Source organism: Dermacentor variabilis, chromosome 6, assembly GCF_050947875.1.
Source record: "Dermacentor variabilis isolate Ectoservices chromosome 6, ASM5094787v1, whole genome shotgun sequence".
NCBI lineage: Eukaryota > Metazoa > Arthropoda > Arachnida > Ixodida > Ixodidae > Dermacentor > Dermacentor variabilis.
Window position 1 is genome coordinate 82,389,929 of NC_134573.1, and position 526,381 is coordinate 82,916,309.

The 526,381-nt window shown below is 46.9% G+C and overlaps 6 protein-coding genes and 1 long non-coding RNA gene across 29 annotated transcripts; 2 read left to right on the top strand and 5 right to left on the bottom strand.

The window, feature by feature from the left end:
* The first annotated feature begins 12,555 nt into the window (after nucleotides 1-12,555).
* Nucleotides 12,556-48,927, top strand: LOC142584892 (uncharacterized). Its single transcript, XR_012828957.1, has 5 exons — nucleotides 12,556-13,207; nucleotides 28,003-28,091; nucleotides 29,825-29,872; nucleotides 35,851-35,928; nucleotides 48,852-48,927. It is a non-coding gene; the product is annotated as an uncharacterized LOC142584892 (long non-coding RNA).
* Nucleotides 48,928-55,521: 6,594 nt separating this feature from the next.
* LOC142584891 (uncharacterized) lies at nucleotides 55,522-75,558 on the top strand. The gene is made up of 4 exons (XM_075695220.1): nucleotides 55,522-55,714; nucleotides 61,979-62,176; nucleotides 63,822-63,941; nucleotides 75,152-75,558. The coding sequence occupies exons 1-4, from the start codon at nucleotides 55,547-55,549 to the stop codon at nucleotides 75,353-75,355; spliced, it is 690 nt and encodes a 229-aa protein (XP_075551335.1). The 5' UTR covers nucleotides 55,522-55,546; the 3' UTR covers nucleotides 75,356-75,558.
* A 15,949-nt stretch (nucleotides 75,559-91,507) lies between these two features.
* LOC142584894 (uncharacterized) lies at nucleotides 91,508-101,603 on the bottom strand. Its single transcript, XM_075695222.1, has 2 exons — nucleotides 101,102-101,603; nucleotides 91,508-93,418 (listed from the first exon to the last, which is right to left on the bottom strand). Exons 1-2 carry the CDS (start codon nucleotides 101,102-101,104, stop codon nucleotides 92,891-92,893), a joined length of 531 nt encoding a protein of 176 aa, XP_075551337.1. The 5' UTR covers nucleotides 101,105-101,603; the 3' UTR covers nucleotides 91,508-92,890.
* A 13,481-nt stretch (nucleotides 101,604-115,084) lies between these two features.
* Nucleotides 115,085-200,020, bottom strand: LOC142584895 (uncharacterized). 20 transcript variants are annotated; one of them, XR_012828964.1, is made up of 11 exons: nucleotides 196,914-197,002; nucleotides 192,847-192,905; nucleotides 184,489-184,703; nucleotides 176,506-176,630; nucleotides 173,301-173,359; nucleotides 169,236-169,288; nucleotides 146,260-146,384; nucleotides 126,366-126,580; nucleotides 125,306-125,411; nucleotides 116,826-117,000; nucleotides 115,085-115,338 (listed from the first exon to the last, which is right to left on the bottom strand). XR_012828964.1 is itself a non-coding variant. In XM_075695224.1 (10 exons), exons 3-9 carry the CDS (start codon nucleotides 184,584-184,586, stop codon nucleotides 129,248-129,250), a joined length of 606 nt encoding a protein of 201 aa, XP_075551339.1. In that variant the 5' UTR covers nucleotides 184,587-184,703; nucleotides 192,847-192,905; nucleotides 196,914-197,002; the 3' UTR covers nucleotides 126,491-126,580; nucleotides 129,211-129,247. The 20 variants fall into 20 exon arrangements, 4 of the variants coding, with proteins under 4 accessions (XP_075551340.1, XP_075551339.1, XP_075551338.1 ...); XR_012828962.1 differs by having other exon boundaries at nucleotides 116,822-117,000; XR_012828963.1 differs by having other exon boundaries at nucleotides 116,822-117,000; nucleotides 126,293-126,580.
* A 4,406-nt stretch (nucleotides 200,021-204,426) lies between these two features.
* LOC142584897 (uncharacterized) lies at nucleotides 204,427-224,820 on the bottom strand. Of its 2 annotated transcripts, XM_075695227.1 has the most exons (5): nucleotides 224,632-224,820; nucleotides 217,153-217,277; nucleotides 213,474-213,532; nucleotides 210,977-211,081; nucleotides 204,427-204,600 (listed from the first exon to the last, which is right to left on the bottom strand). In XM_075695227.1, the coding sequence occupies exons 1-5, from the start codon at nucleotides 224,727-224,729 to the stop codon at nucleotides 204,520-204,522; spliced, it is 468 nt and encodes a 155-aa protein (XP_075551342.1). In that variant the 5' UTR covers nucleotides 224,730-224,820; the 3' UTR covers nucleotides 204,427-204,519. The 2 variants fall into 2 exon arrangements, with proteins under 2 accessions (XP_075551342.1, XP_075551343.1); XM_075695228.1 differs by lacking the exon at nucleotides 210,977-211,081.
* An 18,110-nt stretch (nucleotides 224,821-242,930) lies between these two features.
* LOC142584898 (uncharacterized) lies at nucleotides 242,931-359,653 on the bottom strand. Of its 3 annotated transcripts, none has more exons than XM_075695229.1 (18): nucleotides 359,568-359,653; nucleotides 358,427-358,554; nucleotides 348,613-348,725; nucleotides 344,043-344,176; nucleotides 334,485-334,594; nucleotides 325,138-325,295; nucleotides 318,475-318,582; nucleotides 313,916-314,035; nucleotides 308,695-308,820; nucleotides 305,264-305,368; nucleotides 303,300-303,392; nucleotides 301,798-301,894; nucleotides 299,805-299,915; nucleotides 297,799-297,904; nucleotides 284,190-284,299; nucleotides 252,278-252,402; nucleotides 250,720-250,824; nucleotides 242,931-243,516 (listed from the first exon to the last, which is right to left on the bottom strand). In XM_075695229.1, the coding sequence occupies exons 15-18, from the start codon at nucleotides 284,203-284,205 to the stop codon at nucleotides 243,388-243,390; spliced, it is 375 nt and encodes a 124-aa protein (XP_075551344.1). In that variant the 5' UTR covers nucleotides 284,206-284,299; nucleotides 297,799-297,904; nucleotides 299,805-299,915; nucleotides 301,798-301,894; nucleotides 303,300-303,392; nucleotides 305,264-305,368; nucleotides 308,695-308,820; nucleotides 313,916-314,035; nucleotides 318,475-318,582; nucleotides 325,138-325,295; nucleotides 334,485-334,594; nucleotides 344,043-344,176; nucleotides 348,613-348,725; nucleotides 358,427-358,554; nucleotides 359,568-359,653; the 3' UTR covers nucleotides 242,931-243,387. The 3 variants fall into 3 exon arrangements, 2 of the variants coding, with proteins under 2 accessions (XP_075551344.1, XP_075551345.1); XM_075695230.1 differs by lacking the exons at nucleotides 284,190-284,299; nucleotides 297,799-297,904 and adding exons at nucleotides 261,222-261,331; nucleotides 264,730-264,830 and having other exon boundaries at nucleotides 243,285-243,516; nucleotides 250,730-250,824; XR_012828975.1 differs by lacking the exons at nucleotides 242,931-243,516; nucleotides 250,720-250,824; nucleotides 252,278-252,402; ... (7 more) ...; nucleotides 313,916-314,035; nucleotides 318,475-318,582 and adding an exon at nucleotides 320,507-320,630.
* Nucleotides 359,654-362,560: 2,907 nt separating this feature from the next.
* LOC142584899 (uncharacterized) lies at nucleotides 362,561-485,865 on the bottom strand. The gene is made up of 13 exons (XM_075695231.1): nucleotides 485,758-485,865; nucleotides 477,833-477,942; nucleotides 468,509-468,666; nucleotides 463,784-463,897; nucleotides 461,723-461,830; nucleotides 390,106-390,213; nucleotides 385,618-385,737; nucleotides 380,466-380,591; nucleotides 372,586-372,694; nucleotides 370,919-371,161; nucleotides 367,529-367,773; nucleotides 365,739-365,833; nucleotides 362,561-362,665 (listed from the first exon to the last, which is right to left on the bottom strand). Exons 3-7 carry the CDS (start codon nucleotides 468,533-468,535, stop codon nucleotides 385,714-385,716), a joined length of 381 nt encoding a protein of 126 aa, XP_075551346.1. The 5' UTR covers nucleotides 468,536-468,666; nucleotides 477,833-477,942; nucleotides 485,758-485,865; the 3' UTR covers nucleotides 362,561-362,665; nucleotides 365,739-365,833; nucleotides 367,529-367,773; nucleotides 370,919-371,161; nucleotides 372,586-372,694; nucleotides 380,466-380,591; nucleotides 385,618-385,713.
* Nucleotides 485,866-526,381: the final 40,516 nt, after the last annotated feature.

Genomic DNA, 526,381 nt, shown 5'->3' on the forward strand with positions numbered 1-526,381 from the left:
CGACATCAGCAACGCCACAAGCACCGTTCCTTATCATGCCAGCATTCTGCCACACCTTAGCGCAACGCTAGAACTGGCATCGATTTCAAGGCGTCGACCTCGGGCGAAACTGCAAGTTGTCTTTTCTAATGAGTAGATATGTCTCCCGGGATGCCACTTGCTTACTTCTGGATGTTCGCATCCCGATAGCCGGTGGTCTTCTGCTACCCCTTGTTTAACGACAGACAGCCCTGTTGTAGAGCATGTGCAGACAAGAGGCATAGGCATAGGAGGCAGACAAGAGTTCTTAGGGTACCTACCCCTAACATGGATATAAGCGTGCGCCCGGCTAAGTATTTGGCTGTTACGGGACCTCAAGGCTTGTAACGGGCCGTTTCTCCCCAAACCGAGGGCGTGCCCACCTAATAGGTGCTTTGTGACTCCACTTGGAAAACTGCCACCTTGAAACCAGCCCAGAACCCCCTCCCGTCCCACACCCCGTATGCAAAAAAAGTGATTCGCTGCTTTATAACCGGTATCCACGGCCTTCACCGGGAGACGCATTACAACAGAAAAAGACATGCGTACTGACGTACTTAATGTTACGATGCTTTGCTTGATTATCTCTTTGATAGCCAAAAATGTTAGTCCAAATTCTGAATTATTGTTTATTTTTGCTTTGTTTCGCGCTTTTTTTGTTTCTTCTAACTGCAATACTTCTCAAGGTTATGTATCCTCCTACCGCCCAATTCCTTGCCAGCCCTCTGTTGTGAATCCGAGCCCACCACAACCATCACCTTCGTAGCCATCGTCAGCATCATTGGGACCAAAGCAAACAGTGAAAGTCCAGTGTTCTTACGGTTGGGAAAGCGAGAGATTTCTAAGCCTAATATGCAGCACTGTAAAACATATATATATATATATATATATATATATATATATATATATATATATATGTATACTAGGCAAAGAGGGATTCTTCAGGCTACCTTTCAAACGTAAAGAACTTGAGTGGTGCTACAAGGTAAACAGAACAAGAAAAAGTGTAAATACTTGTTCTGTTTACCTTGTAGCACCACTCCAGTTCTTTATATATATATATATATATATATATATATATATATATATATATATATATATATATATATATATATATATATATATATATATATATATATATATATATATATATATATACAAACACTAGCCCGGTCAGCGCACGCAGCCACTGCGAATGCTGCCGCCATGTTATGTTGCTTCCCGCACTCAATACAAATAAATAAGTGTACAGTAGTCTCATAACTGCTTCATACTCACTTCTAGTATACGCACTTCTAATAGCTGCTGATCCAGGCAAATCGGCATATATCTCGAACAAAATCCACGACTAACATCCTTCAGGGCGATAAAGACACTCGCACGCCAGAAAACGAAGAAATAGAAGAACCATACCGGTCTTCCCTGTCTTGTTTTTCCCAGCGCGGTTACGAAAATGGCCGGAGCAAGTGAGTGACAACCGCCATTCTTTATTGAATGACACAGGTTTCGTTCTTTCAATTAACGTAAAGGTGTATGTACCTCAACTTTCCCCGTCATAGAGCAATGAATATTCTCATGTTTCCGTCGAGACTCAGCTAGCACTTTGGCATGGTTCAGTTTTCACCATCCTCGCTTATGACGACTCATCTGGCTACTGTAATCAATATGCCATGATAAAAGGCGTTACAAGCAGAGTTGGTTGAAGAATAATGAACCGCACTCCATGGGGCTGGGAGCAGGAAGGGGGGGGGGGGAGTGGTTCTTAAAATCCTTGACTTTATTGAGACCTCTCATTAACAATAAATGTGCAAACGCGTGATGCAGCAAATACAAGGAATCAAAGCTGTAAAATTACTAGTTGTTGTAATAGAGTAGATAAAGAATAAGGGAAAATGAGCTGACCGAAATGTAGACACAAAAAAAGATATGGTTGATACATCTTTCACAGGGATCGGTAGAACACAAAAGTGAAACGTTTCTTCACCGAAGCTGTTGCATGTTTGCAGCGTGAACTCACGGTCCGCTGCAGCGAAGCGTGTACGATTTGAGGGCAGGCGCCCATGTTGCAGGCTTGCTTGGCGCGCGGCGTGCAGTTGGCGAGTGGCGTCCTGTTGTTGAGTTGCTTCAGCGAAGGTGCGAGCAGTTCACACCGGCTTCGTAGTGTATTGTGCAGCCACTTCAGTTGCGACGCGGTCAGCTTCAGGAATGCGAGTGGCAGAGTTCGCAGCATGCGCCGGGAAGGCGCGAAGGCGTTCCGCTTCGCGCTGGCATGTGCCTCGCAGGACTAAAGCCAGATTCGCGCGTCGACGTCGCTGCCTTGTTGTGTTTATTGGCGCAGCAGTTTCCTTAGTTGGTGCCACCGCAAGCGGAGGAGCAGGCGGCGTGTAAGCACTGCCGATGCATGTTGAAGCTATGCTCCGTAGGCGACGTGGCGTCACCGGCTCATCGGACGCCAAAGACAAACCATGTGTGAAAACTGCGTCGTCACCTCAGCAGAAGGCCTACACCGCCTACACCAGGCTACACCGCGTTGGAGCCTCCGCTACGCTGAGATTTTAATGAAGCGCTCACTGTAGGCGCTCATTAGGGTAATGATGGAGTACATCGTTCCACCGGTCTTAGTTGGCGGCGCCATCTCTGTTAAGAGAGACCATATTTTACGAGTTCCCGCCGGCGTGATGTCTGTTACCGGAAGTTGATAGTGATCCCGGCATAAAGCACTTTGGCGTTGAACAATGAAATCAGTACAGCTAGCGGATATCAAAAATAAGTACAAATATGCAAGTTCCTCATTAGAGTCATGATGCAGTACTTCGTTGCACCGCTGTTAGGTGGCGGCGCCATCTCTGTCAAGAGAGACCATATGAAAGCGAAAGCTTTACTGGCCGCGAACTTGCGATTTCGTCGTGGCGGTCCTTCGAGGAGGCACATGACATCACACCGTGTTCCTCGTCGTCACGCTCGCCTCCGCTCCCTTCACCAGCTGCGTCGGATGCCTGATAACATGTCGGAGGATTGAAAAGGAGAGCTCGCGTGCGCCGCAGCCGCAGTTGAGGCGGCAGTATGGACGGCGACAATTCTGATAAGCAGGAGGAGGCCTGGAATCGACATATGACCGAGATGAAGAGGAACCGAATCGCCCAGGAAACAGATGAACAGCGCGCCAAATGACTGGCTAAATGTCGCAACATAGCTAGACAACCATACTAACCTGTACTTGCAATCAAGATTAAACAAGGCTAACCATGCTATGCCTTAGCTTTCGCTACGTATATCCTGGCATAGCCGAGCTAAGCCACTGGCATTTTTTTACGAGTTTGTGTGGGCATGATCACTCTTACAGGATGTTGATAGTGATGCCGGCATAAAGCACTTTGGCGTGGAAAAATGAAATCAGTACACTTAGCAGATATCAAAAATAAGTGCAAATATGCAAGTGCCTATGATACACATACAAATCAAGCATGAACTAGACAAATAACAAGCACTTCGTCAATATAATTAGAAAGCTGTAATTGATAATGCCGGCTAGTGACACAATTTTAGCGCACCACCGCTCTGAGTGTATTTAATTGTTTGCATCTCTCATTGTTTCCTTCTTTTTTCAGACATGATTCCCGTCATTCAAAAAGCCGGTAAGTGTGTGATGACACGATATAGCCCTGACTGGGGCACTCTTGCAGAGCAGGAGTCCGCACCCATTTGACGGTGTTTCAAATGGCACTCAGGCGGAATTAGTTATAGGTAGCAATTCTGGGGTGATTCTAGGCGAACCTAAAATGCCAAGAAAAGGTACCCGCTCACCACATTGCGGCTGCGGGTCTAATTCTTCGCAGGGGACTGAAGTTTTGGTTTGTAAAGCAGTTCCCTCTCTTGTTCTTCTTTCTTTTTTGCGAGGGCAACCGAGTCGTTCTGTCATATATTGCCAGGTCAAAGTGGGTAGGGTAGGCAAAGAAATGCTACATCATTTAAAAAAAATAAAGAGCGAATATTTAAGTACCTATCGATATCTCTCTTGTCGTTATGTGCGTCATTGCGCCTATATTGTGCTACTCTGTATAATCCCGCAGAGCAAATGTGTAGTATTTGGATGCCAACAGTGAAGGGTGACAACATTTTTTTAATTCCGGCGTTTTACGCGCTAGAATCACAATGTGATTATGAGTAACGCCTTGGTGCAGACTCCGGGTTAATTTTGACCGCTTGGTGTACTTTAACGTGTAGGCAGTGCAAGGCGCACGAGCGTCCTAGCATTTCACGCCCATCGAAATGCGGTCGTAGCGGCCAGGATTTGATCCGGCGACCTTGCGCTTGTCATGTCATAGCCGCTAAGCCACTACGGCGGGTGGCAAGGGGTGGCAATTTCGTCCAGTCGGGTTAATGATGTCTGACAGAAATAAGCGCTTGCAGACGTGCATGCGCTCCGTGTGTGCTGTGTCGTATCTGTTGTTGTCGTTCTGATATTTTTTAGTGCTTGTCGGACAGTGCTGAAACCTGACCATTTGTTGCACGCAATGTGGCCGCGATAACTGCGACGTGATCCTATACGGCGCGAAATCCTTTTCTCCGCTCCTCAAAGGTAAATTGACTTAGTTAGCATTCAACCTCGAGCACTAAGGCATATAAAACACCGCACTGAATTCCTATATGCCACACTAGAGGCCCAGCATCAGTGACTGAGCATGTTTCAAGAGTGTACAGTCGGTGTCAAAAGTACGTGGAAGGGGGGTTGCATGAAAAAGGCCGGATTTTAGCGCAGATTTATAATCCAGAGGGCAAAACAATATAGTTAGAAAACTTAGCGCTCAAGAAAGACACTGGACATGGAGAAAAAAAACGCATCACACGCGCTGTGGCGTTCCTTTTCTACGCCTAGTGACTTTTCTTGCATTACCAACTAGTCCACCTGTCCATCCCAGAACAGTATAACAATATGTTGGTGGCGTACACTGTGTTACGATGACAGAGTATGTGGACCCGAATTCGCAAATCTTTTCGCTGGGAAGTGTGTTTCACCTTTGGCGGGCCGCCTTCGCCAGTAATATTGTCCACCATCAGGATTGGCTCAAATTTGCTCTTACGCACAACTTTAACGTAAGAGCATACGAGCCCTGAATTGTAGGCTGTGGATCAGGGATATTAAAATATTGAATTTTTGTTTTCTTTTTTTGAGAATCCGCTCCTCTAAAGCTCTTCGCCCCGAGGCTACCATGTTTAAAGGCAGTTACTGGCTCGCCTTTCAGTGTCCGGAAATGGCTATTTGTTTCCAAAGGGGAAAGAAATTGTCACAACACGCCTGGAACCATGTTACACAAGTAAGCTCGATGTAGCCATGCCTGTGTACTCGTAAATATGCCAAAAGGAACAAAGAGTATGGCACACATAAGCATACAAGCTATTTCCATATGTAGCCCTGGAGTGCCCAAAGTATCATATACGCTACGCGGCTTTCACGCATGAAAATTTCGGTTGAAGCACGGGAAATGTAAAGCCTAGCCTGCATTATCGTTCTTCTTCTTTGGCACGCTGGAGCCTCTTTTCAGTAGTGGATTGTCCAGGCAACCAGTCAATCAATAAATATTTACTGCAGTAATTAACCCATAGCTGGATAAACATTCCATTGCTCTGTGCGCAAATGCCGGAGGAGGAGAGATAGACAGAAAGACAGGGAGGTTAGCCAGTTCTCAGACCGGCTGGCTACCCTGTGTTTTGCATTGCCAGAAGTAAAGCTAAATAATTCTGTCTAATTTTTCTTGGCGTGGAAAAACCTGGACCTAAGTACAGAGGAGGAAACGCAAGAGGGCACACGAATAGCTCACGCAAGTAGACTCGCGGCATTTTACCCACCAGCGTGTCACCATGTCGCAGTCAGTTTTCCCAATCGATCTGCTATAAAATTCACTGCCCCTGCGATTCATTTGTACGGCGTACGGCGGGAAAGTGGTGTCGCATGCTACATGATCGGAAATCCCTTAGGAAATTCAAGCCCGGCGATTAACCATGCGTTACCGCAAGATCAATGTACCATCCCAATTCGATAGCAAAGGCTGTATGCAAGTGGAGAAAGCAAGTCCCTCTGCCAGTTGCTTGGTGCGCTGAATTAGGTGACGTCCGCCTCTCCCAACGCCTCCTCCGCTCCAGAGCATCTCCTTATTTCGAACTCACTCGTAATGAAAACAACCATCACGAAGTGTCACATGTCTTGCTGTCAAATTGGGCGAAGAGGGAAATGTTTTAATTTTCTTTTTCAGTTGCCACGCCAGTCCTTCCAGCAGCAGGTATGCATGCCCGATGGCTGCTATATTTTGCTTAAGCGTAACGCCGCTTCTAATCGCAAATAAATTGTTGCCGTCTTGGGGGGGCATAATGTTCGAAAAACTCGACGTCTTCGTTGCTTTTGTTTTTTCAGTTCCACCACCACTCCGTCCGACAGCCGGTAAACTTGTGATTCCCGTCAAAGCGACGGTAACGTTTAAATTATTAGCGCACTGTTAGAGTTGTAACACCACTAATGTATACAACCCTTTTGTTTTTTAAGTTACCAGCCCCGCTACTCCTAAACCTCGTAAGTAGGTGTAATTATTCCTCTTTGTCTCTTCAGCTACACGTTAACACTGAGCACAAATCATTCGCGGTTGGCCACAGGTGCACAACCAGACAGAAGGGCATTACAAATGCCTTTTCGTTCCTTTCTTTCAGCCGCCCCGATCGTCCCTCCTCAACCTGGTAATTGTGCGCGGTCATTCTCACACATTTATTCGACTTCTACGGACGTGGTGGTGGGGCCTAACTTTATGCCCTCTGCTCCGAGAATTATCGTCAACCAACGTGTTGCTTCCTGCCTATGTTCTTTTCAGATGCCGCACGCGCTCCTCGGAATGTCGGTAAGTGCATCGCGCGAGCCTTCCGGTCTGCCCGAAAATATGCAGCTGCAAGTGACGATACGCGAAGGATACTGTTTGTATAATTTTTCTTTCTTCTAAAGCGCATTTTTGTAGAGTTGGCAAGGCAATGCTGCTTCCTCTAGCTGAGAAATAAAAGTAAACATAATTCACTTCTTTTATCTTTTCACGTCCAAGACGCAGCGCCACAGCATTGGTGCGACGTCATGAATTTTAAAACATTTCCGCCTTCCAGAAAAGAAGTTATACTTTCTTCCAGTCGTGTATTTGGTAGGTTTAAATTAAGTCTTTGTTAATTAATCAATTACTAATAATCCCGATCAAGTTCATGCGTCTTGGGGATACCTCACGAGGACTACTGTGGGAACACAACGGCGCTGCCGCCAGCCTTTCGTTTGTGCATCTTTCTTGGCTAGAAGCCTCTCACAGTAGGATTATATATCATTGGTGTCATTGACCTACTACTTCTTCTGTAGCATCACTTTAAAGCCGCGGTGCGTCAGCTGTAAGAATTACACACAACGTCGCTTTTCTTTTGTAGTAAAACTTATATTTTCATTCTTGTAAAGCGAACGAAACCCAAAGCTATTTGGTAGTACATGGAGGGCTCGTGACTGAACTGTGCAGCAACGCTTCACGCGACGGCATCATGTCAACTTCACAACGATCGTCGCCACCAGCCCCTGCTTCCGTGTCATGCCTGGAGAGAGAGAGAGAGATAACTTTTCTTTATATAGCCGGCAGATTGGTGGTGGGGAGGGGCAACCCCGCCTAGATGGCGGCCAGAAGCCCTTGAGCTCTAGCGGCATCCTCGGCCTGCTGGACGGCCAAAAGTTGGTCTTCGAGGGCCGAGCAGAGCAACACGGTCTCCCACTGCTTCCGGTCCTTAATGTTTTGGCCTTGTCGGGCCGCCCGAGAGCAGGCCCAGATAATGGGATCCAGGTCCGCCCTGTCTTCACAGAATTTACATTTGCCCGAATATTGGCCCGGGTAATAATGATTATAGGTCACCGGATTTGGATATGTATTTGTTTGAAAGAGGCGCCATGCCACCGCCTGCTGCTTATTAAGTGATGGGTGTGCGGGAGGAAAACGCACCCTCCCCAATCTTTAATGGTTAGTTATCTCCCTGTAGCCAACCATCCGGTCTTCTGTCAGCCCGAGCCGCGGCGCCCCGGTGGCTCGGCTTGTGAGTCCTCGAGCCACGGTGTCGGCCGCCTCATTGCCGGGGAGGGAGGAGTGCGCAGGCGCCCAGATGATATGGACAACCCGCTCACCGCGGAAGTTTGCCAGGATACGTTGCGATTCCGGCGAAATGCGCTTCTTTGCGTAACTTAAAATGGCGGTTTTAGAATCACTGACTATTATCGTGGCCAGTGTGGAAGCCATTGCGAGAGCAATGGCCGATTCCTCAGCCACCTCAGCTGTCTAGGTTCTAATAGATCCACTGACCTTAAGGTGCCCTTCCGAGTTCACTGCAACGATAGACATATTCTGATTAGTCGTGTACTCTGCCGCGTCGACGTACACCACGTCCTGGGAGCGTTGGAATCTCCTCTTATAGCCCTTGCCCTTTTCTCCCGCCTTTCCCTGTGGTGTTCGGGATGCATGTTTTTGGGTAGCAGTGGGATAAGTTCCTTCCTTATGTCGTGGGGAATGTCTACTTTAGTGCCATACCGTGATGCGTATGTTACTTTGAGCTTGTTAAGTATGTGTCTGCCAGTAGGTGTTTTTGTGAGTCTTTCGTATTGCGCTATCGTATGGGCTTCTATGAGTTCTTCGAGCGTGTTGTGGACACCTAAGGCTAGGAGCCTGTCATTCGATGTGTTTATTGGCAAACCTATGGCTTGTTTGAATGACCGTCTAATGATGCCTTCGATATTTGTCTTTTTTACTAGTTGGACATTTAGGTAAGGGGTTACATATACCACGCGGCTAATGCAAAACCCTGGTCTTGTCGTACCAGATTGTTCTCTTTCATCCCATAATGGTGACTAGCTATTCTCTTAATTAGTCTCATTGTTTGTTGTGGGCTGTTTTCTAGTATTCTGATTGTTTCCTCGTTAAGACCGTTCACTGATACGTGGAGTCCGAAGACTCTAATGCTGTCGACAATAGGTATTTGTTTGCCATTTACAAAAAACGTGATGTTTGGTTTATCCGTAGAACTCTTACGGTCTCTGCATGTGGTCGGTATAGAAGTAATTCTGATTTTTGCGGCGAGCATCTCAATCCTTTATCCACGACATATTTTTCAACCGTATTTATGGCTGTTTGGAGAATTTCCTCAATCTGCCCACAAGTTCCACCTGTTACCCAAAGGGTGATATCATCGGCGTACAGGCTATGATGTAATCCTTCTATATTTTCTAGTTCTGCTGGCAGGCCAATCATAGCTACATTGAAAAGAAAGGAAGATAAGACTGATCCTTGTGGTGTGCCCCGGCTTCCGAGTTTTATGTCTTTGGATTTCCCTTCACCGATTGTGATTTGCGCAATACGGTCAGAGAAAAAGTCTTTAACATACGCACGGGTTCGTTGCCCCACTCCTAGACCTTGTAAGTTTTCTAAAATAGACCTGTGGGTGATATTATCAAAGGCCTTCGTGAGATCAAGACCAAGGATAGCTTTGGTATCTAGTGTTTGAGGTCCCGCGTCCATTATTTGGCGTTTGATTTGCAACTTAATGTCTTGTGTAGAGAGTGTTGGTCTAAACCCGATCATGGTGTGTGGGAAAAGGCCATTATCGTCCGTGTAATTAGTTAGACGTGTGAGGATTACATGCTCCATTGGCTTGCCAGCACACGACGTTAACGATATAGGCCTGAGATTCTCAAGTTTCTTTCCCGGCTTTGGAATCATTATAACCTGGGCGGTTTTCCATTGGCGTGCAGTATTACCCTGTTCCTAACAGTTGTTAATATACTTGGTGAGGGCCGAGATAGATTCATCATCGAGATTTCTCAGGATCTTGTTGGTGATTCCATCGGGGCCTGGCGTGGATTTCATGTTTTGAGCCTAATGAGCTCCGCTCGAACTTCAGCCTCGGTTATGGGCTCTCAAGATCCGGGTTTGCATTACTAGTATACTGATGTTGTTGTTCTTCGGTTGTATTTCCTACGTATAGCCTCTGTAGTTTCTGTAAATGTTCTTATTCCGTGCCTTTGTGCCTGTGAATTATTTTGTGCAGGCAGTGTCGTTGTGTGGACTTCCTGTTTTCCGGGTCTAAAAGATAACGCAGAAGATTCCAGGTTTTAGGTAGCCCTATCTGTCTCTCCATGGCGTTGCACGTGGCCTCCCAATTTTGACGGCTTAATCTATTCGCATAGTCTTCTATTCCCTTATTGAGCATGGAGATTTTTCTTCTCAGGTTTCTATTAAGTTTTTGCTTTTTCCAGCGTTTCTGCATGCTGCTTTTTGTCTCCCACATATGTAGGAGTTTGCTGTCCGCCTCCTCTATCGCCGCTTTTTCCTGAATAGTCTTAGTAGCTCGTTTCACACATTGATGAAGTTTTTTAGTCCAAATCTCGGCGTCATGTATGACTTCATCAGCTTCCTCCTCCCGGATTTTGCGAAAGGAGTCCCATTCGACAATCGTTATTTTCCTGCCTTTCTGTCTTGATTGTCCTGCGTGTACAGTTGTTGCTACAATGAAGTGATCACTACCCACATTTTCTTGTGTGTTTATCCATTTTGCATCAGGTGTGTTCTTTGGAAACGCTAGGTCTGGTGTGGTGTCATTGCTCACACTGTTACCCATTCTAGTGGGCGCCTGTGGATCCGTTACGAGAGTAAGACCCTCCTGCTGAGCGTCTAACCATAGATTACGACCCTTGAAGTTCTCGAAACGGTATCCCCAAGCTGCGTTTGGTGCATTAAAGTCACCTACAATTACCATTGAATGTCTTTCTGCTAAATTTAAGGATTTACGAAAAAGCTGGCCGAACCTCATTTTATGTCTAAGGCTACTGTATACATTTAAGATAAAAAGGCTTCCTTCTACCTTGCGCGAGGGAATGATTTCAATCAGGACGTGGTCTACACTGGTCACGCCAGTGTTGTGTTCTATGACCGTAAGGTTTCTATGTACGAGAGTTGTAACGGACGCCTTCTCGTCAGAAGCACCGTATGCTTTGTAACGGTATAATTTAGCCAGTCCCCCCGTTTCTTGCAGAGCGATGACGTCTGGGGCCTCATTGCTACTCATGAACTGCTGTCGGTGTCCCCGTTTCCGGCGATACCCGCAACAGTTCCATTGCCATATTATGTATTTATGTATTTATATTATGTATTCTCCCCGGTGAATTTACTGTTTTCTGTCACTACGGGTCGATGATGTGGTTTGGTGGTCGCATCTACCGGTCCCACTCCCGCGGACTTCGTCTTTTTGCGCGTTTTCAACAACTGTTAATTGGGTTTCAATGCCTTCTGTTCTCCATAGAATTTCCACGAACTGTACCTGTAACCCGGCGAATTGTTGTTGTAGCGTCTTAGTTAACTCCACAAACATTCCTTCTACTTGCTTTCTAACTGCGTTGAGACGCTGCTTTGCGCGTCTGGCACCTCTTCAGCTTTTCTTTTGTGGGGCGGCGTCCCCGTCATTTGTGCAATAACGGGTGTTGATTCGCGGCTAGGTGACCGCTAGGTGGCGTCGTCTAGAGCGGTCAGCTCAAGATGGGGTTCCATCCCTTTTCGCCTTTTGAGAGTTATATTTTGCTGTGACCTGAATTTCGAGGACTTCACGAGGTTCGGCAACCTGTGAGGGCACTGTGGATTCCAAACTTTCCGGTAAGCACCTCGCCAAACCTTTGTGACGGGCCCAAACGTGTGTGAAGTGTGAACGCCAACGGCGGCGGCGAGACGGTGGCCGCTGGTACGCGGAACGCATCGGCGACGCGGCCGCGACAGATGGCGACGCTTACGCCGACTCCAGCTACGGAAGCGCCGAGAACGCCAACGACAACGTTTAACGAGGCAGCAGGCACCGAGAAAACACCCAACGCGCAACTTACTTCCTCGGACTTGGACCGACATGACATGGAATACCAAGAAACCGTTAATGAGGATTGCATCGTCCTCCAGAGTACCGAAGAAACTGGCGGGCCCCATGGACGCCAAGACGAAGACGGACATTGGCAAACGGTTTTCACTGTGCGCCAAAAGAAGACGCTCGCACGAGCGGGCAAGAAGGCCATTTTCCACGAGGGTGGCTACGAATCATCGGGACCATCGTCCAAGCCCCCGGTACACCAGCGAAGAAAACGAAATCCAAGACAAGGCGGCTTCTACCACTGCCTAAGGATGACTTTAAAGTGATCGTGCGCCCTCAACAAAGTCTCCCTATCAGGGAACTGACTGCGCCCCAGATCGCAGAAGCAGTTATAAACGCCTGCCAAGGAAAAGTGAATGGAAACCAGCTCCTTCTGAGACTGGAACCAGGATCAAACATTTTTTTTATTATCTCAACCCCTACCGAAGAGGTGGCGGATACTGCAAGAAGAATTACAGGCCCCACCTTAAACAGTCGCCTGCCCGCAGTGAGTGCGTACGCAGCAGTCGGCGGCGACACAAAGAAAGGAGTGATACATGGCATCGCTCCTCACACAAGCCCTGAAACCCTGGTAGCCAACCTACGTGTTCGTACGCAAGGCGTCGATATACTAAGAGCTAGGATGTTGGGTGAAACGAAAACGGCGGTAATTACCTACTTTGTCCTCATCATACCGCCATACGTCTATTATATGGGAGGGGAGCTTGCCTGCTTCCCATACAAGAATACCATACAATTCTGCAAGACTTGCAAGCAAACGGGTCACAGAACGGACGTCTTCCCCAACCCCCACCTGCAGGTATGTCACAACTGCGGCACTCGGGAGCCACAACCAGACCACGACGGCAACCCTGTTCGCGCCACCTGCGGATAAAAGCATCTCACGGGATCCACGGAGTGTAAACGTCATTTCAAGCTAGCACCACAGTGACCGCAGCCAAAATCACCAAACTGGGTGACCGGCAAAAGGCCGGGCAAGACTATCAAGTCATCGTCACCAAAACGGAGATGGTCTGACACAGACGATACGGACGATGACGACTGGTCTCCACTGCGGACTCAAGGGGACATTCCAACGTCGCTAGGCCAAATTCGAAAATCAAGATCACAAGAACGACAGAAGAGCCGAGACCAAGGACTATCTGAAGACTCCGCCTCCAGACACCACAGAATGTCCTCCAGATCCCCTACCCCATGCAGGACTTCAGTGGCAGTAGGAGACTGGAACCAACACAAGGTGAGCTGGGCGAGGATGGCACGAAAAGGGGCTCCAATAACGGCCAACCCTGAGTACCAAAAAATTCTTTCTGAAAATCGTCAGCTTAAACAAACAGTAGAACTTAAAGTCGAGATGGCAACGCTGAAGGCACAGTTTCAGAATACCAAAATGGGGCAAGCTAAACCAGCACAAGGGGATAAACCTGCCGCCCAACAAACAACAATTAGCAACATTGAAAGAATGATGAATCAGGTAGTAGAACAAATTCAGGCTCTCCAAACGTTTCAACAGCAATTATTTGCTGAGGTTCAGAACCACAAAGTTTATGTGGACGAGCAAATGTCTAAACTGCAGCAAACATCACGTAAAAGAGCCAGCAGTAACCCCGGAACACCGACGGTGAGAAAGGTAAAAAACGGGGCTGTTTCATATTCGAGGGATACCAAAATCGTAGCTAACCATGGCCAGTAAAATAACCCGAACCACGGACACCGCTGAGATATGGCAATGGAATTGCCGCTCTTTTCAGAAAAGAGCGGCAGCGCTACAAGCTTATTTAGACGTCACCATTATTCAACCGGACGTCATCTGTCTTCAGGAAGTTGGAAAGAGAGTAGTTAAGCTTAGAGACAACTATACTTTTCAAAATGCCATGTATCCTAGAGTGGCGACGCTGGTGCACAAGAATATCGCGGCCAGTGACCCCTATTATCCCCAATGCTCAACGGAGCACCAATTGGTCGAATTACACACTACAAAAAGGAGTGAAACCAAAACGTTTATTGGCAACGTGTACAGCCCACCGAAAGAACGGCAGACTGCGTTTTCCGGGATGCTTGAATGGGCACTTGGACATCTGGAAAAAAAAGACAGGTTTATTTTAGTCGGGGATTTTAATGCTCCCCACACCATTTGGGTTTATAGGACCAATATAAGAAAGGTCACAAACCTAGTAGAAGCAGTAGCGAAATATAACATGCAACTAGAGACCTTACCCCTCGTACCCACGAGACTTGGAAATAGCGTCTGCGGAGACACGTACCCACACCTCACCTTTACATTTGACGTAAAAAGAGGGACAGTGGAGAAACCTGGATGAAAATCTGGGAAGTGACCATTATATTATTAGTTACTCCACTACGACTCCCAAATTAAAAAAGCCTTTCAGAAAGGCGAAACTTACAGACTGGACTGCATATAGACATTACCCGACCCCTCAGCATCCAATAGATACAATAGAAGAATGGGTAGACGAAATGATGCAGGGATACCAAACTAACACAAAACACGTTGTGCTAAGCGAAAAACACCGGTAGTGGATCCCCACCTCGTCCATATGTGGGAAGGCAGGTGAAGTCTTACTAAACGATGGAAGAGACAGCGCTTAAACAGAAAGCTCAGAGCTAAAATAGAACGACTGACAGAACAAGCAAATGAGTATGCTAGGGAACTACAAGCGAACAACTGGATACAATTTTGTGACTCGTTACGAGGAACGCTTTCAACAACCAAGACATGGGCAATTTTGCGGAGCATCATTGACCCATACAATACAATAACAGTCGCTACTTGAGCATTACGCACATTGGTAGGAGAATTTAAGGGGGATGACGCATCCTTGATCCAAACCCTGACAGACAAATACATCGGGACACGAGGAGATAACATTCATAAGAGAGAGTACAAAGGCATGGACAATCCCAAGCTTGATGCACCCATAACGAAACAAGAAGTATATGCCGACGTTCTAGCATTAAAACGTAACTCAGCCCCAGGCGAGGACGGCATCACGAATGCTGCGTTAAGAAATATGAGTGATCATCAACTGGAACGCCTAACCCGGTACTTCAATGAGAAAATCTGGGAAACTGGAGAACTTCCTAATCAATGGAAAGAAGCGACCATCATCTTAATACCTAAACCAGGGAAAGCGAGAACATTGCAGAATCTCAGGCCAGTGTCTCTAACCTCCTGCTTGGGCAAACTTTTCGAAAACCTCCTTCATATCAGGCTTACCAGCTATATCGAAGGGCACGAACTTCTCTTGCACAACATGTACGGCTACAGACATCTTTCTACCCAAGACATATTCGTAAGGCTACGAGATGACGTGCTGCAAAATATCCCTAAAGGGGGAGAGAACATCATAGCAGCGCTTGACTTAAAAAGCGCTTTTGATACGATCTCCCATACCCTTATACTTTAAGCGCTCGAAAGAATGGGCTGTGGAATTAAGATCCACAATTACATCCACTCTTTCCTTACTGAACGTAAAGCCACAATAGGTATGGAAAATATACTATCTTCCAACCTCCCAGTGCCTAATAGAGGCACACCACGGGTGCCATCCTTTCACCACTTCTATTTGATGTCGCAATGAACCGCTTGGCACGACAATTTGAGAAAATTAACGACCTCAACTTCGCGTTTTACGCAGACATCAGCTTATGGGCCTGCAAAGGCTCGTTAGGGCAAAAAGAACAAACTATCCAGGAGGCTATCGACTCGGTGAAGGACTTCGCAGAACAAAGGGGTATGCGATGCGCTCCGGAAAAATCTGAGTTTATCCGGATCCACGGGCGTAACTATAGAAACAAACCGAGCATCCACCTTACTATGGGTGACCAGGCGTTACCAGAAAGAAATATGATCAGAATACCAGGACTATGGTTACAAAGCAACAAAAGAGCCACTCACACCATTGCGACTCCAAAGTCAAGCACGAGGAGCATCGCTAGACTAATAAGCAGAATTACAAAGAAAGGTAAAGGGCTCCACGAAAACGAAACCATGACACTTGTCCAGGCTTTTATTCTTAGCAAAATACCATACGGACTACCATATCAAGAGCTAACCTCGTCGGAAATCAAAGAAATCGACCTACTAATACGTGGCGCGTATAAGGCAGCGCTTGGGCTTCCTAAGAATGCGGCAAATGAGAGGGTACAAGCTCTAGGCATATACAACACATTTCAAGAGTTAAGAGCAGCCGTTCTTATGACACAAAGAGAACGACCATGCCTCACAAGCAGAGGTAGAAACGTTCTGTCGCGTTTAGGCTACCCATTGCGACCGCAGTACTCCAAGGAACAAACGACCACAAGGCCGGATACAATACGCGAGTGCATAGTGGTCTCCCCAATCCCACGCAACATGAACAAAACTTATCACACAGCGAAAAGACAAGGGAGAGCTAAACATCTTCAGAAAACCTTCGGCAGTAATCAAAACATAATGTATACTGATGCAGCTAGATTTAGCAAAGGACATGTAATAGTGGCAGTTCAACCCACAAGCTACGGAACCCTCGTGAGGGCGTGGGCGGCGCCGCCCGAGCGCGGGTGGTCCGCAGCGACACCGGGAACCGCGACTACGACCCTGCCGTGACACACCGCCCGCCGAGCCGTCGCGTGACCCTGCGGCCACGCGAATACACAGGAGTTGGGGGTTCGATCCCCAGTCTCGACGTTTTTTTTCTGTCTTTATTTTTATATATATACAGGCACACACACCAATCAAATTTATCCAGGGTAATCTTGCCGGTACGCGCGATGCCATCAAGCTGTTTGCGGAGTGCATGATCGCGGGTGAATTCAGTTTCGCGTTAGTGTCCGACCTGTATACGCGCAACAACCACATGCAGAATTTGCCCTGCTCCATCACTCCATATCACGCTTCAGAGCACCCGCGCGTCGTCTTTCTGGCGCGGGCCCCAGACTTCGACATATTTCCAGTATACTCCTCCCAGTTGATTGTTGCGATCCGCTGCGAACGTGCTGGGAAGGCATTTGTCGTCGTGGCTGTCTATGCACCACCCCATCGCCCGTTGGACCCCATTCTGGACGAACTGAACCAGGTCGTCCCCCAGCATCTCACCCACTGCTTTATTTTGGACGGTGATTTTAACGCTAAACATGCGCTGTGGGGACCCGAGGTGAGTTATGTGCGGGAGGCTCAACTCGTACGATTCGCATGCGGAAATGAACTCAAATATTAAACAATTGTGATTCCCTCCCGACTTTCGAGACACAATACGCTCGATCATGGATCGACGTCTCGCTAGCTTCAATCTCCTTGACGGCGCAGGGCTATAGCTGGTCGGTATCCGAGGAGGAGACGTTGTCGGACCATCGCTACATCAAATGCACATTTTTCGCGGCCACGACGGCAACTGCGCGTCGTATCACAAACTTTGCATGCGGCCAAATGCTAGAATGTCTCCGGGACCATAACTGGCTCCGCGGCGTTTCGAGATTTCAGTACTCAACACCCGCAATGCTCGACATGGTGCTAGAGGGGGTTCTACTCCATCTATAACACCCTCTGTAAGCGCCACCTTCGAAGGGTTCGTCCACGCAGCGACGGGGCAAAAACCTGGCGGTCGCCTCTATTGAAGGAACAGCGTGCCAGGGTGCGCGCGATGAAACGCCGTTTTTAGTGCGCACGTGACCCTGCTATGTGTGAGACCTTTCGAGCCCAGTATGATGCCGCCTACGCTATCTACAAGCGCAATATCCGGCAGGCGAAGGCTGCGGCTGATGAGGCGGCGTGCCAAGACCTTACGGCACGGGCGCTCTTTGGTGTGTCATTCAGGACCACCTTTGAAAAATCACCACCCATACTATCTCTTCCTCCGCTACAACGTCCGGACTGCACTCCCACCACGTCCATCTTAGACTCGGCGGCCCTCCTATTACGGACGCATGTAGCTTCAGATGATCCAATCGCTGACAGCATCTGGTCTGTGGTGCAGAGTCCGTATCCTGCAGTACGGGATGATTATCCATTCACTGAAGCGGAGATTGACCGAGTGGTCTACCGGGGCAATCCGCGGTCGGCGCCGGGACTATACGGGCTCACCGCCATGTTCATTCGCAACCTGTACCGGCTACATCTTCGTTTCCTTTTTGACATTTTTAATGCCTCTTTCCGTTTGGGCCACTTCCCCTCCGTGTGGAAGGTCGGTCGGATTATCTTCAACCCAAAACCCGGTAGTCCCCCTTCTCTCCCTTCTGTCTATCGCCCCATAGTAATGAATTCTATATTCGGCAAGATCTTAGAACGACTGCTAAATTCTCGCCTGTATTATTTTCTTCACACACACAACCTCCTTCACGCTCGACAATTCGGTTTTACGCATGCGCGGAGCGGCCCTCTGGCTCTGTATGCCCTCAAACGTCGTCTCAGTGCGCTGAAAGCTGACAAGATACCGACGGCGTTGATCTGTATTGACTTCACAGGCGCGTTTGACCGCGTGTGGCACGATTCGGTGTTGTTTTTTCCGCGACAACACCGCTGCCCCGCCAATGTTTGCCACCTACCGAAATCCTTCCTGATGGACCGCCAAGTAGCCTTTCGAGCAAACGCGGGAGACGCATCGGTGCGTCCGTCTATTCGAAGTCCTCAGGGCTCACCGATTAGCCCCTTACTGTGAAATTTGGTAATCTGCTCGTTATTAGACCTTCCACTTCCACAGGGGGTGCACATCCAGGCGTATGCAGACGACACCATTATACTTCATGCCGGTCCGTCGCGCTTGCAATTGCAGGCTCTTGCAGAATCTGTACTCACCTTGGTTTGCAATTGGGCTCGGCAAAACACGGTTAAAATTAGTCACGAAAAGTCCTATTTCGTCTTTTTCAACAATGGGCACATTGGCACCTCTAAGCGGCGTCCATCCATTAGATTGGATGGCACTTATCTAAAAACCAAAGACCACATTGAAATTCTCGGCGTGGTCTTTGATGACAAACTTAATTTCCATGCCTATGCTGACTTTATGAAGACCAAAGCCGAGGTATTGGTGGCGCGATCTCTTAAATTTTTACGCATGCACTTCTCGCTGCGTCCCGTGATTACACGGCGTCTATATAAACAGGTTGTGCTTCCTGCGATTGCATACGCGTCTCCGGTGTGGTGGCCGGCTTTTCCATCATCATTCTTAACTACCCGAGTATTATCTGTCCAGCGCTCTATTCTCGTGGCTCTGACCGGTGCATATCATACCACGCACACCACGGCACTGCATATCCTGGCGAACTGTCCACCTTTGAATGTGCAGTTGGACAGGTTGGGACCAGAGTTCTCCATCCTAACTCTCCGCCAAATCACGCATTATGGCCAGGTCACTTTCCACCCGACCTCCATAGCGCGTCCATTCGACGAGTGGTCGCATCACCCGCGCGCGGCTTGTCGTTTTTTGTTCGTTTGACACCCTCCCAGGCAGCCATACTTTCCACCTTCCCGGCATGCCACGTGTACACGGACGGCGCGTTCACGACAGCCGCGGCGGGAGCCGCGTACGTGGAATTTGACCCACGCGGCCGCCTTCTCGCGGTGCGCAAGTAAAGAATCGAGAATGCCACTAGCGCATACAGTGCGGAATCCATTGCTTTTGAAGAAGTTCTCGAGTTTATAATGAACGTGCGGGGAGCTGGGATAATCCACTTATGTACAGACTGCCTGTCTCTCTTGACGGCTATTTCCAGCCTTCACACAAAGTATGAACGCGTCTGGAAATTTCAACAAGTGCTGCGCCGGCTCCAACTCGTGGGTCGCACCATCCGCCTCTTCCACGTCCCTGGCCACCCACCGGGACGTGGTAGGTAATGAACTCACCGACGCGGCCGCGTTGTCGGCGATACGCAGTGGTCTTGTTCGTTCTTGCCCCAACTGATTACGGTCGGTCAAGAACTCCCTATTTACCGCCTCATTACAACAATGGCATTCCTATGGCAGCGCGAGGGAAAAGATACCAGCCTTTACAGATGGGTCAGGAGTGTATATACCATTCTATCTTGGTTCCCCCCGCCTCGCTTGTTCACCCATATTTTCACCGGACACGGCACTTTTCGTACTATCTCCATCGCTTCCGTCTCATTACCTCTGATCGGTGCACGTGTGGTACCCCTAATGTAGATGAGAGTCACTATTTGACCTCATGCCCGCGTACCGCAGGCGTTGCTTCGCGGTTGCGCCGACTCTTGAACATCGGTGCCCTTTCACCAGACGTGTATCCCGCAATCATAAAAACCAAACAATCCCGCGCCCTGCTCCTGCAACTAATACGCATCATCACCCTCTCCGTTCCTTCCCCTTCTGTACGTGTCTCTCCTTCGCTTCCCGATGCTCACGAATTCCTCCTCCTTATCCATTTCGTTTCACCATTTCATATTGCTCTCGCTCGACTGTTCTTCGCCATCCGCGCTGCATAAGCCAACTCTGGCGGGGCTTCGCCGTGTTGGATGGCACCAACCGCATGCTACATTCCCATTTTTCTCCACTTCCTCTTTCCCACTTTCCCTTCCCCATGTGTCTACTATTGTACAAACTTTGCAGCTGTTTACCCTGATGAACGCTGACGTCACCATCAGGAGGAACTCTACCCGGACCACTCAAGTCGACTCGGCATGACAAGGTCACGCGGCAAGAGTACGGCCACGAAAGAAGCACTGACGCCTTGGTGCTTTTCGACAATAAAACAGCTGCGCGTCATTGCGTGGGCGTTGGTGGGCTGCCCTGGGAGCGAGGTGGGTTTGGGTGCGTGCGCACTTTGCAGACCCCTTTCTATTAGGAGGCAGTTTACTATTTACTGCTCCCCTCCTCTTCCTCATAGCCATTGTTCTATACACCATTTTTGCCTAATTGTAAGCCTGCCTCCCCCTCCTTTTCTTTTTATCAATTGGCTTTTTCTCTAAAACCGCTTTGGGCTGCCTTGGCGGCCCCTTTTCATTTAATTTATATTAGCTTTTATACCCGTTGTACCTAAATGGTGGTGCGGGTTTGCCCCTACTTTATTTTTCCTTTTTTTTTTACCAAGGGGCCACATAAAGCCATGGACTTGGAGTTGGACCGGCCGCCGCCGCCTCCTCCAGGGAGTCTCGGGAATGAGCTAGAGCGTCTGCTGCCTTGGCTGCTGGTCCATATCGATCCCTTTTGCGATTCGGTGCTGCCCGACCGCTCCCTGGACCGACTCGGGCGATTGTCCGCCATAGCTTTCTGCGGTTGATGTTCATTCCGTTGTTGTTGTTGTTGTTGTTGTTGTTGTTGTTGTTGTTGTTGTTGTTGTTGTTGTTGTTGTTGTTGTTGTTGTTGTTGTTGTTGTTGTTGTTGTTGTTTCCGCTGCCTCTTTCTAAGATATGGGGTCTTGAATCGTTCACGGCACTTTTCGTCTTCCGTGAGGTGTCCCTCCCACACATGAAGCATCTTGGCCAGCACTGATGATCTTCGGGTGGATTGAGAGTTCCGCAGCCGCGACATTTCTTGTTGTTCGGTGTCGGGTAGACATCCGCTCGGTGGCCGAAGCGGCCACAGGTGGTACATGTTCCGTACTGCTTACAATATAGTAGGCATCGGTATTCAGCTCCGCGGTAGTACACTTAGTGTGGTACGTATGTACCTTCAAACACTATCACAACCGAATCAGTGCGTCCCATGCGTCTTGCGTGTAGTATAGTCGGATTTCTGCAGTTCACTAGGCTTTTTTCAACGTCTTCGGGCGTGTCGTATTCTGGTATACCGTGTATGACTCCCTTGGAGGTGTTCTCCGGCGCAGTAATGTGAGCGTCCGTACTGTAGGTGTTCGATCCGAGTTGGATTTCCCGTATCTGGCTGTAGCGTTTCGCGTTCTCCAGTTTCGGTGTGCTCATGATCATGGTGTTTTGTCTTGGATTGATTCGTAGCGTATCTTCTCCGGCATTTTCTGGTGTCAGTGCGGCTGCCAGCAGAAAGCCCTCCTTTATGTACGCAATGCGTTGTTGCGCCATGTCGAGCCCACCTCTCGAGCGGATCACGATCTTGTAGTCGTCCTCCGGTAGCTGCGGTTGCCTCGGGCCATTGGTCACTGTAGAATTCTAGCGTTCGCGGTTTTCCACGCCGTTGAACCCGGCGAGTCTCCCATGTTCTTGGATCGTTCATGGAGCTCTGGGCGTCTCTTGGCGTTACTACGGTGTTCGTGAGCCGCAATCCAGCCCTGGTCGTCATAGTCTTCCGGGGAAATTGTCTCTCCCTCCACTTCTACAACGTCCACCTTCGCGTCTCTCGGCGAAGCGGGGGCCCGACCGCACCCGTGTCAGGCATCGTTCCCGCCAAAGTGGTGGAAACAGTGGCGTCATAGACCTAGCTAGTTAGGGTTAGCCAGGCCGCCGGCGTGGCAGTGTATTAAGACTGCCTTTGTGGCTCAAAAAATCGTCCCCCTAGAATAATCCCGATGTAGCGTAGCGCAGTCCATCGACCTTCCGCTGTTAGGTGTGGTAGTTCTAGGGTGGAGAATTGCCTTTTTCCGCCACAATCATGGAAAGTTTTCGGAGCCTATGTGTATCCCGTCTTGTCGGCTCAGCCCCCTAGCGGCGAGTGTCTGTCATGCCTGGAAAAAAAATAATATCGACACGGATCGCTGCGAGTTACGGCCTCAGGTTGACTGCTCGAGCACTTGCGACGCGTGCATGCACCAAGTGCGGTCCTTCAGCAGCGACTGTGCGAAGGCGGCTGCCTGTCGCGTGAGCATGTGGTGTGGGAGAATGAATTGATTTGTTTCCCTAGAAAAATATCTAGCAGTAATTGCGGTGCTAGTGTCTACGAAAGCTGCGAGTATGGCGGCTTCACCAGCATGACAATGATGGTCAGCGCGTGAATTTTCCGAAACTTCATCGTGTTGCCTTCAAACAGCTTTGCGACATCACATTTTGATAATCCTCAACAAAATATTGAGTTAACAGCCGAAGAATTCCCAATCATTAGGCTTGTGCTCCGGGAATTAGTGCCCTTGCTGAATAGAGAAATCTGTCAGTGCCTGCAAATATATACGACCATTAAGCTTAATAAAGGTCGCCACAATCGTGCACGTATGCAGCCACAAGCACGAAGACTAGACAAATATATGTAGCCCACTTTATAAATTCTGACAAATCTATAGATTACTATAGGTAACCATCAATAACATTGTAGCTGAACGGCCGCCACGCACCGGCATCTTCTTGTCATCTTTAAGTAAACTCTATAGAATAATGTGCAAACAATAGGTCGCAGCGTAGAGGCAGCTTAACTCGGCACGTGGTCAAAAGTACAAAATGATCGTTTGTCTCAGTTATTAGGAGCGCCGTACATTTGCAGGGGTATAAATGGACATACATAGTAAGGTGCTGACTGGACACGGCCCGCAAGTCAACTCCTTGCTATACTTTAGTGAACTAAGGACGTATACGATGAATATATTTGATGTAAACGTCATGCAGAGTTGAGCAGGTCTGCGATGTATTCGTGCCTTGGAGTACCATAGCGCATGTTACGAGGCATGTAGTCATGACATGGTTACCGCAATGAAAAAAAATCCAGGTCAATGTTTCTATGTACTTCTCTGGCCTGAAAGCACGACAATGGCGTAACTCCTTTCAAGGCAGGTTTTTATTACCACCTGTTACCCTTTTCTGATACCCCAATTAGATTTTGAAGACATCCAGGTAAGGGAAAAAATAACGCCGTATTCATGGTTACTGTTTGCTTAAATTGTTTTCTGTGCTTTACTCAGCGATAAAGGTGCAACAGTGGATGGCAAAGTGGTGTGTAAAAGGCTGTAGCCTGACTATTTATGTCAGCTCACGAATATAGAAAAGCCGCACTTGATGGGTTCTTTTCATCACCCGCGGCAAACACAGCTATCTATATCAAGGTTCTTTTATTTATTTTTTTTTGCGTGAGAGTTTAAACCAAGAGTATGATATTAAACCACTTCCACACGGTTCCGTATGCACCCAAGTGAACATGCGAGATAAGCGTTTCGCTTACTCCCATCTGAGTTATATCTGAAATGGATTGAGGGCAATCTGCATTTAAAACATTTAACGAGGACATGAAAAGTAGAAGTGAGGACAAATCCAAAAAGTTCCTTATTTCCAGCACGGATAGCCTTTTTTAAGACTTACACTCCATTTTGCAGGTGATGGCATGCAGCGCGACCAGCCTACATGGATGGGATTAAAAGGTTTACTTTGTTTACTGGCTGTTTACTTACTGGCTTTGTTTACCTACTGTGCCGATGAACGTTAGCTTGAGCCAAATGAGCTCTAATATTGTAAGGCACACAAGAAGTTACGCCGTTATCGTTGAAGTGAATACTCTGGATCTTGTTCGTCAGTTCTAGCATTGCTTATTGGTTGTAACTTGTTTACTGGCAAAATAAATCTTAACAACCATTTGCACGTCGCCGCAACGACGTGTCAATTTAATAGGTGTGTCAGTACTCATCGAAGACGATATATAAAACGGATCTGCTAAGCACTTGCTGCTTCATTGATGCATCCCCCCCCTCACCTTTTCAGTCATCCCATCAACAACTGAGTTCAAGGTCTTGTTATATTGATGCAGCTAGGCCACATAACACTATAGGAGAGGGAAGCTCGACAAAATGGCTGCCGCGTACTTGACATTTCTTTGCCTTTTCTTTTATTCTGGCCTGTTATCACATTTGGGAAACGCAATAGCCGAAAATTAGGCCTCTCTAGACGAACAGCAGACACTAGCCGCTTCTCTGGCACTGAAGTCAGTCACTGCGGCAGCAGCAGGCGATCCCTACAGACAGGGTTGCAAAGTACTTCGTATTTCCGACGTACATAACGTCATTCTCGTCCGCTATAGCATTACCTAAAATGAGCCCTCCAATACGTGCACAAGTACAACCACAATGTGTAGAGCCTAAAACTTCGCGTAAATTAGCGAGCTCAAATTTTTTACGACAGTCCAGTGGTAAATGCGTATGGCTTCCATATTTACTATAGGTTGCCGTGGCATTAAGCAGTATTGAAGAAAATGACTATTGTAACGCAACAGAGATGCTGACAATTATCTCTGGTTCTAATAATCTTCGGCAAGGATTGGTAAAAGAATTTTCTGGCTGCCCTCTACGTGGTTTACCGACGTCTGTACGTAACAGCTTATGAGTTTTGGCGGATTAGTAGTTACAATTTTAATGAAGCTAGTGAATACCTCGCTGTCTGTCTTTTCAGAACGTGCCCATCAACGTTACCTATCAGGTGACTACGTCGTTATTTGATGCTTGATTCACTTCCGCAGCTTTGTTTTACAGAGCTTTAATTTCAACATTTTTTTTTCTCTGCAATCAAAATACACAAGAAATCACTGTCACTTCTCCGCACATCAGATCGAAAACCAACTGCTTTCAAGATTTGTCTTCCCTGGTGTGACGCATAAATTTTGCTTCTCTATATACAGGTCAATCGTTTCCGTCGTCCTGGTTTCTCTGTAAGTTCCTGGTCACAGTAACCAGCCATTAGACATTTTTACTCAAAACTAAAAGCACAAACCGACACTAACTGTTGAAAACAATCAGATATACCATCCGATAATTTTAAACCAAAGATCATACTCTTTATTGAAACAAGCAGCTCATACACTAAAGACGCATTCAAAGTGACAACAATTGTGTCTATTTATTTATTTGTTCTTATGTTTGTTTGTTTGTTTGTTTGTTTGTTTTATTATTATCCTCAAGGTCAGGTTGCAATCAATGGAAAGCTACTGTATATGAGAAAATTCTTGGTTATAAGATAGCAGGTCACTAAGGTCCTCTTACCAGGTAAAATTTCACAAAAATATTATGTGATTCGCTGTTAATTCATTAATTCGGATATGATACCAGTCTTCAGAAGCCTTTTGGAACAAATCAGTGAAGGCAAACCTGTGTATGACATGTGGTACGTTAGACCCCTTACCGATATGATAAATGCATGGACGAACATAACTGGGTGAGAAAATTTGATCGTAATAGATCTGCGACATTAATCTTTTTAACAAAGACCATATATGAAAGTTCACGATGGGACGCGGGGTGGGAGGGCAGTTGAAGCGCTTTTCGTCGATAAAATATTGGCTCTGCAGTCTCTCTAGTTAGCAATAAACTTAGTGGCGTCATTCTGAGCAAGTTCACTTGTTCACTTTACAATCGCAATTACAAGAGAGACACCGTAGAAAAGCCACAATTTCAATATCAGATTTAGAACCCAGCTATGGGCTGCAGACCGTAGGCCTGCCTTCGGCGCGACTTTTTCATTCATCGTTCTCCAAGCTGCACTCACCCATCTACCGCACCTCGTGTGGAATCAAGGCGCCCCTACCCGTCAGAAGTGGAGCTACACCCAAGCAGCAAACCTGATTACGATCCGTGGATCTATGGTCCACACCATAGATGCTTGTTAGATTTCATCGCACATAACCGATTATACATGTAATATAACTTGCACGCGGAAACGTCTTATGCCGCAAGGTAGACGTTCAAATAAAAGCAAACGAAAAATATAATTGCGGAGCCTGCTTCATGTGGTTCGTTAATTCTTAGCTCTTTTTTAGTTTGCGCTTAAACTGTAGTCGGTGACGACGTTTATTGTATCCGAACACGCCAAACAGGAACACGAACAGGCCAAATTATACATATTCTGCTAAAACATACGCGTGCCAATATACGTGATGCTGGCGCTATTTCTCGTTTTCTAAACTCTCGTTCTTTCTCTTTTTCTTTTCTTTTTGCTTCTTTTTACGTAGCCATGCCCGACAGGTAAGTTTTGGATGCATAGCGTTTACAGGTTCCGATAAAGTCAAGCGACCGTTTTCATATATATATATATATATATATATATATATATATATATATACGCTTTTTATCTCCCCTCCACGCACCTTGACGCGAAAATACCGTGCAAAATGGCTCCAAACACACAAACAATTCAAAGTGACTTGATAGATCAACTTATTATAAGAATATCGTTTGGCTGTCCCCAAAAAAGAGCACCTTTACGACGATGTTCTGTAATCATAGCTGTTCAGCGACTACGATCTTGTAACACAGTTTAGGTGGGTTGTTTTTTTTTTCTTCAGAGACACACGATATTGAGCCTGTTCATCGTGGGACAATACGCATTGCTCAGGCCGGCGCTCTCTTATGCGAGGGTCGTACAGGAGCACTAAGGTAGCGGCGTGTTCGTTTGCGACCCAGCGCTTGTGCTAAAATGTCGTCACTTACTTGCTGGCCGTTTGCTGTGATGTTTCGGTACAACGCGCGTCTCGGAACCAGTGTGCACCGGACTGGAATCCATCCTAACCTCCAGCATTATGCGGTATCTGTTTTTCCAGTATTCTCTTGCACCTCAACAAATGTCATTGGTCAATTTAGCGTGCTGCTATAGCCGAATTTCTCAGCATGCGCTTGTATAGTCAGCATTGCGTGTGATCTGTACATCGAAAACCACCGCTCGAAGGTCCTGAAACGCCAGCGCACCCCTCCCCCCCCCCCCCCCCGAGGACATGCCTAGGCCGCTACCTAATCTCGGCGTAACCGAGCACGATAAGCGGTCTCAGCAGTTACAGCGTTGCCCTGCCGAGCTGGATGTCGCTCGATCGATTCCGGCAGCTGCGGCGGCGTTTCGATGGCGACGAAACGTAAAAAAGACACTCGTGTAACGTGTGCTGGATGTACCTTAAGGAATTCTAGGTGGCCAAAATTATTCCAGAGCCCACTACTACTGCAATGAGCTTCATAATGAGTTATTATTACAACTACGCCCACTCTTTGATTGGGCGTAGCTGAGCACAGCGCTAAGTGCTGACATATTCACTCCTTCCCAGTGTACGCCTTCCGAACTGCGCCAACTCGTTGATGTCTTCTTTATGTTCAGATTATGTAACACTGAACTTGAAAATTAAGAATATCTTCTTATAAAATTTTACTCATCACATGAGTAGAGCAATCAGGTATTCTTCATAAAAATCGATAGGTGTCTCATTCATTTGTTTGTTTCTTTCTGCAGGGCTGGCCTCGTCCATGCTGAAGCAACCGTTGCTGTCGCAGCGGCCGTCTTCCTTCTCATGATCATTGCCATCGGTATCCTGCTCCTGCGTGAGACCCATAAGCAAGGAGTGCTTTTTTTTCTTTTTTTCGAATTTTTTCAACAGATTTCATTGGTTTATGTGTGGGGGAATGCTCCACCTTTTCTTTGTAGTTAGCCTCAAAGCATTCATGAACATTTGTTCAAAACATTAGCCGCGAGTGTGAAGCCACCTAAAAAGAAAAGTCGGCATTGAACGATGAGCAGAACGAAGTGACAGAGAAAGGCAACATGGCCTCATCAAAAAACTAAACCTTGGAGTTCAAGAAAAGATATACAGAAAAAGAAAAACGAATGCTCAAATTAATTCTGTACTGCCCACGTAAATTTTAAGAGCGTCGATAATGAACACAAGAAAAAATTAAATATGCAAGCTCGTGCTGCAGTAATTTACGTCAATGAGTGTCATGTATATAAAAATGGCAAAATTTGCACTTTTGTAAAGGTTTTCGCACTTAGTGTGTACGGCGTTTTGGAATAGGCATTGCACTTCATTCTGCGGCGCTATATAAGCCCATGAAGTTTCTCAAGTCTGTGTCCACGCAATATTTCGAAGGTATTCGTAATGTCGAATGAGCCAAATATGAAACTCGCGAATATACACTCGTTCACAGTATTGTATCTTGCGGCGATTTACTGTTACGTATAATTTTTAGGTTACATACTTCGAGAAGGCATAACGTACGTTCACAACATAGCTCTCTCCCTCTGGTGTCTACTCTTAGCTAGTTGCTATTCATACGCTGCTCTGCCACGTGTTTATGGAAAAATCGAATTGTAGTGTATGAACAAAGCCGCTAATTGCTGAGCGGAACCTCGGCATAGACCTGTTCTTGAATCCAAAAAACGGGCCTGGTGTGTTTCATATAAATTTAGTTCCAGGTGGAGTTACTGAAACGGAATTTTTGTGTTGAGCACAATGTTCCCCCTGGAGGTTTTAAGCTTTCTTTCTGAGCACTTGTGAAGAGCAAATATTATCACTGTACACAGACTCTGAATCAGCTTAAATGAAGTTTTGTTGTAGTGCCCAATAGATGCAAACGTTTCTTTCATGCAGTCATACATCTTTAGAAATGACACATCGCAATATTAGAAAATCCCTAAAACTTGAAATATTCAACTTGGTAATACTACTAGAAACAAAGACCTTTATTGCGTATGTATGGTATTTTATGGGACTTCGAAAGCAGCTCAACTGTGGCGCTTTGCAGATGTCTGTGCACTGCACGTGCTTTCTGTGACGGTAAATATAGCAAAATGTGTAAACGTGGCAAGATTGCACTTACATTCCCGCACAATGTGTTGATATAGCCTAATCTAAGCTATCAATCGCCAGCGCTTCAAAATGGTTCTTGTTTCTACCGCAGAAATACCATGTTTTATACTTGTCCTTCGGATACTTCTTTTTTATAGGACTATCGCAAAACTTCTCAGAGCTCCGCATCGAATAATCGCCACCCACTCGTGGTATCTTATGATTTTTTTTATTTTTTTTAAACGAGCTAATTTAACTTAGGTGCCTTCCGCGATTTCCTAATGAGAAAATTCGCACCTTGCACAAGTATGCGAAACCTTTACAGGTATTCAACGCTCAAAACGCTTTTGGAACCATTAAAAATGTACTGGAAGGATAACTCCGAGGCATTCCTGTAAAATGGAGTCATTGGTACAAGTGTGTTAAAAGCTTTGCGTCAGCCTGGTTGCTCCTAAGGCTGCCATCATAATTTCATTTTCTTTATTGTAGCGTCATCCAGAACGACAGAGGATACCTTAAGTCCCTTTGTCGATTGGTGTAAGTCCTTCTCTTTGGCCTTTCATGCATAGCCTATTTAGCATTGCAATGCCGGTAGGTCACAGATGGATTGCCATTGTAGCGAAAGTATAGTTTAAAAATATTAACTGTTACGTGAAAAAAACTTCATTGATTTCCGAACCCAATAACATTAGAAGTCACTGGATCAAATCTGTTGCACTTGCGACACGCTTGAGCCAGTCGATATTGCTTGTAAATTTTTTGCAATATTAGTGTCCGCCGTTTCGAGTAGACCGGCTTATAAACTAGAATTGTGATAACCGCCACTAGCAACCTTTGAAAGTTTTTGAAAGTGTTCGTGATATATATATATATATATATATATATATATATATATATATATATATATATATATATATATATATATATATATATGCATATATATATATATATATATTGTAGTGAAGAGGATTGCCCGGCGCTACAGCCACATCGCCAGTCGTCCGAGAGGCGCGAGCTCGAGATTGCCTGAGCCACTCTGGTTGAGGGACGCTGCCTGCTGCTCCCTTGCACTGTGTTCATATTAGATTCTGGTGGAGGTGCTGCAGTTTTGCCCCAGCCTATATAGAATTACGCACCCGAATTCTGCCATCCGTCATGCCTGACGACCCCAGCCCGACATCCCCACCGGTTACTCCAGCCATCGTATGTGCCGGTGCCCAGCGTCAGCGGGATCCTGATATCTTCAGCGGCACCGATGAGAAAGACGTTGAAGATTAGCTGGAATCGTATGAACGTGCCAGGAACACCAACAAATGGGACGATCCCCTCAAGCTCGGCAACGCGATCTTATATTTATCGGGCATCGCCAAGCAGTGGTTCAAAAACCACGAAGCCGATCTCTGCAAATGGGCTAGCTTGAAAACCACCATCGCAGAAGTTTTCGGCCGCCCTGGCGTGCGCAAACTTCGCGCTGAACGACGCCTACGACGACGATCCCAGAAAACTGGTGAAACATTCACCAGCTACATAGAGGACATCGTCGACGTCTGCCGGCGTGTCAACCCGACGATGGCGGAGGCGGCTAAGGTACGTCACATCACGAAGGACATTTCCGACGATACCTTTCATATCCTGCTGTCCAAAAACCCAGGCACTGTCTCTCAGGTCATTCAGCTTTGCCAGACTTTCGACGACCTCTGCAGACATCGTCTTCAAACGGGGCGGCCCCCTGAGTCCGACGAAACCCTCGCGAGCATGACCACGGCTCCTGAGATGGACTCCCCGCTTAGCCAGATAAAAGAGTTCGTCCGTGCTGAGGTTCCTCGTCAGCTTTCGCTGCTGTCCTCAGCCACGCCACCACCTTCGCCAGGTGATCAACGAGCAAGCTTGCGCAGCTCTCCCTTTTGCCCGAGAGACTCCGGCGGTGCCGACTCCCGTTGCTTTTCTCGAGGTGACTGCACCTCTCAGCTATGCGCGGCCACCATCCTCCGACCTTTGCGCCATCCCCATCAGTCGTGCCACTGCGTCTAGCTCCTCACTTCGTTCAGCCGCGGTACCCACACAGCAGTATACAATGGCGCACTCCTGACAACCGGCCAATATCTTTTGCGTGTGGTCTACCTGGCCACGTTGCACAATTTTGTCGTCACCGCGCAACATCCTACCGCCGTAGCTTCGACACTGAATCATTCGTTTCCTCATACCCGTCATCCTCCGTGTCTCAGAACCATGGCCAGATGTCTTCCTACTCGGACAACCACTTTCTTGTTGACCGCAGTTCGCCATCACCTCGATGCCACTCGCTTTCGCTGATGCGTCGTCGTCCTTCTACGCCGGAACGGGAAAACTAATCGTCGCAGTTCCAGAGGCAAGAACTGCGTCACCCACGAACAGAGCAAGGCCTCGCCCTTCTCCGACTGATGTTATTGACGTATATGTGGACGACGTCGCTGCACTCGCCCTCGTTGACACTGGTGCCGCAGTTTCAGTTATTAGTGCTAAACTTTGACGTTCGCTCAGAAAAGCTACGACGCCACTGTCGGACGTGTCACTTCCTACTGCCAGCGCAGACCACATCACACCTGCAGCTGCGTGTACTGCTCACGTTGTGATCAACGGCCTCCTCTACATCATCGAATTTTTGTTACTGTGTTCCTGTTCCCACGATTTTATTTTGTGCTGGGACTTCCTTTCCGCTAATAAGGCTGTCATCGACTGTTCTCTTGCTGAAGTGGAATTTCAAACGCTGCGTCATGCCCCACTCCTTGACGCTCGTGAACCGAAAGATAATAATGTATTTGTTGCCGAAGACGTTGCAATTCCACCGCACTCATCTGCCCTTGCAACAGTGTCATGCAACATTGTTGCTGATGCCAGCGCACTTTTTACGCCATCTGCAGTTTTCGCTCGTCACAAATGTTCCCCGCGGCCTTTCGCTCTTTTGGACGTTCATGCTGGCGTGAGCAGACTGCTCATCGCCAACCAATTGTCCTGTCCTCTTACTTTGCTTCATGGGGAGTGCGTCGGCTATGCCCAGTATGTCGACCCTGCTGCCATCACTGACATGCCAACTGGTTCCATCACCACTCATGAAGTCGCCGGAGTGACCTGCAAACCCGCGCAGGAGCGGAGTTCGCGCGATGTCTTACATAGCTGCATCGCCGACACGTTGACTGTTTCTCCACGCGCACAGCTTCTACGTCTTCTCCACAAGTTCCGCTCATCTTTCGACTGCCAGCATGTTCCCTTGGGCTGCACGTCAACTGTTTGTCATCGCATTCACACGGTAACAGTGCACCACTGCAACAAAGACCATATTGTGTATCTGCAACAGACGACGAAGTAGCTGGCATGCTCAAACGCGGCATCATTCAGCCTTCAGATAGCCCCTGGGCATCTCCCGTTGTGCTTGTGAAGAAGAAGGATGGGTCGATTCGATTCTTTGTCGATTACCATCGTCTTAACAAAATAACTTGTAAGGATGTTTACCCTCTTCCGAGAATGGACGACGCCCTTGACTGTCTTCTCTTCTATCGAATTAAACAACCGCTATTGGCAAGTTCCCATGGCACCCGAAGACCAACCTGAAACGGCCTTTGTAACACCAGATGGCATATGTGAATTTCGTGTCATGCCTTTCGGGCTTTGCAACGCCTCCGCAACATTTGAGCCTACGACAGACAACCTTTTGCGTGGTCTCAAGTGGAAAACGTTCCTGTGCTACTTAGATGATGTGGTTATTTTTTCGTCCGATTTTTCCACCTATTTCTGTAGGCTGGAGGAAGTGTTACAGTGCCCAACTGCCACCGGCCTACAGCTCAACCTGAAGAAATGCCACTTTGGCGCAAGTCAGCTCACAATGCTTGGCCATGTAGTATCTAAACATGGTATTCTTCCTGACAACGCCAAACTCCGTGCAGTTGCTGATTTTCCCAAACCTTCCTCCGTAAGGGAACTTCGCAGCTTCCTTTGCCTGTGTTCTTACTTTCGCCGCTTCATTCGGAATGTTGCGTCCATCACCGCTCCCTTGAATCAGCTTCTACGGAGCGACTTGAACGATTACGCCTGGTCGTCCGCTTGTGACGATGCCTTCCAAAAGTTGCGTTCGTCTACTGACCTCGCCGCCTATACTGCGTCACTTCGAGCCAACTGCTCCGACTGAAGTACACACCGACACCAGCGGTGTTGGACTCGGCGCTGTGCTCGCGCAGAGCAAATCTGGATTCGACGAGTACGTCGTTGCATACGCAATCCGCACCCTCACCAAAGCCGAGAAGAATTATTCCGTTACGGAGAAGGGATGATTGGCCATAATCTGGGCAACTGGTAAATTTCGACCCTACCTCTATGGCCGCCCCTTCGACGTGATTACAGACCACCATGCACTTGTTGGCCGTCCACGTTGAAGAACCCCTCAGGTCGATTAGCTCGCTGGGCTTTGCGGTTGCAAATTTCAACGTGCGCGTTGTCTACAGGTCTGGCCACCGCCACACCGATGCCGGCGCGCTTTCCCGTTCGCCCATGTCAACCGAAAGCGATGCCTGCCTCTCTGCCGTTGACCAAGTACTTTCGTTCCCAGCCGTCTGGGACATGGCTTCGGAGCAACGCAAGGATGCCTGGATTAGTGCTCTTATCCGCTTCCTTTCAAACCCGTCGACTGTTCCTTCACCTTCTCGAGATTTGCGCCGTCAAGCATCTCAGTGCGAAATCCAGGATGCACTTCTCTATCGCCTGAATTAGGTCTGACGTCCGCAAGTGGTTGCTGGTCATACTTCGACATCTTCGCGGTAAAATATGTTCGGCCTTCCATACTTGCCCGCAGTGTGCACATGCGGGTGTCTTCAAGACGTACAACTGGCTTCGCTCCAGGTTTTATTGGCATGGCATGTACACCTTTGTGTGCAAGTACATTCGGTCATGCCCTCAGTGCCAAAGCCGCAGGGTTCCTGCTTAGCTTGTCTCTGGTCCACTCCAGCCAATCCCCTGTCCTGCCAGGCCTTTCGATCGCATTGGCATTGACCTGTATGGACCCCTTCCGAGCACGGCTTCCGGGAACCGCTGGATAGTCGTCCCCATCGACCATTTGACGCGATACGCAGGAACAGCCGCTCTGCCTGCTGCCACCGCTCGTGATATAGCCTCCTTCCTCCTGAAAAACTTTATTCTCCGTCACGGTGCACCTCTAGAACTTTTGAGTGATAGAAGACGTGTCTTCCTCTCCGAAGTCGTAAACGCGCCCCTTACTAAATCTCGCATCGTTCATCGCACCACCGCTGACTACCATCCTCAAACTAAGGGTCTGAAGGAAAGATTTAACCGCGCCCTTGGCAACATGCTCTTCAAATACGTCGCCTCTGATCACACTGATTGGGACCTCATTTTGCCATTCATCACATTCACCTACAACACTGCACCACAGGCCACCACAAACTTCTCCCCATTCTCCCTCATGTATGTCTGCGAACCTTCGACTACCCTCGACACCATTCTTCCGTACAAAGCCGACTCATCCGAATGTGCGCCCATCTCTGCAGCTGCCCGCCGCGCAGAGGAATGCCGTCAGCTCGCCCGTTCCTTTACAGCCGTCGAAAAATCTCTGCATGACGACGATCACCCGCATTGTCACTTTCTTCCGGACTCTCTTGTGCGGCTTTGGTTTCCTTCCATGCCTGCAGGACTCTCATCCAAGCTATATATATATATATGGTTAGTTTGTTGTTTAACAGTTAATTTTTAACTATTAACAGTTATTTATGTAACAAAACACTCTTTTATGCATTGCAACACAAAATTAACTACAACGCATACGTATTTCGTCTCACACTTTGGGAAAGAATATCTCGAAAGTGGTGCATTGCCGCAGATTCATTTCAAGTAGAGTGTCTTGCCAACTCACCGGCCACAATTTGTAAATTGCAATATATGCCGTGAACTTGTTAATTGCGTGGGAAGTTACCTAGTGCTCTTTTCGTTAATTATTTGAGTATGTATTTCGATTTCTCGCACTAGTAATGTCCGCATCTTCGAATAAGCTGAAAGACACGAATTATGCTGTCCGCAACACGCGACTATTAAAATTTGCGGAAATTTGCGGAGTACGGTCATCTCCCCGTACTCCAAGCGATTACATACGCTAAAAGCTAAATGTTATCGATTATCAAAATTGCATGAGAAAATGAAAAGCTGCAAACGTTAAAGACTGTGCTTATACAACGGTACTTTCCGTTTCATGCCCACAGCACAACTACACCTCACTGAACTACAAGAGCCCGTATAGGGAAGTCCAAAGTGTAACTGAAGCTTCACAACCACGTGACACACGACACTCGTCTGTTGCGCTGAGTGATAGAGAAATATTTTGCGAAACCTTCATGCTTTGAAATTCGTGTTATTTGATCTGTTCTCCGTATACCTAGCGTCGTATAATCCCAAATCACATGCCAACTAGCTGCGTCATTCTAACTCGCTCTTCTATCTTCAAAAGCTACAATGCATACACATGTTCATGAATGCAGCTACAACGGCGAAAACTCCGGCGCCCACTGCGAGCACTGCTACGACCAAGTCAAGGCCCGCCAGCCCCCGGCCCGAGTGTGAGTTGCCTTTCTACACCTTGACAAGATGAGTAAAACGCTACGAAGATTCTTGCGATAGCCACAAGCGTACGGGTACCGGCTGCCAGTTCCCTGCTTCAGGGAACTGGCAGCCTCCCCAAGAACGTAGTGCGCGCCCTTCAAAACTGCAGTGCCGACTGTGTAATGAATGGCGGCTGACTTTGCTGAGGCCAGCACACTTGCGCAGGATAGTGACGACAGCGACCTCTTGAAGACTTTCGTACTTTGGAGCAAAAATCGACAGCAAAAAGAGAAAAAAGTTTCTGGTGTGCGGCCGGGCAAGTTCGATTAAGGGTATCTTCTTGCTTGACAAAAAGATTTCATTCCCGCCACAGAAAATGATCAATAGACTGTATTTTGGCGGCGACTATTTTCTCTTTTTCTTTTGGTAATTTCGCCGTTCGTCGTTGGATTCTTAAGCTATTCGCCCTTAACCCCCGAGATCGACAACTCTAGGCTGGAACTAGAAAGTACAGCCATTACCGAACACGGCTTTCGCTGCTTTCGTCGAATAGTATGATAGCGTCAAGTTCTTGCAATTTCTAAATTGCGTATGTCAATTTTGCTTCGAGCTCTAGTTTGACAGATATAGAGTAAATGCTTGCGAACCTTAGCGTAGTACAAAAATCTTCTGTCCGAAATACCCTCTCAAAATGAGAAAAAAGAATTCCAAAAAGAAGACGCGGAAGATATATACCCCTTGTGAAGAAGAAACTCTTTCTGTATTTCTAACTAGATCATCATGCTTATAACAGTAGCATCAACTTTTAATGGCCTCTCCGCGCATCTGGACACTTTTGGAGAAAGAAAAAGGTAGTAGCGAGTTTAGTTAGCAAACTAACCCTCAATTAGTACCACTTTACTTGCTGTTCACTACCATCGATAATTCAGAGCTATAGTAAGCGTTGCCTTTATTAAGCAGTCGGTAGGTTTCACACAAGTTAGTAAAGGCTAATATCACCATCAGCCATGGTCCGTTCAACCGTATAGTGACGGTCCTAATATGATGTTTAAATAAGCTGTAGTCTATATAATTATGTTCGTTTATTAGTTATGTGCTGCTCTGTGGCGCACGTAAGTGCAAACAGTACGTTGTAAAAATGTACGTCAATAACTTTTGTTATAATCCAAGCTCACAGACTTGCACTGGTACAAACTGTGTTCCTAAAGGCTATGGGGACATATAGACCCTTTTCGCGGAGAAGTTTACTACTAGACCTTATTTCTTGCTCGTGTCCGACCCAAGAACTCCCCAGAGAGCAATCTCGGAACTTTTTTGCTGGGAAATGTTGCTTCTGCGTGCGACTTCACCTAGGTACTACGCAGGACGATGCGCTTCACTCCAGCGACTGCTTTACCTTCTGTGCAAACGAGATCATAGCGGCCGACACATAACCTGTAAGGACGATGCGTCAGTTGTTTGTCGTCAGAGGTGGGCCTGTGTCACATGGGGCGCACGTAGGATAATGTTGGCCCCTGCGCAGTTCGTCCTCGGCGCACGACGAGAGGATTAGGCGCCACGTGGGCAGGCTGTGCGTATGCGCTGACCAGCCATGAACAAGAAATGCATTATAGGCTGCAAATAAATGTTTTGAAACGAATGAATGAAAAGAGTTTCGCAGTACACCAACGTATCACTCATTCTTAATTTGTCTGCGGCTCCTAAAGCAGCATTTTCCTAAGCCTTCACCATACCCCATCGCGCTTCGCTGCCATTGGCAGAAGCCATCCGCGTTAGGCCTTGTGTTGAAGCAAAAGGAAAAAATATCAACTGCAGAAGACAACGGGGAATGTGATGAAACAATGCAGAAATATTTAAAAGAAGAAACAATAAAAAGTTTACAGAACTCGCGATATGAGCCAAAAACGATGATGATCCCAGTGCACACCACAAACGAACGGGGTTAGATGGTTACCGTTAATGGGAAAGTTACTGACATATCACGCTGCTCAAGCCGCTCATATCAGCATATCAAGCCGCTGCTCCAAAGTGATTGGCAACTAAAGAACAAAAGAACAATAGAGACTTATCTTGCTTTAATTGAGAAGTGGAAAGTTTGTACAGCTTGGAATAGATTTCTAAACCTCTTGTACAAGCACGTTATACGCCGTCGCACCGTTTGGACAAAGCGTAAGGAGTTTCAAAAAGCGCCTACATGACCTTTGAAGCTGAGGTCAAAGCTTCATGTCTTTCACGCAGTCACCGTCTACCATAACCACCAAAAGAGGGGTTATTTTCCTGAGTCACAAAGGGAGTGTCATGGACATCCACTGTAAAAACGGAGGCAACAGAGGCGGCTGAAGCAATCAACGGGCATAGCACCACGTGATCAAGCCCATACGGTGGCACCCACTGGAACTCCTTGAAAAGAGTCTACACTCGTAAGGTTACTCATAGAAACATCTCGCGTATGCGTATTTATGTATGTAAACATCTCCCGATCACTGTATTGTGTTATGCGTTGTTTGTTTCTTTATGTACAGTGCAGTATATTTCACGCAGATTAAGGTTCTTGTAATGACTGTTACGTGCAAATAACTGATGGTCTTATGAACGTCAGTAAACCGTGTGGCAATGTGGTCCACGTTTTTCTTTCTTTTTCTTTTCGTAATGGTATTTATAATGCGCTTTTAAAATCAAAGCGACCTAAGTGCTTGTGGCAATTGGAGCGCCGCCTCTCAACAAAAAATGCCCCACTGGCTTAATTGGTTAGCGAATGCCACTGTACTGGCGCCATTGCTATCTATGGTTTGTAAACTGACTACCTGTGCTAGTCTACGCACCACCTCGTTTGGGTAGAAATGAGTAGGTAACGAATAATTATATTTTTTTTCTACAAGATGGATTACTTTTGTAGTCAATACAAAATAATGGTAGGTCGTGCGTTGTTCTGAGTGCGAGCGTTCCTACACATCGGGAGAAACACGGTTTGAGTCAGTACGCGATGCAAACAGAGCCGTTTTTTTTTTTTCTGCGTAGGATGTGTATGCTGGGGTCGCGGCTAGACCGCCTAGAGAAGGAGAAGGTTAACCTAGCTTAGCATGTTGTGACGCTAGAAAAAGAAAGCAAGAGCGAGCAAGAAGGAGCAGAGGAAGGTGGTAGTTGAGAAGGTAGCCAACGCAGAAATGAAGCTGAGGGCCGCCATTCTGCAAAGCAATGGTGAATGCTTCGATGCGAGCACCGCAAACGCGACTGGCTTCGAAACGGGAGCAGGTAAGGTAAACCATGCCGAAAGCAGAGGCGGACACGTCAGTGTTGGTCGCGAAGGGTCTACTACCACTGACGTGCCGACCGGGGAGGAGACAGCAAAGAGAAGGGAGAGGGTGAGACGGGGAAGGAGGGCATCGCAACCTCAGTATAGCTTGCGGCGACGAGGGAGGAAAAGCGTCGAGTCGTCTCTGTTGGTGATTCAAACACGCGCAAAGTACAACCGGTGATAATAGAGAGGGTAGGAGAAGGGTAGCGAGTCTAGCAGATTAGCACGCTTCCGGGGAAACGGATTAGGGGAAGTGATATCGAAAGCCAAGCAACACATGTGGGACGCAACAACGGAGGAGACGCACCTAGTGGTGATAATGGGCGGAGTGAGGACGTGCTGCACGGACTGGGTACAGGGATCGTGAATAGCCACAGTGGTTACATATCTGCGCAATGTTTCAATGAAAGTGTAAATCGCAGTGCATACGGTGCCAGATGTTGAAATGCAATGACATGAAATTGAAAGGGCAGTGCTTAAACAGGGAAAGTTGGGCGCCAGACAAGGCAATGAATTTTACGAAAGTCGACATCAATAGAGAAGTGCACCGAGCAGGTCACTAAGGTGCTGTCTGTGCGTGACGGAAAACATTTGAGCGATAGTGCAGCAACAGCGGTTGGACGTCGATTTGTGCTACGGGCAGTAGCTATTTTAGGTGGGCCCCTGGCAATCAGCAAGGTAGAATATGGATAGAATTTAGCGGCACAGCAGAAAGGAGCAGAAGTATGTCGCAAAGAAAAGACGCACAAGGGGTAAGTATGCAGGTGGTACTATTTGTTCTATAAATATGCAGGGAAGTCGCAAGCAGGAAAAATGGCTGAAAATTCAAGCGCAGTGGAACAACGAAGCTGTTAGCGTGTGCGCATCTAGGTGATTTGGATGCAGCCGCCTGTTATTGAAAATATTCTATGGCAGGGGTGCTACAGAATGACTCGGTCAAGAAAAATTGGAGGCGTAGGCATGCTAATTAGAGGAGGTATGAAGTAACAAAGGGTACAAGAGACATGTGGGGAGCATTATTGGATTATCGGTGCATGGGAACGCAAAAGACGTAGGTAGCTTGCTGTAGCTTATCTATGAACAGGTAGTGATAGCAGAGGTCAAAAATAAAGAATTCATTGATTACATCATAAGTGATATTATTGTGTTCAAGAAATCGGGCAAAGTTGTGGCAGTGGGAGATATGAATGCGCACATGGAGAATTTAGACGATATACTCACTACAACGGTTCTCTAGTACTGGATCTGTGCGATGAACAGAACCTTGTAGTACTTAACAGGGAGAATAACTGCCATGGACAGTTACCGTAGCAATGCGAAAACAGGCGGTCATGTATCGACTACGCTTTCGCGTCAAGAACGGTCTACGATGGGTTATCCCAAATGATGACAGATGAACATGAAAAAGATAGCCTTGGTAGCGATCATCAACGTATAACCTTAAATTCTGGAAGAGATATTAACGCGAAGCACGAACAAATAGCATCAGAAGCTCGGTGATATGCAGAATGGCAATGCAGTCCAAGCTATAAAATTAGGACTGTCGAAGTGGGCAATTAAAAATTGTGTACTGTGGGAGCTAGAGAGTGGACCCAGACCAGGCAGATGCTTATATGATAGCATATTTGAAATACCTCAGTGCCTAGAGATTTTAGTAGCTAAGAACAGGCCTTTATGGATAGCATTTCTCGATATTAGCGCAGCCTACGACAACGTAGACAAAGAATTGTTAGGGGATATTCTCAAGCACAAAGGCATAGATGGCCTTTTCATGCAGATGCTCAGGGAGATATATGAAGACAACTGAGTATAAAGTGTATGGGATGCCAAAAGTGCAATGAAGTAGTGGAAATTTCGCGAGGACTGCTGAAGCGATTCTGTACTATGTCCCCATTTTTGTTCACGCTTCATCTTAAGAGCATAGGAAGACGACTAGAAAACAGTGAGTTAGGGCCAGCTTTATCATACATGCACAATTGTCAAATGGTGCCACAGAAAGTCCCTGGTCTTGTGTATGTGTATGACATAGTCTACTAGCGGACAATCCAAGAGAGACTTTCAGAGATTTCCGAATACGTGAGGCAACGCAGAGACAAATCTAAGCCTTATGTTTAGCACAGAGAAATCGGGAATAATGATCTTTAATGAAGAACCGAACAGTTACGTGGTGTCTGTTCAATAGCAAGTCATATTCATAGCCAAGCACTATAAATACTTCGGCGAATACATAAACGAAAGAAAAACTTCCTCAAGCACCCACCATGATAATCTAGAAAAAAATTTCAGAATACCTAAACATTTCTTCTGAGTTAAGAAAGCGAAAGCATTAATATCCAATTGAACGTCGCTGAGCCCGCTTTCGACTTATGAACTCGTCGTGGGCCAGCGATTGAGTTGAGACGCTTGGCGCCTTTTGATTTGGCCTTGCCGTGGCACAGTTACGCCAGGGATACATGTAGCGGAAAACCGGCGTCCAGGCGACGAAAAACGCCCGACGGCCAACGCTAGCCCCTCGGCGTGCAAAAATTTGACTCCCGCCGGATAACCAGACCGATCGCAAAAACGGCCCCCGGTGAAAATCACCGTCGGAAGTGGCGGGACTGCCTCGCGCGCTCACCAGGCATCGCGACGATCGATCGCCCTCCGACTTCCGGCAGCTGGTTGGGGTTTTTTTTTTTGCGTATTTTTTGCTTTTCCATCGGAGCGTCCGTCGCGCGTCCGTACGGCGTGCTAAAGCGACGGAATGCGGGCGTTTGGGCTAGTTTGGCCGCGCACTTTCGGGCTCTCTGCGCATCCAAGGGACACCTTTGGTCATTATAGCCGGATACTGAATGTTTAAAAGCACAAACTTGTGTAACCTTATTTTTCGCCTACAACTTTAGGTGGGGTGCTCACGAAACAGATAATTAGTGCGGTGCAGTTTTCTTACTAACCCGATCGAAGGTGCTATGGCACAAAATAGTGCGTGCATTGTACTGCTTTTTTTTATTATTGTCTTGTTTGTGTGTGTGGTGGCGCCCGTATGGGTTTGGGTATATGGGACGAAAAGGTTTCTCGTTCGCGGCACCCGAAGCTGTATTTTTTAAATGTTTTTCGCTGTCGGCACGCGTGCTCGCAAAGCTTGGTTTTGTTCAGAAAGCACCGCTGCTCTACAACAACCGCAAGTCCCTTCTGCTCGAGTGTCTTGAGGGAAAAGAGCGACGACAGATTATAGCTAGAAGCTGACCTCACCTGGTCTTGTGGCTGTTTGCATCTGTGTCGGCCTGGGCGGCGCGCGGAATGCTTAGGGCATCGAGAACAAGAGCCGCTGACAGGCCCTTCTCACGCCAAATACCGATAATTCTATCGTCTCCGGCTGCAGTAGTAAACGCTTGTTGTTGGAAGAGGCTTTAAAACAGGAAGTGAAACTGAAGTAAACATGAATAACCACAATGTGTCTTTTGCACAAAGTAAACTAAAGTTACAGTTGGAGAACCACAAAATCTTCTGGAACGGCTTCGCTGCGCGGTGTCACCGCGAAATGTAGCCAGACGGCGCAAAGCCAGCCCGCTAAAACGCTTACAGCTCAACGAAATGTGCGGAAATCGTTTGTAAGCTCCTGTGTGAAACCTTTTTTCCAAGTTGGTTAGCCATTAATAACAAATAATACAATAAAAAGCCTAGTTAGTATTGTCTTTTTCTTATCTCAAAAACAGATTCCTAGCGCCTGGCAACACTGAAAAATACGCGGCGAGCACGCGGCTGCGTCCACCTGCTTATCGCTGAATGCAAGCGATGGCAGCGAACCATCGGCGTCGTGCCGCCGCGTCTGTTTGTGCCGGGCGATGTTCACCGTGAAGGTTCGCTCCATGTATCCCGGGCTTTATAGACTGGAGGCGAGTGCTTGCGCATACAACCAAAGCGCTGATAGCACAGCCTTCCGAGAGCGAGAGCGAGGGCGACGTGGCGTCGCGGCGATGCCCTCTCCCCTCACGTAACGCATGGTGCGCTAGAGCGGCAGCAGCTGTACGCTTTCGCCCGCCCTGCTCCGCGGAGGCGCGCTTGTAAGGTTGCGTCGCCGCCAGTGGGTATTTATCCGCAATTTGGCTGCTACAGACGACAGACGCCGGCTTTTTCGCTCGGTGGTGCATTTGAAGCTTTCGCATAGTACGAAAGGGAGAACGGAATGCAGGAATATAGAATCATAGAGTACTTAGTAGCACATTATGTTTGTGGTGGTGCTTGGAAACGGGAAATGAGTAATGGTGCCAGTGCTAAGGTTTGCAAATGCCGTTTTGTGGTTGAACTCAGACTTATTGTGGGGGTTCGAAGTTCAATAAAGATAGGCAGGGCGGTTGGCGTTGGAGGGTCACGGGCCCAGCAGCGCAAGGTGACATGCGTTGGGCCTCCTTTTAATCCATAGAAATGCAGAATAAGAAAGACCCAGGAATACTGATGAAAATAAATGGGCGTCTAAAGTGCACAAATATCTGTACCTGACAGCCGCGGACGCAGAATGGAGGAGGAAGCTGACAATGTTGGCAATAAAGTACAGGGTAACTTAAGGTATATATAGACAACCAGGAGTTATCAAAGAGAAAGTAACATACAGAGAGAACGTAAATTACAGTAGCAGTCGAGATGAGCATTAGACGCTTACTATATAGGTTCCAGTACACACACTTGCGCACTTTGGTCGCCCGTTTATTTGGATCCATGCTACCTAGTTTTTATTCAAAAATAATTTACTCTGACTTCAAAAGGGGTCCAACCCATGTCACCCTGCAAGAAGCCGGTACAATAACTCATGGCGCGACAACTTGCGCAAATGTGGACGCAAACCCACTGGCTCAACTACGCGAAATTGGAGCGGGCGCCGTGCGCCGGCGGAGTGGTGCATGGAGGCGGAGCGCCGGTTGTTCTTCGCGAGTTTATTGGGATGCATTAAATGTTTGATTCTTTTCCTTTTTCAACTACGTGTGTGGTGAACGCTTTAGGATAGCGGGAATGCCAAAGAATAGTAACACCGCATCCTTTATAACTCTTACCTGATTGCTATTGCCATTTTTCGCTTAATAGCTACGAAGAAAGTTCGAGTAACGACGCCGCCGACGTCAACCACAAAGCGTAAGTTCTTACTGCAGTTAGTATTCTTGAGATACTTGCCGTTAGCTACCTATGTCAGGATGTCAGATTACGTGCCACCCTTCATAATAATCGTAACGTATAAAACATAGAATCACCTTGACATAGTAGTTCTGCGCAATGCGACAAGGTGGAGTAGTAATTAATCAAGGGAAAATCACACATCCACCCGTTCGTAGCAATTGCTAGAAAGGAAACCCATACCGGGGAAAAAATTCAAAATACCCATACGGGTTCCTCGAATGGAAAGCCTCGCCGACGAAGAAAAGTCCTGGTCCGATACTCGAACACGGGACCACCTCCTTTCCCTGGCAGCCGCTCTACCATCTGAGCTAAGCAGGCGCCTAGCAGGTAGCCTTCCTTTTTTTTTTTCTTTAGCCAAGCCAAGTTCTCGAAAGCGAAACGACGCTTTTGTACGGGATTGGCAGTTGAGCGTGTGGCCGTAGCCACGCGTGTGCTAATATTGTAGTGCTGGCGCCCAAAGACGGCACAACAAGTCGACGGCATTTTGCAGCTTACACGGAGACAACGCAAATCGCAAACTCGCGCGCTTACAAACAGCATGTGCGCCGCCATGCTCTATGGGACTCGTGAGCAGCTCGTTAGCACGGACTTTTTTACTTCGCAATACATATAGAATGAAGCGCAGGCGTCGAATAATACAAGAACTGCAATTTTAATAAAATAAGTACACTTTACTTAAAAGCAGCCGACTTGAGTGCAGTAACGCCCGCTGTGGTTGCTTAGTTACTGTGGTGTTAGGCTGCTGAGAACGACGTCGCGGGATCGAATCCCGGCCACGGCGGCCGCATTTCGATGTGAGCGAAATGCGAAAACACCCGTGTGCTTAGACTTAGGTGCACGTTAAAAAACCCCACGTGACCCAAATTGTTTCGCAGGGGCCCATTACGGCGTGCCTACTAATCAGATCGGGGTTTTGGCATGTAAACTTCCATTATTTCATTATTATGTTGTTGTTGTTTTTTTTTTGGGGGGGGGGGACTTAGCAATCTCTTACACCACGTCGGAGTAAAAACTTTAAGCGCCACGCTGCGCGACTTGCTGGTTATTGAGACTTTCTTTGCTAATTTAAAATTTTATTTCCTACCTAAATCACGAGCAGAGTGCTGGATTCATACCATAAATCATGGTCATTTCCTTTCCGCCAAGGTCTCACAACACATTCTGGCCAATTGTAAGTCCCCTTAAGTTTTTGAAGTTAGACGTCTTGTCGTGGTGCGCCGTTCTTACAGTGGGGACGCGTGCACCATCCAAATGTTCTGACACTTTTTGGAAGGTCAAAAGTTTCATGTTCTAACGGACCACAAGCCTCTTGCCTGCGTGTTTCGAAGTAATTCCTCAAAGTAGATCGCTCGAGAACTTCGTGAGAAGGCCTATATACGCGTCCGAAGTTACCACCGACATATGGTACATTAAGGATCCGCACAAAGAGGCTGCTGACACACTCGCCTGCATAGCTGCCACCAGCTCCACTGCGCAAGCCGTAGACTGGGAGACCTCCGTGACGGCGCAGCTTGAGGATGCCGAGTAGCAGGCACTACGTAATGACTCCCGTTCCCTCCGACTGCAGCTGTTACCTCATCCGTGCACATCCAGTATGACTTTAGTATGACACATCAGCGAGCCTTCCTCGGCCTTTCGTACCGGTGGCCTACAGCCGTGCTGTTTCACACTTCGCACGACATCTGCTACCCTGGTATCCGAGCAACGCAGCGTCTCGAAGCGGAGCGCTACGCCCGCCCTCACATGAACACCGACATACGTAACTGGACCCGTATTTGCATGTCCTGCCAATACACCAAAGTTATGCGTCAAAGTAAGTTCCCGATTCATCCTTTCCTGCCTCTTGACTGGAGCTTCGACCACGTGCACATCGACGTGGTTGGACCACTTCTTTCCTCATGCGGTTGCAGCTATCTGCTATTGATCCTGGACTGCTTTACGCGTTCGCATGAGGCAGCGGCCATGCGAAACATCAACATCACTGCCGAATCTGTTGCCCAAACCTATGTGTCCACCTGGGTCTCGTGCTTCGCCTGTCCCGGGTCTGTCACGGCAGATCGTGGACGGTAGTTTGAATCCGCCCTATTTACGATCTTCGCTCATCTTCTCGGCAGAGGCCACTGCCTCCCTCCCCCCTGCGCCAACGGCATGGGCGAGCGACGACATCACCAGCTGAAGACTGTCCTTACGGCACACTTCAACCGCGAACAATGGGTTTACCATATTCTCAAGGCACTGCTTTTTCCGCAAGCGCTATGGCAATGAACTAGGCGGCTCGGCGGCGGAACTCCTTTTTAGTAAACCCTTGCGGGCTCCAAGTGGCTTCTTTTTCTCGAAGGACTCATCACCCCTGCCACAACACTACATCTGGCTCCTCCAGGGCTTCGTGAAGGTTCTAAGCGCTGTACTTGCTCGCATATCAGACCACAACATCTTTGTGCATACTGGCCTCCCGTCTGACACTCACGTTTTTCTCCGGCTCGACGCCCTCAAAGCACCTTTGGTGCCTGCTTACGACGAGCCGCTTCAGGTTCTTCTATGAAAAGCAAAATCGGCAAACGATTCTTCAGAATGGTGGTGAGAAATCGCCAGTCTGGATGGTGTAGAACTGACCTATCTAGATACCTCTTTCCTTACATGTGAGCCTCTATGTCACCATAGCTACTTCCCCATGTACTTGATATCACCTCGTCGCCGTGCCCGTTTCGACAACCTGTCAAGGAGGGACGCCTTGTAGCACTCTCTTTCCACAGTTTAAGAAAGCTTGCAGAATCGACAAACCTAAAAGAACGAAGATAGTCAAGATAAGCAGTTTGTGGCGTACGCATGAGCACTAGACAGATGGCAATTAGGTCAAGATAAACATACCTGCTAGCGGGACTTCGGTAGAAGCCCATACGTTCAAAACATGGCGTTTTATCAGTTGTTCATGGGGCTTAGCTCCATCTGTGTCACGAGGGAACACTTCCGGCGGAAGAAAAAAATAATGTGAAGTCATATCAGTTGAAAACTGAAGTGACTTAATTTTGTTCTCTAAAGCGCGAAATTTGTTTTGATGGGCTTCCGTTGTAACGGTATGTTCAAGTTCCCCGAAACTCGACCCGATGGGCGTTTTAAGCTTTTAGCGCGGCAAGCGATGCAGCGGGAAATCAGCCGTACGGGTGTCTAAATTGCACCCTCGCACAGAACATACTTTCTTTGGAGGCCGACTAAAGCTTTGAGTGCAGAGTGTTGGTCACATCGTCGGACGCCAAGCCCGTCGGGCAGCGAAGCCACACGAAAACATCTAAACAGTTATCTGGCGGTCAGAACGCACTACTTTGGCTGCACAGGTTAAGAAAAAATGAAACCACCCGCACCACCAAATTTAAGCAAACGTTGACAAGCAAATCAACACAACGTGTGACAGGGGCCTATTTTACCAGGTAAACATCAGGAGCGTGCCTTTCTGCACACTTCAAGAGTTGCATTGCATTACATTGCAATTGACAGTGGCGTCGACCTCCCCCCACGTTTTATGGTCTCTGAAAGAGAGCCGTTTATTGATAATGCTACAGTAAAATAGAGTTGTATTTCCTTCCGTCGCCACGCGTATATAAAACTGATTAGTGATTTCATTTTCGTTGAATGAGTCAAACGGTGTCTCGTTTTAATTAAACAATATCCTTTCTCAATGTTTGTTCCCTCCTCACATAGTCGCACTTCAATCGCTGCTACCATAACCGCACTTGCTGATGTCGGTGACAATGGCTTCTTAGCCGCTTTTTGCCCCAAGCTTCGGGACCTATTTGAATCGACATTGGTTAGGTTTTGGAGTTAGACGTCCTGTCCTGGTGTGCCGTTCCTACAAGTCATTACTCCGCTTCTGCTGCTGAGCGAACTCTTCTTGCCTTTGCGTTTTTAAGACGCTCATGATGACGTCACTGGTCCTGGGATGGCGCTTTTGTCAACCATTGGAAGTATATTAAACAAACAGATTTACACACATGTACCATCATGAGCAAACACGAGAAACGTACCATCATGAGAAACGTAGTTTTATCTAAGAAGCCGTTGGGTCACAAACGCTGCGATGTTCTACCTCACCTAAAGTCGTTTTTAACGGCTAGAGAACACAATGTTTGCCACTTGCACGCTTATGTTCTCTTACTGTTACTTTCCAACCGCGCAAATCAATAATACATTAATTTGTTCAAAGTTTCGTTGCAATCAGATCACATTCGGATTACTATCGTACGGAGTTCGATCACCTTGTTCTTGTTGTTCTTTTCATTACTGCATGGTGCATCTCGTTTTTTAACGCTCGTGGTTACCGTAATGCGGTTACAAAGAGTGAGGAAGAAACATCCAAACAAGCCCGAGAAAACTGATAAAATTAGAGAAAACATTTGCGGCTCACGCCTCCGTAAGCTGAAGCTGTAATTTAGTTCAAACGAATTATGTCTATGTACTGCTGTAGAGAATACAACCTTTTACGTCGATTCTTCAAATCTCTAGGATACCAGTTCACGACGCCACCATTAATCTGCGTGTACGGCAGCGGCTTCAACAATACCCTCGAGTTTCCCGAGGAAGGCTTGTGCGACCTCACCGTGTTCGATTCGCTGTACAAGGACCACCGGAACGCGTGGCAAAAGCCCGAGAACGACCTTCTGCACTTCCTCAGTGGAGCCAGAGCGCACAGGAAGTCGCAGTTTGGTCTCTCGTTCGATTTCAAGTGAGTGTTGCCAACTTAATCGGATGAAAGAAGATAGATTTAAGAAGAGTGCAGTGACTAGCGTGCTCTGCTTGAATGCTCCGACAAAACTTTTACTTAGAGCTCGTCTTTTCGTGTTCCAGCATCGTAGGGGGTTGTAGTTTGCATTTTATTGGTTATGGTTTCGCGTGTAGTATGCGTGAAAGTTGGCACAGAAGCTGTGGTGTGGTGTTCCCTTACTTGCAATGCGTCTGCGCTGCAAGCGTTTGGTGGTTTTCTGTGCAGAAATCGCAATTATGAAGATGATATTCAGTGAGTGCACATTAAGAAGCCCTGGGCGCCTAAATTAACCTGGAGACTCTCTCCCCCCTCCCTTCCCTTACGGTGTGCCTCATAATCCCATTGTTGTTTTGGCACGTAAAGGCCCAGTTTTTCATTTAATGTGTTTTCATGTTTGCGTTCTAGTGTGTGCTTGTGTGTGCCAGTGTAGAAAACACACACTGCTTAGCCCGGAAAAGCCCATGTACACACCGTCTCAATGCGAAGATGTTATACGGTTGTGAGAGCAGTGCGTACTAAGAGAAAATTTACGACAAAATAAAACGGAATAGGTTTTCAGCTATTCACGCAAAAAAAAATCGCCCATTAACAAAAACTGAGTCCACTGCGATGACCTGGCAGCTGGATATGGCCGTCTACTTCCTGTTATTTGCTAGCTAAGTGCAAGTTTAGGTAATATATATTATATATGTTTGTGTGTACGCGAACGAGAACAAAGGGAACGGAGGAGGAGCCCGATTTTTATTATCACAGCATAAACGCCAATAAACAGAGACACCAAGGACAACGTAGGCGAAATCACTTGTACTTACTAATTATTTTTTCTAATGCGAGGGTAAATGCCTCAGGGCATACACGGGTATGGGATGGGGGTGAACAAGCCTGATTAAATGAATGAAAAACGATTTGCTGATTTAATGAAGTCCAAGAGGGATCGATAATGTGGTCCCTGCGTCCAAGCAGTGTAAACGCTCGGATTATGCGTCGAGAGTCCCGCTGCTGCCAGGTGCCGGAGCCTCGTCGGTTTCAGTGCAGGGCAAACCCACAGCAGGTGGTGGATGTCATGACAAATTAATGGAAAATAAAGTGGATGAACAAACTAACCGTAGATAGGATACGAAACCACGTCTTCACATTACGCGAACGATGCTCTTACGAATTGAGCTTCCGCGGCGGCGCTTTCCCATCCACTTTCTAGAGTATTTATGCTTTACTACTAGAACCAACCCTGCGAGTGTTAGGCAGTGTCACCAGTCACAAAGTTGGCTGCGGATGTGGAACATCCTTTCTGCTCCAGGAGTCACGTGTTCGTGATTTGGGTGATGGCAAGTGGTCAATAAACCGACACATGCTACTAGAAGGCATCAATGTTACCAGATTCGAGACACTTGTAGTGTAATGAACGAGAAGAAAGGGAACCGAGGAGCCCGATTTTTATTAATCGTATCATAAGCCAACGAGCAGACACCAAGGACAACAAAGGAAATTACGTGTACTTACTAAATTAAAGAAATGATAACCTAATGCAAATTTACACACAAACACACACACACACACACGCACAAATATATATATATATATATATATATATATATGCGCGCAAGGTTCACTACGCGGTTTAACTACAGAGAACTCAAATTGTTACTGCAAATGCAGTGAAACAAATCTTCAATGCCAATTGATTTATTATACTGCAAGGTCAACAAGTGCGCGCGCATTTCTTTTTCTTCGCGCTGCAGAAATTGGCGGAACTTATCCGAAGAATTGTCGAACGGTGATCCCGTCGCGCACATTGACGACTACTGGTTCGATCGCATCTACCACTACGGCATGGTTGACATCTCTCCCTACGGCGATACGGAGGTCGAAGTAGCAAGGACTGTGGCGCTATTCGAGGTGAGCCAGTTACGTCGATTATGACCGCGCGATTTCAATTATTCTGTGACTGGCTTGGGCCAAAGGTTTGGCACTCTGCACACTGGACACGACATCTAGTCATATCCCCTTCTCCCCCGTGATACTGTGCTAGCAATTACGGGGGCACGCGAGCTGCGATCACGCCGTTGGCACCGCCGCCGTGCTGTCCCGGCATTGACGGTGAAAGCGCGGCTCGCGCATGTAGGGTAAAATCTATCCAGAGAGTGAGAGTCCCAGTGGGTCCCAGTGTTGGGTCCCAGTGCGTGCCTCAATTAGGTTTTCGTTTGCCCTATGCTTCCTTGGTTTGCCTGCGTTCATTTGCTTACCTATTGACCGGGGAAGGCGGGCGGGAAGGGTGGTTGTTTCCCCACATCGTTCCATGGCAGGCATACCTGCCAGAGAGAAATGCCAAGGGAGGGGAGGGGGGGTTGTGAGCCTACGCCTCCTTCTATCGCGGCTATTCTAGGCAATAGAAGCTTCAACGCAGTTGTGAACAACATCCAATATTAAGACTTTATTGTTTCAAATTTATTTCGTTATTATGTATGTTCCACTCACTTCTGTAATGACTTGAGGCATGGAAAGCATTTAAATAAATGAATAGCGGCAAGGCTGGTGTTTATGCTGCACAGAAGGAGTTGTCTTACGTGCTGCATGTGTCGTCACCAACCATGCCACCATACCTTTTCTTAATATAACGTCTTAGAAGCTGCCACACAATGGTGAACTTTGCTCTCGATTTCACTGGTTCACCGTTCGGGCAAAACGACCTTTTTTTTTCTGACAGAAATTTGCGCATAATGGGGGGGGGGGGGGGGATGCTGGAGTGGGACCATGGAGGAAAGAAACAAAATAGGACAGGCCATGACGTCTTGTTTTTGAAGCCGGAAGACCAGCCATGTTGGCGTGCCATCTCCCTTTGCGCCTACACTTAGCTCGCCGGGGCAAATAGGCGCGGACTTTGACTTTGCATTGCTACGAGCCGCCGGAATTGTGTGCGGCTGACGCGCGTCAGAACAAAGCCTACGAAACTTTTTTAACAGTTTTAGTGAAGCAGATGCGCTCCTGTGTTTTTCGGTGGCGCGTTGAAGAAGACGACGAAGACATGCGCAGTAATTGCTTGAGTCTCTCTGTTGCTGGCTGACCCTCACACTCACAGACCTAAAATACAACTTCTAAGCTTACACAGCTCACTCCAAAGTCAGCTTGTCTCGCGAACAGTATGTGTTACGAAAAAGACAAGGGCCGAAAAATCGTATCTCACTTTGCAGAGGCCGAGAACAGCAGCGAGGCCTTCAGGAGCGCGGTTGCTGTGGCAACGTTGACGTTTGGTCCACCAGTCCCAGTTCTAGTTTGCGAAAAAAGCCATGTGTCTTCCGCCACACACACTGCAACTAATCCAGGCGACCCGGGTCCTCTCCCACGTTTTCCTTCGTCCATGAGTGGGACTCTGCCGTTCCGCCACTACGTAGCCTCATCTTTAATGTTCAAATAGCATCGCCATGGTGCTAGCCTTGATAGATACGGCTATGGGCGACCAAAAAGTGAACTCTCTTGATTTACAGCGGAAAAAGAATACGCCGGATATGATACCCTGGACAGTGCCAAATGCCACCATGTTTGCGCTATGAGTCAGAGGCCCCTCACAGCCTTCTGAGTCAATCACAGAAGACAAGATGGCTGATTCAACAGTATGGCGGAATTTGATAATGTCCGGAAGAGTACCCCGTAATAGAACAAACGAAATCCCGTTCATCTTATCTACAAGCTTGATCTCAATTCGGCAATCAGTGATTTTTTTAATAAGGACCCCACTAATCAAATCAGTTCGGCAACGGCCCGACCCAGCACCAATGGGCTTTACTTTTTTTGTACTTACAATTTTAAGTAGGCTGCAGCGGGCTGCAAGCAAAGTATTGTTAAGCTTGTAAAATTCGTGAAAGACTTGGGTGAACACTGTAGCCTCTGCACAAATTGTTATTATGGTCCTTCTTTGGCGCACCTTCGGCCTAGTTGAACTGCTTAAACTGCTTTTTTATGCATCTTGTGCGAAAGAAAAAAAGAACAGAACAAGCGTTTCTCAACAGCTTGCTTGAATAATGTATGAAAGTATTAGTAGGCTCATAACTGGGAAAGCTGTAGGGCCATTGATAAGTGATACGCGATACGTTAACGCAACGGTGTGTGCCTTCTGCGCAGACACTGTACAAGCTGCTGGAGAAGAAGTCGTACCAAAGCGCACTCGGCCAGCACACGCTCATCTTCTTCGGATTTTCACCGCTTAATCAGAAGTGGATCTCTTTTGTGCCGTCACTCTTTGCGTAAGCTATGCCTCGAATGTACCACGGTTTCTTAAAATTCCTGCGAGGTTATTGCAATGCAGTGACCACTCGTAGGTTTTATTTGAAACTCCCTTTGCACCGAGAAACATAATTTTCATTTGTGGCACCTTTATTTTATTGCTTTTTTGTCTGTATGTTATGACTATTAATGCAGGGTCGCATTGAAGTCGGTTGAGCCGTATGACGTGACTTAAAATTCAGTGGGTGACAGTGAGCCTATGCTAGCTTAACTGAAGTAGCTGGAAAAAATCTATGCGCCAACGCCTATGTGGCACTCTAAGTGAAGCAAAACTTATGCGTATGGTGTTCTTAATGAAATGCTGTACAACTTTTTTAAATACAATGCTGTACAAATGCCTCTATTTTCATCCTATGTGCAACATGTGATCTCGCTCAGTGTTTATCTATATGCACCGGACAAGTCACAGCTCTAATCCCACACGCATTTACGCACTATACTGTTGAGAACCAATGCCGAAGCCATGACCCATTCACATCGCGAAAAGTAGACGCACTGATGACACGAGGACAAATGCGACCTATGATGCTGGTCGTTTGGGACCAGACTGAGGAGAGGTGTCACAGAACATCTCTGAATACGCCTAATAATTCTGCGCCACTTGGGTCCCAGTGGCACACATTCATGCCGGATGATCTGCCAACAATAGGGACATCGCCAGTGGCCCAAGAACACTCTAAGAAAAGTTTACACCCTTTGAGTTATATCTTGCCGCACAACAGTAAACGTCATCTGTCTTGTCCGAATTTCCTTTCTTTAACGCTGCGAGCCCGGTACTTCCCAGTAACTAACGGCATGCGCGTTATCAGCATGACATAGCATTCCCGACAGGAAAGTAGCGGGCGCGGCGTTTTCAAGAAAGGAAACGCAAGCAAGGCAGATGACGATTATGTGTGGCATAGTGTAAACTTTTTTTAGAGTGAACGCCTAGCCGAGATAGAAGGGTAGTTTGAAAAAGCAAGGAAGCCATATAATATAATCTGCTATTTCATTACGATTTCTGCTTGTCTTAGCTATACCCATGAGGCGACAATAAATGTATCAGTTGTACGTAAACCGTGATTGGTCATTTTATTAAAAACTGAGATGCGCTCACTGGCGCTTCTTTGTTGCGAAAAATTCCGTGTAAAAGCAACATCCACCAATCCTCTCTTGCATTAAAAAATGCTTTACAAATTATTAAGTGCTCCATAATGCGTGTATTCGCATTACTTTTTCATTTCTGTGTCTTTCAGCTGTTTTTTCGTCGGTGTATGCACACTTCAAAGCATTCCGGAGGATGCTTATACCAGTGTTTGTGCTGAAAGACTTGTAATAGTAGATTAGCTACATTTTTTTCTCGCTACAAGCTGTGCAGCATTTGTCCAATGCTGTTACGGCTACTGTACTCTATAGTGTTATTCCACCTATTCACAATGAGAATTTCTCGTGTATAGGCCCACATTCCCTGTGCATACTTGTTTGCCTTCTCTACTATTTACCGAATCGATTAGCACTCCACGAGCACCTGCGATGACAACTAATGATGATGATGATAATTACAATGACGACGACGATTATTATTATTATTATTATTATTATTATTATTATTATTATTATTATTATTATTATTATTATTATTATTATTATTATTATTATTATTATTATGTCGTCATCGTCGTCGTCGTCGTCTAGAAGCGTTGCCTCTTTAAGCGGGACGACGTTACTAAGCTTGCATGAGCTAACCCGGCACCTATCGCAGTATAGAATTTCGCCTCTCGCTCCTTGATCTTCGCTCTCGTTATCTTTCTCGCTCTATGTAGTGTGAAGTTGCATGTGCCTCTAATTACTCCAATTCTATCAATAGCTTGCCCTTTTTTTCAGCAGTGTTCTGAACCTTTCTTGATCATCTCGAATGCGGACCACATTATGCTCTCATAAGTTCCATAGCCTAGGGTTTTCGGAAAGTTGACGATGCCTGCGGTCCTGGCTGTGTGATCAGCTTGGCATTAAACTACGATGGAATGCCCCTTTCACGGAGCCGAGAAGTTAGTAGTGAATGTGGAACTTCGGCTGAACTTCACGCTTCGTGTTACCCAGCATTTCTTTTTCTTTTGCTCTTTTAGGATTGAGTCTATGAGGAACAAATCAAATGTTCACTCGTCGCACGCTATATAAAATGTTCAATCCAAACGTGTTCGCCTACTGTAATTTATTTTGCAGGACATTCAGGCCTCACTTGTTCGTTATTCGAGGACATTACTCGCTCGTCAATCATAACGCACCAGACTGCAGGATAGTGGCACCCACATTTCAGAGTCGAACAACGGGGACTTACTTTTCGCTGGTGAGTAATTCATTTAATGGCCAAATACTGGGGTTTCACGTGACAAAAACATGGTCTAATTTTGAAGCAGGGGGTAGGGAGGAAAGGAAGGGGGTAGGAGGGGGATGGGGAGGGGGATGAGAAGGGGCACTTCGGACTAATTTTTACATCCTGGGGTTGTTTAACGTGCACCTAAATTCAAGCCTACGAGCGTTCTTTTGCATTTCGCCTCCGCCAGAATTTGGCTGGCTCTGCCGGGTTCGAATGCGTTTCCTTCAGCTTAGCAACGCAACCCCATAGTGATTAAGCTACCGCGGCGGATGTTGGTAAGTCACTCGGACACTTAAAATATTCCTTGCACGCTATATATCCGTGCTATCCGCAATTGTCTTTTTAACACGATATTGATGTCGAAGTGTCAGACTTAGACTCGGATATGACCGATTGTTCGACAAGTTGGTAACATGATAGAAAAGTTGCCTGGAACAATATCAAGAAAAGAAGAAAGAAACATAGAGGGAGCGCGATGCTCCTTTTCTTTTGCAGTTTCATTTTGAAACTGCCTTCTTATCAAGCCTTTAGAGTTATCGTGTCCCCACCTTGATACTTTATTATATTGTACCACATCATGCTATACTACAGTATACTATACTATACTATACTATACTATACTAATACGCATAGCTTAACTTTTGAGCTCTTTGTGCTTGTTTTGCAGACAAAGCGAGTTCACGTCAATGTGTGGTTCATTGTATCTCGGCACATTGCCACTTTAGTGTCGCAAATCTATTTATTTGGTGGCTTCTACTTACAAGTGGGACAGCGAAAAGGCATCAAGCTCGGAACGAAAAAGACGCACCAGATTATTAATGATCTAAAACACCAGAAACAGGTGCGCAACTCTTGTTTATATTAGTGATAAGCGACGTCATCATAGCTACCGCTATTGCTACACGAGGTCCGCAAACATTGCTCTGTGTGATGACGTCACCATAATGTCAATGACGACGTGTCCCATTCTTCGCGACCAATCTTAATATGAGATTATTATATCTTTTTCCTGAGAGTTCTCACGAATGAAGGATGCCTAAAAGCAGTGAAGAAGAAACTGGGAATAGGCAAGAATCAGATGTATGCGTTGAGACAAAACCGGCAATATCACTGCTAATATGGATAAAATAGTTCAAGTGGCTGAGGAGCTATATAGAGATATATACAGTACAAGTGGCACCCACGACGATAATGAAAGAGGGAATAGTCTAGAGGAATTTGACATTCCACAAGTAACGCCGGAAGAATTAAAGAAAACCTTGGAAGCTATGCAAAGGGGAGAGTCAGCTGGGGAGGATCAGGTAACAGCAGTTTTGTTAAAGGATGGTAGGCAGATTGTTCTAGAAAAACTGGCTACCCTATATACGCAATGCCTCATGACCTCGAGCGTACCGGAATCTTGGAAGAACGCCCAACATAATCTTAATTCTTAAAAAAGGGGACGCCAATGACTTGAAAAATTATAGACCGTTAAGCTTACTGTACGTTGCCTACAAAGTATTTACTAGGGTAATCGCAAATAGAATCAGGAACACCTTAGACTTTTGTCAACCAAAGGACGAGGCAGGATTTCGTAAAGGCTACTCAACAATAGTCCATATCCACACTATCAAACAAGTTATAGAGAAATGTGCGGAATATAACCAGCCCTTATATATAGATTTCATTGATTACGAGAAAGCGTCTGATTTAGGCGAAACCTCAGCAGTGATGCCGGCATTACGAAATCAGGGTGTAGGCGAGCCGTATGTAAAGATACTGGAAGATATCGATAGTGGCTCCACAGCCACCGTAGCCCTCTATAAAGAAAGCAACAGAATCCCTATAAAGAAGGGCGTCAGGGAGAGAGATACGATCTCTCCAATGCTATTCACAGCGTGTTTACAGGAGGTATTGGGAGACCTGGGGCGCTATAACGTAAAACGATTCCAAGCTTTTCTATTTGAATTCTGCAATCAGGCCTCCACGATTGGTCCTTTTTTTTTTAAACACGCCCACTTGGCCTGTCTGTCACGCGACGTCACGAAAACCGCGATAGCTCCCTGTTTGCTATGACGCGTACACACTGAATATGCATGATTGTACTGAATAAAAGAAAAATTGTTATTTCAGATTCGACGCCTTGTTGCCGTTAGACCTCGGCTATTGGTCAAAGGCTTTGGGGCGGCACCCACTTCACCTAGCTGTCACGCGACGTCACAATACCGCGAAAGCTCACCGCGTGAAAGTGACGTGTACGCGTGAAAGATGCATTAATATGCCGAACAAAAGTGAATTTTGTTTTGAATAGCCACAGGCTGTCCCGTTCCGAAAGGAATAAAAGATGGCTGCCGCCGATCGCTCAGGCACTAGCTACTCGCACCTGCCGGAGAGCACGGGTTTATTTTCGTACAATAAATCTTTTGGCATGGCCGTGTAACGTTTTCTAGCCCTTTCGACACGTTTACGACCTCGCTCTGCCAACTCCACTTTGCTCGGGATCCGTTTTAGCGTCATTCGTAAGCTTCCGTTGCATGCCGCCGCGATTTTCGACCAGCCACCGCAAGCTAAGGGGAAACGGACCAATCGCAGACGCCGGCACCACCTCTTTCATGGGTAATTGATTTTTAGTGCAGTGTCTCGGCCCCATCGAATTCCTCTCCACTTGAGCGTGCTCTTCGCCTCTTGTCAGCCAATTAGATAAGACAAGCCGCTCAGTGTAGGCAACGTTATTCGTTTTTCAAGCAGACAGAAGTGACCTCTTGTGAACGAGGAGAGCGGTTGGTTGGTCTGTTAAACAACCCTATGGGTGACCGCCCGATACTTGCGTTGGCGGTTACACAAATTTGACGTCACGAGAATGGAATAAAAATATATTCGAATAGTTTTACGTTATAGGGCCCCTGGATTGGGAAGAATTGGGGATAAGAGTTAATAAAGAATACATTAGTAACTTGAGATTCGCTGACGATATTGCCCTGCTTAGTAACTGAGGAGACCGATTGCAATGCACGCTCACTGACCTGGACAGGCAAAGCAGAAGGGTGGGTGTAAAAATTAATCTGCAGAAATCGAAAGTAATGTTTAACAGTCTCGGAAGAGAATAGCAGCTTACGATAGGCAGCGAGGCACTGGAAGCGGCATGAGAATACATGTACTTAGGCCAGGTAGGGACCGGGGATCCGGATCATGAGACTGAAATAATCAGAAGAATAAGAATGGGCTGGGCTTCGTTTGGAAGGCATTCTCAGATCATGAACAGCAAGTTGCCGATATCCCTCAAGAGAAAAGTGTATAACAGCTGTGTCTTACCAGTACTCACCTACGGGGCAGAAACCTGGAGACTTATGAAAAGGGCGGATCAAGAAAGCTGCCACAAGGATGTGGTTATGTACGAACTCCTGAAAAATTAAAATGTGTCAGTGTCCGACCGAATGGGCGCAAAAACACATTAAGAGCTTCAGATAGAGCAACTACAAGGGAGCTATTCTCAAAGTCCTCTGCAAAAAAAAAAAATGGAGACAGAAAGGACGTCAGCTGCTACTCACCTATGTGTATTTTCTTTTCTTCATGCACCTACGTTATGCCCCTTCGCATTGCCTGTATGCTGCCATCATAGTCGGCATAACAAGTCAATACTCACTCATATTCGCCCATATTTTCGTAGGCTATGTACTCGCTTGCGCTCACACTCGTTCTCGCGCCTGCTCAACAACGCTCGCTTGCGTTCATAGTCACTTCCCTTTACAGTTACCAGCCTCCACTTAGGCTTATACTCGCGTCAAGGCCCAATCACCGGCAACCACCCAAATCCACTACTGCGTCCGCTCCTAGCCACTGGCACTCACTCCCATTCATACTCATGTCCCGTCATGTCCTCCGTTATTCACTAACGCTCTATCTCACGCCTTTGGAGTTGATAGTACGAGTTAGCGTGCTCGTGAGTGAGCATGCCGACTTGTGGTTGCAACTGTCGTGAAACAAAGAGATTACCACACGTAGGTTTGACGGCGGATGTGTAAAGACAAGCGCAGACCAGTCGTGTTTCTAGAACGTATATCGTCTATACGTTCTCATCAGTCATGGTGCACACGCTTGTGTACAAGACTTGTTTTCTGCATGTGTTATCTACGGCTGGCACGGAAAAAGAAACCTGCGACTTTGCGTCGCGGGTAAATTGAGCACCCTGCACACTCACTTCCAGTTCAGCACGCTGAGGACTGCTACTCACGGACACTTTGATGAAGGCACCATATTGTTCGACGGCGTGTTCGACTTACTGCGTTCCTTTCGCGATGTGGAAAGAATCATTTTTTTTTCTTTTCAGGAAATGCTTGCAGGTGATAAATAACTTGTTCATGTGTTTGAGCCGGTCAATTAGATGTCTCACTAAACAGACGCGCCATGATTGACCTTAGGCGAAATCGTTATTTGTTTGTTCTGCAATTATGAGGAGTCGCTGGAATGTGTAGAAGCACTCATCCTATCACCTGATTTTTTTTTTCATGAAGACTGCAGTGCATTGAAATAGAATTGGGCAAACATCAACGGAAATAGATAAATTCTTTGGTCGAATCGGCTACGAACTTTAGAGAATAATGAACTTCACATATTGATTTGAATGTCTAGTGTTTTGCCAATGCTAATCAACATAACATACTATAACGTATTCGTGGAAACCGTGCGGTAAAGAAATATGGCTTGTTTACATTATTTCGTACATTTACGTAACGCCGTTCTCAACGGGACGTCCGGTCAAATAAGGTTGTCTCACCCAGCCACACGTTCCGTCACTGCTCGTCGGTCAATGAACTTTCCCCATCCTCGGATCCCCGGTCTCAACTAGCGCCGTAGGTCCGTCCTACAAATTCAACTGCCGATGAGAGTTAAATGTTTGGTAAGCCACAGCCCAAAGGAATGGGCTTACTCTTAAAAGTAAATGTATTGCAAAACAAAACTGTTTCCTTCTTTCGACGGCTGTGTTTCGCTTTCCTATTCCCACGTAGTTAGTGAGAGCCTGGGCGAAAAGCGCTAGGCACGCACAATTTATTGCCAGGCCACCTGAAACCTCGGCGGCGTCGCCAGCCAGCAGAGGACTCGGGAGCCGGCGCCACAACACCGGTACCACAGTCCCGCTCAAGGTTTGCCTGCGTTGAATAATACGACCGTCGGCTGCATGCGAACTCGGTGTTTACAAGACGACGTTGGCCGAATGTATTCTTCGCATGCGTGCCGTGCTTCTGCGGCGCGCACTGTGACGTCACTCGACACCACGTGGTCGTTCTGGCACCTCAATAACACAAGCGGTTGCCGCCCGGAGGCGTAGGCGAGTGGACCCCCGATCGTATACATAACATGTGGTCAATATTGCTTGACACAATCCGTGGTTGCTCAGTGGCTATGGTGTTGGGCTGCTGAGCACGAGCTCGCAGGATTCGATCCCGGCCACGGCGGCTGCATTTCGGTGGGGGTGAAATGCGAAAACAGCCGTGTACGTAGATTTAGGTGCACGTTACAGAACACCAGGCGGTCAAAAATTCCGCAGGCCTCCACTATGGCGTGCCTCATAATCACAAAATTGTTTTGGCACGTTAAACCCCATGATTTATTTAATATAGCTTGGCCATTCTAAGCCTCTGTGGCGTCTCTAGTCAGCAAATGACTCGGGAAGCGGAAGCTACCGCACAACGTAAAGCATTCCCACTCAAGGCTTGTCTGCATTTACCAATTACGAGTGTCGGCGGAATCCGAACTCGGTGCTTTCAAGATTGCGTTCTCCCAATCCGTACCGCACCCCCATTGCATGCACCGTGACTCGTCACTTGACACCACGCGGGCCTTCAACCCCTCAAAAACCACGAAGAAAACCCAAGCGGTTGCCGCCCGGACACGTAAAGGTGTGACGAACCCCTCCCTGCACGCATAACACGTGGGCAACTCGCGACACTGAGAAAGTATCTGAATCAGTCACGCGGCATAACAAGACCCGCAGATGGCAGCGGCAAGCGCAAACCCAGTTCGAACGTGTTGATTTCTCGGTGGTTCTTTTAATAGAATACTTGGCTAAAGATAGCCAGTTTGTGAAGTCACGAAGCCGTTCAAAGCTACACAGACCAAGTTTAGACAAGTGGCTGAACCGCATCGCTGGCGATTCCCGTAGTCCCTAGAGTTCCAGAGCTACTTGCAGTTGTGTTTTTTTTTTAGAAAGCGTTATGGAGGTATGCGTCTCGACGTTGTACACCCATGTGCATGCAGCACAACGCTCATGCGGCGCTCAGGTTCGTGAACACCAGGGATCCCGGAGGCGCAACGTCGCTCGCGGTGTCTGTGAGCATGCAGGGACGTTGGAACAGGCCCAAGGCCTACCTGCAGCACGAGGCCAGCAAGTACGGATTCCTCGAGCCATGCATCAAGCTGCCCGCAGGTGTGCAGCAGTTTGGAAACATGTACGAGGTATGAAAACGCACGACCGAAATTTCTGAACCACCGCTGTTCGACGAACAACGGAGCTTTTTTTTCTATCTTCGGCCGCTCAGTGTGCGTCTATGACGCGGCTCTTTTTTAAAAGAATGGGTACCAAGAGAAGGGAAACGCAGTAGAGGACGGCAGAAGACTAGGTAGTCCGAGGAAATTAGGAAATTTGTGGGTGCTAGTTGGAATCAGTTGGCGCAGGACAAGGGTATTGGGTATCGCAGGGAGAGGCCTTCGTCCTGCAGCGGACATAAAATAGGATGATGATGATTATTATTAGTAGTAGTATTATGATCAATTTTATTTTAGGAGCGGGGGAGCGGGGCTCTAAATGTGACTATTTTAGCACTTGGACGCTGGAAAAAAATCTCAACCCGTCTAGGACTCTCTAACTCCAGTATACTAAGTGGAAATCTAGTGTTTTCCTCGCGGATTAATGCCAAGTGCGTCATCGCTTCCTGAAATTCCAGCACGACACATTGCTCGACACAGAAAGATATCAGCCACCAATGCCTGTGCCGGGGCCACTCGATCCAAACAGACAAACCTGCAACCTGTTGCATGCGCCGCCAACGTTGAGAGGCATCTGGTTTGGTCGTATTTTACGCACATTATCTGCATCGCTAAAGCTATATTGCTACTTCGATGCTTGTAGAGAGCGCGGTGATGAAACTGTGCTTCCACGACATTTTGATGAAGGTTTGTAATAGAAATGACACGGGCGAGGATACGAAATTTCAAGGTCATGAAAATTTCCTTTTTTTTTTTATTGCGCAACTTCTGACGACGGAACAACTCGCACAAGCACAGCTATATATTAAACGTATATTCGTTCCACAACGATTGCAAGATGATCAGCGCATAAAATAGCATATAAAAATATCACTATTATTTTAAGTGTTAGATCGGATGAAAGGAAAACTACATGAGGTACTGGTTCCAAAGCAAGCCCCGTAGTCACGTAATCTTTAGTGGAACACATCATTGTGCTCATGGTGAATATTACACTGCGAACTCAAACTGTGAATTCCACACTGTATGTCCAATCTTCTCTGTATTGTGGCTTTTTTTTTTGGAACCCCCGCCCTGCAAACTTCTGTGGCTCATTATACAGAATTACGAATTAGTGTTTTAAAAATAGCGAATTCTAGTTTACCGAACTCTAAAGTTTACTATTGTTTCTTACTTTAGAACAAAATACTTTGGGAGGGGACTATCTATGTTTGGATTGTTTATGCCGGATCTCTTTTTAGGTATACTGTCATAGTCACATCACTCAGGAAGAAATCATGTCAAATAAAAAGCGAAATTTCCAACCAGATATCATCTTCTCCCTCTTTCGTGTGAGAAGTTAGGCTACAAATCTATAACAGTTTTTATGTTTTCAACACATCGTCCGATTTTCTCTCGTTCACAATACCCACTGCTTTCACGTGGCGTCCTGTATCTGACGCCGTAGACGTAAGCTGACTCAGGTGAGCTAATTTCTCATGTTCAGTTAAGTTTTCCACAAAAAAAATATAATTCTTCGTCTCCTGATAGTGCTACTTTCTCGCGTGTTCCCGATCACAGAAAACATTTTCATAGTTAAGACTAACGATGCCGCAATTAACTCTCTGTCATGCAGATCTGTAGTAAACCCAGCTACCAGGCAATCTATGACAGGACGTACAAGGCCGAGTACCGATACAACTTCGAAGATGGACTTTCGTTCACCTACGACACGTTTCAATCACTGAGAGAAAAGGTGAGAAACTTGCCGTGTTAGCAACGCTGGTTAAAATTTCATACGAGCACGGGTTTAAGAACGCAGCTCCTACACGTGCCTTCCTGCGACAAGCATCGACGTTGCCCCTCGTAACTGAGTGAATTAGCACAGAGAAGAATGCAAGCGAGCGCGGGGGGCAGCGGTAGATAAAATACGCCGATAGCGAAGAGAGCGTGAGGAGAAAAGCGGAGAAGGAGGGCATGGCGACAGCGTGAGAAGTGTAGCGGCGCGCAAGATGCGCTTGGCGGCGACAACGGCTACGAGATTGCATCAAAGTAGCGCGCGTCGTACGCATGGAAACAAAGGGCTGCAAGAGTGGAGGTTTGTCCGCGGCCGCTGCTCGGAAGTGCGCCCACGTGTCACACACGCGCTCCCTCTCGAGATCTCCCGATTAGTGAAGCAGTCACGCTATTACACTTCGCTAAGTTTGAAACGATTCGCACGCGAAATATTATCCGCGCTAGCCTATACATCGCGGAATGAAAACACGTAAAGAGTTGCTCTCATATTTTGCATCAGAGAGCATCGTAATAGTCGTTGAATTTTGTCTATTTCTATGGTGCACGCTTAGCCTGGGTGCATTCACCACAAGGAATGCAAACTAGAGCGCTGCATGGGCCGTGACTCCTGGCCTGGCCCGGTACTTCTATATGTTTCCCGCCTTAGCGCCGACCCAGTGACTCAAAGCGAGTCCCAGGCCCTTCCCGAGCCCTAAAATAAATTTCACTTACCCGACCGGGCCCTGATCGATCGCAAATCAGACAGAACCTGTCATTGAAAGTGTTAGGACCTCGGTGCCGCAGAGGCAAGGAATACTCGTTTTGACAGCCTGAGAATTCGGAGAGTCGACTTACTTCAAAAGCAGGTTTGCCGAGTGGCTGTGGTGTAACCCCAGCCGGGCAGCCACCTTGGTTCAGTAGTGGACCTTGGTTCTGTAGGGGGCAATCACCTCCACGGCAAGGCACAGCGAACTAACGGACGGTCACTACAAAGCACCGCCCCCCCCCCCCCTCAGAATACTGGAGGCTTACGTGTGAATGGCGGAAGGAATGAAAAGTTAATGTTCAAGATAGACTGGCTTCACCCGGTCGCATGACACTCTCTTCTTTGCCGCGAAAGATCAATCTTCAAGGTGTTCTCCGAACGCGGAACCACACAAAAAGAGCCGTTGCTTCATAGGAAGGAGTGAATGGCGGCTTGGTGGCTCAAGTCGCGCCGCAGAAAGACATGCGTCGTTGTGTCCATTGTTGGGAAACTAAACACAGGCTGCCTGCGGGCGATACCTGGGTGTGTAGGTCGAAGCTGGTCGACCCAGGAATATAGCCTCTCTAAGTGCTGCGCCGTTGCTGGTGGAACGCCTTGCTGGGTGCGGAAAAACTGGCCTGGAATGCGGATTGCTGACCCATAGAACATCTCGGCTGCGCTGAATCTGATGTCATCCTTGATTGCTTTTCGCAGACCCAAAAGTGCTAGAGGTAGCCTTTCCAGCCAGTGCTGTCTGTCAAGTGTGGCGGTTAATGACGCCTTCATTTAACGGTGGGCACGCTCGACCATGCCGTTGCTCTATGGGTGGTAAGCCGTGGTGTTAAGGCACGTTCCGAGCAGTTTCGTTGGGCCAGAAGAAAGAGAGCTTTGGAATTGTCGGCTTCGGTCAGTAGTTATGCGGAAAGAGCAACCGTACCGCGACACACACGTAGCAACAAATGCTTCCGCCAGTGTTTCGGCCATGATTTCTTGCAGAGGCATCCCCTCAGGCCACCATGAGTACCGGTCGACACAGATGAGGACGTATCTGAAACATTGGCGTGGAAGAAGAGGCCCCAACCAAGTCTAAATTCACGTGATTCAGGTGGTCCTCAAACGGTTCTCAGGTGGTCGAAACAGCTCCACCGCTGAACGTGAGTGGCAGGACACTTTCACGGCTTCACAGGTTTGGCAGCCTCTTTCCCAGCTTCGAATATCTTTGTTGATTCCTGGCCCGACGAAGCGGTCTGTGATAAGTCTCTGTGTTGTTCTGATGCCGGAATGGCTTAGCCCGGGCAATGAATCGGATATTGACCGCCGAAACTGATGTGGCACGAACGGGCGAGGAGCTGCCTGCGATGTGTCGCATGTCACCAGTGTTGTTGTGTAGGGAAGCTGCACTTCCGCAAGCTGGAGCTAGAGCAGTTTGTGGTGGTTTTACTGGCTAGAGGCTAGAGTTTGGAAATCCACGGGGCCAGCAGGCACAGCCCAATCCGCGACAGTGCGTCAGCTGCCTGATTTCCGACCCCAGAGATATGGCGGATGTCCGCAGAAATTTCGGAGATAACGGAAAGTTGCCGAAGCTCACGTCCTGAGAAAGAGGAGTTGGTTTTCTTGAAAACGAAGGTTAACGGCTTATGGTCGGTCATAATGTGTGAGCTACAGCCGTGATGAAAATAAAACTGACACGCTTGACAGCGGAATAGATGGCCAACATTTCCCTCTCAAAGGCGCTGTAGCCAGTCTCTGCATATATGCTTGAGGCGCTTTGAGAAGCCCAGTGGCCTCTAGTTTGTGACATCGGGTTGCTGCACAACTGCACCCTCTGTCGTGGTCGACGCGTCTACCATAAGGCGAGTTGTGGCGTCGGCAATGGATGAATGAGCAACGCTGCAGTCGCCAATCGCGTATTTGGTTCCTGGCAGGAATGTTCGGGCTCCGAGGACCAGTGGAAGGCAGGCGTTATTTTGAGTCGCGACTCAGCACATCGCTAAGTGGCTGAAGAACTCGCGCACAGGGTCGCATGAAGCGCCTATGAAAATTTATGAGCCCCAGAAACTCGCGAAAATTTCGGAAAGTGGTTGGCGAAGGGAAGTCCTCGACTGCCCACACCCCTCATTTTTGTGGCTTGGTGCCTTTGGGCGAAATGCGATGGCAGAGAAGATCCAGGGCTTCAACTCCGAAGCCGAAAATGCATTTCTGGGGCTTTAGGACCATACCGTGTTCAACCAGTCGCTCAGATAGAAAGCGAAGGTGCTCTTCGTTCTCTTCGTTTGTGCAACTTGCAACGAGAACATACTCAAGGTAGACGAAAATGAACGGGAGTCCGCGCATAACCTCGTCCATGAACTTTTGAACAATTGGCGCCGCATTCTTTAAACCGTCAAGCATACGGACCAACTCATTACCATCGACCGTCATCGTAAGGTGGGTGGTACCGCATTTTTTACGGTGCGAACATTACGCGCCTCATGAGGCGGATAATGCGGCGTTGGCATGACTACGCCACTCTTCAAAAAGGCTACAGACCTTTGACCTTTTGGTGGAACTCGAACCTACGACGTTTGGCATTAATTAAATCAGTTCTTTAAAGTTGAGTTAAAAAAAGCATTCGCACCCACGATCTTTGGTTGGAGTCGAACCCATGACCTTCGGTGTTCAGTAAGGCGAAGTTAATTAATGCAGAGTTAATTAAGGTATATTTAATTAAGGCACTATAATCCATACCCTTTGGTACGAGTCGAAGTCGAAGAACCACAGATGGCACAAATTATTCCGGAACTGTTCACTGTCCCTCAGAAACCACTATCAAGTTTGGGGCATCAAACTCCACAATTTAGTTATCCTTTTTTCCCATGCTGCCAAAATAGAAGAAAAAAATACCTACTTTTTTCACTATTTTTATTTCAAGTACTCATGACAGACGCAGGCGCTGAATTCGAAGTGCGTTAAGTTCCTCACATCTATGACGCGACGGGGGAAAAGGAAAATCCCTGCTGAGAACAGAGAATAAAACAAAATAATCGTAGGCTCTGTGGGTGGGTAAAGCGCGAGAGGACTCAATGCCCAAATTAACAGCGCGGTCACACACAGTTTCACGCACCCGCTGACCCCAAGTGGCATCGAAGATGGATGGATGGATGCAAAACTTTAATAAGGTCCTGAGGTACGCGACTCGGCGCGCTGCGGGCCGCTCCCACTTTGGGACAGTCAGGCCTTGCCCGACCGCCGCATCGTGGGCCCTCTGGACAGCCCATAGTTGCGCCCCGGCATCGGGGCTCTTGATAGCGGAGAGCCACTTGTCCACATTGATTTGTTCCGTGCCTCGTAACGAGGGGCAACGCCAGAGCATATGGTCTAGGCTAGCGATGTCATTGCAGTGCCTGCAAGAACTAGTGGCATAGGTGTCGGGATAAATTTTGTGGAATAAAGCCGGGTTGGGATATGAACCTGTTTGCAATAATCTGAGGGTCAATGCCTGCGCTCTATTTAACTTCTTGTGGGGAAGGGGAAAGTCTCTCCTGCCGAGATAAAAGTGCTGCGCAATTTCGTTGTATGTGGTCGGTTGATCTCTGTTCTCCACCACTGCGGGCCGGCGTTGGAGTTCTCCATGGTCGCGGAAAGCGAGACCTCGCGCCTTGGAGTGGGCCAGCTCGTTGAGGTTTGTGGGGCCTCCCATGATGGATCCCATGTGAGCGGGGAACCACGTGAGAGTGTGGGTGGCGATGCTTTTGCCTTCGAGGATGCGACAGGCTTCCTTACACACGGCGCCAACGCTGAAGGCGCGGATGGCTGCCCTGGAGTCGCTAAAGATATTGGCATGTCCGTCGTCCAGGAGGGCCAAGGCAATGGCCACTTGCTCGGCAGCATGCGACGACGTGCTTCGTACCGAAGCGGCGTTAACGGTCGAACGTCTGTGGTTGATTGAAACTACCGTGAAATTGTTGCTGTTTGCATACTGGGCCGCGTCAACGAAGCAGCTGCCGCCAGGGAGTTCGGTTGCGCGGCGTAGGAGCGCTACCGCTCTGGCCTTCCTTCTTTCCACGTTGCGCTGGGGATGCATATTGCGCGGGGCGGGCGATATGATGATGTTATCTTTCTGCTCTTTCGGAAGGCCCTGGTAGGCATCTTCGACAGTGGCCGGGGGGACGCCCATCTCAGTTAGGAGTCGTCTGCCCGCCCTGGTGCCCGAGAGCCTAAGAATCTGTGCCCTTTCTTATGCTTCTGCAATCTCTTCTAGGGTATTATGAATACCCAACTGCAGGAGTCGGTCGGTGCGTGTGTAGTTGGGTAGTCCGAGCGCGCTCTTGATCCCCCTCCTTATCATGGCATTTAGCTTGTCTCGCTCGACCCTCTTCCAGACGTGCATGGCCGCAACGTACGTAAAATGGCACAACAAGAAAGCGTGGACTAGCCTTAACAGATTCTCTTCGCTCAGGCCTCTCCTTCTGTTAGCCACCCGCCTGATTAGACCGATGACGTTGTCCGTCTTTCTTGCTAGTTTTTGAATGGTGATGTTATTCGAGCCCGCCCCTTCGAGTGTCATTCCCAAGATTCGAATGGACGCGACTTTGGGAATGGGATCTCCGCAATTGGTGTAGAGATTAATGTCAAATTCAGAGGGGGGTTTCCAGTTCTGTGGCTTGCGGCCCTTTCTACTTGGGCTGTAGAGAAGGAGCTCCGATTTCTTCGGGGAGCACCGGAGTCCCGTGTCGGTTAGAAAACGCTCTGTAGTGTCGACAGCTTCTTGGAGAGCGGCTTCGACTTGACCGTCACTGCCACCCGCGCACCAGACAGTGATGTCGTCCGCGTAGATCGTGTGACCGATGCCCTGGACCTTGCCTAGATACCTTGAGAGGTCGACCATTGCGATGTTGAAGAGGAGTGGTGAGATGACTGACCCCTGGGGGGTGCCTCTTCTGCTCAGCTCCATTTGCTCCGATTCCAAATCTCCAGCCTTGAGGATGGCGCATCGTTTGTTCAAGAAAGACCTGACGAAAGCATGGAAGGACAAGCCCAGGTTGAGTTTGGAGATGGCGTCGAGAACGAACTCGTGACGGATGTTATCAAAGGCCTTCTCCAGGTCCAAACCAAGGATGGCTCTCGTGTCCCGAGTGCAGCGTTCCAAGATTTGGATCTTGATAAGCTTCATGGCGTCCTGGCTGGAGAGGCCTGGCCTGAAACCTATCATGTTGTGAGGGAAAAGGTCGTTGGTCTCGATATACTCGGCAATTCTGTTATGGATTGCGTGCTCGGCCACCTTCCCTACACATGACGTCAGTGAGATTGGCCGGAGGTTGTCCAGGCTCGGCGGTTTACCGGGCTTTGGGATTAGTATGACCTTCGCCAACTTCCATTCTTCCGGTACAATTCCCTGCTCCCAAATCCGATTTATCTCATCTGTAAGAAACTCGATCGATGCGTCCTCCAGGTTTCTGAGAGCCTTGTTGTTAATGTGATCCGGGCCGGGTGCTGACCTACCGTTGAGGTCGTGTAGGGCGCGGCGGATTTCACTGATTTTGAAAGGTTCGTCCAGCGCGGAGTTCGGCTTCCCTTTGTATACTGGGTATGCCGCCTCATCGGCCACAGTTTTGAGCGGCAGGTACTTCTTAGCCAGCATCTCCAGCATGTCCTTTTCCGAAGACGACTTCTTGGCTTCGTGGAGCGCTTTAGCGAGGACACTTCTCTGGTTTGACTTGGTGCCGGAGTCGTCGAGCAAGTGTTTGAGAAGATTCCACTTCCCTCCCGTACGCATCTGCCCATCAATTGAATTGCAAATGTCGTCCCATTGCTGCCTAGACAGGGCTTGGCAGTGCTCGTCGATCTGCTTGTTGATCTCGGCTATCTTTTTTCTGAGCTTGCGATTCAAGCGTTGGCTTTTCCACCTCTCGAGAAATGATTGCTTAGCCTCGAGAAGGTGCGCTAGCCTGCTATCCATTTTGTCTGTCTGTAGATCCGTCTCTATGGTTTTGGTTGTGGAGCAGACATCTTGCACAATTAGTGCGCACCACTGGACGAGACTCTCCGGCTTTTCTCCACGGGCGGCGCGGGCCTTGCGCACGACACGGTCAAGGGCAGAAGCCTGTGGCAGGAGGCATCGAAGAGGCTCGTGGAAATGTCGCAGGTGCCTAGTTTCATGTGCCCAGTAATCCAAGTTGGTATGAAAGAGGTTGATTGAACGGCGGCATGTAAGTTGTAGCACACGTCAAGTAGCATGATTTGGCGGTAACACGGCACATATGCAATGTCAGATACGCCTGATCCAAGTTGGCACGACGATTGCTTTCGAATCCGGTTCCCTCATTCCACACAGCAGTGGGATTCTGTGGACCACTAGACCGTAGACAACCCAGTGATCTAAACTTGCAAACATATCGCTGTACGCATCATGCGACTACTGGTGTTGCGCCCACTGTTCTTCTTCCTGGACGCCAACCTCGAACCAGATTTGACATTGTGGGATAGCCTGACAAATGTTTCAGCACGGACCCTTCAAAAGCACTACAGCACTTGCGAGAGCGCATAAAGGACAAGGAAATGAAGTCGAAGAGCTACACCGTAGAAAAACGTGGTGCCAACGAACCCAAATTCGTCATTGGTGATTACTTGCGGATTGGATTACCTGCACATCGTACGAATCTATCTCCGTAGTTTTCTGCGCCCAAGAAAATTATTGAAAATCGCGGACCTGCCTCTTACATCTTGGAAGGTGGGCATGTGTGGATGGCTTCCAAACTAGCGGCCGTTCACCGTATAGCTATCAGCAAAATGAAATTTGGCACCTCTGCAGTCATGAACTGGTCACTGACATCCGATTATTCAGCTATTCCGGCTGTAAATTATTTGTCACAACCTGACACATCAAGCGCAGATAACTATCAAAATGCACCTCTGAATCCTGAACCACCTGCTGCTGGGCGCACGCAAAAAGATTCATTTAATTTGCCATGATGTGAAGCGCGCGTGAGAAGAAGTGCCCGTTACAAGAGGACACCGAAGAGGCTGCAGGATTATGTTAGGCAGTAATGGACAGCCGTTCTTTTTTTTTTTCGAGATAGGATAATGTTATATAAGGCCTCGCTGCCTACTGCAGCGCCATTAGAAGGTGCGTGCTTGGAGCCACCTGGAAAGAAGAAAAAGAGGATGGAATAAATTAACGGAGAGGCACTGTGTAATGGCTTCATTGATATCCTAGGGAGCACTATGCACGATATAGCAAGAACCACACTTAAATGCCACGAGGTTTCGGTCTCTCCCGGCAAATTCCAGTCGCCGCCAGTCCTCACCCGTCCGTGGTGACACTACGGAGTTCTACCCAACACCACGACGTGCTCCTGCGAAATACCCTATCCCACGATATGCTACGGCGGAATCATACTCGGCGCCACGCGTACCTGCTCCATTTAGTTTCAAGGCCGACACACCCGTCTGGTATACACCTGCGGTTCCCGAAGACATATCGCGCGCTTTTGTCGCCGCCACCCGCAGCGAGCGCCACGTTTTCCGGCCTACACATCTTGTGTGCACGAAGACGCGCCCGCACCAATTGAAATCCATTCTCTGCGGCAACAGTGATCGTTCCAATCGCGCGATGAGTCGCCTGTCGCCGAGCGCAGCCTTACACTGCCGCTGACCCGACTGCGTCGTTCGCCATCCCCGCGCTGTCGTCGGTCGCCTTCCTTGCCACAGCTGGGAAAGTAGCAGGTGCGGCCGATGGAGGCGTGGTCACGAGACGGTCAAACTGGCCAATACCTCCATCTGTTGTTAGGCTTAAGAAGGAGGTGTGTGTGTGTGGGCAAAAATTAAATTATGGGGTTTTACGTGCCAAAAGCACTTTCTCATTATGAGGCACACCGTAGTGGAGGACTCCGGAAATTTCGACCACCTGGGGTTCTTGAAGGAGCGCCTTAATCTAAGCACACGGATGTTTTCGCATTTCGCCCCCATCGGAATGCGACCGCCGTGGCCAGGATTCGATCCCGCGACCTCGTGCTCAGCAGCCCAACACCATAGCCACTGAGCAACTACGCCGGGTTGTGTGTGTGTGTGTGTGTGTATAGACAGTGTAAATACTACTTATTGCTCTTGTCGATACAGGTGCCTTATCCAGCCGAGAGAAGAAATTTCGATTAAACATGCTTCTGTAAAAGCCATGAGAACAAAAATTTTCCATGTAAACGCTCTGGGAAGGCGTAACTGACGCAGAAAAAGAATATCTGTAAAGTCGTAGAAAGAACAGCGCTTCAAGATGGCACAAAAAGGAGGAACCACACACCCACTGCGCTAATAACTTTAAGCGCTGTCCTTTCTGTAATAATGAAGCAACTGACCCGTCAGTCAATCCTTTCAAACCTGTAAAGTCAACCTGATGTCACCTAGCCATTTCTCAAGCTGTCATCAATAGTATGGCCCCGTGACCATGTTCCAGTGACTAGTCCGCTTTCGATTGTAATGCAGCTGTTTTCCCGAAGGCAAGCACTTCAAAGTTTTACCAGTTTTAGTGTCAATATAGCAGTGAACGTGTGCCGCCGAAAGCTTGCTTCGTCGCAGAGGTGATGCATGACGCAATGATGGGGCAGATTGAGCGCGTCGCACGCATCAAGGCAATGCGCTGCCGCCGAGGCAAGGAAGATAACGAAAGGGAACAGCTTGGTAGCTACTCACGGAGCCTTGCCGATGGTGACGGTACCATCGTGACGAAATCTGTTGACGTCTGAGGCGGTTCTTTCTCATTCTTTTTCTATACAGTGAAACCGTTAAGAGGAAGTTTTAGGTCGGGCCCAAACAAACAGATGTAAAACGCCGAAACGATTTTCTGAAATAACCCCTTGACCGACCTTAATGAAATTTGTTGGATTCGAGAGAGAAAGGGAAATTCTAGTGACTATTGGAAGTGGAATTTTTATTTAGGGCCTGCATTTTGGTAAAAGAATTTTCAGAAATTCGAAAGCGCGAAAAAGAATGGAAACACGAAGTTTACAAATACTTAACTCTGCATCAAGAAATAATATCGCGGTTCCGTAAACACCATCCATTAGATAATTCAAAGCGGACAAATCCTGTGTGCCGATTTATATCTTACGTGAATTCGTTACGCCGCGTACAAGGGTTCTGCAAATGCTATATTTCCATATTACTAAATTTTTTTAGATTCATGTGTAATATGTCAATTTTGTCCGCTGTAGATGTGCTGTTAGGGGCAATGCACAGAATTGTGATATCATTTTTCATTGCCGAAAGAGAGTTGTAAGCTTGACGGCGTAGTTTGCTGAAAATTTGCTATTTTTGCAAATTTTTAATAAACAAATGATGACCTAAACCAAAAGTCCAAACATGCAGCAACTAGATTTTAAGTCTTTCTTTTAAGTGCAACAAACCTCGTCAAATTTGGGGTAGTGGTTGCCGAGAAAAACAAATTCTCCTTTCAGTTACGCATGTGCATTGGCGTGAAGTTCCACAGGATGGTGAATGTGCAATGTCCAGTCATGCTGTCCAAGGAATAAAATCTGATAATAAAAGCGATGACATAACAAATAACCAAACCATTCTTACGTTTTAGGAAGTAAAAATAGAAAATACAATATTTGAAGAACCCTCCTGAACTTGCCAAAACTGAAACCAAGTCTTGAGTTTTGTGTTTCGGCCGTCTGGTGGAAGACGGTTGGACTCAGTCTTACGTAGCGTTAAAAAAGAATCACGCAACAGGGCATCCAACCACTCCCAGCATAGCGCGGAAGGATAGGTGCGAGCGATTTAACGACTCGACCGCGGCGTCCAACGCTTCCGCAAGTGATACGCTGGGGTTTTTATAGATGCCGCGTGAACTTGCACGACAGCGTGTCAAAAATCGCTTTTGGGGACAGTGTTACGCCATGCGTAGAGAGTGTAGATAGGCATCAATCGAAAGCTGAGTCTCCAGAATACATACACTGCAGCGACTTTTACGATAGACGCCGAAGTTTTATCACAGCTATCGTTTTTGTCTCGAAAATCGAGTACAAATTTTCGTCGTTTCCAAAGGCTTCCATTGCTGAATCTTTAACCACTCTGGCAACAACATTCTTGCTTGCCAGAGAGATTTGGCTCGTGTGGATTGTCTTCAAGAACATGTCTGTCACCTGCCTGTTTCAATGATCGACCTACAGTTTTTGTTATTCGCGAAAAACCCGCTTGTTCCATTGAAAACGAGCTAGCTTTGTGCCGGGGCCGCTTGGGGCGCTAGTTGGTACGTGTCCAGAAAAGCTGGATATGTGTGCGGGAAAGCGATTAGATACGAATATAGATATATACAAACATACAAACATAGAAAGACAGTTGGTCACCGGAAAGTTCGTGAAGTACCCTAAGAATGCGAACGCATAAAAATGAGCCCATCAAAGGAATCAATAAGCAATCACTTTCTATCTCCTATTTCACTCTCTCTTTATCTCACCCTTCCTTTTCAGCTGTGCTACTACAAGACGAACCTAACGAGCGTCCCCTACGGATTGGCCCTGTTCGACATGCAGTACGAGGACTGGATCGGCTTCTGCTTCTCGGAGAAATTCGCCCGGTTGCGCGCCCTGCGCAAGCTGCTGGACTTCATCACCCAGCACTTCCGCTTTGCCTCCGACTTGACAGACTGCTTGTTCAGCGCACGGGCCGCGTGAAGAACCGCTGCGGCGTGCACGTTCGCGAACCTGTCGACGCCGCGTCTCGTCGTATTCGCAGGACGAGCTACAAATGAAAAAAAAAAAAACTTGAGAACAAGAAAAGAAAATTGTAAACGAAAACTTCAAATGAGGAACTCGTTGTGCCGTTCTTTCAGTTTGAATTTTCTTATATGTTAACCCCTCGTCTAGCGACATGACTATTTAATAAATCAATTATTAAATGTATCACTCTTTAATTACGTCTTACACGTACAACGTACAGAGAAAAAGAACATGGCAGAACCCGTGTTACGATTAATGTCCGCGTTACTGCGCTTAGCATCGAAACCATGCAGCGACGCACCGTACTGCCAACGCCGAAACGTCTCCTTATGAGGCGTGTATGCAGTAGGGCTCCTCTTTCATAGCTCAGTGATGATGATTTATTGCCGCCCCTTTTAAAACGAGGTCGCAATAAATGGTCGCCTAGTCCGCTTGGTCTAATCAGTTTTTGCCGCATTTATCGCAGTCTGGCGTTATTGCCTATCTGCCCTCGACATTTTCTTTCTTCCTGAATACCTCTACGTAGGCCTTGTATAATTACCCTTCCCTGTAACGGATCCGATCCTATCATTCTATTCCCTTGTATTTTTTGCATCAATACTCCAAACGTCTCTTACTCATCTCGATTGCGGTCTCGACTGTAATTTACTGTCTCTGTTTCTGTCACTTTCTTTACGACGACTCTTGGCTCTCTATTTACACGTTCTATTGCCCTGTACTTGGGTGCTAACTTTCCTGATCTCTTCCTCCGTTTTGTATCCTCGCTTTTGAGGTACAGGTATTTGCACAATTTATGTTCATCCGTCCTCCCGAGTCTGTCTGCAAAACTAATGTCGCTCTCCGCTACTTTCACTTCGAAAGAGGCCCAGCACATATCAGCCTCCACTGCCTCATCTGCGGTTTTACAGTGGGCCCCCAAAATCAACTTACCAGCCGATATGTGGTTAACTTGCAACCACCACAAGGAGTCTGATTTTACTCACAGAATGATATTTGCAAACGTCAGCGCTGGCCCCATTACTCCTTTCGAAGTTATCGCACCATCTCATATTTATTGTAGCCCTAAAATTCCCTTTGTTCCATTACTGCGGCATTCCGCTTCGGCTGCATTTTAGATTATCTTGGTGGATGCTTAGTAGGTCTGTAAATACACAGGTACTTATTTTGCTTTAATATAGGTATGATTTTCTGTTCCATTGATACCACATCATTACTCGGCTTCTCATTAACACTCAACATTCCTGGTCTCTCTGGGATAAACGTAAGACCAATATTTCTCGCTGAATTGCGACACATATCCACTTGTCTCTGCCAATCACTTGCATTGTCCGCTAGTACCAATATATCAGCCGCATAACCAGCCCAGTGCCAGCATACATAATCCTATTTCCATCTGGGCATGCTGCGCGATCTAGCGATGATGACAAGTCTACGCATGGCCTTCAAGAAACGTGGCTCGCCGGTGCGCGCGTTAAATGAATAGTGCTCTCTCGCGGACTCCCACATCTAGAGGCACATACCCAGTAACCCAAGTTGCCGTGGAAAAGGCTTATTGAAGACCGTAACATAACCAGGGCATTTGTAGCGCAGCTCGCTAAGCCGGCGGCTTGCTCTGCTTGAGCAGCCCGTGTGACCCATACAACAGCTATGATTATGAGGTTCTGCTCCCAAGTTCAATGTAGTGGGATTGATTCGTGATTGATAAGTGGGGGAACGTGCACAGGAACAATACTCGAATAACGATATAAAACCTAAAAAGATCAGGACACTTTCCGGGGAGGTGCATGGAGCACTAAAATACGTTCAGGTGTTCAGGTTGCTCCGGCTGCAACTGCGTATGTGGCGGCTTCGCGCGGTCGCACGGCGAAACCTTGATAGGGATCTGCGTTGAGGGCAGAGTCTAGGTGCGTCGGTCGCTCGTAGCTTTCTGCGTGCTGCGTGTTCTCGGCGCTCAGTTGGCGTTGACATGATAGAGAGCACGAAAATCACTTCGCTCGCTGCTGCTGCTGCGCTTGCTCACGTCAGCGTTTCGACCGCGAGCGTCCGCGGTCATGATGTTTGAGCATGACATTTTCATGTTTGTTGTGCGCGCTGAGACCATGCTTGTTAATTTAGTTAGCAAGTGAATGTTTACAAGTTTATACGGCCGACAAAAGTATTATTCTTACTTCGTATGCCTGTCTGCTAATTTGCTATCGCAATGGATGCTCTGCCTTTGAAAAACTGCGACTTCTTTCTTCAGCGGGAGCGTCCAACTTTCCACTATAGCGTGCTGTTTCAAGCTTCGTAGTAGAACTCGGCATAAATCCACACTAATCCATGGTGCTCCAAGTGGCATACGTATGTCCGCACATGTCAAGCACACATCACGATCGGAGGAGAGGAGCTAAGTCTGCAAGCAAGCCAGACTGGTGCTGCTTTTGTTTCTCGCATGGACACAGTGTATGCAACTCAGCGGCCTTGATAGCTAGTCCTATTGATAACTCTTCAACATATAAATGGTTTTTGCGCTAGAAGACGTGGACGACCCGGAGCGGTTTCACACTATGGTATAGTAAGAACCCCGTGTATCGTACACTACCGTACACTCAATACACATTATTTTTGTGAAACCTGTGGAACTTGGTAGGTGAGTGCCTGAAATGAAAATAAAAGTATGTATTTGCGGTAAGGTTTAAGAGCTATTTTGAAACCTGACGCATACCCGTCATGAACTACTGTGGCAGGCGCCGCATGGCAGATGACGCGAATCAAATAGGTGCGGTGATATTACAACTCGTGAAATTCTGGGGCAATAAAAGGACCATTTCCAGTAAAAGGGATTCGGACGCCATGGCAGATAGGCTGAGAAAACTACTATTGCGCTCGGCCAACGTAAAATGAAACCGGCAGTTGAATGAGAAAGTGGGTGCCGGCACGTCCATTACTGGAACCATTGTTGAAAACCGGGAGAACCAGGACAATTAAATTTTCAGGGGCACCAAAACGTCAATGCCAAAGGTTTCGGGACAATCAAGAAATTTGGGGCAAACTAAGTGCACGAATTTTGGCGGATTGATGTATACGCAGCTGATGCACTAACATCTGATTCTGAAAACCAGGACATGATCCGTAAATATCAACTTTATTGAAAAGTGAGACAATTAGGCGACATTAGAGGGACAATTATTACCGATATTTTGTGGCATATCTGAGTGGTAGCTATCAAGCACACCTGCAGCACCACGATTTCTGTGTAACTGCTGGAACACGCTAGCGGCCAGCTAGCGCACACTGTACGCCGTCATGCCGGTGCGGGAGTAAATAGAGGCTTTATTAATTTCATCGTATTATTCTTATTAATCGTTCAGTAGCCTTAATCATTCTTAATATCGCTTCCGTACTCGCTATATACAATCACAAGACATTTTCATATACCTCTATAGGACCCCAGTATACCTATGGAGCGAATCGCGTCACGCGTTACAGACAAATGGACGGACGGACTTCAGATTGAAGTCGGCGCGGAATGTTTACGCAATAAAATTAAGGCAGAACTCGTCTCAGTATTACTGGCGACGGTTACGCAATTAGCATTATTCCAATGTAAAGACATTGTATTTCTGAAGTGCGGTTCATATAATATTTGTAGTGGTCATTCATTCTGAGCCAGGAGTACTTGAAACCTTCAGGTCGCCGATAAGTTTGGCTATACCTTCTGCCATAATTCTTATAAGTGGCATCTGCGTGAGGTTGAGGATAGGTAAGGGATGTATTGCTTGGTTAAGTTCCCGAGTGAAAATCTAACAAAATAAAGTCTCAGTTTCGCTCGAAAGGAGAAGCATCGATTTCGATCGCGAATTAGTAGGCAGCTATAGGAAGTAAGGATAGTAGGTTTATTGGCCGTATAAACTTGGAAACGTTCGCTTACTAACTGAAATAACGAGTATGGTATCAGCGCGCACAAGCAAACATGAACACATCATACTGGACGAGCGCGGACACTAGCTCTCAAAACGTTGGTGTGAGCAAGCGGGGCAGCACACCGAGCGAAGCAACCTTCGTTCTTTCTGTCACTTCAACTCAAAGCGGCGAGATCGCAGCGGGCACATGAGCCGTCTGCAGATCCCTTTCGAGATAAGGCGCGCGGCCGTGCAAAGTTGGCAGTTACTGGCGGTGCAGGAGCCTCTCTGCCCCTCCCTCCCGCGCTACCTCTCCACTTCCTTTCGCGCGCGAGATTGAGCCGCCATCGTCAGTTCTCCTTGCGCCCCGTCGCGAAATATGCAGTTGCTGCTGGAGCCCAATGCCCCCTACGTCTCTCCCTCCCATCCCCCCACGGCCATTCGCGCGACGGAAGACGGCGAGTTTGCTCTCCGCTTTCGTCCCTCGCGCGCGCCAGACAGCCTCGATCGTCGGCTCCCCTCGCGTGCTTTCACCCGCACATAAGCATACGGCGCGTGTTCATGGTGTCATTACCCTTGGACTTTATCGGAGCATCACGGCGACGGCGGCGACAAAAATGCACCTGGAGTGTCCATGTAATTGTTTTTGCAATAGTAATTGATGGCACCGCTGCGTTCATGAACGGAGACTTGAGAGCCATCTGGGTTGAGTAGGGCGATGCGCTATAAAGGGGCACAGCTGTCAGCATATTCTAGAACTTGCGGTGGTTATGACGAAGGATACTCAAGAGATCCTCATGGGGAAAATTTACGCTTAGTTTGTTTTCAATCCCTTCTGTTTGTGTAATGCCTTGAAGTAGCTTTCCTACTTTTCTGTAGAATTTACTTTTCTGGCTTCTTGGAAAACTCGTTTGTTTTTAGTAGAAACATTACGCAACCTGATCGAAAACCAGGGCTTATCGGAATTCTCACGAATTTACACGAGAGGAAAGTAATTTTCACATCAATGATAGGATCTTTTGCTTTTACGATAGCCAGTTATGTTCATCTGTTCTTGATTTGTCTAGCCTAGTGAAGTGTTGGAGAAACGCAGTGCGTTCAACGTTAATTTGATGAAAATTGGCATCGTTGTAGTCTCGTATGTAATTGGATCAAGCTAGACAGATAGGCACTTCAATCGAAAGTGACAATACCAGTACTTTACCGTCACTTAATCCATCCGTTATACGCATTTGAGTAATTACCTGGGCTTCGGAAGTTAATACTAGGTTATCGCCAGGCTTGTTGCGGGTAGGCATTGTTCCGGCAACGGCAGGCAACGTTGTTTCAGCAAGTAGGCATGGTGAACATCAACATGTTGATGTTCACCAAAAGAGTTAAATAAAAAAAATGATCGGAAAGACGCGAGCTAGCAACAGGAATGTTCCAATCAATATCAGGAAAGTTAAAATCTCCGCTTAATATAAAATTCGTGCGAGGAAAACGGGAATGGGCGTCGTATGGAATAGAATTAGGCTTGTTAGTGAAGGAAACGTCGCCATCAGGTGCGCGGTAGCTGCATACTAGACTAATCGTGCATGATGCGAGGGATATCTTTAGGCAAAGACTTTCATGGTTTGAAATTACAGCAAGGTGAGTTATAATAGCAAGAGGAGAGGAGTCCAGGCTATGCTTCGTGAATTCCAAAACGTTGCCTCCCCGCCGACCCGCCCTGTCAAGCCTGGGAACGCACTAAGGTCGATTAGCACATAGAAGCTCCTGGATCTTTACACCTGGGCTTATCCATGACTGCGTTATTATGGCGACGTTAGTATCTTTGTCAGTAGTAATGGCTTTCAGTGCTTTTTCTGGGTATTTAACTGGGACCGTTTGTAAGAATGACGGATAGATTATGGAAAGTAGTGGTATTAATCTGACGGTGACGGGTGAAGGCTTAGGAGCGGGTGTTGGTGGCGATTGCGACGTTTGAACTACTGTGTCAGATTCAGCGTTGTAAACGAGTTGCTTCGTGCCCATTACGACCCTATCGAAGCGAACTTTGGACTGCGATTTCGTATTCTGGGCATAGGTAAAAATGTTTGCCGAGCAATGTGCACTCGTGCGGAGTAATCTTCACGGACAGAAAATTCCTGCATTTCTATTTCCCAGTAGTAGAAAGGTCAGCGATTTTATCCTTAAGCTTGGCGAATTTATCAATGATAGGACAATTATTTGTAGACAGGAGATGGCCCAACCGATGTGCGGGTTCAATTTCAGAAGAAGCAATAAAATTATTAAACTTTTCCGTGACGAAAGAAGTTACATGTGCCTCAGAATGCGCCCAAGTTTCACTGTTTGAACCCGAAATACCAAGAAAAATAATACCTTATTTCAACGCACACGGTTTTCGCATCGTGGCGTTTATCTTCGAGAATTTTTGCTTCCGAAGATAAGTTTACAAGCTGCGTACTAGCAGCGGTATTGGAAGGAGAAGGTGAGTCGATTAATTGCATCTTTTCGACCGCGTCGACTCGCGACGCAAGTCCACTAACCAGGATTTCTATCTTTCATAGCGCAGGGCGTATTAAAGCAGGTTCAGCTAGTACGCTGTTCTCGGGCAGTTCTAGACGTGGAAGCGTTGTATCTATGGGTTCAATGGAATTCGATGTGTCGTTGGTATAAGGACCGGGCTTAACGTCGCCAGTGAGAGTAGAACTGTGATAGAGAGGACGTAACACGCACTGCAATCGTTGGTGAGAATCAAAGGAATCATGGCGGCATGACACCGCGAATAAAAATTGGCACAGGTCTGCGCGCTACACGAAGCGCAGTCACAGCGTAAGCTGGAGAAGCGGCTCCATAGGAGCTTCATTTTCGGCACACTGCACTACAGAGGCTTCGCGGCGAAGTCTCGTCCGGCACCTTTCACGAGAACGATCTGAACTGTGCTCCCGGCGTCGACGGCAAGCTGCGGCTTGTGCTGCTCTCTGCACAGTGGTCTGCTGAGCCCGCCATTGCCTGGCTGAAGCCGCGCGCGTAGCTGGAACTTTCGCTTCTTACGAGAAGGTGCCACCTTGCGCTTACCTTGCGAGAAGGCGCCAAAACGTCTACCGAAGAGCAAACACAGGTATCCAGACTACGTGGCGCATATGTCACATCCCTTTACGCAAACATAATGATCAGACGAAGCACAAAGGCAGCCGTGGGCCTTCCGGACCACGCGGCCACCGCAAGGCTAGAGGCCTTAGGCATGCACAACAAGATCGAGGAGCCCTTATGACGCTTACCACACAGCCCAAGTCCGTCGTCTCTCGCTAACCCCGGCTGGCCGCACAGTCCTCCGGAAGCTCAGTCTCGAGGCTATCCCTGATGTCACAGAGTACATTACGATTCCGCGATAGGTCAGGGGGCACATTTATGCCCCACCCCGCAACATGGACCCCGAGTTCCATCAGGGCCGTCGGCAGGCCCGTAGTGAAGCCATTTGGCGACGCTACGGCTCGCAAGATGGAGTTGTCTACACAGACGCAGCCAGACACCCTCGCGGCGACCTCATGACAGCGGTGGTAACGGGTCAACAACGGAGGATTGATAGAACACACAACAATCACGGCTGGCCGAGTGGTGGAAGCGGAGGAAACCACGATTGCCATGGCCATGCATACGGAAGCGAATACCGTATTCAGCGACAGCAAGCAGGCCATCGGCAATTTCGTCCGCGGTAGAATTTCCAAACAGGCGTACCATGTCCTTACACGACGCCCCCTAAGCGGCTTGAAAACCCTCCTCACAGTTTGGCTCGAGATCTCGCGCGCCGAGCCTCGTCCGCGGATGCGGACGGCGTGAATGAGGAGGAGAGACACGAGGAACCCTGCGAGACTTATCATGAAATAGCCCATAGGTATCGCTTGAGGCGTCGCGCGCTCCCACCACTGGCCAAGCAACTCGATAAAACGCAAGCGTTCGCGTTTCGGCGACTTCAGACAAACAAATACCCACACCCAAACTACATTAACAAAATGACAGAGGGCAACGAAAGCGACCAATGTAGGCTCCGTTCTGAAACAGGAACACTTGCACACATAATGTGGGAATGCACCTCGCTCCCGTTTTCTGATCCCCCGTCAGCCGCGATACTGACTGGACAGCCTGGCTCAGTTCCTGGGACGTCGACCGACAGCTTGAACTGGTGGACTGGGCGGAGAAGGCCAAGCAGGCCCTTACTTGAGCCCAATCCCTCAGCCACGTCCCCCTTTACCCTTCCCCCTTTCAATAAAGTTTATCACCACCACCGCGCGTGACATGATAGGATGGTGTTGTTGGTAATAATGATGATGATGGTTTAATGGCAACCCCTTCGAAACGGGAAGCTGACCTAGCCTGCTTGAGCTAACCAGGTGCAGCTACATGCGGCATGCAACTGCCATTGCAACTGCTATATGTCTTGACACCTGATGTAATATAACGCAACTACAATGCAAGGTTTTCGCGTATCGACGCCGCGTGGCGCGCATGTCACATCGCGTGACAAATGGCACGATAGGATGATATTGATGATGATGATGAGTTAATGACAGAAGCTTTGAAATGGGACGGTGACAAACAGTTACTTGGCCTACTTGATTTAATCAGGTATATCACTTATCGTTTTTCATTACAGCATGGCTTTACATCTCCATAATCTTTTTCTTCCTCAAGACTTCTCTATCAACCTTGTACCGCTACCTGTGCATCTGCTACAAGGTGTGCCACCTCGTGTAATAATATGCAACTGTCATGCAAAGGGAGGACGTATCGACGCTACGCGGCGCGCAGGTCACATCGCATGTCTCCTCGCGCGCTAGGACGCGATACAGGACATTTTCCCACTGCAAACTAGCACGCGCTTGTGTGGCTCAGTGGTAGAATAGATGGCTCCCGGGAAGCGGGCCTGATTCGGTTGCGGCCGGCAACAGGGCATATTTTTTCTCCAATCCCGGCGTTACATGCGACGGACACCGAACACCGATGTCACCGTCGGACAGCATCGCCAACCGAAATGGCTATTGGAATGAGCACATAACAGGTTACGCTGTGAAAATTCAACGACGATTACGATGCTCCCTAGTGTGAAATTTGAGCGCCGTTGTTTAGGTGTTTTGAATGCGCGATATATATTGAGGCAAAGAATTTAAATCTCAACGGCAAGGCCCTCTCGGCGGCGGCAGTGAGCCTCTGCTCGGGCAGGTCATTTAGCAGCAGCGAGAAACGAAGCACTTTCACCGGTTGCATCGCTCATTGTGCAGAAAGAACGCCAGAGCACAGGAACGCGTGGCTCGCACAGAACGCATTCTCTATCCGCGGCGGCGCAGGTGAAGAAGCGCCTGCACAGTGGATTCGAAGCCAACGCCAGCATTTTGTTTCCATAATGCTATCGATGGACGCACTCGGCGCATGGCTTAGTAAACACGGCATTGGCGTGGAGCCAACGCCTCCTAGATAGTGCTACCTAGGAGACGTTGGTGGAGCTCGCGCGGCACTCCACTTTCTCTACAGCCTCTGGCAAGACTCTCCTCCTCCGCTTTCCTCCTCGCGCTCTCTTCGCTATCGCCGTCTTTCACGTTGGGCTCCGCGTGAGCGCTCTTTTTATTGCAGCAGCAATTATATGTACAATACGGGCGCAATTCCGCCGTTGTCGTCGCCGTGGTGTTCCGTATAACCACCAAGTACCGTAACATCGTCTTCGCCCGTCCTAGGGTGTATGTGAGAGTGAAAGCGCACCAGCCTGAGCCCACGATGAGGGCTCAATCTCGCGCGCGCAAGGTAGATCAGCGGGGAAATAGCGCGTCGTCCTCCACGGCGCGCGAGGAACCGGGTGGAGAAGGGGGGGTGCTCTATTCCGGCGACGGCCACGTATGGCGCGGCCGCGCAGGCCCTATCTCGAAAGTGATCTGCGATGTAGACTGAGTGCGCCGAGTGCTGAAAGTTTCGTGTGCGCTGTGTGCTCGTCGCTTAACTGGCGTTGAAGCGATAGGCAGCACGAAGGTCAATTCGCTCTATTCTTCTGCCACCCTTCCTCACTCCAGCGTTTTGACAGCGAGCGTGCGCGTTCATTGAGTGAGATATGCTCGTGTTTGATTGTGCGCGCGAGGCACCATGCTTGTTAATTCATTTGGTAAGTGAATGTTTACAATTTCATACGGTCGATAAAACTACTATCCTTACGTCGTAGAGCTGTGTGCTAATTTGCTATCGCAATCGATGCTTCGCCTTTTTGGCGAAACCGCGACTTTTTTTGATCCTTCGGTGGGCTCGTTCGTTTCCCAGTCATATTAATTATGTGGCGTCAGCTCTGGTATGGACAAAAGCGGATGGATGGATGGATGGAAAACTTTATTTGGTCCTGAAAGTAGTGATAATCAAACACTAAGCGGGCCGCTCCCACGTCGGGACCGGAAGGCCGAGCCTCACGGCCACGTCGTGAGCCTGCTGGACAGCCCAGAATTGTTCATCCAGGTCCGGGCTGCGAAGTGCAGCCTCCCACCTGGACGCATCTTTGATCGCCGAGTCTTCAATTTTTTCGCAAGACCAGAGCATGTGCTCGAGCGTGGCTAAAGCACCACAATCTTGGCAATAAGGCTCTGCATACATCTCTGGATAAAACATGTTCAGTCTCCGTGTGCTAGGATAAGTACCAGTCTGTAGTAAGCGTAATGTAAGTGCCAGAGCCCTGTTTAGTTTAGGATGCGGCAAACCATAAACCCTGCGATTGAGAAGGTAATACTTCGTGATTTCATTGTATGCGGAAGGGGAGTCTCTGTTCTCGGGGAGTACCGCCCCGCCGTGGCGCGGGACCGAGCGGAGGGTAAGATCTCGCGCTGCCTCATGAGCGGACTTATTGAGATTGGAGGGGCTCCCTCAATGATCCCAAGGTGAGCAGGGAACCAACATAAGTAGTGTTGAGAGATCTCACATGTCTGCATAATTTTAAAAGCAACCTTAGCCACCGAGCCCTTCACGGAGGCGCTAACGGCCGACTTTGAATCGCTATATACAAAAGGTCTGCGCCGGTCAACCAGGGCGAGCGCAATAGCCGCTTGCTCCGCGACCTCGGGCCTATCAGTTCGAACGGTAGCAGCGTTAACGACACTGCCCTCATTGTCCACGACAACTTGGGTACACACCTTTCTCTCCTTGTTAAAAGAAGCATCGACGAAGCGAAGCTTCTGATTCTCATCACGAATGAGTCTCAGCAGGCAAGCCCCCTGGCCTTTCTTCTAACCACATTTCGCTCCGGATGCATATACCTGGGAACAGGCTTGACGTGATAGCGATTACAGACCTTCAAGGGAATACCGACATGAAGCTGCGAAATCTTCTCCTGGGGAACACCTAACTCTCAGAATCCGCCGAGCCGTGCTAGTCGTAGAGAGACGCACCATCTGCGTCCTCTCCTGAGCCTCAGCGATCTCATTCAAGGTATTATGAATCCCCAGCTGGAGAAGTCGGTCGGTGCTGGTGCACATTGGCACTCCCAACAAAAACGGGAAAGACCAAATTAAATACCCTCATGCGCAAGAGCATCAAGAAAGTGCTTGGCTTGCCTATAGCCACGAGCTCCGACAGGCTAGATCAACTCGGGATGCACAATAGCATAGACGCGATCATAGAGGCACAGGTCACTGCCCAGGTGCTTAAGCTATCGTCGACCAAAGCTGGCGGGCGAATTCTCGACGAGGTTGGCATGGCTCCTAGAATAATGGAGGACCGGCGTATAACATTGACACGAGAAACGAGGGCGACCTACCTGGTGAGGCCCTTCCCGCGAAACGTGCATCCAAAGCACAACGAGGGCAGATTCAAAGCCCGTGCACGAGCTATCTTGCATAAAGTTAGAAATGACAGAGACTGTGCGGTCTTTGTCGACGCGGCGCAGTACGGGAACAGGAGAGTGTTCGCGTTGTCGTTTGTAGACGGGCGGGGGGTGCTTCACTCCTCGGCCTCGGTCAGAGCGGCCACCGCGAGTACAGCAGAGCAAATTGCGGTTGCGCTGGCCTTGTGTGACCCAGAGCATTCATACATTTACACCGACTCGAGAGATGCAATCAGAGCTTTCGAATCAGGTAACCTCGCACGAGAAGCGGCCTCTATTCTAGAGAAAAGGGCTCGCCCCGGTTCTGATTTTATCACGTGGTTCCCCGCACACATGGGGACGAACGTTCTCGAGGGCTTCCCAAACCTCAACGAGCTGGCCCACGACCATGCGCGAGAACTCATGCGCCGCGATGGTCTGGAGGCTCCGGTGGGGCAGGAAGGGACTCAGCAGAACGATCCACTTCTCACATTTAATGAAAAAACTTACTAAACATTAGCAACTTGGTCGGAGAATTCATCCTCTGCCTCAACCGAAGCTCAGTAGAGGTCAGTCAGCTACTCTTAGAATATTGCAGACGGGATCTTTCCCGTAGCGAGGATTCCTCAGCAGCATGTACTCAGGTGTAGACCCTAGTTGTCCCGACTGCAGTGAAATGTTTTGTTCTATGGCTCACATGCTCTGGCGATGTCCCGGGTTGCCTAACGACTTCCTCTCCAGCGAAGCCGAATGGGAGGAGGCCACCAGAAGCACGGTACTCCAAAATCAAACCCAGGCTATCGAGAGGGCCCAGTAAAGGGCGGGGCGTAACGGCGTTCTGTCCTCTACGTGGGTGCGGCCAGCGGCTACAAAGGCCTCCCGTTAGGAGGTCCTGACAGTAGCTCCTGAGGAGTAAACAAAGTTCGTTGTCTGTCTGTCTGTCTGTCTGTCTGTCTGTCTGTCTGTCTGTCTGTCTGTCTGTCTGTCTGTCTGTCTGTCTGTCTGTCTGTCTGTCTGTCTGTCTGTCTGTCTGTCTGTCTGTCTGTCTGTCTGTCCCGCACGCTGTGGGCAATCGATGTAAGCAATGCTTTTGTATGCTGTTGCTTTGATTGACGTAGAAAGTGCTCAACATTAATTTAATGATGGGGCCGTTCGTAATGAAATCATTTTATAATTGTATTTATATATACATTCACGGTCTGCACCAGGTTTCGCTGCGTAGCGAAGACACACTTGTTCCACGCGAAGCTCCTTTCGGGCTTGGGTGTCCTCGACGCTTAGAGCACGCTTTGGAGACATTTTGCTGGCGCTTGTTTACGTGCTCCTTCTGCATACATGATCAGCACGCTCTTGAGACGCCATCTCCAAGCGCTCTCTTCAGGCTATGGACGATTGTAATTTTTACACAGCCCAACACGCGACCTCCACAGCCCAGCGCCTGAATTGTTGTCGCATGGGAAGGCAAGCACAGCACGCGCCATACGCGCAAACATAGAAGCGGTGCCGCGGCAGCGCAGGCCAGGATGCGCGCAGGCGAGTGCCATCTGGTGGTGTTGCAAGAAGTCCAGCGGTGTGCGCGAGCAAGACCAGGAGGAAAGCAACATCTGGTAGTTTTGCAGGAAACGCAGCGGCGTGCGTGAGCAAGAGCACAGCTGCAGAAGCGTACGGAAAGTCTCCAGAAGACATGAAAGTCGAACGGAGGACTTCGTACTCATGACCGCAATGAACTACGAAGTCAGGAGCTACGAAACACTAACGGAGAGCGAGCCTATTATGGAGTATCCATCTGCCGTTACATATAGCGTAGCTCGTCTAGAAACGAATGGAGCAAAGCGCTTTCCTTTACGTAGTACCTAGGCGAAGGCAGATTACGAGCGGTAAAGTTCCCTAGATTTCACAACACCACGTCAGACACATACTCGTACAGCCCACGGGTTCGTCGAGGCACGCTTGCTCTCCTACTCTCCGCGTATGCGCGTCTATGATGACATCTGTGCAAAGCCCAGATTGGTATTTTACTTGGGATGCAGGGCCAAAAATACCACTCGTGCCCATTTGCTCGGCGACTGTTAAGCTGGAGAAGCATTGCTGTTTTGCTCGAAAACTACACAGAAACAACAATTCGCTAGCGGTAAGTGGGAAGGCGCCGATAGTGTTCTCTTACCATAAGCCCGAAACTACAAGCTTTAGTGCGAGCCTAAGCAGGCTGGACTTACAATAGCAAAACCATGTTATCGCGACCACACCCGCTTATTATATAGCAGCGATAAATCTGTTCTTACTGTATGTTTAGCGCAGCGAAAGCCTTCTAAGTGAACCAGTCATATTTGCTATTAACTTATGTCATAAAATTATGTATATACGCGTATTTCCTAAGGTCAATCCAGTGAGGTCTGTTCCAATTAGGCTACAACAGACAGTGTCTTTTGTATTCATTTGTTGTAGCCTCATCTGCGTTACAATTTACGGCGCCTGTTGTAGCCCAGATGAAGCTATAGAACGTAAAAACTCATCATTTGCTGACTTACGATGGGCAGTATTGTTCGACTGCGACAACCATTAAAAGATCTTAATGATGTCTGCTGTGGCCGTCCGTCCTGTCCGTTACGCTAACGACAACGACCGTTGGCCTCAGGTCAGCATTGGATCCTCAGTTTCATTCTCACGATAGTAAGAGCAGAAAAGCACTTTGACCATCCCCTAAAGTGCCACTCAAACTCATTGCTCTACCCTTTTATGCTGGGTATTGCATTTAGCCCTCTATTGACGACCGTTGCTACAGGCAACATACCAAATTCTTTTTTTCTTGCCGAGCGCGAACTTTGTGGCTAAATGTGTTTGGCCAAACTTAATGACAGGCAGAAAGCGTCATTTGTAGGTTTAGAGCAGGAAGAGAGAGAGGCCTCTCTCTCTCTGAAGGACACTCGCATTTGGCGGCGCCTCCAGGGAAACAATTATACATCCCTATATTGGATCTACATAACTCAGACGAGCGACTATAACAACGCCCTCCGCAAAATTTAAGGAGAAAGGTACGCTAGACCATGTAATATGGAAGTGTGCTGGCTCCCCAAGGGCCAAGGAAAAGCGTGACAGTAGAGAAGCCTGGGAGGCCTTGCTCCAAAGCGAGGCTGAACACGACCAGCGTCGAGCAATCCTGGCCGTTGAGGCCGTGAAGACTCATCCTCCTCAACGCGCGGGAACTGCTTCGTCCTCCCCCAGCTACCTGTGTGTAGGCGCGCACCCCAGCTCAGTGGAATAATAAAGTTTTCAATCAATCAATCAATCAATCAAAGAGCAGGAACATTGTACGAGGAAGAAGTTCGGCACGCGACTCAATGTCTTGTGAAAGCAAGATCAGAGGAGACAGGCCCATGCAACATATCCAGCTTCGTGTCATGTAAACCAATGAAATGTACGTCTATCGTTCACATACCATGAGAGCTGTCTATAAAAATGGAAAACGAAGCCTTAGGTGGCTTGGGGTGAAGCGCACCTCCAGTTGCCTGCCTGGGGTATTCCCCCTATTGCTGAAAAAATTTCCGCAGCAAATTTTTTTCTTCTTGCAGTCAATAGTCCTTATTATTGATATTTTTGCATATTTATATACAAAATAAATTTTTTTCTGGATATCTACAGGTCTCGTCGTTGAATGGTTCATAACGCTAATTCTTACCGAAGTGGAATACACGAACGTGCGAGTGTTGTTGACCTGAAGAAACTCTCGAACACATGTTGTACACTTGCCTTTACGACAACGTCGAGCGCATCTCGCTTAATAGGCTGCAGTAAACCCACTGGACTCCAGAGCTCTTCATTAGATGAAAATACTTGCACCCTCTCCACATCCGTCGTGGTCGCAAAACGATATTCATGCACCGCTACATCTTCCGAATGTTCTGGCCTTAATGACCATTCGTGTAGTACCGTTGTACGTCTTGTTGGGGGCACGCGTAGCTCACTCCCTCCCTATGTTCCCGTTTCTTGTTACCCTTTGCCCCCAGCACAGAGTAGCAGAAAAGTGGTTAATCTTATTGACTTCACCATCTTTCCCCGCCTTGCGCTGCCTCTCTCGTGTCCTCGTAGCATTACGCAGTTAGGAGCTGGTCGCGCTAGCTGCTGCGCTATGTCGCCGGGATTTCCGTAGCTTGGCCGGAATGTATTGCACCATGTGATCTGAGTGTGGTGACGTCCGCACACGTATTTCGTTGGAAGCAAAGGGCTATAGACAGTAGCGGGGGAGGTCGAGGTTCTGTCCATCTTAGAGCGGTAACTGCTCTCAAGATGATTTCATTGCCGGCTGCGAAAGCCCCCTGCTACCGCAGTAAATGAGTTTCGGTAACAGTGTATTAGCGAGGGGAAAGCACAAGTGCAAAAAAAAAAGGTCAGTGAGAGACACACACAGTACGAACAATCGCCAAAGTATCCTCATTTTATTTATAACGTTGGAGGTGCAGTTACGACACTTTGTATGCGGCCATGTTTCACAGGTTACAGGAGACATAGAGTTTATTACACTAAAATTCCATTGTTCTAAAGGAAATTGGTTTTTTCGTTCTCGGTGAGAGCCTTATAAAAACTAGTATTTTGCAGTCGCACTCAACATTCTTGTTTCAAATGCACACGGCGGTGGCGTAACGGAAAAAAAAAGCTTGTTTGCTGCCAAAGTTATTATGTACCATAATGCATTACCACTGATCATATAATTACACATTTTTTTCATCCCTACAGAGGAGTACGTTCTTCGAAAGGCAATGCATCGAAAACGAAATCGTGTACCTTTCGAGCAATACACGTTCCAGCGCACACATTTCGAAATGATAAACTAACTCTCTCTACCGCGCCCACTGTGCATCGTTAGCCCGCTAACGATGGCTTGAAATGCCGCTTTCGAGACCTTCCAAGCCGCTCACGGACACACTGCGCTATCGTACGCTAAGGAGAACTATATTATCACTTTCTAAGCAGTTCGATATTTTTCCAAGAGGCGGTAATTTTTGAATGCGCTTTAAAGTTACGCCATCGTCAAAGTAGAAAGCAAAAATGGCTGCCTGCAGAAGTGGCGCTCGGGTTACGAAAGATAGCAGATCTCGTGATTCCGCTGTGTCCGCGGCTCACTTTATCGATGGATCGAGCAGCAGCTGGTCTGAGGATACTGCCTTTTCGTCGCAGAATGACGACGACACTAAGCAGCCCGGAGCATTGGCTGCCGCAGCGCGGCACCCCCAACAAAAATTCGATTTTTCCTAGATAGTGCCTATTAAACGGCAATCCCTTTTGTATCTCTCATGTTTTTTTTTTGTAAAATATGTTTCTTAGTAGATGCAAGCGTGTCTTTACAAACTTCGTTCAATCGTATCCTACAATGTTGATGCTAACAATTTATATCTCTTTTATGACATATATCTCGTTAACGAAACTTCAATGCGTGAGAAGTGCATTCATCCAGCTTTTTCCTTATGTCTTACATAAAATAATCAGTGCAGTGGTTTCTTCAAAAAGTAAGAGCTGGCGTAACCTACAATAACACCTATTTTCGCCATGGTTGGGAAAGAGTTAAAGGGTTGCGCCCAGGACTCAAATCGTACGTCATTTTTTTTGCTGACTAAAATTGTGTTTGTATTTTCGCAGAGTGCAGATGAAGCTCTGGAGACAGCATAGCTGCATCCAGGCGTCAATTTTCGAGTTTTCAAGCGTGCTACTAAAACGCGCACAGGCCTGAATGTCCATGTGAGTTCGCTATATAGCGTGAATATTTAACTCTCGCCTCTACGCCAACAGGTTTTCTCGCGCTGTGGTTTAGCGAATACTAAGTAAGGCGACAATGACGGGTGTCTCGATGTGGCTAGAAGGTCGGACATTTTCTCCCGGTTCGGTACTACGGTAGAAGGGACCGACGTCCAGAGCCAAAGAACTGGCCGTACCCAAAATGACAGCAGCACCTCGAAATACTGTCCGCACGACTTCCGACACGGACAGCTCCATCTTGTCTTCTTGAAAGAACAACACGAGGGCATCTTCGATGTCGCCAAACTCATTTCTCGCACTCTCGAGGTGTGTGGCCATCTGATGCGTCGTAGTCGATGCCGGGTACTTGAGACTGGTGGCCCGGATGACGTCACCGAACAGTGTGAAACCCCACAAGATAGGGCGAACCGTCGGCCCGCCCGTGATGGGCCTCAGCACTCTCAGATTATTGGTCCAAAGCATGCAGCTGGCCACGTGATTCAGTATGGCCGGGCTACGGAACGTCGTCTTGTTGAAGGCGCTGCTGGCGTAGAGGGCGAGGTGGGCCGGGTATCCCGTGCCCCTGTGACGGATTGTTACCTGCGATTTCAAAAATGAGACACGGGTTACACGCTCCCAGAAAACACAGGGTAGTATGCTACGACCTAAACACGATGATTAACAAAACTAAATCATGCAGATCCAACGGGCATGTTGTAATCTATGAGAAGGAAACATTTAGTGAAGCGGTTAAAGAAATGCTACAAATTCGCGCATTTCAGCCGTGCGCTTTTGGCATCAAGCACACTAGCAGGCTCGCGCGTGCTCTAGTGCACCCGTCCAACGCACCGTGACAATTATATTGCCTTATGTTTATACATGCCTTATATGTTTCAATATAACGCGCCCGTCTTGGCCAATCCCTCATTTAGGTGTGGGCCATAGAATGAAAATCATCATCAGCAGCAGCACATTGTGATCATCTCCAAGGGGTAGATGTCTGGCTACCCTGGCTTATCTGGCTGTACTGACAAATGGTTTGGGTGAGCCCTGTAGTGAAGGCCGTTCCTCTGTCGGTGATGAGGACTTCAGGGAAACCATGTCGCAGCTTCTTCCGCAAGCGGGATAGTCGAAAGTGGACGTGGAGGAGCCCGAACGGCGAGACTAGAAATGAAATAGACTTCATACTCTGCGCTAACCCTGGCATCATACAAGATGTGGACGTGCTCGGCAAGGTGCGCTGCAGTGACCACAGGATGGTAAGAACTCGAATTAGCCTAGACCTGAGGAGGGAACGGAAGAAACTGGTACATAAGAAGCCGATCAATGAGTTAGCGGTAAGAGGGAAAATAGAGGAATTCCAGATCAAGCTACAGAACAGGTATTCAGCTTTAACTCAGGAAGCGGACCTTAGTGTTGAAGCAATGACCGACAATCTTGTGGGCATCATTAAGGAGTGTGCAATGGAAGTCGGTGGTAACTCCGTTAGGCAGGATACCAGCAAACTATCGCAGGAGACGAAAGATCTGATCAAGAAACGCCAATGTATGAAAGCATCTAACCCTACAGCTAGAATAGAACTGGCAGAACTTTCAAAGTTAATCAACAAGCGTAAGACAGCTGACATAAGGAAGTATAGTATGGATAGAATTGAACATGCTCTCAGGAGCGGAGGAAGCCTAAAAACAGTAAAGAAGAAACTAGGAATTGGCAAGAATCAGATGTATGCGTTAAGAGACAAAGCCGGCAATATCATTACTAATATGGATGAGATAGTTCAAGTGGCTGAGGAGTTCTATAGAGATTTATACAGTACCAGTGGCACCCACGACGATAATGGAAGAGAAAATAGTCTAGAGGAATTCGAAATCCCGAAGGTAACGCCGGAAGAAGTAAAGAAAGCCTTAGGAGATATGCAAAGGGGGAAGGCAGCTGGGGAGGATCAGGTAACAGCAGATTTGTTGAAGGATGGTGGACAGATTGTTCTAGAGAAACTGGCCACCCTGTATACGCAATGCCTCATGACCTCGAGCGTACCGGAATCTTGGAAGAACGCTAACATAATCCTAATCCATAAGAAAGGGGACGCCAAAGACTTGAAAAATTATAGACCGATCAGCTTACTGTCCGTTGCCTACAAAGTATCTACTACGGTAATTGCAAATAGAATCAGGAACACCTTAGATTTCTCTCAACCAAAGGACCAGGCAGGATTCCGTAAAGGCTACTCAACAATAGACCATATTCACACTATCAATCAAGTGATAGAGAAATGTGCAGAATATAAGCAACCGTTGTATATAGCTTTCATTGATTACGAGAAAGCGTTTGATTCAGTCGAAACCTCAGCAGTGATGGAGGCATTACGGAATCAGGGTGTAGATGAGCCATATGTAAAAATACTGGAAGATATCTATAGCGGCTCCAGAGCCACCGTAGTCCTCCATAAAGCAAGCAACAAAATCCCAATAAAGAAAGGCGTCAGGCAGGGAGATATGATATCTCCAATGCTATTCACAGCGTGTTTACAGGAGGTATTCAGAGACCTGGATTGGGAAGAATTGGGGATAAAAGTTAATGGAGAATACCTTAGTAACTTGCGATTCGCTGATGATATTGCCTTGCTTAGTAACTCAGGGGACCAATTGCAATGCATGCTCACTGACCTGGAGAGGCAAAGCAGAAGAGTGGGTCTAAAAATTAATATGCAGAAAACTAAAGTAATGCTTAACAGTCTCGGGAGAGAACAGCAATTTACAATAGGCAGCGAGGCACTGGAAGTCGTAAGGGAATACATCTACTTAGGGCAGGTAGTGACGGCGGATCCGGATCATGAGACGGAAATAATCGGAAGAATAAGAATGGGCTGGAGTGCGTTTGGCAGGCATTCCCAAATCATGAACAGCAGGTTGCCGTTATCCCTCAAGAGAAAAGTGTATAATACCTGTGTCTTACAAGTACTCACCTACGGGGCAGAAACCTGGAGGCTTACTAAAAGGGTTCTACTCAAATTGAGGACGACACAACAAGCTATGGAAAGAAGAATGATAGGTATAACGTTAAGGGATAAGAAAAGAGCAGATTGGGTGAGGGAACGAACGCGAGTTAATGACATCTTAGTTGAAATCAAGAAGAAGAAATGGGCATGGGCAGGACATGTAATGAGGAGGGAAGATAACCGATGGTCATTGAGGGTTACGGACTGGATCCCAAGGGAAGGGAAGCGTAGCAGGGGGCGGCAGAAAGTCAGGTGGGCGGATGAGATTAAGAAGTTTGCAGGGACGGCATGGCCACAATTAGTACATGACCGGGGTTGTTGGAGAAGTATGGGAGAGGCCTTTGCCCTGCAGTGGGCGTAACCAGGCTGATGATGATGATGATGATGATGTCGCAGCAGGATGTTCTCGTGGAATAATTTAGCGACTTCGGCCGCACTACCTTTACGCAGAGCTTTTGGTTTGGCATAGCGGGCAACGTAGTCTGTAGCCACGACGGTCCACTTATTTCCAGATGCTGACGTCGGAAAGAGCCCAAGCAAATCCATCCCGATCTGCTGAAACGGTCTGCAAGGAGGCCCGATTGGCTGTAGTAATCCTGCCGGCCTTGTCGGTGGCGTCTTGCGTCGCTGGCCGTATCGGCATGTCTGACGTAACGGGCGACGCCGGCGGTCAGGCGTGGCCACTAATACCTTTCCTGTATCCTCCATGGTGTCCGGGAGAATCCGAGGTGCCCAGAGTTCGGATCGTCATGTAGGGCGTATAGTACTTCTGGAGGCAATGCTGAGGGAACACCAAGAAGGTAGCTGACATTGACTGGTGAGAAGTACTTTACGAGGACGTCGTTTTGGAGGAAAAACGAACACAATCCTCGCCTGAATGCTCTAGGGACAAACCTCGGTGTCACTTTTCAAATACTCGACGAAGCTTTTCGGCTCCGGGTCTACTCGTTGCTGTTCAGCGAAGTCTTCCGCGCTTATCCTTCCTAGGAAGGCGTCGTCATCATTTTCGTCTTGCGGCGGCGAGTCAATGGCAGCGCGTGATAGGCAGTCGGCACAGTGCTTTCGTCCGGATTTGCAGACGACTGTCATGTCAAATTCCCGGAGTCTGAGACTCCATAGTGCAAAGCGGCCCAAAGGGTCCTTTAAGTTTGCCAACGAACACGAGGCATGGTGATCCCTTATGACTTTAAAGGGTCTGTCACAAAGGTAAGGGCAGAATTTCGTGGTAGCGCATATGATGGCAAGACATTTCATTTCCGTCGTAGAATAATTGGTTTCAGCTTTTAACAGCGACCGACTAGCATAAGCAATGACGATTTTCAAACCTTCTTTCCTTTGGACTAGGACGGCGCCGAGGCCTAGACTACTTGCGTCGGTGTGGATTTCGCTGCCGCCGCCTTCGTCGAAGTGGGCGAGCAGCGGCGCTGAATGCAGGCGTTGTTTAAGCTCTTGTAAAGCTTCGGCTTGCGGCACTTGCCACTTCAAATCGACGCCTGCTTTCGTGAGAGAAGTTACACTCTAAAAAAAGTTTACACTATTTTGGGCTTATCTTGTCCCGAAACGATAATCGTCATCTGCCTTGCTTGCGTTTCCTCTCTTGAAAACTCGGCGCTCGCTACTTTCCTGTCAAGAATGATGTGTGGAGCTGTTAACACGCAAGCCGTTCGTGACTAGGAAGTATCGAGCTCACAGCGTTAAAAAAAAGGAAATGTGGGCAAGACAGATGACGATTATTGTTTGGGGACAAAATGCAACCCGAAGGATGTAAACTTTTTTTGGAGTGTAGTGGCTCAGCAATCCGGCAAATGTCCTTGACAAATCGCCTGTTGTAGGCACACAATCCAAGGGATCTGCGCACTCCCTTCATGACGGTGGGTGTATGAAGTTAGTGATGGAAGATGTATTCTGCAGATAAGGGTGGACTCCAGATTTGCTGTTGACGTGACCCAAAAAGAGAAGCTCGTCGTAAGCGAAGCGGCACCTTTCCGGCTTCAGAAGGAGCCCTGATGGCTTGATGGCCTCTAGTACTGTCGCAAGCCGCCTAAGGTAATCGTCGAAATTTCCAGCGAAGACGACGACGTCACCCAAGTAAACAAGACCGGCCTGCCACTTCATTCCTGCTAACACCGTGTCCATCGCGCGCTGGAACGTTGCAGGCGTCGGGCACAGTCCGAATAGCATGACCTTGAACACATAGAGGTCGTTAGGCGTGATAACACTTTATTCGCGATCCCTGTCGTCGACTTCTATTTGCTAGTAGCCAGTCCCGAGATCGATCAACGAAAAGTGCTTGGCGTTGCAGAATAGATCCAATGCGTCGTCTATTCGTGGGAGGGGGTGTACGTTCTTCTTCGTGATCTTTTTCAGTCGACAATAATCGACGCAGAAACGTAGGGTGTAGGGGCGTTTCGATGGTTAGATGATGTCGTCGCGCAGCATTTCATCAATTTGATGCCTTTTAGCTTCACATTCTCGCGTCGAAACTCGGTAACGGCTCCGGCAGAGCGGTCGAGAGTACAGTTCGGTTATTATGCGATGCTTTGTAACTGGTGTTTGTCGAATTCTCAATGACGTTGAAAAGCAGTCTTTGTATCGTTGGAGAAGATTTTTGAGTTGTTGCTGCTTACACCTGGGGAGACTTGGATTTATATCGAAGTCTAGTTTGGGAACTATGATCGTCGGGGTAGCTGCGGCAAAATCCTAGAGGACAAACGCATCGCTGGTTTCTACTATTTCCTCGATGTATGCGATCGGCGTGTCCTTGTTGATGTGTTTCAACTTCTGGCTGAAGTTTCTCAGTATCACTTCCATTTGTCCTGCATGCAGTCAAGCGCTCCCTCTTGGAGCGCAAATCTCACGGTCGAGCAGTAGACATCGGTCACCCTTGATGACGCCTTCTGCGTCCGCGGGTGTTTCTGTGCCAATGGAAATGATAATGCTGGAGCGAGGCGGGATGCCGACTCGCTCTTCGAGCACACTCAAAGCATGGTGACTAGGAGCGCTCTCCGGCGGTGTCGCTTGATCTTCGGGTAGCGTTATAGACTTCGACTTCAAGTGGATGATTACGCCGGGTTGGTTCAAAGTCCATGCTGTGAATTACTTCTTGTGAAGACTGTTGGATGAGTACGAATGTGGCAGGGTAGGTCCGGCCACTAACGGTAATTCTTGTCGTGCAGATTCCAGTCGGCGTTATCACGTGTCCTCCAGCGGTCCGAGTTTCGGGGCCTACCCACGCAGTCTCAACTTTCTTCAAATGGGCGGCGAAGGGTCCACTCATGACGGAGTAGTCGGCTCTTCTGTCCACTAAGGCTGTGAATGCGTGGCCATCGAGAAGCAGAAAATTTTAAAAATAAAATTATGGGTTTTACGTGCAAAACCACTTTCTGATTATGAGGCATGCCGTAGTGGAGGAGTCCGGAAATTTTGACCACCAGGGGCTCTTTAAAGTGCACCTAAATCTAAGTACACGGGTGTTTTCGCATTTCGGCCCCATCGAAATGCGGCCGCCGTGGCCGGCATTCGACCCCGCGACCTCGTGCTCAGCAGCCCAACACTATATCCACTGAGCAACCACGGCGGGTATCGAGAAGCACGTCGAGGTCGCTTGTTCTTTGTCTTGCGTTGCAGTTAGGTCTTGGCGTCGGATCACGGCTGCGTCGTGTTGACCTGCAGATGGAACGTCGCGTCGTCAGGCCTTCTTTTGTGGGAGTATTCTTTACTTAATAGCGTTGGGATCGCGGTGCCCGGTTGATACGTCGTCGAAACATTCTTTTCGGCGTTTTCGTTGGCGGCGGAGGATCTTCGTCTGTTCGATGAACAGCAACCGCACTTCCATCGGTTGCTGCTTTTAGTTTTACGGATATGGGCTGACGGATTGGTCCCGGGCTGGGCCAGTGTATGGTCGGCGCTGCGGCGACAGGCAACGGTCTGGTGACGGCGAACGGAACGGTCGTCGAGGGCTCCACACAGTTGCAGCTAGGTAATCGGCAAAACCAAGTGGGCGCTCCCAAAGCTGTGGGCGCTGCGCGTTGACGACGAACCCTCGCAGTCCCAAGTCGCTGTATGGACATCGGCGGTACACGTGGCCGGCTTCTCCGCAAATGGTAGCAGAGCGGGCTGTGGTCGGGGGCGCGCCAAATGTGTTTGTCTTCCTCGGGGCGTTTCGCTTGCCGACGGGCGGGCGGGGTCGCGGTGGCAGCAGTGGCAGCGTCTGGAGTCGCGGCGTCATGGGCTACACAAAAAAAAAACAAGCTACACAACGATAGGGGCGAACACAGTCGGTATAGTAGTCGAAAATTGGATCTGCGGGGCAAGCGTGTCGGCTTTTATACAAGAGTCATCGAAGGTTCCAAAATAATTGCTGGCACCCGCGTGTCTTACAGAAAGTATTTCACGATTCGCGTCGCGCATACAATGATTGATTTTACCGCTCGTGGCCTTCATATGTAACCTCACGGCGACGGCGACGCTAGAAATGCACCTGGAGTGTCCATATAATTGCTATCACCGACCGAGGCCAGCCGAGTACACCAAGAAGGCCGAACTACGCTTGCCCTGTTAGCGCAGCGGTATTCGTGCTTGCGCTTGACGCCGACGATGGAAGTCGTAGGGGCCGCGGCCTTCTGGCAGGCTGCACACGGTGCTCGCTCGCACTCGACTGCGGTACCGGGCCACGGGAACAGCACCAGCACGCAGAGGCAGGCCGAGCGCCGCCGTGCGTCCCCGCGGTGCGTGAAGCACACGGGCTCATCGACGTGCACCTGCACCACGGTGGCCTGGTCGGGAAACCGAGAGGCGACGGTGTCTGCGTCTGCAGCAGTGGAGAAAGGGCAGCGCGTGCCGCAATGACTGTTTAGAAAATTGACTATTTGATCTTAAACTAAACCGGAGGGGGGGTCATCGCGGAAGCTGCAGCCGCTGAGTGCCAAATAAACCCCCCTCCCCCGCGAAACTATAGTCGCAAATAGGTTGCAAGTATACATTGCTCTGAACTGTATAAGGCCCATGCAAGAAAAGTGCATGCACTATAACTGGATCTTGTGCAAGTTTGTTCATATTCGTTGAAGCCACTATAGCACAGTTAAGACGAACACATTCTGTATTTTGTTGCAGGCGGCATATCTCGCTTAATAAAAACCTGTCAAATAAGAAAGAAACATGATGTGTGGCATAATGCTCACGCACTATCATAATTTCACGTGCTTGCAAAAGTGTGAAAACTTCAAGTACGTTGATCTCTTAGATATCACGAGCTGCACCTATGTCCGTGACTTCGTCCCACTCACCATACTGCTTGTGCGAGGAGAGGATAATCCCCAAAACTGGGTTCCTATTGGCCTTCTGAGCCAGGTGCAGGCGAAATTCCAGTTCCTCTGCAAACGCCTGGCTCAGTGAACGGCTTCCGAACTGCTCCTGAAAAAAATTTACATATTCTGGAACCAGGCAGGAGCACTCGGAGATACCAAAAAATTTCCAAAATGGCTATAAGGAATGAAAACGGTAACATCTTAAAAAGAGACCATGCACTGGTTTAAATCTGCAACGTTACTAGGGATAGATTCGGCAGCAAAGAAAGCGTAGTGCAGGCACAAACACATATAGCAACAGAGAAGCCTGAGAAAATTTTGAGTAAAAAACTTTTGGGGGAAAAAATAAAGTAGCAGTTTCGCCCGAAAGGCGAAGCATCAATTGCGATAGAAAATTCGTAGGCAACCATACAAAATAAGGATAGCAGTTCTATCATCCATATAAAATCACTAATGTTCGCTTACTAACTAAATTAACAAGCATGCCGTAATTTGCGCACACGCAAACAAACACATCTCACTAGATGAGCGCGGACACTCACTGCCATAACACTGGTGTGAGCGGCAGCAGCAATGAGCGAATTGGCCTTCGTGCTGCCTATGCGGCGTACACGACGTTATGTATGAGCACTCGGCGCAACTAGACTGTACTCTTCTGAGATTGATATCAAGATAGGGCCCGCGCGGCTGCACCAAACGCAGCCGCCGCCGAAAAAGAACCCGTCACCCCCTACCTACTCCCTCCCGTGCCTTGCGCGTGACAGAAGACGGCGCGCTTCCTTCTCGCCTTCCTCCCTTGCGCCGCCAGGGCAAGCCACCATCACCGAGTGAAAGGGTGCTCCACGTCGCACGCTTTCACTCGTACCTACAGCCCATGCACTGCGCGCGGCCACGGTGTTATCGTACTTGCGTTTTACATGGAACACCGCGGCGACGCCAACGATGATGACGACGAAAATGCACCTGGACTGGCCGTATCATTGCTATCGCAACAAAAGTAAAAGAGAATGTCTGTGTTAACACGACCACCGGACCCGGTGAAATCACAACACCGCTGATGAAAGAGTTGCGTCCAAAGAGCAAAGCACTGCTGACTAATGTCATATAACAAGTGACTAAAGCGAACAAAATTTTGTTTGGGCGGCGGGAAAACAAGATGAACTTCACTAATAAAGGGAAATATGATGAGTATAAGACGAGCTCGTACGGGCCAGTTACAGGAACCTCGATGATATGTAAAATGGTAATGGAAGCCATAAAATTATAGCTGTTGAAATGGGTGGTGATATACCGGGGGAATTACAGAATGGTTTCAGACGAGGCAGACTCTAACAGGAGTGTTTCTACAGTAGTTCGGTGCATAAATATTCCAATAGCTCAGAATAGACATTTATGGATTGCATTTGTAGATATTAATGGAGCCTACGACAACGTAGACAGGGAAATGTTATGGGATATTCTAAATCGTGGTGGCCTAGATGACGATTTCAAGGAGCTACTCAGGCTGATACATGGGGACAAACTATTACAAATTACATGGGAAGGCCAGAAATGCAATGAAATGGTGGAAATTCACCGAGGAGTGAAGCAAGGATGCCCCCCGTCTCCGTCGTTGTTCACTCTTTAGATTTAAGGCATAGAAAGAAGACTGGACCACAGTGCATTAACGTTTGATATATGTTACATTCGTAATGGGCAAAGCACGCGGCAAGAAGTTCCTAGGCGGACGAGGTAGTGCTATTAGTTTACCATGCAAAATATTTACAGAGATTGGTGTTCAGAGAATTATTGGCAACGTAGGGACAAATAGAAATCTTAATTTTATCACAAAGAAATCGGGAATTACTATCTTTAACATAGAGACAAGTAATTAGGAGGTTTCAATGCAACAGCAAGTCGCACCCATAGTCAAGCAATATAAATACCTGAGTGTAGACGTAAACAAAGACTAACCCCCGTATTCAGAAATGTAACTTAAGTTGAAGCCCACGCTCGACTTGATTTAAATGACGCCTGGAGTTGACGTGCCCAAAGACGCTCACTGCATGCGTTTCCTTTGGCGCGTTCACCATAGGCGTCATTTGGATCACGTCAAGCATGGGCTTCAACTTAAGTTGCATTTCTGAGTACAGGGGTAATCCCAGTATATTGAGAAATGCATCCTAACTTACCTCCGTATTCGGAAAGGCAACTTAAGTTGAAGCTCATGCTTGGCTTGATCTAAGTGACGCCTATCGTGAACGTGCGGAAGGAAAAGCAGTGAGCGTCTTTGGGCACGTTAATGCCAGGCGTCACTTAAATCAAGTCAAGCATGAGCTTGAAGTTAAGCTACATTTATGAATACGGCGGTTAAAGCCCATGCTTGACTTGATATAGATGACGCCTGGTGTGAACACACGCAAGACGCTCATTGCGTTTTTTTTTTTTAGTGCGTTCACGACAGGCATCATTTAAATCAAGTCAAGCGTGGGCTTCAACTTAAGTTGCATTTCTGAATACGGGGGTTACTCAAGCAACGGCCAAGCAACATGAAAATGAAGGCAAATGGGAATGCAGCAATGCTGAAACACAGAGCATTTCGGGGCTACAACTATGACATGATGCATGCTATCTGGAAAGGAGTAATGATGCCCGCGCTAACGTTCGCAAATGACACTGTGTGCTTGAAATCGGACAGTTTGTCGGGATGGAAATTTAACCAAAGAACGTTAGGCCCGTTGGCTTTAGGAGCCCATGGTAAAATCACAAATGAGGCTGTGCGAGTTGGATATTGGTTGAGCTTCTTTTGAAGTCAGAGAAGCGCAAAGCAAGATAAGGTTTGAGAAGAAACTTAAATGAAAATAAATGGGCGGCTAAAATGCACAAAGGTCGGTACTTCAAAAGAATGAACACAGAATAAAAGAAGAGGTCAAGAAAATATGCAGCCAAGTGCAGGGTAACTGAAAGTATCAAGAGATAATCAAGGGCGGAATCTTATATGGGTTCAGAAAGTAAACGGCTCAATCGGGAGAGCAGATAGTTGGGCTAGTTGTTGAAATGCATACTGAAAAAATTTCCGTGGAGACACGAGGACAAGCCGAGAAAAGACAAGGACGAACGCTATCCTTGTCTTTTCTCGACTTGTCCGTGTCTCCGTGCAAACTTTTTCAGCCTGGTCCACTTGGCCTCACGTGATTGGCCAGAATTGTGCTTGTGTCACTGGGCTGTAAGCGACAGTGGTGCGGCACCGCAAACTATGAACACGTCAGGCATCTGTCAATAATTTTGAAAGCAATCCTGTCGTCGGTTATGAGCGGAATCGGAGAAGAGGTAGCTTGCTCTGGGTTCGGTTGCTGTGGCTTACTGTTGGCTCGCGACTATACTCGCGCGAGTCGGCCGCGCTGCCCCGGAGACCCGAGGAGGCCGCGCACGCGTGCGTTGGTTGCTCCGGTGGCTATGACTTGCCCTTGTTGTGTGCTCCGCATTGCTTTTTCAGTGCCAACGACGGCTGCAAGTGCAACATGCGTTCGAACAGATGAGGGAATTTCATTTCCACCATCAATGCGGTGGTTCCTCGCCGCGTGCTTGCAGGTTAAGCGAAGTACCAGATCTCTGTCGCCGACACTGCTCACGGAGTTGCTCTCGCAATTACTGTTAATGGCCTATAGAAGGGCTCGATGAGCTTTCCTGTGACCCTGGCTGCCAAGCCCAATGTCAAGGAGACATTTGCATGGCCAGATCGAATTCCGGGTTCTATCGCCAACGTGCATAGCACGCAAGATCACCATTCAGCAGCCACGAAGGTTCAAGCCAGACAGCTCCACTGTTCCTTTCTTCGGCTCATAAGATTGCAGAATAAATTCTGGGGTTTTGCGTGCCAAAACTGCGATGTGATTGCGAGGCACGCTGTGTTGAGAGACTCCGGATTAATTACGACCACAAGGTGGCCTTAAAGGAGCCCGCAATGTACGGGACGTGGGCGTTTTTTGCATTTGGCCCCCCATCGAAATGCAGCCGCCTCGGCCGGAATTTGATCCCGCGACGTGGTGCTTAGCCGCGCAACACTATAGCCACTAAGCCACCGGGCAGGGTAATAAGACTGCAGAGTGATGACGATAAGAGTGTAGAGGTCTCTGATTTGATTGCCCGTTTTGCTCTAGCTCAGGAGCGCCGCACTGTAGTTTTCAGTATGACAGTACAGCCCGCGCCGTCCGCGCCGCGCTCTTGACTCAGGCAATACAGGACCCATATATTGCAATGTTCGATTATATTTCCCATTGTTTTTATAGCGTGAGGCGCCGAGAGGTAGATCGCAGCAATAACGGCAGGGCGGTGGCATGCGAGTCGTGTCCGAGCCAATCACAAAGGATGAAAAAGAAAGAAAAAAATTTACATGTAGCGTTACAAAACATGACCCTACGTGATAGTTCACCGTGGCCTTTGCACTCGCTACTTTAGAAGTGATGGCAGGGTGTGATTGGTGCGTGCATTGTGAACGCTCGTGGTAGCAGACGACGCGGCACGGCGCTCTGCCAGCTTTTGCGACCCAGCGCTTGCGACACTATCTCTAGGCCAAGAATGAAAAAAAAGACAATAATAAATTGCTTCAAGCATAGCGCAAACACCCAGCGCCACACATTTCTACTTTAAAACTTGCAAGATATTATTTATGTTTTATACTTATCAGGCAAGCAGAAACTTTCCACGGTTCTTCGGAGACAGCGCCCTCTCGTCTATTGGCCGCGTCCTTCCCCCTTTTCACCACCGGCTAGGGGGCAGCCCGTTTAGAGACGCAAGTGACGAAGTGAAAGCGAAATCGGTTCGCATTCCGAACCATTATAAGGTCTGCAGCAAGGAGTCATCAGAAAAGGAAGTCAGATAAACAGAGCCAGTAAATTGAATCCGAAGAATGGAAACAAAAAAGGCCATGAGGATTTACAGCAATGGAAAAAAACAGAACCGGAAAGCTGCAGGATAACATAAACGTCAGTGTCTTGCTATTTGAGGTTCGAGCTGGTTGCCCAAGGACGATATCATACCAGAGCAAATATCCGCAACAAGATGAGGCACGTGTGGGCTGTAGCGAAAATCCGATGGCCACTCAGCACATCCTAATGGCATGCGAAGGCATTCGCCCACTGAGATCAATAAGTAACGCAGACATTCAAGAAGCATTTGTATGGACGCATCTGCCGCCCAGCAGTCGATATAAGCACGAAACGTTTCGAATATTCGTAGGATAAAATTCGGGGAGAGATTCTTAGCAGAGGATTCGTTACAGGCACAGGAGCAGTAGAAGGTACATACAGAAGGTTTTAGGAAACAGAAAAAAAAGTGAGAATAAGAAAATGTATACGAACTGCTAGATTGAAAAGCATGTACGGCGTACCTGATTAACTTAAGCAGGCAGGATGAATATTTGTCGCCGCCCGGTTTCAAAAGGGACGGTAATAAATCCTGATCGGGGAAGTGCTTCGATGACCGCGCGCCACCTCGCACGGCGGCAAGGTGGGTGCGCCCATCGAGGCACCGTAGAGACTAGAGTTTCGGACGGAGATCTGGGAGCCGGAAAAGCACGTCCGAGTGCCCACCCGGGCTGTCAGTTTTGACCGCGCATGACAAAACAAAACAGCATATTCCCAAATTGTCACGCTGCTTAGAAGCGCCTTGATATGCCCCTTCATATTTAACCCTTTCAATTCTAAACAGGAGGATGTCACTGCCCGCGCGAGATGGCGTGGGAAATGGCACGCGCGATAATATCGCGCGGCTTCCCTAGCATATATTACCAGTGGATTTGTTTTCCGGAAGCGTCGGCAAGCAACGCTGCCTATCGGACATTGGTTGAGACGAACAGAAGCGGGTAGAACCACTAGGTAATTTAGAAGCGCCGAGAAGCTGTACTTCACGCTGCTGACATTTAAAGCCGATAGCTTTATTTGGCTCTTCCACCCATTTTCGTGGTCGGTGGTCAGTGGTCAAACGTTCCTGATCGGAGGGTCGAACAAAGTTGACAGCCACTAAAGTATCTTAATTTCATTGCGAAAGCATGAGAATTTGTCTAGGACCGCCTCAATGTGATATCCTCTTCGATATCCAGTTTCGGATTCGATGGTTAGAACCGATAGCGCCACTCTGGGCCCAATGCTGTAAGTGTACCCCGCCGTGTTCCGTTTCCCCTCACTGGAATAAAGCATTTCTTTGTCTGGTCCATGACTAGAGCAGACCAGCTCTTCTTTTGCAGCGGTTCGCGGCTCTGCCGTTAGGCTTTACGCCGTAGGGCCCATGTCCAGCGCGCCCCATCGAAGTCTGCTATAATCTGTCAACGAGGATGAGCCCGTTCTGCTACTACGAATTCCGGATCCTACCTGGACACCGCTAGCGTTGTACTTGTGCCTCGTCCGGCTGTACAGCGCATACCGTGGCCATTCACTTACTACACTCAACCCACTTTATTCCACCTTAGTCTACCATAATTTAGTTTAATACGCTTCAATCCAGCGTATTCCATTTTAATCCACCTTAATCCAATTGGGAGTGGGCCAAATCGGCATTTTTTGGGTGTGAGCCACGGCATCCGTGGCTGTTCACCGTGCCATTTCGCAGTGCGAGCCGCGCAGCAGGCCAAGCGCCGTGAGCCTGACGTCATATCACTTGACTGCGTGGGTTTTGGTACTATCGCATGATTACGCCGGACGCCGGATATTACGGTTCGTGGGTCACACAATGCTTTCGCAGGGAAACGCAGGACGCAAACACTAGTCTAGATTCTCCAGCAATACCTGGAACAGCACGAAGAAGCGGAGCCGCTTGCGGAGCAGCGGCAGGGTGACCTCTTCCCATAGCGCGTCAAAGCGCGCGAAGCTGAAGAGGTCCTCCACCGACAAGCACCGGGAAACGGCTCGCAGCACCGTCCAGCAGCTCAGCGCCGCCGCGGCCGCGGCCCCCATCTTCTTGATGCGGCTTCAAAACATGACGATGATGATGACCTCGTGTCCACTCATTCCCTTCTTCGTCTTCATCGCCTCTATTATGGTTCTACAAAAAGCAACAAGGGTTTTTAAACATTCGACGCCTTTTTTTCATCAAGATAACCACGGATAAAGCCTACATTCCGCCAATTCCCAATGGGTTTTCTCAAGATAATGCCTTGTAATCCTTGGGAAAAGGTGGAGTCGTCGGGGAACGCCGTTTTGTTGCGATAGCAATTATACGGACACTCCAGGCGCCGCAAGGTTCCGTATAACGTCCGAGGGTGATAAAATCGTCGCCACTCTCCCCATGCTATACGTGCCAGTGAAAGCGCACGAGGGTCAGCCGGCGATCGCAGCGCATCTTGCGTGCGCCAGGGAGGAAAACGGGGAGGAAGCACGCCGTCTTCCGCCGCGCGCAAGTTACCGGGGAAGGATAGGGGGGCGGGGGGTAGTTCTACTCCGGGCGGGTCGGGCCGCCGCGCACGCCCGCCCGGGCCGCCGTACCTTGAAAGCCATTTGCGATGGGGACATAAGACCGCCGTGCGCTGTGTTTTGGCGGCTTAGTTCGCATTGATGCGAGAGGCAGCGCGAAGGTCAATACGCTCGCTGGTGCTGCCGTGCTTCCTCACTACAACGTTTTGACAGAGAGCTCCGCGGTCATAGAGTGAGGTGTGCTCATGCTTGATTTTGCGCGCCTGGCACCGTTCTTGTTAATTTAGTTGTTATGCCTATGTTTCAATTTTATACGGCGGAGGAAACAACTATGATTCATATGGGTGTACAATAATTTCCTACCGTAATCGATGCTTCGCCTTTCGGGGGAAACTGCATTTTTTTAATACCTTCTTAGCCTACTTCAGACGAATTTGGCGAATCTGGGATCTGGGTATCTTATAACCACTTCCCTAAAGAAACGGTGCGTTTTATGACACGTAGATTTCCCTTGAATGGGTATTAAATATCACCTCGTCATACCCAGATAGGTAGCAAGAGTCAAGATGAGATAATAAAGAAGTCGAAGTCGCGCCCGAAAGTCGAAGCGGCAAATGCGATAGCAAATTAGTAGAAAGCTATACGAAGTATGGATTTTAGCTTTATCGGCTGTATAAACTCGTGAACATTCATCTATTAACTAAATTAAACAACCATGGTTTAACGCGCTCACAGGCAAACAAGCACATCTCACTCGTTGAGCGCGTAGAATCGCGGTCAAAACGCTGGTGCTAGGAAGAGTGGCAGCAGCAGTGAGCGAAGTTACCTTCCTTCTGCCTCTGGCATCTACGCGAACTGAGCGCTGATGGAGGAGAGACAATGCTTGGAAAACTGGCGGCTCTCTATACGAAGTGTCTATCGACTGCAAGGGTCCCAGAAAAGCGGAAGAAGGAAAACATTGCACTAATCCACAAAAATGGAGACACTAAACAATTCAAAAATTATAGGCCCATTAGCTTACTCCCAGTATAATATAAAATATGCGCCAAGATAATTTGCTATAAAATAAGGGCAACCCTGGACTTTAGCCAACCAAGGGAACAGGATGGCTTCAGGAAGAGATACTCTACAATGGATCACGTTTATGTAATTAATCAGGTAATCAAGAAATCCGCAAAGCACAACCAGCCTTTCTATATGGCTTTCATAGATTACGAAAAGGCATTTGATTCAGTAGAGATACCAGCAGTCATAGAGGCATTACGTAATCAAGGAATACAGACCACTTACGTAAATATCTTCGAAAATATCTACAGACACGCGACAGCTGCCTTAATTCTACACAAGTAGGAAGATACCTATAAAGAAAGGGGTCAGACAAGGGGACACAGTCTCTCCAATGCTATTCACTGTGTGCTTGGAAGAAGTATTCAAGCTATTAAACTGGGAATATATTAAACTGGGAGTAAGTGTGGACGGCGAATATCTGAGCAACCTTCGGTTTGCCTATGTTCTATTCAGCAACACTGCAGACGAATTACAACAAAACATATGCTTGCGCATAACCCGTGTTCAAGAAGTGAAACGTCATTGTAACTTTTTAAACTAAATTTTTGATCAAGTTTTTGTTCTCTTTAATTCCGTTGTCCCCAACCAGGCAGATATATCTACCGAATCTCATAACTGCCGTGTGTATGAGTGTAGTCCAAATACAGCTTCTGAAAAGAAAAAAAAACCTATTTCACTAAAGGGCTCAAAAATGTCATGCTGCCTATATAGTTACGTTTTCTTATGAGCGGTAAGGACTGAGCATTATGAAACCATTATAGTTACCAGTAATAGGCGGACAACCACAATTCGATGTCTTCCGAAGTGTTTTACGTTACTGGCTTAATTGGTAGCCTTACAGAAATTCACGAATATTTTTTTTTGTATTTTCATGCACGCTCGACCTTCACCCGTCCTGTTCGGTGAACTGAAAGAGAGAGCCTATTTCTCTTTGGATAAGGTAAGGCCCAGGTAGTGCGTCATGTGTACGTGAAGTTCGTAGTGCGCAGTTTTATTGCGACTCTTACAATAAGTTAGGTATGCAAGCATTGCGACGCATTACGAGTATTCCATGAGCGTGCAAAAAGCCGCTAGCTTTCCTGGTAGTACAACTAATGCCACTGAAAATAAACTCAGAAGAAATAGGAGGAAGTGGCTATTTCAAATTCTTGCCCTCTTCCCCTTCCCTTACGTAGAGTAGCAGGCCAGATGCTCCATTATCCGGCCGACCTCTCTACATTTTCCACTCATTAAAATACTTCTCTTCTCTTGCGCCAAGGTAAGTGCGTGTGAAATAAATAGTGCCTTTGCTCAAAATTTAAACACGTGCTTGAAAGTATCATATTGCCGTTATAAACTATTCTTCGCAATTACTCGAGACAACTCTACGCAAAGTTTTGATTACTACAAACGTTTATCATATTGAGTGCAATTTGTGGCAAATTCCTTGACAGATTAGAAGTGTTGCAGTTAATCGGTGTATCCTCCTTTTTTCGTTTATTTTTCTGTAGTACAGAGTTGCTTGTAGGTTTCTATAGTGACCTCACTATAGTGACCTCACCTTGTTACATTTGTTTTAGAGTTACGTTCTAGTGCACGTGTACATAAAGTTCAAAGAGTGGGGCTAAATTACAGGTCATGGCAGTAAACACCGCACGCAGGCTATCCGGAGCATTATAGCCATGTTTAAGGAACATAGCAGAATTTGACATACTGCCATCGTGGAACTGTAAACTCCAAAAAAACTACATCCAATGAAAAGGGAGGGAGAATATCATGGTTGATATTCTCAGAAATTAAAATGTGTGGTGATGAATCCGTTTCTCCGTTTTTCAAATTTCTTTACAAGTGACTGAATGCATTTATGCTGAAAGGTTTCGAACAGACCTGTTTACAGGCCCCTGAATTTTTATTGCAACTCCTCGAAAGAAGGAGCTTCGCTAGGAATGGGGTTGTCGTTATGCAAGCTCATATAAGCTTGCAGTCTCTTTTTGTAAGCTATGCATTTTGTTCCTGCCAAATAAAACGAGGCCGGTGTCTGTTTCTTCTGCCGCCAGAGAACCGGTGACCTTATTATTGACGAAGCAAAACTTCTACGCTGCTTCCATACTCCAGAAAATCTTCAAGTAACTGCCAAATCTGTAATCTGTAACTTTACTGCCAATTGTCAGTCTACCATCTTCAATATCTCTTCTTGCGATGTTTTCAAACGCATAGCCAACCAATACTACATTTCCTCATAACTCATCGTCAACATGGCTCTCCTTTGTTCTGTAGTCTCTCAGGTCCCTTCCAACAAAGTTTTGACGACGAAACCTTCTACTGTGACGGCTTTGGTAAGTAGAACAGCCAGATTTTTATTTACGCTGACGTATCACTGCTGTTTTTTCACTGAGCATGTTCAACGAATGCTTCACGCTTTCTTCGTCTGTCCATTGCAGCACAATTTTAGCATCCGTTCAAAACTATAGTTGGTCACTTTGTTGTTTCTGATTACTCATGGTGTAGCGCTACATTCTCATAGACATTCTTTTTTTTTGCGAGATTGGCGGTATTCATTAGAGCTACTCCGTTCTTTGACAGAATCAACACTGTCTCTGTGTCCGCACTCTGACCTCACAGTACGTGTATGCTGGACTGCCATACGCCGCTGGGCTTGCATCGGTTAAAATGAGTATGTCATTGGTTATGTGCAATATGTACTGTATTGTATGTGTTATGTACTCTATGGGTATTTTGATAGTCCCATTTTTTTTTTACTTTTTCGATCCACTTGTAGCAAACCAAACCCGGGAAATGGCCAGGGCCCTCGTTTTATTGGAATGGAGAACCTCTCTTTATTCACTTCCTCCATAGACGATTACCTTCGTCTGGTACAGGGTGAACCCAGTGGATTCCGATTTTCCAGTCATTGAATAACTAGTTTAGCGTTTACTGTGACGCATGTTATGAATTCCAATGACTCAATCCCCTTTGTGCTAGCATGACGAACTGCGCATTTCGTGAGCACTCGTCCATTTTCTGATGTAACAGATTATCCTCTGTCGTGTCTCATGTCATTTCTAGAATGCTAGCCTCTTGATGATGCAGGAATTGCATCTCGATTCGCAATAAATATTTGTCTGGTCGCTTGGCTGTTTGATGCCCATTTCCTAAGACTCATTGTAGCTCAGTGAAACATTTTCTTTGCTTCTGCAGGCAGGCCTCTTACCCAATTCTCGGCCGAGTTTCCAACCATAACGTCAAGTAAATGGAATTTCGATGTTTAGCCACGTTTTCTGAAACGCTTTGCTGTTCGTGGTCCACGCGATGTATTGTTGCTGCTGGTAAGAACCTGCTTGACGCGGTGCCAAACGGCATTCTTGTCATCTGCCTGGTTGCCGTATGTTGCTCGTTCAAATCACGCTGTTCGTTATGCCACCACGGGGAACGAAGGGCATCTCTGTCGTTTTTCGTGTGTGCTTATCTGTAAGAAAACTTTTTTGCTCGTCTGCTCTAATTCCAACTTTCGTAACTTCATCAGTCTTGGTGCAGGCGTGGCCACTGCTGGTGGAGACGCGGCGCCAAGGGAATCGCTGCGCAGAGCGCCCTACTACCAGCGCCTCATTAAGTGTCGCGGTGCTGGCGCAATCAAAGCGATGTTCCCGCTAGCAGTTGCCGCGCCTGTACATCTGAATTAAGAGATCCTCCTGCTTGAATGAATTCATACAAGGACATTCGTGGCGTTGATGACGACGAAGTTTCAAATGCTATCCTCATTTTTCTTCTTGGTCTTCTCGATTAACTTCTCGATGCGGAATATAGTATTTCAAGTGTGCACGCTTTTCGCCGCTCTTTGCTTTTGTCAGTAGACAGCACGAAGGTTACTTCTGCCGCTGCGGCTGTTGCGCTTGTTCACGCCAGCATTTTGACAGCGAGTACCCGTGGCCATAGATTGTGAGGCGCTGTTTGCCTGTGCGTGCTTGTTAATTAAGCAACCGAATGTTTCCCGATACCACTATCCTTACTTCGGATAGCTGTCTACTAATTTTCTATCGCAATCGATGCTTCGAATTTTGGGCGAAACTGCGATTGCTGTCTGGATAGCGAGTTTTTTGTGTGTCTTGCGCACATGTACTCACACTGCCTGCAGGGATTCAGAGTTTCTCAGGATGTGTTTTGTTGCAAGCATATGCAGGTCTGATGCATAGGCCTGATGGGCTCGAAGGTAGAGGTTCGCTATGCTATCGGTCACAAATTTTCATGTTATTTCGAGAGGCCAGAAGCGAGCACAGACAGGAAATACTTGAAGGCAGAGGTTCAACTCTACTGTCGGGCATGGCTTGTCATTTCTTTTCACGACAGGCCAGAAGTGAAGTGAAGCACTGTCGGTCATGAATTTTCATTCGCTTTCAGCTTTTTCTCTTCAATAAAGTAGCTGCTTGTATTGCGGAATCAATATTGTACACACTCCGGGCGCGTTTTTGCCATCGCCATGTTGTTCCGTATAAATTCCAACGGCGATAACACCGTCGCCGCGCGCTGTATGCTGTACGTGCGAGTGAAAGCGTGCGTGTGATCCCTCGATCGCGCCTCGATCTCGTGCGCGCAAGGGAGCAAAGTGGGGAAGAAGCGCTCAACGACTTCACATCGTCTTATAGACTACGTTCTGTACGCAGCCTGCTTCAAGCCTGTCTGCAACGAAACTGCCGCCGGAATCAAGCGATTATCTGTCCCATCTACCGGCCATCACATCAGTCATCGTCGGCTTGGTGTGAGGCGAGGTCACTGCTACTGCGCAGTGCAAAACGGTTCCTTGACCCTGAGTCTTCCATCGCGCGCAAGGAAACGTGGGGAGAGCAGGTAGGGGGAAGGAGTTGTACTTCGGCATAACTGCGTACAGAGAGGCCCCGCGGGGTCCCTTAAAAGCAAGCTTTGGCCGCTTTGGGCCGACGGCTCTTAGCTTTCAGCGCGATGTGTACTCGCCGCTCAGTCTACGTTGAAGCGGTAGACAGCAAACAGGTGCATGTTTGTCTGTACGCGCTGACACCGTGTTTTTTAATTTAGTAAGCTATTGTTTACAAGTATATACTACCGATAATGCTGCTATCTTTACTATGGCTGCCTACTAATTTGCTATCGCAATAGATGTTTTCCACTCCGAGAGAGTTTTTTTGCAATAAATAACTTAATGGAAAGAAAAAGGATTACAACGGGCGTTACCGAGTAAGAAAATTACTCAGTTACCAAACTAGCGACTGGTGCAATTGATTACAAGTAAATAAATCCACGTAATTTGTTATGGGCAAGTGTGACAAACAAATTACACGGAACAGAATGACACTACGACACAAACCAGCCACGTCTTAATGGGCGAAAGCACATGCCAGCATACCACTCAAAGTGAACTAAAAAACATTACTTTCAACACACACACACGAATGAATTGACATTTATTTTCAATAAAACCACTGCCCGTCTTTAGGTGCCGAACCACGCTAGGCAACATAGGCAAGGAACGTACATCTACGAAGTGCTCGACTCAATCCAATGATCACGATAAAATTTTATTCCATTAAGCTGCGTCACATGACGATCTGCGTAAGGGCAAGCAAAGGCCCGCGTAAACCGAAGCAGTTGTTGCCCACAAAGTCTTTCACTGCATTACCGTCGTGCCCAGAAATGCACAGGCAGGCTTCAGATTCCTGAGGTGCTAGGCGTTCACACATGCTGCACAATTTGTCCGGCACGGAAGGCGCTGGATTCTCCAAAGGTGTAGCGAATTTCCTCATGGCAATGCAGGAACTGCGAGCAGGAGAAAGGCGTGGTATCAGAAAACTTACAATAGGGAGTAACGGCGGCTTCGACAAATCGTGTCATTCGCATCTAATGCTGCCCGACGAGCACGCTACGAGAGCCGAGAAATGTGCATTCGGCTGCGAGGTATTGTGACACCGCGCTGTGTGTTCGCGCGAATTCTACCCTAAACTGAATGGTTGGCGCTGGGCATCGCTGGTTCGATAAAGAACTGACTTAGTTGTGCATTATTTGCCTATTAGTCTGGAATTATGGGGGTACGTACGAATCAACAGGTGCGCGTCGCCGACACTTTCCATGAGCTGCGAAAGCAAAATACCTGTTAACGTTCTGTAGTAATAATAGAGTTTTCTTACAAATGTTATTAAACGAGGTAATGTCAGCTACAGTGCCAAGGAGTTTTCCCTGCGCCCGCTCTAAATACCTCGCGCACGAGCACCTTCTGGTCTATGAAACCCACTGGTACCACCTAGGACAGCGAAGCTTAAGTGTTGTTGGTGTTCTTAGTGTTTGTTCATTAGTGTTTGTTTGTATTTGTTTTTGTTCACTTGTGTTGGTGTTTTGTGTTTGTGTTTGTCTGTGTTTGTTCATGTTCGTTCGTTCGGTTGTTTGCTTGTTTCTAACAATTGAAGCGGGAACGGCCACGCTTTCGCTTGCCTGGTTTTGCTCTGTCAACTTCTACTACTACTACTACTTCAACTGCTACTCTGTCAACCACCCAGCGCTCACACCGAATGGCAGCAGTGGCACGCGCGCGACACAATGCCGGTGCGCGAGCGGCCACTGAGATTGCAGACCCGCTGCCAGTCCCATCCCAACCCTAAACCGTGATGTCGAAACCAGTTTCCGTCGCCTGCGCGCAAACGGGACACAAGGCATTCTATATGCGTGATTACAACTTGAACATATAAACATTTTGCAGGAGAGATTGACGCGGCCAGCCAGCGCTGGACTGGGTGGTGCGTTCTATACAGGGAAACACTTAATATGCCATGCACAGCATGGGAGTGCTCTGGCTCAGGTGACCGCTAACGTATACATTGTTTCTGAAAGGATAGTTTGTCGACTTCATTCCAAATTTATCCTCCGAGCCATTCCGCATTGAACAGCTTGCACGAAACTTTATACACATTTGTAACAATATTTATTTATTTATTTATTTATTTAATATTGTTATTTAATTACGTGTCTATTTTAGCGTCTCAAAGCAACAATTGGCCTACACGCAGCGCTTTAGTGGAAATCTTCGGATCATTCAAGAAGAAATGTGTCCTTTAAGGACACTAATAGAAGAATTAGTAACGTCGTTGAAAGTCACGATTAAGTAACGATTAAGTCATATCTATGCACTGTACATCATTCCCATGCTACAGATACCGGTCGCACACGCAGATTTCTCTACATGTACGAGCAAGAAGCTGTGCGGAACAACCTGCCATATAGCCAAACAGTTACAAGTACTTTTTCTAACCTACGATGTCAGACGGAGCCAATCATCGTCAGCAGAGCATCGATTTCAAAAACGGTCACGTAGACCTCGCGAAGCTCTCGGCAGGCGCATGCCCTCTGCTCCTGGTCGTGTCGCCAGTCTTCTTGCGCCCTCATGTCTCTTCAGACGGCATCGTCGCTCACTTCGCTTTTGCCCTGGTTCTGCCCGAAGATCAGAAAAGAGGGAAAACTCTGTGACAAACTTCACAAGAACGTATCAATTTGATTCAAGGCGGCACTTGGTGCTATGTGTATTATGGTGCTTTATGTGTACTTTAGTCAGCCTATATATTCAATGAAAGACTTTATTTCTGTAGGAAATAGAACTTAGACTAAGAGCCATTCGGCCTACGTGGCGTTACCAGAATGAAAAATATATATGTAGCGCCAGAATACATAGCAAAATAAGTTCCACAGGCAATGCAAGTACATGTGAACACAAATATGAAATGCAGTCAATAATATGTAAGCAAACACTAAAACGTGACCGCAACATCCACATGACGTATACAGATCACTGAGCACGTGCTGGTGGGCGAGTTGGTTATAGATGATTACAACGAAGGCGCCAAATAAAACAACGGACGAAGGAAGGCGAGAGGGGACAACCACGTAGGCGCACTAACAACTGAGCGTTTTATTTCTTGACACTGGAATAAATAGCTGCTGCCAAGGACCAAAACAACAAGAAGAAAGAACGCCGTCATCTGCATCGAACAACGAAAACACGACAGAACAGCTTGTAAGTGCCGCTCCCAAGACACGCCACTTCCTCTGGCGATAGAGAAACTGAGGCTTCACTTCGGGCATATGTAGTCCAAACGGACAGACGTCTGAATGATAGATTGTACGAGCATCGACATAAGATGGAAAACCAGCTCTCCGGTCACATTAGTGCTCATTGTAAGGCCCACAAGTGCATTCCAGATTTTAATAGAATCTGTGTTTTGTACAGAGCTGATGATCAACTGACAAGGGAGATAATGGAAGCGCTTGAGATCAAGAAGCGCGGTGATGATTGTATCAGTGAAGCCTCAGTTTCTCTATCGACAAAGGAAGTGGCGTATTTTGGGAGCGGCACTTAGAAGCTGCTCTGTATCGTGTTTTCGTTGTGCAATGCAGATGACGGCACTGTTTTTTCCTGTTGTTCTGACCGTTGGCAACAGCTATTTATTCCTTTATCAATAAATAAAACACTCAGTTCTTAGTGCGCCTACATTGTCCACGTCGCCTTCCTTCGTTCGTTGTTTTATTTGGCGCCTTCGTTGTAATCATCGTATACAGTTCATTTTATTGCGAAAGCAATCACATGGACACTTCAGACTCATTCCTGCCGTCGCAGTCACCGTGAGGTGACGCGACGGCAGGGCGATAAAATCGTCGCGGCGTGTCGTATGCTGCATGTGCGAGTCAAAGCGTGCGGACGAAGAGCCGGAGATCGGGCCTGGGACACGTTCTACTTCGGGCCGTTGTTATGTTGAAAGCCGTCTGCGACGCGGACAGAGTCCGCGGCACGCTGTGTTTGCTGGTGCATGCGTGACATCCTTGTTAATGTAAGTTAGTATACCTCTGTTTACAAGTGTATACGGTCGACAAAACTACTATCTTTACTTCGTATAGATTTCCACTAATTTGCTATCCCAATCGATGCTACGCTTTCCGCGCTATATACACCAAAAACAACAAAAACAAAACCTTGAAAACCAGATATAGCCCGAGCCTTTGCAACCGTTGCACGCAACATTAGACGCGTAACTTGATAACAATCAAAACAACATACAGAAGGTCACTGACATATATACAGAGTGGTACAGGTTATAAGTGATAGCTTACAGAAACTTGAAATTTATGCTAACCCAACAACAAGCTGCTGTTTGATGTGGTGTTTGAATTTTCTTCTTCAACTCTAGGATTTCATTTTTTCGTCCAGGACAATTTAGAAGGACGGAAAGGCAACATGTGGTTAGCGCTTTACTGAATCCTGTCATTGTGGCAGGTACCTGCACATGTCTACGTAGAGCGTACTTATAAATAGATTTAGCACTAATTAATACTGCAACTTGTTTTTATTAACGGTGCGGCAACAGTTTCAATTCGTACACTTGTTCCACTTTCGGTAGGACATGGTTTAAACAATGGGTTGCTATACATTTTCCTTGGATCACTGTAATTGATTAGGCAGAGCATACTTTTCTGTAGAAGTTGCAGTTTAAGTTATTTTCACTTGTTGCAGCGCATAACAGCATGCTATACGACAAGCGCATGCGCGAGAGGGCGTAGTACATTTTCTTTCCCAGTCAAAGGGGTACGAGTTGATTTTGTTTAATCATGCAACCGCTCATCTTGCTTAGCTCTGACGCAAGACTGCCGACGGAGCGTTCCAGAAGATGTTATCGGAACCACACGCCAAGACATTTCCGTGTTTCAACGCCATGCAGCTTCCGATTATGAAACATGTTCATGTCCCCTATGCATGGCTGACTAAAATGCTGAAAAATGACATTCTCTGCTGCATTAAGCTACAGCTTGGCTTGATGTAGCTATTTTTTTCAAGAGATTTTTAGGTAGTGATTTACTTCAAGGCTAACGAGCGATGTACCTGCAAAAAATATATATAATATCCTTTTGCGCCATTTGGCAAATTTGGAATGATTGCGTCAGCCACTGGCAGTTTAGAAATTAGGCATATAAAAGGCAAAATAAGGTCACTTTTGCCCCAGATAATAAAACAATTAAGGGATTAGTACCCTCTGCGTAAATAATTAGCTTAGGAAAATTTTGAATCTGACATATATCACTGATCTAAGTTATGAAGAGAAGTGGCCCTAAGATGGAACCCTGAGGTACACAACTTTTGACAAATGTCATTCGGTAGACCGCGTTGCAAATCTTACCATGTTTTGAGTCGGCGAGGTAATTTCTTATTATTTCTGATGCAACTACTCCCATAGCATAGTCTCGCAGTTTAAACTAAAATGTCATGCTTCATTGTATCGAAAGCTTTCATGTCAACCGAAATGCCTACAGTGTACAATCAATTCGCACGATTAGGGTAATCAATTGATCGAATAGAATAAAATGAATACAGTAAGTAAGTATCGATCGATTGTACAATTAGGCGTATCTTCGTTTTTCCGTTTCATATACAACGAACTTACTGACCGGCTCACCGCTCATGCGTAGGTTATTTATTCCTTGCAGGCCCATAGCAAGAAAGACTAAAACTATTGTTTAGGCACTGCTGAAGAAACGCGGCCTGTCTATCATCCCGTCAAAGGTTCATCGATGCGTCACCTTCAGAAATAACAGTTCAAGGTGCCACATATCTGGATAAATAAGCTCAAGCTAATCACATCCTGTGGCGTTGACAAAATTAATTGTAAGGTGCTCAAGAACACCGTCACAGTGTCCAATAATATTCTGTCTCGCATCTATAGGCTGACGTGCTGCTCTAAGACTGAAAAACAGCAAAGATTATACCCATATTTAACTCGAGTAATAAATATGCACCAGAAAACTACCGTACAATATGATTACCATCTATACGCTGCAAAATGCTAGAACATGTAATTGCACTAAATGTCTACAGTCACCTGGAAGCCAACAAAATTTTCTAATCAACATGGATTTCGGAGAAATTTCGCATGTGAGATACAATTATTCAATTTAACTGATATACATGCTAATAGTGATGGTGCTTTACTGGACTTATCAAAAGCATTTGACCTTGCAGCACAGTGCCCTTTAATTTTGAAATTACCTGCCCTTAAATTAGGTTCTCTTACACTAACACGAACTGACAATTTCCTATCTAATCGTCAACCATTCACAGCAGTTAATTTTGCCTCTCCTCCTTCGCACGTTACTTTAGGTGTACCACCAGGCAGCGTTCTTGGGCCGTAACTGTGTGTAATATACGTTCACGACTTACAAAATAACATTTCCTCACACGTGCACATTTTCGCGGACGACTGCATCCTTTATCGTCCCAATAAGGGCAACTCTTGGCTAATGAAGCTTAACGTTTCTAAATGAAACGTTATCTTATTTTTTGCCATAAGCATACAAACTGCACGCTTTTATCGCATAAATAACATCCCTACTTGGCATACCTTGGCGTTAACCTCCCCTCGACTGTTTCGTGATCAAGGGGCATTGCATGCATAGGCGTCAATTCGAGATCAGTGGCTTGAATAACTTCAGCTTGAACGCGCTGAATTCGTATGGCCTCGCCATCAGAACTATCTGATCGATAAACTCGAATATATCCATAATATGGCAGCGCGTTTTATTTCCCATTGATATGATATGAACAAAAGCGTAGCACAAATTAAACACCCCCTCCCACTACAGGCCTCGCGTGATCGTCGTTATATAGCGCTGCTATCATTCATAAATACATAAGCAGAACTGATAGCGCACAGCGCTATCAGTTCTGCCTCTCATTACAGGTCACATCTCATTACAGGTCACAAGTGTTGTACAATCGGTTCAATTTCATGCGCATCTACGGAAAGACTAACTGATTTAACTACTCCGCTCTTCCAAGGGCTCTTCTTCATTTTAAAGACCTTCCTAACATCATAGTTTACAGAGGGTGGCCAAGAAAAATTGCGGCTTCTGCAGACAATGTATAGAAATCTACATAACCTAACCCACTGCTTTGATCATTTCCCGTTAAGAGTGTGCTACTACGCGTGAAATTCTTTTTTGTTATGGCCTAATTATGTCCCGCTCGCTCTGTAATTCTATTGATTATATTTTACTGTGTGACATTTTCCTTGTTGAATGAGCTGTCGCGTTGAAAAGTATTCGCTTTGCTCCTTGTGCTTATTGTGACACTATATTACTGCACATTAGAGCATTTTTTACCCTGCATTTTTTTTGTGTATCACGTCGTCCAATTTGAAGCATGTTGATCAATTGTTACGATGTTTTACTGTAGTTCATGCATGAAATTCTCGGAAATTTTAAGAAAATTTTTTTAACGAAGACATTGTCTTCGATCAAATGTCAACTGGAGGTTTAATCACCTTCCAACGTTTCAATCAGGCTGCATCTCGACACACCGACGCCGGAAGTCGGCGCGCACTTTTGATCGTTTGCTTCCATTGTCGTGCTAAGCGTGAAGATGGGAAAGATTAGACGGAGAAGCTTGATAAGGCGCGAAGGAACGAAAGACGCAGAAAGCCTAGCCAACCAAGCATTAGACAAACATGGCTACATGGTGGCATCTCTTGTGTTGGGCGGCGCTGGGGTGTGCGAACACCAAAATTTCTAGTTTTTTTTTCACATTTCCCAACAATTTCTTCAGCCGCTACTTAATTAGTATGCGCAAAACAATGTAGTATGGGCAGTATTAAGTTTCTGCCACCAAGCCAGAGTGGCACGATATCACTGTCGTTTCATTCTTTGTTAATGACAGTTATTACTTTTGTGCTGCCAATGAAAGTATTTCATCGGCAACGTGTTTGTTCAATATTTGTTGGGCTACATCTTTTGTTCACAACTTGCTTTGTCCGCATGTAATGGCTAAATCAGAAATAAAACGCACTTGGTTCATTTTAACGAGTTCCAAGATCAGTGACGATGAAATCACGCGCATGTGGCATTGTAACCTTTTTAAGCCGAACCCGTGGTCTATTACTTTTTTGTGTTTCTTGCTGATATACCACCCAGCAATAATGCCTTTTTGGTGCCACCGCTTTTCTGCACTCAATAAAACAAAAGAAATAAAGATACTGATTTAAGGTACCCTCATGCCCCGTTTTCTCATCTTGATAAGAACTGAATCACCAGCTAACAGCCTGTTGAAAACTTAATCGATTAACTCCAGTTGTTACGCGGAAAGAAAAACTTCTTTCGTAATCGCTGACCGAAATCGGATAGCTGGCAATTACTGCGAAATATGACAGTGACTTTCGCGTAGTGGTGGTTTGCGTGACAATACGCGTAACATTGAACGGACACTGAGTGCGTATACTGGTAATGTGTCTAATAAAGGGTTTTAGCTTGTCAGTAAACTCTGTATCATTTAAGCACGCATTACCGGGCTACGTAATCCCTGGATGGCACTAACAAAGCAGCTATAGCGCGACATCTTGCAACGCTTCTCCAAGCTACAACCCGTACGAAAACTTGTGTCGCGTGAGTGTTCTCGTCGAAGGAAGGTCATAAAAAGACAGCACAACAACGTTTACGTCGTTACCAGCACTTTACACCAGCGATTATGTAGAATGCTGTGGGTCACTGCAGTATGATATTAGGTTGCTCTCTGGTTAGACATTGCCTCATCATATGTCCCTACGAGCGTTGTTGCCACTACGTCTCACCGGTAACACGATATCCCGCGAACCCTAATAGATTTACGATCAAGCTAAACCTCTCTACAATCTCCATGGAATTTTCTGTGCTACCATTGCTCAGGACTGGTAAATAAACAAGGCTCCTAGCAGTGTGTACCACTTACTCCATTAATGACGGGGTTAACTACTACTGAAATAAGCATATAGCAAAACGTGTGTAGAACATTCACCCGGTTCGTTTTACAACGGGTTTCATTTCAGTTACATTTCTGTGACCTACTTTCTTGTGTTTACGCTCAACCTTATTTATGAAGTGACGGTATATTACGAGCCTTTGTGTCGCCATTGCCTAGCTCACTTTAAGGCTCACTTTACCTTGATTAAAGTGAGCATTTACTTCTTACAGTCAAATGTGACTCAAGAATTATGCAATTATGGGGTTTTACGTGCCAAAACCACTTTCTGATTATGAGGCACGCCTTAGTGAAGGACTCCGGAAATTTAGACCACCTGGGGTTCTTTAACGTGCACCAAAATCTAAGTACACGGATGTTTTCGCATTTCGCCCCTATCGAAATGCCGCCGCCGTGGCCGGGATTCGATCCCGCGACCTCGTGCTCAGCAGCCCAACACCATAGCCACTGAGCAACCACGGCGGGTAGTCAAATGTTTGATTCCACCCAAATGATCCTAGCGAAGGGTACTGGCGTGGCATAGAACTGCTGCATCGTTTTGTTTAAGCAAGTTTTGTTTCCAGAAAGCCCGACTAATTCTGTATTTACTTCTTTATTTTCAATGCTGCCTTTATGTCTGCTAACATATTGAATTGAGTGTTATAAATTTGTTCGCAATAATACTGTTTTACAGAAATATTTTACGAAGATCTGCATGTTTGTGTCCTTAGAACCTCCTGCTGCATATTCTCCTATGCAAGAACACAGTTGTATTCCTAATAAAGTTTTATACATAAACTTGCATAATTACTGCCTCGAGTCATTATGGAATGCATTTATCTCATCTTTTACATTTCCCAAAACCATCCAACCTGAGATATGCAGACTTCCACTGCCATCCAACCTGAGATATGCAGACTTCCACTGCTTCTTTCAGTGGGATGACAGCGTATTTTCGAGGTTAATATTCTTACGCGAACGAGCGATTAAAACTGGAGACTATTTACAAAATATATTTACAAGGGATAAGGCAGCGCTGACCAGTTCAACCGACAGCACGAGAGCGAGAGAGCGTTCTTCCTCCTCTTTTCTCATGGCATGGCGCGCCCGCGCCTCGTTCAAACAATCAAATACCCCACGTGCGTATCAATATTGCAAAGCATTGTAAACCATAGGTGTCCCAGGACAAGCTGGCAAAATTCGAGCTCGTTCGGCGCGCTAAAAAATTTTATCCTAATTTTTTTATATCAAATCATACATTGGTTTAGCTTTATTAAGTGTTAAGGCAATCAATTTTGAACGCCGGAAGAGGCTCCCTCGGGTAACTGAAGCCGATATCGAAGGCCATACTACAAACAGCTGAAGCGATTGAAGGCGCAATGCGGCGGCTTGTTTATGCATGTGCACTTCGATGGTATTTGTGCTGCGACTTATCTCGAGAGGGAACGAGTTATAGGCACAAGTGAACGGCGACGCCCTTGCTACAGAATTGTGTGCCGGAGCGTGCGAAAGGGTACGTCTCGTGTGGTCTCAAACTGTTTCAAAGCCGACGACATAGCCATGTTCCAGAATTGCCGGCGTCACCAACTATGCCAAAATGGTGGTAGCTGTCATTCGAAGTGGCGTACAGCATGGCCTTTGAAATTGGCTTTTGCTGCTCGAAAGAGAAGTTCTCGGCATTATAATTCCTTTCCTCCCACTCAGTGTTTCCCAGTCTGCTGTACGGCTGAACTCCGACTTGAGAAAATTGAAATACAAGTTCTCTATCGCACTGAATGCGTTCAGATTTTTGTCAGCTTTCTGTGGATGCGTGTGATGTAACATGGAATGCATAATTCAAGCTCGCTGCCATGGCCCCTTCAAAGCTCAGATAACAAGCTGTAACAAAACATGTGGGACGTCACTATGTCAGCCCCAGCGAAACCGAGCAATGGAAGCACTATGGTGTCTAATTCCAAGGAAAGCACCGTGAAGATCACCGTTACTTACGTTACACCGCGCCCTCTTTCCGGCAATGACACTTGGCAAGCGCTTCCAGCGTATCCGCTGCTCGCTCACGTGTTGCTGGCCTTCCCGACGGCCTTGATGCACATGTCTGCAGACAGAAGAGCAATAAAAACCTAATAAATAAGGAGTTAGCTGTTTGCGGAACACAAAGCCCTGGAAATCAGCCGTGGAGATATGGTAACACTACAGGTTCACGGCACATAAAATTGCTTTAACAGACAAAATACTGCAAGCTTACGCCATATTCTCTTTTCTTTGAGTGAGCTAAAGAGATTACAACGGAATCACCTTTCCCCGCATCGGAACGCAACCGACGTGGCCATCTGACGTCAGAGGCAAAAATCAATCCACTCTGTAGGTACTTCTTCACATGAAAAATAATATTATTCGAATGTTGTATCGTTTTTCAATTCTGCGAACCTTCAACTGCCGACTAACCCCAACACCTTGTTGATCCTGTCCTGCTTTCGGAGACGAAACTAGACCATTAAATAATCGACGAGTATTGACGCAGATGGTAATGTCAGCGGGACATTTCGTGTAGCTTTCAATCCTTCGAAATTTTCCGCAAGATTCACGCACATGGGCTGATTCTACGATTTTGCCTTCCTTGATAATCATCTGTGCAGTTTCTCAAGAATAAACCCCATAATTATTGTTTATGAAATGCTGGCTGGCATAAACTATACTGCACATACTCTATGATGAGATATCTTACCTGCGTCATGTCCATTACAGTTCGACTATTAGAGAAATGCTTTATTTCTACAGTACTTTAATGATATCGAGCCAGCGTAACCTTATTATTCCGACCTGCCATTCGTTTCGAGTAACAAAGGGTGATAGTGACGAGAAAAAAAAAAGAGTAGACATGAGGTGCATACGCAATCTGATGAAGAAAAAAGACAAACATCCAGGCAGTTCACCGACACGGTTTTACGGGACACAGCAACAGCATGGCTCTCGTACCATAACATCGAAGAAGTTCCAGGGTGACCAAGATAAGCATATACTGTTATCGGCAGGCGTGACTTCCACTAACCCGTGCACAGCCAGACTTCGGGATCCGCGCGCTGCTTCAGACACAACCACTGTTCGCTTCGGTTTCACCCAGACCGCGTCTACCATCTGCGATGGCATTCACCCTCGCGGAAGGTAGACGGAAGGCTGTGGTCTTCAGGCGCCCGTTTCTGCGGGCCTTGCCTGCTGTTCGCTCCCGAGCTGCCCGGTCTCGCAGATCCACTTCGACTGGCTTTTCTGCAAAGTACGAAATGCGAATAACATTTAATTACTATTACTTAAAACTCAGTCATTTTATCATCAAAGACACAGCTGCTCACTGATTGTTACGACTCAGAAAACACCAATGAACCGAGTTAATTAGATGCATAAATTCCAGTTTGCGCGATGAACCACACACACATAAAAATAACAATAGCAGACTGTTAATTAGGCATTTTGGTATTTGCGACACGTAATATTTATAAGCTGTCAATCCTGTTCAGTAGCTTTCAGCCATCCTCTCAGTGGTGAAAAATCCGTCCAATAGGAACATCGCAACTCAGTTGTGGCGTTGAATGCTGCATTCGGCCACGTATGGCCCGGTTTACACAGCCACCGAACGCTCTATCCCTGCGTAAACGTTTCATAGGCGGCATTATCCTCACAATCGTATAAACTCTTTTCGTTTTTGTCCTTTGGAAAGAGCCCCGCATTACTATGCAGGGCTCTTTCCGTATACCGTTCCGTATTTTAGCTATGTGTATATGCCCTATGCTGGAGAATTTGCCAGTCTGATTTTTACTATCTTCCTCCTCAAAACGTTCCCTGTGACGCAGAATGCGACTGATTGCAGCGAATGTTCGAAAGCACAATCGTTGAAACTCACTCTCTGTGATAGCTAAAAGGAACGCCACGAAACGCTTTTGCTGCTATTGGGGACTTGTAAGTACGACTGCGTAACACTTCTGACAGTGGGTCTGGCACACGCGCAAATATTGGGCACAAGGAAATCCTAGTGAATCGGTTCTGCGACTCAGCACTGCTTAATTCTAGTACTGCGATCTTGCCGCAAGATATCTACTACATAAGGCTACATAAGAGTGTACAATCACCGGGCCGATATACGACCCGCTGAGCCACGTTGACCTGCCTATAGTGGACATACTAAAGGAGGCTGCTGTCGTCACTCGCTTCTGAATGTACGTTCTTCAAACAGATTCCCATTTCACGGCACCAGCCATCGTATATGAAACTAGTCAAGGCTAGTGGTTGTGCGTTTATTTTATTCTGTTTTAAACGCTGGACATCAAAGGGATTGCCACACGCATTTTGAGTTTGTACGGAGCCGTGAGGTTCCATTCGCCTTCCCCGCCGACTTGGTCTCACACAAGATCCTCTTCCCTTTATCCCAGGTTGAAGTGAGCAAGCTTTTCACAGCTCGTCCTCGGCTTGTGTTGTTCTTAAGGAGCAGTATTATTTCCGTGTTGTTTAACCGCGGCGGGTTTTCGTGCTTGTCTTCAGTCGCGCACTGCACTGCATGTGACACACTGGCAGATTCGAGCATGCTCGACTTAGTGCAGGACCACCTTGATGTGTGCGATAAACTCACTAATCACCGCTGCGTACAAGTAAGCTTGAACGCAATCATACAGATAGTCTTTCGCCAAGTGCACATTATGGTTTAGGTGCATGCAAAGTTTTCGCGTTGGGTTAATTGTGAAGCTTCTCCTAAATGCTCTGTAAGTGGCCCACATCGTTATACAGCCGTCATAACGTTTCCGAGCCCCATGGGGTAACTCAATGTCGAATCCAATTTCATATTTGATGAAAATGGGGGCACGTTAAGAGTGATCGTTGTTCAATAAACTCGTTGGGATAATGACATTGCCATTAAAAGCCGAATATTCGTTTTCCCTTAATTCTCACGCATTATACAAAGCTCTGTTCTCCTCAAACACTCGTTTATATTTTGCAGGCTTATTGCTGGTTTAACTCGAAGAGCGTCTGTTAATTACGACCTTCGCAGTAAATTATAAAATTTCGGCGCTGCAAAGTGTTACACATTTGCTTTACGAGCCACATACAATGCCTGACAATTGTGAGAGGAAAGAAAAGTGCTACCCGCTTCCCGAAAGGTTGACACGAAGGGAATGCTGATGCCGATGCAAATTGCTTTTCTTTGTGTCTGAATTATGGCATATCCGCCGTGGTTGCTTAGTGGCTTTGGTGTCGGGTTGCTAACACAAGGTCGCAAGATCGAATCCCTGCCACGGCGGCCTCATTTTGATGGGGGTGAAATGCGGAAACACCCGTTACTTAGATGTAGGCGCACGTTAAGGGACCCCAGGTGGTCGAAATTTCCGGAGTCCCCCAGTACGGCGTTCCTGCTGATAACCAGATCATGGTTTTTGCACGTAAAACCCTGTAATTATGGCATTTCCAGTAAATTATTTCAGAGCTAGAAAGTGGTATTCAAGCGTTACACGCATGTTTTCTCGGTGTCCTGGAAGAAAGAAGTATGACACATAATTTAAGTTGTTTAAGAAATAGGGCCCATAATATGGATATTACTTGAGGGTACAATCTGATACCTTTATGTATAGCACCCCAGAGGTACTCGATGCGATTTGAGTAGAGAAACACGCTACGCGGTAACTGTCATGCAAGCTTGATCCCAACTTATATTCCTTAGTGAAGTTTCGCGCTCGGAATGTTCAATGCTAAACGGCCTCAATGGGAATCGGAGCTGCCTGTGTAAGAAATGCTCACAAATGCGAGGGCCGCCACAGCGAAGCTATAACGCCGTGCAGTACGTTATCGGCCTGTCACGTCACGCATACCCGATCATAACAGACACATTCCTAAAACGGACAAGTGAAACTCACGGCTCCTGCAGGGCTTGCGTCCTGTCCCGTTCTGTGTCTAAAGCTGGGTGCTGCACCGGCCCGATTTCATGGTACCGACCGGCGCTGTTCGCATCCATCTTGCCAAGGCCGGGCTGATCCGCTTCTTAAAGCGTGAAAATCGAACATCATATTCAGAAACTTTCGAACTCATAATCTGCATATCGCTTCATCATATATACACGCGGAAGACGCCAGTCAACATCTAAGCCGTAAGATGCAGTATTCCCAATTTCCCAATGCACTGCGTATATCTCCGACCTACAACGTTTGCAAAAAAATGGTTGTGATAAGATATTGTCACATAAATTCCAGATTAGATATACCAGGTTTCGTGGTCGGTACTATGCAGTTTACATACCTTCATTTTAACGAGATAGCAAAGTACCCGTGTCGCAGAAAATCCAGCGTTGGCGTCCGGCCTACCGTCGACGACCGTCGTGTGAGCCAAAAATCATTGCGAACCATGCATACCCAACCCCGCAGGCTGTCCGTGTATAAGTCGTTAAGTACGACTTATACACAACCTATAGACATGATAACGTCGCATTGTAATTTGAATATGAGAGAAAACAATTATGTTACGCGGAAACTCAAAGACTGAATTATTAGTGTTTCTACCATTCATACAGTGGCGCACCCGATTCCTTGCAACAACATCCAAATGGCACTCGCATCTGCGCATGCTCGGCCCACGCAAGAGGCCGCGTTTCTACAAGAGAGCTCGCCTTCGTGCATTCGCCGACTGCGTTTGCCGGTAGGCATTACGGTTTCATATGACACAGTTTCCGGGAAGCGTGAAAAGCAAGTCAGGGATCTTTGAATGCTCTCGCGTTCCGCTCTTGAAGACGAAGCTTGAATTTAATTACGTCGGCAAAACCCGGAAAGTCGTTATTCTGCAGTGATGGCAACTGTGAGCTTCTTGAAGAACAAAGTGAATAGCATTGGTGGAACAAGGAATGATGCGATAGTCAGCGTTCTGACTAGTGAATTTGTCTTCGTCATGATAACTCAAAAGAAGTCAAGTATTGTCGAAACATTGCTACCGTGTAGATTAATGATTTGACGACACTGGAAAAAGAGTGTTTCCACGTAACAGAATTATGTTTTCTGCTATATTCAAACTGCAATGCGACGCTCATTTCTGTAGGGTTGTGTGTAAGTCCTAATTTACAATTTTTCTGGCACATTCTATCTCGAGAAATTCAATTCATCGAGTAATTCCTGGCGCTACATGGAATGTACTGCAAGGTATGCGTGGTTCGGAATTTTTTTCTCGCAAGACGGTCGTCGCCGGACGCTGGAGCCGGGTTTCGTGCGACACAGGGCCCAAAAACCTATCGCTTTAATATGCGCTTTCCTGTCGCACACCAGGCGTTCCATCGTCGAGATCAATATGGCGAACGCGGTCGCGCCCTTTCCCTCTTTGCTTCGACGCCACAGTGCTCGCTGTCCGTCTTCGCGGCATGCATACGCTGGCGCGTAACCCACGTTCAACAAGTCACATGTCACTGACATTTATTAGTCAAAGTTCGAAAAGCGTTCACATGCGCTACTCGTCGTTGTTCCAATTCAATATGGCTGACCAAGAAGACTTGTCATGACCACCTTTGAGAAACCTGTGACGTCAGGCCAGCATCTTCACCGCGAACGTCGCTTGCTTTACCATAGAAGACGGCCTGCAGTGCCGTGCGTTCGGAGGAGGCGCGGCGGTATTGGGGGCGAGGGCTTACGGAGTCGCCATCTGTCGGAAGCGCCTCCCTTGCGTAGTAGTATGAGCGATCACGTGACGCGCTCCTCATAGGTTTGGCTTACGGCGCTTAATAAAAACATAGCGCGGCAGCCCTCCTGTGCATTTCTGTAAGCACTCTCAAAACGAGGTAACTTTATTTCTGTCGAAATAATTATATTGGGAAGACAAAGCCCAGAATCGTTTACAGACGCTATCTATTACGTGCAGTGAAAGCTACTGCGCGCGGTCGCCCCGATGTAGTCTCCCGAATCGGCTTCTTGCATGAAAGGTCAGCAGTCGCTGAGCGCAAACTATGTGAGATAAGTTCTTATAGTGGGCGGTCTATATATTCAAATGGCGCATAACAGAACAATGCCTCAATGCATGCAGCGATAGCACGGGTTCGCGGCGACCGACTGCGCGTCTGCCTGCATGGTCGCGCACAATGTTTCGCCTTCACTGAGCGCGTTTACGCACCGTGCTGAGAGCTTTAGGCCGCAGCACATATGAGCATTGAATAGTCCACAAGCAACCATTGTTGCGTGGACGTTATCAGTGCTGTTCAAAGACAATTTCATTTTAACAACGGACTCCTACGCGTTCTTGGAAGTTCTTGGAATTCTTGGAAGTTTCAATATTATTTCTAAAGTTGCGTCGCACTGTATGCAGTCAGCTGGCGATTTCGCGCTGTTTTTTTTTTTGTAGTCCAATGCATAACCATATGACCATATGACCACACGAAACATGACCATATGCCATGCCTTTATATAATGTGCTTCTTACCACTCCCTTTCCATTCCAGTGAGCTTACTAGCATCAACAAGTTTACAGACCGAACCGTCGTGACATTAGCCGGGCAGTGAACTCGGGCGAACATCTCAGTGCGCGTATACTGCTACTCACCGAACATCGCAGTCCCGGCGCGGTAGCAGAAATATTCCTCGCGTATGTGCTTGCTGCATACCCGAGTTGTAGCCGATGGCTGTCTGCCGGTTCTAAGTTTCGCAAGCCAAGCTTCACGGAGCTTCTCGTCCTGCGGCTACGTGTTAATAAGGCTGACACCGGGCTCCGCTGCGTACGTCCGGCACTGCGGCACCGAGCACTAGCCCACCATGCTGCACGCCTCTAAAGGCAGCCGCTACCTACTATTATAGTGCTTTCAAATGTTGTCAAGCAAACACCCAAGGCGGAAAAGCCTTACCATTTAATCAGAACCGCAGCGCAGGTGGGACTTTTTGCAGCTCGCTTCGGCGCTTCCGAAGCAGCCGACGCGGCCACTGTGTCCAAGTGAGCCCTCATGCCACGTCACGCCGACGGTGGCGCCACCTTTTCCAGTGGTGGAGCTCACCCCCAACAGCGCTCATCACCACGCCCTCCCCCCCCCCATATCCACGTGACCACGTGACCAGCGGCAGGCATGGCTTGTGAGATTGCAAGCGCTACGTCGGGGCGGCTGTTTACAATCGGCCGCCGCGAGAGGCGCTGCCTACCGGCCCCACATTAGAGGAAAAGAACTAGGAAGCTTATCATCATGTATGCTGCGACCAGCATGGTGAGCAACATGGCAACAAAGAACCTCAAGCCGAAAATCAGATTGTCCGCCTATCAGATAATCTCATGGGTGGTAGCAATGCAAAAGAAACCTGCTATGAGTAACTGTAATTAGGAGGAAGAAACGAAATCAGGAAAGAAACGATTTTTGTTCACACAAAAGGAAGCTGATTACTTTTCGAAGCGAGGACAGGACGCCTTATAACACGCATTTATAAAGAGAGATACAGCAATGAAGAAGAAGCGTGTGCTTGCAGCGTTAAATCTAGGGAAAAAATGGAGCACGTTTTATTAGAATATAAAGATATGTGCTCAGCGGTCGATTCAGACACTTCTGGCCTCCTTGAAGCCCTTGGGCTCAGCGAGAGTAGGGGGAGGGTAAATATTTCGCCAATATATATTAGTAAGAGGCGATTGGAACACTGATGAAGAGAAGTAGGGAAACAACAAAAAAAAACGGAGCTGTACAAAAACAAAGTTCACAACAAGGGCTCAAAAACTTTGGTTACGGGGATTCATCGTTGTATATTTTTTTCTTATTTTCTTTTTCAAGATAGGTAGGGTATTACGCACTGTAATAATAAGAGCTTCTTGGTGCAACCTGCCGTCCTGTTCCTAAGGGGACGCTGACTGCGTCCATCCTTCGATCTTTACGCCGGCCCAAAAGGAGGAGAGAAGAGGAGGCAGTGGCAGCGCGTTTGCGGCTCACGTTCCCGGGCATGTAGTTAGAGGAGGCGTCGGTCAGCCGAAGCCAGCATGGGCAGGTAATTTCAAAGGTGGCCACGAACAACTTGCGCACCCGTCACGCGGTCTTAACGGCTATACGGTGTGGCGCTTCTGCACATAAGCGCGAGGTCGTGAGATCAAATCCCTGTCGCGGCGGCCGCATTTCGATGGGGGCAAAATGCTAAAGAAAGACGCCCGTTTCCCGTGGATTGGGGCCACGTTAAAGATCCCCTATAGTGGTTGGTCTAAGTTGATCCGGGGTCCCACACTACAGCATGCCTCATCGTGGGTTTGGCACTTAAAACTCCAGAATTCAATTGAACGGCTTACGGTTCTCGGCAAGGCATGGCTGTTCGTTTCAATCTTGCCGGTCCCTCCCCCGGCTCCGCCTGCAGGTCACAACAGAGCAAAAGAAGAAAAAAATGCAGCAGTGTAGAAGTGACCAATTACCAGGGCATGCGGACAATTGTGTCCACTAAGCGTAACTAAACGCCTGGAGTTCGAACGCGCGGCACACTCCTTTCAAACGAAGTCGAGGTGACCCTACGATGCTTAACTTCCTAATTGCGGTGCAACTTAAAATTAATATAACTTCAGTTCACACAAGACAGCGCTGTTTTTTTATAGTGAACTGAATCCCAAAATTAAGGCACGTCCACAAATAATTATTGCTTAAAGACACTACGAGAAACAAAGAAACTATGCATTTTCTTCACCAATGCCAACGGAACGCTGCATATAAGCATCCCAGTAACATATGGTACTGACTTCAGCGAAGTCGTCGTGTGTTGCAAAACTCGGTTTATTTGCATGAAGTGTAATCACAATAAAATATTCATTTTACCCGAAACTTCACCTCTGTCTGTGCGACTTGTCACCATATAGGCGCCGACAACGGCGGCTCCGGGGCCCCCCGAGGTGGGGGAGGGAGGACGGAGGGAGGGAGGGCGGGGAGGTAAGGCCCCGCCCTTGCGATTCCGACGCCTACCCACTCCCTAGAGTGTTATTATCAGAGTTCCGTTACCCACATCATTTGAGGTTTCTTTTGAGTTGCCTCTACTTTTTCATTGTGACTAAATGATTACTGCATCATTGCCCGTGACGACGTGCACATCTTTCAAGTCCTACTTTTACTTTATTTCTGCAAATTCTGAGAATACCAGGATAAGCGCATTAGAAGCACGACGATGGCTGCAGACTTTAATCAATGGCGTGCAAGATGCACATGAACGATATGTGTTTCGGTATAGCTTCTCTTTCCAATCCAGAATACTAACGACTAAAAGAAACGCTATTCTAATATCTTATAACATTTCTTAGATGGAAACATTGCCAGTTGCATGCAAATATCATAAATATATATAAATTTCACTCAGTAATCAAAATGAGCCTAAAGCAGATTCACTACAAACCAGATTCAAGAGGAATCAGGCGCAGCTGCGCTTATACCCGGACTAGCGGCAAAAAAAAAAAGAGAAGAAAAGGAAAACAGGTTGCAGTTTCGCCGGAAAGGCAAAGCAGTATTATTGATAGTCAAGCCATTCCACGAGGGAAAATTCTTACCGTATAAATCCGTTTAAAAGCCGCACCCGCGTAAGGGCAGTACCCCCAACTTGACAGCCAATATTTTTTAAAGAATCCAACTGAGAAGCAATCGTATTCGGTGCAACGATTCCGATCACGCTCAAGGGGGAATGTTCGCGCCCAGAGCACTTTCGCGTGCCGCTACTAGATGGCGAGAGGAGGTAATCTCTGTGGTTTACAGCTTATTTCATAGGCGTATTTCATGGCGAGGTCCCATGTAAGGCTCTTGAAAACAGCGACAAAAAGGTGCGGCCCTTACACGACTCTATACGTTATATCGGCCATATAAGCTGTAAATATTCACTTACTAATTAAAATAACAAGCATAGTGTGATGGTCAGACCAGGTAAACTTGTAAATATCGTTACTGGGTTAAAAACAGTCAGACGTATATTTACAACATATTTACAATAGTTGCCGCAGCTGACAGCAGGGTAGACAGCGCACGAAGTCCAGCGCATCGTCTTCTTCCGACCAGGATTAAAACATCTTCATCAGCGTGTCACATGACCCCCCGCGGCTGAAACACCGGCTCGGTGCTGGTTAGGAGGCGGGCGAGTGCCAACTTAAGACGCGCGACGTGGACCACGTCGGAGCGTTGCTGAGCCACGGTTGGTTCAAGAGGGGCGATTTCGTACGTGACGTCAGTTACTTGACGCAAGACACGGTAAGGGCCGGAGTGGGGAGAACCAGGGCGCACGGTGTGTAATGGACCTGACAATGGCGGGCGTCATATAAGCGTCGCTGATTGTCATGCGACTCCACAAGTCGATGTCGGGCAATATGGCGTGCTTCTTGTGCTTTTAGTATGGCTTCACGGGCGTACATGGATGTGGAATTCAGACTAGCAGGCAGAACAGTGTCAAAAGGTAGCGTAGGGTCGCGGCCAAACAAGAGGAAGAATGGAAAGAAGCCTGCGGTATCATAGTGAGACGAATTATAGGCGAAAGTAACGAATGGCAGCCCAACGTCCCAGTCGCGATGGTCAGCGGAGATATACCGGATGATCAGAAGCCCTCGCTGTCACAACGACGGCGGTGGAGAAGAACGGTGGTACAGCCGTGCGATGCACTGCGACTGGCCAGATTAGAGTCGTAATCACCACCTGCCTATTTTTATGTCCCCTATAAGACGGTCTTCGTCAGCGAAATCTCCAATTGCCACTCAGACTACGTGATCAGCAAGACTATAGGCTCGAAATTCAGCGCAACATGAAGTTAGCGGCCATCCCTGGTCGCCGTTCATCATTGCAGCCACCAGCGATTACAAATAATTAAATTCGGCCCGGGGGCCGCGTAACAGTCAACCGCGCAAGTCACTCGCAGCTACGCCAGGGGTAGAGGAGAAGACGCGCGCTCTCCTTCCAAAGCACGCGTTTTTGACCACGTGACCTCTACCTAACCCGAATATTGGACGCTTGGGAAGATAATGTGCCTCAAGCAGCCATCCACGACGTACAAGTCACTCATTCGCATGGCTTTTGGACTTACCAAGAAACAACCCGGCGATAACGAGCAATAAAACGAGAAACGCAAAACAGGTGTCGAGCTCGCCTCTATAAACCGCGGCTGCGGACGCCGCACTGTGCACCGGCTACGAACACGGCGAGAGCCCCAACGACAGAGCCAACAGCGAGCACATCGCTCATCGGTACTTCGCCAGAACACGTGCGAAGCTGAGAAGGACGCGTATTTTCTACCGTAGAAGCACTAACTCAAACATCGCACCAGGCGCTGGGGGAGACGGCACACGCAAAGCTTGAACCCCCACCGCAGATTACCTCCAAAATAAAGCGCGCCACCTCCGCATGCATAGTACTCCTGAGCCGCACAGACGGCCAAGCGCAGTCGCTACAAACTAGGAGTAAACGCGCGCTTAACCGGCTTATTCGGCGTAATTGACTGATTCGGAAAATTGTTAACCCGCGTTCTAGTGGAGGGGTACGCCTTCATGAACGTCGTGTGGCGATAAGTCTTCATAAAATAAAGAAGTTGGGAGCTATCGTATGCCACTGGCGCGTTCTGTACCAGGGCGCCTCCTAGAGGAAGGTATGCACGAGGTATACAGCTGGCAAAAGTCACGGGCTAGTACGAGGCGAGAAGGCAGTGAGGGAAGCTTCACGGAAGTGAAGCAAGCTTCAACAAAGCAGCTGGCTTGGAAAACGGCGCAAAAAAGTTATACAAAGGAACGAATATGGGGTACATATCAGCGCAAGAAGGGTGAGACCTTTTGGGTACGCAAAGACGCTATTTCTAAATCTACACAGTCTATGCTGTTCATTTTCCTTATTAATTTATATTCGTCGTATAATTTATCAGATGCTCATTAACATAATCTACGCTGTTCGTACTTGCTCTGGTGTCCTTTCGCGCGTTTGAGATAGCGCTGTGCCTTATTTATTTATTTATTTATTTATTTATTTATTTATTTATTTGCTAATATGGTTGTTTATTTCTGCGCCTGACAATTTATTAGCCTATACTACTTTACTCTGCCGCCGGATAATAAATGAAAACAATGGCACAAGGCATGCTTTGATTGCGTTGTGAAGAGACACTCCTATATGGTTATAATTGTAGTCCTTGTGCTCAGAAATTGTTATATATTGTGTAGCTTGTATATATGGTATGCCTTATCTTCTCAAATGACCTTTCGTCATGAAAAGATCTCTAGATTGTATCTATGTGTATTAAAACTTGCAGTAGGCATTGCATGGCTTTTTTTTCATTGATGTGTATTTTTGTGACAAAACGCATGTATATCCGTCACGCGTTTAACAGAATCCGCTTGTCGGATGGCTCAATCAAGAAACGCCAGTCTCATGGTGCTGCGAGGGGGCCCAAGCTGTGACCGTAAAGAATAAATTTGGCTATAGATAAAATTCTTTTTATCATAGGGAAACAACAGGGTAATCATAGAGGGAAGAGAAAGCCCATAAAACGTGCTTGACGCTTTCGAAACTCCTTCACAATCAACTACATTTATTACGTAGCAAACTGATATCTACTAAACAGTAAGGCCGAAATACAGTGCATTTTCTTAGCGATGTAGGTTCGGTATAGCTGCAGCCTGACGATAAATTACTTTTCCTGAACGTATCACGTTGAACATTCCTTTTAGTGCAATGAACACTGCGAGCAAAAGACCACGTACTGATCTTTCTTTTTTCTTTTTTTTCAGTCTTAGATATCTCACATTCACAATTCCAACCCGCCGTGATTGCTCAGTGGCTATGGTGTTGGGCTGCTGAGCACGAGGTCGCGGGATCGAATCCCGGCCTCGGCGGCCGCATTTCGATGGGGGCGAAATGCGAAAACACCCGTGTGCTTAGATTTAGGTGCACGTTAAAGAACCCCAGGTGGTCAAAATTTCCGGAGTCCTCCACTACGGCGTGCCTCATAATCAGAAAGTGGTTCTGGCACGTAAAACCGCAAATATTAATTAAAAATACTTCTAACACGGTCATGTGACGTCAAATGCAGGATTTCATTTACCCGTAGATCTTTGCGACACTTAATCTCTACACTCACCTAAACCAGTAATTGAATCTGTGTTGCTTTTGGGACACCAAACTTTCTTCACCTGTTAGTAACCGTGTAGCGTTGTCTTGTGCGACATGTAAAAAAATCTAACGCAGCACAAAAGCAGAGGCTTGCACTGCCTTCTTTGGCTTGATTTGATAATTCTGATATAGCGAGCGACGATCGCGGACTTGCGAGCAGGCGGTGAACTCGTAACCAAACTGCGCATGTGCCACAGTTTGTACCTAATCATGTACCTAAAGCGGCGCGCTACACTAATCACGTTTCATCGTTCATTTCCATCGTGATAATACAGATAACAGGAGTGATGCCTGCGGCGACATGACGCGACGGCTTTTTAAATGAACACTCCAGGCGCACTCCTGCCGCCGGCGTCGCAGTCGTCGTGAGGTTCCGCATATAAGTGAAAGCGTGCAAGGGTACCGCTGGTGGAACGCGGCCCCGGGGAGAGGTTAGAGAAGGGGAGGGTGGCGTTCTTTTTCGGCGGCTGTAAAACCTCTTGATAATTTGAAAGTAGTGACACTCTCCTCGTCGGGGCGCTTTCCTCCTCGATTTTCCTCGCCCGCCGGCTGCGCACGGCACGCTTTTTCTCCTGGGCTCCCGTGGACGGGCCGCAGCATTCTATGGAGGCGTGCTATTTTGGCCAGTTGCGCGCCCCAGTGGTGTTGAAAATTTTGAGAATTGGTGATAACAGCATCGATAATGCTGAATGACACGTTTATGAGGAAGTTGGTATTTTCTTAAACCCGTATGAACGGGCTATACTGATGTATAAGAAGCTTTGAGGCGATTTCTATACTCCAGACAATTTTTATTCCACATACATGACGACATGCTTTGCTTTGTGCGTCTCATCTGGTATTGCTCGTGGCACATCCGTTTGTATGTGGCAGAATCTTTGTGCGTGGCTCATAAAGCCAAAGATTTAAATCTCTCTTCCAAGGTCGCGTTGTGAGCTACAGAAAACACCATGTGATCGAAAAAAGCCGGAAGCGATCCAGAGCGTGTGCAGCCGTGTATATGAATTAATTACCTGATTAACAAAACAATGATTGATTAGTGATCTGATTAAGATTAATTCAGGTTATCAAGGAGGATTAAGTTGTATTAGGGATAATTAAGGGTAAAATGAAGTCGATGAAGGTGGATTAGAGTGAATGGAGGTAGACAAAGTATTAAGGTGCATTGAGGAGGATCGCGGTAGATTAAAATCCATGAAGGTGGATTAGGGTGGTTTAAGGTAAGTCATCGTGGATAAAGGCGAATGAAGGAGCATTAAGGTCGATTATCATGAATTAAGGTGAATCAAGGAGCCTTAGGGTGTGTTAAGGAAGATGGAAGTGCATTAAGGAGGATCACGGTGGAACAAAGCCGATGAAGGTGGATTAGGGTGCATTAAGGAGAGTTATCGTGGATTAAGGTGAATGAAGGAGGACACGGACGGATTAAGGACGATTACGGTTAAGGTCGATGAAAGAGGCTGACAACGGTGAATTAAGATGGATTAAGGTACATTAAGGAGGATCATTGCCGAATAAGGTGGATGCCGGATGAGCTGGATTAAGGTTTATTACAGTAGGCTTTACAATCTTAATCCTCCTTCATCAACCCTAATCCACCATAATCCTCCATAATCCTTATTCATGCACCTTAATCCTCCTTAATTTCCCCTAGTCCCCTCTAATCGGTTGTAATACTCCGACATCAAGCCCAATTCACCTTAATCCACCTTGATCCACCTTAATCCTCCTCCATCCACCTTAATCCTCATTCATGCACCTTAATTCATCCAATACTGCTTAATACACCTTAATCGACCTTAATATACCCTAATCTACCTCCATCAACCTTAATCCATCATAATCGGCTTTAATCCTCCTTTATCAACTGTAGTTTACCTCAATCTACCCTCCTCCGCACCCGCCTTAATCCTCCCTATCATTGTTCATGTACCCTAATCACCCTAATCGGTCTTAATACTCCATCAACCCTAATTCACCTTATTCCACCATAATCTGCCTTAATCCACCTTCGTCACCCTTAATCCTCTGTTATACACCTTAATCCTTGTGCATGCACTTTAATCCTCCCTAATACACTCTAATCCGTCTCAATTCAACCAATAATGAATCATTAGTTTATTTGACTAATCATTCGCTTATACAGGAGTGGACATGCTTTGGGTCGCCTCTGGCCTTCTTTATGTCACGTGATATTTTCTGTTCCCAACGCCACCTACAGGCATAGCGATTTAAAGGCTTTCGGCTTAAATCTTTAAAAACTCAATGTGGAGTAGCTAGATCCACTACAAGCCGCTATTTCAATTTTCAGTAAAATAGGCAGCGGATCCAAACAATCGCGAAAAGTACGATCGAGAGGCTGTGTCTTCGCACATAATTGTTAACAGCGGAACGCAGAATCAATAGCGCTGCGTTTTCGACTGAATAACAACAGTGCATGTGCAGCCGTGAGCCGCCGCAGAATATAAAGCATACTGAGGACAACTGCATTTTTTGCAACGTACAAATTGCTGCAACAAAGACGCTGTTGAGCAGGCCGGAAGAATAAAGAAATGCAACATTACGGGATACTTTGCTACGATCATTAAGATGCCTCAGCTCGCAAACAACGGTGTTCTCTGTCTGAACAAAGGGTTTTCGGCCAATGTTATGCGGCCACTGCTTACTGCGCAAGCCGTCAAGCTTTCCTTGTGGTATCATAAAAACGGCATAACCACCTACAGGCTGTATGAACCAACAGAAAGGCATAGGGCTAGCACATAGAGCAGGAAACACAGCGAAAGAAAAAGCAAAGAGGCAAAATGCAAGATCCCTGCGTTTCCAAGGGCAACGGCAGGGAGACCAATCGTGGTGCAGAAAAGCGGGGCGAAACTGGTTGCCGCGGAGGGAAGCACAAGGGGCGAGGAGGAGGCGAGGAGGTGGTGGTGGTGAAAAACTTTTTTTGCTCTCAGACGAGAAGCACATGGAGGCACGCACATGGGCTGGTCCTTAAGGGCCCGGCCCTTAAAATACTGGGTGGAATCCATAGTACGGGACCCCAGTGGCGTCGGCCGCTGCCCGGGCGCGCTCGACCAAGGCCCCTTGGGCCTGCAGGTCATAGCAGCCGAGGAAGGTCGCCTCCCAGTCCTCCCGAGTGGGGTTGGGGTGAGGGCCAATAGCTGGGTTAGATGGGCAGGCCCACACCATGTGGTAGATGTCCGAAGACTTCTCCGCACAGTGCGGACAACTGCCCGTGAAAGAGCGATCAAAATGTTCGAGTGCTGCCGGGCACAGCAGAGTGTTGGTATACAGACGGAGTAGAAGTCGCTCCTCCGTCTTAGATAGCCCTTTACTCGGGCGAGGGTAAAGGCTATGGCCAGATTGATAATGCAGGACAATGTCTTTAAAAGAATACGCGGGATTGAATTCAAGATCCTGATCTAGGGGGTCGAGAAAGGAAGCCCGGAGAGAGAGCGCGCGGGCGGTGGCATCGACTGCCTCATTCCCCTCGAGACCTATATGAGCAGGAGCCCATACTATGTTCCGGTGAGCAGGGTCCCCGGTGTAGGTGCAACTTTGAAGTAGTCGGTAGGCTAAGTACGGAGCCCAGCCTTGCTCGACGTTCCGACAGGCCCCTCGCGAGTCGGAGATAATTGTTTTGCAATCAGAGTGGGTAGCAAGCAGCCAGTGAAATGGCGACCTCCTCCGCATGAGTTATGTCGCGGGCTCGAAATGTAAGCCCGTTAACTGTTTTGGACTGGTGGACGACTGCGGCCGTGTACCATCCCCCATGGTGGGGGCCGGAGGCGTGCACGTAATAAGTGCCGGGTTTCGACCCATAATGGCGGCCCAGTGCTTCCGCCCGCGCCAGGCGCCAACCATTATGGTCCTCACGTGTCATGTTAGGAAGAGGGCGTACGTGGAGGGCGCATCTCCACTCAAAAGAGTCGCACTCGCTCTTCCATAAGGGTGGTGTGCTGGATGTGTAGTCGGGCAAGGAGGCGGCGACCCGACAGTGTCTTAGAGAGGCGTGTGTATTTGTTAGTTAAGTGAGCCTATCGGAGCTCCCGGAACGTGTTCACCATGCCTAGACCCAGGAGTCGCTGGTTGGAGGTGTTCACGGGGAGATCGAGGGCTCTCTTAATTTGGCGGAGGATGACTTCGAGTGCATCCTCGTCTTTTTTCCGAAGGTGGAGGTAAGGAGTCGAATATAAGATTCGACTGGTCACGAATGCATGCGCCAGCCGCAAGGCGTCTTTGCACCGCAACACCTGCGTTTGTTGGAAACCCGGCGGACCATGCGACCCACCTGGTCCCCCACCTTACGGAGCTGGGCCAGGGTAGTGTTTGACCGTCTATGTTGATCAACGAAAAGCCCCAGTACTCGGACTTCTGTGTGTTCAGGAATTGGTCTTGTCTCCAGAAAGACCTAAATTTTGGCTGTACACTTTGGTGAGGGGCGTATGTGTACAAATTCAGACTTTTGAGAGGAGCATTGCAAGCCACAGTGGCGAGCATAACGGTCCACTATGGTCGCCGCTTGTTGCAGGTTGGCCTCAACTCCTAGTGAGCCGTGCGTGGCCCACAGGGTGATGTCGTCGGCATACAGCGCATGCTGCACACCAGCGACAGCACCCAATTGGGCCGGCAGGTGCATCATAGCCAGATTGAATAGGAGAGGAGACAGCACTGCACCCTGTGGTGTTCCTCTGGTTCCAAGTCGGAAGAGACCGTGTTCAGTGTCCTGGATTTTAATGTAGGAGTCACGATCTGTCAAAAATTGCCGAATGTATCTGAACGCGTTGCGTCCGCAGCCGGCTTGTGAAAGATGAGCGAGTATTACCTCGTGAGTAACGTTGTCGAAGGCCCCCTTCAAGTCTAAGGCGAGTACGACCTTATCGTTGTGGGGGCATTCGACCGGGTCAAGGATGTCGCGAATGAGCTGTAGCAGAACATCCTGTGCGGACCTGTGCGGGCGAAATCCGATCATGGAGTCTGCGAACATGTGTTGATTTTCCATGAACTCGGACAACCTGTCACGCACCATCGTCTCCATTAGTTTGCCCACACACGAGGTGAGAGAGATGGGGCGAAGGTTGTCCGTGTTGATGGCCTTGCCAGGTTTGGGAGAGGCGAGGAGGCCGCGCGGCGGCGGGAGAGTTCGCAGAGTGGCGGTACTTTGAAATTATCAAGGGATTTTAGGCGGCTGGGCGGCTGCTGCTTACAGCACCGCCATGTCGCCGCCACATCTTGAAAGCAATAAGCGACGTGGCGAAAGTGCGCGCCGGCGCGCGCCTCATCTGCACAGCGATCTTCGATGTTTGCAGAGTGCACATAGTGCCCCGTAGCTTCGTATGCGTTGTACTTTCGACGTATCGTTCGCGTTGAAACGAAGAGACATACGAAGGTCGTTTCAATAGTTGATGCTGCCGCGCTTCCTCACCCCAGCATTTCCAATGCTAGTTTCCGCGCTCATCCAACGAGATGTGCTTATGTTTACCTACGCACGCGTGACCCCGTGCTTGTTTAGTTAAAACACGTTGGCGGGATAGTTGGCTTGAATGTATGGTAGAATGTGTTAGCGTGACTAAACGAGGACGTAGAAAGAAAAAGACGCATAGAGACAGCGTTGTCTCTGTGTGTCTGTTTCTATGTCTTCGTTCAGTCGTGCATACGCATTATGCCATTGTTAATTTATTTAGTAAATGAATCTTTAGAAGTTTTTACGCCCGATAAAACTACTACCCTTACTTCACATACATATCTACTAATTCGCTATAGCCATCGGTGCTTCGGCTTTCGGTCGAAACTGCGACTTTTTGTACCTAATCACCTCCTCTTTACCTCTCGACTGCGCAGTTGTCTCGAGAATTCCGCAACAAATTAGACCAAATAGTCGTTTTGCGAGCAACATGTCACGACGCTAGGTGGAACGCTCTAGGTATATCCAGTCCGACACGGCCAAGTACTGGAAGCGCGGCCCCAAGCGCAAGTACGATAAACTCGCTGCTTAATTTACCTGACAATGGCGTCAGTCTGTGGTGTCGTCCTGCGGCGTCGAAGAGCTCGCTGCTCGCTCCCGTAGTGCCCAATTCTCCACACGGGCTTTGTGCAATATAGTGAAACGCGAAATGCGGGAAACTGTTCAACGCTAGGGTATTTACTAGCAAGGTGATAACTGTTCATTGAACATTACAATAGAAACGAACGCACAGATATGACCCCTACGCCAGTACGTGCGACTATACGCTCCCAACACATTAGTTTTTTTAGGAGTTCAACGTGCAGACAGGGACACAAGAGGGGGGGGGGGGGGGGGAACCTACAATGCGGGCGTCTGTGTTCTCTGTCTCATTCGTCTTGTATGCGTGTCTGCGCGCCAAACATTGAAATCCAAGCTTTCTTCTGTGAGCCATCCACGGACATTGTTGACCGTGGATGACGCGTGCTGCTTGAGCTGCTGCTCGCGCGTTATCCCCGAATAGCTCACACTCGGATGGACGGATGGATGCTACGAGAGTTCCCTTTGGAACGGGGCGGTGGGTGCCACCCCCTCTTACTAAAACCTATAACGGAGATGTTTACTTTCCCACCGCTAGCGCTGAACTCAAAGTCTTCCAAGAGTGCAGGGGAGCCTAAACCGACCGCTGGATAGATATCTTCACATTCCAGAAAAAATATGTTTCATCATTTCAATTGTTTCACCGCGCGCATTCTTTGTGCTCGTACCTCACTTTATCAGTACGCGTTCCAAGGCATCCTAATCTCGCTTCGAAGAGTAAGGGTCTATCACAAATCATTTCTTTGCCGATTTTGTTTTTACCTCTTAGGCAGTTACTTATAGCACGTTTATTATTTTTTTTTTGCCATTACCGCCACCCAGGAGATTCATTCTTCCTTGTCGCCAACCTTCAGGTGTTCGCCAAAGATAGCGCGGAAGGCACCAAAACAGTAAAGAAAAAACTGTCGAACGCGAGCGCTCCCTCGTTTCACTTATGGGGTTTTACGTGGCAAATCCACTTTGAGGCACGCCGCAGTGGGGGACTCCGGAAATTTAGGACACCTGGATTTCCTTAACGTACACCCTAAACCTAAGTAAACGGGCGTTTTCGCATTTCGCCCCCATCGAAATGCGGCCGCCGTGGCCGGGATTCGATCCCGCAACCTCGTTCTTAGCAGCCCAACACCATAACCACTAAGCAACCACGGCGGGTTCGCTCCCTCGTTTCAAACACGGAAGACTACCAAGCGTGACGCGACAGCGGAATATCACAATATCTCAATGCCGGGGTTGTGCCAATATCTATCTCCGCACTCGGTGCAAGCCCTTTCTGCACGCGGCACGGACATGTCTCCCTGTACGGACATTATCTCTATGTCTACCATTCGCTCGCGGTACAACGCACAATGCACTAAATAGCAAATTATATTTAAGCACAGTCTGTGAACAAATCGAACATTTTTAATTGTTTATAAACTACCATAGAGTAACTGCTAACAAATAATACGTAATAAAATACTTTTCAATGACTTACTTGCACAGGTAATGCACTCGGTGGAACAATATATAAATGAAAGAAGGCACGGACGGTTCGACCACGTGACTTTTAGGCCACCCATGAAGTAACGTCCACGTTACGATAACCTAAGAGTTAGTCTAGACTGGCTAATGTAATTGGAGGCGTGCCGAGGATTTAATTTCACCTCTGGATGCATCAGCTCATTCATATGAGGACGTCTCGAGAGCTCACGGTGACTACGAACCATGAAAAACTCTGGTCTTGCTGCTTGGCACCCTTGTATTTCAGCACTCAGTGACAGCACTGCTCACTCATGTACTGCGGCATCGAGTGATTCCACGCGCCAGTCAGTTCCTATATAGATACGACAAACGTACCCTTCTTGGCTATCTCCTCATCCCCTTCGGACCTGGAGTATTCGGCACCCAACTGTAGGCTTTGGGCGGCGTCCCTGTTCGCTTGAGCTAGGCGCCCACTTTCCGCAATGAGACTCGCTCGAAACCTGCATGCAGGACAACAGTAAATGGTGCACCAACATGAAAAAAAAAAATTGTTTACACCACGTTCAATTCAAGCATGAAGCACCCACCCTAGTATCCCATTTGCTATGGCGTGTCGCTTCTGGGCTCTGGGTTGCGGAGGAAGTCTTGGCCGCAATGGCCGCACTTTGATGAGAGCAAAATGCAAAAAAAAAAAAACGCTCGTGTGTCGTACGTTCGATGCACGCCAAAAAATTCCAGGTGTTCAACATATTTCGCAGCATCCACCCCAACCACTCTCCTCTACGGCCTGCCTCATAATCTGATCGTGGTTTTGGCATATAAAACCTGAGGTTTAAGCCTGAACCAAATTTTTTGAACTTTGTGAGAATTCCGGACACTTCCAGACACTGCCATCCGCTCCGGAACAACCGTCTTCTCTGCGATGCACAGAGTGGTGTCCTTGCCTTCTACACTACGGCACCTCTGATCTTCCGTAATGCAGGTAAGGACGCTATACCACTGTCTCCAGAGACTGCCTAGCAAGCAAAATTAAGCGCACATGCCAAGTACCGAATCTGCGCTCCAGCGCTTTAGCTACGGAGTCCACCTGTCATCTGCGGATTGCCGCCGGGCTTTGAGATGAAACCACCGGGGTTTCCTCTTCTCCCTATTTTTCCTTTTGTCTCGAGGTTGAGACCTGTGGATGGGATGGCGACCTAATGATGAGAACGCGGCAGCATGGCGCAAAAAAATGGGCGGACAGAGAAAAGAAAACAATTTCGAGCTTTTGTGCTTGTGTACGCTGGCGAAGTAAAATTAAATGGATTGTTTCAAAATGATGCCCAGCATTGCACAGGGTGTTTCAGCGGCATCACCAATACTACCGCCAAAGGCGCCGACTCAACCTATGGCTCACGCCACGGCTACGTCGTACGGGCGGAGTGCATATATATTCGTGCAGACAATATATCCCTGTTTTGCGAGCGGTACTTGCCTTGGTGCTTATTTGAAGAAACAGCATATGCTCCCCCGAGCCCGTAGCGCCTAAAGTGCACTTATTGTACTAAGTAAACTCATTTTACTTGTCAACGCTAAGCCGTTGAAATACCTCAAATCAGGCGCCTATTTACAGAAAAAGTTCAATACCTCCTGCCCCTCCACAAATTTCTCCCTTTAAAAGTACCCGAGAGTGAACTACCATGCATATACAGGTATATTAGTAGCGATTTGTTACGATCCGAACAACAGTGTCAGTAAGCCAATGTCGCACAACAAGGGTCGCCGTATCATGAGGCGGTTCGGTGCAGACGTATGAGTGACCTTGAAGTTTGTCAATGTGCACTGCACAACTTGGAGTCGAACACGGTATAACATTCAACTAGCCGAAGTTGTGCAGTGTACGTTCGCAAACTCGTACGTCTGCACCGAATCGCCTCAAGAAGCGGCGACCTTTGTTGTTTGACATAAGCAGCTGAATATCTATAGCGAGTTAGGTCGCCAGAGTGTTTTGTGCTGGCGACGGTCGCTAAACATTTCAAACAAAAATAACTTTGTATGAGATTGGCTGGCTGTGCTCGTGCGGCTTGCCCACCAGTACAAGACGCTTCCGTGAAGTACTGCAGGCCGCTATAGTGCGTAACGATCAAGTTTTTCTGCAGAACGAAGACGACGCCATTAGCAATGCCCAACGCTATGTGCAGACGATTGCAAAAGCTGTATTACGGCGAAGTTGAGAATGTCACGCCAGAAAACGTGCATGCATTTTTATAACATTTGCAATTACATTAATGCGTTCAAGAACACATACTTTCCATGCTGCGTATGTAAATGCAGTCACCCGCAATTGCATAACTGATGTTAGACTGTTATGCATTTGCTACGAGGCCACCACCGCGAGGGCCCGAGAGTCTTGTCGACCTTGGCGACGGACGTGGAACGTCCTTTCTGCCGCAGGCGTCACGAGAACGTGACCTTTTGGGGTGAAGGCGATTGGTCAACAAACCCACACATGCTACCTGAAGGCATCAATGTTCCGCGATTCGAGACCCTCGTTAGGTTTTAAAATACAGGACGGATGATGAACCGAGGGGCCCGATTATATATATATCATTATCAGCAGCAGCCTAGTTACGCCCACTGCAGGGCAAAGGCCTCTCCCATACTTCTCCAACTACCACGGTCATGTACTAATTGTGGCCATGTTGTCCCTGCAAACTTCTTAATCTCATCCGCCCACCTAACTTTCTGCCGCCCTCTGCTACGCTTCCCTTCCCTTGGAATTCATTCTGTAACTCTTATGACCATCGGTTATCTTCCCTCCTTATTACGTGTCCTGCCCATGCCCCATTTCTTTTCCTTGATTTCAACTAAGATATCATTAACTCGCGTTTGTTCCCTCACCCAATCAGCTCTTTTCTTGTCCCTTTATATATATATATATATATATATATATATATATATATATATATATATATATATATATATATATATATATATATATATATACATACACATATATATATATGCACACAACACTTACCGTCATCTGCAAACGTAAAAAAAAACTAGATTACGGGGTCTTATGTGCCAAAACCACGTATCATTTTATACTTGACAAAGCAAATTTTGATTAACTGTGGTTCTTTGACGTGCACGTAGCTCAAAGTAGATGAGCGTTTTGCATTTCGCCTCCACCAAAACGTGGGCACCGCGGCCGGCATGGAATTCGTGACACCGACATCGGCAGTGCAACGCCACAGCCACTGGGAACCGCGGCAGGCGACGCGATTTGGAGCGCGTCGCCTGCCGACGCGCTCCAAATATATTTATTATATAGAGTTTTGAAGGAAGCAGCCTGGCTACTATCAAATCAGCACTGCTACTTTCGATGCGTTTCACGGCAGACCATGTGCTAGTGTAATCTGTAACAGCATGTCTCACTGCGGCCCCCAACCATTCGAAAACCAACGGGATGCTGACGCCCCTCTCACGTAATGCAAAGAAAAAGATTGGCAATATTGTGCCAGATATCTGCACGCAAACTGTCAGTAGCCGACGTTATCTGGTTATCTGGTTTTCTATAGCGCATACTTGCACGTATATTACATGCTTAACGGCGCATTCATTCAGCAAATTGGGAATTTGCCTAACGAGCAGCATTGGCCGACACCGATACCACAAACGCGACCTGCTACACCCGGCGAATCCAAGCAACAGAAGCAGGTCAGTAAGAATGTAAATGTAAACTCACTCTTACTCGACAGCCTTTTTTCTCTGGCAATAGACACCGTCGGCAGCGCCCTCCTGAGGAGTTGGTCCACCCTCGCTGTTCGCTTACATCTTGCCCTATCACTTGAACGGCCTTGATGCGATAAAATGAAACACGACGTGTAAGAAAGGGTCGAGATAGAAAAAAATTATTATCAATGTGACAGCTGTCCACTGAGCAAAGTAATGTTAAATGACAAGTATGGATGAATTTACGGCAGTACATCAGTAAGACAGCAGCTTCGCGGCCCATTAGTTACAAGGACACAAAAGTGAGCAAGCCCGCGTTCTGTTCTTTTTAAGAAAATGTAATCATCAGTGCTCCGTACTGCTGGAAGCAAAGGGAAATGCAATGGCTCATAGCCCCGTAAGGTTCATGGCTGCTCTGCGCCTGTTAGTTGCGATGACACTACCGTTGTGGTCGTTGTCGGCGATTTCAACGTGGAAGTGTCGAGAAAGGATGGCTTACGTGCCAGACATATCGCTTCCGATGCCACACAGATCCGGCCCAAACGACCACCCAGTGGCGTACATGCATCGATTTTTTTATTTGGGATCGTTGCGTGGCGGCGGTTTACCTCACTGTATTCACACGATGCATGGGCCTGGGGCGGTTCGCAAGAGCTTGACTCGTTGCTTGTCATGACGAAAACATTCTTGCTGCAGTATGTGTCTCTGGTCTGTGTCTTTATCAAGCGCGCGATCCAGTATTCCTTTACTGCAATTCGCAATGTAAACAAGGACTTTTTATGGAACAACTGCTTCCTATTGTGCGCAACTGAGAAAAGCGGCTGAAAAACGGCAAAACATTGCAATAGAAACAGCTCTGATAGCATTATTTTTCCAAATTACATAAGCTACTTCAGCCTTGCTTGGCTTCGTCGAGAAGCTTGACGCTTCTTCCGGTGAAGAACGGTTGCGATCAACGAGTTCACTACATCTGTATGTACGGCATGCCTAAAATTGAAATTAATATTAAAGCTCTTGCTCTCCACTATAGACAACGTAGTTGAACATTTTGAAAGTGCTAGATAAACTAGAATCGAGATCCGTGCTGTCGAAAACGAAATCAGAAAAGAGCTTAACCACACGTCCAAAATCATGGGAGCCAAAATTGGCGGTCTGACCAGCCACTCGGGCGCTGGCGGCAGTGGAGTAGCTCGGCCGCAGGGCTCTACTCGAGTGTACACTCTTTACCATTATGCTTCTCTACGCTACAAGTACTCAACAAAGCGAAGTGAAATATCTGTATATTCTTTGGAATTCCGCATAGAGCGTACAGAACAGCATACGTACAAATGAAGTTCAAAACAAGCATCCGAACCACATAATTGATAATAACGTGCTCCGGCACCTACATGCAATGCGAAACATGCAGCGCGTCCCGCAAACGTTTCCCGGTAACTATTGCTCTCGCGCAAGCTGCCGCGACGACGGCAGCATGACTATAGCAAACGAAGGAGAGAGTGACGTAACTACATTTCGCACATAAAAGAAGAACCCGCCTAGCAAGTTTTGTGACAGTGCTATGGGGAGGCCACGTGTAGTAAGGACTCCTGAAGAGCAGCGCGCATACCAGACGTGGCGAATATTTCGCTTCTCTCTGGTCCACTCCTTGTAGGTCCACGAAGCAGCGCCGCAAGCCAAGTCGCAGGCCGTTGAAACTTCTTACGCTAATAATTAGGTAAAGTGCATGTGAATGTCGTCATGTGAACATTTTCAAGCTACGTCGCAATGGGTACTCATTTTAGTTGTTGTTTACTCATTTTGTACTCAGTGTACTCATTTTAGTTGTTTCACAGCTTCACTGTGAAACCTACCTTAACAAATTGTATTTTCACTGTTTGTGTTCCCGCCTCGTGTAGCCCTGGTGCATTCGCCAGATATTAGCGTCGCCGCATTATTGACGCTATGCGCGTCTTTGTTCGCAATGTGCAAATAAAGAATGTTAGAGGTTGCTTAGGGGCCCTCAGAACACTGCTTACGTGTGTGGGAATCGATACGACAACCGCGAAGACTTAAGTATGACTGCAATGTGATGGCGACTAAATTTTTTTTTTTCTGGCTAATAATCTTCACAGCGCGCTTCGTTACCACAGCACCTTAAAGAGCTACATCAGCCTCGGGGAAAGAACGGTAGAACCTGACATGCTCTTGCTTTTATAAGCAATTGAAGAACTGCGGCTAAATTGACCCTCATTCGCGCATTTTATTCCAGAGCCCGTGGAGAAATAGAAAGAGGTGCGTGTGCACGTGCTCGCGTTATGCGACGAGCTCTAGACGTCTGTAGGAAACGCTCACTCGTGTCGTCACAAGAGAAGTATGCGTGTGATCGTGGCCTAATGAACAAAAAGAAAGAGAGATCGTGGCCTTGTGGCTCAGGTATTACGATGTGGGCGCTTGATTCCAGCATCGGGTCAATTTTCTTTTTTATTGAAGACGCCCAGAGCAATGAAACACAAACTCTACTATCACAAAGTGCCTCGGAATACCTAAAGAATGCTTCGCAGGGAAATTAAGCGCGCGGCGGCGATACAAGCGGCCGAAGAGACTGGAGGTGGTGGCCACGAGCGAACGAGATCAGACGCGGCCGAGCCAGCGGTCAGACAGCCAACCAGGCACCACCGAGCACGAACGAGATCGGCACCAAAGATTCAGGGTGGCTGTGAGTGCGACGACTGTGGGGCGTGTGTGGGGCACCTGGCACTACGAGGTATTCCCGATCCATGACCTGGTATACGAGCCATGTTTAATCAGCGCAGACCAAACTCCATGTGAATAGAGTATCGACCAGCGCTATGCGGTTATCGTAGACTAAGCTAGACCGAGACTATTTTCATTCGTCATCCATTTAACAGATACGACTGTAAAGCGATAGCTTCTTTGGCTCTTCTGCGTACCTTCCCGTTCGTAAGTCCCTAGCTGTTTATGGAAGGAGAGTCAACTTGGGCTGGTAGCTATTGTGCTGGGTGCTGTCTTCCCAAACAAACAACATGGGCCACTGTATGTCGCCGACAGACCACATAGCGCGGCCATTCCCCCGGAATGGATGGGCCTAGGTCGCACAATAGCAATGCAGCCTAAAATATATTAAGTGATAGCGCTCCAACCGCAACAGACACTTCCGCGTCGACTTCAGAGATAGTCACTGCAACGAAGCTACAGTCAGAATACTACGGATTTGAGATAGTGGCGGCGGATACAGTGGTTCAACTGGAGCGATGTGACTGAAACAAGTATAGCCAGTCGTGGTGTCATTTGCTTTGGTTTTGTCAGTGAAATTGGCCCTTCGTACGTCTGTTGACGTGCCCGTATTATCTTCCGATTCACCGATAGCATGCGGATATGCAGCACATCACACAATAAAGCTATCGCTGAAATTTACGATCATTTTCGATGCTTTCTGTCAGATTCTTTCTTTTTCTATTCTTACATTAAAGCTGCCACTACTTACAAGTGTGCTTGACAGAGAATTTGGAAAACTTTCGTCCATTAGTATATTTGTGGTAGTTATCAAAAGCCACTCTGCGCCAGATTACGCCGCGAGCGCCTTTACAAGTTTAGTATCATGGTGGCGCTGTATTGCCAATACCGAAATTAGCCCCAGTTTAAACCCAATGTCTATACTTTTCGGAAGCGAAATGCTGCACCCTATATTATCCTTTTTGAAATAGGTTGCCTCAGTGCAGTCATTATTAAAGAAACATGCTTACTCGGTTGATGTCATATGTAGATGACCAGGCGATCTATTTCTAGTGCACTGCAATGCATTAGCATGCTTAGCGTGGTACCCGTTGTATGTATGTATGTATGTATGTATGTATGTATGTATGTATGTATGTATGTATGTATGTATGTATGTATGTATGTATGTATGTATGTATGTATGTATGTATGTATGTATGTATGTATGTATGTATGTATGTGTGTATGTATGCATGCATGTATGCATGCATGCATGCATGCATGCATGCATGCATGCATGCATGCATGTATGTATGTATGTATGTATGTATGTATGTATGTATGTATGTATGTATGTATGTATGTATGTATGTATGTATGTATGTATGTATGCATGCATGTATGTATGTATGTATGTATGTATGTATGTATGTATGCATGTATGCATGTATGCATGTATGCATGTATAACCGTTTTCACGACTACATGGGTCACTGGGTAGACCTCAACAGAGCATCCCCATGCCGAGACTGTCCCGCTGCCTATCCACACAACTCGGCGTAGGTCACTTGCCATGACCTTCTGTGGCGCGTCACGGGCGTCTCCCCTCTTTCGGACTATATGTTTAACATATGTCCGTCTATCCAGCGTCCAATCCGAACATTGCAGGCGTGGCGCATTCTGACGCCAACCGATTTCTTTCTTTCGAATGCGTGTGAAGAATACATTTTTTCTATAACACTGCCACGGGCATTGCACTGTGGGGAACGATAACCAAATTGAAAGAAGGCACCAACGGTTTGACCACGTGACCCCTTTTTGGCCCGCCCATGAGGTAACGCCCCAGTGATAACCCAAGAGTTACCTCTTGGGTTATCACTTGGGTTATCTAGCTAAGGTAAGTAAACTGGAGGCGTCGCTAGGGTTGAATTTGATGTCTTGATACCATTAGCTAATTCACCCGACGGCATCGCCAGAGCTCGAGGAGATCCCGAATTTTGCCAAACTAGGGCCTTCCTCCATAGCACCAGCAGAGCTTCGTTGAGCCCGTACAGGCCGGATTCAATGAGAGGTGCCTTTAAAAAGACGCTACGCGGTTACTTTCGAGCAGGCTTAATCCCAACTAATATCGCTCAGTGACGTTTCGCGCTTCAATGAGAATAAGAGCTGCCTGCGTGAGGGATGCACACAGTATCGAGGACCACCACAGCGAAACTGTTAGCGGGTAGGATGTTAGGCTTTAGGACATTGTAGGCCCGTCACGTCACCCAGAGCCGAGCATAAATAACACCGTCATATTCCAAAAACGGACAAGTCAAACTTACGGCTCCTGGAGGACTTGTGACCCGTCCCGTTCGGTATCTGTACCTGGGCAGTCCCTCGGTGCAATATTCAGGGCACTCAAGAACGGGGGCTGTTCGCATCCGTCTTACCCCGGTTGGGCTGATCCACGCCGTAAAGCGTGAAAATTGAATAACGTATTCAGAAATATTCGAACTCGTAATCTGCATATCGCTTGATCAAATATACACAAGATGAAAGCGCCAGTCAATTATTGGTCACCCAATTCATTTCATATATACATAAACTACAATGTGATCAAAAATGGTTGTGACGTGTTAGTGGCGCTAAAATTTCTCATTAGGAATACAAGATTCGGGCGGTGGTAATATGGTTCTATGTGTTATCAGCTCTCTTATCTCGTTCGAAGCCCTTCAGCAGTATAACTGTCGGCCAGCTATAGCGGCATTAAATGCTGTCACGGAGGCATAACTAGTCATTGTCGCTGTTCTTCAGTCATGGCAAATCTGAGCGTTGTAACGAACAATGTGATCAGAGTTGTTGAAATAAGCAATGTGCTGGAGCCAGCCTTTCGACTATTGTATTTTAATGTGCTAGAGCAAGCCAAAAGAAGTCAAGACAAGTCCTTGTCGAAACGTTGCTGCCAGCGACATTACATATTCGGCCGAAATTGAAGTGAGAGCATTCTTCCTGTGAATTTCTCTCTTATTTTGCTGACAATCAAAAATGTGTTCGTAAAACAAACCAATTTGCGTTATATGTTATTATGAGCCGATTGGTTCCTATATCCCATGCCACAGCCTTCTATGTACAAAGGAAGACGGTGAGTCACTGCAATGCACCACGAAACACAACCTAACGTCGCGTTCTGTAGTGCATTGCACATACAAATAGATAGCGCGAAGGCACTGTCATCGGGCCTTAAGTTTGCGCCAAAAAGTGACTCGAAGAAATCTGTGCAGAGCATCACATGACCTCTATATAATCGGTTAAGATGAACAAGAGCACGAGACACGCCTTTCCTGCTCATGTCTCAGTAGATCAATCATGTTCAGTTGTTCATCAAATGCTTATTTCGATAAATCTTAAGGAGGCTCATCCACGCTTTGCAGCATCCATTAGGTTTCATCTGTTTGCAAGAGTGATTTGCAAAAAGCCCGAATGAGGAGGGCGAATTGGGGCAACCACCTGTAACGTGAGAGGAGTGAGGGCCGAAATATAAATATGTGGAAACTTTGGAAAGCCGCTTCAACTACCTTTACGTAAAGAAGTCGGCATGAAAATCCTGGCATTTGAAGTAGGCGTTCTTAGTGAGCCTCTATGCAAGAAGTGAAACTGAAAATAATAAAGGGAGTGCTTTTAGTACAGATAGCTTGGAGCTAAAGCTTGACCATTGTCTATGGGAAGCGGGGTCACATTGAGTGTGAGATCATAATGAACTTTCAAAGAGGTGATCGTGCCGGGCCGTCAACCCCCCTCCCCCTACCCCCCCGATGCTGCAGTTTCACAGGCAGCAACGTCGCTCATGGGCGCTTCATAGAAGCTTCACACAAGACTATCACGTTCAGCTTTTTGCAATACGGAAAAACTGCAGTCTTTGGGCAACGAATTTCAATTCTGGTGCTAAAGTTGACCTATTCATTTTCTCTAAATCGAGTTCATGTTCCGCCAGTTCAACCAATCTTAAGATTAATTGTCCGATTCATCGAACCACTTTTAAATAGGTGCTGCTGTAAGAAAAGCAACTCGAAAGGAATAATTTAATCAGCTATACCACCTTGCCTATTTCCTTTCGAACGTTTCCGAATGCATTCTCTTTAAGAATATGTAGTGTTGCAAATTTTCTTTGCTTCTTTAAGCTAATGTTTTAAGCACCCCGTCACATCCAGTGAGTTGGGCAGTGCAAACACTACACTACTAAAGCAGACAGTGTCAAGAGCATGGCTACGTACCACGTGACCATTACCTCGGTTCCACGGCATGGGCGCTACTCTCACCATCTTCCGGTGGTTTTCAACACAACGGCTGCTCGCTCGCGTGTTGCCCAAGGTTTCCGACCACCTTCGTCACAACGATGCAAGAGTGGAAGGAAAAAAAAACAGTGAAATGTATTTGACGGGTCTTGCCGAGTCATTCGTTATAAGCGTGTTGATTATTTTATTTATTTATTTATTTATCAGCATTACAGCTAGTGGATAACTTCATTGCCCGTGTAGGTTCGGTTCAATCAGTTTCATGCAATAATTACTAGTGGGAACTGTGGCTGCAGTGTCTGCGGCAGCTGCAAGCGGGTAGGTTCAGCCAGTATAGGACTGATGGTTAGTAAATTTATTTGCCTAAACGTCTTCCTTCTGGATTCAAACGGCTTCGTGACATTTTCAATAAGGTACTCTATTACAAATAACGAACTACCTCTTAAAATTGTGCGACTGCAGTATTTGAACACGGGACCTCTAGATCAGATGAGGGATATTGAAAACCCTTATGCCAGGGAAACATACATCGATAAACGGCGTAGAACACTTATTAATTTCGCGCGGGAAGCCAGCGCGTCGAAACTTTTGGCCACGTCGACGTGCTGAACCGCTGGCAGTAGTAGCATATTATACGTCTTCACGCGCAGTCTCTTGTATTTAGAAAGATTATATATATATATATATATATATATATATATATATATATATATATATATTGCTTCGAAATGGAGGGCAATAACGTGACTTAATGCGCAAAAAACAAAGCCTCAAGAAAATCTGAATCCACAAGCTCAGTTCAAATCCATGCGCTACACATCCCATGGTGGCTGAACGATGGCAGCGACAGAGTTCCCTCTAGTAATTACTGCAAGAAACTCGACAGTTCAGTTGAACAGCAATTTCCTAACAAGCAAACTGTTTCAACGCTGAAATAAGCTATAAGGTCCGCAGTCAATATTCCCTTAAAACACCAAGCACATTCCATGTTTTTTTTTATTTTTACACCTATAGAAATAGATGAGAACTAAAGATTCTACAATTCCCAAATACTAGAGTGCACTGCGTAATGCTATAATTTAGAAGTGCACCACAATATTTTCCTGTCCGTGAATAAAAGTAACCTAAGAGTACACATGTATAGGAGGCCACAACACGGCTGAAAGCCAGGCGAACCAGCTTTAGGCAAATATATGTATGTGGTGCATGACAGAGAGAGGAGGGGAGATTGTTTCACATAGCAGTGAAAGACCTGATGACCGCAGCTGAACTGTCTAGTGCATGGTTGATGCCTGAAAATTGGCCAGCGGCGGGGGCACGGACAAGAAGATACGGAATGATGACACACGTATAGTATTCAAGGCCGACATCGGCCCCTCGCCCCTGAGCATTGTGATGGCGCGCTTCTGCTCTGAACAATAATATTTGGGGTTTTACGTGCCAAAACCACTTTCTGATTATGAGGCACGCCGTAGTGGAGGACTCCGGAAATTTTGACCACCTGGGGTTCTTTAACGTGCACCTAAATCTAAGCACACGGGTGTTTTCGCATTTCGCCCCCATCGAAATGCGGCCGCTTCTGCTCTGAACAGAGAGGAAGGAAAATCGTGCACAAAGCTGATACGTGCGCTGGCATAAGCTGCTTTGCGAACTGTCTGCGAGATCGGTACAAACGCATAAAGCAACGATTCTGTTGTGCCTGCTATGTTGCGGGAGCAAATCCTGCTACCTCACGCACAAAAGACAAGGATGTTGAATTTATGTCGAGAGGGAAGCAATTTCAGGCACAATTGAACGCGACTCCCCTGCTACCCTATTGTGTGCCGGAGCGTGCGGAACCATATGTCTGGTACGGTCAAACACTGTTTCAAAGCCGACAGCACAGCCGTGCCCCCTAATTGCTGGCATCACAAACAATGTAAAAATGGTGGTAGCTATCACTAGAAGCGGTGTCGAGGGATACGTTTTAGACACTATAATTCATTTCGTCCCACTCAGCGTTCTCTATCGTACTAACTGCACTCACATTTTTGTCAGCTTACTATGGGATGCATGTGATTTAACATGGAATGCACAATTCCAGCTCGAAAATCTTGTTGTCATGGCCCCTTCAAAACTGAGATAACTAGCTGTAACGAAAAATGTGGGACGCAGTATGTCGGGCCCGGCGAAACCAAGCAATGGAAGCACAACGGTTGCTAATTACAAAGAAGGCCCCGTCAAGATCACCGTTACTTTGCCTTACAACTTGCCCTGCTTCCAGTAACGACACTTGGCTGGCGCTTCTAGCGCCTCCGCTGCTCGCTCACGTGTTGCCGACCTTCCAGACGGCACATGTCTGTCGAGCGAAGAGCAGTAAAAACGCAATAAATAACACGATGTAGCTGTTTACGGAACACAACGAAATCAGCCCCAGAGCTTCGGTAACACTAAACGTTCACGGCACATTAATTTGCCTTAATACACTAAACACTGCATGCATGTCGCCATTTTCCCTTTTCTTTCGGTGAACTATAAAAATTAAAATGGAATCGCCTTTCCCACATCAAAACGCAACCGACGTGGCCACCTGAAGTCAGAGGCAGCAATTAATCCGCTCTGTGGGTACTTTTTCACGCGACAAAAAAGAAGTTATTCGAATGTACTCCAACCTCCTGTTGATCCTGTGCTGCTTTGCGAGATGTAACTAGGTCAATAAACTATCGATGAATAATGACACAGGGTGTAATGTCAGTGGGATATTTCGTATAGCTTTCAATCCTTCGAAGTTTTCGGCAAGGTTTACGCGCTTGGACTGATTCTACGATTTTGCTGTCCTTGATAATCGTCTGTGCAGTTTCCGAAGAATAAACCCCACAAATATTGTTCATGAAATGCTGGTTGGGGTAACGAACTATAATGGAAATCCTCAATGATGTGATATTTTATTCCGCCATGTCCATTACAGTTCGCTGTTACACAAATGCTTTATTTCTATAGTATTTTAATGGTACTGAACCCAGCGTAACCTTACTAAACTGACTTTCCATTCCAGAACATGATGAAATTGATGACAAAATACAAACATCGAGGCAGTTCAACTAAGAGCAGGGTGACTGGTCTTCAGATCCATTTGTAGGGTGTTAAATTTGTTGCATTTGTCTTTTTTTAAGAAAGCCGATAACGACGGCCCTGATCGTCTTCAGCGAACTTCCACTCATCTTCGTCTCCCATCAAAGAAAGAAGGAAAACGATACTTTATTCACTGTCGCCACGGGTGCTACAAACCGCGCCCCCTGTGACCGCTTTCCGTAGAGAGAGAGCAAACAGCAGGCTACTTCGAATCGCTCGCCAATCAGCGCGGAATTCGGTATCCCAGACTCAAAGCATGGTGGCGTCTGTTGATGAGATTCGGGGGGGGGGTCATCACATCGCGAGAAATGACGATACTTTAGCGGATGAATACGAAAGTTGGGTGCCTTAGCACAATAACAACAAGTTGGTAGCCACGGTCTGCTGCGAGAGGTTACTGTTGTGGCAGTAAACGACTACAAATTGATGAAGACCGCAGGCGTTATTTCTCTCCAGAGTTGTTCCTTGCCCTACCTACCGTCGCGGACGCACGCCAAATGTGTACACATGTTTATGTTTAGCGAATTGTTCAGTACGCCAGTCAATATTCAAACGTAACACGTTAAAACAGACGTTTGGGCGAGTTGGTAAGACATTTGAAAGAGAACAGCGCGGTTTTTCACGGGTACAAGCAGGGAGAAACGACCTGGACGAGCGCTGACTTGCAAACCAGTTCCAAGTTGCACAGTTGCAAGTCAGCGTTCGTCCGCGTCGTTTCTCCCTGCTTGTCCCCGTGAAAACCGTGCTGTTCTATTTCAGATATGTTTCGAACGTAACACTTTTGCGAACATACACATTTCATCCAAAACATCTAGCCTGAAATATACATGTATTTTTTTATTTTTTTGCCTAGCACGCACGCTACCGCGCCCGACTTATGTTAGGCAAACGATGAATATCCAGAGGGGAAATGTCTTCCAGATTCTCTCTTCAGTGTTTATGACGACTTCATCTTTCTCCTCTGGATTTTCCGAGCAGCGCTTCCAGAGCACGGCCAGTCCAACTAGCGGAACAGTGCCGGCCAGCATAAAGGTGGTGATCGCGAATATCACCAGGCCCGGCGAATGGAGCACGAGGCGGAACAACTGGACAGGAAGTGCGGCGAACACATGTAAGCAGTGGCGAGTGTGAAGTGTTACGGGACACAGCAGCAGCATGGCTCTTGCACCAGAACATCGTAGTTTCCACTAACCCGTGCAAAGCCAGTCTTCGGGATCCGCGCGTGGCTTCAGGCACAACCACTGTTCGTTACGGTTTCACCCGGACCGCGTCTACCATCTGCGATGGCATTCACCCTCGCGGAAGGTAGACGGAAGGCTGTGGTCTTCACGCTCCCGTTGCAGCGGGACCTGCCAGCTGTTCGCTCCCGAGCTGCCCGATCTCGCATATTGTTAAGAATGGCTCGCTGAGATGCAAGTTTTGCCAGCCAGTTGCGACAGCAGCGGCAACCTTGTCTCGGAACGCCACCGTTACCCTCTAGCCTCGTTGCCATTGTGCCTAAACGAGCTTGGCGGACAACTATTGTTATTGAGCCCGCGGGAATGACTACTGAGACCCCTTCTCACGCGCCGACCAAGACGCAAGACAATGGGCAGCCGGTGGGCGCGCTGCGGGGGTCAGCTCGGAGGAATAAAATGCCCCTACGGTGCCTGGTCATCTCCCCTACGGTGCTTCGTCATCTTCTCTAAAGTGCCGGTCAACTCGCCTACGATGCCTGCACGGCCGTTTCCGTCACCTGGGTATCGGGTGAGGACCGAGTGTTTATAAACCGCTGTTGTGCGGCTGCTCAGGACACTCTCTCTCAAGCAGTCATGTTAGACTGTACTTTTTCTCTCGCAGTCATGTTAGACTGACGTACTTTCTCTCGTAGTCATGCTTGACGGATGAACTGCATGTAAATACTGTAAATAAACCCATATTCCTCGTTCTCGATGAGAAGCAGTCCTTCCCTTCATCAACGTCCTCAGCGTGGATAAGTTGGACGACGGCATGGGCCAGCTACCTTCTAATTCATGCCGGACTCCAATCTTGACAACGGGTTACGAGCGATGGGATTGAGCCCCCAGTCCTGACAACTGGCTGACAGCGCTGAGATGGACTTTGCGACGTGGTGCTGTGTCTGCGGTGAGTGCTTGGTTCTTGCTTTGACTCTCTAGGCTTCATTTTGTGGTTGTTCTGTTTAGAACGTAGGGAAGCTAGATTGTTGAGTGTTAGCTAGGTTGTGTTTTCCTAGTTAGATTTAGTGAGCAGGACCGAGGCAGTAAAGCAGCAATCGTAGAGTTAAAGAATCTGCTGAGAGGCGAATTGTTGATTGTTGGTGTGGAACTGAGCCTGTAGACGTAAAGGGAAAGCCCGCAGAAAAGGGCGAGGAGAAAACTAATGGGGAAACCGTACAAAAAGAGCAGAAAAAAAATTCGAATCTTTTAGGCCGATCCGCTGTTATTAATGCCACAAACTGGGACATATAGCTGTAAACTGCGGGAAGCCCAGTGTAGTTTTTTCCTACGTAGATGAAAAAGACGAAAATATGGAACTTTTAGGCCCGTATCTTCACGACGTGCAAGTTAATGGTAAACCATGCCGGGTGCTGCGAGGCAGTGCCGCCACGATGGACATTGTCCATCCGTCTTACGTGACGGTAGATGACTTCACCGAAGTAGCATGGATCAAACAGGTTGTAGAAGAACACAGCGTGTGTCTGCCCATGACCAAAGTCAAGATCAGTGGACCATTCGGGGAGCTAGAGACTGAGGCTGCCGTTTCGAAATTTTTGTCACTGCAGTACCTGTACATTTTTTGGAATCGTTCAAATCGGTTACTGCGTAAAAAAGGGCTTAAACTGGGAAAGGGCATAGTACAGGCATTGACCCGCGGCCAAGCTCGTAAAATCGCGTCGCTTTCGGCTGAATATGCACAAGCTGCTCCAGCGGAAGCAGAAAAGGGGATAACTTCAATACCCGAATCCGAGCTAGGCCCGAGGGACAAAAAAAACAGTTGAGGAGAGCCTGCCAGCTGACCAGTTCAATGAGAGCGTATCACTAGAGTGTCAAAGTTCAAGCCTGCAGGAAGAGCAAACTGACGCAATCGCAAGCGAGACAGGGTCGTTATTATCACCGGCCTCAAAGAACTTTGATAAGCTCTTACGTGTGGACAAAGAGTCCCTGGCAGCCGAGCAAAAGAATGATGACAGGTTAGCTAAATTACACCACACAGCATTGCTAAGCGCAACGTGACGATACATGAGAGAGGAGGATTGTTGTTGTATCGGCACTACAGAGATCGAAAGGGTACGATTTTAGATTAGTTACTTGTACCTACTAACTACGGGAGGACCATTAGAGTCTGTCATGGAAATGGGTGGTCCGGCCACCTAGGCATAAACAAATCAAAAGAAAGATTGCTTATGGAATACTACTGGCCTGGCTGTTTCAAAGACGTAGAAGATCATGCGACGCCTGCCAGCGCTCGGGTAAATAACGGAACCTTTCAGACGACATGTGAAAGACCCGGTAGGGCCTCTACCAAAAACAAAATCGGGTTACCGGTATTTGTTTACCATGCTGTGTCCAGCTACAAAGTTTCCAGAAGCAATCCCTCTGAAAGAGCTCAGCTCCACCGAAGTAGTAGACGCGCTTTTGACAGCGTTTGCACGAGTTGGGTGTCCAGCCGAAATTCAGGCGGATCAAGGGTCAGTATTCACCAGCGCACTGACTTCCACATTCTTGCAAAAGTGCGGGCTAAAGTTTATACACAGTTCCATCTATCACCCTCAGTCAAACAGTGTAGAGAGGTGGCATTCAGTGCTTAAGCGAGTTTTGCGTGCGCTCTGTTACGAGCACAAGGAGGTCTGGGAGAACTGCCTGCCGGCAACTTTGTTTGCTTTGCGAACGGTTCCACATGAAGCGACAGGGTTATCGCCAGCATAACTAGTGTATGGGAGGACACTCCGTTCTGCACTAAGAATGTTAAGAGAGATGTGGGAGGAAAGAGGAGAGAGCCCAACAGTGGTTGAATACGTGCTGAATCTGCTGGAACGGCTAAGCGCAAACCAAGAACTAGTCGGAAATAACATGGGGATAGTTCAAAAGAACGCCAAATTCTATTACGACAAGAATGTGAGGCTTCGTACGTTTAACGCCGGAGACCAGGTAATGATCCTCAAACCTTCAAGAAAAAACAAGCTTGAAGTTCACTGGGACGGGCCCGTTAAAGTGTTGCAGAAACTTTCAGATACTAACTATGCTATGAAAATGCCCGGTCGCAGGAAGGAGGTGGATATATCACTGCAATTTGATGAAGTCGTATATAAAGCGGAGCGGAGTCGTTAACTATACCATCAAAGAGCAGGATGGGACTAGTACCAAGTTTAAGGAGTATAGGGCGACCTCCAACTCTGAAATCGGCCTAGAAGTAGTAGTAAAACATTCTGTAAGCTCGCACGCTCTAAGACCTGAGCAGCTAGATGAGCTAAAAGAGGTGTTAGGGGAATATCTCGACAGATTCAGCGATCGGCCGGGTAGAACAGAACTAATAACGCATGAAATAGAGCTGACATCAACCGAACCCGTAAGATCAAAGCCTTACAGGGTGTCTCCAAGACAGTGAGATTATGGAGGCAGAGATACAGCCCATGCTAGAGTTGGGAGTTATTGAGCCCACTGAAAGTGAGTAAACGTCACCGCTAGTACTGGTAGAAACCCCTAACAAGGACTCTCGTCCGTGTGTTGACTACAGGAAGTTAAATGCCATCACTAGGGATCAGCTGTACCCAATACCCAATATTGAACAACGAATTGAAAGAGTTAGCGCCGCTAAATACATTTGAACTATAGATCTCGTGCGGGGGTACTGGCAAGTTCCCCTTACAGAAAGTGCCAGCCGCTATGCCGCATTCATCACACTTAGGCACTTTTCGCCATCTCGCACTCAGCTTCGGGCTGAAGAACGCGCCGTTTAGCTTCTCTAAGTTAATGAATATAGTCCCAAAAGACTCGCAGGAGTTCGCCTTGCCATATCTTTATGATGTAGGAATTTTTTTCGGACAGCTGGGAACAACACGTATCGCACCTCAAACCGGTGTTCTCACTGTTGAGGGAAGCCAGCTTAACGATGAAAGCGGAAAAGTGTAAATTTCGTTGTTCGCAGGTTACTTATCTGGGCCATGTTGTAGGCCAGGGGATGAGACGGCCGACCGAGCTGAAAATAGCTGCGATTGGAGAATTTTCTCAGCCGCGCGCGAAAACAGACCTTCGTTCATTTTTGGGACTTGTGGGGTACTATCAACGGTACATTCCGAATTACTCACAAATGGCACGTCCATTAACAGACGTCCAAAAGGGAACACCAAGTATCGTACACTGGGATACGGACAAAGAGAACGCTTTCCAAAGCTTGAAAACGCTATTGGTTTCTCGTCCTGCGCTTCGCGCGCCAGACGACAGAAATGAATTCATAGTTCAATGGGACGCAAGCGACAGAGGTATGGGCGTGGTACTTAGTCAGGTCGCCGACGATAACGAGGAGCATCCTATCCTCTATGCCAGCCGTAAACTAAGTCTAAGAGAGGAAGCCTACAGCACTTCTGAGAAGGAATGCGCTTGTTTAGTTTGGGCCGCCCAGAAGTTGTCGTGTTACTTGTACGGAGCGAAGTTCATCTTCGTGACCGACCACTGTTCTCTGACGTGGCCCAATCAAATGTCACACAAAAATGGCCGCTTGATCCGATGGAGTCTCACACTCCAAGAGTACAACTTCTCCGTTAGATATAAGAAGGGAAAGTTGCATAGCAGTGCGTATGGTTTGAGCAGACTCATTTGATTTCTACGTTTGAGGGTCCCGCCTAAATTTTAGGTAGGCCAAGACGATTCCCTCTCATTTGGCAGGATTCCCTCCATGATTGCTGAATTCGGCAATCATGGAGCAGTCATGGAGCAATCATGGAACAATCATGCAGCAGTCATGTTAGACTGCGTACTTTATCTCTCGCAGTCATGTTAGACTGACGTACTTTCTCTCGCAGTCATGCTAGAATGATGAACTGCATGTAAATGTCAGCACGAAATTGCTTGAAAAATTGGCATAGCGAGATGCAGCATTTTTTTTTCTGCACTTGTGTTTTCTTTGAAGCCTAGCGGGTCTAAAGTGAGAGCCAAGGTACGTCATCTCGGCGCAGACCCGTGTTGTGGGGTTCGTTTTGCAGTTGCCTGTCCTTGTTGGATGTTTTGGGACGGTGACATCATTACACAAGTGGTTGCTGCGAGCCACGACATCACCCCCTGGCCACCAGCCGTTCTCTTCCTGCCCAGCGGTTGTCAGCGCTGCGCAGTCGAGATTTTCCGGACCATGGAGGCGCTTTTAAGAACGGCCCGCTGAGATGCAAGTTTTGCCAGCCAGTTGCGACAGCAGCGGCAACCTTGTCTCGGAACGCCACCGTTACGCTCTAGCCTCGTCGCCATTGTGCCTAAACGGGCTCGGCGGAACAACTATTGTTACTGAGCCCGCGGGAGCGACTACTGAGACCCCTTCCCACGCGCCGACCAAGACGCAAGACAATGGGCAGCCGGCGGGCGCGTTGCGGGGGTCTGCTCGGGGAATAAAATGCCCCTACGGTGCCTCGTCAACTCCCCTACGGTGCCTCTTCATCTCCCCTACGGTGCTTGGACGGCCGTTTCCGTCACCTGAATATCGGGGGAGGACCGAGTGTTTATAAACCACTGCTGTGCGGCTGCTCAGGACACTCTCTCTCTCAAGCAGTCATGTTAGACTGCGTACTTTTTCTCTCGCAGTCATGTTATACTGACGTGCTTTCTCTCGTAGTGATGCTAGACTGATGAACTGCATGTAAATACTGTAAATAAACACATATTCTTCGTTCTCGATGGGAAGCAGTCCTTCCCTTCATCAACGTCCTCAGCGTGGATAAGTTGGACGACGGCATGGGCCAGCTACCTTCTAATTCATGCCGGACTCCAATCTTGACAACGGGTTACGAGCGATGGGATTGAGCCCCCAATCCTGATCATATCCACTTCGACTGGCTTTTATGCAAAGTGTGAAATGCGAATAATAGGTAATTATTATTATTTAAACCCTCGGATTCATATTTTACCATGAAAGACACAGCTGCTGACAGTGTGATACGACAGAGAAAAGACCACTGAACCGAGTTGTTTAGATGCATAAATTGCAGTTTGCCCGATTCGCTGCACACACCTAAAACTGACAATAGCAGATGTTTAATCAAGCATTTGAGTATTGACGCTATGTATAATTCATAAGCTGTCAATCCTGTTGAGTAGTTTTCAGCCATCCCCACAGTGGTGAAAAATCCGTCCAACAAGAACATCGCATCTCAGTTGTAGCGTCGAATGCTGCATGCGGCCCCCTATGGCCTGGTTCGCATAGCCATCGAACGCTCTATCCCTGCGTAAAAGTTTCATAGGCGGCATTATCCTCGTAATCATCTACGCACTTCTTTTTTTCTTTTGGGAAGAGCCCCGCATTCCAATGGCGCCAACCGCATTCAGAGTATCTCCTTTTAATGTGTTCTCACTAATACAATGGTATCTCCCAGTAGATCGTTCCGCATTTTAGCTATGTGTATATGCCATATGCTAGAGAACTCGATTTCCCAACTGGTTGTTAGTCGCTTCCCCCTCAGAATATATGCAGCGAATGTTTGAATGCACAATCGTTGAAACACACTCTCTATAGTAAGTATCTTGCCACAAGATACTTACTACATAAGACAACATAAGAGTCTACAATCACCGGGTGGACATACGACCCGCTGAACCACGCTGACCTGCCTATAGTGGGTTCCTTTCAAAGTATGAAGCGCCAAAACTGACGGCACACTAGCAAGGAACAAAAACAGGACAAGGAGGCTGCTCTCGTTACTCGCTTCTGGACGTATGCGCTTGAAACCCATTCCCGTTTCCACGGCAGCTGGCGCCGTATATGAAACTAGAAAAGGCTGGAGGTTGTGCGTTTGTTTCATTCTGTCTAAACTCTGGACAAGAAAGGAATTTCCAGACGCATTTTGAGTTCGTATACCTAACCGTGGGGTTCCATTCGTCTTCCCGCCGACTTGGTCTCACACACAGTTCTCCCATTTATCCGAGTTTGAAGGGAGCAAGCTTTTCACAGCTCGTCCTCGGTTTGTGTTGTTTTTAAGGGGCAGTAATATTTCCGTAGGTGTTTAACCGCGGCGGGTTTTTGTGCTTACTTCCGTCGCGCACTACACTGCATGTGTTACTCTGGCAGCTTGACGTGTGCCATGAACTTATAATCACCGCCGTGTACAAGTAACCTTGGACGCAACTATACCGATAATCTTTCGCCTAGTGCACATTATGGCTTAGGTAAATGCAAATTTTATGCGTTGGGTTAATTGCGAAGTTTCTCGTACATTACCTCTGTAAGTGTCCCACATCGTTGTACAGTCTTCATAACGTTTGCCAGTCCCATGGCGGAACTCAAAGTCGAATCCAAGTTAATATTGGGGAAAAAGGGGACACGTTAAGAGCGTTTGTTGTTCAAGAAATAAGATCGCTTTGATAATGCCATTTCCATTAACATCCGAATAGTCATATTTACTTGATTCTCACGCAATATACGAAGCTCTCTCCCCGCAAACACTCGAATATATTTTGTAGAAATTGTAGGAAGTGTTTATTGAAAGTGTAAGTTCAAGAGCGTCTGCTAATTACGAACTTTGTAGTAAATTATATGTCGGCGCTGCAAAGCTTTGTTTTACGAGAGGAAAAAAAAGTGGTACCCGCTTCCCGACGGGTTGACACGAAGGGAATACTGATGCGGATGCAAAGTTTTTTCATGTGTGTCTCAATGATGGCATACCCGTTGTGGTTGCTAAGTGGCTATAGTGTCAAGTTGCTAACACGAGGTCACGAGATGGAAACCCGGCCACAGAGGCCACACTTCGATGGCGCATAAAAGCGAAAACACCCGTGTACTTAGATTTAGGTGCACGTTAAAGAACCCCAGGTGGTGCAAATTTCCCGAGTGCCCCACGTACCGCATGCTTCATATCAGATCCTGGTTTTGGCATGTAAAACTCCATAATTATGGCATTTGCAGTAATTATTTCACAGCTAGAAAGTGGTATTCAAGCATTTCACGCATGTTTTGCCAGTGTCCTGCAAAAACGAAGTGTGACACCAAGTTTAAATTGTGAAAAAATAAAAGACCCAAAGTATGGATAATACTTAAGCGTACGTACGATCTTTTACCTTCCTGCATAGCACCCCAGAACTACTCGATGCGAATTGAGTATTGAAGTACGCTACGCGGCTACTGTCATGCAAGCTTAAATTGCTCAGTGACGTTTCGCGCTCGGAATGTTCAATACTAAACGGCTTCAATGGGAATCGGAGCTGCCTGTGTAAGAAATGCTCTCAAGTGCGAGGGCTGCCACAGCGAAACTATAACGCAGTGCAGCGCGTTATCAACCTGTCACGTGACACACAGCCGAGCGTAGCAGTCACATTCGTAAAACGGACAAGTCAAACTCACGGCTCCTGGAGGACTGCTGGCATCCATCTTGCAGCGGCCGGGCTGATCCGTTTCTTAAAGCGTGAAAATCGAATACCATATTCAGAAACTTTCCAACTCATAATCTTCATATCACTTCATCAAATACACACGAGGAAAACACCAGTCGACATTTGAGCCGTTCCAGGTTCGGAGGTCGGTACTATGCGGTATACATAGTGTCTTATTAAAGCGATAGCAGCAAGGGATCCGTGTCACAGAAAATCCAGCGTTGGCGTCCGGCCTTCGGTCGACGACCGCCCTGTGAGCCAGAAATCGTTGCGAGCCATGCGGGCGTTCGGTGCCTCCGTTAGTCCTTAAGTACGACTTATTCGCAACATACAGACAAGATAGCGTCGCATTGTAATTTCAATATACGAGAGAACATAATCATGTTACGCGGAAGGAATTTCCACACGCATTTTGAGTTCGTATACGTAACCGTGGGGTTCCATTCGCCATACCCGCTGACTTGGTCTCACACAAAGTTCTCCCATTTATCCGAGTTTGAAAGGAGCAAGCTTTTCACAGCTCGTCCTCGGCTTGTGTTGTTTTTAAGGGGCAGTAATATTTCCGTAGGTGTTTAACCGCGGCGGGTTTTTGTGCTTGTCTTCAGTCGCGCACTACACTGCATGTGTTACTCTGGCAGCTTGACGCGTGCCATGAACTTACTAATCACCGCCGTGTACAAGTAACCTTGGACGCAACTATACCGATAATCAAAGACTTACTAGTGTTTCTACTAGCCGTACAGCGGCGGGCCCGGTTCCTTGCAACAGCGCATCCTCTGGCCACGCAAGAGGCCGTGTTTCTACCAGAGAGCTCACCTTCGTGCATTCGCCGACATTGTTTGCCGGTAAGCATTACGGTTTCATATGAAGCAGTCAGGGATCTTTGAATGCTCTCACGTTCCGCTCTTAAAGACGAAGCTTAAATGCAGTTACGGCGGCATGACTCGGTAAGTCGTTACTCTGCAGTCATGGCAACTGTGAGCATCGTGAAGAACAAAGTGCTAATCAGTGATGGAACAAGGTATGATGCGAGTGTCAGCGTTTCGACTACTGATTTTCTCTTCCTCATGGTAATTGAAAAGATGTCTTGTCGAAACATTGATAGCGTCGAGATTAATTATTTGGCGACACTTCGGCTGAAAACATTCACCTTCTTGTGAACTTATTTCCCTAAAAAACAAAAACAAAGATATGTTTGTAAAATAATTTGCACTTTTCATATGAGCGTATTCGTTCCTAAATACAGTGCCACACCCTATACGACTCTTGGCGTTTGCGTTTCGACGCCGCGGTGGCCGCTGTCTATGTTCGCGGGGTCTCTTCTTTGGATGTGTAGCTAGAAAACGCTCAAGATGAAGCTTTAGCTCGGGACCAACTCCGACGCTGCCTATTCAAATACATGTAAAACGGAAAAACGTTTTTCTGAGATAACCACTAGACAGATTTTAATGACCCTTGTAGCATTGAGAAAGTCATTCTGGTGTCTATTGGAAGCGGAATTTCGATTCATGGCTTGCGTTATGTTAAAAAGATATTCAAATATTCGACAGTTCGAAAAACAAAGAAGCACGAAGTTTACAAATTCACAGGTCTGCATCAAGAACAGATATCGCGATTTTTCAAAAAGCATCCATTAGATCATCCAAAGCGGACAAAATTCGATACGTCATTTTACATCGTACGCGAGTTGGTTACGTTGTTTACAAAGGTTCTGCAAAAGCTGTATTTCGATATCACAAAATTTTTTTATATTCATATGTAACATATCAATTTTGTCCACTTTAGATGCACTATTAGATACAATTCACAGACATGCATTATCATGTTTAGTTGTTGAGCAAGAGTTGTAAACTGGATATTTTCGTTTTTTCAAAAATTTTCGATTTTTGACAATTTTTCATAAAAAAATTAACGACCTAACTCAAAAATTTGGAACCACATTTTAAGTTTTTCTTTTAAATGCAACAAAACGTCAAATTTGGTGCCACGGTTGCCGAGAAAAACGAATTCTCCTTTTACGTGTATTTAGATAGGAGCACCCGAGCTAAAGCTTCCTCTTAAGCTTCGCAGTGGAATGCCATGGCATTCAAAGGTCTGGTAGAAACGTAGCCTTTTGCATGGCGAGCGGATTCGCGGAGGCGAGCGCCATCTGGATGGCGTCGGAAGGAAGCGGCATGTCGCTCTACGAATGCTAGAAACGCTGGAAAAGTAGATTGTTTCCGCGTAACAGAATTATGTTTTCCCCTATATTCAAATTACAATCCGACGCTCTCATTTCTGTAGGGTTGTGTGTAAGTCTTAGTTTCCTGAAACATTTTACTTCGACAAATTCAATTCATTCAGTAGTTCCCGGCGCTACACGGAGTGTGGTGCAAGGCATGCGTGGTTCGGAATGATTTTGTGCTCACAAGACGGTCGTCGCTGGACGCCAACGCGAGATTTTGTGCGACACAGGGCACGTAAACCAATCACGTTAATATGCGCCTTCCTGTGGCACACCAGGCGTCGCATCGTCGAGATCAATGTGGCGACGGCGACCGTGTTCGCGCCCTTTCCCGCTTTGCTTCGACGCCCGCGGTGCTCGCTGTGCGTCTTCGCGGTGTGCATAGGCTTGCGCGTAACCCACGTTCAATATAAGTGGCACGTCACCGATATTTATTAATCAAAGTTTAAAAAGCGTTTACATGCGCTGCTCGTCGTCGTACCAATTCAATATGGCTGACAATAACACCGTCTCCTGCATAATTACGTGTCATAGCGACCAGTGGAAACCTGTGACGTCAGGTCAGCGTCTCCACCGCGAACGTCGCTTGCTTTAGCATAGAAGCCGGCCTGCAGTGGCCACGCGTTCCGAGGAGGCGCCGCGGTATAGCGCTCGCCACTGCCCTCCCTAGATTCACGTGACCACGTGACCAGCGGCAGGCTTGGCCTGTGAGATTGCAAGAGCTGCGTTGGGGCGGCTGTTTACAACTGGCCGCCGCGAGAGGCGCTGCCTCCGGAACCACAGTGGAGGAAAACAACTAGGAAGCTTGCCAGCAAGAATGCGACCAGCACGCTGGGCAACACGGCAACAAAGAACGTGAAGAGGAATGTCAGAGAGGCTGAGAGAATCTCATGGGTGGTGGCAATCGAAAACAAACTTGCTATGAGTGACTATACTAAAGAGGGGAAAAACGAAACCAGGAAAGGAAGTCGATTACTTTCCGAAGCGAGAATAGGACGCCTTCGAAAACGCACATATAAATCGAGATACAACAATGACGAAGAAGCATGTGCTAGCTACGGTGAAGCTATAGGGAAACGACGAAGCACGTTTTATTAGAATGTGAAGATACCTGCCAAGCGGTGGATTTAGACATTTCTAGCCTTCTTGACGCGCTTGGGCTCAGCGAGAGCAGGGTGGAAGAAAAGTAGAGAAACAGCAAACAACGGGGGTGTATAAAACAAAGTTCACAATAGGGGTTCAGAAAATTTGGTTATGGAAATTCATCGTGAGTTCTTTCTTTCCTTTTCCATTCTTTTTTAACATAGGCAGGACATTAGGCAATGTAATAAGAAGAGCTTGTTGGCGCAACCTGCCGCCCTGTTCCAAAGGGGACACTCGTAGCATCCATCCATCCATCGATCCTTACAGCGGCCCAAAAGGAGGAGAGGAGGCAGTGGCCGCGCGTTTGCGGCTCACGTTCCCGGGCATGTAGTTACAGGAGGCGTCGGTCAGCCGAAGCCAGCATGGGCAGGTAATTTCAAAGATGGCCATGAACAACTTGCGCACCCGCCACGTGTTCTTAACGGCTATATGGTGTGGCGCTTGTGTATATAAGCGCGAGATCGCGGGATCAAATCCCGGTCGCGGGGGCCGCATTTCGATGGGGGCAAAATGCCAAAAAAAAAAGAACGCCCGTTTCCCGTGGATTGGGCCCACGCTAAAGATCCCCTAGAGTATATAGTTAATCCGGAGTCCCCCACTACAGCGTGCCTCACACTGAAATCGTGGTTTTGGCAAAGTAAAACACCAGAATTCAATTCAATGGCTTACGTTTCTCGGCATGCCACTGCTGCTCGCTTCAGTCTTGCCGTTCTTGCCCCCGGCTCTGCCTGCAGATCAAAAGAGAGCAAAAGAAGAGAAAAATGCAATAATGAAGTGAATGAATTACTATAGGGCATGCGGACAATTGTATGAACGAAACGCAATTTCGTTCCAAAGCACGGCCCACTCCATTCAAAAGAAATCAGGGTGACACTACGATGCTTAAAGCGTTTACGTATGCCTTCCTAATTGCGGTGCAATGTAAAATAAATAAATATAATTAGGTTCAGACGCGACAGCGCTATCTTTATTATGTGAACTTATTTTCAAAATTAAGGCGTCCACAAATTTTTATTGGTTAAAGAAAGGCACCCATTTTCTTCACCAATGCCAACGGAACGATGCGTATCGAACATCCCAGTAAAATATGGTACTGACTTCAGCAATGTCGTCGTTTGTTGCAAAATTCAGTTTACTTACATGAAGTGTAATCACAACGAACTATAATATTCATTTTATCCGAATCTTCGCTTCCGTCCGTGCGACTTTCCGAAATTTTTTCCGGGGGTGCGGGAGGCCGGGGGGGGGGAGGGGCAGAGGTCCCGCCCTGGTGTAGTCGAAGCCAGCCCACGCCCCTAAAGTGTTGTTATCAGAGTTCTCTTAGCCGCATCATTTGAGGTTTCTTTTTAGTTTCCTTTCTTTAGTTGCGCATTAGAAGCACGAACGGTGGCTACCTCATCCGCATTTTCTACATTCGAAAATTTCCACTGTGAACACCATTCACAAACAATACATTTAAATATGTACACAACACAAAATTTATATTTTTTCAACAGGAGAAGGTAGCCAACAATTATCTTTAATGATACGGATAGCCTACACCTAGAGAATAATTATCACGTGTGTTGAACACGCAAAAAATTGCTTTGCATGCTTTTTGACAGTGAAAAAGAAGAGAACCTAGGGACTTTAAACAACGGCTTGCAATATACAGCTGAACGACAGGTAACTCAGTATTGCTGCTTTTTCCAGTCCGTAATACTAAAGACTAAAAAAAACTCTTCTAATAATTTATAACATTTATTAGGGATGGAAACATCGACACTTGCAAGCAAGGTCCACAAATACATAAATTCACTCAGTAACTGAAATGAGGCTAATGCGCATTCAGGAGAAATCAGATTCAATAGGGGTAAGGCGCAGCTGCGCTTACACTCAGACTAGTGGTAAATAAGGAAAAGAACAGAAAAAGAAAATACAGAGGCTGCAGTTTCGCCGGAAAGGCAAAGCAGTATTATTGATAGTGAAGTCATTACACGAAGGAAAACTCTTACAGTATAAATTCGTGTAAGGGCCGCACTCATGTACGGGCCGCCGCCCCCCCCCCCCCACCATGACAGGCAGTATATTTTTTTTAAATCCAACTGAGTAGCAGTCGCGTTAGTTGCGTCCTTTAGTGCGTCGCTAATAGATGGCTAGAGGAGGTTATCGCTTTGGTTTACAGCTGATTTCACACACGTAGTTGCAAATATTAGGTCAACTGGCCCGGTGCCATGTAAGGCTCGCGAAAATGGAGGCAAAAATATGTTGCCCTTAGACGACTCTATTCGTTATATCGGCCAGATAAATTGTAGTGAAAATTCACTTACTAATTGAAATAACAAACAGTGTAATATTCGGATCATGTTAACCTTTATCACGTTTATTAGAATGTGAAGATAGCTGCCCAGCGGTTGATTTAGGCATTTCTGGCCTCCTTGAAGCACTTGGGCTCAGCGAGAGCAGGGTGGAAGAAAAGTAGAGAAACAGCAAATAACGCGGGTGTATAAAACAAAGTTCACCACAAGCACTCACTGTCCCAACGCCGGCAGCGGGGACCAAAGGGTGGTACAGTAGCGCGATTCACTGCGAATCCGCTAATTAGAGCCGTGATCACCATCTGCCCTATTTTTATGTCCACTATTGAAATGGTCTCCGTCAGCGAAATCTCCAATTAGCTAATACGCCATCTGCAACCCTAGGGGCGCACAAGGACAGCGCGAATGAAGTTAGCAGCCATCCCTGCTCGCCCTTCATCATTGCAGCCACCAGTGATTACAGACAGTCAGATTCGGCCGGCGGACCGCGTAAATGTCACCCGCGCGCAGTCCTTCGCATCTACGGCAGCGATAGAGGAGAAGACGCGCGCTCTCCTTCCAAAACGCACGTTTGACCACGTGACCTCCACCTAACCTGAATATTGAACGCTCGGAAAGATAATGCGCAACAAGCCGCAATCCACGATGCAAGAGTCGCTCATTCGTAAGCCGTTTGGACTTCATACGGAACAACCCGGCGACAACGAGAAATAAAACGAGAAAGAGAAAGCAGTCGTCGAGCTCGCCTCAACCGCGGCTGCGGACGTCGCAGTGTGCACCGGCTACAAACGCGGCGTGAGCACCAATGACAAAGCCAACACCGAGCATGTCGCTCATCGGCACTTCGCCTGAACCCGTCCGACGCTGTGGAGGAGGCGTACTTTCCACCGTAGAAACAGGAACGGAAATAACACTGGACGCTCGCGGAGACGGCACACGCAAAGAGCCGAGCCATCTCTCATTTCAAGCTTGAAGCCGGCGCAGATTGTCTCAAATATAAAGCGCGCCACCCGAGAACTCATCAGGCGCACGGACAGCCAAGCGAAGCCGCTACAAACTAGGAGAATAACGCTCGCTTAGCTGTCTGATTCGGCCGGAGTGAGTGATTCGGAAAATTGCTCGCTCTCATTCTAGTGAAGGATTGCCCCTTCATGAACGTTGCGTGGTGAAAAGCCTTTATAAAAGAAAGAAGGAGCTATCGTATTGCTCTGGCGCGTTCTGCACTGGATGGAACGATATATAAATGAAATAAGGCACGGACGGTTCAACCACGTGACGTTTTCACCACCCATGACGTAACGTCCAAGTTACGATAACCCAAGAGTGAGTCTCGAATTGCCAGTGAAATTGGAGGCGTGCCGAGGGTATAATTTCATGTCTGGATACATCAGCTCATTCATATCACGGCGTTGCGAGAGCTCACGATGATCAAGAACCATGACAAACTCGGGCTTTGCTGCATAGCTCCCTTGTATTGCAATACTTTGTGGCAGCAGTGCTCACTCATGTCCTGTAGCACTGAGTAATTAATTCTACGCGCCAGTCAGTTCCTATATAGATGCTCACCACAAACGTACCCTTCTTGGCGGGCTCCTCACCCCCTTGGGACCTGGAGTCTTCGGTACCCCACTGTAGGCTTTGGGCGGCGTCGCTGTTCGCTTGGGGTAGGCGCCCATTTTCCCCAATGAGGCTCGCTCGAAGCCTGCAGGTCAACCGTAAATGGTGCACTTTCACGGTAACCAACATGAAAAAAAATGTTTGCACCACGTTCAATTCAAGCATGAAGCACCCGCCCCGGTATCCCATTTGCTATGGCGTATCGCTTCTGGGCTCTGGCTGGCCGTTGAAGTCTCGGCCGCAACGACCGCATTTCGAAGAGAGCAAAATGCAAAAAAAAAAAACACGCTCGTTTGTCGTACGTTCGATGCACGCTAAAAATTTCCAGGTGTTCAACATAATCTTCAGCGCCCCACTCCCTCTCCACTACAGCCTGCCTCATATGCCAATCGTGGTTTTGACATATAAGACCCAAGATTTTACCTAGGCTTTAAACCTGAAGCAAGTTTTTTGAACTTTGTTAGAATTCCGGACCCTTCCAGACACCGCCATCCTCCGGAACAACCGTCTTCTTTGTTATGCAGAGAGCGGTGTCCTGGCCTTCTGCACTATGGCGCCTCTGATCTTCCTTAATCCATGTAAAGACACTATACCACTTTCTCCAGAGTCTGCCTGGCAAGCAAAATCAAGCGCACATGCCAAGTACCGAATCTGCACTCCAGCGCTTTAGCGGCGTCCACCTGCCATCTGCGTATTGCCGTTGGGATTTGAGATGAAACCACCGGGGTTGGAAAATGTTTCCTTTTCTTCCCATTTTTCCTTTCTCGAAGTTGAGACCTGTGGATGGGATGGCGACCTAACGACGAGAATGCAGCACCATGGCGACCAAAAATCAGCGGATAGGGACGAAAAGAAAACAACTTCGAGCTTTTATGGTTCTCTCCGCCGTCGAACTAAAATAAAATAGATTGATTCAAAACGATGCCGAGCATTGGACAGTGTGCTTCGGCGCCATCGACAGTACTACCACCAAAGGCGCCAGCTGAACCTAAGGCTCAGGCTACGCCTACGTTTTACGGGCGGAGCGCATAAGTATTCATGCGGGCAATTTTTGCGAGCGGTACTTGCCTTGGCGCTTATTTGAAGAAACAGCGTACGTTGTTCCTTGTCCGTAGCACCTAAGGTGCACTTATCTTACTAAGTGAACTAATTTTACGTGTCAACACTAAGGCGTTGAAACACTTTAAATCATCCGCCTACTTAGAGAAAAAGTTCAATACCTCCTGCCCTTCCACAAGTTTCTCCATTTAAGGGCACCCGAGGGTGCGCTACCCTGCATATACAGGTATATTAGTCGCGATATGTTGTTTTGATGCCAACAACAGTAACAGTAAGCCAATGTCGGACAACAACGGTCGCCGCATCATGAGGCGGTTCGGTGCAGACATACGAGTGACCATGAAGTTTGTCAATGTACAATGCATCACTTGGAATCGAAAATGGTTTCACATTCAACTCGCCGAAGTTGTGCTGTGTGCATTCACAAACTTCATGGTCACTCATACGTCTGCACCGAATCGCCTCATGATGCGGCGACCTTTGTTGTCCGACATGAGCAGCTGAATATCTATAGCGAGTTAGGTCGCCGGAGTGTTTTGTCCTGGCGATGGTCGCTAAATAATTCCAGCAAAAATGACTTTGTATGAGCTTGGTTGGCTGTCCTCGTGCGGCTTGCCCAACAGTACAAGACGTTTCCATGATGCACTGCAGGCCCATAGTGCGCAACATTCAAGTTTTTATGCAGAAAGAAGACGACGCCCATTAGCAATGCCCAACGCTATGTGCAAACGATGAACATACCAGACCACTGCAGACAACTCTGTATTACATCCAAATTGAGAATTTCACGCAAAAAAAACGTGTTTGCATTTTTTTAACATTTGCGAGCAGAGTAATGCGTCCAGGAACCCACACTTTCCATGCTGTGTGTGCAAATGCAGTTTCATTATAATGTATTTGCTATGAGGCCCCCGCCGCGAGGGCACGAGAACCTTGTGCACTCCTCTGGTCACCGCTTGGGTTGCACGTGCACCGGACACGCGTGCGAGTATGAAGCACCCACGTGCCTGACTGACTAGGGTAGCACTACTGTGTGTGCGTGTGCGTGTGCGTGTGCGTGTGTGCGTGTGCGTGTGCGTGTGCGTGTGCGTGTGCGTGTGTGCGTGTGTGTGTGTGTGTGTGTGTGTGTGTGTGTGTGTGTGTGTGTGTGCAACGCATGACGTCCCCATGTGCAAAAATTATAAAAAGAATTACAAGGTCTTATGCGACAAAATCACACATGATTTCGAGGCCACGCAAACTTTGGCCAACTGTGGTTATTTGACCTGCACGTAAATCACAGCGGTTGACCCTTTTACATTTCGCCTCCACGAAAATGTGGGTACCGCAGCCGGTACGGAATTCGTGACGTCGACGTCAGCAGCGCAACAGCACAGCCACAGGGAACAGCAAGCACGAAGAGACGGGGCAGATATTTATTACATAAAGTTTTGATGGAAGCAGGGTGGCTAGTATGAAATGAGAATTGCTACTTTCGGTGCGTTGAAGTCACTGCAGACCATGTGCTAATGTAACCTGGAACAGCAAGTGATGCTGCGGCCTCCCAACCATTCGAGAACCGTAGAGGATGCTGACGCCACTTATTATGCCAGATATCTACATGCAAACTGTCAGTAGCCGACGTTATCTGGTTATCTGGTAACTATGCTGCTGACAGGTGCAAATTAACACTGGCTGTGCAACTATGGACAAGGACAAGAAGCGACGGCTTTCTAGGGCGTATACCTGCACGTATACGTGACCTACTCAACGGCGCAATCATTCAGCAAATTGCGAAGCATAACAAATTTGTCTAACGAACATCATTGGCCGTCACCAATACCACAAACGCGACCTGCTACACCCGGCGAATCCAAGCAACAGAAGCAGGTCAATAAGAATGTCAATGGAAACTCACTGTTACCTGACAGCCTTTTTCGCTGGCAATAGACGCCGTCGGTAGCGCCCTCCTGAGGAGTTGGTATACTCTGGCTGTTCACTCACATCTTGCCCTATCCCTTGAACGGCCTTCATCCAATGGAATGAAACGTGACATGTTATAAAGGGTCGAGATAAAAAAAATTATTACCAATGCGACAACTGCGCACTGAGAAAAGCAACGGTAAATAACAAGTGGGTATGAATTTACGGCGGTACATTCAGTAAGACAGCAGCTTCTCGACACATTAGTTACAAGGACACAAAACTGAGAAAGCCCGCGTTCTGTTCTCTTTAAGAAACAGTCATCGTCAATGCTCCGTACCCCCGTAAGCAAGCGAAAATGCGAAGCCTCATAGCCCCGTAAGGTTCATGGCTACTCTGCGTCGGTTAGATGCGATGACACTACCGCTGTGGTCGTTGGCGATTTCAATGTGGGTATGTCGGGGAAGAAAAAAAGCATGGCTTACGTGGCAGATATATCGCTTGTGGCGCCACACCAACTCGACCCAAACGATCACCCAGTGACGTTACGTGCATCGATTTGTCATTTGGTATCGTTGCGTGGAGGCTGTTTACCTCACTGTACATACACGATGCATGGGCCTGGACCGGTTCACGTGTGCTTGACTCGTTGCTTACCGTGGCCAAAACATTCTTGGTGCGGTATGAGTCTCTGGTCTGTCTTTATCATGTTCGTGATCCAGTGCTTTTTCTTTGCAATTCCAAATGTAAGCAAGAACGTTTTTTACGGAGCCACTCCTTCCTATTGTGAACAACTGAGAAACGCGGCTCAAAAACGGCAAAAGATTGCAATATAAACAGCTCTCACAGCATTATTTTTCTAATTCGCATAAGCTAATTCAGCCTTGCTTGGGTTCTTCGAGAATCTTGACGCTTTTTCCAGCAAAAAGGTTGCGATCCACGAGTTTATTACGTCTGTATATGCGGCATGCCTAAAATTGAAATTACCATTAAATCGAGATCCGTGCTGTCGAAAGAGAAATCAGAGGAGAGATTTAACGACACGTCGAAAAATCATGAAAGCCAAAATCGGCGGCCTGACCAGCCGTTCGGGGCGCTGGCGGCAGTGGAGTAACCCGGCCGCAGTGCCCTATGGGAGTGCTTTACCAACACGCTTCTCTAGGCTACAAGCACTCGCTTTGGCGAGTGTTTTGGGATTTTAGCAACTTCGAATCGCGTATACCACACAGAGAACAGCTTACATTTCTATACATGGGAAGCTAAAAACGAGCATGCGATTCACATAAGTGATAATAAGGTCCTCCGGCGCCAACATGCAATGCGGAACACGTAGCGCTTCCCGCATACATTTCCTGGTTTCCCACATAAAAGAAGAACCCGCCTAACAACTGCTTTGTGATGCGACACTGCTGTGGGAAGGCCACGTGTAGTAAGGACTCCTAAAGAGCAACGTCAATACGAGACTTGGCGAATATTTCGCTTCTCTCTGGTCCACTCCCTGTCGGTCCACGAAGCAGCGGCGCAAGCCAAGTCGCCGGCCATTGAAACGTGTTAGGCTAATAATTAGGTAAAAGTGCATGAGAATGTCGTCATGTGAATAATTTCAAGCTACGTCGAAATCGGTACTCATTTTAGTTGTTTACAGCTTCGCTGTCAAACCTACCTTCACAAATTGCATTTTCACTGTTGGTGTTCCCGCCTCGTGTAGTGCTGGTGCATTCGCCGGATATTAGCGTCGCGGCATTATCGACGCCATGGGCGTCTTTCTTCAAAATATGCACACAAAAATTGTCAGAGGTTGCTTAGGGGCTCTCAAAGCAGCAGCTGCATACGTGTGTGACGCGAGATGATGACCACGACGACTTAAGTATGAAGGCGATGGCATTGCGACAAATTTTTTTCTGGCTAATAATCTTTACAGCCCGCTTCATTACGACTTGGGCGGTTAAACTTAACACAGCGCTCTGAAACGTTACAGCAGCCTCGAGGAAAGAACGGTAGAAACTGACATGCTCTTCCTTATATAAGCAACTGAAGATCGGCGTCTAAATCGACCCTCATTCGCACATTTCATTCCCGAGTCCGTGAAGAAATGGAAACAGGTGCGTGTGCACGTGCTCAAGCTCGCGTTATGCGACGAGCTCTAGAGTTCTGTATGAAAGGCTAGTTCATGTCAGCACGAGAGAAGTGTGCGTGCGAAGAAAAAGCGAATCGTGGCAGTGTGGCTGAGGTGCATCGACTTATTTAATGCATTACGATGGGGGCGTTTCATTCCAGCATCAGGCCAATTTTCTTTTCTATTGAAGACGCCCAGAACAATGAAAGACAAGCTCCGTTATGACGAGGTGCCTAGGAACAGCCAAAGAATGCTTAGCAGGAAAATTAAACCTGCGGCGGCGAGACAAGCGACCGAAGAGAACTGGAGGTACTGGCGACGAGCCAACGAGATGAGACGCGGCCGAGCCAGCGGTCAAGGCAGCTAACAAAGCACAACTGAGCAGGAACGAGACCGGCACCCTAGATTCAGGGTGGATGTGAGTGCGACAACTGTGCGGCCTATATGGGCTACCTGGCACAACGGTCAGGTACTCCCGATCCACGACCTAGCATGCGAGCCTTGGTGAATCAGTGCAGACCAAACTCAATGTTAATGGAGTATCGACCAGCGCTACGCGGTTATGATAGAGTAACCTTGACCGCTTGACCGAAAATCTTGCCGCTAGATTCATCACTTCCCGGTACAGCCGTGAAGAAAGTGCCCGTGCGATTAAATCGTTTCTAGGACTCGAACCATTGGTGTTGCATCAGAAAATTGCGAAACTGTGCCTTTTCCAACGACTTTATTATAACTTTCCCGAACTGCATAGAAGGCTTTTAATTACACCAACCCGTACATCTCGTCGACTTTTTAACTTGTGCAGCATCCAGTGCTTGCATGGTTCAACATTTTCCTTCAATGAATCGTTTTTGCCTAGCGCCATTATAGAGTGGAACAATTTACCAGATAGAGTTGTCAATGAGCGCAAGCTCATTATCTTCAAGCAGCTGCTTACTGATCACCTTAAGCCCTAACCTTATAATGACCGTACTGTGCTTTCATTCTTTTGCGATTGCCGTCTCACATCGTGACTGTTCTAATTTGCTTTTGTATTCTATTCAGTGTGCCTCTTGGCTTTTGTTGTTTTTGTTGTTTGTTTGTTTGTTTTAATGCGAATCCACAGGCTAAGTCTCGTAAGAAATTGTAACCATATCTTTGTTTTTATCCTTATCTTCTGTAACCCCTACCCTTATGTAATACCCCGACAGGGGACCGTAAGGTAAAATAAATGATGATGATGATGAGACCATTTTCCTTCGTCAACCATTTAACAGATATACTTTAAAGCGATAGCTTTCTTTGGCTCTTCTGCGTACCTTCCCGTTCATAAGTCGCTAGCTGTTTATGGAAGAGGAGTCAACTTGGGCTAGTAGCTATTCTGCTGGGTGCTGTCTTCCCATTTAGACAACATGGGTCACTGTGTATGTGGCCGATAGAGCACATACCGCGGCCTCTCTCTCGGAATGCCTAGATAATCATAGCTATGTAGCCTTAAATATATTAAATGATAGTGCCACAATCGCACCACACACTTCCGCGTCGAGTGCAGACGCTTGACAGATAGCAACTGCAACGAAGTTACAGCCAGAATACTATGGATTAGGGATAGTGGCGGCGGCTACGGTGATTCAACCGGAGTGATGTGATTGAAACAAGACATACTGTGTCGTGGTGTCATTTTGCATTGTTTTCGGCAGTTAAATTGGCCCTCCGTACGTCCGCTGACGTGCCCGTAATATCTCCGGATTCACGAATAGCATGCGGATATGCAGCAGGTCACACAATAAAGCTATCGCTGACATTGACGATCATTTTCGGTGGTTTCTGCCTCATGTTTTCTTTTCTTTCGTTTAACATAACACAACACAAGCGTGCTTGACATGAAGAAAAAAATCAGGAAATGTTTCGTTGATCAGTTTATTTCTGGTAGTTTTGAAAAGCAACTATGCACAAGAAAACAACACAAGCACATTTTCGAGCTTAGTATCACGGTGACGCTTTATTCCCAATACCGACACTAGCCCCATTGTACAGACTCACGGTATCATTAATTTGCTTTAGTACCCTAAACACTGCATGCATGCGGCCATTTTTCTTTCGGTGAACTATAAAGATTACAATTTAATCGCCTTTCCCACATCGCTACGTAACCGACATGCCCGTCTGACGTCAAAGGCAGCAATTAGTCAGCTCTGTGGGTAATTTTTGACGCCACAAAAAATTATTCGGATGTTGTATCGCTTTTAAATTCTGCGAATCTTTTACTGTCGACCCGACCCCTTACCCCGACCCCTTGTCGATGCTGTGCTTCTTTGGGGGATAAAACAAGGTCATTAAATAATCGATGAGTATTGACACAGTATGTAATGTCAGCGGGAGGTTTCACATAGCTTTCAATACTTCCGAATGTTCCGTAAGATTTACGCCCTTGGGCTGGTTCTACGATTTTGCCGTCCTTGATAACCATCTGTGCTGTTTCCGGAGAATAAACCCCATAATTATTGTTTCTGAAGTGCTGGCTGGGGTAAGAACTATAATGGACATACTCAATGATGTGATATTTTACTACGCCTTGTCCATTACAGTTGGACTATCAAATAAATGCTTTATTTCTATAGTATTTCAATGATACTGAACCCAGCGTAATCTTACTAAACAAACATGCCATTCATTTCGAGTAAGAAAGGGTTATGGTGATGGGGGGGACAAAGTAGATGTGAGACGCATACAAAAATTGATCAAGAAAAATAAAACATCCAGGCAGGTGACCAACACGATTTTACGGGACACAGCAACAACATGGCTCTCGTACCAGAACATCGAAAAAGTTCCAGGGTGGCCAAGTTGAACCTACCGTTATCGGCAGGCGTGACTTTCCACTAACCTGTGCAAGGCCAGTCTTCGGGATCCGCGCGTGGCTTCAGACACAACCACTGTTCGCTTCGGTTTCACCCAGACCACGTCCACCATCTGCGATGGCATTCACCCTCGCGGAAGGTAGACGGAAGGCTGTAGTCTTCAGGCGCCCGTTTCTGCGGGCCCTGCCTGCTGTTCGCTCCCGAGCTGCCCGGTCTCGCAGATACACTTCGACTGGCTTTTCTGCAAAGTACGAAATGCGAATAACATTTAATTACTACTATTACTGAAACACTCACAGTCATTTCATCATCAAAGACACAGCTGCTCACTGATTGTTACGACTCAGAAAACACCAATGAACCGAGTTGTTTAGATGCATAAATTCCAGTTTGCGCGATGAACCACGCACACCTAAAAATGACAATAGCAGACTTAATTAGGCATATTGATATTTGCGCCATGTCAAATTTATAAGCTATCAATCCTGTTCAGTAGCTTTCCGCCATCCTCTCAGTCGTGAAAAATCCGTCCAATAGGAACATCGCAACTCAGCTGTGGCGTTGAATGCTGCATTCGGCCACGTATGGCCCGGTTTACACAGCCACCGAACGCTCTATCCCTGCGTAAACGTTTCATAGGCGGCATTATCCTCACAATCGTCATGAAGCGATATGCTTTTCTTTTTTGTCCTTTGGAAAGAGCCCCGCCTTACAATGACGCCTACAGCATTCGGAATATCTCCTTGCAATGTGTTTTCACCAATGCTATGGTTTCTCCGAGTAAAGCGTTCCGTATTTCACCTGTGTGTATATGCCCTACGCTAGAGAATTTGATTGCCAGTCTGGTTGTTACTAGCTTCCTCCTCAAAAAGTTCCCTGTGACGCAGAATGCGACTGATTGCTGCGAATGTTCGTAAGCACAACCGCTGAAAGTCTGTGATAGCTAAAAGGAACGTGACGAAACACTAGTGCTGCTATTGCGGAATTGTAAGTACGACTGCAATTCTTCTGACTGTGGCTCTGGCACACGGCCAAAAATTGCTGGTGTGAAGTCTAAGAGCGTCTGATAATTACGACCTTCGCAGTAAATTATAAAATGTCAGCGCTGCAAGGCCCGGCTGATCCGCTTCCTAAAGCGTAAAAATCGAATATCGCATTCAGAAACATCCGAACTCGTAATCTGCGTATCGCTTCATCAAATATACGCAAGAGAAAAACACCAGTCAACATCTGAGCCGTTGGATGCACTACAATTATGATTTCCCAATGCACTGCGTATATAGTTAGTGCCGCAGAAATTCCATATTAGAAATACCAGGCTCGGTGGTGGGTACAATGCAATTTACATATATTCGTTATAACGCGATAGCATTAAGGAATCCGTGTCGCAGAAAGTCCGGCGTTGGCGTCCAGCCTTAGGTCGACCACTGTCCAGTGAGCCAAAAACCATGGCGAACCACGCATACCCAACCACGGAGGCACTCTCTGCTTCCGTTAGTCGTTAAGTACGACCTATTCACAACCTACAGACATGATAGCGTCGCATTGTAATTTGGGGCCCTATAACGTAAAACTATTCCAATATGTTTTTATTCCAATCTCCTGACGTCTAATTTGCGTAACCACCAACGCAAGCGTCGGGCGGTCACTCACGGGGTTTTCTCAACAGACCGATCAAACGCTCTCCTCGTTTATAGGACGTCACTTCTGTTTAGCAGAATGCGTTTTTGGGCAAGTTGGTTCACTATATATGGAAAGATTGGTTGCGCTTTGTAGACGATCACAAGGAAGAAGACAGGACAGGCGCAAAGAAACAACTGAGGTTTATTCGAGGAAAACAGCTAAATATCAGACCATGCCGGCGCAGGCGCATCAGGGTATCAGCAGCAGAAAAGAATAAAAAACACAAAAGCAGAAAAAACCAATGGCGTGGCTCAGCTAAACATATCTAAGAAACGTGCCTCTATTGAAAAGCATGACTGATGTGTCACTGATGCATGCTTGTCCCTTCTTTTTTATATAATGCGCCTCTAGAAGTTCTCGTGCTTTTTCGTTATTGCACTTGCGCGGGATCTTAACCTGCGCAAGTGCAATATCAGTGCAATTTATCAGATTCCCCTGACATGCGGCAAAACCTACATAGGCCAGACTGGACGTTGTTTGAACGTGCGAATCCGAGAACACGAAAGGACAATTATAAACCGGGAGCAACGTCATTTACCCATGCATTGCTTAGATCATAAATGCAGGCCTCTGCTCAACCAGGTTAAGATCCTGCGCAAGTGCAGTAACGAAAAAGCACGAGAACTTCTAGAGGTATCTTATATAAAAAAGAAAGGACAAGCATGCATCAGTGACACATCGGTCATGCTATACTATAGGGAGGCACGTTTCCTAGATATGTTTAGCTGAGCCACGCCATTGGTTTTTCTGATTTTGTGTATTTTCTTCTTTTCTGCTGCTGATACCCTGATGCGCCTGCGCTGGCATGGTCTGATATTTAAGTGTTTTCCTCGAATAAACCTCAGTTGTTAGCTTGCGCCTGTCCTGTCTTTTTCCTTGTGATCGTCTACAAAGCGCAACCAATCTTTCCAAAGTCACTTCTGTTTGCTTGAAAAACGAATAACATTGCCTACACTGAGCAGCTTGATCTAATTGGCTCAAATGTGGCGAGGAGCACCCTCAAGTGGAGAGGGAATCGATTGGTCGGAGCCACTGCACTGAAAATTGATAACCGGGTGAAGAGGGTGGTGTCGGCGTCTGCAATTGGTCCGCTTTCCCTTACATAGCTTGCGGTGACTCGTCAACAATCGCGGCGGCATGCAACGGAAGCTTAAGAATTACGCTAAAACGGATCCTCAGCAAAGAAGAGTTGCCAGAACGAGGCCGTAAACGTGTCGAAATGGCTAGAAAACGTTACAGGGCCACGCGAGAAGTTTTATTACACGCAAATAAACCCATGCTCTCCGGCAACTGCGAGTAGCCAGTGCCTGAGCGATTGCTGGCAGCCATATTCTATTCCTTTCGGAACGGAGCAGCCTGCGGCTATTCAGAAGAAAATTCAGTTTCGTTCTGCATGTTAATGTATCTTTAAAGCGTACACGCTACTTTGACGTGGTGAGTTTTTGCGGTTTTGTGACGTTGCGTGACAGGCAGGGGAAGCGTCTGCAGCCCGAAAACTCTTGACCAATAACCGAGGGCTAATGATGAAAAGGCGTCGAATCATAAATAACTCTTTCTTTTGTTCGGTCAAATCGTCCATAATCAGTTTGTGCACGTTATATTAGATGGGGAGCTATCACGGTTTTCGTGACGTCGCGTGACATACAGGTAAAGTGGGGGTGGCCCAAAAATGTTTTGACCAATCGCGGAGAGCCGATGGTAGAATTGGAATAGAAAAGTTTGGAATAGTGTTACCTTATAGTGCCCTTGAATATACGAGAAAACGTAACTATGTTACGTGGAAACTCAAATACTGACTTTCTAGTGTTTCTACCATTCATACAACGGCGCGCTCGGTTCCTTGTAACGCCATCCAAATCGCGCTCGCCTCCGCCCATCTTCGGCCCACGCAAGAGGCCACGTTTCTACCAGAGAGCTCGCCTTCATGCATTCGCCGACAGCGTTTTCCGGTAAGCATTATCGTTTCATGCGACACATTTGCCGGGAAGCGTGAGAAGCAAGTCAGGGATCTTTGAATGCTCTCGATTTCTGCTCTTAAACACCATGCTTAAATGCAGTTATTGCGGCATAACTCGCTAAGTCGTTATTCTGCAGCCACGCCGACTGTGAGCATCGTGAAGAACAAAGTGGTTAGCAGTGATGGAACAAGGAATGATGCGAGAGTCCGCGTTTCGACTAGTGAATTTGTCTTCATCAGGAGAAGTGGAAAGCAGTCAAGTCTTGTCGAAACATTGCTACCGTCAATATTAATTATTTGACGACACTTAATTCGGCTTTCATTTGTGAACCTTTTATTTCCCTAAAGAACAAAGCTGCGCAGCGATAGAGGAGAAGACGCGCGCTATCCCTCAAAAGCGCACGTTTGATCACGTGACCTCCACCTAACCTGAATATTGAACGCTTGGGAAGATAATGCGCATCAAGCCGTTGCTTACGACGTTCGAGTCGCTCATTCATATGGCTTTTGGACTTCATACGGAACATCCCGGCGACTACGAGAAATAAGAGAAAACAGGCGTCGAGCTCGCCTCTACCGCGGCTGCAGACGTCGCAGTGTGCACAGGCTACAAACGCGGCGTGAGCACCAACGACAAAGCCAACACCGAGCCCGTCGCTCATAGGTACTTCGCCAGAACACGCCCGACGCTGAGAAGGAGGCGTACTTTCCACCGCACACGCACCAACGTAAACAACCCGAGGCGCTCGGGGAGACGGCACACGCAAAGGGCCGAGCCATCTCTCATTCCAAGCTTGAACCCGGCGCAGGTTACTTCCAAAATAAAGCGCGCCACCCGCCTACTCCTCAGGCGCACGGACAGCCAAGTGCAGTCGCTACAAACTAGGAGAAAAGGCGCGCTTAACGATTTCATGCGGCGAAACTGACTGATTCGAACAAATGTTCGCCCTCGTTCTATAATGGAGGGGCGCACCTTCATGAACGTTGTGTTCAATACCTCTGAATAGCCGAGTACCTGAACTGAGTACCTCGTGCATCGAATACCTAGATGCACGATGTATTCAGCTGGCAAAATTTATCACGAGCTAATACGAGGCGAGGTGGCAGTGAGGCAAGTTTCAGGAAGAAGCTCGCCGAAAAGAAAGGAAGCGAGCGACGAGAAGTAAGGCAAGCTTCAAACAAGCCATGCGGATTTGAAAACGACGCAAAAAGTTATACAAAGAACGAAAATTGGGTACATAACAGCGCACAAAGGGTGAGACCTTTTGGGTACGCAAAGACGCTATTTCTAAAACTACACAGTCTACGCTGTGCATTTTCCATATTAATATTTATTTGTCATATACCTTATCAGCTGCTCAATAACTTAATCCACACCGTTCCTACTTACTCTGGTGTTATTTCTGCGGCTGATAATTTATTACCCAATAATCCTTTATTGCGCCGCCGAAAAATAAATGAAAACAATGGCACAAGGCATGCTTCGATAAGTAAATAAACCATCGCATTGTAAACTGACGCTGCTATGTCGTTACAATTGTAGTCCTTGTGCTCAGAAATTGTTATATATTGTGCGAATTGTAAATATAGTATGTCTGATTGTCTCAAATGACCTTCCGTAATGAAAAGATTTCTTGATTGTATCCATGTGTATTAAAACTTTCGGAAGGCGTTAGTTTTTTTTTTTTCACTGTTGTGAATTTGTGCGACAAAATACCGATATATCCGTCACGGGTTTAACTGCATCCGCTTGTCGGATCGCTCATTCAAGAGGCGCCAGTCTCTTGGTGGTGCAAGGGGGCTCAAGCTGCAACCTTAAAGATTAAATTTACCTATAGATTGAATTCGTTGAACCATAGGGGAACAATATGGTAATCATAGAAACATCCAGAGAGGCGTCCTTCACGCGTAGCAGAATTTCTGCTAAATTTCAGAAAGGGAAACTACTTTTACATTACCTTGCCTATCACTATCCCGAGTAGCATTCAGATATGTCGCACTGCAGCAAAAGTTATTCCCCGAGATTCGTTAAGTTTACATTTAGTTTAATAAGCTTTAGAAGACTGCCGTAGACATCACGTGAAACAACTTGTGGTACGACCGACCTGCATTGCTTGTTTCAGCCAACGTGCTGACAACCAGCTCTAAGAAATTCACAGTACCCCCTCGATATGTCGCCTCCGGCGAAACTAATCTACATAAGCACTATGACAGCCATTTACAAGAATGGCAGTGTCGAACTCACCACCACCCACCTGGAAAGCTTGTTCTCGTCTCGTCCCTTGAGAAATGTCTCTCGCTTCCAGAGCCGTTGATGGTCGCTCCTATGCTGTTGATCTTAGTGCACATGCTTGGAGAGGGAAGAGAAAGCCCTTGAAGCATGTTTGACGCTTTCCAAACTACTTGACAATCAACTATATTTATTACGTAGCAAACTGATCTTCACTAAACAGAAAGGCAGAAACAGAGCTCATTTCACTATGGATGTAGTTTCGGTATAGCTGCAAGTTGACGATGCATTAGTTTGCCTGAACATATCACGTTGAATATTCCTTGCAGTGTCCACACTGAGCACTGCAACGGAAAGACTACGTATTGATCTTTCTTTTTTTTCACTCTTAGATATGTCAAAAGATGCACAATCCCCACATCTGAATACTTCTAGCACGATGTGATGTCAAATTCAGCATTTCATTTACCCGTAGGCCCTGTTTACACAAAACGAAAGTTCTTCGCAACGCTTCAGCTCTACACTAACCTAAACCAGTCATTGAACGCGCGTAGCTTTAGTGACATCAAACATTGTTCACTTGTTGATAACTGCGCAGTTTCGTTCTGTATGAGACAAACAAACCGAACGCAGTGGGAAAGCAAATGTTTGCACTGCCTTCTTTGGCTTGATTTGATAATTCTGATACATTGAGCGACCATCGAGGACATCACGAGCAGACCGCGAACTCCGCAACCTATAAGTCTATAAGTATAAGTGTATAAGTCTTAGTTTTCTGAAACATTTTACTTCGATAAATTCAATTCATTCAGTAGTTCCCGGCGCTACACGGAGTGTGGTGCAAGGCATGCGTGCTTAGGCATGATTTTGTGCTCACAAGACGGTCTTCGCTGGACGCCGACGCGAGATTTTGTGCGAAACAGGGCACGTAAACCAATCGCGTTAATATGCGCCTTCCTGTGGCCCACCAGGCGTCGCATCGTCGAGATCAATGTAGCGACGGCGACCGTGTTCGCGCCCTTTCCCGCTTTGCTTCGACGCCCGCGGTGCTCGCTGTCCGTCTTCGCGGCGTGCATAGGCTTGCGCGTAACCCCCGTTCAATATAAGCGACACGTCACCGACATTTATTAAATCAAAGTTCGAAAAGCGTTAACATGCGCTACTCGTCGTCGTACCAATTTAATATAGTTGACAATAACACCGTCTCCTGCATAATAACGTGTCATAGCAACCAGTGGAAACCTGTGACGTCAGGTCAGCGTCTCCACCGCGAACGTCGCTTGCTTTAGCATAGAAGCCGGCCTGCAGTGCCGCGCGTTCCAAGGAGGCGCCGCGGTGTAGCGCTCGCCACTGCCCTCCCTAGATTCACGTGACCACGTGACCAGCGGCAGGCTTGGGCTGTGAGATTGCAAGAGTTGCGTCGGGGCGGCTGTTTACAACTGGCCGAAGCGAGAGGCGCTGCCTACCGGAACCACAGTGGAGGAAAAGAACTAGGAAGCTTACCAGCAAGAATGCGACCAGCACGCTGGGCAACACGGCAACAAAGAATGTGAAGAGGAATGTCAGAGAGGCTGAGAGAATCTCATGGGTGCTGGCAATGGGAAAGAAACTTGCTATGAGTATCTATACTAAACAGGGAAAAAACGAAACCAGGAAAGGAAGTCGATTACTTTCCGAAGCGAGAATAGGACGCCTTCGAACACGCACATATAAATCGAGATACAACAACGACGAAGAAGCAAGTGCTAGCTGCGGTAAAGCTATAGGGAAACGACGTTTTATTAGAATGGGAAGATAGCTGCCCAGCGGTCGCTTTTGGCATTTCTGGCCTCGTTGAAGCACTTGGGTTCAGCGAGAGCAGGGTGGAAGAAAAGTAGAGAAACAGCAAACAACGGGGGTGTATAAAACAAAGTTCACAATAGGGGTTTAGGAAATTTGGTTATGGGAATTCATCGTGGGTTGCTTCTTTCCTTTTCCATTTTTTTTTCTCTTTTAACGTAGGCAGGACATTAGGCAGTGTAATAAGAAGAGCTTGTTGGCGCAACCTGCCGCCCTGTTCCAAAGGGGACACCCGTAGCATCCATCCATCCATCGATCTTTACGCCGGCCCAAAAGGAGGAGAGAAGAGGAGGGAGTGGCAGCGCGTTTGCGGCTCACGTTCAGGGGTATGTAGTTAGAGGAGGCGTCGGTCAGCCGAAGCCAGCATGGGCAGGTAATTTCAAAGGTGGCCATGAACAACTTGCGCACCCGCCACGTGGTCTTAACGGCTATATGGTGTGTCGCTTGTGTATATAAGCGCGAGATCGCGGGATCAAATCCCGGTCGCGGGGGCCGCATTTCGATGGGGGCAAAATGCAAAAAAAAAAAAAACGCCCGTTTCCCGTGGATTGGGCCCACGTTAAAGATCCCCTAGAGTGGTCTATAGTTAATCCGGAGTCCCCCACTACAGCGTGCCTCACACTGAACTCGTGGTTTTGGCAAAGTAAAACACCAGAATTCAATTCAATGGCTTACGTTTCTCGGCATGCCACTGCTGTTCGTTTCAGTCTTGCCGTTCTTGCCCCCGGCTCTGCCTGCAGATCAAAAGAGAGCAAAAGAAGAGAAAAATGCAATAATGAAGTGAATGAATTACTATAGGGCGTGCGAACAATTGTATCAATGAAACGTAATTTCGTTCCAAAGCACGGCACACTCCATTCAAAAGAAGTCAGGATGACACTACGATGCTTAATTCGTTTACGTGTGCCTGTTTACGTATTTATGTGAACTGATTCCCCAAATTAAGGCGTCCACAAATTTTTATTGGTTAAAGAAAGGCACCAATTTTCTTCACCAATGCCAACGGAACGATGCGTATCTAACATCCCAGTAAAATATGGTACTGACTTCAGCAATGTCGTCGTCTGTTGCAAAATTCAGTTTACTTACGTGAAGTGTAAATCACAACGAAATATAATATTCATTTTATCCGGAACTTCGCTTCCGTCCTTGCGACTTCTCTTGTCACCATAGGCGCCCACTACGGCCGAAGCCAGCCCACGCCCCTAAAGTGTTATCAGAGTTCTGTTAGCCGCATCACTTCAGGTTTCTTTTTAGTTGCCTTTCTTTAGTTGAGCATTAGAAGCACGAACGAACCTCATCCGCATTTCTACCTTCGAAAATTACCACTGTGAACACCAATCACAAACAATACATTTAAATATATACACAGCACAAAATTTATATTTTTTCAACAGGAGAAGGTAGCCAACAATTATCTTTAATGATACGGATAGCCTACACCTGGAGAATAATTATCACGTGTGTTCAACTCGCTTAAAATTGCTTTGCATGCTTTTTGACAGTGAAAAAAAAAGAGAACCTACGGACTTTAAAGAACGGCTTGCAATATACAGCTGAATGACAGGTGACTCAGTATTGCTGCTTTTTCCAGTCCGTAATGCTAAAGACTAGAAAAACTCTTCTAATAATTTATAACATTTATTAGGGATGGAAACATCGACACTTGCAAGCAAGGCCCACAAATACACATAAATTCACTCAGTAACTGAAATGAGGCTAATGCGCATTCAGGAGAAATCAGATTCAATAGGGCTGAGGCGCAGCTGCGCTTACACTCAGACTAGTGGTAAATAAGGAAAAGAACAGAAAAAGAAAATACAGAGGCTGCAGTTTCGCCGGAAAGGCAAAGCAGTATTATTGATAGTGAAGTTATTACACGAAGGAAAACTCTTACAGTATAAATTCGTGTAAGGGCCGCACTCATGTACGGGTTGCCGCCCCCCCCCCCTCCCCACCTTGACAGACAGTATATTTTCTTAAAATCCAACTGAGTAGCAGTCGCACTAGTTGCGTCCTTTAGCGCGTCGCTAATAGATGGCTAGAGGAGGTTATCGCTTTGGTTTACAGCTGATTTCACACACGTAGTTGCAAATATTAGGTCAACTGGCCCGCTGCCATGTATCATCATCATCATCATCATCATCATCAGCCTGGTTACGCCCACTGCAGGGCAAAGGCCTCTCCCATACTTCTCCAACAGCCCCGGTCATGTACTAATCGTGGCCATGCCGTCCCTGCAAACTTCTTAATCTCATCCGCCCACCTAACTTTCTGCCGCCCCCTGCTACGCTTCCCTTCCCTTGGGATCCAGTCCGTAACCCTTAATGACCATCGGTTATCTTCCCTCCTCATTACATGTCCTGCCCATGCCCATTTCTTTTTCTTGATTTCAACTAAGATGTCATTAACTCGCGTTTGTTCCCTCACCCAATCTGCTCTTTTCTTATCCCTTAACGTTACACCTATCATTCTTCTTTCCATAGCTCGTTGTGTCGTCCTCAATTTGAGTAGAACCCTTTTAGTAAGCCTCCAGGTTTCTGCCCCGTAGGTGAGTACTGGTAAGACACAGCTATTATATACTTTTCTCTTGAGGGATAATGGCAACCTGCTGTTCATGATTTGGGAATGCCTGCCAAACGCACCCCAGCCCATTCTTATTCTTCTGATTATTTCCGTCTCATGATCCGGATCCGCCGTCACTACCTGCCCTAAGTAGATGTATTCCCTTACGACTTCCAGTGCCTCGAGGCCTATTTTAAATTGCTGTTCTCTCCCGAGACTGTTAAGCATTACTTTAGTTTTCTGCAGATTAATTTTTAGACCCACTCTTCTGCTTTGCCTCTCCAGGTCAGTGAGCATGCATTGCAATTGGTCCCCTGAGTTACTAAGCAAGGCAATATCATCAGCGAATCGCAAGTTACTAAGGTATTCTCCATTAACTTTTATCCCCAATTCTTCCCAATCCAGGTCTCTGAATACCTCCTGTAAACACGCTGTGAATAGCATTGGAGATATCGTATCTCCCTGCCTGACGCCTTTCTTTATTGGGATTTTTTTGCTTGCTTTATGGAGGACTACGGTGGCTGTGGAGCCGCTATAGATATCTTCCAGTATTTTTACATATGGCTCATCTACACCCTGATTCCGTAATGCCTCCATGACTGCTGAGGTTTCGACTGAATCAAACGCTTTCTCGTAATCATGTAATCGAGCCATGTAAGGCTCGCGAAAATGGCGGCAAAAAGGTGTGGCCCTTAGACGACTCTATTCCTTATATCGGCCAGATCAACTGTAGCGAAAATTCACTTACTAATTAAAATAACAAGCATAGTGTAATAGCATAGTGATCATGTTAACCTTTAAATATCCAACTGGATGACCACAAGCACTCACTGTCCCAACGCCGGCCGCGGGGACCAAAGGGTGGTACAGCCGCGCGATTCACTGTGAATCCGCTAACTAGAGCCGTGATCACTATCTGCCCTATCTTTATGTCCACTATTAAAATGGTCTCCGTCAGCGAAATCTCCAATTAGCTATTACGCCATCTGCAACCCTAGGGGCGCACAAGGACAGCGCGAACGAAGTTAGCAGCCATCCCTGCTCGCCCTTCATCACTGCAGCTACCAGTGATTACAGACAGTCAGATTCGGCCGGCGGACCCCGTAAATGTCACCCGCGCGCAGTCATTCGCACCTACGGCAGCGATAGAGGAGAAGACGCGCGCTCTCCTTCCAAAGCGCACGTTTGGCCACGTGACCTCCACCTAACCTGAATATTGAACGCTCGGAAAGATAATGCGCAACAAGCCGCCATCCACGATGCAAGAGTCGCTCATTCGTATGCCATTTGGACTTCACACGGAACAACCCGGCGACAACGAGAAATAAAACGAGAAACAGAAAGCAGTCGTCGAGCTCGCCTCAACCGCGGCTGCGGACGTCGCAGTGTGCACCGGCTACAAACGCGGCGTGAGCTCCAACGACAAAGCCAACAGCGGGGACGTCGCTCATCGGCACTTCGCCTGAACCCGTCCGACGCTGTGGAGGAGGCGTATTTTCCACTGTAGAAGCAGCGACGGAAACAACACTGGACGCTCGCGGAGATGGCACACGCAAAGGGACGAGCCATCTCTCATTCCAAGCTTGAAGCCGGCGCAGATTATCTCCAATATAAAGCGCGCCACCCGGGCACTCATCAGGCGCACGGACAGCCAAGCGAAGCCGCTACAAACTAGGAGAATAACGCGCGCTTAACTGTCTGATTCGGCCGGAGTGAGTGATTCGGAAAATTGCTCGCTCTCGTTCTAGTGAAGGATTACCCCTTCATGAACGTTGCGTGGCGAAAAGCCTTTATAAAAGAAAGAAGGAGCTATCGTATAGCTCTGGCGCGTTCTGCACTGGGTGTAACGATATATAAATGAAAAGAAGGCACGGACGGTTCAACCACGTGACGTTTTCACCACCCATGACGTAACGTCCAAGTTACGATAACCCAAGAGTGAGTCTCGAATAGCCAATGAAATTGGAGGCGTGCCGAGGGTATAATTTCATGTCTGGTTACATCAGCTCATTCATATCACAGCGTCGCGAGAGCTCACGCTGATCAAGAACCATGACAAACTTGGGCCTTGCTGCATAGCTCCCTTGTATTGCAATACTTTGTGGCAGCAGTGCTCACTTATGTCCTGTAGCACTGAGTAATTCTACGCGCCAGTCAGTTCCTATATAGATGCTCACCACAAACGTACCCTTCTTGGCGGGCTCCTCACCCCCTTGGGACCTGGAGTCTTCGGTACCCCACTGTAGGCTTCGGGCGGCGTCGCTGTTTGCTTGGGGTAGGCGCCCATTTTCCCCAATGAGGCTCGCTCGAAGCCTGCAGGTCAACCGTAAATGGTGCACTTTCACGGTAACCAACATGAAAAAAAAATGTTTGCACCACGTTCAATTCAAGCATGAAGCACCCGCCCCGGTATCCCATTTGCTATGGCGTATCGCTTCTGGGCTCTGGCTGGCCGGTGAAGTCTCGGCCGCCACGACGGCATTTCGATTAGAGCAAAATGCAAAAAAAACACGCTCGTTTGTCGTACGTTCGACGCACGCTAAAAATTTCCAGGTGTTCAACATAATCCTCAGCGCCCCACTCCCTCTCCACTACAGCCTGCCTCTTATGCTGATCGTGGTTTTGACATATGAGACCCAAGATTTTACCTAGGTTTTAAACCTGAAGCAAGCTTTTTGAACTTTGTTAGAATTCCGGACCCTTCCAGACACCGCCATCCTCCGGAACAACCGTCTTCTTTGTTATGCAGAGAGCGGTGTCCTGGCCTTCTGCACTATGGCGCCTCTGATCTTCCTTAATCCATGTAAAGACACTATACCACTTTCTCCAGAGTCTGCCTGGCAAGCAAAATCAAGCGCACATGCCAAGTACCGAATCTGCACTCCAGCGCTTTAGCGGCGCCCACCTGCCATCTGCGTATTGCCGTTGGGATTTGAGATGAAACCACCGGGGTTGGAAAATGTTTCCTTTTCTTCCCATTTTTCCTTCCTCGAAGTTGAGACCTGTGGATGGGATGGCGACCTAACGACGAGAATGCGGCACCATGGCGACAAAAAATCGGCGGATAGGGACGAAAAGAAAACAACTTCGAGCTTTTATGGTTCTGTCCGCCGTCAAACTAAAATAAAATGGATTGATTAAAAACAATGCCGAGCATTGGACAGTGTGCTTCGGCGCCATCGACAGTACTACCACCAAAGGCGCCAGCTGAACCTAAGGCTCAGGCTACGACTACGTTTTACGGGCGCAGCACATAAGCATTCATACGGGCAATTTTTGCGAGCGGTACTTGCCTTGGCGCTTATTTGAAGAAACAGCGTACGTTGTTTCGAGTCCGTAGCACCTAAGGTGCACTTATCTTACTAAGTGAACTAATTTTACGTGTCAACACTAAGGCGTTGAAACACTTTAAATCATCCGCCTACTTAGAGAAAAAGTTCAATACCTCCTGCCCTTCCACAAGTTTCTCCATTTAAGGGCACCCGAGGGTGCGCTACCCTGCATATACAGGTATATTAGTCGCGATATGTTGTTTTGATGCGAACAACAGCAACAGTAAGCCAATGTCGGACAACAACGGTCGCGGCATCATGAGGCGGTTCGGTGCAGACATACGAGTGACCATGAAGTTTGTCAATGTACAATGCATCACTTGGAATCGAAAATGGTTTCACATTCAACTCGCCGAAGTTGTGCTGTGTACATTCACAAACTTCATGGTCACTCACACGTCTGCACCGAATCGCCTCATCATGCGGCGACCTTGGTTGTCCGATATGAGCAGCTGAATATCTATAGCGAGTTAGGTCGCCGGAGTATTTTGTCCTGGCGATGGTCGCTAAATAATTCCAGCAAAAATTACTTTGTATGAGCTTGGTTGGCTGTCCTCGTGCGGCTTGCCCAACGGTACAAGACGTTTCCATGAAGCACCGCAGGCCGATAGTGCGCAACATTCAAGTTTTTATGCAGAAAGAAGACGACGCCCATTAGTAATCCCCAACGCTATGTGCAAACGATGAACATACCAGACCACTGCAGACAACTGTATTACATCCAAATTGAGAATTTCACGCAAAAAAACGTGTTTCCATATTTTTTAACATTTGAAAGCAGAGTAATGCGTCCAGGAACACACTTTCCATGCTGTGTGTGCAAATGCAGTTTCATTATAATGTATTTGCTATGAGGCCCCCGCCGCGAGGACACGAGAACCTTTTGCACTCCTCTGGTCACCGCTTGGGTTGCACGTGCCCCGGACACGCGTGCGAGTATGAAGCACCCACGTGCCAGACTGACTAGGGTAGCACTACTGTGTGTGTGTCTGTTTGTGTCTGTGTGCGTGTGCGCGTGTGTGTGTGTGTGTGTGTGTGTGTGTGTGTGTGTGTGTGTGTGTGTGTGCGCGTACGCGCGCGTGCGTGTGCGTGTGCGTGTGCAACGCATGACGTCCCATGTGCAAAAATTATAAAAAGAATTACAAGGTCTTATGCCACAAAATCACACATGATTACGAGGCCATACAAACTTTGGCCAACTGTGGTTATTTGACCTGCACGTAAATCAAAGCGGTTGACCCTTTTACATTTCGCCACCACCAAAATGTGGGTACAGCAGCCGGTACGGAATTCGTGACGTCGACGTCAGCAACGCAACAGCACAGCCACAGGGAACAGCAAGCACGAAGAGACGGGGCAGACATTTATTATATAAAGTTTTGATGGAACCAGGGTGGCTAGTATGAAATGAGCACTGCTACTTTCGGTGCGTTGAAGTCACTGCAGACCATGTGCTAATGTAACCTGGAACAGCAAGTGATGCTGCGGCCCCCCAACCATTCGAGAACCGTGGAGGATGCTGACGCCACTTATTATGCCAGATATCTACATGCAAACTGTCAGTAGCCGACGTTATCTGGTTATCTGGTAACTATGCTGCTGACAGTTGCAAATTAACACTGGCTGTGCAACTACGGACAAGGACAAGAAGCGACGGCTTTCTAGGGCGTATACCTGCATGTATACGTGACCTACTCAACGGCGCAATCATTCAGCAAATTGCGAAGCATAACAAATTTGTCTAACGAACATCATTGGTCGTCACCAACACCAAAAACGCGACCTGCTACACCCGGCAAATCCAAGCAACAGAAGCAGGTCAATAAGAATGTCAATGGAAACTCACTGTTACTTGACAGCCTTTTTTGCTGGCAATAGACGCCGTCGGTAGCGCCCTCCTGAGGAGTTGGTATACTCTGACTTTTCACTCACATCTTGCCCTATCCCTTGAACGGTCTTCATCCAATGGAATGAAACGTGACATGTAATAAAAGGTCGAGATAAAAAAAAAATTATTACCAATGCGACAGCTGTGCAATGAGAAAAGCAACGGTAAATAACAAGTGGGTATGAATTTACGGCAGTACGTTCAGTAAGACAGCAGCTTCACGACGCATTAGCTACAAGGACACAAAACTGAGCAAGCCCGCGTTCTGTTCTTTTTAAGAAACAGTCATCGTCAATGCTCCGTACCCCCGTAAGCAAGCGAAAATGCTATGCCTCATAGCCCCGTAAGGTTCATGGCTACTCTGCGTCGGTTAGGTGCGATGACACTACCGCTGTGGTCGTTGTAGGCGATTTCAGTGTGGATATGTCGGGAATGAAAAAAAGCATGGCTTACGTGGCAGATATATCGCTTGCGGCGACACACTAATTCGACCCAAACGATCACCCACTGACATACGTGCATCGATTTGTCATTCGGAATCATTGCGTGGAGGCTGTTTATTTCACTGTACATACACGATGCATGGGCCTGGGCCGGTTCGCAAGGGCTTGACGCGTTGCTGGTTATGGCCAAAACACTTTTGGTGCGGTATGTGTCTCTGGTCTGTCTTTATCATGTTTGTGATCCAGTCATTTTTCTTTGCGGTTCCCAATGTAAGCAAGAACGTTTTTTACGGAACCACGCCATCCTATTGTAAACAACTGAGAAACGCGGCTGAAAAACGGCAGAAGATTGCAATATGAACAGCTCTCACAGCATTATTTTTCTGATTTGCATAAGCTAATTCAGCCTTGCTTGGGCTCTTCGAGAATCTTGGCGCTTTTTCCAGCAAAAAGGTTGCGATCCACGAGGTCATTAGGTCTGTATATGCGGCATGCCTAAAATTTAAATTAACACTAAAGCTCTTGCGCTCCACTATAGACGACGTAGTTGAACATTTTAAAAGTGCTAGATAAACTAGAATCGAGAGCCGTGCTGTCGAAAGAGAAATTAAAGAAGAGATTTAACCACACGTCCAAAATTATGAAAGCCAAAATTGGCGGCCTGACCAGCCGTACGGGGCGCTGGCGGCAGTGGAGTAACCCGGCCGCAGTACTCTATGGAAGTCCTTTACCAATATGCTTCTCTATACTGCAAGCACTCACTTTGGTGAGTGTTTTGGGATTTTAGGAACTTGGAATCCCGCATACCACACAGAGAACAGCTTACATTTCTATACATAGGAAGCTGAAAACGAGCATGCGATTCACATAATTGATAATAAGGCCCTCCGGCGGCAACATGCAATGCGAAACATGTAGCGCTTCCCGCATACGTTTCCCGGTAACTATTACTCGTGCGCAAGCTGCCGCGGTGACGGCAGCTTGACTATAGCAAACAATAAGGGTGTGACGTAACAACAGTTTCCCACATAAAAGAAGAACCCGCCTAGCAACTGCTTTGTGTTGGGACAGTGCTATGGGAAGGCCACGTGTAGTAAGGACTCCTGAAGAGCAGCGTGCATACCAGACGTGGCGAATATTTCGCTTCTCTCTGTCCACTACTTGTAGGTCCACGAAGCAGCGACGCAATCCAAGTCGCAGACCATTGATACGTCTTAGGCTAATAATTAGTTAAAAGTGCACAAGAATGTCGTCATGTGAATGATTTCAAGCTACGTCGCAATCGGTACTCATTTTAGTTGTTGACAGCTTCGCTGTCAAACCTACCTTCACAAATTGTATTTTCACTGTTGGTGTTCCCGCCTTGTGTAGCGCTGGTGCATTCGCCAGATATTAGCGTCGCGGCATTATCGACGCCATGGTCGTCTTTGTTCAAGATATGCACACAAAAATTTTCAGAGGTCGCTTAGGGGCCCTCAAAGCAGCAGCTGCATACGTGTGTGACGCGAGATGATGACCGCGGCGACTTAAGTATAAAGGCGATGGCATGGCGACAAACTTTTTTCTGGCTAATAATCTTTACAGCCCGCTTCATTACGACTTGGGCGGTTCAGCCTAACACAGCGCCCTGAAACGTTACAGCAGCCTCGGGGAAAGAACGGTAGAAGCTGACATGCTCTTGCTTTTATAAGCAACTGAAGTACAGTGGCTAAATTGACCCTCATTCGCACATTTCATTCCCGCGAGTCCGTGGAGAAATGGAACGAAGTGCGTGTGCACGTGCTCAAGCTCGCGTTATGCGATGAGCTCTAGAGTTCTGTATGAAAGGCTAGTTCATGTCAGCGCGAGAGAGAAGTGTGCGTGCGAATCGAAAGACGTGCGAAGAAAAAGCGAATCGTGGCAGTGTCGCTGAGGTGCATCGACTTAATGCATTACGATGGGGGCGTTTCATTCCAGCACCAGGCAAATTTCTTTTTTATTGAAGACGCCCAGAACAATGAAAGACAAGCTCCGCTATGACGAGGTGCCTAGGAACAGCCAAAGAATGCTTAGCAGGAAAATTAAACCTGTGGCGGCGAGAGAAGTGACCGAGGAGAACTGGAGGTACTGGCGACGAGCCAACGAGATCAGACGCGGCCGAGCCAGCGGTCAAGGCAGTTAACAAGGCTCCACTGAGCAGGAACGAGACCGGCACCCGTGATGCAGGGTGGCTGTAAGTGCCACGACTGCCGGGCGTGTATGGGGTACCTGGCACAACGGTCAGCTACTCCCGATCCACTACCTGGCATGCGAGCCTTGCGGAATCAGTGCAGGCCAAACTCAATGTGAGTGGAGTATCGACCAGCGCTACGCGGTTATCAGAGTAACCTTGACCCAGACCATTTTCATTCGTCATCCATTTAACAGAAACAATTGTAAAGTGATAGCTTTTCGTAAGTCGCTAGCTGTATATGGAAGGGAAGTCAAGATGGGCTGGTAGCTGTTGTGCTGGGTGCTGTCTTCCCAAACAGACAATATGCGCCACTGTGTATGTGGCCGATAGAGCACATACCGCGGCCAGTCTCCCAGAATGCCTAGATAATCATAGCTATGTAGCCTTAAATATATTAAATGACAGTACCACAATCGCACCACACACTTCCGCGTCGAGTGCAGACGCTTGACAGATAGCCACTGCAACGACGTTGCAGCCAGAATACTATGGATTAGAGATAGTGGCGGCGGCTACGGTGATTCAACTGGAGTGATGTGATTCAAACAAGACATACCGTGCCGTGGTGTCATTTTGCATTGTTTTTGGCAGTGAAATTGGCCCTTCGTACGTCTGCTGACGTGCCCGTAATATCTCCCGATTCACGAATAGCATGCGTATATGCAGTATGTCATAGAATAAAGCTATCGCTGACATTGATTGTTTTCGGTGGTTTCTGTCTCATGTTTTCTTTTCTTTCGTTTAACATAACACAACACAAGCGTGCTTGACATGAAGACAAAATCAGGAAATGTTTCGTTGATTAGTTTATTTCTGGTAGTTTTGAAAAGCAACTATGCACTAGAAAACGCCGCAAGCACATTTTCGAGCTTAATATCACGGTGACGCTTTATTGCCAATACCGACACTAGCCCCATTGTACACGCTCACGGTACCAATAAGTTCCCTTAGTACCCTAAACACTGCATGCATGCGGCCATTTTTCTTTTGGTGAACTATAAAGATTACAATGTAATCGCCTTTCCCACATCGCTACGTAACCGACATGCCCGTCTGACGTCAAAGGCAGCAATTAGTCAGCTCTGTAGGCACTTTTTGACGCCACAAAAAACTATTCCGATGTTGTATCGTTTTTAAATTCTGCGAATCTTTTACTGTCGACCCGACCCCTAACCCCGACCCCTTGTCGATGCTGTGCTTCTTTGGGAGATAAAACAAGGTCATTAAATAATCGATGTGTTTTGACAGAGTATGTAATGTCAGCGGGACATTTCACATAGCTTTCATACTTCCGAATGTTCCGTAAGATTTACGCTCTTGGGCTGGTTCTACGATTTTGCCGTCCTTGATAATCATCTGTGCTGTTTCCGGAGGATAAACCACACAATTATTGTTTCTGAATTGCTGGCTGGGGTAACAAACTATAATAGACACACTCAATGATGTGATATTTTACTAGGCCTTGTCCATTACAGTTGGACTATCAAAGAAATGCTTTATTTCTATAGTATTTCAATGATACTGAACCCAGCTTTACCTTACGAAACTAACATGCCATTCATTTCGAGTAAAAAAGGGTTATGGTGATGGGGGGGACAAAGTAGATGTGAGACGCATACACAAATTGATCAAGAAAAATATAACATCCAGGCAGGTGACCAACACGATTTTACGGGACACAGCAACAACATGGCTCTCGTACCAGAACATCGAAGAAGTTTCAGGGTGGCCAAGTTGAACCTACTGTTATCGGCAGGCGTGACTTTCCACTAACCTGTGCAAGGCCAGTCTTCGGGATCCGCGCGTGGCTTCAGACACAACCACTGTTCGCTTCGGTTTCACCCAGACCACGTCCACCATCTGCGATGGCATTCACCCTCGCGGAAGGTAGACGGAAGGCTGTAGTCTTCAGGCGCCCGTTTCTGCGGGCCCTGCCTGCTGTTCGCTCCCGAGCTGCCCGGTCTCGCAGATACACTTCGACTGGCTTTTCTGCAAAGTACGAAATGCGAATAACATTTAATTACTACTATTACTGAAACACTCACAGTCATTTCATCATCAAAGACACAGCTGCTCACTGATTGTTACGACTCAGAAAACACCAATGAACCGAGTTGTTTAGATGCATAAATTCCAGTTTGCGCGATGAACCACGCACACCTAAAAATGACAATAGCAGACTTAATTAGGCATTTTGATACTTGCGCCATGTCAAATTTATAAGCTGTCAATCCTGTTCAGTAGCTTTCCGCCATCCTCTCAGTCGTGAAAAATCCGTCCAATAGGAACATCGCAACTCAGCTGTGGCGTTGAATGCTGCATTCGGCCACGTGTGGCCCGGTTTACACAGCCACCGAACGCTCTATCCCTGCGTAAACGTTTCATAGGCGGCATTATCCTCACAATCGTATAAACGCTTTTCTTTTTTGTCCTTTGGAAAGAGCCCCGCCTTACAATGACGCCTACAGCATTCGGAATATCTCCTTGCAATGTGTTTTCACCAATACTATGGTTTCTCCGAGTAAAGCGTTCCGTATTTTAGCTATGTGTATATGCCCTACGCTAGAGAATTTGATTGCCAGTCTGGTTGTTACTAGCTTCCTCCTCAAAAAGTTCCCTGTGACGCAGAATGCGACTGATTGCTGCGAATGTTCGTAAGCACAACCGCTGAAACTCTGTGATAGCTAAAAGGAACGTGACGAAACACTTGCGCTGCTATTGCGGAATTGTAAGTACGACAGCAATTCTTCTGACTGTGGCTCTGGCACACGGCCAAAAATTGCTGGTGTGAAGTCTAAGAGCGTCTGATAATTACGACCTTCGCAGTAAATTATAAAATGTCGGCGCTGCAAGGCCGGGCTGATCCGCTTCCTAAAGCGTAAAAATCGAATATCGCATTCAGAAACATCCGAACTCGTAATCTCCATATCGCTTCATCAAATATACGCAAGAGAAAAACACCAGTCAACATCTGAGCCGTTGGATGCACTACAATTATGATTTCCCAATGCACTGCGTATATAGTTAGTGCCGCAGAAATTCCATATTAGAAATACCAGGCTCGGTGGTGGGTACAATGCAATTTACATATGTTTGTTATAACGCGATAGCATTAAGGGATCCGTGTCGCAGAAAATCCAGCGTTGGCGTCCAGCCTTAGGTCGACCACTGTCCAGTGAGCCAAAAACCATGGCGAACCACGCATACCCAACCACGCAGGCACTCTCTGCCTCCGTTAGTCGTTAAGTACGACCTATTCACAACCTACAGACATGATAGCGTCGCATTGTAATTTGGGGCCCTATAACGTAAAACTATTCCAATATGTTTTTATTCCAACCTCCTGACATCTAATTTGCGTAACCACCAAAGCAAGCGTCGGGCGGTCACTCACAGGGTTGTCTCAATAGACCGATCAAACGCTCTCCTCGTCCATAGGACGTCACTTCTGTTTAGCAGAATGCGTTTTTGGGCAAGTTGGTTCATTGTATTTGGAAAGATTGGTTGAGCTTTGTGGACGATCACAAGCAAGAAGACAGTACAGGCGCAAACTAACAAATGAGGTTTATTCGAGGAAAACAGCTAAATATCAGACCATGCCAGCGCAGGCGCATCAGGGTATCAGCAGCAGAATAGAATAGAAAACACAAAATCAGAAAAAAACCAATGGCGTGACTCAGCTGAACATATCATCTAGGAAACGTGCCTCCCTATTGAATGGCATGACTGATGTGTCACTGATGCATGCTTGTCCCTTTTTTATACAATATGCCTCGAGAAGTTCTCGTGCTTTTTTGTTATTGCACTTGAGCAGGATCTTAACCTGCGCAAGTGCAATATCAGTGCAATTGATCAGATTCCCCTGACATGCGGCAAAACCTACATAGGCCAGACTGGCCGTTGTTTGAACGTGCGAATCCGAGAACACGAAAGGGCAATTATAAACCGGGAGCAACGTCATTTACCCATGCATTGCTTAGATCATAAATGCAGGCCTCTGCTCAATCAGGTTAAGATCCTGCGCAAGTGCAGTAACGAAAAAGCACGAGAACTTCTAGAGGCATATTATATAAAAAAGAAGGGACAAGCATGCATCAGTGACACATCGGTCATGCTTTACATAGGGAGGCACGTTTCCTAGATAATAAGTTTAGCTGAGCCACGCCATTGGTTTTTTCTGATTGTGTTTTTTCTTCTTTTCTGCTGCTGATACCCTGATGCGCCTGCGCTGGCATGGTCTGATATTTAAGTGTTTTCCTCGAATAAACCTCAGTTGTTAGCTTGTGCCTGTCCTGTCTTCTTCCTTGTGATCGTCTACAAAGCGCAACCAATCTTTCCAAAGTCACTTCTGTTTGCTTGAAAAACGAATAACATTGCCTACACTGAACAGCTTGATCTAATTGGCTCAAAAGTAGCGAGGAGCACCCTCAAGTGGAGAGGGAATCGATTGGTCGGAGCCACTGCAGTGAAAATTGATAACCGGATGAAGAGGGTGGTGTCGGCGTCTGCGATTGGTCCGCTTTCCCTTACATAGCTTGCGGTGGCTCGTCAACAATCGCGGCGGCATGCAACGGAAGCTTAAGAGGAAGCTTTAGCTCGAGTGCTCCTATCTAAATACATGTAAAAGGAGAATTCGTTTTTCTCGGCAACCACTGCACCAAATTTGACGAGGTTTGTTGCATTTAAAAGAAAAACTTAAAATCTAGTGAATGGTGGTTTCGAATTTTTGATTTAGGTCGTCAATCTTTTACTAAAAATCGGCGAAAATCCAAAATTTTCAAAAAACGAAACTATCAAGTTTACAACTCTGTAACTCAACCACTAAAAATTATAATACAATTCTGTGAATTGCATCTAAAAGTACATCCATAGCGGACAAAATTGATATGTTACACATGAATATAAAAAATTTGATCATAGGCAAATACAACTTTTGTAAAACCGTTGTAACCAACGTAACAAATTCATGTAAGATGTAAAATGACATATTGAATTTGTCCGCTTTGAATGATCGAATGGATGCCGTTTACAGAACCGCGATATCAGTTCTTGATGCATAGCTATCAATTTGTAAACTTCGTGCTTCTATTTTTTTCAAACGGTCAAATATTTGAAAATCGTTTTAGGAAAATTCAAGCCCTAAATCGAAATTCCGCTTCCAACAGTCACTAGAATTTAACTTTCTCTTTCAAATGCAACAAATTTCATCAAAATCGGTCTAGGGGTTATCTCATAAAAGCGTTTTTGCGTTTTACATGTATTTGAATAGGCCGCGTCAGAGTTTGGCCCGAGCTAAAGCTTCCTCTTAAGAATGACGCTAAAACAGATCCTCAGCAAAGAAGAGTTGCCAGAACGAGGCTGTAAACGTGTCGAAATGGCTCGAAAACGTTACAGGGCCACGCCAAAGGTTTTATTACACGCAAATAAACCCATGCTCTCCGGCAACTGCGAGTAGCTAGTGCCTAAGCGATTGGTGGCAGCCATATTCTATTCCTTTCGGAACGGGGCAGCCTGAGGCTATTCAGAAGAAAATTCAGTTTTGATCTGCATATAAATGTATCTTTAACGCGTACATGCCACTTTGACGTGGTGAGTTTTTGCGGTTTTGTGACGATGCGTGACAGGCAGGGGAAGTGTCTGCAGCCCGAAAACTCTTGACCAATAGCCGAGGGCTAATGATGAAAAGGCGTCGAATCATAAATAACTCTTTCTTTTGTTCGGTCAAATCATGCATAATCAGTTTGTGGACGTTATATTAGATGGGGAGCTATCACGGTTTTCGTGACGTCGCGTGACAGACAGGTAAAGTGGGGGTGGTCCAAAAAAGTTTGGCCAATCGCGGAGAGCTGATGGTAGAATTGGAATAGAAACGTTTGGAATAGTGTTACGTTTTAGTGCCCTTGAATATACGAGAAAACGTAACTATGTTACGCAGAAACTCAAATACTGACTTTCTAGTGTTTCAAGTGTTTCTACCATTCATACAACGGCGCGCTCGGTTCCTTGTAACGCCATCCAAATCGCGCTCGCCTCCGCCCATCTTCGGCCCACGCAAGAGGCCACGTTTCTACCAGAGAGCTCGCCTTCATGCATTCGCCGATAGCGTTTGCCGGTAAGCATTATCGTTTCATGCGACACATTTGCCGGGAAGCGTGAGAAGCAAGTCAGGGAATGCTCTCGATTTCCGCTCTTAAAAACGATGCTTAAATGCAGTTATTGCGGCATAACTCGCTAAGTCGTTATTCTGCAGCCACGACGACTGTGAGCGTCGTGAAGAATAAAGTGATTAGCAGTCATGGAACAAGGAATGATGCGAGAGTCAGCGTTTCGACTAATGAATTTGTCTTCGTCATGAGAAGTGAAAAGCAGTCAAGTCTTGTCGAAACATTGCTACCGTCGATATTAATTATTTGACGACACTTAATTCGGCTGAGAACATTCATTTTGTGAACTTTTTATTTCCCTAAAGAACAAAGCTGCGCAGCGATAGAGGAGAAGACGCGCGCTATCCCTCCAAAGCACACGTTTGATCACGTGACCTCCACCTAACCTAAATATTGAACGCTTGGGAAGATAATGCGCATCAAGCCGTTACTCACGACGTTCGAATCGCTCATTCATATGGCTTTTGGATTTCATACGGAACATCCCGGCGACTACGAGAAATAAGAGAAAACAGGCGTCGAGCTCGCCTCTACCGCGGCTGCAGACGTCGCAGTGTGCACAGGCTACAAACGCGGCGTGAGCACCAATGACAAAGCCAACACCGAGCATGTCGCTCATCGGTACTTCGCCGGAACACGTCCGAGGCTGAGAAGGAGGCGTACTTTCCACCGCACACGCACCAACGGAAACAACACGAGGCGCTCGGGGAGACGGCACACGCAAAGGGCCGAGCCATCTCTCATTCCAAGCTTGAACCCGGCGCAGGTTACTTCCAAAATAAAGCGCGCCACCCGCCTACTCCTCAGGCGCACGGACAGCCAAGTGCAGTCGCTACAAACTAGGAGAAAAATCACGCTTAACTATTTCATTCGGCGAAACTGACTGATTCGAACAAATGTTCGCCCTCGTTCTATAATGGAGGGGCGCACCTTCATGAACGTTGTGTTCAACACCTCTGAATACCTGAGTACCTGAACTGAGCACCTTGTGCATCGAATACCTAGATGCACGATGTATTCAGCTGGCAAAATTTATCACGAGCTAATACGAGGCGAGGTGGCAGTGAGGCAAGTTTCAGGAAGAAGCTCGCCGAAAAGAAAGGAAGCGAGCGACGAGAAGTAAGGCAAGCTTCAAACAAGCCATGCGGATTTGAAAACGACGCAAAAAGTTATACAAAGAACGAAAATTGGGTACATAACAGCGCACAAAGGGTGAGACCTTTTGGGTACGCAAAGACGCTATTTCTAAAACTACACAGTCTACGCTGTGCATTTTCCATATTAATATTTATTTGTCATATACCTTATCAGCTGCTCAATAACTTAATCCACACCGTTCCTACTTACTCTGGTGTTATTTCTGCGGCTGATAATTTATTACCCAATAATCCTTTATTGCGCCGCCGAAAAATAAATGAAAACAATGGCACAAGGCATGCTTCGATAAGTAAATAAACCATCGCATTGTAAACTGACGCTGCTATGTCGTTACAATTGTAGTCCTTGTGCTCAGAAATTGTTATATATTGTGCGAATTGTATATATAGTATGTCTGATTGTCTCAAATGACCTTCCGTAATGAAAAGATTTCTTGATTGTATCCATGTGTATTAAAACTTTCGGAAGGCGTTAGTTTTTTTTTTTCACTGTTGTGAATTTGTGCGACAAAATACCGATATATCCGTCACGGGTTTAACTGCATCCGCTTGTCGGATCGCTCATTCAAGAGGCGCCAGTCTCTTGGTGGTGCAAGGGGGCTCAAGCTGCAACCTTAAAGATTAAATTTACCTATAGATTGAATTCGTTGAACCATAGGGGAACAATATGGTAATCATAGAAACATCCAGCGAGGCGTCCTTCACGCGTAGCAGAATTTCTGCTAAATTTCAGAAAGGGAAACTACTTTTACATTACCTTGCCTATCACTATCCCGAGTAGCATTCAGATATGTCGCACTGCAGCAAAAGTTATTCCCCGAGATTCGTTAAGTTTAAATTTAGTTTAATAAGCTTTAGAAGACTGCCGTAGACATCACGTGAAACAACTTGTGGTACGACCGACCTGCATTGCTTGTTTCAGCCAACGTGCTGACAACCAGCTCTAAGAAATTCACAGTACCCCCTCGATATGTCGCCTCCGGCGAAACTAATCTACATAAGCACTATGACAGCCATTTACAAGAATGGCAGTGTCGAACTCACCACCACCCACCTGGAAAGCTTGTTCTCGTCTCGTCCCTTGAGAAATGTCTCTCGCTTCCAGAGCCGTTGATGGTCGCTCCTATGCTGTTGATCTTTGTGCACATGCTTGGAGAGGGAAGAGAAAGCCCTTGAAGCATGTTTGACGCTTTCCAAACTACTTGACAATCGACTATATTTATTACGTAGCAAACTGATCTTCACTAAACATAAAGGCAGAAACAGAGCTCATTTCACTATGGATGTAGTTTCGGTATAGCTGCAAGTTGACGATGCATTAGTTTGCCTGAACATATCACGTTGAATATTCCTTGCAGTGTCCACACTGAGCACTGCAACGGAAAGACTACGTATTGATCTTTCTTTTTTTTCACTCTTAGATATGTCAAAAGATGCACAATCCCCACATCTGAATACTTCTAGCACGATGTGATGTCAAATTCAGCATTTCATTTACCCGTAGGCCCTGTTTACACAGAAAGAAAGTTCTTCGCAACGCTTCAGCTCTACACTAACCTAAACCAGTCATTGAACGCGCGTAGCTTTAGTGACATCAAACATTGTTCACTTGTTGATAACTGCGCAGTTTCGTTCTGTATGAGACAAACAAACCGAACGCAGTGGGAAAGCAAATGTTTGCACTGCCTTCTTTGGCTTGATTTGATAATTCTGATACATTGAGCGACCATCGAGGACATCACGAGCAGACCGCGAACTCCGCAACCTATAAGTCTATAAGTATAAGTGTATAAGTCTTAGTTTTCTGAAACATTTTACTTCGATAAATTCAATTCATTCAGTAGTTCCCGGCGCTACACGGAGTGTGGTGCAAGGCATGCGTGCTTAGGCATGATTTTGTGCTCACAAGACGGTCTTCGCTGGACGCCGACGCGAGATTTTGTGCGAAACAGGGCACGTAAACCAATCGCGTTAATATGCGCCTTCCTGTGGCCCACCAGGCGTCGCATCGTCGAGATCAATGTAGCGACGGCGACCGTGTTCGCGCCCTTTCCCGCTTTGCTTCGACGCCCGCGGTGCTCGCTGTCCGTCTTCGCGGCGTGCATAGGCTTGCGCGTAACCCCCGTTCAATATAAGCGACACGTCACCGACATTTATTAAATCAAAGTTCGAAAAGCGTTAACATGCGCTACTCGTCGTCGTACCAATTTAATATAGTTGACAATAACACCGTCTCCTGCATAATAACGTGTCATAGCAACCAGTGGAAACCTGTGACGTCAGGTCAGCGTCTCCACCGCGAACGTCGCTTGCTTTAGCATAGAAGCCGGCCTGCAGTGCCGCGCGTTCCAAGGAGGCGCCGCGGTGTAGCGCTCGCCACTGCCCTCCCTAGATTCACGTGACCACGTGACCAGCGGCAGGCTTGGGCTGTGAGATTGCAAGAGTTGCGTCGGGGCGGCTGTTTACAACTGGCCGAAGCGAGAGGCGCTGCCTACCGGAACCACAGTGCAGGAAAAGAACTAGGAAGCTTACCAGCAAGAATGCGACCAGCACGCTGGGCAACACGGCAACAAAGAATGTGAAGAGGAATGTCAGAGAGGCTGAGAGAATCTCATGGGTGCTGGCAATGGGAAAGAAACTTGCTATGAGTATCTATACTAAACAGGGAAAAAACGAAACCAGGAAAGGAAGTCGATTACTTTCCGAAGCGAGAATAGGACGCCTTCGAACACGCACATATAAATCGAGATACAACAACGACGAAGAAGCAAGTGCTAGCTGCGGTAAAGCTATAGGGAAACGACGTTTTATTAGAATGGGAAGATAGCTGCCCAGCGGTCGCTTTTGGCATTTCTGGCCTCCTTGAAGCACTTGGGTTCAGCGAGAGCAGGGTGGAAGAAAAGTAGAGAAACAGCAAACAACGGGGGTGTATAAAACAAAGTTCACAATAGGGGTTTAGGAAATTTGGTTATGGGAATTCATCGTGGGTTGCTTCTTTCCTTTTCCATTTTTTTTTCTCTTTTAACGTAGGCAGGACATTAGGCAGTGTAATAAGAAGAGCTTGTTGGCGCAACCTGCCGCCCTGTTCCAAAGGGGACACCCGTAGCATCCATCCATCCATCGATCTTTACGCCGGCCCAAAAGGAGGAGAGAAGAGGAGGGAGTGGCAGCGCGTTTGCGGCTCACGTTCAGGGGTATGTAGTTAGAGGAGGCGTCGGTCAGCCGAAGCCAGCATGGGCAGGTAATTTCAAAGGTGGCCATGAACAACTTGCGCACCCGCCACGTGGTCTTAACGGCTATATGGTGTGTCGCTTGTGTATATAAGCGCGAGATCGCGGGATCAAATCCCGGTCGCGGGGGCCGCATTTCGATGGGGGCAAAATGCAAAAAAAAAAAACGCCCGTTTCCCGTGGATTGGGCCCACGTTAAAGATCCCCTAGAGTGGTCTATAGTTAATCCGGAGTCCCCCACTACAGCGTGCCTCACACTGAACTCGTGGTTTTGGCAAAGTAAAACACCAGAATTCAATTCAATGGCTTACGTTTCTCGGCATGCCACTGCTGTTCGTTTCAGTCTTGCCGTTCTTGCCCCCGGCTCTGCCTGCAGATCAAAAGAGAGCAAAAGAAGAGAAAAATGCAATAATGAAGTGAATGAATTACTATAGGGCATGCGAACAATTGTATCAATGAAACGTAATTTCGTTCCAAAGCACGGCACACTCCATTCAAAAGAAGTCAGGGTGACACTACGATGCTTAATTCGTTTACGTGTGCCTGTTTACGTATTTATGTGAACTGATTCCCCAAATTAAGGCGTCCACAAATTTTTATTGGTTAAAGAAAGGCACCAATTTTCTTCACCAATGCCAACGGAACGATGCGTATCTAACATCCCAGTAAAATATGGTACTGACTTCAGCAATGTCGTCGTCTGTTGCAAAATTCAGTTTACTTACGTGAAGTGTAAATCACAACGAAATATAATATTCATTTTATCCGGAACTTCGCTTCCGTCCTTGCGACTTCTCTTGTCACCATAGGCGCCCACTACGGCCGAAGCCAGCCCACGCCCCTAAAGTGTTATTATCAGAGTTCTGTTAGCCGCATCACTTCAGGTTTCTTTTTAGTTGCCTTTCTTTAGTTGAGCATTAGAAGCACGAACGAACCTCATCCGCATTTTCTACCTTCGAAAATTTCCACTGTGAACACCATTCACAAACAATACATTTAAATATATACACAGCACAAAATTTAAATTTTTTCAGCAGGAGAAGGTAGCCAACAATTATCTTTAATGATACGGATAGCCTACACCTTTAGAATAATTATCACGTGTGTTCAACTCGCTTACAATAGCTTTGCATGCTTTTTGACAGTGAAAAAAAAGAACCTACGGACTTTAAACAACGGCTTGCAATATACAGCTGAATGACAGGTGACTCAGTATTGCTGCTTTTTCCAGTCCGTAATGCTAAAGACTAGAAAAACTAGTCTAATAGATGGCTAGAGGAGGTTATCGCTTTGGTTTACAGCTGATTTCACACACGTAGTTGCAAATATTAGGTCAACTGGCCCGCTGCCATGTATCATCATCATCATCATCATCATCATCATCATCAGCCTGGTTACGCCCACTGCAGGGCAAAGGCCTCTCCCATACTTCTCCAACAGCCCCGGTCATGTACTAATCGTGGCCATGCCGTCCCTGCAAACTTCTTAATCTCATCCGCCCACCTAACTTTCTGCCGCCCCCTGCTACGCTTCCCTTCCCTTGGGATCCAGTCCGTAACCCTTAATGACCATCGGTTATCTTCCCTCCTCATTACATGTCCTGCCCATGCCCATTTCTTTTTCTTGATTTCAACTAAGATGTCATTAACTCGCGTTTGTTCCCTCACCCAATCTGCTCTTTTCTTATCCCTTAACGTTACACCTATCATTCTTCTTTCCATAGCTCGTTGTGTCGTCCTCAATTTGAGTAGAACCCTTTTAGTAAGCCTCCAGGTTTCTGCCCCGTAGGTGAGTACTGGTAAGACACAGCTATTATATACTTTTCTCTTGAGGGATAATGGCAACCTGCTGTTCATGATTTGGGAATGCCTGCCAAACGCACCCCAGCCCATTCTTATTCTTCTGATTATTTCCGTCTCATGATCCGGATCCGCCGTCACTACCTGCCCTAAGTAGATGTATTCCCTTACGACTTCCAGTGCCTCGAGGCCTATTTTAAATTGCTGTTCTCTCCCGAGACTGTTAAGCATTACTTTAGTTTTCTGCAGATTAATTTTTAGACCCACTCTTCTGCTTTGCCTCTCCAGGTCAGTGAGCATGCATTGCAATTGGTCCCCTGAGTTACTAAGCAAGGCAATATCATCAGCGAATCGCAAGTTACTAAGGTATTCTCCATTAACTTTTATCCCCAATTCTTCCCAATCCAGGTCTCTGAATACCTCCTGTAAACACGCTGTGAATAGCATTGGAGATATCGTATCTCCCTGCCTGACGCCTTTCTTTATTGGGATTTTTTTGCTTGCTTTATGGAGGACTACGGTGGCTGTGGAGCCGCTATAGATATCTTCCAGTATTTTTACATATGGCTCATCTACACCCTGATTCCGTAATGCCTCCATGACTGCTGAGGTTTCGACTGAATCAAACGCTTTCTCGTAATCATGTAATCGAGCCATGTAAGGCTCGCGAAAATGGCGGCAAAAAGGTGTGGCCCTTAGACGACTCTATTCCTTATATCGGCCAGATCAACTGTAGCGAAAATTCACTTACTAATTAAAATAACAAGCATAGTGTAATAGCATAGTGATCATGTTAACCTTTAAATATCCAACTGGATGACCACAAGCACTCACTGTCCCAACGCCGGCCGCGGGGACCAAAGGGTGGTACAGCCGCGCGATTCACTGTGAATCCGCTAACTAGAGCCGTGATCACTATCTGCCCTATCTTTATGTCCACTATTAAAATGGTCTCCGTCAGCGAAATCTCCAATTAGCTATTACGCCATCTGCAACCCTAGGGGCGCACAAGGACAGCGCGAACGAAGTTAGCAGCCATCCCTGCTCGCCCTTCATCACTGCAGCTACCAGTGATTACAGACAGTCAGATTCGGCCGGCGGACCCCGTAAATGTCACCCGCGCGCAGTCATTCGCACCTACGGCAGCGATAGAGGAGAAGACGCGCGCTCTCCTTCCAAAGCGCACGTTTGGCCACGTGACCTCCACCTAACCTGAATATTGAACGCTCGGAAAGATAATGCGCAACAAGCCGCCATCCACGATGCAAGAGTCGCTCATTCGTATGCCATTTGGACTTCACACGGAACAACCCGGCGACAACGAGAAATAAAACGAGAAACAGAAAGCAGTCGTCGAGCTCGCCTCAACCGCGGCTGCGGACGTCGCAGTGTGCACCGGCTACAAACGCGGCGTGAGCTCCAACGACAAAGCCAACAGCGGGGACGTCGCTCATCGGCACTTCGCCTGAACCCGTCCGACGCTGTGGAGGAGGCGTATTTTCCACCGTAGAAGCAGCGACGGAAACAACACTGGACGCTCGCGGAGATGGCACACGCAAAGGGACGAGCCATCTCTCATTCCAAGCTTGAAGCCGGCGCAGATTATCTCCAATATAAAGCGCGCCACCCGGGCACTCATCAGGCGCACGGACAGCCAAGCGAAGCCGCTACAAACTAGGAGAATAACGCGCGCTTAACTGTCTGATTCGGCCGGAGTGAGTGATTCGGAAAATTGCTCGCTCTCGTTCTAGTGAAGGATTACCCCTTCATGAACGTTGCGTGGCGAAAAGCCTTTATAAAAGAAAGAAGGAGCTATCGTATAGCTCTGGCGCGTTCTGCACTGGGTGGAACGATATATAAATGAAAAGAAGGCACGGACGGTTCAACCACGTGACGTTTTCACCACCCATGACGTAACGTCCAAGTTACGATAACCCAAGAGTGAGTCTCGAATAGCCAATGAAATTGGAGGCGTGCCGAGGGTATAATTTCATGTCTGGATACATCAGCTCATTCATATCACAGCGTCGCGAGAGCTCACGCTGATCAAGAACCATGACAAACTCGGGCCTTGCTGCATAGCTCCCTTGTATTGCAATACTTTGTGGCAGCAGTGCTCACTTATGTCCTGTAGCACTGAGTAATTCTACGCGCCAGTCAGTTCCTATATAGATGCTCACCACAAACGTACCCTTCTTGGCGGGCTCCTCACCCCCTTGGGACCTGGAGTCTTCGGTACCCCACTGTAGGCTTCGGGCGGCGTCGCTGTTTGCTTGGGGTAGGCGCCCATTTTCCCCAATGAGGCTCGCTCGAAGCCTGCAGGTCAACCGTAAATGGTGCACTTTCACGGTAACCAACATGAAAAAAAAATGTTTGCACCACGTTCAATTCAAGCATGAAGCACCCGCCCCGGTATCCCATTTGCTATGGCGTATCGCTTCTGGGCTCTGGCTGGCCGGTGAAGTCTCGGCCGCCACGACGGCATTTCGATTAGAGCAAAATGCAAAAAAACACGCTCGTTTGTCGTACGTTCGACGCACGCTAAAAATTTCCAGGTGTTCAACATAATCCTCAGCGCCCCACTCCCTCTCCACTACAGCCTGCCTCTTATGCTGATCGTGGTTTTGACATATGAGACCCAAGATTTTACCTAGGTTTTAAACCTGAAGCAAGCTTTTTGAACTTTGTTAGAATTCCGGACCCTTCCAGACACCGCCATCCTCCGGAACAACCGTCTTCTTTGTTATGCAGAGAGCGGTGTCCTGGCCTTCTGCACTATGGCGCCTCTGATCTTCCTTAATCCATGTAAAGACACTATACCACTTTCTCCAGAGTCTGCCTGGCAAGCAAAATCAAGCGCACATGCCAAGTACCGAATCTGCACTCCAGCGCTTTAGCGGCGCCCACCTGCCATCTGCGTATTGCCGTTGGGATTTGAGATGAAACCACCGGGGTTGGAAAATGTTTCCTTTTCTTCCCAGTTTTCCTTCCTCGAAGTTGAGACCTGTGGATGGGATGGCGACCTAACGACGAGAATGCGGCACCATGGCGACAAAAAATCGGCGGATAGGGACGAAAAGAAAACAACTTCGAGCTTTTATGGTTCTGTCCGCCGTCAAACTAAAATAAAATGGATTGATTAAAAACAATGCCGAGCATTGGACAGTGTGCTTCGGCGCCATCGACAGTACTACCACCAAAGGCGCCAGCTGAACCTAAGGCTCAGGCTACGACTACGTTTTACGGGCGCAGCACATAAGCATTCATACGGGCAATTTTTGCGAGCGGTACTTGCCTTGGCGCTTATTTGAAGAAACAGCGTACGTTGTTTCGAGTCCGTAGCACCTAAGGTGCACTTATCTTACTAAGTGAACTAATTTTACGTGTCAACACTAAGGCGTTGAAACACTTTAAATCATCCGCCTACTTAGAGAAAAAGTTCAATACATCCTGCCCTTCCACAAGTTTCTCCATTTAAGGGCACCCGAGGGTGCGCTACCCTGCATATACAGGTATATTAGTCGCGATATGTTGTTTTGATGCGAACAACAGCAACAGTAAGCCAATGTCGGACAACAACGGTCGCGGCATCATGAGGCGGTTCGGTGCAGACATACGAGTGACCATGAAGTTTGTCAATGTACAATGCATCACTTGGAATCGAAAATGGTTTCACATTCAACTCGCCGAAGTTGTGCTGTGTACATTCACAAACTTCATGGTCACTCATACGTCTGCACCGAATCGCCTCATGATGCGGCGACCTTGGTTGTCCGATATGAGCAGCTGAATATCTATAGCGAGTTAGGTCGCCGGAGTATTTTGTCCTGGCGATGGTTGCTAAATAATTCCAGCAAAAATTACTTTGTATGAGCTTGGTTGGCTGTCCTCGTGCGGCTTGCCCAACGGTACAAGACGTTTCCATGAAGCACCGCAGGCCGATAGTGCGCAACATTCAAGTTTTTATGCAGAAAGAAGACGACGCCCATTAGTAATCCCCAACGCTATGTGCAAACGATGAACATACCAGACCACTGCAGACAACTGTATTACATCCAAATTGAGAATTTCACGCAAAAAAACGTGTTTCCATATTTTTTAACATTTGAAAGCAGAGTAATGCGTCCAGGAACACACTTTCCATGCTGTGTGTGCAAATGCAGTTTCATTATAATGTATTTGCTATGAGGCCCCCGCCGCGAGGACACGAGAACCTTTTGCACTCCTCTGGTCACCGCTTGGGTTGCACGTGCCCCGGACACGCGTGCGAGTATGAAGCACCCACGTGCCAGACTGACTAGGGTAGCACTACTGTGTGTGTGTGTCTGTTTGTGTCTGTGTGCGTGTGCGCGCGCGTGTGTGTGTGTGTGTGTGTGTGTGTGTGTGTGTGTGTGTGTGTGTGTGTGTGTGTGTGTGTGTGTGCGCGTACGCGCGCGTGCGTGTGCGTGTGCGTGTGCAACGCATGACGTCCCATGTCCAAAATTATAAAAAGAATTACAAGGTCTTATGCGACAAAATCACACATGATTACGAGGCCACACAAACTTTGGCCAACTGTGGTTATTTGACCTGCACGTAAATCAAAGCGGTTGACCCTTTTACATTTCGCCACCACCAAAATGTGGGTACAGCAGCCGGTACGGAATTCGTGACGTCGACGTCAGCAACGCAACAGCACAGCCACAGGGAACAGCAAGCACGAAGAGACGGGGCAGATATTTATTATATAAAGTTTTGATGGAACCAGGGTGGCTAGTATGAAATGAGCACTGCTACTTTCGGTGCGTTGAAGTCACTGCAGACCATGTGCTAATGTAACCTGGAACAGCAAGTGATGCTGCGGCTCCCCAACCATTCGAGAACCGTGGAGGATGCTGACGCCACTTATTATGCCAGATATCTACATGCAAACTGTCAGTAGCCGACGTTATCTGGTTATCTGGTAACTATGCTGCTGACAGGTGCAAATTAACACTGGCTGTGCAACTACGGACAAGGACAAGAAGCGACGGCTTTCTAGGGCGTATACCTGCATGTATACGTGACCTACTCAACGGCGCAATCATTCAGCAAATTGCGAAGCATAACAAATTTGTCTAACGAACATCATTGGTCGTCACCAACACCAAAAACGCGACCTGCTACACCCGGCAAATCCAAGCAACAGAAGCAGGTCAATAAGAATGTCAATGGAAACTCACTGTTACTTGACAGCCTTTTTTGCTGGCAATAGACGCCGTCGGTAGCGCCCTCCTGAGGAGTTGGTATACTCTGACTTTTCACTCACATCTTGCCCTATCCCTTGAACGGTCTTCATCCAATGGAATGAAACGTGACATGTAATAAAAGGTCGAGATAAAAAAAAAATTATTACCAATGCGACAGCTGTGCAATGAGAAAAGCAACGGTAAATAACAAGTGGGTATGAATTTACGGCAGTACGTTCAGTAAGACAGCAGCTTCACGACGCATTAGCTACAAGGACACAAAACTGAGCAAGCCCGCGTTCTGTTCTTTTTAAGAAACAGTCATCGTCAATGCTCCGTACCCCCGTAAGCAAGCGAAAATGCGATGCCTCATAGCCCCGTAAGGTTCATGGCTACTCTGCGTCGGTTAGGTGCGATGACACTACCGCTGTGGTCGTTGTAGGCGATTTCAGTGTGGATATGTCGGGAATGAAAAAAAGCATGGCTTACGTGGCAGATATATCGCTTGCGGCGACACACTAATTCGACCCAAACGATCACCCACTGACATACGTGCATCGATTTGTCATTCGGAATCATTGCGTGGAGGCTGTTTATTTCACTGTACATACACGATGCATGGGCCTGGGCCGGTTCGCAAGGGCTTGACGCGTTGCTGGTTATGGCCAAAACACTTTTGGTGCGGTATGTGTCTCTGGTCTGTCTTTATCATGTTTGTGATCCAGTCATTTTTCTTTGCGGTTCCCAATGTAAGCAAGAACGTTTTTTACGGAACCACGCCATCCTATTGTAAACAACTGAGAAACGCGGCTGAAAAACGGCAGAAGATTGCAATATGAACAGCTCTCACAGCATTATTTTTCTGATTTGCATAAGCTAATTCAGCCTTGCTTGGGCTCTTCGAGAATCTTGGCGCTTTTTCCAGCAAAAAGGTTGCGATCCACGAGGTCATTAGGTCTGTATATGCGGCATGCCTAAAATTTAAATTAACACTAAAGCTCTTGCGCTCCACTATAGACGACGTAGTTGAACATTTTAAAAGTGCTAGATAAACTAGAATCGAGAGCCGTGCTGTCGAAAGAGAAATTAAAGAAGAGATTTAACCACACGTCCAAAATTATGAAAGCCAAAATTGGCGGCCTGACCAGCCGTACGGGGCGCTGGCGGCAGTGGAGTAACCCGGCCGCAGTACTCTATGGAAGTCCTTTACCAATATGCTTCTCTATACTGCAAGCACTCACTTTGGTGAGTGTTTTGGGATTTTAGGAACTTGGAATCCCGCATACCACACAGAGAACAGCTTACATTTCTATACATAGGAAGCTGAAAACGAGCATGCGATTCACATAATTGATAATAAGGCCCTCCGGCGGCAACATGCAATGCGAAACATGTAGCGCTTCCCGCATACGTTTCCCGGTAACTATTACTCGTGCGCAAGCTGCCGCGGTGACGGCAGCTTGACTATAGCAAACAATAACGGTGTGACGTAACTACAGTTTCCCACATAAAAGAAGAACCCGCCTAGCAACTGCTTTGTGTTGGGACAGTGCTATGGGAAGGCCACGTGTAGTAAGGACTCCTGAAGAGCAGCGTGCATACCAGACGTGGCGAATATTTCGCTTCTCTCTGTCCACTACTTGTAGGTCCACGAAGCAGCGGCGCAATCCAAGTCGCAGACCATTGATACGTCTTAGGCTAATAATTAGTTAAAAGTGCACAAGAATGTCGTCATGTGAATGATTTCAAGCTACGTCGCAATCGGTACTCATTTTAGTTATTGACAGCTTCGCTGTCAAACCTACCTTCACAAATTGTATTTTCACTGTTGGTGTTCCCGCCTTGTGTAGCGCTGGTGCATTCGCCAGATATTAGCGTCGCGGCATTATCGACGCCATGGGCGTCTTTGTTCAAGATATGCACACAAAAATTTTCAGAGGTCGCTTAGGGGCCCTCAAAGCAGCAGCTGCATACGTGTGTGACGCGAGATGATGACCGCGGCGACTTAAGTATAAAGGCGATGGCATGGCGACAAACTTTTTTCTGGCTAATAATCTTTACAGCCCGCTTCATTACGACTTGGGCGGTTCAGCCTAACACAGCGCCCTGAAACGTTACAGCAGCCTCGGGGAAAGAACGGTAGAAGCTGACATGCTCTTGCTTTTATAAGCAACTGAAGTACAGTGGCTAAATTGACCCTCATTCGCGCATTTCATTCCCGCGAGTCCGTGGAGAAATGGAACGAGGTGCGTGTGCACGTGCTCAAGCTCGCGTTATGCGATGAGCTCTAGAGTTCTGTATGAAAGGCTAGTTCATGTCAGCGCGAGAGAGAAGTGTGCGTGCGAATCGAAAGACGTGCGAAGAAAAAGCGAATCGTGGCAGTGTCGCTGAGGTGCATCGACTTAATGCATTACGATGGGGGCGTTTCATTCCAGCACCAGGCAAATTTCTTTTTTATTGAAGACGCCCAGAACAATGAAAGACAAGCTCCGCTATGACGAGGTGCCTAGGAACAGCCAAAGAATGCTTAGCAGGAAAATTAAACCTGTGGCGGCGAGAGAAGTGACCGAGGAGAACTGGAGGTACTGGCGACGAGCCAACGAGATCAGACGCGGCCGAGCCAGCGGTCAAGGCAGTTAACAAGGCTCCACTGAGCAGGAACGAGACCGGCACCCGTGATGCAGGGTGGCTGTAAGTGCCACGACTGCCGGGCGTGTATGGGGTACCTGGCACAACGGTCAGCTACTCCCGATCCACTACCTGGCATGCGAGCCTTGCGGAATCAGTGCAGGCCAAACTCAATGTGAGTGGAGTATCGACCAGCGCTACGCGGTTATCAGAGTAACCTTGACCCAGACCATTTTCATTCGTCATCCATTTAACAGAAACAATTGTAAAGTGATAGCTTTTCGTAAGTCGCTAGCTGTATATGGAAGGGAAGTCAAGATGGGCTGGTAGCTGTTGTGCTGGGTGCTGTCTTCCCAAACAGACAATATGCGCCACTGTGTATGTGGCCGATAGAGCACATACCGCGGCCAGTCTCCCAGAATGCCTAGATAATCATAGCTATGTAGCCTTAAATATATTAAATGACAGTACCACAATCGCACCACACACTTCCGCGTCGAGTGCAGACGCTTGACAGATAGCCACTGCAACGACGTTGCAGCCAGAATACTATGGATTAGAGATAGTGGCGGCGGCTACGGTGATTCAACTGGAGTGATGTGATTCAAACAAGACATACCGTGCCGTGGTGTCATTTTGCATTGTTTTTGGCAGTGAAATTGGCCCTTCGTACGTCTGCTGACGTGCCCGTAATATCTCCCGATTCACGAATAGCATGCGTATATGCAGTATGTCATAGAATAAAGCTATCGCTGACATTGATTGTTTTCGGTGGTTTCTGTCTCATGTTTTCTTTTCTTTCGTTTAACATAACACAACACAAGCGTGCTTGACATGAAGACAAAATCAGGAAATGTTTCGTTGATTAGTTTATTTCTGGTAGTTTTGAAAAGCAACTATGCACTAGAAAACGCCGCAAGCACATTTTCGAGCTTAATATCACGGTGACGCTTTATTGCCAATACCGACACTAGCCCCATTGTACACGCTCACGGTACCAATAAGTTCCCTTAGTACCCTAAACACTGCATGCATGCGGCCATTTTTCTTTTGGTGAACTATAAAGATTACAATGTAATCGCCTTTCCCACATCGCTACGTAACCGACATGCCCGTCTGACGTCAAAGGCAGCAATTAGTCAGCTCTGTAGGCGCTTTTTGACGCCACAAAAAACTATTCCGATGTTGTATCGTTTTTAAATTCTGCGAATCTTTTACTGTCGACCCGACCCCTAACCCCGACCCCTTGTCGATGCTGTGCTTCTTTGGGAGATAAAACAAGGTCATTAAATAATCGATGTGTTTTGACAGAGTATGTAATGTCAGCGGGACATTTCACATAGCTTTCATACTTGCGAATGTTCCGTAAGATTTACGCTCTTGGGCTGGTTCTACGATTTTGCCGTCCTTGATAATCATCTGTGCTGTTTCCGGAGGATAAACCACACAATTATTGTTTCTGAATTGCTGGCTGGGGTAACAAACTATAATAGACACACTCAATGATGTGATATTTTACTAGGCCTTGTCCATTACAGTTGGACTATCAAAGAAATGCTTTATTTCTATAGTATTTCAATGATACTGAACCCAGCTTTACCTTACGAAACTAACATGCCATTCATTTCGAGTAAAAAAGGGTTATGGTGATGGGGGGGACAAAGTAGATGTGAGACGCATACACAAATTGATCAAGAAAAATAACATCCAGGCAGGTGACCAACACGATTTTACGGGACACAGCAACAACATGGCTCTCGTACCAGAACATCGAAGAAGTTTCAGGGTGGCCAAGTTGAACCTACTGTTATCGGCAGGCGTGACTTTCCACTAACCTGTGCAAGGCCAGTCTTCGGGATCCGCGCGTGGCTTCAGACACAACCACTGTTCGCTTCGGTTTCACTCGGACCGCGTCTACCATCTGCGATGGCATTCACCCTCGCGGAAGGTAGACGGAAGGCTGTGGTCTTCAGGCGCCCGTTGCTGCGGGGCCTGCCTGCTGTTCGCTCCCGAGCTGCCCGGTCTCGCAGATACACTTCGACTGGCTTTTCTGCAAAGTACGAAATGCGAATAACATTTAATTACTACTATTACTGAAACACTCACAGTCATTTCATCATCAAAGACACAGCTGCTCACTGATTGTTACGACTCAGAAAACACCAATGAACCGAGTTGTTTAGATGCATAAATTCCAGTTTGCGCGATGAACCACGCACACCTAAAAATGACAATAGCAGACTTAATTAGGCATTTTGATACTTGCGCCATGTCAAATTTATAAGCTGTCAATCCTGTTCAGTAGCTTTCCGCCATCCTCTCAGTCGTGAAAAATCCGTCCAATAGGAACATCGCAACTCAGCTGTGGCGTTGAATGCTGCATTCGGCCACGTGTGGCCCGGTTTACACAGCCACCGAACGCTCTATCCCTGCGTAAACGTTTCATAGGCGGCATTATCCTCACAATCGTATAAACGCTTTTCTTTTTTGTCCTTTGGAAAGAGCCCCGCTTTACAATGACGCCTACAGCATTCGGAATATCTCCTTGCAATGTGTTTTCACCAATACTATGGTTTCTCCGAGTAAAGCGTTCCGTATTTTAGCTATGTGTATATGCCCTACGCTAGAGAATTTGATTGCCAGTCTGGTTGTTACTAGCTTCCTCCTCAAAAAGTTCCCTGTGACGCAGAATGCGACTGATTGCTGCGAACGTTCGTAAGCACAACCGCTGAAACTCTGTGATAGCTAAAAGGAACGTGACGAAACACTTGCGCTGCTATTGCGGAATTGTAAGTACGACAGCAATTCTTCTGACTGTGGCTCTGGCACACGGCCAAAAATTGCTGGTGTGAAGTCTAAGAGCGTCTGATAATTACGACCTTCGCAGTAAATTATAAAATGTCGGCGCTGCAAGGCCGGGCTGATCCGCTTCCTAAAGCGTAAAAATCGAATATCGCATTCAGAAACATCCGAACTCGTAATCTCCATATCGCTTCATCAAATATACGCAAGAGAAAAACACCAGTCAACAACTGAGCCGTTGGATGCACTACAATTATGATTTCCCAATGCACTGCGTATATAGTTAGTGCCGCAGAAATTCCATATTAGAAATACCAGGCTCGGTGGTGGGTACAATGCAATTTACATATGTTTGTTATAACGCGATAGCATTAAGGGATCCGTGTCGCAGAAAATCCAGCGTTGGCGTCCAGCCTTAGGTCGACCACTGTCCAGTGAGCCAAAAACCATGGCGAAACACGCATACCCAACCACGCAGGCACTCTCTGCCTCCGTTAGTCGTTAAGTACGACCTATTCACAACCTACAGACATGATAGCGTCGCATTGTAATTTGGGGCCCTATAACGTAAAACTATTCCAATATGTTTTTATTCCAATCTCCTGACGTCTAATTTGCGTAACCACCAAAGCAAGCGTCGGGCGGTCACTCACAGGGTTGTCTCAATAGACCGATCAAACGCTCTCCTCGTCCATAGGACGTCACTTCTGTTTAGCAGAATGCGTTTTTGGGCAAGTTGGTTCATTGTATTTGGAAAGATTGGTTGAGCTTTGTGGACGAACACAAGCAAGAAGACAGTACAGGCGCAAACTAACAAATGAGGTTTATTCGAGGAAAACAGCTAAATATCAGACCATGCCAGCGCAGGCGCATCAGGGTATCAGCAGCAGAATAGAATAGAAAACACAAAATCAGAAAAAAACCAATGGCGTGACTCAGCTGAACATATCATCTAGGAAACGTGCCTCCCTATTGAATAGCATGACTGATGTGTCACTGATGCATGCTTGTCCCTTTTTTATACAATATGCCTCGAGAAGTTCTCGTGCTTTTTTGTTATTGCACTTGAGCAGGATCTTAACCTGCGCAAGTGCAATATCAGTGCAATTGATCAGATTCCCCTGACATGCGGCAAAACCTACATAGGCCAGACTGGCCGTTGTTTGAACGTGCGAATCCGAGAACACGAAAGGGCAATTATAAACCGGGAGCAACGTCATTTACCCATGCATTGCTTAGATCATAAATGCAGGCCTCTGCTCAATCAGGTTAAGATCCTGCGCAAGTGCAGTAACGAAAAAGCACGAGAACTTCTAGAGGCATATTATATAAAAAAGAAGGGACAAGCATGCATCAGTGACACATCGGTCATGCTTTACATAGGGAGGCACGTTTCCTAGATAATAAGTTTAGCTGAGCCACGCCATTGGTTTTTTCTGATTGTGTTTTTTCTTCTTTTCTGCTGCTGATACCCTGATGCGCCTGCGCTGGCATGGTCTGATATTTAAGTGTTTTCCTCGAATAAACCTCAATTGTTAGCTTGTGCCTGTCCTGTCTTCTTCCTTGTGACAGTCACTAGAATTTAACTTTCTCTTTCAAATGCAACAAATTTCATCAAAATCGGTCTAGGGGTTATCTCATAAAAGCGTTTTTGCGTTTTACATGTATTTGAATAGGCCGCGTCAGAGTTGGGCCCGAGCTAAAGCTTCCTCTTAAGAATGACGCTAAAACAGATCCTCAGCAAAGAAGAGTTGCCAGAACGAGGCTGTAAACGTGTCGAAATGGCTCGAAAACGTTACAGGGCCACGCCAAAGGTTTTATTACACGCAAATAAACCCATGCTCTCCGGCAACTGCGAGTAGCTAGTGCCTAAGCGATTGGTGGCAGCCATATTCTATTCCTTTCGGAACGGGGCAGCCTGAGGCTATTCAGAAGAAAATTCAGTTTTGATCGGCATATAAATGTATCTTTAACGCGTACACGCCACTTTGACGTGGTGAGTTTTTGCGGTTTTGTGACGATGCGTGACAGGCAGGGGAAGTGTCTGCAGCCCGAAAACTCTTGACCAATAGCCGAGGGCTAATGATGAAAAGGCGTCGAATCATAAATAACTCTTTCTTTTGTTCGGTCAAATCATGCATAATCAGTTTGTGGACGTTATATTATATGGGGAGCTATCACGGTTTTCGTGACGTCGCGTGACAGACAGGTAAAGTGGGGGTGGTCCAAAAAAGTTTTGACCAATCGCGGAGAGCTGATGGTAGAATTGGAATAGAAACGTTTGGAATAGTGTTACGTTTTAGTGCCCTTGAATATACGAGAAAACGTAACTATGTTACGCAGAAACTCAAATACTGACTTTCTAGTGTTTCAAGTGTTTCTACCATTCATACAACGGCGCGCTCGGTTCCTTGTAACGCCATCCAAATCGCGCTCGCCTCCGCCCATCTTCGGCCCACGCAAGAGGCCACGTTTCTACCAGAGAGCTCGCCTTCATGCATTCGCCGACAGCGTTTTCCGGTAAGCATTATCGTTTCATGCGACACATTTGCCGGGAAGCGTGAGAAGCAAGTCAGGGAATGCTCTCGATTTCCGCTCTTAAAAACGATGCTTAAATGCAGTTATTGCGGCATAACTCGCTAAGTCGTTATTCTGCAGCCACGACGACTGTGAGCGTCGTGAAGAATAAAGTGATTAGCAGTCATGGAACAAGGAATGATGCGAGAGTCAGCGTTTCGACTAATGAATTTGTCTTCGTCATGAGAAGTGAAAAGCAGTCAAGCCTTGTCGAAACATTGCTACCGTCGATATTAATTATTTGACGACACTTAATTCGGCTGAGAACATTCATTTTGTGAACTTTTTATTTCCCTAAAGAACAAAGCTGCGCAGCGATAGAGGAGAAGACGCGCGCTATCCCTCCAAAGCACACGTTTGATCACGTGACCTCCACCTAACCTAAATATTGAACGCTTGGGAAGATAATGCGCATCAAGCCGTTACTCACGACGTTCGAATCGCTCATTCATATGGCTTTTGGATTTCATACGGAACATCCCGGCGACTACGAGAAATAAGAGAAAAGAGGCGTCGAGCTCGCCTCTACCGCGGCTGCAGACGTCGCAGTGTGCACAGGCTACAAACGCGGCGTGAGCACCAACGACAAAGCCAACACCGAGCATGTCGCTCATCGGTACTTCGCCGGAACACGTCCGAGGCTGAGAAGGAGGCGTACTTTCCACCGCACACGCACCAACGGAAACAACACGAGGCGCTCGGGGAGACGGCACACGCAAAGGGCCGAGCCATCTCTCATTCCAAGCTTGAACCCGGCGCAGGTTACTTCCAAAATAAAGCGCGCCACCCGCCTACTCCTCAGGCGCACGGACAGCCAAGTGCAGTCGCTACAAACTAGGAGAAAAATCGCGCTTAACTATTTCATTCGGCGAAACTGACTGATTCGAACAAATGTTCGCCCTCGTTCTATAATGGAGGGGGCGCACCTTCATGAACGTTGTGTTCAATACCTCTGAATAGCCGAGTACCTGAACTGAGTACCTCGTGCATCGAATACCTAGATGCACGATGTATTCAGCTGGCAAAATTTATCACGAGCTAATACGAGGCGAGGTGGCAGTGAGGCAAGTTTCAGGAAGAAGCTCGCCGAAAAGAAAGGAAGCGAGCGACGAGAAGTAAGGCAAGCTTCAAACAAGCCATGCGGATTTGAAAACGACGCAAAAAGTTATACAAAGAACGAAAATTGGGTACATAACAGCGCACAAAGGGTGAGACCTTTTGGGTACGCAAAGACGCTATTTCTAAAACTACACAGTCTACGCTGTGCATTTTACATATTAATATTTATTTGTCATATACCTTATCAGCTGCTCAATAACTTAATCCACACCGTTCCTACTTACTCTGGTGTTATTTCTGCGGCTGATAATTTATTACCCAATAATCCTTTATTGCGCCGCCGAAAAATAAATGAAAACAATGGCACAAGGCATGCTTCGATAAGTAAATAAACCATCGCATTGTAAACTGACGCTGCTATGTCGTTACAATTGTAGTCCTTGTGCTCAGAAATTGTTATATATTGTGCGAATTGTATATATAGTATGTCTGATTGTCTCAAATGACCTTCCGTAATGAAAAGATTTCTTGATTGTATCCATGTGTATTAAAACTTTCGGAAGGCGTTAGTTTTTTTTTTTCACTGTTGTGAATTTGTGCGACAAAATACCGATATATCCGTCACGGGTTTAACTGCATCCGCTTGTCGGATCGCTCATTCAAGAGGCGCCAGTCTCTTGGTGGTGCAAGGGGGCTCAAGCTGCAACCTTAAAGATTAAATTTACCTATAGATTGAATTCGTTGAACCATAGGGGAACAATATGGTAATCATAGAAACATCCAGCGAGGCGTCCTTCACGCGTAGCAGAATTTCTGCTAAATTTCAGAAAGGGAAACTACTTTTACATTACCTTGCCTATCACTATCCCGAGTAGCATTCAGATATGTCGCACTGCAGCAAAAGTTATTCCCCGAGATTCGTTAAGTTTACATTTAGTTTAATAAGCTTTAGAAGACTGCCGTAGACATCACGTGAAACAACTTGTGGTACGACCGACCTGCATTGCTTGTTTCAGCCAACGTGCTGACAACCAGCTCTAAGAAATTCACAGTACCCCCTCGATATGTCGCCTCCGGCGAAACTAATCTACATAAGCACTATGACAGCCATTTACAAGAATGGCAGTGTCGAACTCACCACCACCCACCTGGAAAGCTTGTTCTCGTCTCGTCCCTTGAGAAATGTCTCTCGCTTCCAGAGCCGTTGATGGTCGCTCCTATGCTGTTGATCTTAGTGCACATGCTTGGAGAGGGAAGAGAAAGCCCTTGAAGCATGTTTGACGCTTTCCAAACTACTTGACAATCAACTATATTTATTACGTAGCAAACTGATCTTCACTAAACAGAAAGGCAGAAACAGAGCTCATTTCACTATGGATGTAGTTTCGGTATAGCTGCAAGTTGACGATGCATTAGTTTGCCTGAACATATCACGTTGAATATTCCTTGCAGTGTCCACACTGAGCACTGCAACGGAAAGACTACGTATTGATCTTTCTTTTTTTTCACTCTTAGATATGTCAAAAGATGCACAATCCCCACATCTGAATACTTCTAGCACGATGTGATGTCAAATTCAGCATTTCATTTACCCGTAGGCCCTGTTTACACAAAAAGAAAGTTCTTCGCAACGCTTCAGCTCTACACTAACCTAAACCAGTCATTGAACGCGCGTAGCTTTAGTGACATCAAACATTGTTCACTTGTTGATAACTGCGCAGTTTCGTTCTGTATGAGACAAACAAACTGAACGCAGTGGGAAAGCAAATGTTTGCACTGCCTTCTTTGGCTTGATTTGATAATTCTGATACATTGAGCGACCATCGAGGACATCACGAGCAGACCGCGAACTCCGCAACCTATAAGTCTATAAGTATAAGTGTATAAGTCTTAGTTTTCTGAAACATTTTACTTCGATAAATTCAATTCATTCAGTAGTTCCCGGCGCTACACGGAGTGTGGTACAAGGCATGCGTGGTTCGGAATGATTTTGTGCTCACAAGACGGTCTTCGCTGGACGCCGACGCGAGATTTTGTGCGAAACAGGGCACGTAAACCAATCGCGTTAATATGCGCCTTCCTGTGGCCCACCAGGCGTCGCATCGTCGAGATCAATGTAGCGACGGCGACCGTGTTCGCGCCCTTTCCCGCTTTGCTTCGACGCCCGCGGTGCTCGCTGTCCGTCTTCGCGGCGTGCATAGGCTTCCGCGTAACCCACGTTCGATATAAGTGACACGCCTCCGACATTTATTAAATCAAAGTTCGAAAAGCGTTTACATGCGCTACTCGTCGTCGTACCAATTTAATATGGTTGACAATAACACCGTATCCAGCATAATAACTTGTCATAGCAACCAGTGGAAACCTGTGACGTCAGGTCAGCGTCTCCACCGCGAACGTCGCTTGCTTTAGCATAGAAGCCGGCCTGCTGTGCCGCGCGTTCCAAGGAGGCGCCGCGGTGTAGCGCTCGCCACTGCCCTCCCTAGATTCACATGACCACGTGACCAGCGGCAGGCTTGGGCTGTGAGATTGCAAGAGCTGCGTCGGGGCGGCTGTTTACAACTGGCCGAAGCGAGAGGCGCTGCCTACCGGAACCAGAGTGGAGGAAAAGAACTAGGAAGCTTGCCAGCAAGAATGCGACCAGCACGCTGGCCAACACGGCAACAAAGAACGTGAAGCGGAATGTCAGAGAGGCTGAGAGAATCTCATGGGTGGTGGCAATGGAAAAGAAACTCGCTATGAGTAACTATACTAAAGAGGGGAAAAACGAAACCAGGAAAGGAAGACGGTTACTTTTCGAAGCGAGAATAGAACGCCTTCGAACACGCACATATAAATCGAGATACAACAACGACGAAGAAGCAAGTGCTAGCTGCGGTAAAGCTATACGACGTTTTATTAGAATGGGAAGATACCTGCCCAGCGGTCGATTTTGGCATTTCTGGCCTCCTTGAAGCACTTGGGCTCAGCGAGAGCAGGGTGGAAGAAAAGTAGAGAAACAGCAAACAACGGGGGTGTATAAAACAAAGTTCACAATAGGGGTTCAGAAAATTTGGTTATGGGAATTCATCGTGGGTTCTTTCTTTCCTTTTCCAATTCTTTTTCTTTTTTAACACAGGCAGGACATTAGGCAGTGTAATAAGAAAGGCTTGTTGACGCAACCTGCCGCCCTGTTCCAAAGGGGACACTCGTAGCATCCATCCATCCATCGATCCTTACACCGGCCCAAAAGGAGGAGACAAGAGGAGGCAGTGGCAGCGCGTTTGCGGCTCACGTTCGAGGGCATGTAGTTAGAGGAGGCGTCGGTCGGCCGAAGCCAGCATGGGCAGGTAATTTCAAAGGTGGCCATGAACAACTTGCGCACCCGCCATGTGGTCTTAACGACTATATGGTGTGGCGCTTGTGTATATAAGCGCGAGAACGCGGGATCAAATCCCGGTCGCGGGGGCCGCATTTCGATGGGGGCAAAATGCAAAAAAAAAAAAACGCCCGTTTCCCGTGGATTGGGCCCACGTTAAAGATCCCCTAGAGTGGTCTATAGTTAATCCGGAGTCCCCCACTACAGCGTGCCTCCCACTGAACTCGTGGTTTTGGCAAAGTAAAACACCAGAATTCAATTCAATGGCTTACGTTTCTCCGCATGCCACTGCTATTCGTTTCAGTCTTGCTGTTCTTGCCCCCGGCTCTGCCTGCAGATCAAAAGAGAGCAAAAGAAGAGAAAAATGCAATAATGAAGTGAATGAATTACTATAGGGCATGCGAACAATTGTATCAACGAAACGCAATTTCGTTCCAAAGCACGGCCCACTCCATTCGAAAAAAGTCAGGGTGACACTACGATGCTTAATTCGTTTACGTATGCCTGTTTACGTATTTATGTGAACTGATTCCCCAAATTAAGGCGTCCACAAATTTTTATTGGTTAAAGAAAGGCACCAATTTTCTTCACCAACGCCAACGGAACGATGCGTATCTAACATCCCAGTAAAATATGGTACTGACTTTAGCAATGTCGTCGTGTGTTGCAAAATTCAGTTTACTTACGTGAAGTGTAAATCACAACGAAATATAATATTCATTTTATCCGAAAGTTCACTTCCGTCCGTGCGACTTTTCTTGTCACCATAGGCGCCGACTACGGCCGAAGCCAGCCCACGCCCCTAAAGTGTTATTATCAGAGTTCTGTTAGCCGCATCATTTGAGGTTTCTTTTTAGTTGCCGTTCTTTAGTTGAGCATTAGAAGCACGAACGGTGCCTACCTCATCCGCATTTTCTACTTTCGAAAATTTCCACTGTGAATACCATTCACAAACAATACATTTAAATATATACGCAGCACAATATTTGAATTTTTTCAACAGGAGAAGGTAGCCAACAATTATCTTTAATGATACGGATAGCCTACACCTTGAGAATAATTATCACGTGTGTTCAACTCACTTAAAATTGCTTTGCATGCTTTGTGACAGTGAAAAAAAAGAGAACCTACGGACTTTAAACAACGGCTTGCAATATACAGCTGAATGGCAGGTGGCTCAGTATAGCTGCTTTTTCCAGTAGTATATAATGCTAAAGACTAGAAAAACTCTTCTAATAATTTATAACATTTATTAGGGATGGAAACATCGACACTTGCAAGCAAGGTCCACAAATACACATAAATTCACTCAGTAACTGAAATGAGGCTAATGCGCATTCAGGAGAAATCAGATTCAATAGGGGTCAGGCGCAGCTGCGCTTACACTAAGACTAGTGGTAAATAAGGAAAAGAACAGAAAAAGAAAATACAGAGGCTGCAGTTCCGCCGGAAAGTGAAAGCAGTGTTATTGCTAGTGAAGCCATTACACGAAGGAAAACTCTTACGGTATAAATTCGTCTAAGGGCCGCACTCAGGTACGGGCCACCCCCCCCCCCCCCCACCTTGACAGGCAGTATATTTTTTTTAAATCCAACTGAGTAGCAGTCGCATTAGTTGCGTCCTTTAGCGCGTCGCTAATAGATGGCGAGAGGAGGTTATCGCTTTGGTTTACAGCTGATTTCACACACGTAGTTGCAAATATTAGGTCAACTGGCCCGGTGCCATGTAAGGCTCGCGAAAATGGCGGCAAAAAGGTGTGGCCCTTAGACGACTCTATTCGTTATATCGGCAAGATCAACGGTAGCGAAAATTCACTTACTAATTAAAATAACAAGCATAGTGTAATAGCATAGTGATCATGTTAACCTTTAAATATCCAACTGGATGACCAAAGCACTCACTGTCCCAACGCCGGGCGCGGGGACCAAAGGGTGGTACAGCCGCGCGATTCACTGTGAATCCGCTAACTAGAGCCTTGATCACCATCTGCCCTATCTTTATGTCCACTATTAAAATGGTCTCCGTCAGCGAAATCTCCAATTAGCTACTACGCCACCTGCAACCCTAGGGGCGCACAAGGACAGCGCGAACGAAGTTACAGCCATCCCTGCTCGCCCTTCATCACTGCAGCTACCAGTGATTACAGACAGTCAGATTCGGCCGGCGGACCGCGTAAATGTCACCCGCGCGCAGTCATTCGCACCTACGGCAGCGATAGAGGAGAAGACGCGCGCTCTCCTTCCAAAACGCACGTTTCACCACGTGACCTCCACCTAACCTGAATATTGAACGCTTGGAAAGATAATGCGCAACAAGCCGCCATCCACGATGTAAGAGTCGCTCATTCGTATGCCGTTTGTACTTCGTACGGAACAACCCGTATAAAACGAGAAACAGAAAGCAGGCGTCGAGCTCGCCTCTGCCGCGGCTGCGGACGTAGCAGTGTGCACCGGCTACAAACGCGGCGTGAGCTCCAACGACAAAGCCAACACCGAGCATGTCGCTCATCGGCACTTCGCCTGAACCCGTCCGACGCTGTGGAGGAGGCGTACTTTCCACCGTAGAAGCAGCGACGGAAACAACACTGGACGCTCGCGGAGACGGCACACGCAAAGGGACGAGCCATCTCTCATTCCAAGCTTGAAGCCGGCGCAGATTATCTCCAATATAAAGCGTGCCACCCGGGCACTCATCAGGCGCACGGACAGCCAAGCGAAGCCGCTACAAACTAGGAGAATAACGCGCGCTTAACTGTCTGATTCGGCCGGAGTGAGTGATTCGGAAAATTGCTCGCTCTCGTTCTAGTGAAGGATTACCCCTTCATGAACGTTGCGTGGCGAAAAGCCTTTATAAAAGAAAGAAGGAGCTATCGTATAGCTCTGGCGCGTTCTGCACTGGGTGGAACGATATATAAATGAAAAGTAGGCACGGACGGTTCAACCACGTGACGTTTTCACCACCCATGACGTAACGTCCAAGTTACGATAACCTAAGAGTGAGTCTCGAATAGCCAATGAAATTGGAGGCGTGCCGAGGGTATAATTTCATGTCTGGATACATCAGCTCATTCATATCACGGCGTCGCGAGAGCTCACGCTGATCAAGAACCATGACAAACTCGGGCCTTGCTGCATAGCTCCCTTGTATTGCAATACTTTGTGCCAGCAGTGCTCACTTATGTCCTGTAGCACTGAGTAATTAATTCTACGCGCCAGTCAGTTCCTATATAGATGCTCACCACAAACGTACCCTTCTTGGCGGGCTCCTCACCCCCTTGGGACCTGGAGTCTTCGGTACCCCACTGTAGGCTTTGGGCGGCGTCGCTGTTTGCTTGGGGTTCCCCCATATTCCCCAATGAGGCTCGCTCGAAGCCTGCAGGTCAACCGTAAATGGTGCACTTTCACGGTAACCAACATGAAAAAAAAAATGTTTGCACCACGTTCAATTCAAGCATGAAGCACCCGCCCCGGTATCCCATTTGCTATGGCGTATCGCTTCTGGGCTCTGGCTGGCCGGTGAAGTCTCGGCCGCCACGACGGCATTTCGATTAGAGCAAAATGCAAAAAAAAACACGCTCGTTTGTCGTACGTTCGACGCACGCTAAAAATTTCCAGGTGTTCAACATAATCCTCAGCGCCCCACTCCCTCTCCACTACAGCCTGCCTCATATGCTGATCGTGGTTTTGACATATGAGACCCAAGATTTTACCTAGGCTTTAAACCTGAAGCAAGCTTTTTGAACTTTGTTAGAATTCCGGACCCTTCCAGACACCGCCATCCTCCGGAACAACCGTCTTCTTTGTTATGCAGAGAGCGGTATCCTGGCCTTCTGCACTATGGCGCCTCTGATATTCCTTAATCCATGTAAAGACACTATACCACTTTCTCCAGAGTCTGCCTGGCAAGCAAAATCAAGCGCACATGCCAAGTACCGAATCTGCACTCCAGCGCTTTAGCGGCGCCCACCTGCCATCTGCGTATTGCCGTTGGGATTTGAGATGAAACCACCGGGGTTGGAAAATGTTTCCTTTTCTTCCCATTTTTCCTTCTTCGAAGTTGAGACCTGTGGATGGGATGGCGACCTAACGACGAGAATGCGGCACCATGGCGACAAAAATCGGCGGATAGGGACGAAAAGAAAACAACTTCGAGCTTTTATGGTTCTGTCCGCCGTCAAACTAAAATAAAATGGATTGATTAAAAACAATGCCGAGCATTGGACAGTGTGCTTCGGCGCCATCGACAGTACTACCACCAAAGGCGCCAGCTGAACCTAAGGCTCAGGCTACGACTACGTTTTACGGGCGCAGCGCATAAGCATTCATACGGGCAATTTTTGCGAGCGGTACTTGCCTTGGCGCTTATTTGATGAAACAGCGTACGTTGTTTCGAGTCCGTAGCACCTAAGGTGCACTTACTAAGTGAACTAATTTTACGTGTCAACACTAAGGCGTTGAAACACTTTAAATCATCCGCCTACTTAGAGAAAAAGTTCAATACCTCCTGCCCTTCCACAAGTTTCTCCATTTAAGGGCACCCGAGGGTGCGCTACCCTGCATATACAGGTATATTAGTCGCTATATGTTGTTTTGATGCGAACAACAGCAACAGTAAGCCAATGTCGGACAACAACGGTCGCGGCATCATGAGGCGGTTCGGTGCAGACATAATAGTGACCATGAAGTTTGTCAATGTACAATGCATCACTTGGAATCGAAAATGGTTTCACATTCAACTCGCGGAAGTTGTGCTGTGTACATTCACAAACTTCATGGTCACTCATACGTCTGCACCGAATCGCCTCATGATGCGGCGACCTTGGTTGTCCGTATGAGCAGCTGAATATCTATAGCGAGTTAGGTCGCCGGAGTATTTTGTCCTGGCGATGGTCGCTAAAGAATTCCAGCAAAAATGACTTTGTATGAGCTTGGTTGGCTGTCCTCGTGCGGCTTGCCCAACGGTACAAGACGTTTCCATGAAGCACTGCAGGCCGATAGTGCGCAACATTCAAGTTTTTATGCAGATAGAAGACGACGCCCATTAGTAATCCCCAACGCTATGTGCAAACGATGAACATACCAGACCACTGCAGACAACTGTATTACATCCAAATTGAGAATTTCACGCAAAAAAACGTGTTTGCATATTTTTTAACATTTGCAAGCAGAGTAATGCGTCCAGGAACACACTTTCCATGCTGTGTGTGCAAATGCAGTTTCATTATAATGTATTTGCTATGAGGCCCCCGCCGCGAGGACACGAGAACCTTTTGCACTCCTCTGGTCACCGCTTGGGTTGCACGTGCCCCGGACACGCGTGCGAGTATGAAGCACCCACGTGCCAGACTGACTAGGGTAGCACTACTGTGTGTGTGTGTCTGTGTCTGTGTCTGTGTGCGTGTGCGCGTGTGTGTGTGTGTGTGTGTGTGTGTGTGTGTGTGTGTGTGGTTGCGCGCGTACGCGCGCGTGCGTGTGCGTGTGCGTGTGCAACGCATGACGTCCCATGTGCAAAAATTATAAAAAGAATTACAAGGTCTTATGCGAAAAAAATCACACATGATTACGAGACCACACAAACTTTGGCCAACTGTGGTTATTTGACCTGCACGTAAATCAAAGCGGTTGACCCTTTTACATTTCGCCACCACCAAAATGTGGGTACAGCAGCCGGTACGGAATTCGTGACGTCGACGTCAGCAACGCAACAGCACAGCCACAGGGAACAGCAAGCACGAAGAGACGGGGCAGATATTTATTATATAAAGTTTTGATGGAACCAGGGTGGCTAGTATGAAATGAGCACTGCTACTTTCGGTGCGTTGAAGTCACTGCAGACCATGTGCTAATGTAACCTGGAACAGCAAGTGATGCTGCGGCCCCCCAACCATTCGAGAACCGTGGAGGATGCTGACGCCACTTATTATGCCAGATATCTACATGCAAACTGTCAGTAGCCGACGTTATCTGGTTATCTGGTAACTATGCTGCTGACAGGTGCAAATTAACACTGGCTGTGCAACTACGGACAAGGACAAGAAGCGACGGCTTTCTAGGGCGTATACCTGCACGTATACGTGACCTACTCAACGGCGCAATCATTCAGCAAATTGCGAAGCATAACAAGTTTGTCTAACAACATCATTGGTCGTCACCAATACCAAAAACGCGACCTGCTACACCCGGCAAATCCAAGGAACAGAAGCAGATCAATAAGAATGTCAATGGAAACTCACTGTTACTTGACAGCCTTTTTTGCTGGCAATAGACGCCGTCGGTAGCGCCCTCCTGAGGAGTTGGTATACTCTGACTTTTCACTCACATCTTGCCCTATCCCTTGAACGGTCTTCATCCAATGGAATGAAACGTGACATGTAATAAAAGGTCGAGATAAAAAAAAATTATTACCAATGCGACAGCTGTGCAATGAGAAAAGCAACGGTAAATAACAAGTGGGTATGAATTTACGGCAGTACGTTCAGTAAGACAGCAGCTTCACGACGCATTAGTTACAAGGACACAAAACTGAGCAAGCCCGCGTTCTGTTCTTTTTAAGAAACAGTCATCGTCAATGCTCCGTACCCCCGTAAGCAAGCGAAAATGCGATGCCTCATAGCCCCATAAGGTTCATGGCTACTCTGCGTCGGTTAGGTGCGATGACACTACCGATGTGGTCGTTGTCGGCGATTTGAGTGTGGATATGTCGGGAATGAAAAAAAGCATGGCTTACGTGGCAGATATATCGCTTGCGGCGACACACTAATTCGACCCAAACGATCACCCAGTGACGTTACGTGCATCGATTTGTCATTTGGTATCGTTGCGTGGAGGCTGTTTACCTCACTGTACATACACGATGCATGGGCCTGGGCCGGTTCGCAAGGGCTTGACGCGTTGCTGGTTATGGCCAAAACACTTTTGGTGCGGTATGTGTCTCTGGTCTGTCTTTATCATGTTTGTGATCCAGTCATTTTTCTTTGCGGTTCCCAATGTAAGCAAGAACGTTTTTTACGGAACCACGCCATCCTATTGTAAACAACTGAGAAACGCGGCTGAAAAACGGCAGAAGATTGCAATATGAACAGCTCTCACAGCATTATTTTTCAGATTTGCATAAGCTAATTCAGCCTTGCTTGGGCTCTTCGAGAATCTTGGCGCTTTTTCCAGCAGAAAGGTTGCGATCCACGAGGTCATTACGTCTGTATATGCGGCATGCCTAAAATTGAAATTAACACTAAAGCTCTTGCGCTCCACTATAGACGACGTAGTTGAACATTTTAAAAGTGCTAGGTAAACTAGAATCGAGAGACGCGCTGTCGAAAGAGAAATTAAAGAAGAGATTTAACCACACGTTCAAAATTATGAAAGCCAAAATTGGCGGCCTTTCCAGCCGTACGGGGCGCTGGCGGCAGTGGAGTAACCCGGCCGCAGTACTCTATGGAAGTACTTTACCAATATTCTTCTCTATACTACAAGCACTCACTTTGGTGAGTGTTTTGGGATTTTAGGAACTTGGAATCCCGCATACCACATAGAGAACAGCTTAGATTTCTGTACATAGGAAGCTGAAAACGAGCACGCGATTCACATAATTGATAATAAGGCCCTCCGGCGGCAACATGCAATGCGAAATATGTAGCGCTTCCCGCATACGTTTCCCAGTAACTATTACTCGCGCGCAAGCTGCCGCGGTGACGGCAGCTTGACTATAGCAAACAATAAGGGTGTGACGTAACTACAGTTTCCCACACAAAAGAAGAACCCGCCTAGCAACTGCTTTGTGTTGGGACAGTGCTATGGGAAGGCCACGTGTAGTAAGGACTCCTGAAGAGCAGCGTGCATACCAGACGTGGCGAATATTTCGCTTCTCTCTGTCCACTACTTGTAGGTCCACGAAGCAGCGGCGCAATCCAAGTCGCAGACCATTAAAACGTCTTAGGCTAATAATTAGGTAAAAGTGCACAAGAATGTCGTCATGTGAATGATTTCAAGCTACGTCGCAATCGGTACTCATTCTAGTTGTTTACAGCTTCACTGTCAAACCTACCTTCACAAATTGTATTTTCACTGTTGGTGCTCCCTCCTTGTGTAGCGCTGGTGCATTCGCCAGATATTAGCGTCGCGGCATTATCGACGCCATGGGCCTCTTTGTTCAAGATATGCACACAAAAATTTTCAGAGGTTGCTTAGGGGCCCTCAAAGCAGCAGCTACATACGTGTGTGACGCGAGATGATGACCGCGGCGACTTAAGTATGAAGGCGATGGCATGGCGACAAACTTTTTTCTGGCTAATAATCTTTACAGCCCGCTTCATTACGACTTGGGCGGTTCAGCCTAACACAGCGCCCTGAAACGTTACAGCAGCTTCGGGGAAAGAACGGTAGAAGCTGACATGCTCTTGCTTTTATAAGCAACTGAAGTACAGTGGCTAAATTGACCCTCATTCGCGCATTTCATTCCCGCGAGTCCGTGGAGAAATGGAACGAGGTGCGTGTGCACGTGCTCAAGCTCGCGTTATGCGATGAGCTCTAGAGTTCTGTATGAAAGGCTAGTTCATGTCAGCGCGAGAGAGAAGTGTGCGTGCGAATCGAAAGACGTGCGAAGAAAAAGTGAATCGTGGCAGTGTCGCTGAGGTGCATCGACTTACTTAATGCATTACGATGGGGGCGTTTCATTCCAGCACCAGGCAAATTTCTTTTTTATTGAAGACGCCCAGAACAATGAAAGACAAGCTCCGCTATGACGAGGTGCCTAGGAACAGCCAAAGAATGCTTAGCAGGAAAATTAAACCTGTGGCGGCGAGAGAAGTGACCGAGGAGAACTGGAGGTACTGGCGACGAGCCAACGAGATCAGACGTGGCCGAGCCAGCGGTCAAGGCAGTTAACAAGGCTCCACTGAGCAGGAACGAGACCGGCACCCGAGATGCAGGGTGGCTGTGAGTGCCACGACTGCCGGGCGTGTATGGGGTACCTGGCACAACGGTCAGCTACTCCCGATCCACTACCTGGCATGCGAGCCTTGCTGAATCAGTCCAGGCCAAACTCAATGTGAGTGGAGTATCGACCAGCGCTACGCGGTTATCACAGTAACCTTGACCCAGACCATTTTCATTCGTCATCCATTTAACAGAAACAATTGTAAAGTGATAGCTTTTCGTAAGTCGCTAGCTGTATATGGAAAGGAAGTCAAGATGGGCTGGTAGCTGTTGTGCTGGGTGCTGTCTTCCCAAACAGACAATATGCGCCACTGTGTATGTGGCCGATAGACCACATACCGCGGCCAGTCTCCCGGAATGCCTAGATAATCATAGCTATGTAGCCTTAAATATATTAAATGACAGTACCACAATCGCACCACACACTTCCGCGTCGAGTGCAGACGCTTGACAGATAGCCACTGCAACGACGTTGCAGCCAGAATACTATGGATTAGAGATAGTGGCGGCGGCTACGTTGATTCAACTGGAGTGATGTGATTCAAACAAGACATACCATGTCGTGGTGTCATTTTGCATTGTTTTTGGCAGTGAAATTGGCCCTTCGTACGTCTGCTGACGTGCCCGTAATATCTCCCGATTCACGAATAGCATGCGTATATGCAGTATGTCATAGAAAAAAGCTATCGCTGACATTGATTATTTTCGGTGGTTTCTGCCTCATGTTTTCTTTTCTTTCGTTTAACATAACACAACACAAGCGTGCTTTACATGAAGACAAAATCAGGAAATGTTTCGTTGATTAGTTTATTTCTGGTAGTTTTGAAAAGCAACTATGCACTAGAAAACGCCGCAAGCACATTTTCGAGCTTAATATCACGGTGACGCTTTATTGCTAATACCGACACTAGCCCCATTGTACACGCTCACGGTATCAATAATTTCCCTTAGTACCCTAAACACTGCATGCATGCGGCCACTTTCTTTCTTTTAGTGAACTATAAAGATTACAATGTAATCGCCTTTCCCACATCGCTACGTAACCGACATGCCCGTCTGACGTCAAAGGCAGCAATTAGTCAGCTCTGTAGGCACTTTTTGACGCCACAAAAAACTATTCCGATGTTGTATCGTTTTTAAATTCTGCGAATCTTTTACTGTCGACCCGACCCCTTACCCCGACCCCTTGTCGATGCTGTGCTTCTTTGGGAGATAAAACAAGGTCATTAAATAATCGATGAGTTTTGACAGAGTATGTAATGTCAGCGGGACACTTCACATAGCTTTCATACTTCCGAATGTTCCGTAAGATTTACGCTCTTGGGCTGGTTCTATAATTTTGCCGTCCTTGATAATCATCTGTGCTGTTTCCGGAGAATAAACCACATAATTATTGTTTCTGAATTGCTGGCTGGGGTAACAAAATATAATGGACACACTCAATTATGTGATATTTTACTACGCCTTGTCCATTACAGTTGGACTATCAAAGAAATGCTTTATTTCTATAGTATTTCAATGATACTGAACCCAGCTTTACCTTACGAAACTAACATGCCATTCATTTCGAGTAAAAAAGGGTTATGGTGATGGGGGGGACAAAGTAGATGTGAGACGCATACAAAAATTGATCAAGAAAAATATAACATCCAGGCAGGTGACCAACACGATTTTACGGGACACAGCAACAACATGGCTCTCGTACCAGAACATCGAAGAAGTTTCAGGGTGGCCAAGTTGAACCTACTGTTATCGGCAGGCGTGACTTTAAACTAACCTGTGCAAGGCCAGACTTCGGGATCCGCGCGTGACTTCAGACACAACCACTGTTCGCTTCGGTTTCACCCGGACCGCGTCTACCATCAGCGATGGCATTCACCCTCGCGGAAGGTAGACGGAAGGCTGTAGTCTTCAGGCGCCCGTTTCTGCGGCCCTGCCTGCTGTTCGCTCCCGAGCTGCCCGGTTTCGCAGATCCACTTCGACTGGCTTTTCTGCAAAGTACGAAATGCGAATAACATGTAATTACTATTACTTAAACACTAAGACATATTTTATCATCAAAGACACAGCTGCTCACAGATTGTTACGACTCAGAAAAGATCAATGAACCGAGTTGTTTAGATGCATAAATTGCAGTTTGGCCGATGAACCATACACTCCTAAAAATGACAATAGCAGACTGTTAATTAGGCATTTTGATATTTGCGCCATGCAAAATTTATAAGCTGTCAATCCTGTTCACTAGCTTTCCGCCATCCTCTCAGTGGTGAAAAATCCGTCCAGTAGGAACATCGCAACTCAGCTGTGGCGTTGAATGCTACATTCGGCCACGTATGGCCCTGTTTACACAGCCGCCGAACGCTCTATCCCTGCGTAAACGTTTCATAGGCGGCATTATCCTCCCAATCGTATAAACGCTTTTCTTTTTTGTCCTTTGGGAAGAGCCCCGCCTTACAATGACGCCTACAGCATTCGGAATATCTCCTCGCAATGTGTTTTCACCAATGCTATGGTTTCTCCGAGTAAAGCGTTCCGTATTTTAGCTATGTGTATATGCCCTACGCTAGAGAATTTGATTGCCAGTCTGGTTGTTACTAGCTTCCTCCTCAAAAAGTTCCCTGTGACGCAGAATGCGATTGATTGCTGCGAATGTTCGTAAGCACAACCGCTGAAACTCTGTGATAGCTAAAAGGAACTTGACGAGACACTTATGCTGCTATTGCGGAACTGTAAGTATGACTGCAATTCTTCTGATTGCGGCTCTGGCACACGGCCAAAAATTGCTGGTGTGAAGTCCAAGAGCGTCTGATAATTACGACCTTCGCAGTAAATTATAAAATGTCCGCGCTGCAAGGCCGGGCTGATCCGCTTCCTAAAGCGTAAAAATCGAATATCGCATTAAGAAACATTCAAACTCGTAATCCGCATATCGCTTCATCAAATATACGCAAGAGAAAAACACCAGTTCACAACCTACAGACATGATAGCGTCGCATTGTAATTTGGGGCCCTATAACGTAAAACTATTCCAATATGTTTTTATTCCACCAACCACCAACGCAAGCGTCGGGCGGTCACTGACAGGGTTGTCTCAACAGACCAATCAAACGCTCTCCTCGTTCATAGGACGTCACTTCGGTTTAGCAGAATGCGTTCTTGGCCAAGTTGGTTCATTGTATTTGGAAAGATTGGTTGAGCTTTGTACACGATCACAAGGAAGAAGACAGGACAGGCGGAAACTAACAACTGAGGTTTATTCGAGGAAAACAGCTAAATATCAGACCATGCCAGCGCAGGCGCATCAGGGTATCAGCAGCAGGAAAGAATAAAAAACACAAAATCAGAAAAACCAATGGCGTGGCTCAGCTGAACATATCTAGGAACCGTGCCTCCCTATTGAACAGCATGACTGATGTGTCACTGATGCATGCTTGTCCCTTTTTTATATAATATGCCTCTAGAAGTGAAGTGCTCGTGCTTTCTCGTTATTGCACTTGCGCAGGATCTTCACCTGCGCAAGTGCAATATCAGTGCAATTTATCAGATTCCCCTGACATGCGGCAAAACGTACATAGGCCAGACGGGCCGTTGCTTGAATGTGCGAATCCGAGAACACGAAAGGACAATTATAAACCGAGAGCAACGTCATTTACCCATCCATTGCTTAGATCATAAATGCAGGCCTCTGCTCAACCAGGATGAGATCCTGCGCAAGTGCAAAAATTGGAGGACGCTTAAGCTTCGCCTTCAAGAGTGGAACGCGACAGCGTTCCCGTCGACCCGCCAAGGGGTGTAAGACCATGGGCTACGGCGCAGCGACTACGCGCCCCGCATCGGACGCGGTGAGCGTCGAGCAACGCAGCGTTCGGCGCGACAACGAAATGTGCGCCTGAGCAAGCGACGCACGCCTGAGCCTAGAAGCAGCTCGTTTCTAAGGTAACACCGCGTTCACTAGAGGCGCTTTTGTACCGCTTTGAAGCATCGAACTCGTGGCTCAGTGGTAACGTCCCCGTCTCACACTCCGGAGATCCTGGTTCGATTCCCACCCAGCCCATCTTGGAAGTTGCTTTTTATTTATGAAGTGCCTGCCGTGATTTATCGCTCACGGCCAACGCCGCGGACGCCGACACCAACGCCGACGACACCGGCTTTTCTGCGACACGAGCTCCTTAACGCTATCGCGTTAATAACGAAAAAGCACGAGCACTTCTAGAGACACATTATAAAAAAAGAAGGGACAAGCATGCATCAGTGACACATCGGTCATGCTTTACAATAGGGAGGCACGTTTCCTAGACAATATGTTTAGCTGAGCCACGCCATTGGTTTTTGCTGATTTTGTGTTTTTTCTTCTTTTCTGCTGCTGATACCCTGATGCGCCTGCGCTGGAATGGTCTGATATTTAAGTGTTTTCCTCGAATAAACCTCAGTTGTTAGCTTGCGCCTGTCCTGTCTTCTTCCTTGTGATCGTCTACAAAGCGCAACCAATCTTTCCAAAGTCACTTCTGTTTACTTGAAAAACGAATAACATTGCCTACACTGAGCAGCTTGATCTAATTGGCTCGAAAGTGGCGAGGAGCACCCTCAAGTGGAGAGGGAATCGATTGGTCGGAGCCACTGCACTGGAAATTGATAACCGGATAAAGAGGGCGGTGTCGGCGTCTGCGATTGGTCCGCTTTCCTTTACATATCTTGCGGTGGCTCGTGAACAATCGCGGCGGCATGCAACGGAAGCTTAAGAATGACGCTAAAACGGATCCTCATCAAAGAAGAGTTGCCAGAACGAGGCCGTAAACGTGTCGAAATGGCTCGAAAACGTTACAGGGCCACGCAAGAAGTTTTATTACGGGCAACTAAACCCATGCTCTCCGGCAACTGCGAGTAGCCAGTGCCTGAGCGATTGGTGGCAGCCATACTCTATTCCTTTCGGAACGGGACAGCCTCCGGCTATTCAGAAGAAACTTCAGTTTTGTTCTGCATATTAATGTATCTTTAAAGCGTACCCGCCACTTTGACGTGGTGAGTTTTTGCGGTTTTCTGACGTTGCGTGACAGGCAGGGGAAGTGTCTGCAGCCCGAAAACTCTTGACGAATAGCCGAGGGCTAATGATGAAAAGGCGTCGAATCATAAATAACTTTCTTTTGTTCGGTCAAATCATGCATGATCAGTTTGTGGACGTTATATTAGATGGGGAGCTATCACGGTTTTCGTGACGTCGCGTGACATACAGGTAAAGTGGGGGTGGTCCAAAAATGTTTTCACCAATCTCAGAGAGCTGATGGTAGAATTGGAATAGAAACGTTTGGAATAGTGTTACGTTATAGTGCCCTTGAATATACGAGAAAACGTAACTATGGGCGCTATAACGTAAAACTATTCCAACTTTTCTATTCAAATTCTGCTATCAGCCCTCCGCGATTGGTCAAAAACTTTTTTCGACCACCCCCCACTTCACCTGTCTGTCACGAGACGTCACGAAAACTGCAATACGTCCCCATCTGATATGATGCGTACACACTGATTATGCATGATTTGACAGAAAAATAAAAACAGTTATTTCTGATTCGACCCATTTTCGCCATTAGCCCTTGCTATTGGTAAAAAGTTATCGGGCTGCACCCACTTCACCTGCCTGTCACGCGACGTCACAAAGCCGCACAAACTCACCGCGTCAAAGTGACGTGTACGCGATCAAGATGCATTAATATGCCGAAAAACTTAATTTTTTTCGGAATAGCCGCAGGCTGCCCCGTTCCGAATGGAATAAAAGATGGCTGCCGCCGATCGCTGAGACGCTGGCTACTCGCACCTGCCGGAGAGCGTGGGTGTATTGGCGTATAATAAAACTTCTTGCGTGGCCATGTAACGTTTTCAAGCACTTTCGGCACGTTTACTACCTCATTCTACCAGCTCTTCTATGCTGAGGGTCAATTTTAGCGTCCCGCGATTTTCGACCAGCCACCACAAGCTAAGTAAGGGAAAGCAGACCAATCGCAGACGCCGGCACCACCCTCTTCATCCGGTTATCGATTTTCAGTGCACTTGCTCTGCCCCAGTGAATCCATCTCCACTTAAAGGTTCTCCTCGCCTCATGTCAGCCAATTAAATACGACAAGCCGCTCAGTGTAGGCAATGTTATTCGTTTTTCAAGCAAACAAAAGTGACCTCCTATGAACGAGGAGAGCGTTTGATTGGTCTGTTCAGACAACACTGCGGGTGACCGCCCGATGCTTGCGTCGGTGGTTACGCAAATTTGACGTCAGGAAATTGGAATAGAAACATATTGGAGTAGTTTTACGTTATAGGGCCCTATGTTACGCAGAAACTCAAATACTGACTTTCTAGTGTTTCAAGTGTTTCTACCATTCATACAATGGCTAGCTCGGTTCCTTGTAACGCCATCCAAATCGCGCTCGCCTCCGCGCATCTTCGGCCCACGCAAGAGGCCACGTTTCTACCAGAGTGCTCGCCTTCATGCATTCGTCGATAGCATTTGCCGGTAAGCGTTATCGTTTCATGCGATACATTTGCCGGGAAGCGTGAGAAGCAAGTCAGGGATCTTTGAATGCTCTCGATTTACGCTCTTAAACACGATGCTTAAATGCAGTTATTGCGGCATAACTCGCCAAGTCGTTATTCTGCAGCCATGCCGACTGTGAGCATCGTGAAGAACAAAGTGATTAGCAGTGATGGAACAAGGAATGATGCGAGAGTCAGCGTTTCGAATAGTGAATTTGTCTTCGTCATGAGAAGTGAAAAGCAGTCAAGTCTTGTCGAAACATTGCTACCGTCGATATTAATTATTTGACGACACTTAATTCGGCTTCCATTTGTGAACTTTTTATTTTCCTAAAGAACAAAGCTGCGCAGCGATAGAGGAGAAGACGCGCGCTATCCCTCCAAAGCGCGCGTTTGATCACGTGACCTCCACCTAAGCTGAATATTGAACGCTTGGAAGATAATGCGCATCAAGCCGTTACTCACGACGTTCGAATCGCTCATTCATATGGCTTTTGGACTTCATACGGAACATCCCGGCGACAACGAGAAATAAGACAAAACAGGCGTCGAGCTCGCCTCCACCGCGGCTGCAGACGTCGCAGTTTGCAACGGCTACAAACGCGGCGTGAGCACCAATGACAAAGCCAACACCGAGCATGTCGCTCATCGGTACTTCGCCGGAACACGTCCGAGGCTGAGAAGGAGGCGTACTTTCCACCGCACACGCACCAACGGAAACAACACGAGGCGCTCGGGGAGACGGCACACGCAACGGGCCGAGCCATCTCTCATTCCAAGCTTGAATCCGGCGCAGGTTACCTCCAAAATAAAGCGCGCCACCGGCGTACTCCTCAGGCGCACGGGCAGCCAAGTGCAGTCGCTACAAACTACGAGAAAAAGCGCGCTTAACTACTTCATTCGGCGTAACTGACTAATTCGAACAAATGTTCGCCCTTGTTCTATAGTGGAGGGGCGCACCTTCATGAACGTTGTGTTCAACACCTCTGAATACCTGAGTACCTGAACTGAGCACCTTGTGCATCGAATACCTAGATGCACGAGGTATTCAGCTGGCAAAATTTATCACGAGCTAATACGAGGCGAGGTGGCAGTGAGGCAAGTTTCAGGAACAAGCTCGCCGAAAAGAAGGGAAGCGAGCGACGAGAAGTAAGGCAAGCTTCAAACAAGCCATGCGGATTGGAAAACGACGCAAAAAGTTATACAAGGAACGAAAATGGGGTACATAACACCGCAAAAAGGGTGAGACCTTTTGGGTACGCAAAGACGCTATTTCTAAAACTACACAGCCTACGCTGTGCATTTTCCATATTAATATTTATTTGTCATATACCTTATCAGCTGCTCAATAACTTAATCCACACCGTTCCTACTTACTCTGGTGTTACTTCTGCGGCTGATAATTTATTACCCAATAATCCTTTATTGTGCCGCCGAAAAATAAATGAAAACAATGGCACAAGGCATGCTTTGATAAGTAAATAAACCATCGCATTGTGAACTGACACTGCTATGTCGTTACAATTGTAGTCCTTGTGCTCAGAAATTGTTAAATATTGTGCGAATTGTATATATAGTATGTCTTATTGTCTCAAATGACCTTCCGTCATGAAAAGATTTCTGGATTGTATCCATGTGTATTAAATCTTTCGGAAGGCGTTACATGGTTTTTTTTTCATTGATGTGTATTTGTGCGACAAAATACCGGTATATCCGTCACGGGCATCCGCTTGTCGGATCGCTCATTCAAGATGCGCCAGTCTCTTGGTGGTGCGAGGGGGCTCAAGCTGCAACCTTAAAGATTAAATTTACCTATAGATTGAATTCGTTTAACCATGGGGGAACAATATGGTAATCATAGAAACACCCAGCGAGACGTCCTTCACGCGTAGCAGAATTTCTAAATTTCACAAAGGGAAACTACTTTTAAATTACCTTGCCTATCACTATCCCGAGTAGCTTTCAGATATGTCGCACTGCAGCAAAAGTTATTCCCCGAGATTCGTTAAGTTTACATTTAGTTTAATAAGCTTTAGAAGACTGTCGTAGACATCACGTGAAACAACTTCTGGTACGACCGACCTGCATTGCTTGTTTCAGCCAACGTGCTGACAACCAGCTCTAAGAAATTCACAGTACACCCTCGATATGTCGCCTCCGGCGAAACTAATCTATATTTATATTTTATTTTATTTATTTTGGAATACTGCAGGCCTTAGAAGGCCCAGGCAGGAGGGGAAAGGTACTTACAAAAAGAAAACACAATAGATTGACGAAGGAGTAAAAAAAAAGCTCCGGAAAAAATGTAATAGAAAGTACAATTGCATAATGAGTAAAGCCCCTCTAAATAATGCATAGAGAGTGGCAGATACAAATTGAAACGCTGTTTCACAAGCACAATTTCAAAGCACAGGAAATGTAATAGAAAAAAAAGGAGGAGTGCATAATTCAATATTACTACAACCCGCAAATCAATAAATATTGCACAACGATACAAATTGAAACGAGATTTCGTAAGAACAAGCACTAATATTAGATAGTAATAGACGCTATTGAGTCAGTGCTGAGAAGTTTGTTATAGGGTAGGCTGTTCCATTCCGTTACTGTTCGAGGGAAAAAGGAAGACATATAAGCACTATGACAGCCATTTACAAGAATGGCAGTGTCGAACTCACCACCACCCACCTGGAAAGCTTGTTCTCGTCTCGTCCCTTGAGAAATGTCTCTCGCTTCCAGAGCCGCTGATGGTCGCTCCTATGTTGTTGATCTTTGTGCACATGCTTGGAGAGGGAAGAGAAAGCCCTTGAAGCGCGTTTGACGCTTTCCAAACTACTTGACAATCAACTATATTTATTACGTAGCAAACTGATCTTCACTAAACAGAAAGGCAGAAATAGAGCACATTTCACTATGGATGTAGTTTCGGTATAGCTGCAAGTTGACGATGCATTAGTTTGCCTGAACATATCACGTTGAATATTCCTTGCAGTGTCCACACTGAGCACTGCAACGGAAAGACTACGTATTGATCTTTCTTTCGTTTTTTCAGTCTTAGATATGTCAAAAGATGCACAATCCCCACATCTGAATACTTCTAGCACGATAATGTGATGTCAAATTCAGCATTTCATTTACCCGTAGGCCCTGTTTACACAAAAAGAAAGTTCTTCGCAACGCTTCAGCTCTACACTAACCTAAACCAGTCATTGAACGCGCGTTGCTTTAGGGACATCAAACATTGTTCACTTGTTGATAACTGCGCAGTTTTGCCCTGTATGAGACACGCAAACCGAACGCAGTGGGAAAGCAAATGTTTGCACTGCCTTCTCTGGCTTGATTTGATAATTCTGATACATTGAGCGACCATCGAGGACATCACGTGCAGACCGCGAACTCCGCAACCTAACTGCGCATGTGCAACAGTTTACCGCGGACAGGGTTAAACAGCCACCGCATGTACCTAAAGCGGCGTGCTCCACTACTCACGTTTCATCGTTTAATTTCATCGTGACAATACAGATAACAGGAGTGATGCATGCAGCGACAAGAAGACGCGACTTCTTTTTACATAGCTCACACTCGGATGGACGGATGGATGCTGCGAAAGTTCTCTTTGAAATGAAGCTGTGGGTTGCGCCCCCTCTTACTAATTTCTATTTGCTTTCCCCCCGCTATCGCTGAACCCAAAGCCTGCCAAGAATGCAGATAATTCTGAACCGACAGCTGGATAGATATCTTCACATCTTTCTCATGTCTCATAGTTCGGACATTGTATTTATGTCTACCATTTTATTTTGAAGCACACTCTGTGAACATCTCGCGCTTCTTTAAATGTTTATAGAAAAATACGCAATAAAACGCTTTTCTATTACTTGCACAGGTAATGCACTGGGTGGAACGATATATAAATGAAAGAAGGCACGGACAGTTTAACCACGTGACTTTTTCACCACCCGTGAGGTAACGTCCCAGTTACGATAACCCAAGAGTCAGTCTAGACGAGCCAATGAAATTGGAGGCGTGCCGAGGGTTTAATTGCATGTCTAGATACATCAGCTCACTCATATCAGGGTGTCGCCGCAGCTCACGGTCATACCGAACCATGACAAACTCGCGCCTTGCTGCATAGCAACCTTCTATTGCAATACTCAGTGACAGCAGCGCTCAATCATGTACCGGAACATCGAGGAACTCTACACGCCAGTAATTCCTAGGTGCTCACGACAAACGTACCCTGCTCGGATGGCTCCCGACCCTCTTGGGACCTGGAGTCTTCGGTACCCCACTGTAGGCTTTGGGCGGCGTCGCTGTTCGCTTGGGGTAGGCGCCCATTTTCCCCAATGAGCCTCGCTCGAAGCCTGCAGGTCCACCGTAAATGGTGCACTTTCACGATATTCACGGGAACCAACATGAAAAAAAAAAATGTTTGCACCACGTTCAATTCAAGCATAAAGCAGCCGCCCCGGTATCCCATTTGCTATGGCGTGTCGCTTATGGGCTCTGGCTGGCCGGTGAAGTCTCGGACGCAACGACCGCATTTCGAAGAGTGCAAAATGCAAAAAAAAGCTCTCGTGTGTCGTACGTTCGATGCACGCAAAAACATTCCAGGTGTTCAACATAATCCCCAGCCCCCTACCCCCTCTCCACTACAGCCAGCCTCATATTCTGATCCTGGTTTTGGCATATAAAACCCCAGAGTTTACCTGAGTTTTAAACATGAAGGAAGTTTTTTGAACTTCTTTGTTAGAATTCCGGACACTTCCAGACACCGCCACGCTCCGGAACAACACTCTTCTCTGTGATGCACAGAGCGGTCTTCTTGCCTTCAACAATATGGCGCCCCTGATCTTCTGTAATGCCTGTAAGGACATACCACTGTCTCCAGAGTCTGCCTAGCAAGCAAAATCAAGCGCACATGCCAAGTACAGAGTCTGCGATCCAGCGCTTTAGCTACGGCGTCCACCTGCCATCTGCGGATTGCCGCCGGGTTGGCAAAAGTTTCCTTTCCTCCCCATTTTTCCTTTCTTTCTCGAAGTTGAGACCTGTGGATGGGATGGCGACCTAACGATGAGAACACGGCAGCATGCCGACGAAAAACGGGCGGACAGAGAAGAAAAGAAAACAATTCAAGCGTTTATGTTTCTGTAAAATAAAGTAAAATAAAATGCATTGTTTCAATATGATGCCGAGCATTGGACCGGGCGCTACGGCTCAGGCCATGCCTATGTCACACGGGCAGAGTTCATATATATTCGTGCAGACAACATATCCCTGTTTTGCGAGCGGTACTTGGCTTGGCGCTTATATGAAGAAACTCCGTACGTTTCTCCGAGTCCGTAGCACCTAAGGCGCACTTATCTAAGTGAACTAATTTTACTTGTCAACACTAAGGCGTTGAAATACCTTAAATCATGCGCCTACTTAGAGAAAAAGTTTATCTCCTGCCCTTCCGACAAGTTTCTCCCTTTAAAGGCACCCTAGAGTGCACTACCATGCATACCTTAGGCATGCATGGTACATATACAGGTATATTAGTCGCGATCTGTTGTTTTGATGCGAACAACAGTATCAGCAAGCCAATGTCGCCGAGCAAAGGTCACCGCATCATGAGGCGGTTCGGTGCAGACATACGAGTAACCATAAGTGTGACAATGTACAATGCATAAATTGGAATCGAACATGGTTTCACTTTCAACTAGCCCAAATTGTGCAGTGTATATTCACAAATTTCAACGTAACTCGTACGTCTGCACCGAATCGCCTCATGATGCGGCGACCTCTGTTGTGCGACATAAGCAGCTGAATATCTATAGTGAGTTAGGACGCCGGAGTCTTTTGTCCTGGCGACGGTCGCTAAATACTTCTAACAAAAATTACTTTGCGTGAGCTTGGTTGGCTGTCCTCGTGCGGCTTGCTCACCAGTACAAGACGCTTCCGTGAAGTACTGCAGGCTGCTAGTGCGCAACATTCAAGCTTTTCTGCAGAAAGAGTACGACGCCCATTAGCAATGCCCAACGCCATGTGCAAACGATGAACTTACCAGACCACTGCAGACATCCCTTCCCTTGGAATCCAGTCCGTAATCTTAACGACCATCGGTTATCTTCCCTCCTCATTAGACGTCCTGCCCATGCTTTCTTCTCGAGTTTGTTCCCTCACCCAATCTGCTCTTTTCTTATCCCTTAACGTTACACCCATCGTTCTTTCCATAGCTCGTTTCGTCGTCCTCAATTTAGGTAAAACCGTTTTCGTAAACCTCCAGGTTTCTGCCCCGTAGGTGAGTACTGGTAAGACACAGCTGTTATACAACTTTCTCTTGAGGAATAATGGCAACCTGCTGTTCATGATCCCAGAATACCTGCCAAGCGCACCCCAGCCCATTCTTATTCTGATTATTTCAGTCTCATGATCCGGATCCGCTGTCACTACCTGCCTTAAGTACACGTATTCCCTTACCACTTCCAGTGCCTCGCTACCTATTGTAAACTGTATATATATATATATATATATATATATATATATATATATATATATATATATATATACGTACACGTAGCTTTTCGGAAAGGGTTCTACTTAAATTGAGGACGACGAAACGAGCTATGGAAAGAAGAATAATGGGTGTAACGTTAAGGGAAAAGAAAAGAGGAGATTGGGTGAGGGAACAAACGCGAGTTAATGAAATCTTAGTTGAAACGAAGAAAAAGAAGAAAGCATAGGCAGGACGTCTAATGAGGAGGGAAGATAACCGATGGTCGTTAAGGTTACGGACTGGATTCCAAGGGAAGGGAAGCGTTGCAGGGGGCGGCAGAAAGTTAGGTGAGCGGATGAGATAGAGAAGTTTGCGGGGTCAACATGGCCACACTTAGTACATGACCGGGGTAGTTGAAGTATGGGAGAGGCCTTTGCTCTGCAGTGGGCGTAACCAGTCTGATGATGATGATGACACACACAGCTTGCTGTTTGTTTCCTGTCTGCAGCGCTAGGCATGAAGAAATATATCCAGGGATAATCCGAATAGTGCCGCCCTAGGCAGGCACACAAGAAGCGCCAGAACCATGGATGCGTCGTACTAGTAAGCATGTCCGGGGTACGTGCAACTTAGAGCGGTGACCGGAAGAACGCAGAAGGTTCTCGTGCCCTCGCGGCGGCGCCTTGCAGCGTGTATATAGGTGGTGGTACGTCAGTCCACGGCTTAGATGTCGGCGGTGGCTTCGTAACAAATGCATATTCTCAATTTGGCTGTTATACAGCTGTCTGCAGTGGTCTGGTACGTTCATCGTTTGCACATAGCGTTGGGCATTGCTAATGGGCGTCGTATTCTTTCTGCAGAGAAACCTGAATGTTGCGCACTAGCAGCCTGCAGTACTTCCTGGAAGCGTCTTGTACTGGTGGGCAAGCCGCACGAGGACAGCCAACCAAGCGCATACAAAGTCATTTCTGTTTGAAGTATTTAGCCACCGTCGCCAGGACAAAACACTCCGGCGACCTAACTCACTATAGATATTCAGCTGCTTATGTCGGACAACAAAGGTCGCCGCATCATGAGGCGATTGGGTGCAGACGTACGAGTGACGTTGAAGTTTGTGGATATACAGTTCACAATTTTGGCTAGTGTGTGTGTGTGTGTTGCAAGACAAGGTTTAGGTAGCCAGTCTCTTCTTTATTCTTCCAAGTGCGAGCCCCACCACCAAGATCCAAAACGGTGATGAGGAGTATGGACAGGAGAGAATATGAAGCGCCGCCTCGGGTCACCGCTTCTACCAACTGCACTCGACCTTGTCCCAAGACCAAGGGAACTCCTCCGGAGCGCCCGTCAAATGTACTTTTTGTGTGTGTTGAAGGTGTCAGAGCCGAAACCCTGGTTGACACAGGTGCATCGCTTTCCGTTATTAGTTCTGACTTGTGTTCTCGATTGCGAATAGTGAAAAAACCGTATAATGCGCCCCCCCCCTTCATTGTGCTAATAGAGTTCTTGATCAGCCCTCCGATGTTTGTACTGCGCGTACAAACATCGGACATTGATGACATGCTTCCCCACAATCAGCTTGTCGCGCTGTCTTCGTGTGCCCACGCGATGATTTTGGGATGGGATTTTCTGTCCTCTGCCTCAGCTTTCATCTGTTGCCGTCAGCGCACTATTCATATGACGGACACTGAATCTGCGTCCGCTGTCGATGTTCACAGCCTGCGTTTCGTCACGTCTACCGACTTTTTCATTCCCGCGGGCAAGGAGCATATTCTCACACTGACTTCCGACACTATTGTAATGGTGATGTGTTCCTTGCGCCGAGCGGTCGCTGCATTTCTGGTGAGCTTAGCATTACTCCTAGCCTGGTGCGGTTTCAGGACGGCAGAGCATTCGTCGCTGTTCGTAACCCAACTCCTTCGCCAGTTGTGCTCTCCCAGTGCACCACTGTGACTCGCTTTACTGACACCGAACCTCTTTCTCTGGTACCGCTTCACACCGAATCACCACCTTTTGCCCACCACAACTGATGATTATGCTGCTGCCTCCGCTTTAACGGCCACGATAAATCCCGATCTCACAGCTGCGCAGAAAGATGACCTATTGGCACTACTGCAAAAACACAGCGCCTTCTTTGACGTTCACTCCAAGCTACCGGGGTGCACTTTCGTCGTTGTACATCGCATTGAAACCGAAGCCAGTACGATTGTACGCCGCCGCCCTTATCGCGTGTCTTCCGCAGAACTGAAAATCATTGCGGATAACGTTGATGACATGCTCAAAACATCGTCGTCTCCTGTTGCAGTGGTTCGTAAAAAAGACGGCTCTGTACGATTTCCTGTCGATTATCGAGCCCTTAATGAGATCACGCGCAAAGACGTATATCCGATACTAAGAATCGACGATGCCATTGACTCCCTCCAGGGTGCAGAATATTTCTCAAGACCTCCGATCCGGGTACTGACAAATCCCCATGCACGAAGCGGACAAGGTGTTAGCGTTGTAAGACGATCAGCACTGACATCCAGTTGTTAGACTGGAGGACAATCCCAATTGCTGTCCCCCAGATTTTGGACCTTGCCGTTGGGTGCGGGAGTTGGCCGAGGTTGAGTAGGACTTTGAGATGAAAACTGGAGGTTTATGTACATTATTTACAGTGAGAGTACAAAGAAATTAACCGTCGTAAAGTCATTGCGGGCCGGCAGCAACTCGGACGCTGCGGCCCGTGGCAAGAAGATCGAAACAGATGAATGAATGCTCCCTTCGCTGCTCCCGGTCTCTCGCTATTAACCCCTTCGGTGTCTCGAAGTCACGTCACGTTCGGCCAATCGGCGAGCCCGCTCACGCGGCGTCATTTTCGGCCAATGGTAGGCGCCCGTGCGTAAGTCACACCCGGCGCAAAGGGTCGCTCCTTGGGCGCCAATTGTCCGTGAGATTACTTGCCTGCGGTATTGCCTTCCTGGCTTGCAAGCGCCGTCACAATAGTCCGATGGGGGGGGGGGGGGGAGACGGGTTGTCTTCGAGCGAACTTTCAGTGCTGCAAAGCAGCTTTGCTCGAGACTTAGCTTACCTGGAACCGTGCCAGGCTCCCGCTACACTTTCGGGAAGAGTCAAGCAGTGGGACAACAGCTCCACCTGCGGCGCACGAGGTGGGGTACGTCAACTTGTTTGCACGTGCCGCGCCTCGGGAACGTGGTGGATGTGCTTCTGCGCTCCTTAATTAGCGGTGACGCGATTCCATGTGGTCTGGTGAACTCGAAGTAGGCTCAGAAAAATGTCCCGTATCTAACAAAGGACAAGACTGGCTTTGCAACAATAGACGTTCTTTACGAGTTCAATGTCATGCCCTTTGGTTTATGTAATGCTTCTGCAACATTTGAACTCATGATCGACACAGTTTTACGTGGTCTTAAGTGGAAGACCTGTCTGTGCTCTTCAGATGACATCGTTCTTTTTTTTACAACTTTTCGTCAGCACCTTGAGCATTTGGACGAAGTTTTGACATGCATTTCCAACGCTGGACTCCAACTCAACACAAAGAAATGCCATTTTGCCAGAAAGAACATGAAGGTGTTGTGAAACTGGCGTTCCACCAGATCCCGACAAGGTTGCTGCCGTGCTTTGCTTACCTCGCCCTCAAAATCAAGAACAGTTAAGTTTTTTGGGCCTGGATCCTATTTGCGCCGCTTCATCAGTCATTTTGCTGCCATGGCGTCGCCGCTGCACAAGTTGCTCACGTCGCGCACTGCGCTGCTTTCCCTTGGACAGACGACTGCGAACTTTCCAAGCCCTCAAGCAAGCATTAACCACCGACCCTGTCACTTCGATGACAACGCACCAACTAGTTTGCAAACCGACGCTAGAGGCCATAGGATCGGTGCTGTCCTACAGCGTGATACCACCTCACGAGAGAGAGTTGTTACCTATGCCAGTCGCGCATTAACGGCAGCCGAAAAGAACTACTAGATCATGGAAAAGGAATGTCTCGCAGTAGTGTGGGCGATACAAAAATTTTGACCATATTTTTATGGACGCCACTTCACGGCCATTACCGACCACCACGCCTTATGCTGGTTGTCAGTCAAAAATTTAGCCGGACGCCTTGGTCGCTAGGTGGTCCGCTCTCTCTCGCTGGCCCCTGCCACTACTATCTTCCTGTACGTCTCTCCATTGCTCGCCACTTGATGATGAGACCAAGTCTCCACTCCCGTTATTATCTCTAGTGGTTACTGGCACGTTATCTTCCAATCGCGTCACTCAGCTCGCATCGTGTCAACATTCTGATCCATACTGCAACAGCATTATCCAACACCTGTGCCGAACTACTTCTGGTACCCGCCGTGGTTGCTCAGTGGCTATGGTGTGGGGCTGCTGAGCACGAGGTCGCGGGATCGAATCCCGGCCACGGCGGCTGCATTTCGATGGGGGCGAAATGCGAGAACACCCGTGTGCTTAGATTTAGGTGCACGTTAAAGAACCCCAGGTGGTCAAAATTTCCGGAGTCCTCCACTACGGCGTGCCTCATAATCAGAAAGTGGTTTTGGCACGTAAAACCCCAAATATTATTATTAACTACTTCTGCACCAAATGCCAGATTATGTCGACAACTACGAATATTTAAGCTCGAAAACGATGTGCTACGCCGGTACATTTTCAGCTCCGACGCACACCGCTGGGTGCCTGTTTTTCCACGTTCGCTGCGCACGCAAGTCCTTGAAGCCTTTCCCGATGAGCCATCTGCTGGCCATTTGCGTTTCCACAAAACATACGACCCCGTTAGGAGCCATTTCTTTTGGCCACGCATGTCTACCTTTGTGGCCAAGTACGTCGCTTCTTGCATCCTCTGTCAACTGCGGAAACGACCAACTTCGCCTCCTGCTGGCCTTTTACAGCCTAGACATAGTCGGCCCTCTGCCCATAACGCCGGTAGGTCATCGATTGATCGCGACAGCTGTTGACCATCTCACACGTTACGCAGAGACCGCTCCTCTACGCTCTAGTTCGGCCTCAGACGTTGCCACATTCTTTCTCGATATCATTGTGCTGCGTCATGGTGCACCTCGTGAACTGCTAAGTGACCGCAGCAAGACTTTGATGTCAACAATGATCAAAGAAGTAATCGGAGCTTGTGACACAGTTCATAAGACGACAACCGCTTATCATCCTCAAACAAATGGCTTAACAGAGCGATTTCATCGGACGCTAACTTATATGATATCAGTGTATATCGGGCCAAACCACGACAACTGGGTCAAACTTTTACCTTTTGTGATTTTTTCCTCAAAATACCGTTATCAAACGAACTACAGGGCACTCACCTTTCTACCTAGTTTACGGCCGTTCACCAACATTCACCATTGACGCCGCTTTCTTCTATCGCCGAACTAACACCTCGGCGAGTATACCCGAACAGTTCGTCTCGAGACTTGAGGAATGCCGTCAACATGCTCGCTTCAGCAGAGAAGTCAGCTAGATCGCAAGTAACGTTATGACATCTCTAGTCGCGACGTTTCCTTTCGTCCTGGAGAGGAAGTACTCCTTTGGAGGACCATTCGTACATCCGGATTGTGTGAGAAGTTTGAATCCCGTTTCCTAGGTCCCTACATTATTATTAAACAAAAATTCCCCGTGAACTATCGCGTTACTACCGCAGACGTTTCTTTGGACTATCGTTATGCTGGTTCCCAGATCGTTCACGTTTGGCGCCTCAAACGATTCGCTCGGCGCTTCACTCCTGGCTAAGTCGCGGCCTAGCTGGCCATTTGTGCGCGCGGGGAAATTAGTGTGGGCATTAGTCATACCCTTTATATTCTCACCTGTACATGTACTCATCATCAATGTTTTAGGGCCTGGTGGTGGGGCTCGCACTCAGAAGAATCAAGCAGCGAGTGGCTGACTAAACCTTGTATATATATATATATACGTACAACTCTCGACTTCATCTGCAAAATTTTAAAAATACAGGTTCTTATGTGCCGAAAGTCCACAAATTACGAGGCAAGACAAATTTTGGCAAACTGTGGTTATTTGACCAGTACATAAATCAAAGTGGTTGACCGTATTGCATTTCGCCCCGACCAAAATGTGGGCACCACGGCCGGCACGGAATTCGTGATATGGACGCCGGCACCGCAACGCCACAGCCACTGGGAACCGCGGCAGGCGACGTTATTTGAAGCACGAAGAGGCGGGGCTCATATTTATTATTTAAAGTATTAAAGGAAGCAGGGTGGCTACCATGAAATTGGCACTGCTATTTTCCGTGCGTTGAAGTCACTGCAGACCATGTGCTAATGTAATCTGGAACAGCAAGTGGTGCTGCGGCCGCCCAACCATTGTAGAACCGTAGAGGATGCTGACGCCACTCTCCCGTAATGCAAAGAAAAATATTGGCAATATTGTGCCAGATATCTGCACGCAAACTGTCAGTTCGACATATCAAGTTATCAGGTAACTGTGCTGCTGGCAGGAGCAAATGAACACGGCCTGTGCAACTACAGACCAGGACAAGACGGGACGGCTTTCTATAGCGTATACCTGTACACATGTTACATGTTTAACGGCGCAATCACCCAACAAATTGTGAAGCATAAAAAATTTACTTAACGAGAATCATTGGCCGTCACGAACACCACACTCGCGACCTGCTCCACGCGGCGATTCCAAGCAACGGAAGCAGGTCAATAAGAATGTCAATGTCAAACTCACTGTTACTTGGCAGCCTTTCTCGCTGGCAATAGGCGCCATCGGTAGCGCCCTCCTGTGGAGTTGGTATGCTCTCGCTGTTCACTCACATCTTGCCTTATCACTTGAACGGCCTTCATGCAATGGAATGAAACGCGACGCATAAGAAAGGGCCGAGATTTTTTAAAATCATTATTAGCAATGCGACAGCTGTTCACTGAGCCAAGTAATGGTGAATAACAACTAGTTATGAATTTACGGGAGTACATTCAGTAACGACGCATTAGATACAAGGACACAAAACTGAGCAAGCCCGCGTTCTCTTCTTAATAAACTGTCATCATCAATACTCTGTACTCCCGCAAGCAAGCAGAAATGCAATGGCTCATAGCCCCGTAAGGTTCATCGATACTCTGCGTCGGTTAGTTGAGATGACACTACCACTGTGGTCGTTGTCGGCGATTTCATTGTGGATGTGTCGGTGAAGAAAAAAGGATGGCTTACGTGGCAGATATATCGCTTGCGACGCCACACCGATCCGGCACAAATGATCCCCCAGTGACGTACGCACATCGAGCTGTCGTTTGAGATCGTTGCGTGGAGGCTATTTACCTCACTGTACATACACGATGCATGGGCCTGGGCCGGTTGCGTGACTCGTTGCCTGTCATTACACAAACATCCTTGGTGGGGTATGTATGTCTCATCTGTGTTCTTATCAAGTGTGTGATCCTGATCTCTTTCTCTGCAATTCCCAATGTAAATCATAGTCTCTTTTTTTAATGTAACCACTGCTTTCTATTATGTGCAACTGAGAAAAGAGATTGAAAATTGGAAAAAAGATTGCAACAGAAACAGCTCTGATAGCACTATATTTCCGATCTGCATAAGCTAATTCCGCCTTCCTTAGGTTCTTCGAGAAGCTTAGCGCTATCTCCGGTAAAACGGTTGTGATCAGCGAGTTTATTACGTCTGCATGTACGGCATGCTTGAAAATTAAATACTAAAACTTTTGCGCGTCAATATAGGCGACGTCGTTGAAGATGTTAACGGGCATAGGTAAACCAGAATCAATAGCCGTGCTGTAGCAACCGAAACTAAAACAGAGCTAACCACACGTCGAAAAATCATGGAATCCGAAATTTGCGATCTGACTAGCCGGTTGGGGCGCTGGCGGCAGTAGAGTAACACGGCCGCAGTGCTCTATGGCAATGTCCGCTCCTTATCAATATGCCTCTCTATGCTAGAAGCACTCACAAAAGCGAAGCGAACTGTGCATATGTTCGTTGGAATCCCGCATACAACGTACAGAACGGCGTATGTTTCCATACAAAAGAAGCTCAAAACGAGCATGCGAACGACATAATTGATAATAAGGCACTTCGGCACCTACATGCTATGCAGGTAGCACAAGGGAGCGGTTCTTGGTCAGATAAATCAGGAGACTTTTCGCTGGAGAACATGTATAGGCGCGATAGTGACTGTTTCGGCCACTATCGCGCCTATACACGTAGCGCTTCCCGCATACGCTTCCCGGTAAAGATTACTGTCGCGCAAACTAAAAGAACCCGCCTAGCAACTGCTTTGTTTTGTGACAGTGCTACGGGAAGGCCACGTGTAGTAAGGACTCCTGAAGACCAGCGTGCATGCGAGACGTGGCGAATATTTCGTTTCTCTCTGGTCCACTCCCTGTCGGTCCACGAAGCAGAGGTGCAAGTCGCAGGCCGTTGAAACGTCTTAGGCTAATAATTAGGTTAAGTGCATGAGAATGTCGTCATGTGAATAATTTCAAGCTACATCGCAACGGGTACTCATCTTAGTTGTCGGTTGCAGCTTCGCTGTCCAGCCACCTTCACAAAGTGTATTTTCACTGTTGGTGCTCGCGCTTCGTGTAGCGCTGGTACATTCGCCAGATATTAGCGTCGTGGCATTATCGACGCCATGCGTGTCTTCGTTGGAAATGTGGAACAAAAAATGTCAGAGGTTGCTTAGGGGCCCTCAAAGCACTGCACACGTGTGTGTGCTGCAATACGATGACTGCCACGAATTAGTATGACGGCAATGGCAATAGCAACAAATTTTTTTTTCTGGCTAATAATCTTTCCCGCCCGCTTCGTTACCACTTGGGCGGTGCAGTCTAACACAGTGCTTTAAAGCGCTACATCAGCCTCGAGGAAAGAACGGTAGAAACTGACATGCTCTTGCTTCTATAACCAACTGAGGTACAGTAGCTAAATTGACCCTCATTGTTCATTCCCGCGAGTCCGTGGAGAAATGGAACGAGGTGCGTGTGCACGTGCCCAGGCTCACGTTATGCTATGAGCTCTAGACGTTTGTATAAAAGATTAGTTGGCGCCGGCACGAGAGAAGTATGCGTGCGATCGCGGCCTAATGAACCAGTGAAAAAGCGAATCGTGGCCTTCTGGCTGAGGTGCATCGAATTATTCATTTGAATACGATGGTGCGCGTTTGATTCCTAGCATCGGGCAAATGCTCTTTTTTTTAAGACACCCAGAACAATGAAAGACAAACTCGGCTATGATGAAGTGCCTCGGTATAGAGAAAGAATGCTTCGCAAGAAAATTAAACATGCGGTGGCAAGACATGCGGCCGAAGTGAACTATAGGTGGTGGCCACGAGCCAAGGAGATCAGACGCGGCCGAGCCAGCGGTCAAGGCAGCTAACAAGGCACCACTGAGCACCAACGAGACAGGCACCCGAGATGCAGGGTGGCTCTGAGTGCCACGCCTGCGGGGCGTGTATGGGGTACTTGGCACAACGGTCAGCTACTCCCGATCCACTACCTGGCATGCGAGCCTTGCTGAATCAGCGCAGACCAAACTCAATGTGAGTGTGAGCACACACACACACACTCGGTGCAAGTCACTTGCCATGCCTTTCTGTCCAGCGTCGAATGCGAACAGTGCAGGCGTTGTGCACTCGCACGCCAGCCATTTTCTTTCTTCCGAATGCGTATAAAAATTATATAACTTACTGCCGCGGGTACTGCAGTGTGCGGAACGATTAACAAATTCAAAGAAGGCCCCGACGATTTCAACGCGTGACTCCTTTATTCAGCCGCCCATGAGGTAACGCCCCAGTGATAACGCAAGGCGTCCCTAGCGTTGAAGTATCGTTACCATAGCTAATGCATCCGAAGGCGTCACCAGAGCTCGAGGAGGCGCTTGAGGCGTTGTTGGGCTCTATATTTCACAATCTCTGAGTGGGTTCATTAAATGAAACAGAGCTTCATTGAGCCCGTACGGACCGGATTCAATGAGAATTGTGTTTAGAAAGACGCTACGCGGTTACTTTTGAGCAAGCTTAATCTCAACTAATATCGCTCAGTGACGTTTCGCGCTTCAATAAAAATAGGAGCTGCCTGCGTGAGGGATGCCCACCATAGCGACGATCACCACAGCGAAACTGTTACCGTTTAAGATGTTAGGTGTTAGGACGTTGTAGGCCCGTCACGTCACAGAGAGCCGAGCATAACACCGTCATATTCCAAAAGCGGACAAGTCAAACTTACGGCTCCTCGAGGACTTGCGTCCCGTCCCGTTCGGTACCTCGGTGCAATTTTCAGGGAACTCAAGAACGGGGGCTATTCGCATCGGTCTTGGCCCGGCCGGGCTGATCCGCGTCGTAAAGCGCGAAAATCAAATATCATATTCAGAGGCATTCGCACTCACAATCTGCACATCACTTCATAAAATATACAAAAGATGAAAGCGCCAGTCAACATCTTAGGAGCACTACAATTATTGGTTCCCCAATTGATTGCATATATACATAAACTACAATTTCTGCAAAAATGGTTGTGATGAGTTAATGCCGAGGAAATTTCACATAAGGAATACAAGATTTGGGGGATGGTACGGTGCAGTATACCTACCTATCTTCTTTATGTGATATCAGTTCTCTTATCTCGTTGTCGTCACTGTCGCTGTTCTGCAGTCATGGCAAATGTGAGCGTTGTAACGGAAAAAGTGATCGGAGTTGTTGGTATAAGGACGCTCGAGCGAGCGCTTCGACTAGTAGATATGTATTCGCCAGAGGAGTCAAAAGAAGTCAAGACAAGTCCTCTTGCCGAAACGTTGCTACCCACAACTTTACTTATTCGATCACAGTTCGACTGAGAACATTCGTCTTCCTGCGAAATTCCCTCTTATTTTTTCTAACAAAAATGTGTTCGCAAAACAAACCAAATCGCGTTATCTTTTATTATGAGCCGATTGGTTCCTATATCGCGTGCCACAGCCTTCTATATACAAATGAAGACGGTGATTCACTACAACGCACCACGAAACACAGCCTAACGTTTCGCTCTGTAGTGCATTGCACATACCAGATAGATTCGGGACGCGAAGGCACTGTCATCTTGGAGGAAGGCTTAAGTTTGCGCCAAAAAGTGACTCGAGCAAATCTGTGCAGAGCATCACGTGACCTCTTAATTAAGATGAACAAGAGCGCACCCCACGCCTTGCCTGGTCATGTTTCAGTCGTTAACTCATGTTCACTTGGTCATCAAATTATTATTTTGATAAATCTTAAGGAGGCTCGTTCACACTTTGTAGCATCCATTAGGTTTTATCTGTTTCTAAGAGTCATTTCCAAAAATGCCAAAAGGAGGAGGGCGAATTAAGGCAACCAGCTGTAACGTTAGAGGAGCGAGGGCCGAAATATAAATATGTGCAAATTTGGAAAGCCGCTTCAACTACCTTTACGTATAGACGTGGGCGTGTAAATGCAAGCTTTTAAAGTGGCTGTTCTTGGCGAGCCTCTATGGTAGGTCAAGTGGAAATGAAAAAATTAAAGGGAGTGCCTTTAGTACAGAATGCTTGTAGCTATATCTTGATCGTTATCTATGGGAAGTGGAGTCATATTGAATGATTAGTTGCTAAGCGTGAACAGCATAAGTATCATTCTTATAAAGGGGAGCGCAGAAACGGTGCACGAACGGGAGCCTTGGGCAGGAACGACGCTCTTTCCTGCGTGCTTCCAACCCACGTCTCCCTTTTCCGCACCGCCTAATTCTGCGCTCCTCTTTGCAAAAACCGTGCCAAACCGACAAGCCCAACACCTTACTATTCTGAAGCATAAGTATGCTTGCTTTACGTCGTCGTCTTCATCATCATCAGCATGGTTACGCCCACTGCACGGCAAAGACCTCTCCCATACTTCTCCAACTACCCCGGTCATGTACTAATGGCGGCCATGTTGTCCTTGCAAACTTCTTTATCTCATCGGCCCATCTAACTTTCTGCCGCCCTCTGCTACACTTCCCTTCCCTGGGAATCCGGTCCCTAACCCTTAATGACCATCGGTTATCTTCCCTCATCCTTACATGTCCTGCCCATGCCCATTTCTTTTGCTTGATTTTAACTAAGATGCCAATAACTCGCGTTTGTTCCCTCAATCAATCTGCTCTTTTCTTATCTCGTAACGTTACACCTGTCATTTTTCATTCCATAGCTCGTTGCGTTCTCCTCAATTTAAGTAGAACACTTTTCGTAAGCCTCCGGGTTTCTGCCCCCTACGTGAGTACTGGTAACACACAGCTGTTACACACTTTTCTCTTGAGGGATAATGGCAACCCGCTGTTCATGATCTGAGAATGCCTGCCAAACGCGCCGCAGCCCATCGGTATTCTTCTGATTATTTCAGTCTCATGATCCGGATCCACGGTAATATACCTGTCCTAAGTAGATGTATTCCCTTACCACTTCCTGTGCCTCGCTACCTACTGTAAACTGCTGTTCTCTTTCGAGACTGTTAAACATTACTTTACTGCAGATAATTTTTAGACCCACCCGTCTGCTTTGCCTCTCCAGATCAGTGAGCCTGCATTGCAATTGGTTCCCTGAGTTACTAAGCAAGCCAATATCATCAGCGAGTCGCAAGTTACTAAGGTATTCTCCATTAACTCTTATCCCCATTTCTTCCCAATCAATCCAGGTCTCTGAATACCTCCTGTAAAGACGCTGTGAATAGCATTGTGTGACGCCTTTCTTTCTTTGGGATTTTGTTGCTTTCTTTATGGAGGACTACGGTGACTGTGGAGCCGCTTATAGATATCTTTTAGTATTTTTACATACGGCTGGTCTACACCCTGATTCCGCAATGCCTCCATGACTACTGAGGTTTCGACTGAATCAAACACTTTCTCGTAATCAATGAAAGCTATATATAAGGGTTGGTTATATTCCGCGGATTTCTCTTATCACCTGAAAATGGTGTGAATATGGTCTATTGTTGAGTAACCTTTACGGAATCCTGCGTGGTCCTTTGGTTGACACAAGTCTAAGCTGTTCCTGATTCTATTTGCAATTACCTTAGTAAATACTGTGTAGGCAACGGACAGTAAGCTGATCGGTCCATAATTTTTCGAGTCCTTGGCGTACCCTTTCTTATGGATTAGGATTATGTTAGCGTTCTTCCAAGATTCCGGTACGCTCGAAGTCATGAGGCATTGCCTATACAGGGTGGCCAAATTTTCTAGGACAATCTGCCGATCATCCTTCAACAAATCTGCTGTTACCTGATCCTCCACAACTGCCTTCCCCCTTTACATAGCTCCTAAGGCTTTCTCTACTTCTTCCGGCGTGTTACTTGTGGGATTTCAAATTCCTATAGACTATTCTTTTTTCCATTCTCCCCATGGGTGCCACTGGTACTGTATAAATCTCTATAGAACTCCTCAGCCAGTCGAACTATCTCATCCATATTAGTAATGATATTGCCGGCTGGTTCTTGCCTATTCTTAAGTTTCTTCCTCACTGCTTTTATGCTTCTTCCGTTCCTGAGAGCATGTTCAATTCTATCCATGGTATACTTCCTTATGTCAGCTGTTTTACGCTTGTTGATTAACTTCGAAAATTCTGCCAGTTCTATTCTAGCTGTAAGGTTAGAGGCTTTCATATATTGGCGTTTCTTGATCAGATCTTTCGTCTCCTGTGATAGCTTACTGGTATCCTGTCTAGCGCAGTTACCGCCGACTTCTATTGCACACTCCGTAATGATGCCCATAAGATTGTCGTTCATACCTTCAACAATAAGGTCCTCTTCCTGAGTTAAAGCCGAATTCCTGTTCTGTAGCTTGATCAGCAATTCATCTGTTTTCCCTTTTACCGCTAACTCATTGATCGGCTTCTTATGTACCAGTTTCTTCCGTTCCCTTCTCAAGTCTAGGCTAATTCGAGTTCTTACCATCCTATGGTCACTGCAGCGCACCTTGCCGAGCACATCCCCATTTTGTATGATGCCAGGATTAACGCAGAGTATAAAGTCTATTTCATTTCTAGTCTTGCCATTCGGGCTCCTCCGTGTCCATTTTCGGCTATCCCGCTTCCGGAAGAAGGTATTCATCATCCGTGTATTATTCAGGTGTGCGAACTCTACTATTGCTGTCCCCTGCTATTTCTAGAGCCTATTTCATTTTCCTCCCACTGACTTGTCTCTAGCCTGCTTCTTGCCTACCCTGGCATTGAAGTCGCCCATCAGTATAGTGTATGTTGTTTTGAGTTTACCCATCGCCGATTCCACGTCTTCATAGAAGGTTTCAACTTCCTGGTCATCATGACTGGATGTAGGGGCTTAGACCTGTACGATCTTCAATTTGTACCTCTTATTAAGTTCCACAAGACCTGCCACCCTCTCGTTAATGCTATGGAATTCCTGTATGTAACCAGCTATATCCTTATTAATCAGGAATCAGACTGCTATTTCTCGTCTTTCCGCTAAGCCCCAGTAGCACTGGACGTCCCCGTTTTTTAGGACTGTATATGCTTCTTTCGTACTCTTAACTTCACTGAGCCCTATTATATCCCATTTACTGTCCTCTAATTCCTCCAATATCACTGCTACACTCGCCTCGCTAGATGACGCTCTCGTGTTAAACGTTGCCAGGTTCAGATTCCAATGGCAGCCTGTCCTTTGCGTCAAGCGCGGTGCCAATTTTTATCTCTCGTTCATAAAAAAATTACATTTGGCATAATGATTTCTGAGTGATGGTCTGACAAAACTTTACCCATGCACTAATCATCAACTGTAGATATGAGTGCTGCCTGGTCCACAAGCTTCTCGATAGATATCGAGGCCCGCAGTGACTACCATATTGCTGTCCACGTGGCATTTTTTCTCGATTGGAACGATTCAGAGAGCAGACGTGCGCAACAGCGAACACACCCTTAACTTTGTTGCCTCTATGTTGCCGCAAAGTGCCGAAGATGCGAATGAAATTGCATAGGATAGTTGAGATAATAGTGAACTTTCCAAAGGATGATTGTACCGCGCCGTCGGAGAAGCCTGAAGAAAGATTGACGCTGCATAAACAGTTGCTTCACCCCGCCCCGCCCCACCACCCACCCGGTGGTGCAGTTTAGTAACTTCGCTCAAGGGCTCATCATAAAAGCCTGGCTGTGCTGCTTTTCGGCATTTCAACTTAACATTTCTGGGTAAACTTGGCTTCACATGAAACTACCGACTTTCAACTTTTGGCAATCCGGAAAACGGCCTTAAAGTCTTCGGGCAACGAATTTCAATATTGGCACTAAAATTGAACTATTCATTTCGTGTAAGCAGAGTTCATGTTCCTTGAGTTCCTCCAATCCTTAAATTAATTGTCCGACAACTAAAGCGAATCGCTCTTAAATAAGTGCTGCTCTGAAAAAAAAGCAACTCGAAAGGCACATTTTAATTAGCTGCATCACCTTGCTTATTTCCTCTCGAACATTCTCGATGGCATTCTCTTAAAGAACCTCTAGTGTTGCAAACTTACTTTGCTTCTTTAAGCTAATGTTTTGAGCACCCCGTCACACCCAGTGAGTCAGGCAGTGCAAACACTACACTACCAAAGCAGACAGTGTCAAGAGCATGGCTACGTACCATGTGACCATTCCCTCGGTTCCACGGCATGGGCGCTACTCTCACCATCTTCCTGTGGTTTCCAACACAAAGGCTGCTCGCTGGCGTGTTGCCCGAGGTTTCCGGCCACCTTCGTCACAACGATGCGAGAGTGGAGAGAAAAGAAAATAGTGAAATGCATTTGACGGGTCTTGCCGAGTCATTCGTAATAAGCGTGTTTATTATGTAAACGTGACATCATCATCATCATCATCGTCATCATCATCAGCCTGGTTACGCCCACTGCAGGGCAAAGGCCTCTCCCATACTTCAACAACTCCGGTCATGTACTAATTGTGGCCATGTCATGCCTGCAAACTTCTTAATCTCATCCGCCCACCTAACTTTCTGCCGCCCCCTGCTACGCTTCCCTTCCCTTGGGATCCAGTCCGTAACCCTTAATGACCATCGGTTATCTTCCCTCCTCATTACATGTCCTGCCCATGCCCATTTCTTTTTCTTGATTTCAACTAAGATATCATTAACTCGCGTTTGTTCCCTCACCCAATCTGCTCTTTTCTTATCTCGTAACGTTACACCTGTCATTTTTCAGTCCATAGCTCGTTGCGTTCTCCTCAATTTAAGTAGAACACTTTTCGTAAGCCTCCAGGTTTCTGCCCTCTACGTGAGTACTGGTAACACACAGCTGTTACACACTTTTCTCTTGAGGGATAATGGCAACCCGCTGTTCATGATCTGAGAATGCCTGCCAAACGCGCCCCAGCCCATCGGTATTCTTCTGATTATTTCAGTCTCATGATCCGGATCCACGGTCATATACCTGTCCTAAGTAGATGTATTCCCTTACCACTTCCAGTGCCTCGCTGCCTATTGTAAATTGCTGTTCTCTTCCGAGACTGTTAAGCATTACTTTAGTTTTCTGCAGATTAATTTTTAGACCCACCCTTCTGCTTTGCCTCTCCAGATCAGTGAGCCTGCATTGCAATTGGTCCCCTGAGTTACTAAGCAAGCCAATATCATCAGCGAATCGCAAGTTACTAAGGTATTCTCCATTAACTTTTATCCCCAATTCTTCCCAATCCAGGTCTCTGAATACCTCCTGTAAACACGCTGTGAATAGCATTGGAGATATCGTATCTCCCTGCCTGACGCCTTTCTTTATTGGGATTTTGTTGCTTGCTTTATGGAGGACTACGGTGGCTGTGGAGCCGCTATATATATCTTTCAGTATTTTTACATACGGCTCGTCTACACCCTGATTCCGTAATGCCTCTATGACTGCTGAGGTTTCGACAGAATCAAACGCTTTCTCGTAGTCAATGAAAGCTATATAAAGTCAACGTGACAGCTAGTGGATAAATTCATAGCACGTGTAGATTCGGTTCAATCAGATACATGCGATAATTACTAGAGGGAACTGTGGCTCCTATGTCTACGGGAGCTGCAAGCGGGTAGGTTCAGCCAGTATAAGACAAATGATTAGTATATAGATTTGCCTAAATGTCGTCCTTCCGGATTCAAACGGCTTCGTGTCATTTTCAATAAGGTACTGCATTACAAATAATGAACTAGTATCAAAATTGTGCGACTGCAGTATTTAAACGTGGGACCTCTAGCACAGATGCGGGATATCGAAACCATTATGCCACGGACGCATACACCGATAAACGGCGTACAACACGCTTGCGAATTTCGCGCGGGCAAGCCAGCGCTTCGAAACATTTGGCCACGTCGACGGGCTGAAGCGGTGCAAATAGTACCATATTATGCGTGTTCGCACGCAGAGTCCTCTGTATTTAGAAAGATATATATTGTTTGAAATTTCAGGACGGGACATAACGCGCAATAAACAAAGCCTCACGAACATCTGAATCCACAAGCTCAGTTCAAATCCACGTACTACCCATCCCATGGTGGCTGAACGATCGCAGCGACAGGGTTCGCTCTAGTAATTAGCTTAAGAAACTCAATGGTTCAGCTAAACGGCAATTTCCTAACAAGTAAACTGTTTCAACGCTAAAATAAGCTATAACGTCCGCATTCATTATTCCCTGAAAACACCAAGCACATTCCATGTTTTTTTTTACACCTATAGAAATAGATGAGAACTAAAGATTCTACAATTCCCAAATACTAGAGTGCACCCCCGGACGCTATAATTTAGAAGTGCACCACAATATTTTCCTGTCCGTGAATAAAAGAAACCTAAGAGTACGTATGTATAGGAGGCCACAACACGGCTAAAAGCCAGGGGAACCAACTTTAGGCAAATATATGTATTTGCTGCATGAGAGAGACGGGAGGGGAGGTCGTTTCACATAACAGTGACCTGATGACCGCAGCTGAACTGTCCAGTGCATGGTTGATGCCTGACATTTGGTCAGCAGTGTGGGCAAGAAGACACGGATTCATAAAGGTATAGCGTTCAAGGCCGAGATCGGCCCCTCGCCCCTGAGCATTGTGATGGCGCGCTTTTGTTCTGAACAGATAGGAAAGGAAATCGTGCCCGGAGGTGATACGTGCGCTTGCATAAGCTGCTTTGCGAACGGTCTGCGAGATCAGTACAAACGCATAAAGCAACAATTCTCTTGCGCCTGCTATGTTGCGGGAGCAAATCCTACTGCCTCACGTACAAAAGGCGCGGACGTTGAATTTATCTCGAGAGGGAAGGAATTCCAGGCACAATTGAACAGCGACTCCCCTGCCATCCATTTGTGTGCCGGAGCGTGCGGAACCATATGTCTGGTACGGTCAAACACTGTTTCAAAGCCGACAACACAGCCGTGTTCCTGAATTGCTGGCATCGCAAACTATGCAAAAATGGTGGTAGCTATCACTGGAAGCGGTGTAATGCATGGCCTTTGAGATAGGTTTTTGTTGCTCGAGGGAGAAGTTTTCGGCACTATAATTCCTTTCGTTCCACTCAGCGTTCTCTATCGTAGTGACTGCACTCACACTTTTGTCACCTTCCTATGGGATGCCTGTGATTTAACATGGAATACGCAATTCAAGGTAGAAAATCTTTTTGTCATGGCCCCTTCAAAACTGAGATAACTAGCTGTAACGAAAAATGTGGGACGCACTATGTCGGGCCCGGCGAAGCCAAGCAGTGGAAAAGCTATGGTGGCTAATTCGAAGGAAACCACCATGAAGATCACGGTTACTTTACCTTACACCTGGCCCTGTTTCCGGCAATGACACTTGGCTGGCGCTTCTAGCGTCTCCGCTGCTCGCTCACGTGTTGCCGAACTTCCAGAGGGCACATGTCTGTCGAGCCAAGAGCAATAAAAACGCAATAAAAAATACGATATAGCTGTTTACAAAACGCAACGAAATCAGCCCCATGGGGAGCTTAGGTAACACTACGGCTTCACGGCGCATTAATTTGCCTTAATACACCAAACACATCATGTATGCGGCCATTTATTCTTTTCTTTCAGTAACTATAAAGATTACAATGGAATCGTCTTTCTCACGTGGCAATGCAACCGACGTGGTCCTCTAACGTCAGAGGCAGTAATTAATCCGTTCTGAGGGTACTTTCTGACACGACAAAGAGAGAGAGAGAGAACAACTTTAGTGAATTCTGCGAATCTTCAACTGTCGAATAACCCCAACCCCTTGTTGATCCTGTGCGCTTCGGGTGATGAAACTAGGCCATTAAATAATCAGTAAGCATTGACACAGTGTGCAATGTCAGCGGGACATTTCACATAGCATTCAATCCTTCTCAATGTACCATAAGGTTTACGCTCGATCATGAATTGATTCTACAATTTTGCCGTCCTTGATAATCACCTGTGACGTTTCCGAAGAATAAACCCCATAATTATTGTTTCTGAAATGCTGGCTGTGGGAACAAACTATAATGTGCATACGCAATGATGTGATATTTTACTACGCCACGTTCATTACAGTTCGACTATTACAGAAATGCTTTATTTCTATAGTATTTCAATGATACTGAACACAGCTTTACCTTACTAAACTAACATGCCATTCATTTAGAGTAAGAAAGGGTGATAGTGATGGGGAAAAAAGAAGAGTATACGTCAGACGCATACAAAAATTGATGGAGAAAAAATACAAAAATCCAGGCAGTTCACCGACACGGTTTTAGGGGACACAGCAACAGCATGGCTCTCGTACCAGAACATCGAAGAAGTTTCAGGGTGGCCAAGATAAGCCTACTGTTATCGGCAGGCGTGACTTTAAACTAACCTGTGCAAGGCCAGTCTTCGGGATCCGCGCGTGGCTTTCGACACAATCACTGTTCGCTTCGGTTTCAACCGGACCGCGTCTACCATCTGCGATGGCATTCACCCTCGCGGAAGGTAGACGGAAGGCTGTGGTCTTCAGGCGCCCGTTGCTGCGGGGCCTGCCTGCTGTTCGCTCCCGAGCTGCCCGGTCTCGCAGATCCACTTCGACTGGCTTTTCTGCAAAGTACGACATGCGAATAACATGTAATTACTATTACTTAAACACTAAGACATATTTTATCATCAAAGACACAGCTGCTCACTGATTGTTAAGACTCAGAAAACACCAATGAACCGAGTTGTTTAGATGCATAAATTGCAGTTTGCGCGATGAACCACACACACCTAAAAATGACAATAGCAGACTTAATTAGGCATTTAGGTATTTGCGCCATGTGAAATTTATAAACTGTCAATCCTGTTCAGTAGCTTTCAGCCATCCTCTCAGTGGTGAAAAATCAGCCCAATAGGACGATCGTAACTCCGTTGTGGCATCGAATGCTGCATGCGGCCACATATGGCCCGGTTCCTATATCCAACGAACACTATCCCTGCGCAAACGTTTCATAGGCGGCATTAGCTTCGTAATCGTATTAACGCTTTTTTTTCGCAAAAAGCCCCGCATTATAATGACGCCTACAGCATTCGCAATATCTACTTGCTATGTGTTTTCATCAATGCTATGGTTTCTCCGAGTAGACCGTTCCGTATTTTATCTATGTGCATATGCAATATGCTAGAGAACTCGATTTCCCGAGCGGTTGTTACTCGTTTCCAAATTAAAGAAGTACCCTGTGTCGCAGAATGCGACTGAACGCAGCAAATGTTCGAAAGCACAACCGCTGAAACTCCCTCTGTGATAGCTAAAACGAACGGGACGAAACACTTACGCTGCTATTGCGGAATTGTAAGTACGACTGCGGAACCGTCCTGACAGTGGTTCTGGCACACGGGCAAAAATTGGTTCGAAAGAAATCTTAGTGAATCAGTTCTGCGACCCAGTACTGCGTCATTCCAGCACTGCAATCTTGCCACACGATATGTGCTACAGAAGACTATATAAGAGTGTGCAATCACCGGGCGGAAATACGACCCGCTGAACCACATTGACCTGCCTATAGTGTAATCCTGAAGGAGGCTGATTTCGTCACTCACTTCTCAATGTACGCCCTTCAAAGCCATTCCCAGTACCACGGCAGCTGCCACCGTATATGAATCTAGTCAAGGCTGCTGGTTGTTCATGTATTTTATTTTGTTTTAAACTCTGCACACCAAAGGGATTTCAACACGCATTTTGAGTTCCTACGTTACCGTGGGGTTTCATTCGCCTTCCCCGCCGACATGGTGACACAGACAGTACTCCCACTTATCCGAGTTTAATGTGAGCAAGCTTCTCACAGCTCGTCCTAGGCTTGTGTTGTTAAGGGGCACTAATATTTCCGTAGGTGTTTAACCGTGGCGGGGTTTCCGTGATTCTCTTCAGTCGCGTACTACACTGCACGTGTCAGACTGGTATATTCGAGCATGCTCGAGTTAGCGCAGGACCAGCTTCGCGCGTGCGATGAACTCACTAATCACCGGTGTGTACAAGTAAGCTTGAACGCAACCATACCGATAATCTTTCGCCAAGTGCACATTATGGCTTAGTCGCATGCAAAGATTTTTGGGTTAGCTTAATTGTGAAGCTTCTCCTAATTTCCGTAAGTGCACTATACAGCCGTCATAACGTTTCCGAGTCCCACGGGCGAACTCAAAGTCGAATCCAAGTTAATAGTTGGTGGAAATGGGGGCACATTACGAGTGGGATAATACCATTTTCATTAACAGCCATATGTAACAGCCATATGTTTTCACTTAATTCTCACGCAATATGCAAAGCTCTGTTCCCCGCAAGCACTCGTTTATATTTTGTAGAAATAGTAGGAAGGCTTATTCCTAGTGTGTGTTAATTACGCTCTTGGCAGTAAATTGTAAAATGTCGGCGCTTCAAAGCGTTACATATTTGGTTTACGACCCGCATACAGTGCCTGACAACTGTGAAAGGAAAAAGAAAGTGCTACCCGCTTCCCGATTGGTTGACACGAAAGGAATGCTGATGCGGATGCTAAGTATTTTTCTTCTGTGTGTCTGAATTATTGCACACCCGCCATGGTTGCTTAGTGGCTCTGGTGTCGGGTTGCTAACGCGAGGTCGCAAGATCGAATCCTAGCCACGAGCCGCATTTAGATCGGGGCGAAATGCGAAAACATCCGTGTACATAGATTTAGGTGCACGTTAAAGAACCCCAGGTGGTCGAATTCCGGAGTCCCACACTATGGCGTGCCTCATCATAATCAGATCATGGTTTTTTAACTATTTACGGCATTGCCAGTAAATTATTTCACAGCTAGAAAGTGGAACTCAAGTGTTGCACACATGTTTTCTCAGTGTCCTTGAGAATTGAGTATAGAAAGACGCTACACGGTTACTGTCATGTAAGCTTGATCCCAACTTGTATTGCTCAGTGACGTTTCGTGCTCGGAAAGTTCAATACTAAACGGCTTCAATGGGAATAGGAGCGCCTGTGTAATAAATGCTCTCAAGTTTGAGGGATGCCACAGGCAAGCTATAACGCAGTGCAGCACGTTATCGGCCTATCACGTGACGCAGAACCGAGCCTAACAGTCATATTCTTAAAACGGACAAGTCAAACTCACGGCTCCTCGAGGGCTTGTGTCCTGTCCCGTTCTGTATCTAAACCTGGGTGCTGCACCGGCTCGATTTCATGGAACTGACCGGCGCTGTTCGCATCGATCTTGCCAAGGCCGGGCTGTTCCGCTTCTTAAAGCGTGAAAATCGAATATCATATTCAGAAACTTTCCAACTCATAGTCTGCATATCGCTTCAAGTATACGCAAGAGGAAAACACCAGTCAAAATCTGAGCCTTTAGATGGACTCCAATTATGATGTCCCAATGCACTGCGTCTACCTTCAAACTACAATGTTTGCAAAATGGTACGTTATTGCCGCAGGAATTCCAGATTAGAAATACCAGGCTCGGAGGTCGGTACAATGCAATTTACATATATTCGTCATAACGCGATAGCATTAAGGAATCCGTGTTGCAGAAAATCCAGCGTTGGCGTTCGGCCTTCCATCGAGGACCGCACTGCCAGCCAAAAATCATTTCGAACCATGCATACCCAACCCAGCAGGCACTCCGTGCGTCCGTTAGTCGTTAAGTACGACTTATACACAACCTGCAGAAATGATAGCGTCGCACTGTTTAATTTTAATATACGAGAAAACATAGTTATGTAACGCGGAAAACTCAGACTCACTTTCTAGTGTTTCTGCCATTCATACAGCGGCGCGCACGGTTTCTTCCAACAACATCCAAATGGCACTCGCATCTGCGCATACTCGGCCCACTCAAGAGGCCGCGTTTCTACCAGAGAGCTCGCCTTCGTGCATTCGCCGACAGCATTTGCCGGTAAGCATTACGGTTTCATATGATAACGTTGCCGGGAAGCGTGAGAAAGTCAGGGATCGCTGAATGCTCTCGCGTTCCGCTCTTACAGACGATACTTAAATGCAGTTACGGCGGCATAACTCGGTAAGTAGTTATTCTGCAGTCATTGCAATTGCGAGCGTCGTTAAGAACAAAGTAATGATGCGAGAGTCAGCGTTTCGACTAGCAAATTTGTCTTTGCCATGATAACTCAAAAGAAGCCAATTCTTGTCCAAACATTGCTCCCATGGATATTAATTATTTGACGACACTTCGGCTGAAAACAGTCATCTTCTTGTGAACTTAAGTTCCGTAAAAGATGCTTATCAAATAAACAAATTTGCATTTATTTATATGAGCGTATTCGTTCCTAAATACAGTGCTACAGCCTATACGGCTCTTTCTGTTTGTGTTGACAGCGCTGTCCTCGCTGTCCATGTTCGCGGCGTCTCTTCTTTGCATGTGTAGCAAAAAAAAAAATTTGGAGGACGTTTAAGCTTCGCCTTTAAGAGTGGAAAGCCATGGCATTCAAAGGTCCCTGACTGCTTCTACGCTTCCCGGCAACTGCAGCTCATGTGACCGCAATGCTTATCAGGTTAAAACAGCGGCGAACGCTATGCACGAACGCTATGTGACTTTCTCGTATAAAAGCAGCCTCTTGCGCGCGGCGTGAATGCGCGGAAGTGAGCCCCATCTAGATAGTGTCACAAGAAACCGGCATGTCGCTCTATGAATGGAAGAAACGCTGGAAAAGCAGTTTGTTTCCGCGCAACAGAATTATGTTTCGACCTATATAAGATTACAATCCGACGCTCTCGTGTCTGTACGGTTGTGTGTTAAGTCTTACTTTACACTTTCTCTGACATTTCTTTTTTTCGAGAAATTCAATTCATCCAGTAACTCGTGGCACTACACGGAGTGTGGTGCAAGGTATTCGTGGTTCCGAATGATTCTTTGCTCCCAAGACGGTCGTCGCCAGACGCCGTGGCCGGATTTTCTGCGACACCGGGCCCGTAAACCTATCGCGTTAATATGAACTTTCCTGTGGCACACCAGGCGTCGCATCGTCGGGATCAATGTGGCGACCGCGACCACGTTCGCGCCCTTTTCCTCTTTGCTTCGACGCCACAGGGCTCGCTGTCCGTCTTCGAGGCATGCACAGGCTTGCGCGTAACCCACGTTCAATATAAGTGGGACGTCACCGACATTTATTAATCACAGTTCGAAAAGCGTTTACATGCGCTATTCGTCGTCGCCCCAATTCAATATGGCTGACCAATGAGACCACCGTCGCGTGCGCAATAACTTGTCAGCCGCCTAAGAGAAACCTGAGACGTCCGGCCAGCATCGTCGCTTGCTGTGCCGTTGAAGCTGGCCTGCTGTGCCGCGCGTTCCGAGCAAGCGCTGCAGTATAACACTCGCCACAACCCGTCCCCAGATTCACGTTACCACGTGACCAGCCGCAGGCATGGCCTGTGATTGCAAGCGCTGCCTCAAGGCGGCTGTTTACAATACGCCGCCGTGAGAGGCGCCGCCTACCGGCAGCACAGTGTAGGAAAATAGCTAGGAAGCTTTCCAGAAAGTATGGGACCAGCATGGTGAGCCACACGGTAAAAAAGAACGTCAAGCGGAGAGTTAGAGAGGCTGAGATAATCTCATGGGTAGTGGCAATGGAAAAGAAACCCGCTATGAGTAACTACAAATAGGAGGTAAAAAACGAAATCAGGAAGGAAACAATTTGTGTTAACTCAAAAGGAGGCTGATTACTTTTCGAAGCGAGAACAGAACTCCTTAGAAAACTCATTTATAAAACGAGATACAACAAGGAAATAGAAGCATGTGCTTGCTTTGTTTGCTTGCCATTGTTAATTTAGTTTTATAAGCGTATGATTATAAGTTTATACGGCCAACAAAACTACTACCCTTACTTCGTATACATATGTAAGAGTTTGCTATAGCAATCGGTGCTTCGCCTTTTCGGCGAAACTGGGACTTTTTGTATTGAAACACCTCGTCTTTACCTGCCGATGTCTCGAGAATTGCGGAACAACGAAATTAGATCAAATAGTCGTTTTGTGAGCAACATGTCACGAAACTGCGTGGAACGCTCTAGGTATGTCGATTCCTACACGGCGGCCAACTACTGGAGGCGCGACCCCAAGCATGATTATGATAAAGTCGCTGCTTATTTGAGCTGGCAATGACGTCAGTCTGTGGTGTCGTCCTGCAGCGTCGAAGAACTCGCTGCTCGCGCCCGTGGTGCCCGATCCTCCATACGGCTTTTGTGCTATATAGTGAAACACGAGGAACTGTTCAAGGTTAGAGCATTTACTACCAGGCTGATAACTGTCCATTGAACATTACTATAGGAACGAACACACAGATATGACCACTATGTCATTACGTGCGAGCACACGCTCCCACGTTAGTTTGTTAGGAGCTAAGCGTGCAGACACGGACACAAGAGGAGGGAAACCTACAATGTGGGCTTTTGTGTTCACCGTGTCCGTCTTGTATACGTGTCTGCGCACCAAACATTTAAAGCAAAGCTTTCTTTTGCGAACCATCCACAGACGTTGTTGAATGTGGATGCCGCGTACTGCTGGAGCTGCTCCTCGCGCGTTACCGCCGAATAGCTCACACTCGGATGGACGGATGGATGCTATGGAAGTTCCCGTCGACACGGGGAGGTGGGTTGCGCCCCCTCTTACTAATTTCTATAGCGGAGATGTTCACTTTCCACCCGCTATCGCTGAACCTAAAGTTTTCCAGAGTGCAGAGGAGCCTAAACCGACCGCTGGATGGACATCTTCCCATTCCAGCGAAACATGTTCCATCATTTTAGCTGTTTTAGCGCGCGCATTCTTCGTGCTCGTACCTCGCTTTATCACTACATGTTCTAAGGCATCCTAATCTCTCTTCGAAACGTGAAGGTCTATCATAAGTTGTTTCTTCGCCGATTCTGCTTTTACCTCTTAGGTAGTTACCTGCAGCTCGTTATTTTTTTTTTCATTACCGCCACCGAGGAGATTCATTCTTCCTTGTCGCCAACTTTTTGGTATTCGCCAAAGGTAGCGCGGAAAGCACGATGGTAGCAACAAACAAAGTGTCGAGGTAAAGTCGAGATAAGAGGAAGCGCTCCCTATGCACGCCACTTGCTTGTTTTACACTCACGCGGCAGTGCCGCTTATTCTTATCAGCGCAATATCACAATATCTCAGTGACGTGCTTGTGCCAGCATCTATCTCCGCACTCGGTGCAAGCCAGTTACCCCGCCTTTCTGGACGCGGCACGGGCGGGTCTCCTAGTTCGGTCATTATCTCTTCATGTCTACCGTTCCCTCGCGGTACAACGCACAATGTCAAAGATTGCAAATTATGTTGCTAAACGTTTATGCACCACCATTGAGTGCGCAACAAAAATACGTAATAAAACTTTTCTATGACTTGCTTCCACAGGTAATGCACTGGGTGGAACGATACACAAATGGCAGAAGACACCGACGTTTCGAACGCGTGACTTTTTCACCACCCGTGAGGTAACGTCCCAGTAATGATGACCCAAGAGTGAGTCTAGACGAGCCAATTAAATTAGTGGCGTGCCGAGGGTTTAATTTTATGTCTGGATACATCAGCTCACTCATATCAGGGCGTCGCCACACTTCACGGTCATCCCGAACCTTGACAAACTCGCGCCTTGCTGTATAGCACCTTTGTATTGCAATACACAGTGACAGCAGTACTCACTCATGTACTGCAACATCGAGGAATTCTACGCACCAGTCAGTTCCTACATAGATACTCACGACAAACGTACCCTTCTTGGCTGGCTGCTCACCCCCTTGGGACCTGGAGTCTTCGGTACCCAACTGTAGGCTTTGGGCGGCGTCGCTGTTTGCTTGGGGTAGGCGCCCATTTTCCATAATGATGCTCGCTCGAAGCCTGCAGATCAACAGTAAATGGTGCACTTTCACGAAACTCTCGGAACCAAAAAGGAAAAAAAGATTGTTTGCACCCCGTTCAATTCAAGCATGAAGCAGGCGCCCCAGTATCCCATTTGCTATGGCATGTCCCTTCTCGGCTTTGGGTGGCGGGTGATGTCTCGGCCGCAACGCCAGCATTTCGATGAGAGCAAAATGCAAAAAAAAAGCGCTCGCGTGTCGTAGGTTTGATGCAAGCTAACAAATTCCAGGTGTTCAACATAATCGCCAGCACCCTACTCGCACCCCCTCTCCAATACGGCGTGCCTCCTAATCTGATTGTGGTTTTCGCATACCTGAGCTTTAAACCTGAGGCAAGATTTTTCAGCCACTTCGTTAGAATTCCGGACACTTCCAGACACCCCCACCCTCTCCGCAATAACCGTCTTCTCTGTGATGCACAGAGCGGTGTCCTTGCCTTCTACACTATGGCGCCTCTGATCTTCCGTAATGCATGTAAAGACGCTATACCACTGTCTCCAGAGCCTGCGTAGCAAGCAAAATCAAGCGCACATGCCAAGTACCGAATCTGTGCTCCAGCGCTTTAGCTACGGCGTCGACCTGCCATCTGCGGATTGCCGCCGGGCTTTGAGATGAGACCACCGGGGTTTGCTTTTCTCCCCATTTTTCCTTTCTTTCTCGAGGTTGAGACCTGTGGATTGGATAGTGACCTAACGACGGGAGCACGGCAGCATGGCGACGATAAATGGGCGGAGAGAGACGAAAAGAAACAAATTTCGAGCTTTTATGCTTCTGTCGCCATCGACGTAAAATAAAATGGATTGTTTCAAAATGATGCCGAGCATTGGACAGGGTGCTTGGCGGCATCGACAGTACAGCCACCACAGGCGCCGGCTGAACCTATGGCTTAGGTCAAATCTACGTTATACGGGCGGAGTGCATATATATTTGTACAGACAATATATACCTGTTTTGCGAGCGGTACTTACCTTGGTGCTTATTTAACAAACACTGTACTTTCATCCGAGTCCGTAGCACTTAAGGTGCACTTATCTTACTAGGTGAATTGATTTTACTTGTCAACACTAATGCGTTGAAATACCTTACATCATGCGCCTATTTAGAGAAAAAGTTCAATATATCCTGCCCTTCCACAAGTTTCTCCCTTTAAAAGTACCCGAGAGTGCACTACTATGCATATACAGGTATATTAGTCGCAATCTCTTGTTTTGATGTGACCAACAGTATCAGTAAGCCAATCTCGCACAATAAAGGTCACCGCATCATAAGGTGGTTCGGTGCAGACATACGAGTCACCATGAAGTTTGTCAATGTACCCTGCGCAACTTGGAATTGAACACGGTATAACATTCAACTAGCCGAAATTGTGCAGTGTACATTCACAAACATCATGGTCACTCGTACATCTGCGCCGAACAGCCTCATAATGCGGCGACATTTGTGGTCCGACACAAGTATCTGAATATCTGTAGCGAGTTCGGCCCAGAACAGCATTCATTTGGGCTAGATGGTGCATGCTTCAATAAGGAAGGAACAGCGCCAACTCTCGGGACCTTCTTAATTGGCACTGTTCCTTCATAATTGGAGTTAGGTCGCGGGAGCGTTTTTTTCCTGTTGACGGTCGCTTAATATTTCAAACAAAAATGACTTTGTATGAGCTCGGTCGGTCAAGACCACATCTGATTACGAGGCAAGACAAATTTTGGCAACTGTGGCTATTGGCCCCGCACATAAATCGAAGCGGTTGACCGTTTTGCATTTCGCCCCCCAACCCATAACGTGGGCACCACCCCCGGCACCGAATCTGTGACATCAGCAGCGCAATGCCAAGGCCACTGGGAACCGCGGCAGGCGACGTGATTTGAAGCACGAATAGACGGGGCAGATATTTGTTATATAAAGTTTTGGAAGGAAGCAGGGCGGCTACCATGAAATCAGCACTGCTACTTTCAGTGCGTTGAATTCACGGCAGACCATGTCCTAATGTAATCTGGAACATCAATTCGTGGTGAGCCCCCCCCCCCCCCCGCTCGCAACCGTTCGAGAACCACACAGGATGCTTACGCCACTCTCCCGTAATGCAAAGAAAAAGATTGGCGTTATTGTGCCAGATATCTGCACACAAACTGTCAGTAGCTGACATTATCCTGTTATCTGGTAACTGTGCTGCTGACCGGTGCAAATGAACACGGGCTGTGCAAATAGAGACCAGGACAAGAGGGGACGGCTTTCTATAGCGTATACCTGTACATATGTTAATTGCTTAACTGCGCAGTCACTCAGCAAATTGCGAAGCATAACAAATTTGTCGAACGAGAATCATTCGCCGTCACGAACGCCACGCTCATCGACATGCTACACCCGGCGATTCGAAGCAACGGAAGCAAGTCAGTAAGAATGTCAATGTCAAACTCACTGTTACTTGACAGCATTTTTCGCTGGCATTAGACGCCGTCGGTAGCGCCCTCCTGAGGAGTTGGTGTACCCTCGCTGTTCACTCACATCTTGCCCGATCACTTGAACGGCCTTCATGCAATAAAATACAACGCGACGCGTAAGAAAGGGTCGAGATAAAAAAATTTATTAACAATACGACAGCTGTTCACTGAGCAAAGCAATAGTAAATAACAAATGGGTATGAATTTACGGCGGTACATTCAGTAAGACAGCAGCTTCTCGACACATTAGTTACAAGGACACAAAACTGAGCAAGCCCGCGTTCTGTTCTCTAAGAAACTGTCATCGTCAATGCTCCCTACTACCGGAAGCAAAGACAAATGCAATGGCTCATAGCCCCGTAAGGTTCATGGCTACTCTGCGTCGGTGAGTTGCGATGATGCTACTGCTGAGGTCGTTGTCAGTCATTTTAATGTGGATGTGTCAGAAAAGAAGGAAGGATGGCTTAAGTCGCCGACATATCGCTTGCGATGCCACACCGATCCGGCCCAAACGACCACCCAGTGGAATACGTGCATGCATCGAGCTGTCATTTGGTATCGTTGCGTGGAGGCTGTTCACCTCACTGTACATACACGATGCTTGGGCCTGGACCGGTTCACGTGTGCTTGACTCGTTGCTTATCGTGGCCGAAACATTCTTGGTGCGGTATGTTTCTCTGGTCTGTGCCCTTATCAAGCGTGTGATCCAGAATTTTTTCACTGCAATTCCCAGTGTAAGCGAGAAGTTTTTTTACGGAACCACTCCTTCCTATTGTATGCAACTGAGAAAAGCGGCTGAAAAACGGAAAAAGATTGCAATATAAACAGCTCTCATAGCATTATTTTTCCAATTGGCACAAGCTATTTCAGCCTTGCTTGGGTTCTTCGAGAATCTTGGCGTTTTTTCCGGTGAAAAAGTTGCGATCCACGAGTTTATGACGTCTTTAGAACTGAGGTTAAACAGTTCCTCAGTTTAACCTCATTATTACGTCTGGATGTGTGGAATGCTTCAAATTTAAATTAATATTAAAGCTCTTGCTCTCCGCTATAGATGACGTAGTTGAACATTTTAACAGGGATAGGTAAACAAGTATCCAGAGCCGTACTGTCGAAACCGAAATCAAAACAGAGCTAAACCAGACGTACAAAATCATGAAAGCCAAAATTGGCGGTTTGACCAGCCGCTCGGGGCGCTGGCGGCAGTGGAGTAACCCAACCGCAGGGCTCTATGGGAGGGTCCTCTCTTTACCAATATGCGTCTCTATGCTACAAGCACTCGCCAAAGCGAAGCGCTCTATCTATATGTTCTTTGGTATCTCGCATACAACATACAGAACAGCATACGTTTCAATAAACAAAAAGCTCAAAAATAAAGCATCCGAAGCACATAACTCATGACAAGGCGCTCCTTATAGCAATGGTAAGCACGTAGCGCTCCCAGCAAACGTATCCCGGTAAAGATTACTGTTGCGCAATCTGCCACGGCGACGGCAGCTTGACTATAGCAAACAAAGGAGGGAGTGACGTAACTAGACTTTCGCACATAAAAGAACCCGCCTAGAAACGGCTTTGTTTTGTGACAGTGCTATGCGAAGGCATGTGTAGGAAGGACTCCGGAAGAGCAGCATGCATACGAGACATGGCGAATTTCTCTCTTCTCTCTGATCCACCTTTAGGTCTACGAAGCAGCGGCGCAAGCCAGGACGTTGAAACTTCTTGCGCTAATAATTAGGTAACGTGCAGGTGAATGTCGTGACGTGAATATTTCAAACTACGACGCAATGGGTACTCGTTTTAGTTGCTTACAGCTTCGCTCTCCAACCACCTTCACAAAGTGTATTTTCACTGTTGGTGTCCCCGCCTCCTGTAGTGCTGGTGCATTCGCCAGATATTAGCGTCGCCGCATTTACGACGCCATGCGCGTGTTTGTTCGAAATGTGCAAAACAAATGTTAGAGGTTGCTTAGGGGCCCTCAAAACACTGCTTACGTGTGTGTGACGCGAGACGATGACCGCAACGACTCAGTATGACGGCGATGGCATGGCGACAAATTTTTTTTCCTGGCTGATTATCTTTACAGCCCGCTTTGTTACCACTTGAGCGGTGCAGTCTAACACAGCACTTTAAAGCGCTACATCAGCCTCGAGGAAAGAACGGTAGAAACTGACATGTTCTTTCTTTGATAAGCAACTGAAGAACGGCGGCTAAATTGGCCCTCATTCGCGCATTTTATTCCTCAAATAGCGTTATGCGATGAGCTGTAGACGTCTGCACGAAAGGCTAGGTCACGTCGGCACACGTATGCGTGCGATCATGGCCTAATGAACTGAAGACAAAGCGAATCGTGGCCTAGTTGGCCGGCGTACTTCGACTTATTTATTGCATTACGATGTGGACGTTTTATTCCAGCATCGGGCAAATTCTCTCTTTTATAGAAGATGTCCAGAAAAATGAAAGAAACTCGGCTATGACGATGTGCCTCGGAATGGCCAAAGAATGCTTCGCAGGAAAATTAAACCTGCGGCGGCAAGACAAGCGACCGAAGAGAACTGGAGGTACTGGCGATGAGCCAACGAGATCAGACGCGGCCGAGCCATCGATCAAGGCAGCCAACCAGGCACCACTGAGCAGCAACGTGACCGGCACCGGAGATTCAGGGTAGCCGTGAGTGCGATGACTGCGGGACGCGTATGGGGTACCTGGCACAACGGTCAGGTACTCCCGATCCACGACCTGGCATACGTGCCTTGCTGAATCAGCGCAGACCAAGCTCAATGCGAACACAGTACCGACCAGCGCTACGCGGTTATCGTAGAGTAAGCTTGACCGCGACTATTTTCATTCGTCATCCATTTGACAAATGCACTTTTAAAGCAATAGATTCTTTTTCTCTTCTGCGTACGTTCCCGGTTTGTAAGTCGCTAGCTCTTTATGGAAGAGGAGTCAACTTGGGCTGGTAGGTATTGGGCTGCGTGCTGTCTTCCCAAACAGACAACAAGGGCCACTGTGTATGTGGCCGATAGACCAGATATCCCGGCCATTCCTCCGCAATGGATGTGCCTAGGTCACATATTAGCTATGTAGCCTTAAATATTGCTGCATTATCTCGTCGTCGCGAAATCCTCTACTGACGCTCTCAAGGAACTACAACTTTCTAGATGTTCACGTCGACGGTGTCACTACTCGGTTTCCTACCACGACATCTTCGACCTCAGCAATCGCCAATTGAGCCAATAATTATGTGATTATTGGTGATGCCAGTCCTATCCATCGCCGGCCATATCGAGTTTCTGCTTCAGAGAGTAAGGTTATTCAAGATGAAGTGAACAAAATGCTTGCCAACGGCATTGCTAAACTTTCGTCAAGCCCTTGGGCCTCGCACGTGGTGCTTGTTAAAAAAGATGGCACATGGCGTTTCTGCGTAGATTATCGTCATCTAAGCCGCATTACCAAGAAAGACCTCAACCCCTTCCCTCGTATGAACGACGCCCTCGATTGTCTCCACGGTGCAAACTACCTTTCATCAATAGACCTGCGGTCTGGTTATTGGCAGATTTCTGCGGATGAAGAAGACCAAGAGAAGACCGCGTTTGTCACGTTGGCCTGTCAGAAAAACTCCTGCCTCGGAACACAGGCCCATATCGAGTGCTGCGGCCCATGACTCCAGTTACCTACGCAATCGCCCAAGTCAGTACCAGTGCCTCATCTGCCCCAAATTCTACTGACGTTGTACATGTCGCATGCCTCAAGCCATAATACTCTCCTGTTATCACCAATATTTAGACGCCCCAGGATGGTGCTTCTGCCGCTGTGGGTAATTATGCATGCATATTGCGTGTTTCTTGTGGCCGATGCACGCGGCCGCCCCGACGAAGACGATGAACACTCTCTGGCTCTCGAGCTGTCGGCTGAACTGGCCAGTGCTGCAGTTACCCCTTGTAAGTATACCTTGTAAATAGTCTGCAGTCTCAATCCTTCGTTCGCGTAAGGTGATAGTGCCCCAACCGCAACAGACACTTCCGCGTCGAGTGCAGACTCTTGACAGATAGCCACTGCAACGAAATTACAGCCAGAATACTAAGGACTATGGATAGTGGCGGCTGCTACGGCGATTCATCTGGAGTGATGGGATTGAAACAAGACACAGTGTGTCGTGGTGTCATTTTGCATTGCTTTCGGCAGAGAAATTGGCCCTTCGTACGTCTGATGACGTGCCCGTAATATCTCCCGATTCACGGATAGTATGGAGACATGCAGCAGGTCACACAATAAAGCTATCGCCGCTGACATTGACGATAATTTCCGATGGCTTCTGCCACACTCTTTTTTTCTTACATTTAAACTAACACAACACACAAGCGTGTTTGACATGACGCTAGAATTTGGAAATTTTTCCTCCATTAGCTTATATGGTAGTTTTGAAAAGCCACACTGCACCACATAACGCCGCTAGCGCCTTTTCAAATTTATATCATGGTGACGCTTTATTGCCAATACCGAAATTAGCTCCGCTGTCCACCCCCGGTGCATACTTTTCGGCAACGAAACACTGTTCACTATAATATCCTCCTCCTTAAGATATGTTGCTTCAGCGCAGCCATTATTACGAAGTGCTAAAGAAAACGTTGATCTAAATAGAAAATATTACTTAGAGCAGGTGAGTGGGGCCTTTCACAGCGGTGTTCTCACTCGGTTCATGCCATATGCAGATGACCAGGCGATAAATTTCTATCGCATTGTAATGCGTTAGTATTCTCAGGGCACCTCACGCACTTTATGGAGGCTACGTATGTACGTACGTACTTGCGTATTTATTTATGTATGCATGCATGTTTGTATACATGCATGTATGTATGCCTGCATGTATGCACGTATGCATGCATGTATGTATGCCTGCACGTATGCACGCATGCCTGCATGTATGCATGCATGTATGCACGCATGTATGCATGCACGTATGCACGTAGGTATGCACGTATGCACGTACGTATGCAAGCACGTATGCACTTATGTATGCACGTATGCACGTACAGTCAACAGCAAAGTTTACGCGATGCAGTTTCCCATTCAAATGTGAATTCCTGCACTGTTAAGGCATGACACTTCGTATTTAATGAATCACTGTGTAGGTGGCGAATGCTATTACATGCTGGAACATCTAATTCGAGGCTGTGTGACCACGCTTCACGAGAATTCAGCTTCTAGGCAGATCCTGCGTCCCCTTAACTTTTGCGGTTGACTGTACGTATGCACGTATGTATGCACGTATGTATGCACGTATGCACGTACGTACGTATGTATGTATGTATGTATGTATGTATGTATGTATGTATGTATGTATGTATGTATGTATGCATGCATGCATGCATGTATGTATGTATGTATAACCGTTTTCCCGACTACATGGGTCACTGGGTAGACCACGGTCGAACGGGTATATTAACAGCATCGCAATATTAACAGAGTATTGTAATGTCGTTACTGTGCCTCTGCCTATCCACACAGTCAGGGCAAGACCCTTGCCATGCCTTTCTGTGGCGCGTCATGGGAGTCTCCCCTCTTTCGGACTATATGTTTAACATATGTACTATCGGCCAAAAAAGTAAACGGACCACGGCACCGCTGGCCGGAGCGGCTGCGGGGCCGCACCGGGGCGCTGCTATCTCGCTCCGCGCGCTGACGGCGAGAGTGCCCCGAGTGACGCCAGACTTCGCCCTCTCTCTTACGGATCCTTGTCACGCTTGATAAATTTCTAGTGCGCCGTTCGGTTGCTCTGCTGCTGACGGTCGCGACGAAGGCGACTGTGCATCGCCGGTAGTTTAGCACATGGCGCTGTCGAACAGTAGTGGACGGCCGCGGGGCGTCAAACCGCGCCACTGAGAAGGAACGAAGACTCGTTCTTAATGTTGTTTTGCTTATAGTCACCATACCTCTCATATGAGTGCATTTCGCTGGCGTCCACCGCTGCTCGATTTTAGACCACACAGCGAAAGCAGCCGCAGCGGCGGCTACGGTTACGCGCGCTTGCAGGTGCCAAGCTTTACTGCCGGCGCGGGTTCTCTGTCGATATTACTTTTCCGGCATTGTCTCCAGCAGTGGGTTTATTAACTATAGCAGTGCGCCTCTTCACACTGCTTCAATTCGCTACTACAATACACAGTCCGTTATGAAACTTTCTTTACAAAAGTACCGTCAGAAAGAGATGATTGGAAAGACTAATCGGAAAGACAAGTCGCTCGTGAAAGTTTATTCACGGAAGAAAATAAAAATTGGGGTTCCATCCGTTGAAGAGGTCCTCAATGGGATGAAAATTCGCCGTCGTCCGCGATTACTTGGCCTACTCGCCTTGGCATCGAGTCATAGAGCGCGGCCACTAGCTCCGGACGTCCGCGTAGTGCTTCCCACCCTTCTTTCGCGGTATGATGCAGCTGATCCGCCGTGCCACAGTAAAGGGGCCAATAGGACACCGGCGTTCAATATTTCCTTTTAGAGCGCAGCTCTTTGGCGTCCGTTCCTGGGTTTCGCGTCGTCGTCGGGAGTTGTCGTCGGCCTCGTAACCAGCTCCGCCCCCCTTTCATCCCCCCAGCGCTAGCAGCGACCGACTGATACCGCTGGATGCCGCTGACGCCGCTAGAGAGTCAAGATAACGTGACTGCATAGAACACCGTCGCCGCCATGCAGAAAGAGGAGGAAAGGGTCCCCCCCCCCCTGTTCTTGTGTGGCGGATAGGGTGCTCTTCAGTTGCCGACGCGCCGGTTATTTCACGTAGGCCCCGGCACGTCGACGAATACGTGACCACCTTCCCACGGCTAGACCTGGTTCTTAGCGCTGCGGAAGCGAGGGTATCATATTGTTTGTGTCGGCATCGGCGGCGTTGTCCCTGAAACCAACTCCGCAGCTGGGGTTGACTCACTATCGGCGTCAGCGGCATCAGTCAGTCGCTGCTATCTCTTCCCTCCTCCCTTTATCGTGTTGTCCGCTTGCTGCGCGCGCTTCTGCCCCCATCGTTTGCCGCTGGGTGTACACGCCGCCCCCCTCCCCCCTCTTCCTGCGAGTCTCCGGTTGTCAAAGCGCCGGCTCGAACTTAATTCCTTTCTTCGCTCCTCCTCCAATGCAACCCCTGTGCGGTGGCAATCAGAGAGCCAGATCGGTGGCGGCGGATCTGTATATGTGCACCGCCCGAGCCGAAATTGCCGCTGCCGTTCGCCCTGTGCGGTGGCAATCAGAGAGCCAGATCGGTGGCGGCGGATCTGTATATGTGCACCGCCCGAGCCGAAATTGCCGCTGCCGTTCGCCACTGCGAAATTATCTGCCAGTTCTTTCTGAGCCATGAGCGAGACGACCGATGGAAGTCCTCCGTCTGCTGCTGCTGCTGCTAAACGAGCTGCCAGAGCAGAGGCCCAGCGCCGTCGCCGTCAGAATCCAGAGGTGCGTGCCGCCGAAGCAGAAGCTTACCTAGTGGAGTCTTTGTTAAAAATACGTGTGAAAAATAAAAAAAAAATTCTGTGATAGCGCATACATGTGTTGCTCGATTTCTTTGCCTCAATCTATCGAAAAGGTGAAACAGCTTATTTGCTGCGCTCAAATTTCGCATTAGGAAGTAACGTAATCGTCGGTAATTTTTTTCTTTAATTGTCCTCGCCGCGGCTTTGAGCCGCACGGTGCGCTTTATACTTTCGTCGTCGCAGCATCGTCGCGCCTTCTTCCTTTTTATTCTCTGGAACGGTGTCGGCGACGCGCTTTGTAGTGCGCGCTGCTATCCAGATATGGTTGTGTCCAGCCATTGGACACTGGAAGACTAGGAAATGTTTAAAAACGAGAACGGTCGCATTCGTTTCGTCGCAAAAATGCCATCCCGGGTGCCGATCGAGGAGAGAAGGCGCATCGTGCGGCTTAGCATAGAACGTGTCCCTCAGCGTGAAATCTGCCGCCGCACTAGGAGGAGCAGAACATCGGTGAACCGCATTATTCAAGCCTATAGGGATGAATACGGCAGAATTGCTGATGCTCAGCGCAGTGGGTGGCCAAGGCTTACAACGTTGGAAGAGGACCAACAGATAGTTGCTGCCGCTGTTGTTGACCCCTTCCTGAACGCCAGGGAAATTCGCGACGCACTGGACCTCAGTTGCTGCAGCGAGACTATCAGGAGCAGACTGCGAGAGGCAGGTCTCATGAACTGCGTTGCCGCTCAGAAGCCGCACGTGACGACGAAGCAGAGGGAACAGCGACTGAATTTTGCCCGAGCGTTCGAGCAATGGACTGCAGAGGAGTGGCGGGAGGTCATCTTCACGGATGAGTCAACGTTCAGCACACGCTGGGACCAACAGCAGCGTCTGTGGCGTCCGTTGAACAGCAGGTACGACCTGTCATCCTTGCAGCTGAGGGAAGCTGCGGGTAAAGTTTGCATAGCTAGTCAGTGCTAAAAAATAGGGATTGTTTGCAACGCATACTAGCCTTAAGAATGCTGTACAGCCTCATTTCTCGTCTTACTGCATGACTACACGTAGGCGCAGTATTGACTACGAAGTGTTTCTTTTGCGTCATTGCATATCAGCGAGCTGAATGTTAGACAGGGTATGATTTAAGCCTTCATTATTTTCTTTTCTACAGCAGAGTGAGGTGGCTGCGCGTTAAGTTTTGTACCCGACATATGTTAATGACTGCTCTCTCATATGCCCAGATATGACTCCGGCCACATCCACAGCGTGTTCAGCAGCGGCCGCTGCTCGGTTAGTGTTTGGGGCGCCATCAGTAAGGACGGCCTTGGCCCACTCGTGCGGATTGAGGGCTCGTTCACTGGGTCGAAGTACTACAAACTCCTCGTCAAGCACTTGATTCCATACGTTCTGGACGGGCCATTCCGGGACGGGTGCTACATGTTCCAGCACGACCGCAGCCCTGTGCACAAAGCCCGCGCTGTGAGTGCACTTCTGGAGAGCTACTCCGTGCGTCAGCTTCCGTGGCCGCCTAACGGGGCTGATCTTAACCCCATCGAGAACATTTGGCCAATGTTGAAGAAGACTCTTGCCTCACGGCGCCTGTGTGGTGGCACAGCGGATCAGCTTTGGCATGCCGTGAAGGAAGAGTGGGAAGCACTACGCGGACGTCCGGAGCTAGTGGCCGCGCTCTGACTCGATGCCAAGGCGAGTAGGCCAAGTCATCGCAGTCGACGGCGAATTTTCATCCCATTGAGGACCTCTTCAACGCATGGAACCCCAATTTTTATTTTCTTCCGTGAATAAACGTTCACGAGCGACTTGTCTTTCCGATTAGTCTTTCCAATCATCTCTTTCTGATGGTACTTTTATAAGGAAAGTTTCATAACGGACTGTGTATTGTAGTAGCGAATTAAAGCAGTGTGAAGAGGCGCACTGCTATAGTTAATAAACCCACTGCTGGAGACAATGACGTAAAAGTAAGATCGACAGAGAACCCGCGCCGGCAGTAAAGCTTGGCACCTGCAAGCGCGCGTAACCGTAGCCGCCGCTGCGGCTGCTTTCGCTGTGTGGTCTAAAATCGAGCAGCGGTGGACGCCAGCGAAATGCACTCATATGAGAGGTATGGTGAATATTGACAAGGGCGGATGCCATCCTTGTCGACAAGGTGCCCAAGCACAAGAGTTTGGCGTTCACCGAAGTGGCATTTCTTAGAGTTTAAAACTAGACCAGCGTTTCTGATGCAGTTCAGGACAATATCCAGGCGCGAGTTGTGTTCACTGAAGGTGCGGCCAAAGATGACGACGTCGTCGAGATAGCACATGCAGATGTTCCACTTCAAGCCACGCAATACAGTGTCCATAAATCTCTCGAAAGTTGCCGGAGCGTTGCACAATCCAAATGGCATCACATTAAATTCGAGGAGCCCGTCAGGGGTTACAAAGGCAGTCTTCTCCTTGTCGTCAGGATGCATCGGAATTTGCCAATAGCCGGATAGTAAATCTACTGAGGAAAAGTAAGAGGCGGAATGAAGGCAGTCTATTGCGTCATCAATACGTGGGAGTGGGTACACGTCCTTTTTAGTTACAGCATTCAAACGGCGATAGTCGACGCAAAATCTCCAAGATCCATCTTTTTTTTTAACGAGAATCACTGGAGCTGCCCACGGACTTGCTGACTCTTGTACGACTCCCTTTTTCATCATTTCGTGCACTTGTTCGTTGATAATCTGGCGCTCTGATGGTGAAACACGATATGGCTTTTGTCTAATCGGATTTGCCGAACCCGTGTTGATGGTATGGCGCGTTCGAGACGCAGGGATTGCAGGTATTTTGTCCTTCTGCGCAAAGTCGAATACCGAAACGTGCTTCGAAAGCACACCCACTAACGTTCGGCGTTCACTCGTGCTGAGCGATTTATTGACCATCGACAAAAGGGCCGTTTCCGAACTGTGGCCGTCAGGTTCTTCCGGCACATCTGTAAGTTGAGCCACTGATAAGGACGCGTGTTCCCTGGCGAAGGCTAATTTCATGCCGTCAGATAGTATAACGGGCTCCTTAGAACAGTTTACGGTCCATAAGCCAGTGCGTCCGCCTTTGATCGACACCACACAATGTGGAACCAAAACATTCTTCTTCATACAGTTAAAGTGCATCGGTTCTACGGTAGCTTCGAAGCAGTCGGAATCGGCGCCGCAACAGACAACGGGAACGCAAACGGTAGATGATGCAGGTATGACCGTATCACCACAAACACACAGTGTAGTTTCGCGATCTACAGGGTTCTCCAGGAGTCCTGATGGAATCCTACCACGTAAGAATACTTTTCCGGTGCGGCAGTCGACAGTAGCACCACACTCCCGCAAGAAGTCCATGCCGAGAATAACATCATGGGTCGACCGAGGAATAATTACGAACTCTGTCGTAATAACATGGCCTCCCAAAAATACGTCAGCACTACACACACCAATAGGTCGCAACGGCTCACCACTCACTCCACAGAACTTTGAATCTTCGTCCCATTTAAACAAAACCTTTCGCCCTAACACGTGTTTAAACGAGACACTCATGACCGAAATTGTTGCGCCTGTGTCCACCAGAGCCATCACAGGGACATTATCTACAAGCACGCGCACTTTGTTTTTCAGCATCAACACAGGAGGTATTTCTGTCAGTAGCATGTCTCCAGCGACCTCACCTCCATCGGCCGCGCTAGCTAGTTTTCCGGTGACGAAGGGGACGTGGTGCGATGCCGCGGCGAGGGAGAACGGGGAGCACGACGTTGCGGTGGGGGTGTCAAACTCCTGTCAGACCGCTCTTGCGCTCACCTTCGCGACCTAAAGTAAACGGTCCCCTTCATCCGTCAGGGTTATAAACGGTCTCATTCGCGTGTAACAAAGTGGTGGAGGTGCGGGGTATCGCTCACAACAACGGAACCATCACTGCCGCAGCTTCGTCGAAGCCGTCGACTTGCCGGCCTCCCGCCATCAGCCGTGACCATCTTCGACATGCCAGAAGAAGGAGCCACTCCGAGGGCAGCGCCTAGCAGTCCGCTGCCATACTACCGAGTTCCACCCACCTTCGGAGGCAAAGCGGGGGAAGATGCCGACGAGTGGCTCGTCCACTACAAACGAGTGAGCAAATCCAACGGGTGGGATGCAACCGCTCAGCTCACCAACGTGGTGTTCTCCCTGACCGATACCGCCCTCGTGTGGTACGAGAACCACGAGGACGCGCTTACGACGTGGGAACATTTTGTTGACGAGCTAAAGGCGTGTTTTGGGGACTCAGTCGCCAAAAAGAAGCGTGCGGAGCAGACACTGTCTCAACGGGCGCAGCTACCAGGTGAGACATGCACAACATATATCGAAGAAGTATTAAAGCTGTGCAAGGTGGTCAGTGCTCGCATGTCAGAAGAAGATAAAGTTGGACATCTGCTGAAAGGAGTGGCTGAGGATGTGTATAATTTTCTAATTGGAAAGGAGAGCCTCAGTTCTGTGTCTGACGTCATTCGGCACTGCAGAACTTTTGAAACGCTCAAGATGCGTCGGATTGCGCCAAAGTTTGGTCGATTGGCAAACGTTACGACGGTTGCCAGTGTGGACACGAGTCCTTGCCTTGACCTTCCTTCCACCATCCGACAGATTGTCCGCGAGGAACTTTCCCGCCGCGAGGAGTTGCATTCAACTGCTGACCACCATGGCGTGTACACGTCACGTGAGGCTATGACGACGCCACATTCGGCCCCTTGGCAACCGATGGTTACCGCAGCGGCCGTAGAGTACAGCGCAGCCCCACAGTCGAGGATGACAACACGGCCTCCGACTCCGCGCTATGACCAACGCGCTCAACGCACGCCTACTCGACGCCCGATGTATCGTCGTGACACACGCCACGAACCAACCCACTACACGCGGGAAAATGATAATATCCGCTTCATTGACGAACAACCAAGGTTTCGACCTCTCCCGGTGTGTTATTCCTGCGGTGTCCCGGGTCATATATCGCGGTTTTGCAACCAGCGTATGACCACGTGGTATGGCCAGCCCTCAGAGTTTTCTCGGCCCTCCGAACGGTCACACGGTGCCCCGTGGCCACCACACGTATCATCTGGCGACGAGTATTGGCTCAGCAGCTCCCGGAATCGCTCCCCGGCATCTGACAATATAAGCAAAACAACATTAAGAACGAGTCTTCGTTCCTTCTCAGTGGCGCGGTTTGACGCCCCGCGGCCGTCCACTACTGTTCGACAGCGCCATGTGCTAAACTACCGGCGATGCACAGTCCCCTTCGTCGCGACCGTCAGCAGCAGAACAACCGAACGGCGCACTAGAAATTTATCAAGCGTGACAAGGATCCGTAAGAGAGAGGGCGAAGTCTGGCGTCACTCGGGGCACTCGCGCCGTCAGCGCGCGGAGCGAGATAGCAGCACCCCGGTGCGGCCCCGCAGCCGCTCCGGCCAGCGGTGCCGTGGTCCGTTTACTTTTTTGGCCGATAGTACGTCTATCCAGCGTCGAATGCGAACAGTGCAAGCGTCGCGCATTCTGGCGCCAACCATTTCCTTTTTTTTTTTTTGAATGCGCATAAACAATACAATATTTATATTACTCACTGCCGCGGCCACTGCACTGTGTGGAATGATAACCAAACTGAAAGAAGGCACCGACGGTTTGGCCACATGACTTTTTCGGCCGCCCATGAGGTCACGCCCCGGTGATAACCCAAGACCTAATCTAGCTAAGGCAAGGAAACTGAAGCATTGAATTTTATGTCTTGATACCATTAGCTAATTCATTCGACTACGTCACCAGAGCTCGACGAACCCGAATTTTTCCAAACTAGGGCCTTCCTTCAAAGCACCAGCAGAGCTTCATTGAACCCGTAGGGGCCGGATTCAATGCGAATCGTGTTTAGAAAGACACTACGGGGTTACTTTTGAACAAGCTTAATGTCAACTAATATCGCTCAGTGACGTTTCGCGCTTCAATGAGAATAGGAGCTGCCTGCGTGAGGGATGCCCACAAATGCGAGGACCGCCACAGCGAAACGTCTACCGGTTAGAATGTTAGGTGTTAGGACTTTCTAGGCCCGTCACGTCACGTAGAGCCGAGCTTAGCATCATCAGATATCAAAAACGGACAAGTCAAACTTACGTCTCCTGGAGGACTTGTGTCCTGTCCCGTTCGGTATTTACACTTTGGCGGATCTTCGGTGCAACTCAAGAACGGGAGCTGTTCGCATCCGTCTTGGCCCGCCGGGCTGATCCGCGCCGTAAAGCATGAAAATCGAATAACGTATTCAGAAATATTCGAACTCGTAATCTGCATATCACTTCACAACATATACAAAGTATGAAAGCGCCAGTCAATATCAGAGCTCTTAGGTGCACTACAATTATTGGTTCCCCAATTCATTGCATATATGCATAAACTACAATGTCTGCAAAAATGGTTGTGATGAGTTAGTGGCGAGGAAATTTCCGATTAGGAATACAAGATTTGGGGGCTGGTACGGTGCAGTCTACCTACCTATCTTTTTTATGTGATATGAGTTCTCTAATCACGTTGTCGTCATTGTCGCTGTTCTGCATGTCATGGCCACTGTGAGCGTTGTAACGAAAGAAGTGATCAGAGTTGTTGGTATAAGGAATGACGCTGGAGCGAGCGCTTGGACTAGTAGATTTGTATTCTCCAGAACAAGTCAAAAGAAGTCAAGTCCTCTTGTCGGAACGTTGCTACCAGCGACTTTACTTATTCGACTACAGGTCGACTGATTATTAGTCTTCCTGTGAATTTTTCACATTTTGCTGACAAACAATAATGTGTTCGTAAAACAAACCAATTTACGTTATCATTTAATATTAGCCTATTCGTTCCTATACCTCGTGACACAGCCTTCTATGTACAAATGAAGACGGCGATTAGCTGCAATGCACCACGAAACACAGCCTAACGTTGCGCTCTTTGGTGCATTGCACATACAAGATAGATTGAGGGCGCGAAGGCACTGGCATCGGGCCATAGGTTTGCGTCTAAAGTGACACGAGCAAATCTGTGCAGAGCATCACGTGACCTCTATATCATCGATCAAGATGAACAAGAGCACGACTTCCCTGATCATGCCTTAGCAGATAAATCATGTTCAGTTATTCATGAGAATAATGAACATGAATATTCATGAGAAGAATGAAAAAAGCTTGAAGCTATATCTTGACCGTCATCTATTGGAAGTGGAGTCTTATCGAATGATTAGTTGCTGAGCGCGAAATGCGTAAGTATAATTTTTACAAAGGGGAACGCAGAAAACCTCTGCGGATAGGATACGTGGACAGGAAGGACGCTCTCTCCTGCGTCCTTCCAACCACGTCTCCCTTTTCCGCACCGCTTAATTCTGCGCTCCTGTTTGCCAAAATCATGTCAAACCGACTAGCCCAACAGCTTACTATTCTAAAGTATAACTATACTTGCTTTGCGTTATGCACAGTGCAATTTTTTTATCTCTCGTTCGTAAAGAAAATATATATTTGACACAATTTCTTAGTGATAGTCTGAGAAAACTAACCTCATCCAGAAGTCATCGTCTGTAGATATCAGTGCTGCCTGGCCAACAAGCTTCTTGATAGATATCGAAGCCCGCAGAACTACCCGATCGCTGTCCCCGTGACATCTTTCGCGATTGCAACGATCAGTCAGCGGTCGTGCGCCAACTGATCTCGTACAAATAGGCAGCATAGGTTCCGAAATAATCTTAAATTACAGCGAACATTCCCTTAACTTCGTTGTCTCTATGCTCCAGCTAAGTGCCGAAAATGCGAACGAAATTCTATAGAATAGTTGAGATCATAATGAACTTTCAAAGAGGTGATCGAGCTTTTTGCAATGCCGAAAACGGCCGTAAAGTCTTCGGGCAGCGAATCTTAAATTTAATTGTCCCATTACTACATCGAACCACTTTTTAAATAAGTGCTGCTGTAAGAAAAGCAATTAGCTATATCACCTTACATATTTTCTTTCGAACATTTCCAAATGCATTCTCTTAAAGAACCTGTAGTTTCGCAAATTTTAAAACGACGTTTAAAGAATCCCGTCGCACCCAGTGAGTCAGGCAGTGCCAACACTACACTACCAAATCTGACAATGTCAAAGCCATGGCTACCTACCACGTGACCGTCCCCTCGGTTCTACGGCATGGGCGCTACTTTGACCATTGTTCGGCGGCTTCCACAACGCAACGGCTGCTCGCTCGCGTGTTACCCGAGCTTTCCGGCCACCTTTGTCCCAACGATGCGAGAGGATGCGAAAGTAGAGAGGAAAAAACAGTGAAATGTACTTGACGGGTCTTGCAGAGTCACTCGTAATAAACAGGTTTATTATGTCAATGTGACAGCAAGCCTTTATTGCGCCTGCAGGTTCGGTTCAACCAGTTCCATGCAATAATTACCAGAGGGAACTGTGGCTCCAGTGTCTACGGGACCTGCAAGCGGGTAGGTTCAGCCAGCCTAGGACTGGTGGTATGATACGGGACTGATACGTGGATTTGCGTAAACGTCGTCCTTCTGGATTAAAACGGCCTCGTGACATTTTCAACAAGGCACTGCATTACAAATAACGAACTAGTTGTATTAAAATTGCGGGACTGCAGTATTTGAACACAGAACCTCTAGCACATATGCGGGATATTGAAACCCTCATGCCGCGCACGCATGCATGGATAAACGACGTAGAACACTTCTGAACTTCGCGCGGGCAAGCCAGCGCTTCGAAACATTTGGCCACGTCGACGGGCTGAACCACTGCAATTACTAGCATAATATGCATGTTCGCAGGCAGAGTCTTCTGTATTTAGAAAGACATATATTGCTTCGAAATTCAGGACAATAACGTGACTCAATGCGCAAAAAACTGCCTGAAGAACATCGGAATCCACAAGCACGAAGATCCGTTCAAATCTATCTACTACCCATCCCATGATGGCTGAGGGGTCGCAGCGACAGAATTCCCTCTAGAAATTATTGTAAGAAACTCAATGGTTCAGCTAAACGGCCATTTCCTAACAAGCAAACTGTTTCAACGGTGAAGTAAGCTATAACATCCGCATTCAATTTTCCGTGGAAAACACTACGTACATTCCGTGTTTCTTTTATTATTTCTTACACCTATACAAATAGATGAGAACCAAAGATTTTACAATCCCACGCGCTAGAATGCCTCCGCTGAAGTGCACCACAATATTTTTCTGTTCGTGATTAAAATTAACTTAAGAGTACATATGTATAGGATGCCACAACACGGCTGAAAGACACGGGAAACAACTTTAGGCAAATATATGTATGTGCTGCATGAGAGAGAAGAGAGGGGAAATTGTTTCACATAGCAGTGAAATACCTGATGACCGCAGCTTAACTGTCTAGTGCATGGTTCATGCCCGAAAATTGGCCAGCAGTGTGGGCAAAGCGAAGAAGATACGGAATGATGACAAAGGTATAGTGTTGAAGACAGATTGCCCTCAGGCCCCTGAGCATTGTGATGATGCGCTTCTTTCTCTTCTGTTCTCAACAGATTGCAAGGGAAAACAGTGCACAGAGCTGATACGTGTGCTTGCATAAGCTGCTTTGCGAATGCTCTTTGAGATCAGTACCAACGCATAAAGCGACGAATTTCGCTGCGCCTGCAACGTTGCGGGAGCAAATCCTCCTACCTCACGTATACTAGGCACGCCGTTAATCCTGACCAATCAGCTCGCCAGACTACAATGTGCCTTATCTGCATGCCCGCTGTTTCGTGCTAGAAGCTGTCGACCTACGAAAGCCAGCTTTCCAACCTCACATAGCAATCAATTTGAATAAAGCGTAGCGCGACGCGGGGGACATTGACGAGCGAACTAAGGAATGCCCCACAGCGCTTTTTTTCTCTTCAAAGTTCAAAGAGCACTGCGTGTCGGTCGTTCCTTCATGCGTGCATGTCCCTATTTCCTGCCACCCTTCATTCCAATTCAATATGGCTGCCCAATGGTACCACTATGGCCACACTAGTAAACCCAATAACGCGCCACAGCCGTATGGACCAATATGTTTTTGCTACCTCTGACGTCAGGCGAAGCCAACATCTGCAGCTAAGTGTCGTTAATTTCAAAGGCAACCCCGCACAACTTACGGCTCCCAGCAGGCGCCTCCTTCTGCTCCGGGTCGCGTCGCTTGTTTTCGGTGCACCGCTGCTAGCTTCTGTCTTACCAGTCTTTCCCCGACTCTGCCTGAAGAGCAAAACAGGGCAAAAAAGAAGTGACGAATTACGCGGGCATGTGGGTAATTGTAACAAAGAAACGTAGTTTTCTTCCAACGCGAGGCAGACTCCATTCCAAGAAAGTCAGGATGGCTTACTGCATCAGTAATGCCTCGTAATCACAGTGCAATTTATTAATTATGTCAGCTAAGTTAAGAAATGACCGTTTTTTCTTGCTTTCATAATATGCTGACTTCAGCAATGTCGTCGTAAGTAGCCACACTCAGTTTATTTAACAGAAATATAGTAATAAAAAAATTGAATGTTCAGTTTACGCCAACCCCCTCTCACGTCTTAAGTAGTCAAACGTCTAGTGTACAACCGGTCTGCAAGAAATCAGTGATACTGAAATACGCGTGAAACAAAGTACTAGCAGAATATCTAAACGACATATGAAAGCGTTTATGAGCTGCTTTGTTAAATGTTATTACTAGGAATGTTCGAGAACCTTTCGTGGACCTACAGGATCATGCTGAAACGAAACTGGTTATGTATTTTTCGTATTAGCTTGAAGACATTATTCACGTGCTGATTGGCTAATACGAGGCATTGCAGCGCGCAATGTGCAAAATGCTGTAAGTTAATTTCATGAACCCTAGCAGAGTGTCGGTGTCGGCCAGTTGGCGATTCATGATTTTGCGAAGGGAAAGGCTTCGTGTTGCGCCTTTCTTCAAGTCTCGTACTTTGCTTGCGGTAACTTCCCAAAATGCATGAACCACGCTGGCTGACACTGACCGTAAAGATTAAATTTCCCTATACAATGAATTCGATTAACTTAAACATGCTCCCATTTTGTACCAATTTATTGAAGTAAAACTTTCACTGTCGGACGCAATCGCTCGTTGTTTGCGGAGGTTTAAAACGGCAAACTACATTTACAGTTACCTTATTACTAACCCGAGTCTTTCAGGTACGTCACATTGCAGCAAAAGTTATTCGGCGACATTCGTTTAGTTTAGTCTGGTTGTATAGCTACGTTGCGGCGTTTAGCCAGTCGTTCGGCGCGCTGTTCGTCTGTTTCCTGGGCGATTCTTCCTCTTCATCTCGTTCCGATGTCGATCCTAGGCCTCCTGCTACTTATCAGAATTGTAGCCGTCCATACTGCCGCCTCAACTGTGGTTGCGGCGCACGCGAGCAATGTAACGAGGAACACGGTGTGACGTCATGTGCCTCCTCGGAGCATAGCCAGGGCGAAATCACAAGTTCGCGGCCAGTAAAGCTTTAGCTTTAAAACAAATTAGCCCGTACAGACGCCTTGTGAGCAAGATGTCCCTAAACTCCGTGGAACGCTCTATATGTCGGGTCCGACAATTCAAAGTTCTAGAGGAAAGACACCAACGATGACAAGGGCTAAGTCATTACTAGCAATTTTTTACCTGACAAGGGTGTAAGTCTTGGGCGCCGTTCTGAGTAGAACAGGTACTCGCTGCTCGCTCCGGTATCGCCCGATCGTCTCAACGGCCTTTGAACTAAAGAGTGAAACATGAAAACAAGAAACCGTCAAGGTCACAATATTTACAACTTTCAAACTCTTGAAAACTGTCGAACACATGTGAAACAACTTGTAGAAGGAGCGACTTGCACTGATTGTTTAAGCCAATGTGTGAAGACCGGGAGTTGAAGCTCTAACATGTTATCCGGAGAACCACCGAACAACTTGCTATGTTGCACCTAGCGAAACTGATGCAAGTTCCACCTAGCGAAACTACTCTATTAAAGCACTGCATGACAGCCATTTCCAAAAATGGCACTGTCGAGCTCACTGCACGTCAGCTACCTAGAATGCTTGTTCTCGCCTCCGGCAATGAGAAATCCCTGTCACTTCTACAGTCATTACTGATCGCTCGCGTGTTGCCTGACCGTTTTGATGGCCTTGGTGCACATGCTTGGAGAGGGAAGAGAACGACCATGAAACTTGCTTGACGCTTTCGAAACTCCTTGACAATCTGCTATATTTATTACGTAGCAAACTGATATCCACCAAACAATGAGGAGCAACTAGAGCAACCTTATTTTGGGGGATGTTCGCTCGGTAAAGCTGCATGCTCACGATACATTAGTTTGCTTAAACATTGCCCTTCGTAGATGTCCAAATTGAACATTTTATGCAGCCGACGACGTTCTCGTGTTTTTTTTTCTCCTTCTATTTATACAGATTTCAATGGATCCTCGATCCAACGTCTCAGTGCTTCTCACAGGGTAATGTGACGTCAAATGCAGCATTCCGATAACCCATCGGCCATTTTCACGGGAAATAAATAGTGTGAAGTAAATATTTTTTTTCCTTCTAAGCGATTCCCCCACTATCCAGCGCTCAAACCTGTGCTGCTTTCGCAAGGTACTTCAAACAAAGTCATCAAGCGCTCGTCGGCGGCTGTCTCACTGTCGCGTGAGGCAAACAAATCGCTCGCTAACATGCGTCTGCCGAGGTACCGACTAGCATTGTAGGAAATCAAAGGCTTGCGCGTTTCACTAGCTTGACTTGTAAATTCCGATATGGGGAGTGACGATCAAAAACACGTGCGCAACACACGAAGCTGCAAAGCCCGTAACATTACTGGGCATGCGCAGTGCTTTATCACGGGCATGCGGTGCATCTACTTAAAGCGGCGTGTTCCATTCATCGTCCTGATGATAAAAAAAACGAACAGGAGTGCTGCATGCAGGAGGAGGTGTGACGGCTTATTGTATCGAATCTCCTTCTCACCTCTCAACGACACAGATGCCTAGATAATCGTGGACCGAATTAGCTCGGCTATGCCAGGATATACCATACGTAGCGAAAGCTAAGGCTTGGTTGCCCTTGGTTAATCTTGATTGCAAGTCCAGGTTAGTCTGGTTGTATAGCTACGTTGGGGCGTTTAGCCAATCGTTCGGCGCGCTGTTCGTCTGTTTCCTGGGCGATTCGTTTCCTCTTCATCTCTTTTCGATGTCGATTCTAGGCTTCCTGCTGCTTATCAGAATTATAGCCGTCCATACTGCCGCCTCAACTGTGGTTGCGGCACACGCGAGCTCTCCTTTTCAATCTTGCGACATGTTATCAGGCATGCGACGCAGCTGGCGAAGCGAGTGGAGGCGAACGCAACGACGAGGAACGCAATGTGGCGAGGAACACGGTGTGACGTCATGTGCCTCCTCGAAGCACGGCCACGGCGAAATCGCAAGTTCGCGGCTAGTAAAGCTTTCGCTTGAAAACAAATTAGCCGGTACAGACGCCTTGTGAGCAAGATATCCCTAAACTGCGTGGAACGCTCACTATATGTCGGGTCCGACAATGCAAAGTTCTAGAGGAAAGACGCCAACGATGACAAGGGCTAACTCATTGCTAGCAATTTTTTACCTAACAATGGTGTAAGTCTTGGGCGCCGTTCTGAGTAGAACAGGTACTCGCTGCTCGCTCCAGTATTGCCCGATCGTCTCAACGGCCTTTGAACTAGAGTGAAACCTGAAAACAAGAAACCGTCAAGGTCACAATATTTGCATCCAACGCTGCCAGAGTTCACTAAACGCAACAATGGGAAAGAGAAAAAAAATGGATAGGAATACTGCGCCAGTAAGCACGACTACAGGTTCCCGACGCATTAGTTTGTTCGTGAAAACTTAGGCGTCAAGACACGGACACAAGAAACGGGAGGCGAACAACACAGGACTCTATGCGGTTCATCTCATTCGTCTTGCGTTTGTCTGCACGCCAAACTTCTAAATCGAAGCTTTGAAGCCAAAATTTTTGCAGTGAAGCTGTTTATGGTTAATCTTCCGTGAAATTTTCATGTGCGCGAGCAAATATAGGTTCTCAAAATTGCAGCGAAATTGCTTCATTCTATGCAAACCACTTCATTCTACCTGCATATGCATCTTCAGCAAATTAGTTATCAATATGCATCATTTTCAAGATTACTCGACTCTCAGGTAGCTAATAAATCGTCCTCAAACATTTACCGCTATGAAACCGGCATCGGCCATGCCTACCCTCACAACGCCCTATGTTTGCCGTTGTTCTTTGCTCGCACTCACCTCGTTTCCTTCCGATCACTCGGGGAGGCGGCACCACGCGTGTATATATAAAAAAACACAAATACAAGCTGCCGTTCTCCATTTTGAATGTTTCTTGTTGTCATGGCGAGCCCGCATATCGTGCGCACTCCCGAGGAGCCGCGCTCCTACGAAGAGCGACGACAACAAAGACCGATCGGTGGCGCGATCGGTGGCGGCTGGCGGTAAACGCCACAGATGAAGTCCACCGATCTTGAACAAGTGTGTGCGTGTGTGTGCGTATGTGTGTGCATGTGTGTGTGTGTGTGTGTGTGTGTGTGTGTGTGTGTGTGTGTGTGTGTGTGTGTGTGTGTGTGTGTGTGTGTGTGTGTGTGTGTGTGTGTGTGTGTGTGTGTGCGTGTGTGTGTGTGTGTGTGTGTGTGTGTGTGTGTGTGCGTGTGTGTGTGTGTGCGTGCGTGCGTGTGTGTGTGTGTGTGTGTGTGTGTGTGCGTGTGTGTGTGTGTGCGTGCGTGCGTGCGTGCGTGTTTGGGATGACCGCCGTCATCGCTCAACAGAAATAATGCTGATACCCTTCATCTAAATTCTGTGTCACATCTATGTCGTGTGCCAACAGCATTGCACTGCCACCTTCGCAGCAGTGCAATGTGCGTGCTTTTCTTTTTTATTCGATAGCAATTATATGGACCCTCCATGCACATTTCAGCCATCGCCGTCGGCGCCGCCGTGAGGTTCCGTATGAGTGAAAGCGCGTGGGGTGAGCCGGCGAACGCGGTTTATTCTCGCGTGCTCGAGCGAGGAACGCGGCCCGGAGGCGTGCCTTCTCCTGTAGCGCCCGAGGCAGGGCGGTGAGGCGAGCGAGGTGGGGCGTTCTGATTTGACATTTGAATGTTGACAGCGATTTTCCGCGCTCATCGAGCGAGATATGCTCTTGTTTACCTGTGCGTGCGTGACACTGTGCTGGTTAATTCAGTTAAAACACGTTGACGGGCAAGTTGTTTTGAATCCATGATAAAATGTGCAAGCGCGACTGTACCGCGACGTAGCAAGAAGCAGACGCAAAAAGACAGGCGGTCTCCATGTGACTGTTTTTTCTGCGTCCTCGTCGAGTCACGCTTATGCATTCTATCATTGTTAATTTAGTTAGTTAGCGAATGTTAGCTTATATGGCTGATAAAACTAGTCTCCGTACTTCGTACAGCTATCTACTAATTTACTATCGCAATCGGTGTTTTGCCTCTCGGGCGGAAATGCGAATTTTTTTTCTGAGATCATGTTATACCAATTAACCCACCTTTCTGTATGCGCATACAGATAGATTCTCACTAGCGGCAAAAACGCACGCGGCATGCTGCGGGTAGCAGAAAGCGTGCGGCAGAAAAGAGCCAAGCGGCTACTTTTTCCCGACGAGAAGGGAATGGGTCTTGTAGATATCTTTCGCGCGTGACCGCTTGCCGCAGGCTGTATTGTGGCTTATCTCAGCTGCAATACAGCCGGCGGCAAGTGGCCTACCGCGAGAAGTATCTGCAACAACCGCAATACAGCCCATAGCGAACTACTTGCCGCAGCGGCAGAGACGCCCACAAGTGTGGATGTGCCAATGCTGGTGCGTTCTGCCACCTGCGGCATGTTGCGAACGGTTTTATCGCGAGAGCGTTAAGGAGCGCATGTCGCAGAAAAGCCGGTGTCGGCGGCGTTGGCCGTGAGCGAAAAATCCTGGAAAGCAATTCATAAATAAAAACAACTTGCAAGATGGGCTGGGTGGGAATTGAACCAGGGTCTCCGGAGTGTGAGACGGAGACGCTACCACTCAGCCATGAGTTCGATGGTCCAAAGCGGGACAAATGCGCCTCTAGTGAATGCCGTGTTGCCTTAGAAACGCGCCGTTGAAAGTTATACTGCGGTTTTTATCAGTAATTGCGAGCATGTAAATTACAGAAGCCACAGTTAAACGAGTAGCGAAGTACGTTTCCGCTACATTTCTTCTGTGCTTGGCGCACAAGCAGAGTCATCTTGCTGCAAACAAAGACCTCCTCCTCGCAATGTACGGCGCTACCCCGACAGGTGGCGCGCCACTCGCCCGCTTCTCCCATTCGTCTCGTTTGAGCGCATTGGGGTCATGCGGGGACCGGTGCGAGGATGCCCCAATAGCCTTGCATTCAACAAGTTTTCTCGCTTTCTTCCTTTCCAACTTCAAGCGTGCGTCACTCGAACCCTCGTGTTTAGGTGACACGGCTCCTCTTTCCGCTCACAGCGCGATTCCTAGGTGCAGCGTCCGATGCGGGATGCCTCTGACGTGATCGCTGCGCTGTAGCGCGTCTGGTAGGAAAACATCCCCTGCGATGTGTGTCGTGCTGCTGCCGCGGAGTCATGCGCCTGCGTGGCGCTCCCAAGCGATATAGAGGACGATCCCATCGAGGCGTCAGCCCCATAATCACGTCCGCCTTCATGGCGCGTCGCGACCCGGCTGTCCGTGCCGATCACAACGTTTGGCTCGCGTATATCGTTTCTCCCTCCGAAACACCCGAGTTCTTCGGTTCGTTCCGCTTGCTCAGGCGCACGTTTCCTCTTTGTGTGACTCAAGAGCATGCCGAGCGAATGAGTCGGCGGCGCGAACGGGGTGCGATAACGCTATCGTGTTCCACTCTTGAAGGCAAAGCTTAAGCGTCCTCCAATTTTTACTGCTATTGTATACCTTAACACTCGCTGTGGAACCGTTCTGTGCTGTTGTCAGTTCTGTTCTGTTGTCAGTCAGTTCCTAGGTGATCACGACAAACGTACCATTCTTAGCGGGGTCTTAGCTCCCTTGGATCATGGAGTCTTCGGTATCCTACTGTAGGCTTTGTACGCCGTCGCCGTTCGCTTAGGGCTGGGCGCCTACGTTCCGCGAAGAAGTTCTCTGGAAGCCTGCAGTTTCGCAAACAGTAAATCGTGTCTTTTCACGAAATTCACCGAAACCACGCTGAACAAAAGAAAATTATTTGCACCACGTTCAATTCAAGCGCGAAGCACTTGCCACGGTACCCTAATGGTTCTAACGTTGCGGCGCTGAGCTCGGAGTCGCGGTTTAAATATAGTGCTCTTTGGCAAGATGGTGGCGCATAATGCATGATAATGGTGACGCTGCCATCACATCACTAACAAACCCCATTAAAACAATAACGAAACGAAAGGTACTGTTAGAAAACGCTTTCCTAACATAAATTTGGCAATCCAATTATGTACAGCACCGCCAAACAGCGCCAAATAGGAAGGTTCAGCGCTTCGCAATGGAGTCGAACCCTGCCCGAAGTTTTGAATTTCAAGGATAAATGAGAAAAAGTGGATTCTCCATTGAAGACTGGTATTACTGAAAATAAAACTAGAAAGTGTCTCCTAAGAATAGTCGGGCTGCAACTCTCACGTCTCGAACCACATAAAACGGTCTAGACCTCTCTCGTCCTTCAAAGCCAAGCAGTCGTGGACGTGTATACCGGATATCTGAAATACGAGTATCGTTAATGCCAGAGTAGATTACAGAGCGATGAACTAAAACGCACCAAGGACGACCTAAGCTAACACCCTCTTCAAGCAACAGATAGATGACGCACCATTCCGGAATCATTACGTCAGTATAAACTCATGCAGGTGTAAGGTCACGGTGCGCATGCGCATGCCACCGCGGAAGTGGCCTTAGCTACCGGTATTCTCACTCGGTTGACGCCACATGTACATACATTGTAATGCGTTAGCCTTCTTATGGTACCTCACGTACTGTACGGGGGCTATGCATATATGTATGTACATATGAATGAATCTACGTATCTATGTGTTGTTTCTGTCTAACCGTTTTCTTTAACCGACGTGGCTCGCTGGGTAGACTGCGGTCGAATGGGCAGCACGTCGAGCTGCTGTGCCGGGCTAATGTGTTCAAATGTATTCAAATGTATCAAATTTATTCGGCGTCCTCATCAATCACCCAGCTATCACTAGTGGCGCAAATGGCGCCAGCCGCCATGATGTCTGAGTACTGCGTTTCAATCGCTGAGCGGTGTACAGAGAACTATTCGCCTCTCACAGCTCAAAAGCAAAAAGAAATAACAGTCGTGAGATTGGATTGTTTCTTAGTTCTCGACAACCTGCCACTTTCGGAGGGTAAACCTAATGCATCAAGAAATCTGCCAGTCATTCATTATAACGCTCCAACAGCCACAAATTACGCTCTTGTCTGGAATCAAAACCTTACGAGCTGGATCATGAAGTCAGGTTCTCATGTAAATAATTTCATGAAAAGTGTCACCGTGAGCTGATGCAATTCCCCTATCGCATGTAAGTGCGTTCGTCTTTTCTGTGCGTGTTAAACATCACAGCATGGCCCGTCGGTTTCGGCAGGAAGTACATATATTGTTTTCAGGGGAGCTTGAAAGTGCTGCATTATAAGTTCTACTTTAATATTTCAACGTATCATCCATTGCGCCAAAACACGTTCACAATACTTTGGCGTTCAATTAACTTGGGCTGTTTGGGTGCAGAAGGCACGATACAGCGATGTCACGAGAAATGCCCCCCCCCCCCCTAGCAAATGACCAGCTTGTTTTCTACTCGGCAGAACCACTTTTCGATTTCCAGAGCACACACTCTACGTAATCTCTTTCTGGTATGTGCGTCTTTTTACTATTTATTTCACCAGCAGCACCAACACCTGACATTGAATGTCTTGCGCTAATGTTCCCGACCATGGTGCGTCTGTTTTGTCATTCCACTTGGTCGGTATGGACGACAGCAAGGCTTCCATTCCATATATGTGTTCCTTGGTTCTCAGTTTCGCTAGCACTGTATTTCGCAGAGTGCAAATTAAACCTTGAAGTTGCGAGTCGAAACTTGTGTCATCATCTTGCTAGTTGCGTCATTTGCACTGTTTTCAGTATGGACTGCGCAACCCGATAGTGGCATAAAATGTTAGCATGCGTAGCAGGGTGGTGCAAGTATACATTCACCACCTTCACTTGAAGGCTGGCAGCGCGGAAGCTGTGCGCGTACGGCCAAAAGTAATATCACTGTGATGCGAGCCTGAAATTGCAAGGACCAGAAATTTGGCGACCTTCTGGGTAAGCTACCTTGCATAACATGGACATGGCACGGGGGCCAGAATCTACTTCGTCCAACGGCGCATTTGAACGCGGTGTAAGAGGGACGTTCCGAAAATAAGAGTTTCATCATTTATTTTCACATGGAAACTTTATTGCAAAATAAATACCCCATGGCATCATGAACTACACACCTGCCACTATGTTTCCACATAGTGGACACCGATATTCAGACAGTTGTCGTAGCGTGCGATCAGTTTGAAGAAACCGTTGTTTCTCGGTGCCCTGCTTTGGAAGGCCTGACGCATAACCTCTTCCCCATAGCCAATCCGTAGGCGTTCATGGATGACGGGCACACTAGTCCCACGTGCCCGTTCATATCGGACAACAGAAGCACTTCCCATTGGCGGCCAAGTTATCAGAAGACGACAGTCTGCCATCGTCATTTGTACTCGAATAACCTGAGGCACGTCGGTATGCTGCTACTCTCTTCTTTGGCGCTCTGTGCATGCGTCATTCCTCCTCCGCTACGCTCTTTCCATGGGACCAGTCACAGGCGTGGACTCTCATGGCGATTGTTTCACAGGGTGCACCATCTTCCATTTCCAAAAAAAATGACGGAACTTACTTTCGGAAAGTCCCTCGTAATGCCTGTTACATACCCTCATGACTTCGTAAAGACTCTGGCCTCCTATATAATTTTCCTAGTAGTAGCTCAAGCAATCAGTGTTCAGGGAAAGCCTCTGTGTTTGTCGTATAATGCACTTTCACTGACTAGTTCCTGCCTTTAACCTTACCAAATTGATGCCCTATAGTGCGCATATAAAAATATTCTCTTGAACCTAATTTTGTTGCACTGGCTTATATAATCGTGTCTTTGCTGCTCCCATGCGTTTCCTAGCTGAGTGCTTAGAACATGTTAATAACTGTGAATGCAAAATGCTTGAAAGCAAGTTTTTAAGCAATATTATAAAATGTACTACCCAGCGAGCCCTTCAAAGTACCATACTCAAAATTTATTGAAAAAGCCGGGGAAAGTTTTTTTTCACGACATCCTGTCGATTCTAAGAACTTAAGCAGCTAGACTTGACTAGTGCAATTGTTGGACTGCTAGAAGGCATTACAGTGTCCTCAAAGCGACATACTCAGGACATCCTCAGATGTTTTTATGCTGTCTGGGATCGTATTTTAGCAGGAATGTGGCATAAAAGAGTCGCAAAAGGAGGCTTTCTTCTCGCGATAGTGTTTCGCCATTTCTTTCTGGCAGGGCCTCGACAAACAAAGGAGTAGATATGCGTATTATTCTGATTAAATATATTTTTGTAAGGTGTTCCCGGATTCCGATGCTCATTATAGCAATGCTTCGACAAATTGTAACTCACTGTATACTCAAGCAAGTAACTTGTCAGGAAAGCGCAAGCGTCGAAACGCACTCTTCGTGCTCGGTAAAGTTGATGCAGCAGACAGCTTCCACTGCTCGTGCTCATTAAAACTTGCTGCTGTGGAACAATTATGACAGCGCTCACTCGATTCGAAATGAAATCTCACCTTTCGCGTGCAATTTCCTGCCACGTTTGATAGTACTGAGACATTGCCCAAATCCACTTCAAAACTCATTTTTCTGGTCTTGAGTCCCCTACATTTGCTCATCGTTGCTCCTGCACTACCCCCAGTAAAAATGGCTGTGGTATGTTAGTGCCGCAGAAATCAATCCCAGATTAGGAATACCAGATTTGGGGGTTGGTACAATAGAGTTCACCAGCTATATTTTTATGTGCTGGCTATTCTCTTACATCATTTGAAGCCCTTCAGCTGTAGGATTGTGGGCCAGCTATAGCGGCATTAAATGCTGTCACGGCGGCATAACTCGGCATTGTGGTTATTCTGCAGATATAGCGAATATGTGCGTTGGAAGGAAGAAAGTGACCAGAGTTGTTGGAATAACGAACGATTCAACATTCAGCATTCCCTATATGAACATCTATACAAATAGATGAAATTCCTACAGTAAAATGCGGCCGCTGTCGCCATAGTTAAGGAGTGCACCGCAACTTTTCCTGTTCAACATTCAACATTGCCTATATGAACATCTATGCTGCTGCAAACTAGGGAGACCAATTTTACGAAAATCTATATATGTGCTGCACGAGAGAGAAGGGGAGGGGAGAGGTTTGAAATAGTAGTTGAGAAAGACGTGCCGACCGTACCGTAACTGTTAGTGCCCGGTTGATGCCTGAAAATTGGCCAGCAGTGCGTGGGTACGGAATATTGACAAAGGTACCGTTCAAGACAAAGACCAGCCCCTGTGCGTTATGATGGCCACAGGGGCCATCACAGGGGCCTTTGGAATGAAAGCACTGCACGTGGCTGATAGCCTTACTTGCATAAGCTAGTTAGAGAACGCGACGGGAGCTCAGTAGAAACGCATAAAGCGACAAATTCCGCTGCGCCTGCAGCATTGCGCGTGCAAGTCCTGCTACGTCACGTATGTACATTAGACACGCTGTCAACCCTGGTCCTGTCGTTTGTGTTCTTCCTGAGTCCTGGTCTTCTGCGCCTTGCCTTTACTACTGCAAGCATGAACCAACTATAGCCTAAGCAAGAGCTTTACTTAGGCAACAAAATTTTCCAGGCTACAATGTACCTTATCTGCATGTCCACTGTTTTCATGTCAGGTGCTGTCGAGGTACCAATGGTATACAGATTTGCAGCCTCACATAGCGTATTCAACTAGAATTAAGTGTGGCGCGACTCGGTGACAAGGAATTAACGTCCATGTCCCTATAGCACGCGCTACTTTTCATTCCAATCTGGCAGACCAATAAGACCACCGTGGCCACCTGCTACATATACGTCGTTGCAACCTGTGACGTCCGGGGAAGCCAGCATCGGCAGCAAGGTGTCGTTAATTTCAAAGGCAACCCCGCACAACTTACGGCTCCCAGCAGGCGCCTCCTCCTGCTCCCGGTCGCGTCGCTTGTTTTCGGTGACCCAGTGTCACCTAAGACGCGACGCCGCTGCTCGCTTCGGTCTTACCGATCTTTCCACGGCTGTTCCTGAAGAGCAAAACAGAGCAGAAAGAACATATGTAATAATTAAGAAACACGAACTACGCGGGCATGTGGGTAACTAATATGTCGACGCACGGCAGACTCCATTGCAAGAAAGTCAAGGTGGCTTAGTGTGTTTGTTAGTAAGGCCTCATGAACAGTGCAAATCATTAATAGCATCATTTGTGTTCCGGAGACACTGGGTTTCTTGTAATATGAACTTAAACCCCAAAATCAATAATTTATTGGTTGCAGCCATTACGAGAAAAACTTTCGCCAATACTAACGCAACGAGGCATAGCGAACGTCGCAGTAAGCCATGCATGCTGACATCAGCACAGTCATCATTAGCAGCAAAACTCAGTTTATTGAACTGTAATATGTAGTCATAATAAAATGTAATGTTCAATTTACCCAAAGCTTCGCTTATGTCTCGGGTACATTTCTTGTCATCACGCGCAACAACTGACAGAATTATGCGCCATGTGCAAAATGCTGTGAAGCAACTTCATGTATCACGCTCACTGGCCCCCACCATAAAGAAACTTCTTTCCGCTTTAAACCAATTCGCTTAATAAAAATTTTCATTCGCGTAAACTTAGCTAAGGCGAAATTTCAGTGTAGGACTCACTTGGCACTTCACGAAGGCAGTCAAAATTGCTCTTCGTTTGCGTATCTTTTCGAAGCCTACGAATAAAAATTAAGTACTGCAGCGTGCTTCATGCTGAGTAGAATTTCCGCATCTTTACGGCTAGAGAAACTATGGAAGTGCAGGTTTACAAAGGCCAGCTAATCTTATGTTTACCTGCCTGATGGCTACCTACACCCATAGTCAGGCATGTCGCAGTGTAGGAAAAGTTATTGCGCATGTTTCGTTTAATTACCTTTCTCATATTTAAAGACTGTCGAAGACATTGTGGAACAACTTGTGCTACGACCGACTCGCATTGCTTCTTTAAGCCAACGTGTTAAGCTGCACATGGAGTTTATTTATTCTGTACTGAAGAAGAGCACAAGAACAAGGCCAGCCAGATCGTCTATTCCATGCCTGCTGTGCAACCAGTGGGCCAGCCGGATCGCCAGTGCTTGGCACGAGTGTGAGCCGTTCGGGCAACCAGCTGTTCCTGCTCTGCGTCACCTGCCTCCTCGGTTACGGAGAGACCTTACCCTCGAAACTGTTCAGTGCATCCATTACAAATCTATTTATTTATTTATTTATTTATTTATTTATTTATTTATTTATTTATTTATTTATTTATTTATTTATTTATTTATTTATTTATTTATTTATTTCACATACCCTCAAGCGCCAAGTCATTATAGATGGGATTGGGGTACATGCAAAAACAGTAACAATGATTACTACAAGATGAAGTAATGCAAGCGAAATGTGCCGTGGACAATTCCTTAATGTTCCGTTTGAACAAACAAGGCTCGGCAGAAGAGTGCGCTGTCTTCGATTGACCCGATATCATCAGGAAGGTGGTTGCAGTCATTCGTTGTGTGTGGAATAAATCGATATAAAAACCTGTTTGTGTGAGAAAATGTGCCTGTTACTTTATGACGGTGATCAACTCGAGATTACAGATTAGGTGCTAGAACGAGCTCACTTCTAAGGACACGATAATGAAATACAAATAGGCATGAGCGAAAAGCCTTTCTGCCCAGTGATAAAGATGCTAGACACAAGTTGCTTTTCATAAAAGTTATGCTAAAGTACGATTGTAGTTTGAATGAAATGAGTGGAATTATTCTGAACCATTTCAAGCGAATTAACAAAAGTAGCATTTGATGGGTGCCAAATAGCAGCAGCGTATTCCAACTTAGATCAAACTAACATACGATTTGCGTTATTGATTATGGAGTCGATATGACATTTACAGGATAAGTCAGATGACATAGTTACACCGAAATAACGGTAGGATGAAACTTGTTCTGGCTGGACGTGGTTAAGCACATATGCAGGCACACACACGTCGCGTCTTGTAACAGTCATCAGCCTGCATTTCTTGTGATTTAGTTCCATGAGCACGTTTTTAAACAAAGCGGCGATGTTATTTAGATCAGTCAGTAGAATTTTCTGGTCATTATCACGAATCTCGCGATACATCACACAGTCATCGGCGTATAGGTGAACTGAAGATGACACACAATCGGGAAAGTCAATGTATATGACAATTAATGGACAAACTGGGCCTTGCGGAAGCCCTGATGCTACGTCAAGGTTGAATCATGACCGTTGACAGAAACATACTGCCTGCGTTTGATTAGGAAGCATTCAAGCCAGGTAAGTTTATTATGGTCAAGGTTTAAAGAGGAAAGTTCCTGCATATGCAGCACATGAGTAACTTTATCAAAAGCCTTCGGGCAGTCTAGAAAGGCGCAATCGATTCTGGAATTCAATCTTCCCAATCTTCCGATCAGAAGGGAAGGTACCATGATCAAGCGACTGCTGAAAGAGTTTAGCCAAAAACAAAGATGAGTAATGTTTGGTCTGTTTTAGAAATTGGATTTGGTACTGTCAGTTCCCCAAGACGAAGAAAGCTTTAGCGAATCTTAAGTGTGCTATTCCTGAGTGCTCCTACATGATAGGGAACATCAAAGGATAATCAGGTTGTGACATATATTTAACACTATCAACTCGATAGGAAAAAAAATTGTCCGAAAGAACACTGTTAAACACTGAGGCGCATCGTTCGGGTGGTATAGGCTCATCTTGAGAATCATTAGGAGAAATAACACTGATTTCCGTCACATTTACGCTTCTCCAAAATACTTTAGGATTACCTAATAAGAGGGCTGGGAGAGTGTTAGTAGAGTAATAATATTTGGCGTGACAAAGTGCTGCACAGTAGTCGGCTTCAACGTTGCGATATGCTTCCCAGTGATCTCCTGTTCTTCGTAACTTTGCTCAACGAAACAAGCGCGTTTTTTTTAGTGGAAAGACGCTTTAGCTCTTCGCTAAACAAAGCTGACGCTTTATCGCACTGAATGCGTCTCAGTAGGCATCAAAATGTGTGCGCAGTTCCTGATTAATAATATCAAAATTTGCTTTCTTGTAGTCGCGGATAAATTTCTTTTGTTACGTGTGTCGGTAAAAAGAAATGTTGATATCGAAACGAAGCAGCGGATGGTCGCTAAAACCAGGCAAGTACGTGAGTGTTGAGACGAGATGTGGGTGTGTAAGCAAAATAAGGTCTAATGTACTAGACGTTCCTGCTACAACTCTGGTAGGCTTCGTTACCATCTGCATGATAAAGTATGCACACATGTCTAAGAAATTCTGACAGTGTGACGAGAACTGGTTAAAGTAGTGCAAGTCCATCCGACCACGTGATGTTCGGAAAATAAAGTATCCAAGAAGAATGATTGGTGAGGAAGGATATCGGCTCCGAATAGCATTTACGACATCATGTAAGTCATCAACGAAACGTGACGCGGCGTTGGGAGGGGGAGGGGGGATAGCAGGCTCCTAATACGATTCGACTATTTTTTTTTTATGCTTTAGCAAAATGAATCAAAATATGCGAGCCTGACGAGTGGCAAACGAGAAATCTTCGGTTACAGATAGCTTACAGGACCCGAGTTTTAAAGTAAAGCCTGACAATGAGCGGTCTGCACTTATTTTCCTGATAGAGTCCACCTAAGCTGCGTGTGCTCGTTCACTTGCTTCTGAGGTTAAATTGCTATCAGTGTGTTGTGTTATAAGGCCGATAATCTTTTCGTCACTTTTGCTCCATGATTCGTTATTATGAGTTAGACTGAAGAAAAGGTTGTTGCGGCGAGACCTACAAGCTCACATAGGCTGAAGTTGATGTTTTCTGTCACGTTATATCGCAAATAGATTTCTGCGCGACATGAACAGCATTTTCAATACGGTCAATGGTACCATGTTCTGGCTTCGACTTTTAGCAACCTTTCAGCCATCAAGGAGAACTTATCTACTAGCGATTTCTGTGCCTCCTTGACTTCGCTGATGGCGGTCAACAGATGTTTGAAGTCTTTTAAAAGCTCTAAGATTTCTTTTTGAGAGTTGTCGTCAAGGACAGGATTGGCTTCAATGTCGCCACAGCAAAGCAATTGGAATATTACGAAAAAGCATTCGTCACTCAAATCGCACAACACTTGGGGGCACGGGAGTAGAAGAAGACATCGATTGCTAGAACGTTTACAGCAGAGGCGAGTGGCATTACAGACCTGTATGAAGTGAAATGAACGAATGTCAGCCATGCTGGCTGTAGCACCACTTGTGCCCACCGAAGCCGGACTCTAGTGCGGGGCCACTTATAAGTTCGGACGGAGCTGCTGTTTCTCTCGATGGACCTGTGCCAGTTTGCCAGAGGTTCTAACAACTTTTTCTCTGGAAGACCACCAAGCATTCTCCATAAGGAAGCACTATGACAGCCATTTCCAAAAATGGCAGCGTCGAGCTCACTGCCACTTACCTGAAAAGCTGGTTCTCGTCTCCTGCCATGATACATCCCTGCGGCTTCCAGAGACTTTGCTGATCGCTCCCGTATTGCCCGGCTTTCATGACGACCTTGGTGCACATGCTTCGATAGGGATGAGAAAAGGCACGAAACCTATTTGGTGCTCTCAAAACTCCTTGACTAACAAAGTGACAGATATTCACTATATATTAAGGGATAAGTAGAGTAATTATTTTCCTGGGGGTTGTCACTAGACTGCGACACTTCCAATTCTACTAGACGCACAGTAAGGCCGCATGTTCACGATACACGAGTTTGCTTGAACATTGCCCGTCGTACAATGTCAACACTGAACACTGAATGCAACAGGCCACGTGATCATTTTTTTTTCCTTCAGGCTACACAGATTTCAAAGGATTCTCAATCCAAAATCGCAGTGCTTCTTACGCGGTCATGTGACGTCCGCTACAGCATTCCTTTCATCAATGGGCCCTTTCCACGCGAAAATAATGTGAAGTAGCATTTTCTTTTGCACTTCGGCGCCATTTTACAACTATCGACTAATTATAACCAGCCCTCAAACCTGGGCTGCCTTTGTAAGGTGCTTCAAACCAGATCACTGAACAAACGTTAGTGGCTGCCAAGCCCTTTTGTGTGAGTGGCAAACTCATGTCCTGACAAATCGCGCATATAACCGACGAGCACTGAAGCAAACCAGAGGCTTGCAATGTTTGACTGGCTAGATTCGTAAATTCTGACATGGGAGTGACGATCAAGAACACGTGAGCAGGACACGAAGCTGCGAACCCCGTATTATACCTGCGCATGCGCAGTGGTTTATCGCGGGCCTGGTTAGACGGCGCAGCATTTACCTAAAGCAACGCGTTCCACTGATCGTCGTGATAATAAAGAACAAGGGCGCTATAACGTAAAGCTATTCCAAGCTTTGCTATTCCAATTCTGCAATCAGTCCGCGATTAATCGATGCTTTCTGCGCCCCTGCCACTTCGCCTGTCTGTCACGCGACATCACGAAAACCGCGATAGCTCTCCATCAGATATGACCTCTACATACTCATTATGGATGATTGGACCAAACAAAAGAAAAATAGTTATTTCTCGTTTGACACCTTTTCGCCATTAGCCCACGGCTATTGTTCAAAAGTTTTCAGGCTGTGCCCACTTGACCTGCCTGCCACGCGACGTCACAAAACCACCAACACTCACCGCGTCAAAGTGACATGTACGCGTTAAAGATGCATTAATATGCCGAACAGAACAATTCTTTTTTCTGAATAGCCGCATACTGCCCCGTTGCGAAAGAGATAAAAGATGGCTGCCGCCGATCGCTCAGGCACTGGCTACTCGCACCTGTGAGAAACTTGGGTTTATTTGCGCATAATAAAACCTTTTGCTAAAACGTTTTCGAGCACTTTCGGCACGCTTACGACCTCGCTCTGCCAACTCTTTGCTGAGGATCCGTTTTAGTGGCCTTCTTAACCTTCTGTTGCACGGCGCCGCGATTCTAAACCAGGCACCGCAAGCTAAGGGAAAGCGGACCAATCGTAGACGCCGGCACCACCCTCTTCATCCGGTTATGTATCTTCAGGCCGCTGGCACGGCTCCTTCGAAACCCTCTCCACTTGGGCGTGCTCTTTGCCTCCTGGCAGCCAATTACAAACGAAAAACTTCTCAATCCAGTCAGTGTTGTTCGGTTTGAAAGCAAAGTGACCTATAAACTGAGAGGGCGTTTGATTGGGCTGTTGAGCCAACGCTGCGGGTCACCGCCCGATGCTTACGTCGGCGGTTACGCAAATTTGACGTCAGGAGATTGGAATAAATAGGGCCCCAAGAGTGTTGCACGCAGCGACAAGGAAGAGACGCGACCGCTTTTCGCACTGAATCTCGTCCGTTTCTCCTATCGACGGAGCACGTGCCCAGAGAATCGGGGAACAAAACAAAGACCGAATAGCTGCTTCGTCACCAACATGTCACTAGACTGCGACACTACCAAGTCTACTAGACGTACGGCTCCAAGCATGACAATGGCAAACTCACTGCAAACTTTTCATGACCTGGCATTGGCGTCAGCCTGGTGCGCCGTTCTGCGCTGATTTTCTGCGTTGAAGTTTTGCGCTGCTCGCTCCGGTATTGCCCGATCGTCTCAACGACCTTTGAACCAAGGAGTGAAACGCCAGAAAGCAAAAAACGGCCAAGGTCACAATATTTACTGCTAACGCGACGACTCCTTATTGAATGCAACAACTGTAAAAAAAAATGTACAGCACTACTACGCCCGTAGGTACAACTACACGCTGCCGCCGCATAAGTTTGTTAGAGGAAAGGAAGGCGTCCAGGCACACAAGAAGAGGGAGACGGAAAACAGAGCGTTTATGTTGTCCCGTCTCCTTTGCCTTGTGTGTTTCTCTGCATGGCAAACTTCAAAATCGAAGCTTTCACGCCTAACTTTCCATAACATAACCAACCAGCTCAACTTTCCCTCTGCACTTAAAGATACGTTCACACCAGCGGCCACAACTCACGAGTCATACAGGTGGTAAAAAATTGGAGGCTTATCAAGGTTAAGCCCAGTGGATGCTTCGCATCCACTGGGCTTAACCTTAGCGTATTCTTAGCGTTTGGAGGCATCTTGACCGCATACACGCCCGGCGCAAAGACGCTGGCGCGGTTGCGGGCACAGAGACTGACGCGCCAGCGGGCGCGCGCCGCTTCATCCCTGGCGTGAGGTCACATATCACGTGATGCAGCGATCGTGGCGCCGCCGCCACGTCGCGCGCGACGGCGCGAACCGAAGCGTGGAGGCCTCCGCCGGGCAACGCCCGACGGCGCGATATGAGGCCCCATCTGCAGCCGGTGTGACGTCATCACGTGATGACATGTCAAGTGACCTACTTGAAGGTCACTTGAAGGTCAATGGTGGCGACCGCCGGGAGGCGACCGACGGCGCGATATGAGGCCCCACCTGCAGCCTGTGTGACGTCATCACGTGACGTCATGTCACGTGACCCCACTTCAGGGTCAATGGTGGCCACCGCCGGGCGTCGCGCGAAGGCCCGAAACCTACGTTAATATGCTACGCATAAAAGCGTGTGGCGAAAGAGGCAAGCGGCAGATTGTTCCTGCCGAGAAGCGAATGGGCTTTACAGATATCTTTCGCGCCAGGCTGCTTGCCGCCAGTCGGGGAGTCCAATGAGCAGCGGCCGATTCGTTCGCGTGGGAAAACGCTGCAAGGAAATGGACCTATTCCTACATCGCTGCTATCTGCTGCAGTGAATGCAGCCGATAGCGAACCATTTGCTTGCCGCTGTGGCAGAGACACCCACAGATGTGAGCATCCCACTACCGATGTGCTCTCCTAGCCTGCGGCACGTTACGCGCGATTTTGCCGCTAGTGTGGACCTTAAGGCTCGCTGTGCACCCAACCTTCGAGGCCAGTTCTTCCCTAGCCTAAACAAGAATATTCGCTTCATTTCCGCAGATTTTTTAATAAAATGCTGTTCAGTTTGTGAGTATAGCTTTTGAAAAGATAAATTTCGGTGTTATGAATATAAGCCGCAATGTTTGTGGTTAATTGCTTTCTACGCTCGACGTTAAATTTTACTTTTTACCCCATTAACTCAAGCTGGAATGAAGTCGAATTTTGGTATCCTTGTAGGAATTCCACACAGCTTATGCTTCGTCAGATCCCTTTGCGATTGGTCGCCGGCCTTCATTAATTATACAAGGTAATAATTTTCGAAGTATTTTGGATGTTTTTTTTTTTCAGAAGCGGCTGTGGCAGATTCGAAGAGGCAGACACTACTAGCACTAGAAATCAAAACAGATATTCAACTAATCGTAAGAATTCACTTATTTACTTTACGGCTCGTATTGGAATATGACCAGCCGTGGTAAGCTTAGTCGCTGTGGTGTTGGGCTGCTAAGCACGAGGTCACGAGATCGAATCCCGGCCACGCGGACGCATTTCAATGGGGCCAAAATGCGAAAACACACGTGTACTTAGAACCCCACGTTGCACCACGGTGCACGTTAAACCCACGGTGCACCACGGATAGAACCCACGGTGCACGTTAAAGAACCCCAAGTGGTCCAAATTTCCTAGTCCCCCACTACGGCATGCATCATAATCAGGACGTGGTTCTGGCACATAAAACCGCATAATTTTCTTTAAATATTGCAATATACGGATCGTAGACGGGGAGCTTGCGAGACGTATCAACTTGAAATTAATTTCAAGATTGCCACCAGTTTGGAGAAGTTATATCCCAATACGTGGAACGGAATACATGAGTGTCCCAGTTACGTTCGTGCTTCAGTGGATTAAATAGCGTTTTGTAGGTCGAACAACAGTTCATATTGCGCAAGTTTGATGGCGCATATCTCCAAACAGGCGCCATTCTGGAAATTGCAATTCTGGAAATATTGAAATTCTCAAAGTGTCGTTGAGTAATTCAAAAGGTAATGCACTTTTTAATTAGTTGAATATGTGTCTCCATTATTAGTTCAAGTGATGTCCGCCTCTTTCAGTACTATAGCTCCAGGACTAGAATTATGTTAATTGCAACGGGCGATTTCTCAAAAGAAATTCCACATAAATTAAAAAATGATCACCCTCTATGTTCACCATCCCCACTTGTTGGAATTCTCGCTTTCCGGGCCCTCGGATACTATTCAGGATGGCCCCAGTTTCTCACTCGTCTCGAGTTTTTTCGACGGGCAGTCAGAGAACAAAGATTAGCACGAAAAACAGGAAAGCAGCAAACAACAAAAGCAGCAAACAACAAAGTGTCGACATAAAACCGCGTATCTCAACACGAGCGCCCCCTCGGCAGGCCCGCTTCGTTACAAACACAGACGACTGGGTAGTGTGACACGGCAGCACCATTCATTTTTATCCCTATCTTCACCCTGTGTGCGTCGCAACCGTGTGTCTTCTTTGCTATCTGTCTATATCCACCATTCCCTCGCGGTGATAAACAATTTTGAAGCACATCCTGTGCACATCTTCCGCATCTTCTAAGCATCTTCCTGCTTAGAAATTACCACATGTGAGCATTAGAACTACCTCAGAAGCGCTAAAAGCAAAGCTATTCCTTGGGAACGTTGCCAGGTTTTCTTGACCGTGGGTGCTGCGTGGCAGTTCCCTAGCCGAATGTGCCAGCCAATCACAGCGGAGGACGCGCGCAGAATCGCTACTGAGTACTCTGCACCCCCACCGGCTGGCACTCACCTCCACACGCGAAGTAATGAGCTCCGAATGGAAGCTCAATACAAGCGAGATCAGGACGCCAAAGAAGCATGTGCTTGCTGCGGTAAACCTAAAGAAACGATGGAGCATGTTTGTTGGACTGTGAATATATCTGTCATGCGTAGTCGATTTAGGCACCTCTGGCCTCTTTGAAGCCCTTGGCTTCAGCGAGAGCAGGAGAAGAAGTAAACATGCATGTCCGCAATGGAAATTAGTATGAGGCGATTGGATGATTGGTGGAAGAAAAGTAAGTTCACAATAGTAGCTCAGAAACTTTCGTTATGGGAATTCATGACGATCTTTTTTTCCTTTTTTTTAACATAGCTAGGAGATTAGGTAATAAGATAAAAACTTTGTGACGCAATCTACCCCCCCGTTCCAAAGTGGACGCTCATCACCTCCATGCATCCAACCCACGGTGGCTACTATTTTGTGGCGGACGGACGTGTTTTTCCAGGGGTCCCTGGCACCGACGAGAGAGAGAATAAACATCAATGAAAACTGGTCCCTCAGTTTTCCTTCGGGGCGAAAACGGGGGAGAACGGGATCAACCCCTGTCCCATACCATCCTCCTTCGATGATGATGACAGTGGTGGCGCTTCGGGTGACGGCTCGAAGTCCTTCGACTCGGGCGGCATCACCGGCTTGCCAGACGGCCCAAAGCGACGAAGTGTATGTGTGCGTGCGTGTTTGTACGTGTGTGCGTGTGAGCGTGTACGTGTACTTGTACGTTAGGCGAAATCAGAGCAGGACCTTCGTGGCGCAACCCTCGGCCACGTTTGAAAGGGGACGCTCGTAGCATCTATCAATCCATCCGATGCGGCGGTGGATGCGGCGGCCATGCGGGGGATAGAAAATGGAAGACCCGAAAGCTTGCCTTCGCACATCCGTGGAAACGGAGGCGGCATTGCATTAGCCTCTCCGCAATGTCTTTATGCGGCCATTCAATAAACACAAACTCATGTCTCGACATTTTGTGCATTCAAACAAAGCTTCGCTGTATATAGATTCCAACACCTTGCATCTGCTGCACTTTTCTAATATAACTTGCACACATAATGCGCTGGGTAGAACAATAAAGAAAGGACAGAAGGCGCCAACGGTTTGACCACGTGACTTCTTTTTACCCACACATAAGTTAACGTCCAAGTTATGATAACCCAAGAGTGAATGAGCCAATGAAATTGGAGGCCCGCTGAGGGTATTTCATGTCTGGATACCAACAGCTCATTCATATATGAGGGCGTCGCCAGAGATCACAGTGATACCGAACCACGACAAACTCGAGCCTCCTTGCATGGCACCCCTTTTATGCAATAGGCTGTGACAGCAGTGCTCACTAATGATGCCACATCGTCGAGGAAATCTACCCACCAGTCAGTTAGTTCTACGCGCTCACGACAAACGTACCATACTCAGCAGGCTCGTCATCTCCATTGGGCCATGGAGTCTTCGGTACCCGACTGTAGGCTTCGGGCGGCGTCGCTCTTCGGTTAGGCTAGCGGGTGGAAGTAGCCGTCCGGCGACGACAAGAACGACCGACCAACGGGCGCTGGAAGCCTGGAACTCTGAAAAAGTAAATAGTGCACATTTACGACACCCACAGAAAACAACCTGAACAAAAAATTTGTTTACAGAACGCTCAATTCAAGCACGAAGCACCAGCCTTGGTACCCTAATGACTATGGCGTTGCGACGCTGGCCTCGGCGTGGCGGTTTGGGGTGGCGACATGTTAAAGAACATGTCGTGGTTATCATAACCCGAAGCCACACCCTTAACGGCGTTCCTCATAATCTAATCGTGGTATTCGCATGCAAAACCCAAGCATTTAAGTTTTTCTACGCTGAAACCCGAAGCAACTTTCTGAACCGCTTCGTTAGAATTCCAGACACCATTACCCATTTAGTTATATAGTGACTGATATCTACTAGCCTACCATAAACGAAGCCACAAGAATTTTTGAAATGGTGCAGCAATAGCAAATATACAGACGTTTGATAAGCGAGTGCGCGGCAACCGCTGTTTCTCGCTCTCCTTCGGTGCGCTTCCAGTTCGCGCCCCCTCCCCCCTCTCCACATACGTTCGTCAACTTTACGCAGCTGAGCGAAAGCTACGGGCTGCATCAGCACACCAGGAGAAAGGCTGCTCCATGGAGTGCTCGTAATGCCCCTCCGTGTGGAGCTAGCTGAATAGAAGCTTCATAAAAGGTTCACTGGCGCACCAATGGGCGAGCCATCAACACACAGTCGGCTCCAGCCACGTTGGCTTTGTGGTTTTGGCACCCTGGTATTGGCGCTCTCCTTCCCTGAAGACCGATGAATCGACAAATTTTACCCGCAGTGATGTCACGTCTAGCTCTCTGTTCACATCGCGACGCGCGGAGGTGATAAAGGGAAGGTGGTCACGGGAGAAACACGGGATTGCTATTTCAATCGACGGCGTTCCGGTGTTTGGAGTTTGCGCATGCGCCAGACATTTGGATTGCGCTGTTCGCGCGTTTGTTTGAAATGCCTAAAAAAATGTCGCAGTTGGTCCCGAAAGGCAATGCAGCGATTGCAATAGTAATCTATTCTGCTGTTATACAAATCAAAGATAGCAGTTTCATCGGCCGCATAAATTTATAAGCATTCACTTGCCGACTAAATTAAGAAGCATGGTAACCCGTGCGCACGAGCAAACGAACGCATCTCACTCGATGACCACGGAAACTCACTGTCGAAACACTGTAGTGAGGAAGCGCAGAAGTTGCAGCAAGCGAATTGACTGTCGTGTTACCTTTCGCTTCGACGCGAACTAAGCAGCGATAACATAGCGCACACGAAGCTATCAGCAATCGTCGGACTCTTTTCCACATCGCTGATCGCTTTTCAGATAGTTTTTAAGATCGCTTTCAACGCACAGCACCCACTACGTCGTGTCTCGTAATCTGATCGTCATTTTGCCATGTAAAGCCGTAGAAACCTGGGGTGCGATCGGAGATCTTTGTTCGATGCGCGTTCTGTTCGGTTGCTGCAACGTCACAAAGTGGCAGTATGCAAAATTTCTAAGAACGGGGCGGAGAGAGCAGCCTATCGGCAAGCGGTGAACTCCCCTGAAGTTTACTTCCCTCGGTTGTCGTCTGCTTGCAGACAGTATACTACAAAACGAAATGTTTCTCGCCTTCCAAAGAATGAAATCTTTACCTAAGCATGTATTTTTTTTCTTCGCAAGCTCAAACACATATTAAAACAGTAGTACGTGTGACTACTGCAATTCATAACTATTTGTTTCTCTGCGTCGTTCCTATAGGATCTGTGACAAGAAGAAAAAAAGCGACGGGAACAGTGGCGCACTTTTTAAGAGGCAGCAACAACATTCCAGTGGCTCGCTGCCACCAATGATGGGGCCGATTTCGCTGTACAACCAACGCAACATTTGCTCCGAGAAACGAAAGCGACGCCGGAATTCACTTTCGGTCATTTCTTCAAACGCGCTTTGCACCGCCACCCGCTCTCATTCCTCCTTCTTGAGCAACGCCAGCGCAACAACCTACGTTCCCAACGCAAGCGCCATTTTTCTCGAATTAAACTATGGATTGGATCCGGACATGCTATACAACTGCCTAAGCTGCCATTTTTATCCAATCCAATCCACCAGACGCGCCATGGAAGCCGGTTTCGTAACGAGCGATGATAACTCCAAACTTCCCAACTCCCGTCGTGTTCGGCGCCCAGCAGACGAAGTGCTCGGTGGCAAGATGATTGACAGGGGCGTGTCGTCATTTTGACGTCACCAAAAACGTGGCCGCGCCCCGTGGCTGACGACGTCGGCGCGGAGTAGGCCAACCGCGCGCACCGGTAGCCGAACAACGATCTCCGATCGAACCCGTGAAGCGACTTTCTTGATCCCTTTTGTTCGGATTCGACGCACAGATCCTCTCAGGGACAACCGCCTTCTTTGTGACCCACAAGGCGTTGCCATTGCCTTCTACACTATGTCGCATCTTATCTTCCGTAACCCACGTAAAGACAGTATGGCATTGTCTGCAGAACCCGCCTAACAAGCACATGTTAAGTACCGAACCCGCTCAACAACCCTTTAGCGACCGCATCCGACTGCCTTCTGCGTATCGCCGCCAGCCTTTGTGATGGGTGGTTCCAGGTTTCTTGATCTCCCTCTTTAATGCTTTCTTTCTTGAGGGTGAGTTCTGTGGATGGGATGGCGTCATGACGGTTTGAATTTGTAAATTTGTCGTTGATTAGTTGGTTGATATGAGAAGTCATTCTGCGCCAGAGAATGTCGCGAGCACCTTTTCGAGCTTAGGTGTCACGAACTCTCTTGCCAACGAACAATCTTGTTTGCACGGTTCTGAACCATAAAGACAGTCAGTTATTGGTACATTCATGTTTAGTGCGATCTGTCGCAAGATGGAGACTGCATAATGCATGATAATAATCATGGTGCTGTCACATGAATAACAAACTCCAATATAACAATAATAAAACAAGAGATACTGTTAGAAACACTTTCCTAATCTAGATCTGGCAATTGATTTATGTACAGCACTGCCAAACAACGCCAACTAGGAGGGTTCAGCGCTTCGCTGTGGAGACGTGAGGTATACCGAGGCCTTCAATCTAGTGATTTATTATCAAGTTTCAAGATCTATCTAGCGGTAAATTAAGACCTTGTGGATGCCTGCCCAAAGACTTAAGTTTCAAGTAGACATGAGAAAGTGGATTCTCCATTGAAAACTGGTATTACTGAAAATAAAGCTAGAAAGGACCGAACCAATGAAAGGCCACAAGGTGTGTGCTAACAATAGCCAGGCGGCGGCTCTCAGGTCTTGAACCAAATAAAACGGTCTATACCTCTCGTGCTCTAAAGGCAAGCAGTGGCAGACATGCAAATCGTATGTATGTATGTATGTGTGTGTGTATGTATGTATGTATTGTCACGTGGTAGTGACGTTAAAGAACACAGTAGCAGTACTGTGAAAGACAAAACTAGCTTTTATTGGGCGAACCTGTGCCCACAAAACAGGCTACACTTAAAGCGCAACGATAGCGGCGAACACAGTCGGCGATCGTCGAATATCTGATCTGCGGGTCAAGCGCGTCGGCTTTTATACAGCAGTCGTCGAATGTTCAGTCTAATCGTTCGGACCCGCGTGCCTGCCACAAAGTTCTACACCATTCGCGTCACGCGATGAAATCAGATAATACAAGGCTCGGCGACAACAGACAGCGGATAGAAGCATCGATAACTTTCCAGAAACTTCGGATACATGCAGGCGCGTCCCGCGCTGTGCGATAACATTTGTTCGGCGGCGAAACGTGGTCGCCCGATAGAGATAAGTACAGGTGTCAGTATGTATGTATGTATGTATGTATGTATGTATGTATGTATGTATGTATGTATGTATGTATGTATGTATGTATGTATGTATGTATGTATGTATGTATATGTGTGTTATGCACGTGCGTATGTATGTATGTAAGCATGTGCGTATGTATGCATGTATGCATGGGCGCATGTATGTATGTATGCATGTGCGCATGTATGCATGTATGCATGTGCGCATGTATGTATGTATGCATGTGCGCATGTATGCATGTATGCAGGAACGTATGTATGCATGCATGTATGTATTTATGCATGTATGCAGGAACGTATGTATGCATGGATGCATGTATTTATGCATGTATGCAGGAACGTATGTATGTATGTATGTATGTATGTATGTATGTATGTATGTATGTATGTATGTATGTATGTATGTATGTATGTATGTGCGTATGTATGTATGTGTGTATGTATGTATGTGTGTATGTATGTATGTATGTGCGTATGTATGTATGTGTGTATGTATGTATGTATGTGCGTATGTATGTATGTGCGTATGTATGTATGTATGTATGTATGTATGTATGTATGTATGTATGTATGTATGTATGTATGTATGTATGTATGTGTTGATGTGTTCTTGTTTCTGTCGAACAATCTTCTCTCCTACCTGGGTCAGCGAGTAGACGGCGGTCGAATGGTTAGCGCACAGGGCTGCTGTGCTGAGGTAAATGTTCCAAATAAACCATCGGATCAACTTGGGTCACTGAGTATGTGGCGATGTGTACATGCAATTATTCATGTCCCTCGCTGCTGAAACAAAGTGACAGTCCTCAGATTGGATTGTTTCTTAGTACACGAGAACCTGTCGCTATGGGAGGGTAAACCTAATGAAAGGACCAATGTGCCAATCATTGGACTACATGTATTGTCATTAGCGTCATTAAATGTCTTTCATGTAGATTACTTCAGGAAAGTGTCAGCGTGACTGGATGCCATTCCCCTTTTGCAGATGAGTGTTCGTCGTTTGTGCGCGTTAAAAAACAGCCAGCTCCGTGGGTTTCGGCAGCAAGAATACATATTGTTTTGAGGGGAGCTTGAAAATGCTGTATGTGATTTTTCAAGCTGCCATGCATCGAGTCAAAGCACGCTAACAATGATTTGACGTTCAACTAAGTTGGGCTGTCTGGATGCAAAACACACAGTACTGTGGTTGTACGACGAATGTCATGACTAGCAACAGAATGCCTCGTTTTGCACTCGGCAGAATCCCTTCTCTCGTTGCCGAACACTCGCTTTACGTCATCGCTTTGTGGTATATGCATCCTAATTGCGACAGAAATTATATGGAACCTGCAGGCATATTTTTCCCGTCGTGGTCGGCGTTCCGCATAAAATCTAAGAACGATAACACCGACACCACGAGCCGTATGTGTATACGTGCAAGGGAAAGTGCGCGAAGGTGAGCCGAGGACGGTGGCTCAAACTTGCGCTCGAAAGGGAGGAAAGCGGCGAGGAAGCACGCCGTCTTCCGTCGCGCGCAAGGCGCCGGGGGGAGGGGAGGGAGAGGGGGCTTCTACTTTCACGGCGGCTGCGCATGGCACGGCCGCCCGGGCCCAATCTTGAATGCGATATGCGGCGAGTACAGTGTCTAGGTGCACCGAGGGCTAATAGCTTCGCTTGCGATTTGTTCTCGCCCCTTAGTTCGCGTTGAAGCGAAAGGTAGCACGAAGGTCACTTCACTCGACGCTGCTGCTGCGCTTTTTCACTCCAGTGCAGTGTGCTCAGTTATCGAGTAGGATATGTTCGTGTTTGCTTGTGCGCGCGTGGCACCATGCTTATAAATTTATTAAGCGAATGTTTCCAACTTCATGCGGCCGATAAAGCTACTATCCTTACTCCTTATAGCTGTCCATTAATTTGCTATCACAATCGATACTTTCGGCAGAAACATCGACTTTTTAGTTTTTAGTTCATGCGCAGCAGGATCACTTGATCCTCCATGTGTGGTGCCACTATGCGTCGTGCCATCAACGACAGCAAGGATTTTATTCCATACATGTTCCTTTGTTATCAGTTTCACCCCCATAATATCTTCTCGAGGGCGAAATAAACCTTTCGTTTGTCACCCGGCCCTTGTGTCATCCTCTTGCTTGTTCGCGCCTTTTGAACTGTTTCAGTACGGACTCCGCAGCGTGATAGCGGCATGAAATGCGAAAATGCGCAGCCGGACGTACACATTCACCGCCTTCACTTGAAGGCTTGCAGCGAAGTTGTCCGCGGACTGCCAGAAGTAATATCGCTGTGGTGCAAGCTCGTTATAACAAGAAAAGAAAGTAGGCACTCTTTCGGGTAAGCTTCCTTGCATGGCTTGGGCCTGCCATGGGTTCCAGAATGTATTTTGTCCCACAATGCATATAAGCACGATGTAGTACTTGTCCAGTACTTATGATTTCTTGAAGACTAACCACCTCTAAATTTTTCGCAGCGGTAGCTCACGCAATCAAATATGTTCAAGGACCACATCTGCGTTTGTCCTATACTGCAATACACTAGCTAGCTCTTGTCTTTTAACTCCAAAGAAATTACCAATCAAACTAATGACCATAGTGGGCAAGCAAAAATATTTTCTTCACTCGAATTTTGTTTCACGGAATCTTATAATGGTGCATTCCTGCTCCTGCGTGTTTCTTAGCTGATGTTTCAAGAATATCACTAAAGCTCCCTAGAACATGTTCACTGTTGTAAATGTAAAACGCTTGAAAGCAAGATGTAAAACGCTTGAAAGCAAGTTCTTTTGAACAACACTATAAAATCTACTACCAGTCAGCCCTTCGAAGTATCATATTCAAACTCAAAGTGTCCTGAAAAATCCGAGGAATGTTCATTGCAGGACCTCCCGCGGATGCTAAGAGCATAAGCAGCTAGACTTGACTAGGACAATGCTTGCACCCTTAGAAGACATTACAATGTCCTGAAATTGACATAGTGAGGATATCAGATGTTATGCTGTCTGGGATGGTATTTCATTAGTAATCTGGCGTAAACGTGTCGTATAAGCGGCATTATTCTCACGACAGTATTATCTCATTTCTGTCTGGAAGACTCTTGACAAACAAGTGCGTTGATAGGGGTATCATTCTTATTAAATATAGCTTTACGAGACGTTCACGGATTCACCTTTCAGTATCCCGATGTGCGTTTACATCATGCTAATTAAAGCAATGCTTAGACAGGCTGTAACTCGCCCTATGCTCATACAAGTGTTCGCTTTCACTTTGCCCTGACCACGCCGATCAGCTGTCGCTGGGTTCTCCCACATCGCTGAAAGCGAATAACATTTAGAGCCATTATTTTTCATACGTGACGCAGTTTCTCATGGAATATGTCGACAAGAAATGGTGCTTTCCATTTGAGTGACGCGCATAATAACAATACTGAGTATGTGGCGACGTGTACACACAATTATTCACGTCCCTCGCTGCTGAAAAAAAGTGACAGTCCTCAGATTGGATAGTTTCTTAGTACACTTAGGATCTTAGTACAATCTTAGGATCACTTCATTCGCTATCATGCATTCGTCCGAACTGTAAGCGTCCTAACGAAAAGAGACGTCCAATCTGTGGTTAACTCGGAGATGCGCCAATTCGCTTCTGAATCTGTCAATATAGGCGCCTATGGCATCAGCAATACGTGCACGCCGCCTCGAGTCTCGAAAGTGAGAAATATTAACTCCACAAAAGAAGGTTCAGCGCATGGCTGAAAGATTTGAATGGGGAAAATCTCTCGACATAATCACTTTACATTAGTACATAGGGTGACAATTCATAGTGGACGCCATATTATGGACAGACGTTACGCGTTATCTCAATTCGCTAATCTCGAGCAGCACAGTATGAGATATATATACAGAAGCGGTAAATTTAAGTTTATTAGGGCTGTAGCATCACCAAAATACTGCATTTTCACGAACCAAAACGCTTAGAGGCTGCGCATCGTAAAATCCTGACATTCAAAAGGACATGCATTACACCACTCAGGTCATTTTTTTTTAGCCTGTACAAGTTTCACGATAGCCACATTCCCTAAATAGAAATGAAACCGCTGCACCCTGCAGACACAGTCTATCAGGCACCCTAATATATTCATTCCAGTAACATTTCTAGGTGCTTTCGTGTCGTATCACTGCGTTTTATATTTGCTGCATTCAAAATTATATCATTTGGCTGCGTAACTAAGACCAGTATTATTATGCGCGTCACCCAAATGGATGTTTTAGACATGATAACCTATATACTTGCCATGCAGTTTTATACGTGTTCATGGGCCGTTTTAGTGGAAGTGAGTAAATGCGAGTATTAATACTAATGTCATTCTATTCAAGCGTCGAAGTGCTTTTAGCCGAAGTAGAACTTATGCTCCATGAAATGAAGTTTTTGATATATTTTTTGCAAGAAATCTGCCACTCTTTGGCAACAACAAAATATTTTGTGTAAGATAACTTTTTTTCTTGTATTATTACAGTTCTGCTTCAGGTTTATCGAATGATTTCCGCTGTAGTGCATAAAAATTCTTCCTAGCTCAGCTATGTTTTGAAATAACGCCGGAAATATAGCAAAATTGATATTTTTAGATAATTCAATTTGAAATATAGAAACAGCTTCATTACACGCTTACAATGCATAAAATTGCCGATTTCTAGAGCCCGAAATCTTTACACAAAACAAGCAAGACAGCGAACGTTCTTCAGAAACAAGCGCAAATTCTAACAAAAAACAAACTATAGGCTCTTTCTTTCGAAATGTTTGCTTCCGCTGTTTTGCAAAACATTTGTGGCAAGAATCACAGGAAATTGGATGGACTGTCGAGGCAATTGAATGGAAAGTAAAAACACAGCTTCCTTGCACGCTTGCACTTGCAGAAAATGATGCCGGAATCGGCGATGAAAATAAGCTTCAAGAGCATTAACGTGTAAGCCCACAGCATTGCTACGAGCCAGAAGCATATAAATTATGCAAATGCACGGTCTGTGCACATTTCCCATGCTAGATACTGGTGGCGTAGCCGGACATTAGCGCCGTATTTCCCTCCGGTGCTGTGAGCAAAAAAAAAAAAAAGCTACGCAACATAATGAAAAGGAAGTGTTGCGCCCCATGGACCGACATTGACACGAGCAGGAAGGAAAGAAACACCGCTCTTCCTGTGTCCCTGTAGCTCTGTGCCCTCCATTGTTTTCGCGCTGAATAATAAGCATGCGTTACTCCTCATCGCAATATGGATGAGCGACAAGCTTACAACGCCATCCGAGTCTACACAAGAGCCGGCCATAGCCACCTCCGACAATTAGTTTTTTCTAACATGTGACATCAGGCGAAGCGCAACATCGGCTCGGAAGTCTCGCTAATGTCAATGATGGCCACGAACGACTTACGGCTCTTGTCGGGCTGCAGCTTCCTTCTCCCGGTCGTGTCGCCAGTCTTCGGCGCCCTGATGTCGCGTCCTACGGCATCGCTGCTTGCTTCTGTCTTGCCTCGGCCTTGCCTGAACATAAAATTGAGCAAGGCCTCTAATATTCATTTTATTTATTTATGTGATACAATACTGCAAACAATAGTCCAAGCAGGAGACGGTACAAAGAAGGAAAACATGCATGTTAACAAATCACAAAGTCTTAACGCAATAGCGTTGAGGGCCCCGCGTCGCTGAAAATCCGGCGTCGATATCCCGCGTCCAGCGTCGACCATCTTTACGCAAAAATTCATTCCGATGAAGGCACATTCTATCCGGCACTAAAGTTGTCCGTGTAAGACTGAAGTAGCTCATACCTTGTCTTCCGTTCTTTACAAAGTTATTCCTGGGAATTTTGAGAATGGTGGCCCACAAACAAATGTCATGAAACAAAACATCGACAGTGCATGCCGTTTATGTTGCCAGAGTGAAATATCACGAGTACGAAACAATAACAGAAGATTGGCGCACGCAAGAGGCCGCGTTTATACCGGGAAGCCCACCCTTCGAGCACAGATTTCGCCGCCAGCGTTTCCCGGTAAACATTATATAGTTACATAAGCTGCAGTTGTCTGGAAGAGTGAGATTCAGTCGGCGACATTTGAATTCTATCGCGCTCCACTCTTAAAGGCGAAGCTTATAGCGCCCTCCAAATGTTTACGTACGAAGGGTGAAGTTGATCGTAATCAATTACACTCTGCAATCGTACGTTGGAATAACGAATATTTATATTAGTTCTTGCGAATACAGGCTTGACGGGATGACTCCGTGACGTCAGGCTTTACCAGTGTGTTTCTCCAAGTAGTCGTAAGGTTTTATTCCCAGTTTACCAAATTAAATAGAAGCTAAGAAATTCATACCTGCTGTTTTTCTCTTTGAAAAAAGTGGTTCAAGTTCGGCCAATTGTAACGTCGCCGAAGGTGAGTCAAGATGGTTGAAACGTTTGTAAATGTAGCGGGCGGCTAATCTTTCAATATATTTCAAATTTTTTAGCGTTTGCTTGAGTAGAAGGGTCCCAAACAACAGTGTTGTATTCCTGAGAGGGTTTGATAAAAGTTTTGTATGTCATCAATCTTAGGGAGGGGGAACACTCGTCCAACTTATGTTTCGAAAGACCCAATGTTTTTTTTTTCGGGCTGTAGTGGATATGTTATTTAAATGGGTAGACAACTTAAGGTCGAAGGCTAATGTCAGTCCTAAATATTTACGTCCTCAATCTCTTCAACGCGCTTGTTTTTTTTTTTTTTTACACGGTAGGCATAGGGAAGTTTGCAGCGTTTATAAGTGATGCACGTGTGCGCAGTTTTCTGAAGGTTAATTACCATTTCCCATTTAGCACACCATTCTGCCAATTTCTTTAAAGCGTAATTTAAGGTGATTTCCACGGAGAAAGAATTCACGTCGGTAAATACGATGCGTTCATCTGCGAATAACTTCAAAGATACAGACGGCTCCGCGACGTCCACAGTGTGAATATAAATATTTTTAAAAAGTGGTCCCAAAAGAGGTCCCTGCGGAACACCTGAGCGTACATTTAAAAACCGCGAAGAAGATCCGTAAACGAAAAGGTACTGATTGCGGTTAGATGGATATACTACAACCAAGTTAATAATATTGGAGGGAAAAACAATTTCTTTCATTTTTAAGGTTAACTTTGAATGCACAACCCTATCAAATGCCTTCCAGTAATCTAGCAGTATGACAAATCTGGCAAGTTACAAAAATAACAAATATTTAAAAAAAATGTTACATTGACGAATGTTATATATCCCCTTAAAAGTGGCATATCACGTTGGCCTCTTGATAAAAATTTCCTTGCGCGGCGCTGCAGACTTCAGTGAGAGGGAACAGGGGTTGTAAGGTGGTCCTTTGTGCTTATTGTGGTCGGCCCGCGTAATCACGGACTATTAAGCGTCAATTAATTCTACAGACAGACATGTTTCCGCGTATTGAAACGAATGCTTGTTATTCATCTTCAATTGTAATTATTACTACAGTCCTTGTAATTGAAATCGCTGTTTAACATTGTTCTAGTCAAATGAGGAAGTATCGGACACGTTGAAATAAATATTTCTATTTGCTTATGTTTATTGTTGTCAAGTGTGATAAGTGGAATAATACCTCTCGGATGATTGCAATTCCCTTCTTCATATACATTATAAGTTCTGAGGTGTGAAGCACCAGCTGCACTTGCCACTGTAGAATTGCTAAGTAAACACATCCCGTGCAGTGGGTGTTGCCAGAGAAATAAAGATTGCAGTGGTACTAGCCTTGTGTCAAACCATGTATTGTGCGCATTTCTGCCACTGTGTGTGTGTGTGCGCGTGCGCGTGCGATGTGTGCGTGTGCGTGTGTGGTGTGTGCGTGTGCGTGGGTGTGCGTGTGCGTGGGTGTGTGTGTGTGTGCGTGTGTGCGTGTGCGTGTGTGTGCGTGTGTGCGTGTGCGTGATGTGTGCGTGATGATGATGATGTGTGGTGTTTTATGGCGCAATGGCCAGGTTTGACCAAAGAGCGTCATGACAGGTGGTAATGTTGACGATGTATTCTGGATGACATGCACAATGAACTCATCATGGTAGTTGTGATATGGCTGTAAAAGGGCCTAAAAACTTACGCTGTAGGTGGAGTGGAATATATAGGTGCTAAAATAATGACGGTGACTAGGATGTGATTTGGGCTTTGGCAAAGGGCTTTCGTTAAAAGATGATGCAATAAAACCATAGCACTGACACCAGAGTTTCAAGAGCCCTAGAATGCAGGGCTGTTAGTCGTATGCTTAAAAGTTGCCTGGTCAGATGATATTCAGGGTGTCCGTTTCGGCTAAAAACTCTAAGACTGTTTGCAGATTAAAAAGCGGTTCATCGCTAAGAAAAAATGCAGGGTGGAGGGGTAAATTCTCGCGATATGCAGCAGGGAAATACTTTTTTCCTCTCTGTTTCTATTGCAGGGCACTGAATTAGAGCATGGAGGACAGTGAGATTATTGCCGCACTTAACACAAGTTGGAGGATCACCCCCAGTCAAGAGATGAGAGTGGCTGCCGTATGTGTGGCCTATCCTTAAACGGCAAAGAAGTACTTCCTTGTACCTTGCTATTTTCCCATTTATCCAGTTCCCCAGTTTTGGTTTTATTATATGAAGCTTATTCATTGCTTCTTTATTCCATTCGCCTTACCAATGATTCCGCAATTTACTGCGTAGAAAAGGCTTTAGGTCTGTGGCTTGGATGCGGATATTTGAATCTGCATCGCTAAAGGTTACTGACCCAGCGCTTTCGTCAGCAGCTTCGTTGCCTTTTATACCTTTGTGACCAGGTACCCAGCATATCACAATCATTTGATTGCACATATATAGGGGGCACAAGAGACTGTACAACTCACTAAAAACTGAGTTTTTATATTTTCTTGGTCTAAGTAGGGCTCTGACTACACTTAATGAATCTGTAAATACAATAGCCCTAGCAAGTTCTGTGAGCCTTATGTTTTGAACAGCCGAGAGTATAGCATAGGCTTCAGCTGTAAATATACTTGTGTGTGGATTTAGTGCTCCGGATACTGAAAATGAAAGTCCCAGAGCTGCGTAGGAAACACCTTTAGAGGACTTGGAAGCGTCTGTATAATATTCTATACAGGAGTACTTCTCCTGAAGCTCACGAAAATGGAATTGTATATGTGCTTCTGGTGCCCTCTTAGATATTCCTACGAAAGAGACGTCGCATTCAATGTTCTGCCATTCCCATGGTGGGAGCAGGCGAGTGGGTGCCATTAGGACATTCTCTGGGACTAAGACACCTGTTTCTTCTGCCAGTGTTGCCAAACGAAGGCTCAACGGAGATCTAATACCTGGGCGCTTATGAAATAATCTGGCTGTAGACACATGAATAGATGAGTGACATGGATGCTGAACGTCTGATTTAACCTTGAGGGCATAGGAAAAGGTTAAATATCTCCTTTGGAGATGTAATGACCATTTATTACACTCCACATACAGGCTTTCTACGGGACTTGTCCTAAAAGCGCCTGTAGCCAGGCGTATACCCATGTGGTGAATGGGATCTAGCATCTTTAAAGCACTAGGCGCAGCAGAGCTATATACTATTGCTCCATAGTCGAGGCGGGACGGTATAAGGCTTTTGTAGAGGTTTAAAAGGCATCTCCGGTCACTTCCCCAAGATGTGCGCGATAAGAGCTTTAGTAAATTCATTGTCTTCAGACAACTCGCTCTCAGATATTTAAGGTGAAAGACAAATGTTAGTTTAGAGTCTAAGATGATTCCTAAAAATTTATGTTCGTGGCTGACAGATAGCCGTTGTCCATTTAGATAGCAGGGTCGGGTAATATAATATACCTCTCTTTTTCTAAAATAGAAGGCATGTGCTTTTTTGTGGGTTTAACTTGAATCCATTCTCGTCAGCCCACTCAGATATTTTGTTTAGGCCAAGCTGTATATGTCGCTTACAGGTAGAAATGTTGCATGATTTAAATCCTATCTGTACGTCATCCACATACACTGAATAAAACATTGTTCGTGGTATGACGCTACAGAGGGAACTCATTTTTACGATGAAGAGCGTGCAGCTCAGCACACCACCTTGTGGCACACCTGTTTCCTGCGTAAATTGACGAGACAGCACTTGACCAACGCTCACACGGAACGTACGATTAGAGAGGTAGCTTTGAATCAGATTCAAGAGATTGCCTCGGACACCCATACAAGCCAGATCCCGAAGAATTCCAAAACGCCAGGTTGTGTCGTATGCCTTTTCCATATCTAAATATACGGCTAATAAAAACTGCTTGTGCACGAAGGCATCTCGGATGTTCGCTTCCATGCGGACAAGGTGATCTGTCGTACATCTACCCTCCCTAAAACCACACTGCAAGGGGTCTAGTATTTTGTTGCTCTCAAGATAATGAATTAGGCGTCTGTTTACCATTTTCTCAAAGAGTTTGCATAGGCAGCTTGTCAGGGCTATAGGCCTGTAGCTGCAGACCGAAATTGGATCATTGCCCTCTTTGAGAATAGGAATAATGACTGCTTGCTTCCAGGCAGATGGAATGTAACTGGCACAGAATATGGAATTAAAGAGTGATAGTAGTGTTTTGTGTGTTTCGGCGTGTAGGTGTTCTATCATCTCATAAACTATTCGATCGCCCCCAGGAGCTGATTTATTGCAAGAGTTCAGTGCAACCTGAAATTCCACCATGTTAAATGGCCGGTTGTAAGGTTCATTTTTATTTCCTTTCCGATTCAGAAGCTGTCGTTCCGCTTGTCGCTGGCATCTTAGAAATGTATCTAAGTAATGGGATGAGCTCGAGATGTACTGGAAATGTGCCCCTAGCGAATCAGCTTGGTCCTCAATAGTGTTTCCTTGTGTATTTACTAAAGGTAGAGGGTGAGTTTGGCGGCCTTTCATTTTGTTGACCCTATTCCAGGCTTTCCGTTCGTCTGTATATGAATTGATGCTACTGATGTATTTTTGCCAACTTTCCCGTTTGGCCCGGCGGCGTGTTCTTCTACCTAGTGACTTTATTTTCTTGAACTTGATAAGATTCTCGGCGGTTGGAGATTCGCGAAGGTGACTCCAAGCCTTATTGTGATTTTTACGAGCTTCTTTGCACTCCGCATTCCACCAGGGAACACGTCACCTAGTGGGTGATCCATTTGATTCAGGGATACACTGTGACGCCGCATCAACAATAAATGCTGTCAGATATGCCACGGCGTCATCAATAGGAAGTGCAGAGATGTCTTCCCAGGTCATGCGGGTGAGTTCTTTATAACGCTTCCAGTCGGCTGACTCGACTATCCAGCGGGGGACGCAAGGCGAGCATTGATCATGTTTTGTTCATTTTATGAGAATTGGAAAATGGTCGCTCCCATATGGGTTTTTAAGTACGTTCCACTGTAGATACGGAACGAGTGTACCAGATGCAATGCTCAAATCGATCGATGAAAATGTTTAGTTATTTAGCAAACATGCACCTGTAGTGAAGAGGAGGCTTTCTACTAGGCGTCCCCTGGCATCACAACGACAACCTTTCCAAAGGGTGTTGTGTGCATTGAAATCTCCGACGACAATATAAGGTTCGACCAGTTCATTAATAAAGCTTTGGAATTCTGTTTTTGAGAGATGGCAGTTCGGAGGGATGTATACTGAGGAAATCGTTACTAGTTTATTAAACAGTATCGCACGAACTGCAACTGCCTCTAGGTGTGTTTTAAGTTGTAATTGCCGGCAAGCAACACCCTTGTCTACAATAATTGGCACACCGCCAGACGAGGCAAGAGCGTCGTTGCGGTCTTTTCGGTATATGGCATACTGCCGGAGAAAGTTCGTCTGTGAAGGATTAAGATGTGTTTCTTGGACACACAGCATCTTTGGATTATACTTATTTAAGAGTCCCTTAATGTCGTCTAGGTTGTGGAGTAAACCCCTGACGTTCCATTGTATTATCTGCGGATCCATAATGTATGTGTTTTGTGCTGTGTGTCTAAGAAATATACATTATATAAGCTCACGAGACCTTTTCAGGTCGCTTGATACGAGCTCTCTCTTTCTTCCCGGAGCGCTCGAGGGAGCTGCGCCGTTCCTTGGGCGTCTGAGACGCCGGATTTGTGCTTGTATCCATCACCTCGTCTGAGGCGGTGGATACTGCCCGCGGAGCAGGCACTTTCGCGACAGTGGCGGGCCAATCTCTACGAGCAGTGGCCCTGGGTGCAACAGGCCCGGAGGTCTGCTGGCCCTCATTTGCGGGCGACGGAACAGCGCTGGCTGTCCCAGTCAGAGGGGGGGCGGATGGCGTGACCGCCGTCACTCACCGAGTGACTTAGGCGGGCGCCGAATGATGTGGCGCTGCCCCCCGGCGCGCCACATCGGTGTAGGAAGGACTGTTCTGATTGTTGGAAAACAAACGCTTGCGTGCCTCTGGGAAAGTCAGATTTAGTTTCACTTTGAGTTCTATTATTTGTTTTTCCTTTTTCCACGAAGGGCAGGATCTTGAGTAAGCAGGGGTGGTCTCCTTCACAGTTGGCACAGTGAGTTGCTGAACTGCAAACGTCAGAAGAGTGTTCGGTGGAGCTATACTTGGCACAAGTCGCACGCCGTCTGCAGGTTTGTGACCCGTGCCCAAAACGCTGACACTTAAAGGGACACCAAAGTGAAAAATGATTTCTTCTGCATGAGTTACTTACCGTTCTACAACACCAAAAACACCGCTCTTAGAACGCTAAGACGTTTGATAAGCCACAAAAAGCGCAAGAACGATATGCGGGTGGCGACGCCTACTTAAGTTCCCGCATCTGGGGGCAGTGACGTCTTGGATTTTGATGGCATCTTCTAGGGCCTACTAATTATATATAGCGGTACAGATTGACTACATTGTGTTCTTACGGAACCAAATATTAAACATGCCAAGTTTCTGGAACCTTTATTCAGTCAACGTGGCCCAAATGTGAAAATATAATTTGGAATCCCTGACGTCACGCTGACGTACCGGCGCTGGGGTTTCGGTGCGAAATTCAAATACTGATACTTGACTTTCATTTTCTCATCTAATAAACTATTTTTTTTAAATGACTGCCTGCAGGGTTCTCAAACAATGCTTCATTAGTATAAACTGATTTCTTGTTTCGCTTTAGTGTCGACGCGGGTTTGGAATGTATGGTCTGACACGTAGCTTACAGTAACCGGTCTTGATTGAGTCTGGAAGAATGCTTGTTCCTAAAGTTATGATAATGTGCCTAGTTGGTATTTCTTTGTCATCCCGTCTTATTTTGATCCTTTGCCCCTTGACAACGTTCTGTTCCTGCCATCCTTCTAGTAATTCACTTTCACTAAGTTCGAGAAGGTCATCTTCCGAGATGACCCCGCGCACTGTATTCATCGTCCTGTGTGGGCCTACTGAGACGGGAATGTCCCCGAACGCTACAAGTTTCGAGAGTCTGTCGTACTGTGGCTTGTCGCGGACTTCGAGAAGAAGATCACCACTTCCCATCTTCGTTACTTTATAACCTGGACCTATTGCTTCTGTGAGGGATTTGGCTACAAGAAAAGGTGATATCATTCGGACTGTCTTAGTTTCCTGTTGACTGTGAACAACGTGGTATTTCGGAAATGACTGTTTTGGTTCCATAAAGAAGCTGAAAGGTTCATCGCTGTGCCCCCTCTTCAGGGAGCGATCAGGTAGCGGGGGGAAAGCGTTTGCCATACAAAGTTTGGAAATTCGGCGGCGATGGTGGCCACCCACCACCGAGCCCAACAAGGGGACGCTACAAGGTCTGGAAAGTACCTGCAGACGCCAGCCATGCATCGCCGCTATAACCTAATATAAAATACCCAAGTTTACCCATGGGTAATTACACCAGGTTAACCCTTGCCGCCCAGAATACGGAAGCGAGAAGAAGTGATAAGGAGACAGGAAAGAAGAAACAGCGAGAGAGAAAGCGAAAGATTGAAGAGGAGGACAGGAAACGGCGACTGCCGATTTCCTCCAGGAGGGTCAGTCTGGAGGTGCCGTCTATGTGAAGCCGAGGCCGAAGAGGTGTGTTGCCTCCGCCGGGGGGCCTTAAAGGTCCAAACACCCAGCATTGGCTCAACCCCCAGGATCCCCCTTTCCCAAGACACGGCTAAGCCGCGCACGGCTACACGCCGGAGGGTCCAACCCTCATGTGCTCGGGTACGTGGTGTCGCAACGCACCAAACGCCTGCTGACGCAGACGCCCCTGCGGAGGTGATGTGTGCGTGTGTGTGGTGTGTGCGTGTGCGTGTGCGCGTGTGCGTGTGCGTTAGGCGAAAGAACAGGACCTTCGCGGCGCAACCCACGGCCCGGTTTGAAAGAGGACGCTCGTAGCATCTACCAATCCATCCGATGCGGCAGCGGCGGCGGCGGCAGCGGCGGCGGCGACAGCGGCCGTGCCGGGTATAGAAAAAAAGACCAGAAAGCTCGCCTTCGCACATCCGTGGAAGTGGAGGCTCCACAGTGCCTGAACGTCTCCCTCTGCGGGTCTTCAATAAACACAAACTCGTGTTTCGGCATTTCATGCATTCACACAAAGCTTCGCTGTATATAGATTCCAACTCGTTGCATCTGCTACATTTTTCTTATATAACTTGCTTGCAAACGTAATGCAGTGGGTGATACGATAAACAAATGATGGAACGCACCGACGGTTCGACCAAGTAACTTTTTTATGGCCACCCATGACGTAACATCGAAGTTACGATAACCCAAGAGTGAATCCAGGTTACTCAACGAAATTGTACGCTTGCTGAGAGTTCAGTTTCGTGTCTGGACACAGCAGCTCATTTATGTGAGAAAGTCGCCACGGCTCACGGTGATCCCGAACTTTGACAAACTGGGGCCTTGCTGCATAGCACCCCTGTTATGCAATACGCAGTGACAGCAGTGCTCGCTCATGCACCGCAACATCGAGGAAATCTACGCGCCAGTCAGTTCCTATAGGCGCTCACGACAAACGTACCATTCTCAGCCAGCTGTTAACTCCCTTGGGCCATGGAGTCTTCGGTATTCTACTGTAGACTTTGGGTGGCGTCGCTGCTCTCTTAGGGCTAGGCGGCCACTTTCCACGACGAGGTTCTCTGGAAGCCTACCACTCTAAAACAGTAAAAAGATCACTTTTAGGAAACTGAAGGAAACCAACCTGAACAAAAAATTGTAGAACGTTCAGTTCAAGCACAAAGCACCCGCCATGGTACCCTCGTGGCTATGGCGTTGCGACGCTGGGCCCGGGATTGCGATTTAAATCTCGGCAGCATTTCCATGGGAGCAAAATGCAAAAAAAATACACTTCTGCAATGTGCATTCGATGCATGTTAATGAATATTACGTTTTCATCATAATCCGCAGTGCACCACTACGGTGTGTTTCTGTTTCCGTTTTTCTAAGCTAAAACGCGAAGCAACTATCCGAAGCACTTTGTCATAATGACAGCACCATGCTCTCCGGAACAACATTAAAGCCTCCCAGATCTTTCTGAGCTCTAAATCTAGATAAGTAGCGGCTGATATGTACTATAGTCCAGCATCAACATAAAGCCGCAAGAATGTTTTGGAAAGGTGCAGCAATAGCCAAGTTACAGGCGTTTGACGGATGAGTGCGCAACGACCGCTCCTTCTCGCTCTCCTTCGCTAACCTTCCAACTCGCGCTCGCTCCACCTTTCTCACATACTCTCACCAACTCTACGCATGCGCAGCGAAAGCCGCGGGCCGCGTCAGCACACCAGGAGACCACTCCCAACGGCCCTCCCCGTGCAGCTGGCTGGATGGAAGCTTCATAAAAGCTTCAGTGGCGCAACAATGGGCGAGCCACCATCCATTCTCGGAACACACAGCCGGCTGCAGCCATGTTGGCTCTATGGTACTGGCGCTGTCCTTTCATGACGACCGACCAATCGACAATCTTTATTATTGATGATGTCACCTCGAGCTCCCTCTTAACATCGCGAAGCGCGGAGGTGTCTCCGTAAAGATCAGGGGAAAAGCACGGCACTAATTTTTTCAATCGATGGCGTTCCGGCGATTGGAGCTGACGCATTCTCCAGACATTTGGGGCTCTCTGTTCTCTACGCGATGCGCGTAATTGTTAGAAATGTGTAAAAAAAAAGTGGCAGTAACGCTCGAAAGGCAATGCATCGATTGCGATAGCAAATTATTCTGCTGCTATACAAAGCAAGCGTAGCAGTTTCATCGGCCGTATAGATTAGTGAACATTCGCTTGCCGACTAATTTAAGGAACATGGTGTCATTCACGCACATGCAAACATGAATGCATCTCACTCGATGACAGTGGACCCTCGCTCTCAAGACGCTGGAGTGAGGAAGCACAGCAGCAGCAGCGAGCGAATCGATTTTCATGCGGTCTTTCGCTTCAACGCGAGCTAAGCGGCTAGAACACAGCGCACAAGTAGCTATTAGCACTCGTTGCACTCTTTTCAGCATCGCAGATCGCTTTCCAGATCGCTTTTAAAATAGCCTTCAACCCGATGCACCCACTACGGTGTGCCTCATAATCTGATCCTTGTTTTGCCATGTCAAATCCTAGAATTTATTTCGGTTGAAACTTGAAGCAACCTTTTTGATCCTCTTTGTACGGACTCGAGGTACTTCCATACACCGCCATCCTCTTAGGAACAAACGTCTTTATTAAACGAGAAGAATGAAGGTTAACCGAGGGGCCCGATTTTTATTAGTCATCTCGTAAGAAGCCTACAAGCACTGACACCAATGACAACATAGGGGAAATTGCGTCTGCTTAATAAATGAAATAAAGAAAGGATAAATTAATGGAAATGAAAGTGGATGAAAAAACAACTTGCCACAGGTGGGGAACGGTCCCTCATCTTTCGCATTTAGCGTGCGATGCTCTGCCAATTGGGCTACCACGGCGCCATTTCCACATCCACTTTCTTTGGTATTTGTTTCCTAGTAGAACCCTGGGAGTGTTAGCCAGCGCCACCACTCAGACCTTGGCGGCGGATGTGGAACATCCTTTCTGCCGCAGACGTCACGAGAACGTGATCTTTTTGGGTGAAGGCAACTGGTCAATAAATCCACACATGCAACCTGAAGGAATCAATGTCCTTTTTGTGGTGCACAGAGCGCTGCCCTCGCCTTGTACACTATGTCGTCTCTGATCTTCTGTAGTATATGTGAAGACGATATAATACTATCTGTAAAGCCTGCCTAGCAAGCAAAATCAAACGCACATGTACCCAACCTGTTCTAGAACCTTTTAGCTATCGCGTCTGGCTGCCTTCTGCGTATTGCCTCCAGCCTTTGTGTTAACAGACATTATGGTTGGTCAAAGTCTTCCTCCCTATTTTTTTTCTCCCTTTCTTAAGGGTGACACATGTGGATCAGATGGAGACCTGACGACGGGAATTTAGAATTTTTCATTGATTAATTTATTTGTGGTAGTTCTGAAGTCCCTCTGCGCCAGATAATGCCGCGAGCACCTTTACGAGCTCAGCGTTGCTTTAATGCGTCTTACGAATTCTTTTTGGCAATGAACTAAAATAAAGAACTAAAATAAAGTTAGGTAGTATCGGTTAACAATAGAGCCTGGCTGCGGCTCAAAGGTCTCGACCCACATAAGATGGTTTAAACCTCTGTCGAGCTCCAAAGCCAAGCAGTGGCAGACATGCATATCGGATACCTGCAATACGAGCATAGTTAATGCTAGAGTAGTTTACACAGCGCTGAGTTAAAACGCGCTAAGGACGACATAATCCAACACCCTCTTAAAGAAACAAGTGGATTCTGCAACGTCTCCGGAATCATTGCGTCAGCAAACTCCAAAATATGTAGGACCACAGTGCGCATGCGCATGCCACCACGGCAGTGGCGTTTCTTACCGGTATTCTCACTCGATTGACGCCCTATGTAGATGACCAGGCGATCTATTTCTATTGCATTTTAATGCGTTAGCATTCTTAGGGTACTACACGCACTTTACGGGGTATGTATGAATCTATCTATCTATCTATCTATCTATCTAGATATCTATCTATCTATCTATCTATCTATCTATCTATGTGTATGCACGCATGCATGCATGTATGTATGTATGTATGTATGTATGTATGTATGTATGTATGTATGCATGCATGCATGCATGCATGTATGTATGCATGCATGTATGTATGCATGCATGTATGCATGTATGCATGTATGTATGCATGTATGTATGCATGTATGTATGCATGCATGTATGCATGTATGCATGTATGCATGTATGTATGTATGTATGTATGCATGTATGTATGTATGTAAGTTCTTAAAAAAATTATGGGGTTTTACGTGTCAAAACCACTTTCTGATTATGGGGCACGCCGCAGTGGAGGACTCCGGAAATTTCGACCACCTGGGGTTCCTTAAAGTACACCTAAATCACCTCGTGCTCAGCAGCATAACACACCATAGCCACTGAACAACAACGGCGGGTTATGTATGTATATATGTATGTATGTGTGTATGTGTGTGTATGTGTGTTTATGTATGTGTATGTATGTGTATGTATGTGTATGTGTATGTATGTGTAATGTGTGTATGTGTATATGTGTATATGTGTATGTGTGTGTGTGTATATGTGTATATGTGTATGTGTGTGTGTGTGTGTGTGTGTGTGTGTGTGTGTGTGTGTGTGTGTGTGTGTGTGTGTGTGTGTGTGTGTGTATATGTGTATGTGTCTGTGCGTGTGTGTGTGTGCGTGTGCGTGTGCGTGTGTGTGTGTGTGTGTGTGTGTGTGTGTGTGTATGTAGGCACGCCTGTTTGTTTGTATCTATGTAAATACCTCGAAAGGAATCTAAGGAAATACTTGCGCAGCCCAAGCCCAACCGTAAAGTAGGTAAGGCTTGTTTGTGCTGCGATTAAGAAGGCAGTTGAATCTACTCTTGTTGGTTGCTCTGCGAGCCATAACGAACGCTTCTTTTCCTGCTCCGTAGGCATAGTTTATCGAATCACACTCCCTTCCGGAAAAGCTTACACTGGGCAGACGGGCTACTGCATCAATGAGCGCCTGCGCCAGCGTAAGAATGCCTCAAAAGGAAGGCCGACCTATCACGTAGGTAACCTTTCTTCGCAAAAACTGTCATCATCATCAAACACACAGACAGAAGGGCTAATGAACTTGCTGAATCCTTACATATAGAAAGGATGCGCGATCTTTCTGTATCTGAGGCATCTGAAACGCACTTGCCGAGTAACTATTTCCACGTGTTTAATTTCCGGCGCAAGCAAGTAGGCGGTTTATTCGTGTTTTTTCAAGCATTTTGTTCAATAAATTCCAGTTGTCAGCGCCTGTCCTGCGCCCTACTCTGCGTCTTCCGTTGTTTTCGTGCGGAGTAGTAAGTATGCGTTACACATCATCGCAGTATGGATGACCGAAAAGGTTGCAACGTCTTTCTAGTCTACACAACAGCCAGCCGTACCCAGCTCTCACACTTAACTTTTTGCTAACATGTGACATCAGGCGAAGCGCAGCATCGGCTGCTAAGTCTCGCTAATGTCAATGATGGCCACGAACGACTTACGGCCATCTGCGGGCTGCATCTTCCTGCTCCCCGCCGTTCTGCTCCCAGTCTTCGGTAACCTGATGTCGCGTCCTACGGCATCGCTGCTTGCTTCTGCCGCGCCTCGGCCTTGCCTGAAGGTAAAATTGAGCAAGGCCTCTAATATTCATTTTATTTATCCATATGGTACAATACTGCGGAAAACAGTCCAAGCAGGAAACCGTACAAAAAAAAACATGCATATTAACCAATCACAAAGTATTAAGGCGATAGCGCTGGGGCGTCTACGACACGTCTTTACGTTGACCATCTCTTCACGAAAATTCATTCCGAACCAAGAGTATCACTAAAGTTGCTCATACGTTCTTTACAAAGTTATTCCTCGGAATTTTTAGAATGGCAGCCAGACTGGGCAGTCGTGAAACAGATGTGAAACAAAACACCGACCGCGCAAGCTCTAAATGTCACTATCCAAGGAGCGAAACAATAGCCGAAGATCGGCCGACGCGAAAGGCCGCGTTTAAACCAGAAAGCTCGCCTTCATGCGTAGATTTAGCCGCCAGCGCTTCCCAGCAAATAATACGGTTACATAAGCTGCAGTTGCCTGGAAACGCGAGATGCAGTCAGGGGCATCTTTGAATGCTATCGCGTTCCACTCTTAAAACGAAGCTTAAGCGTCCTCCAAATTCTTACGGAGCTAGGGTGAAGTTGATGGTAATAAATTATACTGTAAAACTAGCCCGTCTGTAATTTCAAGATTATAGACGGGATAGTTCTTGCGTTACATAAGTCAGTTCTTGCGAATACAGGCTTGATGGCATGACTGTGACGTGAGGCTCGACCAGTGTGTTTCCGCAAGTAGTAGTAAGGTTTTATTCCCAGTTTACTAAAATAAAGAGAAGCTAAAGAGATTCAAACGTACTGTTTTCTCCTTTAAACAAGTGGAGAAAGTTCGGTCAATTATAACGTTGCCGAAGTGAATCAAGACGTTTGAAACATTTGTAATCGTAACGGACGGATAATCTTTGATCTTTGATTTTTTTTCAGCATTTGCCTGAATAAAGGGGTCCCAAACAGCACTGCCATATTCCAGAGAGGGTCTGATAAAGGTTTTGTATATCGTCAGTCTTAGGGAGGGGGACGATTTGCCCAACTTATGTTTCAAAAGCCCCGGTGTTTTTTTTCCCCGGGCTGTAGACCATATGTTATTGATATGGGTCGATCAGATAAGACCAGAAACTAACAGACAGTTTGACAATAACGTTTGCAACCAAACGTAAACGCATTACATACGTAAAGAAACAGCGTTGTCATCATTGCGCATGCTTCGAACGTTATTGGGTTTCTGTTGTTTATGTGCGCCATCATAACGCACGTTATTCGGCAATTTTTACGTTCGCAATGTTTACGTAAGCTAAGAAATAGCGTTATCGAACATGGCAGCACCCAAGGCTCCCGCTTCAGCGTCAGTTCTCATGGCTACGCTCTCGCTGTCGTTGACCGCCAGTAACTATTGAAATAAGCTTTCACTTCCTCTAAACTCACTTGAAACGTTAGTTATGGGTGCATAGCGTGGTCAATTTCTGAGACCGTTCGGCGATTCCGGCGTCCGTATGCCTAAACGAGACGGGTCCGCATAGCAACAACAGGCTGGTTCGTAATGGATTGGCTTGACTTGGATACGTTCGGCACGAGGCACCAGACGGCGGCATGTATTTAGCGCCTTCCTTTCGTTTGCGTTTTCGCACGTTAAACTAAATGTCTTGGAGGGACACGCACCGCAATGGCCCGGAAAGTTGCTTGTGTTTAAACGTACATAAGGCAAAAAATGCTATTATAGAACTGTCTAATGTGAGTTCTAAAAATTTGCGTTCCTGAATCTCTTCAAGGGGCTTGTTTTCTTACATGGTAGGGAAAGGGAAGCTTGTTGCGTTTATTAGTGATGCACGTGTGCGTAGTTTTGTGAAAGTCAATTACCATTTCAGCACACCATTCTGCCAATTTATTTTAAAGAGTTATTCAGGCTGATTTAGTCAGACAGAATGGACGTGTGTAAATACGATGCAGTCATCTGCGACCAGCTTTAAAGATACAGACGACTCTGCCCCGTCCACAAAGTCAATAATATAAATGTTAAACAGGAGCGGCCCCAAAACAGACCTCTGCTGAAGGCCTGAGCCTACATCTAAAAACCGCGTCATGATTCGTCAAGGCAAACGTACTGATTAGGGTTGGATAGATATGCTTTAACCCAGTTAAAAATGTGCGAGGGCAAACTAATATTTCATTTTTAATATTAACTTTGAATGCACAACCCCATCAAGTGCCTTTGAGGTTCAGTAGTACGAAGAACAATTTTTACAAGTACGAATGTTATTTATCCCTTTAAAAGACACGTATCACGGTGGCCTCTTGATAAACGTAACAAGGTTGCATAATTTCGGGGCGCTGCAGACAATTGTGCAATAGAATAAGGGTTCTAAGGTGGTCCTTTGTGCATGTTTTGGTCAGTCCACGTAATTACGGACTATAAAGTATCAATTAATTGTTCAGGCATACAAGTTTCCGCATCTTCATAACAAGAACAGGATCACCTGTTCTAGGCACACGCACCAGTTTATTGACTGCCTGGCCTTACGAGAAAAAAAGCTATCCTTTCGCAAATGTTAAAGAAACCCGGTAGATCGGACATCCTCGTTTACAGCCGCAGCAATGTCGTCGTGTGTAGAGCTATACACAAGAGTTTGGACTGAAATTGAGTAACATGGGAAAATATCCCTCAATTTACCCGAAGCATAACGACCGCGGTATTTGTGTGTGTGTGTGTGTGTGTGTGTGTGTGTGTGTGTGCACACACACACACACACACAAACACACACAGTGTAAACTATGCACACCATGAGTGAAGCGCTTAACAGCCAGTGAATGCGTACAACAAAGCATGTACCAAGAACACAGGTAAAACAACATGCGTTAAGCTACACGTGTGTGCAGAAAACGCATGCGTAAAATATTCGCAGGATAAATTTATAATATATGAGCCATTTGATCTTGATTAAAAAATACTCGTGCATTTCAGTAACCTGCATATTCATCCGAAAGCAAAAGTGATTATTACTTTGCCTCGTATACTGAGTTCACGGAACGGCAAACTGCATGCGTGAGGTCCGTTGTAACGCCACTCGGGGGTAGTTTTTTCAAATTCACTTTGTTAAAGTGAACATTTAATGCAGGACGAAATCCTTGATTGAGTGGCGGATGAGTTTCTTAGCGAAGTCCCGCAGTCCCGTCTTGCACTTTTCAGGCATCAGCAAGATAGAGCACCAGCCACAGCAGCAGGCGAGCAGAAAACTGGCTGGATGCGATTTTTCGTGCGCAATAAGGGTGGAAGGCTCGGGCTTGGGAATTGGCCGGCTAGGTCACCTGACCTCTATCCACTCGATTTCTTTCTTCGGGGTTATGTTAAATATTTGGTTGACATGATTGAGACGACGAAGTCAGATGAGCTCAAGGCAAAGATAACGGATGTCTGCCGTAGAATTCCAGCGTCGGTCATCAAGAAAGCCAATGAAAATGTGATGAGGCGGATTCAGTATTGCGTAGCTGCAGACGGACACCTGTTCGAACACGTCCTCTAGGCAGCAGCTGGTGTTCGACGGCGCTTACAAATTCAGATCAGGGCAGACTGAAATCTGATAGTATTTTTTTTTCGTAGACATCACGATAGCCGATTCGGCTCATTTAGAAGTTGTACATTTATGCTATCTTCGGCTGGTCGTTTCTGAGCACTCTGGAGCGCTCTCGCGAGCGGCGTTGTCTTCGGCTGGTTGAAAGAGGGTGCGCGCCCTGCGTTCGGCTGGTTCTTCTCGATTGCTCTCCTCTACCTTGGAGCGCTGTGAGGCGCTCCGAGCCCTGTCGTCGGAGCAGTCATCGAGATTGAAACGTCATCGCAGCGCCGCGTCGCTGCTGTTGGCGACGGCCCACCGTAACCTTGGCAACCTAGGCCACTGCATGCTGGCGTCTCGACGAGCGTTGGTCCCGCCGGCACGTCCGCCGGTTTTTCCGGCAGCGCCGGGAGCTTTGGATAGGCGAAACATCGGACGTTGGCAGTAGTCACGTGGTTTCGCATCAGCAATTTCCTCCTCCGAGAGCGAGTCGCACGTTCGGCTTGCGCGCTTGTCCCCTACCTTTGAGCTTACAACTTCGGGGCATACAGGCGACCAGTCGAAGATACCATTACTTTCTTGAACACATCGGCTTTGCCTTTTCGCTACACATGAGTCGCTCCAAGGTCTGTGCATTTGCTTTTATTTTTTGCCACGAGCTTGTTTTTGCAGCAGGTACGCACTCTTATGAAAAATAGAACAGTCAGTTTAATTTGGCTTTGGTCTGAAGCAAGTTTCTGGCACAAAATATAGCTACGCGCGCATTCTTTCGTTGCGGTGCGAGCAGAGCCAGGATTTTGAAACATTCTCTTCGCGTTTTGTGCGTAGTCAGAGCGGCGCTTCAGCCGCGTTATCAAGGGGCTCTCGTTATTAATGTGACCAGTCGGCCTTGACAGACGGATAATAAGCGTGACGTAGACAGGAAGGAATAGCTGCGAAGCCGCGAAACCTGCAGCCGGTGTTCCTTCGGTGCCATTATCAATGGGTATGCGCTGTCTCTTCGGGCTTGCGACAGGCAATGCAGTTGCTTTCAATGAGCTTATTTGAGAGCGCTGCTTTATGATACGGGTGGGAGCGCGGTCACGTGGTACTTTTCATATTTCGTGACGTTTGCCAGTCGGAAAGAATTCCGCGCAATTAGTACTTCGCTGAAAACGCAGATTTAGATGTCATCTGGAGGGGCCTCGGGGTGCCTACAAATGCCTCATTTACACTTTGATAACCAGGACAGTACTTATCGAGTTAGATAATTACGATTATCTGAATAAATTGCTGTAACGAAAGAATTACTGGCGGTTACTCCACTGTACTGGAAACAATATGCACTAAGTTTTCTTCGAGTAACGCAATGGCTCTTTTTTTAAAACTTGGTGCATGATAGTTGGAACACCCCGTGTACTTCACTTCAACGACAATCATGCGCAGCACCGCTTTACTCGGACCCACAGAAAAAAAAAACAATGAGACGGAGAGCCTGCAGTTTCTCCGGAAAGGCAAAGCAGTATTAGTGATAGCGAAGTGTATGACAATTACACGAAGGAAAATTACACCATCGAGAGACGCCAGATTCTTGGTGGTGCGAGAGGACTCGGGCTGTGTCCTACTATGAGGTCTTGTAAATGAGTTCGTAAATTAATCCAGTTTTAAACTCAACATAATAAAAATTGAAAGAAAACCCCTAAAAGAAAAGTACTACTGGCAGTGCCGTGCGAGCGCGGCTCCTACCCGTACGGAGTACGGCTTTCCCGCAAACACTATTACGCAAAATGGCATGCGTTGGCACAACTCTGGCTCCCTTAAGGAAGCCCATGAAGTAACTATAGAGTCGTGGATCCGGACGCACCAGGGCGTTAGGGAAGGATAGTGTCCATGAAGGAGGAAGGCCCACGGCCGTAGAGCAGGAATAACGGTGGGGAATAGTGTGCTACTGGCGCTGTTGTAAGCGTAGGTCGGTAGTATCTAATCGGACTTGGTACGGTCGGCACAGACGTACATGGCGATCGTGTCACCAAGTCAACGATTAAATGGCTCAGTCATTCCCTTGGTATGGGGATACGTTGGTAGTTGATACGTTGGTACGGGTACGTTAGTAGTGAGCTGGGCAATGCTGCATTCGAGTGGAAGGGATTTCTTCGTAGTCGGAGAGAAAGCGTCCGCGATGGCTGAGCAGCTCATGAGGCGCACCGTGCCAAAGAATGAAGTTATGAAGGATGAACAAGGCTACGACACATGATGTGGCAGACAGAGGCGCTGAATGTTTTGTCATATATCGAGTGAGGTAGTCCACAACAAGTATAACCCAGCGGTTGCCACTGGACTGTTCGGAAGGGGTCCGTGCGAATACCGATGCGGTCGAAAGGCCGGGAGGGACAGGGCAGGGGTTGAAGTGGCCCAGTGGTCGCTAAGGAGAACTCTTGCGGCGTTGTCACTCCAAACACGAGAGGCCGTACTGCCGGACGAAGCAGTACATTCGCGCTAGTAGTACCGGAACCGCAGGTGTGCGTAGGTCTTTAATAATCCATCATGGACACATTGTGCGTCTGCACGACAGGAGGCACAGATGTCTAAACGTAAAGGCGGGAAATTACCAGCAACCATTCAAGGCCATCATATATAAGTAATTGCGGCGGTACAGAAGCCCATCGCAGAGGGAAAAGTGGTGTGCAGTGCGTCATAGCATGCGGTTGGTGGTACGTGGCAACGGCTCAGACAGGAACTCTGGGAGGGAGGCTATCCAAAGACCCTGGCGTTGCTCGAATTGCATGTCGGCATATGTAAGGAACGAAGAATCGTAGCTGTGCACAGACGCTGCTCCAGACTAATGGGAAAATGGAGAAGCGGGAAAGGGCATCTGCATCTGCTCGTTTACGGCCCGAGCTGTAGAGGACACGAATATCATGGTCTTTGAGACGTATTGCCCAACAAGCCCGGCGAGCAGATGGATCTTTGAGGGAAGACAGCTGGCGCAAGGCATGGTGACCAGTCACAATGTCGAATGGTCGGTCATGCACATGAGGCCGAAATTTTGGGATCGCCCAAACAGCGGCTAGACATTCTTTCATCGTAACTGTAACTTAATAGTTTTCTTCCGAATTGGTGAGGGTGCAGCTGGCCTAAGAGTCAACGTGCTCTTCGAAGCCAGATTTGTATTTGGCAAGAATAGCATGGAGGCCATCACTCGCGTCCGCGTGGATTTCAGTATAGGAGCGTCCCAGTCAAAATGGTGCAGAACAGCAGGGGATGTAAGGGGATGGCGTAAAGTGGCAAATGCGTCGTCATGAACGGGAGACCAAGCCGAAACTTGTTGGTTGTCGGCGACAATCTGTGTCAAAGGGCCGATGACGGACGTAAAGTTGCGGGCGAATCGGCGAAAATACGAACGAAGGCCGACAGCACTGCGGAGTTCTTTCCTTGTAGTCGGCCTGGGAAACGCGGCGACGGCTCGAAGCTTTGCAGGGTCGGGAAGAACGCCATCGTTGCAAACAGCATGTTCTAAAATGGTGGACCGGCGTGCAGGAAAATGGCACTTCTTAAAATGAGCTGGGCCGTAAGGCAAGGGAGGACTCTTGCGAGGCGCGTGAAATGAAAATCGAAGTCCGTCGAAGACTGACTACGACAAAGGCTCGTATGTCATTTGAGGCCCCGAAGTGTGTTGTCCAGGAGGCCGTTCAAAAGTGGCAGGCGCGTTGAAACGGCCGAATGGCATCCCGTTAAAATCGTATAACCCATCGGGAGGGATCAATGCCAGCTTTGGGCGGTCAGCTTCATCAATAGATACTTGCCATTACCCCGATTGAAGATCCAAGGAAGAACAAATTTGTCCATTCCAGGCAGCGGATAGCGTGGTCGATTCGGGGCAGGGCAGGGACGCTGTACCTTTATATGTGATTTTATTAAGGCACTGATCGGTCCATACAAAATCTACATATCCCGTCCCTTTTCTTCACCAGTAAAACTGGGTAAGTCCAAGGCCTGTGTGAGGGCAGTATCACGACACGGTGAAGCATATCGTTAACCTGTTCGTCAATATTAGGGAAGCTTGCGAGTATGAAAGGACGACCACAGGAAAAAAATTATGCAGATGAAAAGAGCGCAAACTATCAACTTGATTTATTCCTTTCGGAGCTGCATATACAGGCTGTGTTCACCCTTGACAAAACAGGAAGGAGGGGCAGGGGGGAAATGGCAAATCAAGCCTGCCTCACCAGGCCTGCCAATCAGGCCTGCGAAAGCTGCGCAGAAAATTGTCTTACGCATTATATAAGGTAACAGAAGTGTCACTTATGCAGTCATCGCCCTTTTACTTGCTGCGAAAAGCTTCTAAAAGCTCACGGGCCATTTTATTGTTGCTTCTGCCTTGAATCCTAATGTTGTTGAACTGTGGTTTACGTCCTTTCTGTGCTATGCAATGAGCGGGCAAGTGTGCTCCTTTTCCAAATTGACAACGCATGCTCCCCTGCGCGTTCATTCACGCAGCACCCTGTATGGCCCACAAATACTCGGCCACATTCGAGCGAGATTTGATATACCACGCCCGTGGCACATTTAACGAAAGTTTCCGTATGCTTCACACCGCAACCGCTTCCTCGGGCTCCTCCTCTAATACTCCGGCACAACCCAGCGAGCTTAATTGGAGCATAAAAAAAACCACAGGGACACCATGCCTTTATGCCACTTTTTTTTTTATTTTGTGGGCGACTTGGTGTACATATGGCACAACCGCGGTTTTCTTTCTGAGCAAGCACACAGTGCTGCTGCCACATTTTTCTTTGTTTTCTACCTTCTTAAGAAGATTCTCGGTCACTGCTGTGATTACCTAGCAGGTAAAGCCAGCTGAAAAGCACCCTGCTAATTTGATTACGGAAGCTGCCATGCATTGCATGCGGGCGTGATTTTGTAAAAACAGATTCCAGGCACGATTTTGCAATGGCATTCCTAACTATCTTCGAATGCACAGAATCATAAGGTGGAAGCTCTTTTTGTGATCGTGGTACGTAATGCCAGGACATATGATGCAAGCCGAACTGCAATTTAAGATCTAAAAACTGCAACGAACCGTTCATCGGAAGTTCTTACGTAAAATTCAAACCCCTCCCATATTATCTGAAAAGGGTTAAAATACTGCTCACTGAATCCGTGCAAGTCAAGTTGCTTTGTTTGGATACAACATACGTATGAGAAGTTGCCAACGTAACTAAAAGCCTCGAGTACCCCCCGATTAGAAAACTCATGATTCAGGCAGCGGTTATCACACAGGATCGGCGCGACACACGAAGACAGATGCCTTGCCGTTGAATGTAAAAGCCTTTGTTAAACAATATAAAGGTGGCTCGCAAATAAAATTAGAGAGCAGTCTTCCCAGCGCCTGTTGCCAGAGGAAGTCCGTTATTTGATCGGCAAGAACGTGGAAGGCCTGCAGCTCGCCTTGGTGCGAGAAAATGCGCGCCCTACTGCAGACTTGCGCGCTCAGAAGAGCGCGATACAAACGCGCTTGGCGTCTCCATTCAGAGCGCAAGATTTGGACGACACGTATTCCGTGGCCGACGGACGGTAGGAGTCCACCGAAAAACGCGCCGACTTCTTGAGGTAGCCGCTTTATCCGGAGACAGAAAAATCTCCCGAGCATGGCATACTGAGGCGGCGATGCTTGCAACGCTACTGCGCGTCGAGAAAGGCATAGGATTTTACGTGCCAAGACCACGATTTGATTATGAGCCACACCGTAGTTCGGCGGGGGGGGGGGGGGGGGGTGCTCCGGAATAATATGGGCCATGGTGGTTTTTCTATGTGCACCTAAAACTAAGCGCACGAGTTCTTGCTCATTTTGCCCCCCCCCCCCCTATCGCAATGCGGTCGCCGTGGACGGGATTGGTACAACTGGGTGTGTTGCTGGTACATATTTGAAAGGCGGCAGCGCAAAAACAGACACGGACGAAACGGGAAAGACGAGCGCTACAAGGACAGGCATCTCGGAGACACATCCGTGTCTTTACTTGCGTTGCCACCTTTTAAAATATACCAACACAATTCGCTGCTGTGGTTCACCCCCAATGTCAGCTTCACGGTTACGAAACCATAGATGGGCCCCATTGCTCGATTATATGAGAACATTGGCAAATTTGGCAGCGTCATCAGATTTGTTGCCTGCACTCAATCACACACTCACTCACCCAGTCCTCCACATTGTGGTCTTCGGTGCCTTTGCCAGGGTCTCGCTAGCTTGCAACGCCGGAACAGACCACTGCCGGAGGTAAGGTAGCATCTTGCGGTGCCACGTCAGGCATAGCCGAGGCTGGAGCTAGAGTATGGTTACGGAGTTCCAAGGTGAACAGTGAAACCAGCGCCTCCCCAATTTAACTCTTTCGTTACCGCGAGAAAATGGTCGTCTTTATAGGTCTCGGGGAAAAAAGTATTTTCCACTACAAGTAATATTACACCACACATTTCAGCATAGAACATTGTTCATAATGAAATGCTCTTTCCAAAAACACGTTGCCGAACAAAAAAAAATTTATGGGGTAAAACAAAAATTCTAAAAAGCGCCATTTTTGCTGTAAGTTGATAAAAACAATAAAAACATGATATCTACAAAAACACTAATATCAAAGGAAATTCGGAATAGAAAATCTTGTCTTCCATAAACAGCTATTACGTTGACATGAAACATCAAAAAATGTAGCAGTAGGGGGGGGGGGGGAAGGTGTTCTGTAAGAGTTCACTTAGTGGAGTGTCAATTTCGGCCGCTGCTGATTGGATGCGGCTGTACGAGTCAGGAGGAGACGAGCAGCCCTAGCCAACAGAAGCCCTCTTACACAATACACCCCTCCCCCTCTGTTTCATTTTTACGCTTCATATCGACGTGATAGTTGTTCACGGAAGACAAGAATCAGATAACAGCACTATTATATAGGTAAAACAGACGGTTTACGACACACGACATTGCCGTAACATACTGCACTCTGCATGCCTGAATCCACCAGCTTTTTTTTTTTTCGCATTCTATAGGGATTACGAAGAAATCGTATGTCACATTGTAACACAGCCGACGCAGCCACGGGAGCTGAGAGGCGGAAATTTGTATTGCGTCTACGGGCACTTTTCGCGTGACGAAGTATCTTGTATTGTTGCATGCTTCTTTATTTTATCCTCAAACTGCCGACTAACCTTAACCACTCGTCGATGCTGCGCCACATCGAGTTAGTAGTTTAATGATACCATAAGAAAACCTAAAACTTGCATACCGCCCGTTCCGAGCAAAAGAGGTCGATAGCGAGAAAACGGAAGGTAGGCACGGCGACCAGAGCAACTTACCGCACCGGGCATACTTGTCCTTCCCCCCTAAGGCCGTGCGCAGCCAGCCTTAGGTGCTCTTCCGCGGCTTCACACCCACCGCTGTTCGCTCCCTTCATGCCCCTGTCGCGCCGATCCACTTCGACTGGCTTTCCGGCAAAGTGCAAAGAAAGCGAAAAGCGTGCTATTACTCTTCACCAAACATTCCGAGTCATAGTCAGCTATTTACGACACAGTTGTTTATTTAACGCAGCGACGAGGAAAACTACCTGCGAAGCGAGTTCGATGCACAACATTGCAGCTTCCTCAATTCGCTGCGTACTTGAAGGGTCACTATTGAAAAATCATTTCAAGTATTCGTTGAAAGCTCCATTATCGTTAATTTCGCGACAAAAGGTTAATTACGATACACGAAATGTCACGTCAATTTTAATTTTTCGAATTTCACGGCGTCACGACAAGAACGACTCGCGGCGTCGCCACCAGTCATTGTTGGGGTTCTTTTCCAGCAAGCCAGGTCATTTGTGACTAAGAGTGCGTGGGTAAGGGGGATCCACTAATAAATCTAGCAGTATTTTTTTTTCTTTTACTGTCCAAATTTGAACACTAAAGAGAAATTACGTACCATTTTTCACACTGTCAGCTTTCAGTCTGCTCCTCAGCGATGAAACCCGATCAGTAACAAATGGCGGCTGATTCGTGACGCTTAACGTGGCAAGGAGCTCCGTATAACTCGGAGTGGGCGTCGTTATGCAGTGAGGACACTGAGCATCGTGCTAAGCAAGTCCATCATGTATACTACAAACGAGCAAAAGTGCATTGAATATACTTCCAACCTACGCGCCTTCGCTTCTGAACCTAGCTGTTCTTTCAAACTTATTTTTATTTTCTTAGTTATTCTTTGTTCTGATGGCGCAGGGGCTGTGGACTCAGCAAACTAGGGCAAAAGAAACAAGGATGGTTAGCAATGCTGTACAATGTTTAAGAAACTGAGGATTCAGCGAAAAAAAAAACAAAGTAATTGCTCTGAATGCAGGTGCTAACGAGAGTTCGGAACAAGGAATCTCTAGCGAGCATCACGTGATATCGGCATGTAGGAAGGAAATATTTGGTCAGCGTCAAGGTGGGGCGAACAGGCGTGGTTCCTTCAGGCGGGCGAAATCAGCATCGGCGGACAGAAAAGCACCGCACGCGTAATGCCAAGGCGTCGGATCGTTCCCCGCCTGCGGCAAGTCGTTTTCTCGTCCACTTTCATTGTCATTATCATTTCTTTATTTCCATTAGTAAGTAAAAGTAATTTCCCCTGTGTTTTCCTTGGTGTCCTCGTTTGTTGGCTTCTCGCGATATGATTAATAAAAATCGGGCCCCTCGGTTAACCCCTTTAGTGCCGACCTCTTTAGTAATACAGTGGCATGACGGCGGCTGTCATGTCTTCAAAGTTTAACCGAAATTATATATCCATTGCCTTAATAATTAAATTTTTTACAGCATCAGTTGTTAAAAGGTTCATTCTTGCTACGCAGAACCCCTAGGCTTTTGATCGTGTACAGGGCCGACTTTCAAAGTACCAATACAGCTAGGCAAGCGAATGGAGGCAGCGTTGAACTGTTGGTAATATATAGTGAGGAGAACGTGCGTTTCAATCAATATGTTGCAAACCATCTCGACTGGTATTTCGAAATTCTCACGGGTCTTTAGGCATTCCCTCTATGGTGACGTAGTTTTTTATGTATGCCTAGCAACAGTTTGCACAGAACCACTGGGCAGCGCCCCTCAATTTAAGACATCTTCGTGGTACCTACGGTATTATGCGACATTTCCGTGTAGGTATGGGAACGTATCTGAGAATCGATTGTTGCAAACCGCAGGACCCCGCCATAATTATGCTGCGCATGTTTAGCTGAATTTTGGAAAAAATGGAGACGTACAAAAGCACAGTTCGCAATAGGGAATCAGAAAGTTTGGCTGTGGGAGTTCGTAGTGTTTTTTCTCTTTTTATTCTTTAACTTAGGTAGGACATTAGGCAGTATAATAGCAAGGGCCTGCTGGCGCAACCCACCGCCCTGTTCCAAAGGGGACGCTCATAACATCCATCCATCCATTCATCCGGTGATTTTGCTCAACTTACGTTCGCCTCTGCAAAAGCGCACGAAGACCAAATCCCAACCGCTCCGGCCCTGACACCGTGCGATCACCTCTAGTGACGCAGTATGCTCCATTCAGGCGTCAAAATGTGGAGCGATAGAGTGAAGACGTGTGCAGTATAGTTGGCTGCACAAATAACGACTGGCGTATTAAGTAATGCGACTGAATCGGTGTGATCAAGTGTACGGGCCGCTGCTACATAAGGACCGCCTTGGTTACTGGCGGCCCTTCGCGCCCGGCTTTCTTCGAGGGTTTGTATAATAACAGAAGGGAATAACTTTACGTTACGGGGCCAGCGTTAACTAATTTAGACAACGCTCGGATTGCCTTCGTTAACGTGTTCAAATTCACATTTATTCGTTACGCATCGCAGAGCCTTCGAGTGGTAGAAATTTCATCAAATGCTCAGTCCATTTTTTTACCGCTACTTGCTGGCAGCGCACCAGGACCCTAGCTGCAAGTTTCCTCTTAGTGCTGCGAGTAGGACATTCTCAGTGACATAACGAGTAGGTGTGGTGCATCGTGTGGTGGACATTGACCCAAAGAAAGAAAAGACGGAGAAGCACTCGCTCTATTTAGGCAACGCTGACACAGCCACGTCGGGCTGTCTCAACACTAACCATGCAAAGTAGGCGCAGGTAAAGCAAGCGCTGTGTTTGCGTCTCTTTCCATTTTGCATGTGCGCATGTGACTTCAACGCAATATGGCGCAACAAGCCCACACCGTAACACTCGTTGACACAACGGTTCCCGCAGCCACCCGCTGCAATATCTCATTTTTTTTTCGTAACCTGGGATTACACGAGAAGCCAAGCGTCGGAAGCCATTATCGACAGTTTCAAAGGTGGTTACGCAGCACTTACCACTCTGGCCAGGTCCGTCTTTGTGCTCCTCCACGGTCGAGTAGCATGTCTTCGGTGACCTCGTGTCGCTTCAGACGGCATCGCTGTTCGCTTTGGTCCCGCCCCATTCCGCCTGAACATCACAATTGAGTAACACGTTCTGTATGAAAACTTAATGTGACAACGAACAAGTTTACTCATCCATACAGAAGACTTCAATTACGATTGACCGTTACTTAAGGGGAAGCTTTAGCTCGGGCCCAACTCCGACGCGGCCTATTCAATATTCAAATACATGTAAAATGCAAAAACGCTTTTCTAAGATAACCTCTGGAGCGATTTTAATGAAATTTATTGCATTTGAGAGATAAAGTTAACTTCTATTGACTGTTCGAAGCGGATTCGATTTGAGTCCTGCATGTTATTGAAAAAATATTCAGAAATTCGAAAGTTCGAAAAACATAGAAGCACGAAGTTTACGAATAAATAGCGCTCCTTCAATAACAGATATCGCGATTCTGTAAACAGCGTCCCGAAGATCATTCAAAGCGGAAAAAATTCAATATGTTAATTTACCTATTGAATTTTTCACGTTGTGTACAAGGGTTCGGCTAAAGCTGCACTATTTACTTTTTTTTTAGATTCACGTCTAACTTAAAATTTTGTCCACTTTAGATGCACTATCAGATGCAATTCACCGAACTGTGCTAATATTTTTCATTGCTGAGTTAGGGGTGTAAGGTTGATAGTCCCATTTTCTAGAAATTTGCGATTTTTGCCAATTTTTAGTAAGAAATGGACAACCTAAATCGAAAATTCGAAACTAACAGTCACTATGTATATTTTTCTTTTAAATGCAACAAGCCTCGTCAATTTTGGTGGAGTGCTTGCCGACAAAAATTAATTCTCCTTTTACGTGTATTTATATAGGAGCAACCGAGCTAAAGCTTCCTCAAGTTCATTGCGAGGCCCATTAGAGTCCAGAGAACGATTGTTGGGTCAAGTGAGTCTTCGTAATTAGAGAGGGATTAAGTATCAATGCACTGTACAGTCAAGACTTGGCTTATTATCTTCATAATATTCATAAAAAGAACAAAGCTTTTGATCACCTACGAAGAACACCGGCACGTTAATTTTGACTGCATATAATTTTGAATATACTCAGTGGCTATGGTGTTGGACTGCTGAGCACGAGGTGGCGGGATCGCATCCAGTCCAGCGCGGCCGTATTTCGATGGAGGCGAAATGCGAAAGCACCCGTGTACTTAGATTTATGTGGACGTTATAAGACCCCAGGTGGTCGAAATTACTGGAGTCATCCACTGCGGCGTGCTTTGTAATCAGAAAGTGGTTTTGGCACGTATAGTATATATATATATATATATATATATATAAAGCGTGGCTGAGTTTAGCAAGCTGGTCTAGTGTACGGCTTTACTACACACAATGAACTGAAATACAACCACACCGAGTAGGTATAGAACGTTCAGTAATTCAACAGACGCTCAATGTTCACGGTATTTTCCGCGCTACCACTGGGCAGTGCTGGCAAAATCGAATCGCGTAACATTGAAAACCATGAGCACCGCCAGAAAAGGGTTCAACTGCTATTGAAAGCAGTGCACGGCAAAGCATGTGCAAAGCAAAACACATGTACAGAACATGATCTGTACAACAATCAGATGAAGCCTCTAGAATGCCGGTTCGTCCTAAGATTTATCATGCAAAAACGAACGTGTTTATATCTTGCTCGTGTTCTGAACTACAAGTTTTTTTAAAGGAATTCATTGTATATTGGGAAGATGTGCAACGCCCCTGAGTAGTACTCCCGTGCAGCAACTTCATTAATGACCGCCGCTTCACAAAGTCTGTAGAACTTAAGTGTACAAATCGAAACTTTTTTTACCTCTTCGAGAGTTTTTCTAGCTTAAACCTGCTCTCACAACTTATATGTAACGCCCATCGGGTATGGTATAGCGTGGCACTTTCGCCACATAAAATCGCCTTTCAAGTTACGTTCGCTAAAGTGAACATCAACGGCACTGTGCTACACTTCTTGCTGTCAATCATTTTAAATCGCATTCGTTTTATTTACAAGATATTGATTTTTTTATTGACCTGTATATTTATTATTGCGATAGCAATCACATGTACGCTCCAGGCGCATTTCCGCCACCGTCCTCTCCTTCGGCGTTGGCGTCGCCGTGATGTTCTGTATGAAGCCCAAGTGCGAACGCCGTGGCCGCGCACCGCATGCTGCAGGCGCGAGTGACGGCGAGCCGAGGAAGGTGGCTTGATCTCGCACGCCAAGAGAAGGCGTGGAGCAAGCACGCCGTCTTCCGCCGCGCGCAAGGCAACGGGGGGAAGGGGAGGGGGAAAGCGTTCAATTCTGACGGCGGCTGCATATGGCGCGGCTAAGCGCGGCCGCACAGGCCTTATCTTGAAAGCGATCTGCGATGAGTATAGTCAGCCGTGCGGGCGCTGCCTTTAAAGCAGTCTGCGATGGAGACGGTGTGTGCTGAATGCCGATAGCTTCGTGTGCGATGTGTTCTCACCGCGTATTTGACGTTGAAGTGAGGCGCAGTATGAACGCCAATTCGCTCGCTGCTGCTGCCGCTATTCCTTCGACTGTGCTTTTGTTTACCTGTTCCTGTGTAACACCACGCTTCTAAATTTAGTTAATAAGCGAATGTTTACGAGTTCATACAGCCGACAAAACTGATCCTTACTTCGTATAGTTGTCTACTAATTTGCCATCGAAATGGATGTTTCGCCTTCCGGTCTAAACTGCTACTTTTTGTCATACTGTTCTTATACCTTTTAACATTTTTATTTTTCTTAGGTTGATGACTGACTTGCTTGTATATACCGCTTTGTAGCAAGAGGCATTCCGACGAAGTTGCTTACAAACAAATTGAAAGATAAACGACTTGCACGGCTTCTTTAAGGGAGTCTTAAGTTACTCAGCTAAAGTTGCGAGAACCCCCTGCCAGAAAAAGTGGCAGCTGGACTACCAAGTCATCCAAGTTGGCAGACACTGGCAAAGAGACAAACATCTCGCGAAAAGTGCGTGAAGTACGCTAAGAATTGTAATCCCATTTAAAATACGGGACGTTCTCGAAATGTAATGCCTTGCGAAGTGACGCAACGGAAGCGCTGCGGCGGCCATTGCTCAGAACGACACCGTCAGGCTTACAGACACCTACCTGCCAGCAGCTTCTTGGCATTTGTATGGCGCTTCCAGCGTCCCTGCTGTTCGCTCACGTGTTGCCCGACCTTCCCGACAGCCTTGGTTCACACGCTTGGGAGGCAAAAAGCAAAGACAAGGAAACGTGTTTGAAACCAACGCGATAACTGTTTACGGAATGCCACATTGAGATAGCAGCAGTACAATTGTGGTAAAACTGCCAGTTCACGACACATTACTTTTTGTAAGACACTGAAGATTGCATGCAGAAGGCCGCCGCAACCACCCTGCCCTCTCTCGCTGACCGTGGCTCGCGCCTACTGCTGCTGCTGATGGTGCATTTCCTCCGAATAGCTCACACTCGGTAGTGGGAAGGCGGCGCCATCTAAGGGCGATGGCTCACACTACTTCGGCCACAGTAGTGGGGGGTAGAGGGGGTAGCTGGCCTGCTCATGAGCATCATTGGCCACTGGTGCAAAGCGAGAGCGGGCGGTGACGTCGAGAGCCGCGATGAGATTGGAAAGAGGGCACCAGAGGAAATTGCCTCACATTGCGCATGCGTTGCCCCGCCTTGCAACCGCTGGACGGTCGCACCTGCGCCTCCGAGGCGAGGTCGGGCAGCCCAAACAAACGGTGCAGAAAGGTGTGCTACTTCGGCGCGAAAACGCCAAATTGACCACCACGAACACATGTCATTAACCGTTATAATAGACGTGTGTTTCGTTTACATAACATCGCATTTCCTCAATAAAATACCATAATAAAGCATTCGGTTTCACTTCGCACTCACATTCTACATGCACAAGCACGTGTTTCAGCACTCCTTGCGTATATACGGAAAGCATCGCTGTGTTCAGATTTTAACAGGGCACGGCGGATCTGAATTTTTTGGGTGCTCTGTACAGATTGCAAAGCAATCAGGCTTCCCACATTGGAGTGCAGCCTACCCGGTCATGTGACTTAGAACAGCGTAATTGTTACACAGGGTGTTACAGCTAACATTAGTCAAGCTCGTAAAAAGACGCAGTTTCGCCCGAAAGGCGCAGCACCGATTTCGACAGCAAATTAGTAAATACTTATACGATATACGGATAGCAGTATAAACCGCCGCATAAACTTGCAAACGTTTGCTTACAAGCTAAATTAAACATGAAAATCAAACATGAAACATGAAAAAAGTAAACATGAACATGTAGCACACCACTACGAGCCACAATGGTCTGGTCACGAAACACGACGACGACACGACCGGCACGCAGAGTGTGCGCGAGCAGTTTAATCGGCGTAATCAGGCTTCCGCATCATTGAGCGGGCTCAGCTAAACTACAGCTTAAGTAAGCGTTTGTTTCGCACTAACGTAAATTACTGCCCCCTCCAGCGGCCTTCGTAATCCACGGTGTAGTTTCGGGACATTGAACTCCATAATTTTTTTTTAATCCCGCTTGCTATATTCACCCGGAGCTCTTCGAAGTAGCAAACGTATAGTATAGTGTAGCAATGAGTACCACTAGTATAGCAGGAATATTACAAACTGAAGTATTGCTATAGTAGTTCGTATGGTACACAAATTAGCGTTACCTTACAACTAACATTCCTCCTCTTCGGAGTAAAAGAGCGACAGCAACACAAAAAAACTAGCCAGGAGCCACATAAAAATGTACATACATACAAAAGTACACACACAAAAAAAAACAAATATCTCTGCAAAGCTTACAGGGCCCGTTTTACAGGACGCAACGACAGCATTGCTCCGGCATCGAAACAATTCTAGGAGCGAACTAAGTTCCAAGGTGACCACAATGAACTTACTGCACTGGGTAGGGTCGACCTTGCCCTAAGCGGTGGGCAACCAGTCTTTGATATCCAGATGTGGACGAGACGCCACCGCTGTTCGCTTCGCTCTCGCCCCCGACCAAGGTCTGCATTCCGCGATGGCGATCACCCTCGGGAAAAGTAGACGGGGGGAAGACGGTGGTAGCCGCGATGGCGCTCCTCCGCGGACCGCCGCTGCTCGCTCCCGTACTGCCGCGCGACCACGGTTCCTCCTCGACTGGCTTCGCCGCAAAACGTGCACAGCAGCAAACGTATTACTACTCAGACTTGTACGTCACGGATTAGATATAATCAATCACTAGCAATCAGTTACCCTTCTCGCTAGACCCGCCGTGGTTGCTCAGTGGCTATGGTGTTGGGCTGCTGTGCACGAGGTCGCGGGATCGAATCCCGGCCACGGCGGCCGCATTTCGATGGGGGCGAAATGCGAAAACACCCGTGTGCTTAGATTTAGGTGCACGTTAAAGAACCCCAGCTGGTCGAAATTTCCGGAGTCCTCCACTACGGCATGCCTTATAATCGGAAAGTGGTTTTGGCACGTAAAACCCCAAATATTATTATTCTCGCTAGTGTTGTAATTGATCGATGCTTTTTTGTGTTGCAACGCTCAGTGTTCTCGCCCTCTTTTCTTTAGGCTGAAAATGAGAGGTAAGGCGCACAGGCTTTTAGGTTGACGGATGCTAAACGGCTAAGTTGTAAGGCGACAGACAGTTCAAGGTGCCATGCTCCGCACCAAAACACTGTGGCAACACTGACGTTCAGCAACTTGGACCAGTTGGTTGCAAAAAGCACGGGCAAGTGATCGCACGACAATTGCGCAGACCGGTAGCCGAGGGCATTGCATTGGCGTTGGCGCCAACTTCCTGTGCCCAGGTATCTCTAGAAGCAAAACTCATAAATCTCTAGTTGAAAATTTCCTAGATTTATGCATTCATGCTTAGTTTTTTTCAGAAGTTGACAGTCAGCGCTTACAGCGCGAAAAAACAAGAGCAAATGCTGAAAAACTCAGACATGCACATCAGATGTACCTCAACTCACCTTATTATGCAAAGGTCATTGCGAATAACTTTCTATTGGCACTTAGTTGCTTACGTGCATGAGGTTGGGGTAGTTAATTCGTACCTTCAATTTTCCCCGAGAAGTCACGCATTATTATTTTGAAGTCACCTCTCATAGTCGATATTGGCGAAAGTTGATTTACTTGCCCTCGGCATATGCCATATCTGCGGATGCATGCAGCACCCCTAGCGCTGAAGTCTACGTAAGAGATTTTGACGAATTTTGTTCCAGGTCAGTCAATTGTGGGCTGAGGAGCACCTCTTAACTGCGTTAATTTAGGGTTTACAAAAAGCTTATCGGCGTTCAACACAAAAATCTCAGTCTACAACTTGCTCTCCAGCCCGCTGAAACCGTTCTTAGCTTGCGTCTGGAGATTGGTTTTCACTTAAGTTTCAGCAGATTACTGACTGTACCAACAATGCTAGACAAGATACAGTGTCAATATGGAACTCGTTCATCGGCTATTTTTGTTTTCTTACACACCTGCTATTTACATCTGCGGTATAACCGAGGCCGCATCGTGTAACGATTTAATTTTTTTCTTTTACAATATTGATTGCGCAAGTGGTTGATGCCGTTCCAGCCTACGACGAAAGGCACAATAGTAGGAATGGAAAAAGTATAATCACGGTACAAAGGGCTAAGGTGTACAGATCCGTCGTTGGAAACTGCTCTCAGTGTTTTTTTTTTAATTATTGGATGTTGCCACAAGGACGCCAGACCCCCAAATCGGTTCCAGCAAATCTATATATCTAGGGATAACTCCCTAGAATTGATACCACTGACCTGAGGGCTTATTTCACAGGCGGAAAAATCACCCGTTTTGTTACCAAACGCTCGCGTGCGTACTTGCTTTGTTGCACAGTAGCAACCAATGATCTTGCATGTCTTGTATCCCCTGGGTCTCATCGTGCCACCGTCTCCGGCCATGGTACATTGTAACCGCGAAGCGTATGCAGTTTTGCGTCATGACGCCTTTGCAAGTGTCGACGACCACAGGGATTGCCTCTTCAGTGAATGTGTTCCTTCGTGCGTTCTCAATTTTCTTTCACTACACTTCGCCGAGTGCAAAAAAAACGCCAGTTGTCAGTCGACATCTGTGTCGTTGTCCTCCTTGCTGGAGTCTTTTGCGCTGTTTTCCCTATGGACTCCACTACGTGTTGCCGGCTTGAATGGTGAACAGTGGTAGCCGTGCGGCGCAAAAGAACATTCATGAATGTCAATCGAAGGCTGTCAACGCCAATGTGACCACGGATTGCGAGCAGTCATATCGGTGCGATGCAAGCTGGTCGATAACACGACCAGAACTCTATGTCAGTCCCTCGGGTCAGGTTACCGACATAACTGCCAGAACTTATTACGTCCAGCGACACGTAATTCTACAGTTAAGTACCTATACTCGTTCTCATTTCAGCTATATTGTACCCTCCTAAGTAATTTTTGCTGTCTTTCACGCATTTGCATTTGCATTTGCACGCATTTGCATTTGCCACATATTTCATAGTACAATAACGCGATACAAGAACGATAAAAATTTAAGTCTTCATGCAAACTCATGCCATATTTACATATTAAAAGTTTTTCCCCAACCTAATTATGTTTCCTTCTAACTCTAACTTTTAATCTCTAACTCTAACTCTAGCTTTTGTCTATCTTTTAATCTGATGATATCTTTTTTTCCCAGTTTGAACAGGATACTGAAAACACTACGTGGTCATCACCGTTCACACAGTCATAGCTTGGACACCAAATTTCGCTGAGGTGAGGCCATGTCTTTGACTACGAACAGGTTTTTGCGCTTGAAGACGCAGACGATACAATGGGGATACAAGACAGACAAAGCGGTAATTACAGTTACGCATACTTAAATCTTACAGCAATGCATAACCAACTCGCCCAAATGACCCCTTTGACGTATCTTTGACATTGCAAACATTGTCGGCGGTTCGAAATATAGGACCTTGCAGCTATCTCGGTGCCTCCGGTTTCGACTGTCTGCGGCTGAACGCTAGATGCAAAAATCAGTGCCAGATGGATAGCGGGAATTTTTTTTGTTGTCACCTCAGGTGTTGATGCACTGAGCTAATAACTGATAATTAATAATATTTATTAGGTAAGATAAATCTCCAGGAAGCTTACAATACCCATTTCGAAAGACGCAGCGGCATCAATCATCCTGTACTAAAACTTTTCATCTTGAGTACTAGGCGCGAAGATTAATTGTGACCAACTCGTCCAACGAGATGTACTAAAACATTGCAGAATTTTAGAAGCAAGCAAGTTGAATGGCGGCCAAGATAAACTTACTGCTCTTGGCAGGCTTGGCCTTCACCTAAGCCGTGCACACTGTCTTCGGTATCCTTGTGTGGCTTCAGAAACAACCGCTGTTCGCTTCGGTCTCGCGCGGGTCGCGTTTATCGTCCGTGACGGCATTCACCCTCGCGGAAGGTGGAGTGCAGGCAATGGTCTCCGCGACACCATTGCTTTGGTCACTGCCGCTGTTCGCTGCCGAGCTGCCCGGCCTCGCCCATCCACTTCCAACTGGCTTCTCTGCAAAGCGCAGAAGGCGGTTAAGGTATAAAAACAATGCGAGTGATTTTGCGCGCACCATAGATTGCTGACGCTCAACTGGGTGAAGCCATATTACAGGGCGTTTCACGTAACTTGAACCAAGGATTTTAAGAAAGTGATTAGTCGCGTCTGAATGAAATCAACGACATATGGTTTTCCGTCATGTGGCGCTCCTTATGAGGTTTTCAATATTCTGCTTAAATAGTTAATTAAGATGAAACATGCAAAAAAGTTTTCACGATAGTGCCAAGCGCATTTGATTGCGTTGTACAGGGGATTCAGAAACGACTGATGCAATTTTTTGGCAACGTACATGCTGCGTGGCAATTTTTTTGCGGCATTTAAAGAAATTCCTCGAAATATGAAATATAACCACGTGACTTCGCTCATGCGCTATCGTATTCCAGTGCTCTCAATCACGGTTCCTGCGAAAGAACCCTGCGCGCGCACCGTGGCGAAGCGAGCGGCTGCGGCTGTAGGCATCGGCTTGACAGTGAGTCAGCATCTTTGGCGGTGGCACACCGAAAGGAAGCGCCGTCGTCCCCGATAAGTGCTAGGCTTGACGCACGGTTAATAATAATAATGTCTTTATTTGTGTCCCGTAAAAGTACACGACACGGGAGACCTGCAGTAAAAGCTGTCATGAATGACAGCTTGACAGAGCCGTAGGCCCCCCATACACGGGGCAGTTACATAACGACAAAAAAACGGGTTATAATACATGGTCACATTTGAAATCACACATTACGAGCGTACAATGTAACGTACACAAAAATAACGCAAAATAGAAATACAAATTGCAAGTTCACTCATACAATAAAACATCCCGTCAACCACGTAGTACTCACAAAAGAACAAGGCGCTCTCAAACGGTTGAGAGCGCCTTGTTTATTGTTTACTTCACTGTGTTCCCCTGACAGCGCAGGGGTTCGCAGAGCAACCGTGCGGCGTTTAAAAATATGGAGCAATATGAGCGAAGAAAGATAGCAGCGTTACTGAATGCAGGAGTGGGCGAGAGTTCGCAACAGAAGACATCACGTGACATAGGTAGAGTCGATGTTAGTGGTATAGTGCTTCAGGAAAACTGCTTCTTGCCTTACTGGGTATTTGCTGAAAGATATTTGCCGCTAAAGGGCACGCACGTGTGAAGCTGCCTCCGTGGGAGGGACACGCGATACATTTTTAGGAACTCTTTGCCACGATTTGGCGCTCCTCTTACCCTTTAACAATAACGAACGCCCATATTGTAAAAAAAATTATTAAGAGCGGCAGCCAGGGTTCGCCAGCGAATCTGTCAAAATCCATAAGTACGTATACGACGCTATCCCGTCAGGCTAAGCCAGCCAGGCAGTGGTAGCATATATCGCGCCGGGAGTTTCCAAAAACGGCCGTGTCAAACTTACCTGCGTGCTTCGCCACGAGCCAATGAGCCGGCGCCGGCGCCATTCCGTTGCACCAAGCATTGTCGCTGTTCGCTCCCGTCGCGTCTCCCCGATCCTCCTGGAAGGGGTTCTGCTCAAAGCGTGCAAAGAAAGTAACCCATAATTAGTCTTACGTAAACAAAAACTAACGAATGATTATCTGCTTTGATGACAAAGACGTTCATGAAATGTGGTGATTTCTCCGATTCAATAAATAGTCCATTAGTGCACCCACAACCTTTGTGAGAGTCATTCTTAAGTTACTACGCTATGGACACCGCGTTGTAAATGGCGTTCATGGTTTAGGCTTATCCACCGTAGCGTGTCCTCGAAGCGGTTCAATACGAGCACACTTTTAAAGAAACGCGTAGCGTACCTTCTCTGTCGCTCACAAACACGCAAACGCATATCTGTCAAGTATTCAAAAACATCGCCCATAAACAGAACATCAACTGCAAACACATTTCGATGTTAAGTCAAAAATAATTGCACTACCTTTTCACTACGGGTGTCTAAGTAGTTCCACGGCCAATGTAATGCAGGCGTCGATTGTCTGCAGTGGATGAGGTTCTGCAACTGGATACGGACGCCCAGACAATTTACGTACTCACGAAGGAACTGCAGGATGGCGGTACAAGAGCAGAATGGCTGCGGAGACGTCAGCTTCAGACGTAGAACAGTAGGCAAAAGCTACGGTCTATCGTTCGACATTCTGCTGCTGTTTCCTCCTCTGCTGCCTTCCTCGAGCCGCCACCATGTCCCCCGATGGCGCCGCCTCAACGTTCCACGCTCGAGCCACGAGACTCTCTCGTGCGCCTCTTCTTCCACGTCTTTTCCCCGTGCCATTGCAATATCAGGCACGTGCCTTCATCGCCATCGTCATCGTCTTCGTTTTGCAGCGCTGGCACGCACACGGTAGCAGGAGCACCTCGCGGTAATTGCAGGCACGGGGATTTTCACTATGCGATTTTGACGCAACCTCCTCCGCGCCGATAATAGTAGTAGTAAATTCAAGGCTTACTCGCGACCACGAAGAGTACAGAGACGGCGTAATCAGGCGCATACTCGTCATGACAAACAGTATTGCAATAGCAAATTACGAACATTCGAGGTGCGATTGCACCACAGCGATTGGCGCTGTCTCGCCGTTCTGCTACCCACGGCGCATGCACGGCTTGCGCGTGGAGCACTCTAAAAACGCGCGTCTGGCTCGAAGAGAGACGGCGCCAAGCTCCCGCACCGTCACGGTGCTGGGCCATGCTACAAGCACCGTCCTAAGCATCGTTCGGCCTGCATTCAATATCGAATTCATTGCGTTCTTCTATTTGTGTATTTTTTGAATCACTCCCTATAATGCATGGAGCCAGCCAGACACGCGCTCGCAGGGTCAAGAGCGCCGGCCCGGTCGACCGGGAGCAACGGATATGTGCCTTTGCCCTTAATTTTAATGTATATCACTGGCATGTCTTTATTTGTATCAATCGTGCCTCTTATGTACGTGTAATTATGGCCGAGAGGGACATCGCTCAACTTGCCCTTCGTTCCTGTCGTCGCATCTTCCTGCCATGCGATTTGACATGTTTAAGTTAGACGAGCTTTTTCACAGTGGGTGATCCACGCAGTGTGCCTCATGCTTTGTTTTGTTTCCTTCGCCCATCTCTGCAATGATCACTCCATCAGGGAACTCTTCTACATCAGCCACAGCTTGTCTGTAGAATGAATTTCTCTGCAGTGTCAATGATAAAAGCGGTAAAATATACTACAGTGCCTGTACGAAACTGGATGATAAGATGTCGCGGTCAGCCATTTAATTCTGGCTAAAATTCCAATTAACCGATGCTCGTTTCAATCGAGCGGCATGTGGAGAGCATTCGCCTTGCTTTATTTAGTTTTACTTCATAATACTTTACAACCTTACTAACTCGCATATCCAATAAGTTCCCATGATATATGGGCAAAGACATGATGATGCGAGACGACGCATTGCCAAGTGTGCGGCAGGCTTTCGCCTTCTAGTGTTACAGGAGTGTAAAATACTGCCTAACTATAGTTGTCAACGGAATCTAACAAAATCCCGATATGCTGACTGTCCCGCTATCTATCTACGCACTCGGTTCAAGTCGCTTGCCACGTCTTCCCGTGCGCGCCATTGGTACATCTCCTCTTTCGGGCGTTATCTCTCGATATCCACAGTTCCCTCGCGGTACAACGCATAATGTACTATTTTGAAACACATTCTGTGCACATCTCGTCCATTACAAAATGCATGCAAATTGAACATAAGGTGCGCAATAAAAATACACAAGAAATTTTAAAAGCGAAGCTTTGCGAACCTCGCCGGGTTTTTGTAACCTTGGTTGCTGCGTGGCAGTCCTCTAGCCGAACAGGCCAACCAATCAGAGCGGAGGACGCGCGTGACATCTCCGCTGAGTTCCTTGCACCACTAACAGGTGGCACTCGCCTCCGCGTATCTGTTGAAAAGGCTGAGCATGGTGGCAACTGCCATCACCCGTTTCACCCCTACCTTCCATCCATCCATCCATCCTGCGGAGGCGAGCGCGGAGGTACTGGAAACACAGGAGAAAACAATAATGGCGAAAGGGAAGAAAATGCGATACGATAGGTAGGAGGTGCTCCGCGGTATGTTTAAAAGTGTAACGCTTCCAGGACTTGCAGTTGGAAATGCGGTTGTTTGCTTGAAGCGAGGGTATACAATCAGGGCACGGTAGCAACCAAAGGTTAGTGGGACGCCTCGTATTGGGCGCTCCCCGGAAGAACTCAATGGAGCTGTGCATGGCGATATGCGCTCGAAAATTTTTGAAGTGAGGGAACCTCGAAGAAAGATGGATTTCGAAGAGCGACTGAGGAATATGAAAGAAAGTAAACGTATTGCGAGAGTGTTTGCATGTGTACCGGAAAGAAATCGGCTCACAGTGGAGGAGATGAACCATGGAAGCTTACCACAAGCATGCGGAATGGGTGAGCAACGCAGCAACAAAGAACTTCAAGCACAAAATCCTAGAGGCTGAGATAATCTCATGGGTGGCGGCAATGGAAAAGAAGCCTGCTATGAGTGACTACTTAAGAGGAAAAAGCGAAATCAGGAAAGAAACAATTTATGATACCTCAAAGGGAAGCTCATTTTTCGAAGCGAGATCAGGATGCCTTAAAACACGCACTTATAAAGCGAGTTATATAGAAAGGAACAAGGAGCATGTGCTTGCTGCGGCAAAGCTAGGGAAACGATGGGTCATGTTTCATTAGAATGCGAAGATATCTGCCCAGAGCGGTCGATTTAAGCACGCCTGGCCTCCTTGAAGCCCTTGGGTTCAGCGAGAGCAGGGTAAAAGCATGTCCGCACAAGAGATTAGTACGAGGCGATCGGAAGATTGGTGGAAGAAAAGTAGCGAAACGACAAACAACGGAGGCGTACAAAAACAAAGTTAACAATAGGAGTTCAGAAAATTGGGCTATGGAAATTCATCGTGGTCTTTCTTTTTTGAGATAAGTAGGGCATGAGGCAATATGATAGCATCCATCCATCCATCCAGCAAAGACGTTTGGAGTAATGGGGGGAAAAAGCAGGGAAGGGATTGAGACGACCGAATCCGTTACAGACGAGTTTTCAGGAAGAAAAAAAAAAGATTCAGGTGATGTATAGAAGAATGCTAGAATGAAAAGCATGTGTAGCATACCTGATTAACTCAGGTCGCTATTTGTCGCCGCCCCGTTTCAGAGGGGATGCCATTAACTCATCATCATCTTCAGGCAAATACCTGCGTGAATATATAAACGGAGTGAATGCCGATGGCAATATGAATAGCATTCAAGCAACGTAGTGACACACGGATTGCTGAATTTGAATCTGCAGTAGTTATTCTGAGACGTCTATTGCATTTGGCTACACGCGATATACACCACCTCTTGTGTCGGCTCACTTTGCTCTGGCACTGACACCATCTCTCTTCCCACGGTGAAGCATCTTTTCCCCTTTCATCCCAGATTTTTCTTACTTATCTTTAATTCGGCACTTAAACTAGGGCATTTTCCGAAAATCTGGCGGCAGGGTAGGGTGATATTTATATATAAACCGGACCGGCCACGCGAACAGACACCTTCCTACCGGCCTATAGTCATGAATTCCTTATTTGGCAAAATATTAGAACCGCTTTTAAATTCACGTTTGTATTTCTTACTTCCCACAGACTTCACCATCGCCCTCAATTTGGCTTCACGCATGGGAGGAGTGCCGTCATGGCCTTTCACGCCTTGCACGAGCGTCTGGCGTGGCTCGAGCACAAAACACCGGCCATTGTTGTGGCAATTGATTTTAAGGGCACGTTTGATTCTGTGCGGCACCCACTGCACTATAAAGTAATTTTCACCCTTAAAATAAAAAAAGGTGTAAATGTGTCTATAACTGACACCCTAGGCTGTCAGTTATATGAATCACACCTTAAGGGTGTGAGTTACACACACATTTACATCCTTTTTAATTTTTAAGGATGTTAATTATTTTACAGTGTCGTGTTGTATTTTTTGCAAGAACGCGGATGCCGCGTAATTTTTTTGCCCTACCACGAAGCTTCTGCAATCGCTTCTTAGTATACCGGTCGCAGGTTGGGGAGGTTTCAGCCGAGACTACGCTTGGTAGCCAGCAGGGTTCACCTTTTAGCCCGCTCTTGTGGAATATAGTAATTCGCGGCCTGCTTTACATCCCTGTTCCGTCGGGCGTCGTGATAGAGGCATACGCGGACGACGCATTCATTTTGATACCGGGCAGGAACCGTGCTGCCATCGAGCGTACTGCTGGGGTAGTCCTGTCAGCGGTAGATCGCTGAGCATGAGACGCTCGAGTGGAAATTAGCCCAGCCAAATCTTTCTATGTGGCGTCTCCTAATGGATGCAGAGCATTGAGGGGTATAACGCCCTTCGTGTGGTTATAGGTTACGGTAGCCTGCAGCATGACAAAATGAAACCATTAGGCGTTGTTTTTGATTCACGATTAGGTTTCAAAGAATATGTTCACTACCTGCAACTAAAATTATAGCCTACTTTCAAATGCACTACGCTGTCAGCGCTCTTGCAATTCGAACTTTATATCGCCAAGTGCTTCTCCCTGCATGGCCTCACCTATGCCGCTCCGCTTTGGCGGTCTGAGTTCCCGGACAGCTTTTTAAAGTCTACGTTGGTCTCGCTCCATAGGGTGCCCTTAATTTCATTTACTGGTGCATATCGCACAACAAGAACGGCAGCAATGCAGGTTCTATTGCGGGCGCCGCCACTGCCGCTTGAATTAGGACGCATTCGATCGGAATTTCACCTCTTCACTCTTCGCCGATTTGCAAGTTTTGGCCCGAGGTATTATAATCCTGACAATAACGAATACTCTTGCGACTTCTGGCAAGACCACCCGGCGCAAGGAAGCAGGTTCCTTTTCACGCATCTTACGGCATCCGAAGCAGCACTTAAGTCCACTGAGCCGGCATTACATGTTTACACAGGCGATTCATACGGAATTCTTCCGGGGTAGCATACGTGGTGATGCGTCCCCACTACAGTCTTCGGAAGGTGGGTAGGTTTAGAACTGAACAGGCGAGCGGTGCCTACTGTGCAGAGACCCTTGCCTTCACTGAGGCGCTGAAGTACCTGACGGCCTCGCGGTTCATAGGCCGCGTTAATCTCTATTCAGTGATGCGCGTGTGGTGCAGATCAAGCGGGCGCTGCGGGGTCTGTACCACGTGCGCGGACATCGCGGCGTCTTTGGTAACGAACTGGCTGATGGAAGCGGCATCGGCTGCGGTGCGTTGTGGCCTGCCACGCCACGCTAGAATGTCCAACCGCTCTATCCGACGCCAGTTTCACAAGCAAGCGGAGTGCGATTGGTATCGAGATTAGAAGTAGGACAATTCTGATACAGAAGCGTGCTTATGGGTCCCAACCATCTCGGCGATCCCTGCCTACTTCCCTCCGTTCATACCTTTAGTACGAATAATTAGGAGACACGGTAGATTTCTTTACTACCTGCACCGATTTGGCCTCGCCCTTACTAATATATGCTCGTGTAGCGTGGAATGCACTTCTTTCCATCACTACTTCACGGGATGCGCGCTGACGGCCGAGATGGCGGCGCGTCTTGTCGCTCCGGGGGGGCCTCTGGCTATTAGCGCATATCCGCGCGTTCTTTCAGACCGGCGGAATCGGGCCATTCTGATTCGTATGGAACACCTAATCTGTGAAGCGGTGCCGGAATGGCCGCGGGGCGTTCCCCGGATTGCTTTATCGTATTCGAAGCAGCGCGTCTCTACCGCAGTGTTCACTCATCCCTGCTCTTCATTGCGGACAATAAGCTTTCAGCCAGTGCTCTCGGGCAGCTCACGCAGTGCCAGTCGATGATTTGGAAAGTCGCGTGTGTATGCGCAGAACATGCCTTGGTCCGTTGCCTCAATGCCCGACGTTGCCCCTTTCTCGCGGAGCGTGGACCCCCTCGAAATTCGCGCTGGATTGGCTTAGAGTGGTGGCTGACTCCGCTAGAATTCGCCTGACTGGAGACCGTGGCTGGACCCGCGCATGAGGCTTCTTGGAGGCAGGCAGGTGCATTACCCGTGCCTCCGACACGAGTTCACAGGACTCGCGACGAAGAGATGACAGAAGACATTGTAAGGCCGCCTTCGAATCTCAGAATACCGCCCACCGATTAGCCGGTTGTTTAATATAATCAACAGCACCTCGGAGGGCCGTATATATATATATATATATATTATATGATCGCCAAAAAGGACACGACGTCGTGTTTCAGTGGCTGCCTGGCCGTTGCGGTATCTCCGGCAACGACCTCGCTGACGAAGCTGCTAGGAAAGCACACGAAGGAGCAACCCTTGTTTCTGTACCTTTATCGCGGACTGAAGCATCCCAACAGTTAAGCAACCTAGCGCACCATATGACATTGGATAAGTGGCACACACGTGAATTCACTCAACATCGATTGCATTCCCTCGATCCATCTATGCAAATGCGGTTGTTACCAGGACTTCCGCGTAGTGAGGAAACAATGCTGTGCCGCTTACGCTTGGGCGTCGCATTCACCAATGCATATCGTTTTGTTATTGGAATGGCTGATAGCGCCGAGTGCAATGCCTGTGGTGTTGAGGAAGCTATAAACATCTGCGCTACTGCACATCTTTCAAAATGAAAGACATGACCTCTGCATAGCTCTCAATCAGTTAGCCGTTCACCTTGAACAGCATCTTGGGATCATGGCCTCGCATATCGCAGTTAAATAAGGCCACAAAAGCACTGCTGCGATATTTTAAAGCCACCGGATTGAGTCAACGTCTGTCATCCGGACTAAGTGACCGAACGATATCCCCAGGGGACTTTCTGTTCTTTCAATCTTTCCCCAGTGTAGGGTAACCAACCGGGCTCAGTCCAGGTTAACCTCCCTACCTTTCACTTATCATTTGCTCTCTCTCTCTCTTTCTCTATGGGGTTCGGAGAGCTCGTCGGGCCCCAGCACGCCCTCCACCCCCCCCCCTCCCACTGCCCCAGAAAAATGAAAACTCTCCGCCCATGGTTGGACCACGTAACTTTTTGGCCACCCATGTGGTAACGTCCAAGTTGTGATAACCCTAGATTGAAGCTAGAATGAAATAGGAGGCGTGCCGACGGTTTCATTACATATCTGGATACATTAGCTCATTCATATGAGGGCGTCCCAAGAGCTCGCGGTGACGGACAAACTCGGACCTTCCTGCATAGCACCTTTGTATTGCAATACTCAGTGAAAGCAGTGCTCACTCATGTGCCGCAACATCGAGGAAACTACACGCCAGTCAGTTCCTAGGTGATCACGACAAACGTACCATTCTTAGCGGGGTCTTAGCTCCCTTGGATCGTGGAGTCTTCGGTATCCTACTGCAGGCTTTGTACGCCGTCGCCGTTCGCTTAGGGCTGGGCGCCTACGTTCCGCGACGAAGTTCTCTGGAAGCCTGCAGTTTCGCAAACAGTAAATCGTGTCTTTTCACGAAATTCACCGAAAGCAAGCTGAACAAAAGAAAATTATTTGCACCACGTTCAATTCAAGCGTGAAGCACTTGCCACGGTACCCTAATGGTTCTAACGTTGCGGCGCTGAGCTCGGAGTCGCGGTTTAAATATAGTGCTCTTTGGCAAGATGGTGGCGCATAATGCATGATAATGGTGACGCTGCCATCACATCACTAACAAACCCCATTAAAACAATAACGAAACGAAAGGTACTGTTAGAAAACGCTTTCCTAACATAAATCTGGCAATCCAATTATGTACAGCACCGCCAAACAGCGCCAAATAGGAAGGTTCAGCGCTTCGCGTTGGAGTCGAACCCTGCCCGAAGTTTTGAATTTCAAGGATAAATGAGAAAAAGTGGATTCTCCATTGAAGACTGGTATTACTGAAAATAAAACTAGAAAGCGTCTCCTAAGAACAGTCGAGCTGCAACTCTCACGTCTCGAACCACATAAAACGGTCTAGACCTCTCTCGTCCTCCAAAGCCAAGCAGTGGTGGACGTGTATACCGGATATCTGAAATACGAGCATCGTTAATGCCAGAGTAGATTACAGAGCGATGAACTAAAACGCACCAAGGACGACGTAAGCTAACACCCTCTTCAAGGAACAGATAGATGACGCACCATTCCGGAATCATTACGTCAGTATAAACTCATATAGGTGTAAGGTCACGGTGCGCATGCGCATGCCACCGCGGAAGTGGCCTTAGCTACCGGTATTCTCACTCGGTTGACGCCACATGTACATACATTGTAATGCGTTAGCCTTCTTATGGTACCTCACGTACTGTACGGGGGCTATGCATATATGTATGTACATATGAATGAATCTACGTATCTATGTGTTGTTTCTGTCTAACCGTTTTCTTTAACCGACGTGGCTCGCTGGGTAGACTGCGGTCGAATGGGCAGCACGTCGAGCTGCTGTGCCGGGCTAATGTGTTCAAATGTATTCAAATGTATCAAATTTATTCGGCCTCCTCAGCAATCACCCAGCGATCACTGGTGGCGCAAATGGCGCCAGCCGCCATGATGTCTGAGTACTGCGTTTCAATCGCTGAGCGGTGTATAGAGAACTATTCGCCTCTCTCACAGCTCAAAAGCAGAAAGAAATAACAGTCGTGAGATTGGATTGTTTCTTAGTTCTCGACAACCTGCCACTTTCGGAGGGCAAACCTAATGCATCACGAAATCTGCCAGTCACTCATTATTACGCTCCAACAGCCACAAATTACACTCTTGTCTGGAATCAAAACCTTACGAGCTGGATCATGAACTCAGGTTCTCATGTAAATAATTTCATGAAAAGTGTCACCGTGAGCTGATGCAATTCCCCTATCGCATGTAAGTGCGTTTGTCTTTTCTGTGCGTGTTAAACATCACAGCATGGCCCGTCGGTCTCGGCAGGAAGTACATATATTCTTTTCAGGGGAGCTTGAAAGTGCTGCATTATAAGTTGTACTTTAGTATTTCAACGTGTCATCCATTGCGCCAAAACACGTTCACAATACTTTGGCGTTCAAGTAACTTGGGCTGTTTGGGTGCAGAAGGCACGATACAGCGATGTCACGAGAAATGCCCCCCCCCCCCCCAGCAAATGACCAGCTTGTTTTCTACTCGGCAGAACCACTTTTCTATTTCCAGAGCACACACTTTACGTAATCGCTTTCTGGTATGTGCGTCTTTTTACTATTTATTTCACCAGCAGCACCAACACCTGACATTGAATGTCTTGCGCTAATGTTCCCGACCATGGTGCGTCTGTTTTGTCATTCCGCTTGGTCGGTATGGACGACAGCAAGGCTTCCCTTCCATTTATGTGTTCCTTTGTTCTCAGTTTCGCTAGCACTGTATTTTGCAGAGTGCAAATTAAACCTTGAAGTTGAGCGTCGAAACTTGTGTCATCATCTTGCTAGTTGCGTCATTTGCACTGTTTTCAGTATGGACTGCGCAACCCGATAGTGGCATGAAATGTTAGCATGCGTAGCAGGGTGGTGCAAGTATACATTCACCACCTTCACTTGAAGGCTGGCAGCGCGGAAGCTGTGTGCGTACGGCCAAAAGTAATATCGCTGTGATGCAAGCCTGAAATTGCAAGGACCAGAAATTCGGCGACCTTTTGGGTAAGCTACCTTGCATAGCATGGACATGGCACGGGGGCCAGAATCTACTTCGTCCAACGGCGCATATGAACGCGGTGTAAGAGGGACGTTCCGAAAATAAGAGTTTCATCGTTTATTTTCACATGGAAACATTATTGCTAAATAGATACCCCATGGCATCATGAACTATACCTTCCACTATTTTTCCACATAGTCGACACCGAAATTCAGACAGTTGTCGTAGCGTGCCATCAGTTTGAAGAAACCATTGTTTCTCGGTGCCCTGCTTTGGAAGGCCTGACGCATAATCTCTTCCCCATAGCCAATCCGTAGGCGTTCATGGATGACGGACACACTAGTCCCACGTGCCCGTTCATATCGGATAACAAAAGCACTTCCATTGGCGGCCAAGTTATCAGAAGACGACAGTCTGCCATCGTCATTTGTACTCGAATAACCTGAGGCACGTCGGTATGCTGCTACTCTCTTCTTTGGCGCTCTGTGCATGCGTCATTCCTCCTCCGCTACGCTCTTTCCATGGGACCAGTCACAGGCGTGGACTCTCATGGTGATTGTTTAACAGGGTGCACCATCTTCCATTTTCAAAACAATGACGGAACTTACTTTCGGAAAGTCCCTCGTAATGCCTATTACATGTTCAGGGAAAGCCTCTGTGTTTGTCGTATAATGCAATTTCACTGACTGGTTCCTGCCTTTAACATTACCAAATTGATGCCCATAGTGCGCCTATAAAAATATTCTCTTGCATCTAATTTTGTTGCACTGACTTATATAATCGTGTCTTTGCTGCTCCTATGCGTTTCCTAGCTGAGTGCTTACGTGAAGAAAACCTCTCCAGAACATGTTAATAACTGAATGCAAAATGCTTGAAAGCAAGTTTTTAAGCAATATTATAAAATGTACTACCCACCGAGCCCTTCAAAGTACCATACTCAAAATTTATTGAAAAAGCTGGGGAAAGTTTTTTTCACGACATCCTGTCGATTCTAAGAACTTAAGCAGCTAGACTTGACTAGTGCAATTGTTGGACTGTTAGAAGGCATTACAATGTCCTCAAAGTGACATACTCAGGACATCCTCAGATGTTCTTATGCTGTCTGGGATCGTATTTTAGCAGGAATGTGGCATAAACGAGTCGCAATAGGAGGCTTTCTTCTCGCGATAGTGTTTCGCCATTTCTTTCTGGCAGGGTCTCGACAAATAAAGGGGTAGATATGCGTATTATTCTGATTAAATATATATTTTAAGGTGTTCCCGGATTCCGATGCTCATTATAGCAATGCTTCGCAAGCAAGCTTATAGCAAGCAAGTAACTTGTCAGGAAAGCGCAAGCGTCGAAAAGCACTCTTCGTGCTGGCTAAAGTTGATGCAGCAGACAGCTTCCACTGCTCGTGCTCATTAAAAACTTGCTACTGTGGAACAATTATGCCAGCGCTCACTCGATTAGAAATCTCACCTTTCGCGTGCAATTTCCTGCCACGTTTGATAGTACTGAGACATTGCCCCAATCCACTTCAAAACTCATTTTTCTGGTCTTGAGTCCCCTACATTTGCTCATCGTTGCTCCTGCACTACCCCCAGTCAAAAATGGCTGTGGTATGTTAGTGCCGCAGAAATAAATCTCAGATTAGGAATACCAGATTTGGGAGTTGGTACAATAGAGTTCACCAGCTATCTTTTTATGTGCTGGCTATTCTTTTACATCATTTGAAGCCGTTCCGCTGTAGGATTTGGGCCAGCTATAGCGGCATTAAATGCTGTCACGGCGGCATAACTCAGCATTGTGGTTATTCTGCAGATATAGCGAATATGTGCGTTGGAAGGAAGAAAGTGACCAGAGTTCTTGGAATAAGGAACGACTCAACATTCAGCACTCCCTATATGAACATCTATACAAATAGATGAAATTCCTACAGTAAAATGCGGCCGCTGTCGCCATAGTTAAGGAGTGCACCGCAACATTTCCTGTTCAACATTCAACATTGCCTATATGAACATCTATACGGCTGCAAACCAGGAAGACCAATTTTACGAAAATCTATATATGTGCTGCATGAGACAGAAGGGGAGGGGAGAGGTTTGAAATAGTAGTTGAGAAAGACGTGCCGACCGTACCGTAACTGTTAGTGCCCGGTTGATGCCTGAAAATTGGCCAGCAGTGTGTGGGTACGGAATATTGACAAAGGTACCGTTCAAGACAAAGACCAGCCCCTGTGCGTTGTGATGGCCACAGGGGCCATCACAGGGGCCTTTGGAATGAAAGCACTGCACGTGGCTGATAGCCTTGCTTGCATAAGCTAGTTAGCGAACGCGGCGGGAGCTCAGTAGAAACGCATAAAGCGACAAATTCCGCTGCGCCTGCAACGTTGCGCGTGCAAGTCCTGCTACGTCACGTATGTACATTAGACAAGCTGTCAACCCTGGTCCTGTCGTTTGTGTTCTTCCTGAGTCCTGGTCTTCTGCGCCTTGCCTTTACTACTTCAAGCATGAACCAACTATAGCCTAAGCAAGAGTTTTACTTAGGCAACAAAATTTTCCAGGATACAATGTACCTTATCTGCATGTCCACTGTTTTCATGTCAGGTGCTGTCGAGGTACCAATGGTATACAGATTTGCAGCCTCACATAGCGTATTCAACTAGAATTAAGTGTAGCGCGACTCGGTGACAAGGAATTAACGTCCATGTCCCTATAGCACGCGCTACTTTTCATTCCAATCTGGCAGACCAATAAGACCACCGTGGCCACCTGCTACATATACGTCGTTGCAACCTGTGACGTCTGGGGAAGCCAGCATCGGCAGCAAGGTGTCGTTAATTTCAAAGGCAACCCCGCACAACTTACGGCTCCCAGCAAGCGCCTCCTTCTGCTCCCGGTCGCGTCGCTTGTTTTCGGTGACCCAGTGTCACCTAAGACGCGACGCCGCTGCTCGCTTCGGTCTTACCGATCTTTCCACGGCTGTTCCTGAAGAGCAAAACAGAGCAGAAAGAACATATGTAATAATTAAGAAACACGAACTACGTGGGCATGTGGGCAACTAATATGTCGACGCACGGCAGACTCCATCGCAAGAAAGTCAAGGTGGCTTAGTGTGTTTGTTAGTAAGGCCTCATGAACAGTGCGAATTATTAATAGCATCATTTGTGTTCCGGAGACACTGGGTTTCTTGTAACATAGCGAACGTCGCAGTAAGCCATGCATGCTGACATCAGCACAGTCATCATTAGCAGCAAAACTCAGTTTATTGAACTGTAATATGTAGTCATAATAAAATGTAATGTTCAATTTACCCAAAGCTTCGCTTATGTCTCGGGTACATTTCTTGTCATCACGCGCAACAACTGACAGAATTATGCGCCATGTGCAAAATGCTGTCAAGCAACTTCATGAATCACGCTCACTGGCCCCCACCATAAAGAAACTTCTTTCCGCTTTAAACCAATTCGCTTAATAAAAATTTTCATTCACGTAAACTTAGCTAAGGCGAAATTTCAGTGTAGGACTCACTTGGCACTTCACGAAGGCCGTCAAAATTGCTCTTCGTTTGCGTATCTTTTCGAAGCCTACGAATAAAAATGAAGTACTGCAGCGTGCTTCATGCTGAGTAGAATTTCCGCATCTTTACGGCTAGAGAAACTATGGAAGTGCAGGTTTACAAAGGCCAGCTAATCTTATATTTACCTGCCTGATGGCTACCTACACCCATAGTCAGGCATGTCGCAGTGTAGGAAAAGTTATTGCGCATGTTTCGTTTAATTACCTTTCTCATATTTAAAGACTGTCGAAGACATTGTGGAACAACTTGTGCTACGACCGACTCACATTGCTTCTTTAAGCCAACGTGTTAAGCTCCACATGGAGTTTATTTATTTTGTAATGAAGAAGAAGAGCACAAGAACAAGGCCAGCCAGATCGTCTATTCCATGCCTGCTGTGCAACCAGTGGGCCAGCCGGATCGCCAGTGCTTGGCACGAGTGTGAGCCGTTCGGGCAACCAGCTGTTCCTGCTCTGCGTCACCTGCCTCCTCGGTTACGAAGAGACTGTACCCTCGAAACTGTTCAGTGCATCCATTACAAATCTATTTATTTATTTATTTGTTTTATTTATTTATTATTTATTTATTTATTTATTTATTTATTTATTTATTTCACATACCCTCAAGCGCCAAGACATTATAGATGGGATTGGGGTACATGCAAAAACAGTAATAATGATTACTACAAGTTGAAGTAATGCAAGCGAAATGTGCAGTGGACAATTCCTTAATGTTCCGTTTGAACAAACAAGGTTCGGCAGAAGAGTGCGCTGTCTTCGATTGACCCGATATCATCAGGAAGGTGGTTGCAGTCATTCGTTGTGTGTGGAATAAATCGATATAAAAACCTGTTTGTGTGAGAAAATGTCCCTCTTACTTTATGACGGTGATCAACTCGAGATTACAGATTAGGTGCTAGAACGAGCTCACTTCTAAGGACACGATGATGAAATACAAATAGGCATGAGCGAAAAGCCTTTCTGCCCAGTGATAAAGATGCTAAACACAAGTTGCTTTTCATAAAAGTTATGCTAAAGTACGATTGTAGTTTGAATGAAATGAGTGGAATTATTCTGAACCATTTCAAGCGAATTAACAAGAGTAGCATTTGATGGGTGCCAAATAGGAGCAGCGTATTCCAACTTAGATCGAACTAACATACGATTTGCGTTATTGATTATGGAGTCGATATGACATTTACAGGATAAGTCAGATGACATAGTTACACCGAAATAACGGTAGGATGAAACTTGTTCTGGCTGGACGTGGTTAAGCACATATGCAGGCACACACACGTCGCGTCTTGTAAGAGTCATCAGCCTGCATTTCTTGTGATTTAGTTCCATGAGCACGTTTTTACACAAAGCGGCGATGTTATTTAGATCAGTCAGTAGAATTTTCTGGTCATTATCACGAATCTCGCGATACATTACACAGTCATCGGCGTATAGGTGAACTGAAGATGACACACAATCGGGAAAGTCAATGTATATGACAAGTAATGGACTGAAACTGGGCCTTGCGGAAGTCCTGATGCTACGTCAAGGTTGAATCATGACCGCTGACAGAAACATACTGCCTGCGTTTGATTAGGAAGTATTCAAGCCAGGTAAGTTTATTATGGTCAAGGTTTAAAGAGGAAAGTTCCTGCATATGCAGCACATGAGTAACTTTATCAAAAGCCTTCGGGCAGTCTAGAAAGGCGCAATCGATTCTGGAATTCAATCTTCCCAATCTTCCGATCAGAAGGGAAGGTACCATGATCAAGCGACTGCTGAAAGAGTTTAGCCAAAAACAAAGATGAGTAATGTTTGGTCTGTTTTAGAAATTGGATTTGGTACTGTCAGTTCCCCAAGACGAAGAAAGCTTTAGCGAATCTTAAGTGTGCTATTCCTGAGTGCTCCTACATGATAGGGAACATCAAAGGATAATCACGATGTGACATATATTTAACACTATCAACTCGATAGGAAAAAAATTGTCCGAAAGAACACTGTTAAACACTGAGGCACATCGTTCGGGTGGTATAGGCTCATCTTCAGTATCATTAGGAGAAATAACACTGATTTCCGTCACATTTATGCTTCTCCAAAATACTTTAGGATTACCTAATAAGAGGGCTGGGACAGCGTTAGTAGAGTAATAATATTTGGCGTGACAAAGTGCTGCACAGTAGTCGGCTTCAACGTTGCGATATGCTTCCCAGTGATCTCCTGTTCTTCGTAACTTTGCTCAATGAAACAAGCGCGTTTTTTTTTAGTGGAAAGACGCTTTAGCTCTTCGCTAAACAAAGCTGACGCTTTATCGCACTGAATGCGTCTCAGTAGGCATCAAAATGTGTGCGCAGTTCCTGATTAATAATATCAAAATTTGCTTTCTTGTAGTCGCGGATAAATTTCTTTTGTTACGTGTGTCGGTAAAAAGAAATGTTAATATCGAAACGAAGCAGCGGATGGTCGCTAAAACCAGGCAAGTACGTGAGTGTTGAGACGAGATGTGGGTGTGTAAGCAAAATAAGGTCTAATGTACTAGACGTTCCTGCTACAACTCTGGTAGGCTTCGTTACCATCTGCATGATAAAGTATGCACACATGTCTAAGAAATTCTGACAGTGTGACGAGAACGGGTTAAAGTAGTGCAAGTCCATCCGACCACGTGATGTTCGGAAAATAAAGTCTCCAAGAAGAATGATTGGTGAGGAAGGATATCGGCTCCGAATAGCATTTACGACATCATGTAAGTCATCAACGAAACTTGACGCGGCGTTGGGAGGGGGAGGGGGGATAGCAGGCTCCTAATACGATTCGACTATTTTTTTTTATGCTTTAGCAAAATTAATCAAAATATGCGAGCCTGACGAGGGGCAAACGAGAAATCTTCGGTTACAGATATCTTACAGGACCCGAGTGTTAAAGTAAAGCCTGACAATGAGCGGTCTGCACTTATTTTCCTGATAGGGTCCACCTAAGCTGCGTGTGCCCGTTCACTTGCTTCTGAGGTTAAATTGCTATCAGTGTGTTGTGTTATAAGGCCGATAATCTTTTCGTCACTTTTGCTCCATGATTCGTTATTATGAGTTACACTGAAGAAAAGGTTGTTGCGGCGAGACCTACAAGCTCACATAGGCTGAAGTTGGTGTTGTTCTGTCACGTTATATCGCAAATAGGATTCTGCGAGACATGAACAGCATTTTCAATACGGTCAATGGTACCATGTTCTGGCTTCGACTTTTAGCAACCTTTCAGCCATCAAGGAGCACTTATCTACTAGCGATTTCTGTGCCTCCTTGACTTCGCTGATGGCGGTCAACAGATCCGCCTGCCCCTGAGTTAGACTGCTCGTCTTTAGTTTGAAGTCTTTTAAAAGCTCTAAGATTTCTTTTTGAGAGTTGTCGTCAAGGACAGGATTGGCTTCAATGTCGCCACAGCAAAGCAATTGGAATATTACGAAAAAGCATTCGTCACTCAAATCGCACAACACTTGGGGGCACGGGAGTAGAAGACATCGATTGCTAGAACGTTTAGAGTAGAGGCGAGTGGCATTACAGACCTGTATGAAGTGAAATGAACGAATGTCAGCCATGCTGGCTGTAGCACCACTTGTGCCCACCGAAGCCGGACTCTAGTGCGGGGCCACTTATAAGTTCGGACGGAGCTGCTGTTTCTCTCGATGGACCTGTGCCAGTTTGCCAGAGGTTCTAACAACTTTTTCTCTGGAAAACCACCAAGCATTCTCCATAAGGAAGCACTATGACAGCCATTTCCAAAAATGGCAGCGTCGAGCTCACTGCCACTTACCTGAAAAGCTGGTTCTCGTCTCCTGCCATGATACATCCCTGCGGCTTCCAGAGACTTTGCTGATCGCTCCCGTGTTGCCCGGCTTTTATGACGACCTTGGTGCACATGCTTCGATAGGGATGAGAAAAGGCACGAAACCTATTTGGTGCTCTCAAAACTCCTTGACTAACAAAGTGACAAATATTCACTATATATTAAGGGATAAGTAGAGTAATTATTTTCCTGGGGGTTGTCACTAGACTGCGACACTACCAACTCTACTAGACGCACAGTAAGGCCGCATGTTCACGATACACGAGTTTGCTTGAACATTGTCCGTCGTACAATGTCCACACTCAACACTGAATGCAACAGAGCACGTGATCATTTTTTTTCCTTCAGGCTGCACAGATTTCAAAGGATTCTCAATCCAAAATCGCAGTGCTTCTTACGCGGTCATGTGACGTCCGCTACAGCATTCCTTTCATCAATGGGGCCTTTCCACGCGAAAACAATGTGAAGTAGCATTTTCTTTTGCACTTCGGCGCGATTTTACAACTATCGACTTATAACCAGCCCTCAAACCTGGGCTGCCTTTGTAAGGTGCTTCAAACCAGATCACTGAACAAACGTTTGTGGCTGCCAAGCCCTTTCGTGTGAGTGGCAAACTCATGTCCTGACAAATCGCGCATATAACTGACGAGCACTGTAGCAAACCAGAGGCTTGCAATGTTTGACTGGCTAGATTCGTAAATTCTGACATGGGAGTGACGATCAAGAACACGTGAGCAGGACACGAAGCTGCGAACCCCGTATTATACCTGCGCATGCGCAGTGGTTTATCGCGGGCCTGGTTAGACGGCGCAGCATTTAAATAAAGCAACGCGTTCCACTGATCGTCGTGATAATAAAGAACAAGGGCGCTATAACGTAAAGCTATTCCAAGCTTTGCTATTCCAATTCTGCAATCAGTCCGCGATTAATCGAAGCTTTCTGCGCCCCTGCCACTTCGCCTGTCTGTCACGCGACATCACGAAAACCGCGATAGCTCTCCATCAGATATGACCTCTACATACTCATTATGGATGATTGGACCAAACAAAAGAAAAATAGTTATTTCTCGTTTGACACCTTTTCGCCATTAGCCCACGGCTATTGTTCAAAAGTTTTCAGGCTGTGCCCACTTGACCTGCCTGCCACGCGACGTCACAAAACCACCAACACTCACCGCGTCAAAGTGACATGTACGCGTTAAAGATGCATTAATATGCCGAACAGAACAATTCTGGCTACTCGCACCTGTGAGAAACTTGGGTTTATTTGCGCATAATAAAACCTTTTGCTAAAACGTTTTCGAGCACTTTCGGCACGCTTACGACCTCGCTCTGCCAACTCTTTGCTGAGGATCCGTTTTAGTGGCCTTCTTAACCTTCCGTTGCACGGCGCCGCGATTCTAAACCAGGCACCGCAAGCTAAGGGAAAGCGGACCAATCGTAGACGCCGGCACCACCCTCTTCATCCGGGTATCTTCAGGCCGCCGGCACGGCTCCTTCGAAACCCTCTCCACTTGGGCGTGCTCTTCGCCTCCTGGCAGCCAATTACAAACTGGCTGTTGAGCCAACGCTGCGGGTCACCGCCCGATGCTTACGTCGGCGGTTACGCAAATTTGACGTCAGGAGATGGGAATAAAAAGACATTGGAATTGTCTTGCGTTATAGGGCCCCAAGAGTGTTGCACGCAGCGACAAGGAAGAGACGCGACCGCTTTTCGCACTGAATCTCGTCCGTTTCTCCTATCGACGGCGCACGTGCCCAGAGAATCGGGGAACAAAACAAAGACCGAATAGCTGCTTCGTCACCAAGATGTCACTAGACTGCGACACTATCAAGTCTACTAGACGTACGGCTCCAAGCATAACAATGGCAAACTCACTGCAAACTTTTCATGACCTGGCATTGGCGTCAGCCTGGTGCGCCGTTCTGCGCTGATTTTCTGCGTTGAAGTTTTGCGCTGCTCGCTCCGGTATTGCCCGATCGTCTCAACGACCTTTGAACCAAGGAGTGAAACGCCAGAAAGCAAAAAACGGCCAAGGTCACAATATTTACTGCTAACGCGACGACTCCTTATTGAATGCAACAACTGTAAAGAAAAAAAATGTACAGCACTACTACGCCCGTAGGTACAACTACACGCTGCCGCCGCATCAGTTTGTTAGAGGAAAGGAAGGCGTCCAGGCACACAAGAAGAGGGAGACGGAAAACAGAGCGTTTATGTTGTCCCGTCTCCTTTGCCTAGTGTGTTTCTCTGCATGGCAAACTTCAAAATCGAAGCTTTCACGCCTAACTTTCCATAACATAACCAACCAGCTCAACTTTCCCTCTGCACTTAAAGATACGTTCACACCAGCGGCCACAACTCACGAGTCATACAGGTGGTAAAAAATTGGAGGCTTATCAAGGTTAAGCCCAGTGGATGCTTCGCATCCACTGGGCTTAACCTTGATAAGCCTCCAATAGCGCTAAGGATACGCTAAGGTTAAGCCCAGTGGATGCGAAGCATCCACTGGGCTTAACCTTAGCGTATTCTTAGCGCTATTTAGCCCTTAGCGTGTTTTTTTTTCAGCGTATCCTTAGCGTTTGGAGGCATCTTGACCGCATACACGCCCGGCGCAAAGACGCTGGCGCGGTTGCGGGCACAGAGACTGACGCGACAGCGGGCGCGCGCCGCTTCATCCCTGGCGTGACGTCACATATCACGTGATGCAGCGATGGTGGCGCCGCCGCCACGTCGCGCGCGACGGCGCGAACCGAAGCGTGGAGGCCTCCGCCGGGCAACGTCCGACGGCGCGATATGAGGCCCCATCTGCAGCCGGTGTGACGTCATCACGTGACGACATGTCAAGTGACCTACTTCAAGGTCACTTGAAGGTCAATGGTGGCGACCGCCGGGAGGCGACCGACGGCGCGATATGAGGCCCCACCTGCAGCCTGTGTGACGTCATCACGTGACGTCATGTCACGTGACCCCACTTCAGGGTCAATGGTGGCCACCGCCGGGCGTCGCGCGAAGGCCCGAAACCTACGTTAATATGCTACGCATAAAAGCGTGTGGCGAAAGAGGCAAGCGGCAGATTGTTCCTGCCGAGAAGCGAATGGGCTTTACAGATATCTTTCGCGCCTGGCTGCTTGCCGCCAGTCGGGGAGTCCAATGAGCAGCGGCCGATTCGTTCGCGTGGGAAAACGCTGCAAGGAAATGGACCTATTCCTACATCGCTGCTATCTGCTGCAGTGAATGCAGCCGATAGCGAACCATTTGCTTGCCGCAATGGCAGAGACACCCACAGATGTGAGCATCCCACTACCGATGTGCTCTCCTAGCCTGCGGCACGTTACGCGCGATTTTGCCGCTAGTGTGGACCTTAAGGCTCGCTGTGCACCCAACCTTCGAGGCCAGTTCTTCCCTAGCTTAAACAAGAATATTCGCTTCATTTCCGCAGATTTTTTCATAAAATGCTGTTCAGTTTGTGAGTATAGCTTTTGAAAAGATAAATTTCGGTGTTATGAATATAAGCCGCAATGTTTGTGGTTAATTGCTTTCTACGCTCGACGTTAAATTTTATTTTTTACCCCATTAACTCAAGCTGGAATGAAGTCGAATTTTGGTATCCTTGTAGGAATTCCACAAAGCTTATGGTTCGTCAGATCCCTTTGCGATTGGTCGCCGGCCTTCATTATTATACAAGGTAATAATTTTCGAAGTATTTTGGATGTTTTTTTTTCAGAAGCGGCTGTGGCAGATTTGAAGAGGCAGACACTACTAGCACTAGAAATCAAAACAGATTCAGACTAATCAAACAGATATTCAACTAATCGTAAGAATTCACTTATTTACTTTACGGCTCGTATTGGAATATGACCAGCCGTGGTAAGCTTAGTCGCTGTGGTGTTGGGCTGCTAAGCACGAGGTCACGAGATCGAATCCCGGCCACGCGGACGCATTTCAATGGGGCCAAAATGCGAAAACACACGTGTACTTAGAACCCCACGTCGCACCACGGTGCACGTTAAACCCACGGTGCACCACGGTTAGAACCCACGGTGCACGTTAAAGAACCCCAAGTGGTCCAAATTTCCTAGTCCCCCACTACGGCATGCATCATAATCAGGACGTGGTTCTGGCACATAAAACCGCATAATTTTCTTTAAATATTGCAATATACGGATCGTAGCCGGTGAGCTTGCGAGACGCATCAACTTGAAATTAATTTCAAGGTTGCCACCAGTTTGGAGAAGTTATATCCCAATACGTGGAACGGAATACATGAGTGTCCCAGTTACGTTCGTGCTTCAGTGCATTAAATAGCGTTTTGTAGGTGGAACAACAGTTCATATTGCGCAAGTTTGATGGCGCATATCTCCAAACAGGCGCCACTCTGGAAATTGCAATTCTGGAAATATTGAAATTCTCAAAGTGTCGCTGAGTAATTCAAAAGGTAATGCACTTTTTAATTAGTTGAATATCTGTCTCCATTATTAGTTAAAGTGATGTCCGCCTCTTTCAGTACTATAGCTCCAGGACTAGAATTATGTTAATTGCAACGGGCGATTTCTCAAAAGAAATCCCCCTTAAATTAAAAAATGATCACTATGTTCACCATCCCCACCTTTTGGAATTCTCGCTTTCCAGGCCCTCGGATACTATTCAGGATGGCCCCAGTTTCTCGCTCGTCTTTGTCTTTGCGTGCCATCTTTGTTCGACGGGCAGTCAGAGAACAAAGATGGCACGAAAAACAGGAAAGCAGCAAACAACAAAGTGTCGACATAAAACCGCGTATCTCAATACGAGCGCCCCCTCGGCAGGCCCGCTTCGTTACAAACACAGACGACTGGGTAGTGTGACACGGCAGCACCATTCATTTTTATCCCTATCTTCACCCTGTGTGCGTCGCAACCGTGTGTCTTCTTTGCTATTTGTCTATATCCACCATTCCCTCGCGGTGATAAACAATCTTGAAGCACGTCCTGTGCACATCTTCCGCATCTTGTAAGCATCTTCCTGCTTAGAAATTACCACATGTGAGCATTAGAACTACCTCAGAAGCGCTAAAAGCGAAGCTATTCCTTGGGAACGTTGCCAGGTTTTCTTGACCGTGGGTGCTGCGTGGCAGTTCCCTAGCCGAATGTGCCAACCAATCACAGCGGAGGATGCGCGCAGAATCGCTACTGAGTACTCTGCACCCCCACCGGCTGGCACTCACCTCCACACGCGAAGTAATGAGCTCCGAATGGAAGCTCAATACAAGCGAGATCAGGACGCCAAAGAAGCATGTGCTTGCTGCGGTAAAACTAAAGAAACGATGGAGCATGTTTATTGGAATGTGAATATATCTGTCATGCGTAGTCGATTTAGGCACCTCTGGCCTCTTTGAAGCCCTTGGCTTCAGCGAGAGCAGGAGAAGAAGTAAACATGCATGTCCGCAATGGAAATTAGTATGAGGCGATTGGATGATTGGTGGAAGAAAAGTAAGTTCACAATAGTAGCTCAGAAACTTTCGTTATGGGAATTCATGACGATCTTTTTTTCCTTTTTTTTAACATAGCTAGGAGATTAGGTAATAAGATAAAAACTTTGTGACGCAACCTACCCCCCCGTTCCAAAGTGGACGCTCATCACCTCCATGCATCCAACCCACGGTGGCTACTATTTTGTGGCGGACGGACGTGTTTTTCCAGGGGTCCCTGGCACCGACGAGAGAGAGAATAAACATCAATGAAAACTGGTCCCTCAGTTTTCCTTCGGGGCGAAAACGGGGGAGAACCGGATCAACCCCTGTCCCATACCATCCTCCTTCGATGATGATGACAGTGGTGGTGCTTCGGGTGACGGCTCGAAGTCCTTCGACTCGGGCGGCATCACCGGCTTGCCAGACGGCCCAAAGCGACGAAGTGTATGTGTGCGTGCGTGTGAGCGTGTACGTGTACTTGTACATTAGGCGAAATCAGAGCAGGACCTGCGTGGCGCAACCCTCGGCCACGTTTGAAAGGGGACGCTCGTAGCATCTATCAATTCATCCGATGCGGCGGTGGATGCGGCGGCCATGCGGGGGATAGAAAATGGAAGACCCGAAAGCTTGCCTTCGCACATCCGTGGAAACGGAGGCGGCATTGCATTAGCCTCTCCGCAATGTCTTTATGCGGCCATTCAATAAACACAAACTCATGTCTCGACATTTTGTGCATTCAAACAAAGCTTCGCTGTATATAGATTCCAACACCTTGCATCTGCTGCACTTTTCTAATATAACTTGCACACATAATGCGCTGGGTAGAACAATAAAGAAAGGACAGAAGGCGCCAACGGTTTGACCACGTGACTTCTTTTTACCCACCCATAAGTTAACGTCCAAGTTATGATAACCCAAGAGTGAATGAGCCAATGGAATTGGAGGCCTGCTGAGGGTATTTCAAGTCTGGATACCAACAGCTCATTCATATATGAGGGCGTCGCCAGAGATCACAGTGATACCGAACCACGACAAACTCGAGCCTCCTTGCATGGCGCACCTTTTTTGCAATAGGCTGTGACAGCAGTGCTCACTAATGATGCCACATCGTCGAGGAAATCTACGCACCAGTCAGTTAGTTCTACGCGCTCACGACAAACGTACCATACTCAGCAGGCTCGTCATCTCCATTGGGCCATGGAGTCTTCGGTACCCGACTGTAGGCTTCGGGCAGCGTCGCTCTTCGGTTAGGCTAGCGGGTGGAAGTAGCCGTCCGGCGACGACAAGAACGACCGACCAACGGGCGCTGGAAGCCTGGCACTCTGAAAAAGTAAATAGTGCACATTTACGACACCCACAGAAAACAACCTGAAAAAAAATTTGTTTACAGAAAGCTCAATTCAAGCACGAAGCACCAGCCTTGGTACCCTAATGACTATGGCGTTGCGACGCTGGCCTCGGCGTGGCGGTTTGGGGTGGCGACATGTTAAAGAACATGTCGTGGTTATCATAACCCGAAGCCACACCCTTAACGGCGTTCCTCATAATCTAATCGTGGTATTCGCATGCAAAACCCTAGCATTTAAGTTTTTCTACGCTGAAACCCGAAGCAACTTTCTGAACCGCTTCGTTAGAATTCCAGACACCATTACCCATTTAGTTATATAGTGACTGATATGTACTAGCCTACCATAAACGAAGCCACAAGAATTTTCGAAATGGTGCAGCAATAGCAAATATACAGACGTTTGATGAGCGAGTGCGCGGCAACCGCTGTTTCTCGCTCTCCTTCGGTGCGCTTCCAGTTCGCGCCCCCTCCCCCCTTTCCACATACGTTCGTCAACTTTACGCAGCTCCGCGAAAGCTACGGGCTGCATCAGCACACCAGGAGAAAGGCCCCTCCATGGAGTGCTCGTAATGCCCCTCCGTGTGGAGCTAGCTGAATAGAAGCTTCATAAAAGGTTCACTGGCGCACCAATGGGCGAGCCATCAACACACAGTCGGCTCCAGGAACGTTGGCTTTGTGGTTTTGGCACCCTGGTATTGGCGCTCTCCTTCCCTGAAGACCGATGAATCGACAAATTTTACCCTCAGTGATGTCACGTCTAGCTCTCTGTTCACATCGCCACGCGCGGAGGTGATAAAGGGAAGGTGGTCACGGGAGAAACACGGGATTGCTATTTCAATCGACGGCGTTCCGGTGTTCGGAGTTTGCGCATGCGCCAGACATTTGGATTGCGCTGTTCGCGCGTTTGTTTGAAATGCCTAAAAAAATGTCTCAGTTGGTCCCGAAAGGCAATGCAGCGATTGCAATAGTAATCTATTCTGCTGTTATACAAATCAAAGATAGCAGTTTCATCGGCCGCATAAATTTATAAGCATTCACTTGCCGACTAAATTAAGAAGCATGGTAACCCGTGCGCACAAGCAAACGAACGCATCTCACTCGATCACCACGGAAACTCACTGTCAAAACACTGTAGTGAGGAAGCGCAGAAGTTGCAGCAAGCGAATTGACTGTCGTGTTACCTTTCGCTTCGACGCGAACTAAGCAGCGATAACATAGCGCACACGAAGCTATCAGCAATCGTCGGACTCTTTTCCCCATCGCTGATCGCTTTTCAGATAGCTTTTAAGATCGCTTTCAACGCACAGCACCCACTACGTCGTGTCTCGTAATCTGATCGTCATTTTGCCATGTAAAGCCGTAGAAACCTGGGGTGCGATCGGAGATCTTTGTTCGATGCGCGTTCTGTTCGGTTGCTGCAACGTCACAAAGTGGCAGTATGCAAAATTTCTAAGAACGGGGCGGAGAGAGCAGCCAATCGGCAAGCGGTGAACTCCCCTGAAGTTTACTTCCCTCGGTTGTCGTCTGCTTGCAGACAGTATACTACAAAACGAAATGTTTCTCGCCTTCCAAAGAATGAAATCTTTACCTAAGCATGTATTTTTTTCTTCGAAAGCTCAAACACATTTTAAAACAGTAGTACGTGTGACTACTGCAATTCATAACTATTTGTGTCTCTGCGTCGTTCCTATAGGTGGTGTCGCGCACAACGACAAGTAAAAAAGAAGAAAAAAAGCGACGGGAACAGTGGCGCACTTTTTAAGAGGCAGCAACAACATTCCAGTGGCTCGCTGCCACCAATGATGGGGCCGATTTCGCTGTACAACCAACGCAACATTGGCTCCGAGAAACGAAAGCGACGCCGGAATTCACTTTCGGCCATTTCTTCAAACGCGCTTTGCACCGCCACCCGCTCTCATTCCTCCTCCTTGAGCAACGCCAGCGCAACAACCTACGTTCCCAACGCAAGCGCCATTTTTCTCGAATTAAACTATGGATTGGATCCGGACATGCTATAAAACTGCCTAAGCTGCCATTTTTATCCAATCCAATCCACCAGACGCGCCATGGGAAGCCGGTCTCGTAACGAGCGATGATAACTCCAAACTTCCCAACTCCCGTCGTGTTCGGCGCCTAGCAGACGAAGTGCTCGGTGGCAAGATGATTGACAGGGGCGTGTCGTCATTTTGACGTCACCAAAAACGTGGCCGCGCCCCGTGGCTGACGACGTCGGCGCGGAGTAGGCCAATCGCGCGCACCGGTAGCCGAACAACGATCTCCGATCGAACCCGTGAAGCGACTTTCTTGATCCCTTTTGTTCGGATTCGACGCACAGATCCTCTCAGGGACAACCGCCTTCTTTGTGACCCACAAGGCGTTGCCATTGCCTTCTACACTATGTCGCATCTTATCTTCCGTAACCCACGTAAAGACAGTATGGCATTGTCTGCAGAACCCGCCTAACAAGCACATGTTAAGTACCGAACCCGCTCTACAACCCTTTAGCGACCGCATCCGACTGCCTTCTGCGTATCGCCGCCAGCCTTTGTGATGGGTGGTTCCAGGTTTCTTGATCTCCCTCTTTAATGCTTTCTTTCTTGAGGGTGAGTTCTGTGGATGGGATGGCGTCATGACGGTTTGAATTTGTAAATTTGTCGTTGATGAGTTGGTTGATATGAAAAGTCATTCTGCGCCAGAGAATGTCGCGAGCACCTTTTCGAGCTTAGGTGTCACGAACTCTCTTGCCAACGAACAATCTTGTTTGCACGGTTCTGAACCATAAAGACAGTCAGTTATTGGTACATTCATGTTTAGTGCGATCTGTCGCAAGATGGAGACTGCATAATGCATGATAATAATCATGGTGCTGTCACATGAATAACAAACTCCAATATAACAATAATAAAACAAGAGATACTGTTAGAAACACTTTCCTAATCTAGATCTGGCAATTGATTTATGTACAGCACTGCCAAACAACGCCAACTAGGAGGGTTCAGCGCTTCGCTGTGGAGACGTGAGGTATACCGAGGCCTTCAATCTAGTGATATATTATCAAGTTTCAAGATCTATCTAGCGGTAAATTAAGACCTAGTGGATGCCTGCCCAAATACTTAAGTTTCAAGTAGACATGAGAAAGTGGATTCTCCATTGAAAACTGGTATTACTGAAAATAAAGCTAGAAAGGACCGAACCAATGAAAGGCCACAAGGTGTGTGCTAACAATAGCCAGGCGGCGGCTCTCAGGTCTTGAACCAAATAAAACGGTCTATACCTCTCGTGCTCTAAAGGCAAGCAGTGGCAGACATGCAAATCGTATGTATGTATGTATGTGTGTGTGTATGTATGTATGTATTGTCACGTGGTAGTGACGTTAAAGAACACAGTAGCAGTACTGTGAAAGACAAAACTAGCTTTTATTGGGCGAACCTGTGCCCACAAAAGAGGCTACACTTAAAGCGCAACGATAGCGGCGAACACAGTCGGCGATCGTCGAATATCTGATCTGCGGGTCAAGCGCGTCGGCTTTTATACAGCAGTCGTCGAATGTTCAGTCTAATCGTTCGGACCCGCGTGCCTGCCACAAAGTTCTACACCATTCGCGTCACGCGATGAAATCAGATAATACAAGGTTCGGCGACAACAGACAGCGGATAGAAGCATCGATAACTTTCCAGAAACTTCGGATACATGCAGGCGCGTCCCGCGCTGTGCGATAACATTTGTTCGGCGGCGAAACGTGGTCGCCCGATAGAGATAAGTACAGGTGTCAGTAAGTATGTATGTATGTATGTATGTACGTATGTATGTATGTATGTATGTATGTATGTATGTATGTATGTATGTATGTACGTATATGTGTGTTATGCACGTGCGTATGTATGTATGTAAGCATGTGCGTATGTATGCATGTATGCATGGGCGCATGTATGTATGTATGCATGTGCGCATGTATGCATGTATGCATGGGCGCATGTATGCAGGTATGCATGTGCGCATGTATGCATGTATGCATGTGCGCATGTATGTATGTATGCATGTGCGCATGTATGCATGTATGCAGGAACGTATGTATGCATGCATGTATGTATTTATGCATGTATGCAGGAACGTATGTATGCATGCATGTATGTATTTATGCATGTATGCAGGAACGTATGTATGCAAGTATGTATGTATGCATACATACATGCATGCATGCATGCATGCATGCATGCATGCATGTATGTATGTATGTATGTGCGTATGTATGTGCGTATGTATGTATGTGCGTATGTATGTATGTATGTATGTATGTATGTGCGTATGTATGTATGTATGTATGTATGTATGTATGTATGTATGTATGTATGTATGTATGTATGTATGTATGTATGTATGTGTTGATGTGTTCTTGTTTCTGTCGAACAATCTTCTCTCCTACCTGGGTCAGCGAGTAGACGGCGGTCGAATGGTTAGCGCACAGGGCTGCTGTGCTGAGGTAAATGTTCCAAATAAACCATCGGATCAACTTGGGTCACTGAGTATGTGGCGATGTGTACATGCAATTATTCATGTCCCTCGCTGCTGAAACAAAGTGACAGTCCTCAGATTGGGTTGTTTCTTAGTACACGAGAACCTGTCGCTATGGGAGGGTAAACCTAATGAAAGGACCAATGTGCCAATCATTGGACTACATGTATTGTCATTAGCGTCATTAAATGTCTTTCATGTAGATTACTTCAGGAAAGTGTCAGCGTGACTGGATGCCATTCCCCTTTTGCAGATGAGTGTTCGTCGTTTGTGCGCGTTAAAAAACAGCCAGCTCCGTGGGTTTCGGCAGCAAGAATACATATTGTTTTGAGGGGAGCTTGAAAATGCTGTATGTGATTTTTCAAGCTGCCATGCATCGAGTCAAAGCACGCTAACAATGATTTGACGTTCAACTAAGTTGGGCTGTTTGGATGCAAAACACACAGTACTGTGGTTGTACGACGAATGTCATGACTAGCAACAGAATGCCTCGTTTTGCACTCGGCAGAATGCCTTCTCTCGTTGCCGAACACTCGCTTTACGTCATTGCTTTGTGGAATATGCATCTTAATTGCGATAGAAATTATATGGAACCTCCAGGCGTACTTTTCCCGTCGTGGTTGGCGTCATGTTCCGCATAAAGTCCAAGGACGATAACACCGACACCACGAGCCGTATGTGTATACGTGCAAGCGAAAGTGTGCGAAGGTGAGCCGAGGACGGTGGCTCAAACTTGCGCTCGAAAGGGAGGAAAGCGGCGAGGAAGCACGCCGTCTTCCGTCGCGCGCAAGGCGCCGGGGGGAAGGGAGGGAGAGGGGGCTTCTACTTTCACGGCGGCTGCGCCAAGGCACGGCCGCCCGGGCCCAATCTTGAATGCGATATGCGGCGAGTACAGTGTCTAGGTGCACCGAGGGCTAATAGCTTCGCTTGCGATTTGTTCTCGCCCCTTAGTTCGCGTTGAAGCGAAAGGTAGCACGAAGGTCACTTCACTCGACGCTGCTGCTGCGCTTTTTCACTCCAGTGCAGTGTGCTCAGTTATCGAGTAGGATATGTTCGTGTTTGCTTGTGCGCGCGTGGCACCATGCTTATAAATTTATTAAGCGAATGTTTCCAACTTCATGCGGCCGATAAAGCTACTATCCTTACTCCTTATAGCTGTCCATTAATTTGCTATCACAATCGATACTTTCGGCAGAAACATCGACTTTTTAGTTTTTAGTTCATGCGCAGCAGGATCACTTGATCCTCCATGTGTGGTGCCACTATGCGTCGTGCCATCAACGACAGCAAGGATTTTATTCCGTACATGTTCCTTTGTTATCAGTTTCACCCCCATAATATCTTCTCGAGGGCGAAATAAACCTTTCGTTTGTCACCCGGCCCTTGTGTCATCCTCTTGCTCGTTCGCGCCTTTTGAACTGTTTCAGTACGGACTCCGCAGCGTGATAGCGGCATGAAATGCGAAAATGCGCAGCCGGACGGTGCAAGTACACATTCACCGCCTTCACTTGAAGGCTTGCAGCGAAGTTGTCCGCGGACTGCCAGAAGTAATATCGCTGTGGTGCAAGCTCGTTATAACAAGACAAGAAAGTAGGCACTCTTTCGGGTAAGCTTCCTTGCATGGCTTGGGCCTGCCATGGGTTCCAGAATGTATTTTGTCCCACAATGCATATAATCACGATGTAGTACTTGTCCAGTACTTATGATTTCTTGAAGACTAACCACCTCTAAATTTTTCGCAGCGGTAGCTCACGCAATCAAATATGTTCAAGGACCGCATCTGCGTTTGTCCTATACTGCAATACACTAGCTAGCTCTTGTCTTTAACTCCAAAGAAATTACCAATCAAACTAATGACCATAGTGGGGAAGCAAAAATATTTTCTTCACTCGAATTTTGTTTCACGGAATCTTATAATGGTGCATTCCTGCTCCTGCGTGTTTCTTAGCTGATGTTTCAAGAATATCACTAAAGCTCCCTAGAACATGTTCACTGTTGTAAATGTAAAACGCTTGAAAGCAAGATGTAAAACGCTTGAAAGCAAGTTCTTTTGAACAACACTATAAAATCTACTACCAGTCAGCCCTTCGAAGTATCATATTCAAACTCAAAGTGTCCTGAAAAATCCGAGGAATGTTCATTGCAGGACCTCCCGCGGATGCTAAGAGCATAAGCAGCTAGACTTGACTAGGACAATGCTTGCACCCTTAGAAGACATTACAATGTCCTGAAATTGACATAGTGAGGATATAAGATGTTATGCTGTCTGGGAGGTATTTCATTAGTAATCTGGCGTAAACGTGTCGTATAAGCGGCATTATTCTCACGACAGTATTATCTCATTTCTGTCTGGAAGACTTGACAAACAAGTGCGTTGATAGGGGTATCATTCTTATTAAATATAGCTTTACGAGACGTTCACGGATTCACCTTTCAATATCCCGATGTGCGTTTACATCATGCTAATTAAAGCAATGCTTAGACAGGCTGTAACTCGCCCTATGCTCATACAAGTGTTCGCTTTCACTTTGCCCTGACCACGCCGATCAGCTGTCGCTGGGTTCTCCCACATCGCTGAAAGCGAATAACATTTAGAGCCATTATTTGTCATACGTGACGCAGTTTCTCATGGAATATGTCGACAAGAATGGTGCTTTCCATTTGGGTGACGCGCATAATAACAATACTGAGTATGTGGCGATGTGTACACACAATTATTCACGTCCCTCGCTGCTGAAAAAAAGTGACAGCCCTCAGATTGGATTGTTTCTTAGTACACTTAGGATCTTAGTACAATCTTAGGATCACTTCATTCGCTATCATGCATTTGTCCGAACTGTAAGCGTCCTAATGAAAAGAGACGTCCAATCTGCGGTTAACTCGGAGATGCGCCAATTCGCTTCTGAATCTGTCAATATAGGTGCCTATGGCATCAGCAATACGTGCACTCCGCCTCGAGTCTCGAAAGTGAGAAATATTAACTCCACAAAAGAAGGCTCAGAGCATGGCTGAAACACTTGAATGGGGAAAATCTCTCGACGTAATCACTTTACATTAGTACATAGGGTGACAATTCATAGTAGACGCCATATTATGGACAGACGTTACGCGTTATCTCAATTCGCTAATCTCGAGCAGCACAGTATGAGATATATATACAGAAGCGGTAAATTTAAGTTTATTAGGGCTGTAGCATCACCAAAATACTGCATTTTCACGAACCAAAACGCTTAGAGGCTGGGCATCGTAAAATCCTGACATTCAAAAGGACATGCATTACACCACTCAGGTCATTTTTTTTTAGCCTGTACAAGTTTCACGATAGCCACATTCCCTAAATAGAAATGAGACCGCAGCACCCTGCAGACAGTCTATCAGGCACCCCAATATATTCATACCAGTAACATTTCTAGGTGCTTTCGTGTCGTATCACTGCGTTTTATATTTGCTGCATTCAAAATTATATCATTTGGCTGCGTAACTAAGACCAGTATTATTATGCACGTCACCCAAATGGATGTTTTAGACATGATAACCTATATACTTTCCATGCAGTTTTATACGTGTTCATGGGCCGTTTTAGTGGAAGTGAGTAAATGCGCGTATTAATACTAATGTCATTCTATTCAAGCGTCGAAGTGCTTTTAGCCGAAGTAGAACTTATGCTCCATGAAATGAAGTTTTTGATATATATTTTGCAAGAAATCTGCCACTCTTTGGCAACAACAAAATATTTTGTGTAAGATAACTTTTTTCTTGTATTATTACAGTTGTGCTTCAGGTTTATCGAATGATTTCCGCTGTAGTGCATAAAAATTCTTCCTAGCTCAGCTATGTTTTGAAATAACGCCGGAAATATAGCAAAATTGATATTTTTAGATAATTCAATTTGAAATATAGAAACAGCTTCATTACACGCTTACAATGCATAAAATTGCCGATTTCTAGAGCCCGAAATCTTTACACAAAACAAGCAAGACAGCGAACGTTCTTCAGAAAGAAGCGCAAATTCTAACAAAAAACAAACTATAGGCTCTTTCTTTCGAAATGTTTGCTTCCGCTGTTTTGCAAAACATTCGTGGCAAGAATCACAGGAAATTGGATGGACTGTCGAGGCAATTGAATGGAAAGTAAAAACACAGCTTCCTTGCACGCTTGCACTTGCAGAAAATGATGCCGGAATCCGCGATGAAAATAAGCTTCAAGAGCATTAACGTGTAAGCCCACAGCATTGCTACGAGCCAGAAGCATATAAATTATGCAAATGCACGGTCTGTGCACATTTCCCATGCTAGATACTGGTGGCGTAGCCGGACATTAGCGCCGTATTTCCCTCCGGTGCTGTGAGCAAAAAAAAAAAAAACTACGCAACATAATGAAAAGGAAGTGTTGCGCCCCGTGGACAGACATTGACACGAGCAGGAAGGAAAGAAACACCGCTCTTCCTGTGTCCCTGTAGCTCTGTGCCCTCCATTGTTTTCGCGCTGAATAATAAGCATGCGTTACTCCTCATCGCAATATGGATGAGCGGCAAGCTTACAACGCCATCCGAGTCTACACAAGAGCCGGCCATAGCCACCTCCGACAATTAGTTTTTTCTAACATGTGACATCAGGCGAAGCGCAACATCGGCTCGGAAGTCTCGCTAATGTCAATGATGGCCACGAACGACTTACGGCTCTTGTCGGGCTGCAGCTTCCTTCTCCCGGTCGTGTCGCCAGTCTTCGGCGCCCTGATGTCGCGTCCTACGGCATCGCTGCTTGCTTCTGTCTTGCCTCGGCCTTGCCTGAACATGAAATTGAGCAAGGCCTCTAATATTCATTTTATTTATCTATGTGATACAATACTGCAAACAATAGTCCAAGCAGGAGACGGTACAAAGAAGGAAAACATGCATGTTAACAAATCACAAAGTCTTAACGCAATAGCGTTGAGGGCCCCATGTCGCTGAATATCCGGCGTCGATATCCCGCGTCCAGCGTCGACCATCTTTACGCAAAAATTCATTCCGATGAAGGCACATTCTATCCGGCACTGAAGTTGTCCGTGTAAAACTGAAGTAGCTCATACCTTGTCTTCCGTTCTTTACAAAGTTATTCCTGGGAATTTTGAGAATGGTGGCCCACAAACAAATGTCATGAAACAAAACATCGACAGCGCATGCCGTTTATGTTGCCAGACTGAAATATCACGAGTACGAAACAATAACAGAAGATTGGCGCACGCAAGAGGCCGCGTTTATACCAGGAAGCCCACCCTTCGAGAACAGATTTCGCCGTCAGCGTTTCCCGGTAAACATTATATAGTTACATAAGCTGCAGTTGTCTGAGATTCGCTCGGCGACATTTGAATTCTATCGCGCTCCACTCTTAAAGGCGAAGCTTAAGCGTCCTCCAAATGTTTACGTACGAAGGGTGAAGTTGATCGTAATCAATTACACTCTGCAATCGTACGTTGGAATAACGAATATTTATATTAGTTCTTGCGAATACAGGCTTGACGGGATGACTCCGTGACGTCAGGCTTTACCAGTGTGTTTCTCCAAGTAGTCGTAAGGTTTTATTCCCAGTTTACCAAATTAAATAGAAATGAAGAAATTCACACCTGCTGTTTTTCTCTTTGAAAAAAGTGGTTCAAGTTCGGCCAATTGTAACGTCGCCGAAGGTCAGTCAAGACGGTTGAAACGATTGTAAATGTAGCGGGCGGTTAATCTTTCAATTTTTTTCAAATTTTTTTAGAGTTTGCTTGAGTAGAAGGGTCCCAAACAACAGTGTCGTATTCCTGAGAGGGTTTGATAAAAGTTTCGTATGTCATCAATCTTAGGGAGGGGGAACACTCGTCCAACTTATGTTTCGAAAGACCCAATGTTGTTTTTTTTTTTCGGGCTGTAGAGGATATGTTATTTAAATGGGCAGACAACTTAAGGTCGAAGGCTAATGTCAGTCCTAAATATTTACGTCCTCAATCTCTTCAAGGGGCTTGTTTTGTTTTTTTTACACGGTAGGCATAGGGAAGTTTGCAGCGTTTATTAGTGATGCATGTGTGCGCAGTTTTCTGAAGGTTAATTACCATTTCCCATTTAGCACACCATTCTGCCAATTTCCTTAAAGCGTAAATTAAGGAGATTTCCACAGAGAAAGAATTCACGTCGGTAAATACGATGCATTCATCTGCGAATAACTTCAAGGATACAGACGGCTCCGCGACGTCCACAGTGTCAATATAAATATTTAAAAAAAGTGGTCCCTAAAGAGGTCCCTGCGGAACGCCTGAGCGTACATTTTAAAATCGCGAAGAAGATCCGTAAACGAAAAGGTACTGATTACGGTTAGATGGATATACTTCAACCAAGTTAATAATATTCGAGGGCAAAACAATTCCTTTCATTTTTAAGGTTAACTTTGAATGCACAACCCTATCAAACGCCTTCCAGTAATCTAGCAGTATGACAAATCTGGCAAGTAACAAAAATAACAAATATTTTTAAAAAATGTTACACTGACGAATGTCATATATCCCCTTAAAAGTCGCATATCACGATGGCCTCTTGATAAACTTTTCTTTGCGCGGCGCTGCAGACTTCAGTGAGAGGGAACAGGGGTTGTAAGGTGGTCCTTTGTGCTTATTGTGGTCAGCCCGCGTGATCACGGACTATTAAGCGACAATTAATTCTACAGACAGACACGCTGCCGCATATTCAAACGAATGCTTGTTATTCGTCATCAATTGTAATTAATACTTCAGGCCTTGTAATTGAAATCGCTGTTTAACATTGTTCTAGTCAAATGAGGAAGTATCGGTCACGTTGCAATAAATATTTCTATTTGCTTATGTTTATTGTTGTAAAGTGTGATAAGTGGAATAATACCTCTCGGATGATTGCAATTCCCTTCTTCACATACATTATAAATTGTGAGGTGTGAAGCACCAGCTGCACTTGCCACTGTAGAATTGCTAAGCAAGCACATCCCGTGCAGTGGGTGTTGCCAGAGAAATAAAGATTGCAGTGGTACTAACCTTGTGTCAAACCATGTATTGTGCGCATTTCTGCCACTGTGTGTGTGTGTGTGCGTGCGCATGCGATGTGTGCGTGTGCGCATGTGGTGTGTGCGTGTGCGTGTGCGTGGGTACGCGTGTGCGTGGGTACGAGTGTGCGTGTGTGTGCATGTGTGCGTGAGCGTGATGTGTGCGTGATGATGATGATGTGTGGTTTTTCTGGATGACATGCACAATGAACTCATCATGGTAGTTGTGATATGGCTGTAAAAGGACCTAAAAAACTTACGCTGTAGGTGGAGTGGAATATATAGGTGCTAAAATAATGACGGTGACTAGGATGTGATTTGGGCTATGGCAAAGGGCTTTCGTTAAAAGATGATGCAATAAAACCATAGCACTGACACCAGAGTTTCAAGAGAGCCCTTGAATGCAGGGCTGTTAGTCGTGTGCTTAAAAGTTGCCTGGCCAGAAAATTTTCAGGGTGTCCGTTTCGGCTAAAAACTCTAAGACTGTTTGCAGATTAAAAAGCGCTTCATCGCTAAGAAAAAATGCAGGGTGGAGGGGTAAATTCTCGCGATATGCAGCAGGGAAATACTTTTTCCTCTCTGTTTCTATTGCAGGGCACTGAATAAGAGCATGCAGGACAGTGAGATTATTGCCGCACTTAAGACAAGTTGGAGGATCGCCCCCCAGTCAAGAGATGAGAGTGGGTGCCGTATGTGTGGCCTATCCTTAAACGGCAAAGAAGTACTTCCTTGTACCTTGCTATTTTCCCATTTATCCAGTTCCCCAGTTTTAGTTTTATTATGTGAAGCTTATTCATTGCTTGTTTATCCCATTCGCCTTGCCAATGATTCCGCAATTTACTGCATAGAAAAGGCTTTAGGTCTGTGGCAGGGATGCGGATATTTGAATCTGCATCGCTAAAAGTTACTGACCCAGCGCTTTCGTCAGCAGCTTCGTTGCCTTTTATGCCTTTGTGACCAGGTACCCAGCATATCACAATCATTTGATTGCACATATATAGGGAGCACAACAGACTGTACAACTCACTAAAAACTGAGTTTTTATATTTTCTTGGTCTAAGTAGGGCTCTGACTACACTTAATGAATCTGTAAATACAATAGCCCTAGCAAGTTTTGTGAGCCTTATGTTTTGAACAGCCGAGAGTATAGCGTAGGCTTCAGCTGTAAATATACTTGTGTGTGGATTTAGTGCTCCGGATACTGAAAATGAAGGTCCCAGAGCTGCGTAGGAAACACCTTTAGAGGACTTGGAAGCGTCTGTATAATATTCTATACAGGAGCACTTCTCCTGAAGTTCACGAAAATGGAATTGTATATGTGCTTCTGGTGCCCTCTTAGATATTTCTACGAAAGAGACGTCGCATTCAATGGTCTGCCATTGCCATGGTGGGAGCAGGCGAGTGGGTGCCATAAGGACATTCTCTGGGACTATGACACCTGTTTCTTCTGCCAGTGTTGTCAAACGAAGGCTCAACGGAGGTCTAATAGCAGGGCGGTTACGAAATAATCTGGCTGTAGACACATGAATAGATGAGTGACATGGATGCTGAACGTCTGATTTAACCTTGAGGGCATAGGAAAAGGTTAAATATGTCCTTTGGAGATGTAATGACCGTTTATTACACTCCACATACAGGCTTTCTATGGGACTTGTCCTAAAAGCACATGTAGCCAGGCGTATACCCATGTGGTGAATGGGATCTAGCATCTTTAAAACACTAGGCAAAGCAGAGCTATATACTATTGCTCCATAGTCGAGGCGGGACCGTATAAGGCTTTTGTAGAGGTTTAAAAGGCATCTCCGGTCAATTCCCCAAGATGTGCGCGATCAGAGCTTTAGTAAATTCATTGTCTTCAGACAACTCGCTCTCAGATATTTAAGGTGAAAGACAAATGTTAGTTTAGAGTCTAAGATGATTCCTAAAAATTTATGTTCGTGGGTGACAGATAGCCGTTGTCCATTTAGATAGCAGGGTCGGGTAATATAATATACCTCTCTTTTTCGAAAATAGAAGGTATGTGCTTTTTTGTGGGTTTAACTTGAATCCATTCTCGTCAGCCCACTTAGATATTTTGTTTAGGCCAAGCTGTATATGTCGCTCACAGGTAGAAATGTTGCATGATTTAAATCCTATCTGTACGTCATCCACATACACTGAATAAAACATTGTTCGCGGTATGACGCTACAGAGGGAACTCATTTTTACGATGAAGAGCGTGCAGCTCAGCACACCACCTTGTGGCACACCTGTTTCCTGCGTAAATTGACGAGACAGCACTTGACCAAAGCTCACACGGAAAGTACGATTAGAGAGATAGCTTTGAATCAGGTTCAAGAGATTGCCTCGGACACCCATACAAGCCAGATCCCGAAGAATTCCAAAACGCCAGGTTGTGTCGTATGCCTTTTCCATATATAAAAATACGGCTAATCAAAACTGCTTGTGCACGAAGGCATCTCGGATATTCGCTTCCGTGCGGACAAGGTGATCTGTCGTACATCTACCCTCCCTAAAACCACACTGCAAGGGGTCTAGTATTTTGTTGCTCTCAAGATAATGAATTAGGCGTCTGTTTACCATTTTCTCAAAGAGTTTGCATAGGCAGCTTGTCAGGGCTATAGGCCTGTAGCTGCAGACCGAAATTGGATCATTGCCCTCTTTGAGAATAGGAATAACGACTGCTTGCTTCCTGGAATGTAACTGGCAGAGAATATGGAATTAAAGAGTGATAGTAGTGTTTTGTATGTTTCGGCGTGTAGGTGTTCTCTCATCTCATAAACTATTCGATCGCCTCCAGGAGCTGATTTATTGCAAGAGTTCAGTGCAACCTGAAATTCCACCATGTTAAATGGCCGGTTGTAAGGTTCATTTTTATTTCCTTTCCGATTCACAAGCTGTCGTTCCGCTTGTCGCTGGCATCTTAGAAATGTATCTGAGTAATGGGATGAGCTCGAGATGCACTGGAAATGTGCCCCTAGCGAATCAGCTTGGTCCTCAATATTGTTTCCTTGTGTATTTACTAAAGGTAGAGGGTGAGTTTGGCGGCCTTTTATTTTGTTGACCCTATTCCAGGCTTTCCGTTCGACTGTATATGAATTGATGCTACTGATGTACTTTTGCCAACTTTCGCGTTTGGCCCGGCGGCGTGTTCTTCTACCTAGTGACTTTATTTTCTTGAATTTGATAAGATTCTCGGCGGTTGGAGATTCGCGAAGGTGACTCCAAGCCTTATTTTGATTTTTACGAGCTTCTTTGCACTCCGCATGCCACCAGGGAACACGTCGCCTAGTGGGTGATCCATTTGATTCAGGGATACACTGTGACGCCGCATCAACAATAAATGCTGTCAGATATGCCACGGCGTCATCAATAGGAAGTGCAGACATGTCTTCCCAGGTCATGCGGGTGAGTTCTTTATAACGCTTCCAGTCGGCTGACTCGACTATCCAGCGGGGGACGCATGGCGATCATTGATCATGTTTTGTTGATTTTATGAGAATTGGAAAATGGTCGCTCCCGTATGGGTTTTTAAGTACGTTCCATTGTAGATACGGAACGAGTGTACCAGATGCAATGCTCAAATCGATCGATGAAAATATTTTGTTATTTAGCAAACATGCACCTGTAGTGAAGAGGAGGCTTTCTACTAGGCGTCCCCTGGCATCACAACGACAACCTTTCCAAAGGGTGTTGTGTGCATTGAAATCTCCGACGACAATATAAGGTTCGACCAGTTCATTAATAAAGCTTTGGAATTCTGTTTTTGAAAGATGGCAGTTCGGAGGGATGTATACTGAGGAAATCGTTACTAGTTTATTAAACAGTATCGCACGAACTGCAACTGCCTCTAGCGGTGTTTTAAGTTGTAATTGCCGGCAAGCAACACCCTTATCTACAATTATTGCCACACCGCCAGACGAGGCAAGAGCGTCGTTGCGGTCTTTTCGGTATGTGGCATACTGCTGGAGAAAGTTCGTGTGTGAAGGATTAAGATGTGTTTCTTGACAACACAGCATCTTTGGATTATACTTATTTAAGAGTTCCTTAATGTCGTCTAGGTTGTGGAGTAAACCCCTGACGTTCTATTGTATTATCTGCGGATCCATAATGTATGTGTTTTGTGCTGTGTGTCTAAGAAATATAGATTATATAAGCTCACGAGACCTTTTCAGGCCCCTTGATACGAGCTCTCTCTTTCTTCCCGGCGCGCTCGAGGGAGCTGCGCCGTTCCTTGGGCGTCTGAGACGCCGCATTTGTGCTCGTATCCATCACCTCGTCTGAGGCGGTGGATACTGTCCGCGGAGCAGGCACTTTCGCGAGAGTGGTGGGCCGATCTGTACGAGCAGTGGCCCTGGGTACAACAGGCCCGGAGGTCTGCTGGTCCTCATTTGCGGGCGACGGAACAGCGCTGGCTGTCCCAGTCAGGGGGGGCGGATGGCGTGACCGCCGTCACTCACCGAGTGACTTGGGCTGGCGCCGAATGATGTGGCGCTGCCCCCCGGCGCGCCACATCGGTGTAGGAAGGACTGTTCTGATTGTTGGAAAAGAAACGCTTGCGTGCCTCTGGGAAAGTTTAGTTTCACTTTGAGTTCTATTATTTGTTTTTCCTTTTTCCACGAAGGGCAGGATCTTGAGTAAGCAGGGGTGGTCTCCTTCACAGTTGGCACAGTGAGTTGCTGAACTGCAAACGTCAGAAGAGTGTTCGGTGGAGCTACACTTGGCACAAGTCGCACGCCGTCTGCAGGTTTGTGACCCGTGCGCAAAACGCTGACACTTAAAGGGACACTAAAGTGAAAAATCATTTCTTCTGCATGAGTTAATTACCGTTCTACAACACCAAAAACACCGCTCTTAGAACGCTAAGACGTTTGATAAGCCACAAAAAGCGCAACAACGATATGCGGGTGGCGACGCCTACTTAAGTTCCCGCATCTGGGGGCAGTGACGTCTTGGATTTTGGTGGCATCTTCTAGGGCCTACTAATTATATATAGCGGTACAGATTGACTACATTGTGTTCTTACGGAACCAAATAAACATGCCAAGTTTCTGGAACCTTTATTCAGTCAACGTGGCCCAAATGTGAAAATATAATTTGGAATCCCTGACGTCACGCTGACGTACCGGCGCTGGGGTTTCGGTCCGAAATTCAAATACTGATACTTGACCTTCATTTTCTCATCTAATAAACTATTTTTTTAAATGACTGCCTGCAGGGTTCTCAAACAATGCTTCATTAGTATAAACTGATTTCTTGTTTCGCTTTAGTGTCCCTTTAAAACATCGACGCGGGTTTGGAATGTATGGTCTGACACGTAGCTTGCAGTAACCGGTCTTGATTGAGTCAGGAAGAATGCTTGTTCCTAAAGTTATGATAATGTGCCTAGTTGGTATTTCTTTGTCATCTCGTCTTATTTTGATCCTTTGCACCTTGACAACGTTCTGTTCCTGCCATCCTTCTAGTAATTCAGTTTCACTAAGTTCGAGAAGGTCATCTTCCGAGATGACCCCGCGCACTGTATTCATCGTCCTGTGTGGGCCTACTGAGACGGGAATGTCCCCGAACGCTACAAGTTTCGAGAGTCTGTCGTACTGTGACTTGTCGCGGACTTCGAGAACATCACCACTTCCCATCTTTGTTACTTTATAACCTGGGCCTATTGCTTCTGTGAGGGATTTGGCTACAAGAAAAGGTGATATCATTCGGAATGTCTAAGTTTCCTGTTGACTGTGAACAACGTGGTATTTCGGAAATGACTATTTTGGTTGCATAAAGAAGCTGAAAGGTTCATCGGTGTGCCCCCTCTTCAGGGAGCGATCAGGTAGGGGGGGGAAGCGTTTGCCATACAAAGTTTGGAAGTTCGGCGGCGATGGTGGCCACCCACCACCGAGCCCAACAAGGGGACGCTACAAGGTCTGGAAAGTACCTGCAGACGCCAGCCATGCATCGCCGCTATAACCTAATATAAAATACCCAAGTTTGGATAATTACACCAGGTTAACCCTTGCCGCCCAGAATACGGAAGCGAGAAGAAGTGATAAGGAGACAGGAAAGAAGAAACAGCGAGAGAGAAAGCAAAGATTGAAGAGGAGGACAGGAAACGGCGACTGCCGATTTCCTCCAGGTGGGTCAGTCTGGAGGTGCCGTCTATGTGAAGCCGAGGCCGAAGAGGTGTGTTGCCTCCGCCGGGAGGCCTTAAAGGTCCAAACACCCAGCATCGGCTCAACCCCCAGGATCCCCCTTTCCCCAGACACGGCTAAGCCGCGCACGGCTACACGCGGGAGGGTCCAACCCTCATGTGCTCGGGTACGTGGTGTCGCAACGCACCAAACGCCTACTGACGCAGACGCCCCTGCGGAGGTGATGTGTGCGTGTGTGTGGTGTGTGCGTGTGCGTGTGCGCGTGTGCGTGTGCGTTAGGCGAAAGAACAGGACCTTCGTGGCGCAACCCACGGCCCGGTTTGAAAGAGGACGCTCGTAGCATCTACCAATCCATCCGATGCGGCAGCGGCGGCAGCGGCCGTGCCGGGTATAGAAAAAAAGACCAGAAAGCTCGCCTTCGCACATCCGTGGAAGTGGAGGCTCCAAAGTGCCTGAACGTCTCCCTGTGCGGGTCTTCAATAAACACAAACTCGTGTTTCGACATTTCATGCATTCACACAAAGCTTCGCTGTATATAGATTCCAACTCGTTGCATCTGCTACATTTTTCTTATATAACTTGCTTGCAAACGTAATGCACTGGGTGATACGATAAACAAATGATGGAACGCACCGACGGTTCGACCAAGTAACTTTTTTATGGCCACCCATGACGTAACGTCCAAGTTACGATAACCCAAGAGTGAATCCAGGTTACTCAACAAAATTGTACGCTTGCCGAGAGTTCAGTTTCATGTCTAGACACAGCAGCTCATTTATGTGAGAAAGTCGTCACGGCTCACGGTGATACCGAACTTTGACAAACTGGGGCCTTGCTGCATAGCACCCCTGTTATGCAATACGCTGTGACAGCAGTGCTCGCTCATGCACCGCAACATCGAGGAAATCTACGCGCCAGTCAGTTCCTATAGGCACTCACGACAAACGTACCATTCTCAGCCAGCTGTTAACTCCCTTGGGCCATGGAGTCTTCGGTATTCTACTGTAGACTTTGGGTGGCGTCGCTGCTCTCTTAGGGCTAGGCGGCCACTTTCCACGACGAGGTTCTCTGGAAGCCTACCACTCTAAAACAGTAAAAAGAGCACTTTTAGGAAACTGAAGGAAACCAACCTGAACAAAAAATTGTTTGTAGAACGTTCAGTTCAAGCACAAAGCACCCGCCATGGTACCCTGGTGGCTATGGCGTTGCGACGCTGGGCCCGGGATCGCGGTTTAAATCTGGGCAGCATTTCCATGGGAGCAAAATGCAAAAAAATACACTTCTGCAATGTGCATTCGATGCACGTTAATGAATATTACGTTTTCATCATAATCCGCAGTGCACCACTACGGTGTGTTTCTGTTTCCGTTTTTCTAAGCTAAAACGCGAAGCAACTATCCGAAGCACTTTGTCATAATTCCAGAAATTTCCAGACACCACCATGCTCTCAGGAACATTAAAGCCTCCCAAATATTTCAGAGCTCTAAATCTAGATAAGTAGCGGCTGATATGTACTATAGTCCAGCATCAACATAAAGCCGCAAGAATGTTTTGGAAAGGTGCAGCAACAGCTAAGTTACAGGCGTTTGATGCATGAGTGCGCAACGACCGCTCTTTCTCGCTCTACTTCGCTAACCTTCCAACTCGCGCTCGCTTCCCCTTTCTCACATGCTTTCACCAACTCTACGCATGCTCAGCGAAAGCCGCGGGCTGCGTCAGCACACCAGGAGACCGCTCCCAACGGCCCTCCCCGTGCAGCTGGCTGGATGGAAGCTTCATAAAAGCTTCAGTGGCGCAACAATGGGCGAGCCACCTCCCATTCTCCGAACACACAGCCGGCTCCAGCCATGTTGGCTCTATGGTACTGGCACTGTCCTTTCCTGACGACCGACCAATCGACAATCTTTACTATTGATGATGTCATCTCGAGCTCCCTCTTAACATCGCGAAGCGCGGAGGTGACACCGTAAAGATCAGGGGAAAAGCACGGCAATAATTTTTTTTCAATCGATGGCGTTCCGGCGTTTGGAGCTGACGCATTCGCCAGACATTTGGGGCTCGCTGTTCGCTACGCGATGCGCGTAATTGTTAGAAATGTGTAAAAAAAAGTGGCAGTTACGCTCGAAAGGCAATGCATCGATTGCGATAGCAAATTATTCAGCTGCTATACAAAGCAAGCGTAGCAGTTTCATCGGCCGTATAGATTTGTGAACATTCGCTTGCCGACTAATTAAGGAACATGGTGTCATTCACGCACATGCAAACATGAATGCATCTCACTCAAAGACAGTGGATACTCGCTCTCAAGACGCTGGAGTGAGGAAGCACAGCAGCAGCAGCGAGCGAATCGATTTTCATGCGGTCTTTCGCTTCAACGCGAACTAAGCGGCTAGAACACAGCGCACAAGTAGCTATCAGCACTCGTTGCACTCTTTTCAGCATCGCAGATCGCTTTCCAGATCGCTTTTAAAATGGCCTTCAACCCGATGCACCCACTACGGCGTGCCCCATAATCTGATCCTTGTTTTGCCATGTCAAATTCTAGAATTTATTTCGGTTGAAAATTGAAGCAACCTTTTTGATCCTCTTTGTACGGACTCGAGGTACTTCCATACACCGCCATCCTCTTAGGAACAAACGTCTTTTTTAAACGAGAAGAATGAAGGTTAACCAAGGGGCCCGATTTTTATTAGTCATATCATAAGAAGCCTACAAACACTGACACCAAGGACAACATAGGGGAAATTGCTTCTGCTTAATAAATGAAATAAAGAAAGGATAAATTAATGGAAACGAAAGTGGATGAAAAAAGCCACTTGCCAAAGGTGGGGAACGGTCTCTCATCCTTCGCATTTAGCGTGCGATGCTCTGCCAATTGGGCTACCACGGCGCCATTTCCACATCCACTTTCTTTGGTATTTGTTTCCTAGTACAACCCTGGGAGTGTTAGCCAGCGCCACCACTCAGACCTTGGCGGCGGATGTGGAACGTCCTTTCTGCCGCAGACGTCACGAGAACGTGATCTTTTTGGGTGAAGGCAACTGGTCAATAAATCCACACATGCAACCTGAAGGAATCAATGTCCTTTTTGTGGTGCACAGAGCGCTGCCCTCGCCTTGTACACTATGTCGTCTCTGATCTTCTGTAATATATGTGAAGACGATATACCACTATCTGTAAAGCCTGCCTAGCAAGCAAAATCAAACGCACATGTACCCAACCTGTTCTAGAACCTTTTAGCTACCGCGTCTGGTTGGCTTCTGCGTATTGTCGCCAGCCTTTGTGTTAACAGACATTATGGTTGGTCAAAGTATTTCTCCCTATTTTTTTCCTTCCTTTCTTGAGGGTGAGACATGTGGATCGGATGGAGGCCTGAAGACGGGAATTTAGAAATTTTTCATTGATTAATTTATTTGTGGTAGTTCTGAAGTCCCTCTGCGCCAGCTAATGCCGCGAGCACCTTTACGAGCTCAGTGTTGCTTTAATGGGTCTTACGAATTCTTTTTGCCAATGAACTAAAATAAAGAACTAAAATAAAGTTAGGTAGTGTCGGTTAACAATAGAGCCTGGCTGCGGCTCAAAGGTCTCGAACCACATAAAATGGTTTAAACCTCTGTCGAGCTCTAAAGCCAAGCAGTGACAGACATACATATCGAATATCTGCAATACGAGCATAGTTAATGCCAGAGTAGTTTACACAGCGCTGAGTTAAAACGCGCTAAGGACGACATAATCCAACACCCTCTAAAAGAAACAAGTGGATTCTGCAACGTCTCCGGAATCATTGCGTCAGCAAACTCCAAAATATGTAGGACCACAGTGCGCATGCGCATGCCACCACGGCAGTGGCGTTTCTTACCGGTATTCTCACTCGATTGACGCCCTATGTAGATGACCAGGCGATATATTTCTATTGCATTTTAATGCGTTCGCATTCTTAGGGTACTTCACGCACTTTACGGGGTATATATGAATCTATCTATCTACCTATCTATCTATCTATGTGTATGCACGCATGTATGTATGTATGTATGTATGCATGCATGCATGCATGCATGCATGCATGCATGCATGCATGTATGTATGTATGTATGTATGTATGTATGTATGTATGTATGTATGTATGTATGTATGTATGTATGTATGTATGTATGTATGTATGTATGTATGTATGTATGTATGTATGTATGTATGTATGTATGTATGTATGTATGTATGTATGCATGCATGCATGCATGCATGCATGCATGCATGCATGTATGTATGTATGTATGTATGTATGTATGTATGTATGTATGTATGTATGTATGTATGTATGTATGTATGTGTGTATGTATGTATGTATGTATGTATGTATGTATGTATGTATGTATGTATGTATGTATGTATGTATGTATGTATGTATGTATGTATGTATGTATGTATGTATGTATGTATGTATGTATGTATGTATGTATGCATGCACGCATGTATGTATGCATGCACGCATGTATGTATGTATGTATGTATGTATGTATGTATGTATGTATGTATGTATGTATGTATGTATGTATGTATGTATGTATGTATGTATGTATGTATGTATGTATGTATGTATGTATGTATGTATGTATGTAAGCTTTAAAGAAATTATGGGGTTTTACGTGTCAAAACCACTTTCTGATTATGAGGCACGCCGCAGTGGAGTACTCCGGAAATTTCGACCACCTGGGGTTCTTTAATGTACACCTAAATCACCTCGTGCTCAGCAGCATAACACACCATAGCCACTGAGCAACAACGGCGGGCTATGTATGTATGTATGTATGTATGTATGTATGTATGTATGTATGTATGTATGTATGTATGTATGTATGTATGTATGTACGTATGTACGTATGTATGTACGTATGTACGTATGTACGTATGTACGTATGCATGTATGTATGTATGTATGTATGTATGTATGTATGTATGTATGTACGCACGCCTGTTTGTTTGTATCTATGTAAATACCTCGAAAGGAATCTTTAAGGAAATACTTGCGCAGCCCAAGCCCAACCGTAAAGTAGGTAAGGCGTGTTTGTGCTGCGATTAAGAAGGCAGTTGAATCTACTGTTGTTCGCTCTGCGAGCCACAACAAACGCTTCTTTTCCTGCTCCGTAGGCGTAGTTTATCGAATCACTCTCCCTTCCGGAGAAGCTTACACTGGGCAGACGGGCTACTGCATCAATGAGCGCCTGCGACAGCGTAAGAATGCCTCAAAAGGAAGGCCGACCTATCACGTAGGTAACCTTTCTTCGCAAAAACTCTCATCATCATCAAACACACAGACAGAAGGGCTAATGAACTTGCTGAATCCTTACATATAGAAAGGATGCGCGATCTTTCTGTATCTGAGGCATCTGAAACGCACTTGCCGAGTTAACTATTTCCACGTGTTTTATAATTTCCGGCGCAAGCAAGTAGGCGGTTTATTCCTGTTTTTTCAAGCGTTTTGTTTAATAAATTCCAGTTGTCAGCGCCTGTCCTGTGCCCTACCTCTGCGTCTTCCGTTGTTTTCGTGCTGAGTAGTAAGTATGCGTTACACATCATCGCAGTATGGATGACCGAAAAGGTTGCAACGTCTTTCTAGTCTACACAACAGCCGGCCGTACCCAGCTCTCACACTTAGCTTTTTGCTAACATGTGACATCAGGCGAAGCGCAGCATCGGCTGCTAAGTCTCGCTAATGTCAATGATGGCCACGAACGACTTACGGCCATCTGCGGGCTGCATCTTCCTGCTCCCCGCCGTTCTGCTCCCAGTCTTCGGTAACCTGATGTCGCGTCCTACGGCATCGCTGCTTGCTTCTGCCGCGCCTCGGCCTTGCCTGAAGGTAAAATTGAGCAAGGCCTCTAATATTCATTTTATTTATCCATATGGTACAATACTGCGGAAAACAGTCCAAGCAGGAAACCGTACAAAAAAAACATGCATATTAACCAATCACAAAGTATTAAGGCGATAGCGCTGGGGCGTCTACGACACGTCTTTACGTTGACCATCTCTTCACGAAAATTCATTCCGAACCAAGAGTATCACTAAAGTTGCTCATACGTTCTTTACAAAGTTATTCCTCGGAATTTTTAGAATGGCAGCCAGACTGGGCAGTCGTGAAACAGATGTGAAACAAAACACCGACCGCGCAAGCTCCATATGTCAATATCCAAGGAGTGAAACAATAGCAGAAGATCGGCCGACGCAAAAGGCCGCGTTTAAACCAGAAAGCTCGCCTTCGTGCGTAGATTTCGCCGCTAGCGCTTCCCGTCAAATACGGTTACATAGGCTGCAGTTGCCTGGAAACGCGAGATGCAGTCAGGGGCATCTTTGAATGCTATCGCGTTCCACTCTTAAAACGAAGCTTAAGCGTCCTCCAAATTCTTACGGAGCTAGGGTGAAGTTGATGGTAATAAATTATACTGTAAAAATAGCCCGTCTGTAATTTCAAGATTATAGACGGGATAGTTCTTGGGTTACATAAGTCAGTTCTTGCGAATACAGGCTTGATGGCATGACTGTGACGTGAGGCTCGACCAGTGTGTTTCCGCAAGTAGTAGTAAGGTTTTATTCCCAGTTTACTAAAATAAAGAGAAGCTAAAGAGATTCAAACGTACTGTTTTCTCCTTTAAACAAGTGGAGAAAGTTCGGTCAATTATAACGTTGCCGAAGTGAGTCAAGACGTTTGAAACGTTTGTAATCGTAACGGACGGATAATCTTTGATCTTTGATTTTTTTTCAGCATTTGCCTGAATAAAGGGGTCCCAAACAGCACTGCCATATTCCAGAGAGGGTCTGATAAAAGTTTTGTATATCGTCAGTCTTAGGGAGGGGGACGATTTGCCCAACTTATGTTTCAAAAGCCCCGGTGTTTTTTTTTCCCCGGGCTGTAGACCATATGTTATTGATATGGGTCGATCAGATAAGACCAGAAACTAATAGACAGTTTGACAATAACGTTTGCAACCAAACGTAAACGCATTACATACATAAAGAAACAGCGTTGTCATTGCGCATGCTCCGAACGTTATTGGGTTTCTGTTGTTTATGTGCGCCATCATAACGCACGTTATTCGGCAATTTTTACGTTCGCAATGTTTACGTAAGCTAAGAAATAGCGTTATCGAACATGCCAGCACCCACGGCTCCCGCTTCAGCGTCAGTTCTCATGGCTACGCTCTCGCTGTCGTTGACCGCCAGTAACTATTGAAATAAGCTTTCACTTCCTCTAAACTCACTTGAAACGTTAGTTATGGGTGCATAGCGTGGTCAATTTCTGAGATCGTTCGGCGATTCCGGCGTCCGTATGCCTAAACGAGACGGGTCCGCATAGCAACAGGCTGGTTCGTAATGGATTGGCTTGACTTGGATACGTTCGGCACGACGCACCAGACGGCGGCATGTATTTGGCGCCTTCCTTTCGTTTGCGTTTTCGCACGTTAAACTAAATGTCTTGGAGGGACACGCACCGCAACGGCCCTGAAAGTTGCTTGTGTTTAAACGTACATAAGGCAAAAAATGCTATTATAGAACTGTCTAATGTGAGTTCTAAAAATTTGCGTTCCTGAATCTCTTCAAGGGGCTTGTTTTCTTGCATGGTAGGGAAAGGGAAGCTTCTTGCGTTTATTAGTGATGCACGTGTGCGTAGTTTTGTGAAAGTCAATTACCATTTCAGCACACCATTCTGCCAATTTATTTTAAAGAGTTATTCAGGCTGATTTAGTCAGACACAATGGACGTGTGTAAATACGATGCAGTCATCTGCGACTAGCTTTAAAGATACAGACGACTCTGCCCCGTCCACAAAGTCATTAATATAATTGTTAAACAGGAGCGGCCCCAAAACAGACCTCTGCTGAAGGCCTGAGCCTACATCTAAAAACCGCGTCATGATTCGTCAAGGCAAACGTACTGATTAGGGTTGGATAGATATGCTTTAACCCAGTTAAAAATGTGCGAGGGCAAACTAATCTTTCATTTTTAATATTAACTTTGAACGCACAACCTCATCAAGTGCCTTTGAGGTTCAGTAGTACGAAGAAAAATTTTTACAAGTACGAATGTTATTTATCCCTTTAAAAGACACGTATCACGGTGGCCTCTTGATAAACGTAACAAGGTTGCATAATTTCGGGGCGCTGCAGACAATTGTGCAATAGAATAAGGGTTCTAAGGTGGTCCTTTGTGCATATTTTGGTCAGTCCACGTAATTACGGACTATAAAGTATCAATTAATTGTTCAGGCATACAAGTTCCCGCATCTTCGTAACAAGAACATGATCACCTGTTCTAGGTATACGCACAAGTTTATTGACTGCCTGGCCTTACGAGAAAAAAAGCTATCCTTTCGCAAATGTTAAAGAAACCCGGTAGATCGGACATCCTCGTATAAAGCCGATTAGTGACTTCGGCAATGTCGTCGTGTGTAGAGCTATACACAAGAGTTTGGACTGAAATTGAGTAACATGAAAATATCCCTCAATTTACCCGAAGCATAACGACCGCCGTATTTGTGTGCGTGTGTGCGTGTGTGCTTGTGTGTGTGTGTGTGTGTGTGTGTGCGCACACACAGTGTAAACTATGCACACCACGAGTGAAGCGCTTAACAGCCAGTGAATGCGTACAACAAAGCATGTACCAAGAACACGGGTAAAACACAACATGCGTTAAGCTACACGTGTGTGCAGAAAACGCATGCGTAAAATATTCGCAGGATAAATTTATAATCTATGAGCCATTTGATCTTGATTAAAAAATACTCGTGCATTTCAGTAACCTGCATATTCATCCGAAAGCAAAAGTGATTACTACTTTGCCTCGCATACTGAGTCCCGCTGTCCCGTCTTGCACTTTTGAGGCATCAGCAAGATGGAGCACCAGCCACAGCAGCAGGCGAGCAGGAAACTGGCTGGATGCGATTTTTCGTGCGCAGTAAGAGTGGAAGGCACGGGCTTGCGAATTGGCCGGCTAGGTCACCTGACCTCTATCCACCCGATTTCTTTTTTCGGGGTTATGTGAAATATTTGGTTGACATGATTGAGACGACGAAGTCAGATGAGCTCAAGGCAAAGATAATGGATGTTTGCCGTAGAATTCCAGCGTCGGTCATCAATAAAGCCAATGAAAATGTGATGAGGCGGATTCAGTATTGCGTAGCTGCAGACGGACACCTGTTCGAACACGTCCTCTAGGCAGCAGCTGGTGTTCGGCGGCGCTTACAAATCCAGATAAGGGCAGACTAAAATCTGATAATATTTTTTTTGCAGACATCACGATAGCCGATTCGGCTCATTTAGAAGTTGTACATTTACTTTCTTGAACGCATCAGTATTGCTTTTTCGCTACACATGAGTCGCTTCAAGGTCTGTGCATTTGTTTTTATTTTTTGCCACGAACTTGTTTTTGCAGCAGGTACGCACTCTCATGAAAAATAGAACAGTCATTTTAATTTAGCTTTGGTCTGAAGCAAGTTTCTGGCACAAAATATAGCTGCGCGCGCACACTTTCGTTGCGGTGCGAGCAGAGCGAGGATTTTGAAACATTCTCTCCGCGTTTTGTGCGTAGTAAGAGCGGCGCTTCAGCCGCGTTATCAAAGGGCTCTCGTTATTAATGTGACCAGTCGGCCTTGACAGACGGATAATAAGTGTGACATAGACAGGAAGGAATAGCTTCGAAGCCGCGAAACCTACAGCCGGTGTTCCTTCGGTACCATTATCAATGGGGATGCGCTGTCTCTTCGGGCTTGTGACAGGCAATGCAGTTGCTTTCAATGAGCTTATTTGAGAGCGCTGCTTTATGATACGGGTGGGAGCGCGGTCAGGTGGTACTTTTCATATTTCGTGACGTTTGCCAGTCGGAAAGAATTCCGCGCAATTAGTACTTCGCTGAAAACGCAGATTTAGATGTCATCTGGAGGGGCCTCGGGGTGCCTACAAATGCCTCATTTACACTTTGATAACCAGGACAGTACTTATCGAGTTAGATAATTACGATTATCTGAATAAATTGCTGTAACGAAAGAATTACTGGCGGTTACTCCACTGTACTGGAAACAATATGCACTAAGTTTTCTTCGAGTAACGCAATGGCTCTTTTTTTAAAACTTGGTGCATGATAGTTGGAACACCCCGTGTACTTCACTTAACCAAAATCGGATTACTCGAAATCGGAATCAACGACAATCATGCGCAGCACCACTTTACTCGGACCCACAGAAAAAAAGAACAATGAGACGGAGAGCCTGCACTTTCTCCGGAAAGGCAAAGCAGTATTAGTGATAGCGAAGTGTATGACAATTACACGAAGGAAAATTACACCATCGAGAGACGCCAGATTCTTGGTGGTGCGAGAGGACTCGGGCTGTGTCCTACTATGAGGTCTTGTAAATGAGTTCGAAAATCAATTCCAGTTTAACTCTTAACATAATAAAAATTGAAAGAAAACCCTTAAAAGAAAAGTACTAATGGCAGTGCCGTGCGAGCGCGGCTCCTACACGTACGGAGTACGGCTTTCCAGCAAACATTATTACCCAAAATGACATGCGTTGACACAACTCTGGCTCCCTTAAGGGAGCCCATACAGTAACAATGGAGTCGTGGATCCGGACGCATCAGGGCGTTAGGGAATGATAGTGTCCATGAAGGAGGAAGGCCCACGGCGGTAAAGAAGGAATAACGGGGGGAATAGTGTGCTACTGGTGCAGTTGTAAGCGTAGGTCGGTAGTATCTAATCAGACTTGGTACGGTCGGCACAGACGTACATGGCGATCGTGTCACCAAGTCAACGATTAAATGGCTCAGTCATTCCCTTGGTATGGGGATACGTTGGTAGTTGATACGTTGGTATGGGTACGTTGGTAGTGAGCTGGGCAATGCTGCATTCAAATGGAAGGGCTTTCTTCGTATTCGGAGTTAAAGCAACGTCCGCGATAGCTGAGCAGCTCATGAGGCGCACCATGCCAAAGAATGAAGTTATGAAGGATGAACAAGGCTACGACACATGATGTGGCAGACAGAGGCGCTGAATGTTTTGTCATATATCGAGTGAGGTAGTCCACAACAAGTATAACCCAGCGGTTGCCACTGGACTGTTCGGAAGGGGTCCGTGCGAATACCGATGCGGTCGAAAGGCCGGGAGGGACAGGGCAGGGGTTGAAGTGGCCCAGTGGTCGCTAAGGAGAACTCTTGCGGCGTTGTCACTCCAAACACGAGAGGCCGTACTGCCGGACGAAGCAGTACATTCGCGCTAGTAGTACCGGAACCGCAGGTGTGCGTAGGTCTTTAATAATCCATCATGGACACATTGTGCGTCCGCACGACAGGAGGCACAGATGTCTAAACGTAAAGGCGGGAAATTACCAGCAACCATTCAAGGCCATCATATATAAGTAATTGCGGCGGTACAGAAGCCCATCGCCGAGGGAAACGTGATGTGCAGTGCGTCGTAGCATGCGGTTGGTGGTACGTGGCAACGACTCAGACAGGAACTCTGCGAGGGAGGCTATCCAAAGACCCTGGCGTTGCTCGAATTGCATGTCGGTATATGTAAGGAACGAAGAATCGTAGCTGTGCACAGACGCTGCTCCAGACTAATGGGAAAATGGAGAAGCGGGAAAGGGCATCTGCATCTGCTCGTTTACGGCCCGAGCTATAGAGGACACGAATATCATGGTCTTTGAGACGTATTGCCCAACAAGCCCGGCGAGCAGATGGATCTTTGAGGGAAGACAGCTGGCGCTAGGCCTGGTGACCAGTCACAATGTCGAATGGTCGGTCATGCACATGAGGCCGAAATTTTGGGATCGCCCAAACAGCGGCTAGACATTCTTTCATCGTAACTGTAACTTAATAGTTTTCTTCCGAATTGGTGAGGGTGCAGCTGGCCTAAGAGTCAACGTGCTCTTCGAAGCCAGATTTGTATTTGGCAAGAATAGCATGGAGGCCATCACTCGCGTCCGCGTGGATTTCAGTATAGGAGCGTCCCAGTCAAAATGGTGCAGAACAGCAGGGGATGTAAGGGGATGGCGTAAAGTGGCAAATGCGTCGTCATGAACGGGAGACCAAGCCGAAACTTGTTGGTTGTCGGCGACAATCTGTGTCAAAGGGCCGATGACGGACGTAAAGTTGCGGGCGAATCGGCGAAAATACGAACGAAGGCCGACAGCACTGCGGAGTTCTTTCCTTGTAGTCGGCCTGGGAAACGCGGCGACGGCTCGAAGCTTTGCAGGGTCGGGAGGAACGCCATCGTTGCAAACAGCATGTTCTAAAATGGTGGACCGGCGTGCAGGAAAATGGCACTTCTTAAAATGAGCTGGGCCGTAAGGCAAGGGAGGACTCTTGCGAGGCGCGTGAAATGAAAATCGAAGTCCGTCGAAGACTGACTACGACAAAGGCTCGTATGTCATTTGAGGCCCCGAAGTGTGTTGTCCAGGAGGCCGTTCAAAAGTGGCAGGCGCGTTGCAACGGCCGAATGGCATCCCGTTAAAATCGTATAACCCATCGGGAGGGATCAATGCCAGCTTTGGGCGGTCAGCTTCATCAATAGATACATGCCATTACCCCGATTGAAGATCCAAGGAAGAACAAATTTGTCCATTCCAGGCAGCGGATAGCGTGGTCGATTCGGGGCAGGGCAGGGACGCTGTACCTTTGTGATTTTATTAAGGCACTGATCGGTCCATACAAAATCTACATATCCCGTCCCTTTTCTTCACCAGTAAAACTGGGTAAGTCCAAGGCCTGTGTGAGGGCAGTATCACGACACGGTGAAGCATATCGTTAACCTGTTCGTCAATATTAGGGAAGCTTGCGAGTATGAAAGGACGAACACAGGAAAAAAATTATGCAGATGGAAAGAGCGCAAACTATCAACTTGATTTATTCCTTTCGGAGCTGCATATACAGGCTGTGTTCACCCTTGACAAAACAGGAAGGAGGGGCAGGGGGGAAATGGCAAATCAAGCCTGCCTCACCAGGCCTGCCAATCAGGCCTGCGAAAGCTGCGCAGAAAATTGTCTTCCGCATTATATAAGGTAACAGAAGTGTCACTTACGCAGTCATCGCCCTTTCACTTGCTGCGTAAAGCTTCTAAAAGCTCACGGGCTATATTATTCTTGCTTCTGCCTAGAATCCTAATGTTGTTGAACTGTGGTTTACGTCCTTTCTGTGCTATGCAATGAGCGGGCAAGTGTGCTCCTTTTCCAAATTGACAATGCATGCTCCCCTGCGCGTTCATTCACGCAGCACCCTGTATGGCCCACAAATACTCGGCCACATTCGAGCGAGATTTGATATACCACGCCCGTGGCACATTTAACGAAAGTTTCCGTATGCTTCACACCGCAACCGCTTCCTCGGGCTCCTCCTCTAATACTCCGGCACAACCCTGCGAGCTTAATTGGAGCATAAAAAAAACCACAGGGACACCATGCCTTTATGCCACTCTTTTTTTTATTTTGTGGGCGACTTCGTGTAGATATCGCACAACCGCAGTTTTCTTTCTGAGCGAGCACACAGTGCTGCTGCCACATTTTTCTTTGTTTTCTACCTTCTTAAGAAGATTGTCGGTCACTGCTGTGATTACCTAGCAGGTAAAGCCAGCTGAAAAGCACCCTGCTAATTTGATTACGGAAGCTGCCATGCATTGCATGCGGGCGTGATTTTGTAAAAACAGATTCCAGGCACGATTTTGCAATGGCATTCCTAACTATCTTCGAATGCACAGAATCATAAGGTGGAAGCTCTTTTTGTGATCGTGGTGCGTAATGCCAGGACATATGATGCAAGCCGAACTGCAATTTAAGATCTAAAAACTGCAACGAACCGTTCATCGGAAGTTCTTACGTAAAATTCAAACCCCTCCCATATTATCTGAAAAGGGTTAAAATACTGCTCACTGAATCCGTGCAAGTCAAGTTGCTTTGTTTGGATACAACATACGTATGAGAAGTTGCCAACGTAACTAAAAGCCTCGAGTACCCCCCGATTAGAAAACTCATGATTCAGGCAGCGGTTATCACACAGGATCGGCGCGACACACAAAGACAGATGCCTTGCCGTTGAATGTAAAAGCCTTTGTTAAACAATATAAAGGTGGCTCGCAAATAAAATTAGAGAGCAGTCTTCCCAGCGCCTGTTGCCAGAGGAAGTCCGTTATTTGATCGGCAAGAACGTGGAAGGCCTGCAGCTCGCCTTGGTGCGAGAAAATGCGCGCCCTACTGCAGGCTTGGCGTCTCCATTCAGAGCGCAAGATCTCGACGACACGTATTCCGTGGCCGATGGACGGCAGGAGTCTACCCAAGTCCACCGCCGACTTCTTGAGGTAGCCGCTTTATCCGGAGACAGAAAAATCTCCCGAGCATGGCATACTGAGGCGGCGATGCTTGCAACGCTACTGCGCGTCGAGAAAGGCATAGGATTTTACGTGCCAAGACCACGATTTGATTATGAGCCACACCGTAGTTCGGCGGGGGGGGGGGGGGGGGGGTGCTCCGGAATAATATGGGCCATGGTGGTTTTTCTATGTGCACCTAAAACTAAGCGCACGAGTTCTTGCTCATTTTGCCCCAACCCCCCTATCGCAATGCGGTCGCCGTGGACGGGATTGGTACAACTGGGTGTGTTGCTGGTACATATTTGAAAGGCGGCAGCGCAAAAACAGACACGGACGAAACGGGAAAGACGAGCGCTACAAGGACAAGCATCTCGGAGACACATCCGTGTCTTTACTTCCGTTGCCACCTTTTAAAATATACCAACACAATTCGCTGCTGTGGTTCGCCCCCAATGTCAGCTTCACGGTTACGAAACCATAGATGGGCCCCATTGCTCGAGTATATGAGAACATTGGCAAATTTGGCAGCGTCATCAGATTTGTTGCCTGCACTCAATCACACACTCACTCACCCAGTCCTCCACATTGTGGTCTTCGGTGCCTTTGCCAGGGTCTCGCTAGCTTGGAACGCCGGAACAGACCACTGCCGGAGGTAAGGTAGCATCTTGCGGTGCCACGTCAGGCATAGCCGAGGCTGGAGCTAGAGTATGGTTACGGAGTTCCAAGGTGAACAGTGAAACCAGCGCCTCCCCAATTTAACTCTTTCGTTACCGCGAGAAAATGGTCGTCTTTATAGGTCTCGGGGAAAAAAGTATTTTCCACTACAAGTAATATTACACCACACATTTCAGCATAGAACATTGTTCATAATGAAATGCTCTTTCCAAAAACACGTTGCCGAACAAAAAAAAATTTATGGGGTAAAACAAAAATTCTAAAAAGCGCCATTTTTGCTGTAAGTTGATAAAAACAATAAAAACATGATATCTACAAAAACACTAATATCAAAGGAAATTCGGAATAGAAAATCTTGTCTTCCATAAACAGCTATTACGTTGACATGAAACATCAAAAAATGTAGCAGTGGGGGGGGGGGGGGGGGGAGGTGTTCTGTAAGAGTTCACTTAGTGGACTGTCAACTTCGGCCGCTGCTGATTGGATGCGGCTGTACGAGTCAGGAGGAGACGAGCAGCCCTAGCCAACAGAAGCCCTCTTACACAATACACCCCTCCCCCTCTGTTTCATTTTTACGCTTCATATCGACGTGATAGTTGTTCACGGAAGACAAGAATCAGATAACAGCACTATTATATAGGTAAAACAGACGGTTTACGACACACGACATTGCCGTAACATACTGCACTCTGCATGCCTGAATCCACCAGCTTTTTTTTTTTTTTTCGCATTCTATAGGGATTACGAAGAAATCGTATGTCACATTGTAACACAGCCGACGCAGCCACGGGAGCTGAGAGGCGGAAATTTGTATTGCGTCTACGGGCACTTTTCGCGTGACGAAGTATCTTGTATTGTTGCATGCTTCTTTATTTTATCCTCAAACTGCCGACTAACCTTAACCACTCGTCGATGCTGCACCACATCGAGTTAGTAGTTTAATGATACCATAAGAAAACCTAAAACTTGCATACCGCCCGTTCCGAGCAAAAGAGGTCGATAGCGAGAAAACGGAAGGTAGGCACGGCGACCAAGAGCAACTTACCGCACCGGGCACGCTTGTCCTTCCCCCCTAAGGCCGTGCGCAGCCAGCCTTAGGTGCTCTTCTGCGCCTTCACACCCACCGCTGTTCGCTCCCGTCATGCCCCTGTCGCGCCGATCCACTTCGACTGGCTTTCCGGCAAAGTGCAAAGAAAGCGAAAAGCGTGCTATTACTCTTCACCAGACATTCCGAGTCATAGTCTGCTATTTACGACACAGTTGTTTATTTAACGCAGCGACGAGGAAAACTACCTGCGAAGCGAGTTGGATGCACAACATGGCAGCTTCCTCAATTCGCTGCGTACTTGAAGGGTCACTATTGAAAAATCATTTCAAGTATTCGTTGAAAGCTCCATTATCGTTAATTTCGCGACAAAAGGTTAATGACTATACACGAAATGTCACGTCAATTTTAATTTTTCGAATTTCACGGCGTTACGACAAGAACGACTGGCGGCGTCGCCACCAGTCATTGTTGGGGTTCTTTTCCAGCTAGCCAGGTCATTTGTGACTAAGAGTGCGTGGATAACGGGGATCCACTAATAAAGCTAGCGGTATTTTTTTTTCCTTTACTGTCCAAATTTCAACACTAAAGAGAAATTACGAACCGTGTTTCACACTGTCAGCTTTCAGTCTGCTCCTCAGCGATGAAACCCGATCAGTAACAAATGGCGGCTGATTCGTGACGCTTAACGTGGCAAGGGGCTCCGTATAACTCGGAGTGGGCGTCGTTATGCAGTGAGGACACTGAGCATCGTGCTAAGCAAGTCAATCATGTATACTACAAACGAGCAAAAGTGCATTGAATATACTTCCAACCTACGCGCCTTCGCTTCTGAACCTAGCTGTTCTTTCAAACTTATTTTTATTTTCTTAGTTATTATTTGTTCTGATGGCGCAGGGGCTGTGGACTCAGTAAACTAGGGCAAAAGAAACAAGGATGGTTAGCAATGCTGTACAATGTTTAAGAAACTGAGGATTCAGCGAAAAAAAAAAAAAGTAATTTCACTGAATGCAGGTGCGAACGAGAGTTCGGAACAAGGAATCTCTAGCGAGCATCACGTGATATCGGCACGTAGGAAGGAAATATTTAGTCAGCGTCAAGGTGGGGCGAACAGGCGTGGTTTCTTCAGGCGGGCGAAATCAGCATCGGCGGGCAAAAAAAGCACCGCACGCGTAATGCCAAGGCGTCAGATCGTTCCCCACCCCTCGGCAAGTCGTTTTCTCGTCCACTTTCATTGTTGTTATCATTTCTTTATTTCCATTAGTAAGTAAAAGTCATTTCCCCTGTGTTTTCCTTGGTGTCCTCGTTTGTTGGCTTCTCGTGATATGATTAATAAAAATCGGGCCCCTCGGTTAACCCCTTTCTTTGCGACCTCTTTAGTAATACAGTGGCATGACGGCGGCTGTCATGTCTTCAAAGTTTAACCGAAATTATATATCCATTGCCTTAATAATTAAATTTTTTAAAGCATTAGTTGTTAAAACGTTCATTCCTGCTACGTAGAACCCCTAGGCTTTTGAGCGTGTACAGGGCCGACTTTCAAAGTACCAATACAGCTGGGCAAGCGAATGGAGGCAGCGTTGAACTGTTGGTAATATATAGTGAGGAGAACGTGCGTTTCAATCAATATGTTGCAAACCATCTCGACTGGTATTTCGAAATTCTCACGGGTCTTTAGTCATCCCCTCTATGGTGACGTAGTTCTTTATGTATGCCTAGCAACAGTTTGCACAGAACCACTGGGCAGCGCCCCTCCTTAATTTAAACATGTTCGTGGTACCTACGGTATTATGCGACATTTCCTTGTAGGTATGGGAACGTATCTGGGAATCGAGTGTTGCAAACCGCAGGACCCCGCCATAATTATGGTGCGCATGTTTAGCTGAATTTCGGAAAAAATGGAGACGCACGAAAGCACAGTTCGCAATAGGCAATCAGAAAATTTGGCTGTGGCAGTTCGTAGTGTTTTTTCTCTTTTTATTGTTTAACTTAGGTAGGACATTAGGCAGTATAATAGCAAGAGCCTGGTGGCGCAACCCACCGCCCTGTTCCAAAGGGGACGCTCATAACATCCATCCATCCATTCATCCGGTGATTTTGCTCAACTTACGTTCGCCTCTGCAAAAGCGCACGAAGACCAAATCCCAACCGCTCCGGCCCTGACACCGTGCTATCACCTCTAGTGACGCAGTATGCTCCATTCAGGCGTCAAAATGTGGAGCGATAGAGCGAAGACGTGTGCAGTATAGTTGGCTGCACAAATAACGACTGGCGTATTAAGTAATGCGACTGAATCGGTGTGATCACGTGTACGGGCCGCTGCTACATAAGGACCGCCTTGGTTACTGGCGGCCCTTCGCGCCCGGCTTTCTTCGAGGGTTTGTATAATAACAGAAGGGAATAACTTTACGTTACGGGGCCAGCGTTAACTAATTTAGACAACGCTCGGATTGCCTTCGTTAACGTGTTCAAATTCACATTTATTCGTTACGCATCGCAGAGCCTTCGAGTGGTAGAAATTTCATCAAATGCTCAGTCCATTTTTTTACCGCTACTTGCTGGCAGCGCACCAGGACCCTAGCTGCAAGTTTCCTCTTAGTGCTGCGAGTAGGACATTCTCAGTGACATAACGAGTAGGTGTGGTGCATCGTGTGGTGGACATTGACCCAAAGAAAGAAAAGACGGAGAAGCACTCGCTCTATTTAGGCAACGCTGAGACAGCTACGTCGGGCTGTCTCAACACTAACCATGCAAAGTAGGCGCAGGTAAAGCAAGCGCTGTGTTTGCGTCTCTTTCCATTTTGCATGTGCGCATGTCGCTTTGCACTTCAACGCAATATGGCGCAACAAGCGCACACCGTAACACTCGTTGACACAACGGTTCCCGCAGCCACCCGTTGCAATATCTTATTTTTTTTTCGTAACCTGCGATTACACGAGAAGCCAAGCGTCGGCAGCCATTATCGACAGTTTGAAAGGTGGTTACGCAGCACTTACGACTCTGGCCTGGTCCGTCTTTGTGCTCCTCCATGGTCGAGTAGCATGTCTTCGGTGAGCTCGTGTCGCTTCAGACGGCATCGCTGTTCGCTTTGATCCCGCCCTATTCTGCCTGGACGTCACAATTGAGTAACACGTTCTGTATGAAAACTTAATGTGACAATGAACAAGTTTACTCATCCATAAAGAAGACCCCAATTACGATTGACCGTTACTTAAGGGGAAGCTTTAGCTCGGGCCCAACTCCGACGCGGCCTATTCAAATACATGTAAAATGCAAAAACGCTTTTCTAAGATAGCCCCCGGAGCGATTTTAATGAACTTTGTTGCATTTGAGAGATAAAGTTAACTTCTATTGACTGTTCGAAGCGGATTTGATTTGAGCCCTGCACGAAGTTTACGAATAAATAGCGCTCCTTCAATAACAGATATCACCATTCTGTAAACAGCGTCCCCAAGATCATTCAAAGCGGAAAAAATTCTATATGTTAATTTACCTATTAATTGAATATTTTAAGTTGTGTACAAGGGTACCGCTATATATATATATATATATATATATATATATATATATATATATATATATATATATATATATATATATATATATATATATATATATATATATACAGGACATGCTCGCATAAAGCGTGGCTGAGTTTTGCAAGCTGTCGTGCAACTGTGTCTACAAGTATATTGCTGAGTGACTCGTTGCTCGCCTCGATCCATGCGCACCAGTCTATATATATATATACAGGACATGCTATATACAGGACATGCTCGTATAAAGCGTGGCTGAGTTTTGCAAGCTGGTCTAGTGTACGGCTTTACTACACATAATGAACTGAAACACCACACCGAGTAGGTATAGAACGTTCAGTAATTTAACAGACGCTCAATGTTCGCGGTATTTTCCGCGCTACCACTGGGCAGTACTGGCAAAATCGAATCGCGTAACAGTGAAAACCATGCGCACCGCCAGAAAAGGGCTCAACTTCTATTGAAAGCAGTGCACGGCAAAGCATGTGCAAAGCAAAACACATGTACAGAACATGATCTGTGCAACAATCAGATGAAGCCTCTAGAATGCCGGTTCGTCCTACTTTAGACAAGTTCGCGTACATTTCGGTAAGATTTATCATGCAAAAACGAACATGTTTATATCTTGCTCGTGTTCCGAACTACAAGTTTTTTTAAAGGAATTGATTGTATATTGAGAGGATATGCAACGCCCCTGAGTAGTACTCCCGTGCAGCAAATTCATGAATGACCGCCGCTTCACAAAGTCTGTAGAACTTAAGTGTACAAATCGAAACTTTTATCTCTTCGAGAGTTTTTCTAGCTTAAACCTGCTCTCACAACTTCTATGTAACGCCCATCGGGTATGGTATAGCGTGGCACTTACGCCACATGAAATCGTCTTTCAAGTTACGTTCGCTAAAGTGAACATCGACGGCACTGTGCTACACGTCTTGCTGTCAATCATTTTAAATCGCATTCGTTTTATTTACAAGATTTTGATTTTTTATTCACCTGTATATTTATTATTGCGATAGCAATCACATGTACGCTCCAGGCGCATTTCCGCCACCGTCCTCTCCTTCGGCGTTGGCGTCGCCGTGATGTTCTGTATGAAGCCCATGTGCGAACGCCGTGGCCGCGCGCCGTATGCTGTAGGCGCGAGTGACGTGAGCCGAGGAAGGTGGCTTGATCTCGCACGCCAAGGGAAGGCGTGGAGCAAGCACGCCGTCTTCCGCCGCGCGCAAGGCAACGGGGGGAAGGGGAGGGGGGGGAGCGTTCAATTCTGAAGGCGGCTGCATATGGCGCCGCTTGAAAGCTTGAAAGCGATCAGTACAGTCAGCCGCGCGGGCCCTGCCTTTAAAGCAGTCTGCGATGGAGACAGCGTGTGCTGAATGCAGATAGCTTCGTGTGCGATGTGTTCTCACCGCTTATTTGACATTGAAGTGAGGCTCAGTGCGAACATCAATTCACTCGCTACTGCTGCCGCTATTCCTTCGACTGAGATGTGCTTATGTTTACCTGTTCCTGTTTTACACCGCGCTTCTAAATTTAGTTAATAAGCGAATGTTTACGAGTTCATACAGCCGACAAAACTTATCCTTACTTCGTATAGTTGTCTACTAATTTGCCATCGCAATGGATGCTTCGTCTTCCGGTCTAAACTGCTACTTTTTGTCATGCTGTCTTTATACCTTTTTAACATTTTGATTTTTGTTGGGTTGATGAGTGACTTGCTTGTATATGCCACTTTGAAGCAAGAGGCATTCCGACGAAGTTGCTTACAAACAAATTGAAAGATAAACGACTTGCACGGCTTCTTTAAGGGAGTCTTTTAAGCTACTCAGCTAAAGTTGTGAGAACCCCCTGCCAGAAGAAGTGGCAGCTGGACTACCAAGTCATCCAAGTTGGCAGACACTGGCAAAGAGACAAACAGGTCGCGAAAAGTGCGTGAAGTACGCTAAGCATGGTAATCCCATTTAAAACACGGGACGTTCTCGAAATGTAATGCCTCGCGAACTGACGCAATGGAAGCGCCGTGGCGGCCATTGCTCAGAGCGACACCGTCAGGCTTACAGACACCTACCTGCCAGCAGCTTCTTGGCATTTGAATGGCGCTTCCAGCGTCCCTGCTGTTCGCTCACGTGTTGCCCGACCTTCCCGACAGCCTCGGTTCACACGCTTGGGAAGCAAAAAGCAAAAACAGGGAAACGTGTTTGAAACCAACGCGATAACTGTTTACGGAACGCCACATTGAGATAGCAGCACTACAATTGTGGTAAAACTGCCAGTTCACGACACATTACTTTTTCTTAACACACTGAAGACTGCATGCAGAAGGCCGCCTGCTTTTTCTTAAAGCGAAGCTTTCTTCGCGAACCACCCTGCCCTCTCTCGCTGACCGTGGCTCGCGCCTACTGCTGCTGCTGATGGTGCATTTCCTCCGAATAGCTCACACTCGGTAGTGGGAAGGCGGCGCCATCTAAGGGCGATGGCTCACACTACTTCGGCCAAAGTAGTGGGGGATAGAGGGGGTAGCTGGCCTGCTCATGCGTATCATTGGCCACTGGTGCAAAGCCAGAGCGGGCGGTGACGCCGAGAGCCGCGATGAGATGGGAAAGAGGGCACCAGAGGAAATTGCCTCACATTGCGCATGCGTTGCCCCGCCTAGCAACCGCTGGACGGTCGCACCAGCGCCTCCGAGGGGAGGTCGGGCAGCCCAAACAAACGGTGCAGAAAGGTGTGCTACTTCGGCGCGAAAACGCCAAATTGACCACCACGAACACATGTGATTAACCGTTATAATAGACGTGTGTTTAGTTAACATAACATCGCATTTCCCCAATAAAATACCATAATAAAGCATTCGGTTTCACTTCGCACTCACATTGTACATGCACAAACACGTGTTTCAGCACTCCTTGCGTATATACGGAAAGCATCGCTGTATTCAGATTTTAACAGGGCACGGTGGATCTGCTGAATTTTTTGGGTGCTCCATAGAGATTGCAAAACAATCAGGCTTCCCACATTGGAGTGCAGCCTACCCGGTCATGTGACGTAGAACAGCGTAATTGTTACACAGGGTGTTACAGCTAACATTAGTCAATCTCGTAAAAAGACGCAGTTTCGCCCGAAAGGCGCTGCACCGATTTCGACAGCAAATTATTATACGAAATATGGATAGCAGTATAAACCGCCGCATAAACTTGCAAACGTTTGCTTAGAAGCTAAATTAAACATGAAAATGAAACATGAAACATGAAACATGAAACATGAAATAAGTAAACATGAACATGTAGCACACCACTACGAGCCACAATGGTCTGGTCACGAAACACGACAACGACACGACCGGCACGCATAGTGTGCGCGAGCAGTTTAATCGGCGTAATCAGGCTTCCGCATCATTGAGCGGGCTCAGCTAAACAACTACAGCTTAAGTAAGCGTTTGTTTCGCACTAACGTAAATTTCTGCCCCCTCCAGCGGCCTTCGTAATCCACGGTGTAATCCACGCTTGCTATATTCACCCGGAGCTCTTCGAGGTAGCAAACGTATAGTATAGTGTAGCAATGAATACCACTAGTATAGCAGGAATATTACAAACTGAAGCATTGCTATAGTAGTTCGTATGGTACACAAATTAGCGTTACCTTACAACTAACGTACCTCCTCTTCCGGGTAAAAGAGCGACAGCTACACAAAAAAAGTAGCGAGGAGCCACATAAAAATGTACATACATACAAAAGTACACACACACAAAAAAAGAAATATCTCTGCAAAGCTTACAGGGCCCGTTTTACAGGACGCAACGACAGCATTGCTCCGGCATCGAAACAATTCTAGGAGCGAATTAAGTTCCAAGGTGGCTACGATGAACTTACTGCACTGGGTAGGGTCGACCTTCCCCTAAGCGGTGGGCACCCAGGCTTTGATATCCAGACGTGGACGAGACGCCACCGCTGTTCGCTTCCGTCTCGCCCCCGACCAAGGTCTACATCCCACGATGGCGATCACCGTCGGGAAAAGTAGACGGGGGGAAGACGGTGGTAGCCGCGATCGCGCGGCTCCGCGGACCGCCGCTGCTTGCTCCCATCCTGCCGCGCCACCACGGTTCCTCCTCGACTGGCTTCGCCGCAAAACGTGCACAGCAGCAAACGTATTACTACTCAGACTTGTATGTCACGGATTAGATATAATCCATCACTTGCAATCAGTTACCCTTCTCGCTAGTGTTGTAATTGATCGGTGCTTTTTTTGCGTGGCAACGCTAAGTGTTCTCGCCTTCTTTAGGCTGAAAATGAGAAGTAAGGCGCACAGGCTTTTAGGTTGACGGATGCTAAAGGGCTAAGTTGTAAGCCGACAGACAGTTCAAGGTGCCACGCTCCGCACCAAAACCCTGTGGCAACACTGACGTTCAGCAACTTCGACCAGTTGGTTGCAAAAAGCACGGGCAAGCGATCGCACGACAATTGCGCAGACCGGTAGCCGAGGGCATTGACGCCGACTTCCTGTGCCCAGGTATCTCTAGAAGCAAAACTCAAATCTCTAGTCGAAAGTTTCCTAGATTTATGCATTCATGCTTAGTTTTTTCAGAAGTTGACAGTCTGCGCTTACAGCGCGAAAAAACAAGAGCAAATGCTGAAAAACTCAGACACGCATATCAGATGTACCTCAAATCACCTTATTATGCAAAGGTCATTGCGAATAATTTTCTATTGGCACTTAGCTGCTTATGTGCATGAAGTTGGGGTAGTTAATTCGTACCTTCAATTTTTCCGAGAAGTCACGCATTATTATTTTGAAGTCACCTCTCAAAGTCGATATTGGCGAAAGTGGTTGACTTGCCCTCTGCATTTGCCATATCTGCGGATGCATGCAGCACCCCTAGCGCTGAAGTCTACGTAAGAGATTTTGACAAATTTTGTTCCAGGTCAGTCAATTGTGGGCTGAGGAGCACCTCTTAACTGCTTTGATATAGGCTTTACAAAAAGCTTATCGGTGTTCAACACAAAAATCTCAGTCTACAACTTGCTCTCCAGCCCGCTGAAACCGTTCTTAGCTTGCGTCTGGAGCTTGGTTTTCACTTAAGTTCCAGCGGATTACTTACTGTACCAACAATGTTAGACAAGATACAGTGTCAATATGGAACTCGTTCATCGGCTATTTTTGTTTTCTTACACACCTGCTATTTATATCTGCGGTATAACCGAGGCCGCATCGTGTAACGATGTAATCTTTTCCTTTACAATATTGATTGCGCAAGTGGTTGATGCCGTCCCAGCCTACGACGAAATGCACAATAGTAGGAATGGAAAAGTATAATCAAGGTACAAAGGGCTAAAGTGTACAGATCCGTCGTTGGAAACTGCTCTCAGTGTTCTTTAAAAAAATTATTGGATGTTGCCACAAGGACGCCAGACCCCCAAATCGGTTCCAGCAAATTTATATCTAGGGATAACTCCCTAGAATTGATACCACTGACCGGAGGGCTTATTTCGCAGGCGGCAAAATCACCCGTTTTGTTACCAAACGCTCGCGTGCGTCCTTGCTTTGTTGCACAGTAGCAACCGATGATCTTGGATGCCTTGTATCCCCTGAATCTCATCGTGCCACCGTCTCCGGCCATGGTACATTGTAACCGCGAAGCGTATGCAGTTTTGCGTCATGACGCCTTTGCAAGTGTCGACGACCACAGGGATTGCCTCTTCAGTGAATGTGTTCCTTCGTGCGTTCTCAATTTTCTTTCACTACACTTCGCCGAGTGCAAAAAGAAAGCACCAGTTGTCAGTCGACATCTGTGTCGTTGTCCTCCTTGCTGGAGTCTTTTGCGCTGTTTTCCCTATGAACTCCACGACGTGTTGCCGGCTTGAAGGGTGAACAGTGGTAGCCGTGCGGCGGAAACGAACATTCATGAATGTCAATCGAAGGCTGTCAACGCCAATGTGACCACGGATTGCGAGCAGTCATATCGGTGCGATGCAAGCTGGTCGATAACACGACCAGAACTCTGTCAGTCCCTCGGGTCAGGTTGCCGGCGTAACTGCCAGAACTTATTACGTCCAGCGACACGTATTTCCTCAGTTAAGTACCTATTACTAATTCTCATTTCAGCTACGTTGTACCCTCCTATGTCATTTTTGCTGTCTTTCACGCAATAAAGTAAGTTCACGAACAGCATTTGCATTTGCCATATATTTCAGAGTACAATAACGCGATACAAGAACGATAAAGACTTCTAACTCTAACTTAAAATCTCTAACTCTAACTCTAGCTTTTGTCTATCTTTTAATTTGATGATATCTTTCTTTTTTCCAGTTTGAACAGGAGACTGAAAACACTACGTGGTCATTACCGTTCTCACAGTCATGGCTTGGACACCAAATTTCGCTGAGGTGAAGCCATGTCTGACTACGAACTGGTTTTTGCGCTTGAAGACGCAGACGATACAATGGGGATACAAGACACACAAAGCGGTAATTACAGTTACGCATACTTAAATCTTACAGCAATGCATAACCAACTCGCCCAAATGACCCCTTTGACGTATCTTTGACATTGCAAACATTGTCGGCGGTTCGAAATATAGGACCTTGCAGCTATCTCAGTGCATCCGGTTTCGACTGTCTGCGGCTGAACGCTAGATGCAAAAATCAGTGCCAGATGGCTAGCGGGAATTTTTTTTGTTGTCACCTCAGGTGTTGATGCACTGAGTTAATAACTGATAATTAATAATATTTATTAGGTAAGATAAATCTCCAGGAAGCTTACAATACCCATTTCGAAAGACGCAGCGGCATCAATCATCCTGTACTAAAACTTTTCATCTTGAGTACTAGGCGCGAAGATGAATTGTGACCAACTCGTCCAACGAGATGTACTAAATCATTGCAGAATTTTAGAAGCAAGTAAGTTGAACGGCGGCCAAGATAAACTTACTGCTCTTGGCAGGCTTGGCCTTCACCTAAGCCGTGCACACTGTCTTCGGTATCCTTGTGTGGCTTCAGATACAACCGCTGTTCGCTTCGGTCTCGCGCGGGTCGCGTTTATCGTCCGTGACGGCATTCACCCTCGCGGAAGGTGGAGTGCAGGCAATGGTCTCCGCGACACCATTGCTTTGGTCACTGCCGCTGTTCGCTCCCGAGCTGCCCGGCCTCGCCCATCCGCTTCCAACTGGCTTCTCTGCAAAGCGCAGAAGGCGGTTAAGGTATAAAAACAATACGAGTGATTTTGCGCGCACCATAGATTGCTGACGCTCAACTGGGTGAAGACATATTACAGGGCGTTTCACGTAACTTGAACCAAGGATTTTAAAAAAGTGATTAGTCGCGTCTGAATGAAATCAACGACATATGGTTTTCCGTCATGTGGCGCTCCTTAAGAGGTTTTCAATATTCTGCTTAAATAGTTAATTAAGATGAAACATGCAAAAAAATTTTCACTATAGTGCCAAGCGCATTTGATTGCGTTGTACAAGGGATTCAGAAACGACTGATGCAATTTTTTGGCAACGTACATGCTGCGTGGCGATTTTTTTTTTTGCGGCATTTAAAGAAATTCCTCGGTATATGGAATATAACCACGTGACTGCGCTCATGCGCTATCGTATTCCAGTGTTCTCAATCGCGGTTCCTGCGAAAGAACCGTGCGCGCGCACCGTGGCGAAGCGAGCGGCCGCGGCTGTACGCATCGGCTTCACAGTGAGTCAGCATCTTTGGCGGTGGCACACCGAAAGGAAGCGCCGTCGTCCCTGATAAGTGCTAGGCTTGACGCACGGTTAATAATAATAATGTCTTCATTTGTGTCCCGTAAAAGTACACGACACGGGAGACCTGCAGTAAAAGCTGTCATGAATGACAGCTAGACAGAGCCGTAGGCCCCCCATACACGGGGCAGTTACATAACGACAAAAAACGGGTTATAATACATGGTCACATTTGAAATCACACATTACGAGCGTACAATGTAACGTACACAAAAATAACGCAAAATAGAAATACAAATTGCAAGTTCACTCATACAATAAAACATCCCGTCAACCACGTAGTACTCACAAAAGAACAAGGCGCTCTCAAACGGTTGAGAGCGCCTTGTTTATTGTTTACTTCACTGTGTTCCCCTGACAGCGCAGGGGTTCGCAGAGCAACCGTGCGGCGTTTAAAAATATGGAGCAATATGAGCGAAGAAAGATAGCAGCGTTACTGAATGCAGGAGTGCGCGAGAGTTTGGAACAAAAGACGTGACATAGGTAGAGTCGATGTTAGTGGTATAGTGCTTCAGGAAAACTGCTTCTTGCCTTACTGGGTATTTGCTGAAAGATATTTGCCGCTAAATGGCACGCACGTATGAAGCTGCCTCCGTGGGAGGGACACGCGATACATTTTTAGGAACTCTTTGCCACGATTTGGCGCTCCTCTTACCCTTTAACAATAACGAACGCCCATATTGTAAAAAAAATTATTAAGAGCGGCAGCCAGGGTTCGCCAGCGAATCTGTCAAAATCCATAAGTACGTATACGACGCTATCCCGTCAGGCTAAGCCAGCCAGGCAGTGGTAGCATATATCGCGCCGGGAGTTTCCAAAAACGGCCGTGTCAAACTTACCTGCGTGCTTCGCCACGAGCCAATGAGCCGGCGCCGGCGCCATTCCGTTGCACCAAGCATTGTCGCTGTTCGCTCCCGTCGCGTCTCCCCGATCCTCCTGGAAGGGGTTCTGCTCAAAGCGTGCAAAGAAAGTAACCCATAATTAGTCTTACGTAAACAAAAACTAACGAATGATTATCTGCTTTGATGACAAAGACGTTCATGAAATGTGGTGATAGGAAAGACGAAAGAAGCGAGCGATTGATTCTCATGAAATTGCGAGTTCTCCGATTCAATAAATAGTCCATTAGTGCACCCACAACCTTTGTGAGAGTCATTCTTAAGTTACTACGCTATGGGCACCGCGTTGTAAATGGCGTTCATGGTTTAGGCTTATCCACCGTAGCGTGTCCTCGAAGCGGTTCAATACGAGCACACTTTTAAAGAAACGCGTAGCGTACCTTCTCTGTCGCTCACAAACACGCAAACGCATATCTGTCAAGTATTCAAAAACATCGCCCATAAACAGAACATCAACTGCAAACACATTTCGATGTTAAGTCAAAAATAATTGCACTACCTTTTCCCTACGGGTGTCTAAGTAGTTCCACGGCCAATGTAATGCAGGCGTCGATTGTCTGCAGTGGATGAGGTTCTGCAACTGGATACGGACGCCCAGACAATTTACGTACTCACGAAGGAACTGCAGGATGGCGGTACAAGAGCAGAATGGCTGCGGAGACGTCAGCTTCAGACGTAGAACAGTAGGCAAAAGCTACGGTCTATCGTTCGACATTCTGCTGCTGTTTCCTCCTCTGCTGCCTTCCTCGAGCCGCCACCATGTCCCCCGATGGCGCCGCCTCAACGTTCCACGCTCGAGCCACGAGACTCTCTCGTGCGCCTCTTCTTCCACGTCTTTTCCCCGTGCCATTGCAATATCAGGCACGTGCCTTCATCGCCATCGTCATCGTCTTCGTTTTGCAGCGCTGGCACGCACACGGTAGCAGGAGCACCTCGCGGTAATTGCAGGCACGGGGATTTTCACTATGCGATTTTGACGCAACCTCCTCCGCGCCGATAATAGTAGTAGTAAATTCAAGGCTTACTCGCGACCACGAAGAGTACAGAGACGGCGTAATCAGGCGCATACTCGTCATGACAAACAGTATTGCAATAGCAAATTACGAACATTCGAGGTGCGATTGCACCACAGCGATTGGCGCTGTCTCGCCGTTCTGCTACCCACGGCGCATGCACGGCTTGCGCGTGGAGCACTCTAAAAACGCGCGTCTGGCTCGAAGAGAGACGGCGCCAAGCTCACGCACCGTCACGGTGCTGGGCCATGCTACAAGCACCGTCCTAAGCATCGTTCGGCCTGCATTCAATATCGAATTCATTGCGTTCTTCTATTTGTGTATTTTTTGAATCACTCCCTATAATGCATGGAGCCAGCCAGACACGCGCTCGCAGGGTCAAGAGCGCCGGCCCGGTCGACCGGGAGCAACGAATATGTGCCTTTGCCCTTAATTTTAATGTATATCACTGGCATGTCTTTATTTGTATCAATCGTGCCTCTTATGTACGTGTAATTATGGCCGAGAGGGACATCGCTCAACTTGCCCTTCGTTCCTGTCGTCGCATCTTCCTGCCATGCGATTTGACATGTTTAAATTAGACGAGCTTTTTCACAGTGGGTGATCCACGCAGTGTGCCTCATGCTTTGTTTTGTCTCCTTCGCCCATCTCTGCAATGATCACTCCATCAGGGAACTCTTCTACATCAGCCACAGCTTGTCTGTAGAATGAATTTCTCTGCAGTGTCAATGACAAAAGCGGTAAAATATACTACAGTGCCTGTACGAAACTGGATGATAAGATGTCGCGGTCAGCCATTTAATTCTGGCTAAAATTCCAATTAACCGATGCTCGTTTCAATCGAGCGGCATGTGGAGAGCATTCGCCTTGCTTTATTTAGTTTTACTTCATAATACTTTACAACCTTACTAACTCGCATATCCAATAAGTTCCCATGATATATGGGCAAAGACATGATGATGCGAGACGACGCATTGCCAAGTGTGCGGCAGGCTTTCGCCTTCTAGTGTTACAGGAGTGTACAATACTGCCTAACTTTAGTTGTCAACGGAATCTAACAAAATCCCGATATGCTGACTGTCCCGCTATCTATCTACGCACTCGGTTCAAGTCGCTTGCCACGTCTTCCCGTGCGCGCCATGGGTACATCTCCTCTTTCGGGCGTTATCTCTCGATATCCACAGTTCCCTCGCGGTACAACGCATAATGTACTATTTTGAAACACATTCTGTGCACATCTCGTCCATTACAAAATGCATGCAAATTGAACATAAGGTGCGCAATAAAAATACACAAGAAATTTTAAAAGCGAAGCTTTGCGAACCTCGCCGGGTTTTTGTAACCTTGGTTGCTGCGTGGCAGTCCTCTAGCCGAACAGGCCAACCAATCAGAGCGGAGGACGCGCGTGACATCTCCGCTGAGTTCCTTGCACCACTAACAGGTGGCACTCGCCTCCGCGTATCTGTTGAAAAGGCTGAGCATGGTGGCAACTGCCATCACCCGTTTCACCCCTACCTTCCATCCATCCATCCATCCTGCGGAGGCGAGCGCGGAGGTACTGGAAACACAGGAGAAAACAATAATGGCGAAAGGGAAGAAAATGCGATACGATAGGTAGGAGGTGCTCCGCGGTATGTTTAAAAGTGTAACGCTTCCAGTACTTGCAGTTGGAAATGCGGTTGTTTGCTTGAAGCGAGGGTATACAATCAGGGCACGGTAGCAACCAAAGGTTAGTGGGACGCCTCGTATTGGGCGCTCCCCGGAAGAACTCAATGGAGCTGTGCATGGTGATATGCGCTCGAAAATTTTTGAAGTGAGGGAACCTCAAAGAAAGATGGATTTCGAAGAGCGACTGAGGAATATGAAAGAAAGTAAACGTATTGCGAGAGTGTTTGCATGTGTACCGGAAAGAAATCGGCTCACAGTGGAGGAGATGAACCATGGAAGCTTACCACAAGCATGCGGAATGGGTGAGCAACGCAGCAACAAAGAACTTCAAGCACAAAATCCTAGAGGCTGAGATAATCTCATGGGTGGCGGCAATGGAAAAGAAGCCTGCTATGAGTGACTACTTAAGAGGAAAAAGCGAAATCAGGAAAGAAACAATTTATGATACCTCAAAGGGAAGCTCATTTTTCGAAGCGAGATCAGGATGCCTTAAAACACGCACTTATAAAGCGAGTTATATAGAAAGGAACAAGGAGCATGTGCTTGCTGCGGCAAAGCTAGGGAAACGATGGGTCATGTTTCATTAGAATGCGAAGATATCTGCCCAGAGCGGTCGATTTAAGCACGCCTGGCCTCCTTGAAGCCCTTGGGTTCAGCGAGAGCAGGGTAAAAGCATGTCCGCACAAGAGATTAGTACGAGGCGATCGGAAGATTGGTGGAAGAAAAGTAGCGAAACGACAAACAACGGAGGCGTACAAAAACAAAGTTAACAATAGGAGTTCAGAAAATTGGGCTATGGAAATTCATCGTGGTCTTTCTTTTTTGAGATAAGTAGGGCATGAGGCAATATGATAGCATCCATCCATCCATCCAGCAAAGACGTTTGGAGTAATGGGGGGAAAAAGCAGGGAAGGGATTGAGACGACCGAATCCGTTACAGATGAGTTTTCAGGAAGAAAAAAAAAAGATTCAGGTGATGTATAGAAGAATGCTAGAATGAAAAGCATGTGTAGCATACCTGATTAACTCAGGTCGCTATTTGTCGCCGCCCCGTTTCAGAGGGGATGCTATTAACTCATCATCATCTTCAGGCAAATACCTGGGTGAATATATAAATGGAGAAAAGACTCAAACATCCACCAAGATGAATGCCGACGGCAATATGAATAGCATTCAAGCAACGTAGTGACACACGGATTGCTGAATTTGAATCTGCAGTAGTTATTCTGAGACGTCCATTTCATTTGGCTACACGCGATATACACCACCTCTTGTGTCGGCTCACTTTGCTCTGGCACTGACAGCATCTCTCTTCCCACGGTGAAGCATCTTTTCCCCTTTCATCCTAGATTTTTCTTACTTATCTTTAATTCGGCACTTAAACTAGGGCATTTTCCGAAAATCTGGCGGCAGGGTAGGGTGATATTTATACATAAACCGGACCGGCCACGCGAACAGACACCTTCCTACCGGCCTATAGTCATGAATTCCTTATTTGGCAAAATATTAGAACGGCTTTTAAATTCACGTTTGTATTTCTTACTTCCCACAGACTTCACCATCGCACTCAATTTGGCTTCACGCATGAGAGGAGTGCCGTCATGGCCTTTCACGCCTTGCACGAGCGTCTGGCGTGGCTCGAGCACAAAACACCGGCCATTGTTGTGGCAATTGATTTTAAGGGCACGTTTGATTCTGTGCGGCACCCACTGCACTGTAAAGTAATTTTCACCCTTAAAATAAAAAAAGGTGTAAATGTGTCTATAACTGACACCCTAGGCTGTCAGTTATATGAATCACACCTTAAGGGTGTGAGTTACACACACATTTACATCCTTTTTAATTTTTAAGGATGTTAATTATTTTACAGTGTCGTGTTGTATTTTTTGCAAGAACGCGGATGCCGCGTAATTTTTTTGCCCTACCACGAAGCTTCTGCAATCGCTTCTTAGTATACCGGTCGCAGGTTGGGGAGGTTTCAGCCGAGACTCCGCTTGGTAGCCAGCAGGGTTCACCTTTTAGCCCGCTCTTGTGGAATATAGTAATTCGCGGCCTGCTTTACATCCCTGTTCCGTCGGGCGTCGTGATAGAGGCATACGCGGACGACGCATTCATTTTGATACCGGGCAGGAACCGTGCTGCCATCGAGCGTACTGCTGGGGTAGTCCTGTCAGCGGTAGATCGCTGAGCATGAGACGCTCGAGTGGAAATTAGCCCAGCCAAATCTTTCTATGTGGCGTCTCCTAATGGATGCAGCGCATTGAGGGGTATAACGCCCTTCGTGTGGTTATAGGTTACGGTAGCCTGCAGCATGACAAAATGAAACCATTAGGCGTTGTTTTTGATTCACGATTAGGTTTCAAAGAATATGTTCACTACCTGCAACTAAAATTATAGCCTACTTTCAAATGCACTACGCTGTCAGCGCTCTTGCAATTCGAACTTTATATCGCCAAGTGCTTCTCCCTGCATGGCCTCACCTATGCCGCTCCGCTTTGGCGGTCTGAGTTCCCGGACAGCTTTTTAAAGTCTACGTTGGTCTCGCTCCATAGGGTGCCCTTAATTTCATTTACTGGTGCATATCGCACAACAAGAACGGCAGCAATGTAGGTTCTATTGCGGGCGCCGCCACTGCCGCTTGAATTAGGACGCATTCGATCGGAATTTCACCTCTTCACTCTTCGCCGATTTGCAAGTTTTGGCCCGAGGTATTATAATCCTGACAATAACGAATACTCTTGCGACTTCTGGCAAGACCACCCGGCGCAAGGAAGCAGGTTCCTTTTCACGCATCTTACGGCTTCCGAAGCAGCACTTAAGAGGAAGCTTTAGCTTCCTCTTAAGTGCGGCATCTTAAGCGGCATCTAATGGATGCCGCTTACAGAACCGCGATATCGGTTCTTGATGCAGAGCTATGAATTTATAAACTTCGTGCTTCTATTTTTTTCAAACGGTCAAATATTTGAAAATCGTTTTAAGAAAATTCAAGCCCTAAATCGAAATTCCGCTTCCAACAGTCACTAGAATTTAACTTTCTCTTTCAAATGCGACAAATTTCATCAAAATCGGTCCAGGAGAATTTACATGTATCTAAATACATGTAAAAGGAGAATTCGCTTTTCTCGGCAACCACTGCACCAAATTTGTTGCATTTAAAAGACAAACTTAAAATCTAGTGACTGTTGGTTTCGAATTTTTGAGTTAGATTGTCAATTTTTAATTAAAAATTGGCAAAAACCGGAAATTTTCAAAAAACGAAACTATCAAGTTTACAACTCTAACTTAACCACTAGAAATGATAATACAATTCGGTGAATTGCATCTAATAGTATATCTAAAGCGGACAAAATTGGTATGTTACACATGAATATAAAAAAAATTTAATCATAGAGAAATACAACTTTTGCAAAACCGTTGTAACCAACGTAACAAATTCGCGTAAGATGTAAAATGACATATTGAATTTGTCCGCTTTGAATGATCTAATGGATGCCGCTTACAGAACCGCGATATCGGTTCTTGATGCAGAGCTATGAATTTATAAACTTCGTGCTTCTATTTTTTTCAAACGGTCAAATATTTGAAAATCGTTTTAAGAAAATTCAAGCCCTAAATCGAAATTCCGCTTCCAACAGTCACTAGAATTTAACTTTCTCTTTCAAATGCGACAAATTTCATCAAAATCGGTCCAGGAGTCATCTCATAAAAACGTTTTTGCGTTTTACATGTATTTGAATAGGCCGCGTCGGAGTTGGGCCCGAGCTAAAGCTTCCTCTTAAGTCCACTGAGCCGGCATTACATGTTTACACAGGCGATTCATACGGAATTCTTCCGGGGTGGCATACGTGGTGATGCGTCCCCACTACAGTCTTCGGAAGGTGGGTAGGTTTAGAACTGAACAGGCGAGCGGTGCCTACTGTGCAGAGACCCTTGCCTTCACTGAGGCGCTGAAGTACCTGACGGCCTCGCGGTTCATAGGCCGCGTTAATCCCTATTCAGATTGTTTATGGCGGCTGACTTCGCTGGCGGCGCTTAACTCTAGCGATGCGCGTGTGGTGCAGATCCAAGCGGGCGCTGCGGGGTCTGTACCACGTGCGCGGACATCGCGGCGTCTTTGGCAACGAACTGGCTGATGGAAGCGGCATCGGCTGCGGCGCGTTGTGGCCTGCCACGCCACGCTAGAATGTCCAACCGCTCTATCCGACGCCAGTTTCACAAGCAAGCGGAGTGCGATTGGTATCGAGATTAGAAGTAGGACAATTCTGATACAGAAGCGTGCTTATGGGTCCCAACCATCTCGGCGATCCCTGCCTACTTCCCTCCGTTCATACCTTTAGTACGAATAATTAGGAGACACGGTAGATTCCTTTACTACCTGCACCGATTTGGCCTCGCCCTTACTAATATATGCTCGTGTAGCGTGGAATGCACTTCTTTCCATCACTACTTCACGGGATGCGCGCTGACGGCCGAGATGGCGGCGCGTCTTGTCGCCCCGGGGGGGCCTCTGGCGATTAGCGCATATCCGCGCGTTCTTTCAGACCGGCGGAATCGGGCCATTCTGATTCGTATGGAAAACCTAATCTGTGAAGCGGTGCCGGAATGGCCGCGGGGCGTTCCCCGGATTGCTTTATCGTATTCGAAGCAGCGCGTCTCTACCGCAGTGTTCACTCATCCCTGCTCTTCTTTGCGGACAATAAGCTGTCAGCCAGTGCTCTCGGGCAGCTCACGCAGTGCCAGTCGATGATTTGGAAAGTCGCGTGTGTATGCGCAGAACATGCCTTGGTCCGTTGCCTCAATGCCCGACGTTACCCCTTTCTCGCGGAGCGTGGACCCCCTCGAAATTCGCGCTGGATTGGCTTAGAGTGGTGGCCGACTCCGCTAGAATTCGCCTGACTGGAGACCGTGGCTGGACCCGCGCATGAGGCTTCTTGGAGGCAGGCAGGTGCATTACCCGTGCCTCCGACACGAGTTCACAGGACTCGCGACGAAGAGATGACAGAAGACATTGTAAGGCCGCCTTCGAATCTCAGAATACCGCCCACCGATTAGCCGGTTGTTTAATATAATGAACAGCACCTCGGAGGGCCGTTGATATATATATATATATTATATGATCGCCAAAAAGGACACGACGTCGTGTTTCAGTGGCTGCCTGGCCGTTGCGGTATCTCCGGCAACGACCTCGCTGACGAAGCTGCTAGGAAAGCACACGAAGGAGCAACCCTTGTTTCTGTACCTTTATCGCGGACTGAAGCAGCCCAACAGTTAAGCAAGCTAGCGCACCATATGACATTGGATAAGTGGCACACACGTGAATTCACTCAACATCGATTGCATTCCCTCGATCCATCTATGCAAATGCGGTTGTTACCAGGACTTCCGCGTAGTGAGGAAACAATGCTGTGCCGCTTACGCTTGGGCGTCGCATTCACCAATGCATATCGTTTTGTTATTGGAATGGCTGATAGCGCCGAGTGCAATGCCTGTGGTGTTGAGGAAGCTATAAACATCTGCGCTACTGCCCATCTTTCAAAATGAAAGACATGACCTCTGCATAGCTCTCAATCAGTTAGCCGTTCACCTTGAACAGCATCTTGGGATCATGGCCTCGCATATCGCAGTTAAATAAGGCCACAAAAGCACTGCTGCGATATTTCAAAGCCACCGGATTGAGTCAACGTCTGTCATCCGGACTAAGTGACCGAACGATATCCCCAGGGGACTTTCTGTTCTTTCAATCTTTCCCCAGTGTAGGGTAACCAACCGGGCTCAGTCCGGGTTAACCTCCCTACCTTTCATTTATCATTTGCTCTCTCTCTCTCTTTCTCTATGGGGTTCGGAGAGCTCGTCGGGCCCCAGCACGCCCCCCCCCCACTGCCCCAGAAAAATGAAAACTCTCCGCCCATGGTTGGACCACGTAACTTTTTGGCCACCCATGTGGTAACGTCCAAGTTGTGATAACCCGAGAATGAAGCTAGAATGAAATAGGAGGCGTGCCGACGGTTTCATTTCATATCTGGATACATTAGCTCATTCGTATGAGGGCGTCCCAAGAGCTCGCGGTGACGGACAAACTCGGACCTTCCTGCATAGCACCTTTGTATTGCAATACTCAGTGAAAGCAATGCTCACTCATGTACCGCAACATCGAGGAAACTCTACACGCCAGTCAGTTCCTAGGTGATCACGACAAACGTACCATTCTTAGCGGGGTCTTAGCTCCCTTGGATCATGGAGTCTTCGGTATCCTACTGTAGGCTTTGTACGCCGTCGCCGTTCGCTTAGGGCTGGGCGCCTGCATTCCCCGACGAAGTTCTCTGGAAGCCTGCAGTTTCGCAAACAGTAAATCGTGTCTTTTCACGAAATTCACCGAAACCAAGCTGAACAAAAGAAAATTATTTGCACCACGTTCAATTCAAGCGTGAAGCACTTGCCACAGTACCCTAATGGTTCTAACGTTGCGGCGCTGAGCTCGGAGTCGCGGTTTAAATATAGTGCTCTTTGGCAAGATGGTGGCGCATAATGCATGATAATGGTGACGCTGCCATCACATCACTAACAAACCCCATTAAAACAATAACGAAACAAAAGGTACTGTTAGAAAACGCTTTCCTAACATAAATCTGGCAATCCAATTATGTACAGCACCGCCAAACAGCGCCAAATAGGAAGGTTCAGCGCTTCGCGTTGGAGTCGAACCCTGCCCGAAGTTTTGAATTTCAAGGATAAATGAGAAAAAGTGGATTCTCCATTGAAGACTGGTATTACTGAAAATAAAACTAGAAAGTGTCTCCTAAGAACAGTCGGTCTGCGACTCTCACGTCTCGAACCACATAAAATGGTCTAGACCTCTCTCGTCCTCCAAAGCCAAGCAGTGGGGGACCTGTATACCGGATATCTGAAATACGAGCATCGTTAATGCCAGAGTAGATTACAGAGCGATGAACTAAAACGCACCAAGGACGACGTAAGCTAACACCCTCTTCAAGGAACAGATAGATGACGCACCATTCCGGAATCATTACGTCAGTATAAACTCATATAGGTGTAAGGTCACGGTGCGCATGCGCATGCCACCGCGGAAGTGGCCTTAGCTACCGGTATTCTCACTCGGTTGACGCCACATGTACATACATTGTAATGCGTTAGCCTTCTTATGGTACCTCACGTACTGTACGGGGGCTATGCATATATGTATGTACATATGAATGAATCTACGTATCTATGTGTTGTTTCTGTCTAACCGTTTTCTTTAACCGACGTGGCTCGCTGGGTAGACTGCGGTCGAATGGGCAGCACGTCGAGCTGCTGTGCCGGGCTAATGTGTTCAAATGTATTCAAATGTATCAAATTTATTCGGCCTCCTCAGCAATCACCCAGCGATCACTGGTGGCGCAAATGGCGCCAGCCGCCATGATGTCTGAGTACTGCGTTTCAATCGCTGAGCGGTCTACAGAGAACTATTCGCCTCTCTCACAGCTCAAAAGCAAAAAGAAATAACAGTCGTGAGATTGGATTGTTTCTTAGTTCTCGACAACCTGCCACTTTCGGAGGGTAAACCTAATGCATCACGAAATCTGCCAGTCACTCATTATTACGCTCCAACAGCCACAAATTACACTCTTGTCTGGAATCAAAACCTTACGAGCTGGATCATGAAGTCAGGTTCTCATGTAAATAATTTCATGCAAAGTGTCACCATGAGCTGCTGCAATTCCCCTATCGCATGTACGTGCGTTCGTCTTTTCTGTGCGTGTTAAACATCAAAGCATGGCCCGTCGGTTTCGGCAGGAAGTATATATATTGTTTTCAGGGGAGCTTGAAAGTGCTGCATTATAAGTTGTACTTTAATATTTCAACGTATCATCCATTGCGCCAAAACACGTTCACAATACTTTGGCGTTCAAGTAACTTGGGCTGTTTGGGTGCAGAAGGCACGATACAGCGATGTCACGAGAAATGCCCGCCCCCCCCCCCCCCTTAGCAAATGACCAGCTTGTTTTCTACTCGGCAGAACCACTTTTCTATTTCCAGAGCACACACTTTACGTAATCGCTTTCTGGTATGTGCGTCTTTTTACTATTTATTTCACGAGCAGCCCCAACACCTGACATTGAATGTATTGCGCTAATGTTCCCGACCATGGTGCGTCTGTTTTGTCATTCCACTTGGTCGGTATGGACGACAGCAAGGCTTCCATTCCATTCATGTGTTCCTTTGTTCTCAGTTTCGCTAGCACTGTATTTTGCAGGGTGCAAATTAAACCTTGAAGTTGCGAGTCGACACTTGTGTCATCATCTTGCTAGTTGCGTCATTTGCACTGTTTTCAGTATGGACTGCGCAACCAGATAGTGGCATGAAATGTTAGCATGCGTAGTCGGGTGGTGCAAGTATGCATTCACCACCTTGACTTGAAGGCTGGCAGCGCGGAAGCTGTGTGCGCACGGCCAAAAGTAATATCGCTGTGGTGCAAGCCTGAAATTGCAAGGACCAGAAATTTGGCGATCTTTTGGGTAAGCTACCTTGCATAGCATGGACATGGCATGGGGGCCAGAATCTACTTCGTCCAACGGCGCATATGAACGCGGTGTAAGAGGGACGTTCCGAAAATAAGAGTTTCATCATTTATTTTCACATGGAAACTTTATTGCAAAATAGATACCCCATGGCATCATGAACTATACCCCTGCCACTATGTTTCCACATAGTGGACACCGATATTCAGACATTTGTCGTAGCGTGCGATCAGTTTGAAGAAACCATTGTTTGTCGGTGCCCTGCTTGGTAGGCCTGACGCATAACCTCTTCCCCATAGCCAATCCGTAGGCGTTCATGGATGGCGGACACACTAGTCCCACGTGCCCGTTCATATCGGATAACAAAAGCGCTTCCATTGGCGGCCAAGTTATCAGAAGACGACAGTCTGCTATCGTCATTTGTACTCGAATAACCTGGGGCACGTCGGTATGCTGCTGCTCTCTTCTTTGGCGCTCCGTGCATGCGTCATTCCCCCTCCGCTACGCTCTTTCCATCGGACCAGCCACAGGCATGGACTCTCATGGTGGTTGTTTCGCAGGGTGCACCATTTTCCATTTCCAAAAAAATGACGAAACTTATTTTCGGAAAGTCCCTCGTAATGCCTGTTACATGCTCTCACGATTTCGTAAAGACTCTGGCCTCCTATATAATTTTCCTAGTAGTAGCTCAAGCAATCAATGTTCAGGTAAAGCCTCTGTGTTTGTCGTATAATGCAATTTCACTGACTAGTTCCTGCCTTTAACCTTACCAAATTGATGCCCGTAGTGCGCATATAAAAATATTCTCTTGCATCTAATTCTGTTGCACTGGCTTATATAATCGTGTTTTTGCTGCTCCCATGCGTTTCCTAGCTGAGTACTTACATGAAGAAAACCTCTCTAGAACATGTTAATAACTGTGAATGCAAAATGCTTGAAAGCAAGTTTTTAAGCAATATTATAAAATGTACTACCCAATGAGCACTTCAAAGTACCATACTCAAAATTTATTGAAAAAGCCGGGGAAAGTTTTTTCACGACATCCTGTCGATTATAAGAGCTTAAGCAGCTAGACTTGACTAGTGCAAGTGTTGGACTGTTAGAAGGCATTACAATGTCCTCAAAGTGACATACTCAGGACATCCTCAGATGCTTTTATGCTGTCTGGGATCGTATTTTAGCAGGAATGCGGCATAAACGAGTCGAATACGAGGCTTTCTTCTCGCGATAGTGTTTCGCCACTTCTTGCTGTCAGGGTCTCGACAAACAAAGGGGTAGATATGCGTATTATTCTGATTAAGTATGATTTTGTAAGGTGTTCCCTGATTCCTATGCTGATTATACCAATGCTTTGACAAGTTGTAAGTCACTGTATACTCAAGCAAGTAACTTGTCACGAAAGCGCAAGCGTCGAAACGCACTCTTCATGCTCACTAAAGTTGATGCAGCAGACAGCTTCCACTGCTCGTGCTCATTAAATCTTGCTGCTGTGGAACAATTATGACAGCGCTCACTCGATTCGAAATCTCACCTTTCGCGCGCGATTTCCTGCCAAGTTTGATAGTACTGAGACATTGCCCTAATCCACTTCAAAACTCATTTTTCTGGTCTTGAGTCCCCTACATTTGCTCATCGTTGCTCCTGCACTACCCCCAGTCAAAAATGGCTGTGGTATGTTAGTGCCGCAGAAATAAATCTCAGATTGGGAATACCAGATTTGGGAGTTGGTACAATAGAGTTCACCAGCTATCTTTTTATGTGCTGGCTATTCTTTTACATCATTTGAAGCCGTTCAGCTGTAGGATTGTGGGCCACCTATAGCGGCATTAAATGCTGTCACGGCGGCATAACTCAGCATTGTGGTTATTCTGCAGATATAGCGAATATGTGCGTTGGAAGGAAGAAAGTGACCAGAGTTGTTGGAATAAGGAACGACTCAACATTCAGCACTCCCTATATGAACATCTATACAAATAGATGAAATTCCTACAGTAAAATGCGGCCGCTGTCGCCATAGTTAAGGAGTGCACCGCAACATTTCCTGTTCAACATTCAACATTGCCTATATGAACATCTATACGGCTGCAAACCAGGGAGACCAATTTTACGAAAATCTATATATGTGCTGCATGAGAGAGAAGGCGAGGGGAGAGGTTTGAAATAGTAGTTGAGAAAGACGTGCCGACCGCACCGTAACTGTACAGTGCCCGGTTGATGCCTGAAAATTGGCCTGCAGTGTGTGGGTACGGAATATTGACAAAGGTACCGTTCAAGACAAAGACCAGCCCCTGTGCGTTGTGATGGCCACACGGGCCATCACAGGGGCCTTTGGAATGAAAGCACTGCACGTGGCTGATACTTAACATCCTGTTTATTAGCGGATAACTTTGCGACACCATTCTGTAGTTTAATCGTTTACTTCTGAATATATGCCAATCAACTGCTATAAGCTGCCGTATCTAACCCGCCGTAGTCCTAAGTAAATTCGTACACATGTTTTCGCGTTAAACAAAGGTCACGGTGTTCACAACAAGTTTTGTGGCGGTATCGAGCCTTGCTTGCATAAGCTAGTTAGCGAACGCGACGGGAGCTCAGTAGAAACGCATAAAGCGACAAATTCCGCTGCGCCTGCAACGTTGCGCGTGCAAGTCCTGCTACGTCACGTATGTACATTAGACACGCTGTCAACCCTGGTCCTGTCGTTTGTGTTCTTCCTGAGTCCTGGTCTTCTGCGCCTTGCCTTTACTACTTCAAGCATGAACCAACTATAGCCTAAGCAAGAGTTTTACTTAGGCAACAAAATTTTCCAGGCTACAATGTACCTTATCTGCATGTCCACTGTTTTCATGTCAGGTGCTGTCGAGGTACCAATGGTATACAGATTTGCAGCCTCACATAGCGTATTCAACTAGAATTAAGTGTAGCGCGACTCGGTGACAAGGATTTAACGTCCATGTCCCTATAGCACGCGCTACTTTTCATTCCAATCTGGCAGACTAATAAGACCACCGTGACCACCTGCTACATGTACGTCGTTGCAACCTGTGACGTCCGGGGAAGCCAGCATCGGCAGCAAGGTGTCGTTAATTTCAAAGGCAACCCCACACAACTTACGGCTCCCAGCAGGCGCCTCCTTCTGCTCCCGGTCGCGTCGCTTGTTTTCGGTGACCCAGTGTCACCTAAGACGCGACGCCGCTGCTCGCTTCGGTCTTACCGATCTTTCCAGGGCTGTTCCTGAAGAGCAAAACAGAGCAGAAAGAACATATGTAATAATTAAGAAACACGAACTACGCGGGCATGTGGGCAACTAATATGTCGACGCACGGCAGACTCCATTGCAAGAAAGTCAAGGTGGCTTAGTGTGTTTGTTAGTAAGGCCTTATGAACAGTGCAAATTATTAATAGCATCATTTGTGTTCCGGAGAGACTGGGTTTCTTGTAATATGAACTTAAACCCCCAAATCAATAATTTATTGGTTGCAGCCATTACGAGAAAAACTATTTCGCCAATACTAACGCAACGAGGCATAGCGAACGTCGCAGTAAGCCATGCATGCTGACATCAGCACAGTCATCATTAGCAGCAAAACTCAGTTTATTGAAATGTAATATGTAGTCATAATAAAATGTAATGTTCAATTTACCCAAAGGTTCGCTTATGTCTCGGGTACATTTCTTGTCATCACGCGCAACAACTGACAGAATTATGCGCCATGTGCAAAATGCTGTCAAGCAACTTCATGAATCACGCTCACTGGCCCCCACCATAAAGAAACTTCTTTCCGCTTTAAACCAATTCGCTTAATAAAAATTTTCATTCACGTAAACTTAGCTAAGGCGAAATTTCAGTGTAGGACTCACTTGGCACTTCACGAAGGCCGTCAAAATTTCTCTTCGTTTGCGTATCTTTTCGAAGCCTACGAATAAAAATTAAGTACTGCAGCGTGCTTCATGCTGAGTAGAATTTCCGCATCTTTACGGCTAGAGAAACTATGGAAGTGCAGGATTACAAAGGCCAGCTAATCTTATATTTACCTGCCTGATGGCTACCTACACCCATAGTCAGGCATGTCGCAGTGTAGGAAAAGTTATTGCGCATGTTTCGTTTAATTACCTTTCTCATATTTAAAGACTGTCGAAGACATTGTGGAACAACTAGTGCTACGACCGACTCGCATTGCTTCTTTAAGCCAACGTGTTAAGCTCCACATGGAGTTTATTTTGTAATGAAGAAGAAGAGCACCAGAACAAGGCCAGCCAGATCGTCTATTCCATGCCTGCTGTGCAACCAGTGGGCCAGCCGGATCGCCAGTGCTTGGCACGAGTGTGAGCCGTTCGGGCAACCAGCTGTTCCTGCTCTGCGTCTCCTGCCTCCTCGGTTACGAAGAGACCTTACCCTCGAAACTGTTCAGTGCATCCATTACAATTCTATTTATTTATTTATTTATTTATTTATTTATTTATTTATTTATTTATTTATTTCACATACCCTCAAGCGCATTATAGATGGGATTGGGGTACATGCAAAAACAGTAACAATGATTACTACAAGTTGAAGTAATGCAAGCGAAATGTGCAGTGGACAATTCGTTAATGTTCCGTTTGAACAAACAAGGTTCGGCAGAAGAGTGCGCTGTCTTCGATTGACCCAATATCATCAGGAAGGTGGTTGCAGTCATTCGTTGTGTGTGGAATAAATCGATATAAAAACCTGTTTGTGTGAGAAAATGTGCCTCTTACTTTATGACGGTGATCAACTCGAGATTACAGATTAGGTGCTAGAACGAGCTCACTTCTAAGGACACGATGATGAAATACAAATAGGCATGAGCGAAAAGCCTTTCTGGCCAGTGATAAAGATGCTAGACACAAGTTGCTTTTCATAAAGTTATGCTAAAGTACGATTGTAGTTTGAATGAAATGAGTGGAATTATTCTGAACCATTTCAAGCGAATTAACAAGAGTAGCATTTGATGAGTGCCAAATAGCAGCAGCGTATTCCAACTTAGATCGAACTAACATACGATTTGCGTTATTGATTATGGAGTCGATATGACATTTACAGGATAAGTCAGATGACATAGTTACACCGAAATAACGGTAGGATGAAACTTGTTCTGGCTGGACGTGGTTAAGCACATATGCAGGCACACACACGTCGCGTCATGCAACAGTCATCAGCCTGCATTTCTTGTGATTTAGTTCCATGAGCACGTTTTTACACAAAGCGGCGATGTTATTTAGATCAGTCAGTAGAATTTTCGGGTCATTATCACGAATCTCGCGATACATTACACAGTCATCGGCGTATAGGTGAACTGAAGATGACACACAATCGGGAAAGTCAATGTATATGACAAGTAATGGACTGAAACTGGGCCTTGCGGAAGTCCTGATGCTACGTCAAGGTTGAATCATGACCGTTGACAGAAACATACTGCCTGCGTTTGATTAGGAAGTATTCAAGTCAGGTAAGTTTATTATGGTCAAGGTTTAAAGAGGAAAGTTCCTGCATATGCAGCACATGAGTAACTTTATCAAAAGCCTTCGGGCAGTCTAGAAAGGCGCAATCGATTCTGGAATTCAATCTTCCCAATCTTCCGATCAGAAGGGAAGGTACCATGATCAAGCGACTGCTGAAAGAGTTTAGCCAAAAACAAAGATGAGTAATGTTTGGCCTGTTTTAGAAATTGGATTTGGTACTGTCAGTTCCCCAAGACGAAGAAAGCTTTAGCGAATCTTAATTGTGCTATTCCTGAGTGCTCCTACATGATAGGGAACATCAAAGGATAATCACGATGTGACATATATTTAACACTATCAACTCGATAGGAAAAAAAATTGTCCGAAAGAACACTGTTAAACACTGAGGCGCATCGTTCTGGTGGTATAGGCTCATCTTCAGTATCATTAGGAGAAATAACACTAATTTCCGTCACATTTATGCTTCTCCAAAATACTTTAGGATTACCTAATAAGAGGGCTGGGACAGCGTTAGTAGAGTAATAATATTTGGCGTGACAAAGTCTGCACAGTAGTCGGCTTCAACGTTGCGATATGCTTCCCAGTGATCTCCTGTTCTTCGTAACTTTGCTCAACGAAACAAGCGCGTTTTTTTTAGTGGAAAGACGCTTTAGCTCTTCGCTAAACAAAGCTGACGCTTTATCGCAGTGAATGCGTCTCAGTAGGCATCAAAATGTGTGCGCAGTTCCTGATTAATAATATCAAAATTTGCTTTCTTGTAGTCGCGGATAAATTTCTTTTGTTACGTGTGTCGGTAAAAAGAAATGTTGATATCGAAACGAAGCAGCGGATGGTCGCTAAAACCAGGCAAGTACGTGAGTGTTGAGACGAGATGTGGGTGTGTAAGCAAAATAAGGTCTAATGTACTAGACGTTCCTGCTACAACTCTGGTAGGCTTCGTTACCATCTGCATGATAAAGTATGCACACATGTCTAAGAAATTGTGACAGTGTGACGAGAACGGGTTAAAGTAGTGCAAGTCCAACCGACCACGTGATGTTCGGAAAATAAAGTATCCAAGAAGAATGATTGGTGAGGAAGGATATCGTCTCCGAATAGCATTTACGACATCATGTAAGTCATCAACGAAACTTGACGCGGCGTTGGGAGGGGGAGGGGGGATAGCAGGCTCCTAATACGATTCGACTATATTTTTTTATGCTTTAGCAAAATTAATCAAAATATGCGAGCCTGACGAGTGGCAAACGAGAAATCTTCGGTTACAGATATCTTACAGGACCCGAGTTTTAAAGTAAAGCCTGACAATGAGCGGTCTGCACTTATTTTCCTGATAGGGTCCACCTAAGCTGCGTGTGCCCGTTCACTTGCTTCTGAGGTTAAATTGCTATCAGTGTGTTGTGTTATAAGGCCGATAATCTTTTCGTCACTTTTGCTCCATGATTCGTTATTATGAGTTACACTGAAGAAAAGGTTGTTGCGGCGAGACCTACAAGCTCACATAGGCTGAAGTTGGTGTTGTTCTGTCACGTTATATCGTAAATAGGATTCTGCGAGACATGAACAGCATTTTCAATACGGTCAATGGTACCATGTTCTGGCTTCGACTTTTAGCAACCTTTCAGCCATCAAGGAGCACTTATCTACTAGCGATTTCTGTGCCTCCTTGACTTCGCTGATGGCGGTCAACAGATCCGCCTGCCCCTGAGTTAGACTGCTCGTCTTTAGTTTGAAGTCTTTTAAAAGCTCTAAGATTTCTTTTTGAGAGTTGTCGTCAAGGACAGGATTGGCTTCAATGTCGCCACAGCAAAGCAATTGGAATATTACGAAAAAGCATTCGTCACTCAAATCGCACAACACTTGGGGGCACGGGAGTAGAAGACATCGATTGCTAGAACGTTTAGAGCAGAGGCGAGTGGCATTACAGACCTGTATGAAGTGAAATGAACGAATGTCAGCCATGCTGGCTGTAGCACCACTTGTGCCCACCGAAGCCGGACTCTAGTGCGGGGCCACTTATAAGTTCGGACGGAGCTGCTGTTTCTCTCGATGGACCTGTGCCAGTTTGCCAGAGGTTCTAACAACTTTTTCTCTGGAAAACCACCAAGCATTCTCCATAAGGAAGCACTATGACAGCCATTTCCAAAAATGGCAGCGTCGAGCTCACTGCCACTTACCTGAAAAGCTGGTTCTCGTCTCCTGCCATGATACATCCCTGCGGCTTCCAGAGACTTTGCTGATCGCTCCCGTGTTGCCCGGCTTTTATGACGACCTTGGTGCACATGCTTCGATAGGGATGAGAAAAGGCACGAAACCTATTTGGTGCTCTCAAAACTCCTTGACTAACAAAGTGACAAATATTCACTATATATTAAGGGATAAGTAGAGTAATTATTTTCCTGGGGGTTGTCACAAGACTGCGACACTACCAACTCTACTAGACGCACAGTAAGGCCGCATGTTCACGATACACGAGTTTGCTTGAACATTGCCCGTCGTACAATGTCCACACTCAACACTGAATGCAACAGAGCACGTGATATTTTTTTTCCTTCAGGCTACACAGATTTCAAAGGATTCTCAATCCAAAATCGCAGTGCTTCTTACGCGGTCATGTGACGTCCGCTACAGCATTCCTTTCATCAATGGGGCCTTTCCACGCGAAAACAATGTGAAGTAGCATTTTCTTTTGCACTTCGGCGCAATTTTACAACTATCGACTAATTATAACCAGCCCTCAAACCTGGGCTGCCTTTGTAAGGTGCTTCAAACCAGATCACTGAACAAACGTTTGTGGCTGCCAAGCCCTTTTGTGTGAGTGGCAAACTCATGTCCTGACAAATCGCGCATATAACCGACGAGCACTGTAGCAAACCAGAGGCTTGCAATGTTTGACTGGCTAGATTCGTAAATTCTGACATGGGAGTGACGATCAAGAACACGTGAGCAGGACACGAAGCTGCGAACCCCGTATTATACCTGCGCATGCGCAGTGGTTTATCGCGGGCCTGGTTAGACGGCGCAGCATTTAAATAAAGCAACGCGTTCCACTGATCGTCGTGATAATAAAGAACAAGGGCGCTATAACGTAAAGCTATTCCAAGCTTTGCTATTCCAATTTTGCAATCAGTCCGCGATTAATCGAAGCTTTCTGCGCCCCTGCCACTTCGCCTGTCTGTCACGCGACATCACGAAAACCGCGATAGCTCTCCATCAGATATGACCTCTACATACTCATTATGGATGATTGGACCAAACAAAAGAAAAATAGTTATTTCTCGTTTGACACCTTTTCGCCATTAGCCCACGGCTATTGTTCAAAAGTTTTCAGGCTGTGCCCACTTGACCTGCCTGCCACGCGACGTCACAAAACCACCAACACTCACCGCGTCAAAGTGACATGTACGCGTTAAAGATGCATTAATATGCCGAACAGAACAATTCTTTTTTCTGAATAGCCGCATACTGCCCCGTTGCGAAAGAGATAAAAGATGGCTGCCGCCGATCGCTCAGGCACTGGCTACTCGCACCTGTGAGAAACTTGGGTTTATTTGCGCATAATAAAACCTTTTGCTAAAACGTTTTCGAGCACTTTCGGCACGCTTACGACCTCGCTCTGCCAACTCTTTGCTGAGGATCCGTTTTAGTGGCCTTCTTAACCTTCCGTTGCACGGCGCCGCGATTCTAAACCAGGCACCGCAAGCTAAGGGAAAGCGGACCAATCGTAGACGCCGGCACCACCCTCTTCATCCGGGTATCTTCAGGCCGCCGGCACGGCTCCTTCGAAACCCTCTCCACTTGGGCGTGCTCTTCGCCTCCTGGCAGCCAATTACAAACGAAAAACTTCTCAATCCAGTCAGTGTTATTCGGTTTGAAAGCAAAGTGACCTATAAACTGAGAGGGCGTTTGATTGGGCTGTTGAGCCAACGCTGCGGGTCACCGCCCGATGCTTACGTCGGCGGTTACGCAAATTTGACGTCAGGAGATGGGAATAAAAAGACATTGGAATTGTCTTGCGTTATAGGGCCCCAAGAGTGTTGCACGCAGCGACAAGGAAGAGACGCGACCGCTTTTCGCACTGAATCTCGTCCGTTTCTCCTATCGACGGCGCACGTGCCCAGAGAATCGGGGAACAAAACAAAGACCGAATAGCTGCTTCGTCACCAAGATGTCACTAGACTGCGACACTACCAAGTCTACTAGACGTACGGCTCCAAGCATAACAATGGCAAACTCACTGCAAACTTTTCATGACCTGGCATTGGCGTCAGCCTGGTGCGCCGTTCTGCGCTGATTTTCTGCGTTGAAGTTTTGCGCTGCTCGCTCCGGTATTGCCCGATCGTCTCAACGACCTTTGAACCAAGGAGTGAAACGCCAGAAAGCAAAAAACGGCCAAGGTCACAATATTTACTGCTAACGCGACGACTCCTTATTGAATGCAACAACTGTAAAGAAAAAAAATGTACAGCACTACTACGCCCGTAGGTACAACTACACTCTGCCGCCGCATAAGTTTGTTAGAGGAAAGGAAGGCGTCCAGGCACACAAGAAGAGGGAGACGGAAAACAGAGCGTTTATGTTGTCCCGTCTCCTTTGCCTAGTGTGTTTCTCTGCATGGCAAACTTCAAAATCGAAGCTTTCACGCCTAACTTTCCATAACATTACCAACCAGCTCAACTTTCCCTCTGCACTTAAAGATACGTTCACACCAGCGGCCACAACTCACGAGTCATACAGGTGGTAAAAAATTGGAGGCCTATCAAGGTTAAGCCCAGTGGATGCTTCGCATCCACTGGGCTTAACCTTGATAAGCCTCCAATAGCGCTAAGGATACGCTAAGGTTAAGCCCAGTGGATGCGAAGCATCCACTGGGCTTAACCTTAGCGTATCCTTAGCGCTATTTAGCCCTTAGCGTGTTTTTTTTTCAGCGTATCCTTAGCGTTTGGAGGCATCTTGACCGCATACACGCCCGGCGCAAAGACGCTGGCGCGGTTGCGGGCACAGAGACTGACGCGACAGCGGGCGCGCGCCGCTTCATCCCTGGCGTGACGTCACATATCACGTGATGCAGCGATGGTGGCGCCGCCGCCACGTCGCGCGCGACGGCGCGAACCGAAGCGTGGAGGCCTCCGCCGGGCAACGTCCGACGGCGCGATATGAGGCCCCATCTGCAGCCGGTGTGACGTCATCACGTGACGACATGTCAAGTGACCTACTTCAAGGTCACTTGAAGGCCAATGGTGGCGACCGCCGGGAGGCGACCGACGGCGCGATATGAGGCCCCACCTGCAGCCTGTGTGACGTTATCACGTGACGTCATGTCACGTGAACCCACTTCAGGGTCAATGGTGGCCACCGCCGGGCGTCGCGCGAAGGCCCAAAACCTACGTTAATATGCTACGCATGAAAGCGTGTGGCGAAAGAGGCAAGCGGCAGATTGTTCCTGCCGAGAAGCGAATGGGCTTTACAGATATCTTTCGCGCCAGGCTGCTTGCCGCCAGTCGGGGAGTCCAATGAGCAGCGGCCGATTCGTTCGCGTGGGAAAACGCTGCAAGGAAATGGACCTATTCCTACATCGCTGCTATCTGCTGCAGTGAATGCAGCCGATAGCGAACCATTTGCTTGCCGCAGTGGCAGAGACACCCACAGATGTGAGCATCCCACTACCGATGTGCTCTCCTACCTTGCGGCACGTTACGCGCGATCTTGCCGCTAGTGTGGACCTTAAGGCTCGCTGTGCACGCAACCTTCGAAGCCAGTTCTTCCCTAGCTTAAACAAGAATATTCGCCCCATTTCCGCAGATTTTTTAATAAAATGCTGTTCAGTTTGTGAGTATAGCTTTTGAAAAGATAAATTTCGGTGTTATGAATATAAGCCGCAATGTTTGTGGTTAATTGCTTTCTACGCTCGACGTTAAATTTTATATTTTACCCCATTAACTCAAGCTGGAATGAAGTCGAATTTTGGTATCCTTGTAGGAATTCCACAAAGCTTATGGTTCGTCAGATCCCTTTGCGATTGGTCGCCGGCCTTCATTATTATACAAGGTAATAATTTTCGAAGTATTTTGGATGTTTTTTTTTTCAGAAGCGGCTGTGGCAGATTTGAAGAGGCAGACACTACTAGCACTAGAAATCAAAACAGATATTCAACTAATCGTAAGAATTCACTTATTTACTTTACGGCTCGTAGTGGAATATGACCAGCCGTGGTAAGCGTAGTCGCTGTGGTGTTGGGCTGCTAAGCACGAGGTCACGAGATCGAATGCCGGCCACGCGGACGCATTTCAATGGGGCCAAAATGCGAAAACACATGTGTACTTAGAACCCCACGTTGCACCACGGTGCACGTTAAACCCACGGTGCACCACGGTTAGAACCCACGGTGCACGTTAAAGAACCCCAAGTGGTCCAAATTTCCTAGTCCCCCACTACGGCATGCATCATAATCAGGACGTGGTTCTGGCACATAAAACCGCATAATTTTCTTTAAATATTGCAATATACGGATCGTAGCCGGTGAGCTTGCGAGACGCATCAACTTGAAATTAATTTCAAGGTTGCCACCAGTTTGGAGAAGTTATATCCCAATACGTGGAACGGAATACATGAGTGTCCCAGTTACGTTCGTGCTTCAGTGCATTAAATAGCGTTTTGTAGGTGGAACAACAGTTCATATTGCGCAAGTTTGATGGCGCATATCTCCAAACAGGCGCCACTCTGGAAATTGCAATTCTGGAAATATTGAAATTCTCAAAGTGTCGCTGAGTAATTCAAAAGGTAATGCACTTTTTAATTAGTTGAATATGTGTCTCCATTATTAGTTCAAGTGATGTCCGCCTCTTTCAGTACTATAGCTCCAGGACTAGAATTATGTTAATTGCAACGGGCGATTTCTCAAAAGAAATCCCCCTTAAATTAAAAAATGATCACCCTCTATGTTCACCATCCCCACCTGTTGGAATTCTCGCTTTCCGGGCCCTCGGATACTATTCAGGATGGCCCCAGTTTCTCGCTCGTCTCGAGTTTGTTCGACGGGCAGTCAGAGAACAAATATGGCACGAAAAACAGGAAAGCAGCAAACAACAAAGTGTCGACATAAAACCGCGTATCTCAATACGAGCGCCCCCTCGGCAGGCCCGCTTCGTTACAAACACAGACGACTGGTTAGTGTGACACGGCAGCACCATTCATTTTTATCCCTATCTTCACCCTGTGTGCGTCGCAACCGTGTGTCTTCTTTGCTATTTGTCTATATCCACCATTCCCTCGCGGTGATAAACAATCTTGAAGCACATCCTGTGCACATCTTCCGCATCTTCTAAGCATCTTCCTGCTTAGAAATTACCACATGTGAGCATTAGAACTACCCCAGAAGCGCTAAAAGCGAAGCTATTCCTTGGGAACGTTGCCAGGTTTTCTTGACCGTGGGTGCTGCGTGGCAGTTCCCTAGCCGAATGTGCCAGCCAATCACAGCGGAGGACGCGCGCAGAATCGCTACTGAGTACTTTGCGTCCGCACCGGCTGGCACTCACCTCCACACGCGAAGTAATGAGCTCCGAATGGAAGCTCAATACAAGCGAGATCAGGACGCCAAAGAAGCATGTGCTTGCTGCGGTAAACCTAAAGAAACGATGGAGCATGTTTGTTGGACTGTGAATATATCTGTCATGCGTAGTCGATTTAGGCACCTCTGGCCTCTTTGAAGCCCTTGGCTTCAGCGAGAGCAGGAGAAGAAGTAAACATGCATGTCCGCAATGGAAATTAGTATGAGGCGATTGGATGATTGGTGGAAGAAAAGTAAGTTCACAATAGTAGCTCAGAAACTTTCGTTATGGGAATTCATGACGATCTTTTTTTCCTTTTTTTTAACATAGCTAGGAGATTAGGTAATAAGATAAAAACTTTGTGACGCAATCTACCCCCCCGTTCCAAAGTGGACGCTCATCACCTCCATGCATCCAACCCACGGTGGCAACTATTTTGTGGCGGACGGACGTGTTTTTCCAGGGGTCCCTGGCACCGACGAGAGAGAGAATAAACATCAATGAAAACTGGTCCCTCAGTTTTCCTTCGGGGCGAAAACGGGGGAGAACGGGATCAAACCCTGTCCCATACCATCCTCCTTCGATGATGATGACAGTGGTGGCGCTTCGGGTGACGGCTCGAAGTCCTTCGACTCGGGCGGCATCACCGGCTTGCCAGACGGCCCAAAGCGACGAAGTGTATGTGTGCGTGCGTGTTTGTGCGTGTGTGCGTGTGAGCGTGTACGTGTACTTGTACATTAGGCGAAATCAGAGCAGGACCTTCGTGGCGCAACCCTCGGCCACGTTTGAAAGGGGACGCTCGTAGCATCTATCAATCCATCCGATGCGGCGGTGGATGCGGCGGCCATGCGGGGGATAGAAAATGGAAGACCCGAAAGCTTGCCTTCGCACATCCGTGGAAACGGAGGTGGCATTGCATTAGCCTCTCCGCAATGTCTTTATGCGGCCATTCAATAAACACAAACTCATGTCTCGACATTTTGTGCATTCAAACAAAGCTTCGCTGTATATAGATTACAACACCTTGCATCTGCTGCACTTTTCTAATATAACTTGCACACATAATGCGCTGGGTAGAACAATAAAGAAAGGACAGAAGGCACCAACGGTTTGACCACGTGACTTCTTTTTACCCACCCATAAGTTAACGTCCAAGTTATGATAACCCAAGAGTGAATGAGCCAATGGAATTGGAGGCCTGCTGAGGGTATTTCATGTCTGGATACCAACAGCTCATTCATATATGAGGGCGTCGCCAGAGATCACAGTGATACCGAACCACGACAAACTCGAGCCTCCTTGCATGGCACCCCTTTTATGCAATAGGCTGTGACAGCAGTGCTCACTAATGATGCCACATCGTCGAGGAAATCTACCCACCAGTCAGTTAGTTCTACGCGCTCACGACAAACGTACCATACTCAGCAGGCTCGTCATCTCCATTGGGCCATGGAGTCTTCGGTACCCGACTGTAGGCTTCGGGCGGCGTCGCTCTTCGGTTAGGCTAGCGGGTGGAAGTAGCCGTCCGGCGACGACAAGAACGACCGACCAACGGGCGCTGGAAGCCTGGAACTCTGAAAAAGTAAATAGTGCACATTTACGACAGCTCAATTCAAGCACGAAGCACCAGCCTTGGTACCCTAATGACTATGGCGTTGCGACGCTGGCCTCGGCGTGGCGGTTTGGGGTGGCGACATGTTAAAGAACATGTCGTGGTTATCATAACCCGAAGCCACACCCTTAACGGCGTTCCTCATAATCTAATCGTGGTATTCGCATTCAAAACCCAAGCATTTAAGTTTTTCTACGCTGAAACCCGAAGCAACTTTCTGAACCGCTTCGTTAGAATTCCAGACACCATTACCCATTTAGTTATATAGTGACTGATATCTACTAGCCTACCATAAACGAAGCCACAAGAATTTTTGAAATGGTGCAGCAATAGCAAATATACAGACGTTTGATAAGCGAGTGCGCGGCAACCGCTGTTTCTCGCTCTCCTTCGGTGCGCTTCCAGTTCGCGCCCCCTCCCCCCTCTCCACATACGTTCGTCAACTTTACGCAGCTGAGCGAAAGCTACGGGCTGCATCAGCACACCAGGAGAAAGGCTGCTCCATGGAGTGCTCGTAATGCCCCTCCGTGTGGAGCTAGCTGAATAGAAGCTTCATAAAAGGTTCACTGGCGCACCAATGGGCGAGCCATCAACACACAGTCGGCTCCAGCCACGTTGGCTTTGTGGTTTTGGCACCCTGGTATTGGCGCTCTCCTTCCCTGAAGACCGATGAATCGACAAATTTTACCCGCAGTGATGTCACGTCTAGCTCTCTGTTCACATCGCGACGCGCGGAGGTGATAAAGGGAAGGTGGTCACGGGAGAAACACGGGATTGCTATTTCAATCGACGGCGTTCCGGTGTTTGGAGTTCGCGCATGCGCCAGACATTTGGATTGCGCTGTTCGCGCGTTTGTTTGAAATGCCTAAAAAAATGTCGCAGTTGGTCCCGAAAGGCAATGCAGCGATTGCAATAGTAATCTATTCTGCTGTTATACAAATCAAAGATAGCAGTTTCATCGGCCGCATAAATTTATAAGCATTCACTTGCCGACTAAATTAAGAAGCATGGTAACCCGTGCGCACAAGCAAACGAACGCATCTCACTCGATGACCACGGAAACTCACTGTCGAAACACTGTAGTGAGGAAGCGCAGAAGTTGCAGCAAGCGAATTGACTGTCGTGTTACCTTTCGCTTCGACGCGAACTAAGCAGCGATAACATAGCGCACACGAAGCTATCAGCAATCGTCGGACTCTTTTCCACATCGCTGATCGCTTTTCAGATAGTTTTTAAGATCGCTTTCAACGCACAGCACCCACTACGTCGTGTCTCGTAATCTGATCGTCATTTTGCCATGTAAAGCCGTAGAAACCTGGGGTGCGATCGGAGATCTTTGTTCGATGCGCGTTCTGTTCGGTTGCTGCAACGTCACAAAGTGGCAGTATGCAAAATTTCTAAGAACGGGGCGGAGAGAGCAGCCAATCGGCAAGCGGTGAACTCCCCTGAAGTTTACTTCCCTCGGTTGTCGTCTGCTTGCAGACAGTATACTACAAAACGAAATGTTTCTCGCCTTCCAAAGAATGAAATCTTTACCTAAGCATGTATTTTTTTTCTTCGCAAGCTCAAACACATATTAAAACAGTAGTACGTGTGACTACTGCAATTCATAACTATTTGTTTCTCTGCGTCGTTCCTATAGGTGGTGTCGCGCACAACGACAAGTAAAAAAGAAGAAAAAAAGCGACGGGAACAGTGGCGCACTTTTTAAGAGGCAGCAACAACATTCCAGTGGCTCGCTGCCACCAATGATGGGGCCGATTTCGCTGTACAACCAACGCAACATTTGCTCCGAGAAACGAAAGCGACGCCGGAATTCACTTTCGGCCATTTCTTCAAACGCGCTTTGCACCGCCACCCGCTCTCATTCCTCCTCCTTGAGCAACGCCAGCGCAACAACCTACGTTCCCAACGCAAGCGCCATTTTTCTCGAATTAAACTATGGATTGGATCCGGACATGCTATACAACTGCCTAAGCTGCCATTTTTATCCAATCCAATCCACCAGACGCGCCATGGAAGCCGGTCTCGTAACGAGCGATGATAACTCCAAACTTCCCAACTCCCGTCGTGTTCGGCGCCTAGCAGACGAAGTGCTCGGTGGCAAGATGATTGACAGGGGCGTGTCGTCATTTTGACGTCACCAAAAACGTTGCCGCGCCCCGTGGCTGACGACGTCGGCGCGGAGTAGGCCAATCGCGCGCACCGGTAGCCGAACAACGATCTCCGATCGAACCCGTGAAGCGACTTTCTCGATCCCTTTTGTTCGGATTCGACGCACAGATCCTCTCAGGGACAACCGCCTTCTTTGTGACCCACAAGGCGTTGCCATTGCCTTCTACACTATGTCGCATCTTATCTTCCGTAACCCACGTAAAGACAGTATGGCATTGTCTGCAGAACCCGCCTAACAAGCACATGTTAAGTACCGAACCCGCTCAACAACCCTTTAGCGACCGCATCCGACTGCCTTCTGCGTATCGCCGCCAGCCTTTGTGATGGGTGGTTCCAGGTTTCTTGATCTCCCTCTTTAATGCTTTCTTTCTTGAGGGTGAGTTCTGTGGATGGGATGGCGTCATGACGCTTTGAATTTGTAAATTTGTCGTTGATTAGTTAGTTGATATGAAAAGTCATTCTGCGCCAGAGAATGTCGCGAGCACCTTTTCGAGCTTAGGTGTCACGAACTCTCTTGCCAACGAACAATCTTGCTTGCACGGTTCTGAACCATAAAGACAGTCAGTTATTGGTACATTCATGTTTAGTGCGATCTGTCGCAAGATGGAGACTGCATAATGCATGATAATAATCATGGTGCTGTCACATGAATAACAAACTCCAATATAACAATAATAAAACAAGAGATACTGTTAGAAACACTTTCCTAATCTAGATCTGGCAATTGATTTATGTCCAGCACTGCCAAACAACGCCAACTAGGAGGGTTCAGCGCTTCGCTGTGGAGACGTGAGGTATACCGAGGCCTTCAATCTAGTGATTTATTATCAAGTTTCAAGATCTATCTAGCGGTAAATTAAGACCTTGTGGATGCCTGCCCAAAGACTTAAGTTTCAAGTAGACATGAGAAAGTGGATTCTCCATTGAAAACTGGTATTACTGAAAATAAAGCTAGAAAGGACCGAACCAATGAAAGGCCACAAGGTGTGTGCTAACAATAGCCAGGCGGCGGCTCTCAGGTCTTGAACCAAATAAAACGGTCTATACCTCTCGTGCTCTAAAGGCAAGCAGTGGCAGACATGCAAATCGTATGTATGTATGTATGTGTGTGTGTATGTATGTATGTATTGTCACGTGGTAGTGACGTTAAAGAACACAGTAGCAGTACTGTGAAAGACAAAACTAGCTTTTATTGGGCGAACCTGTGCCCACAAAACAGGCTACACTTAAAGCGCAACGATAGCGGCGAACACAGTCGGCGATCGTCGAATATCTGATCTGCGGGTCAAGCGCGTCGGCTTTTATACAGCAGTCGTCGAATGTTCAGTCTAATCGTTCGGACCCGCGTGCCTGCCACAAAGTTCTACACCATTCGCGTCACGCGATGAAATCAGATAATACAAGGCTCGGCGACAACAGACAGCGGATAGAAGCATCGATAACTTTCCAGAAACTTCGGATACATGCAGGCGCGTCCCGCGCTGTGCGATAACATTTGTTCGGCGGCGAAACGTGGTCGCCCGATAGAGATAAGTACAGGTGTCAGTATGTATGTATGTATGTATGTATGTATGTATGTATGTATGTATGTATGTATGTATGTATGTATGTATGTATGTATGTATGTACGTATGTACGTATATGTGTGTTATGCACGTGCGTATGTATGTATGTAAGCATGTGCGTATGTATGCATGTATGCATGGGCGCATGTATGCATGTATGCATGGGCGCATGTATGTATGTATGCATGTGCGCATGTATGCATGTATGCATGTGCGCATGTATGTATGTATGCATGTGCGCATGTATGCATGTATGCAGGAACGTATGTATGCATGCATGTATGTATTTATGCATGTATGCAGGAACGTATGTATGAATGGATGCATGTATTTATGCATGTATGCAGGAACGTATGTATGTATGTATGTATGTATGTATGTATGTATGTGCGTATGTATGTATGTGTGTATGTATGTATGTATGTGCGTATGTATGTATGTATGTATGTATGTATGTATGTATGTATGTATGTATGTATGTATGTATGTATGCATGTATGTATGTATGTATGTATGTATGTATGTATGTATGTATGTATGTATGTATGTATGTATGTATGTATGTATGTATGTATGTGTGTATGTGTTGATGTGTTCTTGTTTCTGTCGAACAATCTCTCCTACCTGGGTCAGCGAGTAGACGGCGGTCGAATGGTTAGCGCACAGGGATGCTGTGCTGAGGTAAATGTTCCAAATAAACCATCGGATCAACTTGGGTCACTGAGTATGTGGCGATGTGTACATGCAATTATTCATGTCCCTCGCTGCTGAAACAAAGTGACAGTCCTCAGATTGGATTGTTTCTTAGTACACGAGAACCTGTCGCTATGGGAGGGTAAACCTAATGAAAGGACCAATGTGCCAATCATTGGACTACATGTATTGTCATTAGCGTCATTAAATGTCTTTCATGTAGATTACTTCAGGAAAGTGTCAGCGTGAATGGATGCCATTCCCCTTTTGCAGATGAGTGTTCGTCGTTTGTGCGCGTTAAAAAACAGCCAGCTCCGTGGGTTTCGGCAGCAAGAATACATATTGTTTTGAGGGGAGCTTGAAAATGCTGTATGTGATTTTTCAAGCTGCCATGCATCGAGTCAAAGCACGCTAACAATGATTTGACGTTCAACTAAGTTGGGCTGTTTGGATGCAAAACACACAGTACTGTGGTTGTACGACGAATGTCATGACTAGCAACAGAATGCCTCGTTTTGCACTCGGCAGAATCCCTTCTCTCGTTGCCGAACACTCGCTTTACGTCATCGCTTTGTGGTATATGCATCCTAATTGCGATAGAAATTATATGGAACCTCCAGGCGTACTTTTCCCGTCGTGGTTGGCGTCATGTTCCGCATAAAGTCCAAGGACGATAACACCGACACCACGAGCCGTATGTGTATACGTGCAAGCGAAAGTGCGCGAAGGTGAGCCGAGGACGGTGGCTCAAACTTGCGCTCGAAAGGGAGGAAAGCGGCGAGGAAGCACGCCGTCTTCCGTCGCGCGCAAGGCGCCGGGGGGAGGGGAGGGAGAGGGGGCTTCTACTTTCACGGCGGCTGCGCATGGCACGGCCGCCCGGGCCCAATCTTGAATGCGATATGCGGCGAGTACAGTGTCTAGGTGCACCGAGGGCTAATAGCTTCGCTTGCGATTTGTTCTCGCCCCTTAGTTCGCGTTGAAGCGAAAGGTAGCACGAAGGTCACTTCACTCGACGCTGCTGCTGCGCTTTTTCACTCCAGTGCAGTGTGCTCAGTTATCGAGTAGGATATGTTCGTGTTTGCTTGTGCGCGCGTGGCACCATGCTTATAAATTTATTAAGCGAATGTTTCCAACTTCATGCGGCCGATAAAGCTACTATCCTTACTCCTTATAGCTGTCCATTAATTTGCTATCACAATCGATACTTTCGGCAGAAACATCGACTTTTTAGTTTTTAGTTCATGCGCAGCAGGATCACTTGATCCTCCATGTGTGGTGCCACTATGCGTCGTGCCATCAACGACAGCAAGGATTTTATTCCGTACATGTTCCTTTGTTATCAGTTTCACCCCCATAATATCTTCTCGAGGGCGAAATAAACCTTTCGTTTGTCACCCGGCCCTTGTGTCATCCTCTTGCTTGTTCGCGCCTTTTGAACTGTTTCAGTACGGACTCCGCAGCGTGATAGCGGCATGAAATGCGAAAATGCGCAGCCGGACGTACACATTCATCGCCTTCACTTGAAGGCTTGCAGCGAAGTTGTCCGCGGACTGCCAGAAGTAATATCGCTCTGGTGCAAGCTCGTTATAACAAGACAAGAAAGTAGGCACTCTTTCGGGTAAGCTTCCTTGCATGGCTTGGGCCTGCCATGGGTTCCAGAATGTACTTTGTCCCACAATGCATATAAGCACGATGTAGTACTTATCCAGTATTTATGATTTCTTGAAGACTAACCACCTCTAAATTTTTCGCAGCGGTAGCTCACGCAATCAAATATGTTCAAGGACCGCATCTGCGTTTGTGCTATACTGCAATACACTAGCTAGCTCTTGTCTTTAACTCCAAAGAAATTACCAATCAAACTAATGACCATAGTGGGCAAGCAAAAATATTTTCTTCACTCGAATTTTGTTTCACGGAATCTTATAATGGTGCATTCCTGCTCCTGCGTGTTTCTTAGCTGATGTTTCAAGAATATCACTAAAGCTCCCTAGAACATGTTCACTGTTGTAAATGTAAAACGCTTGAAAGCAAGATGTAAAACGCTTGAAAGCAAGTTCTTTTGAACAACACTATAATATCTACTACCAGTCAGCCCTTCGAAGTATCATATTCAAACTCAAAGTGTCCTGAAAAATCCGAGGAATGTTCATTGCAGGACCTCCCGCGGATGCTAAGAGCATAAGCAGCTAGACTTGACTAGGACAATGCTTGCACCCTTAGAAGACATTACAATGTCCTGAAATTGACATAGTGAGGATATCAGATGTTATGCTGTCTGGGATGGTATTTCATTAGTAATCTGGCGTAAACGTGTCGTATAAGCGGCATTATTCTCACGACAGTATTATCTCATTTCTGTCTGGAAGACTCTTGACAAACAAGTGCGTTGATAGGGGTATCATTCTTATTAAATATAGCTTTACGAGACGTTCACGGATTCACCTTTCAGTATCCCGATGTGCGTTTACATCATGCTAATTAAAGCAATGCTTAGACAGGCTGTAACTCGCCCTATGCTCATACAAGTGTTCGCTTTCACTTTGCCCTGACCACGCCGATCAGCTGTCGCTGGGTTCTCCCACATCGCTGAAAGCGAATAACATTTAGAGCCATTATTTTTCATACGTGACGCAGTTTCTCATGGAATATGTCGACAAGAAATGGTGCTTTCCATTTGAGTGACGCGCATAATAACAATACTGAGTATGTGGCGATGTGTACACACAATTATTCGCGTCCCTCGCTGCTGAAAAAAAGTGACAGTCCTCAGATTGGATTGTTTCTTAGTACACTTAGGATCTTAGTACAATCTTAGGATCACTTCATTCGCTATCATGCATTCGTCCGAACTGTAAGCGTCCTAATGAAAAGAGACGTCCAATCTGCGGTTAACTCGGAGATGCGCCAATTCGCTTCTGAATCTGTCAATATAGGCGCCTATGGCATCAGCAATACGTGCACGCCGCCTCGAGTCTCGAAAGTGAGAAATATTAACTCCACAAAAGAAGGCTCAGCGCATGGCCGAAAGATTTGAATGGGGAAAATCTCTCGACATAATCACTTTACATTAGTACATAGGGTGACAATTGATAGTGGACGCCATATTATGGACAGACGTTACGCGTTATCTCAATTCGCTAATCTCGAGCAGCACAGTATGAGATATATATACAGAAGCGGTAAATTTAAGTTTATTAGGGCTGTACCATCACCAAAATACTGCAATTTCACGAACCAAAACGCTTAGAGGCTGGGCATCGTAAAATCCTGACATTCAAAAGGACATGCATTACACCACTCAGGTCATTTTTTTTTAGCCTGTACAAGTTTCACGATAGCCACATTCCCTAAATAGAAATGAAACCGCGGCACCCTGCAGACACAGTCTATGAGGCACCCCAATAAATTCATACAAGTAACATTTCTAGGTGCTTTCGTGTCGTATCACTGCGTTTTATATTTGCTGCATTCAAAATTATATCATTTGGCTGCGTAACTAAGACCAGTACTATTATGCGCGTCACCCAAATGGATGTTTTAGACATGATAACCTATATACTTGCCATGCAGTTTTATACGTGTTCATCGGCCGTTTTAGTGGAAGTGAGTAAATGCGAGTATTAATACTAATGTCATTCTATTCAAGCGTCGAAGTGCTTTTAGCCGAAGTAGAACTTATGCTCCATGAAATGAAGTTTTTGATATATTTTTTGCAAGAAATCTGCCACTCTTTGGCAACAACAAAATATTTTGTGTAAGATAACTTTTTTTCTTGTATTATTACAGTTGTGCTTCAGGTTTATCGAATGATTTCCGCTGTAGTGCATAAAAATTCTTCCTAGCTCAGCTATGTTTTGAAATAACGCCGGAAATATAGCAAAATTGATATTTTTAGATAATTCAATTTGAAATATAGAAACAGCTTCATTACACGCTTACAATGCATAAAATTGCCGATTTCTAGAGCCCGAAATCTTTACACAAAACAAGCAAGACAGCGAACGTTCTTCAGAAAGAAGCGCAAATTCTAACAAAAAAACAAACTATAGGCTCTTTCTTTCGAAATGTTTGCTTCCGCTGTTTTGCAAAACATTCGTGGCAAGAATCACAGGAAATTGGATGGACTGTCGAGGCAATTGAATGGAAAGTAAAAACACAGCTTCCTTGCACGCTTGCACTTGCAGAAAATGATGCCGGAATCGGCGATGAAAATAAGCTTCAAGAGCATTAACGTGTAAGCCCACAGCATTGCTACGAGCCAGAAGCATATAAATTATGCAAATGCACGGTCTGTGCACATTTCCCATGCTAGATACTGGTGGCGTAGCCGGACATCAGCGCCGTATTTCCCTCCGGTGCTGTGAGCAAAAAAAAAAAAACTACGCAACATAATGAAAAGGAATTGTTGCGCCCCATGGACAGACATTGACACGAGCAGGAAGGAAAGAAACACCGCTCTTCCTGTGTCCCTATAGCTCTGTGCCCTCCATTGTTTTCGCGCTGAATAATAGGCATGCGTTACTCCTCATCGCAATATGGATGAGCGACAAGCTTACAACGCCATCCGAGTCTACACAAGAGCCGGCCATAGCCACCTCCGACAATTAGCTTTTTCTAACATGTGACATCAGGCGAAGCGCAACATCGGCTCTGTAGTCTCGCTAATGTCAATGATGGCCACGAACGACTTACGGCTCTCGTCGGGCTGCAGCTTCCTTCTCCCGGTCGTGTCGCCAGTCTTCGGCGCCCTGATGTCGCGTCCTACGGCATCGCTGCTTGCTTCTGTCTTGCCTCGGCCTTGCCTGAACATAAAATTGAGCAAGGCGCCTAATATTCATTTTATTTATCTATGTGATACAATACTGCAAACAATAGTCCAAGCAGGAGACGGTACAAAGAAGGAAAACATGCATGTTAACAAATCACAAAGTATTAACGCAATAGCGTTGAGGGCCCCGTGTCACTGAAAATCCGGCGTCGATATCCCGCGTCCAGCGTCGACATCTTTACGCAAAAATTCATTCCGATGAAGGCACATTCTATCCGGCACTGAAGTTGTCCGTGTAAAACTGAAGTAGCTCATACCTTGTCTTCCGTTCTTTACAAAGTTATTCCTGGGAATTTTGAGAATGGTGGCCCACAAACAAATGTCATGAAACAAAACATCGACAGTGCATGCCGTTTATGTTGCCAGACTGAAATATCACGAGTACGAAACAATAACAGAAGATTGGCGCACGCAAGAGGCCGCGTTTATACCAGGAAGCCCACCTTTCGAGAACAGATTTCGCCGTCAGCGTTTCCCGGTAAACATTATATAGTTACATAAGCTGCAGTTGTCTGGAAGAGTGAGATTAAGTCGGCGACATTTGAATTCTATCGCGCTCTACTCTTAAAGGCGAAGCTTAAGCGTCCTCCAAATTTTTACGTACGAAGGGTGAAGTTGATCGTAATCAATTACACTCTGCAATCGTACGTTAGAATAACGAATATTTTCGTAATATTTATATTAGTTCTTGCGAATACAGGCTTGACCGGATGACTCCGTGACGTCAGGCTTTACCAGTGTGTTTCTCCAAGTAGCCGTAAGGTTTTATTCCCAGTTTACCAAATTAAAGAGAAGCTAAGAAATTCACACATGCTGTTTTTCTCTTTGAAAAAAGTGGTTCAAGTTCGGCCAATTGTAACGTCGCCCAAGGTGAGTCAAGACGCCTGAAATGTTTGTAAATGTAGCGGGCGGCTAATCTTTCAATTTTTTTTTTATATTTACCGTTTGCTTGAGTAGAAGGGTCCCAAACAACAGTGTCGTATTCCTGAGAGGGTTTGATAAAGGTTTTGTATGCCATCAATCTTAGGGAGGGGCAAATTTCGTCCAACTTATGTGTCAAAAGGCCCAATGTTTTTTGGGGCTGTAGAGGATATGTTTAAACGGGTAGACAACTTAATGCCAGTCCTAAATATTTACGTCCTCAATCTCTTCAAGGGGCTTGTTCTTTTTTTTTGTTTTTTTTTACACGGTAGGCATAGGGAAGTCTGCAGCGTTTATTAGTGATGCATGTGTGCGCAGTTTTCTGAAGGTTAACTACCATTTCCCATTTAGCACACCATTCTGCCAATTTCCTTAACGCGTAATTTAAGGTGATTTCCACAGGGAAAGAATTCACGTGGGTAAATACGATGCATTCATCTGCGAATAACTTCAAAGATACAGACGGCTCCGCGACGTCCACAGTGTCAATATAAATATTTTAAAAAAAGCTGTCCCAAAAGAGGTCCCTGCGGAACGCCTGAGCGTACATTTAAAAATCGCGAAGAAGATCCGTAAATGAAAAGGTACTGATTACGGTTAGATGGATATACTTCAACCAAGTTAATAATATTCGAGGGCAAAACAATTTCTTTCATTTTTAAGGTTAACTTTGAATGCACAACCCTATCAGATGCCTTTCAGGAATCTAGCAGTATGACAAATCTGGCAATTAACAAAAATAACAAATATTTTAAAAAATGTTACATTGACGAATGTCATATATCCCCTTAAAAGTCGCATATCACGATGGCATCTTGATAAACTTTTCCTTGCGCGGCGCTGCAGACTTCAGTGAGAGGGAACAGGGGTTGTAAGGTGGTCCTTTGTGCTTATTGTGGTCAGCCCGCGTGATCACGGACTATTAAGCGACAATTAATTCTACAGACAGACACGCTTCCGCATATTCAAACGAATGCTTGTTATTCATCTTCAATTGTGATTATTACTACAGGCCTTGTAATTGAAATCGCTGCTTAACATTGTTCTAGTCAAATGAGGAAGTATCGGACACGTTGCAATAAATATTTCTATTTGCTTATGTTTATTGTTGACAAGTGTGATAAGTGGAATAATACCTCTCGGATGATTGCAATTCCCTTCTTCATATACATTATAAATTGTGAGGTGTGAAGCACCAGCTGCACTTGCCACTGTAGAATTGCTAAGTAAGCACATCCCGTGCAGTGGGTGTTGCCAGAGAAATAAAGATTGCAGTGGTACTAACTTTGTGTCAAACCATGTATTGTGCGCATTTCTGCCACTCTGTGTGTGTGTGCGCGTGCGCGTGCGCGTGCGATGTGTGCGTGTGCGTGTGCGTGGGTCTGCGTGTGTGTGGTGTGTGCGTGTGCGTGGTGTGTGCGTGTGCGTGGTGTGTGCGTGTTGTGTGGTGTGTGCGTGTAGTGTGGCGTGTGCGTGTTGTGTGGCGTGTGCGTGTGCGCGCGTGTGCGTGTGCGCGCGTGTGCGTGTGTGCGTGTGCGTGTTAGGCGAAAGAACAGGACCTTCGTGGCGCAACCCATGGCCCGGTTTGAAAGAGGACGCTCGTAGCATCTACCAATTCATCCAATGCGGCAGCGGCGGCGGCGGCCGTGCCGGGTATAGAAAAAAAGACCAGAAAGCTCGCCTTCACGCATCCGTGGAAGTGGACGCTGCATTGCATTAGCCTCTCCGCAATGCCTGAGTGTCTCCTATGCGGGTATTCAATAAACACAAACTCGTGTTTCGGCATTTCATGCATTCACACAAAGCTTCGCTGTACATAGATTCCAACTCGTTGGATCTGCTACATTTTTCTTATATACCTTGCTTGCAAACGTAATGCACTGGGTGATACGATAAACAAATGATGGAACGCACCGACGGTTCGACCAAGTAACTTTTTTATGGCCACCCATGACGTAACGTCCAAGTTACGATAAACCAAGAGTGAATGTAGATTACTCAACGAAATTGTACGCTTGCCGAGAGTTCAGTTTCTTGTCTGGATACAGGAGCTAATTTATGTGAGAAAGTCGCCACGGCTCACGGTAATCCCGAACTTTGACAAACTAGGGCCTTGCTGCTAGCACCCCTGTTATGCAATACGCAGTGACATCAGTGCTCGCTCATGCACCGCAACATCGAGGAAATCTACGCGCCAGTCAGTTCCTATAGGCGCTCACGACAAACGTACCATTCTCAGCGGGCTGTTAACTCCCTTGGGCCCTGGAGTCTTCGGTATTCTACTTTAGACTTTGGGTGGCGTCGCTGCTCTGTTAGGGCTAGGCGGCCACTTTCCACGACAAGGTTCTCTGGAAGCCTATCACTCTAAAACAGTAAAAAGATCACTTTTAGGAAACTGAAGGAAACCAACCTGAACAAAAAATTGTTTGTAGAACGTTCAATTCAAGCACAAAACACCCGCCATGGTACCCTGGTGGCTATGGCGTTGCGACGCTGGGCCCGGGATCGCGGTTTAAATCTCGGCAGCATTTCCATGGGAGCAAAATGCAAAAAAAATACACTTCTGCAATGTGCATTCGATGCATGTTAATGAATATTACGTTTTCATCATAATCCGCAGTGCACCACTACGGTGTGTTTCTGTTTCCGTTTTTCTAAGATAAAACGCGAAGCAACTATCCGAAGCACTTTGTCATAATGACAGCACCATGCTCTCCGGAACAACATTAAAGCCTCCCAAATCTTTCTGAGCTCTAAATCTAGATAAGTAGCGGCTGATATGTACTATAGTCCAGCATCAACATAATGCCGCAAGAATGTTTTGGAAAGGTGCAGCAATAGCTAAGTTACAGGCGTTTGATGCATGAGTGCGCAACGACCGCTCTTTCTCGCTCTCCTTCGCTAACCTTCCAACTCGCGCTCGCTCCACCTTTCTCACATACTCTCGCCAACTCTACGCATGCTCAGCGAAAGCCACGGGCCGCGTCAGCACACCAGGAGACGGCTCCCAACGGCCCTCCCCGTGCAGCTGGCTGGATGGAAGCTTCATAGAAGCTTCAGTGGCGCAACAATGGGCGAGCTACCTTCCATTCTCGGAACACACAGCCGGCTCCAGCCACGTTGGCTCTATGGTACTGGCGCTGTCCTTTCATGACGACCGACCAATCGACAATCTTTATTATTGATGATGTCATCTCGAGCTCCCTCTTAACATCGCGAAGCGCGGAGGTGTCACCGTAAAGATCAGGGGAAAAGCACGGCATTTATTTTTTCAATCGATGGCGTTCAGGCGATTGGAGCTGATGCATTCGCCAGACATTTGGGGCTCTCTGTTCTCTACGCGATGCGCGTAATTGTTAGAAATCTGAAAAAAAAGTGGCGGTAACGCTCGAAAGGCAATGCATCGATTGCGATAGCAAATTATTCTGCTGCTATACAAAGCAAGCGTAGCAGTTTCATCGGCCGTATAGATTTGTGAACATTCGCTTGCCGACTAATTTAGGGAACTTGGTGTCATTCACGCACATGCAAACATGAATGCATCTCACTCGATGACAGTGGACACTCGCTCTCAAGACGCTGGAGTGAGGAAGCACAGCAGCAGCAGCGAGCGAATCGATTTTCATGCGGTCTTTCGCTTCAACGCGAACTAAGCGGCTAGAACACAGCGCACAAGTAGCTATCAGCACTCGTTGCACTCTTCAGCATCGCAGATCGCTTTCCAGATCGCTTTTAAAATAGCCTTCAACCCGATGCACCCACTACGGCGTGCCTCGTAATCTGATCTTTGTTTTGCCATGTCAAATCCTAGAATTTATTTTGGTTGAAACTTGAAGCAACCTTTTTTTATCCTCTTTGTACGGACTCGAGGTACATCCATACACAGCCATCCTCTTAGGAACAAACGTCTTTATTAAACGAGAAGAATGAAGGTTAACCGAGGGGCCCGATTTTTATTAGTCATCTCGTAAGAAGCCTACAAACACTGACACCAATGACAACATAGGGGAAATTGCTTCTGCTTAATAAATAAAATAAAGAAAGGATAAATTAATGGAAACGAAAGTGGATGAAAAAAACCACTTGCCACAGGTGGGGAACGGTCCCTCAACCTTCGCATTTCGCGTGCGATGCTCTGCTATTGGGCTACCGCGGCGCCATTTCCACATCCACTTTCTTTGGTATTTACGTTTCCTAGTAGAACCCTGAGAGTGTTAGCCAGCGCCACCACTCAGACCTTGGCGGCGGATGTGGAACATCCTTTCTGCCGCAGACGTCACGAGAACGTGATCTTTTTGGGTGAAGGCAACTGGTCAATAAATCCACACATGCTACCTGAAGGAATCAATGTCGTTTTTGTGGTGCACAGAGCGCTGCCCTCGCCTTGTACACTATGTCGTCTCTGATCTTCTGTAATATATGTGAAGACGATATACCACTATCTGTAGAGCCTGCCTAGCAAGCAAAATCAAACGCACATGTACCCAACCTGTTCTAGAACCTTTTAGCTACCGCGTCTGGCTGCCTTCTGCGTATTGCCTCCAGCCTTTGTGTTAACAGACATTATGGTTGGTCAATGTCTTTCTCCCTATTTTTTTCTCCCTTTCTTGAGGGTGAGACATGTGGATCGGATGGAGACCTGACGACGGGAATTTAGAAATTTTTCATTGATTAATTTATTTGTGGTAGTTCTGAAGTTCCTCTGCGCCAGATAATGCCGCGAGCACCTTTACGAGCTCAGCGTTGCTTTAATGCGTCTTACGAATTCTTTTTGGCAATGAACTAAAATAAAGAACTAAAATAAAGTTAGGTAGTATCGGTTAACAATAGAGCCTGGCTGCGGCTCAAAGGTCTCGAACCACATAAGATGGTTTAAACCTCTGTCGAGCTCCAAAGCCGAGCAGTGGCAGACATGCATATCGGATATCTGCAATACGAGCATAGTTAATGCCAGAGTAGTTTACACAGCGCTGAGTTAAAACGCGCTAAGGACGACATAATCCAACACCCTCTAAAAGAAACAAGTGGATTCTGCAACGTCTCCGGAATCATTGCGTCAGCCAACTCCAAAATATGTAGGACCACAGTGCGCATGCGCACGCCACCACGGCAGTGGCGTTTCTTACCGGTATTCTCACTCGATTGACGCCCTATGTAGATGACCAGGCGATCTATTTCTATTGCATTTTAATGCGTTAGCATTCTTAGGGTACTTCACGCACTTTACGGGGTATGTATGAATCTATCTATCTATCTATCTATCTAGATATCTATCTATCTATCTATCTATCTATCTATCTATCTATCTATCTATCTATCTATCTATGTGTATGCACGCATGCATGCATGTATGTATGTATGTATGTATGTATGTATGTATGTATGTATGTATGTATGTATGTATGTATGTATGCATGCATGCATGCATGCATGCATGTATGTATGCATGTATCTATGCATGCATGTATGCATGTATGTATGTATGTATGTATGTATGTATGTATGTATGTATGTATGTATGTATCTATGTATGTTATGTATGTAAGTTTTTAAAAAAATTATGGGGTTTTACGTGTCAAAACCACTTTCTGATTATGAGGCACGCCGCAGTGGAGGACTCCGGAAATTTCGACCACCTGGGGTTCCTTAAAGTACACCTAAATCACCTCGTGCTCAGCAGCATAACACACCATAGCCACTGAACAACAACGGCGGGTTATGTATGTATGTATGTATGTATTTATGTGTGTATGTGTGTGTATGTATGTGTATGTATGTGTATCTATGTGTATGTGTATGTATGTGTATGTATGTGTATGTGTGTGTATGAGTATATGTGTATATGTGTATGTGTGTGTATGTGTATATGTGTATATGTGTATATGTGTGTGTATGTATGTGTATATGTGTGTGTGTGTGTATGTGTGTGTGTGTGTGTGTGTGTGTGTGTGTGTGTGTGTGTGTGTGTGTGTGTGTGTATATGTGTATATGTGTCTGTGCGTGTGTGCGTGTGCGTGTGTGCGTGTGTGCGTGTGCATGTGCGTGTGCGCGTGTGCGTGTGCGTGTGCGTGTGTGTGTGTGTGTGTGTGTGTGTGTGTAGGCACGCCTGCTTGTATCTATGTAAATACCTCGAAAGGAATCTAAGGAAATACTTGCGCAGCCCAAGCCCAACCGTAAAGTAGGTAAGGCTTGTTTGTGCTGCGATTAAGAAGGCAGTTGAATCTACTGTTGTTCGCTCTGCGAGCCACAACAAACGCTCCTTTTCCTGCTCCGTAGGCGTAGTTCATCGAATCACTCTCCCTTCCGGAAAAGCTTACACTGGGCAGACTGGCTACTGCATCAATGATCGCCTGCGACAGCGTAAGAATGCCTCAAAAGGAAGGCCGACCTATCACGTAGGTAACCTTTCTTCGCAAAAACTGTCATCATCATCAAACACACAGACAGAAGGGCTAATGAACTTGCTGAATCCTTACATATAGAAAGGATGCGCGATCTTTCTGTATCTGAGGCATCTGAAACGCACTTGCCGAGTAGCTATTTCCACGTGTTTTATAATTTCCGGCGCAAGCAAGTAGGCGGTTTATTCCTGTTTTTTCAAGCGTTTTGTTTAATAAATTCCCGTTGTCAGCGCCTGTCCTGTGCCCTACCTCTGCGTCTTCCGTTGTTTTCGTGCTGAGTAGTAAGTATGCGTTACACATCATCGCAGTATGGATGACCGAAAAGGTTGCAACGTCTTTCTAGTCTACACAACAGCCGGCCGTACCCAGCTCTCACACTTAGCTTTTTGCTAACATGTGACATCAGGCGAAGCGCAGGATCGGCTGCTAAGTCTCGCTAATGTCAATGATGGCCACGAACGACTTACGGCCATCTGCGGGCTGCATCTTCCTGCTCCCCGCCGTTCTGCTCCCAGTCTTCGGTAACCTGATGTCGCGTCCTACGGCATCGCTGCTTGCTTCTGCCGCGCCTCGGCCTTGCCTGAAGGTAAAATTGAGCAAGGCCTCTAATATTCATTTTATTTATCCATATGGTACAATACTGCGGAAAACAGTCCAAGCAGGAAACCGTACAAAAAAAACATGCATATCAACCAATCACAAAGTATTAAGGCGATAGCGCTGGGGCGTCTACGACACGTCTTTACGTTGACCATCTCTTCACGAAAATTCATTCCGAACCAAGAGTATCACTAAAGTTGCTCATACGTTCTTTACAAAGTTATTCCTCGCAATTTTTAGAATGGCAGCCAGACTGGGCAGTCGTGAAACAGATGTGAAACAAAACACCGACCGCGCAAGCTCTATATGTCAATATCCAAGGAGTGAAACAATAGCAGAAGATCGGCGGACGCAAGAGGCCGCGTTTAAACCAGAAAGCTCGCCTTCGTGCGTAGATTTCGCCGCTAGCGCTTCCCGTCAAATACGGTTACATAGGCTGCAGTTGCCTGGAAACGCGAGATGCAGTCAGGGGCATCTTTGAATGCTATCGCGTTCCACTCTTAAAACGAAGCTTAAGCGTCCTCCAAATTCTTACGGAGCTAGGGTGAAGTTGATGGTAATAAATTATACTGTAAAAATAGCCCGTCTGTAATTTCAAGATTATAGACGGGATAGTTCTTGCGTTACATAAGTCAGTTCTTGCGAATACAGGCTTGATGGCATGACTGTGACGTGAGGCTCGACCAGTGTGTTTCCGCAAGTAGTAGTAAGGTGTTATTCCCAGTTTACTAAAATAAAGAGAAGCTAAAGAGATTCAAACGTACTGTTTTCTCCTTTAAACAAGTGGAGGAAGTTCGGTCAATTATAACGTTGCCGAAGTGAGTCAAGACGTTTGAAACGTTTGTAATCGTAACGGACGGATAATCTTTGATCTTTGATTTTTTTTTCAGCATTTGCCTGAATAAACGGGTCCCAAACAGCACTGCCATATTCCAGAGAGGGTCTGATAAAAGTTTTGTATATCGTCAGTCTTAGGGAGGGGGACGATTTGCCCAACTTATGTTTCAAAAGCCCCGGTGTTTTTTTTTTCCCCGGGCTGTAGACCATATGTTATTGATATGGGTCGATCAGATAAGACCAGAAACTAATAGACAGTTTGACAATAACGTTTGCAACCAAACGTAAACGCATTACATACATAAAGAAACAGCATTGTCATCATTGCGCATGCTCCGAACGTTATTGGGTTTCTGTTGTTTATGTGCGCCATCATAACGCACGTTATTCGGCAATTTTTACGTTCGCAATGTTTACGTAAGCTAAGAAATAGCGTTATCGAACATGGCAGCACCCACGGCTCCCGCTTCAGCGTCAGTTCTCATGGCTACGCTCTCGCTGTCGTTGACCGCCAGTAACTATTGAAATAAGCTTTCACTTCCTCTAAACTCACTTGAAACGTTAGTTATGGGTGCATAGCGTGGTCAATTTCTGAGATCGTTCGGCGATTCCGGCGTCCGTATGCCTAAACGAGACGGGTCCGCATAGCAACAACAGGCTGGTTCGTAATGGATTGGCTTGACTTGGATACGTTCGGCACGACGCACCAGACGGCGGCATGTATTTGGCGCCTTCCTTTCGTTTGCGTTTTCGCACGTTAAACTAAATGTCTTGGAGGGACACGCACCGCAACGGCCCGGAAAGTTGCTTGTGTTTAAACGTACATAAGGCAAAAAATGCTATTATAGAACTGTCTAATGTGAGTTCTAAAAATTTGCGTTCCTGAATCTCTTCAAGGGGCTTGTTTTCTTACATGGTAGGGAAAGGGAAGCTTCTTGCGTTTATTAGTGATGCACGTGTGCGTAGTTTTGTGAAAGTCAATTACCATTTCAGCACACCATTCTGCCAATTTATTTTAAAGAGTTATTCAGGCTGATTTAGTCAGACACAATGGACGTGTGTAAATACGATGCAGTCATCTGCGACTAGCTTTAAAGATACAGACGACTCTGCCCCGTCCACAAAGTCATTAATATAATTGTTAAACAGGAGCGGCCCCAAAACAGACCTCTGCTGAAGGCCTGAGCCTACATCTAAAAACCGCGTCATGATTCGTCAAGGCAAACGTACTGATTAGGGTTGGATAGATATGCTTTAACCCAGTTAAAAATGTGCGAGGGCAAACTAATCTTTCATTTTTAATAATAACTTCGAATGCACAACCCCATCAAGTGCCTTGGAGGTTCAGTAGTACGAAGAAAAATTTTTACAATGACGAATGTTATTTATCCCTTTAAAAGACACGTATCACGGTGGCCTCTTGATAAACGTAACAAGGTTGCATAATTTCGGGGCGCTGCAGACAATTGTGCAATAGAATAAGGGTTCTAAGGTGGTCCTTTGTGCATATTTTGGTCAGTCCACGTAATTACGGACTATAAAGTATCAATTAATTGTTCAGGCATACAAGTTTCCGCATCTTCGTAACAAGAACATGATCACCTGTTCTAGGTATACGCACAAGTTTATTGACTGCCTGGCCTTACGAGAAAAAAAGCTATCCTTTCGCAAATGTTAAAGAAACCCGGTAGATCGGACATCCTCGTATAAAGCCGATTAGTGACTTCGGCAATGTCGTCGTGTGTAGAGCTATACACAAGAGTTTGGACTGAAATTGAGTAACATGGGAAAATATCCCTCAATTTACCCGAAGCATAACGACCGCGGTATTTGTGTGCGTGTGTGCGTGTGTGTGTGTGTGTGTGTGTGTGCACACACACACACACACACACAGTGTAAACTATGCACACCACGAGTGAAGCGCTTAACAGCCAGTGAATGCGTACAACAAAGCATGTACCAAGAACACGGGTAAAACACAACATGCGTTAAGCTACACGTGTGTACAGAAAACGCTTGCGTAAAATATTCGCACGATAAATTTATAACCTATGAGCCATTTGATCTTGATTAAAAAATACTCGTGCATTTCAGTAACCTGCATATTCATCCGAAAGCAAAAGTGATTACTGCTTTGCCTCGTATACTGAGTCCCGCTGTCCCGTCTTGCACTTTTGAGGCATCAGCAAGATGGAGCACCAGCCACAGCAGCAGGCGAGCGGGAAACTGGCTGGATGCGATTTTTCGTGCGCAGTAAGAGTGGAAGGCACGGGCTTGCGAATTGGCCGGCTAGGTCACCTGACCTCTATCCACCCGATTTCTTTCTTCGGGGTTATGTGAAATATTTGGTTGACATGATTGAGACGACGAAGTCAGATGAGCTCAAGGCAAAGATAACGGATGTTTGCCGTAGAATTCCAGCGTCGGTCATCAATAAAGCCAATGAAAATGTGATGAGGCGGATTCAGTATTGCGTAGCTGCAGACGGACACCTGTTCGAACACGTCCTCTAGGCAGCAGCTGGTGTTCGACGGCGCTTACAAATTCAGATCAGGGCAGACTGAAATCTGATAGTATTTTTTTTTTCGTAGACATCACGATAGCCGATTCGGCTCATTTAGAAGTTGTACATTTATGCTATCTTCGGCTGGTCGTTTCTGAGCACTCTGGAGCGCTCTCGCGAGCGGCGTTGTCTTCGGCTGGTTGAAACAGGGTGCGCGCCCTGCGTTCGGCTGGTTCTTCTCGATTGCTCTCCTCTACCTTGGAGCGCTGTGAGGCGCTCCGAGCCCTGTCGTCGGAGCAGTCATCGAGATTGAAACGTCATCGCAGCGCCGCGTCACTGCTGTTGGCGACGGCCCACCGTAACCTTGGCAACCTAGGCCACAGCATGCTTGCGTCTCGACGAACGTTCGTCCCGCCGGCACGTCCGCCGGTTTTTCCGGCAGCGCCGGGAGCTTTGGATAGGGGAAAAATCGGACGTTGGCAGTAGTCACGTGGTTTCGCATCAGCAATTTCCTCCTCCGAGAGCGAGTCGCACGTTCGGCTTGCGCGCTTGTCCCCTACCTTTGCGCTTACAACTTCGGGGCATACAGGCGACCAGTCGAAGATACCATTACTTTCTTGAACACATCGGCTTTGCCTTTTCGCTACACATGAGTCGCTCCAAGGTCTGTGCATTTGCTTTTATTTTTTGCCACGAGCTTGTTTTTGCAGCAGGTACGCACTCTTATGAAAAATAGAACAGTCAGTTTAATTTGGCTTTGGTCTGAAGCAAGTTTCTGGCACAAAATATAGCTACGCGCGCATTCTTTCGTTGCGGTGAGAGCAGAGCCAGGATTTTGAAACATTCTCTTCGCGTTTTGTGCGTAGTCAGAGCGGCGCTTCAGCCGCGTTATCAAGGGGCTCTCGTTATTAATGTGACAAGTCGGCCTTGACAGACGGATAATAAGCGTGACGTAGACAGGAAGGAATAGCTGCGAAGCCGCGAAACCTGCAGCCGGTGTTCCTTCGGTGCCATTATCAATGGGGATGCGCTGTCTCTTCGGGCTTGCGACAGGCAATGCAGTTGCTTTCAATGAGCTTATTTGAGAGCGCTGCTTTATGATACGGGTGGGAGCGCGGTCACGTGGTACTTTTCATATTTCGTGACGTTTGCCAGTCGGAAAGAATTCCGCGCAATTAGTACTTCGCTGAAAACGCAGATTTAGATGTCATCTGGAGGGGCCTCGGGGTGCCTACAAATGCCTCATTTACACTTTGATAACCAGGACAGTACTTATCGAGTTAGATAATTACGATTATCTGAATAAATTGCTGTAACGAAAGAATTACTGGCGGTTACTCCACTGTACTGGAAACAATATGCACTAAGTTTTCTTCGAGTAACGCAATGGCTCTTTTTTTAAAACTTGGTGCATGATAGTTGGAACACCCCGTGTACTTCACTTCAACGACAATCATGCGCAGCACCGCTTTACTCGGACCCACAGAAAAAAAAACAATGAGACGGAGAGCCTGCAGTTTCTCCGGAAAGGCAAAGCAGTACTAGTGATAGCGAAGTGTATGACAATTACACGAAGGAAAATTACACCATCGAGAGACGCCAGATTCTTGGTGGTGCGAGAGGACTCGGGCTGTGTCCTACTATGAGGTCTTGTAAATGAGTTCGAAAATGAATTCCAGTTTAACTCTTAACATAATAAAAATTGAAAGAAAACCCTTAAAAAGTACTAATGGCAGTGCCGTGCGAGCGCGGCTCCTACACGTACGGAGTACGGCTTTCCACCAAACATTATTACCCAAAATGACATGCGTTGACACAACTCTGGCTCCCTTAAGGGAGCCCATACAGTAACAATGCAGTCGTGGATCCGGACGCATCAGGGCGTTAGGGAATGATAGTGCCCATGAAGGAGGAAGGCCCACGGCGGTAAAGAAGGAATAACGGGGGGAATAGTGTGCTACTGGTGCAGTTGTAAGCGTAGGTCGGTAGTATCTAATCGGACTTGGTACGGTCGGCACAGACGTACATGGCGATCGTGTCACCAAGTCAACGATTAAATGGCTCAGTCATTCCCTTGGTATGGGGATACGTTGGTAGTTGATACGTTGGTATGGGTACGTTGGTAGTGAGCTGGGCAATGCTGCATTCAAGTGGAAGGGCTTTCTTCGTATTCGGAGTTAAAGCAACGTCCGCGATAGCTCAGCAGCTCATGAGGCGCACCGTGCCAAAGAATGAAGTTATGAAGGATGAACAAGGCTACGACACATGATGTGGCAGACAGAGGCGCTGAATGTTTTGTCATATATCGAGTGAGGTAGTCCACAACAAGTATAACCCAGCGGTTGCCACTGGACTGTTCGGAAGGGGTCCGTGCGAATACCGATGCGGTCGAAAGGCCGGGAGGGACAGGGCAGGGGTTGAAGTGGCCCAGTGGTCGCTAAGGAGAACTCTTGCGGCGTTGTCACTCCAAACACGAGAGGCCGTACTGCCGGACGAAGCAGTACATTCGCGCTAGTAGTACCGGAACCGCAGGTGTGCGTAGGTCTTTAATAATCCATCATGGACACATTGTGCGTCCGCACGACAGGAGGCACAGATGTCTAAACGTAAAGGCGGGAAATTACCAGCAACCATTCAAGGCCATCATATATAAGTAATTGCGGCGGTACAGAAGCCCATCGCAGAGGGAAAAGTGGTGTGCAGTGCGTCATAGCATGCGGTTGGTGGTACGTGGCAACGGCTCAGACAGGAACTCTGGGAGGGAGGCTATCCAAAGACCCTGGCGTTGCTCGAATCGCATGTCGGCATATGTGAGAAACGAAGAATCGTAGCTGTGCACAGACGCTGCTCCAGACTAATGGGAAAATGGAGAAGCGGGAAAGGGCATCTGCATCTGCTCGTTTACGGCCCGAGCTGTAGAGGACACGAATATCATGGTCTTTGAGACGTATTGCCCAACAAGCCCGGCGAGCAGATGGATCTTTGAGGGAAGACAGCTGGCGCAAGGCATGGTGACCAGTCACAATGTCGAATGGTCGGTCATGCACATGAGGCCGAAATTTTGGGATCGCCCAAACAGCGGCTAGACATTCTTTCATCGTAACTGTAACTTAATAGTTTTCTTCCGAATTGGTGAGGGTGCAGCTGGCCTAAGAGTCAACGTGCTCTTCGAACCCAGATTTGTATTTGGCAAGAATAGCATGGAGGCCATCACTCGCGTCCGCGTGGATTTCAGTATAGGAGCGTCCCAGTCAAAATGGTGCAGAACAGCAGGGGATGTAAGGGGATGGCGTAAAGTGGCAAATGCGTCGTCATGAACGGGAGACCAAGCCGAAACTTGTTGGTTGTCGGTGACAATCTGTGTCAAAATGCCGATGACGGACGTAAAGTTGCGGGCGAATCGGCGAAAATACGAACGAAGGCCGACAGCACTGCGGAGTTCTTTCCTTGTAGTCGGCCTGGGAAACGCGGCGACGGCTCGAAGCTTTGCAGGGTCGGGAAGAACGCCATCGTTGCAAACAGCATGTTCTAAAATGGTGGACCGGCGTGCAGGAAAATGGCACTTCTTAAAATGAGCTGGGCCGTAAGGCAAGGGAGGACTCTTGCGAGGCGCGTGAAATGAAAATCGAAGTCCGTCGAAGACTGACTACGACAAAGGCTCGTATGTCATTTGAGGCCCCGAAGTGTGTTGTCCAGGAGGCCGTTCAAAAGTGGCAGGCGCGTTGCAACGGCCGAATGGCATCCCGTTAAAATCGTATAACCCATCGGGAGGGATCAATGCCAGCTTTGGGCGGTCAGCTTCATCAATGGATACTTGCCATTACCCCGATTGAAGATCCAAGGAAGAACAAATTTGTCCATTCCAGGCAGCGGATAGCGTGGTCGATTCGGGGCAGGGCAGGGACGCTGTACCTTTGTATGTGATTTTATTAAGGCACTGATCGGTCCATACAAAATCTACTTATCCCGTCCCTTTTCTTCACCAGTAAAACTGGGTAAGTCCAAGGCCTGTGTGAGGGCAGTATCACGACACGGTGAAGCATATCGTTAACCTGTTCGTCAATATTAGGGAAGCTTGCGAGTATGAAAGGACGAACACAGGAAAAAAATTATGCAGATGGAAAGAGCGCAAACTATCAACTTGATTTATTCCTTTCGGAGCTGCATATACAGGCTGTGTTCACCCTTGACAAAACAGGAAGGAGGGGCAGGGCGGAAATGGCAAATCAAGCCTGCCTCACGAGGCCTGCCAATCAGGCCTGTGAAAGCTGCGCAGAAAATTGTCTTACGCATTATGTAAGGCAACAGAAGTGTCACTTACGCAGTCATCGCCCTTTCACTTGCTGCGTAAAGCTTCTAAAAGCTCACGGGCTATATTATTCTTGCTTCTGCCTAGAATGCTAATGTTGTTGAACAGTGGTTTACGTCCTTTCTGTGCTATGCAATGAGCGGGCAAGTGTGCTCCTTTTCCAAATTGACAACGCATGCTCCCCTGCGCGTTCATTCACGCAGCACCCTGTATGGCCCACAAATACTCGGCCACATTCGAGCGAGATTTGATATACCACGCCCGTGGCACATTTAACGAAAGTTTCCGTATGCTTCACACCGCAACCGCTTCCTCGGGCTCCTCCTCTAATACTCCGGCACAACCCAGCGAGCTTAATTGGAGCATAAAAAAAACCACAGGGACACCATGCCTTTATGCCACTTTTTTTTTTATTTTGTGGGCGACTTGGTGTAGATATGGTACAACCGCGGTTTTCTTTCTGAGCAAGCACACAATGCTGCTGCCACATTTTTCTTTGTTTTCTACCTTCTTAAGAAGATTCTCGGTCACTGCTGTGATTACCTAGCAGGTAAAGCCAGCTGAAAAGCACCCTGTTAATTTGATTACGGAAGCTGTCATGCATTGCATGCGGGCGTGATTTTGTAAAAACAGATTCCAGGCACGATTTTGCAATGGCATTCCTAACTATCTTCGAATGCACAGAATCATAAGGTGGAAGCTCTTTTTGTGATCGTGGTGCGTAATGCCAGGACATATGATGCAAGCCGAACTGCAATTTAAGATCTAAAAACTGCAACGAACCGTTCATCGGAAGTTCTTACGTGAAATTCAAACCCCTCCCATATTATCTGAAAAGGGTTAAAATACTGCTCACTGAATCCGTGCAAGTCAAGTTGCTTTGTTTGGATACAACATACGTATGATAAGTTGCCAACGTAACTAAAAGCCTCGAGTACCCCCCGATTAGAAAACTCATGATTCAGGCAGCGGTTATCACACAGGATCGGCGCGACACAAGAAGCAAGACAGATGCCTTGCCGTTGAATGTAAAAGCCTATGTTAAACGATATAAAGGTGGCTCGCAAATAAAATTGGAGATCAGTCTTCCCAGCGCCTGTTGCCAGAAGAACTCCGTTATTTGATCGGCAAGAACGTGGAAGGCCTGCAGCTCGCCTTGGTGCGAGAAAATGCGCGCCCTACTGCAGACTTGCGCGCTCAGAAGAGCGCAATACAAACGCGCTTGGCGTCGCCATTCAGAGCGCAAGATTTGGACGACACGTATTCCGTGGCCGATGGACGGCAGGAGTCCACCGAAAAACACGCCGACTTCTTGAGGTATTCGCTTTATCCGGAGACAGAAAAATCTCCCGAGCATGGCATACTGAGGCGGCGATGCTTGCAACGCTACTGCGCGTCGAGAAAGGCATAGGATTTTACGTGCCAAGACCACGATTTGATTATGAGCCACACCGTAGTTCGGCGGGGGGGGGGGGGGGGGGGGGGTGCTCCGGAATAATATGGGCCATGGGGGTTTTTCTATGTGCACCTAAAACTAAGCGCACGAGTTCTTGCGCATTTTGCCCCCCCCCCCCCTATCGAAATGCGGTCGCCGTGGACGGGATTGGTACAACTGGGTGTGTTGCTGGTACATATTTGAAAGGCGGCAGCGCAAAAACAGACACGGACGAAACGGGAAAGACGAGCGCTACAAGGACAAGCGTCTCGTAGACACATCCGTGTCCTTACTTGCGTTGCCACCTTTTAAAATATACCAACACAATTCGCTGCTGCGGTTCACCCCCAATGTGAGCTTCACGGTTACGAAACCATAGATGGGCCCCATTGCTCGAGTATATGAGAACATTGGCAAATTTGGCAGCGTCATCAGATTTGTTGCCTGCACTCAATCACACACTCACTCACCCAGTGCTCCACATTGTGGTCTTCGGTGCCTTTGCCAGGGTCTCGCTAGCTTGGAACGCCGGAACAGACCACTGCCGGAGGTAAGGTAGCATCTTGCGGTGCCACGTCAGGCATAGCCGAGGCTGGAGCTAGAGTATGGTTACGGAGTTCCAAGGTGAACAGTGAAACCAGCGCCTCCCCAATTTAACTCTTTCGTTACCGCGATAAAATGGTCGTCTTTATAGGTCTCGGGGAAAAAAGTATTTTCCACTACAAGTAATATTACACCACACATTTCAGCATAGCACGTTCATAATGAAATGCTCTTTCCAAAAACACGTTGCCGAACAAAAAAAAATTTATGGGGTAAAACAAAAATTCTAAAAAGCGCCATTTTTGCTGTAAGTTGATAAAAACAATAAAAACATGATATCTACAAAAACACTAATATCAAAGGAAATTCGGAATAGAAAATCTTGTCTTCCATAAACAGCTATTACGTTGACATGAAACATCAAAAAATGTAGCAGTGGGGGGGGGGGGGAGGTGTTCTGTAAGAGTTCACTTAGTGGACTGTCAATTTCGGCCGCTGCTGATTGGATGCGGCTGTACGAGTCAGGAGGAGACGAGCAGCCCTAGCCAACAGAAGCCCTCTTACACAATACACCCCTCCCCCTCTGTTTCATTTTTACGCTTCATATCGACGTGATAGTTGTTCACGGAAGACAAGAATCAGATAACAGCACTATTATATAGGTAAAACAGACGGTTTACGACACACGACATTGCCGTAACTTACTGCACTCTGCATGCCTGAATCCACCAGCTTTTTTTTTTTTCGCATTCTATAGGGATTACGCAGAAATCGTATGTCATATTGTAACACAGCCGACGCAGCCACGGGAGCTGAGAGGCGGAAATTTGTATTGCGTCTACGGGCACTTTTCGCGTGACGAAGTATCTTGTATTGTTGCATGCTTCTTTATTTTATCCTCAAACTGCCGACTAACCTTAACCACTCGTCGATGCTGCACCACATCGAGTTAGTAGTTTAATGATACCATAAGAAAACCTAAAACTTGCATACCGCCCGTTCCGAGCAAAAGAGGTCGATAGCGAGAAAACGGAAGGTAGGCACGGCAACCAAGAGCAACTTACCGCACCGGGCATACTTGTCCTTCCCCCCTAAGGCCGTGCGCAGCCAGCCTTAGGTGCTCTTCTGCGCCTTCACACCCACCGCTGTTCGCTCCCGTCATGCCCCTGTCGCGCCGATCCACTTCGACTGGCTTTCCGGCAAAGTGCAAAGAAAGCGAAAAGCGTGCTATTACTCTTCACCAAACATTCCGAGTCATAGTCTGCTATTTACGACACAGTTGTTTATTTAACGCAGCGACGAGGAAAACTACCTGCGAAGCGAGTTGGATGCACAACATTGCAGCTTCCTCAATTCGCTGCGTACTTGAAGGGTCACTAATAAAAAATCATTTCAAGTATTCGTTGAAAGCTCCATTATCGTTAATTTCGCGACAAAAGGTTAATGACGATACACGAAATGTCACATCAATTTTAATTTTTCGAATTTCACGGCGCCACGACAAGAACGACTGGCGGCGTCGCCAGCAGTCATGGTTGGGGTTCTTTTCTAGCTAGCCAGGTCATTTGTGACTAAGAGTGCGTGGATAAGGGGGATCCACTAATAAAGCTAGCAGTATTTTTTTTTCTTTTACTGTCCAAATTTGAACACTAAAGAGAAATTACGTACCATTTTTCACACTGTCAGCTTTCAGTCTGCTCCTCAGCGATGAAACCCGATCAGTAACAAATGGCGGCTGATTCGTGACGCTTAACGTGGCAAGGGGCTCCGTATAACTCGGAGTGGGCGTCGTTATGCAGTGAGGACACTGAGCATCGTGCTAAGCAAGTCCATCATGTATACTACAAACGAGCAAAAGTGCATTGAATATACTTCCAACCTACGCGCCTTCGCTTCTGAACCTAGCTGTTCTTTCAACCTTATTTTTATTTTCTTAGTTATTTGTTCTAATGCCGCAGGGGCTGTGGCCTGAGCAAACTACGGCAAAAGAAGCAAGGATGGTTAGCAATGCTGTACGATGTGTAAGAAAAGAAACTGAGGATTCAGCGCAAAAAAAAAAAACAAGGTAATCGCACTGAATGAAGGTGCTAACGAGAGTTCGGAACAAGGAATCTCTCTAGCGAGCATCACGTGATATCGGCATGTAGGAAACAAATATTTAGTCAGCGTCAAGGTGGGGAGAACAGGCGTGGTTTCTTCAGGCGGGCGAAATCAGCATCGGCGGGCAAAAAAAAGCACCGCACGCGTAATGCCAAGGCGTCGGATCGTTCCCCGCCTGCGGCAAGTCGTTTTCTCGTCCACTTTCATTGTTATTATCATTTCTTTATTTCCATTAGTAAGTAAAAGTAATTTCCCCTGTGTTTTCATTGGTGTCCTCGTTTGTGGGCTTCTCGTGATATGATTAATAAAAATCGGGCCCCTCGGTTAACCCCTTTCTTTGCGACCTCTTTAGTAATACAGTGGCATGACGGCGGCTGTCATGTCTTCAAAGTTTAACCGAAATTATATATCCATAACCTTAATAATTAAATTTTTTACAGCATCAGTTGTTAAAACGTTCATTCTTGCTACGCAGAACCCCTAGGCTTTTGATCGTGTACAGGGCCGACTTTCAAAGTACCAATACAGCTAGGCAAGCGAATGGAGGCATCGTTGAACTGTTGGTAATATATAGTGAGGAGAACGTGCGTTTCAATCAATATGTTGCAAACCATCTCGACTGGTATTTCGAAATTCTCACGGGTCTTTAGGCATTCCCTCTATGGTGACGTAGTTTTTTATTTATGCCTAGCACAGTTTGCACAGAACCACTGGGCAGCGCCAATCCTTAATTTAAGACATCTTCGTGGTACCTACGGTATTATGCGACATTTCCTTGTAGGTATGGGAACGTATCTGGGAATCGAGTGTTGCAAACCGCAGGACCCCGCCATAATAATGCTGCGCAAGTTTAGCTGAATTTTGGAAAAAATGGAGACGTACAAAAGCACAGTTCGCAATAGGGAATTAGAAAATTTGGCTGTGGGAGTTCGTAGTGTTTTTTCTCTTTTTATTGTTTAACTTAGGTAGGACATTAGGCAGTATAATAGCAAGAGCCTGGAGGCGCAACCCACCGCCCTGATCCAAAGGGGACGCTCATAACATCCATCCATTCATCCGGTGATTTTGCTCAACTTACGTTTGCCTCTGCAAAAGCGCACGAAGACCAAATCCCAACCGCTCCTGCCCTGACACCGTGCGATCACCTCTAGTGACGCAGTATGCTCCATTCAGGCGTCAAAATGTGGAGCGATAGAGTGAAGACGTGTGCAGTATAGTTGGCTGCACAAATAACGACTGGCGTATTAAGTAATGCGACTGAATCGGTGTGATCACGTGTACGGACCGCTGCTACATAAGGACCGCCTTGGTTACTGGCGGCCCTTGGCGCCCGGCTTTCTTCGAGGGTTTTTATTATAACAGAAGGGAATAACTTTACGTTACGGGGCCAGCGTTAACTAATTTAGACAACGCTTGGATTGCCTTTGTTAACGTGTTCAAATTCACATTCATTCGTTACGCATCGCAGAGCCTTCGAGTGGTAGAAATTACATCAAATGCTCAGTCCCTTTTTTACCCTCTACTTCCTACCAGCGCACCAGGACCCTAGCTGCAAGCTTCCTCTTAGTGCTGCGAGTAGGACATTCTCAGCGACATAACGAGTAGGTGTGGTGCATCGTGTGGTGGACATTGACCCAAAGAAAGGAAGGACGGAGAAGCACTCGCTCCCTTTAGGCAACGCTGACACAGCCACGTCGGGCTGTCTCAACACTAACCATGCAAAGTAGGCGCAGGTAAAGCAAGCGCTGTGTTTGCGTCTCTTTCCATTTTGCATGTGCGCACGTGACTTCAACGCAACATGGCGGAACAAGCGCACACGGTCACACTCGGTGACACAACGGTTCCCGCAGCCACCCGTTGCAATATCTTATTTTTTTTTCGTAACCTGCGATTACACAAGAAGCCAAGCGTCGGCAGCCATTATCGACAGTTTGAAAGGTGGTTACGCAGCACTTACGACTCTGGCCAGGTGCGTCTTTGTGCTCCTCCATGGTCGAGTAGCATGTCTTCGGTGAGCTCGAGTCGCTTCAGACGGCATCGCTGTTCGCTTTGATCCCGCCCCATTCTGCCTGGACGTCACAATTGAGTAACACGTTCTGTATGAAAACTTAATGTGACAATGAACAAGTCTACTCATCCATACAGAAGACTCCAATTACGATTGACCGTTACTTAAGGGGAAGCTTTAGCTCGGGCCCAACTCCGACGCGGCCTATTCAAATACATGTAAAATGCAAAAACGCTTTTCTAAGATAACCTCTGGAGCGATTTTAATGAAATTTGTTGCATTTGAGAGATAAAGTTAACTTCTATTGACTGTTCGAAGCGGCTTCGATTTGAGCCCTGCATGTTATTGAAAAAATGTTCAGAAATGCGAAAGTTCGAAAAACATAGAAGCACGAAGCTTACGAATAAATAGCGCTCTTCAATAACAGATATCGCGATTCTGTAAACAGCGTCCCGAAGATCATTCCAAGCGGAAAAAATTCAATATGTTAATTTACCTATTAATTGAATTTTTCACGTTGTGTACAAGGGTTCGGCTAAAGCTGCACTCCTATTTTTTTTTAGATTCACGTCTAACTTATAAATTTTGTCCACTTTAGATGCACTATCAGATGCAATTCACCGAACTGTGATAATATTTTTCATTGCTGAGTTAGGGGTGTAAGGTTGATAGTCCCATTTTCTAGAAATTTGCGATTTTTGCCAATTTTTAGTAAGAAATGTACAACCTAAATCGAAAATTCGAAACTAACAGTCACTACGTAGATGTTTTTCTTTTAAATGCAACAAGCCTCGTAAAGTTTGGTGGAGTGCTTGCCGAGAAAAATTAATGCCCCTTTTACGTGTATTTATATAGGAGCAACCGAACTAAAGCTTCCTCTTAAGTTCATTGGGAGGCCCATTAGAGTCCAGAGAACGATTGTTGTGTCAAGTGAGTCCTCGTAATTAGAGAGGGATTAAGTATCAATGCACTGTACAGTCAAGACTTGGCTTATTATCTTCATAATATTCAAAAAAAGAACAAAGCTTTTGATCACCCACGAAGAACACCGACACGGTAATTTTCACTGCATATAATTTTGAATATACTCAGTGGCTATAATGCTGGACTGCTGAGCACGAGGTGGCGGGATCGCATCCCGGCCAGCGCGGCCGCATTTCGATGGAGGCGAAATGCGGAAGCACCCGTGTATTTAGATTTATGTGCATGTTAAAAGACCATAGGAGGTACAAATTAATGGAGTCATCCACTACGGCGTGCTTCATAATCAGGAAGTAGTTTTGGCACGTATATATATATATATATATATATATATATATATATATATATATATATATATATATATATATATATATATATTATATGTATAGTGTCTACAGGACATGCTCGCATAAAGCGTGGCTGAGTTTAGCAAGCTGGTCTAGTGCACGGCTTTACTACACACAATGAACTAAAATACAACCGCACCGAGTAGGTATAGAAAGTTCAGTAATTTAAGAGACGCTCAATGTTCGCGGTATTTTCCGCGCTACCACTGGGCAGTACTGGCAAAATTGAATCGCGTAACACTGAAAACCATGAGCACCGCCAGAAAAAGGCTCAACTGCTATTGAAAGCAGTGCACGGCAAAGCATGTGCAAAGCAAAACACATGTACAGAACATGATCTGTGCAACAATCAGATGAAGCCTCTAGAATACCGGTTCGCCCTATTTTAGACAAGTTCGCGTACATTTCGGTAAGATTTATCATGCAAAAACGAACGTGTTTATATCTTGCTAGTATTCTGAACTACAAGTTTTTTTAAAGGAATTCATTGTATATTGGGAAGATGTGCAACGCCCCTGAGTAGTATTCCCGTGCAGCAACTTCATTAATGACCGCCGCTTCACAAAGTCTGTAGAACTTAAGTGTACAAATCGAAACTTTTTTATCTCTTCGAGAGTTTTTCTAGCTTAAACCTGCTCTCACAACTTCTATGTAACGCCCATCGGGTATGGTATAGCGTGGCACTTTCGCCACACGAAATCGTCTTTCAAGTTACGTTCGCTAAAGTGAACATCAACGGCACTGTGCTACACTTCTTGCTGTCAATCATGTTATATCGCATTCGTTTTATTTACAAGATTTTGATTTTTTATTCACCTGTATATTTATTATTGCGATAGCAATCACATGTACGCTCCAGGCGCATTTCCGCCACCGTCCTCTCCTTCGGCGTTGGCGTCGCCGTGATGTTCTGTATGAAGCCGAAGTGCGAACGCCGTGGCCGCGCGCCGTATGCTGTAGGCGCGAGTGAAGCGCGTTGACGGCGAGCCGAGGAAGGTGGCTTGATCTCGCACGCCAAGGGAAGGCGTGGAGCAAGCACGCCGTCTTCCGCCGCGCGCAAGGCAACGGGGGGAAGGGGAGGGGGGAGCGTTCAATTCTGACGGCGGCTGCATATGGCGCAGCTTAAAAGCTTGAAAGCGATCTGCGATGAGTATAGTCAGCCGCGCGGGCCCTGCCTTTAAAGCAGTCTGCGATGGAGACAGTGTGTGCTGAATGCCGATAGCTTCGTGTGCGATGTGTTCTCACCGCTTATCTGACGTTGAAGTGAGGCGCAGTACGAACACCAATTCGCTCGCTGCTGCTGCCGCTATTCCTTCGACTGAGATGTGCTTATGTTTACCTGTTCCTGTTTAACACCACGCTTCTATATTTAGTTAATAGGCGAATGTTTACGAGTTCATACAGCCGACAAAACTTATCCTTACTTCGTATAGTAAGTGTCTACTAATTTGCCATCGCAATGGATGCTTCGCCTTCCGGTCTAAACTGCTACTTTTTGTATATACCACTTTGTAGCAAGAGGCATTCCGACGAAGTTGCTTACAAACAAATTGAAAGATAAACGACTTGCACGGCATCTTTAAGGGAATCTTTTAAGCTACTCAGCTAAGGTTGTGACAACCCCCTGCCAGAATAAGTGGCAGCTGGACTACCAAGTCATCCAAGTTGGCAGACACTGGCAAAGAGACAAACAGCTCGCGAAAAGTGCGCGCAGTACGCTAAGAATGGTAATCCCATTTAAAATACGGGACGTTCTCGAAATGTAATGCCTTGCGAAGTGACGCAACGGAAGCGCTGTGGCGGCCATTGCTCAGAACGACACCGTCAGGCTTACAGACACTTACCTGCTGGCAGCTTCTTGGCATTTGTATAGCGCTTCCAGCGTCCCTGCTGTTCGCTCACGTGTTGCCCGACCTTCCCGACAGCCTTGGTTCACACGCTTGGGAAGCAAAAAGCAAAAGCAGGGAAACGTGTTGGAAACCAACGCGATAACTGTTTACGGAATGCCACATTGAGACAGCAGCGCTACAATTTGGGAAAACTGCCCGTTCACGACACATTACTTTTTCTTAAGACACTGAAGACTGCATGCAGAAGACCGCCTGCTCTTTCTTAAAGCGAAGACACTGAAGACTGCATGCAGAAGGCCGCCTACTCTTTCTTAAAGCGAAGCTTTCTTTGCGAACCACCCTGCCCTCTCTCGCTGACCGTGGCTCGCGCCTACTGCTGCTACTGATGGTGCATTTCCTCCGAATAGCTCACACTCGGTAGTGGGAAGGCGGCGCCATCTAAGGGCGATGGCTCACTACTTCGGCCACAATAGTGGGGGTAGAGGGGGTAGCTGGCCTGCTCATGCGCATCACTGGCCACTGGTGCAAAGCCAGAGCGGGCGGTGACGTGGAGAGCCGCGATGAGATGGGAAAGAGGGCACCAGAGAAAATTACCTCACATTGCGCATACATTGCCCCGCCTAACAACCGCGTGGACGGTTGCACCTGCGCCTCCGAGGGGAGGTCGGGCAACCCAAACAAACGGTGCAGAAAGGTGTGCTACTTCGGCGCCAAAACGCCAAATTGACCACCACGAACACATGTGGTTAACCGTTATAATAGACGTGTGTTTCGTTTACAAGACATCGCATTTCCTCAATAAAATACCATAATAAAGCATTCGGTGTCATTTTGCACTCACATTCGACATGCACAAACACGTGTTTCAGCACTCTTTGCGTGTATACGGAGAGCATCGCTGTATTCAGATTTTAACAGGGCACGGTGGATCTGCTGCATTTTTTCGGTGCTCTATACAGATTGCAAAGCAATCAGGCTTCCCACATCGGAGTGCAGCCTACGCCGTCATGTGACGTAGAACAGCGTAATTGTTACACAGGGTGTCACAGCTAACGTTAGCCAAGCTCGTAAAAAGACGGTTTCGCCCGAAAGGCGCAGCACCGATTTCGATAGCAAATTAGTAGATACCTATACGAAATACGGATAGCAGTATAAACCGCCGCATAAACTTGCGAACGTTTGGTTACAAACTAAATTAAGAAGCACACTGTAACGCGCGCAAGTAAACATGAACATGTAGCACACTACGAGCCACAATGGTCTGGTCACGAAACACGACGACGACACGACCGGCACGCAGAGAGTGCGCGAGCAGTTTAATCGGCGTAATCAGGCTTCCGCCTCATTGAGCGGGCTCAGCTAAACAACTACAGCTTAGGTAACCGTTTGTTTCGCCCTATCGTAAATAACTGCCACTCCAGCGGCCTTCGTAATCCACGGTGCCGTTTCCGGACATTGAACTCCATAATTTTTTTATAATCCCGCTTGCTATATTCACCCGGAGCTCTTTGAGATAGCAAACGTATAGTATAGTGTAGCAATGAGTACCACTAGTATAGCAGGAATATTCCAAAACCGAAGTATTGCTATAGTAGTCGGTATGGTACGCAAATTAGCGTAACCTTACAACTAACATACCTCCTCTTCCGAGTAAAAGAGCGACAGCAACACAAAAAAAGTAGCAAGCAGCCACATAAGAATGTACATACATACAAAAGTACACACACAAGAAAAAAGAAATCTCTGCAAAGCTTACAGGGCCCGTTTTACAGGACGCAACGGCAGCATTGCTCCGGCATCGAAACAATTCTAGGAGCGAATTAAGTTCCGAGGTGGCCACGATGAACTTACTGCACTGGGTAGGGTCGAGCTTCCCCTAAGCGGTGGGCAACCAGGCTTTGATATCCAGATGTGGGCGAGATGCCACCGCTGTTCGCTTCGGTCTCGCCCCCGACCAAGGTCTGCATTCCACGATGGCGATCACCCTCGGGAAAAGTAGACGGGGGGAAGACGGTGGTCGCCGCGATCGCGCTGCTCCGGGGACCGCCGCTGCTCGCTCCCGTTCTGCCGCGCCACCACGGTTCCTCCTCGACTGGCTTCGCCGCAAAACGTGCACAGCAGCAAACCTATTACTACTCAGACTTGTACGTCACGGATTAGATATAATCAATCAGTTGCAATCAGTTACCCTTCTCGCTAGACCCGCCGTGGTTGCTCAGTGGCTATGGTGTTGGGCTGCTGAGCTAGCACGAGGTCGCGGGATCGAATCCCGGCCACGGCGGCCGCATTTCGATAGGGGGCGAAATGCGAAAACACCCGTGTGCTTAGATTTAGATGCACGTTCAAGAACCCCAGCTGGTCGAAATTTCCGGAGTCCTCCACTACGGCGTGCCTCATAGTCAGAAAGTGGTTTTGGCACGTAAAACCCCAAATATTATTCTCGCTAGTGTTGTAATTGATCGATGCTTTTTTGCGTGGCAACGCTAAGTGTTCTCGCCCTTTTTTCTTTAGGCTGAAAATGAGAAGCAAGGCGCACAAGCTTTTAGGTTGACGGATGCTAGACGGCTAAGTTGTAGGGCGACAGACAGTTCAAGGTGCCATGCTTCGCACCAAAACCCTGTGGCAACACTGACGTTCAGCAACTTGCACCAGTCGGTTGCAAAAAGCACGGGCAAGTGATCGCACGACAATTGCGCAGACCGGTAGCCGAGGGCATTGGCGCCAACTTCCTGTGCCCAGGTATCTCTAGAAGCAAAACTCATAAATCTCTAGTTGAAAATTTCCTAGATTTATGCATTCATGCTTAGTTTTTTCAGAAGTTGACAGTCTGCGCTTACAGCGCGAAAAAACAAGAGAAAACGCTGAAAAACACAGACACGCATATCAGATGTACCTCAACTCACCTTATTATGCAAAGGTCATTGAGAATAACTTTCCATTGGCGCTTAGTTGCTTACGTGCATGAAGTTGGGGTAGTTAATTCCTACCTTCAATTTTCCCGAGAAGTCAGGCATTATTATTTTGAAGTCACCTCTCAAAGTCGATATTGGCGAAAGTGATTGACTTGCCCTCGGCATTTGCCATATCTGCGGATGCATGCAGCACCCCTAACGCCGAAGTCTACGTAAGAGATTTTGACGAATTTTGTTCCAGGTCAGTCAATTGTGGGCTGAGGAGCACCTCTTAACTGCGTTGATTCAGGCTTTACAAAAAACTTATCGGCGTTCAACACAAAAATCTCAGTCTACAACTTGCTCTCCAGCCCGCTGAAACCGTTCTTAGCTTGCGTCTGGAGATTGGTTTTCACTTAAGTTTCAGCGGATTACTTACTGTACCAACAATGTTAGACAAGATACAGTGTCAATATGGAACTCGTTCATCGGCTATATTTGTTTTCTTACACACCTGCTATTTACATCTGCGGTATAACAGAGACCGCATCGTTTAACGATTTCATCTTTTCCTTTACAATATTGATGGCACAAGTGGTTGATGCCGTCCCAGCCTACGACGAAATGCACAATAGTAGGAATGGAAAAGTATAATCACGGTACAAAGGGCTAAGGTGTACAGATCCGTCGTTGGAAACTGCTCTCAAGTGTTCTTAAAAAAAATTATTGGATGTTGCCACAAGGACGCCAGACCCCCAAATTGGTTCCAGCAAATTTATATCTAGGGATAACTCCCTAGAATAGATACCACTGACCTGACGGCTTATTTCACAGGAGGCAAAATCACCCGTTTTGTTACCAAACGCTCGCGTGCGTACTTGCTTTGTTGCACAGTAGCAACCAATGATCTGGCATGTCTTGTATCCCCTGGGTCTCATCGTGCCACCTCAATAAGTTATTGAGTGCCACCAGCTCTCAATAAGTTAGATAAAAAGCCGTTCACCTTGAACAATATCTTGAGATCATGGCCTCGCATATCGCAGTTAAAAAAGTCCACAAAAGCACTGCTGCGATATTTGAAAGCTACCGGATTGAGTCAACGTCTGTGATCCGGACTGAGTGACCGAACGATAACCCCAGGGTACTTTCTGTTCTTTTAATCTTTCCGTCCCCCTTTTCTCTTTCCCTAGTGTAGGGTAGCCAACCGGGCTCAGTCCGGGTTAACCTCCCTACCTTTCATTTATCATTTGATCTCTCTCTCTCTCTCTCTCTCTCTCTCTCTCTCTCTCTCTCTCTCTCTCTCTGTTTCTCTATGGGGTTCGGAAAGCTCGTCCGGCCCCAGCACGCCCCCCCCCCCCCTCGTCCCAGGAAAATGAAAACTCTCCGCCCATGGTTTGACCACGTGACTTTTTGGCCACCCATGTGGTAACGTCCAAGTTGTGATAATCCGAGAATGAAACTAGACTGCAATTGGAGGCGTGCCGACGGTTTCATTTCATATCTGGATACATTAGCTCATTCATATGAGGGCGTCGCAAGAGCTCGCGGTGATCCCGAACTTTGACAAACTCGGACCTTCCTGCATAGCGCCTTTATATTGCAATACTCAGTGACAGCAGTGCTCACTCATGTACCGCAACATCGAGGAAACTCTACACGCCAGTCAGTTCCTAGGTGATCACGACAAACGTACCATTCTTAGTGGGGTCTTCGCTCCCTTGGACCGTGGAGTCTTCGGTATCCTACTGTAGGCTTTGTACGCCGTCGCCGTTCGCTTAGGGCTGGGCGCCCACTTTCCGCGACGAGGTTCTCTGGAAGCCAGTAGTGCTGCAAAGAGTAAATCGTGCCTTTTCACGAAATTCACCGAAACCAAGCTGAACAAAAGTAAATTATTTGCACCACGTTCAATTCAAGAGTGAAGCACTTGCCATGGTACCCTAACGGTTCTAACGTTGCGGCGCTGAGCTCGGAGTCACGGTTTAAATATCGTCCGCATTTCGATGGGAGCCTCCTAATCTGATCGTCGTTTTCGCATGTAAAACCCCATAAATTAATTTTGGTTGAAACCTGAAGCAATCTTTTTTGAACCGCTTTCTTGGTATTCCAGGCACTTCCGGACACCGCCATCCTCTCAGGAACAACCTTCTTCGCCATGCACAGAGCGTTGCCGTTGACCTCTACACAATGACGTTTCTTATATTCCGTAATCCACGTTAACACGATACCACTGTCTGTAGAGCCTGCCTAGCAAGCAAAATCAAACGCACATGTCAAGTGCTGAAGTTGCTCTACAATCCGTTAGCTACCGCGTCCTGCTGCCTTCTGCAGATTGCCGCCAGGCTTTGTAATAAAAGAGACATTGGAGTGGGCCAAAGTGCCTTTTTCTTCCTGGTTTTTTTTTTCTTTCTTTATAGAGGATGAGACCTCTAAATGGGCTGGAGGCCTGTCGACGTGACTTTGGAAATTTCTGGTTAATTAGTTTATTTGTGTTAGTTTTGAAAAGTCACTCTGCGTCAGATAATGCCGCGAACACCTTTTCGAGCTTAGTGTTGTGGTCATGGGCCTGACGAATTCTTTTTCCCAACAAACTATCTTGTTTATAGTGCTCTTTGGCAAGATGGTGGCGGCATAATGCATGATAATGGTGACGCTGCCGTCACCATCACTAACAAACCCCATTAAAACAATAACGAAACGAAAGGTACCGTTTGAAAACGCTTTGCCTAACCTAAATATGGAAATCCAATTATGTACAGCACCGCCAAACAGCGCCAACTAGGAAGGTTCAGCGCTTCGAGTTGGAGTCGAACCCTGCCCTATGTTTTGAATTTCAAGGATACATGAGAAAAAGTGGATTCTCCATTGAAGACTGGTATTACTGAAAATAAAACTAGAAAGTGTCTCCTAAGAATAGTCGGGCTGCAACTCTCACGTCTCGAACCACATAAAACGGTCTAGACCTCTCTCGTCCTCCAAAGCCAAGCAGTGGCGGACATGTATACCGGATATCTGAAATACGAGCATTGTTAATGCCAGAGTATATTGCAGAGCGATGAACTAAAACGCGCCAAGGACGAGATAAGCTAACACCCTCTTCAAGCAACAGATAGATGACGCACCACTCCGTAATCATTACGTCAGTATAAACTCATATAGGTGTAAGGTCACGGTGCGCATGCGCATGCCACCGCGGAAGTGGCCTTAGCTACCGGTATTCTCACTCGGTTGACGCCACATGTAGATACATTGCAATGCGTTAGAATTCTTATGGTACCTCACGTACTGTACGGGGGCTATGCATATATGTATGTACATATGAATGAATCTACGTATCTATGTGTTGTTTCTGTCTAACCGTTTTCTTTAACCGACGTGGCTCGTTGGGTAGACTGCGGTCGAATGGGCAGCACGTCGAGCTGCTGTGCCGGGCTAATGTGTTCAAATGTATTCAAATGTATCAAATTTATTCGGCCTCCTCAGCAATCACCCAGCGATCACTGGTGGCGCAAATGGCGCCGGCCGCCATGCTGTCTGAGTACTGCGGTTCAATCGCTGAGCGGTGTACAGAGAACTATTCACCTCTCTCACAGCTCAAAAGAAAAAAATAGCCGTCGTGAGATTGGATTGTTTCTTAGTTCTCGACAACCTGCCACTTTCGGAGGGCAAACCTAATGCATCAAGAAATCTGCCAGTCACTCATTATTACGCTCCAACAGCCACAAATTACGCTCTTCTCTGGAATCAAAATCTTAAGAGCTGGATCATGAAGTCAGGTTTTCATGTAAATAATTTCATGAAAAGGGTCACCGTGAGCTGATGCAATTCCCCTATCGCATGTACGTGCGTTCGTCTTTTCTGTGCGTGAACATCAGAGCAAGGCCGGTGGGTTTCCGCAGGAAGTATATATATTGTTTTCAGGGGAGCTTGAAAGTGCTGCATTATAAGTGAACATCAGAGCAAGGCCGGTGGGTTTCCGCAGGAAGTATATATATTGTTTTCAGGGGAGCTTGAAAGTGCTGCATTATAAGTTTTACTTTAATTTTTCAAGGTATGATCCATTGCGCCAAAACACGCTCACAATACTTTGGCGTTCAAGTAACTTGGGCTGTTTGGGTGCAGAAGGCACGATACAGCGATGTCACGAGAATGCCCCCACTAGCAAATGACCAGCTTGCTTTGTACTCGGCAGAACCACTTTTCTATTTCCAGAGCACACGCTTTACGTAATCGCTTTCTGGTATCTGCGTCTTTTTACTATTTATTTCAAGAGCAAAACCTGCACCTGACATTGGATGTCTTGCGCTAATGTTCCCGACCATAGTGCGTCTGTTTTGTCATTCCACTTGGTAGGTATGAACGACAGCAAGGCTTCCATTCCATTCATGTGTTCCTTTGTTCTCAGTTTCGCTAGCACTATATTTTTCAGAGTGCAAATTCAACCTTGCAGTTGCGAGTCGACACTTGTGTCATCTTGCTAGTTGCGTCATTTGCACTGTTTTCAGTACGGACTGCGCAACCCGATAGTGGCATGAAATGTGAACATGCGTAGCCGGGTGGTGCAAGTATACATTCACCACCTTCACTTGAAGGCTGGCAGCGCGGAAGCTGTGCGCGTACGGCCAAAAGTAATATCGCTGTGGTGCAAGCCTGAAATTGCAAGGACCAGAAATTTGGCGATCTTTTGGGTAAGCTACCTTGCATGGCATGGACATGGCATGGGGGCCAGAATCTACTTCGTCCAACGGCGCATATGAACGCGATGTAAGAGGGACGTTCCGAAAATAAGAGTTTCGTGATTTATTTTCACATGGAAACTTTATTGCAAAATAAATGCCCCATGGCATCATGAACTACACACCTGCCACTATGTTTCCACATAGTGGACACCGATATTCAGACATTTGTCGTAGCGTGCGATCAGTTTGAAGAAACCGTTGTTTCTCGGTGCCCTGCTTTGGACGGCCTGACGCATAACCTCTTCCCCATAGCCAAACCGTAGGCGTTCATGGATGACAGACACACTATTCCCACGTGCCCGTTCATATCGGACAACAGAAGCACTTCCCATTGGCGGCCAAGTTATCAGAAGACGACAGTCTGCCATCGTCATTTGTACTCGAATAACCTGAGGCACGTCGGTATGCTGCTACTCTCTTCTTTGGCGCTCTGTGCATGCGTCATTCCCCCTCCGCTACGCTCTTTCCATCGGACCAGTCACAGGCGTGGACTCTCATGGTGATTGTTTCACAGGGTGCACCATCTTCCATTTTCAAAACAATGACGGAACTTACTTTCGGAAATTCCCTCGTAATGCCTATTACATGTTCAGGGAAAGCCTCTGTGTTTGTCGTATAATGCAATTTCACTGACTAGTTCCTGCCTTTAACATTACCAAATTGATGCCCATTGTGCGCATATAAAAATATTCTCTTGCATCTAATTTTGTTGCACTGACTTATATAATCGTGTCTTTGCTGCTCCCATGCGTTTCCTAGCTGAGTGCTTACGTGAAGAAAACCTCTCTAGAACATGTTAATAACTGTGAATGCAAAATGCTTGAAAGCTAGTTTTTAAGCAATATTATAATATGCACTACCCAACGAGCCCTTCAAAGTACCATACTCAAAATTTATTGAACAAGCCAGAGAACGTTTTTTTCACGACATCCTGTCGATTCTGAGAACTTAAGCAGCTAGACTTGACTAGTGCAATTGTTGGACTGTTAGAAGGCATTACAATGTCCTCAAACTGACATACTCAGGACATCCTCAGATGTTTTTATGCTGTCTGGGATCGTATTTTAGCAGGAATGCGGCATAAACGAGTCGAATACGAGGCTTTCTTCTCGCGATAGTGTTTCGCCACTTCTTTCTGGCAGGGTCTCGACAAACAAAGGGGTAGATATGCGTATTATTCTGATTAAGTATATTTTTGTAAGGTGTTCCCGGATTCCTATGCTATACCAATGCTTCGACAAGTTGTAACTCACTGTATACTCAAGCAAGTAACTTGTCACGAAAGCACAAGCGTCGAAACGCACTCTTCATGCTCACTAATGTTGATGCGGCAGACAGCTTCCACTGCTCGTGCTCATTAAAAACTTGCTGCTGCGGAACAATTATGACAGCGCTCACTCGATTCGAAATCTCAGCTTTCGGGTGCAATTTCCTGCCACGTTTGATAGTACTGAGACATTGCCCCGATCCACTTCAAAACTACTTTTTCTGGTCTAGAGTCACCTACATTTGCTCATCGTTGCTCCTGTACTACCCCCAGTCAAAAATGGCTGTGGTATGTTAGTGCCGCAGAAATAAATCCCATATTAGGAATACCAGATTTGGGGGTTGGTATAATACTACCTATCTTTTTATGTGCTGGCTATTCTCATACATCATTTGAAGCCGTTCAGCTGTAGGATTGTGGGCCAGCTATAGCGGCATTAAATGCTGTCACGGCGGCATAACTCGGCATTGTGGTTATTCTGCAGATATAGCGAATATGTGCGTTGGAAGGAAGAAAGTGACCAGAGTTGTTGGAATAAGGAACGACTCAACATTCAGCACTCCCTATATGAACATCTATACAAATAGATGAAATTCCTACAGTAAAATGCGGCCGCTGTCGCCATAGTTAAGGAGTGCACCGCAACATTTCCTGTTCAACATTCAACATTGCCTATGTGAACATCCATACGGCTGCAAACCAGGAAGACCAATTTTACAAAAATCTATATATGTGCTGCATGAGAGAGAAGGGGAGGGGAGAGGTTTGAAATAGTAGTTGAGAAAGACGTGCCGACCGCACCGTAACTGTATAGTGCCCGGTTGATGCCTGAAAATTGGCCAGCAGTGTGTGGGTACGGAATATTGACAAAGGTACCGTTCAAGGCAAAGACCAGCCCCTGTGCGTTGTGATGGTCACAGGGGCCATCACAGGGCCCTTTGGAAGGAAAGCACTGCACGTGGCTGATAGCTTTGCTTGCATAAGCTAGTTAGCGAACGCGACGGGAGCTCAGTAGAAACTCATAAAGCGACAAATTCCGCTGCGCCTGCAACGTTGCGCGTGCAAGGCCTGCTACGTCACGTATGTACATTAGACACGCTGTCAACCCTGGTCCTGTCGTTTGTGTTCTTCCTGAGTCCTGGTGTTCTGCGCCTTGCCTTTACTACTTCAAGCATGAACCAACTAGCCCAAGCAAGAGTTTTACTTAGGCAACAAAATTTTCCAGGCTACAATGTACCTTATCTGCATGTCCACTGTTTTCATGTCAGGTGCTGTCGAGGTACCAATGGTATACAGATTTGCAGCCTCACATAGCGTATTCAACTAGAATTAAGTGTAGCGCGACTCGGTGACAAGGAATTAACGTCTATGTCCCTATAGCACGCGCTACTTTTCATTCAATCTGGCAGACCAATAAGACCACCGTGGCCACCTGCTACAAATACGTCTTTGCAACCTGTGGCGTCCGGCGAAGCCAGCATCGGCCGCAAGGTGTCGTTAATTTCAAAGGCAACCCCGCACAACTTACGGCTCCCAGCAGGCGCCTCATTCTGCTCCCGGTCGCGTCGCTTCTTTTCGGTGACCCAGTGTCACCTAAGACGCGACGCCGCTGCTCGCTTCGGTCTTACCGATCTTTCCACGGCTGTTCCTGAAGAGCAAAACAGAGCAAAAAGAACAGATGTAATAATTAAGAAATACGAACTACGCGGGCATGTGGGCAACTAATATGCCGACGCACGGCAGACTCCATTGCAAGAAAGTCAAGGTGGCTTAGTGTGTTTGTTAGTAAAGCCTCATGAACAGTGAAAATTATTAATAGCATCATTTGTGTTCCGGAAGGACTGGGTTTTTTGTAATATGAACTTAAACCCCAAAATCAATAATTTATTGGTTGCAGCCATTACGAGAAAAATTATTTCGCCAATACTAACGCAACGAGGCATAGCGAACGTCGCAGTAAGCCATGGATGCTGACATCAGCACAGTGATCATCAGCAGCAAAACTCAGTTTATTGAACTGTAATATGTAGTCATAATAAAATGTAATGTTCAATTTACCCAAAGCTTCGCTTACGTCTCGGGTACATTTCTTGTCATCACGCGCAACAACTGACAGAATTATGCGCCATGTGCAAAATGCTGTCAAGCAACTTCATGAATCACGCTCACTGGCCCCCACCATAAAAAAACTTCTTTCCGCTTTAAACCAATTCGCATAATAAAAATTTTCATTCACGTAAACTTAGCTAAGGCGAAATTTCAGCGTAGGACTCACTTGGCACTTCACGAAGGCAGTCGAAATTTTTCTTCGTTTGCGTATCTTTTCGAAGCCTACAAATAAAAATTAATTACTGCAGCGTGCTTCATGCTGAGTAAAATTGCCGCATCTTTACGGCTGAGAAATTATGGAAGTGCAGGTTTACAAAGGCCAGCTAATCTTATATTTACCTGCCTGATGGCTACCTACACCCATAGTCAGGCATGTCGCAGTGTAGGAAAAGTTATTGCGCATGTTTCGTTTAATTACCTTTCCCATATTTAAAGACTTTTTTTAATATTTGGGGTTTTACGTGCCAAAACCACTTTCTGATTGAGGCACGCCGTAGTGGAGGACTCCAGAAATTTTGACCACCTGGGGTTCTTTAACGTGCGCCTAAATCTAAGCACACGGGTGTTTTCGCATTTCGCCCCCATCGAAATGCGGCCGCCGTGGCCGGGATTCATATTTAAAGACTGTCGAAGACATATTGTGGAACAACTTGTGCTACAACCGACTCGCATTGCTTCTTTAAGCCAACGCGTTAAGCTCCACATGGAGTTTATTTATTTTGTAATGAAGAAGAGCACAAGAACAGGCAGCCAGATCGTCTCTTTTATACCTGCTGTGCAAGCAGTGGGCCAGCCGGATCGCCAGTGCTTGGCACGAGTGTGAGCAGTTCGGGCAACCAGCTGTTCCTGCTCTGCGTCACCTGCCTCCTCGGTTACGAAGAGACCTTACCCTCGAAACTGTTCAGTGCACCCATTACAAATCTATTCATTTATTTATTTATTTATTTATTCATTTATTTATTTATTTATTTATTTATTTATTTATTTATTTATTTATTTAGTTCACCTACCCTCAAGCGCCAAGACATTATAGAGGGGATTGGGGTACATGCGAAAACAGTTACAATGGTTACTACAAGTTGAAGTAATGCAAGCGAAATGTGCAGTGGACAATTCTTTAATGTTCCGTTTGAACAAACAAGGTTCGGCAGAAGAGTGCGCTGTCTTCGATTGACCCGATATCACCAGGAAGGTGGTTGCAGTCATTCGTTGTCGTGGAATAAATAGATATAAAAACTTGTTTGTGTGAGAAAATGTGCCTCTTACTTTATGACGGTGATCAACTCGAGATTACAGATTAGGTGCTAGAATGAGCTCACTTCTAAGGACACGATGATGAAATACAAATAGGCATGAGCGAAAAGCCTTTCTGCCCAGTGATAAAGATGCTAGACACAAGTTGCTTTTCATAAAAGTTATGCTAAAGTACGATTGTACTTTCAATGAAACGAGTGGAATTATTCTGAACCATTTCAAGCGAAGTAACAAGAGTAGCATTTGATGGCTCCCAAATAGCAGCAGCGTATTCCAACTTAGATCGAACTAACATACGATTTGCGTTATTGATTATGGAGTCGATATGACATTTACAGGATAAGTCAGATGACATAGTTACACCGAAATAACGGTAGCATGAAACTTGTTCTGGCTGGACGTGGTTAAGCATATATGCACGCACACACACGTCGAGTTTTGTAACAGTCATCAGCCTACATTTCTTGTGATTTAGTTCCATGAGCCAGTTTTTACACAAAGCGGCGATGTTATTTAGATCAGTCTGTAGAATTTCCTGGTCCTTGTCAAATATCTCGCGATACAGTACACAGTCATCGGCGTATAGGTGAACTGAAGATGACACACAATCGGACAAGTCGATGTATATGACAAGTAATGGACTGAAACTGGGCCCTGCGGAAGTCCTGATGTTACTTCAAGGTTGAGTCATGACCGTTGACAGAAACATACTGTCTGCTATGATCAAGAAGTATTCAAGCCAGGTAAGTTTATTATGGTCAAGGTTTAAAGAGGAAAGTTTCTGCATAAGCAGCGCATGAGCAACCTTATCAAAAGCCTTCGGGCAGTCTAGAAAGGCGCAATCGATTCTGGAATTCAATCTTCCCAGTCTTCCAATCAGAAGGGAAGGTACCATGATCAAGCGACTGCTGAAAGAGTTTAGCCAAAAACAAAGATGAGTAATGTTTGGTCTGTTTTAGAAATTGGAGTTGGTACTGCCAGTTCCACAAGACGAAGAAAGCTTTAGCGAACCTTAAGTGGGCTATTCCTGAGTGCTCCAACATGATAGGGAACATCAAAGGATAATCATGATGTGACATATATTTAACACAGTCAACTCGATAGGAAAAAAATTGTCCGAAAGAACACTGTTAAACACTGAGGCGCGTTGTTCGGGTGGTATAGGTTCATCTTCAGAATCATTAAGAGAAATAACACTGATTTCTGTCACATTTACGCTTCTCCAAAATACTTTAGGATTACCTAATAAGAGGGCTGGGTCAGTGTTAGTAGAGTAATAATATTTGGCGTGACAAAGTGCTGCAGAGTACTCGGCTTCAACGTTGCGATATGCTTCCCAGTGATTTCCTGTTCTTCGTAACTTTGCTGAACGAAACAAGCGCTTTTTTTTTAGTGGAAAGACGCTTTAGCTCTTCGCTAAACGAAGCTGACGCTTTATCGCACTGAATGCGTCTCAGTGGAACGTATGCAGTGATAAGCTGCGCGACTTTATTCCGAAATAGAACCCAGTTTTCTTCGGCATTCCGTGTATCAAAATCAATGACGTAGGCATCAAAATATGTGCGCAGTTCCTGATTAACAAATTCAAAATTTGCTTTCTTAAAGTCGCGGATAAATTTCTTTTGTTTCGTGTGTCAGTAAAAAGAAATGTTAATATCGAAACGAAGCAGCGGATGGTCGCTAAAACCAGGCAAGTACGTGAGTGTTGAGACGAGATGTGGGTGTGTAGGCAAAATAAGGTCTAATGTACTAGACGTTCCTGCTGCAACTCTGGTAGGCTTCGTTACCATCTGCATGATAAAGTATGCACACATATCTAAGAAATTCTGACAGTGTGACGAGAACGGGTTAAAGTAGTGCAAGTCCATCCGACCACGTGATGTTCGGAAAATAAGGTATCCAAGAAGAATGATTGGTGAGGAAGGATATCGGCTCCGAATAGCATTTACGACATCATGTAAGTCATCAACGAAACTTGACGCGGCGTTGGGAGGGGGAGGGGGGATAGCAGGCTCCTAGTACGATTCGACTATTTTTTTTTTATGCTTTAGCAAAATTAATCAAAATTTGCGAGCCTCACGAGTAGCAAACGGGAAATCTTCGGTTACAGATATCTTGCAGGACCCGAGTTTTAAAGTAAAGCCTGACAATGAGCGCTCTGCACTTATTTTCCTGATAGGGTCCACCTAAGCTGCGTGTGCTCGCTCACTTGCTTCTGAGGTTAAATTGCTGTCAGTGTGTTGTGCTATAAGGCCGATAATCTTTTCGTCACTATTGCTCCATGATTCGTTATTATGAGTTACACTGAAGAAAAGGTTGTTGCGGCGAGACCTACAAGCTCACATAGGCTAAAGTTGGTGTTGTTCTGTCACGTTATATAGCAAATAGATTTCTGCGCGACATGAACAGCATTGTCAATACGGTCAATGCTACCATGCTCTGGCTTCAACTTTTAGCAACCTTTCAGCCATCAAGGAACACTTATCTACTAGCGATTTCTGTGCCTCCTTGACTACGCTGATGGCAGTCAACAGATCCGCCTGCCCCTGAGACTGCTCGTCTTGCGTTTGAAGTCTTTTAAAAGCTCTAAGATTTCTTTTTGATAGTTGGCGTCAAGGACAGGATTGGCTTCAATGTCGCCACAGCAAAGCAATTGGAATATTACGAAAAAGCATTCGTCACTCAAATCGCACAACATTTGGGGGCACGGGAGTAGAAGAAGACATCGATTGCTAGAACGTTTAGAGTAGTGGCGAGTGGCATTACAGACCTGTATGAAGTGAAATGAACGAATGTCAGCCATGTTGGCTGTAGCACCACTCTTGTGCCCAACGAAGCCGGACTCTAGTGCGGGGCCACTTATGTTCGGATGGAGCTGCTGTTTCGATGGAGCTGTGCCAGTTTGCCAGAGGTTCTAACAACTTTTTCTCCGGAAAGCCACCGAACATTCTCCATAAGGAAGCACTATGACAGCCATTTCCAAAAATGGCAGCGTCGAGCTCACTGCCACTTACCTGAAAAGCTGGTTCTCGTCTCCTGCCATGACACATCTCTTCGGCTTCCAGAGACTTTGCTGATCGCTTCCGTGTTGCCCGGCTTTTATGACGACCTTGGTGCACATGCTTCGATAGGGATGAGAAAAGGCACGAAACCTATTTGGTGCTCTCGAAACTCCTTGACTAATGAAGTGACAGATATTCACTGTATATTAAGGGATAAGTAGAGTAATTATTTTCCTGGGCGTTGTCACTAGACTGCGACACTACCAACTCTACTAGACGTACAGTAAGGCCGCATGTTCATGATACACGAGTTTGCTTGAACATTGCCCGTCGTACAATGTCCACACTGAACACGGAATGCAACAGGCCACGTGATCATTTTTTTTTCCTTCAGGCTACTCAGATTTCAAAGGATTCTCAATCCAAAATCGCAGTGCTTCTTACGCGGTCATGTGACGTCCGCTACAGCATTCCTTTCATCAATGGGCCCTTTCCACGCGAAAATAATGTGAAGTACCATTTTCTTTTGCACTTCGGCGCAATTTTACAACTATCGACTAATTATAACCAGCCCTCAAACCTGGGCTGCCTTTGTAAGGTGCTTAAAACCAGATCACTGAACAAACGTTAGTGGCTGCCAAGCCCTTTTGTGTGAGTGGCAAACTCATTTCCTGACAAATCGCGCCTATAGCCGACGAGCACTGTATGAAACCAGAGGCTTGCAATGTATGACTGGCTAGATTCGTAAATTCTGACATCGGAGTGACGATCAAGAACACGTGAGGAGGACACGAAGCTGCGAACCCCGTATTATAACTGCGCATGCGCAGTGGTTTATCGCGGGCCTGGTTAGACGGCGCAGCATTTACCTAAAGCAACGCGTTCCACTGATCGTCGTGATAATAAAGAACAAGGGCGCTATAACGTAAAGCTATTCCAAGCTTTGCTATTCCAATTCTGCAATCAGTCCGCGATTAATCGAAACTTTTTGCGCCCCTGCCACTTCGCCTGTCTGTCACGCGACATCACCAAAACCGCGATAGCTCTCCATCAGATATGACGTCTACATACTGATTATGCATCATTGGACCAAACAAAACAAAAATAGTTATTTCTCGTTTGAAACCTTTTCGCCATTAGCCCACGGCTGTTGTTCAAAAGTTTTCAGGCTGTACCCACTTGACCTGCCTGCCACGCGACGTCACAAAACCACCAACACTCACCGCGTCAAAGTGACATGTACGCGCTAAAGATGCATTAAACGCGGAACAAAACAATTCTTTTTTCTGAAGAGCCACAGACTGCCCCGTTCCGAAAGAGATAAAAGATGGCTGCCGCCGATCGCTCAGGCACTGGCCACTCGCACCTGTGAGAAACTTGGGTTTATTTGCGCATAATAAAACCTTTTGCTAAGACGTTTTCGAGCACTTTCGGCACGTTTACGACCTCGCTCTGCCAACTCTTTGCTCAGGATCCGTTTTAGTGGCCATCTTGACCTTCCGTTGCACGGCGCCGCGATTCTAAACCAGGCACCGCAAGCTAAGGGAAAGCGGACCAATCGTAGACGCCGGCACCACCCTCTTCATCCGGTTATGTATCTTCAGGCCGCTGGCACGGCTCCTTCGAAACCCTCTCCACTTGGGCGTGCTCTTCGCCTCCTGGCAGCAAATTACAAACGAAAAACTTCTCAATCCAGTCAATGTTATTCGGCTTGAAAGCAAAGTGATCTATAAACTGAGAGGGCGTTTGATTGGGCTGTTGAGCCAACGCTGCGGGTCACCGCCCGATGCTTGCGTCGGCGGTTACGCAAATTTGACGTCAGGAGATTGGAATAAAAAGACATTGGAATTGTCTTGCGTTATAGGGCCCCAAGAGTGTTGCACGCAGCGACAAGGAAGAGACGCGACCGCTTTTCGCACCGAATCTCGCCCGTTTCTCCTATCGACGTCGCACGTGCCCAGAGAATCGGTGAACAAAACAAATTAGACCGAATAGCTGCTTCGTCGCCAAGATGTCACTAGACTGCGACACTACCAAGTCTACTAGACGTACGGCTCCAAGCGTGACAATGGCAAACTCACTGCAAACTTTTCTTGACCTGGCATTGGCGTCAGTCTGGTGCGCCGTTCTGCGCTGATTTTCTGCGTTAAAGTTTTGCGCTGCTCGCTCTGGTATTGCCCGGTCGTCTCAATGACTTTTGAACCAAGGAATGAAACGCCAGAAAACAAAAAACGGTCAAGGTCACAATATTTACAACTAACGCGACGACTCCTTATTGAATGCAACAATTGTAAAGAAAAAAAATGTATAGGACTACTACGCCAGTAGGTACGACTACACGCTGCCGCCGCATAAGTTTGTTAGAGGACAGGAAGGCGTCCAGACACACAAGAAGAGGCAGACGGAAAACACAGGGCGTTTATGTTGTCCCGTCTCCTTTGCCTAGTGCGTTTGTCTGCACGGCAAACTTCAATATCGAAGCTTTCACGCCTAACTTTCCATAACATAAACAACCAACTCAATTTTCCCTCTGCACTTAAAGATACGTTCACACCAGCGGCCACAACTCGCGAGTCATATAGGTGGTAAAAAGCATGTGGCGAAAGAGGCAAGCGGCAGATTGTTCCTGCCGAGAAGCGAATGGGCTTTACAGATATCTTTCGCGCCAGGCTGCTTGCCGCCAGTCGGGGAGTCCAATGAGCAGCGGCCGATTCGTTCGCGTGGGAAAACGCTGCAAGGAAATGGACCTATTCCAACATCGCTGCTATCTGCTACAGTGAATGCAGCCGATAGCGAACCATTTGCTTGCCGCAGTGGCAGAGACACCCACAGATGTGAGCATCCCACTAACGGTGTGCTCTCCTAGCCTGCGGCACGTTACGCGCGATTTTGCCGCTAGTGTGGACCTTAAGGCTCGCTGTGCACGCAACCTTCGAGGCCAGTTCTTCCCTAGCTTAAACAAGAATATTCGCTTCATTTCCCCAGATTTTTTAATAAAATGCTGTTCAGTTTGTGAGCATAGATTTTGAAAAGATCAATTTTGGTGTTATGAATATAAGCCGCAATGTTTGTGTTTAATTGATTTCTACGCTCGACGTTAAATTTTAAATAAAATTTTTACCCCATTAACTCAAGCTGGAATGAAGTCGCATTTTGGTATCCTTGTAGGAATTCCACAAAGCTAATGGTTCGTCAGATCCCTTTGCGATTGGTCGTCGGCCTTCATTAATTATACAAGGTAATAATTTTCGAAGTATTTTGGATTTTTTTTTCAAAAGCGGCTGTGGCAGATTCGAAGAGGCAGACACTACTAGCACTAGAAATCGAAACAGATATTCAACTAATCGTGAGAATTCACTTATTTACTTTACGGCTCGTATTGGAATATGACCAGCCGTGGTAAGCTTAGTGGCTGTGGTGTTGGGCTGCTAAGCACGAGGTCACGAGATCGAATCCCGGCCACGCGGACGCATTTCAATGGGGCCAAAATGCGAAAACACGTGTACTTAGAACCCCACGTTGCACCACGGTGCACGTTAAACCCACGGTGCACCACGGTTAGAACCCCACGGTGCAAGTTAAAGAACCCCAAGTGGTCCAAATTTCCGAGTCCCCCACTACGGCATGCATCATAATCAGAACGTGGTTCTGGCACATAAAACCGCATAATTTTCTTTAAATATTGCAATATACGAATCGTAGCCGGTGAGCTTGCGAGACGCATCAACTTGAAATTAATTTCAAGGTTGCCACCAGTTTGGAGAAGTTATATCCCAATACGTGGAACGGAATACATGAGTGTCCCAGTTACGTTCGTGCTTCAGTGCATTAAATAGCGTTTTGTAGGTGGAACAACAGTTCATATTGCGCAAGTTTCATGGCGCATATCTCCAAACAGGCGCCACTCTGGAAATTGCAATTCTGGAAATATTGAAATTATCAAAGTGTCGCTGACTAATTCAAAAGATAATACACTTTTTAATTAGTTGAATATGTGTCTCTATTATTAGTTCAAGTGATGTCCGCCTCTTTCAGTACTATAGCTCAAGGACTAGAATTATGTTATCTGCAACAGGCAATTTCTCAAAAGAAATTCCACAGAAATTAAAAAATGATCACCCTGTATGTTCACCATCCCCACTTGTTGGAATTCTCGCTTTCCGGGCCCTCGGATGCTAATGACCCCAGTTTCTCGCTCGTCTCGAGTTTGTTCGACGGGCACTCAGAGAACGAAGATTAGCACGAAAAACAGGAAAGCAGTAAACAACAGTGTTGACATAAAACCGCGTATCATAACACGAGCGCCCCCTGCGCAGGCCACTTCGTTACAAACACAGAAGACTGGGCAGTGTGACGCGGCAGCACCGTTCATATTTATCATCTCAATATCACAATAGCGCAATGCCGTTACTTTCTATCTTCACCCTGTGCGCGTCGCAAGCGTGTGTCTTCTTTACTATCTGTCTATATCCACCATTCTCTCGCGGTGATAAACACAATAAATTCCATATTATTTTGAAGCACATCCTGCGCACATCTTCCGCATTTCGGGACGCTTAGAAATTACCACACGTGAGCATTAGAACTACCTCAGAAGCGCTAAAAGCGAAGCTCTTCCTTGGGAACGTTGCCAGGTTTTCTTGACCGTGGGTGCTGCGTGGCAGTTCCCTAGCCGAAGGTGCCAACCAATCACAGCGGAGGACGCGCGCAGAATCGCTACTGAGTACTCTGCACCCCCACCGGCTGGCACTCACCTCCACACGCGAAGTAATGAGCTCCGAATGGAAGCTCAATACAAGCGAGATCAGGACGCCAAAGAAGCATGTGCTTGCTGCGGTAAAACTAAAGAAACGATGGAGCATGTTTATTGGAATGTGAATATACCTGTCATGCGTGGTCGATTTAGGCACCTCTGGCCTCTTTGAAGCCCTTGGCTTCAGCGAGAGCAGGAGAAGACGTAAACATGTCCGCAATAGAAATTAGTATGAGGCGATTGGATGATTGGTGGAAGAAAAGTAGGTTCACAATAGCAGCTCAGAAACTTTGGTTATGGGAATTCATGACGATCTTCTTTCCTTTTTTTTCTTAACATAGCTAGGACATTAGGTAATATGATAACAAAAACTGTGACGCAACCTACCACCCCGTTCCAAAGTGGACGCTCATAGCCTCCATCCATCCAACCCACGGTGGCTACTATTTTGTGGCGGACGAACGTGCTTTTCCAGGGGTCCCTGGCACCGACGATAGAGAGAATAAACATCAATGAAAACTGGTCCCTCAGTTTTCCTTCGGGGCGAAAACGGGGGAGAGCGGGATCAATCCCTGTCCCATACCACCCTCCTTCGATGATGATGACAGTGGGGGTGCTTCGGGTGACGGCTCGAAGTCCTTCGACTCGGGCGGCATCACCGGCTTGCCATACGGCCCAAAGCGACGAAGTGTATGTCTGCGTGCGTGTTTAGAGCGTGTACGTGTACTTGTACATTAGGCGAAATCAGAGCAGGACCTTCGTGGCGCAACCCTCGGCCAGTTTTGAAAGGGGACGCTCGCAGCATCTATCAATCCATCCGATGCGGCGGTGGATGCGGCGGCCATGCGGGGAATAAAAAAAGAAAGACCCGAAAGCTTGCCTTTGCACATCCGTAGAAACGGAGGCGGCATTGCATTAGCCTCTCCGCAATGTCTCTATGCGGGCATTCAATAAACACAAACTCATGTCTCGACATTTTGTGCATTCAAACAAAGCTTCGCTGTATATAGATTCCAACACCTTGCATTTACTGCACTTTTCTAATATAACTTGCACACATAATGCATTGGGTACAACGATAAAGAAAGGATAGAAGGCGCCAATGGTTTGACCACGTGACTTCTTTTTACCCACCCACAAGGTAACGTTCAAGTTATGGTAACCCAAGAGTGAATGAGCCAATGGAATTGGAGGCCTGCCGAGTGTTTAATTTCATGTCTGGATACCAACAGCTCATTCATATATGAGGGCGTCGCCAGAGATCACAGTGATACCGAACCACGACAAACTCGAGCCTCCTTGCATGGCACCCCTGTTATGCAATAGGCTGTGACAGCAGTGCTCACTATGATACCACAACGTCGAGGAAATCTACGCGCCAGTCAGTTAGTTCCTAGGCGCTCACGACAAACGTACCATACTCAGCAGGCTCGTCATCTCCATTGGGCCATGGAGTCTTCGGTACCCGACTGTAGGCTTCGGGCGGCATCGCTCTTCGGTTAGGCTAGCGGGTGGAAGTAGCCATCCGGCGACGAGAAGAACGACCGGCCAACGGCCGCTGGAAGCCTGGCACTCTGAAAAAGTAAATAGTGCACATTTACGACACCCACAGAAAACAACCTGAACAAAAAATTTGTTTACAGAACGCTCAATTCAAGCACGAAGCACCAGCCTTGGTACCCTGATGACTATGGCGTTGCGACGCTGGCCTCGGGGAGGCGGTTTGGGGTTGCGACATGTTAAAGAACATGTCGTGGTTATCATAACCCGAAGCCACACCCCTAACGGCGTGCCTCATAATCTGATCGTGGTTTTCGCATGCAAAACCCAAGCATTTAAGTTTTTCTACGCTGAAACCCGAAGCAACTTTCTGAACCGCTTCGTTAGAATTCCAGACACCATTACCCTTTTAGTAATAATATAGTGACTGATATGTACTAGCCTACCATAAACGAAGCCACAACAATTTTTCAAATGGTGCAGCAATAGCAAATATACAGACGTTTGATGAGCGAGTGCGCGGCAACCGCTGTTTCTCGCTCTCCTTCGGTGCGCTTCCAGTTCGCGCCCCCTCCCCGCTTTCCACATACGTTCGTCAACTACGCAGCTCAGCGAAAGCTACGGGCTGCATCAGCACACCAGGAGAAAGGCTGCTCCATGGAGTGCTTGTAATGCCCCTCCGTGTGGAGTTAGCTGAATAGAAGCTTCATAAAAGGTTCACTGGCGCACCAATGGGCGAGCCATCAACACACAGTCGGCTCCAGCCACGTTGGCTTTGTGGTTTTGGCACCCTGGTATTGGCGCTCTCCTTCCCTGAAGACCGATGAATCGACAAATTTTACCCTCAGTGATGTCACGTCTAGCTCTCTGTTCACATCGCGACGCGCAGAGGTGATAAAGGGAAGGTGGTCAAGGGAGAAACACGGTATTGCTATTTCAATCGACGGCGTTCCGGTGTTTGGAGTTTGCGCATGCGCCAGACATTTGGATTGCGCTGTTCGCGCGTTTGTTTCAAATGCCTAAAAAAAATGTCGCAGTTGGTCCCGAAAGGCAATGCAGCGATTGCAACAGCAATCTATTCTGCTGTTATACAAATCAAAGATAGCAGTTTCATCGGCCGCATAAATTTATAAGCATTCACTTGCCGACTAAATTAGGAAGCATGGTAACCCGTGCGCACAAGCAAACGAACGCATCTCACTCAATGACCACGGAAACTCACTGTCAAAACACTGTGGTGAGGAAGCGCAGAAGTTGCAGCAAGCGAATTGATTGTCGTGTTACCTTTCGCTTCCACGCGAACTAAGCAGCGATAACATAGCGCACACGAAGCTATCAGCAATCGTCGGACTCTTTTCCCCATCGCTGATCGCTTTTCAGATAGCTTTTAAGATCGCTTTCAACGCACAGCACCCACTACGTCGTGTCTCGTAATCTGATCGTCATTTTGCCATGTAAAGCCGTAGAAACCTGGGGTGCAATCGGAGATCTTTGTTCGATACGCGTTCTGTTCGGTTGCTGCAACGTCACAAAGTGGTAGTATGCAAAATTTCTAAGAACGGGGCGGAGAGAGCAGCCAATCGGCAAGCGGTGAACTCCCCTGAAGTTTACTTCCCTCGGTTGTCGTCTGCTTGCATACAGTATACTACGAAACGAAATGTTTCTCGCCTTCCAAAGAATGAAATCTTTATCTAAGAATGTGTTTTTTTTCTTCTCAAGCTCAAACACATTTTAAAACAGTAGCACGTGTGAATACTGCAATTCATAACTATTTGTTTCTCTGCATCGTTCCTATAGGTGGTGTCGCGCACAGCGAGAAGTAAAAAGAAGAAAAGCGACGGGAACAGTGGCGCACTTTTTAAGAGGCAGCAACAACATTCCACTGGCTCGCTGCCACCAATGATGGGGCCGATTTCGCTGTACAACCAACGCAACATTTGCACCGAGAAACGAAAGCGACGCCGGAATTCACTTTCGGCCATTTCATCAAACGCGCTTTGCACCGCCACCCGCTCTCATTCCTCCTTGAGCAACGCCAGCGCAACAACCTACGTTCCCAACGCAAG

Bases quoted from the DNA above. Each gene is read 5' to 3' on its own strand.
- LOC142584891 (XM_075695220.1), top strand. From the start codon at position 55,547: ATGTTCAATCCAAACGTGTTCGCCTACTGTAATTTATTTTGCAGGACA. The intron at 55,715-61,978 runs GTGAGTAATTCA...ATGTGCATGCAG, and splicing joins CGGGGACTTACTTTTCGCTG to CACAACGCTCATGCGGCGCT. The intron at 62,177-63,821 runs GTATGAAAACGC...TCTGTCATGCAG, and splicing joins AGTTTGGAAACATGTACGAG to ATCTGTAGTAAACCCAGCTA.
- LOC142584895 (XM_075695223.1), bottom strand. From the start codon at position 184,586: ATGCCATCGCAGATGGTGGACGTGGTCTGGGTGAAACCGAAGCGAACA. The intron at 173,360-176,505 runs GTACGTTTGTGG...TTTGATCTGCAG, and splicing joins TGAGGAGCCCGCCAAGAAGG to GCAGAGCCGGGGGCAAGAAC. The intron at 149,726-156,569 runs GTACGTAGCCAT...TATCGCATCAAG, and splicing joins ACCGAGGTAATGGTCACGTG to GCCGTTCAAGTGATAGGGCA.
- LOC142584897 (XM_075695227.1), bottom strand. From the start codon at position 224,729: ATGCCATCGCAGATGGTAGACGCGGTCCGAGTGAAACCGAAGCGAACA. The intron at 217,278-224,631 runs GTTAGTGGAAAG...GTTGACCTGCAG, and splicing joins CGAAGACTGGCCTTGCACAG to GCTTCGAGCGAGCCTCATTG. The intron at 211,082-213,473 runs GTAAGCCATTGA...TCCCTCTCCAAG, and splicing joins GCAGTGGCATGCCGAGAAAC to CATGTGCACAAAGATCAACA.
- LOC142584898 (XM_075695229.1), bottom strand. The intron at 250,825-252,277 runs GTACGTTTGTCG...TCCCTCTCCAAG, and splicing joins TCGGGAGCCATCCGAGCAGG to CATGTGCACAAAGATCAACA. The intron at 243,517-250,719 runs GTGAGTTCGACA...CGTACTTTGCAG, and splicing joins AGCTTTCCAGGTGGGTGGTG to AAAAGCCAGTCGAAGTGGAT.
- LOC142584899 (XM_075695231.1), bottom strand. From the start codon at position 468,535: ATGGAGATGACGAGCCTGCTGAGTATG. The intron at 463,898-468,508 runs GTACGTTTGTCG...CTTGGTTCAAAG, and splicing joins TGACGAGCCTGCTGAGTATG to GTCGTTGAGACGATCGGGCA. The intron at 385,738-390,105 runs GTAAGTGGCAGT...TTTGCTCTTCAG, and splicing joins GACGAGAACCAGCTTTTCAG to GAACAGCCGTGGAAAGATCG.